This window comes from Podarcis filfolensis (genome assembly GCF_964270895.1).
Source record: "Podarcis filfolensis genome assembly, chromosome: 1".
NCBI classification, from domain to species: Eukaryota; Metazoa; Chordata; class Lepidosauria; order Squamata; family Lacertidae; genus Podarcis; species Podarcis filfolensis.
The window spans coordinates 48,134,275-48,708,526 of record NC_139604.1 but is presented as its reverse complement, the minus strand read 5'-3'; the positions used below and the strand labels follow the sequence as shown (position 1 = coordinate 48,708,526).

The window sequence follows — 574,252 nt, the reverse complement described above, 5'->3', positions numbered from 1 at the left end:
AAATCCTTTGCTTGTGCTCAAGACAGGCAGAGCATATCTAATACTTAGCTCCCCACAGGGGAATTCTTAGCTCCTGTATTTACCCACTGGAACAATGCAATTCAAATTTCACTGGAAGGCTATGGACAGAAAGGGGGAGATGTTTTTGAACAGCATGTGCTGCCTGCACTGGTGTCATCCCAAAGTGAAAATGAGTATTTGTTTTCAACGTGATCTATTTGTGTGAAATCAAACCACAAAGATATATCACCTCAGGCTTATCTCTTGTATTCATTTACTGATGTTTTTACATCCATTTGTTTTCTTATATTTATGCCCCACTTTTCTTGGAATCCGAAGCCACATACATGTGATTTACAGGCAGTTACCCATCCAGAATCTGACCAGACTCAGACCTGCTTAGCTTCAGCAAGAAGGCACAGATTGTGTGTGTCTTCTGACCAGGGCTTCTCAAACAACCTCCCATTCCACAGACCACTTGAAAATTGCTGAGGGTCTTGGTGGGATGCTTAATGATATTTCTGCCTCTTGTTTATCTATTGTAGTGCAGTGTGCTAGACAATAAAGTGTTTTTTTAAACAAATTGAATCCCAATTTTAACACAGTAAAATACAATAAGAATAAAAGAAACAATTAAAATACAATTAAAATCAATATGATTTGGCAACACATTTAAGTACAATATGCACAGACTACTTCAATCAAGCACTTTGTTATCTTACAATGAAAAGCGCTGTCTGGATTTATTGCTTTTGTATTTCATTAACCACAATACAGAATTCTGATAGGAACTGTTTTCTTTTGTAACTTTATTTATACAGGGGCAGTCTTTGGTCTTTCAAATTTCAGTGGCACCCTTTGTGAGGTCAATTCCACCGCACCCATCCCCACTCTTACTTCCTGTTCAATTCATTACGTTATAGTTGTGGCACCCTGCGGCGCCCTCTAGGATCAGACCCAATGTGGCAGAACTGTTCATAGTGCCCAAAATATACCTCTGCACTTAAAATAGATTGATTAGAAGATGTGGAGAGAAACACAAACAGAGACACAAATACCTCCAGCAAAGGAGATCCCAACCCATCATGAGGCAGGTTGTTCCACTGTCAAAGAGCTCTTCCCTTCATCCGAAATTGTGATAAGGTCTCAGGAGTGCTGTGTCACACACTTTTTCTCAGTCAGCCACCAGCTTCAATGAAATATCCTGCCTGCCAGCTGTTGGAATTTAGCTACTGTTATTTTCAGCTTGAGGAAGGGTTGCAGGAAAAGAAGACACCCCCACTTTTTTGAGTCCATATATGTTTCCCAGTACTGATACTGAATACTATTACCATTCATCCAGCTATCTTGTTTTCTATTGGCCATCCTTCAGGGCAGATTATTTTTTTTTAAATGACATTTTTTGCTGCATGCCTTGCAGGTTTAATTTAGTGGGTGGACAGCAATCCAAGTGAAATGTCTTATCACTAGTCGCATCATAATAGATACCCAGGGGCAGGAGTTAGAACGAAACAGGAAGTGAATGTATTCTGACAAGGTCTTGTTAATGCTGGAGACTTGCGTTTGAATATGTTAACGGGAATCAATAAGTGGCAATGGATATACTGGGAAGACAAAAGGATAAAATCAATTAAAGATGTCATCTCTTTGTAAATTAGAAACATCAGCCATATCCAATGGCTTAAAAATGGAAGACAACAAGAATATTAACAAGCAGCAAGCATCTTGACATGACTTCTAAAAGCTTTCTCTTTGCCTTTTTTAAGGCAGACTTTTGTGTGGTGGGAAGATGAAGTACAAAGGCATGACTGGCTGAGCATCAGGCTCCATAGGAATCTGGCAAAGGGTCAGGTGGGGCCTTAAGCCATTTTACTGATCCTAATGAAGTGCTCCAAAAATATTAAAAACAAAAGAAATAATAAGGCAAAAGAAAGTACGGCTTAGGTCAATCAATGCCTATAGGTCATAATGGCTTCATGTCAGTTCTGGCAGTGGCACCATCATACCAGGCAACTGTCCCAATATTCCCAGGACATTCCAGAATTACAGAAGGCACCCAGGTTTCTAATTGGTTCCTGGAATGTCCCATTTTCTCCTTCCAGCATGCCACCGAGCTTGGGGGAGGATGAGCTTGCAGCTAGCACTGGTGCCTGCAGAGCTGCTGCACTCTCACGCAAGTCAGCTGGCTCCCACAAGAGCACAGCACTGAAAGATGCGCCATCTGACTCGCACGAGTACACAGCACTAAAAGACATGTGTCCCAATTTTCTTCAGCGGAATGTTGGAGGGTATGCACCATCAGGGCAGGACTCTGGGGCAGACATCTAAGGGCCTCATGCAGAAGAATGAGCAGAGGGGCCTCCAATTGCAACAGGGCTGGCTTGCCACACTTTGAAGAAGGGCACATTCTAACTCTAACACTGTAGACAGCATGCAGCTGAACATCTCTTGTTGGAGACCAACAAGAGCAGAAGGCTTCCCTTCTTATGGGTTTCCTGGAAACAGGAAACCCACCATGGGAAGCAGGAAGATGGATTAGATTGGCCTTAGAGTCTCCATATAGTATTAATTCATCCCTCACTGGGCCAGCATTTCAAAAACAATAGCAAAACAACAGCTGTAGACTTGTTGATTTGTAGACTTCTGTCCAACTGTTACGATCTGAAATTGGGACATTCATCCCATTCAGTGGAACTGCAATATTCTTGAATAAAGGTTAGACACAAGGGCAAGGAAATTCAGGCCTGGATGTACTCCAGGCCTCTCTATTCATCCCTTGGGACAATCCTCAAGTGAAACTCTCTCCTCAGATACAAACCCATCTTCCCATACCACACGTCTCCCCTGCCCTGCTTTGCCTACTCCTCAAATGTTTTTACCTGACTGGAATGTGTTCTTAAACTCAGATAATGCCTCTTGCTGAAAAGGGATTTGCGAGTGTTTGTAGAAACTAGCCTACCATAAAAGGATAGAATTTACATTCATTGCCTCCCTTTACCTAATGGCAGAGCCGGCACTGAGTCCCATTCACAGCATTGTGACAATAATCCACCTGCTGCATCTCTTTTGCTCCCAAACAGACAAATTCTCATCTTTTCAGAGCTACTTTTAACAGTCACTCTGCTTCCTTTCTAATGCATCTGTAGCTTGACAGCATGACATGCATAAACTTGCTGAATCCTGATTCATTTTGACAGGATGTGTAGGGCGGTTGTCTGGGGAAAAAGCCTGGGAATATCTGAACTCGAGAGCCTGGTGGCAGCCTCAGAATTGATGTGTCCTTTTCTCAGGAGTGATTTGAAAATGCTTTGCTCCTGTGGGTTACATCTTTCCTATGTCTGTAAAATAAATTATACAAGTATCTCTGGCACACTTCTGGCATGTGTTTTCAGCCTTATGCAAACGCAACCATTCCCTGACCCTCCAAAGTATACCAATAGTTTGTTCTATGCTTCCTGTATTTTATTCAGAATACTTGGAGGAGGGTGTTGGCATAGATAGATAGACAGACAGATAGATAGATAGATAGATAGATGGTAGATAGAGTGTGTAAGCCCTCCAAGGCTGAGTCTCAGATGGCTTTCAGTAACACTTAATATTTGGTAAGGCCCTTTGGAAGAAGGGGCTTTGCATCACTAGCAGATGGGGATACTTGAAGAACTCAAGTGGGAAATATCAGGCCTGGGGACCACTCTGCTACACTTCCCACTCAGCCACACCCTCTTTCCTGAGGCCACACCCCTCCCTGGCTGCACTCTGTGCCTTCTTTAAGTGTTTTTGCCTGGCTCCAGTGTGTCACTGAACTCTGATGAAGCCTCTCGCTTGCCTGGAGGGAGGATAGAGAGGGTGCCCTTTTCCCTTTTCCCCATGAAACCCAACTCTTTGAAGCTCAATCAGAGCAAATATCAATCTGTGAAAAAACTGAATTGATGTTTGCTCTAAATAATAATTAAAATTGCTTGGACACTGAGCTTTTAAGTGGAAATCTGTGCCTGAAAAGAGTGGGGCAAAGGGTAAGTGTGGATAACAGAGAGACTAGTTAGGGTGTAAAGTATCCCATTGTCTCTGCATTTCTGTAATGGTGATCATCAAGCACTGCAGATGCAAGTGGGAGCATTAAATGGGGATGCCTTTCAAGAAACAATCAGTCTTCCACTTAAGACTCAGAGAGAAATGTGCAGCTAGCTCAGTCTTCTTGATTGTATTAGTCTCAGTGCAAAATGAAATCCCACTAGGTAATAATAACTTTTTACTCTGGGAGACAGCAATCCTAAGCAAAGTATGTCAAGTGCTGGCAAAACTAATATGGCTTGACACCAATAATAAATTGTGCAAATTCAGGCAAACTTCATCATTCTTATTTTGTATTAAATGTCATCTTATTAGATGATGCAAGAATAAATGGAGCAACAGGATAGTTGTGAATTATTGTCCACTAATAGATGGTGTTCCAGCATGTCTCCTGTCTTTCAGTTAGTCCTTGACAAATAAGCCCAGAAATATGTCTGGTCTGCTCTATTGCCAAATGGGTAAGGACATTTTTTATTCTATAGTCCAGGGGTGGGAAGTATGATGCAGGAAGCTGCTGGACTCCAATTCCCATCAGCCCCAGCCAGCATGGCCAATGGTAAGGGATGATAGGAGCTGTAGTCTAGCAACATGTGCAGGGCGCCCTACCATTTCTATAAGCTCATTGAATTTCTATTGGACTTTTTCACTTAGGTGGCACACAAGGACATATTAGCCAGGATATATGTTGGTTTTGGCAGAGACTGATCTGTTTTCTTGCTAGGGATGTCAGAGAATTCTGATGAAAACAGAAGCAAAAATGCAGAGATTTACTTATTTGTCCCATGTCCAGAACACAATATGATCCAGCAATACTGTTTTCACATTTTTTTCATTCCAAAAACAATGTGTAATTGATTAATCCCCTCCCCTAACAATTTATTTTTTTTAAAAAAATACTATTTTAGTTTTCCAACAATTTAAACACTACAAAACAAAATGAACAATACAATACCGTACAATACAAAAACACTACATAACACTAACACATTAGACTAACAAAACAAACACATTAGACTAACAAAACAGAATAAAAACAGTTTAAAACACATCTAACAATTTCAATATCTTATCTTTCATTCGCTTATTTCCACGACCTCCTAACACCTCCCTTTTTGTATTCCACTTCTGTTAATTGTTTCAGCAATTCCTTTCCATCTTCCTCTGTTTTCTATCCTATAATTATCTTAACATATTCTAACCTTATTTTTCCTTTAATGCTCTAATAATCTATTTATACTTAATTCCTTATAACATTTCTACTAAAGCCGTATAACTTCATTCCCACATTTTTCTAACATTCATTAATTTTACAGTATTTCTGTAAATAGTCTTTAAACTTTTTCCAGTCTTCTTCCACCGACTCTTCTCCCTGGTCTCAGATTCTGCCAGTCATTTCCGCCAGTTCCATCAACTTCATCTGCCATTCTTCCCGGGTGGGTAAATCTTGTGTCTTCCAATACTTCGCGATGAGTATTCTTGCTGCTGTTGTTGCATACATAAAAAAATTTCTATCCTTCTTTGGCACCAATTGGCCGACCATGCCCAGGAGAAAGGCCTCTGGTTTCTTCAGGAAGGTATATTTGAATACCTTTTTCATTTCGTTATAAATCATCTCCCAGAATGTCTTAATCCTTGGGCATGTCCACCAAAGGTGAAAGAATGTACCTTCAGTCTCATTACATTTCCAACATTTATTATCGGGCAAATGGTAAATTTTTGCAAGCTTGACTGGTGTCATGTACCACCTATAAATCATTTTCATTAAATTTTCTCTTAGGGCATTAATGCCCTAATGCCCCTCCCCTAACAATTTAAATTGTATTTCCTTTGCACTGAAATGAACAATGTGGAGTAATTACATCATTAAGTTAAATGTGTAACTTGCATAAATTATGTAAATTACGACATACTTTTTTGTAGCTCACTGTCCACTTCCTCAGATGCATGAAGTATTATCCTGAGTTACAGGAATATTCACACATGATTGGTGAAATGGGGATTGTAAATAAGGAGATCAAAGGGAAATGAAATACAGAGAGTGTGTAGTCAGTGATAATTACGTTATAGAAAACAGTGGCAATTCACAGAACAGTTATTGTTGATAACACAGGCATCTAAACATTGGTAGGAGGCTTCCCCTTGGGAAAATGGTAGAATATTAAACTTTCTGAATGGTTTTGCAGCTCACTAATAATCCGTGAACCAACAATTTGGAAAACAGTGCTGCCCCATTTTATAAAATATGAAGATGATACATTGACAAACTGTCACCAGTCCAGCGTGACTTGTTTATGAATACAGTGAATATTTCCGTATTATCTTCAGGATGCATTGGATAATTATTGTTAAAGGCTCTGCAATTTACAGGCCTGTAAGTAACACTGGTGTCACTAGGGCTTACAGGCTTATAAATGGTTTCACAATCACAGTCTTCAAGTGCCTCATAAAATCATACATTGGTTAGGGAGGCTGAAACATCAGGCATTTTCTATAGTTCATTGGTTTTCATCCATCTGCTGGTTCATGGATCAGAGTCAACTAGAGACCAATGGTCTCCTGCTCTGCAGCAAAGATATTACTCAACACCATATTGTATTATAAAAGCATCAATATTCACTTTCCTGCTGGTATACAGATGGCAGGAGAGCAGTGCAGCTGGACCACCAAAAGTGATTTGATGGTTTGGAATCATGATGTGGTCCAGGTCTCATGGGATGGTAATGAAGCAATGCTAATGCTCAGTCTCCCAGCACCACACACACACACACACACACACACACACACACACACAGGCCAAGATGAAGTGACAGTGTGTGTAAGTTCTTGAAAATATGTAGATTGACAGGAGAATGCTATTGCCCTAAATAGAGCTACAATAGGAGAAACCCTAAGCATTATAGAACTCCTTGCCTATAATTACAAATGTAACCCCCCGTGGTAATAGACATGCATGAAGCAAATATCCACATATTCCACATGCACTTAAAACATGCCTTTCTGAAAGGATTTTGGCTCTTTAAGCATTTGTTCTAAAACTCCTTATTTTGTCTGAGAGAGGTGAAACTGATACTCTCAGTCTCTATCACTTTTGGCCATGGACTATTTCTCATGCAGGTACCCTGAATGTTTGCAATCTATTTTTCCTTCATTATGTCAACACTGATTACAGATTAAAATTTTAAATATTAAGTAGAATCAAATCAGAGAACGGTGCTCTCATTCCACTTGGTGCAAGCTGCCTCTACCAATTTTGGTGATTCCCGCCTTCACACCATAGACCCCTGCATCATATCCCAGGTCTTTCTTGAGAATCCCTGGTTTTCCAGGTGTGATTTTTTTTTTAAGGCTCAGGTATGGATTATTCAATATATATGCCCTGGATATGGATACACTGCACTGGATATACAAAAATCGGAAGGCATGCATAGCTTACCTGAAATGTGCAAGCATGTTTGGGGTAAACTATACAAGCCTTCAAATTTTCTCCCTTCCAACTCTACATTTCTATGATTCTAATGCTCCCCCTAATTACTTTATGGCAGAAAACAGAAGCTTTTAGGGGTGAAATCAGGGATGGAAGCTGAAAGCTTTCTGCATGGGAGCTAATGACCATATAGTCCCTTTGAGAATGGAAAATAGATTCCTGAAGTTTTGGATTCACTTGAAACAATTACTTTTCCATTTTGGGGGAGGGGGCTTGGATAAATTCCGAGTCAATTCAAGAAGAGCTTTGGAAAACTGTCCCATTTGTCTGTTCTTCATCAAACAATTAAAAATTCCACTGAAAATCCTCCTCCACTTTGGTGTTTCAGTACAAAATAAAAATATTTTGAGTCATTATGACACCCCCTCTGGAAAACAATTAAAGTGTATAACTTTTAAGAAGTTATGTGAGATGTGTTACAACATGCCTCTGTTCTTAATAGCACAACCTGTTTATTCCAACTTTGCATAACCACTGTGGATGTTTTCCAGCTAGTTATAAAAATCTTTGCATTGGGCAAAAGGAAAGGAAAGGAAAGGAAAGAAAAGAGGAAAAGAAAAGAAAAGAGTACTAGCTAGTGAAGCTCATTACTCATACCAGGTCTGCAAACCACCACAGAGCTGAATAGCTGCTTTAATGTTAATTCATAACAAATAAAGTGCTCCCTGACATTTTGTAGAAATTTAGGATTATTTAGCCTCAGAAGAAGTGACTCAACTGAGGTGCTGAATCTCTGGAAAGCCACAGTAAAAAATAAAATAAAATAAAATAACCCAGCCAGCCTTTGCATTTTACAGTCTCCTCCTAATTAGAGAACAAGAGGTCACTCCAAGTTAATGGCAGGCAAATTTAAAACAAATGAAATGAAATACTTCTTCATTGAGCATTTATTCACACTGCAGAGCAGGTCAAGGTGTCAAATACCATACCTGCATTTTAAAGGTGCTGGGTAATTTTATGATCATCCGTAACATTTATAGCTTTACCCACAGAGACACTGAGTTACTGCATTTTCATGCCTCTGGGCATTATCTGATCATTGAAAAGGACAAGAGGATTTTTCTTCTTCTTTCCATTATGAGCCAATGTTCAACTGGACAAGTGCAGCTCTTCCTCTTATGGGCTGCAGACTCTTGTCACACAGGCACTTTCCATGAGCTCCTTTTTCTCAATTCTGCTTGATCATAAGATGTACCCTCCTGTTAATACCCAACTCCTCAGTTGCCTTGATGCTCTAACCTGATTGTGATGCAATCCCACCACAACCTTCGTACAGTGTTGTATTTTCTAATTAAATAATGAATGAACAAGACCATTTTTAGACTAAAGCTCAAAGAAAGCCTGATATGGTTGTGAAGTGATGGGACAGAATAGGGACAAGGCAGCCCTCAGTCTCTGCACGAGACACCTTAGTCAGAAAATACAGGGCACTGCGGGCAATGAACCATCTGGATTCCTCCACATGTCCTGGAGAAATTGTGGATATTGTGGGTAGGGATGGATAAATATGTCAGTTTGGGTTTCTCTCCCTTTCTCATCTTTCGAGTCCTAAGTTAGGGCTGCCCCATTCCCCACCCCCCATTGATTTGATTAAATAATGATAAAAAATACACTCTCATGAATAGATTTTGATATGCAATTTTGCCTACTTAGCAGTTGCATTTTTGCAAGCAATTTTCCCAGAAGCTCACATTAAAATGTGAAGAAAACTGATTTCTATCATTCCTAAGTGTGGGCAATTATGTTGATGGGAATCTCCCATAGCCACCTTGTGCAGGTGCCTGCCTGCCTGCCTGCCTGCAAGTAAATCCATGAGATTAGAATTGATGTAGGAGGGGGCACAACTGACAGCACCATTTCAAAGCTGGACCCAGATCTGCAGGGTAGGCCCTCGTGGGTGGAACCTCTGCATCAAGAATGGGTGGAGACTCTGCACCAGGGATGGGGAGCCAATGGTTCTCCAGATGCTATCAACTTTCACCAGTGACCATGCTGGCTGCCAGGGGCTAATGGGATTTGCAACCCCACAGCATATGGAGGCCCACAGATTCCCCATTCCTGCTCTACACACTCTTGTTTCCGTAGCCAATTATCACTTCAGATGTGACATCAAGACAAAATGAAGGAATAATGATACAAATGACAGCTTGTATAATGGGAAAAAATATTTAAAATAAAAAAAATGGAAAAGAAATCAAGTGATTCCCAAGGAGAACAGGGAAAGATCTCTTCAAAATGGAATCTTGTTTATTGATAGTGTTTACCTTCTTTGCCCACCTAAAAATGAACTGAGTAAATTCTTTGTTATTATTATGCAAATTGTTCTTTGAACACCCACAGAGGCCCAGAACATTTGCATCTCTACTTTCTCATTGAGACAAAGAATAAAAATAAAACAGCAACAAAAGTGATGGTAACAATCTATATATAAAGTCTAGTGCTTTCCTTAATGGGCACATTTGTTTGGTCTTGCAGTAGCCTTGAGATCATTAGCCCACAAATTGCTTTCCCTCTCCTGATGCTTCTATCTTTGCTCTGGAAAACAAGATGCAGTTTTTATTTTGCAATTTTACCTTGTAAATTAAATTCTCATACACTGCCTCATGTTCACGCCTGCCATTTCATTGTTGAGACATTTCTTGATCACCTCTCTTCCTTTTTCATAAATAGGAAAGCAGAAACAAAATGTACAGAAGTACCACATAAGTATTCATAGTAACAACTTTCCACCACAGCCCTATAAATCTGCATGGAAACTTTCCCTGTGAGCAGGGTGGCTGCATTGCATTACTTGATGCACTGCCTGGTCAATAGCAAAGGAACAATATTTTAAATTGCAGAGAGTGAGGGGCATTTCCTCATTACCAAAGGAATAATAGGTACGGTACCTATTTCAAGGTAAGATTATCAGTAGCTAATCCTAACAAGCACCCTTACTGCAAAAACAAACTGTAGTACATCAAGAATATGTAAGTAGATAAAAGAGTCTTGTGGCACCTTCATGTCAGACCCAGTCAGATGGATGGCATATAAACACATTATTATCATTATCATTATCATTATTATTATTTCTAACAAATTTAGTAATTACAGCACATGCTTCTGTGGACTCAATGAGACTTCATCCAGGGCACAATGCTTCAACAGATAAATTGGACCAGAGATGGGAATCCTCCAGAGGTGATCAACTCCATCCACCCTGCCAGCATGACCAAAGGTCAGGGATGATGGAAGTTAGAGTCCAACAACATCTGGTGGACCACAGCTTCTCCATCCCAGTGTTATACTTTGATATGGGAAGACTGTATTTACAGTATATCCCAATGGTCAAGTCACATTATGGAAAACAATGATACAACTGCAAAAAAAGAGGCTGTACTGAATGCACTGCCATTCCTGATATGTGGCATGAGTGCTTATTTTTTTAAGTGAAGGCTGGTTCCCAGTCTATGTATTTCTGGAAAATCAAATGTGACTGTATACATATTTTTCTCATGAACTGAAGTTATCTCAGTGTAGAAAAAAATCAGTTATGAAGAAGAAATATCTGGAATCTGGCAGCAAATTCTAGGGTTCACTCCTGGGGCCTAACAGATACGTCCAAACATGAATACATAAACAAAGCAGAACAATGTGAAGCTCATTTTAACACTTCCCACAGGGGAAGAATCCCAATGATTCTTTCAAACATGACTGCTGGGTTCAAACTTTTGAACACGGCAGGAGGTGGATGGGGGAAACTAGGGCTTGGTTTGTTCTGACATCAGGACTTTTATGTGAGCAAGAAGCTCAGACAGCAATCCAAAGACTTGCTGAAGCCATAAGGCTAATATAATATACTTCATAAATGTCCAACCAATGGCCCAAGTGGGAGGGTAGGATGCTGCAATGGAAAAGGAGGACTCAGGGAAAGGAGCAGCATTACATAGACAGCCCTATGCCCTGAGCCCCATTGGCCAAACATGTCACATTGTGGGAAGAAAATGCCTCCTCATTCAGACAAAAGCCATGCGAAGCTTCACTTTCAATGGCATTGATCCAACTCCCCAACATAAGGCTGGGAGCAAAATATGCCTTATAATATCAACCCATGATACCACCATCTGAACATGCATTGCTTAAACAAAGCCCCATTGGAGTCACCCTCTTTTAGAAGAGTAGAGAACCAGGCTGGCCCCACCATTAGGCAGATGAAGTAACAGTCTTAGCCAGCAACAGATACTGAACAAGAGTGGCAGTTTGTCTTCTGGCTGTTCCTGCTTGGCTGTCTAGCCATTCCTGTCTATTTGAGGACAGAGCTATGTGTGAGACACAGTCTGTCTCATGCCCCTAAGCTCAAGTGTGGTAGAGGTTGCTATTCTGAAGCAGTATTTTGTATGTGCAAGAGAGGAGGATGCCATATTGTCTTTTGCCTCAAGCAGCAAAATACCTGAGGCTGGGCCAGCTACCCAGTGCGTTCAATTTTATTCTCATACTACCCACTGCAAGTGAAACGTATTTCCAAGCAGATATGTATTCAAAAGGAGAGCTCTGCGATTTGATCACCATATTTGTTAACGTGCCACAATCCATTTTTGCACGCAATCCATTGTATGATTGTAGCAGAAGCTCATTTAATGTCTTGGCTCAACGTTCACTGCTCCTTTTTAAGACAGAAATGCACAGTGCTCTCCCTCCCTCTTTCATTCTCTTCCGCATCTGGCAATAAAGCTGCTGATACACTCATAAGCTTGCAATGGAACAAGTCTTTGCATACTTTATGCAATGTTTCATCTTGCACTTTGAGCGTGGAGAAAGCAAAGGCACTCTTGCAGTGCCTGATTTGCATAATCATTTTCAAACTGGAGATGTCCACAAAGAAAAATCATCTGTCTTCCTAATGACTTCCCCCCCTCGCTCACTCTCTTTTCTTTGCATATTTTCTGAATTGGTTTACTTTCCTGTTCATCAAGTGTGTTGGTGCATACCAAATGCGGACATCAGATCACACTATCAAAAGGAATACAAGAGTTGAGTAGAGAGGCAACCAAGCTGTGGTCCAGTCTATGGTGTTCTGTTGCCCACAGATAGCACCACTTGCAGTCTTTGCTTATTTAACTTCAAACCCATTGGGAAAGATGATAACTTGTCTCCTACTTGGATTGCTGTTGGTGCAGTAGAGCAGTGCAACCATCCTAACCCTGGTGCTGCTGCAACTAATATAGATGGAGCAGGGCAGAGCAGAAGCAAGGTCAGGACTGCACAGATTCACCAGCAGAGCCAATCCAGTGTGTCCAGCTCTGCCCCACCACACTGACCACTACCACACTTTGGTCTAGGTGCCAAGTTAAAAAACAAAACTGTAGGTAATACTTTACAAAGAGGAAGTATTATTGCAGAAACTTGGCTGTCATATTGCTACTGAAAAACAGGATCTCCCACAGTTTTTTCACCTCGATGTTTTCTGTGTAAAGGGCAAAGTAGTGGAAATGACAGGCTGGATGTTCTCAAATGAGAAGTGTTTCATAGCTGAGGAGTGTTAGAACTCCATACTTTTTTTCTTTCTCTTTTTGAAAAAAGAGCTATCAGTGACATGTTTTTAAGGTCAATGTGCAATATCTCTTCCACGCGGTCCTGAGAAGTCAGATTAGTCCTTTCAGTGGTAACCTTTCCTGCAATGAATATGTTTGCTTCCCTGTCATTAAAATTCACCCCCTCTGTTTGTGATCCTGACAGCTTGTAAGATTAAATTTCCCATATATTGATTTGGATGTTCTACCTCTGTCAGGTTTTGATCACTAGAAACACAATTTTCCTTGTGTTGAGATAATGTATGGTGGATGTAGAACTAAACTCAAGTAACATTTTTTTTCAGAGAGAGCCTTTCTTCTGACTGACAAGTGTTTGTTCACCTACAATAAGTGAATTGCAATGCAGAGTTTACGTGCCCTATGTTATCCACATTTGCGCACGTATATATAGTGGTGAAATTCAAATGGGATTAGGGCTCTAGTACCTTTAGTGCAGATGTAGGGAAGCTCTGGCTCTCCAAAAATGAGAAAGGGGGAATGAGTCAAAATTCTCTCATCTACACTACTGTTAAATGTAGAGAAGCTATGCCATCGTTTGCACATTGGAATTTTTGTTTTGTTTTAATACATCTCTCTTTTGAGATTAGTTTTAGAAACTTCCAGGTCAGTGCTTTTCTTTACCTTCAAACCCAAAGACCCTGAACTATATCAGGGACCACTTTACAAAATTTGGGATGTGATTTTCCTGAGGACTTTTTAAAAATTGAAAATGTACACATACATGTGGCAACCTGCATTGAAGATTGGAGAAATGAAAAACTGGGTGAAACAGAAATTGACAGATTCACCCATCCCTAACGCCAGGTCATTTCAATGACTGGTTTGCTCCCTAAGATAAGCCCAACAGTTCTGTGAATTAGGTGAAGAGGAGGAGGGGAAAGGCAGCTCTTAAGCATTTGTTTGCCATTCACATTTTTACTGCAGCACCTCTTGAGCAGCTGTGAAGATGTAGTTAAACAAAGCTCTTCTCACACTAAAGTGTAAACAGAGCCCAGTCATGCTAATACCTCCCTTGTGTATATTTTAGGAGAGGAGCCTAGACACACAAAATAAGCATTAGCACATTCTCACTTATTATTATCCACAATTAAGAGTGAAGTACATAGCAGCTTTTGTCACAAAGGATTCCAAATGGCTACCAAATAATGTGCCTTAAAAATGTGCCTGTGCACATTAAAAATGTGCCTGTGCGCGTGTGCACATGCATGACTATTTAAGAACATTATGCTAAAAAAGTGAACAGCTATATAATGTGTGTTTAATACCTTCTAGTCCCCTTTCATTCTTACATACTTCTTTGTTGAAAACACCCATGCATGCTATCTACAGGAATTACTCCCATACACCATACTCACACCATCCCTTGCATTCACACACCATGCTGACAAATATAAACAATATCATTTCATGTATTGTGCAGACATAAAGGCAAATTGGTCAAGTGGTACACATGGAACTTTATAATGCCATGGTTCCAAAACGAGTGCAACTTCAGCTGGTCCTTGCCTTGTAAGGTAAGGTAAAGGACCCCTGGATGGTTAAGTCCACTCAAAGGTGACTATGGGGTTGCAGCGCTCATCTTGCTTTCAGGCGGAGGGAGGTGGTATTTGTCCACAGACAGCTTTCATGTCATGTGACTAAACCACTTCTGGTGCAATGGAACACTGTGACAGAAACCAGAGCATACAGAAACACTGTTCACCTTCCCACCACAGCGGTACCTATTTATCTACTTACACTGGTGTGCTTTCAAACTGCTAGGTTGTTAGGAGCAGGGACAGAGCAACAGGAGCTCACCCTGTCATGGGGATTCAAACCACCAACCTTCTGATCAGCAAGCCCAAGAGGCTCAGTGGTTTAGACCACAGCGTCACCTGTGTGAATCTGAAGCACTATTAGGAAAACAAATGCTCTGGTTCTCCTATTGACGTGCATCAAGAAGCCCAAACAACCATAACTCACACAACCCTATTTTTCTCCATTAAAAATAAATAAATCTGTTGTTGATTTGATGTGAAATCCACTCCCAAATTTTAGCCAAATCATGTCTCTCTTGCAGCCTTTTAGTTCAATAACCACAAAAAGCAAGAGGATCAACTCACCTATAAGTAAGTCACTGGAACATAATATACCTTATACCAGGTCAGACTGTTTATCCAGTTATCAATATTGTCTACCCTGTCCCAGTACAAAGTTGCCCATTCTTTTATTATTTAGGCTTTAAATTAGGTATGATGAACCTTTGGCCTTTCAGTTTCTCCCATCAGCCTTAGCCAGCACAGCCAATTGTCAGTGGTGATGGGAGTTGGAATCCAACAATAGCTGGAAGATCATCTCTCTGTCGATGTAACAGATTCTATCTATAGCAAGAAAATCCAGGGGATGAGTAGCTTCATGTCTCCTTCTGAACATCATCACCCACTTTTTGGGGGGCTATTGAAACCCAGTTGTCAAGCTACAGGATGCAAAGGGGTTCAAAGGTAACAACCAAGCTGTTAGCAGGTGCTTAGAGCAGCTGGAGTCATGCAGCCACCTGCTACAGCATTAGCTGTAATTAACGAGCTTATCATTAATTGCCTTACATGATCGTCCAGATCAGCACATGGGGAGCCTTTGCTCACATCTTGACAGTCTTCCCCAGCTGAGAACATGTAAAGTGAGGGAAATTCACCAATATATTTCTTGCTTCATTCACACCCGGCAGAATCTCTACAACAAAGTTAACCAAGTGTTCTCAATACGTCACCATAACATTCAACAGGCTTGTCACATGGAGTGCACACCGTCCTTCCAACACAGGGACTGCACCTTGATCAAAGGACTCAGCTAAACATAAAGGTGCCACAAAATTGTTGGTTTTCCTGTAACAGAATATGGATGCAATTCCTCCTGCTGCGTCAACATCCCTGCAGCAACAGAAAGGTGGGGCAGGATGATCAGGCCCAGATTGGGCCCAATGCTCTTGCATGATGGATTCTGAGCCAGTTCAGCCTCACCCCTTCCTGCCCTCACTTACACCCCGCTCACACACAAAAAAAAATCAGTTCTCACTACAGCCAACCAAAGACGCCAACCACACCCTAAGCCACACCCAACCTCTCTCATCACCAAGGAAATACAACAAGTGAATAGTAAGAGAACCCATACGAGTAACGCTGACACAACCCCTCACACACTAAGTAGAATAATAGAAGCATAACCACCTGACCCCACCCCACTCGCCACTCTTCCCTTCTTCTTCTTCTTCTTCTTCTTCTTCTTCTTCTTCTTCTTCTTCTTCTTCTTCCTCCTCCTCCTCCTCCTCCTCCTCCTCCTCCTAATTGTTTGAACCAATTCATAAACCAATAACTTATACATTGACCACTAATAATGAAACCTACCTTGTAGATATTTTTCCACATTTATTATGCTATTTTTGTGATATACAAATGACATGAGAAAACTTGGTATACTAATTTGTATAACATTATTCCTGTTTATAAAACCCAATTACATACATACATACATACATACATACATAATTGCATACATACATATTTGACAGCCAGTGCGAAACCAGCCTAGCCAGGAGAGCTGGACAGAAAACATCTTCACATATTTTAACACCCCACCCAAAAAAGCCTGACATAAGAGGGGGTGGTTGGAATATTCTGCTGCCCACTGGTGTCAAATTGGGGATCACAGCTCTCGTGAACACTTCCATGAGATAAAAAAAATCATAGGGGTGGTGAAAAATTACGGGGGTTGATGCATTTGACTGGAGACAAGACAATATGCTGTTGTTTTTTTAACAGAGTTGTAAAAGTGGTTTGAAATATATCCCCCCCCCCCATAGAACATACATTTCTTTTAAGCTACTGTCTCCTCTGGCCAAACAGATTTTTCAGGTTTGAGAAACAAGACAAAGTACCATAACTTGGAGCAACCATTTACTGCCTGTATAGTTCAAAGAAACCAGAGATATTTCCTCCTCTGAGGCAAATAGCTGCTTGATTGAGATGTGAATACTGCTCCTAACATCCCATATATATTTTCCCCTTCAATATTAGGGCTAAAAATTCTCATCTAATGTAAAACGCACTAGAGATAAACCTGGTGTTACCTCTGACTGCAAGATTAATAAAGCTGAATTTAAGAAAAAAGTTACAGCATCCTGAATTAAGTAAAACTCTTCACATGGACAGCTTCCTGTGCACTCAATACCACAGTATGGGGGGGGGGATCTATTTCCTTCCACCCTGCAAAGGTGAGTTAGGGGACAGGCATGAATGGTGGTAGTATATGCTCATTTTTCAGGAACTAATATCATAAAGAAAGCTGAATATTTGGGTGGAAGCTTTAACTGGCCACCTGTGCCCCAGCATGGTGTAGTGGCTATAGTGTTGTGATTAGGTCTTGGGAGACCCAGGTTCAAAATTCCCACTCAGCCACAAAAATCACGATGTTCCCTTAAGCTTAAAGAACTGCTCCAAACTAAACCTGATCCATCTTGTATAAAGGGGGAAGGGATCATTATTAGCAATGTTGTCGCCCGCACCAGAAAACAGGATTCTGTATAGCTTTTGTTTCCATTTACATGGAGGGTGAGTGCACTGGTTTCTCTTCTGTGATTAAAAGATTTTATGTGTGTTTCCCCCCAACATTCCCCCATCAATTGATGAAAAAAGTAATTACACTGGGAAATTATCAAAGGGGAGAGAACTTTTCAGTGAAATTCCCATGAATGCGCTGCAGGATTGTTGCTATTGTTCTTTTACTTTTGGTGTTAAGTTGTGGGTGAACATATCAGATGACACAGCAATTCTTCAAACAGCTCTTGTTTATTCACAGGCCAGAACAGAACTGAACTGAAGGGTTCAGCCAGCCTGCTTATATAGAGCTCCACTAGAACGCAACAGTAACCATTTTCTGTAACTATCCAATCACTGAACGTCACTTTCAATCCCTTATTTGCATATGTGGACCTGAGTGAAAACTATCTACAGTATCCCCCTGCTGGCCCAGGGTGAGAACTTCAGTACATAACATTTGGGATGACTGAAGAGTGTTCATATGTATCCTTTCTTTCAGTCTATAACTATTGCTCCAGCATTCTGCACGCTGCATCCTTCCGAGGTTCCTAAAGTCAAGGGGAAGCAACCCCTTCAATGGTGCTTTTAAATATCAGCAAGCACAAAAAGCTTGGAGAGGTTTCAGAACACTGAAGAAAGGAAGTCATATACCCCACTCTTGATGGCCTTCACAATGATAAAGTAACCTCAAAACCCACTGGAATTCTAAAGAGCCCTGAGAATGATACAGAAAAAAATGGAGGCTTCTTTTGCATGGGAAGTAAACCTTGGATAAATTGAAGGGCAGATTTCAGCATGGCACTAGTCTATGTACTTCAGGGATATTCCAAAAGCTGTGCTGCGATCATGTGCACTTGGAGACTTTGAACAAGTGGGAAACTTTGTGGCTGGCACATTACTGATTAAGAAGCTAGGGGAGGAAAAAACAGATTGGGGTTCTGATTCACTTCATTTTTTTAAACAGAATGTTAAAATGCAATCTTTAGGAAAATCAATGATTGGTGCCAGTCACTGAACTCTTGCCATCTGCATGCTGGGGATTTGAGCAGTGATTAATGTGCACAGGGCATGCAGGCTGGCGCCTACTCAAAAAACATGTTTAGTTTTATAATTTGGAGATAGTAGATGATGTCCATCCTTCAAAAAAGCCATAAGAGATTAGGATTATAGATAAACTCCTCGTTAGTTCCAGCCATGTCAGAAGCTGATGAATGACACAGAGCCAAAGCAAATGACCAGAGATTAAAAGTTCAGTCAGTGGCAAATGTAGCCAAAAAGCAGGACTGATGGAGAAGAGCAGCTAATTTCAGGACCTTGGATAAGATGTTCTTGCAAAGTTCAACACTTCTGGCTGCCTTTTTTTGTGCCCCAATGTTTCCTTCTACCAGGATTTATAAAACTCCCACTGACACTCTGCTAATGCACTCCTGCAGTACACCTACTTTACCACGGACGAAAATCTGTAATTACTAGAGACTTTGCCCATGGGTTATAATTGATTTGTCCCCATGAATGAGTGATAAACATCTATGTCGATGCCATAATTAATGTTGGGCATTTGATTTTAAAAAATTAACCGTTGGCATTACAGGCAAACCGATAGTACCCAAGAGATATTTATTTGAATAATATATAAACGGATCTCTCCAAAAGCACTTGGAAATAATGTAACAAGCTTAAGGGGCTAATGATGAAATGGGAAAATTGGAATAAGGGTATGGTTTTTCTATCACCAATTAATAGGCAACAAGAAATTTACAACAGTTCTTGCACAGAACCTAATTCATTTATATGCAACTACACTAAGGGGCAAACTACACAGTATATGGAGTTCAGTGCAACTTTCCATTTTTCTTCTCAAAGTTGCTCTTCCATATGCCTTTCTTCCTGCAGGAGAAAAGGTGTGTGTGTGTGTGTGTGTGTGTGTGTGTGTGTGTGAGAGAGAGAGAGAGAGAGAGAGAGAGAGAGAGAGAGATCTGAATGCATCTAATAGCATGTGAAGTTATATTTCTCTGTGTAGCTACTTAAGCTGCATCTGCATATTGCCTCTCTCCCTCTACACACACACACCCCTCACAAGGTGGTGCAGAGCTGCTACATTTGTTTCCCGCTTCTGTATACATGCCATAACGATATTATAATATCTGCTACAGTATAAACATAAACTGAGTCTTTTGTCTGTGTGTTGTCTGTGCAATGGAGACCTGTATATTTTCAGCTTAGTTTTCCATGTAGAAACCACTGTTTAAGATTGAGTAGAATGAAGAGGCTACCAAAGGCAAACCAAAGAAAATGCCTGAAGCTCCTTTCCAATGTTTGCAAATGCAGGTGTTTAATTATATTTTGGAGACTACAGAATAGTAACTACTGGAAAATTCAATGTAATGGTTGAAAACATGAGGACAATACAGAAAAGTCAAAGTGTGATGTACACTGGTATTGTCTTTCCCCCTCTGTATTAGAAATCATAATGAGATGTCATCCTGTGGGTTGGATCTATGGCCAAAATTTGAGCTCCTTTTTTTGATGGACAAGGTTAAGGAACATTATTTGTTTGCTGTTGGTATGATACACCAATAAAGATTCCCGAGTGGCGCAATAATAATATAATATAATAATAATAATTTATTATTTATACCCCGCCCATCTGGATGGTTTCCTCAGCCACTCTGGGTGGCTTCCAGAAAGTATTAAAATACAGTGGTCTGTTAAACATTAAAAGCTGCCCTAAACAGGGCTGCCTTCAGATGTCTTCTAAAAGTCTGGTAGTTGTTCTTCTCTTTGACATCTGATGGGAGGGCGTTCCGCAGGGCGGGCGCCACTACCGAGAAGGCACTCTGCCTGGTTCCCTGTAACTTCGCTTCTCGCAGTGAGGGAACTGCCAGAAGGCCCTCAGCGCTGGACCTCGGTGTCTGGGATCACATAGTGAACATGACCACATCAGAATGCTATGCAGTGAGGTCAGAACTGCTGTGTGATGACATCATTCAATGAAATAATTGTGATGCAGAGCAAGAAAGGGCAGTTTGAAGGAATCATTAAATGTTTTCATAAGGAGCATTGAAAAACTATCAAGAAAAGGAGGCAATTTTGACACTTTTGAAAATTGTTGTGAGAAATTATGTATAGTGTTTGTTCCACCCTAGTCAAAATCAAGCCCCTCATTTCTGCTGGGATACAGCCTCTTTTATTGTAGACTTTATATGAATCAGAAACGTAACAAATGGTGCTCAGACCTAACTCACTTGTGATCTATCTGCAAGCAAAAGTGTTTTCAAGCCACTCAGCAGTCTGCGTAGCAGTCACAAATCACTGGCTTTACTTATTACAGACTCAGCACTCTTAATCTTTTTTTTTTTCCAGTCAACAAATTAACAGAAACTTTATGCATTAGCTTGAGGTAGCAAAGGGAGCTGAAGCTTGAAGCATGTAGATCATGTCTTGCCTTTCACAAGATGCTTGTCTATTACCTTTTAGTTGCTAACCTTTGTAATTTTACTTTATTGTCGTGGAGGAACAGAATGAGTAAGTATATTGGCCATCAGGATTTTGTAATGGGAGTCAGTTAGACAATATAGATGACTTGAAAGCCTTTACTGATTTATTTTGAAATTCTCTGGTTCCCAAGTAAGTTAACAGGAGGAAAGTAACAGAACAAAAAGGATTTTTCAAATCTAAGCCAAAGTTAGTTTGCAGAGTTTTCCTTTCATTTTCTATTCCAAAGTTATTGCTGGCACCTGATCAGTCTTTATCATTGCACATCTAATTGTGAAAGTATCTGATAGTTCACCAAAGACTGACATTTCCTTCATGCCTCTGCTTCCATCTCCTGAGAATTCTGAGCATCACAGAGATGTCAGTGCAAATTCCCTCTGAAACTATCATGTTGTAAGGATTTGAGGTAAATACAGATCCCATGAAATAGAGATCTTAGTGACAGAGGAACACACTGCTGGCATCCATATCCTGGGCTTATCAGCAAGTTATTCTACAATCCCAGTCTCTTGCAGCGTTATCTTTTGAGAGTCTATGGATTTTTTCTTAGGACATTCTCACCCAAAGAAATGTTCAGATGTAGAGAAGAACCTAAGAAACTTGTAGGGCTGAGCCTGCATGAAGTAATTTTGATGTTTTAGTTATCCTGCCATCTTTATTACCTGACCAGCCTTATTAATTGTTTTTATTTTGTTTACTTTCTTTCTTTCTTTCTTTTTTTCTTTCTTTCTTTCTTTCATGTTTATCTGGCCCTTCGCCCTAATGCCGCTTAGCAAGATACAACATCAGAACAGAATATAATCATAAACAATCAAATTAACTCAAAACTCTAAGACTAGCATCTCAGTTTTTATTTTAAAATATGTTTTAATGAGATGGCTTTATTTTGTATAACCTAAAATTGGATGTGGGTCTGGGACAGTGCTGACAAGTACCCAACCATAGTACTTACTGCCCTCCCCTTTTGTTTCAAAGTTACAAATAAAAATGCATTAAATGGGAAACTGGTATGGACCATAAAGGTGGAAGATGAACCTTGGCCCTCAAGTCCTCAGACTCCTTAAGGCTCTGCTAGTAAGTACGCCTCATGTTAACCACCAAGGCAGAAAAGATGGCACTATGAGTGATCATCTGCCAATGTTCCACAAGCTCTCAGGCATCCTCATCAGTTCTGGACACTAAACTTCTGTTGATGCACACTAGAATTACATTAGCTTCCTTAGTTGCCACATTGCAGTGCTTAGATCCTTTTCACATGTGCTTCTGTCATCCTATATTTGGCTACCCAAGACTTCCTGTCTAACTATCTCTATTATCTACCTACTATCTCTTCCTGCCTTTACTATCTCTAGTAAAAGGATTTCTGTTAGTTTTTGGTCCAGTTCTGCACTATGTTTAGATCCTATTGGAGCCTGCTGCTGTCTTCTAACATTTAAGCGACTCATTCAGTTTGATGCACCTACAAATTTGATTAGCATCTCTCCCACTCCTTCACGCAAGCCATTTACATGTATAATTATGCTAAACAACACTGGGCCATAACAGAACCCTGTGGCACCCTCTTGTCCCTTCTTTCCAGGTTAATGAAAATCCATGTTAAATTTTATTTAGTTAGCTATTAATTGTTTCACAACATAGTTCTCTGCCCTAAATGAAAAAGCCAAACAGCAGGAAGGAGCAGAGGAGCACCTGGATCGATACAAAAGCAGCGGGTCTTGCTTTATGTTTTAAAAGGTTATTTATGAGCATGGAAACCAGTTATTTATCTCCCACTCATTCTCTTCACAGCACAGCACAGCCCTACACTTTTTGGAGGATAGATTATTTTCCAATGACATATCGTGATGGAGGTATTGATTGCCTAATCTCTCTGTTACAGCACAGGACATAAGCAATGACATTTCCCCGAGAACTGTTGGGGAAGAAACAAAGGCAGTGCAAAACCACCCTCTGTCTCAACTTGATCTCACAGCTCACCTATTCTGTTTTTTTTTTCTTCTATGCTCACATATCTGCTTGGCATTGTCAGCTGCTACCAAACTTTTTAGAATGCTAATTGGAAAACCTGGCTGAAAATTTCTTGTGGGCAAGTGTCTAGGCTTCTGTCATCATCTGGAAGCTCAGTAAAGGATTTGTGATTCTCATTAGCATGATAAACATTTCTGGAGTAGTTTGGACCACATTCCTAACCAATGAAGTCCTTGTAGCATAAAAGGTTGTTTTTTTTTTCCCCCTAAAGGAAGGGGGGGAAAGAGCACATCCCTGAGCATGCTTTGGTCCCACTGAAGTTTAGTCTCACTGAATTTAATGGAATTTATATTTGAGGAAACATCTACAGTGTTCAATGTACAGGCTTAGAGGTAGAGATGTGCTAGAAGAAGAAATTCTAGAACTCTCTTCTATGAACTGCTACAAAAGAACTTGTGTAAGAGGTTGTGTAAAGCTTTGTCTTAGGATACATCTTGCACAAACAAGAACTCTGCGATGTGAACTTGCGTCAGTGCTTTGGACAGTAGGACATTTCATCTCATACCATTTCAGGTAAGGCCAACTTCAACTTGGATCTGAAGGAGAATCCTGCATCAGAACATTTGAAACTTTTTTTTTTATACCATTGGCTATCGTGGAGAAATAAACAAAAAACTATAACTAAAAAAAATAAATGTTTTGGTAGAAGTGGATAACATTTACTGTCATGGCACTGTGGGTTAAATCACAGAGCCTAGGGCTTACCGATCAGAGGGTTGGCGGTTTGAATCCCTGCGACGGGGTGAGCTCCCGTTGCTCGGTCCCTGCTGCTGCCAACCTAGCAGTTTGAAAGCACGTCAATGTGCAAGTAGATAAATAGGTACTGCTTCGGTGGGAAGGTAAACGGCGTTTCTGTGTGCTGCTCTGGTTCACCAGAAGCGGCTTAGTCATGCTGGCCACATGACCTGGAAGCTGTACGCTGGCTCCCTCAGCCAATAAAGAGAGAGGAGCGCCGCAACCCCAGAGTCGGTCACGACTGGACCTAACAGTCAGGGGTCCCTTTACATTTACTCGTCCCTCCTGATGGGATGAAGATGACTAAATTTAAGACAGACAGGCTCAGAATTTGGGGTGCAAAGTACATTTAAAGTTAACTAGGAAGGACTTTTGGGAGAGGAAATAATGGATTGATTATCTTTCTGTCAGTTCTCTGCTGACAGAAGATAATTTCAGACCAAAGGTCTGGCTACCAAAGGAGTGATCATGGGAGTAACCTCAGATGCTCTGATCAAAGCTGTTTTCTGCTTTCTGCTCAGATGGGGGCTAAAACAACCCATACTTAGGGCCTTTACAAAGAAGCGGCCTGGCTACTTCAACAATGGAATCCTCCATTAGATCATACTGTAATCCTTGATGGATCTAGAAATTAGAAAGGACTCAGACATCATACAGCCTTACACACACATCCCTCCCCCACAAAAAACCCCTCACAACATTACTTAACAACTAAAACTGAGGACAGGCACAAAAAACAAATGTAGTAAATAAAAATTAGGGTGTATGGCACTGGACTTTAGGAAAGGATTGGCCTGGATCAGAACAAGGAGGTTACCAAAGCAAAACACAACCACCATGGTCTCTGCAACTCTTTTAGAGCTGCTGCTCCTATGAGAACTATTTTGCAAAAGAACACTGAAAATAACTGAATAATTTATTGGTGTGTTATTTCAATAGCTTTCCCAAGAGTGCTGCGATTGTGGAGGGCACCTTCAATTTATGGAAATCCTGTGGGGAAAATGTATCTCATTTCAGCAGTCTGCTCCCTGTATTCTTCTGACTCTCTGATGCATCTCTGAAGTGTGGTGAGTGGTTCACCTTGGTTCTGGAACAGTCAAAAATTGATGTACACCTCTAGTTGTTTAAAACCTTATAGGAAAGTGACTGTACAAGGCCGTGTGCCACTGGAAGCCCTATTCTAGGACTCATGCAAGGACCTTGCACAACTCTGGTCCTTAAAGCAAGGTAATAGGATAAGATCACAGAAAACAATACACCTTGGATTCAACCCTTTTGTCTTATTTATGTCAATTTTTTTTTACTCCTCAGTACACTTTTTAAAGGGAAATATCAATTGGAAGTATTTTGTTTTGGGCATTTTAAAGTCCCAGTATTCTGACAATTCAAATGAAAAGTAATTTAATTTGGCTGCATGTGCACAGAAGCAATTTTGGGCCCTCATTATTATGCATTTATCTGGAATGCTTTGTGTATCCCTCAATTGGTACTCATCATTCACATTTTAATTTGTGTCTTCTCCCCCCACCCCATGAAACTATACAATAATAAGCCTGCTGTGCAATAAAAACAAATTACATGTGATAATCACAGAAGCTGTAAATTCAAAAGAGGGGGGGCACCCTCTGAATTAATCATTCACATAAAATTATTCACTATTGCTGGAATTCTGGCATCTGAAATACAGCCTACCACTTTCAACAAGTTTTTTGTGATTATCTATCTATCTATGGACCTTTCCATATGTAATGTTTATAATGGTATAATTGCTGTTTGATTCAACATTTTAAGGAATAAATTTGTTGCTGATTGTCTACACCTTTGCTCACATGCCATTGTGAGAGAGTGAGTATGGGAGGCCTTATTTCCACCAATGGTGCTGCTTCAATTGTTCCAAAAAGTTAAACACTGTTAACTGATGCAGTTATCTTTATGAAATTTGGTTGGTTTCATCACTTCAAAAAAGGGAGTCAATGCCTACAGTTTACCTCCAATCGTGACAGGATACGAAAGTAGTAACTAACTAATTTTTAATTTTTTTAAAAACTTACATGAAAATCCCTGGATGGACATTCCTGAAATTTTGGGAGCTTCGTGAACTGGTGGGGGTGGGACATTTGCCTTCAAATTTCACCTACTTATGTGTCAAGGGCAAAAGTTATAGCCATTTTTAGATTTCTCACTATAATAAATGGGTAGCTGGTGAAAGAGAGCTTCAGATTTAGCAGATCAGATTTAGAGCTGCATAATAAATAAAACTGTATCCAAAATAGGGCTGCTTCCAAATCCTACAAATACAAAGTAAATCTTGTAGTTGCTGCATATGCAGATCCTAGCTTAATTACTTACCAGTAAGCCCATGGAAACATGGTGCTCTGAAGTCCTCAACTGCACATCTAGTCAACACACTTCCCATCTGTACTTAAAGAGCTTGAATTAGCACAATTTGCCATCACTTCAATGCTTTAGACATCAGGTTCTGCAGATTCTTATTCAATCTAATGTCTAGGCCTCTGAGGATTGACTTGACCTGGGAGAGCATCTGACACATCCAAAAAGATTGAAAAACCTTGTGTAGTTTACCCATCACTAGGACAAATCCATAGTTGGAGGACATGACCATTTGGCAGCTTGCTGAAGAATTATTTCAACAAAGGCATTTTGAACTAAGGCATTGCCATCTGTTCTTGCTTCTAATTACAAATGGAGGGAAAAGAGAGAGCCAGATCGTAATTCACCATTGTATCATAAAGTAAAAAAACAGCAAGGAGTAAGAAGCGATACAAGAGTGCAGCTGTCTTAAGGCAGTCTGTTTCCGTTATGCTACATTCATGTTTCCTATACAAATCAGGGATGAAACTGCTCTCTTGAGAGGCAGCCAATTCCCTTTGATGGTGATTTGTTACAAGGTTATCAGAAATTGAATACAAATAGGTTTCGCAGCCAGCATGCTGGCGACACTTCTCTCTGGTGTTTGTCAGCTTAGTTCAAGAGCCTTGCCTAAGGTGAGCTCTATGGACAGGAATAAATGTGAAAAATCTATTTTTGGTGCCACAACTATGGCCTGAATGCACATGATGCATCAATCTTGCTGAATAAAAGCTGGCATGGGTCTGTTCGGTGGATGGCTCTCCTAAGAACCCTCTGCAGGCTTCCCTGAGTTCTACGATTCAGGTTCATTCATTTGTATCTAGTGACTGGGCCATTAGAAAACTAAGCTTGAAAAGAATCAAAGTAACGTGAAGTACCGTCAACAGGAGTTTAACTCAGATCCAAATAAACCAACTTAAAATTAGCCTATGCCACCCGAACCTCACCTTCCCTAAACCTTCACCTTCTCATTAAGTGACAGTGCCATGATGGTGGAAAAATGATTCCATGGGACTGTCTCATCCCATTCACTGGCTACTGGTCAATTTCTGGACACAATTCAAACTGCTATATGTCTAGGCCACAGGCTACCTGAAATATGGTATTTCCCTATACAAACCTGCCTGGGTGCTAAGTCCCTTCTCTTGGCCCCATCAACATCAGGAGCACAGTAGATGGGAACAGGATAGAGAGCCTTTTCTGTGGCTGCTCCCATATTGTAGAATCTACAATATTCTACAATAACAGAGAGGTTAGATTGGCTCCTTCTTTGTTACCCGTCTTCCAAGAGGCAAATGCATTCCTATTCAGACAGGTCTTGGAAAACTAAGGTGCAGATGATGCTGATCAATCTTAATTGAGGAGAAAGGTGGGATATAAATACACTGAATAATAAGAAGTAATAGTAATAAAAATGAGATGGTTTGCTTTTTAAAAAAAATACGAGTTCAATCTTTAATCAGATGTACCCAGATGCTGTAGAGAGTCACTTACTGGATAATATATTGCCTTATTGTAAGACATAGTATGCAAATCATATAATGCAATTTTTATGTTTGTTTTTTCTTGTCATAGCAGTCACAGGCTTCACAATTTTTATGATATCAATCCAAAGCTGTGAAAATATATATTTATGGGAAATAATATGTGAAAGTAATATGTAAATGTTCAGTATTCATTTATAACAGTAAACACTTCCTGTACTTGCTGTCTCTGTCATAGACTGGATAGAAAGAACTCTTCTATCACTCTAATTTTAGGACATGACATATTTTGTCTCCTATGATTAACACAGTGAAGAGGTGAGATCCTACTCTGGATGCACTTTTAATTCCAAAATGCACACAGAAATAGACCTACACTGCAGTTATTCTACAATATTGCCTCCTGCATACATTGTGTTGACATCCCTGCTGCCTCATTCCTCCCCTTCTACCTCCTGGCAAGCAGCAGTGATCCACCATAACAGCTTTGCATCCCCTGGTGAGTCACTTCTGCTGCAGCAATATCATTCTTTATTACTTACATGGACTTGTCTCAAACAGCTTGTTGGTTCACTTTCATGGGTTACAATTCAGGCATGGCCAAACTTGGCCCTCCAGCTGTTTTGGGACTACAGTTCCCATCATCCCTGACCACTGGTCCTGTTAGCTAGGGATGGTGGGAGTTGTAGTCCCAAAACAGCTGGATGACTAAGTTTGGCCTTGCCTGGGTTACAGCTATGCATATAGCATGGTAAGCATGTACGTGTTAGCACTGCACTGAACCCCACTTCATTTATTCATAAAGATCTTCACTGCCTTTGAAAGTGGTATTATGTTTTCTACCTCCTTAGAAGGGAGTGTTGGAAACCTGAAGTGGGGAACAAAATGGAGGGGATTGTGGGGTTGTCTTGACCTTGGAAACTCTTCTAGATGGTTGAGATCTTATTTTATTCAAACATTTTAGAAATCCCTTGCTTGCACCCAGTGTCGTGGGGCTCTCTGCAGGCAATATCCCATTTTGGCAGGATTTCCTGGAAATATCAGATGTTCATGCAACATCTATTTTCTGTCACTGGCAGAACACTTATTAGATTTAGATGGTTCAGATCTATATATTTGACTACATATTCACAATTTTCATAATATGTACTGGCAGGCAGGCTAGAACCAATATACATAGTGGAGGGAAATGATGTTGTACCCATTAGTACTTCAGATCAGTATGTTGATTTTGGCAAGAAGAATCCTCCCTCTTTTGACTATTGCCTATTTGCAACCTACGTCCCTTTGGCTACAATTCTGCACAAATGGCCTCTCCAAATTTGCCATCCTGTTTCTGGGCAGAGAAACTGGGAAACCACTTTATAAAAAAATAAAAAAATTAGGGAGGAGGAGGAGAGAAATCCTCCAACAGTTTCCTCCCATTATACAGTTCTCTCCTTCATATTGGATTTATCCTGCTACTTGTAGCTATGTCTTAGTTCAGAATCTCCCAGCTCTGGTTTGAAAATAAGGGTGTAATATGTTGAGGTCACCAACTTTTCTGGGCAAGAGGACACATCTGGGATTTTGAGGTGATGACAATCACAAAATGGCTGCTGTGGTGTGTGGCATAGCACAAAATGGCTGCCACAACTAAAGGAGCAGAATAAGAGCTAGAACCATAACATTGTGCAGGCATGTTGCCTATCAGGCCCGTTATCAATAGAAAATGGGCACCTACATCAGCCACGACCATGCTGCATCTCTCACCAGAACACAGGATGGGTGTTGAATCCTGGCATCCATCAAAATGTGAGTATGATTAAAGTGATGTGCTCAAGGTAGGACAGACCAAATGAGTGCAAACAGGCAACCTATCCAGCCATGCAGATGTTGATGTGTTTTAAACTGTTTTTGCTGTTAATTTTAATTATATGTTTTTAATTATTTTTAATGATAATTTTAACATTTCTTGTAAACCACATACAAGGTTTTACTACAATAAAGTGATATATAAATGTTGCTAAGTAAGTAAGTGAGTGAGCGAGCAAGTGTGCATTGTGGATGTTTGAAGATACGTTTACTGAGACCTTTTCCAGGTGCCATAGGAGGTAGGCAGAGTAGTGACCCCTGGCTTAAGAAAAGACTAGCGATACTAAGAGCTCAGCAAACCGTTACACACCCACAACATAATGTGGCTGGGAGTTAGTGGGAAGAAGTGGAAACTACAATTGCAAATTCCTAGACTTCTCTTCAAATTGCAGACTCTACAGCATTCTAGGGCATCTTTGGTCAAAATCAGCACTTAGATGAAGATTTCCCCTAAGATTAGAGAACTACAGAATCAGACCATCCTTTCCTACTCTCATTTTTTGGGTAAGAGATAAAAAAATATCAGTGATGAAGGAGTTACTTCTGCTCTATCAGGTTGTTGCTGCTAAGTAATTGAGCTAAGAAATCCATAGGCACATCTTTGGAGATTGCTGTTTGATTCCTCTTATCCTTTCTCCAGCGGATAAAAGAATATAACACCCTCTGAAGTTGGCTAATGATGTAAGTGAGGTCTGTGCCAAAATCTGAGGAACAATACGAGAGACAATTTCACAGAAACAGCATGCAAACTGACACAGGGAATGAAGGACAGCTCAGGGAAAGGGAAATGGAAGATATGACATATTTCCATAGGAACAAACCTCTATCAGTTCTTCAGACTTAGGACAAAGTTTCATTCTTAAATGATTTCTGGGCCTTATATCCAATAGAACACAAATATGGAAATATGGGGCTGCTGAAATCCACCCCCATGTGGAGGTCCCACCTGTAACAAGGCATGGGTACTGAACTGCAGTAGATGCTGAACCTCACTGGCAATCTTTTCATGCCAAGTAGAAGCTTTTAGACCTAGCAGGTGATGGTGGAGGTTGACACTAATGTGTCAACATGACGACACTGAGAGCCCACCCATCTTTGAGGAAATCTCAATGCACCTCATGGCCCCCAGTTGGATATTGTGTTTCCTGCTTGGCAGGGGGTTGGACTCGATGGCCCTTGTGGTCTCTTCCAACTCTATGATTCTATGATCTCATAGCAGGGATGAAAAAGGTCTGAAGACCATGGAAAGTCTCTGCCCATCAGAGTAGACAATACTGGACTAGTGCTCTGACTCACCTTTAGGCATTGTAATTATTATTATTATTATTATTATTATTATTATTATTATTATTATTTATTATTATTATTTGTACCCCGCCCATCTGGCTGGGTTTCCCCAGCCACTCTGGGCGGCTTCCAACAAAGATGAAAAATACACTAAAATGTCACATATTAAAAACTTCCCTGAACAGGGCTGCCTTCAGATGTCTTCTGAATGTCAGGTAGTTGTTTATCGCTTTGACATCTGATGGGAGGGCGTTCCACAGGGCGGGCGCCACTACCGAATTGGGAATTGTCTTGAAGATTTTCAGGACACTGCATTGATATCTTTAGGCAGCAGGAGTAGTACCAAGCAACAACTTCTATACTTTCCCACAGTCTACCTGCTCAGAAGGACCTGTGTCAACATAAGGCTCTAGCTATAGAAGCCCATAGGTAGTTATCAAGCATGATAACCAAACAGAAAAGCAGTTGCCAGTCTCACCCAACCCAGCTTCAGTGCAATCAGATGCTATGCTCTCTTCCCTCCAACCTCAAGAAGTGTCTCTTGGAGCTCAGAGATTTGGAAATCAAAGGATAATGGGCTGCTGTGCTACTGCCCACCCAGCCACCACTAGCCTCTGTGATGAGGGAGACTGCTTCCAAGCCTCTCCACCCCCAAAGCCCCTCTTCCTCCTGTCTTGAAAGGAGCCCAAGTTCTCTTTCTCACCATATTATCTTCACAAAAACCCTGTGTGGTAGGGTGAGGGTGAGGGTTGGTGACTGGCCCAAGGTCACCCGGTGAGCTTCCTGGTCAGGTGGGGTTTTGAACCCTGGTCTCCCTGGTCTCCCTGGTCCCAGTCTGTATCTCTAACCAGCATGCCGTGCTGGCTCTCATTTTTATGTTGTTGCTTCTAACCTTGAGCAGTTGTTTCCTTTGCTTGAAAAATGGGCTCCGCTAGTCCAAAAAACAATGTTTGCTGTTTACCTGCAATGTACTGAATTATGGCTTAGTGTTCAATGACTGGAAACAGTTTGTAGTTGCCATGCTATGGGACTCCCCCCCCCCCCACCTCCTTTTGACTTGATCTTCTTGGAAATATTACAGTCTCTAATTATTCCGTCTGCTCCCAAATGCTTTAAAAGCTCTTCGTTCTATAACATTAAGCTTCTGGAGTGAAGCCAAATACCAGCTTACATGTACTTCCCGTGGGGAATATGCAGGTTGTCTCCATTCCCTCAGAGTGAGGTCAGAAAAACTCACACCGGCTGGCTTAATTCTGCAGAGGATTTTCTGCCTGTGTTGTGACTGGCAGCCTTATTTGTGTGAACAAAGCTGGAAGAGTGACAAGCAACAGGGCAAGGAGGCTTGCAAACTTCAGAGCTCAGCTTCCCTCGCCTTGGATGTCAGCCTAGCAGTATTGGGTTGATGGCTCTCAAAGGCTGTAGTGAAAGAAATCAATTCTTTCCTTTATTGCTTATTATTTTTACATCAGTATGAGGTGAAGGGTGGGGGTGTTAATATTGAACAGGCAGAATAAACCTCATGGGTTCCTGCCCATAATAAGCTCTTCATTCAAGTTCTTTGGTCTATATATTTTGTACTCTAAGTGGAAAGCTGTTGCTTCAAGTAGAAGGGTCCCTTCAGTGGAGATCATTACGGATGTTGTCAGGTATCAGGTATTTTACCTGACCATTAGTTATTTTTGCTTTGACGTCATAGTGAGAAAGGGAGATGTACACACACACACACACACACACACACACACAAACTGTATCCTAAACTGCCAACTTTGTTCTCTGAATAATACATAGTCAACAGGAGATGTCAGAAATTGTCAATGTCTGTCCTTGAACAATCCAAGACCAGACTCCACAGACATGATTCATCTTCTGGTTATGTATTCTTCCCCAGCACGTTCCCAAAATCTGTCCTAGGGTTTCGGCCAACCCTCCAGGGGGAAAAAAGGGGGGGGGGAGTATTGGGCATGTAGCAAGGGAGAAGGTGGTGGAAGTTTCATGTGCATGTAATATAATATTCACATGATGCTACAAAACTGTCCAGGAAATTGGGCTTTCTTTCTTTTTTGCAATGCGTCTAAAATGGCTTTTGAAATGTATCAATTGTTTCTTCTCCTTGTATTGTTGTGTGGCGAGTTCCCGCTTCCCCCCAGTGGAAATAAAGACACATGACACAAATATTTAGGTTAATGGGCAAAAAATGGCCATAACTTTATTGGTTACAGGAATGAGCAGTATTGGCTTAGGCATTGGTCCTAAGCGACTATCCGGCTTCAGCCCGACTGCTTGAAGACCAGGAAGGGTTAACCGCCAGTAGAGGGAGTCCTGCTGATGCACATCAACTAGGAACTCCCCTGGGGTCACCGCTCGGGGGCGTGCCTTAGGCTCTCACCTCCATAGGCTTCGGACAGAGCCACGCCCCCCGGAATCCTTTACCGGACTACCCTTTGATATTTGGGGGAGGTATGGCGCTTCCTCCCCCCTTCATCTACATGACAATGCCCCTACCAATGCCTAACCGCCACTCAAGCAAAAGCTCGCCGCCAATACCCTCAGACCTGCAACCAATCCCTAATCCCAGCAGATATGTCAGCCAGCCAAACATCATTTCCCACATCGGAAAGATGCATGCCATCCTCTTGGTAGAGGGCCACTTTGCTGAACTGGATCTTGGGGTGGTCAATGACCCGCCCCCCCAGTGCTGCCACTCTACGCACCACAGAACATTCCAGAATCTTTCTGGCTTTCTTTATTGCAATAGCGCACCAAGGGAGAAGGTGGTGGAAGTTTCATGTGCATGTAATATAATATTCACATGATGCTACAAAACTGTCCAGGAAATTGGGCTTTCTTTTTTTTTTGCAATGCATCTAAAATGGCTTTTGAAATGTATCAATTGTTTGTTCTCCTTGTATTGTTAAAATGATGGGGTGGAGAAAGGGGATAAAAGACCCAAGCTAGCAATTTCAAACTACAGGATCTGAGGTTTAGAGCATACGCTTTTAGGAGAGTGGCACACAGTGAAATCAAGAGTTACTAAATTCTGCCAGGAGAATTGCTTTTTATGGCAATAAAAGTAACCTGGATCCTCTGAGAATTACAAGTAAGCCCTGCTCTAAAGAAGTATAGTGTATCAAATGAACTACTGTATTTTAGAGTGGGAGACAGTTAGGTTTACACAGCTAGAGAAAATCTGCATGGAAATTCATCTGCATTTTTGTGTACATTTTTCAAATATATATATACATATTTTAAAGTAATCTCCCCTAATGTAGTGCAGTTTTGTATGTTATTTTAATTAATATATGTTATTTAAATTAATTATTTTTGGCTGAAGAACTCTGCCACAAAAATCAGAGACAGGCAAATTTCAGAGGGGAGGTGTCCTTCAGTTTGCTGATTGGAAACGGGAATTAGGACAAACCATGAGATGAACCTAAGAAAGAAACCAGAAGCCATTGCCAAAGAAAAACTAAGTATAAACAACAGTGCTGAGGAAGATCTTGCTCCTTAAGCATGACTTAAGGGTGGATGAAATCAGTTCAGGGCCTGAGAGTACTTCCTTGAGTACTGGCTGTCATCTACAGTTCGGTGGTTTACCACAAGGGGCAGCCATATGCAACCACAGTACTGTAGCTCCTAACTTTATGTCCATGAGTATTCCTGGTCCTTGTTGGCTTTACAGCCTCATCATAAAGAGCATGCGGCAAGGCTGCATTAAGCTTCATGCACTGAAGGCATCCTCAAAGGCTGAAATATATTGTGCTTAAAAATGCTACAACAAAGCACTGTGCTGAGCTGATGGAATGGCAGCATGAGTGATGACATCTAATTAAGATGTTAATTAAAGCTTGTCATAGTCTCTCATTGAGGAAAATGTAGCAGAGTCAGACTGGAAAATTTCCTTGTAAATTAGCCCACGGTTGATTAACAGGTGCTCTTCATTCGCAATTACGGTGAAACGGAACCCGGCGCAGCTCTGGCTGGAAACTGGCAGGACCTTCTCCTGTGGCCATTTATCAGCAGATCTTTAGGGAAGACATTAAAAATTTTGTGTTCACCTCCAAGTTCTGTCTGAGAGTTAAGTGGAAATTCCACCCACCCACATGTGTTCTGGAAAGTGAAAAATAAGCAAGCAAAAACAAAAAAAAGCATACAAATCCTTCCACCTTTTGCCAATATCCAAAATCTTTTAAGAGAATGTAATTACTGGGGTGGAGGAAAGGGCCAGTAAAATGTAGTGGTTAGAGCAGGAATTGGAACCTCTGGCTGGAATATTCCCCAATTTTTATCTTTATTTTAGGGGGGTGATACAAATTAGCAATTTTTGAGAACCCTATCAAGTCAGAGGAGTTGATGAACTGTCAAATTTGTAGCTCTGCCGGGCTGCAAATTATCTTTATTCTGCCCTGAAATGCCCCTGGAAATCTTCTTTCTTGCTCTCTCTGGAGTACAGGTGGCAGAGAAGAACAGCCACAGAGGTTTCCAGTTGCAACAAGGAAGCTTCCATGGGCTGACTTCCTTTTCTTTTTCTGCCCATGCAGAAGGTGACCCCCAAAATCGTATGGTCCGTCAGTGACACACCCTGCCCCACTAGACCGTAGGATTGTTCCTGAGAATGCTTAAGATTCACCTTTTTGGAGTTCCAGTCACAAGATATGGAGAACCTAAGGAGAGAGAAGAAACTGCCTTATATCTCATCCAATCATTGATTCACTTAGCTTTGTGTTGTCTATGCTAACCATCAAGAGTTCCCCTAGGGTTTCAGATGGGGTCCTTTCCAGAGATATCAGGGACTGGATGTTTTTCACCCTGTGGGTGAAAAAGCAGGTGGGGATACTTTTTGAGCTGAAATGAGAACTAGGGGGAAGGGTTAATTCGCTCTTGCTCTTACTTGCTCTTTGCCTCTCCCCTTGCCCTTCAGATGCAGTTTGCCTTAGGCAACTTTGATTTTTTTAAAAAAAATGCAGAGGAAAGCATGATAGTGAGTCCTCTGAGCCGAAGATGTCCCTTGAGGCATTATCTGATTCACCGCAATGACATTAGCTTCTATTAGCCCTTGCATACAACGGTAAAAAAAAAAAAAAAAGCTGCAAAAAAGAAGATATTTCCTTCTTCTTTTTCCCTGTGCTCTGCAAATGTAGGCTTCAAACTGCGACTGAATGTTGTCCAAATGACATGTCACGCATGTCTGAGAAACCCCAAATAACTTGATTTTGCCTATTTAAACATACATTTTCACTGTGCTTCTGCTGAAACTCAACAGCGAGATTTGAACACCTCTGGCCACACACAAAACTTCCCAGAGCAACGAGATTCCTGGTCTTGACAGAGCATTAATTATCACAGCTGGAGATGGGGATGCTGCGGCTGTCATTTGCGGCTGTCAGGGAAACATTGGTATGCAGGGCGCATTGGCTGAACAGCTGCTGAGCAGTTTGAGAGGCAACATTTTTGCCTCCATGCCCTCCTTTGGTGACCCACAAGTCTGTTATTCTATAATCTGAAGGCAACCTAGCCTTCCCTCAGCACATTTTTGCCCAAGATTTCCACAGAGATTTTAGAAACTGTACTACATTAGGGGTTGTGTTGGGAAATGATGAGCAACCATAATGAAGCAGATCATACTGTGTTTTGTGTGTGTGTGTGTGTGTGTGTGTGTGTGTGTGTGTGTGTTGCAGTGAATGGCTTTGTCCTTTGGATAGTGTCTGGAGCTGGAAATGTACTGGAATTACAGTCCGCTGTTCAACTGCTTGGTTGGTTGTTGGTCATTCATTCATTCATTTAAATCGTTGCGAATGCAGCATCGGTTTTTTGACAGGATTGTTATTGCATATTTTAATAATGGATTGTTTATTTTTTATTCTGTGGGTTGCTTTATTATGTATTTTAATCATGGCTATTTCTATTTTAATGGTTGTTTAACTGATTTTTATACTTTGCAAATCATCTAAAAGCCTATTTGGCATTAAGAAGTATAATTATTTTGGTTGTTGTTGTTGTTATTATTGATAATAATAATAATAATAATAATAATAATAATAATGAGAAGAAGAAGAAGAAGAAGAAGAAGAAGAAGAAGAAGAAGAAGAAGAAGAAGAAGAAGATGTTCCCTGGATTATGCTGAGGATGGACAACTGGATTTGGCCAACAAACGTTTTGTAGTTTTCTCTCTCGCACTCTCCAGTGAACCTTCTGTGCAGTGCAATCCTATGTGTTCATTGGATGCAAATCCCACTGTGTAGGATTGCAGCTGTGCCCACATGTCAAATTTGGCTGAAAAGGTTGATCCTGATAAAAATCTGGCCTGTGGAGTCAAAAAGGTTTCCTACTTGATATAAAAGCTAGACAGCTCTGGTTTTTATGCTGTTTATAACTCTCCATAGTGGCACCCTGCACTCTCCCACTATTTCAGCGGTATGCCCAGGTTGTGCCCTTCTATTTGTTATTGTAAGTGGTGCTGAAATGGTTTTATTGTGGCATTATTTTACTGTTGTATTGTATTGCAACCAACTCTGAGCTTATATTGCAAAAGGTAGGCTGTATATCTCAAATAAATAAATAAGTTGCACTTGACATATGGATAGCAAGGTGGTACCCTCGATGTTTTGGACTACAATTTCCATTAGCCTCAGCTAACTTAGCCAATTGTCAGGGACGGTGGGAGTTGTAGTCCACACCACCTGGAGGGCACCACATTGGCTACTGTGATATAACACATTCAACGTGCAAAATGTTTATGATGCTTTTATTGTTTATCATCACAGCAACCTTATGAGACAGATCATTGGTATTCCCACTGGAGGAATGGGGAACTGTAACAGATGATGTTTCCAGATGGAGGCTTTATTTATTTTATTGTTATACACATCAACTCTGCTTGGATACATAGGAAGCTCCCTTGGACCAAGCGGGACTATTGGTCCATCTAGCTAAGCATGCTCACATTGATTGTCAGAATCTGACTACTCACCAAGCTTTTAAACAAAGGCAGAGATTGCCTGACTACTCCTGAGAATCCCTATCCCTACAGATGTTCCTGGCAGGAAGATTGGCACTACATCTAAAGGGATGTGTCTCTTCTTTTCCCTTGAAGGGCTGCTTCTCCCTGGAAGACAACAGCAGACCTACTGCCACCTCTGAATGCTCCTACCCTGTCACACCAGGCTGTGCCCTGGAGGGCTCCCCATCCCTTGATGGAGAAGTGGCCTCCATAATCTCTGGCAGCCCCCTCTCTTCCACGGGCAAGCAAAAAGGAAGCTTCTGGGATGCCTGCTTCAGCAGCAAAGCTGGACACTTTCAGAGATGGGGGCGGGGCGGGTTTCCATCAAACAACCTCTGCCCCATTGTCTCATTCCCCCCCTCCCATTCATCATCTTCAAGTGCCTGCCTCTCATGGTCCAAATCAGAGTGCAGAGAAAATCATGTACTCAGAGGGAGTCAGGACACATACAAAACATATGCTCTATAGCTGAGCTCTGCCAGGAAGGTCTGCATGGGTGATGTCATCCAAAAGACTAATGGGTGTGCAAAGCTCCTTTCCCTGTTTGTTACCTCTTCCTTGGAGTATTTCAAACCACCACCTAGTCTGCTTTCATGCTACAAGGCTGAACTACTCATGGTGCAAACTATAATCTGAACAGACCCCGAGTTAAGAGTTTGCTTGGTTTTTTTTTTTTTAAATGTCCCCTTGAATTATGAAAAAGCATTGTTTAATTGATCCATTGGTCTAAATTCTTGCCTCCAGAATTTATTTCTCCTTTGGCAGAAAAGTTAACCATTTTTATTGCATAGGTAGCATCTTGTATTATTTAGGTTTCCATAACAATTCTTGACAGCATTAATTTCCTTTTTAGTTTACATTAATTATTGATGTTAATGTATTGAGCAGTGACATATTTTATGGGCTGCATTTGCCACATTGTATTACCTTTAATGTAGCAAAATCCAATTATCTATCCTTGACACCATAGAAGGTGCTGGCAAAACCTCGTGGAATTTGTTTTTGCTTCTGATGGTGTTTTGAAGACCTGGCAAAGGAGAACATTCCCCTTTGGCGAGCAAGCATGGATTTTCTGCCAAAGGAGAAATAAATTATGCAGAGAAAAAGTAAATGCTATTAGTGGACAGAAATGTGTCACAATTACCTTAGGAAGTGCGTGCAGTTTTGTTAAGTTACTTGTATTTGGTTAAAGTTCAACTATGCTGGTTTATTAAGGCTGTGAAATTATTCTTAATCGCATACAAACAACTTGTAAAGCTTTTGGAACAGAGATTTAAATCATATCATTATAGAGAAAGAATAGTCTTTTTAAAAATCAATATCCCTTCAAGCCTAATCAATGTGAATTCTACAGAAAATTTCCATCAGACGATGTATCAGTGGTAGCTTACATTACAAAGTTCAAATGCTATTTCCTAAAAAATTGTTGGAGATACAATGCACCTGATGCTGGTTGTATACATATTCACTGATCATGCCCTATAACCTAAACTTGAAAATAGATCTGGACTTACCTAGATGATTTACAAGATCACTGGTTGTAGCCTAGTATCTAAACATTCAGCACAGAAATGTGACAGGCTGCTTTCATCCCTCATTGGTCATCTCCAGATAGGCACGTGTGTGTGTATGTGTGTGTGTGTTCTGAGGCTACTGACTGTAATGTTTTATTTACAAGGCTTCATTCTCTCCCCCTCCCCTCAAAATATTATTGTGAAGGTATTGATTTAGATGGTCTGTATTTGGCCTTGAATTTATTATTGGCTGCCAAAGTATATGCTGCTACTTATTCAAAAATACCTGTTGCACCATCCATTTCAGAATGGATCATAAAAATCTGGAGCAATGAGTTCTTAACTGAACTGATGTATATTCCTAGAAGTTATTATAGAAACCAAACTGACAAGTTTATGCGGAAGGAAGGAAGGAAGGAAGGAAGGAAGGAAGGAAGGAAGGGGAAAAGGTGGAAGAGATTGCCTTGTGGCTGGTGGGGTGATGAGCTCTCCATCTCTGGAGATATCAAAGGAGAGGCTGGATATCCATCTGTCAGGGATTCTGTAGTGGCAAGATCCTGTACTGAGCAGGAGGTTGTACTAGAAGAATTCCAACACACTGCATCTCCCAACTCGAAAATTCTATGAAGCTATGCTTTTAAATGTGCCCCAAACTTGCCTTTATTCAGGAAGGTTGTTGGGGACTGATTTTTATTTGTGTGTGTTAAAAACCTTTAGCTCTGCTATTTTAACATTTGTATGCTCTTGTTATGTTTGTTTTATTAATGTGTGCATTGCTAGCATAGGAAAGGGTGTTTGCAAATAAGGAAAGATATAAAGTTCTCTAAAATGCAGGATCAGAAGCATTTCTTCTTGATGCTTGTGACTTGATCATATGTACCGCTGCAGCAGGAATACTAACCTACCTTTTAAAAACAAACAACAAACATCAAGAAGGCTTGGTCTTCCCCTTCTCCCAACACACACAGAGAGACATGTGACCTACAATTCCCAGTTGAGAAGGATGTACCCTCATCATTTCCAGTATGGAACCTTCATAGTCACCCTACCTGAAGTGAGGCTGTGTCATGGAATGGAAAGGATGGAGAAGACTGTGGCAAGAACCATAATAAGAGCTTGCTAGATCAGGCAAGCTAGCAACAACCCTTTGGTTATTGGTAACAGTCATGACTGCCTTAAGACAAATGCTGGAGCATAATTCCTAGCTCACTGCTCTGAGTTGCCTTGCAACCAGCCTCTGATATATGCTTCATAGGGTTCTGACCAGGGTCCTGCTCTCCTGCTCTCACCAAGGCTCGCTAGCCCAGATCAATAGAGACTACAGCCGATGTTCTCAAGCTGTGGGTCATGGAATATTAGTATGTTTACCAACCTCCAGCCAGGCAGCCCACAAAAAGATTGCAGGACCAGTCGCGGATACCTGCACTTGGCCCTGCAAAATGTGGTAATCAACTTTACAGAATTTTGCTGAAATAAGACTGTGGTAATTTAAATATGAGTTATGTGTGTGCTTTGTTTATTGAGTGGTCTACCCCCAGCAATTTTCAAGTGCTATTCAAAAAAGGGGGGAGGAAGTGTGAGAACCAATGGAAACAGTCACTCACCGCCACAATATAGCAATGTAGGAAATGGTGCTGTTTGTGCTATCTTCACAGACAACAAATGCTTGTATGTTTCTTTCTTTCTCTCCTTCCATTGCTTCCTCTGCCTAAACTGGCTCTCTGGGCCAAACAAGAGTAGCCCAACCCAGGCTTATTAGCAAAGATTAGCATGTAACCTCTCCCCAATATCTTTGCACTTCAGCAGTGTTTTTCTGTTGATTGATAGTTGGATGTCTGCTTCATCTCCGGTTCCTTTAATGGACAAGACGGGCCCTGGGTTAGAGCGAATGTATTTAATGAGTTTATATTTGTGAGTTATATGCGATGGAGATATCATTTTCAACCACATAAACCCAGCCGCATCCTTTATAGATTGGGAAAGCATTTTAAAATGCATTTCCTGAAGCAGGAGAATGACTAAAATTGTTTACAGCAAGGCCACCAGGACAGAACACCTCTTCACAGCCAACTGTGCCAATAAAAAAACCCTACTGCAATCAGTAAATGATGATCCCATTATATTTTGATAATAGGAAGAAAAGGACGCTATCCTGCCCTGCTAATCAGCGTGCTGCTTGGAAACCACGAGGAAAGATCTCAGAGGGGAACTAAAGTAAACTTGCTGAGCCACATCTTTAAGTGACTGTGATGTCTGAGGAACTGTAACAAGCTGCAGTAAATAAATGCACTCAGTTGATGCAATTAACTGTAAAAGCCCAATACATAGCTTGGTTAGGAGCCACCCCCACACTTCACATTTAATTGCTATTTAGTAGCTAGCAACAGGATCCCAAGTGGGGCACCATTGCTCTCCCAGTTTCTCAGCACAGTGGGTTGTTGGTGCTTACTGAGAGGGGAGGTGTGAGGTGCAGAAAGCATCATGTCATGGCAGAAGTGCCAAACTGGCTCTGCACCAACCTCCCCACACCCCTACCTTTTCCCTCATGGTAAGTGCCAGCCAGGGGAGCCAACTTGGGCCCTAGATTATGGGTGCCCAGCATGCATGATGTTATGACATGACATCATGGCATCACACACGCCCCCTGGACTTGAAACCTGACTTCTGGTGGAAGTCAGGTTCCGGGGCCTTCTAAGACCTCAGAAGTTACATGGGGGCCCTGCAGTGTGGGTGCTGAGCACCCACAAAATTTTGGTGGGTGCTCAGGAACCCAGAGCCCCCCACAGTTGGCGCCCCTGGCACCAGCAACCCACTGTGTTGGAAAATCAGGAGAAATAGCCTTCCAAATAAGAAGCTAGGTTCCCCTGAAATGATTGAATCCTGATAGAAATGAACCACTAAATGATCAAGAAATTCAGGAGAGAGAAAAAATATTCTGGATAAGGTGGTTATTTAGAACTTGCATGCACAGTAATTTTATTCCATTAACAACAACATCAAAGGGTCATTTGTCACATAGTTTGCCCTTGAGTAGTTGATTTTTGTTTTAAAATATGCAAAACAAGTTGTCATCAACTGCAGATATTTTGGTAAAGCAATTTGCTTTTTCCAGGGTTTTAACGATGAAGCCAAAACTACATAGATATAAAAATGTTCTATGTAATAGCTGCAATCCAATGATGCATTGTGCGGAACAGACACTTCATTGTCTTTTCCACACAATGCAGGAACTGGGCTGTTGCAGTGCCTACCTTTTGCAACTCTCCCCCCCCCCCCCGCTAAATATTAGACATACATTGTCTTAGTTGTCTTTTCAAGTGCCTACAGAAAACATTCCTCTTTCAACAGCCCTTTTAAGTTGAACTCTTTCCCAGTCTGCATCTTTATTGGCACTATTTTCATGATATTTTAAAGGTGTTTTTATTGTTTTGTTGCTTGTTATTTGCTGCCCTGGACTCATTTGGGAAGAAGAGCTGGATATAATTTTAAAAATAAATGTGTAAAATGCAGCTCCATGGGAACTCCATCTTGCCTAATCAAGATGAAAGTGTGCAGCCTCTTAATTGCAGTGCATGGTTCAGCTTCTTTGCTGAATCTGTCACATGGTCTTTAACAGGATTGAAACACTGCAATACTTCATCACTTTATGCTATGTGTTCAGTACACATTTAATTGTGTGTCCTTTGTGTAACTCATGACTGGGTGCATATAAAATCTAAAAGAAACCATCAAGTTTCCAAAAGAGTCCTCACAATTTGGCCTACATATCCTTAACCACACCGTCTCCCCCTTGAGAGATATTGAAAAGAAAACAAATCACATATGACAGACGCTTATCATCCTTAACCAACATTTGTGTGAAAGTGCAGAGATTGCTGTGAAGAGTGAGAAACAAGAAGCAGAACAGAATTGTACCTAGGAAGCCATGGAGCCATTGAATAAGTTCTGAGTGTAATTAATTACAAAAAAATCAAGAAAAATTGTGTTCACTACAGTAGTTAACAATATGAGCATTCTAATTTTAGCAAATGCTCCATCTCTACATTTATTCCAAAGCTGTTCTACATGACAAGGAATTAATAAAGTTAAAAATGAGAGATCATCACACTCCTAACTAGCTAGAGAATTACTCCTACAAAACAGGCCTTGTGGAAGTTTCATCAGAAGTAAGACCTGCTGGGGCCCATGGAAATGACTTTCAGGCAGAGCCTTAGCTACTGGGGGGGGGGGGATTTTTTTGCCCTGGGTGAAGCCCCCAGAGGGGCACCATTGAGGCTCATGTGGGGAGGTGCCAAAATGGGTCTTTGACCCGGGTGAAATAAAGCCTAGTTTCTCCCCTGCTTTCAGGTACATTTGTACATTAGGATTGTAGTCTATCTTAGTCTGAGTTTTTGTCCAAGTGCTAAGGATGCTAAAATAAGGGGTTCCAGAGCTGGGAGGAAACAGTACACTCTTAACTAATTTGTAAATTGTTATGTGAGCACTAGAACAAAGCTTACCTTGCATTTATCCATGTACTTTGATCCTTTGGTGTGATTTTACATTAATTTATTGTGTTCTAATAACTCCATGTGAACACTTTGTCTACATTATAGAAGAATCGCTTGGCTTCAGCCTTCTGTTTCTATGCTAAATACAGGAGCAAACCCCATATAAAAGTTTCAGACTGGAACAGAAAGTATATTCAAATGTACCCTAAAGCAGAAGTTCAAGGCATAGGCAAATTAGAGAAATAAAATATGAATTTGAATTTATTTCATCAATTTGTACAAAATTCCAAAATGAACTGAGGTCCATCCCCTGACACCATGCTCATCAACGTCCAAGGTTGAAGTTCTGAAGTGGGAGACTTCTGTACTCCGTGATTTAGAACCTTGGGAAATACAGGGTCCAAAACACACTTAGCCTTTGTAAGTTCAGAAGGCTCCTCACTCCCAAAAATTGTCATCCGTAAGAGGTAGATGGTGATATGAGAGAGCTATTGCCTTCATCTCCATGGCCCCCTCACAAGTTAAATAAGCTCTTGTTATAAAGCCTGAAGAGATTCATACATAGCCTTCATTCAGTGGTGAGAGGGTTACTTCCATGAAAATTATTTTTACTTGGTATGTATAGGCCTCTTTGCCTCAGTTCACGTTTAGCATATTCACATAATTGCAATCAATGCAGATCCCCTCAAAAGATATATACAACGATATGTATCTGTTGTTTTGGAAAAGTGTCGATCTTGAGCTTCTAATACTTATATACTTGGATAGTATTTCATTCATGGAATCGACATGATGGATAACGCAAGCCCTCTCCCAGCATTCAGCCTGAACATGCAAGGGTAAAAGGTAGGGGATGAGCAAGGGCATATGCACTGGTCTTGCCCCCCAAATCACTGTGTACTCTGGGAACAGCTGATTGGCCTTCCAGCTCAAGGACTAGGGCAGGCTTCTAAGGACTCACATGAGCCAGCACAGAAGGCTTATCATGACGGGGAACCCTGATAATGCTGGATTCCCAGTAATGGGGAGGGGGAGGGCTTCAAAGTGTGTTTGGATGAACATCCTTAGAAACTCCCTTCAGACCTCCATGCTAAGCATGCTAATGCTGGGTGTGGAGAGGGCAGGGCCAGCACACCTGGAACCACTGGGAACTGGGCTGGTGTATACTTCTCAATCTCTCCACCCCTCACCTTTTCTGACCCTTCTGTGTTCAGGCTGAATGCTTGATAAAGGTGTTTGGCAACAGGTGTCTCAAAAACAGTTCAGTGGTGCCTCTGTGTGCAGAGTCTTTGAAGTACTGGTAGTCAGAATACAGCACAGATAAATCTGTTCCATAAAAGCAATATTGCACATAGAAAATTAAACTAATAAACAAGAGAAGCCTAGAGATTACATTGTCAATAAACAGAATAGCAGGAAGAAGAAAAATAAAGACCTTGGCCTTTATTGTTATTTGTCCCTGTCTCCTAATATATTAAATTTCACTTGTATATATAGTTAGGGGAAATGGGAATGGGAAGTATTCTTAGGCCAGGAGTGGGGAACATCAGACCTAGGGGCCAAATGCAGCCCTCTGTGTAGGCCCTCAGAATTCTCTCCAGGCCACACTCCTCAATGACCTTGTTCTATGAAGACAAAATACAGAAACAGGCTTTGTACCAATAATGAGCTGAGATTATGTCTGACAACCTTCAAACATCATATTGATTCTACTCATTTGCAAAATTCAAGCTCAACCATCCCACTGATATTTGCCAAAATGGACTTTATAATGCTATTTAAAATAGGTTTGTTATGTCTAACACTGTGTGTAAGCATATGCTTTTAGAGTAAATTTTTAAAAGCTTACAAAGCAGTATTCTGCAATCAAATGGTTGGTGTTCTTGTATTCCCATAAACAAATCTGTGAATAATGTAGCATGTACTATAAATATTTCCACAAATTTCTTATTAATAGGGGCATAAGGTATTTTTTCCTTGGATGCCACAAGTAATAGTACAGTGGTACCTCAGGTTAAGTACTTAATTCGTTCCAGAGGTCAGTTCTTAACCTGAAACTGTTCTTAACCTGAAGCACTACTTTAGCTAATGGGGCCTCCTGCTGCCGCCACGCCGCCGGAGCACGATTTCTGTTCTCATCCTGAAGCAAAGTTCTTAACCTGAAGCACTATTTCTGGGTTAGCGGAGTCTGTAACCTGAAGCGTATGTAACCCGAGGTACCACTGTAATAAAATAGGCAAGATTGCAGTTAAAATGGATAAAACTGATGGCTGCTGAGAACCCAAGGCCCAAAATTTGGACTTGTGGGCTGTCATACCAACAAAACTTGGGGACCACTGCTCTATTCAAAGGGTTCTTCTGTTTAAAGGGCTGTCCTATCCAAGTTCAGATTAAAGATAAAGATCCCTAAGAAGGGAGAACAGGAGCACTGAAGATGCCCATGTATAATTAGTAAAACTATGCACACACACCCCACCCAGAAGCCCCAATGCAGCATCCCAGGAACAGGCCAATATGGGAACCAGTTGACCCAGACCTGGTCCCAAATTAGGGTGCTTCTTCACAAGCAGCTTCCCTGTGGGGGCCTCACAAGAAGGAGTGCCCTGCACCTCACAGTATCAAATCTTCCACCTGTGGGGTGTTGCTTCAGGAGGTAGGGCATACGGGAGGAAGAAGAGTCAGTGGTATCAGGTGGATAAAAGAAGAGGTCAGGTGGGAAAGGAGGACCCATGTGTCCCACATCTGAAGGCATCCAGCACTATCACCCCAACCATCTCCTAGGAAGATGCACCGGGCTTGGTAGGTCCTACATACTCTCCAAGTCTTTTCTTTTGCTGGTTCTCCTTTCTGGACTCTCCTTTTCCTTGCCCAATGCCTGATTCCCCTTTCTGCTTGGTGCCCAGCCCTGTAGCAGCCCTGGATTACTTTCTGGCCTGCAGTGATCTGGGTCTCCTCCCAACTCTTCTGAAGTCCAGGAGCCCCAAATTTCCCCACTTCAGAACTCAGTTCTATGGCTGGATCTGGTGCACAGCTTTAGCAGTTAGCCCCGGACAGCAACCTGAACAAGCACACAGGTCACAGGTCTTCACCTGAGAGAGGTGAAGAAGGAATTCTGATGAGACAAGGAGAAAGGAAAGGGAAAAGGAAAATGCATGCGGGGAGAAGAGTGGACAATCCATTTCAGATTGGATCAGACATGCAGGGACTCAAATCCATTGTTATACTACCTCCCATTTTTTTGGACTCCACCCCATGAGAGGGTTAAAACTATTCAACAGTTATTGTAAAATGTGATGTCAGCAACTTCAACAGCAGTGCTGTTCTTGTTAATAAAAATTAATTCCTACTCTATACCAGAAAAACAATGTCTCCCACTGCGGATTATGATCTGTCTCCAATATGAGTTCTGAAGTTGCCTTTCTAGAAGTTCATTTTTAAAAACAATAATTTGGCTAACTCTTTTTCACACCCACATACAAACACACCCACGCACTCTTGACGTTTCTTTAAAAGAAATAAAAGGCACAAAGCAGGCCAAATAGGAAAGACGTATTTACCTTTGGTAGGAATATTGATCAGAAATTCTCCCCCACTTCACAGAGCTGCTTAATGATGGCAATAATAATAGTAACACTAATAAGAATAATATACAAAGATATCATGCCACTGACAAATAGAAACAATTTTATACCTAATGGGATTTAAGTAATAAAGGCTGAAGGGGTGCATCAACTGCAAGGAGATTAGATATGTTACGCTTTCCTCAGTGTAATAAAACTTGTCAAATAAAGCTGAATAAAATCTCCTTATCTGTGTCTGTGGCTTATTTCTTTCCCCAGCCTCTTCTCTCTCCACAGATCACAGAAATCACAATTTCTCTGGAACGGTTACACACATGACAGTTCAATTAGAGTCAAGTTAGTGAAAGTTATTGCAGGAGATTCCCCCACCCCTGCTGTTTCACAGGAGCCAAGGGCAGCTATGGCATTAGGAAGGAATGAGGCAGATAAAAAAGGACCCACAGAGCCAGACTGTCATTACAGGCAGCTGATTGTTTCTAAACAAGAGATTCCATCTTCAGGGGATGTAAATTTGCATTGCAGTATTGCATCAACACAAGACAGGACCTGTGCTTCACATGCAGATGCCGAAAATCTTTCTGGGACATTTCTGTGTCTGTCCATAATAAGGAGCCTGCATGCTACTGCATCCCCCTATTTCATTCATGCTTCCCATCCCATTGTCCCCGTAGGATGCACAGACAGGAGTGGACCTACATGGCGTATGCAGTTGACAGGGCTGGCCCAGCATGTTTTGCCATTCCTCCATGGAGGAGTTGGAAGTGGCAAGAAAGGTGGAGGAGTCGGCAGCAGCATGGAGAAGGAGGCAGAATTGATGGCAGAGTAGGAGGCAGGCAGTGAGTAGCACACTTCCTGAAGGGCCAGATCTGCCACCCCTTCTAAAAGTCCTGAGCCTGTCATCCTGAGGCAACTGCTTCTCCTTGCCCTGTGTGTGGGCTAGTGCTGGAAGTTGGTCTTATTCCCCTGCTGCATCCTGTTTCCTCCCTCCAACATATGGTCTCCAAGGAGTGGGAGCTACAGATTGTGGGCCAGAAGAGAGGCCCATAAGAGTGGCAGAGGTGGGAGCTTAGGAAATGTGTGCCGCCTCAGCCTTTAGCTAAGTGGCTATTGCTGTCTGTTGTTGGATGGGGAAGAAGATGGGGTGGGGAGTTAGCCTTGCTTCCAGAAAATGTAATTATATAATGAATGCAATTTCATTACCACTTCAACCTCAGAGCCCCACAGTGCGCCCTTATTATTTCTATTTCTTTTCCTTCTCTTCCTCACCCTCCTAATTTTTGAAAGAAAGATGCCCACTGCCTGCAGAAAAGAAAATCCCTCCAAACCAGGGATTTCTGAATGGAATGGGTTTGGCAGTCAGTAATCTATCTGTGTAAGAGCCATTTCAGTGTAGAGAACTCCAATGGTCTGTTGCTGCTTCTGGAACAACATCCCTCCAGGTTGTTTTCCTTCCAGGGAGCTTAGGGCAGCATACATGGCCTCATTCCATTAAATTGCAACAACAATTGTAATGAACGTGGAGGTTGATTATGCTGAGAGACAGTTACTAGACCATCATCATCATCTAGGGAGCTTCACGGCACAATAGAGATTTGAACCTGACTTCCCTGCTGCTAAATGTCAAAGACCCTGGCCACTAACCTGGGAGTAGTAAAGCTTTCTCTGCTCAAGAGATGCATTCTCTTCTAGCGACCTCCCAGGGACCACTTACCAGTGGCAAGCGGAGGGGGAAGCAATGAGTGTAAATCCTACCTCTGTACAGTAGCTAGTTTCTATAGACACTGATAGACTATTCCCAATCCTCCATCAAAGAAAGCAAGAGGCATTCTCTAAGTCCAAAGCCATATTTTAGCCAAGCAGAAATATTCAAGGTTGTGTGAGGCATAGCCTGTGAGGGGAGCTGCCTGCAGAAAATGGGTGTGACTGGGGAGCGGTGGCAAGAGAGTCCTAAGGGCCAGGCAGAAAGACTTGGAGGAGTGGATTTGCCCTTTGCACCTTCAGTTCCCCATCCTCATCTGATAACCTGTGCTGTCTGAGAGCTGTTCTGGGGAGGCTTTAGATGTAGATGGCTTAGGGAAGTAAGATCTGACTATTCACCACTGCTCAGAGTGCTGTTGTTGCTATGGTAACATAAATCCACCAGGGCCCACTGATGTCAGAAGGGACCAACTCACCAGAGAGCACTTTGTTAAGGGCCCCCAGAAACCTAAATCTAGATCAGCATTGTTATGATCTATGAAGAGCAAATCGAAGAAGCAGAAGAGCCTAAAACTCTGGGCCCCAGATGTACACAGAGTTTCAAACTTTGTTTTCTTCACATGAATCCCACAATATAATTTCTTGGCATAGCAAACTTGCGCGTGTATTTTGCTGACATGAACCACTCCTTTATCTAAAACACAGACACTGTTAAATACTGAGTGTGAAAAGCAGCCATTGCTGCAGGTTTCTATCAGCTTTTGTGTTGCATTCTTCAGCACATATGCGAAAGGAGGTTATTCCTCCGCCCCCCCACACCTAGAGCAAGATGACTAAATTTCAGGATTAAAGCAGAGAGATCACTCCAAGGCAACATACTATCTAAAGACAAAAACATCAGCCATAAATCAATGATTATCGATTGAAGTAAATGAGAGCATTACCTGTAGGTAAAAAAAGGCCTTGCATATTTATTATTTCAACACTTATTTAAGATGCTCCCACTTGAAAGCTCTCAGACTATATGGTATTAATAAAATTCAGACACAATCAATGTTTTCAAACCCTTGACAAAAAGCGAATATTAAATCACTAAACTCCAGCTTATTGGGATGGGAACCCAGAAACTCTTTACTAAAGTGAGTACAGAGGGAGAGGAACAGGAAGAGAAGGGCTCTCTGTAAAGGGTCAGGATGGGTTATATCTAGAAAAAAATAACATGGTGCAGTAAAGCAAATAAAATAACCCCACCCCAAAGTTCCATATTATGCCATGTCATACATTTACATGCAGCTAATTAGTAACATAGGGGTCATCTGGAGATGACAATCTGGGCATTTTCAAAGCATGGTGCAAGCACAAGACACTCTGTTCACTGGATAGGAGCACTGTTCCTTCAGCCACCTCTCTCCTCTCAACTGACCTCCCAGCAACAAGGTTTAATGGACCACATCTGGGAAAAAGAGCAGGTCATGTTTTCTGGGCTGGCTTCTCTCAGGTCCTGCCTTTACCTCAATCCACATACCTTCTCCCCAAGCAACGCTCTCACCAGCCCTTCTCTGTGTTTCCCTCAACTGCTTTTGCCCCAGCAGTAATGAGGTGTTGACCTGCAATAATTCCTCTTGCTAGCCTGATTGTATGATGGAGAGGTGGGTGGGTGCAAGTGATACTAGAAACCTCTGGCTTTTGCATGGCTGTAATGTAGGTATAAAGGTAAATGTCACATCCATTGCTCTGCCCACATTTGTCTCTTTTGTCCCATCAACTTTTTGCTTCTGGTCCTGCCCACCTCGTCATGTGGCCCTCAGAAGATTGTCTGTGAGTAAACGTAGCCCGCCCCTGACCTACAAGTATTGTATACTGTCACTTCAATACTTTTTCACTAGGAGTTCCCATTGTCCAGCCCTGGTTCCAGGATTCATAACACTGAAGAGTGGCTCTTTAATCTTTACTGTCTTCTGTTCCTTGACAAAAACTTCTCAAAGATCTATCTACAAACAGGCTTTACAGCTCCTCCGTCCTCTTTTAAAAATGACCTCCATCCATCCTGGAAATATATTAGATTTTAATAAGAAATGAGCAAAAAGACTTTATTGTAGCTCAATGAAAAATGGTGCGGAAGAACTGGAATGACCTTGGAAGAGGACTCATCAGAATCAGTGGCGGGATCCCTTAGGACTGAAAAGCCTCTGCTGATACATTTCAGGCCACCCACCCCCTCATCCAAGTGGCTATCGAGGCTCTGCTTCTGAAACATCCCACAAAATGTGGGAGGGCTCAGCAGCAACAACATAAACAGCAAGGCAAGCAGGCAGGCTTGTAACTGGAAGATGCATGGGTTGATGGGTGAGTGGAGGCATCTCATGAACTCTGGCATAAAACTTCCTTCCTTCCTGGATTCAAATAATGAAGGTAAACTAGCACAATCTAACTTCTTTTCACAAAGTCACTTCTATGCACACAATAAACATGTGGTGTGGGAGCAGGACAGTGCTTGATGGCCTCAGCCCTGATTGAGCATGTCCCGCCAAGTGTTATCCCAACTTTTACACATCCAGTGCAACACCTTGGAAACAGAAGTCTGTGTGCATCCAAGCAAAAAAAGGTGTTGTATCAAAGATGAAGATGACAGAGAAAGGGGTAGTATGCCAGAGATGGAGTCAGCAGGCGCGTTCTCATTCCTCCATGCAACTGGCAATCCTGATTACAGTGGTACCTCAGGTTAAGTACTTAATTCGTTCTGGAGGTCCGTACTTAACCTGAAACTGTTCTTAACCTGAAGCACTACTTTAGCTAATGGGGCCTCCTGCTGCTGCTACACCGCCGGAGCACGATTTCTGTTCTCATCCTGAAGCAAAGTTCTTAACCTGAAGCACTATTTCTGGGTTAGCGGAGTCTGTAACCTGAAGCGTATGTAACCTGAAGCGTATGTAACCTGAGGTACCACTGTATCTGAAAAGTCTATGCAAACACAGTTATATGCATGCAAGCTCCCCTTCCCAGACACTTTGCTGAGCTTGCAGAGATTGAGGTATGGCTGGTGGGGTATACCATGCTGGGCTAGGGTCAGTAGGTGTGGTCCTCCAACACATGATTAGTGTACATGTGTAGACAAAACTATGAAAGAAAACCCCTTCATAATTGTCCAAGGAAGGAAAAGCCTAGATCATGTTAGATGCAAGATTGGTGAGATGCAAGGTTTTCAGGTAGGACTGGAAATGACCCTTGTTGCATAAGAAGTATAATGTTCTTGCCATGGTGATTAGGGTACTCTGCATTGTCTAACATCCAATTCATTATCCACTTGAGATGGCACTTTTCCAATTTAATATCTACGTTGCCAGGCTTCCTCTTGAAGATCACTGTTACAACAGAACCAGTGGGCACAGTACCATTTCATGCTACAGAAGTGATTCTCTTGTATCAATGATGCCTCTAAATGAATACAGAGCAGGCATGATCAAAGGAACAAATGAACTGATTTTGCAGCTAAGCACCCATTCCTTCACCTCAGGTGCTCACTTTGTTTCTCATCTTTGTGGGACTCTTAATGACTCCACCAAAGGCAGGATGTAGTCTCAGCACCTCACATAGCCAGCTCCATCAATGGACCTCTGTGCCCCGAGTTAATGCCTGAAAAGTGCTGTTTTTTCCATCACAATTGGGCTTTCTGCAGCACAATAGCTCTTCCAGCACGAAGCAGCACTCGTCGCCGGCTTGAGTGTCCTTAGGTGCGTGCAGTTTCGAACATTTCTGTTCTTGATGTTCTGGCGTGAGCGTAACCTCTCACAAGGCACTTGAATAGTTCCACACTGGCATGGGGAAATCAGCCAGAGGATTTCATAATTGAAGATGAAGTTTAGCATATGAAAAGGCGAAAGGAAATGAGGGGAACTATTCAGACAGAAGTGAATAATGGGCGTGTGGGGAAAGAGCTATGTGATGGGACTTTCAGGGAGCACGTTTCAGATAATGTTCCTGTCAGGAAATGAGGGAAATAATTGTGAATATTCAAGACTGACATTCTCAAGGGGAAGCAAACTTATTTAAAGACTTCATTTCTATACAAATGAGAAACTTAAGGTGAAACTGCTCCTGTGACACCAATTGACACCCGGAAAACAAGCCACAGATTGTTACTGACAGGATTGTGGTTTCTCCTTTATCAACTTAGCCAGCCTCCCTGCTCTATCTGGGACACCTTCCTCCTTGACATAGTGCTGCCATTTAGAGAGGGAGAGGAGTCAGTGAGTTGATGATCGCTACAAACAATTAAATGGGTCTATGTGTATTATGCATGTCACAGACAAACATAAGTTTCTTTGCTTCCAGAAAAGGGTGCCTGTTTAACAAACACAAATAATAGAATTATATTTGACACAAGAGGGTTCCCTAGAAGTGTAATAAATGCAGTTGTGTCCTCTTCCTTCCTTGAGTCCTAGACCTGTCCAGTACAAGGGCAGCAATGGCAGGTTTTGCCCCACAATTTCTGACATCCCTCACCATTGACCATGTTGGCTGGAAGTAACAGGTGTTGTAGTCCAACAACATCTGGAAGGAGCCACATTGGCTACCCCTGCCTTAGTAAATCCATTGTCTGCAAACCCTAGTTTGCACAAAGTGCTGCCTCTCTGTCTCAACTGTACAGTCTTGAATTGCTGGTGGTCTTCTTGCCTGCGCAACTCTGGGAAGACTTAGTGTCTACCAAGCAAAAAGCCAACGTATTAAATTAAATCAACAGCAAAATGTATGAGATCAGCATCTGAGCCCTAAGAAGTGTCTACTTTTATTGGTAATAATGCAGTCTGACAGCTGTAGGATCAATCATCTTACTAAAGGTTCTCTTGCTCGCTCGCTCTTGTTCAGTTTGGCAAAGCTTTCTTCGTATTTCACAATTGCTCTAGCTAGTGCTGCCATAAGAATCAGCTTTCCTCCGAGTGGATTAGATTACTCTGGGGTCAAAGAAACCTTGGATAAATAATTTTAAAAGCCTAAGTGTGATAATTATACTAATAGTGATGGACAGTCTGTTAGTACTTTCACGCTCAGATGTAGATGTTCAAGCTGCTTCTACAAGGTAAAAAAAGGGGGGGTGCACACTTTCTTTCTCTGATGAACAGAATTGTCCCTGATTCCCTGAAGAATAAAATAGGTATACTCCTAAGTACAGAAGGAAGCCCCGTTCTTTCCTGCCACTGCAGGTCATCAATAATGTCTGCAATGAGGAACCTATCTCAGATAGGGATGTATCCAACCAAGAGGTTCATCCCTACTCTTCCCCTCAGCTTGTGAGGCCATAATGTCTGGAGAGGGCTAAACCTTAACATGAAAGCATTCTCTGGATTAATAAGTAATTACGTGATCAGATACCAAAGTAAATGTTGAATGAAAGAGCTGATGAGATATTCGAAAGTGTCATCCCAACAGAGGATGTGGGGGGCAAGAAAAACAGTAGGTTCTGTTGGCTGTTGGCAGTATGGTAGCGCTGCAAAGAGCTTGCTGGGGAGACCATGCATTAAAAAAAAGGACTCAAAAATAACTTAAACAAGGTTTTAATAAGAAAAGCAAAAACTCCTTTTACACTAAACACATTAACAACCAAACCAGACCCAACCACCAACCCATCCCCCAGGGTAATGGGAGAGCTAGGTGCTGCTCCTTATATACTACACCCAAATGCTGACACACCTTAATCAAATACAACTCAGCAGCACCTGCTATGCTTCACAACTGCAAAGCTGGGTCTCGTTATCTTGCTCTGGCCCTTGCTCTGGACCCTTAAAGACATACACATCGGGTGGAACAATGATGAACCTTTACATTTAAAGAAACCATTCAACAGGTTCAATGTCTCTTAAAGAGAGCCATAAATGCAAATGGGAACAAAACTTTTACTTCATACTTTTACAATATCCAGCTGACAATAGCTATTATTAAGTCTTACTGGGAGCAACTGACTTTAGCTGAACTGAGAGCTTTGTATGTAAGCACAGCACAGAATGCTCCAATTCTGTGAACTTAAGAGGAAAAAATATTTACAGTACCAATTGTCCCTTACTCCAGTCTGATATTAGAATTCAAAATAATGGCTGAAAAGTAACTGATAGAGGTTGGGGTGTGGTATTTTAGTACCTGGCATATTTCACATTCTGTGCAAGGTAAAATGTTGCAGGGTATACTAATTGTTACTTTGCAGCAAACAGAATATAGCCTGACATTTCTACCTCTATTACGTTTCTTGGGCCTCAGTTTTCTAACCAAATAATGTGTACAAAATATGTATGTTAGGCTATAATAAGCATAAAAATGCTTAGTTTAGTGAAAATAACAAATAAAAATGTATGAAGGGAAATTGGTTGCAAAAATGTGTACTGTATTTTAGGAGAAAATTATACTAAAATGCTGATGAATTCTCATGTGGATTTTAAAAAACACAGAGATTGAGGCAGAAATATAGAGAACAGATCTCAGGACTAGAAAAACAAGGAACTTAGAGAAACCAAAATGAACAGGTATATCCAGCTCTACTTCTGAGTAAACATGCATAGGATTGTGTTACATGTCTATACAGAATCCAGTCTTAAAATTGTTACAAATGGAAGGTTGTCCCCCCCACCTCATTCTGCCTACCTACATCCTGTCTCACTGCTTAGCATCCAGACTGAAGAAAAATTCAGGGGAACTCAAAAATGTGCTCATTCCTTTGTGATATTTCAATTGGTCCCAATAAAAGCATTGCCCTATTTTTTGTTGGTGATGTAATTGCTTGGAAATATGCTTCCCTGTGATTAAAACTTGCAGCCACACAATTCAGTTTTCTCTTTCAAAAGAAAAGGGGGGTGTAATTTGTTGTGGACAGATTTCATTCTCTCATGCAAAACTCAGTGGCACAGCAAATTTAGGTAGTTAGGGTTTCTGGCAGTCTTCCATTTTGGGTGTGATGATCCCATTTCTGGCATAATGAGGATCCTTGTTCTCTTCTCTGCACTTATAGAATCATAGAATCGTAGAATTGTAGAGTTAGAAGGGATTCTGAGGGTCATCTAGTTCAGGAATCTCAGAAAAAACATCCGTGACAGATGGTCATCCAAACCTCTGCTTAAAAACCTCCAAGGAAAGAGAGTCCACTACCTTCTGAGGGAGTCTGTTCCACTGTCAAACAGCTTTTACCATCAGAAAGTTCTTCCTGTTGTTTAGTCAGAATCTCACTTCTTGTAACTTGAATCCATCAGTTTGGGTCCTACGCTCCGAAGCAGGAGAAAAGAAGCTTGTTGCAACTTCTGTGTGACAGCCCTTTAGATATTTTAAGATGGCTATCATATCTCCTCTCATTCTCCTCTTCTCCAGGCTAAGCATGCCCAGCTCCCTCAACTGTTCCTCATAAGGCTTGGTTTCCAGCCCCTTAATCATCTTGATCACCCTCCAGGTTGAAACTCTTGTTCTTCTATTCAGAGGCAAGAGAAAAGGCCTGAAAATCAGAGGGAGGACTTAACTTGGAAGGAGGCTTTGAGATGAAAAGCAAGGCTATTTTACAGGTCTGTGAGCAGAAAATTACCTATCAAGTTGGTCAGATGCCAGTTTTAAGGGTGCCTAGCATGTTGGCCCAGAGCCAGGTCCTGAAGCAACAGATCTATTGTCATTCTTAATTTCCCTGATGACCCACATAAATGGGCAAAGGCATTCTGTTCACATAATCCAGTTTCACAGAATGAGTGAAGGTCAGAATAACATCTGTCACTACATCTTGCAATTGCCTGCTTAGCCATGTACAGTTTGTGGGCCTTCTGGAGTAGCATTACACTTAGCTGCAAAAGACGTACTGAAAAACGCTGCTCTTCTGCAAATCAGTCAGAAGAAGAAAGATTCGTAGACCTCACTCAACAACCTGCTAAAGGGAGTAAAAATATGGCACAGAGATCTGACTGGTTGTGGAGAGAATATTTTCACCGGCAGATAAAGACCAGCATCTGCATGCTGCAGAATTTCTCTATTTTTACCTTGCAGCTCATTTTCAGAGTGTGCTGAGCTTTATCCACAACTAAATTAGAATGCTTGTGATGCATTTTTATTTATTTTAAGCACTGGAAGGGAAGAAGGACATGAGTTATTTTCAGAATATAAACCGCTTAGTTTTTTGTGTATTAAGCAGTACGTAACGTTTGCTTTTATCTATATCTATATCTATATCTATATCTTTGGCCACCTCATGAGAAGAGAAGACTCCCTGGAAAAGACCCTGATGTTGGGAAAGATGGAGGGCACAAGGAGAAGGGGACGACAGAGGACGAGATGGTTGGATATTGTTCTCAAAGCTACAAACATGAGTCTGACCAAACTGCGGGAGGCAGTGGAAGACAGGAGGGCCTGGCGTGCTCTGGTCCATGGGGTCACGAAGAGTCGGACACGACTAAACGACTAAACAACAACAACAACATATCTATATCTACATCTACATCTATATATTTATATCTATAGCTATATCTATCTATCTATCTATCTATCTATCTATCTATCTATCATCTATCTATCATCTATCTATCTGTCATCTATCTGTGTATAAAATGGATTGTCCTTCAAGATAACCATTGCACCATCTTCAAGATAACCATTGCACCAAGATAACCATTTCTATGGATGACATTTCTACTAGCACCAGCACTTTAGGCTACATAAGGATTCCTACAACCCCCTGGAACAGATTTAGGGGGCACATGGAGAGGAGTAGGAGGTGAAATTCTGTTGCACATCAGAAGTATTTGCACTGTTTAGTTGGGTATTGTCCAGTGCCCCCCCAATCTGAAAACTAATGGCCTAAAGTGTGTATGTGTATATATGTGTGCGTACAACAATGGTGATTTCTACATGTCACTGGTGATTGTTAAAGCAGCTTAGGCTTCCATTTTGGTGGTTTTGAGGGACTCTTCATGAGCACCAATTGTGGGCCCACTTTCCTATTAGTAAAAGGTAACACTTCTTGACCTTCTAAAAAGAATTATTAAAATTCATAATTTCTAGCCCTTTGATCTTTCAGATATGCATTGAAATTGGATACACACCCACACCCACACACCCAACAACATTGGTTTTACAAAGTAGTTCTGGTCAAATTGCAAATCTGCCACTTGGCTGCTTTAATGCCAACATTTGAATACTGATTTTGGAATCAAATGCCAATTTCAAGGGTCAGACATCAGCTTTGAACCTGGTATTTGAAAGAGGGGGAGGGAACCCTATCTGAATAATATATCTAACCTCTGAATTTAGCTCTGCTTCTATGGAGACAAATTTGAAGCACTAAATTACGTTTGGTCCTATTTGGTCCTATTTTTTGCTGTACAGTTTCATTCCTCCTTGTAGTAGAGTACAACACATTGCCTTAACTTTTGCCATGTTGATAGTTCTGCTATAAGCTCTATTCAATTTGGAGCTGAAAGAGGATGCTGTTTTAATTATTGATTTATGAATACCATGGGCTTTTATGAATCATTTGGACAGAATTATCTTCTAGTAATAAAAAATCATTTTATAATATGAAATCTTTTAAATCTTTTAAAACCCACCACAAAAATTTACATAGTTAATATTGGATTTGCCTTGGCATTAATATACTCCTTGACATAACCTTCCCTGTCCTTGCCCCGTCCCTCTTTTCCATTCTTTATCTAACCTTTTGCAATCATCTGCTTTCAAAGATAATGTCTGGGACATAGCCACAAAATTTCATCACCAACAGGAATTAGAATGCTAATATAAACAAGCACCTCTTTGTTTCATACTGTTACGGGAAAAGGGGGAGGCATCTTTTGTTTTTCAGATCCACCTGTGAACTTAATCTGATGCATGTACTATCAACTGGAATAACTATTCCCTCTTTGTTATTCTTTGACAACGGGCTGCTTCTTGGGAGTGTTTTGGGTGAAATTAACAGGAGAATAATGCTGATAAATTCGTTTTGGCTTTCCATATTCTTTTACTGAAACAACCAAACAATGCTTTCTTCAGATTAAAAAGAATAGCAACAACTGTGGGGAATCTGGGAGCAAGCAGAGGTTTACACAGACCTCCCAGCCTTGTTCCCTCCCCCCCCCCCCACAATGTTTACAGGAAGGGGATTGAGGGGGGAAATCACAAAAAGGTAGCAATCACATGCCACCATTCCAAACACTCTCATAATAAAACCAATACTTTTCTTTCTGCCCTTTAAGCATTTGGAGGTGCCTCTTTTTTTCCTTTGGGTTTATTTAGCATTCTTCTCCATGTCCCAAACACCTGTTTATCAGTAGCATATAGCATTTAAGTAGATGCCAAAGGCTCAAATAGAGAGGCAAATTAGTCATCAGAGTGATCAATTGATGAGAAGAGAGGGGGCAATAACCCCCTTTCTCAGCTTATCTATTCTACACACATAAACTGGGGGATGGCTGTGTGCCTGTGTGTGCACATAAAATAGTGTGGGGTGTGACCAAAGTGACTTCTGGTCACAACCCCTGCTGGAATGCAACTCTAAGAAGATTGGCCAGGGGTGAATGCAGACCCTGAGCCAAAAATATGTGGGGTGTGTGTGTGCTAAAACATTCAATCACATGAGTCGTCACCTGCAACATGAAGTGGTTCAGCCCAGAGTCACACACGTGTACCACTTCAGTACGAAATAGAGGGGAAAGATAGTAAGAAAAGCAGGATTTTTGAAAAGCTACCCAAGGCAACGTATTCTAAGATAAAGTTTCCATTCTCCATGCAAACAAAAGCTGCTTTGAATTAAATATTCTAAATACTGAACAAGCTGGCAACACTGACACATATTATCTAACTTAACCTTTCCGTTTTATCCTCAAATGACGCTGTGGTATAGGCTAGGCTGAGAAATCATAGTTTGGACCCTGAGGATCATCTAGTCCATGGGTAGGCAAACTAAGCCCCAGGTGCTGGATCCAGCCCAATCGCCTTCTAAATCTGGCCCGTGGACGGTCTTGGAATCAGCGTGTTTTTACATGAGTAGAATGTGTCCTTTCATTTAAAATGCATCTCTGGGTTATTTGTGGGGCCTGCCTGGTGTTTTTACATGAGTAGAATGTGCACTTTTATTTAAAATGTATCTCTGGGTGATTTGTGGGGCATAGAAATTCGTTCATATATATTTTTCAAAATATAGTCTGGCCCCCCACAAGGTCTGAGGGACAGTGGACTGGCCCCCTGCTGAAAAAGTTTGCTGACCCCTGATCTAGTCTGACCTCCATAGCGGCCCCATGTGCGGATTGAACCTGGAGCCTAGGTGTTATCAGCACCAGACTCTAACCACTTGAGCTATCCAGGCTCTATATAGTGACTAGCCCAACTTCACCCAGTTAATGCCAATTTGACTCCCAGTATCCCAGTTCCTAGTCTGACACTCTTACCGCTACTCCATACTGAACGTTATTGCAGTGCTACATATCAAAAAAATGTCAAATATCCAGCTATGAAATGAAATTGGAAAATATCAAGAACAAATATTGTTGTTTGTCAAATACTAACAGCACATTTGGCATTCTCCACAAATAACTTATCACATATGCATCGCAAAAAATTCATAGAGGAGTTGCTTTTAGGATATGTTTTGTGGAGCTAATTCATCCGAGGGGTCTCAAAGATGCACTTTACTAATCACTGCTTGTCTGACTTTAGAGACACCTCACATCTGAGCTGCGTTACTAAGGTGAAAGAGGAAAGACTGAGATTGTCCTGCTAATGGTGATGCATTTGTATTATTATTATTCTCATACTTAATGTGACATTAAGTTGATGTTTGCACTGACATGATAATTACTTAAAGTGTTTTTAAAAGTTACACCCGCTGAACAGAGCAGTGCTGTGGTTCCGTATTTTCAGTCCAAAGTATCTTTTAGCAATATCTCCATGGAATGAAGATGGCCAATTAATTTAGGGTTTATTTAAAAAAAAACAAAAAACTTGTTTTTTCTGGAGGGATCTCTCTCTCTCATCAAAGAGAGAAGGCAACTGGTTTGTATCTTGTCTGTATGCTTTGTTTTGTGACGTTTACAAAATGTTACACTCTTTGAGTAGGGTGCCACCAACATGGGTAAGAACTTATTGGCAGCTTCCGCAGGGGAGATGTAGAGTCTAAGGCAGGGGTCAGCAAACTTTTCCAGCAGGGGGCTGGTCCACTGTCCCTCAGACCTTGAGGGGAGCCAGACTATATTTTGGGGGTAAATAATGAACTAATTCCTATGCCCCACAATTAACCCAGAGATGCATTTTAAATAAAAGGACACATGCTACTCATGTAAAAACACGCTGATTCCCCGACTGTCCACGGGCTGGATTGAGAAGGTGATTGGGCCGGATCTGGTCCCTGAGCCTTAGTCGCCTACCCATGGTCTAAAGTGACCCTCAGATTTAATCCAAATATATATCAGTTTAAATGGATTGTAAAATGGGATACTTGGGGAAACTAAAACATGGTTAGGCTTATTGAATAGCCTTATTCATAGCTCTTAAAATGGCCTCAAATACACTTATAGTTACAGACTGATTTTAAAAATGGGGCCTGGCAGATAACTAAATCATTCAGACAACTGGACCTTTGGATTGCTGTAGAAGTGGAAGAGGTCCTTAAACCCTCCCCTCTGGGATACATACACCATTTATAGGATATTGCCATTGCTCAAACACATCCCCTCCATAATTGTTTGTTCTAAATAGTATATATTTATTCTTTTTTAACCTTCCCTTGCAGATCAATCCTAATTTAATTGGATCCATGTTTTGTGTGTGTGTGAAGAGAAATTAACCTGTGTACAATACAGCAAATCTTCTTAAATCCCCCAAATCTCCTTTAAAAGTAGTAAACAGATGCATTAAAAATGAATGGAGTAATAATGTTCATGGGTGCCCACAATTAATTAGATTTAATTTTCTGCTGTGATGGATTCCACAACTTGGTGGGTACTGGCCAGAGATACATTTGCTTTTCTCATGCGGGGTAATTGGATTAGTAGGTAGATTGGGTCTTTAATCTATTTGATAGAGTGAGACAAATGTCTGCTAATTCATGCACTAGGTGGAAGGAGGAACTTAAAAAAAAAAGTGACAGGAAAAGAATATCATTGAAATGGATGTCTGCCGTGTTATTTACATTGTAAAGCAAGATACTTCTTTTCCTTCATCTGCACCAAGATGCTTGTAAAATAGGACCAAATGGGCAAATCGATCCTTTTAGTGCCAAAATGGGGTTTGCTCAAGATTTGTGGAGCAGAGGTCCAATCAAAACAAACAGTTCAGGGCAGTGAATTGTGTGGCCTTTCCTTAGGAGGAATTGATAAAGAGTCTTCTCTCTTTATCAGTGGGGGGCAGGGGGACACTGCTGGGAGCTGGGAGTTCCAGTATGTCAAGCCTTCTGCCTTACTTCAGGGCAGATTTGAGGGTAAACCATACACAGCACGGGTCTGTCCTTGTGGTTCGTTGGAAGTTGAAACTGCTTCACATGTACTATTATGTTGTTGTCTTTATGAGGATATACGTTTGACTTTTATTACACCTGTTTTGCAAAAGTCCAGGAAAGAATCAGAATACCATAGTCTAAAACTACTGCTAGAGGACAAGAAGCCCAAGCCTACATTAAATGTAGCTAAATTCTGTGCATCTGCAATCAATCGCAGGAAGCAAGTGGTATCCCATAATGTCCAATCCCCTAAATGTTAATTACAGGGGGCACGCTAACAATTAATTTTAATTTTTATATTTAAATTCTTGTTATTGCATATTGTCCCTTGTATTCCTGATATTTTTTATGATCTGTGATATTGTGTGTGTTGAAGCTGGTCTATGACCGTATTAATAAATTCATTCATTCATTCAAGCCACAGTTGATTATTTGATAAGGTTTAAAGCAATCTATAAGGGATGTGGGTGGCGCTGTGGGTTAAACCACAGAGCCTAGGGCTTGCCAATCAGAAGACTGGCAGTTCGAATCCCCGTGATGGGGTGAGCTGCCGTTGCTCGGTCCCTGCTGCTGCCAACCTAGCAGCTCGAAAGCATGTCAAAGGGCAAATAGATAAATAGGTACCGTTTTGGTGGGAAGGTAAACAACGTTTCCGTGCTCTATTCTGGTTTGCCAGAAGTGGCTTAGTCATGCTGGCCACATGACCTGTATGCCGGCTCCCTCGGCCAGTAAAGCGAGATGAGTGCCGCAACCCCAGAGTCGTCAGCGACTGGACCTAATGGTCAGGGGTCCCTTTACCTAAAGCAATCTATAATAAAAGCCATTAAAAAATAAACTTATTTATGGTATCCTGATTCTGAAGTTATCAAGTATGGATATTGAACATTGATGTGAATCTCATCTCCACCTCACCCCAAGGTAAATGCATTTTTAACTTCTCTACTGAAACCTGAAATGTTATCATTTTTAAGTGTCCCACATTTTTGGCGATGGACAAATTTGTCCATTTCAGTTCTCACGGTTTCTCATTTTTCTAATATTAAATTCACATTCCTACATTTTGGCAGCAATTTAAGGGGGGACACACCTTATGAACATTTGTCAGCATTTAATGGAAATTTATCCTAACGAAACATGCTTATGCACTTTTTACCAATGTACGCATTTGTGTCAGCAATTTCCACCAGTAAAATGAATCTTTGTAAGTTAGCTTCACTAATATATGAACTTTATGCACACTTTCCCTGTATTGCATTTTTTTCTACTCATTGTTGGGTTGGTGAACTGTAACACAAAATTCAGAGAAGTTTGAATTTCAAAGGGGGGCTGTGTTTCAATTTGTGGATTTTTTCAAGAACTACAAAGTAGGTTGTTGCCCATTAAAATGGCCACAAAATCAAATCCATTCACCATCTCTAGTTATTTTCCTCTCAGACAATTAGGCCTGAAGATGCAGGATATTTGCACAGGGGCGCAAGTTATACTAGGAGTACCATGTTCTCCCATTTGCCACTGGTTCTTTCATAGCTCTTTCCATTCCCCACACTAAAATACTGAGATGTGGCAAAATTTCAGACTCCAACATTAGGTTAGGAGTGGCTGGAAGGGGTGGTGGAGGCCACATGACACAAACACTCCCATTATTTGTATCAAAGTGTATGAGCTTCTATTTGCCTTGCTCTTTTTGCTTCTGACCCATTTGGCCTTTGGAAGATGGGCCAGGTATGAATCCAGCCCTTAGACTAGAAGTGCTCCCCCCCACCGCCTCTGCCCTGCAGGAATCAAATATACGGTGACTGCTTAGCAACTGCAAAGCAACTTCTAACAATTCTAGGTTAGCCAGGAGTGAGTCAAAGTATCCAGTAGTTGCTAAGCAACAGCATCACTCCTGTACCAAAAATATTTGGCTGGTGCTAGAATGAGTTAATGCAGGAGATGTCATGCAGGAGTTATTAAAAAAAAAAAAACAACCATATTTATCTTGTTGTGGGACAGGAAACCACTGGGTTGACTGAAGCCTAAATAAAGCCAAAATACTTGTTATGTTCTAATTCAGCAATTTCATCTGGGAGCCTCACTTTCAAATCCTTCTGTAGGAGAATGGTTACTTTAAAGATACTAGCAGAGTAGGAATGGATAACCTTTGGCCCTCCATGTGTTGTTGGACTACAACTCGCATCATCCCTGACCAAAGCCATGCTAGCTGGGACCAATGGAAGCGTCAAACAAACAAACATTCAGGGATCCACAGATGCCCAACCTCTATCACATAAGGAGTCCATGGATAGTAAAGAAACTGAAGAATTTTACAATTACTTTAGAATTGTAGATAACACCATCACAGCGATGACACAGGGCAAGACATGAGGTAGGTGTTCTGGAAAGCATCTGTGTTACTGTGTCACCTTGCCAAGAGTGGTCGGCCAGCCATTTGGTCAAGTAGAGTGTATTCACACAAGTGCTGGACAGTGGCACACCAGCAGCAGAAGTGGTTGAGGAGCAAGGCTGTCGGCTAGCCAGGTTTTGGCACCTGAGCCTTTTTCATTGGCGATACATGTTCATTTTCTACTTGCATCTCCAGTAGAGTGATGCCAAAGACCTCTGCCAGAGACCCTAGAGCAGAAATATTAGTCTAGCTGAATTTATAGTCTAGGCTATTATGAGGCAGCTTCTGATTGTTCCATTAGCACAAGCATTTCAGGTTGCCAGATTGAACGACTTCCATCTCCTCACACCACATACTGTTCCAGGGGTTTGCTTGACCTCCCCCCACAAAATAGCCAATTGGGGGGGGGAGGGAGGTTTCATTGTGAAAGCAGAAGTCCTTGAGCACAGCTTCTGATGATGGAACTCATTACTTGCATGCTGTCCTATACTGCATTCCACTTAATGAATTCTCCTTTTTATTTATTTATATTCTTCCTCTTACGAAAAGCACTGGAAGACATAGAGCTTGACAGGCCTAGACTGTCTTCAATCCAACTTGTTTATAGATCACAGCCCAACTATAAATGTAAACATTTTTTGGGATCGCCACCTAGTGGTCTCACAAAATCTTCAGACAATTCTACAGACCACCTGGTGCATTCTTTCTTATTAATGCCATTTTCACCAGTAAAAGATTTTAGTTCTTCCTTGAGCTTACTGTTATATCAATGTAAATCCACAGGAAGCCAAATAAGGTGCTTAAATTATGACCCCCCAGCAATCACACATGCAAAATACCCCTTGTCCACCACACACAAACACAGCTTCCTAATCAGTTCCAGAAAATTATCCATGTTTTGATTAAATGTACACAGCTGCAGTTTGTAGCACTATCGGAGATTACTCTGGCAAGTTATCTGATTGCTTTTCTTGTATTATTTCAAAAAGCATCTTGAAATGTGCTCTGTTTGGCAAAATGAGTTCTGATTCTCAAAAGAAACTGGAAATTCCCCAACTTGCATTCGGATCCCATTGGTGGTTTATTATTCTAATAGATGGAACCCAAGTAGCAGCAGGTTTTTTTTTAGTATATGTCATGCCATAATGAGCACAACAGCAGTATTTGAAATGAGAAAATGAAAAGGCATTGCTAGAAATGGTGGCACTATCACTGCTTATACTAGTAGTATTTTTTCTCCTATTGTGCACTAGCCTGGTTCAAAAAGGAACGCTCAAAGACAGTACAGCGGTACCTCCGGTTACGAACTTAATTCATTCTGGAGGTCCGTTCTTAACCCAGAACCATTCTTAACATGAGGCACGCTTTCGCTAATGGGGCCTCCCGCTGCCACCGTGCTACCGGCGTGTGACTTCCGCTTACATCCCAGACCAAAGTTCCCAACCAGGAGTGTCTACTTCCAGGTTAGTGCAGCTCGTTACCCGAAGGGTTCGTAAGGAGGACGGTACGTAACCCGAGGTTCCACTGTGGTAAGATCATTACAACAGACCCTAACTCTGTGTACAAAGATTAGGGATGGGGAACCTGTGGCCCTCCAGATGTTGTTGGACTCCATCAGTGTCAGCCAGCCCTGGCAAATTGTCAGAGATTATGGGAGTTGTACTCTGCAACATCTGGAGGGCACTGTCAGAATTGGGTGCCTAAAAGGTTAAGTGGTCTAGGATGGTAAGCCAAGCCCTTGAGCATGTTATTTTTTATATCAGGACCAGCTCCCTCCTAGACCTCTTTCTCATGCCTTCCATAAGGCAATCAGAGTCACAACTGTGAATCATGAGAACAGCACCTGATCATGAGGTGAGACTAGAATGTCACTGTAGATCTAGTACAAAAAACCTCATTGGCTTTCTGCCCCTCACTTCCCTTTATTTCTGATTTCCTTTTTGGTCTATTTTACCATGATGGTGTACAACAAGCTCTTGTCTGGAGAAAGGTTCTAGGCTGCTGTGTAGCATTTTTGGCTTAGCTAGGTAGGCTTTCTGAAAAACATGCATGTGTGTACAGTCATACCTCGGGTTGAAGTAGCTTCGGGTTGAGCATTTTTTGGTTGCACTCCAGATTTCGCGGCTCGTGCATGCGCAGACGCTCAAAATGACATCACGCGCATGCACGGAAGTAGTGAATTGTGATCTGTGCATGCACAGATGTGCAGACGTGGGTTGCGTTCTGCTGTGGATGCGAACAGGGCTCCGGAACAGATCCCGTTTGTATCCAGAAGTACCACTGTATTATTCTGCTCCAACAGCGCTTCTTAATTTGTTTTAGTTGTTATTTTCTGTCTGACTGGGTCTTAGGACCCTCTTGTATGTTTTAGTTTTCCAAAATAAACTTTTTGAGGCTTTGCAGTAAATTTCTTAGGAAGGATGTCCAATTTCTAATTCCAGTATCCAGACTGGTGGCTAAAAGATAGGTTGATAAGTCTTTTTTTAATCAATTCAGTATATTTTCTTTTAATTGTCAAATAATTCTGTGTACATTGCGGCAGCCTTTGGCTAGGTGCAATAAAACTGACTGAGACTGATAAGTTTTTGGAAGAGTCTTAAAGTGAATAATTAAGGTGCACCTATGCTTATTTGCAGAGTTTTCCCATCTGGTTTTTTTGGTGGGGTAGTTCTTTAAGTTCCATGCACATTTATTGTATAGTATTATTTGCAGAAAACAACTTCTGCATAGTACCTGATCTCAGATGAACTTGCCATAGGAAAAATGCAGCCTGGTTGTCAGGAGGAAATGAGCAAACTCCAGAGATCCAAAGGACTAGAAAATAAGATGAAAGCAGGACGAGCAGTGGCGGAGTTTCATGCTCCAGCCCCGGGGGGCAGAGAGCAGGTGGGGGCAGGGCTGGCATGCATCCCAGGGGCACAGCGCGCCGCCCGCAGGGGCATGGCACATGTCCTGGGGGAGTGGTGTGCCACCTGCAGGGGTGTGGCGCCCAGCGCGGGTGGGGGCAGGGCAGCCACGATGGCACCCCACCAGGAACTCGCTGCCAGGGGCAGTGTGCTCCCCCCACACTCCTCTTCCTCTGCCAGTGAGGACGAGTACACTAAAGGGAAGGGGGACACCACACTCTTTAGGTTCCCAGGGATTCCTGTTGCCTGGTGTCCAAACAACTCGCTTATCAATCATTGTTCAGATCTCACTAATTGACTAAAAATGCTGACAGGCAGGAGCTGTTAGGCTGGCTCATTTCAATGAAATCATTTGGAAAGTTGCCTACACATTTTGCATCATAACTTTCTTTCTAAGAGGGCTAGAGATTACTTTAAAAAAGAAGCTCAGAGTCTAGAACCCCCTATGTGCAGGCAGCAATGAAAGCACCAGGATAGCAACCCCCAAGCTAGGTGGACCAACCGTCTGATCTAGTTACCTATATTCCCATGAGGAGGCAAATACTAAAAGCCCCAAAGTTGCAGCTAAGATGGTGAACCTTTAATACTTGTGGGAAGAGTTTTCATGTAAGAATGCAGAAAGCTACTGCAACTTCCAAAGTTCTCTTTTACAGAACTTTTATTTGGAGACAGAAGTTGTTCTAGTGTCAGTCAGGAATATATTTATGCCTGTACAATGCAAGCCACATTTACTACTACGATCATAAAACATGCTTGATCAATTCACAAGTCCTCTGAAATTTTGCAATTTCATTTCATGTGTTCCATGATTTATTATTTTATTTTATGTGTCTCTTAAGTATTCAGCTTCTTTTGGTGTCTTAGAGATGGCTTATCATTGCACCAAGTTTTTAGGCAAAGCAACCACAGGTTCTGACCCTTCTCCCAGGTTCTACATGTAGTTTGGGTTTCAGAAGCTATTAAGCATCATAGAATCATGCAGTTTTAGATTTGGAAGGTACATTGAGGGTCATCTAGTCCAACCCCCTAAAATGCAGGAATTTCAAATAAGCATCCATGCACGACAGATCACCACCCAAACTCTGCTTAAAAACATTCAAGGAAGAGGAGTCCATCGCCTTCCAAGGAAGTCCATCCCATTGTTGAACAGCTCTTACTGTCAGAAAATGTTTAGTTGTAATCTCTTTGAATCCATTGGTTCTGGTCCTACCCTCCGGAGCAGGGGAAAAACAAGCTTGCTCCATCATCAATATGATAAGCATCTTCAAATATCTAAAGGGCTATCATATCTCGTTTCAGCCTCCTCTTTTTCAGGCTAAGCATACCCAACTCCCTCAAACATTCCTCATAAGGCTTGGTTTCCAGACATCATTTTTGTTGTCCTCCTGTCCACACTTCTTTTCCTGGTTCCTATTGGTGGCTAAGCCATCATGTGAGTGCCTAGTTCCTATTAGTGCTAATACGATCATCTGGAGAGGGGAATAATTTCTCAAAATAGCAGCAAAATGAAACAAAACAAAAAACACTCTACTGAATTCTTGTTCCTTGATTCAGAGTTTTTCAGATACTCAAACGCAGAACCTTCTAGGATTGATTTCCTTTATTTCTTTGAAATCTGTTTCTATTTTGAAAAAAGCTGCAGGGTGGTATAAAGGTGCACTTTCTTCAGGGTAAATATTATTAAGTTTCATAGGATTTGTTTCTGAGGAAACCTACATAGGCTCTTGCCATTGGTCTTCAACTTATTGCAAAGGCAAAATGGCACCCGCAACAGCCCATTTATTTTGGAAACAAGAACATTTCCAGTTTCCGCACAAGAAGACGGAAGATGGGCTTCTTCCTAACTGCCTCTTCTGGATATCTATGAATATTAATAGCCTGGCTAATGAACCAAAAAAAGCCCCAGCTCTGACACTGTGTGATATGTGTAACTTTCTGCTTTTTTTTAGTGCTTGTTGGAGTGGTAATCTTCCTGCTTTGTTTAATTCATGGGCATATTTTTCTTCCTATCGTTTGTTTTAGTGCATTAAGTTAAAGTGCTTCTGTGGGGGATTCACTTGATTAATGACTAATTTCCATCATGTGTGCACTCGAGAGCAACCTGCCATCGTAGTGTTTGTGTGGAAATAAATCATATTAAAAGTCTGAAACCACATGATGGAGAATATTTGTGTGGGTTGGTGTTGTTGTTTTTTTGAAATTTTGTTTTTAAAGCACAAACAGATGAGACTATGTGCAAGGAAATATAAGGCATGTTCTTTAACTGAAAGAGCTTGAAATCCCCATCCGATCTCCAAAATAGGTGTGACAGGTGGCAGCCCCAGGTATGTATCTTCACCCCTGGAAATCAGAGATGGTGGCTTTCTATCGGTTTGTTGTATTGGCAATCTCTTTACCCATTGGGGGAGTATTTCATGCTGCTGCTGAACAGCAAAGATTTTGGTTTTTAGCTCCTTCCTCCACATGACTTTACTCTTTTGTCAAATTAGATAATACTTCCAATGTCTGGTTAAAAAACACACCTGCGTATAGCAGGTTGCTTCTAGATGGGTGTTTATTCTGGAATCAGTGCCCCTCATGTATTCGTTTGTTTTTAAACTCATCCATAAAACAATGTCAACATAAAAATGCTGGCCTGTCTCGCCCCTGCCCAACTCTAGATTTGTCCTTTCTGGAGGAAATCTATTAACCAGAAAAGCAAAAATAAAACCACACCCCTGTGGCCAGCTACTCATAACTGATATATCAGTGACCAGTTTGTAAAGCAAACCTCTCCCTGGAAGCACCCTTGAAAAATTGTGAATATTAGGAGTGAGACTTTCAGAAGCAGGGTGAGGAGGCTTAGCCCCTTCCCTGACCAGCCACAATTCCAACAAAAAAGGCACCTCATGCTGCAACTAGCATAAGCAAAAAGTTCCCACTGACTTCCTTTTGTCACTATCCCTTTTTAAAAAAAAAAAAGAGAGAGAGAGACATGGTCGCCACACAGTAAAAGAATAATTTTAATTTGTCCTTAATATGACGCTATGTTTACAGCAAGGCTGAACAAGTTGTGATCCCCTATGCCCACCTGCCAAAAGTTTTACACCCTTTCTACCAGCTCTGGGACTGTTTGCCGTCTCAGTGAGAAAGTGAAAAGAGGAGGTCTAAAGCCCCTGGGGTGAGCCACTGTGCATGGGTGGTGATCTCTGTTTTCACTTGATGGGTGATGGTCACAAGTTATAAACTCATGAAGAACGTGTGGCATTTCTGCTATAGGTATACGGTGAGGAACAGTGTGTACATATAGCAAAGCATGTGTTAAACTTTTCCTTGGAATTTGCCACTTGAGGTTGAGGATGGGGGGGGGGTTGCATGTTTTAATTATGAAGGGGAATAATAATAATTTATTATTTATACCCCACCTACCTGGCTGGGTTTCCCCAGCCACTCTGGGAGGCTCCCAACAGAACAACAACAACAACAATAATAAGCGAGAAAACATCAAACGTTAAAAACTTCCCTAAACATATCCTTAGCACATCCTTCTTCCAGATGTGGTATTTCACTGTATGATTGGAATTTGTCTTTGTGGGGGGACATTCAAACGCAGACAACAGCTGTTTTATGGGCAGGGGAGGGATAAGGAAGAGGTGGCCATCCTATCACCTCGCATGTCCAAAATAATGAAAACTCTCAACACAATTAGGATAATAAAGTGGCTATAACGTATGACTACAGTCACGCCACTCAAACTTTTGCGGTCCTAAAATATCCCTGCAAGAGGTCAGTATTACTGTTGTTTTCACATTGCAGGTGGGGCACTGAGGCTGGCAGAGAGGAGGCAGAGAGAGGGGGGGAACTGCAGCAGAATTATGAACTCACTTCTAGTACTGAGAATGAATACCTGGGCTGAGCATGTGTCCTGAAGGCGGCCCATTACCTAACCACTGTTTTATACCTGGTTCCATTTTGTGGCTCTTGCGGTATCAGTAACAATAATCCCTCAAGCCTGCAGTCTTCTCAGCACTGATCTGGAATGTTCCTGGCTAAGGAGAATTTGAACCAGGGACTACCTGACTTTCTTAGTAAGCGTACTGCAACAGCTCCCAAAAGCCCCAATGGATTGAGATCCTGCCTCTAGGGGCCAGTGTGGCACAATAGATAAAAAGCAAGTATGTGATAGTGCAGGCATGAAAAATTTCCTATTTAAATCAAGGCTGCTCTGCACTTTAGGTGGCAGACATCGGTGCAGGATGTACACCAGTGAAACACTGGAACTTCTGACAGCAAACCGAGAAAGTGCAGCTGACAGTCACTCTTGCACATATATCTTTAATTAATAGTGGACATGCTCCTGGAAGACACTGAATCAATCCAAATTAATTCAATTCTGTCAAATTATGATCATGCTCCTGATAAAAGGAGCTACAGTCATTAAATAAAATCCTTTTGTTTTGATATATTTTGCTTATGATAAATAAGAACTATTCTATAATGTACCTGATTTGGTTCCTTTCCCCCAGTTACCAGCATTTTAATTTTAAACAGCGATCCCGAACGTTAGTGGGTAACTTTTCCTTGCTGCCATCAGTACATATTCATGCTGGAAAAAGCTTCACCAAGAACCATCTGCAAAGCACGTCACAGTTTTTTTAAAAAATTAAATCACCTATCAGCCCCCAATCCCACCCATCCTTTAACTAATATTCTATCTCTCTTTTGCGACCACACTGGCATTTGCTTCCACTTGATGGCTTGAAATTTTCAATTTATGGTCTGCTAGAAGTTTCTGCACAGGAGCTCTGGCAGTAAAAAAAAGTGGCAATGCTAAACCCTAAGACAAAGGACAGGAAAATGCCCTAGAAAATATGGGACAACAATTGCTTGATGCAGTATCATCTAACCTGCCTACAGACAAATCAGAATGAGTGTTCAATAAAGTGCCAGTGTTGCAAACTTTGTGCAAGTCAGGATGAATGTTCAATAAACAGGTCAGCTAGAAGTGACCTTTGACTGAGGTAGAACTGCAGACCCCAACTCTGCAGAATGAGCAGGAAGGCTCACCACATTCTGAAGCAAAATAGTATACATCACTATCTAAAGACAATTAAGTCTGGAGTTTAAATTACCTGGCCCCCACCTCTGATCTCTCTCTCTGTGTGTAATATAACTGGATTTTGTTGCACAAATAATAGCTCTGGAGATAACTAGGTATCAAAGTGAAAGCTTGGCAAATAAAATGAAAATGTGTAAAAGATAAATCTTATGTTTTGACCTTATAAAAACCACTTGGGATTTTGCTGTTCACAAATAACCTTTGGGATTGAATTTCAAAGATTGGCTGAAAAACACAAAATGATGAGGTTTAATCACCCAGGGATTTGACTATAAGTGTATGGTTGGCAATCCCTCCCCCCTCCAGTCCCTGGGCTGATGACCTGAATATAGGAGAAAAAAGTAGGATGGTGATTCAACCAGACAAGAAGGTGAAAATATTCTGCAAAAATATGAATATCAAAGGAGGTCACTGAAAATCACGATCTCATTTCATGAGAAGTCAAGTTAATGAATATCATGCTGCTGGTGCAGGAGGGTTTTATTTTTTACCGAAACAAGTAAAATTAACTTTTGCCTGTCTGAAGATAACTGTTCCACCTGTGACATAACATCAACATGTGAACAATCCCATCTGATCATACCCCAGTGGTTCTTCAATCCTGACTTCAAGAGGTCGCTTTTGCTACTGAGTAATATGTCCCTGGGGATGCAGGTGGCGCTGTGGGTTAAACCACAGGCTTGCTGATCAGAAGGTCAGCAGTTCAAATCCCCACGACGGGTTGAGCTCCTGTTGCTCGGTCCCAGCTCCTGCCAACCTAGCAGTTCGAAAGCACATCAAAGTGCAAGTAGATAAATAGGTACCGCTCCGGCGGGAAGGTAAACGGCGTTTCCGTGTGCTGCTCTGCTTCGCCAGAAGTGGCTTAGTCATGCTGGCTACATGACCCGGAAGCTGTACGCCGGCTCCCTCAGCCAATAAAGCGAGATGAGCGCCGCAACCCCAGAGTCGGCCACGATTGGATCTAGTGGTCAGGGGTCCCTTTACCTTTAATATGTCCCTGGCATGTCTTTCTCTGATTCAAACAACCCATACCCACTAGCGACCACTCTTGGTTCAACATAACTAGACACTGGAAAGACCTATCAGGAGTGAATACAGACCACTGGTACCAACATGTATGGGAAACCACCCTACTAGAAAAGTTAATCAACAAACTCAAACTAGCACAGAGATAAGCAGAGGAGGATGCCTTCACCCTGGTGTGGCTCCCCTTTATCACATATATAGCACAACAAGACAATGACCTATTCCCTGCCCCCGGGCAGCATACGGATCAATATGGCTAATCTGACTCAACACCCCTCCCCCTCCACACACATACAAACAAACCACGCTGCAACCAACTGAACCAAACCAACCAAGCTCTGGACCGTCCAATCTCTCACAATGCCAACAATGAATGAATGAATGAATGAATGAATGAATGAATTACCTACCCACGTGATGCTGACACAAAAACCCTGTACAAGCACTACTCAGTCAAATAAAGATCATTAGAGGAAAGGCACATAAGAGATGGCATGATAGAAATTTATAACATAATGCATGGTATGGAGAAAGTGGACAGAAAAAGGTTTTATCCCTCTCTGATAACATTCATGGGCATCTAATAGAGCTGAATGTTGGCAGATGCAGGACAGAAGAAAGAAAGTACTTCTTCACATAGAACATAGTTAAATTATGGAATTCCCTCCTGCAGGAGACATTGATGACTTTAAAAGAGGACTGTTTCGTTTCCCACGCCAGTTTGTGAAATTTGGTTTTTAAAGAAGTCCTTATGAAAATTCACCAGTATTTTTGTGTGCATTTTTCCTAATATAGACATTTCTTTATAAAGCAATTTAGACCAATATAATGCATTTTGGGATGTTATTTTCACTAATATATACATTTCAGTGCACCCTTTACCACAGTTTGCACAGATTTGTGCACATTGCTAGGCTGGAGAACTACACTGAAAAATTCAAAGCAGTGCAAATTCTGAAGGATGGCTCTGTTTCAGTTTGCATCTTGTTTCAGAAAGTGCAGATTAGGTAGGTTCATTATGTAAATGACATAAATGACATTGTCATTATGTAATTACATGAATGAGAATGGAAACAAATTTCTCCCACCTTCCCTACCTGATACTGTACTGTGCATGAATAGAAATGGACTGGGACTGGGACTGGGTGGGGTCTAAAGGAGGAAACCAGATGTTGCTGGACTACAGATCCCATCATTCCTGAATGCAACAGGAGTCCACCTCTGATGGGCCAAGGCCCAGCTCTGCCTTTACCTTTGGGATCTTTGCCACATCCCTTGAGAACGTTGAGCTCAAGTATCTCCACCTTGGTCTCCTCTTGTCACTTTCTCTACTCTTCAGAAACAAATATACACTGAAAGAGAAATGTGATTCCCCCTCCTCACTATTCTTGCACTTCCTTCCCTTACTCCTATGTTAAACACATTAATGTGATTCTTGCAGTGTTTATTTATAAAGATAATTTATTCTGTATGGGGTGACATTTATGCTGATTATCCTCACAGCCTTTTCACTGCCTCTGCCTTTTATGGAGGTTGTATTTCTTTAGGGCTGCTGCTGTTCATCCCATTTTAGAAGTGGAATATTTTATTGGGATGACCATCTGATAAAAATGGCTGGTGCTGCATTTGACATATATTTGCTAAAAGGGAACGGGAGGAAGCAAAGGCATAAAAGGTTTCTAATCAATGCCTCACCTTTTATAGGCAATGCAGATTTATGCTTCGACTGAGTAAAGGGCCTACGCCATCCTATGATTTACAGTCACAATCAGCCCGTGGATTAATTCAATATAGGGCTAATTTGTTCCATACGTGCCAAACTGATGATCAAGCTAAGCTCATAAATGGAAGGGAGCAAATGGGGTCCAAATTCTGTAATGTTTGGTTTCAAAGATGTAGTTAGGGGATAAAGCATAGCTCAATGGTAGAGCTTATGTTTGAAAAGCAGGAGCTCTCAGGTTCAGGCGCTGCTATCACCAGTTAAAAGACTGGCTGTGAAAGACCTGCGTGCCTCAGACATTGGACAGCTGCTGCCAGTCAGAACAGACAATACTGAGCTCAATGAACAACTAGGCTGAGACAGATTCCTATGCCCCAGCTCTCTTGGGTCGCATGTGCACGTATATCCTCTTTGGCAGGGAGCTGCTTCCTTATGGTACAGTCCTATGTGACTCAAATGTGTGTGAGAATTGCAGAACCACATGGGTGGAACAAATCACGTGGGTCCTTAAAAACAAGGCTCCTGAAGCCGGAAAGGCAAATCTTGGCAAGTCAGCATCCCTGATCATGAAGAAGCTTCTAAGGCTAAGCATATTCCCATTTGGGATGCTGCTGTGATCAGGAACTGACCCTTTCAGCCAGCACATTTTCCTTTTCCTCTCAGTTGCTTCTGAAAACACACGTTCACTTTTAACCACTACAAAGTTAATGAATCTTGAGATTTATTGTGAAGAATGCTGAAGAAGAAATACTGCCTTCGGTAATGCTGGAGTCCATTGGATTATGCAGATGGATACCAAACACAAGTGATCTCCTCAGTACTCCATGCCATTAATGGAGCTGTGGACATGGGCTGAAGCTGCTGGAGAAAAGCAGACTTGGATGAGCAAAAATAAGATATTTGTTATTTTTCTCCTCCTACCACTTGTGAGGGACAATAGTCAGCCTTTTCATGGTGCCCGTACAAATGCATGATTCTTACATTTGAATCAACATGACAGAAGTGTATAAAATTATTCATGGTATGGAGAAAGTGAATTAAGTTTTTCTCCCTCTCTCATAACATCAGAACTTGTGTGTATGCAATAAAGCTGACTGTTGGAAGATTCAGGTCAGTTGGAAGAAAGTATTCCTTCATGCAGCACATCGTTTAACTATAGCACTTGCTCCCACAAGAGGCAGCGATGGCTACCAGTTTGGAAAGCTTTAAAAGGGATTAGACAGATTCATGGAGGATGAGGCCATCAATGGCTACCAATGCTAATGGCTGAATCCTACTTCAACTGATGGAGGCTGCAATGCTTCTGAATATCAGTTGCTGGAGACCATGGGATGGGAGAATGTTCTTGTACGCAGGTCCTCCTTGTGGGCTTCCTATAAGCATCTAGTTGGCCACAGTGAGAACAGGGTTGTGGACTAGATGGGCCACAGGCCTGATCTACCAGGCCTCTTCTTAAGTTTGTATGGCCATCTCTGTAAACGAACCCCAAAGAAGTTCAACATAAGCAGTTCTGTCTATTAAATCAATTAGTACTACAAGCCTTTCAGATTTTTCTCTCTCTCCTGCACTACTTGAACAAACACACCAAAATGTAAGCAGTAAAATCTTACAGTTTTACAGTTCTCAATTAAGGAAATCTGCTAATGCTCTCCTGGTGGTGCTTATTTATAAACACAATTTATTCTTGTTCCTCCGAATTGGCCAGTCAATGGCTGCTGCTATCAGAAAGCTTTCAATGACTGTGTGTTTTATTACCACCATATTTCGTTTGCTACATTCCACCTTAGGAATAAAATATTTCACTGGCATGTCCATCCGATAAAATATGTCCCTCTAGACATATATTTACTCAGGGAGTATTTGAAAAGTAAATGCATGTAATATTTAAGGCAGCGAGTGATGCCAGCAACAGTAAATTAATCCCTGAGCTAACTTGTAGGTTGGTAAGCTGCAGGGCGAAGAAGACAGCTGGTGTAAGATGTCATTCATGGTTGTTAATATGCCTGCTCCTATAGTTTTAGCTGGGTTCAACAAATCAACTGTTGAACAAGTCAGCAGAATATTTAATCACATGCTTAGACATATGGTTGATGTGACAGTCAACCCAGGTAACAAGGGCCAGGCTAAGTTGTTGGGGAAAAGATGGATGCTATGAAAAATTACACCCCCCAAAAAAAAAAAATATTGCTAGTTTCACTGAAACACTTAGGGCTTCTCACATGTCACCTGAAGGCAAACCTCCAAATAAGGCCCTGAAATCAGCCCTGAGTGCTCACTGGAAGGACAGTTTCTGAAGCTGAGGCTCTAATACTTTGGCCACCCCATGAGAAGAGAAGACTCCCTGGAAAAGACCCTGATGTTGCGAAAGGTTGAGGGCACAAGGAGAAGGGGACGACAGAGGACGAGATGGTTGGGCAGTGTTCTCGAAGCTACCAACATGAGTTTGACCAAGCTGCGGGAGGCAGTGGAAGACAGGAGTGCCTGGCGTGCTCTGGTCCATGGGGTCACGAAGAGTCGGACACGACTAAATGACTAAACAAGGGATAGCTCAGTCAGTAGAGTATGAGACTTTTGATCTCAAGGTCATGGGTTTGAGCCCCACATAAGGCAAAAAGATTCCTCCACTGCAGGGGGTTGGACTAGATGATTTCACAGTTTTTGAATTTCACTAAGGGGTGGGTGGGTGAGGAATCCTATGACAACCTAGGCTTGTGTAGAAAGCCCACCATAAATCTTGCTAACCTATATATACCTATGAAATGTTGAAGGCCAAAGTGTGCGTGTTGTGCATCCCCCCTCCTTGTTTACTGCTCTGATGTGCTCCAGCTTTGGCACCGCTCCCCCTATTATTATTATTAATAATAATAATAATAATAATAATTTATTTATACCCTGCCCATCTGGCTGAGTTTCCCCAGCCACTCTGGGCAGCTCCCAATCGAGTGTTAAAAACAATACAAATTTTAAATGCTGCTGCTTCCTTGAGTAATCCTAGACAACCAGAAATCACTGTGATGAAGCTGCACAGGTTGCATATGTGATGTTACTGAAGGAAAAGCCAACGGCTTTAGCCCATACTGCAGATGGCTCTGAGGGTGAAGGGAATACTTCCTTGATGGGGGGCAACTGGGCTGATTCTCTTTGTTTGAACTCCCAACCTTGCTACTGATGACTTAGCTTGGCTGAAACATAGGAAGTCTTAAAAGCTTGACCTGGCTGTCTTGGCAGGGGAGCACATGATCTCCTCCCTGACACCCACAAACATTTTTGCCTCCTTTCAGAGCCCCCCCCCAAACAACTGCCAAAACAGGATTGCTTTTCACAGATGGCAAAAACGTTTGTCAAACATGCACTCCTTATTTCAGTGTCAGCGCTGAAACAAATTATTGTGACTTTCCTCATGATTTCTCAGATGTTTCCCAGGAGAAGAAACACCTAGATTTTGTGCCGACAAGCCTTGCAGCTGTTTAATTTTTGATTAGCTAATCACCATAATGATTCTGTATCTTTTTCAAGAAAAAAATAAATGATGTTTTATGCATTATAGTGAACACTGCCTTGATATTCTATGATACAGCAGCGTAGAAATACTTCTATAAATTAAATAAATAGATTTGTTCCAGTTTTTACTTTTGGTGACATTTTGACAGCATTTTTCATGTTCCATCCCCCCCCCCTTGACCCCATCATCTTGACAAAGATGTTCCTCTTCCCAACTTTTCTCTATCTCCTGCTCAGGATTTTTGTGTGAGGAGGTAGCATTTTCTGGAGAAAAAACACAAAAACATTTCTCAGTCTTGCTTGTCGCAAAGCCCGTGGGCATAAGGAAACATATGAAAACTTGGAGATATTCTTCACACAAAAATCAGAAACCATAGAATGGTGTGTGACTTTGTGGGAGGCCTGATCTAACTCAGGGAAGTTAGCATTGGCCTTTGACGCTAGATGGGGCAGTGGTAGTGGGGCAGCAGAATCCCCACTGATTTACCTTGTTATTCAGTCCCCAAACAGAGTTGATATACACAAGAGGCACCAACTTGAAGAAAATGATGGGTGGGGGGGGGGCAGACAAGGATGGTGATATGGGTGGAATTACATTGAGAGGAGCGGCTGGGACTGTCAATGGGAGCATTTCTTGCTGTTGGAAGTACCAGTGGCAGACTGACTGTGGAACACACACACTTTGCAGAAGTAGCCAGAGAATGCAAATTCTCAGATTCCTCTTATTGCTTGAAAGTTGAGGTGCCGGGGTTTCCTCTACTCATTCCCCTGCCCCTTGCGCAAATACTCGTTCTATGTCCAATCACAAAGTTAGTAAGAAATGATGTCAGAGGTTTTTGCCTAGTCCCAGCTCCCTTTTACAAGTTCCTTTACAAAGTTTGTTGGGAAATGGAAGTCTAAATGTAGAAAAGAAAGGCAGCAAAGCCTATCAACTTTTTTTGGGGGGGATGGCCCCCTCAAATATTTTATTGGGGGGGGGAGGCAAAAGGACCTGGACTCCTAGGAGTTGATGCGTAGGATGTGCACCCCTAGGACTCAATGTTGTGGCTTAGACTTTAGCCTTATAGATATGATTTGTAGAAGATGTGGATGCGGCTTGATGAATGAAAGAGCAGCAGCTACAGAAGAGGGAATACTTGATCTGTATAATGTTTGGGGTTGACAGTGCTTTGTTGCCTGTAAATCAGCATATTAAGCTCTCTTTGGTCTTGCAATCCTCATCACGTAAGGAGAAGCAGAAAGAGCAAATGTTCTTACATAATAAGCATACAATCAGCTCTCCGCCCCCCTTTCCCCTAGTTTCCCCCCTCTCCCATTTCCCACTGGCCTTCCTTCTTCCCACATCTCCATCCATGTTGAAAATCATAATCCGCTCCTTTCCTGACAAATGAATCTTTCTCATGCATCGGCACTGGCTGTGACATTGCAAGCGAGAGGATTATGCTTAGATGCAGGCAAGAAAGGAAACAGCTCAGGACCAAGTACTCTCAAGAGTTCATTAAATTCCTGTTTCTTGTGCACATACTTAGCAAAAAAGAATTATGGAATGGTTAAAGAAAGAAAAAACCCCGCCAACCCTGCTGAACTGGGAAACAAATGAGGGGAAGGGTAAAACTACAGGACACTAAATGCTTATAAATAGAGACTTCAGAGTTTCACATGGAGCTGACATAAATTCTAAAATAGGAGTGCTGTGCACATTCACAGCAGGAACATGGTGCAGATTCATAGACCTCAAAATTGGAGAGATTTGCTTTTGCCTACTGGGCTTTGTTTTGTTTAAGTTTGTCCTCAGCATTATTATACTGACTCTTTGCTGGTAGGTAGGGAAAGGGTAGCTTGCTGCGATGAAATGAGGAGAGGAGAGGAAATGCCTTGTCTTTAAATAAACCACAATGATCTCCTGCATGGCAAGACAGGTTTTCTGAGTTTGAGGACCCACCTGTATCAGGTGCTGCTTTGGCTAACTTCTTGTTGTCATATGAGAGATTTCAGAGTAAAGCACCGAATGTGAAGAATTGCTGGAGATTGAGCTCCTCAGCATCCTTACTTAGAATTAAGTCTCTCTGAAATCAATAGCACTTGCTTCTAAAGAAATGAAATGTATGAAACCACAATGGGGGGGGGGGGAGGAGAGTTGGTCTTGTCTGCATATATACTAAGACAAGGATCAAACGTTGCAGAACTAGTTGAAATGAAGCCCCATGCTCACTGCTACCCTGAAACAATTACTGTCTATCCACTTCATTTATAAGGGCATATGAAGCTATTGGAATGAGTCAATTACGTCCAGGGGGTCCGGCACACTTCCGCTGCGCAGCTCTGACCCTTCTCAAAGACCTTTGACTCCAGCAGAGTAAACACAGCAGCAGCAGAAGCAGGAACGTTCTTCGTGTGAAGGCAATAATTCAGGCTGACACTTAGCAGACTCCTTATCTAAAGTCTTTATTCTCGTACAGATCAACACATCGTAAATCTTCCCGGTGAGACGCAACTCATGTCGACTCTCTCTCACACTGCGTGCGTCTTTCTCTCTCTCTCTCAGAGATACTGGCCACTCCCAGTGTTCTATCCCCGCCCTCAGAATGTGAGGCGTCATCACTCAGAACTCTTAACCCTGTAAGTTCTGAGCCTCTATTAACACCCCCTCTCGAATCACGTTCTGAGAGGACTTCCGAGTGTTCAACACCTTCCCCATTGCCTTCCGCCCCTTCCCGGCATCGTTGTTAGGCACCTGTTGAACCTCACACACCTCAGGTTCGCACTGTGCGAAACCAACCCACGCATTTGTGACCTGAAACCTCTCAGGTGGAATTCCCTTTGTTGCCCTTGAAGACCGCCTGGGCACAAACTGGGGTTCTTCTCCTGACCCACTGGGGCCAGCATTTGCGTCTTCCTCATCAGAAGACTCCCCCTCTGACTTGACACGTCTGTGAGCTTTCTCCATTATGCGCACAGGAGATGAGGGCTCACTCTTGGACACTCCCTTAACAACCTGTGGAGACGCCCTACTCTGTTCAGGGACCTGGTCTCCACCAGCAGGTTCGGGCTCTGGCTCTCTTTCCTCCTCAGAGTCAGACAGACAATCTGAGTGAACATTAGAGCGCGCTTTGCGCCTTGCCCAACCATCCTGCTCAAAGAACTCAGCCTGTTTGCTGACCAGAAGCTTGGTCTGATCACCTTCTGGGTATGCGAACCTCCACCCTTTTGTCGCGGGTTCATACCCACAGAAGATCATTTCCTGGTACCTTGGACCACCTTCTTGCTGCAAACACTTTGGTACAGGCACCATGGCTCTGCAACCAAACGAACGGAAGAAATGCACAAGCGGCTTCTGTCCGTTGAGCAAGAAATATGGGGTGTCACCTACCACTGCGTTGTAGCACCTGTTCATCGAGAAATTGGCCGTTTTTACCGCCTCCCCCCAAAAACTGTGAGGCAACTCAGAGTCATCCAGTAGAATCTCGGATGCTCGGACCAGAGCCTTACTCCTCAGCTCTGCCACGCCACTCTTCTGAGGTGAAGTCACCTTGTGACGTATCCCCCTCTGGCGAAAGAAACCCTTTAGAGCAGACCCAGTGACCTCAGAACCACGGTCAAACTGGAAACCTTGCACCTTGGTGGAGAACCTCTGTTCCACCTCCGCAACCCAATCTTTGATCAGTTGCGTTGCCTCCTCCTTAGCTTTCAGCGTGAAAGCCCATGCGTTCCTAGTAAAATCATCTGTCAGCACCATCAGCCATTTGGCCTTGCCCAGACTTGGCTGTGGCATACCTATAAGGTCTGCATGCACAAGCTCAAAAGGCCTTGTGGTCACTCTCTCCACCCTGGGATGGCTAAATCCCTTGTTTCTGGCTTTCCTGCAAGCCTTGCAATTCAAAGGTTTACCACACTCTTTTACCTTGCAACCTTTGGTGCACTCTGATAACATCTGGACGTCCTCACAGGACCCATGTGACATCCTCTTGTGCCACACGCAAGCACACGACACATGAGTGTGCCCCCCTCCCTCTAGAGGTGATTCCAGAACAAAGAGGTTGTTCTGATCTTTCTCAACACGTACCAGTTGCTCTCCACCTCTGGAAATGGTACAGATATTGTTTTCAAAACTCACAGAATATCCCTCCTGTAAAAGGCATGGTACAGACAGCAGGCTATGTTTTAACTCAGGGAGAACATAAACCTTCAATTCAGCCTGTAAAAAAGAGACAAACACATTAGAAATATGGGTTACACGGCCCTGTGAACCTGTAGCAAATCTAACTGTTTTCTCAGTGGAAACAGCCTTGCAGTTCCAGATTTGTCCATCAGGTGGCGCTGTGACCAGATGGGCATTCGCAGCTGAGTCAACAACCCAACGTAGGACTCTCCCCCCACTGGAGTTGTCCTTCTTTGTTGCCTTAGCAACTGCCTTCCTGCTGCCCCCGACCTTGGAGCTCTCGTTGCAGGTGGTGTTTTCCACAATAGCCATCGAAGCAGTCAACGTCTCTTGTTTCTCACGCCTGCTCCCTCTGCAGGCCCAGTTGCCATGGAAACCCGCCTGGTTCCCATGGGAAATGTCCTTGGGACCTTCCTGCCCTTTGTCTCGCTGTGGACAGCTTCTGCGCAGGTGCTCCGGAGAACCGCAAGCAAAACATCTCCGAGTGGAAAACTTTGCAACTTTGCCTTTGGTCTTTTCTGCCCCCCCAACCTTTCCAGCAGCCCTCCTCCTTGAGGCTTTTCTGCCGTTGGGAAAATGGCTTTTGGCTTCCAGCTCTGTGGTTTCTCTGCAAACCCCTTCCAGCTCCTGCCAAACAGCCTGGGCACTCTCAAGACCCTTGGAATGGCCTTTCTGGCCTGCACCCCCAAACTCTGGTGCAAAACCTCCAGAGGAACAGCTTGCCACTGCTTTCCTCTTTCCAGCTTTCAGCAGCTTCCCAGCACATGGCTGCTCATCTCTCTGGCGTGTCAAAGCATCGCAGCAGCTTTCAGACACGGCTTCAGCCCACTTTGGGCTTTCTGGGCATTCCTCAGCCCCTCCTGGACGTCCCTCAGGCTGGCGTCTGGCCCCCTCTGATGTGGCTCCCACTCTTCTCAGTGCCTGCCACTCTCCCCAGGGCTCCTCGCCGTCTGCCTCTTCAAAAGGGATTGTACGCGATTCCTGGCTGTCTGCCATCTCTCCCCGGGGGCCCAGCTTACTTACAGGTACCTCCCGGTCCGGTAGATCAGATCCTCCCAGCGAACTCCTGGCTGGCACCAGCTACCCCTTAGCTGGCCTCTGGCTGCTCCTCAGCCGATTCTGCCTGCAGTTTCACTTCCCAGCGAGCTCCCTTCGCTTCAGCTGGCACCAGCTTCTCCTTAGCTGGCCTCTGGGTGCAGCCTCCTCACACGCACGAACGTTGCTTATCTTTATTGCTGATCTCCATAACCTATTGGAATGAGTCAATTACGTCCAGGGGGTCCGGCACACTTCCGCTGCGCAGCTCTGACCCTTCTCAAAGACCTTTGACTCCAGCAGAGTAAACACAGCAGCAGCAGAAGCAGGAACGTTCTTCGTGTGAAGGCAATAATTCAGGCTGACACTTAGCAGACTCCTTATCTAAAGTCTTTATTCTCGTACAGATCAACACATCGTAAATCTTCCCGGTGAGACGCAACTCATGTCGACTCTCTCTCACACTGCGTGCGTCTTTCTCTCTCTCTCTCAGAGATACTGGCCACTCCCAGTGTTCTATCCCCGCCCTCAGAATGTGAGGCGTCATCACTCAGAACTCTTAACCCTGTAAGTTCTGAGCCTCTATTAACAGAAGCAAGCTTACTACGGAGTGTGACCACTGGTCAGCATTGTCTGTTCTGATTGGCAACATCTTTTAAGGCCATTTTGCCTTTTGAAAAAAGCTGAATATAATGTGAGTTGAACGCAAGACACACTGAATGCAGCTATACGCTTTACTGTTTAACCAGGGCCCCACTCCTAATTCTTCCTTTCTATCTCCTTTGATTATTTTTAAGAAATTCTCTATTTTAAATCCCAACTTGGCCATGCTTGCTTACATGTAAGTTTAATTTAATAGCACTATGCTCAGTGTTTGTGATGTGTTCAGGGTTCAGGGAGAAATCAATACATAGCAAAGCCTTCAAAAATAAGCTCAAAAGATAACTAGACTGAGGGGAAAAACATCGCCCAGCAGCTAGAACTGGAAGAGAACTAGAGGAGCCTAGTCATGTGAAAAGGCACTATTAGCATACACAACAATGCATATTTCTAGGAAACACATGCTTCATATTTATATTTCAACATATAAATACAGTTCTGGTTCTTAGTAGCTGGGTGGTGATTTTCTTAAGACTCTGGAGAATTTTCCTAAAAGTGCATTACAGCTATGACAACTGTAATACAATGTATTAAAAGGTGTGGTATAAATGTAAAAAAAAAAAAGTAATAATAAACTTGGGCTCTGCCATGTCCTCTATTACAGTATGAACACTTGAGTGTGCTTACGTAAGGGGAACCTGCCTGAAATACATTTTTCTCTTTTAGAGTTCTTAGAAATGCTTACTACTTCATAGTAAGCCCCATTGGCCAAGACTTGTCAATCTGGTACATCATACAGAAGGCAAGGAGAGTGCCTGTGTCTTCTCAAGCCATTCAGTGCATCATCCCCACCACTGCCATCATTTACTCCATCCTCATGAGGATGGAATGTCCTTGTGATTGGCTGTTTGTGTGGAAACTCTGGCTCACATGGAAAATTATCTGTGTATTAGATGAGAGGAGCTAGGCATGCTCTTCCTTACCATAATATAGAAGCACCAGCTCCTGATGACTCTATGAACTGAGAGAACCACTGGAGTGAAAGTTGGTGGTGTTTTGCCTGGAACTAAACATTACAATCCAATCAATGGAAGTGCACTGAAGAAACATGTGTGAATTCACAATTTAGAGAATTACTCAATTTTCCAAACAAGGCTTGAAAGTTCAATTTTCCATGGTATGCATTAAATATCTCAAAATATAATCACCTCGGCATATGTGCTTTTACATGCAAATGCAATCTTTTCTCACTACCATTAGCCTCTTTTCTATGCAGCATTTTATCACATTAAACTGGAGGGATTGTGATTGTGTGTGTGTGTGTGTGTGTGTTTAACCATAGGCATTCAACACCCCTCACATTTTTCTCAGAAGCATTTTTTGGGGGAAATCTTTAAAACAAAAACAAAGGTGGGAGCAGTGTTAAAATTTTACAAAGCTGACGCAAGATCTACCCACTCTGGAAGAATGGCAGATGAAGTTGATTGACTGTATGGGATTGGCAGAAATGACCGGCAGAATCCGCGACCAGGGAGAAGAGTCGGCAAAAGAAGACTGGAAGAAATTTAAGGACTATTTACAGAAATATTGCAAAATTAATGAACTTTGAAAGATGCTGGATTGAACTTATGTGGTCTCTAGCTGTTATGATAAAAAGAAATGGGATAAATATTGTTTAAGTTATAAAATTTAAAAAAGTTGATTGGAAAATAAGGTGTTAGTTAAAAGGAATGTTAAGAGATTAGGATTTGCTGGATAATCATTTTGAACTAGAAAACAAGAAGGGGAGGTATGAGGAAGTCAAAGAAACATGTTATTGAAAATTGATATCGAAATTGATTTGTTTTTAATATTTTTCTTTTTCCTTTTCTTTTTTGTTTGTATTAAATTGAAAAATCGAATAAATATTTATATAAAAAAATAAAATTTTACAAAGCTGCTTGTGCGAAACAGGAGATGGCTTTGACTATTAAACTGAAGTTAATGCAGTTTTATCCTTTCCAGGCATCTGAGATGTTGCCTGCAGCTATACAACCCTGAATTGTGGTCTTGTCATGTCTCATAATCTAAGCTGAACTAGGCCTGTTCTGTCTTTTGTGTGAACCATTCAATGGAGGGAACTATGCTGGAAAAACACCCCCCCTTACACCACAGCTAACATCATTGGTTATTGTGATCAGGTGTTTATTGGTGAGAGCATGTCTTGCTCCAGGATCAGGAAGCAGTTTGCACTGAAGCACCTGCTAAAATAAAGATGGGAAACCAAATAATTTTTTTGTTCCTGAAGCATTTCTGTGTCTTTAAAAAGCTGCTTGAAACCTAATAGGGGTAGGCAGTGGTACCCAAAATGAAGAGTTGTTCAAGGCCCTGCAGGAACTAACCTCAACCCTGGTTTCTGAGTTGCTTTCCAAAGCAATCACTTCATCACTGATGCTTTTAAGTAGACGTTATGCCTCTTTTAAGGATGTCTCTGAGGGCTTGCAGATAGGGATCATTTTCTATCCCACTTGTTACACATCTCAGTTGACTTCAGGTCAAGGCCTTACAATGAGAGGGACCTAGGGTGTTCTCCCCACCCCGCTGGATCATCTGCATCTCATGTAAGGGTATGATGCATGCTCCCATCAGCTTTCAAACCTTCTAGTTATTGCTGGTGCAATAAACCTGACAGTTGGGTTGTATGAAATAGATCGGCCTTGTCCAGCCTCAAGGTTTCCAGAAGTTTTGAACCTCAGCTTCCACAATCCCTGGCCCATTGCCCATGAGGCAAATGGAAGTTGTTGTCAACAACATCTGGAGGGCAACTAGTTGAAGAAGCCTGAAATGGACCATGAAGTTGGGTGGGGAGTGGATAATGAAGTCTGCATGGACAGCAGCTATTGGCCATCAACCAAGTGGACACAGGGAAGTTTGGGCTAGGTGAGAAGGGGCTGACCAAAATGCAAGGCATTTCAGTAAGGAAACCATAGTGAAGAAGGAGGTGTCAGCTCTTCCTAGCAGCCTGTTTGTGCCTTGTGAATTGGAGGTGATATGGAATGTGTTGTCATGGGCATCCCTGCTATATGGCTGCATGGTGAATGGTTCACTTTCCCTATGTGGTTAGTGGCTCTGGGAGTGACTGGCTGCGGCTGCTATGTCTCTTTTTCTACACTATTAGTGTGTTTCTGCTGTTGAGAGAACATAGGAAATCAACTCACCTTCTAAGCCAGGCCATGGGATTGCCCAGCCTAAAATACCACCCAGAATTACAGTGAATCCAAAAAGGAATTTGTGAGTCTTAAAACCTGTCTCTCCCCCAAAAAAGTGTGATGACAGATATACAGGTGAAATGGGATAAAGACAGAAGGAAGAGAAAGAGTAGGCCATTTGAACTTCTACCTATTCATTTATTTATTACATTTATATCATGCCTTTCCTCCAAAGAGCTTAAGGTGGCATACAGTGTTCTCTCCCCCTCCCCATTTTATCCTTACAACAGCAGATTGAGGTAGTTTAGACCTTCTGGCCCAAGGTCACCCAGTGAGTTTTGTAGCTGAGCTGAGGACTGGAACCCTGGTGTCTGAAGTCTCTAACTAGTCCATCACTAACCACAAGACCACACTGACTCTACTTTTGAAAGTCCAGTTACAACAGCCCTATTAAAAATAAAATAAAATATGATCATAACATTTATATGCAAGTGTTCTAACACTCCTGCAAATTGTGCTACAATGAAACCATTAATATGATGTAAAATACAGAATTAATAATGCTAATTGTGATTATAGTGAGATGCCAGGACTAATTGGAAAAGGTGTTTGATCAAAAATGTAACTATCAGGTTTTTCTTTCCTAATTTTGGGTTTGTGTGTGAGAGTGTGTGCATGTGTTCATTCCCTGTAATGAATTTAAATGTGTAAAGAATGGAGGAGAGCAGTGAGGAAAAATTATGCTTGCTTTTGTTTTGCTGGAATAGAAGTAGAATTAATTGCACATTTATTTAAACAATCAGTCATTTTCTCTCCGGCTCCCCCTCTCACCATGCCAGGCTCTGATCTGGATTAATCTTTGTATAATAACTATGCCCTTGCAAGAGTTACATAAATAAGCAACAATAGCAGAGACAATTAGTCACTGTAGTTGCAATGTTAATCTCCTACATAATGCTTTAGTAAATGCCCTATTTTGGGGAGACTAGAGAGGGAATCTGGCATCTGCGGTGTCAGTACTGGGTTTACTCCAAAGCAATGTACGAAAACTTTACTTCAGCCACCAATTTTGGTCATTTGCCATGTCACCGTTGGAGGGTGAACCTCAGGCCCAGGAGGAATGTGTCCCTCCAGGACACTCTAGTTAGCCTCCCTAATCCCATGCTCCAGCCTCAGCCAGCCACCCTTTCCCCACATCACAGCCCCTCAACCCTACTATATACCCTCCTTGAATGTTTTTGCCTGGTTGAAATGTGTCCTTCAACTCTAATAATGCCTCCTGGTTGCCTCCTGGTTACAATCAAAACTAGCCCACTGTACTGAGGTAAAAGTTATGTTCATCGTTCTGCCCACTTTTGTCCCTGGCCTATGTATCACAGTTACATAGGCCTCATAAGGCTGTCTGGAAAGGAATTCAGCCCTTGGACTGAAAAGAGTTACACGCTCCTGTGTTACCACGATGATGCACACAGTGCTTTTCTGTGCCTTCACTTCATGCCACTACGTATTTGAATGGTGCAGCCACAGCAGCGGCACCAACAATGTGAGACATTCCCATCTGGTTGCTGCCTCCTTCAGCAGCTGTTGGGGTTCGCTTTAAGCTGGCGTTGTTCACTGCTGTGTACCACTTTATTTTTATCTGCAGCACAGATCTTGGAACAGCACCGGAGACATGAACTTAGCTGAAATTTTAATTACCCATAATGCTTGTGACATAGTGTCTCTCCAGAGTCTTGTGGGAAATTAAAATGGCGGCCCTCAGCCACCTGATGTTCTTGCTGCTGGAAGCAACTGCTGCTAGTTAAGCCTGCCAGGGCCCACCAAACTGAGTGTGCTTTGCTTAGGGTCCCCCTGAAACCTTGAACTGGACCTGACTATCCCAGAGAAGGCCACAAATGGTGGAAAGAAAAGATTTATGAATGTGATTGACTACGCCCACATGACAGCAACCTTTCCAACAACAGTCTGAAAGAATCCATGGGAAAGCAGCAACCCCTGTTCCAATGCAGTAATGAATGGGCATAATTTAAGGGGCAACAAATTTATACTCACTGCCGAATGCTCTGCCTTATTGCATTAATTTATTAGCACTTAGGTGGCAGCAGGGGATGGGGCAGAGCTCTATATGCTCATGCATCATAGAGCAATTCAGTCTCTAAGCTGCTTCATTGCCGTGCGCTGCTGCTTCAATTGTTACGTTTCATGTGAAATGGCTTTTTGTTATATAACTAGCTTTACCATGATGCAGGAATGGGGAATGGGGGCCCTCTAGGCCTCCTTGTATGGCCCCAGGACCCACCCCAGGCCATGCCCACTCTTCACATTCCCTCTTCCCAGGGCTTGCCCCTCACCATAACCTTCCTCAGTACATTTGCCTGGTTGAAATGTGCCCTTGAATTGCGAATGCTTCTTGCATTGTGGGGGAGGGAGGCAGAAGGATTTGTGGGTAGAAACTTCTGATTTTCCCATGGCTGGAATGTAGCTTAGTGTACAAAAAGTGAGAGTCACATCTGTTACTATGCTTGATTTCTGCCTCTCACTCTGCCCACCACTGCCATGTGTCCCTCAGAAGGTTGAACATGAGGGAATGGAAAAGGTGTCCCATTCCTGCTATAAACGAGGCACCAGAGCTGAGTGCAGGGTGGGGACCAAAGGTGGACAAACTACCCGAGAAGGAGCACAATGAGTCCCCTACCAGAAATACTACCCACCTAATACCTCCTACGCCCTCTTTAAAAACAAAGGAACACAAATGAGTTTCAATCGAGAAAAGGGTGGGTGCTGATGAGTTTTGTAGTAGGTGGAAAGCTGTCGCTATATATCTTTTGGTGGGTGTAGTGGGAAAAAATGGTGGTTCCAAGTGTTACGTGGGAATCTCATGACTTTATTTAATGTGCCTGGCTTAGCTTGAACCTCTTGGCTTTACATGCTTCTCAGTTTGAAGGGAAAACAGGACCAGTGTGAAATAAGCTGAATTTCACTCCAGCACTGCTTTCAAAACCTACTGGGTTCAGTTTGGATTATGGCACAGATGTAACCAGGCTTGCCAGTTAGTTATTGTGGAACACGGGGAAAAACAACAACTGTAAAGGTTGACATGAAGTCCAAGATAATCTGGGGCTTCCTGGTTTTATAACAATAACAACAAATTTTATTTATACCCCTCCCTCCCTGGCCAGGACCAGGCTCAGGGTGGCTAACATCAAAGTATGATACATTAAAAACATAAATCAAACAATCGATTAAAATACAGCTTAAAATAAAATTTGGAGCAGAATAAAATCAGATGGCAACCCATGGATTATAACTATAGGGGATATAGCACTGAATATCTATGTGAATCACACTTGGGCGTCCATGTAATTTGATAGAACTGATGTTGGTCAGGACCTTATAGGCATAGCCTCACATCCCATTCAGCCTGCATGCTTCATGACTCCAAAGGAAACATTCTGAAAGGCATTTTTGGATATTACCATCTCATCAGAAGCACATTTTTAAGTTGAACAATCAAATAGCCCTTGTGCCACTAATTAAAATTTAGTGGTGAATCCTTTTAATCATTGGTTGCATTGAAAATTCTTACTTTACTTTTCCACATTTATTCTGGCAATAAAGTGCTGAAGAGCTCATCAGCTTTGGAAGGAAGACAGCAATTTTTCTCGTCTATATAATCATTAAACTGATAAATAGGCAAGGCACCGAATAGTTATCTGTATTAACACTGCAGCCTCTGTCACTATTAAAAACCCTTAGCAGGAGACTGAGCTGAAAAACACAAATGGGTAAAAGAAAACAAAAGGAAAAGTGTCAGCAGCCAGTTTCTTAAGTCCTGCTTTCCCTCCTTTTTTTTGCTCACTTAGCTGTCACCTTAAATAGCTTCCCTTCAAATGGTTCTCTCCATCTTTTGTGTGTGTGTGTGTGTGTGTGTGTGTGTGTGTGTGATAATTGAGTGTGCTTGCTTCTGCAGACAATTAACAGCCTTGTTTGTTTTCCTTTGTTGGGTTGTCATTGTAGTTTGAGGCTGCTTTGAATGCAAAACACAGGTGTTCCTTTATCTACAATGATCATAAGACTTTCAGGCTGTCTACCACAAGGAGATTTGAAGACCACTGGAGGCACACAACAGGAGAGCATTGAAAAAGCTACTGGTGAGTTCAAAAATGGCCTATGAGAACACCAGAGATGGGCTAGCCAGACTGGCTCTGTCATTAACACCCTGCCTCATCTCTGTCCCATCTAGGTAAACAGCATCAACCCCAAAAAATTAAGGGCCTCCTGGCAGCACTGTCCCACAGCTCCTAGTCGTCCTCAGTTATATGAATCTCAGGTAGTTTTCCTAGGCTGTGAAAGACCTTGCCCTAGACCAGGGATGCCTAATCCATGTCCTTCCATTTATCACTGGATACCAATTCCCATCAGCCCTAGCCAGCACAGACAACTATCTTTTTTATATATAAATATTTTTTATTAGATTTTCCATAAAAAAAAACATTTTTACAAAATTATACATCCATTTTTAACTTAAACCCTTTTTTTCCAGAACTTCCCTCAGCTTGTCTGATAATTTTCCGTTTATTTTTTTATCCTCGTCTCACATTTCCCAATATTATATTGCACTCAAATACTCTTAATCACATCATATTTTTAAACAATATTTCTAACAGTAATTTCACAGAGCTTCTTGAAAGCCAACGAACGTTATTTGCTCATCACAGAAATTTTTGATATACTCTGTAAATTTCTTCCAGTCCTCGGAGAATCTCTGGTCACGTTGGTTCCTAATTCTCCCCGTCAATCTGTCCATTTCTGCGTATTCCATCAGTTTCATCCTCCATTCTTCTTTCGTGGGCATCTCTTCCTGTTTCCATTTCTGTGCCAGCAAAATTCTGGCTGCTGTTACTGCATACAAAACTAATTTCACATCTTTTTTACTAATTTCATTATCCAGTATTCCCAACAAGAGAGCTTCTGGTTTTTTAACAAAAGTATATTTCAACATTTTCTTTAACTCATTATAGATCATCTCCCAGAAGCTTTTTACCTTCTTACATTCCCACCACATATGGCAAAATGTTCCTTCTGTCTCCTTACACTTCCAACATTTATTACACACTTTATACATTTTACCCAGTTTTACTGGTGTTGTATACCATCTATATAACATCTTCATAACATTTTCCTTAATCGTTGTACAAGCTGTAAACTTTAACCCATCCTTCCATAATTTAGTCCATTTCTCAAATTCAATATTATATCCGAAATCTCTAGCCCAATTAATCATTACAGATTTAACCTCTTCGTCCACAGTATTCCATTCCAACAATATTTTATACATTTTAGATAAAATTTTCACTTCATTGTTTAAGATTTCTTGTTGAAATCTAGATTCTTTTTCAGAATATCCCCTCTCTAAAAACTCTTTTTTAAACATTTCATTTAACTGAAAATAATGCAGCCGATCCTTAACATATTCTTTTACTTCTTCATATGGTTTCAATTTCCACTTATTTCCTTCCTTTTTTAATAGTTTCTCATATGTTATCCATCTCCCGCTCATATTTATCTTTTTAATACTCATAACCTCTAATGGTGATAACCAATGTGGAATCTTTGGTTCTAATACATTTTTATACCTATTCCAAACTCCAATCAAAGATCCTCTAAAGATGTGATTTTCAAACCCTTTATGTATTCTTTTTTTATCATACCATAAATACGCGTGCCAACCAAATCTATTATCATAGCCTTCTAAATCCAATAATTCATTATTTTCTAACTTCATCCATTCTTTCAACCAACAAAGACATGACGCTTCATAATATAACCTCAAGTCTGGCAGGGCGAAACCTCCTCTTTCTCTTGCATCAGTTAATATCTTAAATTTAATTCTTGGTTTAGCACAGACAACTATCAAGGATGATGGAAGTTGTAGTTATTCTGGAAGGGGCACAAGTCCCCTACTCCTGGCCTAGAGTAGCAACCTTTCTCAACCTTTCCAGCAACCTTTCTCAAGGTGGGGAAATCCACAATTATTTAGAATCCAGCTTCTTCCAATCCAAACCACCATGACCCTTGGTCAAGGGCAATGAGAACTGTGGTACAAAATGCCTGGAGGGCACCAGATTAGGGAAGACTCCCCTAAAGAGCTGCTGTCAATCAGAGTAGATAATACTGGGCTAAATCTAATTCAAAGACAGGTTGTTTTTCATCTCTCACCTGCCCACCCAAAAAATTCCCCACCACCCTCTAAGCTTTCTCTGCATTTGTGCTCAAATTTTCTTGTGAGAGGAGAAGTTTGCCTTCCTGGCAATACTGCTTCTAAGTGACATGAGGTCAACAGCAATGTAGTCCTCACTTAGTTGACAAATGGCATATTGATTCATGCAATCTGCCAAAGTAGTAAATAACATCTGTGATTTGTCATTTCTGTCTAATATAGTGTTGTCCATTGGACTTTCATTTCATTTGAGCAATAATAACTCATAGTAACAAAAATATGGGCAATGTATTTCATAATTAGTTTTCTGTGAAGTATTAAAAGCAATTTTGGTTTTTTGTTGTTGCTGAGTAAACTTTGCTTATGATCTCTTGACATTGGCTTGGTGCTTGTGCTAAGGAAATACTTTCTACCGGAAAGCCTGGGCAAACTTTCTCAATTTATTATTTATCAAGTAGAAAGTGTAAACATTTCCCCTACCTTTTAACTGAATTTTACAAATACATTGTCACTATAGTTATTTTACCGTCTTTGGCTCTACTGTTATGGATGATACTATTATGTAGCACAGTGCTGTGATGTCATGGTCACTGTAAGTGTGATAGGATCCAATTGGGTTCAACTAAGCCAAATTGTCTTCCAAGTGTTTATGTGTGTAAGCTTTCTCCAGAAAACACCTTCTACTAGTAATTAGAATGAACCTACATTTGCATTTCCTGGGTGACTGATACTCCCTTTTTCATGAGGGACACCTCAGTCACCAGGCTGAGAGTTCCGATTGGCCAGATACTCTTCATGTTCTCCCTTCCACTCTGAGACAGGACACTTGCATTGATGTTATCTGCTAATAACTCAGAACATGAATTAACTAGCAATCCATTTCCTCTTACACTGGAAGCCTGTACACAGCTAAGAGTGTGCCACTACAGGTCACAGAGAACCACTTCTCTTTATGCTTCCTTCCTCTGAAAACGTAATTATTAGCATTTTGTTTCTCCCTCCTAGCTCTACCTTTCTGATTTCCCAAATCTCAGTGTCTTTCAGTTTTTTTGTGTTTCCAAACTCAGTCTTTAGCAGCTTAACTCCACACACCACCTGCACCCCCCACATGCATTCAGGCTTTCATTTCAACTCTGCCAATTATTTAGCACACACTCCATATAAGGCAACCTATCCACCCTCTGCGTTTCTGTGTCTTGTGAATAGGAACTGATTATATTGATTTGGACAGGCTGTGTACTTTCTGGCAAATCTTCATCTTACTATTTTAAATTTCTGATTTGGTGCGTCACAATGCAAAAGTATTCTACTCATTTCCCACCGCTTTGTGTAAATAAACATTTTACCTCCATTTGTCAACTCTTTCTAATTTCCCTCAGTAAGCAAGAAGGTATTGGCATTTCTAAATTGGTACTAATGTAATGGTATAACTACTGTGGCAGGCTGCTGCCTCCAGATTTAAAGATTCCCAAAGTTGGATTTGCATGAACACATCTGTAAGCCATAGTGGCTGGTGCCCACTAGACCTGGTGGGACTACTAAAAACTCATGGGGGTGTGGTCAAGTTCAAGTTTTCCCCCCATCCTTCTCCCTTGTAAAGATATCATGGACATTTAAGCATTCTGTTTTACAAATACTTAGCACCTGTTAGGGGAGGGGTAGTACCTCTGATGGGTGATAAGCTGTGTGCTTTGTGGGGTAGACTGTCTATCTTTGGTCCCCACTCTGCGCTCAGCTCTCACCTGTGGCTTCTAGAAGTTGTCAGCATGTAACAGAGGCCACACCCTGGGAAATGGCTTCAACTGGCTGATTAAACCAGGTGAGGGTAGCCAATGGGTCTCAAACTCTTGCTGAGTTAGGAGGCACACTTCATTGTCAATACATTGTCTATGCAGACAGACGGCAACAACAACTAAACTGAAAAATGTCTTACTTAGGTTAAGAAGGGGTCTCTGCTGTCACAATCCTTCCAACTCTACAATTCTAAGATGCAATGATTCTAACTGTTTCTCTGCTGGGAGAAAAGTTGTGGGGCCCCTATGTGTCTGTCCCAACTTAGCAAAGAAACAGTGGATACTAAACACTGCAGTTTTACTAAGACTTAGTACCTAAGTGCCTTATCTTGGTTCTGAATGGGTCCCTGCTGTCACAGTTTCTAATATGGATTCATGCCACAATAATTGTACATTACTAAGAAGTAAGCCCCATTAAATTCCACAGAGGTTGGTCTCTGATAAATATGTTCAAGATTGAAGCATGAATTGATTAATCTTAAAAATACAGTGGTACCTCAGGTTACAGACACCTTGGGTTACAGAAACTTTAGGTTACAGACTCCATTAACCCGGAAGTATTACCTCAGGTTAAGAACTTTACCTCAGGATGAGAACAGAAATCGCGGGGCGGCGGTGGGAGGCCCCATTAGCTAAAGTGGTACCTCAGGTTAATAACAGTTTCTGGTTAAGAACGGACCTCCAGAACGAATTAAGTTCTTAACCAGAGGTACCACTGTACCATGCAGGACAAGGGACCCCCAAAATTTCCAGACTTCTGGGAAAACGTTATCCCCACCCCACCGTATTTAGTTCTACATCACCATGAAGGAAATGGTGTCTGAATGGTGCAGCAAGAGTTTTTAAAATGTTGGCCATAGTAAGGAGGGGAGCACCTAAAACACATATACTTCACACCCAACGTGCAGCAAAGTCTAACAAATTTTCTCTGCCCCCCTCAAATCTGATGGGCCCTAGGTTGTCTTTTATCTTCCCCATACACTGGAATCACCTCTCTGGAGTAAGTAAGACTTATTTCTACTATGCAAATATTCTAGTGTGATAATTTGAATATATTAGAATCCCTGGCAGCCAGCAGCAGATGAATATTCAATTACTATAATGTTTGTAAGCATAAATGCTACAGACAAAATAATAATCCTGTGCTGTAAGAACCTATGAGAGCTATTGAAATTCCAATTTGTTCTCTAGTAACCAAGAAGCTTCTAACATGTTCAGACTCAGTGGAATTTTCCTACCATATAAGAGTGGCACATTTCCCCTTCTCTTTAAGCTAAATAACAATGCAATCATTCTAGTAGTAGTACTACTACTAGTAGTATTTATCCTACCATTTAAACATGTACTTCCAGCTCCGCTGTGACATGCCTTTTCTGGACAGGGTCGCTTTCTCTCTCCACCCAAAGGAGCAAATCCATTGTTTGGTCACTCCTTGACCAATGATTGTCACTGGAAGCTAGATACACCTTCTATCAGCATTGGCCAGTCTGCCAATTGATCAGGAATGGTCTTGCTCCGCATTGGTCACCTCAATTTTGGACTAATGTAATGTCCTTATGGCTGGTCTGGAAGCTGTGGCTAGTGCAAAAGTCAGCAGCAGCAGCAGTACTACTTATTGGTGTCCACTCTTAGAGATACTGTACTGCTGCCCAATAAGCAACCTGGCTAGGATTAAGGGTTTATTTTTGACCTAGAAAGGCTTAAACAACTTGGGACCAGACTGCCTGCCAGAGGACCTCCATCCTTGCTGAACTATGTAGTTACTATGATTGGCTGGTGAGGCACTCCTGGTGGTGCCAGAACCTAGGTTTGTTTAGCAGCAAACTGGTGGAGGACCTTTTCTGTACTAGCACTCTCTCTGCAGAACCACCTCCCCTCTGAACTTAGACAAGCATCAATATTATTGGTAGTTTAGTGCTCATTAAAAACACACTTATGTTCACAGGGTCTTATAGGTTACCAACTTTTGGGATGATTCCTTGGATTATACAATGAATGCAATAGGAAGGGGTCTTCAAAAAGCCTCAATGTGCATGTAAAAGTTCCTGCTGACATAGACTTTGGATCCATGACAATAATGCTAAAGGACTGTGAATGAGTTGTTCATATATTCTTCAACTTAAAAAAATTGAGTTGAATTTTTTGCAGGCTTCTGGACCAGCTCTGACCCTTTTTCTACCATGAAGGTATTGGTTCGGCAGAGGGCTCACATAACCTGCAGTTACAATGCACATGCATATACCTGAGTCTCAAAATAGCCAAGAATTTGTAGGTGGTGCATGCTTGCACTCAAGCCCAAGCATTTTAAATTCCATCCAGAAATAACAAGAGTGACTGTGCCTGTGAGAAAACAAAGTTGCTTATACCCCCCCTCTCAATTTTTTAACAAAACAAGTGAGCTGGTCTTTTTGTATCATTTTCCCCCTGTGAAATGTGTGCAAACATTAATATGCTTACTTTGCCATGCAAAAAAAGAAAGAAAGAAAGTTGTGCCATGACTGATTGTGCCTAATTATCAAATCAGCTGTTAAATTGTGAAGTCTCCTAATCAGCAAGCTCAGCTGATGGAGCTGAATAGGCAAGATCTTCACCCATGCAAGTGACTTGCTGCCTTGCTTTTCCTGCCATCTATATTATCAATAGGGAAAGGGAGTGAGGCGTCAAATGGAACACATAAGCAAGGAAGCTCTGCAGCATGTCAAGTCCTACGAACTTCCTTATAGGCACTGTAATACCTAAAATACCCAACGCTAAAGTAAGTACAGGCTCACTAAGATCAATGGGCAGCCTTGTTCAGCAAACACATCCTTTTTTTGTTGATGGAACTGCTCCTTCTAGGAGAATGTTGCATGCACATGTTAGATCTCTCATATCTAAAAGGAAGCTCATTGGTAAGCATGGTGAAATGTGAGGCTGAATAGACAGGCAATGCCTTATACAGTGGTACCTCGGGTTACATATGCTTCAGGTTACATACGCTTCAGGTTACAGACTCCGCTAACCCAGAAATAGTACCTCGGGTTAAGAACTTTGCTTCAGGATGAGAACAGAAATCGTGAATCGTGCTCTGGCGGCGCGGCAGCAGCAGGAGGCCCCATTAGCTAAAGTGGTGCTTCAGGTTAAGAACAGTTTCAGGTTAAGAACGGACCTCCAGAACGAATTAAGTACTTAACCCGAGGTACCACTGTATATGGTATAGCATGGGAACTGAAATAGAACTGAAGAACTGAAGCACAAGAAAGGTCCACAGTAGTTTGCTAGGTCTGTTGTGCAGTCACTTAGACAATACAGTATTATCGCCCATCTGCTGCAGTCTCTGGCATTCATTAAAAAGTAAGTCACATACTGTGCACAGAAGATCCTATGTTCAGTCCTCAGAATCCTCAGGTAAATCCTGGAAAGTCCCTGGCAGTCAGTGAGCTAGATAGACTCATTGTCTTACTTGCTTTAAGGAAACCTCTTATGTTTCTGCAGCAAGATGGTGAATCAAGGCACCTGGTTAGAGAAGTTCCAAAAAGTGCTAAATTAATCTAGAAGTTGCAGAAGCAAGCATGCAGGTAAGAAACATTCATTCCACCAGAACTAGGACAAGAAGTCATTCATGTCTATGATTCTATGATAATGTCCGTAGGCTGCTGAGTTGTTTCCACAAATGGATGGTCCTGAGCTTTCAGAGAGAGCAGAAGAGTTGTTTTTCCCATTGGCATGGCATGCTCTGGTTTTCCATGTATAGCAGAGTCTTGGGTTATGCAGACATTGCTCAATCTGTCCTTTTTTCTCTAAGCAGCAGGATGCCATCTGTACATAAGGATTCTCTCTCACCCTCTCCCTCTCTCTCCATTCTCAGTGTTCATGGTTACAAATTGCTGCTGGATCATTTTCACACTAGGATGCCTTCCAGGTGTTTTGCACTGTATCACCTATCATTCCTCTCTATTGGCCATGCTGGCTGGGGTTGATGAGAGTTTTATCTCCAAACTTATGGAGGGCACCATGTTGAGGAATGGTGCTCTAGGAGAGAACAACTGCATTGTCAGTCTTGTGCCTGGGAATGCATAACTTGTGCCCACTCGTTTGATATTGGTGGTTAGATTCATTGGTCGTGGATGTCACAGCACGAAGTCTCTGTTATTGATTTATTTTACATTGATTTGCAAAATTGTGCTAGCATTAGACTTGCCAAAGTAACTTAAAGTCTTCCCTCCCCTAGAAATGGTCCTCAAATGCAAATTTCAGTGCCTTTTATACATAAATATTTTAGAGTGGAAATAGTTTACAAAGTCCCAAGCCTTTGATCTTATTTGTATGGACTGGTTTTTGCATGCATATGCCAGCATGGTGTCAAAAATGTTCTTATCAAGTGAAGCTGAAAGATTAATTTTTGTAAAATGAGGGAGCTTTTACAATTCCACTGTTAACATTTCCCTGCAGAAAGATTTGCCTTCATGTTAAGAGACATGAATATTTAAATTATATTCAAATGTTTGAACTTCCCATCTCCAAAAGCACCTTCTCTTTTTGCTTCTGTCCTCAAGCATTTCTTAAATAAGCGTACCTTAAGGCAAGGATGGGGAATCTGTATCCCTCCAGATGTTGTTGGCCAATGGTCAGGGATGGTGGGATGCTGCACACAGACACAGGAAGCAAACTAGAAAAGAGAGCAGGACAGGAGATAGTCAAGAAATGAGGGGAAGGTAGCTCAGGATGACAAGAAATCAGAGACTTGTGGTTAGGGGAACCTTTAGCACAAAACATTTGGGATGAAATCGGTGCTTGAATTATGAGGGGGAGACCATAGGGGGAAACCCCATTAGCTCTTGCTGCTTTAGAAAGCTACAGGCGAGGTATGATTTAGCTAAAATTGTGGGGAGGAATCAGAGAGTGTGGCGTATGGATCATACGGATTTCATTCAGGGAACTCTGTTCCCTTTCCCCCATAATTACCTGCTGCAAGGCCCATTTCCATCTGACCTAGGGGGCAGAGCCCAGACTCACCCTCAACAGCTAAAAGAGGCTCCTGGGAGGCCGCTGAGACACTGCTTGGGTTGGGGCAACTAGCTAAGATGTTTTAAACTGTTCTAATTTTGGTTCCTCAGTTTTGTTTTTTGTCGGGTTGGTGTTGGTTAAATGTTTAGTTGGGGTTGGTGGGTATTTTAAATTGGGTATAACAATAAAGTGTTTATTGTTGTTGTTATTGTTATTGATTTCTATTGATTTATTGGTTTGTTTCTTGCTTGTATAGGATATTTTGGTTTTTTTAAAATGTTTGATGTTTTGTTGTGTTTTTATAGACATTGTAAGGCTCCCAGAGTGGCTGGGGAAACGCAGCCAGATGGGTGGGATATACATTATTATTATTATTATTATTATTATTATTATTATTATTATTTATTTATTTATTTATTTATTTATTTCAAGCTCCCTAAGCTATTGTTTATGTAGAAAGCTACAGGGATTCTGCTCCAAGTGTGAAGAGTCAGAGGATGGTGAATCAGATTCTTATCAAGTCTCTCTCCCTCCCCGGACTTCTAGTATTCTGAGCACTGGCTGAAACTTGATCCCTCCCCCCACCCCCTGAAATCAGCTGCTGAAATGGGTTGCCACATGTTTCTCACTTGAAAGGAAATTGTATTTATTTAAGAAAGGAATGACATTTCTACATTTGCCAGTGCTGGTAGAAAATGTGTCAGTAGATGGCAGCTCAAGAGTACATAGTTTTTTTCTTTGTAGACTTTCTAGAGGCTATGCAAATCAATGCTGCTTTTATGTGCTGGGAAGGAGGTCGCTTCAGTGCAGGGAGAAACAAATCTGACAATTTCATTTTCATTTCATTTTTTCATTTTTCATTTAAATTTTTGTACATTTTTTCCACAAATACAGTGGTACCTCGGGTTAAGTACTTAATTTGTTCCAGAGGTCCATTCTTAACCTGAAACTGTTCTTAACCTGAAGCACCACTTTAGCTAATGGGGCCTCCCGCTGCTGCCGCGCTGCCGGAGCATGATTTCTGTTCTCATCCTGAAGCAAAGTTCTTAACCCGAGGTACTATTTCTGGGTTAGTAGAGTCTGTAACCTGAAGCATATGTAACCCGAGGTACCACTGTGAAATTTTATGGACATTTACGCCCCGAATATGTGCAGTTTTGTACATGTTTTTTGGTTGAAGACTCATATCACAACAATCTGAGAGGTGCAAATTTTGAAAAAATTGTGTTTCAGTTGGGTATTGTTCTGGCAAAATCTACATTAAACGTGGCTAGCATTTAAATGCAAACCAAGCTGAATCCCCCCCCCCCGCAATAGTATAACCCTTCACAAAGCTCTTAATACTATCCCAGTGCCAATCATTACACAGCTAGTTGTGTAGATAAAACATGTCTCTGCTCTTCTCCCCAAAATTCTATATTTTTTTTACACTTGAATTTGGAGAACACTGGTTGGGTGAAGAGACTGCAGGTGGTAGGCCGCATAGAATCAAACTTGGGGAGGGGCTGGGGCATGTGGGGTGGGAGAAGGGGGGGGAGTCCCATTGTGATATTGAAAATTCTTGTGCTGATGGGACTCATTATTGTAATACGGCCCAAAATAAATTGCCCATTGATTGTTTTTAGTAATTTTAACACGACCGCTCCAAATAATGAATAAGTTAGTGGCTCCAATGCAGCGGTCACCAAATGGGTGCTATGGTGCCCACAAAGGTTTTCATTAGGCAAGTGCACCAGGCTTAGAGATTTCGTTCTTTCCTTCAAGAAAATGAAATCTCTAACCTTCTAAAAAGAAAGTTATGGGGCAAAAGGTTCAGACAATCTCTACATGATTCCTGTGAAATAAGATTTGAGTGTGGAGTGGCCATCTTGCAATTTTTCCCAGGTACTGAGGAATGTTCCCTGTTGCTGTTAGACAGCAACAACATCTCTCTCTCTCTCTCTCTCTCTCTCTCTCTCTCTCTCTCTCTCTGTGTGTGTGTGTGTGTGTGAAATCAATATTGTGTGATCTCTGCATTCAGAACCAGCAGGATATAGCTGACTTCCCATGGTGAGCATAGGGCTGCCAGAGGTGGCTGTCTTTCTAATTATGTGTTATGCCACGCTCCACATTGCAGCCATTTTGTGTTATGCCATTCTGCCCCCCCACCGGCAGATATTTTGTGACCAGTGCCCTCAGCAGTCTGTCAAAATTCAAAATGTGCCCACTTGTCCAAAAAGGTTGGTGACTGCATTCATGACCACAAGCTGAAATTTGTAATGTTGGTGTCTCTGTTAAAGCAAAATGTGTAATACTAAGAAACCAAGCGAGTACGTTTTTTTGAAAGTAGACACAGCACCAGAAGTTCTTTTCTCTCTCTTCTTAACAATCCTAGAAACCACATTTACAGTTACAGGTTTCTCTTTCCAAGATCAAGAGATAATTCCCCAAGGCAGGAGAGACAAAAGAGATCTATTCCAACATGAAACAAAAAGAACTCTTTTTATCCCAATTCCTGTTTCATGAAACAGCAGCAAAGCCCTTAACCCTCCTTGTGAGAAGAATACAAAGTTCTGCATTACTTGAGATGTGAATGAGAAATAACAAAAGGTGGGGAATGGGGAGGGGTGAGACTTTCTTACAGTGATCACAGTTCAGCTTCCAGGTTCTTTGACAAGATAAAGAAGAGGAATTCTGCAGAAGGTTTTGACATCCAGATGGATGCTCCCTTTTCTTTTACACATTTCAACATCTCCTTGGAGGCATTTTCTCCCCGTCCCCATTAAGACTGATAAATCAGAAATGAGTTTTTTCTCTTTGTATATGACACCAGCCAAATTACAGCTCGTTCCTAACCATAATTTACTCACAATTTACTCAAGTTAATTGAATGGGGCTTACTCCCAGGTATTGGGGGTTTGGAATGTAACCTTAGATGCAGTTCTACAAATCGAATGCCACATTTTTGTAGCTGTGGGGGGATCAAGTTTGGTAAGAATGCATGGGAGAAAGGAAAGGATGAAATATCATATGCATATTGATATTGAAAAAAATGTGTGTGAGTGTCATGTGGAACCCCACATTATCCGATGCAGGGGTGATACATTCCCACAGGGATCCCCCTGACCTTGCTCATACTATCATTCACCTGAAATAATCACGTATTGTTGCTTTACTTATCTATATTGGCATTTTGCCGTCTTTTGAAGATGCAGCTGTTTATACAGGCATACCTTTGATCATTAGTCCCGAGTCTCCTGGTTTAATTGCTATAATTGTTTCATGTTAATGGGTTTGTTTTATTGTATAGTTTAACTGCAGTTGTTCATATCTTAAATTAATCTTTGTACAACTTTGTAAACTACTTTAAAGCCAATTTTGCCATTAAGCGATGTATAAATCAATTACTTTTATACTTAATTTTAATAATAATTGGTTTTTGTATTTAAATAATTAGTAATTAGACTAGGGCCAAGTCTCAGCTACATAAATACTTCTAAAATCTGATATTCGCAACCAAATGTTTCATCTCCAGTGAATCAAATCTGTGTTTCTTCAGATGCCAAAATGCTGACTCACACAACCAACAAATTTTCTCAATAGCAAAATCAGCATTTCCCTCTATTTTTTGGTGGATATTGACATGTCATGAAGTCTGAATATGTGTTCAGAGTCTAGTTGGCCAATGCTCTACATCAACCATGCTCCAGGTTTGAAAATCCTTTAGGATGTGGTAAATCAAGATTTTGGATATGTAGTATTCCCAGGAGCCATTCAGGGGCCTCAAGTGGGGAATGATTTCATTCCAAAATTGTCAAATGTTTCTCTTTGCATTTTATTTGTACTTGAGTTTATACAGCTTTTGTGATACAAAGTTGAAATAGATTATGGTCTCTGCAGGGAAAAATATGGGAATATTTTTACCTGAAATTGAAACAATTATAGTAAAAGGTTTAGCACTCACTGGGGTATCAGAGTCCCAGAGCATATAGAAATTATTACAAGGTACTTCAAAGGCATTTCTCCCCTACATCTATTTTTGCTTAATTGCTTCCTATATACTGTTGCTCTGTGGGAAAGCCTGTAAATGATTCCCAAATAGGAAGATGTTATTTATCCTTTAGGCATTAAGGGTCCTAATTACTCTCCAATGATCCTAATTCACAAAGCATTTTATTTACAGTGCTTCTTCTGGAATGATTAAACATTTATTGCTTAAATGTTTGCTAAATGTAAGGGCAGCAAAGTTCTGATGAGAGCTCCCTGTAGAAGAATAAGTTAAGAGTAAAAAAAATAGCTTACTGCTAATATTGGGGAGTTGCGTCCCAGTAGGAATCAGGACTATAAATCAGAAGAACAAATTTACTGTGTTTTGAAATATTCTAATTACCCAGTGATAATGTACTTCATTAACAGAGCAATCTAACCCACCCTCACTCATTGGGACGTGTGAGTGGCAGAGCCACCACCACAACTGGAGTTTGGCTGCTCAAGGCAAAATGGAGAGCAGGCAGATTGGGCTGGATGCCAAACACTGCTGCCTGGAAGACATCACATTTCTATCTTGCCCTCTCCCTGCTCTCATAGAATCATAGAATCATAGAGTTGGAAGAGACCACAAGGGCCATCGAGTCCAACCCCCTGCCAAGCAGGAAACACCATCAGAGCACTCCTGACATATGGTTGTCAAGCCTCTGCTTAAAGACCTCCAAAGAAGGAGACTCCACCACACTCCTTGGCAGCAAATTCCACTGTCGAACAGCTCTTACTGTCAGGAAGTTCTTCCTAATGTTTAGGTGGAATCTTCTTTCTTGTAGTTTGGATCCATTGCTCCGTGCCCGCTTCTCTGGAGCAGCAGAAAACAACCTTTCTCCCTCCTCTATGTGACATCCTTTTATATATTTGAACATGGCTATCATATCACCCCTTAACCTCCTCTTCTCCAGGCTAAACATGCCCAGCTCCCTTAGCCGTTCCTCATAAGGCATCGTTTCCAGGCCTTTGACCATTTTGGTTGCCCTCCTCTGGACACGTTCCAGTTTGTCAGTGTCCTTCTTGAACTGTGGTGCCCAGAACTGGACACAGTACTCCAGGTGAGGTCTGACCAGAGCAGAATACAGTGGCACTATTACTTCCCTTGATCTAGATGCTATACTCCTATTGATGCAGCCCAGAATTGCATTGGCTTTTTTAGCTGCCGCGTCACACTGTTGGCTCATGTCAAGTTTGTGGTCAACCAAGACTCCTAGATCCTTTTCACATGTACTGCTCTCAAGCCAGGTGTCACCCATCTTGTATTTGTGCCTCTCATTTTTTTTGCCCAAGTGCAATACTTTACATTTCTCCCTGTTAAAATTCATCTTGTTTGTTTTGGCCCAGTTCTCTAATCTGTCAAGGTCGTTTTGAAGTGTGATCCTGTCCTCTGGGGTGTTAGCCACCCCTCCCAGTTTGGTGTCATCTGCAAATTTGATCAGGATGCCCTTGAGTCCATCATCCAAGTCGTTGATAAAGATGTTGAATAAGACCGGGCCCAAGACAGAACCCTGTGGCACCCCACTAGTCACTCTTCTCCAGGATGAAGAGGAACCATTGATGAGCACCCTTTGGGTTCGGTCAGTCAGCCAGTTACAAATCCACTGAGTGGTAGCATAGTCAAGACCGCATTTTACCAGCTTCTTTACAAGAATATCATGGGGCACCTTGTCAAATGCCTTGCTGAAATCAAGGTAGGCTACATCCACTGCGTTCCCTTCATCTACCAGGCTTGTAATTCTGTCAAAAAACGAGATCAGGTTCGTCTGACATGACTTATTTTTCAGAAATCCATGCTGACTATTGGTGATCACAGCATTCCTTTCTAGGTGCTCACAGACTGTTTGCTTAATGATCTGCTCCAGAATCTTCCCTGGTATTGATGTCAGACTGACTGGGCGGTAATTATTTGGGTCCTCTCTTTTCCCCTTTTTGAAAATAGGGACAACATTTGCCCTCCTCCAGTCTGCCGGGACTTCGCCTGTTCTCCAGGAATTCTCAAAGATGACTGCCAGTGGTTCTGAAATCACATCTGCCAGTTCTTTTAATACTCTTGGATGCAGTTCATCTGGCCCTGGAGACTTGAATACATCTAAACTAGCCAAGTATTCTTGTACTATCTCCTTAGTTATTCTGGGCTGGGCTCTCAGAACATCCCATTTCAGGGCTGTCCTCCAGGCTCCACTAGCAAGTCACCCACATGCATGTTTGGCAGATGGAAGGCAGAGGCAGGCACAGAGTGACATTTCCACTCAATCCTAACCCCCCCAGCTTGGTTTTATGGGTGCTCTGGATTGCACCCCAAGACTACCATTGGATCTCAAGACTACCATTGGATCTATCTGCCTGCAAAATGAAGACTTCCCCAGAATTTGTACTAACAAATGCAGACTAGTACTTAACATTTGTTTCAGTTTATCTAGAGCTCTCTTTCATGATTTTGCCACCCCATGTTTAGCTTTCCTATCATAAATCCTTCAGTTCTATTCTGCACTAGCTTCCTGTCACACCAGGGAGCTGTTATCTTAGCAGTATTAGTTGTATTACATAGCAAAAAGGTGCAAAGCTCTGAAAGGTAAATTCAGCTTGACCGTGGTAGTGGTTTTTTAAACGGTATTTATATTATGGGAATTTTAATTTGCATGATTGCAGAATAAAGTGGGACCCAAAACAGCCTTATTTATCAATATGCCTCAAGATGCATCTAAGTAGGAATATTATTGCTTCAGTGTTGGGATTGGGCAAATGCATGGAGGGTTAGTCCAAGACATTTTACTTCCTGAGGCAAAGGAGAACATGGTGCCTCCTCTCCATTCCATATACACAAGTCAACTGAACTGACAGCTGAATCTTACTTCAACACTGCTGATAAGATGGCAACCTCTACAGCACGTGAGGCACTTGTGCAAATCAGGAGGCTCAGGACAGGCCATGTGGCAGCACAGGAGAATGGCTAAGGGGCTCATGAGGAACAGCTGGCAGATGCTGCTGCTACTAGCATCTACCTCCCAAGGCAGTTGCCTCCCTCTGCCTAATGGTAGGGCTGACCATGACTCTATTAAAAAAACCTATTAACTATTACTAGAAACTGCATGCTCAGATGCCATGTTTTGAGTAGCAGGTGCTGGGGGAAATGACAACAGTGGAGGGCCATTGCTTCTGTGCTCTTTTTGTGTGTTCTGTGGAGCTTCCTGGTTACCCATTGCTGGAAATATCATTCTAGATTAAATCACAGATGGGGAAACTGTGGCCCTTGAGATGTTCTTGGACTTAGCTCCCATCAGTCTCAGTCAGCATGGCCAATAAGCAGGGACGATAGAAGAACAACCTCATGATGGGCCACAGGTTTGTACCCTTGGACTGGATGGACCATTGATCTGATCTAGCAAGGTTCTTTTTATTCTCTTATTATGTAGGATAGAGAGAGAAAGAGATACAGATTCATACCAAACTACTACTGGCATCACATAGCAGCATGGTGGGTTGTTGCAACATGGAAATGTCATATCTGTAGTTAGCCCTAATGCAAAACAACAAAACACAACTAAAACAAAAATAAAACCTAGAAATCTCTGTTCAGGGATTGCTTCCGATCAATTATAGCCATGGATATTTGCAGCATTTCTCCTGAACTCAATGACATGTCCCTTACTTTTTCCACTGAAGGAATGGAAATGAAAATGTATGCATTTAATTGCCTCAAACACTGTTTATTATGCAATAACTTGACAAATCCTAGTTCCTGTTAAGCACCTTCAGCACAACCTGCAATTGCAGATTCTTTAATTAATCCTTAAATGATAATTATTTCCTTGGCAAAGCACCAAACCAGAATCAAAGCAACTCAGAGTGTTTTGCATTAAAGTTCTCCCCTACAGATGCACTCCTGTTCTCTTATCTGTAGCTGTTCAGGAGGGCTGAAAGCTGCACTTCTGATGCAAAAAGTCATAGTTCTGAAAGCAGTTTGCAAATGGAGAGAGGAGGGGGGAATCAAGAGGATTACTTCAGTGTTAAATATGTTCTCAGGGGAAAGTAAAGGTGCATCCAGTATCCTTTAAGAGAATGGTTATGTACTAGCAGCATCCAGAAACAAGCCAAACTAGTCAGATTCAGTATAAGGCAGCTTCCTATGTTCATTCAGATCAGAATTCAGGCTATGTTTCCCTGCTGGACCATTGGCCAGTTTATAGTGTTCCAGCTGCTGGTTACTGAAATCCTTGCAAAAAAAAATGCTGTACTTTGCTCTGATCCAGCAAGGCATTTCTTAGGCAACAAATTGCAAAACTCACAATAAGGCATCACATAGCATAAAGGGACCCCTGACCATTAGGGCCAGTCGTGGCGGACTCTGGGGTTGTGGTGCTCATCTCGCTTTATTGGCCGAGGGAGCCGGCGTACAGCTTCCGGGTCATGTGGCCAGCATTACCAAGCCCCTTCTGGCGAACCAGAGCAGCACACGGAAATGCCGTTTACCTTCCCGCCGGAGCGGTACCTATTTATCTACTTGCACTTTGATGGGCTTTCGAACTGCTAGGTTGGCAGGAGCAGGGACCAAGCAATGGGAGCTCACCCCGTAGCGGGGATTCGAACCGCCAACCTTATGATCGGCAAGTCCTAGGCTCTGTGGTTTAACCCACAGCACCACCCACGTCCCTTTATCACATAGCATAGCTGTCAACTTTTCCCTTTTTTAAAGGGAAATTCCCTTATTCTGAATAGGATTCCTCGCAAGAAAAGGGAAAAGTTGACAGCTATGACATAGCATAACACAGAGGCATAAAACAGAATGCACGTAAATAAAATGCACATATAGAAAACGTTAGAGAAAACACTTAAACGCCTTGAGCAGGATAAGTCCTGCTGCTGAAAGGAAAATGAATTGGGCACGAGGCAAACTTCTCTGTGAAAGGAATTACAATGACAGGGTGCCACAATGTAGAAGGCTCTGTCACCAGTCATTACCCACTTTACATCAGAGGCTGGTGGGATATAAAAGCATCCAAGGCTGATCTGAATACCTGGGCACATTCGTGTGGGAACAGTTGTTAGAACATATGTCCACACAAGACTGGATTTTACTCATCGCTAATTAAAATGTGCTCAAGGTTGCTCGAGCTCTCTTGCTCTGGCAGACAACTTTACATTCAGTCACGCTCCTTTCATTTACCATTTGCTGTATAAATGTCTCATAGTTAACAAATAGCACTTACAGAATATAAATGGAACCAATATAAAGTGATAAACCAATGCCTTTCTTGTACAATGGCAGAAGACAGGGGCAATCTTTTTGATTAGCCAGTTGACTAAGAGGTTCCTGCAAGGTTTTGAAAGATAGAGCGTTCATGATTGTCAGCCCTTGGATGTGCTGAAGCCATGGTCCACACATTAGGTAACCTTGGACATTCAGAATGTGCCTGCCCCACTCAGATGAATAAGCCTGGACTGTGATGTCTCATTTGCCTGCAGTGTTGGCTCCTGGAGTCCCATTGCACCAGTCTCATTTCCAGGAGTCCAGCCTCCTAGCTTTGTTCTTCTATTGTTTAATTGGTTTTTCTCTCTCCTCCCTGGTGCCTGTTTTGCCAGCTGCTGTGCCTGAAACTCCTTGTGTCTCTCATTTTAGGAACTGGTATTCATTGCTGTCTGCAGGCTAGGAATGCAATAATAAATGGATCCAGCCACCTTGCTTATCTTCGCACTGCAGAAACTCCCCCCACCGCCCATCAATGCCAGAGATAGGCCATGCAGAAGCAGAGGAGGGAAGCAGAAGCCGAAAGATCTTTCGGTCAAGGTGTGATGATTAGATTCCCACAGCCTGCAGCGCTATAGATTAACATGGAGGTGGCCCCGAGGGAAAGCAAATGCAAATCGGCATTTTGCAGCTCGGTGGGTCACAATAAATAGCAGGTGAGCCCAAGCGGAATGTGTGCACTCAAATGCTCAAATGTGCTGAAGATGCTGTCCGGTCAGTCTCCACCTTCGTGCCATCGAAGATCCCCAGGCTATGTGCATTTTCTACAGTTAAAACGCATTCCAAACACATTACGCCCCCAAAGAATTCTGGGCAATGTAGTTCTGTTAAGCATTGCTGGGAATTGCAACTCTGTGAGGGGGCAGTGCCCATAATTCTTTGAGGGAAATAATGTGTTTCAAATGGACTGTGAAGTTAACTAGCCCTGTCAGTGGAAGTCCTGTGCAAGGACTTCCAGTGGCACAGTGGGGCTTTCCCCCCTTTCCTTCCTGCCCCTCAAATTGGCATGGGGTGGGAGGTATCAGAAGAACCCCCAGAACAGCAGACAAAGGAAAGAGAAGGGAATCATTCTGTCTGGCAAGCTGAAATGCTTGTGCAGATGGAAGGATTGGAAGAAGATTTGGATAAATATGCCTGGCACCCCAGTTGTTGTTGTTGTTGTTGTTTTAATGACACTTATACCATGCCAGGGCCAACTTTGTTTTAGTTATGTGTCAGTAAGATGCAAAGATCACGTGGGGCTGGGGAAGCAGAAATCTACTTATTTTATTACATTTCCCTCCCTCCCAAAGGAGCACAGGATGGCAAACAACAAGTAGGTAAAGCTATAAATCCCCAGTGCTCATTTCATAGTTATGGAAAGAAATAATGATAGGTTGTACCCCAAATAAGAGCACTTTCCCTTAAAAAAAATCCTTCTTTACCAACAGCAATTATCAGAAAGTCTTAGCAAGTAGATTTGTATTTCATTAAGCACTCCCAAATTAGGAGATTTCATTTGTGCTTTGCTATTTTTCAGGAACTATTTGGCAATAGCCAGATTGTTGCCATTCCTTACAAGGTTTAGAATTGCTGCTGGGATTTTGACAATTTTTTTAAAATTAAACCCATTTGTACAGTCCTGTACCACATGTAAATAGGTGGATTTAAAACAAGAAACAAAACCTGAATTTCTTTGGAATGCAGTGTAACACAATAGGGTTGTTTTTGTTTTTCGTGGCAATGATTTTTGAGAAATGTCCTAAGAAATGCTCTTCTTTTCTTTTTTATGGGAAAATTGCAGCTTCTCTGCCGACTTTAAGCAGACTGTATTGCTGTAAGTAAAGCTGCTTGCAGAGGATTTGTGACTTATATTAATCTTCCATGCAAATGGAGGCAGGGCATTGCTGCTAGGGATAAAAGCTCTCTTCTCTCCAAGCATATATTAGGAAGTTTAGGGGCCATATCCTCTTGCTGCTCAGCAGCACAAAACAAGGACATTTTTTCCTCTTTCTAGGGCTCTTTTTATGAGGGCTCAGATGCAGCAACTTGGTATGCTGCAGGTAAAGAATCTGTGGCAGGTGAGAGTGCAACACACATGTATGTTTCAAATGGCATGTGCAGGAAGCTTCCTTTACGGCTATCTTCCCATTCAAATTCATCAATTTGTACAGTAGCTCAGAAGAAGGGCATCTGCCTGGCATGTAGAAGTTCCCAAGTTCAAGCCCCAGCATCCCCAGGGAAGTCAGGAGCACAGACAATACTAAGCTTGATGGACTAATGCTCTGACTCAGTACAGTGGTACCTCGGGCTACATACGCTTCAGGTTACAGGCTCCGCTAACCCAGAAATAGTGCTTCAGGTTAAGAACTTTGCTTCAGGATGAGAACAGAAATTGTGCTCTGGAGGCACAGCAGCAGCGGGAGGCCCCATTAGCTAAAGTGGTGCTTCAGGTTAAGAACAGTTTCAGGTTAAGTACGGACCTGCGGAATGAATTAAGTACTTAACCCGAGGTACCACTGTATAAGGCAGTTTCCTTTACTCCTATCTTCCCATGCAGCAAATGGTGATAGGCATTAACAGTTTGTTTCTGGCCCATGTCACTTTTGCATGTGTTCACTCATGTGCCATTTCTGCATCAATCTGCAGATCCTTTTTATTTTTTAAAAAACTGTACAAAAAAAATCACATTTAAACATATATAATGAAGGACTGATAATGGGAAATACAAAGGCACATTTAAAGCTCCCTCTAGTGTGGCCCTCATAGCCATATCATATGCATGTTTACACAGACATGATCTCAGTGTGTCCATTTGCACTTACCCCCAAATGAATCAATGAAAAGCTCATTTGCAAAATGAATAATTGGGGCACACTGTGACCCAGTTGCTTCTGATCCATAGTATCTATCTGCGTGCCTGAATATGAATGTGTCCTATTTTTTTTTAACCAACCAACCCAAAATAAACACTAGATAAAATTGGAGCAACTATACCCATGATCATCCTAGATGATATTGAAATGTAAATAACATTTTATGCACACTGGGTTATAAAAAGGAGGCCTGTGCTGAACATCCTCAGAAGACCTTTTCTAGAAGATTCATAGGAGCTATGGGGAAGCTGAGAGGTGTGGAAAAGATTCCAAGGCCTACTGGAACATTTTGCTGGCAGAGGATTCACTCTCTTAATTTTTTTTTTGCAATAAGGCAATGAGGTCCAGCACCGAGGGCCTTCTGGCGGTTCCCTCGCTTTGAGAAGCCAAGTTACAGGGAACCAGGCAGAGGGCCTTCTCGGTAGTGGCACCCGCCCTGTGGAACGCCCTCCCACCAGATGTCAAAGAGAAAAATAACTACCAAATTTTTAGAAGACATCTGAAGGCAGCCCTGTTTAGGGAAGCTTTTAATGTTTAATAGGTTATTGTATTTTAGTGTTTTGTTGGAAGCCACCCAGAGAGGCTGGGGAAACCCAGCCAGATGGGCGGGGTATAAATAATAAATTATTATTATTATATTATAAGATAAAAGAGCAGTGAAAGGCTTCTCTTTTTAAAACTATTTCCCCACTGTCTTTGCTTAAATGCTTTCCCCCCATCACTGTCCCACATAAACAGGATCCTTCTTTATCTGTCTGGATCCATCTTGCCCCACAAGTGAGCTGAATAAGGGAGCTAGACAGCTTGTTTCTTGAAGCTCATATGTCCGAAATGTACAGTTCCAGTGAACAGAATCCCATTATTTACTGGAGTTTGACTGAACTCTGAACACAAACACAACTAATTTTGAAGGGAGGATTACACCCGCAAACAGGTGGACTCAAATCCTAACAAACTCTGGTTGCTTTCTTGTTAAGGAAAACTAATCAAATGAAAGCATTCAGCCTCAGAGACAGATTCATCTCATCAGGACAGATGAGGAATATAGGCTTGCGTCTTGAATGCAGAGTCAAGCTGGCATAAATATTCTCTTGATTTGCCATCGTTATATAAAAGCCATCACTTGAGACCAAGTTTTTAAAAAATAAAATAGTTTCTTTACATTTGGGTTCAAGTATCCTCATTCAAATTGGGTTCTCTTTCAGATCTGAAAGCTGGCTATGTTTGAATGGGTATGCTGCCCACAGACTCCTTTGTTGCTTTGGAAATGTAACTATTTTTTCTCATTGTCACTACCAAGCTTTTAAATTTGGGAATAATAGCTGCCTCCCTTGCAAAATGATTTTGAGGGCAATCGGCAGACATTATGAGGCACTCTGTAAATTAGGGGCATAGGGAGCTGTCTTATTCCCAGACAGGCCACAAGCCCATCTAATTCAGGATTTTCTACACTGCCTGACAATGGCTCTCCAGGGCTTCAGGTAGGGCTCCTTCCCAGCCCTACCTGAAGATGCTAGGGATTGAACCTAGGATCTTCTGCATGCAAAGCAGATGCTCTTCCTGAATTATGGCCCTTTTAAAAGCCATATCAGTTCCTCTGTTTCCAGTGCGCAGGTGTGTGTGTCAATGCTTATGTAGCCACCCATCCATACTATCATCAGGCTTTGAGGGACCCAATGGTTGGCAGAAGTAATCCCCAAAACGTCTGAAAATAACTTTGAAGTGGAGGCCACCTCCCAAAACCACCTAAAGAGCTCTGGGCATGCTCAATAGCTAAAGAATGCTGGCAGACTGGAGGAAGAGAGAGAGAGAGGGGGGGAAAAGCCAGCTGGGAAGGGGGAACGGAAAAGAATATTGTGGAGGAAGCATAACTGATGGATTGGAACAGTGAACTTTCCTTCCAAGGCAGATAGCTTGGGAGTGGGCCAATATTTGTTGGGGCTGCGGTAGAGGAGGAAATAATTTGCCATGTTGTGTGGTCCTGACAAGAACCATGCTGTCCTCATGTTCTTTCTGTCAATAAAAAAACATCTACAGAGATGTGCTTGCTAGTGACATTTTTTAAGTTATGTCTGGTTTGGCCCCGAGGGGACTATGGCTCACAAACAACTATGCTCTGAGCTTCATGGCTGAGTGTGGGGGCTTGAACTCAAGTTTCATACATGTACACCCATCTATTTCCACTGCAGCACATACTTTAGAATGATGTAAATCTTCATTTCCCTGTTTCTGGTGTGACATCTAAAGCAGCATCTGATCTGGTGCATTATCATCTCTAGAGTCAAGATGGCAGGTAGCAGCTAAGTAACTAACTGCTTTAGATTCAGGAGCCAGATTAGAACCACCAATTTCTTCAGCCCAGAAGGAACTGGCTCCTCAAACCACCAGATTCCTGGGTGAAGTGGGAGTTGCCATCAATGGAGGTCTGAGAACCCCCAAGGATGGCAGAGTATAAAAAACATGGGGGGGGGACGATGATGACACACCATCAACAGCCCAGTGAGGACATGAGTGTGCTCAGTGTGCATGGAATGCTGACAGAGCATTAGAGGGCAGAAAAAGAGGTGGTACAGAATGAAGCATCATGTGAGAGAGCATGGCTGGCTGCATTGAACCCTTTCGAAAAGCACTCCACCTCAACGTTTTGTTGTATGTCCCACTTGTTATTCCTTGATTCCCCCCTTTAATTTGAACATGTCTACCAGTATTTGTCCTGTCTAAAGCCTTTCTGCTGCAGAATTTTATACAGTATTAAAATAGGCACTAGATGCCTTGTGCCCATTATTCAGCAATTTTTCTTCTTTCTATGACAGCATCTATCTATCATCTATCTATCTATCTATCATCTATCTATCTATCTATCTATCTATCTATCTATCATCTATCTATCTATCTATCTATCTATCTATCTATCATCTATCTATCTATCATCTATCTATCTATCTATCTATCTATCTATCATCTATCTATCTATCATCTATCATCTATCATCTATCTATCATCTATTATCTATCTATCTATCTATCATCTATCTATCATCTATCTATCTATCTATCATCTCCATCCATCCAGTCAGACACCTTCAGTTCTCAGTGGTCCTGGTCTTTCCATAATCACCATGCTGCCGAGATCCCATTGGAGAGAGGGAAAGATACTGTTGTTTTTCAATCTAAGGTCTAAGTCAGACTTTGCAGAACTTGAATTCCTCTTATGGTTCCACTGTTTAGGTAGCTTGTAAACAATGAGAATCATATGAAGCATTTTAAGGAGAGGGGGAATTCACATCATGCAGAACTGTGAGTTCTTTTAAGAAGGGCTGGTGCTGGATTCTTTTGAGTCTGCATTCTGAGTCTTTGAGTTAGATTTGAGGTTATGCACTCCCGCAGAGTGCATTTTTCCATCAGGAGTGAGATGTTTAAAGCCATTTGAAAGGGAGAATGAGAGAGCTGAAATCTGTGCCTTCGGGTGGTGAGGCTTGACTTATTGTGAGTGAAATAGAGGCTGCTTTGCCTGGAAAGAAATCCAGCCAAATGTGAGTCGGTATTTTATGGCCTTTCAAAGATGAAGAGAAGACAAGAGACTGCACTTGCTGTGAACAGGTGTGTGAATCTGAACTTATGATATGGTTTATCTCTGTAGATCATGGTATAAGTAAGAAGATTGACATGAGTTGATATGACAAGAGATACCCCATCTTGAACCTCCTGGTGACCTTGGTATAAGTCTGATTCCAGCCTAATCTCCTGAAAGGTATTAAGGTATATCCTAAGTTCCTCAGTACCTGAGTCTATGGGGATAAGGACATTTTGTGGTGATGTTCTTTTTGCAATATACCTCCCTCAATGACTCAGAATGGGCGGGGGGGGGGCGGGTTAGTGGAGGAATTCAGTTTAATTAGCATTTTAATATGAACCAATCTTGTCCATACTTCCCAAAACAATGTACAAACCAAAAACACAGCTATCCTCCTAAGTCTTGTCTTTACTGAATTTTGAAATGCAGTTCTCCAACCTAAAAGTATATGCAGAACTGAATGTATTAAGGGGGAAAGTGGGTTAAAATGCTTATATCAGTGATTTGAATCTTTTAAATTGGTAATGTACAACTTTGTCTATTAGGGGAAAGTGTGGATGAAAATGTTGATATTAACATTTATATTAGTGAAAATAGCATGCAAAAATACATTAACAGTTGGGGAAATTGTTTGCAAAGAATGTGCTTATTAAACAAAAAATGCATACAGAATGTGCATACAAGGAGACGTGCTGATGAATGAGAAATGGGCAAATTGTCCATATTAGATTCTCTCCATCTTTACCAAAGGCATTAGTGTGGATACCACTGACCTTCTTTTAAGTCCCAAATGAAAATAGTTTTCTTCTGTGAGTCTCCCCTTCAAGGTACTTTAGGTACCACAGCATATTCTGTGATACTGTACTCTCCAAATCTTATACAGTGGTACCTCGGGTTACATACGCTTTAGGTTACATACGCTTCAGGTTACAGACTCCACTAACCCAGAAATACTACCTCAGGTTAAGAACATTGCTTCAGGATGAGAACAAAAATTGTGCAGCAGCGGCGTAGCAGAAGCAGGAAGCCCCACTAGCTAAAGTGGTGCTTCAGGTTAAGAACAGTTTCAGGTTAAGAACAGACCTCCAGAATGAATTAAGTTCTTAACCCTAGGTACCACTGTATTTGCTCACTAAACCTTGTGGTAGGACTTCAGTTGACCAAATTGCACAGCAGGTTCAGTGGCGGAGGAAGGGGATGTGGGGTGTGTGGGTCACCCCGGGTGTCATCACTGAGGGGGGTGGGTGGCAAAATGACAAAAAAATGAGGGTTTTTTTTAAAAAAAAATTAAAAATGGGTGCACGAAACTTTTTAGTTTACTCAACAAACGTAACGGAACATGGCTGGCACTGGGCACCATACTCCAGGGGCTGGCACTTACTGCAGGGCCTGCAGCATGCCTGAGCCATGTATCTCTCCTGGGAGTGATGTAGTGGCATGGGCGCCTGCAGGCTCTGCGCTCTCTGAAATGGCAGCATGGGACTTGCATCTGCCCTCTGCCTCTCCCTCAGCTGCCCTATAGCTGAGGGGAAGGCGGCAGAGAGGCTCCATGCAGCACGCCCCGCCCCCATGGGCGGCTTGCTCTGCCCCCAGCTGCAGGACATGCACACCGCACCTGGCACCTGAGCGGCTAGCTATGCTGCTGAGCAGGGTAGCCTCTATGTTCTTGACAAGCATAAGATAACATGGTGGCTACATCAGTGCAAGTCACTCTTTATGTCAGTGTAGCTGTGCATTGTCTGGAGACTGCTTGCTACCACCAGATCCACCTTGGGTAACATTGTAACACCCACAGACAAGATCAGGTTAATAATATTTGACTCTGCAACATAACTGTAGCACCCTTGGAATTTGGAAGATTCTAGGAGCACCAGAGTTGCACCAGTGTAAGCGGAACTGTGGTGCAATCAGTAGGAATTATGCCTACTCTGAAATAAGTCCTACGCCCACTTACTCCTGGGCAAGTGGGTATAGGATTGCAGACTACGTCAATATCATGTATCATTCCAGTCATTATAAGTGGAACACAGGACCACACTGTAAAAAGAAAACTTGGGCTTGGGTGAGGAAGAGATAAAGGTGCTACTATGTAGACGACTCAGATTGTCCCAGACATAAGGAGGAGCATGACTATTTATCTATATCATTACATTTTAGCTCTGGAATGATGCAGTACGTAAGAGCATGGCATTTGGAAATATAGCCAATATGCAAATTGTGTGCATTGGGAGGCAGCAGGAGAAGGAACTGTGATTTCCAAATCCTCCATTTATCTCTTCTTGTCTTCTCCCTGATTTCCTAGGAAAAATTCATGCATATATTTGTGGGACAATTTATTCCTCAAGCTTCATTTATTTACATTCTAACGAATTCTGTCTAATCAGTCTGGTTGCTGCATTAGTTTTTGCTTTCCCCCAAAGAGGGCTGCATTAACTCATAACAAATGGCATTTCAGCCTCTGACATTCATCACTTCAATTAGCCTTAAGTGGATCTGAGTAAATATGTGATTAAATTAAAGCAAATCCTGGGTAAAAGCTTGTTTCCCGTTCTATATTTTACACTGTAATTAGGTAAGATAGCAAGGCATTTATCATCATGTCTGTGCAATCCATTCCTAAAAGCCACCAGAATTGCTGCTATAGGATGAGAACATGGCTCTGGTTTGGAAATGGTGCTTTCATCTGAACATGTCCCAAACATCATACTGATAGGAGTGTGAGGTGGCACACAGCAGAGAAGAGTATATTCTACTGAAGCTGTAGAGACATATTAAGCCCTAATATGACGTATTCTCAGGATACGTCATCCTACAAAAGCTGAAATGCTGTGCCAAACATTTATTTTGCATTCCATTTCTGACTATTGTCCTTCAATTAATGAGAAGAGTTTGCATTGGAAAAAACAAGCTAAGCCAGATAGATAGATAGATGGATAGATAGATAGATAGAAAGATAGATAGATAGATAGATATCAGGGTTAAAAGGTTTTGTTTTTTGAAGGATAAACTTCCTTAAAAACAAAATCAGTGATCATACATGATCTCAGGTGCTTGGGAGCCAGCCTCCTCAGTCCCCAGCTAACCACAGTTAAAACAAGGGAGAAAACTTTATGATGTAACTTGTTGTCATGTGTTTTTTTTGTTGTCTTTTTTTTGTCAGATCAGGAAGTGTGGATTGCAGAGTGCTGGATAATTTATAGTAAATATAAATGGGGGAAACTGCCAACATTAGCCACCTTGTAATGGTAAGGTAAGCTCAACCCTATACCCATTATTGTCTCTCTTAGTTTTTTTGTTCTAAGGCCAAATGAGACTTTTATATGGTTATGTTTATCCCAATTTGTCTCTGTATTGGATTTGAAATTGTTGTTATATATGGAATGGCTTTTATTTGTTTCTTATTGTTGCTGTTGTTCCTGCAGAACTGTTTAAATATATATTTTATGGAAAGCAATTAATGAATGGCACAAAATAAATATAATATACAGTGGTACCTCGGGTTACATATGCATCAGGTTACAGACGCTTCAGGTTACAGACTCCTCTAACCCAGAAATAGTACCTTGGGTTAAGAACTTTGCTTCAGGATGAGAACAGAAATCATGCTCCAACGGCGCGGCGGCAGCAGGAGGCCCCATTAGCTAAAGTGGTGCTCCAGGTTAAGAACAGTTTCAGGTTAAGAACGGACCTCCAGAACAAATTAAGTACTTAACCTGAGGTACCACTGTATAAAGAACCCTGAGAGTGATACAGAAACAATGACAACAAAGGGGAAGAAAACTTTTAAGAAATTGAAGGGCAGGCTTTGGCCCAGCACTAGAATGACACCTACTGCTAAGGTTGTGTAGAAACGTATAAAATTTTAGCAGTAAACCTACTGTGAAAGCACATTCCATGGATTTTGGGCATAAGTACAACTTTCTTCTACAGATGAAACACTAAGGAAACCATGACCCAAGGGGCTGCAGCAACTCCCTATGAGGAAAGAAGACATCATTTTGTGCAATTTACTTTAGGAAAGCGGAAAAATAATGGGGGACATGGTAAACCTCTTAGGAGAGAGAGAGAGAGAGAGAGAGAGAGAGAGAGAGAGAGAGAGAGAGAGAGAGACAGACAGCAGCAGGAGATATTTTTTCTCCCTCTCCCTCTTTCAGGTGGTTCACAATTTAGCAGAACCACCTGCTCCACCGGGGCCCAGTACGGGCCACATGATCTCCTGCAATGAGTTTGCAAAGTTTTTTGCAGATAAAGTCGCTCAGATTCGGGAAGAGGTAGACCTCACCATGGGAGCAGGACCGGGGCGGGAGAGTGCTAGAGTCCTGTCTAGTCAAGTTGCGTGGGATCAATTCAAATCTGTTACCCCTAAGGATGTGGACAGGCTGCTTGGAGGAGTGAAACCAACCACCTGTCTCCTTGATCCTTGCCCATCCTGGCTTATAAAAGCTAGCTGGGAAGGGCTGGGCGATGGGCTTCATGGGGTGGTGAATGCTTCTCTCTGTTGAAACTGCCTTGGTCACGCTGGTCGATGATCTCCGGCAGGCTAGGGACAAAGGTGAGAGCTGTTTCCTAGTTCTGCTGGATCTCTCAGCGGCTTTTGACACCATCGACCATAACATCCTTCTGGACCGTCTAGAGGGGTTGGGAGCTGCAGGCACTGTTATACAGTGGTTCCGCTCCTTCCTCCTGGGCCATGTCCAGAAAGTGGTGGGGGGATGAGTGTTCAGACCCCTGGACTCTCACTTGTGGGGTACCTCAGGGTTCTGTCCTCTCCCCCATGCTTTTCAGCATCTACATACAGCCACTGGAAGAGATAATCAGGGGGTTGGGGCTGGGTGTTCATCAGTATGTGGATGGTACCACATCCACATGAATGTGGATGAAGGACCAGGTGCACAGCCTGGGAGTCATTTTGGACTCACAGTTGTCCATGGATGTACAGTTCAATTCTGTGTCCAGGGCAGCTGTTTATCAGCTCCATCTGGTACGCAAGCTGAGACCCTACCTACCCACAGACTGTCTCTTCAGAGTGGTGCATGCTCTAGTTATCTCTCGCTTGGACTACTGCAATGCTCTCTATGTGGGTCTACCTTTGAAGGTGACTGGGAAACTACAGCTAATCCAGAATGCAGCAGCTAAACTGGTGACTGGGAGAGGCCGCCGAGACCACATAACACCGGTCTTGAAAGACCTACATTGGCTCCCAGTCTGCTTCCAAGCACAATTCATAGTGTTGGTGCTGACCTTTAAAACCCTAAACAGCCTCGGTCCAGTATACCTGAAGGAGCGTTGTCAGAGCTGCCCGAGGTCCCAGCTCACAAAGGACCAACGCCGCTTCGTTGTTAAGTACGAAAGTCTTTATTGAAGTTCAGTTTCACTTCCAGAGCCTCAGCGTGCAGCTCTACGTCTCAAACGCTAGACCGCTGATGCTCCGTCTGAATCTCCTCCCCCCAGACACCAGTTTAAGACTCTAGCCTTGCTCCACCTCTTCCTCTGTTCTTTCCGCCTCTGGTTCCGCCTGTCCGTCGGGGTCTCGCCCTTTCTAGACTCTTCTGACGCTGAATCCCCTGAGCCTTCCCCCTCCCTCCGGCGGGCTTTAGGAGCTGGTTCCCAATCCGGGTCTCCTGCTGTCCCCCGCGCCTGTACATTTGAACTTGGCGCGCGCGCCCAGCCAGCAACTTTCCTCCTGACCATTTCACTGCTGCTGTCACTGCTTCCCCCTTCGGGGAGGCTAGCTGCAACTGACCTCCCCTCCGTTCCCCCACTCTCCGATGGAGGCGTGGTCAGCCCTGACTCATCTTCTCTCCCCGCTGGAGGAGACGCTGGTCCTGACACCTGTGACTCTTCCCCCCCACTACACTCTGGTGGGGAAACTGGTCCTGATCCCCCGCTGCTGCTTTGGGGTTCCCCGCTGGCTCCTTGTTTCTGGTGCGTCCCCCCTGGGACCCCCCTTGCTCTGACCATCGGCGCCCCCTTCTGGGAATCTTCTGATTCGCTGGAGAAGCTCATGGAATCTCTCGGGTCACTGTCATACTCCCCTACGCTGCCCTCGGATTCTTCCCCTTCGCTCTCCATTTCCTCTCTCCCCTGTGCTCCTGCTCCTGAGCCCCTGACAAGCGTCTCCTCCTCCATCGTTCTGCCCGGACACTGACGTCCAGTGCTGAGGGCCTTCTGGCAGTTCCCTCACTGCGAGAAGCCAAGTTACAGGGAACCAGGCAGTGGGCCTTCTCGGTAGTGGCACCTGCCCTGTGGAATGCCCTCCCACCAGATGTCAAAGAGAAAAACAACTACCAGACTTTTAGAAGACAGATGTCTTCAGATGTCTTCTAAAAGTCTGATAGTTGTTGTTCTCTTTGACATCTGGTGGGAGGGCGTTCCACAGGGAGGGCGCCACTACCGAGAAGGCCCTCTGCCTGGTTCCCTGTAACTTGGCTTCTCGCAGTGAGGGAACCGCCAGAAGGCCCTCAGCGCTGGATCTCAGTGTCCGGGCAGAACGTTGGGGGTGGAGACGCTCCTTTAGGTATACTGGGCCGAGGCCATTTAGGGCTTTAAAGGTCAGCACCAACACTTTGAATTGTGCTCGGAAACGTATTGGGAGCCAATGTAGGTCTTTTAAGACCGGTGTTATGTGGTCTCGGCGGCCGCTCCCAGTCACCAAAGAAAAGTACTTCATACAGTGCATAATTAAACTCTAGAATTCGCTACTCTAGGATGTAAAGGTAAAGGTAAAGTGGCCCCTGACCATTAGGTCCTGTCGTGACCGACTCTGGGGTTGCGGCACTCATCTCGCTTTATTGGCCGAAGGAGCCGGCATACAGCTTCCGCGTCATGTGGTCAGCATGACTAAGCCGCTTCTGGCAAACCAGAGCAGCGCACGGAAATGCCATTTACCTTCCTGCCGGAGCGGTACCTATTTATCTACTTGCACTGCGTGTTTTTGAACTGCTAGGTTGGCAGGAGCAGGGACCGAGCAATGGGAGCTCACCCCGTTGCAGGGATTCGAACCGCTGACCTTCTGATCGGCAAGCCCTAGGCTCTGTGGTTTAACCCACAGCGCCACCCATGTCCCTGCTCTAGGATGTAGTAATGCCAATAACTTGAATGACTCCAATAACATTTGCTGGGAATCGTCAGTGAGAAGATTGCTGTTGCACTCATCTCCTGCTTGCAAGTTTCCCAAAGACTTCTGATTGGCCACTGTGGGAACAAGTTGTTGGACTCTTTGCTCTGATCCAGCAGAGCTTTTCTTATTTTCATGTTTTAATATGCCTTCAGTCCTGTCAATTAACAGACCAGTTCCAATACTGTGCTACTACAGTACAGTCTATTGCCTTTTTTAAATGTTGGAATCTGAATAAGTCCCTCATGGGTACTTAGTCTCTCCATCCTACAGCCTGCTCAGTCCCTCTCTGCTGGCTGCTGAAAGACTGTGGTAGAACCACTCTACTTTGTCCTAACTCATTCTTCACTAAATTCTTTCTTGGGTTTGTGTGGGAATGAATTGAATTCATGTTTCTCAGTGAAAGATGTGGGTGTCCTTGATATATGAATTAATATTTGTACTGAAGAAATATATTTGCTGCAAAAGATATTTTCTGTATACATATATCAATGATATGGCCAAAGGTGAGGAAAATAAATTAAAGTCTAGCATTTGAAATAGGCCATACGATACACAAGGACAATCAGACAAAGGTATCAGGTAAATGGAAGAGTGAGTCAATGACCTCAGAGGGATGTTCAAGAGTAAGTGGGAAGAAATGAATGCTGTCAAAGTCTCTCCTGCAAATCCATGCAGCACAGGACTCCATAACCAGAAAGACATCCCACCTTTGACTTTTTAATCTCATTCTGTAGCATAATATCAATAGGACTTTTCTTTGGGTTTGGGGATCAAGGACAGTTTTCGTTACTTTCAGCAAGTTTGGCACTTAAGGCAGAACAAACAAATGCTTTCCCCCCTCTTCAGTGCACTGCATTCTTATCATATTTCATGGCTACCATATATACCACTGACTGCTCAGCTAAAACACCATTCCAGTTGTATGAAGTCTTTCCTTCTGTATATCAGGAGTTTCTTTCTGAGGTCATAATCCCAGACCCTTCATGCAAGTGATCAGAGGTCCTTCTCAGTACAGTGGTACCTCGGGTTAAGAACTTAATTCATTCTGGTGGTCCGTTCTTAACCTGAAACTGTTCTTAACCTGAAGCACCACTTTAGCTAATGAGGCCTCCTGCTGCCGGAGCACGATTTCTGTTCTCATCCTGAAGCAAAGTTCTTAACCAGAGGTACTATTTCTGGGTTAGTGGAGTCTGTAACCTGAAGCGTATGTAACCTGAAGCGTATGTAACCCGAGGTACCACTGTACTGACAATTCCAGTTGTGGTTCTGGGCCTACTTGGTCCCTACCTTACAGTGCAGTCCTGTGTAGGTCTACTCTGAATTTAGTCCTCCTAAGTTCAATGGGACCTACTCTCAGGTGAGTGTATATAGCAGTGTTTCCCAAACTGGTCTCCAGCTGCTTTTGGACTACAGCGCCCATCATCCCTAGCTAGCAGGTCCAGTGGTCAGGGATGATGGAATTTTTAGTCCATGCCAGAAAAGACCTCCCTCAAATTAGATCTTTTAGACTGCATTGTTTTTCTGATGTTATTTTTGGTTTTTACATTCCTGCTTTATATTTTAAATTGGTTTACTACTGTATTATATATGCTGTTTTCTGTTCTTCATTTTCCCGTGGTGCATTGCTGTGTTTTATTTGTTGCCCTTTATTTTGTTTCTCTTGTGATGCTGATTTTTAATTTCCCCCTACATTCCAAGCCACCAAGAAAACCTCTGTACTTTGGCAACCTAAATAATATTAATAACCCAGTGGTATAGGGCTCTGATACATCATGCCACTGAAGTTCAAATGCATAAAAAAGAACATCTTATTAAAACATGAATGTCTTGCTTTTGGATAAGGTAGTATTTTCCTTCTAAACACAGGATGCCCATCTAATCTTCAGGTATGAATTGTTGTGTGAACTGGACATTAGTTAGGAAGCAATCTGCCTCAGGCATCACTCAATAATTTAAAACAATCCTACTGAAAAAACAAAAGGTGTTCTAGTATCAGTGATTTTCAGAATGCTTTTGACCTATACCAAACTCTTCTTGGGAACAGTTGTTCCATGCAGGAATAAACTAAAAAATAAGATATGCTGTATTTCGTACTGATGTTCACTCCAGAAAGTTTAGTGTTTGGGTCCCCCCCTCTTTTTTTATTATTAAGCAACAGAACGATTTAAATGGGGACTATGTTAATTGGATTATGAACCATCTGGCCTTATTGGAGAAATCAGATTATGCAATTCTCTAGATGCAAGACTGAAAGAAAAGAAGAAAAAATTAGATGGTAAGGCACCTTGCCATCTCAAGTCCACTTAGGCAATGTCAGGTCTCTTTTAAGTTATTAAAAAGTTGGACAAGTTCTGGAGTTTCTCACAGGTAGGTTACACACGCACACACACACACACACACACACACAGAGAGAGAGAGAGAGAACTATGGACACACACACCAAAAAACAAACAAACACCAGTCCAGTTGTTCAGGAAGGACATGTACTGTAGTCAGTGTGTTTTTCTGGGGGTACTCAAGGGTACATAGTACTGCCACCTTTTTTTCTAGAAGAAAAGCACTGGTTAAAAGTGTTGCACTTATTGTAACAACTTCATGGTGAGTATTGGCACCCTTTTTTTCTAGAAGAAAAACACTGGCTATACTCCTCTGGGGACCAGATCACCTTAGAATGTACAGTCGTACCTCCGCTTATGTATCCCTCTGGTTACGTAAACTTTGGGGTATGTAAGCGGCAAACCCGGAAGTATATTTCTGGGTTTTGGCCCTGCCACATGCGCAGAGGTAGTAGACCACTTCTGTGCATGCGCAGAAGCACTCTACCACCACGTGTGCGTGCACAGAAGCAGTCCCTTTGGTTGTGGAAACGTTGGGATCCTACCGCAGATCCGGAACAGATCCCGTCCGCAACCAGAGGTACCACTGTATATGAGGGGGTTGCTTGTCTGAACATATCCCATAACAAAATATCCCTATAGGGAGAAAGCTAACAAGTCAGAAAGAAATCTTTCCATGCATAGAGAGATTTTAGGGGAACTTCCAAACATTCATCCTCCTACATACAATGTGAAGTGGGTGCTGTCCGATTCATGAGCAGCTTGCCACATGTCCCTTTGGACATTTGAACTGGCTCTGGATCAGTGGTTAATTGTGTACATGTGTGTGGAAAGCAAATTAGAAACAGTGATTTGGCAGGGACAGGTACCAGAAAAAAACACTTCCTTGCTCTCTCATTTGTTGTTTCAGGTAGACTGCTTCTGTACCATTCCAAAGTAGTATGGCTAACAAGGACATCAGAGGAGCCCTGTGGGATCAGACCATCCAGGTCAGCATCCTGTTTCCCACACAACGGCCAACCTCTGGGAAGCTTAAAAGCAGGACATGATGGCACCAGTAAATGGAACTATCCCTGTTAAACAGGGGCAGTTGAAGTACTCCAGCGCTGGGAACCCTCCAGCCCTCCAGGTGTTACTGGACTACAACTCCCATAATCTCTGACCATTGGCCATGCTGGCTGGGGCTAATGGGAGTTGGATTCCCAATAACATATGGAGAGCCACAGGGTTTCTAACCTGGAGTACAAAGTAGTGGCTTGTGGGAATTGTACTGTGTGCTCTTTCCAAACATTTGGCTCAATCAGGAATCCAGTGCTTGAATAATATCCTCTCTGTCATCTGAAACCATTTTTTAGAAGCTTGCCTGATCCGATAACCTTGACTCTGTTTTTCTTTTAAGAAGAGAACAACAACAGAATATGGCACATTTATACTTTAAAGGCCCAGACATTTTTTAGGTTGTTTGATTATTTTGAAGTTTGCTTCTGAAAGTTGCTACCCTTCACAAACAGTCAAACCTCCACAGAAGCTTTGTAATTTATGGCATATACAACTGGCTTAAAAAATAAATAAATCCCTGTAAGGTTCAGGATCCTATGTCTCTCTTCCCCAGGACTGCAGGATATAAATATACATAGAAAATTTAGACAGAATATGGTAATAAAAAGTCAAATCATGACTTCTGTACTTAGTACATGAAAGGAGGAAAAGAACATCTAATATGTATGGAAATTTCTATATTAAACTGGAAAGTTTTATTTATTGATCTGCTGATAGGATCCTTATGATTAGTGTAAGAGTAAGCAACAGAAATATTATATTGAGCACAAAACTCTCTTTTTCAAAGGACTTCCAGGGGTCAGGTATGCAGACTGATGCCTTCAGGCTCTGCATCCTAGAATACCTGGTCTCATCACTGCCCCTTACTAGACCATTGGAGACACTTCTCATGGTGGTGGCATCAGCTCCCATCCTCAGTTCTGTGGGGCAGTAGAGCCAGCTTCCCCCTTCCTCATTCAAGGTGAGAGGTGGTGAGGAGAGGAGATCACTGTCAGGCCAGAGAGGTAGCAAATAATGAACACCCATCCCCACCATTATGTAGCAGGTAAGGTAGCAAGATCCATAGAAGAAACTGGGTCCCAGCTAGGCCCAAAGCAGCCCTAGTAGGGAGAAGAAGTGCCCATACTTCAACTCTTCAACACTTGGGAGGAAATGTCCAGCTAACTGAAGTCACCATTATTCCTATGGACTGACTGTAAATGTCACCTTGCCTCCAGACAGAGTGATGGAAGTTCTACCTGGGGTCTCTTTATTTCATTCTTTGTTAAATGAGAAGATGAGATGCTCCTCTCAGAATCCAGCATACATCACCACCACACAATCCTGCTGGGACCTCCAATCTATAGGGCAGCCTACTGAATTCCCCAGGTCATCCTTCTCACAAAGGGATTCTCCATCTGCAAGGTCAGTTCTATGAGAAGCTGCTCATCACTCTGTACTCCTTGTGTCAAAGGAGCAGGACTGAGCTCTAAGCTTTCCTCTGCAGGATTTTCAAAAAGCTGGCAGCTGATCAATGAAGAACAAGTATTGCTCACAAATCATAAAGCAGTAATCCAAATGGATTAGAAATTATTATTTTTTCATTGATATAGCACATGAGGAACACCCTATGCTGGAGGGGGTGGGGGGAGGCAGGGGGAAATTGAGCACCACTCTGCAATTTGGGGAAAAATATTTTATAATTAGTATTACAGCCTGCATCGCAGGATTAGATTTGGCATTTTCCAAAGCAGAAGAATTGATTGCCATTGATACAGATCACCCAAGCTACAGGGCCTATCAGAATGAATAATTTATTTCGCTTTGCTTTGCCTGGAAGACACCTGAGTAGCAAGTCATAAATGCTTCCCACACCTTCCTTTGCCTCCCTTTCTTCCTTGCCTAACACATGTGCCTCTTGCATTTCACTGGCAATTACAGTAACTCACACAGAAATGCTTTTTCAATTGGGCTTTATCTCTCCATTTTGAAACCCACAAAAGATCTGAAAGAAAAATGAAGGTGTTTTAGGCTTCCTTTATGCAAATGCATCTCCTATTGTACCGGATCCTCCTTCCCCATAGTGTTTACTGGAATAAAAGTGCACACAAAATAATGATTTAAAGGAGACTTGGATAAATTATTCCTCCTTCTCTCTCTCTCTCTCTCTCTCTCTCTCTCTCTCTCTCTCTCTCTCTCTCTCTCTCTCATTTTGGCAGTGTCAAATGACCAACAGAGATGTAAGGAACCTTCAAGTGCCTCCGGCCAAGATAGAAAAATGAGCCCCGCTTTTCTCTTATCATAATATGTCTGCCTGTGAGTCTAATGGCAAAATGTATTTTCAGAGAGGTTGTCTGCTTGAAAATCTCCATTCTGTAACTCGCAGGCCTGGTTTACAATAGAATGGGATGCTAGAATATGGAGCAGGTAGAATGGGCTGAACCATTTCAGACTGCAGGTGAGGATCCCTTTTTAAAAATACCCCCATCGTGCAACACATCTACCAAAAATAAACAGGTGGAGCTGGGAGGATGCCGTCCTTGCTAGTTTTCTATTTAAAGGGGTGTTGTGGTTTTGTGTGTGCACAGGGGAGCATTCAGAATCGCAATTCCCGAACTGAAGCAATGCAGTCTATTCTATCACCTCAGGACTCTTGTCGCCTTATTCGAAATGGTTCTATTTGTGGTCTGTCAATGTTTCACATCTGGAGTTTCGGAGGCTGCCTTATACTGAGTCAGACCACAGTCCTACCTACGGAAATCGGCAGCAGCTCTCCAAGATTTCAGGTAGGGAACTTTCTCAGGCCTGCCTGAAGATGCTGGGGACTGAACCCAGGACTCTCTGCATGCAAAACAGATGCTCTATTACTGAGATACAGTCATTCCATCTCACTGTGTCCCATTTGAGCGTTAATTTACATTCATGTTAAAATCCACATGTTAAACATCACTGAAACACATAAACACATAATCTTTTAAAACATGCATTTCAGAAAGGGGGTGTGGGAGGGAGAACTGAAAGAGCACAAATAGCCAGTAGGCTCGTGGTTTGAGCCCACCCAGAGACCGCTGTGCACAGGATCCCTGAATTGCAGGGGGTTGGACTAGATGTCCCTTAGGGTCCCTTCCAACTCTACTATTCTATGAAAAAATATCAGACCACGTTTGTTTATTAGTTCTATGTGTGTTGTTTTGTATATTAAAAAAACAGCATTTGGTAAAGAGGCCTACAAGATGGCTCACAGTGTAAAAATCATTTAAAAAGACATAACATTTAAATAAGAAGAGCCCAAAGTCAGCAGCAGGAATATATTCCAAATAGAATCCATGCATCTCAGAGAAGTACAGAAGCCAGTATAATGAATATTAACAGGGATAAGAGAAAGTTTTTTAAAAAGGGGAGACACCTTTTAAACACAGCTGTTTTCACCAGATGCCTAAATTCCAGTTGGGAGTGGGACAGACTGAGCCTCACATGAGGGGATTCCGAAACCTCAGTATGACCATCATGAATGCCCAGTCCAGGTAATTGTCCACTACTTGGGTTACAGCTAGTGGAGAAATCTTAAGCAGAACATCTGGAGAGTAGTGCAAAAAATAGGTAGGTTCACATAGGAGAAGGTAGTGTAGACCTAGACTTTGTAGGGTTTTAAAGGTTATTCCATGCTTTGAACCAGGTCCAAAAACACAACTGGGAAGAGGTGCAATTGTTTCCAAATATGCAGCCTATTTTGGGTAGCCTGCTGCACCTACATCCAACCTATCCATGCAGTTGAAGTTATATCATTAAAATGAGCATTTGGCAATCAGAACTGCAGCCCCTTGTCCTGTTGTGCCAGCAGGGGACATGGGGTTCCACAGGGAGATAATTTGTGCCAACTAATTCCCCATCTCCACAGTAGTCAAATGGGCTAGTGGCAAGTGGCACCCTTCATCTAAAGAGCTGGCTTTGGTGCCACACCAAAGGCTGCTACAATGAAATGTGACCCCTTTCTTGTGGTTGTGAAATCCAGCTAAGCCCTTTACCTGTGCCCACATCCCTGGGAACCACAACCACCACTGCATTGTAGCCCACTGCAATTGTTTCCTCTTGTATGACACTGCAGAAATTCCAGGCTGTTCTTGGACACTTTCCCCATCCATAGCTTGACCTTTGGCAGAAAGATCCCCACAGTGACCTACTGGAACTTGTTGGCCTTTTCTCAAATGTCCCCTCACCTCATTGCTTACAGGGCTTACTAAACCTGTCTAGATGTTAACATATATTCTACATTGGCTGTGACCTTTATGATGCATGAAGCATTTTCAAGGAATGAACAGATGGATATAGAGGTCCAAATCCAATCCCATATAAACTATGTCATGCAAATAAGCCTTCTATGCTTCCACAAAACTTATGACATTCGGGGTCTCAATGACCTGGCAATTACATTTCCCTTGATACCTCATGATTCAAAACCCATTGGACATTCATTCTAGAACAATAAAGTTATTCCAGTCCTATTTTACTATTTTAATGGAGCAAACCTGATGGATTTTGCCCCAATCCCAGCTGTATTCATCTAAAAAAATCCAGGTTCATAGTGAAGCCTTAAGGGCATGTGAAGTTCTTTTGATTTTGACAATATCTAATATTAGGTACTGTTGCATATCACACTTTTCCTGAGATTCTGCTTATGAATTAGTTTTCTAGCGGTATGCAGTTTTTAGTTTTTTGACAGTGTGTCTTCCTCCCACTAATTATTGAAAAAGCTTTCCCACACACTGCAACTCCTTTATAAGGCTGCTGATATATAACGTAAATTGAAACCTCCTTTGATTGCTTATACTGTGGATAATAACAACCTGAGAGGGGAGGGGATATTCAGTGCCTCTTCTCTACAGTATGTCTGCAAGTTGTGTTTCAAAGCCTGAGTTTTCTTTTAATTTCCAAGAAGGATTCCTACCCATTTTCGTGCATGTTATCACTTAGATTCATGTGCTAAAATAACAGTGAAAAAGAATGGTAAGAGAATTTTGCTTTTAAAGCCATTATCTGCAGACATACATGTTTACCCCAAAACTTTATCACTTCCAAGCTAATAGAGTACCACAGTGTGACTTTTTCTTTGAGTGCATATTTTAAATGTAGGTATTAGGTTCATTTGCCAGAAAATTAAATCCTCTTGGCTCCCCACCTCCCCTCAATAGCATATTATCTTTGCATATTTGAAGTTAGCTTGCACAGAGTTTAATTAAGGCTGCAATCTATACTCACTTACGTGGAATAAAGCCCTGTTGAACTCAGTATGGCTTGCTTCTGAATAAATATTTAGAGGATTGCACTGTCCAGTGCTATTTTTTATAGAAAAAGAGGTGCTGGAGCTCACCATGAACACTTCCCTTATTCTCTTATAATGGCAGTGGTACCCAAGTGAGAGGTCCCAGAACTGAGTTCTGGTGAAGGTCATTCAGTGTACACAAAGGCCAAATCTAGCCCTCAAATCTGCAAAGATGTATGCAAAATGTCTGTCAAAATCTGAAATGCAAAGCAGGATTGATGTGGGATGTGGGATGTGGCAGAAAGGACTGACCATTGGTCCATCTAGCTTAGAACCAAAGCATATAAGCAGTGGCAGAGGAACCCTTTCCGGCACCTGGGGCAGTGCAGCCCATACAGACTGTGCATGTGTGATGACCGTACGGGATGCCGCACATGCACAGCCTGTATGGGCTGACACTCACGTGCGGTGGCCATATGGGCAGCCGCTTGCATGGCGACTGTACAGGCTGCCACACAAGTGGCATCCCATACAGACTGCACATGCGCGGCAGCCTGTACGGTCGCCATGCAAGAGGCGCGTGAGCGGCAGCCTATATGGCCGCCCCGTGAGCGGTGCCCATATGGACGGTGGGTACTCTCAGCCACTCTACAGCTAGAGGGAGGCAGGGGCCATCTTGTCACACCCTCCAGAGTGGCACCCGGGGCGTGCCACCCCCTCCGCCCCCCTTCCTACGCCCCTGCATATAAGAAGAGCCTGATGGATCCAGCTTATGGCCCATCTAGTCCAGCATTCTGTTCTCACAGTGGCCAAACAGTTACCCATGAGAAACCCACAAGCAGGAATTATGCACTAGAGCACTCTCTACTCCTGTGGTTTCCTGCAACATGTTATGAGTGATGGAGAATGACTTCCCATCGGTCCCAGCCAGCTTGCTCAGAGGTGATAAGGGTATTGGGAGTAGTCTAGCAGCATCTGAATGGCAACAGGTTCCCCAACCCTGCTATACTACATGATATCCTGTTAACTGGAGATGTGGGGGATTTAACATGTGGTTCTCTATAAAGCACCTGCTCCATACCCCCCAACATTTTGGGAGGGCAAATCAGGGCACACACACACTGATCATCCTGTCAATGCCAGCACTCATCCACTCGCCCCCTTTCTGCCACCACCCCCTTCTTCACCTGCCCACTTGCCCCCTCCCCTTCCTATCTTTGCCTGCTGGCCTCCTCCTCCTCCTCCACAGTCTTGGGAGATGCTGTGCCGACCAGCGTAGTTTCCTCCACCTCTCCTGCCCATTCCTCAGACATACTTCTGGAAGCCAGCTTCTGGAAGCACCGCAATGGAAGGAAAAATAAATGTGGCAACAGACGGATCAAAGGTAAGTTTTTCCTCCGTTTTTTGGTCCCATGCTCTGGTGTGAGGCAACTGACTCACGCCACAGTGCAGAACAACAACAACAAAATGCATCTTTTGGTCCCATGCTCTGGCAAGGCCAGAGCACAGGAGCCAAAATGGTATATCCAGGATTGGGATCAGATGCCAGGTGGCTTCTGTCAATCCAGGATGTCCCGCTTAAAATGGGACACTTGGAGGGCATGTTGCTCTACAGTTGAGTTATGGGCCCACAATGATGGACTCCCTGCTTTAGTATATCCAGCACTGAGCAATTTAGACAACTTATTATGTACAGGCCTCTATAATCCAATTGGAAATGTTGATTGAAAATGGTAGGTCAGCACTTGGATTGAAGGCACCAACGGGTATGGGTGAAATGCTCCCATACATCACTAGGATTTAATCTCTTTTTACAATAATCTCTCTCTGTGTGTGTCTCTGTGTGTGTTTTATATAATAGACTGCAGTATATCGATCACAATCAAATCCCTTCAAATTACACAGGAATTAAATGAAACTATTGGCAGCCAGACATGTATCAATATGGCTCTTCCCAAATTATTTCATTGGCTCATCCATCATCCTGCCAAAAAAATAATATTGATCTCTTGAGGTTATTTACTGTTGTTCTATACCAGGATGGAATTTCCGTTTGTGCTGCTGTGCTTGGAATTTTATGTTGTACACTCTGGGTAGCAGGTGAATGAAGCTGAAATTGGGCCGTTCTTCAAAAAACATTGCAGGGTCAGGGGGACTCAAAGGAAGACTGTAATCAGCCTGGACTAAATTCTCTTGATATGTATCATGCTTCTCTTTTGCTTTGCCAATTTCTCTTCTTGAACTGATGTGATTTTCTTTCTTTCTGATACACACTTTGACTTGCGTTCAATGCTGAGGAAGAATTGACGGGAGGATGGTGTAGGAAAGACCTACATAACTCTACTGTCACTTTAGGGTGATGTTATTTGTAGGGTGGCATTTGTATCCCTTAGAGGTGCAATTTCAGATGTTGGAGACATCAAAGGTCCTCTCTTGGTTACAGTTAACACTAAAAGTGCAGTCCCTGGTCTCTGGGGAAGCATGCAAGGGACTATAGGACTTTGTGGATCTTCCTTTCTGCTGGAAGAGAGGGAGGCCAACCCTCAATGCCTGCTTCCAGCCACTTGGTAAAGTACCACCAAACTTGTCCCTACACTGCTGGTGCTCTGTTGGTGGAGAAGGTTAAAGGAGACTGGTCTGGGAATGTATCAGGGAAGGTTTAGGATTTGATGCCCTCCTGCTTCCCGACATAATCTTAGATGGGGAGGAGTATGCCAGCCCTAGCATGTCCCCCCACTCCCAGTCTCCATATTTGGTCCTATAGTTGGTCTTATTTTCTTATTTAAAACTATAATCACAACAAGTCAAACAGTCACCCCTTTCCTTATAAACAAAAGACTTTCACAGCTTGAATTTGTTTTTGTCATTGGCAAAGAAGTGGGTGAAGCAGTGTCTCCTCTTTTGGAGAGTGGGGTGAATTGTGAGTGAAGGAAGTACTCACTGTGGTAGTCCCCCTGGCACCTTGCTACTGCAGGCCACCTATTTTTGCCTTGGAATAACACTACTGTATGTCATCACATAGTGTTCTTCTCATGATCTTTCTGGGGGAAATGGTGGCCTGTTGAGAGGACCAGTGTTCACAAAAAGCTGAAATACATTCCTTTTGTGATCTGTCAGTAAGAATCTTGCTAGAGCATACCAAAGACCTATCTAATCCTGCATCCCATTTTCCAACCAGATGCCTATTGGATACCCAGGATTTTTTGGCTGCAGGCTGTAGCCATGGACATGCTATGTGATCTGATGGTGAATTTGTGGTGACCCAATGTAAAAATCCTGAGGATCCATGGGCTTTTACCTCCCCCCTCCCAGGCAGCCTCCGCTAGTGTCCCTTATCTCTCTCCCAATCCCACCAATCATCTGCTTCCTTTCAACACTCCCTTCCCTCTTGTTTGCCTTAGTGTCTTTTCCTTAGCTGGAGCAGTTTTTTGCTCTTCCTTTCTTCTAATTTCTCTCCTCATTGATTTAGTCTTCCTTTTCTCCCCTTTGCAAGTTTGCTGTCTTTACCTCCCCCCTCCCAGGCAGCCTCCTTTATTGCTAGCATCCCTTATCCCCCTCCCTGATCGTTTGCTGATTAGCGGCTTTGTTTCCACACCCACTTCCCTCTTTTTTAAAAAAAGCATGATCTGCTTTTTGCCCCTGGGCAATTCGGCTCCAGGAACCACACATTCGCTCCATAAGACGCACAGACATTTCCCCTCACTTTTTAGGGAGAAAAAAGTGTGTCTTATGGAGCGAAAAATACGGTACTAAGTATATACCCTCTGATAGCTTTAGTCTTCATGTCTTTGCCTAATTCCTTTTTAAATCCATCCAGGTTAGTGGCCATCAACATATCCAGTGGCAGTGAATACCATAGTTGGCAACATACTGTGTGATGAAACCTTTCTTTTTATCTGCCCTGAACTCCCATTTGTTTTCTGCCCTGGTTTCTTGTATTATGAAAGAGGGAGAAAACCCTCCTTCATTCTCCAGTCTCACTTCACCATGCATGATTTTAGAAACCTCTAGCACTTGCTCACCATTTTCTAAAACCCAAACATAGTGACCTTTCCTTCTAGGGGAATTGCTTTTAGAGATGGCACATTTATGTTCTTGTGAAGTCTGTCCTTGCTTTAATATTAAATCCATTTAACAGATACCCTTCTGTGTCCACTACACCCTTGATAATTAGAAGGCTACAGGCCACATAATTATGGGGCCAGAATCATGGCCCTATGTTAATGAGGGTGAGTTGGCTGGATCACATTCTGCCATTATAATGAGAGATTATTTAGAATTGGTATTGTTATCTCTCACATTCTATTTGTACCCACACAGAACTTATAATAAACCACTGTTGCTACTGTGGAAAGAAAGTATGTGGCTGATAATAAAATATTGGAAGCTGTTTCATCTCCAACAACCTTCTTTAGGTGGATATGAACTCCCCTCCCCCTCCCCCCAGATGAGTAACTGATTTTTTCAAAGTAAGTTCTCTTCCTCTTCAACCCATTATTTGGATTGTAAGGAAAGATTATTCATATCGAGAAAAATGTGGCACAAAGGCACAATTTAGCTCTAATTGCTTCAGATCAGATCAATGTGTTCTTGCCAGAAAAAATTAAATGCATCACATTTACAAAGCTGTTTATGCTATGTGTGAATTATTTAGGATAGGTTTCATTATAACTATTAATATGCATGGCACTGCCTCACTATGTGAAACCGATCAAGTTTGGAATGGGGAATCTCTGCTCATGCTGCTTTTTTGATGGTGCACAGTCTCTCTCTCTCTCTCTCCATATAGATACAGATATATTCAATCAAATCTCAGTGGTGTCTTTGTGTGCTTGTGTGTGTATATATGTGCTAAGTTCATATTCCGAAAGGGCAATCATGACTGTGAAATTTAATTTGTATGCATGCTGCCCTTGTCACATCCCACTTGATGTGGCACACTTCAGTTTTTGCAGCACAAACACTCAAATCTCTTGCTTTGTTTGGGCTAATTATATGTTTTATGCAAGCAAAAGGAAGAGGAGCATGTAAAACTGGAGCAGAGAGAATGAAGAAGCCTCAATGTGCCATATAGATATAGTTGTGTTTTGAGATCCGAAGAAGAGACAAAGCCAGAAAGTTAACTGTTACCTTAGGGCTAGATAGCATCTGAGGGTTCCTTAGCCTATGTGGTGCAATGGTGAGAATGAGGAGCATAAGACTACAATGGATTTTCACTCCCCAAAAATGTGCTGCTTGAAAGTGGGAGGTGGGGTGGAGTTTGTGTGTGAAAATGTTTGTGACTCTCCCCTTGCTTAACCCCCCCTGCGCGCGCGCGCGCGCACACACACACACACGTGCTGTCAACATAGCTACGTCTTTCCCCAATGATGATGAAAACAAAAGGAAAGGGATGACAGTGGTTCCTATACCCACTCAATGGGCAACAATGCCTCTTTCTTTGCAGTATACCCCCCCAAAAAGACCCCACTGAAATGGAGAGAGGGGGGCATTAGTCTCATTTAGAATTGGACTGGGGAGATCTAGGTCAGGCTTCCTCAACCTCGGCCCTCCAGATGTTTTGAGATTACAATTCCCATCTCCCTGACCACTGATCCTGATAGCTAGGGATCATGGGAGTTGTAGGCCCAAAACATCTGGAGGGCTGAGGTTGAGGAAGCCTGATCTAGGTCAAAATCTGAGCGACAAGAGATACAAAAGGAGCAGAGACGATTATTTATGTATGCAATGACAGCAGCACAGATACTACTGGTCCAGAGAGGGAAAGAAGATAAAGTCCCAACCAGAGTCGACTGTCTGATGAAGATGATGGATTATTTCGAAATGGCAAAATTGACTGGGAAAATCAGAAACCATTAAGAAGGAATGGATAAAATTTACATTGTACTTAAGAAAACACTGTAAACAACTAAAAACTTTGGCAGGATTCGAGTAACGTTTGTAATGTACTAAAAACTAAGGTAAAATTGGATTATATAAGAAAAATAGAGAAAATAAGTGAAGCAGTGGAAAAAAGATTGAAAATGGTAACCATGGAAGGGTGGAGGGGAGTCAAAGGATTCAGGGAATCCTAAATGATGATGATGATGTTTATTGTTTGAATTTAAATTTGCAATGTCAAACTCAATGAAAAATATTTTTTTTTAAAAATGAGGAACAATAATTATAGAGGGGAAAAACAATAGCAAGCAGTACCTTTTCCTGATGAGTTTTGAGATATACTCTTTGACTCTGGATATAGTTGTTATAATAAAAACTCCTGGGAGGATAAGTAAGTTAACTAATGTGTAATAAAGGGCAATGGGTGTAATCCAATGTGTCATTGAGTGGGGCATGTATGAGCAAAATGAGGTCCACTTGTTCAACAGGACTCCCCCACTTCTTTTCCTGGGCTCCCCTAAACCAGTTCTGGGGGTTCCTAGCAAAGTTTTAAGGGGAGGAGAGGAGGGGGAAAGTCCTATTCCATTAGTGAATCTCATCCCACTAGCTCAACAAATAAACTCAATCCTGCCCAATATTTCATTGACAAATATTTGTTTGTTTCTTTGTTTGCATCTGACATTAACATCAAAACCCAACATTGGCTAGGATTCATATTTGATTTACAATGGTCAAATGGTCAAACTTCAATTTTTTTGGCAGAACCTCTTCACTCGAATCACCAGGGTAGATTGTGGAATCTGAAATGGATTTTGCAATCCAATTTAGATAGGAACTACTGAAATGGCATCTGAAAGGAGAGCACACCTGAACATGCATAGCATCCTGCTTACAGGAGAAGAGCCTTCCCTGTGAGCTGTTAGCAAAGTTAATATACACACATTCGGAAGGACTGAACAAGACTCACAGACAATCTTGAGTTTTAGCACCACTTTTTGGGTGTGGTCAACATGTGTATTGTGTACACTTATTATATAGAATATGTAAGTTCAGGAGTAGCATCATTTGTTATGGAAGTCTTGTACAGGGCAGTTTTTAATGTTTGAAGATTTATTGTGTTTTTAATATTCTGTTGGGAGCAGCCCAGAGTGTCTGGGGCAACCCAGTCAGATGGGTGACATACAATTATTATTATTATTATTATTATTATTATTATTATTATTATTATTAACTGTGCATATTTGTACTCTTGGGAAAATATTTTTAAAAATCAACATTTTCCAATCCAGAAAAGCAAGATCATCATTTGCCCATATTTTGTCTTTGCAAACTTGCAAATCAGATGAATGGCTCTTGTGTTTTTGCCTTACTGGAAGCACCTCATGTCAAAACTTGTAAATCAGAATAACCCAGAATGTATTAGGTGCTAATAAACAGCCATGAAGCACCCATCACTGAGTATTTACTGATAGCGAAATAGCTGTAGTCATGGAGCTGCTTGATGTTTGATGACAAGATCACATTAATAAATCCTGGGGCTTATCCTTCCTTGAGTTCATTAAGAACGATTTGACTTGAGTATAACATGATTACTCTGAAACGGGGACTTCAGTTCAGCCTAAACATTGGTTATATGAGGTTAAGGTAAATAGAAGACAACCCTACTCCATCACAAAGAATTTATACTCATATAAAATCCAGTGCCTGTCAAACTGATAAATGGGTTTTCTTGTTATCTTCCCGTCAGTATTGTTTTCTAGTCAGATTCCTATCAAACAGCCCAACTTTCTATCAAACACCCAGGGTAACAACATGAAAACTAAAGTTACAATTGTCTTCTTCTTTTCCAGGAAGGCTGGTGTGTGTGTGTGTATAGAGGAAAGGGTATAAGATGCTTGTAAAATGAGATTTGATTTTGTTCTTTATTGAGATTATCTTAAAGCTGTAGCTCAGATTAGTCCAAATATATAAATAACGCTAATGACCTCCCCTGGCCCTAGGAGCCATAATCACGGAGCAGTTGCAAAAAGAGCTGTTTTCTCGCCTGCTGGATCTTCATATGAAATGATTGGGGGGGGGCTCAGAATTGCTAGGCACTAAAGCCATCAGCTTTGGAACTATTATGGGATTTTTAATAAGATTGGATAAATTGAAGGAGGAAAAAGCTACCACAATATACAGTGCATGGGGCTGCCTCTGAAGACGGTTCGGAATCTGCAGCTGGTGCAGAATTCAGAGGCAAAACTGCTCACCGGAGCAAGACGGTTTGAGCATATTATGCCAAACCTGTCCCAACTGGACTAGCTGCCAGTTAGTTTCTGGGCCCGATTCAAAGTGCTGGTTTTGACCTATAAAGCCTTAAATGGGTTAGGGCTGCAATACCTCATGGACCACCTCTCGCCATATGAACTGACCCAGACCCTGTGGTCATCATCTGAGCCCCTTCTTTCTGTGGGCCTTATCTGAGGTGGCTCCCCACTTGTGGAATGCCCTCCCTAGGAAGGCTCATCTGGCACCTTCATTACATATTTTTCGGCACCAGGCAAAAACCATTCTCTATAACCTTGAGCCAATCAAACATTTCACGGCCTTTTAAATGTGTTTGTGGGAGGGGGGGCTATTGGCTTGTTTTTGTTTTTTTTATCATGATCTTCAGATGAAGGGGTTATACAAATTTAATAAACGATCATAATAAGGTTGAAAGCATTAGAATGGCTGAGCAAAACCAAGACAAAAGCAAAATATCATTAGAAAGCCATGTCCTCTATGAAGCTTTCGTCACACAACATGGGAAAATCCAAGCGGAAGAAATACTACAACCTAGAAGAGAAGATCATTGATTCTGGACTCTCCTGAACTGCATCTCCTTCCCTATTCCATAAAAAATAAAGACAGAGCTGGCTGAGAAGTGTATATACGAAAGCTTATTTTGTCTGGTTCTAGCTGAGTTGGTATCTAAAGAGGAGACTTGAAAAACAGTTTAGGCTTTTGTTCCGGAAAGCCAGTTGCATTGGGAAGGTTGGACAGCTGTTGCTTTGGGACTAGCACTCTCTGTGATGCCTACTTCATCCTAGTAATCCTTCCTGGCATCTGTCTTTGTAGAGACACAGATTTTTTACAAAGACACTACTGTTGATGTCTTTATTACTTTTGCCTTCAAACAAAATCGGCCCTGCAAAATTGGCATTTAACTTCTCACCATTTAAGGAATAGGTGGGCTATGAGAAGTAAAGCTTTATCTTTTGACTTCACATAATTTTGAGGTTGCGTAAAGCACTGCCATCTTTCCCAGAAACAAGAGACCCAGCTAAGCAAGCCCTCTGTCACTATTTAGAGTGTCATAAGGTTAGCAACATCCAAATTGTAGGGGCACTCAAATGCTCTCATTTGAATGCTCATGAACAGCACTGAGTCTGCTTCCCTTTGCCCCCAAGGGCTCAGTTCTTTACCTTGAGAAGGAGGAACTAAACTTGGGAACATACAAAAACTTGACCCCTTTAGACTCAAACTTGGGGTGTCCTTGCATCAAATAAGTTGTCTTCTAAGATGCCACAGAACTTTCGTCTTCTTAGAGCAAGCTGAAACTGCTGCAGTCTTAACTATGTCTACTCACAAGTAAGTCTTATTGAATCTAAGCAGGCTTATTTACCGGTAATTAGGGGTACTAAATTATTTAAGGAGTGGCAGAGAACCCTCTCGAAATTTATATGGCAGAACAAAAGACCAAGGATTAACTATAAAATCTTAACGGATAGAAAGGAGAGAGGAGGGTTCTCGGTACCCAATCTGAAACTCTACTATGAAGCTGCCAGTCTTTGCTGGATAAAGGATTGGATCACTCTAGAAAATACTGACTTGTTGGATCTGGAGGGGTCCAACAATAGGTTTGGCTGGCACTCCTATTTGTGGCAAGGTAAAGAAAAGATTCATAAGGGATTCTCGAATCATATCATCAGGGGCCCTCTTTTAGAAGTGTGGGAGAGAAACAAAAAACTTTTAGAATGGAAAACACCTTGGTGGCTATCCCCAATGGATATGCTGATAATAAAAAAGGCCAATATGGAGGGTAAAAGATTAACATATGAGGAGTTATTAACAAAGACGGAAAATGGATGGAGGATGAGAACATATGAAGATTTGAAGAACGAGCTTTCGGGTTGGATTCAATACCATCAAATAAATGCGATATGGACAGTGGACAAAAAGATAGGTATGAACGAAAAAAAATCAAAGTTCCAGATAGAAATAATTGAAGGCAAAAATAAAATATTATCAAAAATGTACAATATACTTTTAGAATGGGATACGAAAGATGAGGAAATAAAAGGGGTTATGACAAGGTGGGCTATGGACTTGGGATATAATATAGAATACGACAGATGGTATGAACTATGGTCTAGTGGAATGAAATTCACAGCATGTGTATCACTGAGGGAGAACTTGGAAAAGATGATGTATAGGTGGTACATCACCCCAGCAAAGCTGGGGAAAATGTACAAAACCAGTAATAAGAACTGCTGGAAGTGTAGAACCAAAGAAGGCAATTTCCTCCACATGTGGTGGACATGCGAGGAAATGAAGAAATATTGGGAGCTTATTTATAACGAAATGAAAAAAATATTTAAATATACATTTCCCAAACGCCCAGAAGCATTTCTACTAGGAATTGTGGGGGACGAGATTAAAAAAGAGGACAAAGTGTTATTTCAGTACGCTACGACGGCGGCCAGATTGTTAATAGCCCAAAATTGGAAGAGTCAAAATACCCCAACAATAGAAGAGTGGCAAATAAAATTATTTGAATTTGTAAGTCTAGCAAAATTAACACAAAGAATTAGAAATCAAAAGAAGGCAAAGTTCGTGAATGACTGGAACAAATTCTTGGTGTATATAGAAGGGAAATATAGAAATTTTAAGACTATAGCGGATTTGATATAAATCTCACGATGTGTATATAGATGTGTATATAAATTTAAAAACCAACTGCAGAGAGTTAAATAGCTGATATTAAGAAGCCTGAAACCAGGGGGGAGGGAAGTTAGTAGGGGGTCGAATAGAAAAAAGAAGAGAAAGTCATTTGAAGTTCTAAAGAAACAAAGGAGAGGAACAAGTACTGAAGTGGAGAATCGGAGTAGGTCGCACGTGATTCAGATGTCTAACATTTTTAAGTGTTATTTAAGCGTCATTATCATTATCATTAGTATTAACATTATTATTTTCTCCTTTTTCGGGTATTTTTCTTATGTATTTATACTTATACTTACGTTCCAATTTTGTTCTTCTTTGATTTTTTCCCTTTCCTTTTTCTTTTTCTTTTAACATTGATGTAAATGTAAATGTATATGTGTGTATGTATGTATGTGTATGAAATTAATAAAGAGATTTAAAAAAAAAAAAAAAAAAAGAATCTAAGCAGGCTTAGTCTCCATGAAGTGGGGTTAGGATTGTAGTCTTAGCCTCAGCAATTGGGCAGGATTTGGTCTTAAAATCCCTCCACCCCTGCTGTTCTCTAAGCTGAGTATCACTGATCTGAAGAAGAAAAGGGAGAAATTGAATTACACATTCTATTGACATTCAGGTTAGCAAAGCATAAAAATACGTGTGAAGCTTGTGCTATTAATATTAATAATAATAATACCAAAAAACGCTTGCAAGGCTTTGCGTTAATCTTACATTATTTGCCTCCCAGCTGCATAATGAAGATCCTGCATATTTAATAGGGGAGCCAAAGGAAGCTAAATTGAATGAACAATAAGGGAGAGAGGAGAGGGGGGGGGGAAGCCTGATGGTTTGAGGAAGTTGGGGTGGCTGGATCTCCTGGTAGTGCAAATGACATTTTTGCATTAAGCTCAAATGCCACAGTGAATTGAAAGGATGAGAATGAAGAAGCCACATTCTATAGAATCGGAAGGATGTAAATCCTTCCTCCCCACCGTGAAATTATATTAAAAAGGTCATCCTTCTACATACAATAATGCTGTCGTGATTGGACTAATATGCTTTCAATTTGGAATAAGCACTTGAATACCATCAGAAGGGAAGAGAGCATACTCTATAATTTTAAAACAAGAAAAAGGAAGACTGATTTGTTGGGCAAAGCATGGCTTGCCATGTAAATGTAGTTTATTTAAGAATAAGGGAAGATCTATGGAGGACAGGAGAGGAAGGATAGCAGTATAAAAATGTCCCTGGCACTGTGTGAAGTTGTTATATGGGATAAGTTGGAGGATTCTTTGCAACCTCCATTCATGTTTTCCCGTGAAACTCTTTTGGATAAAACCGGTAGTATAAACAGAAGATAAAAGCAATACGAGATACACAGCTTGGCTAAAGAAAATGAGATTCCTTCCCCTTTTCTGACTTCCATTTCTACCTTGAAATGAAATTAAACCTAGTATGAGTATGGTGGACATTACAGGCATTGTAGTTGGCCAAATGTTAGATATGAGGGCAAAGACCCCCAGGGAAGAAAAGGAGGAGAGAGGTGGAGGGATGAAATTATGTGTGTATGTGTGTGTGTAAAATGAGCTTTCCTTGTATCCCTGTTATATTGCTGTCTGTCTTCCTTTGTGACTTGTTAGTTTTCAAGTGTGAGGCTTCTTGCCTTGCCTTCTTAACCTTCTCTGTTATTAGCACATCTTGTTCTCCTTACAGAGCTTATTAAACTACCACCTGGATCCACAACTGCATTTCTGTACAGGTACCATCACCCTCTGCCCTCTGAATAGAACATTTGGACCAAAAATAGAGAGAGAAATGATGCATAGAAAAAGGGAGGAATTCCAAAGGCACATAAAATAACAATTTCATGATTTATAGAAAACATTGGAATAAATTTTATTATTCCATCTAAAAAATATACCGTATTTTTTGCTCTGTAAGACTCACTTTTTCCTTCCTAAAACGTAAGGGGAAATGTGTGTGCATCTTATGGAGCGAATGCAAGCTGCGCAGCTATCCCAGAAGCCAGGACTGCAAGAGGGATTGCTGCTTTCACTGCGCTTCTGAGATTCAGAATATTTTTTTTTCTTGTTTTCCTCCTCCAAAAATTAGGTGTGTCTTGTAGTCTGGTGCGTCTTATAGAGCGAAAAATATGGTATATTTGGTGTTTTCTTCACACTTGCATCTCCCTCTGCCCCCCCCCTTTCTTTTTTTACAGTCTCATGCCACAACTGGGACTTACAGTCCTATATAGGACACTCATTGGCCCTTCCTAGCAGTATTTCTTGACATATAATTTGGTTACCTTAAAAAAGCAAGTTTGGTGTTCCAAAGTAAGCAAGGTCAAGCTCACTCTCAACCTGCCCCTACTGTCATGCTTAGCACTGAACCCTTCCCAAGACTGTTCATGGGTTGAGGGTGTATCTGCTGTGAGGAAACCTGCCAAACATGCAGTGATATCCGGCTAAGTCATACTCAAAGAAGGCCCATTGGAATCAATAGGCTAGGCTGAATATGTCTAACATTGGATATTAGCTGCATAGACTGCATGAGCTACAATGTTCAAGATCCCAGTCTAATTCACAGCTTAAGGGCACCACCCCAGAGATAGCTGGCTGATAGGTTGCCTGTGTGTACATTTTGTTACAGTCATGCAGGTTTTGTTTTGTTTTTTTTAAAAAATGACCAAACCCAATCCATTTGATTTGCAGTTGATATCTGCTCATCTCAAAAGGTTTTATTTATATAAATCCATCCTCCCAAATGCAACATGAAGTGATTTATTCTTCCCATTGTCTATTATTCCCTTGATGTAGTCTTAGCTATCTGATCTGTGAAAAATAAAACAATAATTCTGAAATCCAGCTACTTTAACATGTTTTCAGCTGTTATCATCTCCCCAATTCTCATAGACACACTGCATATCATATAAAGATTCTGTACACCACAGAGATATACTTTTATGTGGTTTGCGGTATAGAAATGAATGAATGAATAAACAACCAAACACAGAGTAATGTAGCTAAGCTTATTAGGCACACTGAGTTTTCAGGATGTTTCACAGAAGCAATAAACCACACGAGTCTTCCCACCAGATCCCTATACCCAGCTCACCGCTGCAAATGAACAAAAACAATTTACATTTCACAACAAAATTACATTTGGCCATCTATTTTTGAGTGAGAAGGGGAACATCACAGGAACTACATTGCATTCCCCTAAAGAAAGAATTGAGAGTTTCACTCTAAGGAAACAGGAAAGTTTCCTATTCCTCACCACCATCCCAAAAAGGATGCAAACTCTCTGAATTTCTATATGCCCATTCTTCTCTATAACTCAGGGCAGCCCAACTTTTTTATACCAGTTGGGCCACAAGAGTGCTTTGATACAGAACTCATGGGCTGCCTTGTCTCATGGAGGTGGGTAGTGAAGCCAAAATGTGATTTCCCCCAGCCCTCACACTGCCTTTCCAAAGCCAGCTAAGTGAAGCACTGGGCTTTGAGGAAGAGGTAAAGGCTCTGGCAGACTCCAAGAGCCTTCCCACCTTCTTACCAAAGCTGGGAAAGTGCTAAGCATGCTTTGGGAATGAGATGAGAAGACTCTAGGAGCCTTTCAGAGCCCACACACCTCCTTCCCAAAGCCGAGTGCCTCACTTGTTTTTGAGGGCTGCCACAAAAGACCTCGAGGTTGGACCTCCCTGCTATAGTTTTCTCTGAACAATACATCTATTAAACAATTGCTAACTCATTCATTTCTATGACTGTCACCATATTTCCATTATCCAGTATACTAATTTTCATGATGTACTTCTTTAATTATACATCATTCTTCTGGCTTTTGAATTTTGCATCAAAACTTGCTTTTTAAGGAACAAATGAGATCGAGAGATTGCAATTCGGCAGCAACTTTTTGTGTGTGAGAGAGGGTTGTATGCCAAAATAAATAGATAAATGAAAACAAATTGAAATGTTTTCAACCTAGATGCAAATGAAACCACGATTTCAGTGGTTTGGACTGAGACTTGGATACAGATATGTGTCACAGAAATTAGCTTTGGCATTGAACTATCCATCCCACCCCCTCCAGGAAAAGAAATAATAACTGCATTTCCTTCAAACTTTAAAGATTCAGCTCCTCCACTGGAAATGTTAAATGTCCCACGAAGTAACATATAGTTGATGGGTATGACCAGCCTTAGACTGTTTCATGCCTGATGTTAACAGTCAACTCCCTATTGAGATATTGATTAGAGCACAGGGAAATGATACTGTCTTAGAATATTTTGCCTAATGCAAGTGCTTCACAGTTGCTTTACAAATAAGTATGCCCCTGCTTTTTCTTTTTTTTCTTTTTTTTAAAAAAACCTTTATTCCAAAACCAAAAAAAATTACAAACATCAAATTCAAAATCCATATTCGTAATAAGCCTATTACATAGTTGACAAAATTAAAATATACCTAATTGCCATAGACTTCCCTTTGCTGTATATAAATGCAACACAATTAGAAATATGCTTTTTCTTGGGAGTATACAACAAAGGTGGGGCTCTCATAATGCCTTTTGGTTGCCAGGATGCATGGGTGAGAACATGTTTATAAACTTATACTTTTCAAAGGTGAAGTTTACATTTGTAGCTCCACCCACTTTTGCCTCTGGCCCCACCCAGCACTGGCAGGTAGCCCTCAGTAGGGAATGAGGCACTTTGGCAGGAAAAGGTTTCCCACCCCAATAAAGAACTTATGCTATCAATCAACTAGACTATGAAGGTTGCTGTTGTTGTTTTTGGTGTGTGTGTGTGTAAATCAATGTTATTATAAGGTTACCAGACAGCCCCGTTTCCCAGGGACAACCCTCAGATTTACAAATCAGTCCCCTGACAAAATCCTATCATTCCAACTCATTTCAATGAAGTGTCCCCGGATTCATTGGGAAAATAATCTGGTAACCTTATGTGTACCCTAAAGTTCAGGACAAGCAAAATGACTTCAATGACCAGAACAAAGGCTAATCTAGTTCTGCATTCCACTGTTTTGGTGGCCAACCAGATGCCTTTGGGAAATCTGCAAGCAATGTAATCATGATGCAGTGCCAATTTTCCATGGAGGTTGGTGGATGGGCCATTCAGCTTTGGTAGACAGTATACCCTGTTAGAGAGTTCCATTTGTTGAATGCTTTCTCTCCCCCCTAATGCTTTGCTTCCCAAGCTATAGATCTGTCCATCTTATTTCTGACATAGAAAATCTGATAGTTCTCCTTTAAACAGGTGCTCCAAGCCCTTGTTCTTTCCTTTTGTTTGTGTTTTAAAGTCAGCACCCGCAGGAGAAACCCTCTAACCTCTCTGCTGATCCCTAGAAACTTGCTAGAAGAAGTAAAATGCAAGTTATCTATGAAAGTGTGTTCGATGAAATGTCAAAAAGCTCACTTGCTTCTCAGCAGTTATTGACCTATTGGGTGAAGGGGGAAAACTTTTCATTTTTCTCTTCCTCCTTTCTTCACAGAACCAGGGTGCTTTTAGTTTCCTCCTTGCAGATATAACAACACACTGCCGATTAGCTATCTACATAAATTGATAAATGTGTAGAACCCTCCAGAGAGATTGTACTACTGTAATCAGGATTCTTTTTGTTTCCTTCAAAATTCTTGCAGATGTCTAAGTGTCAGTGAACTTATTGGAGCTTACTTTCAAGTAGACTTACACTGTAACCTGCATTTCCCAAATGCATGTTGACTTTTGCTTTAGGCAATATTTAGTGGCAACTAGGTTGGAATTTGGGAGACATAGGAGAGAAGGTGGAGGGACTGACTTACATGAAATTCACCCAGTCTTTCCTTGTGGGGTGTTCCAGATATGTTGATTCATTCAGCTATCTAATGATTTATTACAGATTTTGCACTGGTTTTATGAATGAAATGTTATTGTTAATGTTATGCTGTGCATTTTTCTTAATGATGGTGCTGTAGATTTTTTTATGGTAATAGTGAGCATCTACTGCAGCAATATGGGCAACTGTTTGGAAGGCCACTGCAAAAAGAAGGCTGCTATGTCACATTACCAGTGAGTGTCTCCTCAAAACAACCTATTATTAATTATCATCATCATCATCATTATTATTATTATTATTATTATTATTATTATTATTATTATTGCTTGCCTGCCCTGCCCTGCACTCCATTAGAACTTGAAACTAAAAATAAAAATAGAACCAATATCTAGTTACTGACTTTTTGGTACTTCCTCAGTCTTCTTGGTTTTTCCAGGTTATTCTCAGCTACCCCAGCTCATCATGGTGCCATATATATTTGTTATGACTCCTGTCCTTCAGGGGATAAGGACAGGAATTCAAAGCAGCAGCCTGCCCTAGAAGCACCTAGTCCACTAGAAAAGCCCATGTAGTCAGTACCTCTCTACCCCATGGACATCACATTGCCCTCCTCTGACTCAGAAGGTGCAGTGCAATGAGACTCTCTGCTGTTCTGATGGAACAAATAACTGTTGGAGAATGCTGTGATCCTTTAAATGGAGATCACAGTGAAAGCAGATCTAGCTGCTGAGACAGAGATAAAGTACCTATGTAAGACTTGTCTGAGTGGAGCTGGTGCTGAATCCGCTTCTGAGTGCTGCCCTCATGCAGTTTTCAGACTGAGCCCTGCATGGAGCTGTCCAGGGTACTCACTGCCTTGCCTCTGCTCAGGTCAGCACTCGCATCCGTATCCATCTTGAAGCTGGTGACTCAATTTTTATATTGGAGAAGTACCACTGAATTCAGAATTCAGAATTGTCAAAATTACCAATACCTAAATACAGACTGTCATTTACCCTTGCTAGATTCAACATGCTGCCATCTGCCATATTGCAGGGCAGATTCGAGAGTAAACCATACACAGAATGAGTCTGCCCCTGCGGATTGATGGAGGTAGAAACTGTCTCTCATGCCTTGTTATGCTGCTGTTTGTACGGGAATATACGCTCGGTATTTATTACCCGTGCTATGCAAAAATCTCCAAATGAATCCGGACTTCAATATCTAAAATCCCTGGTTGAGGACAAGGAGCCTGAGATCACATTAAGGGTAGCCAAATTCTGTGTGATTGCCATAAAACTTAGGGAACAAGCTGTGCTATCGTAATGATTAAGGCCTTAAATGATAATTTTAGGTTATATGTTAGTGACTAAGTTTTAATTTATATATATTTTTAACTGTTGCTATATCTGTATTGTCCCTGTTATACCTAATTGCAAATTCAAATGTATCCCTATCATGTTTTATGACTTCCTTGATATTGTATGTGAGCTGGAACTGGTCTGTGACCAAAATAATAAATTCATTCAATTTTTATATTGGAGAAGTACCACTGAATTCAGAATGATTTACTTCTAAGTAAATGTGCAAAATAAATGGGGCTGCTTGTGGACTCAAATAAAATGAAATTAAAAGACAACGCAAGCAGCACCTGGGTTCTTTCCTAAAAAGTGAGCATTAAACCCTCTGCAATTGTTCTCTAGTCACATCTGATGAACATGTATAAAAAGGTGAACTGACACTCAACAATAGTTGCAGCAAGCCAGAGATTCCTTGTGAAATACCTTTTGCTTACCCAAGTATCTGAGAGTTCAGTAGATCTCATTGAGTAATCCCTTCAAGTCCTCCACCTCCTTATGTTATTGAAATATAGCAAACTATAGTACTTTGGATTTTTTGGCATTTGGTTCTCAGCAGGAGAGGCACAGCAGGCTGCTGGATTTTATTTATTCTTTTATGTTCCCCTCTAAGAAATGGCTTTTCTGGAAGTGATGATATAGTGCTTGTGATTCCTTCTAAATTCTGTAGGAGCATCAGAGAACAAGAATTCAGCCAAAACAAAGTGAAAACACAAAAACAAGTATTCAGCAAAAATGAGTCATCAGCCCATTCATTCAGACCACCACACACCCGTTCAGACCATAACAGAATAAACTGTGCTCCCTCACTGCAGCCTTGGAATATTCACAACAGAATTCGGAAGTTTTTGTGGATTTTTCTCTGCTTGTTCATTTGCTGCTGTACTTTTGTAATCATGTTTATGAACCCACAGAAACAAAGGAAAAGTTGATTTCACTTAAGGGGATCACTTAAAAAAGTTTCATGCACAATGACTGTTGCCACCACATAGGTTAGATGGTCTGGTGTTTATGCAGAACTACTGATGTGTAGAGAAAGTTGGCTAGGAATCTGAAAGGTACAGCATTTTACGCAAGCAGACAGATGAGACAGGTTGCATTGATGACATTGGGGTACCAAAATGACTCTCATGGGTCATTCAGTGAGCAGCTGCTTTCTTCAACTTTCAGACCAGAATTCATTGCACATGTGGGCAAATGGTTTGTCTGAACCATTTGTGATAAAATCAGATTCCTAAAATGGTGCACTGCTCCAAATCTTTCTAGGGTGGGTTGAGCAAAGGCATGCCAGAAGACAGTCTGTGCTTACCATCCGGCTAATCAAACACTGTGTTTTGTCATGTGCACAGTACAATTCAGTTTGTTTGTTGTTGTTTAATGACCAGCCATAAAGAAGGCTGATCACCGAAGAATTGATGCTTTTGAATTATGGTGCTGGAGGAGACTCTTGAGAGTCCCATGGGCTGCAAGAAAATCAAACCTATCCATTCTGAAGGAAATCAGCCCTGAGTGCTTACTGGAAGGACAGATCGTGAAGCTGAGGCTCCAATACTTTGGCCGCCTCATGAGAAGAGAAGACTCCCTGGAAAAGAGCCTGATGCTGGGAAAGATGGAGGGCACAAGGAGAAGGGGACGACAGAGGACGAGATGGTTGGATAGTGTTCTCGAAGCTACCAGCATGAGTTTGATCAAACTGCGGGAGGCGGTGGAAGACAAGTGCCTGGCATGCTCTGGTCCATGGGGTCACAAAGAGTCGGACACGACTAAATGACTAAACAACAACAACAAATGACCAGCCCAAGGCAGACTGGTAATATGAAGAGGACTCAAATGATAGCAGGAAGACTTATGAGCAGGGGCAGGGAGAAAGTGGGGAAATCTCTGTTTTTCTGTATAATGCGTGTGATATAATCAGCCAGAGAATTATGGGAGAGAGCTATAGCTCATTGGGAGAACATCTGCTTTGCATACAGAAGGTTCCAGATTCATTATCCAGCATCTCCCACTAGGACTGGGAGATATTTCTTGTCTGAAATCTTGGAAAGTCACTGACAGTCAGTGTAGACAATACTGAGCTACATGGACCCAATGATCTGACTCCATACATGGCAGCTTCCTGTGTTCCTAGGTTAAACTAAGCAGAGGGCTGAGCAGTTCTGGCAGCTTTGTCATTTTGTGCCTGCTTCTTCTGGTTTCCTGCCTCTTGCAGGCTTTTTTTTTAAAAAAAGCCCAACAAGCTGCACTATGAACATTAAAAATAACTTACGGGAAAAGTGCCTGACCTTCAGAAGGAGGTTGATTTCATCTCACATTTGCGTTTTTGGAACAAGGTTTTTACATGTGGATGTCTTGTTTTAACTGAACCTGCTCACCTGTCACTATTAATCCCTGGCGCTCATGAATCTTAGTAAGACGCCACTTTCTTAGCAGGAAAGGTTTATCTGCATATCTGTACATGACAAGCTGTATTGGGCTGCTCAGCCTTTTCCGTCAAAGCTGTAAATGTAACTGTTCCCATGTAAGGTTAGCACTCCCCGGCAGGCATGGAATACAAAAATCATATGTCCGTTCAGATCTCTTTTGGGGTCTTGTTTAGTGAAAAGAGAAAATGAGAGAGAGAGATAAAGGGAAAGAGGCAGTGGAAGGCAAAAGCTAAATGATCTCCAGCACTTCATCATACATTAAAGTACCATGGAGAAAGAGACACAGGTTTATCCTTCTGAAGATGTTCATTAGCTGCTTTGTTTTGTTTTATGCAGAGAACAGGAAAATATGAGCCTGGATTTCAAACACTGAAACCCCAATTTACAAATCCCAGGTCAATATACACAATCCCCAACAGCCCTAGTGTGCCTCTCTCAGCTGCTTTTTGTACATTCTCTAGCCATTAAGATCAGGGATCAGAGACACTTCACACTCTTTCTCTCCAAGCCCAATTTGCTCGGCTGGGTATGCCTTGGTTGGTTAAATCTTCTGCCACTGCAATTCCCATGATGATTGGCCCTATGATGCTTTAGGCTGTTTCATACTGCCATCAAAAATTGCCATCAAAATTGTGGGATGGGGAGGGAAGGCGTCTTTATTTTTTTCTTCTCCCTAAGATCCCCCTTGTGCTGCTCTGATGGGTAACAGCTGGGAGTGGTGGAAAGGCAGCTGAACTGTCTTTTAAAAAGGATCATTTGGAGGGATGGGGTATAAATTCAATAAATAATTAATAAGTAATATTTGTCTGGAGCGCCCTTTCTTCCTGCTGCTTGGCTGAAGAAGATTAAACAGTGAGCCAGAAGCAGCCTGAGCACTTCTTAACAGGTAATATGAAAAGGTATGTTTCTTTGCATACTGGCTGAAAAATGTGCACATTGCCCACAGAATGTACAAAATAGAGTTGAAATAAACACATTCCCCAAGATATGTTGGGGATTATGTATATTGACCACAAAATGTGTCCTGTGGATGGATTATGTGCACATTCTCCATGAGGCCTGGTGAATGTATGCAACGGCCAGTTATTATGCACATCAACTGCTCAACTTACATTTCCTTTAACATATACACCACTCACTTCAAGCATTCAAGAGACTCATGAGGTGGAAGTGGGATTGTGCCTGCTAGCCATTCTTCCTGTATGCCAACATACCTGCCAATAACATCTCCCACTGGCTGCACATTAAGCACCAGAGTGAAGGGGATCTATGTGCCAATAAGGAAAGCTCCTTGAAACGAAACTCAGGAGAACTCCTCTAGGCTGCACAGGAGGAGAGGGTTGTGTGTGCTTAATGCTTTGTTCAACACATTAAGCTAAACCATGAGTTAGCATAATATGTGAACCAGCACAATCTGCAACACACACTCTTGACAGGAAACAAATGTAAGCTCCAATGCACACATTACACAGGGATTCAAAACATATACAGTGGCACCTCGGGTTAAGAACTTAATTCATTCCAGAGGTCCGTTCTTAACCTGAAACTGTTCTTAACCTGAAGCATCACTTTAGCTGATGGGGCCTCCCACTGCCACCACGCCGCCGGAGCACGATTTCTGTTCTCATCCTGAAGCAAAGTTCTTAACCCAAGGTACTATTTCTGAGTTAGGGGAGTCTGTAACCTGAAGCGTCTGTAACTCAAAGTACCACTGTACATAACTAGGTAACGTACATTTCAAGAGGAATATGTGGGGAAAGTATAGTCTGTGTTTCACGGAAAACAGTTAAAAACTATTTCCTAATGGGAATGTACTAATGGAAGATGATGATCATGCATATTATCCACTGACTACTTTTCCATATGGAATGGAAGGAATGGTGATTAAATGAGGACCTTTCTATGCAATTATTATACTACTTTAGGAGGTAACCTTTCACATGAGACCTTAAAAATGTGCTGGTTGTTCAGAGTTCACAGATTGAATTCTGATTTTGCAAGAGAGAGAGAAAATGTCTTGTGCTTCAATACTTTTCAGTGCAGCAGAGAAGCTCTGCACCACATAATAAATCTGTAACATCTTGAAAACATAACCCAGACCTTGGAAAGCTCTCCGATATGTGTCACGTTCTTACGAGAGATGCATTCATTAGAAAGAGAGGCAAAGCAAATGGGTGAGAAGAGAAAAGCAACTCTGCTCTGCATTACATCTCTCTCTCTCTCTCTCTATATATATATATATATACTGTATGTGTGTGTGTGTGCATTTCGTGTTGCATTTGGAATGGCAGCAACTGATTGCTTTGCCTTTCTCGGCAGGTGGTCTCCAGAGAAAGCAAAGAACGAAGAGTAGAGTTTTCGAAAAGAGCAACAAGATTGCAATCATTAGCACACGCTCTTCCCCTTCCAGAGTGTCACTGTAAGCAAGAAAGAACAACAAAAGACAAAGAGAAAGAAATTGAGCTTGGAGCTGGAGTGCTCATCTTATCTTTCAGATACTGCTTGCAGTTATCTTTCCTGACACACCTGCTCTGTATACATGCCTCCTCTCACCCTGGCCTTCGCTTTCTGCCTATCTTCATTACAGTGGTGAAATATCTTTCCTCTTGTGCCTACAACCTAAGTTGCAGTTGTCCGAGATGTTCTGGGGCTAAATTAGCCAAGTTGTTTGTATTACTGCCCTGGGGGTGACCCAGCTACTCAAACTAATAAGGCATATTTCTTTTGCCAGCCCTTTGCTCTTGAAGCATCCTGGAGAACAATTTATATGTCTAAATTGAAGTGATGTGTTGTAGGGCAGGGGAATACTAACACAGAAGCAAAATTAATTCCTTTTGGAATTTTCCTTTCAGCTGAAATTGGGAAAGGCTGGATAAATAGGCTTCTCATCTCACCACCTCATTTGTGGCAGTTGTTTAAATCTCAGAGAGTTCAATAATGTTTTTATTTCTTTCACAGAAGGAATTGCATAGCTCTGTTCAACTTGGTTTAGGAGCCTTGCATGCTTGGCTCTTAGCCAAAGGTGAAGTGAACTGGTGAAAGGGAAAGAACTAGATATTCTTGGTTATAACTAGAGGATTTGCCAGGATGTTGGAGAGGGATGTATGTGTCAGGAGCTCAGCCTACACTTGAGTAGGAGCCTGGAAGAGACACATGCCCGACTGGCATGTTCTCTCCCTCCTGGTCAATTGTTCAAGAGCTTCATAAGCTTTTTTCAGCCCGAACATCACAGCAACACTGGCACACTTAGGGATCTGCAGAGTTTATGCATCATGCATAACAGACCTCAGCAACTTAGCATTTTGGCTAATCTACTTTATTTACATATAAACACACATGGAGCACTGCAACATGGCTCCCTCTCTCTCTAGCATCAGACAGCAAAGAGAAAAAAGAACAAAGGACAATAGTCCCACTTCACGGAACACAGTAACGCATCCTGTCTCCGTCACTTCCCGCTCTGTGGAGTCAAAACATATACCGTCATGTGATAGACAAAAATCCCATGACTGCAGGCACGGAGCAGGAATTCTAACAATCTGTAATCCAGCATTCGTGAATTACCAAACTGAATATAGTCCATAAAGCAGGTGTGGGAACTGAATCAGTCTGGCAGGATTCAAAGCTTCTGCTCCCATCATGGGCCATTTTTACAGGTGAGTGGGACATTACATGATTGCAATCTTTGGTCTTCCTTTGTAAACAGGGTTGTACAAGCCACACCTGCAATCTTCAGTTCAAGCCACAAATGGAAAAGGAAGCTGGGTTACAAAAGGAAGGGGAATTTGAGTCATGGCTGCAAAGGATGGAAGGAAGACCAGGGGACATACGCTAGTATTTCAGGTTTGCTTTGTTTTTCTTGTAATTTGGAATATTTTCCTTCCAACACAGACCCTGTTGGATCACCCATATTCGGCAGACATAAATATAATTATATCTTGTACTTCCTGGATCAATACACAACCTAAAACACATCCATTTTTTCTAATCCTTAGTTCAGTTCTCCACATTCCTACATCACATTGAAATATTTCTGAAAATTCACCAGTATTTTTGAGTGAATGTCTCCCACTATATACAATTGTATATGCAGTTTTCCCTGATAAACACTTTTTTTTTTGCAATGCAATGTTATTCAATATAATGTCTGCTATTTTCATAATTCAGGCATTGATATGCATACTTCACCATAGTGACGTACACGTTTCTTAGCTCGAGAACTGCACTGGAAAATTCAGGTGAGTGTGAACTTTGAAGGATAGCTCTGTTTTGGTTTGCATGTCATTTCAGAAAATGCTCATTTGGTAAGCTCACCTTTAAGTTTTTATTTGTTTCTTTTATTTATTACATACAATTTATATACGGCTTGATTGTAGAAAAAACCTCAATGTGGTATACAAAAAAATATAAAGCAATAAAGTTATCACTAAGACATCCCTATGTACACCAATGATCTCCTGTGTACAGTAAAATGCTTTTTCAAGTTGTAAGCAACAAATAACAATTTATTTAATAAGTGCTGGCACTTATTAATGCCATTACAGCCTATTGGTTTTCTTCTCCTATTGCATCCTGTGTATCTGGGATGAACCATGTGATCCCTAGAGTACATGGGCATTGTTTGGCTTGTAACTTCCCTTCCTCTCCTCTCTATCTCCTGGGAGAAGTGAATGATTGCTCTCTTGTGGATAGCAATCACACAAGCCTATTTTGCATTTTGTTTTTCCTCATAATGGATGCTCCCGGGACTTTATTTGTACATCTGCCAAAGTGCAATGTCAAGAATCACCCACACAAACATTACTCTCTGATCCAAGAGGATTAGACAGTAGACCACAACTATGATGTCCAGTTGCTATCTACATGCATTTCTACACTTGCCCTTTGTCAACCACATAAATTTTTCAGGGCTGTATTGTTGTCCATCACATCTATATGCCACAGTTTCCCCCCAAGACCTCAATATAGCTACTCATTCTGCCCTCCCAGCTCCATGATTGCTCCAAGGCCACTGAGTGGAGCTATGAACCCAGAAATCTGTATGTGTCCAAAACCCTAGCCATGAAAGCAGGAATGTTGCTCTGTGCCTACACAGAGTAGAGTTATGTATGTTGGATGTTCACAACAAGGCAGAGGCAGATGGGCACCAGAAAGGGGTAAATTTTGTTCTGAACCAGTTCTATGGGCATAGCCTTTGGGGGCAGAACAACTAAAGGCAACATGTTGAGCAGCATGAGCCAAGTTCTAATAAAGATTTGCTCAGAAAGCCTCTGTGCATAAATATTTTTCCTACTCCAAGTCCAACTAATCTTTTAAATTTCTCATCAGATCAGACTGGCAATTGTTCCTGATAAGGGCAGGATATTGGAATATTGCTGTTTCCTCTTTTGCATAGCTTGGCTGACTTAAGAAAGAAGACAGATGCATTTTATTGGAGAACAAGATTTCACCACCATTTGATGTGTCTCATAAGGCTCAAATCAGGTGCCATTTCACAAGGGGACTGAATTAGCAGATAGATGATAGATAGATTGATAGATAGATGATTGATGATAGATAGATAGATAATAGATACATAGATGATAGATATAGATAGATAGATGATAGATAAATAGATGATAGATAGATACATAGATGAAAGATAGATAGATAGATAGATAGATAGATAGATAGATAGATAGATATAGATGATAGATAACTAGGGCAAACTGAGTGGTACATTTTGCCCTGCAACAATCAATTGACATGAATAAAGGAGGATACCTGCCTACTATTCAGTTAGCATGGAATCATCTTATTTTTTTATTCTCACTGGCTGTTTTTTAAAGTGCAATCTCCCCTCTGAAGCCGAAATCACATTACATGACCACACTATGAAAACATGTTTGCTCCCTCTTATCTTCCTGCCGCTCTTTCTAGGAACCTGCACTAGTTAGTCAAATATTTGTTACTTTGATACATTTTGTCAATCACAGACTTCAACCTGGCTTCCATTGCTCACTTTTGAGGGCAGGGCACTGTTACTGTCTTGATAAAGGATCTGTGTTACCCTTGGCTCTCTGGGTTTTTTGGTTAAAGGTTCTGAGCCAGTTTTACCAGATAGGCAGCAGCTTCTCCTTTGGAATAGAACCTGGCCCACAGAGAGACATGCTTCCCTTAGACTGGGTGTGTGTGTCACCAACTCTGTGCCACATGGGTAACAGGACACCCACAAAGGTATTGGGGGGCCCAGCAGAGCCCCAATAGTTTTCACCAGTTTCCTTTCCCCCTAGCAATGAGGATACATCCTTTCTGTGGTGGGTTCATCTAAGATCAGGTGATCATCTTCTGCTAATTCTGTGACATAATGTGGGTGGATGGATGTTGAAGAATCCACCCTAAAGGCAGATGTGAAACCTTTGCAAATAAGCTTTGCAGTGCAATGGCATATATGTCTACTCAGAAATAAGGCTTACTCCCAGCTGTATGACAGACAAAACTTCAACAGCGTTAGGGGTTTTATGGTGAAAAATGATTGCGTAGAACCATAAACTCACTTCAGATAATAAAAACCATAGACACCCTTCCTAATGCAAAATCAGTGCCAATTCAGACTGTGCTATAGCCTCTTCAAAGAATTTGTCTCAAGACATGCCCACCCCCTTGGTCAAATTATATTGTCTTCTTAAATTCCTGACCTGTGGAATACATCTGACTTAACATGACATCAAAATTGCTGTACCTGTGTGTGCCTCCCACACCATGGTCATGAAAAGAAAGTCATTCTTCTAATCTACACTTAAACAATGGGTTTGTGGTAGAAAAATAATGAGCCACACAGTTTGAAATGTCAAAAGCATTAATACAGGCTCATCTGAGAATGAATGCTAATTTATACTTATTACTGAGGCACATGGTGTGGTAGGAGCAGGTGACAAGCACTGAGTAGAGAAATAGACAAACATAATATTTGTCAAGAAGCACATCTCTCTCTCTCTCTCTCTCTCTCTCTCTCTCTCTCACACACACACACACACACAGCTTGTGTATATCAAGTGGGACTAAGCCAGAATTTCCCAGAAAATACAGTTCTGAAGAATTAGCTGAGAATTTTCTCTTGGAAAAACCGCTGGAGAATTTCAAGCTGCCTTGGAGAATATGGGTTGTATCCTACAATGTATCCTGTCCATGCAATGACTTCCACCTATACAATGAAACCGTCCCCTCCCCACAATCTGTTATTGGGTTTCCCCCAATCCTCTGGATCAGATTTGTAGGATGTCTATGAGGCACACAGGGAGAGGAAAGGGTGGTGAAGTTCTATTCTTCAAGTGTAAATCATAGGGCAAAGGTATATGGTTATGGCAAAGGCTGTACACAACAAAAAGGAATTCCAGCCTCTCTAGCTTGTCCAAGAAATCGTCCCCTTTCTTCATTGCCTCCATTGCTGCTTTCTTCCTTTGTCAACTTGAAACTGATCCAATGTAGCCCTCTGTAATATTCACTTGCACAATAGGATCTTTTCTTTCTGGCCCCACCACAATGCTTTGGTTTGTATGCTAACCTTCAAATTACTGCTCGGCTGATGAAACAGCTTCCCCACAGCTCTGCATGCAATTTTCTCAGAGATGACTGCAGAGTGGTACACAGCACCTCTGTCCTCAGATCAAGTTGTCACCTCTCTCGCGCGGGGGAGAAGCTTAGACATTAAAAGGCTAGTGAAAAGGAGACCTTGCCCAAGCAACAATGCACATAATCAATCTATCGTCCTATCCTCACTGCTCCAAATTACTCAATCAAAAAACAACAAATACATTTCAGGCTGTGACAGATATAATTTAGGCAACACTTTATTTTAGCATCATCCTCATAAAGTTTCTTTCAGGATGTTTAAATTGTCATTCTCTGTATATTAAATCCCCCTCCCTCAATAAAGTGAAATACAACTTTGCCCATTTCTTTTACGGCAGATTTGTTTATCTCTATGAGGAATGGGGGACTATTTTGCTAAGACCATTAATTTTATGACGCTTGTGTTTCCAAAGAAATGCAGTACGCTATTTAGGTTGTTGTATTAATGCCTAGCTATGCCCAAGCTATAAACCTTAAACTTTAAGTGTGTTTACTATTCTCCTCCAAATATAATTCATGGGTCAGAACAGTTATTTATGCCAGGTGTTCATATATTCTCCTGTGGTTGCATTGAATAGATAATTCCACTACCCTCCAAGTGAATTCACATATGCCTCAAGATACCTGACACTTTGCTTATTGTCTTATAAAAAGTCATACTGAATTCTATATATAATTCTATAATAATAAAAAGGTGTGGGACTTTGAATGCATCACGTGACAACATTTTCCAGGAACAGACCACTCTCTTTTGGGGAAAAACTCTTGCAGGCCCTTGATTCAAATGAAAAGCACAGCATAAGTCAATGTGGTGACCTTCAGATGTTGGTGAACTACATCCTCCTTCATCTCTTGCCATTGGCCATTTTGGGCTGTTGCGAATGGAAATTGGAGCCCACCAATATCTTGGGCTACCATAAGTTATACGGGTCTATAACAGCTTGGAAATTTGAACTCTGGTGGCTAATTCAGATAACTTAAATAACCTGTATAGTGTACAGGCTAGACTAATAACAGGAGATTTAATGATTAGTAATGTAATCTGAAAGGGACTCAGGTGCCATAGATATGCTGTACTAGAGCATATTCTCTGCCCAAAAAGCAGGGCTAGCCACTCTTCTAATGCCTAATTTGTGGGCTCAAAGCAACTTGGTACAACAAGCTAGTTTTATTTATCTCAAATTATACTATAACATCCTGGCACAAATACAATACTGCCCCCGAGACATTAATTTGTGAATGCATACCTGTCAACAAAAAGTGTGATCTTGTTTTTTCTCCTTCCCTCTCAACTAACTGTGCATGTTAATATCTTTCAGAACTGGTTTTCCATATATATATTGTCAGGAATATCTAAGAAAGAAAGAAAGAAAGAGAGAGAGAGAGAGAGAGAGAAGGAATCAGCCATGAGGCATTGGCAGCAGTCTGCAGAGAACCAGGAGCAATATAAAAGCTAGTAATCGAGACTAAAGGGCATCTCAGGATTGAAGAACAGGCTGAGGAATACAGGAACATGCCAGAGCTCGGGGAGACCAATCAAAGGTTTACTAGGACAAGGAAACCACTTATAGTCCTTTGAGTTCAGGGGGACCCAATAGCCAGTTTGGGATCAGTCCAGTGCATCAGGAGGATATGAAACAGCCTAGGGTTACAGCATGCACTTTGCTTTTTCACCACAAGGGGCAGTCACACACAAAACTAAAGTCTCAAGAGTTTGAGAAAGAAAATTAACATATTCTAGTTCTCTATTTCTACCATGAATTAACTGGGGGGAAATAACAAGTTTTATGGAAAAATTGTGATTGCCAAGTGATGGTGATTAATAAAGGAAGAAATCTTGAGTGGAAACAATTACGTACTTAATGTCCTTGTGTTTTATCTGTTTGTATGTATATTTTGCCTCTTTTCCAAAGAGCTGATATCAGGATGCATATCTGGAAGCCGTAGATTACATCATACCAGTCATACATTAGAAAGCATTTGTCACTGTGAGACAAACATTCAAGCTCCAAGAAGTTCAAACCTACAGTCAAAACACTGTAGGTTTGGAACAAGCCAAAGTTGAGTCATAACAACATTTTCATAGGCACAAGCGCCTACCTTGAATGCTTTCTATATTCCAGATGGAATAAATCATACTAAACTAGCCATGTTTCCACATCTCTGGTCCTTGTTCTTACATAGTTCCCTTGAAAGGTTAATTGTCAAGATTCTCTTGGGTCTGCAATAATGCTCTTCCCAAGCTCCCAAACTCAACTACTGGCATAAAAAAGATGGGTGATAAAAAGGACTGTTTTTCATTATTTGGGGAAAGGTCAAGTCCATATAATTATTCATGACTAAGTAAACAGTATTTTATTACACATGACCAGAAGGACTATAAATATGAGTCTGCTGGTTTTTAAAGCCCTGATTCTAAATTCAGTGGCCGTGATCTTAGATAAAGGCTGACCTAGGACTGAGTTCCAGTGAAAGGGGACTTAAGAAATGAGAGAGTACTTGATTTCATTGGGTCTTCACCATAGCTGATGTTTGTGGGTTGGGCCACAGAAAACAGATAAAAATACAGATCATATTGACTTCTATAAGCCACAATTCTGTACAAAGTTAGACATCTGTAACGATCAAGGGCTCTAGCCTGGCCCCATTCATTGGTCAAAGAAGAGAAAGGTTCAGGGAGCTTCCTGACTCCCCTGCCAAAAAAAAACCCTGGCAAAACAGTTCAGTTCCACTCATTACTCTCAGGAAAATGGATATGGCATTGCCACCTAAATATTTCTGCCTTGGAGGTATGGATCAGGTCAGTTTGTATCTGAATTCAAACTGGTTGTATTCCGCAGACACCCCTCCTCTAAATAAAAAGGAAGGTGATTGTAGAAGTTGAATCATCAGTAGTGCTTTGTCCTGCTTTCCCTCAAAACAGAGGGTTCTGGAGAGATATGTTGACTGGATATTTCTGTAAAGAAATTTCTGCTATCTGAGTGTACAGATGAGGTTCTATTTTCAGGGAACAAGGCAGGCTAAAACATCCTTTTTTAAAATAGTGCTCTGAAGATCATTCTGGAGAGACTTATAACCTTCATAAAGCTGAAGAAGGACAAACACTGTTGCTTTAAAACCCCTTTAGGAATTGATCATTTTTTTTATTCTCTATCCCCACCCCGGACGGTTATAATAAATCCCTTTTTCCGTAGCAAGATTCCCCGATAAACCTTTCCTCAGCACCTAAGAGTGAGTGGTATATGAATAACAGATAGGGAAATAGATAAATAGTTATAGATAATCACGCCTCGTATTTAAAGGCATGTTGCCATTTTACTGTGTGCTACTATGGCTCTAAGCGATGATTCTCAGAAAACATTATCACTACATGCAGTGTGGCAAAACATGCACATACTATTAATTTAGACAGAACTTCTCCTCAGGTTGCATGGGTGATGTCTCAAATTAGCAATACTGTACAGAGACTAATCTCTTTTTTTAGTTTTGTGTTTATTAGGGATGTGCATTGGCTCTGTGGTGATTTGGGGAAGGTTTTGGCATTTCCAAATCACATCACACTGTCAGCAAAGTATGTCTCATGTTCAGGGGTTTGCTAAACTTCCAAGTGACTTTATGCCTTTGACTCTCCCCAGAAAGGATGACCATTTATTTGTTTATTTTCCTAAGAAACAACACCAAGCTGACTGAGGGAATGCCCAGAGTTTGCGAGGGGAGGGGGAACTGAGGGGATTCATGACTGATAGGTCTAGCTAATAACAACAGCAAATCATTTTCCAACCACATTCTGATCAGAGGGATTTGGGGGAGGGGGGGAGGGATTAACAATTGTGTTCATTTTTTCACAATTTTATGCCTGCTTCTATGAAAGTGAACGGAGAAGTCTCCATTACATTCCCACCTATTTAAAAAAAAATGTGGAAGTGGGGAAGGAACCCCACTTCCCACTAATCACCTTTGGGGGTAATTGGGTCATTGCTGGGGGGGGGGGGACATAGAATGGCCCCCAGTGCTGACTCCTGTTGCCTTGACTTCCAAGTTACCCCTCTGCACCAGGAAATGATTGAGAGACCACTTTCCCAACCTGAGATAGTGGTGCTGCTGCCCTTTGAGTTCAAACATTTTTGTCTGAAAGCCATCACCCTGGAGGGGGATCATAGTTGCAGAAGTTCCACCAGAAAGCATGTTGTGTAGGGCTGTCTTAAACCTAGGACCAGACCTATGGCTGAGAAAGAATGACTGACATGGACAGACACACACAACTGGCTAACAGCAGGCATCAAATAATGAGATGTGCAAGATGCCCCGAATGTGTAAAATACCTTATCAAAGCAGCTGCAGTGCTATGCTGATGCTGTAACAAGAAAGTGAATTGGAATTAAGCCACAAAATGTTTCCTAAAGTGAAATGACATATACTTTGGGCAGGTACTGGCTTCAAACTTCTCTTTTGCTTTCTTGACGAGTAGGTAGGGGTAGCTCATCAGTATTAAGGCTTTGTGGTGCTTCTGCAGTTCCAGAAGAACCTGGCCTAATGTGCTGTGTACTTCCAATGGGACCCATCAATCGTGCAGTTCTCCCAACATTAAAGCCACAGCTTTTGTAAAGTAAAATAACACCTGACAAACAGCTATGCTTGTTATTGCAAAAATGAAAGCGAACCAGCAGCTGCTGGGGAAAATTGCGGATTTTCTCATCCTTAACCAAAAGCAAACAGCAAGCAATCTCACCAAAGATCTGTTGCTGGGCCCAAGGTTGCTCTTAACTGCCCAGCCTGCAGACATGAAATACACCACGGAGAATGGCTCCTGTTTAGAATGTCCTGGAGGCATCCTTTTGCCCTGCTGCTCTGTTGAATAGCCCCATGAGATAGGACTTGGCCTTGTGTGTTGTGGTGGTGTACTTGAATAATAATAAAAAAGAGGTCTTTCCGGTGCAGCAGATTATGTGTCGGCTTCATTAGAGATGAATCTCTTCTTTCAGCATGCTTGCTAACACAGATGCTGAGCAGAGCAGAGCAGGCAAAAATGCTGCCTCCTCTGAAACAGCTGGAAAACTCTTCCATCAGCTTCAAAAGGCATCAGGCAATTATAGCCTTGCAGGAGTTGCTTAGTTCACGAGCCACAAACTATCTCCCCCAAAGGCTCTTTGTGCTCAAACAGGCCTACAAATGGAGGGTGGTGATGTCATAAGAACATAAAATGAGCCTGCTGGGTCAGGCCACGACTGTCTAGTCCAGCATCCTGTTCTCACAGTGGCCAATCAGGTGCCTGCAAGCAAGATCTGAGTGCAGCAACACTCTACTCTGCTCTCCTATGGTTCCCAGAAACTGATGTTCAGAGGAATAATGCCACAGGCTGATGGGAACTCGTCACCTCAGTGTACATAGGCTCAGACCCTCAGAGCAAGGGGTGTGATGTGGTGGTGGCTGAGTACAAATTGTGGATTGTGTGCAGACAATCCTTCTAGAAGTTCTAGTCTCCAATGGCCATAGCAAAGTGATCTATGTTCAAAAATGAGTTCTGGGCACTATGGGCAAGGTAGGTATCTAGTTGTTCACTGAAACTAAAATGGCTCTATCCCCCCCTCTAATATCTATGAGGCATGGGGAAAGTGCATTCAACCTTATGTTCAGGTTCTTCCTTATTTGGGGCAATAAGGACACCATTTCTAGAGACGTTGTATAATTCAGAATAAAGTGTGGAAATTGCCATTGCTCAAATGTTCACTTATTGTCAGGACCTGATCAACTTCATGCAAATGTCAGTGGCAGTTGTTGACATCAAATTTCAAAGCTGCAATAATTTGCATCCAAGTTATGTTAGTTGGAGGCCAGCTCCATTAAGTCCTGTGAACCTTACATCCAATTCTATCCCCCCCATGAATCTGTATCCACATGAGAATTTACGAGAAGCCTTTCCAATCATATTGCTACTTGCTTGTTTTTTCCTTCAGAGAACATCCAAAGTGACATTTGTCTCCCCCCTTCCCATTTGTATTATGCTTTCAAGAAATGCACTTTACCATGAACTCTTTTGCTATGCAAGCATCAGGGTGAGCAATGGGAAAATAATGATACATTAGTCATTGGGGAAGCAAGGAGCCCATGGTTTTCACATTGAAGCTCTGACTATTTTTCTGCATGCTTTTAAGACTGGAATGTGTTCTCATGCTGTACATAATACAATGAATGCTTGAATGGTTCTTTTTTATTATTATTATTAAGAGATATCTTTCAGAAGCATTCAAAAGCTCTTCGTTCAAAGCCATTGTTCGCAATGCAGGTTGGTTTCCCATTGCTCAGCTAAAAAAAAAGCATGGTCCTGTGTAATTCATGCTCGCTTTTGTGCTTTCTCATCTGGCATTCAGAGGTTAATTAGCAGCAGCTAATTAAAAAAGGTAACATTCCTGGACTGTTGTGAAAGTGATAATGGTCCAGGGATAAGGACAAATAAAAGGTAAGTTCATTAAGGTTGAAGAGAGTTAATGAGAGTGAGAATTAAACTAGTCACAAGAATTGGGAAGGAGTTTCCTCCCCTTTTCACTATAGAGTAAAGATAATCAACCAAGGGCAAATTATTCCCATCCCTTAAACTCAAAAGAGCCAGATTCATTTAGGTTTGTCTCAGATGGCAGATACCTCAGTTCCAGAACCTTTTAGATGTCCTTTTCTGTAACTTTCCCAATCCTGAGCAGCCTCTTTGCCTCTGGAATGATGGCTACAACATTTGTTTGCTCCTATTTGAATACCCCTTAAAAAAACAAAAAAAAACCACCTCCTTCTGCAAACCTCAGGGATTTCCTGATACTTCCCTTTTGTCATGAACTGGCAGGACAACAGGGAGGAGGAAGGGGATCCCAGCGAGGGCTGTAGCCGGGACTGGAACACACTGGGGCAAGTTGGGGTTGGGGAAGGAGAGGTTGCTGTAGGAAGTACTCACAGGGTGACAGAAGATGATGAGCGGCTGGGGGTCAGTGCACAGGAACCAGAGCAGCAGGACCCATCACCAGAGCCATAGAGGCACCTGTCTCCACAAACACAGCAGGTTCTGAGGCATAGAAGCAGCAGGTGTGGTGCTGCAGGAGGTTGAGGCAGGCAAAGGCCCACAGCTCAGATCACTAGCTGGCCAGGTGGGGCTTGCTAGCTCTGGGAGGAGGTGTGTGATTCCTCAGCTGGAGTAAACTCAGGGCAGGTGAGGGTCACATGCTTCATCAAGTCTCATCAAGCCCAGATGCTGTAATCAGCAGACAAAGTATTACAGGGCAGCAGGGCTGAGGTACTGTGTCTGCTCAACTGCCCATGTAAATAGACTTTAACACTCCTTAACCTCCATGGGATTGTGCTTCTGGGTTGTCTCCTCACTGCTGGACTTTGGACTTGGACTGGCCCTGAACCTCGTTTCCTGTCCCTTGGACTTTGGACTCAACATACTGACTTGCTACCAGGTAGGCCAGGGGTTCAGGACACCTTTTGTGCATGGAAAGCTACAGAAGTGTTAACACTCACGAGCTGGAGATGGGAACTAGTCTTAAGTCGGAGATTCTGACTAAACCTCAGGAAGAACATTCTAACTGTAGAAGCTGTTCAACAGTGGGACAGACTCCCCCAGAAGGTGGTGGACTCTCCTTTATTGGAGGTTTTTAAGCAGAGGTTTGATGGCCATCAGTCATGGATGCTTTGGTTGAGATGGGTGGGATATAAATAATAAAATTATTTATTTATTTATTTATTTTTCCTGCATTGCAGGGGGTTGGGCTAGATGACCTTCAAATGCTAGGTCCCTTCAAATGCTATGATGGTGGTGATGATCTGTTGTTGAGGAATAGACTGAGTTTAAGTCAAAATAATTTTCTGAACTGTTTCTTTAATTGCATCTACAGTGGTACCTCGGGTTAAGAACTTAATTCGTTGCGGAGGTCCGTTCTTAACCTGAGGTACCACTTTAGCTAATGGGGCCTCCCGCTGCTGCCGCGCTGCTGGCATGTGATTTCTGTTCTCATCCTGAGGTAAAGTTCTTAACCCGAGGTACTATTTCTGGGTTAGCAGAGTCTGTAACATGAAGCGTCTGTAACCCAAGGTACCACTGTATTTAAATGTAATCAATCCAAGCCCTGTTCCTTCAGTTTAGGGTGGCTCTTAGAGGTTGGGTGGGTACATTGCATGTTGTGCTATTCCTCTGCTTAGTTTTGCTATGAGATTGCAAATGTGAGATCTGAAACATTGCTGAGTAGTGTCCTAAAAAAAAAGGAAAACAATTTAAGCTTGCAGGGAGATTAAATTATCCATGTAAAAATAATGGGTGGACTTTGTTGTGTGCGTCCCTTGTCTTAATGGCTGATTTCCTGTTCACCTGGAAAGTATCACAGTGAAAAATCAAGTTGCCAACCTTTCTCCAGAACATTTGCCATGCACCATATTGTGTGGTGTGCAGTACTTCCTGAGGGTCTTGTCTTGTACATGCTTCTTTATGCATTGCTTTGAGCCAGGGCTTAAAGTCTGGAAGAGGTTGAACTATAGCTTGATATGATGATCAAAAGATAAAGTCAAATGGAATGTGTGCATAAGCTGTGGTACACTTCCTTTGGCAAAGAATGTGTGAAAAAACTACTACAGGAGATTATGTGAAGGTAAAGCATCTTAGACCTACTTTGTATACTTACCCTTTCTGCCACTCTGTAGTAACTGCAATAAATAATATATTTGTGTACAATACATTCTCCTGGGGAGGTTAATCAAAAGATGCTCAAAGAACTCTCAGTAACACTGTGGGATTTGGTGCTGTGTCTTTCCAACTCCAGGATGTCCAGATTTAGCACCGGAGAGCAGTGGCAGTGAATGAGTCTGCATTTATGGCTCCAGTGTGCATCTCACTGACCGCTGCTGAAAAGGAAATAGTGGAGTGAGCACATTTAAGGCTTAGAGCATTAAAAAGTCATTTACATTATCACTTAATACACTGGGAGAGAGAAAGCCCTCCATTTTAGAGGCTTTAAAAGACAGCTGTGCTAAATTGGATTTGCCTCTGGGAAGCAGCAGGAGATGTACCAGAACCACAACACTGTTCTTGAATTTGATTGCTCCTTTTGCAACACCATATTTTTGGGGAAGGGAATGCATTAATGTTTACTATTGCAATAACATACTAGCTAAGGTATTCAAATGCCGTTTGACCCGTTATCTATTGCTGAGGTTTACCACATTCTCTTTCTGCACCAGACGAGTGTTTTGTGCTCTTTAATATGACGGGGGGCAATGATTGGTGATATTATAATTTATTTCTTGCCTACTTGATTTGGCAGCGGGTCTTACTGCAGGGAAGGACAAGCTGGAACCATCCAGATGGTGCTGGATTCTAACTCCCATCAGCCCCACCCAGCATGGCCAATGGTCAATGTTGTGAACTGTAGTCATTATCTGGAAAGTCACAGGCTCCCCACCAGTGTCTTACTGAATTCATGTAAACCTGCTTCAGAGTATACATGCAAGAGATCAGGGTTCCTGTTGCATTCCATTGTTTACAATGGACTGAAGCTTACTGCTTCTACTTCTCCCTTGTCCAATCTCTTCTTTACAGGTTCCCCTGTCTCTGATTCTGATTAGTCTAATCATCTGCTTGCCATCTTGTCCTGATCTCCACCACCATCCTGCCCAGATTCAACCTTCCCCTGCCTTTTCTTACATCTCATCTCTGGCTGCCGAGCCATCCTCCTCCACCTCCTCCTCCTCCTCCTCCTTGAGAAGACTTTCTCTCAGTATCACTGGAAGCTGTTGAGTACTGAGACAATAAGCACACTGAAGAGTTGGAGGCGCTATGGACCATGGAACTGACTGCGTGAGCCACTTCCACAGGGTTTCTCGACAATCTTTCATTAAGTTTCTACATCTAAGAAATACTTTCTCTAATACACACTCAACACCCATCACAGCTATGTCCTTTTTTGCCAATAGCTTCTCTCTAAAAGGTTACCTAGTTCTTCCTATGAGTCCACTATTGTTGTTGGCATCTGTCTGTCTTGGGACACAATGGAGGAGTGCGCCTTTGGGGATGAAATTGAACTGTTGGAAGGTTGCAGCACCTTCTGTGGTTGTAACGATAGATACAGGAGAGACATGTTTTGTTGCAGCTGGGACAGATGAAGGCAGTTGTGCTACTGCAGATGCACCATGGTGTTTCTTCTCCCTATACTCCTTCCAGTCATCATTCCTCCTCTGATCACTGCTATGGATACACAACCTGACTCCAGGCACTGTGGTTGCCTGCAAGGGATTCCCACATGGTGGGGTTGCTGTTGGCAGCCTTCATGTCTGGTTTGCAGACATCTTTGTAACACAGAGATACCTGATACTTGATACCTGAAGCCAGCTCCCCATAGAGCATGTCCTTGGGGATCCTGCCATCTTCCATTATGTGGACATGAGCAAGCCAGCATAGATGCTGCTGGGATGGTAGTGTGAACATGTTAGGAGTGCGGACTTGGGAGAGGACACCTTTGTTTGAGACTCTGTCCTGCCATGTGATGCCCCCAAATCTTCCTGACGCAGCATATGCAGAAGGTGTTAAGGGGTCATGGGTATAAATTGCCCATAACTCACTTTGATAAAGCAGCATGTTCGGCATGCAAGCCTGGTAGACCTTCATATTGGTATTGATTGTTAGCATCACATTTTCCCATACCCATTTGGAGAGGCAAGCCATTGCCGTAGTTGCCTTGCCAAAATGCTTGTCCAGCTCAGCATTGATGGAGAGCTTGTTGGTTATGGTGGAACCCAGGTAGACAAAATCGCCTACCACCTCAATGGTAGATGCTGATGTGTGGAGTGCTGGAAACATCCTGAGTCAACACCTCATCAGTCTTTGGTCTTCATCAGTCTTTGGTTGAACTGAAGGCATATGAGAGCACCAGAGAGAAAGAAGAATATGCTAAAGAGAGTCAGATGAGAACACAGCCCTGTTACACACTGTTCTTTATAGGAAAAGCATCTGAAGATGTGCCATCATACTGGACAGTGCTGCACATGTTCTCATGGAAGACCCACTAAATATTGTAGTTTTCTCAGGTTCTCTGTGGCCAAATGATAGCTAGAGCAAGTTCCAGAGGCAGAAGAGCTGTTTCAGAAGTCTTTAGCTCTCCCCGCTGACTATCAGCAAATCAGTAACTTGGATCAAAACTATCACAGATTTGAACCCTAAATAAGGAAACTTGTGGGAAACAAGGCAGTTTGTTATTCTAAGGATCTCTGATAAGTGAATTGGATAGCAGCAGCAATGAGGTTTAGATCTTGATCCCCTGGGTGAACAATGTTAATGGCAAGAGAGACTTGTTCTGGAGTAAACTCCCTAATTGGCATGGCAACCTGCATCACTTTTATTATTTGGTTGATAAAAATATAAACAGCTAATTAACTCTTTTGGGATTTGGTGAGATATGGATGGAGGAACAGGTAGGCTTCTTCATGTAGTGGAAAATGACACTCGTGAGGGAGAAAGAATCTTTATTTGATCTGAAATGTTTGAGACACAAAACACAGCTTGGTTTTTAGCAGAACTGAAATAAACAAATTGTATCTGGATGTCTCAAACATACTCTGGTAAGCAGCAAAAGTGAGAGCAAGTGACATTGGGATTTACAACAGGGATGGGGAACCTGTAGACCTCCACATGTTTTTGGACTCCAAGCCCAATAGCCACAACCATCATTGGCCAATGGTCAGGGATGATAGGAATTGTAGTCTAGCCACACCAGGTAGGCCACAAGTCCCACATTCCTGATTTAGAGAGATGAAGAACCATGAGTAGTCCATATGCATAGATAAATGAACATAACTTTGCTCCTCACAAGTCTTTGTTGCAGGCAAGTTTGGGAGTAAGGCACAGTCTTAGAGGGTCTTTGTGACTGGAGCAGGGGAAATGGAATCATAGAAATCTAGATTTGGAAGAGATCCTAAGGATTACTTAGTCCAACCTGCTGTAATACAGGAATAGCCAGGTGTTATGTACTGAGTTGAATAGGATCCAAAAGGCAGCAGTCGGATTGGTCCTAGAACAATAGGATTCTGAATGCAGCAGTATGATTGGTCTGCAGGAGCCACCCAATCCAGCTCCAGATGGAAGTGAATCCACAATCTGATTGGCCTACAGGAGAATTCCAGAATTAGCCAATCACGTGCAGCCCATTGTGTAAATAATGTATATAAAGCAGATACTTTGGGGGGACTTCCATTCCTCCTCACCACTATGAGCTGAATTAAGTGCATGAAATCCACTCTCGACTCAGAGTATATTTCACCAGGTATGGCTCTACCATTTCACTGGATGAGGCAGCATGCAAGGATTAACCTCTCTCTTCTTTGAGGCCTTAGTGCAGGCCTTGGAGCTGAGGATGCCTATTAAAACTGAGGCAATGTGTTTGTTCTCTCAGGTGTGCCTCATAGTATTTTATGAGTTGGTGTTTATTATCTTTTGAAGAAAGAAGGGCTGCTTTTGTTGAAGTCGTTGGGGTGCTCCACTGAACCAGTGGTGCTTGCTTCTGTCTGCACAGGTTCAACTTGAAAAGCACAAAAGATCTTCATACAGTTGAAATGCAACCTCCAGCTTTTAATTAGAAATGCATGCTAAGAAATAGTACCAACTTTGGTTGCTAGGTGACATAGGAATTCCATCAAAGGAAATCAAAGAAGTATTGAGACTCCACTTGGTAATTCTTCACATTCTCACATCTCCTATGTGAATCTGTTACAATCAAACCTGAAAGACTTGCTATCGCCTCATTTGCTTACAGAGCCAGGTGAGCCCTGGAACTGGGTTTTACCTCTGCTGCACCTTCTCATTTCCCCTCTTGCCTTTTCACTTTCATCAAGAGAGACATGGACTTTTGAGCTGAGATTTCTACAGTAGTAGCTGGGGCACATTGGGACTGGTAGAGTGGAAGGGAGGGAGGCCAGCAGTAGTTGGAGCCAGAACCAAGAATTGGCAACGTGAATGCTTTTTAGTTTTGTCCCCACCCTCCTTACTGAGTTCTACAAGAGCATAGCTGAGACCTAGGAGGAGGAAGGTGAGAGCTAGTGCCACACCCTAGACTAGCTGTCAGTAAGAAGTCAGGCAGGCAGGTGAGAACTGACTGAAGGCAAATTGAGGTTGGTGGAGCAATGCCCCATTTGTCCTAATGGAGAAGACTTTACTGGGTTTCTGAATGGCACCTTTCACCAAAATGCTTTCTGTTGCAGGCTCAATCCACTACCCTGACTATCATACAAACATAGGCAACCAATTGGTTGGTTGGTGTTATTTTGAAACAAGTACTCTGAAGAGCCAGGTGCAAATATATTTTAATAGATTTAACATGGCTGCTTCCCCTTGGCAAAACCTATTGGTGTTTTGCAACTTTCTGACTAGTTGCAGGGCCTTAGCCAGACCTAGCAGAGTAAACGCAGAATCCACGGAAGCAATTGGTGACTTGGCTGCAGACAGGATAGACGAAGCAGGAACCGGGAACTTGTAGTTAGGTGCTTATTATATACAGTGGACTATTTACAGGAACAGAACACGGATCTTTAGCTAGCTCTCTCTGACACGACTCACAACTCCTACACTCACTGACACACTGAACCACTGAACACCTGAACTCCAAACACTGAACTAACACATTCCAGTTAGTAGGCCATTAATTATCACTTCCTTGAGAGAGCTTGACCAATAAGGGAGCTGTCTCCATGCCTCTGTTATCACCAGGCAGACTTACTCCTTCACATGACCTTCTGGCTGTCTGCCAAAGCTTAATTGACTCTGTGTGAGTAGCTGCACGTACACAGTTTCCCAACACAATCCACTACCCTGACTATCATACAAACGTAGGCTACCAATTGGTTGGTTGGTGTTATTTTCAAACAAGTACTCTAAAGAGCCAGGCGCAAATATATTTTAATAGATTGCACATCGCTGCTTCCCCTTGTTTTTCTAAGAGGTCACTAAACATATTCTGTTCAAGGTATCTCTATTAAAATGCTACAGACCTGCTCTGCTTGCCTGCTGAGTCCATCCTGTTTGTTCCTTCCAAGCTTCCTATCGGAAAACAATAGCCCCAAAGCAGACTACTGGGAGATGTTTTATTTTTGTGTCCTAAGAGAGCTGTAACTTTAAAAGACTTAAGCACAATAAATAGGGTGCTTTCTGCAATCTATCTACTTCTACTGCAGTATCTGTTGAAAGCTTGTGGGTGAGACTTTTTAGTTCTTCTCACTGATCCCTTTCTGCAAGGTACAGGAAAATGTGGTTCTTAACAACTTTCTATCTCCCCAGGAATCCATTTTAGAATTATACAACTGAAGGGCTAGAAGAGAACTTAATAGATTGTGACATGATATATCTCCTTGTTGGCAACTGATTTAAACAGCAGCTACACAGATTTAGGGTTTAATATCATACCAGGTCGGGAAATTCTGTAAGAACAGTTTCGTAGTGGAGTAGTTTTTGTGAAAAATATATTGACATTCCTTTTGTAGGTTAGAGCCAAAGCTCATTCAGAAATGCATATGCATGATTCAGTGCCTGGTCACTAAATGACATTGCAGCCGTACTTGCTACTGAGCATGTGAATTACCAGTGCTGAAATGCATTAAATTTGAGATGATGTTAGAGGACAGGAAGTTTCTTTCTAAGGGGTAGTCCACATTCATATATGCATTATCTGACTTGATTTCTTGATTCACTAGCAGCTGAGTATGTAAATGGTTTCTACTAAAAGTGTTGGCTCTATTTAATACCCAACACAATTAGAATCACATGAGGGAGGCTTCTAACTTCAGAGGTTATTCCTTCAACTCATGAATGGAGAAAGGTGGTGGAGCTTTCTACCACTCTTCTATCACTTGATGGCACTGGGCTCAGGGGCTATGTCAACTCCAGGTTGGTGTAGTCCAGAGCAAGCTTTTGCCAGCTCCCATGACTTCCACCCAGTGGTGCGAGCAATGAAGAAGAAGAGGAGTTTGGATTTGATATCCCACTTTATCACTACCCTAAGGTGTCTCAAAGTGGCTAACAATCTCCTTTCCCTTCCTCCCCCACAACAAACACTCTGTGAGGTGAGTGAGGCTGAGAGACTTCAGAGAAGTGTGACTGGCCCAAGGTCACCCAGCAGCTGCATGTGGAGGAGCAGGGAAGCAACCTGGTTCACCAGATTATGAGTCTACCGCTCTTAACACCACATTGGCTCTCAGGGACTTGGATGTGGTGGTGACTCTGGTGCTTTGTCATGTCCTGCCATTGCTCCACTGGGATTTGGATGCTTTTCCATACTCATCCAAGAACAATGTCTCAGAACCACATCTAAGGAATAAGCAGCCAGAGAGGGGAGTTGTAGAATTCTGAAAAGTGGAGGGTAAGGCAGGATTCAGCATTCCTCAATTCTGCCTATGTCTGTCCTGTATCTCACAGTTTTGTATATTGAAAGCATAGTCTGGATTCAGAATACTGTGAACATATAGTTCTATTTTATATTATAGTGCTGCAGTGGAGGGATTTGGGCCTGATTGCTCTAAACGGCAATTCCAGCCTCCTGACTGCTATAGGCTGGTTTATTGTGATTGCTTATTGAGGGGAATTAGCTATAATGTTTGTTTGTACTCAAATCTGTCCAATGAACTTAGGTACAATAAGTGTTGTTATTATTAAAATTACTCTGACATGGAACCATAAAGACAGCACAATGAATGGTAGATAATTGGGAAATGCCATAAAGGAGGTAGAGATGACAGGTTTTCTTCTCCAGATAAATTTACTGATGCTAACCAGTGCCTTATAAATACAGATACTATCACATCTCCATAATAATAAACAATGGGTAGCAAATTTAAGTCAGGAGTCATAGTCTTGTTAGAAGAGAAGGACATGGTTTTGATCAATGGAGAAATAAGGTTGTTCTTAAAAGTCAAGGCTTGTGGGTTCAACAAAATGAATCTTGCATCTGATTGACTGAAGCTTTATTACTGCTCAGTGTTATTAGTGAAGGTTTAATATTGCCTGGCAGTTAAAAGATGACACTTGCAGTCTCCCTGAGCCCGGATAATAAACATCCTGCATTTAATTCCTCTTCCTGGAAGCTAGTGTGAAGGTGAATCAAAGTGTTGTGATACTGTAATTGGGCAAGATTGAAGTGCTTGTAAACTGTGGCAGGTTGTATAGAAATTCATTCAAGTTTCCATGCTAAAGAAGAATTTGGTGTGGTTCATACACGCTGCAGAATGTGTTGCATTGGTCCTCATGGCAGAATTTCTTTATTTTGTCCATAAAACAAAGCCTAGTGTGTCCAGTGTCCTGTTTGTTCGGTGTCGTCCTGGGAATGCTTCTAAACCTCAGACACTAATATCAAAATTGAATAGCCATTCCTAGAAAGGCCTTACCTACTCTAGTGCCATCCAGTGACTATGAAGTGCACAGGTAATGCCTCATCCCAGGGGAAAGGTTTGACAAGGATATTGGTTGGACTGAGTGCTACTTGATTCTCCTCCTCTCCCTACTTTTCTTTTGAACCCCTCTCTTGACCAGTTTCCCCACATCTGGGATTCAGAGTCAGAGACATTTGGCATCACACTGCCTATGCATTTCTCATTGAGCCCCCGCTCCATAATACTTAGTATACCCAACTTTTCCAGGTTAAAAAAAATCCCCAGAAAACCAGTAATGTGGGAAGAGGAGAGTAGCATGTCTGGGAAGAAGCAGGACAGAAACAACACCCTAGAATGGATAATCAAGAGAGGATACCTGGAATTAGTCAGAAAAGCTACACGAACAGTGAGGGAGATGAAAGGCAGGAACATATATAATGGTCTGCTGAAGAAGTCACAATTAGAGGGGAGAAGATGCTAAGGTGTCAAACACAGCCCATGAAGGAAACAGCAGTGACCAATCAAAGCTAAGTGAGTCAGGTGTAATCAGGAGCGAGTAGCCAGAGCTTCAAATGAGAAGAGAGGTCTGAGCAGCTTTGCAGTTCTTGTTGCCTTAAATTTTTTCCTGGTCCTTTTCTAATATCGCAGCATATTTTAGGTTCTGATGTGAACCCCTCTATGTGTTTTGGCCAATGGTGGAAGGCTGAGGGTGGGGGAATGACCCTTTATAAATTTTCAAGAACTAGGGCTGATTCTACCATTTGAAACTGAGACACCAAATCCTGTGCTGCAGTGCAACTTGCTTCTGGAGAACATACTGAATCTCAAGTGCCTTTGCTTACCTTGCTGTGCAGATTTCTTCCTGGTAGCTGGCACTTGGGTACAAAAATGAATGCCACGTCTTGCTTAACCCTTGGTAATTGTCCTTAGAAGGGTTGTGGCCCTAAGCCACTGCCCATTCCCTGATGATAGTTTATTAATTTGTAGTACAGTGGTGCCTTGGTTCTCAAATTTAATCCATTCCGGGAGTCCATTCAAAAACCAAAGTGAGGCCTCCAATTGGCTGCAGGAGATTCCTGCACTCATTTGGAGGCTGCAGAAGCTACATGGGATGTTTGGCTTCTGAAAAAACGTTTGCAAACCAGAACACTTACTTCTGGGTTTGTGGTGTTCGGGAGTCAATTTGTTTGGGAGCCAAGCCGTTCGACTACCAAGGTACCACTGTATAATGAAAATATGTGCCTATGAGATAGAAATCATAGAATAGTGAAGAGTTGTAGCTCAACAATGCAGAAAGTCGGAGGTTCAATCTCTGGCATCTCTTCGTAGGGCTGGGAGAGAACCCTATCTGAAATCTGGGAGAACCACTGCCACTCAGCCTAGCCTGTACATAGCTTGATGGATCAATGGATCAATGGCAGCTTTCTGTGTGTGATACTGAACATTCTTCACACAAGAGTGTGGCAAGTGAAAGCAAGTGGAAGTGTCACACAGAGAGACACCAAGTCTGGAGAGCAGCTCTTGCTTTGTGCTCCAGGAGGTGCCTTGCAATCAGGCCCCAAACAGATCTTCCGACTTGACTTTTATCAAGTCGACACATTTGCCCTCATGCACTTCAGAGGCAGGTGCTGCAAACCATGATTAGTTACTGGAGTCAGGAATGCTGTGCAGTGATCAAATGTCCTGTGACAGCACTTTTAGCAGTGTTTGAAATCAATAAATCTGAGTTGTGGGAGCATCACATTTTATTACTGTCCACAACATTGCTCCTGCTGCAATAATTAATTGCCTGCAAGAACAGAATGAAACCACTTTTCAAGATTAGCCCCCCTCCCCCCTGCTTTATATATGAAAAAGAATCATGGCATGAGGCGCTGGTCTTCCACACAAAATCATACAAAAGGCTCTCTTTATTAAATATACATTATTTACAGTTTAAGTCTTTCTTCTATACAACAAGAACCATAGAAAACAAAAAAGCTAAGGCTATTTTTTTAATCCCCATACAGTGTATTAAGACATGGTACATGGTCTACAAAACTGACTTGGACTGAGGCAACATCCTAGGGGATTTCTACCTTGAAAAGCAGACAGTGGGAAAAGAGTTAGTTGCATTTTGGTTTCATATATTTTAGTGTAACTGAAAGACTATTTTGCATGTGCTGTGTATTTTTAATGTGCTTTTTAGTGTGGCTTTGGACAGTCGGCAATTCAGAGGAAATGGGAAGCACAGCATCCTGAAGCTTCCTGTTCTCTGGGCACTTCTGTACCATGCAAGCTTCAACCTTCATATCTCATCCTGCCACAAGATAGGCAAACTGTCATTTTCTTGGGAATTTGCACATCTTGCAATCTGGAATATGAAGTTATGTGTTGGAAAATACATGAAGGGAAGCACAGGACAGGAAGCATTAGGTGTTTGTGTTCCCTGCTTTGTTAGCTTCACCTAATGCCCAAAGTGGCTCTTCTTTTGCTGTTGTCTCAGATGACGTTTGCTGTTCCTTCGTTGAAATCAGATACTTGGAAAACCAAAAACAAAATTTCAGAATTTGGCAATAGATTCAGAATTCAACATCAGTTTTACCAAAAAAAAAAAAAGCAATCTAGACAAAGAAGACACTCCTGGTGGCCCCAGTGCAGCAGATAATAGCAAAATGTAATGATATGGAAGATTTGCAACCACCAATCTGTGTTAGATAGATGTGTCAACAATTCAATAGGTTTAAGGTCTAGGATAAGCACTTGACTAAGCTTGTAATTTTTTTAGCTATGCTAGAAAAAAATTGAGCCAGAAAAGAAAACTGGGTATCCTTCCTTACTAGTAGCAGTTCAGGCATGTGAGAGCCAGATACAGATTTTAAAAAACAACACCTAAACTGAGACAAGCAGTTGATTTTCAGCATCCAATTGCTTTGTTTCTGTGGTAGCAGATTCTGCAATATATGGATTCATTTCTGTTCTTATTAATGCAAACCTATAACAGGAATGGGGGAAACTGTGCTCCTTCCATATGTCTTTAGACTCTAACTCCCATCTGCCACAGCCAGCATGGCCAGTAGTAAGAAATGATGGGAGCTGTAGTCCAGCAACAGTAGACTACAGTTCAGGTTGGGTTCTCAGTTGGGACTGAGAAAATACACACGCAAATTCATTCATAGATGTGACTACAAGATTACAAAATCTTCCCTAGCTCTCCAGTCGCACAACTGGTTTGAGAGCTCCGTTTATCTCAACAGCACTGCTGATGGCATAAAGTTTCATGAGCTGATGAGTCTGACAAGTCTGCTCACCTTCTTGGTGAGGAGGTGTTGCAAGACAGCGGAAGCACCTCCAAAGTCCCCAACGAAGGTGGCTCAGGATCGATGCCCAGTCTGGATGGGCGGTGGGGGCATAAGCCCACATCAACTATCAGGAGCCAACCCTGCACCAACCCTGCACCCAGGATTGACAAATGGGAGTGCAGGTTTGGATGTGGGCTGGCAGAGCAGGAGGGCTTCCCTTAGGTCCTTGCCTACGCCATTTAAGCAGCCAGTCTCGGGGGTCCTTACCTGGGAAAGTCTGAACATACACCACTGTACTTCCCACATAATGTGACACCTGAAATATTTTGCTTTCAGTAATTTTTGCATTCTGATTCAAATGGAGCAATGGAATAGCATGACTGTAGTTTCCCCTCTAGCTGGATCCCATGTGTCTCTGGTAATGGCTGGATTCCTTGATTGGTTAGTTTGCTGTAGATTCCTTTCGGTGTAACATGGGATATAAATAAAAAAGAAATGACCTGGGCTGCAAGTCTTGCACATGTTTACTGGGAACTAAGTACCACTGAAGTGAGCAGAACTTTTGGGGATTTTGTTACATATCCTGTGGAATTGCTAAAACTCATGGATGCAATCTATGTTAGCACTAGGAAACTATCCATGTCAGCATATCTCTGGCTACCAGATATTGAGATCAAACATCATTCTCTGCTTGTAAGTTTCTAAGATACATCAGAGTGGCCACTCTTAGATGCAAAATGCTAGACTAGGTGGACTTTTATGTTCTTATTATCTTATTATAAAAATGGCCCTAGGACTCTCAAGTGCTTATAAGGATAACCTATATCAATGTCCTTTTAGGAATGAGTCATGGAAATCTGTATTAGTTTCAAATCCTCAAGCTGCTTTCTCTGGTTTGATGCCTGTGAGATTTTAGGAAAAATACCTTTAAACTGTAGCATGAAGAGATGTATCCAAACATTACTGTCAATAAAAAACACACAGATGTGTTTGGATTCATGGATCTCTAGCTCTGTCTCATACACCCCCCAGCTATAGAGAGTTACAACATCAGCCCCAAGACAGTAACAAACACTTTGCCACAACAGTACCACCATTCTTACTTCGCACTGAGTACCCAAGAAGATCAGAGGCAACGTGTGAGAATTCTGAATTTACATGCAACCTCTTAACTTATTCAAGGTTAAGGGATCCGCACACCCACATGACCAGCACCGTGACTATGTCAAATATTTTGAAATGGAACTCACAGCCTCTGTATAATACAGTGGTACCTCGGTTTACAAACTTAATCCATTCTGGAAGTCCATTCTTAAACTGAACCCATTCTTAAATCAAGGTGCGCTTTCCCTAATGAGGCCTCCTGCCACCGTTGCCCTTCCACCGTTCGGATTCCATTCTTAGACTGAGGTAAAGTTCTCAAACCAGGACACTACTTCCGGTTCGTAAACAGGGCTGTTCTTAAACCGAGGTACCATTGTATGTGGCACAAAGAGCTAGGTTATTTCCATGTTGGATTTATAAAGACCTCCCCCCCTCACTCAGTAATTCCTCAGCAAAGCCCAACCATTATTGATAGGAGCTTTATATCTAAAATGCTGGATCAGCTTGTAGTTTTATTTCCTGACCTGCAGAGAGCTGCTAGGATGATAACTGGGAATCTGTGTCTCTGTGGGCAGCTGCCTTGTGTGGCGAGTCACCAGGGATATGGGCTTACACAGCTCCCTTTGCACAAAAGGGTCCAGCTGAGAGTGGCTTCACCCATCAAGACTGGTTATTGGTTCTCCTTAGCAGGAAGGGATATAAAGGCTTCCTTTCCTGACTCTGCCAACCCCCATGACATCCCCTCTAAACGCTGACCTCTGGCATGGTTTCTGGATCCCACTTGACAGTTGCAAGTGGCTCAGCCCACTTTCCCTTGCTGAAGACCCTTCTGTGCCTTTGGGCAAGGACCTTGCTAGTCAAATTAATAGTGTATCTGCATCCTTAACCGTAGTTCACTGGGAAAATACTCTGCTATGCAATATTGGGTTGTTTTTCTTTTATGACAAAAGTTAACTTAAACTGTTTGGTTTTGGATTTTGACAGTGTGTTTGCTATAATAAATAATTGTTTGGGGTCTGGGGAAACTCTCCATTATAGAAGAGGACCTGAATAAAGAAGATTAGTCTGCAGGGAACTTCAAGAGAGAAGCCCTGTAAAATGATCACTCTTTAGAGTCAATGTAATTTACAAATTACAGCTGTTTTTCAGGCAGTGTGCTCCTTTTTGTTTAATTCTCACTGCTTTGGGGCAGAATTCACAAAGAATCTAGTTAGCCAAATGCTAAAATAATCTTGTCTTGCTATCCCTTCTTCACAGTGATCAAGAGGAAAGGAAATAATTTAACCCTTCTGTCCCTGCTGTTTGAGGTGAATAGCAAACTGTGCCATTTTACTGAGATGGCAAGCTTTGAAAATAAACCTTATAGCTGCAAAACTAATGGGAATTTTAAAAGAAAGCAAGAACAATAGAAGTGACCCAGCTGACAATAAATTTCCATAAAATTTTGTATAAGTACATTAATGGGAACTGGATCAAGCAACCTAAAGTCTCAAAGGAAGCAGATACTTTACAGGGAACCTAAGAAAAGTCCTGCTGTATTAGACCCAAGACCACATCTGAACTAGCATTGCATCCAGCATCCTTGTTTTTCACAGTGGTCAACTAGATGCTCACAAACAATAGCATTTCCCCACTGTTGTTCCCTGGTGACCAGTAGTTAGATCCTGCCAACTTACAGGCACCATGATGACAAACGCTGCATAGCCTTATCCTCTCTGAATTTGTCTAACTGCTCTTTAAAGCATCTATGTTGGTAGGCAATGGTTACAACCCGTGACAGCAAATTCCATAGTTTAACTATGCACTGTGTAAATAAGTATCTCTCTTTCATTTTTTTTTAATCTTCCAACATTCAGCTTCATGGGATAACACTAAGTTGTATTATTATTATGAGATGGGAAGAAAAACTCTCTCTAGCCTCTTTCTCCACACTATGCATAATTTTATGCATCTCTATCATATTCCCCCAAATTGGCTCTTTTTTTCCAGGCTAAGACCTTTTCTCCAGGGGGTCTTGCTCTGCTGCTGTACCTGTTCCTGGTCCATTTTGAGGTATGACGGCCAGAATTATGCATAGCTTTCTAAGTATCGCAATACATTTTTATAATGGCATCATGGTTTTGGAAGTCCTATTTTTGATCCCTTTTCCTAATGCTTCCTGCATGACCTGCAGCATGAAGAAGATGTACACGTCCAAGTACTTTCATAGATTTCTTATTACTTGTTAACTGACAGCAAGGTCTGCAAATTGGTTCTGTTGAAAAGGACTGCATTGGAGGTGACATCAAGTGATTTAACTTCTGCCATTGGTTATAAATCACAACCCCCATCTGCAACCCGTCACTTGATGTCTTCAGCATCAATATTCATTTATGAACCAGGCTCTTGTTAAACTGAATAAATGTGGTTCAGTGAACATATATATAAGGGCCAATTTTACCAGAGCTATACTCAAATTTCATTTTTTTGACCATTTGCTGTGTGGGTGAGAAATATGCCAGCCCAAAAATTTTGTGTGTTGAGAAAAAATTATCCGAATATTTTGAAAGAAAATTGCGCCTTACCTTAACTTTATGAAGTGAGCATAAAGTTTGCTTTTTAAACTTAAACTTCCTGCTATATTTACATATTGGAATGCTTTGAGAGTGACACCGCATCAGATTCTGCCATGTTGCTTCCAAGGCATGCTGGGAAGTGTGGCTGGTGGGGAGTGATGTTAGGCTATCTCTCTGAGGCTTCTCACTGGCCTCAGTTCTTGGCAAGACTCAGTGAGGTCAGTGGCAGTCCCTTTACAAAAACTTCAGAGAAGTCCCCCCCCCCATCAATGAAAACAGCGGAAAACAGACCTGATTTTTGAGTGGGGACAATATTTTGGGGGAAGTGGGAAGGAAATTCAGTCTTACTGTATGGTTTACATTGTTGCAGAATAAGTTGCTGGCCACTTAATTTTTTAGTCTAAATTGCAGCGGGGTCATCAATTTGTATTGTGACTTATACCCATGTGAATGTGCCTGAACTCTGAGATCAGTTGCAGAGGCCCTTTTCTCTGGTTGGCTGTTAGGAGCTATGATGTTGGAAGGGGCATTTTCAATTGTAGCCTCACATCTTTCAGATTCCTCTCCTGAGAACTGTCTATGGCTCTTGCATTAGCAATTGTTATGCAGACCTTGAAGCTTACGCTTAGCTTGGCTTTTCATTGAACTATGGTGTTTTCATGCTGGCTTGACTTTTTAACTGCTTTTTAACTTTTTAAAAATTGTTATAGATTCTCTAGGGAGGCTGTTTTAATTACTTTTTAAAATCTGACATATTGTATCACTTGAGATGTTGTTGTTAGCTGCCTTATGAAGGTTTACCCTGGAAAGCTAACTATAAAAGCATAAAAGCATAAAAACAATAAATTAGAACAAGTATCTAGAGCTTGGCTATGCACCCACATTGTGACAGGGAATGTCATTGTACGGTTTCCAAAATATGAGTTAAATTCACAAAACTAAAGGGTGAGTTTATGATGGTGACGTTGAGAACTCTTTTCGCCTCGAGCAAGCTCAAAAAAAGTTATATACTAACTGGCTTTCTGGATCAGCCTACGTTCCTTTGAACAACTTCAGAGATTCTTTAAATCATTTTAGTTAAGGACAGCACCCCAAAATGGCATGAAGACTGGTATGCACCAAGGAGATTCATGAGAACTGAATGGAGTTTCTACAAGGCATCCAACTAGTAATGGATGAGGGTTTGGGGTGGGGTGGCAGCGCTCACCTGACCTTCCTACTAGTAGCTCTTGCATACCACAACGGGGAGGGAGAGGGCCAAGTTGGAGCAAAGTTCACTGCTCCTTATATTCTCCTCCTTGGTATGTTGCAGTGATGCAGGCAACTGGAGGTCAGGTGAGCATCACTGTTCCACCCTGCTGTCCACTACAGGGCAGAACCTTTGGTGCACAAGGACGTAATGCAGTTCACAATTCCTGTGTTGTGGTGTGATAGATGCTTGATGTGCTCAGTTCCTACACACACCCATTTTTGCAGGCAACAAAGCAAGAGGACCGCCAGTGTGTGACTATTCATCTACACCATGGGCCTGAAGGAACAGCACTTAACATTTTAAGGCATCAGTTTGCAAGCTTCAAGAGCTCTCTTGTGAACCAAAGGATTCTCCTGGAGAGGTTTGCCTGCTCTGGGTGGACAGCTTGATTCAAAAAAGCATTTGAACTTAAATACGTAAAGGGGTTGTGACCCAGGTATCTTTTAACAGCAGAGATGTGACTAGTGAGGGAAGATGAGAAGATCATCTGGAGAGTCACAGGTTCTTCATTCCTGCCATACAGTTAAACGTGCTAAAATTGTTCAACTAAACTAAAATTGTTTAATATCCCCATTCCTGATGTAAATGTTGATTTGCTTCACATATGAATGAGGGCCCAAGTCTCTTTCGTGTCAAACATATGAACTAGCAAGCCTACAGGCATAAGGTGGAAGCAGATTTCAAGCTGTCTCTAGTAACATTAGGATCATTTGTCTGTCTAGTGATACCAATGAACAAACAGGTGGTATACCACCCTTCAGTGAAATGGGCAACTGATCTATAGCTCAGCTAAGTGAAACTAGGGTTACTAAGATTTATACTGATTTAATTCTATTGATTTCAATAGGGCTAATTAAACTTGAATCCAAGTGCTTCTGCTTAACTGAGTTGTGTATTGGGCTGTAAGTTGCTTTCCTATACAAGAACACCTGCAATTAACAACACAAAAACCACAATTTTACAGTGAGCAAATTAAGATAAGCAGGTATGAGGGGGAAACCCAGTCAAATTTAAATATATGTGCATATAATCTTGTTCCCTTAAAAGCCAGGATTCAGCTCTGTTTGTAAAGGAAATGCAGTCAAATAGGCAGTTAAGGACCCTAAAAGCTGATTTAACAGACTGCTTGAATGCTTATTTGGAAGGAAGGCACTGTGTTCAATAGGGCTTACTTCCTAGTAAGTGTATGATTTGGGCCCAAGTTGTTCATTTGTTCTGGAACTCTTGGTAATTTCAAGGGCTCTTTAATCTTCAGACAGAGCAAGCCAACCCTGTTTTGCACCTGACTGGGGGTGGATGGCTTAATTGGGTGGAAGTGTCCCTCCATCAGCCCTGTTGACCTATCAGCTGCTGCCTGAGGAGTGACACTAGTGTCTCTTTGATGGTACTGAGCATCCCCTTCTTTTCACTGAATGTCCAGGGGGATGGAAGCACCACTGGTGGAATCCCTGCTGGTAAAAGCCTGTGGAAAGCCCTGAAATAGTGTTTTCAGGGGCTGGAAAAGGGGCAGGGCTGTGCAGGCCCAGGATCCATTGGATCTCAAGGTGGTCCAGCTGCTGTCCTCAGGCTGCCCCCACCCCACTTGCACCCTGACAGCTGTGTGTGGCAAAACTGTGGATGTAGTAGCAGCCCTGGAGCTTCAAGAATCCAGTCAGATTTGGAGGGAAGATTGAATTGCTCCCCAAATCAAGTATACACAGAATGGGATGGCAACATGTTTTCACCCATTCACAAAGCAAGCAAACAAAAAAGCTTCCAAATTTGTCAATTAGAAACCACAAACTCTGTGACTGAAATGGACAGAAAAAGTAGTATTCATGTACTCATGTCTCAATCCAGCAATGGAGATCTGCATACTTGAAGCAGCCTTCCATTCACATATCTGGTGTGGATGTCAGCTGTCCTATTGACACCAGAGGGGTGCATCTTTTGCTATTGTGTGGGAATGTGTGCTCTAACCATGATAGCTGTTCATAACTAGGGCACTAGGGCACCAGTGGGTCTTGTTTTCCTAAGGCTAACAGGAGAGTGGGGACAGTTTTCACTGCTATCATGGTTGGGGATTGAAGGGGTTAGAGCTCCCCTCCTCGTGTGCTGCAGTTCCAGCAAAAATTGTCCCCTTGTCTTTTTTTATATGAAAAAACTTTACATGCTTTCTAATAACACTTCACCCCAATTTCTTTCTTTTCCTCAAGTTTTTGTTTTTAACTGATAAAGCTTAATATTTTTGGCAAGAATGATTTCCTATATAGCGAAAAGCAGCCCATACCCTGCATAATGATTCAGCTCTGCTTTATTCCCCAAACCCTCTCTTTTCATCCCATTAGTGTATCTGCTTGGGGCTAAATTTGCTACACTTTAGGCTGACTTTTATATCGAGATGAAGAAAAGAATATGTAGTAGAGCAAAGTGGTGATTTATAACAGCTGTGTTGAGTAACGGGAAAATATGGCACAATAATTTATAGGGAGCAAAGTTATTGAAATAAAAATGTGAATTCCACTGCCTTGCCTTTCCCCTTTTCAGAATGCAATTAAACAGGTTACGAATGAATGGCTCCCTGTTAGCAAAATCATATAAAATAAGATGACTCGGCCAAAGAACAGTCAAAATAATGAGGAAAAATGTGGAGTCCTTAGACAGAGAAAAGGACTCATTAATTCCTGGATTTGTTTGGGTTGCTCTCCCTCTCCTTCCCTTCAAAAAATTACTCAGAATGCAATACAGAGAAGTTTTATTTGGGAGGGGGAGGAAACTGTTGGTGGAAAATCTCTTGGGCAAGAGGGACACTTTAAAAAGGCATAAGTGCCTCTGTTGAGTGTCATCAGAACCACTCCTGTCATGCTAAAGAAACTTCTAATAATCAAAGATCAGAGAAACAAAAAGGATAAAGGTTGTTGCTTGTAAGGAGCTAATCATTAGGTTCAAGTGAATGTGCTTTGTAAAGTTGAGTGGTTGGTGCACAGATCATTCAGCAGGATTAAGGCTGGAGAACTTCCTTTCTAATTATGGTCAAGGACAAAAGGGTGATTTTTCAGAACTCTGAGCATCGGGCCCAAAATGCCTTTCAGTTCTCCTCCTAGCATGTATCTATGAGTTCAGTGCATCTACTGTGAATTCCACCTCTCAGTATAAGTAAGGCATACTTAGAAGCCCTATTTGATCACTGCCATCTGCAACAAATTATTGGAAAGTTCATATGACCATTGAACTAGGCTGTGATAAGAGTCCTAAGTCAGTGGGTTCTATGTTTCACTTTTGGGAAGAACAATCTTTGCTGCTTAAACCATAGGAGGAATAATGGGGAACTGAAGCACGTAATGTGAGGGAACCTGCCTGATTTGAAAGATCTGATTACCTAAAGAATGACAGCAGAACAGAAAGGGAAATGCATGCAATAACAACACCACAATCATCGCTATAAGGAGGCATTAATAGAATAAAGAGCTCAAATTCAGTTCTGTTGTTCAGGGAGGCGTACAGTGCTGCTGAAGATGACAGCAGGAAGGGAGAGAAATTATCAATCAAATTAAAACATCACATTAGAGTCTTGCCCATCCTGTGTAGAGTAATTTGGTCAAACTTGGACTGTGTAGCTTGGTTCTCGTTAGAGCAGACCCAATGAGCAAACCCACCTTCAGAGATTTACTATATCACAGGATACTGCAGATCCTCCTGGGCTATAATATATATCACTTACCCCAGATAAAACCCACACTTTCCCAAAACCTTCAGGTGGAGTACAAAATGCCTGCCTGCTCTCTATTGGAAATCACATTAGTGATTGTTTTTATCCTATTGCTGTTTCTTGGTTGTCATTTTTGAGATGTCAGTGGATGTAAGAGTGAATTGGGAGCAAAAGGACACAGCCCTACAGTTTTTCCTGTGATGGAAAGGAACAGTCTTAATGTGCCAAGCTGAAATTCTAGATTAATTGGAAGGAAAAAATGCAGCACCAGTTTCCTGCATCATCTACTTTTCTGTTTCAAGCCCAGTCTTTTGCTTAATTTCATACAGAATTGGCTTTAAGTGAATAGATACAAAGTAATGGTTGATCCCACTACTTTTAATGCTTTGCCACTAGATTATGACTAAGTATCAATTCTAAACAGCATCGCTAAGATTTTTGCTCCAGTCAGGGTTTATGGGGCGCCCTAACATGTAGCAGGCACCTAAACCATTGAAACCTAAAAACTGCTCGTTTTCATGCTTCACTTAGTGTTATATTCCCATAGAAGGTACAGATTTTAGCCAACCCTATGTGATGGAAGTTGCAGTTGAAGTATAAGCTTTGGAGTAAGTTGTGCCCAAAAAATAAAACGTAATTGTAATGTTTTTCAGGGGGTGAGGGGGGCTGCTGTGATAAAAACAAGGATTTAGAGGGTTTCCATCTTTTATGAAAGTTTTGCCACTACTTCAAGTGGTAAGGTATCTGCAATACGCAGCAGCCTGGCACCATTCCTTATTGCAAACAAAAAAGTACGTTAGGTATAACTATGTCATAAAGTGCATATGAAGAGCCCTGATGGATCAGAACAAAGGACTATATAATTCAGCATCTTGTCTCCCATAGTGGCCAACCAGATGCCCATGGGAAGCCCATGAGCAAGTTACGAACGCAATAGTCTTCTCTAGCTTGCCATCCCCAACAACTGGTATTCAGAGCATGATGCCCCATTGTTAGCATGATCCTCTATGAATATGTCTAACCCACTTTTAAAGCCAGTCAAGTGGGCAGCCTTCACTACAACTTACGTTTGTCACTTCCATAGTTTAACTATGTACAGATAAAATAGTACTACTTATTGTATGTCCTGAATCTCCCACCATTCAGTTTCATTGGTTGACCCCAGATCCTAGTACTATGAGGGAGGGGAAAAAAATTTTTAGGGGGAGGGAGAGAAAATGGCCAACTGCCTCTAGGCAGTTTCATAGATTATTTCTGGAAGAAAGTCTGGAACCCTCTGGCATCTAGTCACTATCATGGTAAGACACTCCACAACTACAAATATTAGTTTTTTTCTACTGCCCAAAGATTGCAAAAAATCTGCAGAGGCCATTTTCACTCTTCCCCCTGACAGTGACAAAATTCACTGGGCATAATACTTGGCCCAGGAATTATTTTTGTAATTGTTCATTGCTGTTGTTTAATCAAGGTTGGTACCTTAAAAATGAGAATATTGAAGTCAAAAAGTTACAATAAAATAACAGGGACGCAAAGGTAGGGTTAAAAGATATGGAGAAGGGGCAAAATCATTCCAGATCCTCAGCTTGCAAAATCAACACAGCACCACCAACATGAAACAGAATTATTATGCCAATTTGCAAAAGACAGGAGGATTTGTCCCCTTTTAAACACACAATTAAAGATATGAGATAATTTGGTCTTAGTCTTTCCCACTAGATTGTTGCAATAGCTGTGATGCTACATAGTTAGCTTGTACACTTTACCTCTAGTATATATCGCTCAGGTCCGACATGAAATGGCAAGTTAAATGGGTCCAGAAAACAACATTTCAGAAATCCAGGAAACAAACAGTCAACCATGCATGTTATGTGGAACTTAGGTAGAATGTATAGTTGCTTGAACTGTTAGGCGTTAACTGTGGTGGGTTTCACAAAGAGAGTGAGGCACTGCCATTGCTGCCAATCTCCTCTGTGCAAAGTGGGTTCTTTCCAAAAGGGTGGGGAAATTCAAAAGAAATGGATGGGTGAGAAAATAATAATAATAATAACCATCATAATCAAAGAAATGCCAAAGTGTAACATGGAGCTGGAGAGTCTGTCAGATGAAATATTCTCGTTTGCACTCGCTCACTGTGTTCTGCAAGTCAACATCAGTCTTAAAAGAACTGTCAAGGTGCTCTGGATATTCCTTTTCCTTTGTCTGGCTGCTCCGATGTGTCTGTTTGTGCTGGTAAAGGAATCTGCTCATAATAGCCACAATGCAGAAGATGATGAAGATCACAACTGCTATAACACCTGAGGAAGAGGGGAAAGAAGCACAATCATAAAGGGAGAAGCAGCAGCAGCTAGTGCTTCTTGGGGCTGGCACTGCAGAAAATAAGCAGGCCAACAGTAATTGGAACGAGAGCTAATGACAGGCAGAGCCAACTAATTCCAGGTTCATCCTCTTCTCTATTGAGCTGCACAAGGACAAGAGCAAAACTGAGATAGAATAGAAGGAAGCTGACTGTCAGGGCCACCCTTTGACTGGTAAGAAGGCAGGCAGGTGAGGGATGGGTGGTGACAGACTGAAATCAAAGGAACCAGCCTCCACTGAGGAAAAGCAGAGTGCTGTAGTTGTTCAACAACACAGAGATCAGTCAGGAGCAAGTCACAGCACACAGCACAGCTCATGGAGGTTTTCAAACTCCAGATTTTGCTTATAACTGCACAGTTCTGCAGCACTTGAAATTCATGGTGCCTGATCTCATTGCACTGCACCTGGTATTATGGCCATATCAGCAAATAGTGCTGATGCACAACACACATCATTAGGGAAGATTTCACTGCTGTTTCACCAGATAAATTATTGAATCTCTATAGCCCTTTTCCTTCTGTTGGGGGTAAACTGTCCTGTGTCCATTATGAGACTTGAACACAAATCATTAATGCTTTTGTTTTAGGGACGCAGGTGGCGCTGTGGTCTAAATCACTGAGCCTCTTGGGCTTGCTAGTCGGAAGGTCTGCGGTTCAAATCCATGTGGTGGGGTGAGCTCCCATTGCTCTGTCCCAGCTTCTGCCAACCTAGCAGTTCAAAAGCACACCTGTGCAAGTAGATAGATAGGTACTGCTGTGGCAGGAAGGTAAACGGTGTTTCCTTGCGCTCTGGCTTCCGTCACAGTGTTCCGTTGCAACAGAAGAGGTTTAGTCATGCTGGCCACATGACCCAGAGAGCTGTCTGTGGACAAACGCCGCACCCCATAGTCACCTTTGACTGGACTTAACCTTACAGGAGTCCTTTACTTGTTTACATTTTCATGCTTTTGTGTTCCTAGAGTAGCAAGTGGTAGCTGCCACGTGGTTTGGGCTGTCAAGCACTGCAATGGTTTGGGTTTTGGTTGGTTTAGCTAATCAGGGCGGTTCACAACATAGCAACATTACTAGAAGCCACCACAGTCCAAATGAGAACTCTCCCCTCTGTTTTACCAAAATAGGCACTTGTCAGCAGATCTCTCTAAGTTGTGGAACAGTTTTTGGGCCAAAATATAGGGGAAACCCCTAGAAAAGGCTCAACTGAGGCAAATTCAGCAAAATCTCTATGAAAGGAAGGAATTAAGACTTTCATGCTTCCATGTTTTTCTAGCTGCAAGTGGGTTCCTAATCCACTGGATTGGGACTGTCACATTTAATGGATACGGTTCTAATTTAATTATTCTTTCATGGGTATTGTAATTCTTGTTTCTTAATTACGAAGACCATCGGGTCATAAAGTTTGATGACTTTTAACATTGTTAAGTTGTGTTGAGAGAGGGCTGGGCTGAGACAAAGCTGATGATTTCTCAAGAAACCCATGAGACTATTCAAATGGCTAGACCTGTATAGCTACCTCCTTGCTTTTACCCTATAGAAGACAATAAAGAAATGGAAAAGTATTCTAAGACTGGGCAGATGGTAGCTTGATAATGTTGAACTGTAATTGCCTTTCTCTGTTAGGACCAATCCCTTTCTTAATAATTTTTGAAAATTTTGTCTTTTTCACTGACACAGTGCACTGAAGATGTCACTGAGCTTTCTCAAGCTCTCTTTCCTGGACAGCTCAGGCCCATCCCACCCATATATCAGAATCATTTTGGAGTCTTTCCTATTTCCAATTCTAAGCTTCTTCATCTAATTTTGGGGCTTCTGTTGCTTCTTCTCTTGCCATGTCAGAAGAGAGTGGGATTGATTCCCCTGAGCAAGATCTCCATTTGACTTCTAGTCAGCCAGCACCAATCTCAGGGCTTTCTAGCAGCTTTAAATATAGGTGACGCATATCTAGGACGCCATGCAGCTACTCTGGAAAAATAATCTACACAAGTTAATCCAATTTTGTTTTTCCACTGGATTCATCTGCAAGTATTAGCTACCGGGCTAAGTTCAAGGTTTTTGTTTTGGTGTATAAAGCCCCATTCAGCTTGAGATAAGGAGACCTGAAAAATTCTCTCATGTCATATACAACCAACTTCTTTGTATGTTTTGTAATCCTCCTTTAAGTGACTATAGAAGTCAAAGCCTATCAAATTGTTCTGTTTTTTATAACTCCCTGATGAAGACTTTGTCAAAGCTTATTTGGCCAATATTGTTACATGACTTATTAGTACTGGATTATTGAGGATTTATTACTAGAGAGTTTATTACAATGGGTAGCATTAAAAAAGTTTTGTCCCCAAATCTGTTCTAGAGGTTGGGAGAGTCCCCAGAACAGATTTAGGAGGTCAATGGGGGAGGACATTTCATTGTGCAAGGATTTCTCCTTGCACAATGAAACATTCAGCTTAGTGCTGTATTGTATACAACCCAGTGTTAATTTTAATAAAGAACTTTGTATTTTATTCACATATATTTCCCTTAACATTTTTTCTTAAGAGTTTCTTGCTCAGTTTGTTTGTTTGTTTTTTAAAGAAAAAAATAGGTTACCTCCAATGACAGCTGAATCACTCCTGACTGCATTGGTGAGGGGCTCTCTCTCATCTGCCTTCCCAAATGGATCTGAAATTCATTAAGGACAAAAGAATCATTTTTTATATGCAACGGGCTGGACTCAGCAAATGGGTCCCACTAGCAGAAGCCCGAGCAAGGACTTCTCCTGGTCCAATGGGCTAAAAATATCCAGAATTTCTGGTGACACAGCAAATGACTAGACCAGCACCACCATAATTTCCTGCTCCTGAGTTTTAATATGTGAAGGTAACAAAGACAAATGTGCAACTTGCTGGAAGGAGAGAAAGGAAATACTGAAAGAGATTCCATTAAAAAAAATACCCTAGTGTCAGCAAAATACATACAATTAGACTGCAAATTGATTAGAACACATTACAGTTCTTGGGACAAAACCCCATTTAACACAGTGAGATTGACTTATGATTCATGCAAAGGATTACACTTTTAGACAATATGGTGTTTATAAAAATGTTCCTGCCAGTTTTTAGTGACATGTATTTGGATACATACCAGTTTCATAAAACTGAAGGCTGAATAGCAGATAGTTGTAACTGTGTGTTGCCTTGTAATATAATGAATTCTGTTGGCTTAGCTAGGATTATGACAGTTTGGTTCTTTACTTGTGGGGGTGGAATTATTTGGTTATAAAATGTTGGAAGTGTATTCTCTTCAGTATTATTGTATTAGAAGTTATGGAGTGGTGACACAAAATGGGAGTGGGGACAGAGAATGATAGATTTCTGGTGGGAATAGTCTTAATTTGAGCACTTAGTGACCAGAAGAAAATCTGTCCATAGGTGGAAAGTACAGTGAGGGTCAAAGAAAGAAAAATTCTGGGGTGTGTCCCACCCACCCCAAATCTGCTCCAGAGGATATGAGGAAACAGTATAACAGATTTGGGTGTGCACAGTGAGAGGAAGTTCCATTGGGCAAGTGTAAATGCTTGCACAGATGGAACAAGTTACTTAGTGCTACACTAGATGCAACCCCGGTCATTTTTTCCCCTCTTCGTAACAATATGTTGTCTTCTTACTGCAAACAACATTAGCTTTCTATTTTCTACCTGTGAACTTTTTGCTACACCAACAATGATCAAATGAGAAGTCTTGCAAATCGAGACAAGCTGTGTTTAGACACTTCTTCAAGCTGGGTTACTGTCATTCACCGCACCATTCACTGATCATCTGGGCATGAGACGAGTCCAGTTGCAAAGGGACTTGAGGATGGGAAAGGATCAACTAGTTTCAACCCCAGCTCCATCTGTTCTTTATTGGAATCACGACACATATGTTCTTAGTCTTTTGAGAGGGTTCAGCACACAACACCAACTATTAAGTCTTAAGGAATAGTTAATTTCAAATAGTGTGTGAAAGGGGGTGAGCCAATGGCACAGGTTCTTCCTCCAGAAAGAGCATTAAAAACATTGTTGTGCAAGATGAAATTACCTGAGCTAAAGAAGTTAAAACATACAAACTATGGGTTGTACATGAAGTTGTCCCCTTCATCCAAGGACTGTTGCACAACAGAGCTTCCCCTTACTCTCGCCTCCTCATGTGCCCTTCGAATGTTAGCCCTTGCACTAATAGGACAACTTCACTGGATACAGTGGAACCTCTGTTTTCATATGTAATCCATTCCGGAAGTCCGTTCGACTTCCAAAACGTTCAAGAACTGAGGATCAAAGGGCTGTCAGCTAGTTCCATGGGGGGAAAAAGAGAAATGTGGCTCGGAAGCCGTTCGACTTCCAAGGCGCATTTGAAAACAGAAGCATTCACTTCCAGGTTTTTGGCGAAATGTTCGGCAGCCGAGACGTGCGAAAACCAAGGTCTGATTGTATTTCAAGGTGCTTTAAACATTTATTCCTTTGAATATTTTAATGCAGTTATCTATATGTATTTAAATATATGTAACTTTGAATCATTTTTATGTAGCTTGTTTAAAAAAGCAGTTGAGATGCCTGTGTTTAGAATTTCGGCTGACAAGCTTTAACATTTCTTGGGGTTATGATTCACTCAGTTAAAAATGAGATTAGGGAAGCACAAAGAAGTGTTTGCTGCTGAGAAGCAGATGGTAAGTAACAAAAGGCACTTCCCCAGTAGAGCCCAGGGAAATTCTGAAGTCAAGGAAATGAACAGTTTCACATAAGACTTTAGTAGAATGCTCTTCTTAAAATAGATATTACTTCCCAAGATGATTTTACCAAAGGTCACCATAAGGGACTGTATTCTATATTTCAAAGACTGCTCTAACCCAAGTAATAGGTACTTGACTTTAATGATGGACAGGCTGGCTGAATGGAGTATGCTATTGACGAAGGGTTGTCACCAGCTGACTCAGAGTAAGCCATAGAAACCAGAATTAACTTGTCCACTGCTTTCAGTGGGTCCCCCTCTGAGTATATGTTAGTCAGCTTCATTCAACCTGTGTGTGTCAATGCCATCCTGCCGTTCCTCTCAAAGCAAATTGTCATTAATAAAACAATACGATGCAGTGAATCTATGCTGATTGCTGAATATCCACCACTATCACCCCTTCTCCTATGCAAGGCAATAGAGATCTCTCCTCCCCCTCTCTCGCAGTGAGAAGGATGTGTATCACCAATAGGCTGTGGTGGTGGGCAGAAGGTCACATCCACTAATGACCCTTGTGGTAACAGACTCCTTGTTGGAAAGGTGGCATTCACCGCCCCCTAATGTTTCCTGGACATTTGTGCTCTTTTCCCACATTCCATTCCTCTATACAAGTCAATTGAGAGATCTCTTTCACTCCCAGGGAGAAGAGGATGCACCCCAAAAAATCTGTGATGGTGAGGAGAAGCCCATCCACAGCAGTGACCCTTGGGGTAACAGGGTGCACACTGGGAAGTGTGAAATTTTCCCCAACCTAGTCTTTCCTAGGGATCCATGTTCTATTTCGCTCCCACCCCCTGAGTACTATTGTACTCATCACAAAAGAGCAAAGTGTGTCCTTGGAGAACTACTGTAGCTATGGTTCTGATATTTGGTAGGCTTCATCCCCAAAGAAGAGGTGCCCATGCCTACAAAATTTGGCAAAAAAATAAGAAACCTTTTATTTTTATAATTGATATATATCAAGCCTTTACACAGAAACCCCTATTATAGTGATTTGGAAGCCTGCATTTTGTTTTGAAAAGATCTGCTTCAGTCCCAGATAATGAATCAAATTGGAAGACATAAGAGTGGTTCTGAAATAGACTGGGCTGCTGCCCAGTGCTGTGTTTACAAGTCAAATGTTGTGGCCAATGCGCTTTCTCTCTCAGCTGTTATGTCAGCTGATATCTTCTGACCATATAATCTTAGCATTTTCTTTATCATCTATGATGTAAGCAAGCAAGAGCAGACTTAGGTGCTGTGTGTGAGACAGAGAAGAAGAGAGAGAATGAATGTTTTATTTACACAAGCCCAGAAAAGCACTCAGTGATGCTGCCAGTGCGTCCATGCAAGATATGCTTCCCCAGTAAGTCACAGCTGAAACAAGGCAATATGGACATTAAAAGCAGCACATAAAGAGGAACATATTCACCAAAGGGGAAGTGATTCATAATTTGTTTTCACTTTGCAGGGTGTGAATAACATTGCTTGTTTCCTGCGGAATGTCTCAGGTACAAGACACGATAAAATGGGGATCTGGTGCAAATGCAAATAGTGTTGAAATAAAATAATCTAGGAAATATTATTAAATTGCTATTTCCAAAGTGTGGACAATTTGCATGCAAATCTATTATGTGGAGAGCCAAATAACAACCAACTGCTAGATGAATTGTGGTGTTTAGCTGTATTCTGTTCAGCTGGTTTTCTCATATATAATTTCAAATCTTGGTTGTTGTTTTTAGATCATTTGAAAAATTGCCAACCATGACATTAATATTTGCAATATTTTCTGTATGACAGTGATCTAGGAGCAGCCATTTTCATCCCTCCATCTATGATGATACAAATACTAGCTTCACAATGTGTTTTTCTTCCTAACATACCAAACACTTAAGATTCCCAGGGGGCTATTTAATGACTGCAGGCAAGAAATGAACTGCTGGGATCATCATCAACAAGTAATATGACTCTCTTTAAAACCAGAGAGGATAAGAGACAAGCAGAGAACAAAATGCACACCCACACATAACACAATGTCTTGAATCAATGTGGCCACCAGTCTACAATCTTTCCACTCCTTCTCACCATTATTTTGCTAGGACCTGATGATACCTGAAATGCATTTGGCTTTTCCAGTGGGTGTACCAAGGGTTTGAAAGCCCCTCCCTAAGGCTTTTGACCAGCTTTGGTGACTGTTGTTGTTTTATGGATGGGTGCTTTTTGGTTTTGATCATTGATCCAATATTGTACTGTTACTTTGTTAAGGCACCTTGAATGCCTAATTTGAGAAGGTGAGTGTGTGTGGTTAATCTCATAGAAATAAATAGTTAAAAAAAACCTGCTGCACATTCAATTCTATTTCAGCTCTCATGGCAATCTCTGCACTGTAATCCAGGCCCTTTGCAGTATGAATACGCCCCATCAATTTCATTCTCCTCCATTTCTCAGGGTATATATATTAGCAGTCATTTCTTACTGTTAAATCTTATTTTTACGCTTATAATTAAACTCCTGTTCTGAACATTGGCAGCATGAGAGATGATATTCCTGTGTTCTGCAGAAGTGTCCAAAAAACACAGCACACGTGTATTTATTTCTCTGCCACAAGGACCAGGAGCACAAGGGAATGGCTTACTGATTGCTCCTCAGGGCTACAGCCATACAAATAGTGAGAAGAGGTCATTGCTTTCAGAGCTGCTAATATCACATAAGTAGTGGACCTGCATATGGAGGCAGCAGTGATATCATTTTCTCCCTATTTCATTGGGAGAAGGCAAGTTGGGTGCAATTTCTCATAGGTAGAGCAAGCCCAAAGCTATTTCTTCTTCTTCTGACCTTCCAGACAGTAACCCTCCTATCTCAGCTCTAGTAAAACGGTTCATGGACAAACCAACTGGGAATTCAATGAAATGTTTCTGATTACTCTTGCACATGTTCATGAAACCTGCAGAAATTTCATTTCCATTTCCTAATCTCAGCCAGTCACTTACAATAGTGTGAAGTTAGCCTGCATGAATCCACTGGTAAGATATGAAGGACTTCAACTAGTATAAATCTAGTTGCATGCTTCAGATTTACTGAGCTGGATGATACTGGGGTCCCCTAGTCTCAACCAAGGGAAACTAATACCCCTTTCTTTCTTTTTGTTACACAGCTCAACATTTTCTAATTAAAAGTAGAACCATCAAACAGGCATGCTATTGAACAAACATCCTGAACAGTTTGTTGAACATACCTGATGAAGAGTATATCGTAGTTGCTGTATTTACATCGACTTCAACCAAAGATCTACAGTTTGATTCGGACAAGGAACCAACGACTGTCACAGGTGCTATGCTGGGATGCCGTAAAGCAGCTTTCAGGGGAGCTATGTTGTTGTACTGGACAGATGACATGCATCCTATGAACCCAAAGGAGTTTGCTTTGGAGACTTCTGGATCTAGTCCCTGACTATCTGTAAAATACAAAGAAAACTGAGGTTATTTTGCTTGCTTTTCGTATATAAAAGAAAAGAAAAAGCATTTGAGATAAGTGAGTTTAACCACATCCAGTGCTATTTTTCTGGAAAAAGAGGTGCGTGAGTTCAGCATCAACACCTCCCTTGTTCTCTGATAATGCCAGTGGTACCCACCTGAGAGGTGCCAGAACTGAGCTGGCGAGTTCCAGCTGAAAGAAAGCACTGACCACATCTGCTATCATAAGGAGTTCTACTTTTTGATAGTCACCACTTCTGCTTAGAGAAATAGCACAGCTAGCCTTTCTCCTTGGGTGCGGGGATGTGCAAAACTATCAACATGAATGCATAATGTAAAACCTGGAATAATGCTTCTAGTTCCCCAAATTAGGACTATATGAGCATAATCAGTTGGAGAATCCTGAAGTTAAGTTTCATATGACCAAACGTCAGCGGTCTGGGATAGCCAGTGAAGGGCCCTCCAGATGTTGTGGAGCCATCAGCCCCCATGGTCAGTGATCAGGAATGATGCCTGTTCTAGATGTGTTTTCCGTGGCAGCTGCTGACTCTGGAATGAAGAAATGGGTTTTTACATAACCTATCCTTGATGTCTCTGATAACGGCTATACTTTCCTCCTGCTGATTCACGGCTATGCTCCTGCTTGTGCTATTATGGCTGTCCCTATTATTTAAGACAGGATGTAAGTGAAAAAGGAAACCTTCACTCTTGAAAGATCTGGAAAAGGGAAATACACTTTAAAAACCAAGCTGTAAAGCTCAAAATTGGCCATGCTATTTTTCAAAATAAAACTAGCCTTCTGCAGCACCTCTAGACTATTTTTTCTCTCATTTCTCTTGGGGAGCCAATCTCTTGTTCACCACTCTTACAGCACTATCCTATGCATGTTTACTCTGAAACACAAAATCAAAGAAATCTCTTGGAGGTGGTGACTCTGTAAGATAACTTATAGATGCAAGAGAGCATTGACACTTGCAAAGTGCAGTGCTCCAATAATGAAGGTGCCACCTTGGATGAAGATGATGTTATTATCACTGGGACTCCAAAGCCACTGACCTTTCCTTTTGCAATAACCCATTCCAGGATATTTAATAACCATAAGTTTTCAGGGGGCTAAAGTTTTACATATTAATTCAAATTCAGCACCTCTGGCTGCATGGTGCCCTATAAGAGAATACCAATGGCAAAGAGGTGAAAATGCCACTGCCTAAGATGTCATGTTCATTTGCTGCTACAGCCTGGGGGTGTGTGAAGCATTAATCATTCACACCCCATTCTTATTAATCACTCACAAACTCACTGACCTCACTGCCCTTATGCAATCACAGAACATTGCAGCTGTAGGCTGGACCACTGGAGGGAGAAAGCCCAGGCAGAATCTGCTTTCTAAAGACACACACAAAAAGTATCTTAAAGACCAACAGATTTGTTGCGGCACCAGCTTTATATTGTGCTTATTTTTATAATGTTATGTTACTATAAATCTGTTTGTTTTTAATGTGGCACATGACTCTTCTATAGTTTGTTGCAACAAGCTAGCATTGCTGAAGTTTTTGAAGGATTTCATCTCTTTTGGTGGCCCTTCCTTATCAGAATGTTGCTACATATGTCTCTAAACATGGGACGCGGGTGGCGGTGTGGGTAAAACCTCAGCACCTAGGACTTGCCAATCGCATGGTCGGCGGTTCGAATCCCCGCGGCGGGGTGCGCTCCCGTCGTTTGGTCCCAGCGCCTGCCAACCTAGCAGTTCTTCGGGTGCAAGTAGATAAATAGGGACCGCTTACCAGCGGGAAGGTAAACGGTGTTCCGTGTGCTGCGCTGGCTCGCCAGATGCAGCTTGTCACGCTGGCCATGTGACCCGGAAGTGTCTGCGGACAGCGCTGGCTCCCGGCCTATAGAGTGAGATGAGCGCACAACCCTAGAGTCTGGCAAGACTGGCCCGAACGGGCAGGGGTACCTTTTCCTTTACTATGCCTCTAAACAGATTTAAATAGGATGTTTCTTTAGATAAACCATTTTTAAAAGTATACTGAGGGCTACTTACCACATCGTAAGCAAACATTAAAGCTCAGGAGCATGAATACAGGAAATGTGTGTGTTGTTTAGACTGATAATGGGCATGACTGATAAAGGTAAAGGACGGTTAAGTCCAGTCAAAGGTGACTATGGGGTTGCGGCACTCATCTCTCTTTCAGGCAGTGTGAGCCGGTGTTTGTCCACAGACAGCTTTCTGGGTCATGTGACCAGCATGACTAAGCTACTTCTGGCACAACGTAACACTGTGTTGGAAACCAGACTGCACAGAAACACCATTTACCTTTCCACCACAGTGGTACCTATTTATCTACTTGCACTGGCATGCTTTCGCACTGCTAGGTAGGCAGGAGCTGGGACAGAGCAATGGGAGCTCACCCCGTTGTTCATTCAAACCGCTGACCTTCTGATCGGCAAGCCCAAGAGGCTCAGTGATTTAGACCACAGCGCCACCTGCATACCCTTGCCTGAACAGGACCCACACTAAGGAGCACTGACAGGAGCCTTAACCATCTAGTCACTTCACATTCTTCCCAAGCCTTTTGTAGGAAGTTTGAGCATTGACTGAAATCAGACTAGAAGCACTTTCCATAGTTCCTTATTGGGAAAGCTGTATGCCTAGCAGAATGAAGTTCCAGTGCAAATAGTAGGTTTGGTATGCCCACCCAATACAATTTAATAATATAATAGCTAGACTTCATACTGCCCTTTCCAACTGGTGACTGCAGATCCCTGCCTGGCTCACTCACAAATTAGAAGAGAGAGGCATAGTAATTAGCAATGAATTTCTGCACTGGAGCACACAAGCCAGGCAGACAATCAGCCTCAGGCATACTTGTTTCCGAGCACAGCCACTAAACATAAAATTGGGTCCTTGGGGCTCTGTGGGAAGTGAGTCTGCAATTAGAAGGCACACTGGCCATATCCTCAGCACCGCTGTGGGGAGCAAAAATACAAATGGTTCTGAGTTTGTTCCTCATTCTTTAAAGGTGGGTGCAGACTAGGGCAGGGCAAATTGGTCACTTTTAGTTTCTCTCAATTTCTCATTGTTTCAGTCTTAACTTCAGACTTCCACATTGCATTAGCAATGCAATTTAAAAACAAAAAGTCCTCGTGAAAATTTATCCCAATACACACATTTTTTGCAAGGAATTTTCCCCAGTTCATTTTTTTCTCTTTGTTATTTTCACCAATATCTTTATGCACATTTAACCATAGTAAATACAGTTTGTACACACTACATGGCTGGAGGACAGCACTGCAAAATCTGGAGAAGTGCAAATTTTGAAGGATGGCTATGTTTCAGAATAAGTTCACCTTTAAATGTGAACCAAATTTCTCCCTCATCACTAAGTCAGTGCAGCATCTTTCTATGAAAACTGATTCCAGTCATATGTGAATGAGGCACAATTATGTACACATGTGTGCATTAAACCCACACAGAGATAAGATGCTTCTCAGAAGAGGGAAAAAGACTCAGAGTCATCAGCTTTCCTGGAAAGTGCTGCAATGGAGCCACAGCTACAAAATGCCCGTCTAAGAATCACAAAACTGACAGCTCATGAGGAGATTTGCTTTGCCTATCTAGTTTTAGCACTTCCCCTTTTTAGTGTAAAATCGTATACCTCTGAATGTACTTAGGTTTCATGATGCCAGATTTCCTTGTTAAACTGTACACAAAAGCCACACATTCCTTGTGGCCTTTTAAACTGTGGGTGGGGGGTACTGTTTTTATTTGTTACTATGTTATGTATTTTTCAGCTTTTATACTGTAAACCACCCTGTGACCCTCAGATTAAAGGTGGTATAGAAATTTAATAAATAAATAAAATTAAACAAATCACTATCAAGTCAATCTCTTTCAACTCTACAATTCAATGATTCTATGAAACCAGCATAAGATTTCAATGTTAGGGTGTTTCTGCACCCTTAAAAAGGCAAGTTGATGTGTGTGTGGGGGGGGGGAGAATAGGCATACAATAAGTTGGTGCTAGCATCATATCCGCCTGGTGCCTCTGAGGTGGAAGCAGTTAGTTGTCTTTCCTGCCCTCACTAAGAAACCATATTTCTCTGGGCAAAATCAAAATGGTCTTTTGCTCTCAGGCATAATCACTTGTCTGCCCCAAAAGAAGGTGTGAGTCACATTCCAGATATAGCTGACAGTTGGCTTAATAAGTTGTTGATGAAGATCAGGCTACACCAAACTTACTGAAATTAACTGAAATTAGCAGCCCTTTGAACAGTAAAGTAACATGCTCCAAGTATAGTATTTGGGCTTTTATCACACATCACCATCACTTCACAAAAACTCTTGACAAGTTTCTGCTGAGTATAATGCGCACATGCGAACACTCATTTTTGCCCACACATTTCTTGAACATCCTGGGAGAATGGGTGTTTTAAAGTCTAAAGATGACAGTGCTATGAAAAGGGAACTTGAAAATTTTTGTTCAAACTCAAAAGTCATCTGTGCAACCCTTGCAAAGCAAAGTGTCACAACATGACCGCTCCCATTTTATTTTCATTTTGTTTTTTTAATCACCATGTGGAATACTGTAATAAGAAAAGACTTGATGGATGCAACATAATGGGGAGCTGTAGATGCCAAACAAAGGAATACAAGATTCTTTTGATAGCAGACAGCTGCAGTCAATTGAGAGAGCAACTTTTCAGGCTAAAAATAAAGTTGCAAGAGAGCATCTCAAGGGGGAAGAGGGCGGAGACTTTGCAACCTTCCATTTCGACAATGTTCCCTAAAGAGATCCTATAGATGCTCTCTGGAGAGTAACACAAGACACAGCAATTAAGTAATATTACTGTGCAAACTCTATTTCTGAAAATAGTAGCAATCTCCAGAGGTGGATGTAGAATGTTTTTCTCTCAGCGTTAAGTGACTTTCCCCCCACTCAGCTCATGCCGAGATCCATGTAGGTTTGTGCTATGGAGAATGAACTTTGCCAGGAAGCTGGCTAAGGTCTAGCTTGTCATGTTCTCTGAGCAAACCAGGACTGGTAAGCCAGGAACAAACCTTGGGTTCTGCTTGTGGTTTGTTTGGAGAGAAGCAAACCAAAAGCCAGAGACTGGATGACAAGAAAGCCCTAGCACCACATCAGCAGGAGGAAGGATGCCACAGGAACTTTTGAACAACATGTACCAATATAAACTATGGTTTAATGTGATGCGCAAACCACAAGCTGGAACTCAAAAAACAAAGGGCACCATGAGTAATTCTTTGTTTCTGGGTGGGCAAGGAAAGTGTGTCAAGGGTAGGGAATCAATTAAAAACAATCTGCATCTTTACGCGTTTGTGATAAAAAGCAGCCTATCTTCCTTGACATAATACTGATTTTGAAGAGTGAAGAAAGTAATAGTTCCTCAAGGTGAGAGAACAAAGAGTTGAAAGGAAAGTAAGTTATGTTTTCCTTTGCTTTACAGAAAAATTAATAGATAATCTATGTATAAGCAAGCAAACTGAGCCCTGGGCCAGTTCAACATGATGATATATCAGAGCAAATGTCACACAAATGTGCTACAACTATCTGCCTTCCTCCACTGCCTTTCTGCAGAATATGGGAGGACAGGTGGGAAAAGAAGAAAAAGTGGTTGGGCCCACTGGTGAACCTACCAAGTACTTCTTTGAAGTGGAATTCTTAAAAAGACAGAAGACTGTGCTGCTGCCATGTAAGCACATGGATTAGTCTTTCATAGGGCCATGAATGATGAAAAACTGCCAAGAATGTTCAAACACAACAAAACAATTCCTTGAATCCACAGCTTAGAGAGCCCTGCAAAGATAGTCTGAAAACAAGAAGCCTGAATGCTTTAAGCACTAACAAGCATTTAACAGCTCAGCTTTTTAAAGACAGAGCATACTTGAGGTCATACATAGATAGAAAAGGGAAAGAGATCTTTAGAGAAAAAAAGAACTACTTTTGAATTTATAAAGTCCAGATTAGGTAAGATTAGAAAACTGATACCTGTACAATGACATGCTTCCAAGCAAAAAGGATATTAGGAAGAATATGTTGGAACTGCATGGGTTATGTTTGCATATATCTGTGTAAACATTTAATATGTAACACTCCATCTAAGGTCTGAAGTGGTATAGTACAGTAGCAGATACATCGTGCAAAATTGCTGATCATGTGCTTCAGTGCTTGGGATGAGGTTAAGATTATTGGGGGGGGGGGGTAGAATGTAAAATGTTCCATGAAATTAGAAAACTTTACAGCTCCTTTCAATTTCTTCACTAAAGTCAGCCACCCAAACTCTGAAAAGCCAAAAACACAAACTGCACCATTAGAATATACAATGGGAAACAGAACAAAATGTTAATAAGGAATATTAAAGGAAATAAACATGATGTGTTCTTTAGCCCTTCTTGGGATCACAGGTGTACTTCAAACCATCATCCATTTAATGAGAGTGTAGGGATGTGAGATCACAACCAAGGGCAGTCGCTGAATTGCAATGACAGCAATTCAGAAATCAACACATGGTCTTTTGAATAAGGAAAGTGCTTCTGTAGGAACTCAGCTCTGTAATTTCAAAATCTGTTATTTCATCAATACTGTTATTTTGGAGATTTTAGGTCATGCTTAAACAGCTACCAGAGAAATATCTGTGATTAGGGTTGTTTTATTTTATTCTAGCTAGGGTGGACAGATTTTTCCCTAGCTTATTTTCTTAAGTCTTTCACAGTTTGGCAGTGGCTTGTGTTCCATTCCATCCATTCTCTGATTTTCTTCATGAGAATTTCTGTAATTGATTTCAAAATAAGCTTCTATTCATTCAGTGAACCTTTCCCTCGCAGGTAAGCTATGCACATGACTGACTGTGCACATTAAAAACCATCCCTTTATTATTGAATGGAAAGCACAGTAGTTTAAAACTAAGCTCTTTTACCGTCCTTAAAAATTCCCAGATGAGAAATGCAAACGAAGGGAAAACAGATTGCCCGGAAGGAATGTAATTAATTTGAGGAAAAAGCCAGGCCGGTTTCATAAGTTTCACCCCAATCCAGATAAGTAGAGCCACATCTTGAATGTGCATCCAAGACTGGCTATAGATTTTAAAGCACTGAACAATGTCTGCCTGTTAACTTCAGCTTAATGGAGCCTCCAGCTAATCTATCAAGTGCTTTAACTAAAAGAAATGGTGGTGCATCGTGCACATAATTGCATGATTAAACAGAAGTGTGGGAAACTGTGTGGAAATTTTATCATTCTTTTACATGTTTAAAGATATGGAAATCACATGGGATGGTCTTGTGTTCCTTACTGGAACAGAATAGCGAGCTTTCTGCAGTCAGGGTCAGGGGCGTCTTAAGCATATGCAGTGCCGGGGTGCAAAGATCCACCCGACGCCCCCCCCCCGGGTTGCCCAGAGTTGTCAACCTTTTTTGGGGGGGGACCCCAAAGGGCGGACCAGCAAGGCGCGCACGGCAGAGCTGGCCTAGGCAGCCAACTCAGCTACAGCGGAGGAGTCCGGGGTGGCGGCGGCAGAAGCAGAACAAGGCCGGGGCCAGGCACCTGGGGAGGGGGCAAGCAGAGCCCAGCGCAACAACAGTTGAGCCCGAGGCAGTGCTGGCAGTGACTGAGCAAAGCCGGGTGCCTCGTGTGAGCAGCATGCGTTCACTGGGCCTCTCGATGGCCCACCAATCCCAGGCGCACAAGAGGGCGGAGCTGGCCAGCTGCCTCAGCACCTCGATCGCCCACAGCAGAAGAGCTGAGGCGCTCCGACGGGCTCTGCTTTGCTCTGCCCGGCAGCAGCTATCGGCTCTTCCCAATTCCCAAACTCCAAATCTCGGCCCCAGACTCACGGCCTGGCACCCCTGAGAGCCCAGCACCCGGGTGCCCTGCTCCCCTAGCTCCCCTATGGGTAAGACGGCCTTGGTCAGGGTCCAGATATGAAACCAGCCATCCTTTTCTAGCATTAACTTCTTCACTGTCCATGTGATCTATTTTACCTTAAATGAATTAACTTTAATGCACAAAGTGAGAGAGAGTGAGTTTTAATTTGCACAATGGCTTATGTGCTTGGTTTACCTGCAAAATCAGGAGGAAATGGACAGAAATTAATGACAGAAGAGATCAAGCTGTATTCTTGGAAATCCAGACTGAAGGAATGGTGAAAATGGAACCCATCACTGTGGATCTGTGACCAGGCCCAGATAATTTAGAAACCCCAGATCCAAGGTGGAATTTAGAGGAAAGGAATTTCAGAAGCATCTTAATTTGAGCCAGCATGCTGCAGAGGACTAAGTGTCAGACTACAATGGTTCCAAACCACAAGGCTAACTGGATGGCCTTGGACCAGTCCCATCTCTCAGCTTTACCTACCTCAAATGGTTGTTATGGGTAGGGTGGAGGTGGAGTACAACATATGCCACCTTGAATTCCATGAGAAGAAAGGCGTTTTATGAATGCAATCATTAATAAAATGAATGAATTGCTAACAGTCAGAAATGCAAGAGGAGATGTGCAAAGGTGGCTCCAAGGGTAGAGATGAATGGTTATACAGAGATAGATAGATAATTTGCACAAAACATTCTTGTGTCGAAAAGAATAAAAATGGATAGAATCAAATACAAAAATAGAACTGGAGCCCTTCTGATGCAGCAATGTAACCTGCAATTCTGTCGGCTTTTTAAAAGAGTGTTTTTGCAATCATTATTTGTCTGTTCTAAAATTAGCAATAATCACAACTTCCCAAGAAGATCTGTAAGCCCAAGAAGATTGGCAAACTATGGATTTAATTCTTGCACTTCTTTAAAGGTCACAGGACACATAGCAATGGATTAAGGGCATTACTGAGCACGATACACATCCTGTGCAACTTCACTGAAGCAAGGATGTGCCACAGCTGTTGGACCAGTTCACTTTCAAGGCAGTTCCACGAACTAATTCGACAATTTATAGCACAGAATGTTGAAAACACGGGGAAGGGGTGGGAGTGACTTTATCACTGTAGTTCTATATAGTATTTCACAGTTTTCATTAGTCTAGCCTCAAGGAAACCTAACACCTTTCTCTGAAAGATAAACTAGATGTATGCATAAGAAGTGCACGTCATAATTCCAGAAAAATATCCTAAATCTCTTAGCAGTGTGTATATGAACATACATGACTGCTGGCTGCACACAGGTGAGTCCAGGTTCACATTTGTAACCTGCCAAAGTATGGGCTAGCCCACATAAACTCATGCCTAAATACATCTGTTAGGCTGCATTTCTCTAAAGGATTGCTCTAATCTTGTTGTTTTTGCATATATATATATATATCCATAAATTGTCAGCAGCTTACACACGAGTAGGAACCTGGCAGAGACACATGCCCGGCTGGCATGTTCTTTCCTTCCTGGACAGTTGTTCAGGAGCTTCAAAAGCTTTCTTCAGCTCGAACATCACAGCGACTGATACCAAGAAGCATCAGCACACTTAAGGATTCTGCAGAGTATTGGCAGTTCACGTGACAGACTCAGTAGCACAACTTTTTGGCTAAACTATGTTTATTTACATATAATACACTCAGAGCATTTTGACTCAGCTCCTTCCTCTTCAGCATCAAACAGCAAAGAGAAAGAACAAAGGAACAAACGCCCTACATCACGGAAGCACAGTCATACAAACATCCTGTCTCTGTCACTTCCCACTATGTGGAATGAAAACATACACTGTCATGTGATAAAAAACAATCCCATGACTGCAAGCACGGGGCAAGAATCCTAAAACACACACACACACACACACACACAGAGAGAGAGAGAGAGAGAGAGAGAGAGAGAGAGAGAGAGAGAGTTTGTCTTGCATCCTGGGTGGAATCTACACCCATATAAAAAAAAATTCTGAAAATGCTTTTTTTTAAGTGTTTTTTTTTTTAAAAAATACATTGAATTTTCTATTAGGCTCACCATCACCATCTAGTGTCACATTGTATACATTGCACTTTAAACATTTTGTTTGCAGCTGTATAGCTGAGTCCCTGGTTCCCCGTTTGCATGCCAGTGAGTGACTTCCCCCAATATAGACACAGGTCTGCAGCCCAAAAGACCCCTCATGTTTCCCTAGCCCTTCCCCAAGCAGCTTCCTTGTATGCTATCATCCCTAATTGCCACCCAACACCTTTTTATGAGGTTGTTTTTTCCTCTTTCACAGCAACATCTCTGAACCTGTGTTATTTTTGCTAATACTTGGCTCAGACAAAACAGTGTCTCATCGCTCAGCAAGGGGTCCTGTATTTAGCTCTCATTGCTAGACATCTCTGAGACGTAAGCAGCATCTCTGCTAAGCACAGCTCAGCTACAAAGAGACAGGCTGAAAATAGGGCAAGGCCACGTGTTACCCCAAACAATACACTTTGCATGCACAGTGTTGCCACTGACAAATCAGAAAGCCATCTGCGGTGCCTACCTGTGACTTTCCCCAAGGTCAGAGATTTGATGGCTCTGAAATCCGCCTCCGAGGAAAAGTTGTGCTTGACTTTGAGAACCTGGTCAATCTGAAAGGGAGGGGATCAATAAAAGTGATTCCATTATTACAGCACACAGAGAGACCTCTGATGAATCTATAGCACTAGTTCTGCTGCCGGAACACAAGTAATATCTGTCTCTGCTGGGCATCAGTTTCCATGGACAGCAAAATAAATGCACCTTAATTCTACAGGAAAAGCTAAAAGGCATGACAAGGTGTCGTTACAGCAGGGTTTTCAAGAGAACTTCCCTGCGGGAATCTGTGTATAATATCTGACAAGTGGTTTCACCCCCGCAGAGAACTCAGAATGATTAATCTCTGATTGCAATGAGAACAACAAAAAGAACTTTGGGTAGATGTTTCTCATCCGGGTTTAGCCCCATTGGGGGAAAGGTATAAAGGTGGATATAAGATTGAAATGTGACATGAAGTTTTGTCTGTAAGTTCAGAAAAAAAGCTGGCCCATCTAGTGTATAACATTAACTTTGTTTACACTGGTATGAGCCCAGTGGTGAGATGGATGAGAATGTGGAGCTTGACTCAAAAATCTCCAAAAGGGTTTCTTTCTAGTGCCTATGATATGATCTTATAAACAGCAAAACTGGATCAACCCAACACGGGGTTCCTCTGACGCAAACTTTCCAAATTTGTGACAACAACAAGACTTTAAGAGCAGCTCACCGGCTCATAGGACTTCCCTCCACCTGGCATTTTTATAATTCATTTGCCAGGTGGCTTTGAGAAGCTGCAGATCAGCCATCTCGTGGCTGGATTTAATCTGGAGTCCTAAACTACTTGATGTTTTTTTTTTAAATGGTTATTTTATAGTAGGGTATTTCTACATCATACACCACAATGAATGTTTCATAGAACAGCAGCCCACATATACAAGAAAATAAAGACATACATGATACATATTGTGTCAGATTTCAGATCTTCATTACAGTTCATCAGTCTTCCCTTTTGTTTATATCCAAACAAGGAATCATTATAACAGCAGCTCACAATTAGTTTTGCTAATTACAAATTCTCTAATTTGCAATTAAGGGAACTAAAGCACAAGCATTGTATTTTGAGGAAGTGAGTTCAAAAGTTCTTAGCACAAATCTGAACAGAACTCATATCTATTGAATTGTGCTTACTCTCTGAGCCCAGGATTCTTCAAATGGAATGTGAACCTTCTTACAGAGGTAGGAAATGGCTCATCAGAGGGGTAAACTCGTTTCTGATTTCCCTACTCTGCCCATGACTTCTGTAGGATTTAAATGAGCCATGAAGCTAATTGTTCCTACCTTTCCTATATTTGGGCACATCTATCTACACTGATCTATGATATGGGGTGTTTGTTTCTTCCTGAATGTTTTGCTTGACCTGCTCTCCTGTATCTGTAATCAAGTCATGCACAGTGTAGTCCTGCTCAAACTTGGGCAAGAGCTCAGTAGTCCTTGCCTTAGTCATACTTCAAATCATGTCCATTCCTTCTTATGAAGAAGCTGGAAAACACGTTTAATGTATTATGTTTCATCAAGTTTGACAGGTGAGGGAGGAAAAGAGAAAGAAAGAAAGTTGCAATCCTTCCCCCAACTCCACTTTCCTTTCTCTCCATCTTCAACCTCCATTCCATCACTGATGCTATTGCCTCATACACAGCAAGAGAGAGGCTTGGCCTTCTTCAAAGAGGTCCTTGCCATCTGCTCTCAACCTTTTTATTTTAGAAGGAGAGGGAATGTACTGGAGCTCTCATTAGGAGAGGGAGGAGGTGCAGTTAGCCTCTCTTCCACAGGATACATGTTGGTGGTGACCAGGTCACCCATTATCTTAGGGAGGGACAGGATTTGCCCTTACAAATGAACATCTCCCTCTGTTGGAATGATTGACAATAGCCCTCTTCAGGTTCCCCACCCCACCCCACCCTGCATGGGTGGTCCCAATCCCTCTCTCATGTCACTGCCACCTGTCCTGTAGTCCAGGTGACCACCCTACACATGTTGAAGCGACTTTGCTGAATCTTTTAAGTCAGTGTCTGTGTGGGAAGCCTTCTAGAACCCTATCTACACTGTCTTGGTTCCCACAGAAGAAAGTTGGGGTGTGAATGAATGAAACAACAGAGAAACAACAACAAAATCTCCCCTGTTCATGCTATAGTGTGACAGAATGATGAGACTTAATGTTGAGAATTTGCTTTTTCGAAACACGGACAGATTGTCATAAATTATGCTCCTCCTTTCCCCACTGGGAAGAAGACAGTCAAACTGCAGGAAGATGGTGGATTGTAAAATATGGTGGGCAAATTTGGATACCTGAATAGTCAGCTCTCTTCCATCTCTATTTAGCTTCACATGGTGTAGCTCTCGGTTAGCAAAGTTTCCAGAATCAATAGTGAATATAAGGGATCTGTCCTTACTCAGTCTGTATCGGACTTGCAAGCTTCCTTAAAGAAGAAGAAGAAAAAAAGGCAGGGAGAGAAAGATTTTGATCTTAAAAAGCACCCATAACTAAAACCATTTAACAAATTGCTATGAGGAAGCACAGAATAAATACAGACCACAGAAAGCTCCTGTGGAAAAAAAGGACATTGGGCAAGAAGAAATAAGGTAGTTTGTGCACCAGTCATAGAGCTGCAGGTCTTGAAGGCTTCCGATGGAACTTCTACCAAACCCTCCCTTCAACAGAACCAAAGAGTTGGAAGTCTGAAATAAAACCTTTAAATCAAGAATCCTCACAGATTCTAAGCATCTGCATAATGGTGGGCTGCAGGTTTGCAATTGATCAATGGACAAGATCAAACACCACACCAGCAGGCACAGATTACCCTATCTAACATTTCCTTTGCAACACCTCTGATCTGCTTTGAAAGGTCCCTCAATCTTCCAGAGCTTACCCATCTCCTGGATCCAGTTCCACCCCTCAGAAAACAGTGGGTTAGACCTGTGAGTTGTGGTGTTAAACTATGAATGAAACCATATAAATCCAGCAGCTCCTGAAATCCTGTGACTTTCAGCGTTGCAATAAACCAAGTCAGCTTGCCTTGGCCAAATTTATACCTTTGGTTCATTATGTTGTACAAAGTTACAATCCCATTTAAACCATCATGATAAATATGATCCTTTTAGCTATCTTAGAACAATTCAGTATGCACTTAGAGGGGAAAACTTGCAGAATTTAATTGTTTCATTTAAATACGAGACAGAAAGAGAAATGCATACACAAGGACTCTTTTGTGTATTCTTGGATTTAGATTTTCTAGTTGATTTGAGTTCTATGCCACATTATGCCTCCAATAAGTGTATGTGCGCAATCTATTTTATTTTAATTTCTGTATAATTTCTGTCTCATAATTGTAATTAAAGCAATCACCAAATTATGGTTCTGGGAGCTTTATTACAGTCATGGGTTGCTTTGTCATCCTGTCTTTGGCTTTGTATATCAGCACACATGCAAGACACGGGATATTGCTTAAGCTATGTCTTGCTGCCAAGTTATTACCAAGCCAATTTCAGAAAATCGCTACCAGCTTATTTTGTAGCTCTACTAATTAAATATGAAATCAAGAAGTGTATTTCAAGATCATCAAAGCAGGGCTGGGCAAGTAGCTGCCTAGTGGCTGATTCTGACCTGCACAGCTTTTTAATCCGACTATGGGGATGTTCTACTCTCTTGCTTCAGCTATATGAAGGTGCTGGCCTGGGGTCTGAAGGCAGGGAAGAGCTGGATGGAGGCTAGTAAGCTGAGGCTGAATCCCGATAAGATGGAAGTGCTGTGGGTGGGCAGCTCCCATGTCTGGGAAGTAAATGTGCAACCTTTACTGGGAGGGGGTGAACAGGTGCATAGTCTGGAAGTACTCATGGATTCCAGCTTATGACCAGGAGTACTTACACCAGTTTAGGTTGATTAGACAGCTAGAACTGTTCCTAAGATTGGAGTGGCCTGGGCTGGGTTGTCCATGCTGTGGTGACCTCCCATCTGGACTACTGCAATATGCTGCATGTGGGGCTGCCCTTGAAGATGGTTTGGAGGCTGCTTGCTCATCTGGTAAGTGGGGCAGCCTGATAGGACCATGTGCCACCTGTCCAGAAAGCACTGCACTGGTTGCCAGTGAGCTACTGGGCCAAATTCAAGGTGCTAGTGTATAGAACCCTAAACAGCTTGTAACCCAACTGCCTAAAAGTGGCTTTCCCAGTATCGACCACCTTGGACCTACAATCAGCAGGTGAGGCCTTGTTGGTGTTGGATTATACCAAATACATGAAAGTCACAATAAAATGCCACTAACAGTGAATACAAAAATATATGGGGAGCTTAGAAGTGAGCAGTAGACCTGATGCATACAGAAAGCAAGATCAGCTTGGATCAAGTCCCTTCAGTGAACTCAGCTGGAGAAACACATGCAGGAAATTTGTTTGTCTCTCTGTTTTGGTCATGTAGAAACTGGACCTGATAAAGCATAGGAGAGTGAAAGGTGTTACATACCTAAGTTTTAGAGGGCCAAATTACCTGCTGGTCAGGAGTGGAAATACTTTATATGCCATCTCAGCACTCCAGTGCACAACCATCAGATACTTTAGCAGCTTATTAAAAGAGTGACCACACTTTCACATCACATCATCACACATGTGTGAGTGATCATTAAAGAGGAGAAAATAATTAGTGGAGGTGTTGATTGAAGGAGGAAAGATAACATCAGTAAGGTAATTATTAACACTGCACACTCCATATGTGCCATTAAAAATATGCATGGCAAGTATTTTGTGATGATTTATTGTGGACAGGAATACAGAGAGAGAGAATATTTGCTGTGTTAACTCTAGATCATGTCCTGATGGACACAACCAGTTATTACCAGTGCCATTCAGCATGCATTATGTTCCTGGGTGACCACTGAGGTCTCGTACTACAGCATCGTTCCTTTATAGCTTGGATATTTTAAAAAGGTCTGCCTCTTTCTGTGAGAACAGCTGGTTGAAAAATCTGCTCCTTAATTAGCCGCCCATTCCCTGGGGTCTCATGATCTGTAAATTTACTCTTCAGAGAGTGTAGCAGCTACTACTGTGGAATAATGGGACCAATCTTCTGTTTTATTTTTGCAGAACTATACTCAAAGCAAATTAGGATGATAGTTTGTTGTAGTGAGAGTTTTGTTTTGTTTTGTTTTGAAGCTCAGGGCAGATTCAGAAAACCCAATGCACTTTGAGATTATGGATAGGAGAACTGTATTTCTGAATACTTACCTGGGCACATGTATTTCATGCACGTTCATAACCAGCCAAGCCCATGCCCTCCCTGAAGTTTAGGTTTGGTTTGTCATAGGCTTTGTGCCAGCTCTTGCATTAGCTCTCCCTGATGCAGTCCTTCCCTTACTCACTCAAACTTAGCACTGGTTATTAAGGATTCTGTAATCTTGGGAAACTTCATTTTCCAAGGATGTTAGTGTCCAAGATGCTGTTCTGAGCATGCTTACAGCACCCTGGGTATGAGGATAACTGGCAATGTAGTTTCCTAGGGCTTCCAGATCCTTCTTAGGAACTTAGGGTATTTGGGGAAAGTATTTTTCGTTAGAGGTACTGGTATATGGAATGTTGTGGCAGCACTGTTCTTGGAAATAATGGAGGCCTCAACACTAACCTTCCTCATTGCAGCCGTGACTCCCAGGGAAATTCAGGAAAAGGGGAAGAAGCAATGTTGGGCTCAGGGACTTTAGAAAAGTTGATGGAAATATTAATCTTGAATCACCTGGCGGAAAAGTATGCCGGCAAAGCCCCAAAGGTTCTTCATGTGGCTTTTATTGACCTTAAGCAGGCATTTGATCGAATCTCTAGAAAGCAGCTATGGACAAAACTGGCTGCTACAAAGATCGATCGTAGTCTCCTTCATCTGATTATCAGCCTCCATACAAACACCTTTCTGAGAATCAGGCTAGACAATAAAGGCCTAGTCTCCAACCCTGTTACCACCACTAGAGGGGTAAGACAGGGTTATCTATTGGCCCCAGCATTGTTTAGCTTTTACATTAACTCACTGGTGACTCACATGGCCAATGATGCTTTCCACCCCCCACCCCCCAAATTAGCAGGCCGATCTCTGAATGTTCTTCTGTATACGGATGACGCCGCACTTCTTGCCAGATCCCCTATTGGACTGAGGAGAATGTTGCGAGCTCTACATGAATACTGTGATCAGCATGAGCTCCAACCCAACTATGCTAAGACCAAGATCATGGTCTTCTCTGCCCGACCGAGAGTCCATCGATGGTCGATGAACGGGATCCCCCTAGAGCAGGTTAACTGCTTTAAATATCTGGGACAAGTAATACGGTCAAATAGGTCTTTTCTGGCCCATAGAGACTATATAACAACTAATGCATCTAAAGCAGCCATCCAGATTAGATCTCTATATGCTAAGAATCAGGCTCAATCAGTGAAGATAGCTTTGAGACTCTTTCAAATGAAAGTCCTCCCCCTTCTTTTGGTGGGCATCTCTTTAGGCTCTCGTAGGGATTTTTTGAAACTGGATTCTATCCAAACGCGATTCCTTAGAGCCATCCTTAGGATTCCCCCCTCGGTAGCGGGTGCGGTTATGAGATTAGAGGTTGGCTGGCAAGCTCTACGGTATGTGGCCTTGAAGACGAAGCTCTGGCTATGGCTCAAGCTTTGTTTTAAACCAGTGGGTATTGCCCCCTTGATATTGAGGGACGATTTCCAATCATCGTGGGAAAGGGAGGTCATTAACGAGGTTCAATCCTGCGGATTGTCTCACCTTTACTTTGAGTCTATGACGTACAATCAAGCTAGAGCTGTGATCTCCCGGAGACTGAGTGACATTGCCAGACAAGAGGACATAGCCCTGGTAAAACCAGGGATGTTCCTAGGGGACCAGATTTATCAGACCATACCAGCCCCCTACCTTGCAGAAATCCACTATGTTGAATACCGCAGACTTCTTACAGCGGCTAGATTAAATGTCCTTGACTCTGCGATATTGTGGGGAAGGTACAGGGGAGTACCATACGCCCAGAGAACCTGTCATTGTGCCATGGGTGTGGTTGAGTCCACCGAACACATTCTCTTGACTTGCCCTTCTTATGCAGAGCTTAGACAAAATTTTATAGACCCACACCTATGTCAATTTAGCTTCCTACCCGGAGAAAACCAGGTTTTACACTTGCTGAATAATGTCACTAGAGCTATACCTTCCTTGGTGGCCAAATTTCTTTTTTTAGCTTTTAAGCGTCGCAAGACTATAATTGACTGTATTGATATGGGGCTATCTGTTTAGCCCATTTTAGTGTTGGCTAAGTTCTAAAATCTTCCTGGATGTTTTAACTGTGTATTGACAAATGTACTTTTTTCTGACTGACGGTCGAATAAAAGGTTGATGATGATGATGAAAAGTTGATGAGGGCACATAACGAACATTGGGAGAGGGTACTTTGATGCCGCTGTGTCTTGTTCTTGATGAGGCCCACTATTTGGAATGTGATTGGATATACAGTACAGTGGTACCTCAGGTTACATACGCTTCAGGTTACAGAATCCGTTAACCCAGAAATATTACCTCAGGTTAAGAACTTTGCTTCAGGATGAGAACAGAAATCATGCTCCGGCGGTGTGGCAGCAGCAGGAGGCCCCATTAGATAAAGTGGTCTTCAGGTTAAGAACAGTTTCAGGTTAAGAACAGACCTCCGGAACGAATTAAGTACTTAACCTGAGGTACCACTGTAATACATTTTATTTATTGGGGGTGTGCAGTGAGAAAGGGAATGGTTTGTTTTAGATGTCATCTGTCACTAGCTAGCAGTAAGTCTGTTGTTTTTCTGGAGCAAAAGTCTTTGAGAGCTTGAGAAGAGGGACAACGATAAGTGGTTATGATCACAGATGTCTGGGAGGGTGTATGTGATACACTATATAAAATTAACTCTGAACCACATGGTTTGGCCACTGGTAAGGCCTAATGCCACTGCTTTGGGTTTTGAGTTTGAGCAGGTGGGGGTCAAATTTGTCACCTCCATTAGAATGCATCGTGCTAATCAGCCTTGAATGCTTCCCAAATACCACTTCCCAAATGTTGTAGTTCCAGCTTTAGTCTTTTGGTCTTGTTTGTCAAAATTCTTCTCTGTGTTTCTGTTTATTCTGTTCCTGTGTGTCTGTGTATTCCTTCTATCTCTCTTTTACATTTTAAAGTCTTGTGTTAATACTCTCCATTCAGGTTCATAGTCAAGCTCATTTGTATGAATGAAAGCAGGAATGCTAAACCATGCTTAGTTGATGTGACTGGAAAGAAGAGGAAGAGGAAGAGGAAGAGGAAGAGGAAGAATTAATCTGGAGCACAAGGATATGATTTGTTGTGTATGATATTTAGAAGTAATTCATTACTTTAAAAAAAATAAAAATAAAAATAATAAGTTTTATTTAAGCTAAGTGCAAGGCTTGCTTGTCATCCTGGATCTGCACACCAAACTTTTACAAATCTCGCCACAAACATGCTTCAGAAACAGCTTTTAATAGTCTCTGAACATGCACAACCAAGATCAATTAATATGGATGAGTTACCCCCCATATGCCTTAATTACTTTAGTTAAGCACACAATCAGGACCACTGCAAAAACTATCAGAGTGGACTCTTCTCTTTACCCACACTTTAAAAGTAACACATTATGTGTCACAAAAATCAGTGTCCTGGCTGGGCTGCCAGGATTCTGTATACAGATTAGTCACAGAACACTAGAATTGCTTTTTCCTTTCTCTCTCTAATCCAAGCAGAGCCTCGTGGCTGCTGAGTTTGGTTCTCTTGAGCATCTATTGGCCTTTCACCAGCCTGCAGTGCCCTAAATAGTTTTATATATATATATATATATATATATATATATATATATATATATATATATATATATATGGGGGCCTCTAGGAATTCAGCTAATGAAGAAGGCACCTTTCAGCTCTTTCCCATCATCTGTACAGCAGCAGATACAGATATCTGCCAAGCAGCATCCTTGACTGAGGCTTGGCCTGCTTCGCCTCCAACTTGCATACTCAGGGATTCAGGCTGCTAGCTACTAAAATTAGAGATGCTCCAAAAGATTTAGGCACACTCTTCTTAGCTTTGGATTTTACACATTTTTCACAGGTTCCCACTTTAATCCTTAGAAGTTTTTAATATTAGCAGCAGCAGTTGAACATTGCAATAAATACCAGGTTCCTAATGAGAGTCAGAAAATAAACAGTAATTTCATCATACACTCTGGGCCAGTGCAAGACAGGCATAATGTCCCTGATTATAATCAGGAGCATATTGCAGAAACCATAAGCTTTCTTTTCCCACCTGGGGTGAACATGTGAAAAAGCAGAAACACTTCTCTTGCACCTTTTAATAGAAACTCTCCTCCCTGCAAGAGAGGGGAGTGGTTGTGGGCGGGAGCCGAGCACCGCCCCTAGCAGGGGGCATTAGCCCCCTGCCTCCCCCTCACCTGGCTGGCGCCCACGCCCCCTCGGCAGGCATCCAACCAGGTGCCTGGAAGGGGCGTGTTCAGCAGCCTTTTGCTGCGGCGCCAGCCTCTCCCCGGCCTCTTTCTTCGTCGTCTCGCCGAGAGTCACCCACCCTCCACTCCCTTTGAGTTAGGGCTTAGGTCATTGGCCTTGCTATGGACCTTAGGTTGGTCGCCCTGGTTGTCTAGGGGGCCTGGTAGGAGTTTTTCCATTTGGCATTAGGCTTTTTGGTTTTTTCGCCTACCTCGTAGCAATCGTCACAACTTTTGTGGTATTGGTGGGTAGGTTAGGCATTGGAATAATGTGTTGTGGTGTGTGGAAGGGCTAGGTGTGGCCATCGCCTATGCCTTCAATTTAGGGGTATTCCGTTAAAGGAATCTGGCGGTCGTGTATTTCTGTCCGATGCCTGCTTGGCGGGAGGCCATGGCACGACCCTCGGTGACATCAGGGGAGAGCCTATAGTTGGATTAGCATCAACAGGCTCCACCTACTGGTGAATAAACCCACTTGCTTGAGAGATCCAATGCCTAAGCCAATACCTTTTCACTGCTGTAATCAATAAAGTTGTGGCCTTTCCTTGCCCATTAACCTTATATAACGTGTCCTTGTGTATTCTTTCCACATTGCGGGGGTCGGGTCCTCGAACCACAATTGTAGATTGACATGCAATTTAGTGTAAATGGTCATGCAACTACCAGTTAGCTCAACTGGTTACAGCATGGTGCTGATAATGCCAAGGTCACATATTCCTTCATTGTACGGGGTTGGTCTCAGGGTCCCTTCCAGCTCTGTGATTCTGTTATACATGCAGCAGCCCTGTTCTCTTCTCATCTGGCCCCTCTGCTCCTGCTCTTTCCCTTTTATAGTACCCTAACAATGTTTATGATCATAGTCCTGTAATCACAACAAATCTCAATAATTTTTTGAGTAGACAGGTATATGTTTGCACTGCATGTGTTTTATATTATCTACAATATAAGAATGAGAAATCCTCAATCAGCATTTGAAATCAGAGGTTGTAGCTAACTGAAAACTCCGATTAAGCGGGGACTCTGGTTAGCTGTAAATAATTTTTAATCACTGTTTTGGAGGGTGAAGAAACACATTCTCATGCTCCAGTCACAGCACTACTCAGAGGGATCCATCCAGATCTCTGCTTGTTTTGCACAGCTAATAACACATGAACAGAACCAGATCATGACTAATATTCAGCAGTATTTCCCATGGCCAGTGCAGACCTTCTTCTTTAAGGAGTCTTGGCTTTAGCTAATAAGCAGTTGTCTCAATGAATTGGCCCTCATCCAAAGACTTATTAGCAGCAAGTGTATATGTGTACTACAGTGTGCTCAGAGAACAAATAAGGATATGCATTCCTATCCAAAGATGGATGGGGCTGGGAATGTGATCTTTTAACTTCTCTATTCAATATTTTTAATTGCATTTAAATATAGGTAGTTACGCAACTGGAGCTTTCAGAAAGAGGTGAAATATATTTGAACAAGTAAATAAAATTGTGGAGATCTAATTAAAATGGCAAGAAGGAAAGTGATGCAGCGTACACATTTTAATCTATGCATGTTTGTGTGTGTGTTTATGTGAGTGTGCCAATATTTATTTTAAGATGACTCCCCCCGCCCCACAACATCCTTTTCAAATTAATAGAGATTATTTTCTCATTTGGGGCTTTGGCTATGTTCATTGTAAGTACATTTATTTAAATGCCTCCAGTACTTGCTTAAGTTCAAATTTTCATAGAACTGTAGAATTGTAAAGTTGAAAGGGACCCTGAGGATCCCTTGCAATGCCAGAATATGCAGCTGTCCCATACAGGGATCAAACCTGCAATCTTAATGCTATCTATGCAGTATTTTTACGGGATGGGTCACATTTTGGTCGTGCTTGCTTCAACAGCACATGAAAATGGGAGTTTCATGTTTGGACTGCAAACACTGCTGACAACGTAATGACGCAGGGTGCTTAGTCTGACAGAGGGACTATAGTTTGCAGGGCTATACTGGGAAATCTCAGCTTTAACCTCCTTCTCCCATTTCTTTTTCTCTCCAAACACTCTGTGCTCACTCTCTCCACTGCTTATTCTCTCATTTCTCTCTCTCTCTCTCTCTCTCTCTCTCTCTCTCTCTCTCTCTCTCTCTCCATCTCTTTCACACACACTCACATGCCATACTATACTATACAATGCACCAAGACCATTCCATATTATCCCTCAAACAATTCTATAACATGAGAATGGGCTACTGCTGGATGTATATAACATACAGCTTTCGCAGGGAAAGAACTTTGGGAGGTTCTTAATTGCCAACCAACAAAAGCTACCTACTTTTAACTATACACCTCCGTTTACCACTCTGGCAAAGAAACAAGGCATTTTCCAATGAGGGCAAAACATGTTGTTTCCATGGAACATTGCAATCTTCTGAAAACATCCCAAAGGAACTAGTAATACCTTTCATTATCACCTTTACCACTAGTGTATATGCATTACTATTCATAGTCTGCTTTGTGTTATAACAGCAAGCATAAACTGGCAGCATAAGGGAAAGCAGCACATCAGAAGGCTGCTTTAAATTTAAATAACTTCCCTTTCAATGAGACTAAGAGGGGGGAAATGGAGCAAAGTTAGAACTGACAAAGTCATGAGGAAATTACAGACAGCTGGGAAAGAAATGTTGGCAATGCAACCAGCAGTGTAGCTAGCTGCTTGAGCACCCGGGGTGGTGCAAAAGCCCTGCATTCAGGGGCGGGACAAGCCACCCATGGGGCAGGGCAAGCCAGGGCAGAGCATGCTGCGCAGAACCTCCACGGAGTCCGTGAGCCCCATGTTGCCATTTTGGGCAGTGCAGAGCCTGCAGGTGCCCGAGCCACCGCGTCACTCCCCAGGAGAGATGTGTGGCTCAGGCACGCTGTAGGCCAGGCCCCGTGGTCACCCTCCTCAGTGATGATAGCCAGGGTGGTCCACACATAGCACACACCCCTTCCTATGCCACCGAATGCAACCTACTCCATGATGCACCCTCTAAAAGTGACTCTGAAATAGTTGTGAGTGTGAGAGTGTGCGTTTTAAGACCAGTGGAAGTGCATATTTGCTGGATAGGCTGAATATGCTGAATTTTACAGATTCAAAGGACCCAATTACTGATACAAAGTCTTGCCTGACGTTTTGCAGGCTTCACAAATAAAATTCTAGTGAAAAATTACCCGAAGAGCCCAAAAGGAAGTAATAGGCTGCCATCTCTTCAAACAAAACATTTCCTATTCTAATTAGTTCATGTCACATGTGAGCATTCAGATTTTCTCTCCCTTCTGCTCTACATTGCTCACATGGGGAGGGGGCACCACTGCTACTTTGTTATGATGACAGTTTTTTCCATTCCATGCTACTTCACAGCCATCATTTAAAATAATAATAATTGAAATGCCCTTTTCAAGGCTGCATATTCTCCCATCTAAAAATGAAATATTCAAACATGGCAGTGGTGGCTTCTAAGCACTGGGGGGGGGGGGAGACCCAAGATCTATGCTAATACTCATGCAAATAGGGCATTTAATTTTAGCCCTTCTTACACATGGGGCTTATCCACATTTAACTTTCCTCCATGTTTTCCAGGCATGACCTTGAAGCTCCATGTCTGAGCATCTTGTGTGGAGCTGAAGAGGTGAAAAGTAAAACTGATCAGTCAAAGAATGAACATTTTTGACAGCAGATGGCAGTAGCCCTACAAACTAAGCACATGTGCATGCACACACACACCATTTCACTACTGTAGCCTTAGAAACTTCTTATGCAGCTGAACTGTCAAGGGACCTTTGGCTTTGCACTCTCACTTACCATTCTTGGAAAGAATAACAGCCAAATAGTCGTGAGAGGAAGCATTGATGTAGAACAGGAGGCTTGGAGCATGTGTTGTCAGGAACGTAAAGGCAATGTTTTCTTTTGATGTCGAAGTATCTGCATATATGGCTGAGGATGTTGTACTTGCATTTTTGGTCACAGGATAAGGCTCCTGGAAAATGTAGGTAATGGAAGTGCCAGCTTCAAAAAGTGCAGAGACCTCTAAAAATACAAAGGAAAAGCAAGAGAACATAAGACAAGCCCTGCTGGATCAGACACAAGTTGGTCCAGTCTTCTGATTCCAACAGTAACCAACCAGATAGCTAAGGGGAGCCCATAAGGGGAGACCATGCAACAGATATTTAAAAGGAAAACATCAGGAAAGAGTCTGACTCAGAATACTAGATCAGAAATCACTGGAAATGTGGAGCATTCAGCCATAAATATCTGCTTGCTGTCTCAAGCTTGTTTGCATGTGTGCGCACACTGTGCATTTTTGCTTATCTACAGTAAGACGAGAACACAATATAGGCAATATAGAGCCAACTACAGGTCAGCTCTGGAGTCAGCCTATAGATGTGTCTTTATGGAAGCTTTCTTCATTTTATAGTTGGTAATTTTTTTTTAACGATTTAATGTATTTCTATTAAAGATTTTCTAGATTTACAAAGGTATGTGCAATGTCTCCCTCAAATTTTTTTCCCCATGTAACAGTTTTAAAAACAAATCGGTTTCATTTGTTGCAACATTAGGAAGAAAAGGGGGAAAGAGGTGGAGAGGGGAAGATGAGTGGGGGTGGGGTGGGGTGGCAATGTTTTATTTTACTTAATATATGTGGGGTTTTGTGTCAGCGTTGCTTGTGCAGGTTCTCTGCTGTTCACTTGTGTTCCTTTGGTGGTGAGAGAGGTTGGGGTTGGCCTAGGGTGTGGCTGTTCATTTGTGGTTGGCTGTGGTGGTCTTTGTTTTCATGTGTGAGTGGGGTGGGTGGGTGTTTTGGATCAGGTTAGTCATATTGATTTGTATGCTGCTGGTGGATTTTTGTCATTTGGTATTTAAATGTCAAACAAGATGCTTAAAATATGTGTCTCCCTAAGGAAGATACAGTATGACACCAGGCAACTGGGCCAAAATGAAGCATTATAGTGAACATGCAGGGCATCTTCACTGATTTGCTGTTGCATCATGGGCTGCATAGATGGTCAGGGACCAGTCTGGAGTAAAGAATGGGGAGGATGGTGGAGGGCATACATGGATGAGATAGAAGGAGGAGGAGGAGGAGGAGGAGGAGGAGGAGGAGGAGGAGGCGAAGAAGAAGAAGAAGAAGAAGAAGAAGAAGAAGAAGAAGAAGAAGAAGAAGAAGAAGAAAGAGTCAAGTGGACAAGTAGGTTCTTGAACTATGACAAAATCCCAGATGGCCGTGCTTTGGAGTAAAAGCTAATGGGAAGATTACCTCCAATGCATCGTTTTTCATATGGCTAAGAATGAGCAGCAAAATTTCAAATAGTTAAAGGGCAGCATGATATATTCACTACCAACAGTGAAAGCAGCAACGTAAGTTATCTTTGTGTGCCTTTTACCATCTGAGTCCCTACCTACCCTGAGTCATGCATTTCAAATTCCAGATTAGCAATATCTAAGGAAAGTTAAGAAAATATGTATTAATGTGAGTAATTCCAATAAATGGTTCTTTGTTGACTTCTGATTACAGGCTTCTTTAAATTTCACTGTACAAATCTATGAAACAAATTTCTGCTAACACAAACATGTTGTTTTCATTGTCCCTTCTTCAGGCAGGTCCTGAGTATTTTATTTGATGCACTTCCAGCAATTTTAATCAGCCCAAGCTCCACTGACTTCATTGGGACGCTGCCAGTTTTACAGCAGGTAGGTTCTGTTCCCCTGCCTATTGGCCAGGCATTTGTAATGCAAGAGTAGCGACTAAAACGGAAATGTTCAAACGGATCCCGGCTGTGATTTTAAGATAGAATAAGATTACGGGGGATTATCAGGACATTCCCCAAAGAGCTTTTCATCTAAAATATGTGTTCTTTTCTCTCCTTTTGTATAGGAAACATCTGTTGAGAAATGGCTAAGAGGCTATTGTCTTCAGTCCCATGAAAACCATTCCATGCCTTTTCCTATCTCATTTTACTCACAATTGCCTGACTGCTGAATATTGATTTCCTAGGCTGCTCCCAAGGTGAATGATAAGATGAATCTCTGACTCACAGAGTTGTCCTATCTGAGCTTGGCAAATAATTAGAGCTTGATGGAATGTTCTGCCGAAGCTGCAAGTTCAATGAAATACGGGATTTTGCACGTCCCAAATAATTCATGTGTGACCCAGGTCTGAAATTCTAGGCTGATTGCAACAGCCTGTGCAGCTTCCTCTAATCCACTTTGGGACTCTGGAATTTAATTATATACTGTTGTCCTGCAACCTACTATGCATCTGAGGAAGGAGGCAAGGGGCAAAACCTCCCCTTTAAATGTAATGGGGCAAGTGTATGCATTTATTTAGATCTAGAACCTCCATACATTCAGCACCACAGTGGCTTTCCAAGGACTGCTTACAATCTCATGGTAAAGTGCAATTCAATGAACTCAGACCAAAACCTCCACCCCACCCCAAACAAGCAACAATAGTCATATTACAACATTATAGTAGAAGGTAGAGTGTCAGATGACTATCTCAGTATATGAGTACATAGAGACAGGAGCAAATGATCAACAAATAACGATGGAGCAGCCATCTTTTTTTTCAACACAGTGTTACTGGGAAGCATGCTATGCAATCATAAAGCGACGTTCCCGGTACTATTTGTAAGAAACTTTAGACTGCTCATTTCAGCAACATTCTTTTTATGCTAAAATAAAGGCAGTGGGGGAGACGCTATGCTAAAATAAAGGCAGTGTGGAACGACCACAAGGCCATTCAAACTGTAAGCATTCTTCTGCCTCATATTTGTTATCCACCAGCTGAATGACTATCTTCCTATCCATTTTGGGGGGGTCCCCCCCCCACTCTCTATGACCCCACAACACCTATAAATTCAGATTACCATATCAGCCCCAGTCTTGACCATTCTCAGATTACCTGTTGACACAGTATTGGAATAAAAATAACAGTTACATTCTGGAGCAGGAGACAATTAACACTCCTCCTTTCCCCCCAATATTGGTTCTAAATTCCAAAGACGCCTTCTTAAAATGGATGCCTCTGCATTTCGAGCTTCTTGATTCCAAGTGAGTTCTATTTAACTATTCCAAAACTAAAAACTAAATGGGGAAAAACTTAATTATACAAAATTTGCCAAGAGGTTTTAATCAGTGGAAAGTGACATTAAAAATCAGCATTTCCCCACAGTGCAGTAATAGTTTCCATCCAATTTCTTTGTATAATGAATTCTGATCAACTTTCACTTCATGGGGGAAAATATAAGAACCTGCTACACAGCCATACCTTCTCTGCAGAATGGTCCTTCGTATGGAGAGCTGGTGCAGTCACAGAGGTAGCCATTTAACTTCTCCACACATTTACCTCCATTTTGGCAAAGGTTACCATAACTGCTGCAATGCCCAGGGCATCCAGGTTTCACACCAGGGGTGACTTTGGCCCTCTCTTCAAGATCAAGTTTCTGCCCATTTAGGTGAAGAGAACGAATACACCCCACAAAGCCCTTCTGTCTGGAAGCAGTTGCTCCTAGTACAAAGGAGACATAAAACACAACATGCTTTTATTTTAATCACCAACCCTTTACCAAAGCAAAGCCCTTATTAAATGTTTCCTTAAAAGGTGCTGTGAGAAGCCGGTTCAAAGACTGTAAAATATGATGTCCAGTGATGCCATATTGATGTGCATGAACACGCAGCCTTATGGAGGGTGAAGGACACATGCAATCTTGGCCTCATATTTCTAATGGGCTTCCCTTTCAGCAGTCTGGTGAGAGTCGAAGCTGCAGGGACAGCAAAAGTGGAGACTTGTTAAATCTAACGTGGACAATAGCTTTGGGGGCTGAATATATTTGTTCATGAAATCTTAGAACTGTTTCATACATTCCAAATTAAAAGCAAGTATTCTTGCAAGTCTCTACAGTGTCTGCAAAATGTGACCTGGGAAGCCTAAAATACCTGTAATAAGGATTTTATAGTACTCGTGTTATACCCAGAGCTAATTACAGTCTCCTTTGCATGCTAGATTTTGAGATATTGAAGTGACTTTCTTATGATCTCTGTTTCATTAAGTCGTAACACTGGGTGGTGACTGGCGGGGTGGGGGGTAGTCCAGCTCATGTTGCCATCATAAATCAATGTATGCTTTGCTATTTTAAAACCCTTAGCTTAATCATTACCATAGGTGATCTAAGGTAGCAGATGAGCAAAGACTTCAGTTGCAGAGCTCTATATAGCCCTAATAGTCAAGGCAATGTTTGTTTTGTAAGCATAGATACATTTCTGCCCAGCACTGAAAATGCTTCTATTCCAATAATTGTGAAAGGGTATGAAAGGCTACTCACTGGTCAAGTGATATCTGTGACTTATCCCATTTCCTGTTCTGATAAGAAGCTTAGACAATTGCAAAGAATGTTTGTCAGAAGCAAATCATAGTAGCCAAGGTCACCCATCAAATCTATTTAGAACTATTTGAAAATTATGGACAGACATCTTATCCAACCACTGCTCCTGAAAAATCCAAACAGGGAAATGTGCTACTGCATTGGAAGGACCATCCTGTCCTCAAAGATGTATTTATGGAAGGGTAAACCAGGTGCTTGTGCAGGGCAGAAAATGTGAGGAAACAGTGGTGAGTGCTACTGGGCATTTTGGGGATTAGGAACTTCCTTTTTGATGGTGTGATATGAGTTGGTTAGTTAGTTAGTTTTTTTGCAGGTGTAGAAAAGGGAAGAAAGCATCTATAAACATCACTTAACTGTCCCTACCTACAAACAGTTGACTATTGAGCTGCAATCGGAAATGTCCTTCAGCTGGGGCCTCCAGAATCTTCTTTGGAAAGTCATCCACCCGAAGAGACGTTTCCTTGAGATTCCGTTCAGCATGTACATAATGCCACTGGTTGTCATTCAGGGCTGCAGGAGACTGGACGGTGATGCCTACTGGACCATTTCCAACATCTACTGTGAAGGTAATCTCCTTAGGAGCTGGAAATAATAAGGTGAACTATGTGACTTTCTGCTGTGTGAAATAATATGAATCACAGGACGATTAATTGATTTTGGTTGGCTGGTTGGTGGTGGTGGTTTGCAAATAAACAACCACATGATATGGTTCACTTCCACTCTCCATTATAGAATCCTTGCTTATAAATCAGATCACTGGTAAACTATTTGCATTTCATGAATTTTAATGTACTGTGTTGCTGCTCATCTCTCTGTGTTATTAATTAGTGCACATGGTGCACAGTCACTACTGTAGGAACAAATCTTGGAAGGAAGAATAACCATAAGGGCTATGAGAGGGAGGGGGGAGGGAGGGAGGGGGGTGAAGCCTCACAAAGATTTGGAGGCCCACAATTAAATCTAGCATAGATGCTACTGCTTCCAGATTGTTCTAGGTTTGGGGGGGGGGGGAACCCAAGATGAAAATCAGGTGAAATCATGAATAAGTACAGCTTTAGAATGGGAGCAAAAAGAATGTGAAGGTGGCTTGTCTTAATGGCCACTCAATCATATATTAATGCAATATCAAAAAATAAAATAAAAAATGAACTACAAATGAAAATTTCCAGGATCAGTTGGTTTTCAGGGGTCCAAATTATTTCCTGAAACTCATTGCACAGAGCCTACTCTTGCATTTTCCCCAGTGTCTAAAGTACTTACTTCCCTTCTCTAGAGCTAGTTTGGGGCATTTTGTTACCACCCATTTTTCTTTCCAGCATCGTCCCTCTTCCCTGAGTAATAAATGGAATGGATTGATAGCTTAGTAGCAGAGCACATGGTCTGAATGTAGAAAGCCCCAAGTTCAATCACTGACCTCTCTGGCTAAATGAACTCTGGAAACAGTAGGAAATGCCATTCTCTGCAGTCCTAGAGATTCACCTCCAGTCATTGTAGACAATAATTGGCTAGATGGCATTATGACTCTGACTCAATATATTCAGTATTTGATGGTGTCACTGTGGTATGCAGCTGTTCAGACTCAGTTATAAGATATGATGTAAGCAATTCAGAACAAGGGCAGGAGACATTGGCCTCACTCTGAATTGACTTTTGCAAGAACAGCAACATAGCTATTTTGTCTTCCCTATGCAATGACATCATATAGTCAGTTCAGAGTGATGCTGTGCTTCCTATCTTCCCACAAAAAAAATATTGAAAGGGAGGAAATTTTTGCAGCAACAAAAGCAAGCATTTTAGATGCCCTAGATTTTTGCAATTGATTGTCATTTCATATTACTGTCAAACTAAATTTTATATTTTTAGAATTATTAATAGTGTGCTAATATATATTAGCTAGGGATGTGGAAAAATAAATTATTGAATATTTGCAGTCTTTCAAACAGTGTGAAGGTCTAAGATCCATTCAAATTTGCTAAAACACTAACCACTTAAAATGTCACACTTAAATTTTCCTCTTTAAAATATACCTCTTTAAAAATATACATCCTTTTTAAAATAAACTCAGTGGGTTCTCACCCTTAAAAAGAAGTGAAATAAATTTAGGGGTTTTTTTTAAGAGGTATAATCAATACATGTATTATTCTGCTTATTAAATCACTAGTGGATGCTTGAACCTGCATAACCCAACTTTGTAAAAACTGAACAGAATGAAAGGAGGTTATAGAAACTTTGTATTCCAAGCCAAAGCAGAGAATCTTACAAGTTAGTTAAGAGAAGATGTGCTCCTCAAAAGATTTATTCCACAAAATAAATCTGGAACATATGGCTCATAGAAAAAAACTTAGCTACAGAAATAAAAGAAACTAAAAGAACTGAGAACGACAACAATGCTCTTCTCACATATCTCTTGATAAAACATAAACTTGCTTGAAGTGCCTCAGGATTTCTTTTGTATTCTTATTAAACTAGGTCTGCTTCCATCTGGGAGCACTTGTTAGCACCACTCACATCTTTTCTGGGTTGTCTGAAGTGAGTCATCTGGTGTGTGAACCATGTCTGCAGGATCAAGGCCTGTGATGTAGGTCTCATCAGGATCAGATTTGGGGGTACAATCAAATCCAGTGCTGAGTGAATAGGGGTTGAACAGGCAGCGTGGCAGCAGAAGTCAGCTGTAACCCTGTCCAAAAATGGATAGGCACAGCAGGCTCAGAAAGCAAAGCTGAGCCAAGCCTGCTATCCCCTCCCAGAAACAATAACCTCCCTCTGACATACTTCCTTTATGGGAGAGCCTGGAGTGAGTTCGGTCAGGGAACCCAAATTAGTCTCAGCATGGCCTCATTATCAGTTATTGGGATAAGACTGAGCCATGAGTCCTGGCATGGCTACCTCTGTTAAAGCACCGTCTCTGCAGTAATTGGCTCCTCTGTTCATATAAATAGGAGAGGTCTTCCATCAACTTGGCCTCCTGCTGCAGCTCCACACACCATATCCCACCTAATTTCCAAGGGTCTCCCCAGCAGCAGATGGGGAGATGGACAGAAAAGAGATTGAAGAAGGAAGAGGGAGGCAGGAAAACTCCAGACCATTAATGTGAACAGCTAGGATTTAAGCCATGGATTTTAGTAAGTGGAGGCATGTCTAACTCTGAATTGGTTCAGGGTGTATATTTGAACCCTCAGTCGCTGATCTGCAGACTACATACAAAATATGGCTATTCTGCTGCAATATTATTTAGCTCAAAGAAGCTGACAATCTATCTTCTAATGAAATCACTGGTTCCATATTTGCCCACATTTTACACCAGCTGATTCGTTATTCTTTCATCAAAGTGCATGCTAAACTATAATATTGATGGATTGCATTATTTTGACATTGTTTTATGTCAAAGCCTTGCATTTTTTGTAAAAAAAAAAAATGGTCCTTGAGAATGAAATATAGCACACTGAAGTATCAACCAAATAGGACTTTGATGTGCAATTAACACTAAAGCATACCTCATTACCTAGTGATAATGCACCTCGGCATTTACCATGGGTTTAATGAATCAAAAGGCCTTAGGGGCCTTATTTTATTAAATTTTATGTTGAAGTTATTATAACCATATTATGGAATGATGGCACTTCATTCCACGTTTGTTCAGCCTGATGGAATTTGGAACAGAATGGCCTTATTGCACTCCAAAGTCACAACACTGTTCTCCTCACATCCATTTCCATTAATAGGCTAAACTAGCAGAATAAAAGATAAGGTAAAACTACCAATAAGGTATTTTTCTCTTTTTAACGTGCTGGGCAGTAATTGCAAGTCAGTCCCCGAGTGAGGCTGTGTGATTGACAAGTGACAAAAAGAACCATTATGACCGTCTGTGTGTTTTGGATCCCTCTCACTTCATGTTCATTTGCATGCCAACTACTTTCCAAAGGCATCTTGCATAAGTACTGTTTGTCATTGGCCAAAACCATCTAATACCAAGAGAGGCAAGCAACTGATAACTGAGCTGAGGAATTTTTTCTTCCCTTGACTATGGAGAATTGAAGCATTGCATACACACATACAGAGAGAGTGAAAGAGCACCTACACACTTTAAAAATGACTACATAAGTTTCTGAGAAGCCCCCTCCTGCTACTGCTATGACTGATGCCTTGATCATGTATGTGCTCACCAACCAAACAGCTACTTTGCCAATACATCATATATGACATACTTTCCTCCCAATCTTTTACTAATAATGCCATGACAACATCAAATTCATTTGCTTGACCAGTGGCCCATCTGGTCCAAATGCCCCCCAGTTGTTGTGTGCAGAGAGGCAGTTATGGGTAACTGTGTCCGAAAGGAGGCCTTGTTCAAGTGATTGTCCCATAGTCCACCATGAAACATGTTCATATGTGACCAGTTTTTACTTATTCCCTAGTGATGCTTTAGTGCACATGAATAAGATTATGCATACTCATACTAGTGTGTGTTCATTCTGCTTCTTTGTATAATGGTGAAATTATAAGCAAATGTAACAAACAAACAAAATCCATTTTGTAACACAGAGAACTTTACATGCAGCTGCTTGCCTCCTGCTCCCATTAATGAGATTTTTAACTGGCTGCAATTATTATACTTCTTACTTCATTTTGCATTGCTATTTTGTTGTATTTTATTATCATTTTATTGCTTTTTCTTTACCGCTGTTAGCTACCTTGAGCACCATTTGCTGGAAAGAAGGGGTACATATGCAACAATGAAATAACAAATAAATAATATTTGATAGTCAGCCAGAAGAATGATCAATTCTCAAGGTGCTGCCAGCTGTAAAACTGAAATCATTCTCAATTCTTGCTTATCCCACCCAGTCCTTAGAACATTTCTCCTAGAGTTCGGACCTCTGCAGTTTTGAAAACCTAATTCCAATCTCTAAAGTACCACCACCACCACCACCTTTGTTGTTGTTAAACACACCTTAATTCCTACATATTTTTTTTTAAAAAAGAATTCAATGCATTCAATTGCAAATTAAAATATAATTCAATATATAAAAGGATGTAAACCAGCAATAACAGACATCAGTTCCCAAGCCAAGAAAATAACTCACTAGAAATATTAAACAAATGGGCAATTGCACACACCCATTCTCTGATGGTTAGTATGAATATTGTACCATGATATCAGAGTACACACTCACAGCTTATTTCAACTCGGAGAAAGTCTTTCATCCCCAGATTTTCCAAGAAGACCCCGGACACAGCTGTCGTCTTGAAGAAGAAGGAAATGTCTGCACTGAATTCTGCGTGGAAGGTGGGGAACAGGAGGTAGGATGCCTCAGTGTTGAAAGAGGCTGCATTCCAGAACTGTCCTGCAAATAGCAACAACCTTCTCTATAGTTAACCATAAGCAGATAGTGGACAAAAATGCAACAACAACAACCCAAAGGCGCATCCTTTTAGCTCATCATAAAAAGACATAGCCTACAGAAATGAAGCCAGCTGTACTAAAGGAAAGAAAACACAAAATACACAGAAAAATGAAAAGCTATGGATGATACCCAGCCATTGTGCTAGCAGGAGCCTGTTCTTAGTGGAGCACAACAGCTGAAGGCATTGGGTCTCTTTCATTTTGCTGAAGATGCTACATGACTACTGTTATCATTATGCACAGTGACAGGTAAAACTTGGCATGCAATCACCTGCCACAATGTCAGCTCTCCGAGTTCTTGTCTTAATGTTATGTTGGATGTCATCCAATGGATGCACAAGTAATATACTGTATATGCCGCACACAAACTTATACACAAACCCCAACTTTTTTTTAAAAAAAAAGTACTAACAAGTTTCTTTTAAAATGGTCCAACACGTGCCTTTAAACAAGCCGGACAGTGATATTATTTTTAAGAGTCTGGTTTTTTTAAAGTGGAATTTATATTCAAAGGAATCACACATAGGTCTTGTGTAGCCAGGAAATGGATACTGAAAAGGGCTCGTACTCACTATCTCCATAGCAACGCAAAGGGCCAATTCTCCACACAGCTTCAGAATTAGGTCTATTTGTGTCGGTGACAACAATCTGGTTCACAGGCAAGTGTTCTTTGAAGGAAAGGAAGCCAGTATCATTGGTCCTGGATATATATATGTATATATAAAAAGGCATATGAATAGAAGCTGAAATAGTTGTTTAATTATTACTTTGATTTCTAAAAGCATGTCCAGTGGATTTGAAGTATATGTAGATAAAATGCATGTAATAGCTAATTAACACATGGATAAGCAGTTAAAATGTCTGACATCTGACATCTACTCACTACTCCCTCCACCTCCATTTTTATTTTTGCAAACAGTCTGATTAACCAGAGTAGAAATTGGATATGGGAATTCTGTATAAATGCCCATTTTTGGTTCCCTGGAGATGTTTCAGGATCCCAAGCAAAACCACTGTAGATGACTCTAGCCTGTGTAAATGTCAGGGTAGAAGTACTCTTTAGCGGCTTGCTCCTATTAGCCATGGTGTCTCTGCAACAGCATAGAGGAATAGAAATCATAAAGCAAATGCAGTGCCAGCTCTCATGGTATTCCACTATAAAGTAATAAGCAACACACAACCTGAAACAACCATTGGCAGGGTTAGAATTCCAAACAGGTAGCTGAATCTGCAGTAACCAATTTGCAGCATGCAATATAATAAGGGGTCAATACATAAGGCTTTTCCTTAGCACAAAAGAGAACCAAGCAGCTCTTCCCCATTTGCCTGGAACAGGGTGCTATTTCAGCAATGATGGCACAAGTAATTGATGCTACTGGCAGCAATCATTTAATGCATGTCCGATTGATGCACAGTCATGCACACACTCATTGCTGTCAGCCTGGAAGTGACCCTAAAACAGGGCAGAATGGGGTGGAACGGGACAAGGCTTATGTACACTCAGGGATCAGGAATGGAACCTTCATGCAGAATGGTTGCCGCTTGTACTTCAGTGGTGTTACACAATTGCTCTGTAACTCCACACCTTGAACTGTTGAAACCAATTTAATGTAATGTTCAAACACCTGCACCAGCTGAAACTCACAAATGGTTTTCAAACATTGCCAAAGAGAATCCATTTCAATCAAAATTATGTGTGATGCCTTTCAGTGATGATTCTGTGTGATAACATATCCACATATAGTAAATGGCAACCTTTGTTGTAGGGTAGATGGCCAACTCATGTCCCACAATTCTGGCCTTTGAATTGTGCTTCCCCATGCTGTATGGTAGAACTGGTGCTCAGAATTACTTGGTTCCAGCATCCAGCTAAATATTTGTATGCTGGAAAGCATCAGTGAACCTATGCTGTGCACTCCAGATCGGGAGAAGGAAAATGCACATCCTTCTGTTGTTGTTTTTTTAATGACACAACATAAAATAAATCTTCAGCAAATGAATTACTAAATATTTGGCCACAACTCAGAAGGAGTGAGAGTGGAGCTTCTGTTTGAGTTTGCTACATTTGGGGGGAACAAGCTGGGGTTATCTACATTTTTAAAAAATGGTGGAGAAGAAAACTTTCAAGAATTATATTTTTTTAAACAACAAAACATCCAAAATGCCATCAGCAACGTTGCCTATGATGTGGGTGGTAGGATATGCACACACACACACACACACACACACACACACACTCCATAGCAATGAACACTCAGTCTGGTATACACCAAGTATGAGGAACACATATACCTGAAACAGAGGTGCAACCTTGAGTTAACATGTGAAGATCATGGTGAGGAAATGAGAAACAAACAGGAATTTATTATGCAATAAAGTATTTATGTGAAAAGGCCCTTAGAGGACATTATACTCCTTAATGCTATCCCATATAATTTGATGTTAGCATGTCTCTCATCTGGCATTTAGATAAGATCTACAAAGTTTTAAACTGCACATGGAACTCTAATGAGAATTCAACACCCATTCAACTATTTTAAGCACCTGGGAAGTCAGAAGAAAACAAAATAGGTTGTTACAGTGCACATGAAATTTGTGTATGAATTACACAAATGGAAGTCCCCCGTGCTAGGTTTGGGACAGACTAAGGAGCGGTGGAGGGAAAAGAGCCAAAATGACAGCAATGCAAGCAGATAGTTTTAGAAAGCAGAAGCCTTTCTGCTATATTCTATGATATTTGTGTGTGTATCAAAGTCTTTATAACTCAAGGTAGCATACCTGCTGTTCCAGTCTCTTGTCCCTTACTAGCCATAGACCTGCTTTGTTTCAGCAAGGTTAATGTATCATGTGCTTTCAGACAGCACCTTGTCCATGCACACCCAGAACTATGTGCGACATCCAAATGGTAAGGAAATTAACTAGTCTACTGGGCTGAACTCATTACATGTTTCAAATGTGACCCACTATTTCAGATTTGCATTAAGCAACTGAATAAGCAACAACAGAGTTATTAAATGACAAGTAAGAAATTGGGCAGCATCCTTACAGAACTATTTTTTTTTCCCTTCTATGTTGATATTCAGAAAAGCTCATTCTCTGTATTCCAAGTTCCTACAGTATTATAAACTGGTCATGTCTCTAGATGTGATATTCACAGTCTCTCCCCTCCTGCCCAACAGATGGTAGGGTAGTGGTGTCATTAAATATAATTTCATCCCTTATGGTACCCCTATTGGTATATCTTCTCCTTTTGCATTAATGAAACCTCTAGTGGGTAGCTAGGCTCAGTGGCATAGATATTTAATGAAATTTGTGAAAGATACAGTACACTTGGAAAATATGTACTATCAGCAGATGTCTGCAGCTATGTAAATGGGAAACAAGCCAATAAAACAAATCCTGAAAGTTTGAGACTAGCACACTATAGATGATTAAAAATGCAATGGAAGATAGCTTAATGAGATTCTTCCATGCACCCTGTAGCCATGGAAGCTTCTGAAAGTTCAACAAGCATTATAGTAAACAGGATGCTATAGTTAATAATGGAATAACTGTGGTGTTAGAAGGTTAATAACATTAAGGTCAGGCTTATCTAGAAAGCTCAATAATCCCAAATGGTGGCTAGCATGTTATCCTCCATATATTGGTTGACTTAAACTCCCATCAGCCCTGGCCAGCACAGATTATCAGAGTTGGAGTTCAGTCACATTGGTGATTCACAGGTTGCCCATTCGTATTCTAGCTCAAGACCCTCTTGTATCTGACAGAAGGAAACACAAAAACACTAAAAGGTCTATCAGTGCAGGTTGGTATAACAATGCAATTGCTGCTTATTTACTTTGTTACCCACCTTAGTGTCCTGATCAGAAACAGCCCTACCAGTAGTGGAATGCATTCTAATAAAATAATAGTAATTCTGAACATCAATTCTATCATACTAGGGAAGCACAGTTCAAAGGACACATGATTGTGACAAAAGCAGGACATGAACCTGGGCTCTCACTTGACTTCCAGAGTGACAAGGGGTCCTTTGCAAACATATGGCCAAACAAGATATGTTGGTAACTGAGTGATTGTTTTATGGAATTAAATTCCAGATGCTGGAGCTCCTGAAGTAGCTGAGTGGGAGGGCATCTGCCTTGCATGCAGAAGGTCCCACGTTCCATCCTTGGCATCCCTCCAGATAGGACTAGAAGTGAGTCTGTCTGAAACTCTAGAGAGAAATTGTCATTGTAGACAATACTGAGTTAGATGAACCAATGAATGGTCAGAATCAGGGCTTGTCCATACTTCCATTTGTCCCACCACTCTTCCCTGGGAAAACCCAATCTTTACCGCTGAATCAGAGCAAACCTCAATCAGCTTTTCTCTGGATTGGTGTCTGCTCTGATTTAGCGCTACATGGTGGGTTTTCTGGGGGGAAGTGGCAGGGGGAAATGAAAAACTGCTCAGGCCCATGCCCAGAAAGGATGGGACAAGTGGAAAATCACTCAGACCCGTGCTTTCTAGGCACAGAGCAAGCACCCATCTGGACAAGCTCTCTGTATAACACCACTTCTTGCGTACATCTCTTCCTAGATCAGAACCATGTTGTGGGGGAGGGAGCTTTAACATTTTGCCTCCACTATATTTCTGATATGGATCTCTCTCCCCTGTGCACCTATTGCTGCTTATCTGCACAGGAGAGAAGCTTGTATTGGTGCCAACAGTGAGTATGCTTTGAGAGTCTGCTGTCTTGCAAGGCTGGCTTCACATGTATATGCATGCCTCAAATCCTCTGAGACTCCACAGGGATTCCTGTGATGCACTTTCCATCTAGGAGAACTCTTGCTGATTTCTGTCTCAAGCAATGTTAAAGAAAGGGAAAAGGTGAACGTGTCTTGTTCACTGCTCATCTTTGGATATCCATTTATGCCTACTCTCTGTTTCCTGTTTCTAAACCAGTCACTGATCCATAAGAGGACCTCTCCTCTTAATCCATGTATGCTAAGTTTACTCAGGAGCTTTTGGTGAGGTACACTGTCAAAAGCTTTTTGAAAGTTTAAGTACACAGTGTCAATTGGATCACCTCTATCAGTATGCTGGTTGACACTCTCAAAAGACTCTAATAGGGTAGTGAGAGAAGATATGCCTTTGTACAAGTCATTCTGCTTCAGGAAGACTTGTTAATTAAACTTTTAACCATGCTTTCCACCACTGCAACACTGAGCTCGTTCCCTTATAAAGGAAGGAATCCTGCCAGGGTGGCCTGAGGAATTCAATTTCTGTGCATTCTGATGTATATTGACCTGATAAACACCTCCCAGACTAATGTGCAGATCAAATTGCAATTATCTCTTGGATTTTGTAAGCAAATGTGTACATTAGAATAAAATATAATTAAAAACACATACATGGGGATATATTCTTGTGCAGATTTTTTAATAAAATATTTCAGACTAATGTGGAAGCCAGACAGAACAGACACATGCAAAACTGACACTGATTGATATAGATGGCAAATTATATCAGTGCAGCATAAATCTGTGGTGAACTAAAAAGGGGGGATAGTGCAGAAATAGACAATGAACAAAGCACCACAGTCAAAATTATCTGTGATATAGAATGGCTTCTATGGTAGAAGAAAGAGATAGATGGTAGCTATTCTATATATCACAAATAATTTTAACTGTGGGGTTTTTTAAATTCATTTTCCAGTTCTACAAAATCTATTCCCCCCCCCAACTTTACCATTTTCTTACTGCATTATAATTTTTCTGTAATATAGGTCAGGTGTCAAAACTGAAGAATTTTTATTCTTCAAAGTGTAACAATTTGAAGATGGGAGAGTTTCTACTTGTTATGTGCTGTTTTTCAGCTTTCTTCCCTTCCAAAAATTCCAAACCAAATACTGTATAAATTATTTAACTGAAGGTAATGTGCAGAAACTTATACTTTGTGGAACTGCTTTGCTCAAGAGAATTATATATTTACTGCAGACAGGTGCATGAAACCAGAAATGAAAATGCATTCATACAGTATATACACAAGGGTCATTCCCACGCATGGAGCTCTTCATTCAATTCAGTGAAGGAGACCAATCTGCATTTCAGGCAGAAGAGCTGGCAAACCCAAAGGTATATACTTTCCCCAGAAGTTGTTGGTGTTCAGGTCTTGGCTTGCCTCTGGGGGTAGAAATTCTGCATAGTTTGGGAATGCCCATCAAGAATGTCGTATATGCCTTTGTAGTCCTAGTTTGATGCAAGAGTGATAAAAAAAAGTGCTCTTGGTCAACCTTCTGGAAATTAACTGATATAGAGCTGGATGCAGACTAAAAAAATACTGTACTGAAACCTTAGGCCATAAAATTGTATACAACTCTCTTTGAAGGTCTTCTGGGTTAGTACTAGCACTGCAATTTCAAAGCAATCACAATGGAGACCCCAAAATGGGAAGCACAGAATCCACCCTCTTTTATTCCTACTAAACTTGCACAACCCTTTTCATAAGTTTACGCATTAATTTATTCACTTCTGTTTTATTGGTGTAGGGCAAATCTCCATAGTTACCATTCGTCCTTATCTGCATCACAGTTACAGAAGTATCTCAGATCCAGGCAGCTTTCCTCCAGTCCACATGCACAGCGCTGGGCTCCAGGAGGAGACCCTCCCCAGTAAGGATGCTTCTCATTGGCTCGACCAACCCACCAAACAAATGGCATTCCATCTGGGGAAACAAAAAGAGCAGAACTGCCATAAGAAATCTGCAGTCAGAGAAATCTGTCGTCAGAAAAATCTGAATCGAGAAAAGATGTAAGAAGTTCTTGTTCTTGCTACAGCTGGGATGGGATATCATTCTGCATCTGATTTAAAATAAACATTGGAAATCTGAAGGTCAGCATACTGAATCCAATGTTTCAAATTTACATATTCAGCCATACCTAATATGTTTTTGTACATCCTGATCTTAACTAAGAGAGTGGTGATTTCAAAGCATCCTGTGTTTTAAAATATATTTAAATGAATGATATCACCAAACTACATCCCGTGTTTTAAAATATATTTAAATGAATGATATCACCAAACTACAGTGGAACCTCGGGTTACATACCATCCTACTTACGAATGCTTCGGGTAACGAGCTCCACTAACCCAGAAGTAAATGCCCCTTTGTTGCGACCTTTGCCCCAGGATGCAAGTGGAAGTTGTGCACCGGCGGCACGGCAGCAGCAGGAGGCCCCATTTGCAAAAGTGCACCTCATATTAAGAACGGTTTCGGCTTAAGAACGGACCTCCGGAACGAATTAAGTTCGTAACTGGAGGTACCACTGTATTCTCTAAAATGGGAAAGTTACCGTATTTTTCGCTCTATAAGACGCACCAGACCACAAGACGCACCTAGTTTTTGGAGGAGGAAAACAAGGAAAAAAATGTTCTGAATCTCAGAAGCCAGAACAGCAAGAGGGATCTCTGCGCAGTGAAAGCAGCAATCCCTCTTGCTGTTCTGGCTTCTGTGATAGCTGCGCAGCCTGCATTTGCTCCATAAGATGCACACACATTTCCCCTTACTTTTTAGGAGGGAAAAAGTGAGTCTTATAGAGCAAAAAATACTGTACTTGTTGTATCACAGAGGTATATAAAACCATTTAGTTCCCAGAACAATTTGAGGAAGTGCCAAAAACAGGCATGGCAAACGTGGTGCTCCCATCAGCCAACATGTCCAATGGCCAGGTTGGAAGTACCATGTTGGCTAAACTCTGGTCTACAGGAGATGAAAATATTTGTAAGGGTAGAGTTTCTAATCAAACACTGCATTTTTTGAAACCCATATAAAAAAAGAATAACTGCACATTCATTATGCACATTAACAGAAAGCCAAAGTGGCAACCCAGTCAGATGGGTGGCATCTACAAAAATAAAGTTGCTGTTATTAGTAGTGTAAAGTTCCGCCAGGCTTCCTTAACTATGCTGACAACTGATGGAAGTGGGTAGAAGGAAAGTTTGAAAGTAACTGCAGGACTTCATTTGAGACTTCATTTTGGTAAGGCTAAGTTTCAATGTTGACTATGGCCAATTCTAAATTGTGTAGGGTGCCTGTGTTAGTACAATTGGCTCCCTGCATCAGATGTTTGCTCTCCAACGTGTGGGGCTGCCATGGACAGTGCTATGACAAACAGATCAGAGCTAGAGGCTCCATCCCTCATTGAGTGAGCAGCATAAATATTACCAGATCTACTTGTGTATCTATGCACACATCTATACAATGTGTTGTGTTAAACACATGATCACAGAGCTCCAAATATGAGGATCTTTATTTGAAATATTTTGCACACCAGACACTATTGCAATGGTCATGAATACTATTAGAATAATAGAATTGGAAAGTTGGAAAGGACCCCAAGGGTCATTTAGTCCAACCCCATGCAATACAGGGATCTCCTTTCTTGAAACACCTGTATTACATTTTGGAGACATTTAGCAATGGCCAATAAATACCAATATAAACTTGCTTGATTTTAACTTGACTAACATAGAATAAAAAATGGCTTCTACAGCTTACGCTGCCAACACATGAATATAAAATAATACAATCAGTGCTTTTTTCCCTAAAAAAATGTTTAGGGGTACTCTCATTTTCCTACTCATATTGAAATACAGTCCTCGATGAGGTCAAACTTAGATTTATAAAATATTTAGGGGTATGCGTCCCCCTGCGTCCCCCCAGAAAAAAATCACCGAATACAATTATTAGTTGTACATTACACAGCCCCATGTTGCCCAGAGTATGCACAGTTCCTAGAAGAGATATAGACATAGGCAGAGATATACCTTATACGGAGTTTTGCGACAAACTTTGCAGAATGAAAATAAGACTAAATAAATCAGGAAAGGTAAATAGCTGGAGTTTGGGCCTTGGGGGACTGTAGGTGAGTGAGATCCATGAAATAAAAAAGGCAGAAAGAAACCCAAAGCCATTGAATGAAAATTTTCCAAAGATTAACATTTCGAAATAGAACTTTCTGATCTCTACTCCTCAATTCATTTATCAGCTATAAATGTAGCTAGGTATTGATACATGAAAAATAAAAGAACTGGCATGCAAAAATGATTTGAATTTTATGCAGGCTAGCTTCTAGTCTATTGAAAATGTTAGCAAGAGCTAATTGCATTATACGTATTCATAACAACATTTTTAAATAATAATAAAAAACATGAAACATGAAACGAGGTTAATTACTAATTGCAGTGGACTAATTAAGAGAAGCTTCAGCAAACCGCTCAGTCAGGTTTGCATTGCCCACCGCTTTCCCACAGATCCTATTGCTTTCAAATTTCAGTATTGCAAACAATGAAACAAAGAGAGAATAATGATTATCAGGTCATCACAAATTAGGAAACAAGGGCTTTGCCTAATGCCCAATGGTACTCATTATAAAAACAGAAAAGACGACAATATGAATTCCCCTAGCATATATCTTTCAGTTTTGCATTTTTCGAACTTGTGAATACAAGTTGGAATATTAATGTGTATTACTGTCAACACGTTCTTTTAAAATTATTGTTGTATACAATTACAGCACAGAGAGAGAGAGATGATGGTATGCAAGTGGATGGCAAACTATGATACCTTCCTATCCCTTTCTATGCTGGGAACCAATCATCCAGCTAGCAGGGGTGCGCATCAGAGTAAGAAGAATCTTACTCTGGAGCAAAATGGGAAACCTCAGAGGTATTTTGGGCTTGCCAGAGGCAAAGTGGAATCTCTATGAGATGGTAAAATTCAAAGGGAGGAACCCTGAAGTGTTCCATGGCACCTCATCAATCCAGACATACACAGGCACAGGCACACATACAAAATGCTGCAGAAAAGCAGTTGCTGAAAGTGAATGTATTGTGTTTAAGCTTACTATAACACCAGAATAGAATAATGAGGGAAGGGAGAGCAGACACCAGTGTGGGGAAAAGGTATAGAGGGAGAGGTCTTTTGTGACAGATCAGTACATTGTGAAATCAAAGGCAATTTTACTGACTAGTGCTCTCCAATCCCAGTGCTTTCAGGAAGGGAATAGCTTTGCAAGAGCAAATCTTATGTCTCTAAGTTTATGGATGATGTCAGGATGGGAATGAAGAAGGTTGAGAGGAAGAGTTCCTCTGTGACTAATCAGAAGGAATTGTTTTACTCAAAAAGTAAACCCATTATTTCTTCTCACCACAAAATAATATTTAAAGGAATAATAATAATAATAATAATAATAATAATAATAATAATAATAATATAATTTATTTTCCCCCAACCACTCTGGGCGGCTCCCAACAGAATATAAAAAACACGATAAAACATCAAACATTAAAAGCTTCCCTAAAAAGGGCTGCCTTCAGATGTCTTCTAAAAGTCAGATAGTTGTTTATTTCCTTGACATCTGATGGGAGGGCGTTCCACAGGGCAGGGCCACTACCAAGAAGGCCCTCTGCCTGGTTCCCTGTAACCTTACTTCTCACAGTGAGGGAACCACCAGAAGGTCCTCGGAGCTGGACCTCAGTGTCTGGGCTGAACAATGGGGGTGGAGACGCCCGCACAAATGGCCCAGGACCAATTCATCTGCAGTCTGGCAGGTTTCTTACTCAAGGAAACTTTTCTCAGGCATATTGCTTACAGAACACTTGGGGAGATTAAGGAATTTCCATCCTAAAACTGTGATGGCTGCCCTTGTGGGACAAGTATTGCAAATATTCTTCTGGAAATTGGGGGAGCCATGCCTCAGAAGGGACAAATTTTAACCAATCCTGCCCCATATTAAAAAGTTATAGATCCTGTTCTTTTTTAAAGCAAACCAACTTTAACGACAGCCAGCACAAAAGCCTCTGGACCTATTTGGCAAGTTTTATTCACTTTGAAAAGGCTTCTATACCTGCACATTCCATCCACTTCTGTGGCTGTTTATAGACTGCTGAATTAGGGTTTAAGCCAAACATTGTGGCTGGGGCACACTCCTAATTTATACCTACTAGTGCTACCTCGTTTTGGAACCAATTGATATTCTGTAAGATGAGTCTTTCTTTTCCTTGAAGGGCTAACAGGGGGGGAAAAGTGCACCAGATCCTGCCTAATCAACTGTTTGCTATGCCTTTTATAGAAATTGCAGGAACATCCAAGTGTATTTAGGATTAGCAATCTAATTTAACTGACAATTTAAATAGACACGACAGAAGTTATCTGCCTAATTAAAAATGTGCTAATTCGGGGGAAGACAATATTTAGCTTTAAAATACAACTTTGTGTGGCTATTAGGAAATAATGGTGAACATTAATCAAAGTCAAGCTGCATATTATTGCCTCTTGGATAGGATCATTAAACTAGAGCATAATCATATGATAAACAGCCATCGCTAGGGTATTAAGAATGAACAGTTTTATAACGTCTTCTCTGTGTTTGACTATATCTATTTTATTGTACTAAACCAACCAAAAGATATATGAAAGTCTTTGATAGTAGTAGACTTGCCAAAGCTTGAGTCATTTAAAACCAGGCTAAATAGAGAACTTGCTAATACACTGGAGGGAACTATCTGACAAAGGATAGGGAATAGACTTCTATGGTCTAATGTATCTTTTTAAGTATCTCTTGTAGCATCTGATTCTGCCACTAAGAAATGAAATAGTAACTCACTTGAACTGCAATAAAGAGAGGAATGAGGGTCATAGAGACCCTCATATAGGTTCAACGAAGAACTTTAACACATGCTTTAGAAGGATTTAATTATGCTATTCCTTGAGTATATTTGCTTAACATGCTGTTCAGAAGCAATATAATTATACTGTTATGTTTTTGTTGCTCCACAGTGTGCCCTCAAATATGCTTACCACAAACACCTTAAGCGGACCAAAATAAAAACAAAAGCTCCAGCAAAAAGGGTCTGTTGTAAGGCACTGGCTCTCAATGGCAAAAGATACAACACACGTGCCACCTACCTTTTGCGTAGACCTTAGTAAAGCATGACTCAATTTATTTAACACAAGATAGCTACCCAACATATATGTATTTACTATATGTATTTACTTTTACATGCTTGGAATTTGCCAAGTCTGTGTGTAGACATAACAAGTTTCAAATATAAATTCTTAGAACAGTTATAACACAATTAACATCTTGGAGATTTCTCCTCAAAGATGGCATTTTCAAGGATCCACAATCCCTTCACTGCTTAAAAAAAAAAAGTGGCATCTGAACTCATAGCAAAAAGGGATAAACCTTTGAGACATTAGGGAAATTTCCTTTAGTCAAGAGAAGAATAAATAATTTTCCTAGCTGACTTATTTTAAAAGTGTATTACCTATGCTTTATACACTATTGCAGGGGAAGCCCGATATGCTCAAGATCAGGCATAGGCCAACTCTGCCCTCTAGATGTTTTGGGACTACAATTCCCATCATCCCTAGCTAACAGGACCAGTGGTCAGGGATGATGGGAGTTGTAGTCCCAAAACATCTGGAGGGCCAAGTTTGCCTATGCCTGCTCTAAATCTTGTTGCATTCCAATTCCCATCAGCCTCAGCCAGCATATTTAATGGTCAGGGATGATGGACTCTGGAGCACAGGGGCGCACGCACGCGCACACACACACACGGCAACCTCTACACCACTCCCTCAGGCCCATACTGTAGGGTTGTGTGTTGGATTCAGCCAAAGCCTGAGTTTTGTACCAAAGTTGGCTGATTTGGGGGAACCTGGGCATCAGTTGACTTGGGTTAAGATAGCCCCAGTTCACCACAGGATGGCACAAAGTGATTCAGGGCTGTCAGGGCATAGGAAGGAGAGACCAGAATGGACAAAAATAAGTAGAAACCATGAAAAAGAGGGACCTCCAAGGCTACCATGTCTTCATGGGACAAGGTAAGGGTGAGGATGAGTGGATACCTTTCCTGCACAACCTCTACCTCTTCCTGCCAAGCCTTTCCTTGTCTCCTCCACCTGAACCACCACCACACAACGAGGCCACTTGTGAAGGAGCAGCACCACAGCACCACCCAGGATATAACCCCATTTAGTACATGAAAGGATTCAGTCCTGCACAGCCTGAGTTGCTATTCAGAAGGAAGAAGCACTCTGCAGGATCAGACCTGCCTGCTCTTGGTCAGGAACAGGGGAGTAGGAGATGCAGCACAAACATAAATAATACTTGTATTTGTCTTACTCCCTCATTCTCAATTTTAAAGCACTGGGTTGAATTTGAAAGAAACAAATCTCCTTCTCTTCACTGAAAGTTCGAAGATATTTCTTTCTTCATGAAGAGCACATTAAGTTCTGCAAGCCACCCATGGTCTCGCACAGCAGGAATTTAACTTTACGTGTCTATGAATAAAAAACCACTTGTGGCAAAGCACTGCAGCTTGATTCAATGTTCATGTTATTTTCTGTAACATATTTATTTTGTCCAAAATAGCAGATGGAAACCAATTGCACCGATAAGCACATTAAGACTTGTTATATCTCTTCCCCCCCACCCAATTCCCATTCTATAAGACAGAGAATTCACTCATAATAGACACATTAGGGTTTTTATATCAGGCGCAGCAAAGAGAGAACTGGGCTCAGAAAAAAGAAAGCGAAGGGGATGGGAAGAAAAGAAAGCTGATACAAAAAGCAGAACAGCTATGGAGAGTTTGTTTCAACAAATGCTGTTCCACACAAGCTCTGTAGTCATCAACCCCCCCCATCCAATACAGTTTGATAGAAGATACATAACTGTCAACCCCTGACCTCTTTATTTAATTCCTGCACATGAGGAAAGATGTATGGCTGCTGCAGCAAAAATAAAGCTGCCCTAGATCTATCTTTCTTCTCTGTAACATTTAGTAACTGAAAAGCTGTATGTGATATTGTCAGACTTCTGAGTTTTCATATTTCTATAAATATTAGTCACTGAAGTGGTGTAAGAGGCTAGACATTTGGATTGCAATGACACTGTCATGTTTTTACTTGCTAGATGGTGTGCGGGAGAATGGGGGGGGAGATGCTATTTTTGTCACTATTCCTGACACATTTTGGATAAGCATTTATTTTTCATTTATGTATACCCTACCTGACAAAATAGAAGAGTATAGAAAAATAAGAAAATTGCAAGCCAGCTTGCAAAGTCACATTTTGCTATCATCTATTAGACTAACAGAATCCCTAACATGGCAATCTTGTACATATCCTCTCAGAGGTAAAATCCATTGAGTTCAATGGAGATTATTCTCAAGTAAATGGTACAGTGGGACTGCAGCCTCAAAGACCAAAGATTTTCATTTCCAGAAAAGCAACAGCTGGGGAAGGCAATCCTCCTATCATTGACTAAGGTAGTCCAGTTCATCTTGCCTGTTGTCAATGATGAGCCAACTTTCCAGCCAAACTTTGAAATATGGTGTGCTAGAGCTGAAGTCCTTGGGATTCTTGGTATACCAACAGCTATAGAAAACATATTTTGAGAAAATATTGTTGAGCTATACAGCTTGGCTGCATAATGACAATATTTAAGAATGATGTGTTACTTTAACTAGTACTGTGATAATACCATCTTATATTTAGTATACATATTTAGGCTATATGCATTTTGATTAACCTCTTGATGTTACAATTTATTATTATTGGGCAATGAACACAAAATTTGCCTTGTTTTTGTACCTGTGCTTTTTTTTGGGGGGGGGGGGAATGATATGGGTGGAATTCAATGCAGTGCTAATAGGGTATGCATGTGAGGAATGAGGTCCTCTCCTACAATAGGACTTTCCCTTTCTCCTCCCCTTGTGCACCCCAAAACCTGCTCAGGAGGCTCATCCAGCTCTACAGAGCAAATTTATAGGGTATAGCAAGGTATAGGGGGAGAAGAGGTGAGAAAGACCCATGGCATGAGCAGACCTTGTTCCGTGCATGCAACAACTTAGCTGAATCCTACACCACACATTCTTGAGTTGCTTTGTGAACTTTCTGCTTTGAACTGCAACTAGTATTCCAACCAACAGAGTAGAAAACCAGCTCTGCTGTCCCCATTCTCTATAATGGGAAATCTAATCAGCAAAGTAGGTGAAATTTTCAGAGCACAAGAGTCTCCCTGATTGTATTAAATCTACCAAATTGCAAGAAAATGGGGCCAGTAGCTTTTTGTCGGGGAAGTAAAAGAGATTCACTTTCCTCCACAATCTCTTGAGGGAGCAGATGTGTCCACTGCTTTCATAAACACATAGAACTGTAGAGCTGGAAGAGACCCTGAGGGTCATCTAGTCCAACCCCCTGCAATGCAGGAATCCCAACTAAAGCATCCATGACAGATGGCCACCCAACCTCGGCTTTAAAACCTCCAAGGAAGGAGAGCCCTCTACCTTCCAAGGGAGTCCGTTCTACTATCAAACAGCAATTACCATCATAAAGTTCTGCTTGATGTTTAGTCAGAATCTCCTTTCTTGTAACTTGAATATATTGGTTTGGGTCTTATCCTTCAGAGCAGGAGAAAGCAAGCATGCTCCATCTTCCGTGCGACAGCCCTTTAGATAGTTGAAGATGTCTATTGGTTCCTCTTTTCCAGGCTAAACATACCCAGCTCCTTCAGATATTTCTCATAAGGCTGTTCTGGGCCCTCATACCCTCCAAATGTCCCACTTTAAGTGGGGCACCCTGGAATGACATAAGCCACCCCAGCTTTTGATCCCAATACCAGATGTCCCATTTTGGCTTCTTTGGTATGGTCACACCAAAGCGCAGGACCAACAGATGTACTTTTTTGGTTCTGCGCTGTGGGTGCGAGTCAGTTGGCTCACACCAGAGCGCAGGACCAAAAAATGAAAGGAAAAATTACTTTGACCTGCACTTCGCTACTCTTTTCCCTCATTCTGTCATGGCACTTTCAGAAGTATTTCTGCTATGCTGGCGAACGAGGAGGAGGCTACATTTGCTGGTGCAGAATCTCCTGATGCCACTTAGGCAGCCTCCCTGTGGACACAGTACTCCTGGGGGGGTCTGACCAAGGCAGACTAGAGCAGTACTATTACTTCCCTTGATCGGGACACTATAGTTCTGCTGATGCAGCTTAGAATAGCACTAGCTGTTTTTTACTGCCGTATCACTGTTGACTCGTGTTAAACTAAGACCCCTGGATCCTTTTCCCATGTACTACTTGCCAGCCAAGTGTCTCCCATCTCATAATTGTGCATCTGGTTCCGTTTGCCTGAATGTAGAACTTGAAATTCATTTTGTTTGTTTGGGCCCAGTTCTCCAATCTGTCTTCAGATTCTGTCTTCAGTGGCGTTAGCTACCCCTTCCAATTTAGCGTCATCTGCAAATTTGAGGAGCATCCTCTCAATTCTTTCATCCAAGTTGTTTACAAAGATGTTCAAATGGAAGGGGCACAGGAAAGAACCCTGTGGCATTCCACTTGCAACTTTTTTCCCAGGATGATGAGGAACCATTAGTGAGCACCCTCTTTGGTTTCGGTTAGTCAAACAGGTACAAATCCACCTAACAGTAACCTCACCCAGCCCACATTTTACCAGCATCTCTGCAAAAATAACTTACCTCAAAATAATGAAGAGGTGGCCAGTTGGTGTATTTTTTTAAAAAAAAAACCACAAAACAAAACAACTTTGCAGCTTCCCATCATCTTTTCTTCTACCGAGCTTGTTTTCATCCTCTGATAGGCCTTATAAGAATCCAACAGGTTCCCAATAGGTCTAACATCATGAAGCTGTCTAGAACGCTGCCTGCTGAGTTCTGAAGATCTCTGGTGTTTTGTTTTGTTAACGCAGAGAAATGCAGGATTTTTTTTGAAAAAATACCACACAAACAAACCTTAAACAAAGCTTTTAAGTTTAAAAACTATCCTCCACTGTTGTGTTTAACAAAAACAAAAATCCAGAGCTTTTCACTGCTTTGCCAGCAACATTTGAAGCAGCCTAATTTAAGCCAACGGACTTAGATCACAAGAAAACAGAGAGCTATTCCATTCAGAAACATATATAGACAACAGGCCAACAGAGTTACACATGAATTTGTGGGTGGGGTATTGACATCACATTTTGACATAGGAGGGTAACATGATCAATTCACCCTGCTATTCAACCTACACACTGAGCCAATGTTCACTACCATTTATAGTATGAATATAAATCTGGCATGGCTCACATGGAATTACTTTGAATTTAGGTAGCAAGAACATAATTTTGTAGTTAGCTTTCAATGTTACACAGTTAGAAATAAACAGGAACTCTATATTTTTAGTAGTGCTATATTCAGAATATTTGTCAAAATTGCTTTGAAAGATTCTCTAGAGAGTCTTCTGATGCTGTTTCAGACAGCGCAGTGAAGGAAATTTGAGAGAAACTGAATCTAGCATTAAGCTCCCTGGCTCTTTGATAATTGGGCACCATAACGCAGGCAGAAACCTAAGAACTCTCAGTCAATTGGTACAAGTAAATTAAAGGTGTTTTTCACTGATGCAGAAAATTAACACATTGTTAACCCCCTGCTACAGGGACCTGTAAAAATGAGCTTCTTTTGACATGAATAGTCTTAATGGCAAGGCTAGGAAGGTTGCTGAGGCTGCTGTTCATTGACCAAATGAACAAATGATCTGATTCAGTATAAGGCAATATTAGCAGATCACTAGGCACCCCCCTGCATGTTTTTACACAGCTGCATCTCACAATAATCAATAACAGGTCATACGGGAAAGGATGAAGGCTAGGAGAGATGGTGCCCCAGAAGACTCAAGCAGTGGTGTAGTGGAACTGGAATTGGAATACAACACAATTCCACCACCCCCCAATAGGTTTGCTGTGCTATACAAAGTTTTCAGGAGTTGGAAAAATAACCCCTCATCAACATCAGTAAGCTGTTGGCACTGTTTTAAGAAACTGTCAGACACCTTAGCACTGAAAAATAACAGAACACTTTGAACTGCATGAAGAATAGAAGGGTCACTGATTCTTTTCTGCAGGCTCCATTAAGATAAAAACCACAGTGAAATTCAACATGCAGGAGTTTGCTGTGACTGAAGAATGAGAGTGCATTTATTCCCTACTCAAAACAAACATAACTGCTCCAACATGGATTGGAATATCTAAAGCATTGGCTATGCTTGGAACTGTCAGGCCCTCAAAAGCTGTGTTAAGGTAAGTGGCTACTAAATGTCTACTTTCTGGATTCTTTTAAAGAGCTCTTTGCAACTATACAAAAGTGTATATTCACTCCTCAATGAGTATCTTCCATTTTGTTCCATTTTGTACATTTTGATGACCAAGATGGACATAAGCCTGGTCCCACAGATGGAGGCTGGCTTACCTTTAAAAACAAAAACAAAAAAACCCTTCTCTTTCATATTATTTGTGTCCTGCAACATATTGACCTAGACATGACTTTTGCAGGGATAGCCAATGCTGTGCTTCCAGGGGTTGTTGGGTTCCAGCTCCCATCTGCCCCAATCTGCATGGCCAGTGATCAGAAATGATGGGAGAAAGCTGTCTTCCAATAACATCCAGATAGCACCATACTAGCTACACTGAGGTTCTCCTTAGGATATTTTTCACATTGTTGATATTTACAGTAAGTCCAAACTACACATCCCTCTGCCCCAAACCATCTATCTTTTCACATATCATGCCTCCTATGGGAATGCCACTGTCTAACATTAAAAGTTTAAAGTTAGACAGACTTCTCCCCTGCCCACACTATTGCTCTCCACTCTTCAATTTACCCAGATGATGACTGGACCCCACTGTAACTTAATTCCTTCACCTGCAACCTAGTGACTTTATTTCATAATACCAATATCTCTCGAATGGTCCAACCTCTTTGGAATCTTAAGGCAAACTCTACCACAGACCACAGTGGTCTACTGTGTATAAGGAAGTATCTCAAGTAACCTTGTCCTGAGCTGTATATTTACTCTGTGCTAGGAGTAATGACTGGTTTATACTACAAATGGGATAGATAATCACATTTAAACAAAGGATACATACTATTGGCAGTGGATGAGCAATCACAATTTGCTCGCTACCCCCTGAAGTGCAGAAACAGGGTTATTATGCTTCTACTAGGTCTATCTGAAGACTCTGCTTCATATGCCTCAATTTCCAAAAAGTATAAATGTGGATAAAGTCAACACACATGCAGATATTTAGCTTTTTGCTGAAATGTTTTCTTGTGAGGCTAGCAATCTTTGTACTATGCAACCAGCAGTGTTCTAATGCACAAAGAAAAGAGAGATACATTATTTCATCACCGTTCCTGGAAAAAGAGCTAGGAGTCAAATCCATTTTCTAATGTGCAATCCATTTGGAAAATTGGTCTAAATGTACATTATAGTTGTGCATTTCCTTGTAGTATGCTGGTTGAATTTAATAAATACCCTTTGTCCATGGGATTGAGACCAAGCAGTGATTCAAAACAATGATTCCATCCCCCTAAACAACCATTGCTAGAGGGAGCTCCACTGACTATAAAAATATATCCCTGCAATCCATGTTGTGAAGTCTGGAGTTAAAATGTCTGTTCTCCCACATAGTAGCAAATAGGTGCATTAGAGAAAGAACCACTCTTCTATACTCATGTTCTTCAGGTCCTTCCCCTTTTCACTCACCTTGTGTTTATATGAGCTGACCATTATTTCTATCTTGGCCATTATATATCATAAGGGCAGGAAAAGAAAGCAAGACTACTTTGTTTCCTATTTGACATGTACTTAAGGAACACGAACTCTTCCCACCCACTTACTTGACCTTCAAAGTTATATATAACTTTGCTCCACCCATGCATTCTGATAGCATGGAACATTCTGGGGAACTTTTTTCCTTCGTTCTTTAAAAATAAACCCACCAGTATTCCCTAAATTTTGCACCCACCAATTTTGCTCAGAACAATAAACCACCCCAAATGAAATGCCAGCATCAAAAATGGAGAAGGTTCTTATTTACCCTTGTTTTTGTCCCAACAAAGAAATTGCGTCCCATACTTGGTGAGTCACCAAAAGTGTTAATACCTCTCATTAAACTTCTTTATAGTCTAATGTGTTAAAATACATTAAAGAGCAACTGTAAATAAATAATTGCTGATTCAACACAGCTGTCAGCCTCTGAGTAATTCCAGCACTGGAAAAGTTACAATTAATGTCAGTAGTTAATGTTCTAAGTGGTGGAAAGGGGAATCATGCTGCAATAAACAAATGCAGTCAATTACAACTTAAGGGCATATACAAACCACTGCACCATCACGACTCAGCTGTCCTACTCACAACCTGCAATTATGTCTCTGTTGGTCAAAGCAGCAGGGATGTCATTTGTCATCCCAGGGTGTGCTCAAGGGCTGCAAGATTGTGCAGTTTGGAAAAATGCAGCTGTAGCAGAACATATGTATAGGCAGCACCATGAAATGAACTGGCTATAAGCCAGCATGCTAGGATAAAAAAAAAAATGCCAAGAGAATAGAAATGAGAAAATTCATAGAATACTGTACCCAGCAGACTCTTGGCAATACATCCTGACCAATTTTAAAGGTCAGCATGACAATAACCCATCTTCTTTATGGAGCATCTTAATCAGTTTTGAAATGTTTTTCTTACCTAGTGAATAATGAATTTTCTAGCACTCATCTCTTCTACTTAATATATGTTACTGGTCTTCGCATCCCAGCTTTAAAAGAGGCCATAACCATGTGCTGTATGGATCCATCCCACATACATGGAAAGGAATTGGAGTTCATATGTGCCTGCTCAGTACTAGAGAGAATCCAGTTTCACTTCTTCTTTTCTTCTTTTTTGACACATTCTATGTAAAAGGGTTATCACATTTTCAATGTTTGTACAATTATTAATTCCAGCTTATGGCTCTGCATAAATCATCCAACATGTGGGGGTTTCTTTTACTCATTTTCTTTCAAAACCTCATTTCCCAACATAGCAAATTCAGCTCCACTTCATGTGGCATTCACCATTATCCATCAAAAATGAAATATTTTCTGATTAAAATTAGGAGGAGGAGCTAATGATTTTGTTGGCTATTCAATTAACAAAGAAATTCCATGTATATTTACTCAGAAGTGAAGATGGAGGATCTTCCTTTTTAAAGTAAACAAACCAAATTTGCATGCCTCGAGCTAATACATGGATAAGAACATAATTGTTCCTTGGGTTTTGCACTTCTCCGAATTTTGCAATACGGTTTTCAGCAAAAACCAAAAACTGTCAAAAGTATCAACGCGCATATTGTTAAGTACAGGTAGGGTGCAAGGATGTGGTGAAAACAAGGAGTCAGCACTATACAGGCAGTTTCTGCATCTTCAAGGCTTCTCTGATAAGAGGACAAAGTGGCCTTTAAGTACACAGCTTTGCATTTAGGCAGAATACATCAATGACTCTCAAACAGCTGGTCCACTTAACAGTCCCATGTAAAACATCTGCTTATATTCATGCATACAAATGAGACTGTCAGCTGGAAAGCCTCTGTGGACTGCTTCGGACAGTACATTTTTGTACTCAAAACTTGTTTACACAAACAGAATTACGTTTCAGTGGAACACGTGAGTACAAAGCTGTGACTTCTGCCGCTCATCTTGTACTGGGAAAGTGTGTTGACTTCATTCAATTCTCTCCTACAACCTGGGTCCCCATGGTTACCTTCAAGTTTCTACTACGTGCTCTGATAATGACACCAGTAGAAGAAAGACTTGGGTTGCCCTGTGCCCTGTTAGATACACAATTCACCCACACCTTCTCAAATTCAGCTGAACTTTCCTTTTACAGCCAATAGAACAGGTAAGCTCAAACTCCACAAAATGTCAACTCCTTAAATAAAGACACTTAAATAAAGGCATCTGATGGATTAGCCACTGTCTCGTAAGACATCCAAAAAAATGCTGCCCAGAGAGATTTCCTTTGGCCGTCACACCTTATTGCAAAGTCAAAGGAAGAAAGCTAAGGTTACTGTTGTCTCTCTGAAGATGCAATATGCTGAAAAAGCTTGTTATTCCCTAGACTTGCAGCTTTACTCTGGTTTTAATACACAGTTAAGGTCATCATATGTCAAGCCAGCTTGGCCTTTTGTAGCAATTTTTTACCTTCCATTTGAAACAGCCTTAGGCTCCTTTTTCTAACCAATATAGCCCAAAGATTTGTTTATTTCTTTTTTAAAAGGTAGCATGTCAGTCTAGGCAAAAAGCTGTCTGCCAAAACAAAACAAACATGTGCTATGTTCTAGGCTGTTCTTTAAAAACACACATAGATCTTATTTGAACTTTATATAGCCTCACTTTTTGGTGGGGGGGAAAATACATGCAGCTTGCAAGCTTGCAAAGGCTCTACTGACAGTGATATCAACATACCATCTGTTTGCTACCTCTTCCTTTCTTTCATAGGAGGTGTTATAGGTCAGTCATAAGGAAGGATTTATGGCAATGGTTTGCGGCCATTCTTCAGACAGTCAAGCAACATTTCCCTAGGGATCAAACACCTAAATATTTTCAAATATTCACAACTACCAATTTAATTACTAATGGGTGATAGATAATACCTTAGATAAGTTTAAACATACCTCATTGCTCACCAGCCTAACATTGTCCACACTTTTAATCAATGACTGTCTTTGCTTTCTTTCTTTGCTTCCAGAGCAAATATCACTTTCTTTTGCTTTACTTAATCTGAATGCTAGTGAGGCAATGTAAAAACAAAACAAAAACTAAATCTAAGAATGCATTTTATCTTTGCAAATGCCAGTGTGAATTGACCTGATGCACAGCTCCAAAATTAATATGCAGTTCAAAACTTTGTTGTCTGCTGGCTTTCAGAGTTCCCAATTGTTCTAATGCAGTTTTCAGTTCAAAATCCATATCAAAGTGTTTTTAAAAATGTGTATCATTGGGTCCCTCAGTGTATAGTAAAAGGGAGAACAACTGTGTTGTTGTCCCCCAAAACTGACTGAGCCAGGACCCTACCTGAAGGAGCGTCTCAACCCCATATTTCAGCCCAGACACTGAGGGCCTTCTGGCGGTTCCCTCGCTGAGAGAAGTGAGGTTACAGGGAACCAGGCAGAGGGCCTTCTTGGTAGTGGCACCCCCCCATCAGATGTCAAGGAAATAAACAACTATCTGACGTTTAGAAGACATCTGAAGGCAGCCCTGTTTAGGGAAGTTTTTAATAACTGATGTTTTAATGTATTTTTAATCTTTTGTTGGAAGCTGCCCAAACTGGCTGGGGAAACCCAGCCAGATGGGCGGGGTATAAATAATAAATTATTATTATTTTATATGAATCAACTGGCCCACTTCTCCCCAGCCCCACTTAGGATTGTCCGGTAAGACTGCAGGATATACTTACTTTCCTGGGAGTAAGTCCTATTAATCTAAATGTGTTTTACTTACAAATAAACATGTGCATGAGAATTGGAAAATTGACTATTGAACAATAAGCCACCTGGTCATTTTCAGCCCACTCTCAGTTTAACATATTTAATGATGATGATTGATGATGAAGATGATGGTGATGATTTGTATCCCAGCCACTCTGGGTGGCTTCCAGCAGAATAACACACACACACACACACACACACACACAAAACATCAAACATTGTTCAGAATGTTGTTATATGTTTCTGAATGAATTCCAATTTCTCAAATTTTTGAAAGTCAAATCCAAGTGACTTATGTTTGTCCAGCTGGGAGGCAGGTAATGTCTAAATGTGTTATGAGTATGATGATGATTTTTTAAAAAAAAGTAAAGCAATTATTTCTTATGCCTTGGGAGGAATGCATTCAATGGCATTGCTCAAATGGGAATTTATCTTTTGTTTCCTTTGAAAGAAGAGCATCAAACTATGGTTTCATGGTTGCTTTAATGGAGAACAAGACAATGGCTGGAAGGAGAATAAAACCAGCATGTTGTCCTTTTGTATTAAACTGGTAGAAAAAGAGTGTAAAACATTTTAATATGGCTTTGAATGTACAAATGTCATTTTTGTCACCTAACTAGTGTTGCAGTTAAGGGGCCATAATTGTCCTTTGGCTATTATCTTAAATACATGAGGAATGAATTTGAATGTTTTCACCACATTATATCCGGGACATTTTTTATAGCTAATTTCTGGGTCTGTGAATTATTCATAATACATTTCAAACTGGCTCTCTTGGATAACGTAATTGACCTTGTCTGTATGAAGCACCAAGTGCCTTGCTCTGGGATAATTAAATCTGTGATGTGGTCCATTATTTAATGAAAATGTCTTTTCATTAGCTTAGGTGATATATTATTGCTTAAGCTGGTCACCTAACTCTGCAATTAGGACCTGCACATTCTCCCAATTTTGCAAAGAGCTATGTACATTCAGTTCAGCAACAACTTTGTGCTAAGCAGCTTGTGAAAGACCTTCTGTACAGTATAAACACCAAAAGTCTGCAGCCAAATTAAACTGCAATGCAATAATAGGTTAGAACTATATAGCTATCTTCTGCATTGCAGGGGGTTGGACACAGATGACCCTTAAGGTACCTGGAATCCAGATTCTTATGTTTTATTTATTTTAAAACATTTATTTCCCAGTTCAGTAAAGTTTTATGGCACTAGTCAAAGGCATTTATTTTCTGCTATATATTTCAAAAATCTCCAAGTCAAAAAAATAAACAAAATATATTGATAAAGTGTGTTCTCCTTCATGGAGAGCACATGTTGCGGTGGGGGCCACCAGGACACTCCAAAGTTGTGGGGCGGGCTAATTGACCATTGGACACTGATGCGATTGGGCTTCCCTTGTTGTTGGGAAGAAGTTAATGTTGCCATTTGTTGATTGACTGCCAGAAATGCTAAAACTCCTTGCACAAGGCTAGGGCTTCCTCTTTTTGCCCGTGCATTGGATTGCCCGTCCCCCCCTCCCTAGAATTAGGGTTGTTCTCTTAGACCTTGCTATGCCTGTCATGGGGTTGTCTGCTCTTGGGGCAGGGGCCTGATAGGAATTTTGTCCATCTGGTTGATTGGCTGGGGCCATTTGGTTTTTGCCTACTGCGTAGCAAATCGTCACAACTTGTAAGGTTGTGGTTAGGCAGTGGTTTATGGTTTGGTTGGTTGAGGGGCATGGATCGGCTGTGCCTGCCCCTCTAATGCTGCTGCTGCTGCAAGGGATTCCGTTAAACGAATCGAGGGCTAACTATTTCTTGTCCACCCTGTCAAGGGGGCTCAGGCCACTGCAAGAGCTCCTGGCTGCATTTGGGGTGGGCTGAGGGCAGGTTCCCTGCTCCGTCACTACCCCCAAGTGTATTCCCCTTTTCTGACTTTCGCAGGCGTGTGGAATGTCAGTCTGTCCCCCACGGTGGGGGCAGGTAGTCGCAACCAATGCCTAAGCAACCACTCACATGTTTGTAATTTAATAAAGTTGTGGCCAAAATTATGCCAAAAACCTTAAACAAAAATTCTGTGTCATGTGTGAGTTATTGGGGTGGCCCTGGGGACCTCGACACACAAAACATGAAAACAAAACGAGTTGAACAGCAATTTAGAAACACACATAATCATATAAAACAGAAATTCAGAAGATGCAGACATCTTTTTAAGTCTTATCCAATCAGTGTATATGCTAAAATGTCCAACAAAGGAGTAAGGATGCCAGCTTTCCCAGTGGACAAACCAGCCAAGGGAAATAATTTGTGCTAGTCCTAGAGCTGACTCTTATTTATTTGCATTTGCCTACTGCATTATAATGTAAGTTCTCAGCACATCACTCATGTCTTTTCTTCCCAGATTTGTAACAGGTGCTAGACTTATGCAGCCTGCTATACCTGGACTCTAGCATAAGTCCTCACTCAGGCTAAAAGAATCCCCACCCCCTAGATAAGACCACTACTTGGGACAAAAACATTCTTCCACTTGATCTATCTTTATTACACTTAATAGTGTTTGTTTCTTTTAGACTTTGGATTTAAAACTGTTATACTTAGCAATCATATACTTGGCAATTATATATTTATATTGCTTATATATCATTTATGAACATGCTAATAGTAGGGGGAAGTGGGACAGATTGATGCAGAAAAATTCAATCTCATATTTTATGTGACAAAAAAGAGTAAAAAAATGCTTTACGCATGGCATAACTAATCAATATTATAATAGCAATCAAAAGAACCATTGTGGTTAGAAAATAATGAGAATATAATGACTTGAGTAAAAAATGGGTTTTGGATCACTCTGACCCACCTACAAGGCACTTTGATACACTGGATGGGGCACTTTGATACAAAGCTTAAATTTTATGAGAATAGTAACTATTTACAAAAAAAAATGGAAAAAAACAGTTTTTAATGTGAGAGATCATAAACAGCCTTGCAATTTGTTACTTAAAATCTAAATAATGTATCAAAACTAACAGTATTCCACACATATCATAGATTTTATGGCAGGTTTTCTTAACAAAACATCAAAACATATTAATCTTTCCTCAAACGCATATCCATTTAAGAAAAAACTTTGGGAAAACTTTAAAAAGTATAAGAACCCCCATTAGGTAGTTAAAAATAGTAATTTAAACAAAATGCTTAGAACAAATAAGATAATTACTTAACGTTTAGCTTCTATTGCACATTATATCCACTGAAGTCAATAGAAAAAGTATAAAGAGATGATGTTCAATATGTGCCCTTTGAGAAATTTGGTTTTGGCAACTGCAAAACAACATCCTTAAAATCAACACTTGCCTTATGTTCCCAATCCTGGGGAACACAATCCTGGAAATACAAACACACAAGATCCTATTCCCCCCCCCCCGAGATATGGCACTTGATAATCAGTCATATTATATTTAGAAATGACTTAGGCCACGTAGTAAACAACAGTTTTTTCTTTTCAAATTTAATGAGTAGGAAATCTCCAACATTTATATTCTCAGGTTTGGGAACATCAAAATTTATATCCTCATCTTCTGGATCAGATGCAACTACAAAATCTTTGTCATATCAATGTGCTTGGTGTATCAAAGTGCCCCAACGGACATTTTAAAAAAACTAACACTGATTAATAAAACCACTGAACTTATTTAAAAATCACATGTAATCCTGATTACTGAGTGGAATAACTTACCTTCGGTATTTTTAAATCTTAACTAAATGATGTAAAACAGCGTTGGAACACATACATTTCACATAATTTTTTTAGCTGGCCTCACTAAAAACACACCTACTCTCGTCAAACGCCAATGGCTAACTGGCGGGCGATGCAGTCACAACTGTTGTACTCAAACATGTATAGACATGTTTTAGTGATGTCACGACACAAATAACGTTTCTCAAAATTGAAATATTGTTGGGGTATCAATGTGCCCCTTGCATCAAAAAGGGGAAAAGAGAGGACCCAAATAATTACCGCCCAGTCAGTCTGACATCAATACCAGGGAAGATTCTGGAGCAGATCATTAAGCAAACAGTCTGTGAGCACCTAGAAAGGAATGCTGTGATCACCAATAGTCAGCATGGATTTCTGAAAAATAAGTCATGTCAGACGAACCTGATCTCGTTTTTTGACAGAATTACAAGCCTGGTAGATGAAGGGAACGCAGTGGATGTAGCCTACCTTGATTTCAGCAAGGCATTTGACAAGGTGCCCCATGATATTCTTGTAAAGAAGCTGGTAAAATGCGGTCTTGACTATGCTACCACTCAGTGGATTTGTAACTGGCTGACTGACCGAACCCAAAGGGTGCTCATCAATGGTTCCTCTTCATCCTGGAGAAGAGTGACTAGTGGGGTGCCACAGGGTTCTGTCTTGGGCCCGGTCTTATTCAACATCTTTATCAACGACTTGGATGATGGACTCAAGGGCATCCTGATCAAATTTGCAGATGACACCAAACTGGGAGGGGTGGCTAACACCCCAGAGGACAGGATCACACTTCAAAACGACCTTGACAGATTAGAGAACTGGGCCAAAACAAACAAGATGAATTTTAACAGGGAGAAATGTAAAGTATTGCACTTGGGCAAAAAAAATGAGAGGCACAAATACAAGATGGGTGACACCTGGCTTGAGAGCAGTACATGTGAAAAGGATCTAGGAGTCTTGGTTGACCACAAACTTGACATGAGCCAACAGTGTGACGCGGCAGCTAAAAAAGCCAATGCAATTCTGGGCTGCATCAATAGGAGTATAGCATCTAGATCAAGGGAAGTAATAGTGCCACTGTATTCTGCTCTGGTCAGACCTCACCTGGAGTACTGTGTCCAGTTCTGGGCACCACAGTTCAAGAAGGACACTGACAAACTGGAACGTGTCCAGAGGAGGGCAACCAAAATGGTCAAAGGCCTGGAAACAATGCCTTATGAGGAACGGCTAAGGGAGCTGGGCATGTTTAGCCTGGAGAAGAGGAGGTTAAGGGGTGATATGATAGCCATGTTCAAATATATAAAAGGATGTCACATAGAGGAGGGAGAAAGGTTGTTTTCTGCTGCTCCAGAGAAGCGGACATGGAGCAATGGATCCAAACTACAAGAAAGAAGATTCCACCTAAACATTAGGAAGAACTTCCTGACAGTAAGAGCTGTTCGACAGTGGAATTTGCTGCCAAGGAGTGTGGTGGAGTCTCCTTCTTTGGAGGTCTTTAAGCAGAGGCTTGACAACCATATGTCAGGAGTGCTCTGATGGTGTTTCCTGCTTGGCAGGGGGTTGGACTCGATGGCCCTTGTGGTCTCTTCCAACTCTATGATTCTATGATTCTATGATTCTATGATCAATGTACCCCGCCTCCCCCTATTTATTATATCCTTTTTGTTTCCTTGACACTTTAGTGGATATCCTAGAAAAAAGTAACTTTTACTGGGACTATATAGTGTGTATTGATTTCAAGTCCCTGTGCAGAAATTAATTTAACTTATGAACTCCAGTTTTAGAACATTTACTAGCTTTGCTTGAGGAAACATAGATAGGGACAAAATAGTCGTACTTCACGCCATTGCAGGGCTGTTACAATGCATTTAAAATGGCCTGTTCCCTGGTGTTCTTTTAGCCATTAATCTTTGCAAAGGTGTATGTTACATAGACCATAAATTTCATCCACAGGAATCATGGCAGTCTTCTGAACAATATGGCTGGGGACCTCCCTGTCTTGTAGAAAGATGAGATAAATTGCCAGGGGTCAATTTTTGGAGGCGGAAGACAGTCTCTCCCTTTGGAAACATCAGTTGCAGATAAGGTGATTTTTTCCTGACACAGAGAGGTGTGATTACTTTGTCTATAAAATTCTGACCTACTTAGAGTCTGCTTATGTTCTGAAGACTGATTGGAATCCTGCCTAATCAGTCTACATCGAAGAAGCAATTTTCTGATTTCTGAAATCAAACTGTATATAACCAAGCAGGAATCAAGTAAGCTGAACATTTTATGCTCTGCTTTAGAGCTGATGGCTTATCAGAAATAATATTGACACACTCTGGGGAAGCAGCAGCAGGAGCAGCAGCCTTCACCATTTATAGTTAAGCAAGCAAGGATGGTAAGCAGCTAATATTCAAATATGCTGCTTTTGCTACCCCGCTGAGGAAAGCTTTCCTCATTCAAAAATAATTGTAGCCATGGACTTTAACTCCTCTATAAATGGCGAAGCTCACCGACAGAAGGGGCTACAATCCAGTGCAGACTTCTGATTCTCCTGACAGCCTCCCAAGACACTGTTGTCACATGCAGTTATTGATTCACGCTTGCATGCAAGAAAGGGTTAACTTTGGGACTACACTGGTACCTCGGGTTACATACGCTTCAGGTTACAGACTCCGCTAACCCAGAAATAGTGCTTCAGGTTAAGAACTTTGCTTCAGGATGAGAACAGAAATCGTGCTCCGGTGGCACGGCAGCAGCAGGAGGCCCCATTAGCTAAAGTGGTGCTTCAGGTTAAGAACAGTTTCAAGTTATGTACGGACCTCTGGAATGAATTAAGTTCCTAACCTGAGGTACCACTGTAGTAACTAGTGGGAACTAGTTACAAACAAAAAAACCAGATTGTTGAACCTTAGTGTTACTGGCTAGAACACATTGCTGCAGCCCAACAAAGCGGGATAAAATATCTTCCCTCTGCTTGTGACTAATTAAACTCAGACTTTGTCCCAAGCTCACTTTTATAGTCAAAAATTAAGATGCCAAGATGAATATCACCAAGGGAAAAGAGAGTTCTGACAGTACAAGACAGCTTCATGTGTAAGAAACTACATTGGCTATTTCCTTTCGCATGCATTATGCTGATTTTTCTGAAGGTTAATTTCTCAGTCTGGGTGTCCCTCTGAAGACCTGATTTCATCGGTAAGCAAAACTTGTCAGAGCAGCTTTCAGCTGAAGGAACAGATGATAGTAGAAGGGAGGAGAAATAGTGTACAACCCAGGAACCATTATCGTCTTTGCTATTCCATCAGCAAACTGCCACAGCTAACATTATGGCCTCAATTAACTGACATAGGCTGAATAGAAAGAAAAATTGGGGTGTGTTGGGAACACTTGCCTACTGCAGACAAAACCACCAAGAACCCTTTTCATGCAGTATTAATGTGAATGTGGAGGAAGTGCTGAAGCTTGTTAATTGAATGCATAATGTCTAACCTTCAGGTAAACTGTCACTTTTGGAGAAGTGAGGATGAGAAAGTAAATGCCTCAGCCGTGATAAGGAGACAGGTAGTGCATGATGTGATCTGGTGGCCTTTCAATACATGGTACAGTTTCAGGAAGGATAGCTCAGTCTTTGGGCCTGACAGGTGTTTGGATATTGTGTGTAATATTCAAAACTGTCAATTAATGAAATGTTCAGATATACCAACCCGCCCCAACCTAGTGCCCTCCAAATACGATGCACTACATGACTGGGAATAAGAAAATGTCATTTGATTCTGCTGCTAAGAGAAATTATCACTCCCATTTGAGCCACAGGCTTTTCCAAAATCTATCTAGCTGTTTTCTTAAATCAATCTTTAGTTTTAAGTATCACATGCTAGAGAGACTGAAGTAAATGGAGAGAGAAAACTCTCCCCATTGTTTTCTGTGGTTTGTGGGGGGTCAGGCTCTATCGGAACACATAGCACTTCCTGAAGAAATGCTACTTCTTGGCCACTTTTCACAAATAATTCATGGCAGGGTATTGTCAAGCCTCAACAAAGTAAAAATCATCTGGTATATACATTTCTTCAAGATCATATCATGTTTATAGAATATATTTTGGTAGAGGATAATGTTAAAATACTTTAGTGGTAACTGACTATAAGGATGTAATAGAAGATACATTATACCTCTGCTCTGGTCTAACGGAACTAGGCAGAAGTAGTGTTCTAATCAACCCCCTTAAGTATAAGTCCACTTGACTCAGGAGTCCACCTAGTTCAGTATCCTGTTCTCATGGTGGCCTACTAGATGCCTATGAGAAGTCATCAAAGCAAGCTATGACTGCAACAGAACTCTCCCCACTTCTTTCCAAAGTCCTGGGACCAACCTGAATCACCTCAGACCACTGCAGACTGGATCACTTTGGAAGCTAACCCACAGGACCATGATTTGCACAATTAAGCAAAACAGAGGAGTAAATGCCCCATATAATAGTTCCTGCAGAAATATTTTTCACTTGGCAGAATAAAATGAGAGTGACTGTCCTTGGTGCTACTGCTGTGGAGGTCTACTTATCTTAGGATGAAAGACCCCCATGGCTAAATGTTTCTACATTAAGATTTCAATCCCTCTTGAATCAAAGAGTTTTGAAACAAACCCAAACTCCAAAGTTGTTCCTTGTTTTCATCCTTCAATCTGCCCAGTCTTGCATACATTAAACAAAAATCTCTAAGGGACTTGTGATATATATATATATATATATATATATATATATATGAATGATCCGTTTTGTTTCAGATCACCAAAGACTTTCCTTGGCAGGACTCAATCAGATCATTCCAAAATCAGTTTGAAAAAAGTGAATTTCTTTTATTGATTTTTAAAAAATACTTCATGAAAGTCAAATAAAGTTTCCACAAATTGCTGCAAGGCACTTTCTGTGCAGTGGTACTGTCTACTCCTTAGTTTCACAAATATTTAAAACAAGACAGAAAAAAAGATGAAAAGCGCCTTTTAAATAAAGTTTGCATATCATTACATATAAAAGATCTCCAAGACACACAAACTCAAACAGGGGGTAAGTCAGAACAGTTCTGATAAATTTAGTGCCGTATCTGCCAAAGCAGTTTGTCCATTTTGCTTTTTCTCTCTTGAGAAAAGAAAATTCTCAGACTATTGCAGTGATAAGCATATTGCAGTTAGAAACTTGACAAAATCACAGTTGAGTTCTTGAGAGGAAACCTTGGATTCTGTAGGGAGTGACTGATCACATTTGTAACCATTGTCTCTTTTCTTATTCAAAGGGCAAGGATGAACTACTCCTCATGTCCAATTACATACCTTATAGTCACTTTTTCTGTAGATATTTGTGATATCTTAAAAGTGCATGAGAGTATGCAACTGGACATCTGGTGCAATGGGAAATTAATATTACTTAGCAGGGAAGGATGTTAAATGTGCACTTCAAAACTGAAATGGTCAGATAAAAACCGCAGGCGCGCGCGCGCGCACACACACACACACACACACACTTACTTTGATTTACATACATCGCATGTTAAGAGATTTTGTGAGCCAGACATGTTTCAAATATGATACACTGATGTTTCTGATTTTTAAACTAATCTTAAATTGGTCAGAGTTATAACTCCTTGCCTTCAGATTTGCATCATTCTGCCTCGTCTGGTGAGCCAGTTGGGGCTACAAGTTGGTGGATTCCTTGGGCTATAGTGCACCATCATAGACTGATTTTGTCCACTCAGGCACTTGCTCTCTTAACTGTCTATGGCCCAGCATCATGGCAAATGTGGAGACTGTTGGGAAAAAAATGAATCAACTCCCTCCAGTCCTCCCTCCTGGGGCTACTATTTGTGAAAGTTCAAAGATGACAGAGAAATGCAATCTCACATCTCCATCTTCATGTCTAGTTCTGCACTCTATTAGTTGGCTTGGCAGTGGGGAAGAGGAAGAATATTGGTGTGACAAAACTGCATTTGATTATACATAAAGTCATAACAGCTCTTGCAGACAGAAAGAAGAGAAGAGCGTATTATTAGGGGTTGAATGCTCCTGCAACCTCTCCCAGTAGTAGTAGCAGTAGTAGTAGTAGTAGTAGTAGTAGTAATTGTAATTATTATTATTATTATTATTATTATTATTATTATTATTATTTAATTATTTGTACCCCACCCATCTGGCTGGGTTTCCCAGCCTCTTTGGGTGGTTTCCAACAAAGATTAAAAATACATTAAAATGTCACACATTAAAAACTTCCCTGAACAGGGCTGCCTTCAGATGTCTTCTAAATGTCAGGTAGTTGTTTACCTCTTTGACATCTGATGGGAGGGCGTTCCACAGGGTGGGCACCACTACTGAGAAGGCCCTCTGCCTGGTTCCCTGTAGCTTTGCTTCTCGCAGTGAGGGAACTGCCAAAAAGCCCTCGCCCCTGGACCTCAGCGGGCAGAACGATGGGGGTGGAGATGCTCCTTCAGTTACAGTTACAGACCAAGGCAGCTCCTCTTTCCTTGCCTCAATTTGTATCAAATGTTCTGAGTCTCCTGACTGTTGCCCTAAGCACAACCTAACTGTTCCCTCTTAAATTCTGCAACTCTTTCCTACAGGGAGCCGAAATTAGCACCTTCACTGCTTACTTTTCTAACAATACTGTGAGGTCTCTTACTCCATAAGACAATATGGCTTCTAACATGCATCTTGTTGGCTGCTATGAGAAGGAAGAGATGCAGGACTATGGACATTTGGACAGATTCAGAAGGTCTTCTCCTACATTCCTACATTATTGCTTAGGAAGTTTTTAGAAAAACGTGGCAGCTTCTCTCCCTGGAACCCCCTAGGCCCTTGCCATCAGGGGTTTATTTCCACAGGACACATTGGCCATAGACATGACCTTGACTTTTGTCTGACACTTAGGTGCAGTTGATTTAAAGGTTGAGCTATCTAATTCACACATTCCAAAACTATACGCAAAAACCAAAATGGACACCATCCTTCAAAATTCTCATTTCTGAAAAATTTGTAAGGCAGTTCTCAGGCCAAGTAATGCATACAGTAGGATAAAGTGTGTTACAAGTGTATATATTTCTAAAGTTATAATACACATTACATAAGGGAAAACCACTTTGCAAAAGTGTTATATTAGTCAAAATCGCATACAAAGATGTGTGTATTAGGATAAATTTACACAAAAATGCTGCTGAATTTTCAGGAGGATTTGATTTTTTTAATTAAAAAAAATGCAAACGGATGTGAAAATCAAGAACAGGAAAAATGAGAAATTGAGAGAAACAAAAAATGACAAATTCATCCATCCCTAGTTGTATCTCTGCAACATTGGGTTGGCCATCAGCTTCCCACCCCTGCACTTAGTAAAAGTCAAGGGATTTCAAGTCATGACACTTTCTAGGTTTAACTGACTTGCCCCACCATTTCCATTTCTTTCTTTTTTTCCTGTAAGGTATCAGGATTGTGTGCAGGTTGCACATTGCAAAAGATTCTTTCCATGTATAGTCAAACTCTCCAGATTTATTTGCCTTAAGGGATCCTCCACATTTATTTTCTGAGTATATTCTGTCACCAGCAACGCCATATATCAAAGACTGCAATTTCTGGAGGCTTCTCAGAACAGATGAAAATATCACCCGGGAGCAAACAAATGAGATACTTGAAGCAGAGCATTTAACCACTGCAAGGCATTTTCCTAGGGAGCCTTCCCTTGAGAAATGATAAAAACATGTACCTATCTATGGATCACCTTGTTGGTGAGAGCTCTTTTTAAAAACCTCACCCATTTTACACACACTTAAAGCTAATTGATATCTTGCCTGTTGTTGCTTCAGCGAAGAACAAGCAACACTTGTTCATTCAGGACATTCTTGTAAATGGATAACACCCAGAGAAAAAGTTTGATTAACTAATCAGATCTTTGTGAATTCTAACCTGCTTCATGCCAATGTGTAGACAGGAACTTAGACATCTCCTGTTGTTATCGTTAAACCTTCTGTGTGTTATCTGTCCAAACTAAACCCAATTGTGTTCAATGGTGCATGTTCCCAAGTGAGTGTATTTAGAATTGCTGTTTTAGAAATGTGAATTTTTTTGTTTACATTATATATGTATGTATTATTTAAATGAATATTTTCCTGTAGATTAGAAAAAAATCTACAGATTAATGCTGAAATCATACAGGACAGTCTTATGAATATGGAAGGATGCTTTGAGTTTCTCGGTTTCTCATTTTCTCAGTCTTAAAATTCGCATTTCTGCATCAGTTTGCAATTAAAAAAAAGTATTCACAATTTCTAAAAAAATATATTTTAGTGCACAGACATACACATATATTTTTGCAAGCAATTTCTCCAGATAACAAATTTTCTGCATCATTTCCACCAATATAGGCACTTTTATGCACACTTCCCCTAATATAATCATTCATGTACAGATTTTGTTTTGTTTTGTTGGAGAACTGTTTTACCAAAGTGTGAAGGTGCATTTCAGAGTTTGCATATTGTTTCAGGAAATGCAAATTAGGTGGGTTCTCTTTAAAATGTGAAGAGAACCATATTTATTCTCCATCGCCACTTATGAATGAGCATATGTGAAAGAGGCATGGATTGGAAAGAGACTGATTTGTTCATCCCTTTTTATATTAAGTGCTAAGTTTTCTCATTTCCCACTCACCCCATAAGAAACAGCTCTTTGGCAAAACACTTGTGGGAAAATGTGTGAATCTCCACTGTTGGACAGAAAGGTTCACTCCACACTGAGAAACACAAACACTGCTGGGCTGCCTGCCTTGAACACATTTTTATTTTATTTTAGGTACTATAAGCACTCTGCCTCACTCGTCTCTCTCTTTCAGATGGCCTAACTTGTGATGTGCACCACAGCTTCTGCCAAATGACTCACTTCACAAAATAATTGCCACATGGTAGATCAAATACCAGGGACACTCAGAGCTGGAGTGAAGCCATACGTATTCTTCTCTCAAAGCATGCAGGCTGAAAAAAGATCTTCTTCACATGTCCCAGGAACCAATTTTATCACAACTGTTTATTTTAGGACGGCATGCATGTGCAGGACAGAATATGCCTTTATTTTGCTCGTGTTGTGTGTGTGTGTGTGTGTGTGTGTGGTTACACATAAGCCCTATTCCGAGAAGACCCACAAAAAGTAAACTGATGCAACTAACTTCAGTGCATTGATTTCAGGACTGTCAGTCTAACATCCTTTTTCTAACAGTAGTTAGCTGTCAGCTAATGTTGTTGTTGTTGTTTAGTCGTTTAGTCGTGTCCGACTCTTTGTGACCCCATGGACCAGAGCACGCCAGGCACTCCTGTCTTCCACTGCCTCCCGCAGTTTGGTCAGACTCATGTTTGTAGCTTCGAGAACACTATCCAACCATCTCGTCCTCTGTCGTCCCCTTCTTCTTGTGCCTTCAATCTTTCCCAACATCAGGGTCTTTTCCAGGGAGTCTTCTCTTCTCATGAGGTGGCCAAAGTATTGGAGCCTCAGCTTCACGATCTGTCCTTCCAGTGAGCACTCAGGGCTGATTTCCTTAAGAATGGATAGGTTTGATCTTCTTGCAGTCCATGGGACTCTCAAGAGTCTCCTCCAGCACCATAATTCAAAGCATCAATTCTTCGGCGATCAGCCTTCTTTATGGTCCAGCTCTCACTTCCATACATCACTACTGGGAAAACCATAGCTTTAACTATACGGACCTTTGTTGGCAAGGTGATGTCTCTGCTTTTTAAGATGCTGTCCAAGTTTGCCATTGCCTTTCTCCCAAGGAGCAGGTGTCTTTTAATTTCATGACTGCTGTCACCATCTGCAGTGATCATGCAGCCCAAGAAAGTAAAATCTCTCACTGCCTCCATTTCTTCCCCTTCTATTTGTCAGGAGGTGATGGGCCCAGTGGCCATGATCTTCGTTTTTTTGATGTTGAGCTTCAGGCCATATTTTGCGCTCTCCTCTTTCACCCTCATTAGAAGGTTCTTTAATTCCTCCTCACTTTCTGCCATCAAGGTTGTGTCATCTGCATATCTGAGGTTGTTGACATTTCTTCCGGCGATCTTAATTCCGGCTTGGGATTCATCCAGCCCAGCCTTTCGCATGATGAATTCTGCATATAAGTTAAATAAGCAGGGAGACAATATACAGCCTTGCCGTACTCCTTTCCTGATCTTCTCCAATCCTCTGGCCACTGCTGAGTTTTCCAAATTTGCTGGCATATTGAGTGTAGCACCTTAACAGCATCATCTTTTAAAATTTTAAATAGTTGAGCTGGAATATCATCACTTCCACTGGCCTTGTTATTAGCAGTGCTTTCTAAGGCCCATTTGACTTCACTCTCCAGGATGTCTGGCTCAAGGTCAGCAACCACACTACCTGGGGTATACGAGACATCCATTTCTTTCTGGTATAGTTCCTCTGTGTATTCTTGCCACCTCTTCTTGATGTCTTCTGCTTCTGTTAGGTCCTTTCCACTTTTGTCTTTTATTATGGTAATCTTTGTACGAAATGTTCCTTTCATATCTCCTATTTTCTTGAACAGATCTCTGGTTTTTCCCATTCTATTGTTTTCCTCTATTTCTTTGCATTGCTCCTTTAAGAAGGCCTTCTTGTCTCTCCTTGCTATTTTTTGGAAATCTGCATTCAATTTCCTGTATCTTTCACTATTTCCCTCGCATTTTGCTTGCCTTCTCTCCCCCGCTATTTGTAAGGCCTCGTTGGACAGCCACTTTGCTTTCTTGCATTTCCTTTCCATTGGGATGGTTTTAGTTGCTGCCTCCTGTATAATGTTACGAGCCTCCATCCATAGTTCTTCAGGCACTCTGTCCACCAAATCTAAACTCTTAAACCTTTTCCTCATTTCCACTGTGTATTCATAAGGGATTTGACTTAGATTGTATCTTACCGGCCCAGTGGTTTTTCCTACTTTCTTCAGTTTAAGCTTGAATTTTGCTATAAGAAGCTGATTATCTGAGCCACAGTCAGGTCCAGGTCTTGTTTTTGCTGACTGTATAGAGCTTCTCCATCTTTGGCTGCAGAGAATATAATCAATCTGATTTCGATGCTGCCCATCTGGTGATGTCCATGTGTAGAGTTGTCTCTTGTGTTGTTGGAAAAGAGTGTTTGTAATGACCAGCTTGTTCTCTTGGCAGAACTCTATTAGCCTTTGCCCTGCTTCGTTTTGAACTCCAAGGCCAAACTTGCCAGTTGTTCCTTTTATCTCTTGACTCCCTACTTTAGCATTCCAATCCCCTATAATGAGAAGAACATCCTTCTTTGGTGTCATTGCTATAAGGTGTTGTAAGTCTTCATAGAATTGCTCAATTTCAGTTTCTTCAGCACCAGTGGTTGGTGCATAAACTTGGGTTACTGTGATGTTAAAAGGTCTGCCTTGGATTCGTATCGAGATCATTCTATCATTTTTGAGATTGCATCCCAGTACAGCTTTTGCCACTCTTTTGTTGACTATGAGGGCCACTCCATTTCTTTTACGGGATTCTTGCCCACAGTAGTAGATATGATGGTCATCCAAACTGAATTCGCCCATTCCCGTCCATTTTAGTTCACTGACGCCCAGGATGTCAATATTTATTCTTGCCATCTCATTTTTGACCACATCCAACTTACCCAGGTTCATGGTTCTTACATTCCAGGTTCCTATGCAATATTTTTCTTTATAGCATTGGACTTTCCTTTCGCTTCCAGGCATATCCGCAACTGAGTGTCCTTTCGGCTTTGGCCCAGCCGCTTCATCAGCTCTGAATCTACTTGTACTTGTCCTCCGCTCTTCCTCAGTAGCATGTTGGACGCCTTCCAACCTGAGGGGCTCATCTTCCAGCGTCATAACTTTTATATGCCTGTTGTCTTTGTCCATGCAGTTCTCTTGGCAGGGATACTGGAGTGGCTTGCCGGTTCCTGCTCCAGGTGGATCACGTTTGGTCAAAACTCTCCACTATGACCTGTCCATCTTGGGTGGCCCTGCACAGCATAGCTCATAGCTTCTCTGAGTTATTCAAGCCCCTTCGCCACGGCAAGGCAGTGATCCATGAAGGGGTCAGCCAATAGGACCATTTTAAAAAAAGAGGAAGAATTGCCTCTTCATTTCTGGTTGCTGGATATTTAGCATGAAGGGACAGCACTAATATACATTACTAGGACTATGTTTGCCATCTGCTATTTTTAATATATATATATATATATATATATATATATATTCACTTTTTTCATGAAAAAAACAATCTTACAGTATATATCAGGTATGTTCATTGGCTTTGTGAGGACCCCAAATAATGAGGCAAATTGGGGTGATCTGAGATAGTCTTTTGCAGAGCTATTTTTATAGAAACAGAGGCGCCAGAACTCACCATGAATGCCTCCCTTGTTCTCTTAGAATGGCAATGGCGCGCACCTGAGAGGTGCCAGAACTGAGTTCTGGTGAGTTCTGGATGGGGGGGGGGAGCCTTGTCTTTTGCCTGAGTGAGAATGTGAGAATAACAAGGCATGTCAAGGCAAATCAGGTGGTTCCAACCTGCTAAGTTGTTCTGCTTCCTCAGTGTTTCCATACATTTATATGCTAAGATGACTGGGGAAATGCCCAGAGCTTCAGAGGGAGAGGAGGTGGGGACATTTTGACAGACAGCTCTAGCTTTTAATCATAGTGATTTTCACGGCACTCCAATCACAGAAAACTGGGGAAGGGATGTTGAAGTAGACTTGTACTATTGGGCTAGCTTACTCCTTTTGCAAACAGTCTTTTGCAAAATAAAATATAAACAATAAAAACCACAGTGCTCTTCTTCAACTAGAGGGGGGGGGGAGAATTTCCCCACTCTTTTTATAATGAACCCAGATTATTTAAAATCAAAACCAAACAATGAATTCAATTTTTTTAATTATAAATTACTCAGCATCATAGCTGTAGGACATTTTTGTCAGCAGGTTTCTTACCTTGGGGCACCACCCTCATGTCTCAATTTTCAAAATTGGGAGCACATGATTTTTATTCTGTACCCCCAAAATGGTAATATGTTTCCATGTGGGAATCGTTTCACTTATCTGCCTAAATTTTGACAGTTTTCATGCCCTCAAAAGGGGTAGAGCATGCCTACAATTTGCATTCAATTTTGGTAGGGGGAAAATAGTCATTTTCCATTGCATGTTTAGTTCAATCTACTGTGCATAACTAAAGAGGGGTATACTGAAAATCCAATATTTTAACAGGAGTGTATTATAAAAAATGGGACACTAGAATAATAGCAAAACTGTTTGGATACAAGATGGAAGGTAGGCCTTGGACAAATTTGGAGGAAAAATGAGTTCTATTTATTTTTTGAACAATAACAGAGATATATGGTTAGAGACATATATTGGTCCACATATATTGTTTCAATTTGATTAGATTGTGAGTACTTTATGTGAATGGGGGGGGGGGAGAAAATCAATAAAGTAAACCTTGAAGTACGTCTTGGGAAGTTGCTACTTTATTTGACAAATTGATAGAATTGCAATATAAATTTGAAGTTATCAATTAATTTTACATCCAGCAATAGAGGAATGGTGAGCAGCTTTATGCCAACAGTCTCATCAGACATTTCTGTGTCACACCTGCAGCAGCAGGGCAAAGTCATATCAAGAATGAATAAATACAGACAGCAAACCAAATTGAAGACTTAAGCCATGCATGCATATAGAATGGCAGGTAAAAGCAGAGGAAAGTAGCAGTCTTGGCGAGCAAAGAGAAAAGATGTAACAGGAAGCTGTAGATCTAAGGAGGGAAAAGATGGTGGAAAGGAAATCTAGAAGAAAGGCTACAGTAAATGATATACTTCCTAGAAGAAGTATGGTCACATAGTGCCTGTCGGATGTTCTTGGTCAACTATGACCACTAGTCATGCTAGTCCAACAATATCTGGAGGGCACCGCATTGGCTATCCCTGTCCTCATTACCACTGCCACCTCACTCTTTGTTCATGCCATACCTCATTCTGGAAGACACTATCTAACACAGGGGTCAGCAAACTTTTTCAGCAGGGGGCCGGTCCACTGTCCCTCAGACCTTGTGGGGGGCCAGACTAGATTTTTTGGGGGAGGGAATGAACAAATTCCTATGCCCCACAAATAACCCAGAGATGCATTTTAAATAAAAGCACACATTCTACTCTTGTAAAAACACGCTGATTCCCAGACTGTCCGTGGACCGGATTTAGAAGGCAATTGGGCCAGATCCGGTCCCTGGGCCTTAGCTTGCCTACTCATGATCTAATACATCTGATACACAGTGCAAGATATGGAGTGTTATGCAAGAATAGACAGCATTGACTAGATGGATTTTAAATCTCTATAACCTCAGAATTTTTGGAACAGTCAATTGCATTTTCTGAAGAGCCACTTATATGGGTACAAACGTTCCTTCTTGTACCCCACTGCTGGAAGCTTTTCATCATGGAATGACACCTGTGCTTCAATTATCCTTGTCCTGAATGTTCTAAATATAGAATGGTGCTGTGGTTTTTAACCCGAGGAAGCATCAACATTGCGATTCTGACTAGTGGAAGAAATGAGGCAGCATCATAGGATAACAAATTCCTAGTCAATCAGTCTCAGAATGAAGATTCTAATTAGCTGGGTAACAATAACAGTGCAGAAGAAGTACCTGACATTCACAAACCATTCTCAGAAGACAGGAGACCAAGGTCCTTATTGCTTTATATGGCAATGGCATGACTTTTGATAGTGGCAACTGAGGCATCTAGATTGATAACGTGGAGATTACATTTTGAAGCAGACCCTAAAGCAATAATAAAATTACTATTTACTGGGGGTTTTTTGTTTTTTGTTTTGTATATGTGTGCTTTCATGCCACATCCATGATAAAAGACGGATGGAAGAATGGTTTCATTTTGCCCTGTGAAACGCATTATTCTAAAAATTCACAGGCCAGCAAAAAGAGAAGAGGAACAAAGTTGTTGGCATTTAAGCAGATACAGTGGTACCTTGGGTTAAGAACTTAATTTGTTCTGGAGGTCTGTTCTTAACCTGAAACTGTTCTTAACCTGAAGCACCACTTTAGCTAATGAGGCCTCCTGCTGCTGCCGCACCACCGAAGCACGATTTCTGTTCTTATCCTGAAGCAAAGTTGTTAATCTGAAGCACTATTTCTGGGTTAGTGGAGTCTGTAACCTCAAGCGTCTGCAACCTGAAGCGTCTGTAACCTGAGGTACCACTGTATAGCAGTCCAAGCACCTGTGCAATGTCCCATCTTCATCTGTGGTCACCTTCTATACTGCAGAGAATACTATATTTCCTGTCATTCCTTGCGCCAGTCCCATTCCTCCTGCTCTTCCCTTTCTTATGTGGATATTTGTGAATTTATGTTAGTATGTATTGTTGAAGCTGTTTAATTTTTTTTAAAAAAAAAAGAGGGGAAAAAGAAGGCGAAAAGCTACTACACCACATGAAGGGAGGAAACAGTGCCTGATTCTAGCAGGCAAACTTTGAAGCAGTGTAATTTAAAATGGATATATACACCTGTTCACAGATATTTCCAGCTTTGTCTTGAAGACATAATCCTCATCTTTTTATTCTCCCCCAACTGCTAATTACCTGCTAATTAGCAGAAACTGTGATGACTGTTAGTAGTCTCGGAATTTCTCTACTAAACTGGAGTTCTGTTGCCACCCACAATTACTAGGTGTTCTGCACTGTTGATGAGTAAGAATGAGCTTTCACTTTTTCCTCCACTACCAACATTAGTAACATGAAGACTACACAGTTCTTAGAGCAGGGCCTGATTGAATGGGTTCTGTTGTTGCATGAATATTGTGAAGTACTTCTACAGCACCTGGGGCCTTTATCATCAAGGGTATCTGAGCTTTCAGTTTTTAAAGTAAACTGCTAGACCTCACATTTCAAGAGCAGGTTTGAAAGCATCATGCCACTATGTGGTAAAGGCGGAGAGAAAAGCAAGGGTCTGGTTGTTTGTTAGACAATGGGCTGTTTTCATTATGCTTTCAAATATTGGTGTACTTTCAATTTTTGGGAGAAGTTATGAGAATTTACTTCAATATATTTCAGATTATACATTGATAAAGGATAAAGAAAAATTCATAACAAAAATATTATAAATTAAGTGCACTATGTAAGCTATTTTTTTTAAAAAACTGACCTAATCTAGAAAAAAGAAAAAGCATCTTATATCCATTATACACCGGTACTTAATTGCTTGTGAACCCTTGGTTCATTATGTATTTTCAATGTGACCACTAGCGCTAAATAAATATATTGGAATCTTGGCTTACAGAAGGCATTAGTTTAATCAAAAACATGTGCTGTTCAACATGGGTTCACATGGGTTCACATGGCCAGTTTGTAAGATAATTGCAGAAAAAGCAATTTTCAGCTTCCAGGTGCTTAATTACACACTGGCTTGTGTGGGGAAAATGAGTCCACTTGACAGCACTCTAAAAGTCTTGTAGGACCAGGTTACAACAATGATATCTGAGCATGATGCTTAAAAGCAATTTACATATTAATATAATGAATGATGAGCTGAAACTCCCTGATTCAAATTCCAGCTGAGCCACAAACTCAGTGGTGGCTACTCTCAGCCACTGTCTCCTCTTTGCTACTGGTTTAACTGAAACCTTCACCCCCTTCATAAGTTACCCATGTGAACAGATCTCCATGGACAGAAGAGTTGATCAAATACAGTAATCACACACAGAAGCTTAAGTGCATAGAGTCCCGCCTTTAGCAACATTGAAAACAAGAGAGGTGTGAAAAAATGGTCTACTTGGATTAAAGAGTAACATTCCATAAGTTTCTTATTGTGTGACCTGTGGACATACAGTATGACTATGATCCTCTGTGTATTTGGCAGCCATGTAAACAGACCCTCTGCATACTGACATACATGCATAAGCTCCCTCCACACATGAGGGAATCGCACCAGTGATTGTCAGAGATAGGCAGAGTAACTTGCAACTCACTAACATGGTTTCTGTGCTGGAGGTGGATAATGCAAGCTCTTCTATACATCACTTGATCAGGAGTGAGGAACCATAGAACTCAGGGCCAAATATGACTGTTCAGGTCTCTGTTCTGTCTGGCCTTGGTATTCTCCTCTTCCATCTCCAGGCCACACCTCTCACTGGCCTGGCTCTACATTTTGAACCCCGTGGAAAATATTGGAAAAGAGGAAGCATGGTGATAGCAGGTTCTGACAATGAGCAAGAAAATGCTTTCCTGATTGTGGAAAGGGCCAAATAGGGGCAGGATCGGCTTGTCACACCAATAACCCACAAGAGTCCCCCCTGAGATCCATCAGAACCAATCTCTTTCCAAAAGGAGAAGGACAAAGTGAAAACAAAATGGTGGCCTCCCTCTTTGCAGGAAACAGAAGACCATCTCATCCCATCCCTTTTAGTGGGAATGGCAACTCAACCGAATAGCAGCGATTTATATAAGTATTCTCCAGGAGATATTTCTCGTTGCCCTTGGAAAATCCTGAGCCCTCATGTTCCTAAACAGTCCATCCAATATCGAATTAGTTACTCCACTGAACATGAGTACAAATGGTTCCAAGCTAGAAGGCATTAAAATGATTCAAGTAATGTTGTCTAGAATATGAATGACTAATGGCCAATTTGGTTTCACCTTTCTGGAGAAGTAGGTAGGAAAAGGGTAATGGTACAAGTTTCTGTGTGGTCCAAAAAGCCTGGTCTGTACAGACAGAAAAGCTCACTGAAGACAAGTAGCCTCCTTCAATGGGCATCCCATGAAGAAAAACAGTGCTTAGCCTCTGCCCCTCAGGTCCTGCAATGCTATTGGCCTGGCCCTTAAATTCATGTGTTATGCAGATACCCTGCCTGACTCTCCATCACCGTCTGGTCCCACAGCCCTGGGAGTGACAGAAACCCAGGGAACCGGTATGGATGCCTCAAATCTCAAGGCAGGGATGTCCAGATCTGACAGCGCCTAGGGGTGTGGATATCTGGGATCCTGGTTCTCCTACTGCTTTGAGCAGACCCCAAGTTAGAGATCTGGGCAGCACTGGTTTTGTGTGTGTGTGTTTTAGTTAAAAAAGCAAGAGAGAGAAAAGGAACCTTAGCCATTCCAAAAGGTTTAGCAGCAGCTTTTTCATAAAACATTTGGAGAAATTTATTGCCCCCACCAAGCTAATGAACGGTCAAAAAAGAATTCTTTGAAATTTCTAGCACATCTCTACTTCTCGCATTCTTGCGGTCTCTGAAAGTTTTTGATTCATCTAATGGAATACTTGAAGGAACCAATACATTTCTGAGGAAAGCACCGAACTGCCTGCTGATCTCTAAAGTCAACAACAGAGGGCAACTGAAAACAATCCTAAGAGGTCTGCAACAGTTTATGGCATGGATTCCATAGGCACAGGTTTCCTTTGAAAGATTATAGAATGATAGAATTGTGACCTCAAAGGTCACTTTGTCCAACCCCCTGCAATGCAGGAGATGAGGCGATCTTAGAGAAGCTAATCTATATATGGAAGCAGAAATCAAAATTAAGTTAAAATATTTCTCAGAAAATACATTGCAACCTAACAGAAGTTGGCCAGGAAAAAGACCATACACAACTAAGACTATTTTACAATGCTGTAATATTAGGGATTTGAAGACAGACTTTTTCCTCTTTACTTAACCACTGAATGCAACAATGCATTCTAATCATGGACATGCACAATGCTCCAGGGTTTCTCTTTAATTTAAAGGCCTCTTGCACACAACTGAGGACAAGCTGTCTCAGATACCTTGCAATTTCCCACAGTTCACATGGCTTATTTATGTGCATATTCCATATCTTTCTAACTTCCATTGCCCTGGGCTAAACATAATTAAACACACAAGGAGGGGGCATAAACAAAAATGGATTTGGTTGGGGAAATTGGTCGCATCACTAATGTGTTGGTTGTGTTCTCACAAAATACACCTGCTTCTCTGATTCATCATATAAACAAGAGTTACTGGAGGAGACTAACCCTTTCCAGATCATCAGCAAACTAAGAATGAGCAGCATATTTGAGTTTTGTGTCCGTTTCACATACACCCAATCAGAGCGCATTTCCCTTTTTGTGGGTTTTTAAAAAATGCACTAAAATGCATTTAAACTGTATGCATTTTGCACACATTTTGTAAATATTTCCCTAAAAACACATCTCTGTATGTTTTCCAATGCATTTCCACCTAAAATATTCATTTTGTTTGCACTTTGCATCATAACTTTGGAGATGTACACTCAACCCCATAGTCAATATATATATACCGTATTTTTCGCTCTATAAGACGCACCAGACCACAAGACGCACCTAGTTTTTGGAGGAGGAAAACAAGAAAAAAAATATTCGGAATCTCAGAAGCCAGAACAGCAAGAGGGATCGCTGCGCAGCAAAAGCAGCAATCCCTCTTGCTGTTCTGGCTTCTGGGATAGCTGCGCAGCCTGCATTCGCTCCATAAGACGCACACACATTTCCCCTTACTTTTTAGAAGTGAAAAAGTGAGTCTTATAGAGCAAAAAGTACGGTATGTGTGTGTGTGTATATATATATATATATATATATATACACACTCACCATTTGGTGTTAACAACAATAACATCTGTGCTAATTGCAACATGAAGCGGCTAGGGAAGTAAAATACGTTAGCAAATTCAACAGTGCTTAGTTTGCTTTTGGTTGTTAGTTTGTTAATGCTGCTAATATTGTTCCGTGGATTATGAATGCTGTAATGCTTTGTGAATTTTATAATATGACTTTTCTTGTGGCTGTGCTGTTTAGCCTATTTCTTAAGTTGTTTTGTTAATAGTGCTTTATAGAAGATGTCTGTTTTACTGATGATTTGTAATTGTTTTACTGATGATTTGTTAATTATTTTATCATTTATGCTGTAACTGTGATGTTCTACTGTGCTATTATTTATTGTATGTAAGCTGCTTTGTGACTCATGTGGCTGAAAAGTGGCAAAGAAATATAATAAATGAAAGGAATGAAGAATTCCAAACTGTATTTTGTTACCACCAGTGCTGTTTCTGTTCTGCTGCAGTTCAGTTTTTGCCAAATACTATGCTGTTCATCTTACTGCCCGATATTTAATGAAGGTTGATTAACTTCCAAAACAATTTATGTAACTTGCATTCATTTCAATGTTTAAAAAAATGTGGAAATGATTTAAAATAAAGTAACTAATTATGTATTGTTTCTGGACAATGATGTGAACAAATTGATTTCTGTTCCTGACCGCAGATGAACACATGAACTGCAGCTTCCTTCTCCAATTTTGTCAGAATTCTCTGACATTCACAGATATGGCGAACAAGGATACATCATGCCATGGTCTCTTTGCAGATATTTTTCTACCACAGATGTGCTGCATCTCTTTCTGTAGTATAGCCATACATGGTGGTACTCTGCTTCTTTTCAAATGGAAATATCCGGTATAACACTAGCCTGTGTGTGCATAAGAAAGCAGAGAGGAACCTGACTTTGTGTTCTACTTCTCTTCTGATTTTCTTCTTTTCTTTTTCTTTTTTACTGTAGCACTATCGAATCTTAACTGTGCAAGCACCAGTAGCTAAAGAGGAAACATTTCACTTTATGACACTTACTTGGAGTGTTGAGCAGACGTGACTTTTTGCAGTGGTAAGCTGTCTCCTGTTCACAGTATTCGGCACTATTTATCATGGCCTCCAGCTGCTCCATGCTGCTGTTGTAGTTGAAGCTCATGGCATATGGTTTCTCTGGATCTGCCCCGCGGACTCGAGTCAGCTCAGTATTGTTGTGCTGGACTACAGTCCAGATCTTATCTTCTGTTAAGTGAAACAAAATGAGGGAAAGATGAGAAAAGAGGGAAAAGTCAACAACAGCATCTGGTGCATTTCCCTATAGATACTGGAGAGTGTGTGTGTGTGTGTGTGTGTGTGTGTGTGTGTGTATTCCAAAAAGGGTACTTTTAAACAATGAGACCTATACCAAACTGGTGCTGAGGACAATGTAGGCTTCAACTGCTACCATAAGCGAGACAGATGCAATTCTGATCTTTTCCAATTATGGCTAAGAAGCAGGTACAGCAACAATCCTCCCTAGAATTTGGTTTCCTGGCGTTACTTGCAAAATTCCCAGTCTTCACACTTTCTGAGTCAACATGGGTCAACAAAGCACATGAGTTGTTTATCCATCCAGATAAGTGATATCACTGGACTAAAGATAGTACTGTTGTCTGGGCACCAGCACTGCAGTCCTCCAAAATGACAGAACTCTCAAAACTGCTAGATACTAAGGCAGATTCTCTGCTATTAAGTGCTGACCTTGAAGAAACATGCCTGATGGAGAGGCAAAATTGGCCTTCTATTTTAGTGCAGTGTAAAGCCGATAGCCCTTTCTTTTATTTTAAGCATAAAACAGAACTGATTTAGCTACTTTTTAGCTACCAGCTTCTTGAATAGGGTAAAAGGAAACTTTTTAAAAAGGCTCTGCAACAAAGTATTGTGCCTTTCCTTACAACTAAGGAAAGAGAAGGAAAACAACTGTGCAGAGATGGCCAGCAATTAAATTTGCTACAGGGTTGAGCTTTGAGCTATTCTGGAGACCAAAGGTTAGTCACAAACACCATCCAAACACACCAAACTCCTGTGCTTTAATAGCTAGCACATTATCAAATAATGAAACCAACACATGCTTATCTTGCGGGGAGGACAGAAAACAGGAAGGGATGGAGACATTGCAGAAAATACACCTCTTTCTCTATATAAACCATGCTTTTCAGTGCAAACGAGGAAATAAGAACATAAGAAGAACCATGCTAGATCAAATCAAAGGGCTATTTACAGTAGCATCCTGTTTCACACAATGGCAAACCATTATGGCTATGGAAGTCTGGAACTGGAGATGAACTCAATAGTCTTTTCCTGTTCATGTTTGCCAGCAATTGGCATCTTGCCTCTATCTGGAAGTTCCATATCACCATCATCACCAGCAGTTATTGATGGCATTATCCTCCATGAATTTGTCTATCCCCACTTAAAAACCACCTAAGATACACTTTATAAAACTATCTAAGATGCACCCCCCCACTGTTTAGATTTTTGTTTTTAAACAGCAAGAAAATATTGGTGTGAGGCAGCTCCCAGGGCGGCCGTGACAGGGAAGAGCTTACCTTCCTTCTCCCTCCCTTTGGTGCTGCTTCTGGCCAAGCAGCAGCCAGCCTCCAATTCAATCATCTCATCATAAAAGTGATAGAAGACTTTACAGCTGTGACACTTTTATCCTATACACCCTTTAAAGACTTACCATGCTGTTGACTGCATAGATGCATGGATACCACTCTCCTTGATCTGCACCTTGTGAATGTTCACTAGTTATGGTTGCTTCCTACTGTTACTATTACAGCTGCATTAGGCTCACTCCCCGTGAGATCTGAATTCTGATGTAGAAAGCCTTCTTTCTAACCTTCTGCCTCCCCCAACCCAATTAGGTCTTTTTTGGCAGTGGCAAATTTAGTACAAGTTGCACATTACAGGTTTAGAACGAAAAAGCTGGCCTGATGGTTGCCAGTATTTTTCTATAATTGGGTTCTGTAGTGCTTTGAAAGGGGATGAAGGAGGGGAGGCGAAGCAAATGCACGCTAACTTTTAAAAGGAGTTTGCTAATCCACTAAAGTGCCTCTGACAACACACTGCATTTTAGCAGTGGGAGTTGCAGCTTGCTGTGCCACTTGAAAGACTCTTGCTGAGCCTTCCCTCTTTAAGCCACAGAGATTTGCCACCCTGCGTGTCACTAAAACTGCTCATAAAAAGTTTTGTTTAAGAAAGGGAAAACAAAACAACCCACAGTAAATCACACGGATAACATGCTAACTCTGGATGAAATGGATCTGCTGATGGGTACAAATTATCATTCTCTTTCACTCCCAAAAGAGATGCTCCCCCCCCTCCCCACGGGCTCATGTGCTGCGTGCACTTAACGAAAAATGTGTTTGGAACTGCAGCCTATGTTTTATACAATTGTCTAAAATATAAAGAGAATCTTGCTGTGAAAAAAAAGGAGAAGATAGACAGAAAGGGAGGAAGGGAAAGAGTGCTTTTTAAATGGGCTGGTTTCACAGAAGTCCAAAGAAAAAGACATGGAATAATATACCAAAAGAAACAAGGAGGAAATGGAGTGGGAGTATCAGAGGGTGGTGGTTTTGGTTTGGTTTTTTGAGGAGGGTTCTGTAATCATAATGTGCCTTCCTTCCAACAGACTGTCTCAACTAGAAACTGGCTACAACTTTCACAAAACAAAAGTTAACCCTGTGCTGGACTGGCTGGACTAGACGGGGAGCATTCACTAAAAGCACAGTGGATGGGATTGAACCAATGAATCTCATCAGCAGAAGCCTCAAAGGCTTCTGCTTGTGGATTGGGGTTTTTCTCCCCTCCCCCTCCCTCGTGCCTCCTGAAATTGGCTTGGGGTGGAGTGGGATTGGGAGAACCCCTGGAACAGTGTACAGAGAGAGGAAGGTGGATCATTCTGACTGGCAAGCACTCCAAATGCAAGGCATTACCAGCTCTGGAGGAAAGATAACAGCTAAGGCTCTGGAAGTGAGGAAGTCAGGACACAGCAACAAAATGAAATATGCACTGGGTTGGGGAACCAGTGTGAGGGCAGAGAAGGGGGGGAGTACATTGTGGAGCCTTGCAAAATTTAAGGCATTAAGGAATTCTATGATGCAGCATGTGAACACACACAGAGAGAGCACAACTGCTTGATAAAAATGTAGGTGCTTTTGAACATTTGTTGTCACTGTTCACATGCGAAATTTGGTTGGTGTGTGAAAGTGTAGCATTGTAGCAACTCAAAGGACTGCAACCTCCTCTGTCTGCTTGGAGATGTAATCCCCGATCTCAGCAGTGGTAGAGTACTTCTTTGCAAAGGAATTAATTGGCTATTATGGGACTGCAGGTGCTGCCTCAGTTGAATTGCATGCTTCCTTGCATTGTACCTCTGCTTCAGAAATAATTGTGGAAAGGGCCCAGCCGGACAGGCTGCGATTCGTAGACTATGTAAACAGGCCTTGCTCGCTTTCCTCATTGCAACACAGAATAACATTAACACATCCATGTCCTATTTTCCACCTCTCTCCATTGACTTTAATTAATTAGGTCTCCCTGGAATTGTATGTGTGTGGAGTGAATGAGGAAACAGTTCTCCCACAAGCTCTCCCTTCATCTCCCTCCCAACACACACAGCTTTATTATTTCATTACACTCTTGGATAAGTTTCAGACCAAGCTGAGGTAGAGCAGCTGAAGGACAACTAATGTTCATTGCATTACATTAACCTGGAAAAAAGTTAATTTAAGGCAGCAAAAGCCAAATATCCTAAGAGCTTGTTAAATTGTTTTGCAATGTATAAGTGACAATGCTTCACTTCCAAGCTAATTCTGCAGCCCTATAACTTAGCAGCCATTTAATGGCTCCATTTATAAAACAGTTGCGGTGGGCAGACACCTCTGAGGGATAGTTTTAGAAGTTAGGGCTGGGGAAGAAATTCAATTTCATTCATGTTTTGAACTTAAAGGTAAAGGTAAAGGACCCCTGGCAGTTAAGTCCAGTCACAAATGACTCTGGGGTTGCGGCGCTCATCTCGCTTTACTGGCCGAGGGAGCGAGTGTTTGTCCGCAGACGGTTTTTCCGGGTCATGTGGCCAGCATGACTAAGCCGCTTCTGGAGAAACCAATTCTCTTTAAATTCTTTAATTGCAATGCTTCAGCAGCCAACCACTTTTATCTTATTTTTTAGGGAACACATGGATTGTTTATTCCTTTATTGTTAATTGAGCCTTACGCTGCCTGCTCAGAAGTAAGCCCCATTGTTTTCAATAGAGTTTGCTCCCAGGTAATTGGGTATAGACTGTGCAGCCTTACACTGCAATCCTAAACATTTTTACTCAGAAGTAAGTCCCACTGAGTTCAATAGGATTTACTCTTTGATATATTCCTGACCATTCTCACATTATTGTTATTTTTATTATTGTGATTATTTCCCGCCTTCTTTCCTGACAGGGACTCAAAGTTTAATTGGTTCAAGGTGACAGATGTATATGCGCAAATGTGTGAGTTGAGAGCAAACACTGAAGAAGCTTCCTGATTTTGAACAGAATATCCCTTTTTTCATCTGAGAAATGTTGAATGCTTTGGTGATGCTCTTCAGATGCAGCTGGACAGCAGCTCTCATAAGCGGCAGGCAGAATGGGCACTAGTTAGAAATGACAGGAGTTGTAGTCCTAAGAAATCTGGCATCATGTTGCTGCATCATGTGTTGCCAGGGGACGGGACAGAACAATTCCTCTCTTTTTTGTGCCTTTCCTAATTTTTCCTTCGCTCTTCAAGCTGATGAGGCCTCTCTTTCCCCTCCATTCTGTACTCAGCGTGGGATAGGATAACCAGCATTTGCAAGGAGCTAGCTGCTTTCTGCATTCTAGGCACATATGGTGTGTGCTCAAATGCTGTCTTTTTAAAAACATGAGAACTGCTCTCATGAATAAATTTGCATAGCCCAAGACTGCAGAGAGACACAATCGGGGAGCAAATAATAAATACTATCAAGCTGCCAGTACCAGGGTGTCGCCTAAAAACAAGCAAAAGTTTCCAGAAAACTCAGAGAGGTCTAAGAATCCGGCCTGGATTCTTGAATCTATATTTAGCTCAGTGAGCAGAAGGTGCTTCTACAAGCATAAAGCAGGTTAAAAAAAGATAGTCTGTACAGTTTTATTTAGATGGCAAGATATAGCAAGAACAACAACAAACACACACCAAAAATTATTCTTTCTCATGAGCTTAAGACACTTGATTATCGCCAAATTGATCTTGGTGAGTAGCTTGCAAAGATTCAGCTAGACTAGTAAAGAAAAAGTGATTCACATATATGTGATACAACATCGTGCCACCAGACGGCGATGGAGAGTCCTGTTTTTCTCTACCTGTTTTCCCTGTTTAAATTTACAACGCTTTGAACTGAAACGCCCAAGTTTCTACTGGTCTTGGGTTCAGGACAATCTCAAAGATTAGAGATGCCATTGTTCCAAAATTAAGCCTGCAAATAATCTACATAAGGGATGGGGAACCTATAGACTTCCTGATCAATGGCTATGCTGGCTGGGACTGATGAGAGCTGTAGTTGCTGTTGCATTGTGTGGGTCACATAATTCCCATCCCCTACAATGCTTTCCAAAACTTCTACCGGAATCAACCTTACCAGGGGCTGGAATAAGTCGTGAATGCCTTACACAGCTGCTCCTGCCAGGGGCAAAACTAGGCTTTATTTCACCCAGGTCAAAGACCCAGTTTGGCACCCCTCCCCCCCACATTTGTGTACACACACACACACACACACACACACAGGGTGCAAACCTCAATGGCGCCCCTCTGGAGGCTTCACCCAGGCAAAAAAATCCTGTAGCTCTGACTCTGACTGTTGGGCACAATAGCTGTGGAGCCTCTTTGCGCAGGGCCAGTGTTTCCTGGCCTGCCGGTGATGGGACAAATTCCTGAATTGCAGAGAATTGGACTAGTCAACCCTTGGGGTTACTTCCGACTCTGAAATTCTATGATAAATTAGATTACAGAAGAAACTCAAGGCCGACTAGAGAATGAATGCCCCACCTCTTAGAATATAATCACTTTGAAGGTGTAAGTCAAAGTAATTTATCTCTGGGCAGCCAAGTGATTGCTTCTTTTACATGTGACAATATTTCTAGAACAGAGACTCTAAAATGTAGGGCAGGCCCTCATTTGGGTGGCATGAAAAAGCTGAAAGGGAGGGGCACATCTCATGGAAGAACAGCCCAGGCAAGATACATGGGCGCATTTAATACCCTCAAGAAAAGGATTATAATTTATTCCCACTGGATTTGTGGAAGTGACTGCTCTCTCATTTTTTTCCATCTTTGTCATGAACTGCTACTTGGTTCTATTATGTTTTCCATGTGCATTAGTTCAGGATGTCTCGTTCTATTCTAATTTCCCATGCCCAAGTTGAATGAATACTCCAGTTTACAGAATTTTGAAGAGATGTAGGTTGCATACACATGGTTGTATTCAATGCTTTTTGCATACATTGCGGTGTGGACTCGGTGGCTGGGGGTGCTAGCAGGCAGATTGAGTCTAGAAGGGTGAAAAAGTTCAAATGCTACGCTGACAAAATTGGTAAAGCAGGGAATCCACTTTGCTCTTGGCAGGACAATCTATGCCCAAAAAAACCAAATTCATGAGGATATAACCTCCCAAAACTGTAGGTATGAGAAGAGGAAAAAGAAATAGAAGAACACACCAAATAATATCTATATATATGAGTGCTTACATATTCTCTAAAACAGGAAGATACCTTAAATCTTTCCACGATTCCATCATGTTCTGAATAGCCTGCATTGACTCTGACAGCATATAAATTAAACCAGGCAAAAAATAAGAGAATTTTGTCCCACCCAACCGCAGAAGTTCCCATCTAGTTCTCATTTTTTATTTGTCTAGTTTGAAATATCCCTATGGAGAATGATTTGCTCCTGGAAACAAAATCATTTTCCTGTGATTTAGGATGTTTGTCACTGAACAAGATTATTCAGACTGATTAAATTTCAAACAAGCCAAACATATGGTAAGTACTACAGGAGCAAGAGGGAAAAGTGCTCTGTGAGCTGATGCAGCACATTTGTTCCATGGTGCCTAGCAATGCTGCCCAGGTCTTCTCCTTAAAGAGGTTTGTGACTGGGCATACAGAAAACACTCTGATGTGGTAATGAGCTGCCAGCTACAAAATCAAGGTACGGTGGAGAAAGTATGGGAGTGCAGAGAGATGGGGGGGGGAGACCAGAACCTCATCATGTCAGCTTCAGTTTTCTGAAATTACTCACTTTCCCCGTGTAGCTTAGGTGTGGTTACGTAAGACAGATGTTGTACTAGAAGCAGGAAAACCTGGGTTCAAATCCTCGTTCAGTCCTGTAGCTCACTAGGCAACCTTGGTCTAGTCATTGTCTCTCAGCATGACTTCCTATCTCACAAGTTTGTTGAGAACTATGTATGCCATTGTTGCAAGTCTTTTTCCACCTGGTCTGGGAGGACGGAGCTCTGACTGACTCCAGCTACAAAGGCTGGAACAGACTCTTGGGCTGGGGGTGCGTTATTGGGGAAGGTGTTGTTGCTGCTATTGTTTTTGTATATTTATTTTAGATTTTGTTATGATTTATGCGGAAATTGTTCAGTTTGGTTGCGTATTTTTATTTGTTGTTTATTTGTGCATGTGTGTTGAGATATATATATATATATATATATATATATATATATATATATACTCCTGATGTGAATGTATCTAGAGGAAGGGTAATAAAAAATAGTCATTTGTATATATTTCTCCCAAATCATAGTTGACAGTGCCACTCACTTGACCTCTAGTTGGTTGTATCACTGCTGCCTTCTGGGAGGTACAGGGACAGGGGTGAGGGGCAAGCGAGATCAGCATGGTGGAAACCAGTGCTTCTGCCAGTGTTTGTATTATATCAGCCTCCACACTCCTTCCCTCCCTGCATCACTCAGTAAACAGCAGCAGTGAGGCAACCAACCAGGGTCAGGTGAGCAGCAGTGCCCCTCCATGCTGTCCACTATGGCTCTCAAACCAGTACTTCAAGCAGGAAACTCTCCAGATAGAGAGTTACATTCTGTTGGTTCGTTTATTTCCAGCACACAGCCTACATATTACATTGGTGAGTAAGAACATGAAAGGATGTATTGTCTTATATACAGAGGCTGGCAGAGGAGGATTCCTTAATGCACTGAACTTCTGTACCAGGATCGGGAGCTTTTGAGGGTTGGTGTTGGAGAGAGTGTTTCCACACCCCTATTTGGTCCCAAAACACTGTGGTGCAAAATTGCCCAAGTACATCTACTATTCATTATGTGCTGATGTTAACTTCTTTTGCTGAATAAGTCTGCTGCTCAAATTGCCAGGTAGGACAAAGAAATGTCATAGAAAGAACAAGCTGAATGACAGCAGAGTCCCTATTATTTGCCAGAATCCACTCCTTGATGAAACATATTGCTGACTCACATTGCATCTTTCTCAACAGCAGCCAAGTACTGCGTAAACTAAGATAGCATCTCAGCCTCTTCCTTTCGCCCTTTTCGTTCACTGTTGTTCATTCCACTTCATTCATTCTCCTTTAAACAGATAGCCCCTTTAAATGGGCCACTTGGGTAAATGAAATCCATGCAAATTCTGGGATGTGTGGTTTATATTAAAAAGGTCCGGAGACCTCCCCCCTTTGTCTATCAGCCTTCACCAATATAGTGCCCTCCAGCTGTTTAGGATGGCAAATTCCATCAGCTCCAGATGGCAAAGCTGTGAGGGCCGAGGCCGATGGGAGTTATCATCCAAGACTTCTGAAAGGCAACAGGAGGGTGAAGGCTGCTGGAGATGGAATATGTGCTCTTCTTGTGTCCCTAAATGGTAAATTTAGCCTTGTTGTTGTTTAGTCGTTTAGTTGTGTCCGACTCTGCGTGACCCCATGGACCAGAGCACGCCAGGCACTCCTGTCTTCCACTGCCTCCTGCAGTTTGGTCAAACTCATGCTGGTGGCTTCGAGAACACTGTCCAACCATCTCGTCCTCTGTCGTCCCTTTCTCCTTGTGCCCTCCATCTTTCCCAACATCAGGGTCTTTTCCAGGGAGTCTTCTCTTCTCATGAGGTGGCCAAAGTATTGGAGCCTCAGCTTCACTGTCCTTCCAGTGAGCACTCAGGGCTGATTTCCTTAAAAATGGAGAGGTTTGATCTTCTTGCAGTCCATGGGACTCTCAAGAGTCTCCTCCAACACCATAATTCAAATTTAGCCTTACCAGATACAGTAATCTTTACTGGATTCATACCCAGTGGGAATTTAAGCACTGTTCTGATCATACATGATTCCACCTGGGACACACCTGTGCACAGCATTCACAAGGCCCATTCATTTTATTGACCAGCTTTGATGTTTCACACACAACTATTTTATGTGGATTATTTCTGCCTTCCTTGGAAAATAAGGAAAAGAGGACCACCATTGGCACTACAGTCCACTAAATAGAAAGCTCACACCAAGCTGTGAAAGTAAGAGACCTCATAAGTCAGTTCTTATTCTCTTTATGGTAGTGGTACTCTCCAAACAGACTTTTTGATCACTGGCAGTTGCAAAAGAAAAAAGGATCCGCATTGCTCCCATTCTCAACTTTCTCAAAGACAACAACAACAACAAGGCTTTCAATAATGGATAAATACCTGGCCAAGTTAAAATTAAGCATTGATCTTGTCATACCAACTTCTAAGTGCTATTGATTTTTTGGCCTGGGGTCTGAGAGTATGACAAAACTGCAAGACTGGGAGAAACATAGCAGCAGAATGACTTTGGGTATTGTAACCAAATAGTTCAGACACTGAGGTTAAAACATAGTCCCCTTGGGGTGTGTGGAAGGTTCATTTTAAACATTCTTCAGTATATAGTAGCAGTTAACAAGCCAGTGCAAGACATGGAGTGAAGGGCTATAGATTTAGTACTAAGCCAAATTATCAGTAGCATCCCTGAAGTTCTAAACACAGAGGGAACAATCCATATCATATTAGGCTGACCCAAGGGTCTCTTCATATATTAATGCTTACCAACATTATTGTTTGCCTTGCTGCAACTGGATGTGTTTGCTTTCTATTCAATTGTCTATTACACATTTTTGGGATACAAGTGAATGGCTCATTCCAGCCCACTCCATCTGTGAAGGGGCCTTCAGAGAAGACAACAGAGATCTGTATTCTCTACCTCACCACAGTCCCTTGGTCCTCAAGCACGAGGCCATTACAAGATATGAATGGTCATGTGTGCTTCCCATATCCTGCCCTGCCCTTTCCCTCTGCTCCATTAAGGAATGCAGGCTTGCATTCTTTGACTGAGCACAAGGAAGAATGGACAGCAATATGAGATGTGAGCACTCTGCACCTCCACATAATTGGCTGAAATGCACCATGTGCACAATCTGCTAGGAAAGGGAGGGAGAACAGGGCTCTACTTTACCCTAGGGGAATCCCTTCCAGCTGTTGTGCATGTATGCATGGGTTAAGAAATAAGTCTAGTGACCCTAACCTCTGCTAAAAAAAATTGGGTTAGAGGTTTTATTGTGTGTCTCAATTTTCTCCCTCCCTAAACTGCACCTTGAATCTAGGGGAAAAGAAAAAATAGGAAGTAGGGAGGAAAAGAGACTAGAAAGAAAACAAGGGAAAGAAGGTATGATAATCTCTTACCACATATTTTCCTTACAAGTGAAACTATAAACAAACCTTTTACCACACCTTTAAGACAAGTAAGACTGAGTAAGTTGTGCTTACAATTCTGTGTGCAAAGTTTGGTACAACAAATCCAGACAACATCTGAAGCTCATTACAGAAGACAAAAGACCTAAAACTGCACTTTGCTTATGACAACTCTTTCACACACACACACACACACACACACACACACACACACACTTGAAGCTCCTTCAGACTCTGTTGATTCAAAGATTTCCCTCTGTTTCCCTCTTCCAGCTCATTTACACCAACAACAATCAAATATGCAAGAAATTTTAGCCACATATTTTATAACGAAAATATTATGACCAGTGCTAAATGCAGATGAGATGATGTGATGTTCTTACCAGTTATATTACAGTAGACTAAAAGCGGTGGAAGTGGACCACTTGCATCAGAATCGATGTGGAAGAAACCAGATGTTTTCCCTTGGTGCCGATAGGCTTCACATGACTTCTCATAAATAGCTGAAAGGAAGAGAAATAGATATTTGCAGTATACACATCAAAATAATAGCTCAGGTAGTTTGGGACAATTTAGTGCTGTGCAGCAACTGCCTATCTCACTGCATGGCGGCTGCAACTATGCAGGGAGCTGGTTATCTGTAGTGGAAGCCTAAGGAGTAAAGCTGACCTGACTGTACTCAGATTCACTGTGAATCAGCTAGCAAGGGTATGGCAACTACATGCCCATTCAGTATACAAATCTGTCTTCATACACAGAAGTGGCTGTCACACAGTGAGATTATAAGCAACCACCAAGCATTTCTGTGCCATTTTAAACTACCCACAGATTGTCCTGTTTAAGTGGAAGCAAACTCAACAGTCTTTAATTGGGCTCTGTTTGCTGGAGATCTTCAGTAGGAATGCAGCCCTCACAGAGAAACTGGCTGTGTTGTTTTCTTTCATTAAATCAAGATGCTATCATTCAAGAGCAGTCAATTTTTCTCACATATAATAATCCTGAAGATGGTGCTAGAATTTGAAAAGGGAGAGGGATGAGGAGAAACTGTTAGGAAACAAGTAGGAGTCAACTAAGGCTTCAATCCTATACCAATTTAATTCAATTTGGGTTGCCATGTTTCAAAAAGTGAAGTTGTTGAGCTTTTTTTGCAAGATCTCCCTCCAAAATTAAGTCACCAAAAACTCAACACTTCCAGGAATTCCCCCCCCAAAAAAAAAAACATTTTTGCCAATCTTCAGAAATTCCACCCGGACGCTATTTCTGATGGGCAAATCCCAGAAATGTCTGGGAAATTCTGGACTTACTCCTGAGTAGAGATTATTTAGATTACATTGTAAATAATGGTTAAAGGGATAAAGTCCTTGAGTACAAGCTAAAAGTGATGGACTGTAAACTGGTATATACTGGAATATTGATGTATTTCCTTTTGCTGATCCATGGATTCTGTGCATTGTCTCCTTTCCCCAATCCAAAATTCCAACTCTGCCTACATATATTATATACATATGTCCCTTGATTCCACATAACTAAGATGAAATCAGTTGTTATCCTTACTATATTAATTTGAGTTCATTAGCCATAATAGCATGCTTCCTATATTTCCCCCTAGTTAAATGCTAAAATGCACATACTGCCACACATAGCGAATTGATCAAGATGTTTTCCTTCCATAGGAGATGAAAATATTTTGGAAACATCTTGCAAGAATGAAAGCAAACACAGATGCTTGCCCTCTTGTAATAAAAAAATAAAAGCTTATTGGTGCTAATTACGACATATAACATTTGCATTGGGGGTCATTATTGGATGTTTCAATGTCAAATTTCTTCTCTGCAATTTTCCACATTTCACATCCAACACTCATACTAGAACTTTGTGTAGAAGTTGCATGCTAGCACAGATTATGAGAGGCTAGGGGGACCTCATAAGATTCCCATTTATTTTGCTCCTGGCTCCAAAAATGCAGTGATTCCTCTAGCTATCAAAATAATGCAGTTAATAGATTAGCTGCTTCATAATATTGTGGTGGTGGCGGCTTTCATTTGTGTAGTAATTTTGACTGGGAAAAACGCTAAGATATGTTTACACACAAATCCCCAGGATTTTACTGGTGTAGCATGTGTGGCGGAACATAAACCCCTTGAGGTATACTATGCTACTTTTCCTAGTAGCTTTCTTTCTGTGTAACTGAAGTAAACAGGTCTTTTCAAATAGATGATCAAATCTAAATAACACTGCTAATGGTTAAAGAATGTTAGTAATGAACAGCCCTGCTTTTCACTAACCAACTAATGATTTTGTAGTGTTTATACACACACACACACACACACACACATACATACACACACAGTGGTACCTTGGATTAAGTACTTAATTCGTTCCGGAGGTCCGTACTTAACCTGAAACTGTTCTTAACCTGAAGCACCGCTTTAGCTAATGGGGCCTCCTGCTGCTACCGTGCTGCCGGAGCACAATTTCTGTTCTCATCCTGAAGCAAAGTTCTTAACCTGAAGCACTATTTCTGGGTTAGTGGAGTCTGTAACCTGAAGTGTATGTAACCCAAGGTACCACTGTATATACTTCCTGATCTTATGGAGCTGATTGAGCAAAGAGAGCAATTTTGCTTGACACAGTAGTTGGGACAAAATCGTTTACAGTCAGCATATTAACTGGAAGCATCAGGGTTCGATTTACTTCATGTATGTTTTTGAATCAAAGGATGACCTTTAGTTAGGGTCATCCTGCTGTGTCCCAAGTCAGTTTTTTCTGTGGCTACCACTGATTTCTTCAAAATCAAGCATCACTGGCTTTAAGGTATGAGCCTGCTTATCTAGGGAGCCCTTCCTAGATGTCCCAAATTCCCCAGAAAAGTGTACAGTTGGCAACATGGAGCAGACCTTCCATGTGGTTTATGCCTATGTTCTGGACCTCCCTTTGAAGGAAAGACCAGCTTACTGCTTCATTCATGTCCTTTCAGAAGTTGGTTCAAGACTACATCTTTAGGAAACCATTTTCATTTGTAATTCTGGGTTTTAACATCTTTTTTTTTTTTGCAGTCGTATTTTTCTTTCCTTCTGCATTGGTGCTACATTTTAAATAATGTGCTTAATTGTTAATACATGGCTTTATTGTTGTGGTTAGCAGCCTTGAGTTCTCAAGAGGAAAGGCAAGAAATGCTAAAAACAAATTTGGAAATTAGCACACAGTGGAGAATTGTTTACACTGCTAGATGTGGCGGTTTGGGGATTGGAGGGAGACATAAAACGAGTCATCAATGAGATAGGAAGAGTTGTAAGTTCAGAGGAACTTGAGGCTCAAGGAAAATAGCAACATTTAGTTCTGTCTCACCACTTGCTCTAATGAAGCTTCACATGGCAAAAGAAAGAACTAATCTGGTAGTAGCATTTTCATACCTTCCAACATTTCTCTGATGGAAATTATCAACAGCAGCAGCAGCAACAATTTTATTATTTATACCCCACCTATCTGTCTAGACCCAGCCAGTCTAGACAGCTTCCAACATATATAAAAACATAATAAAACTATACAGGGCTGACTTCAGATGTCTTCCAAAGGTTGTATAGTTACTTATCTCATTGGCTTGGGGGTTGCATAACTCCATACCCTACAAAATTTCTCAGAGGAAAACAAGGACGTCCTAAGGAAATGTGGGACATTCTGGGATTAAATCAGAAACCAAGAAGGCTTCTGTAAATCTGGGTTAAATCTGGACATATGAAGCTGCCAGATCAATTAGTCCTTCTGTCTTGGTGTAGCAAGTTTATACCAACTGGCTGCAGCACTCCAGGTCTTCAGACATGTCTCTTTCCTACCTCTACTGAGAGATGCTGAAGTTTGATCATAGGACCTTTTCCATGCACAGCATGTACTCTGGCAATGATCTATGGCTCTTTCCCACACACAGAGGGGATGTACATCAGAGAGAGAGTGGTGGGAAGTATGTAAAATTGGCAATTCTCATACAGTTCACTTATTGAATCTGTGAATGTTTTCACTAAAGGACACCTTATGTTGCCACTTAGGGGCCTTGTTAAATATACCTCTTATATTGCATTGACAGATACAGGGCAGAAAAATAATTAAACAGAAATGTATATACTGAGTTGGCTGTGGGTTATGGATGTTTCTAGAACCTGCTCTACATCACTGGCCTATTAATAATTTTTGCTTGCTGGAGCAAAATCATATGATTTCTTTGAAATATGAACGAAAGATGTGAAGTCACTCATTAGGAATGCAGGCAGATGGTATAATGAAGCATTATTGCCAACAAAAGAGTCCTTTGGAGGTTATCACACAAACCAACGGTGGGGGAATCCACATCCTGAAAACCAAAGCAGAGTGTAACGTACGCACTGGCCTTAAAATGGCATAACACTCTCCCAGAGAAACATAATTGTTTTCAAAGAGATAAAAACAGAGATGAAATGAAGGAACTGATTCCCTTTTCATGTTGTTGTTTTTTTAAAATATTCACACTCTCAAAATATAACATTGTGGGCCAATATTTCACTTCCTTATCTTTGATTTCCTTAATTAGTTTTCTGGCACCAGAAATACAGTATCATGTGGCTATGATAGCCAGAGGCAATGAGAATGTGTGGTTTAGGATGTTTTTTCAGAGCCATTCAGGAATAACATGTGGTCCCTCCCACACGTCAGTATGTGGGTGGCTGCCATGCTAAAACAAGAGATTCAGGACTTTACACCTGCGGTAGTAACACAATGTGTGAACAGTACCCAATTTTCTTTGTGAATGTCTAAACTTCCTCTTAATCTTCTTCTCTCTCTTTTTTCTTTTTTCTTTCTTTTTTTGTTTGTCGGAGCTACAACTTATTTTTTCCAGTGGTGTAGATAGCATCTGGTTGTTAAAATTTGAAATTTGGCTCTTCTTCACTGTATTGATTATGATTATTGATCTATCAATCACCTTATAAACCACCATTTTGTGCTGATTTCCACATATTTATTTTTTTAAGCACACACAAAAAATGCATTGAAAACAAGACTCAAACCCTAACAAGCAGAATCTTGTGGCAAAGACCCCTTTATCCAGCTGGGAAAGCCTGTTTGAAGAAAAATGTCTTCAATTGTTTCTGGAAAGTGAAGATAGTGGGCACTTTCATATCTCAATAGAAACACTATGCCATAGAACAGGGGCTTCTGATCTTTTTCAAGCTTGCAGGAGAAACCCTTCCACAGAACACAGTGATCTATTGGGTGTTTAAGGGATAAGGCTTAGTAACTTGGTCCGAAGTTGTATAGAGTTGTATAGGGACATATAAGTTAGTACCAATACCTTGGACTTGGAGTCCAGGAGCAGAATGACAGCCAGTGCAAATACTGGAAGCAGGATATTATATGCTGGCAGTAATTCTGCCTCCACAAGCAGGCTAGTCACTGAATTTTGCACCAGATGGGGCCTCCAGAACTAACCTTCATTCCATCAGTGATGGTCAAGCAATGCAACAGGGTATATCCAACTAAGTCATATTCAGAGTAAATACAGTGAAAATAATAAACATGAGTAATATAAAGCTATTTATTTAAACTGATATATTCTATGTATTATTTAATTGGGCATAACCCATTAATAAGATACTGGGTTGCAATCATGTAAGCCAATCAGTGCTAGGGAAGGGATGAAGGAAAATATAAGAGAGACATCTGTGACAGCATTGCAATAAGGTGTGGAACAAGAAAGAAATACTCAGCAGAGGGTGACAATTTGTCAACACCATTAGCTCAGTAGTGATGCCTACCCAACAGCAATAGCTCATTTAAATTGTCATTTTCACCATAAACCAGTGACAGTATTCTGAGGGCTGAATGGGATTGGCAAACTCACAGTTTGTGACATTCTCACATTTCTCCCCTGAGCATGCTGATCCTCATATGCTCTCGATTTCCCTGAATGACATCGTGACCCACCTTCTAGGTTAGGCTCAAAGCACTGGCCAGGTGTTTGTCTCCTCCCTCTCAGTTTCTCCTCATATTTGGTCCCACATGCTACTTCTTCCTACACAAGAAGATTACAAAGCTAGAAATCTTCATCTGCACCTTGCTGCTGCTGTTGCTGAGAAAACTCTAACACTTTGGTCATCTCCTGCTTGAGTACCGCAACTGTCTCCTCTATGGCCTTCCACTGACAAACATGCCCAGCCTTCTCACTACCACCATTCACTTCACTGTTCAGCTTATGTAATACCTTTCATTAAGTCCTTACACGACATTCATGCTAGCTTGTGAATCCAGTGCAGAAATTCCCCATTATTTCAAAGCCCTTCATGCCCATGTCCCCTTATTTCTCTGCCCGGGGTTCCTTACATCCAGATAGATTCCTTCCCCTGTGGCTGAATGTCACTGACAATGTTTATCTGCCTACTCTGACAGGCATAATCAGGCATCTTTGTAATAATGGGTGCTGGATGAAATGCCATTTTCAGTAACAACAAATAAAGGAATAAGGAGTGGGAGGAAGGTTTCTCCCTCTCTTCTTGTTGCTCTCATAGCAGAACCGTTAAGAGGCAGGCAGTGAACTTAACAGAAGTGACTGTCATGCTCACCCTCCTAATACAATTGTCATGTTAAATGCCAAAAAGAAATGAAATCTGTGCTATTGAAGAACTGAATTTGACAGGCCCCACTGTTGACAGACTAATAAAGTTCCTGCTGTGGTGTTCTGGGATGACAGATGGCTCATTTTCCTCTTGTTAAAAATACATATTTACTGATATGGTACCAAAAGAAAAGAATACTACAGTTTTTCTTGTGTGCAAATATAGCTTTTAAAAAAAAATATCAAGAAATTTAGAGCCTAAAGTTGACTGTACATGAAGGGTTGTTTTGATTACATTATTATCTTTCCAGAAGGCCAGTTCTTTTAGTGTGATGCAGAAAACACAGGGAAGAGTCTTATGGCACCTAAAAACATTATTGGTGCAAAAGCTTTAATGGGCTTTTAGAATGCCATCTTGGGCCCTGGTGGATAAGGGAAAGGGTTCATATCCTAGAGTTCCATTTCCATTTTTTGTCTCTTTCTCATCACAAAAAAGCTGCAGAGAAAGTTGAGTTTGGGGCAAAGAGTCGAACCCCCTTCCCTCTGGTGTAATAAAACCTAACAAAGAAGGAACAATGAACACTGAAAGAGAAAGAGCTCATATACAAATCTTATTTTTAAGGGACGCTTTTGTGATTGGTGTGTGTGAGAGAGAGATGCTTTTTTGACACTTGAAAAACAAATCCACAAATTCAAAACCTGAATTTCAGATTTCAGACTTTGATACAACTTCTGGCCCTTTTTGCAACCATTTTTTTCTAGTCCAATCAAATTTTGTGTTAAAAGTTTTCAGTATCGATGTCATAGTCATTTCAGCTTTTAACAGTGCACAGATCCTGCTAGCACATATTTGAAACACCCAGCAGGGGCATAGCTAGCCGCTTGGGTGCCTGGGTGGAGTGTACGCGCCATGTAAAGGGGGGGCAAGGGGCCTGTGGGGCGGGATAGGGCAGGGTGTGCCAGAATCCCAGCGCCTGAGCCCCATTCCACTCTGCGGTTCTGCAGGCCTGTGTTGCTTTTTCGAGCAGTGCAGAGCCTCCAAGGAGTCCACACGCTGTCTCCCCCATAGCTGTTGAGCTGTTCAGGGGGAGGTGGCTGGCAGACGCAAGCCCCACGCTGCCCAGTGCCCCCTGCCCACACCCAAGTTAAGGCTCTGACACCCAGGATATGTTTTAATATTTACCTAGGGTGCCACTGAACAGATTCAGATGAATTAATGGCTGTGCATATGTGTGTGCGCCCACATGAGTGTGTGCATATATATATATATATATATATATATATATATATATATATATATGAGAAGGGGAGAGGGAGAGAAAAAGGAAACCAAGGTAATTCATTTTTCTTGTCTTCTTTTCAAGGCATAGAATGTGTTTACTTCATTTTGACATTTCCCCTTCCAGTGAGATGGCAGCCATTTGGAGTATTATTCACACAGGTAGAAGCAAGGCTTCATGTTTCAAGCTGGGTTTCAAAAAATCCACATATGCTTTATTGATTGGGAATAAAGGGTGATGGGAAACAAAACTAGCCAAGCACAGCTGGCTCAGCAGCACTTGTCAGTGTGAGAAATTCAAAAATTATTCAAGAGCAAAAGTAATAGAATACAAAAAGAAGAAGAAAAATCAGGAAAAGAGGGGGAAAAGCTTACTTTGGGTGAGGGGATTCTTAAAGGTTGAAATCCTATACATATGTTCAATGGGACATACTGAATAGAAATGCATAGGGTTACACAGCATATATCATGTGGCCCTTTGCAGAGCTAAAAGTACATCTCTAGTGTATCCCTTGTTTGAAACATGAGAAGCAAAAACACAGAGAAATGCACAGTCACAGTGAGAAACTTGGCAAGTAATTAATAGTAGAGATAAACATATAGGATTTAGATGGCATCAAAATTACTTAATGGTCAAGTGTCTCAAATGGGAATTATTTCAAAATCCATTATGGAATTAAGAGTCCCAATTTGTTCTGTTCCAGATGATGGTTGCACAGAAATATTGAGTGGTAGCAAGAGTCCAGATCTAGGATAGCTCCAACTGGAGCTCAGGTTGGAGAGTCACATACAAGCACAGCAGGCTCAAATGATGCTTCAGCCACAGATAACTTACTGAAGCATAAATAAAGCAGCAGCTGACTATGGGTGGCTAGATCCAACTCCACAGAAGGAAGATCTATTAACTATTGGCGCCAATGACACCAGGGGAACTGTGGTTCTGTTATGGCTTCCAGGCTGGAGTCCTTGGTCTCTGAAGATTATGCTAACAGAACACAAGCTTATCATGTTGTGGAGATGTTTGGAAGCTGACCTCCCTGTACATTTGGGCATCTGTGGGAGTGAAGTCACCTAGAGTTGATGTTGAGGCTAAAACCCTTCCCTACTGCATCTCCTCAGAGTTGATAACTTCACCCCTCAAATATTGCACAAACAAGAGTTGCCAAGGTTACAGTGGGCCATGATGTGGGCTGCGGGGGGAAATGTGGGTGCTTTGCAATAGGCTTGGAAAACAAAGGTTGCCTGGGTGACAGTGGCCAATGCAGAAAGTGAAAGGGGGGAGTTGTTTCTGCAAGTGGTGCTGGGAAGAAGGAGGAAGTGGGCAGAATGTCATGTGGCACTGAAAAAGAAGACATCTTCACCATGAGGCAGAGGCAGCATGGCTGATTCATCTGCTTGTGGGTCTGAGCTGGTTACTCTTTGGAGGACAACAAATGACTCTCCTGTGATATGAATTCCCTGAACCCTCTCCATCTAGATGCAGGTTTAAATATGTGTAAATAATCTATATTTCATAAAGACAATGCAGTCTCTGCTGTGCCTAATTTCTGACGGAAACACAAACCCTACGTGAGTGCCTGGAACCCCCTGGAATCTTTCTACCACTTGCGGGTGATTGGGTGTGGCATGTAACCATACCATCCCTTCTTAAATTGGTACTTCACAAGTGACTAAAAGGCATACCTAATAGTCTATACATGGCAGCCACTAAAACTGTTTGTTCCATTAGGGAATTATGGTCTGCCTACTGTTGGATGTATCTTCTCACAGCAGTCAAGTACCCCATTAAGATGAGACATTATCAAGACATGATAGCAAGAGAGGCACTTGCTGACACTATGTCGCTAAACAATGTAATAGCTACTTAGTAAGCACACACTGTTCTTAAATAAAATAGTTATTGGCTACTCCTTGATAAATGCTTTAATTTTAACCATAAGGACATTTAAAAATATAAGGAATGTAAATTATACCACATGTAGTTAACACACACACACCTTTCTTTGGGTCAATGTGGTTCCTGTTTCATGGAAACAATCAAGATATCCCAATCAAATTTATTCCAGTTAGAAATGTCATTTTAGTGAGAGAAAATAAGCCAGGTTTTCATGGTGGCTGGGTGGGGGAAAGTATTCATCTATCAAATGACACTTACCAAAGCAGAACGTTCAGTCTACCTGAATATTGGTACATCTGAGTATTTCATTTCAACGTAGAGCCAAAATGAATGTTGAAATGTTGGCATTTCCTGTGGGATGAAATTTCCATTTATGGAGCTGTGTTAATATTCTGCATATGTTATATTGGAAATTGTCTGACATTTCCTTTTCTTTTTCTTTTGGTAGGGAACATCCCTCTGGCAGCAAAGGAAACTTGTTAAGAGACCTTTTTTGTATGTATAAGATTAGCATGTACTGATTCAAATATCAGGGACTGTAATAATTTTTGTTAAATATCTCATAGCATGATGTTTGGACATGCTGACATCTTTCAGAACATAAGGGAGAAGTTATTTCTGTTACATCACCAAGGGAATATATAATCTATGGATGGCAGGATGAACTCCAGAGTGGAGAGATGAATGTCAGTAGTGACAGTGGAAGAAAGGAAAAACAAGAATTTGTGTTTCAGGAAGCAAGGGTGGAGATAGGATGGAGAAGGAAAAGCCTAAAAAGAAAAGGGCAGAAAGCTAGGCTCTATAGACAAGACTTGCCACTCTAACTTAGGACATGCCATGGGAGGAAGGAAAAGGTGATTCCAGGGCTAGCCAACCCAGTGACAAATCATGGAGAGGAAGGGTTAATTGAAGATCTGTTCAAAAGTGGAATGGACTCTCTAGGGTTGTTGTGGACTCTCCTTCTTTGGAGATTTTAAAGCAGAGGTTGGATGGTCCTCTGTCATTGATGTTTTAGCTGAGTTTCCTGCATTGCAGGGGGTTATACTAGGGTCCCTTCCAACTCTACAATTCTATGATTCTATGAAGGAATAGAGGATTAATGGGGAAGCAAGACTGTTTAAATAAACAGATCTCAGGAGGGCTCTGAGAATAAGAAAAGCTCAGAATTCATCCAAGTGGAGAGCTTACAAGGTGGTTTCTAATAGCAAGAGAACCCTGAGGCTCTGAAGACTCCTGTGATCTGTAGTGGGAAAGTGGAAGATTTCACAATGTTGAATATAATGCAGAAGAAAACATTTCTATAGTCAGCCAGTGTTAGGGATTGAATTTTCTGAAAATCATAATGTCAGACTTATCTGTACAGTATCCCCCCCCCCCAATCCCATTTCACTCCTTGATCTTAATGAGACTTGAGCTATTGGCTTTATTGGTTCCATTACAAATACCAACATTTATTTCATATTATATGCATTATTATGCACGTAATGATGGTGAGGATTCCAGTTTGCTCCACGTTTTGGAGAGCACATATTCATTTCACCAGTCTTGGATCAGTGTGCAGATCAGGATGTTGAACTGTGGATCAAGCTGCACACTTGACAAACAGATCTTGGGGAAAAACAAATGTCAAGGAAAAAATGCAGAAAAATAGACTTGACTTTAAATTAGTCCATTCCGCATGTGCATTTTACTTTGTCCTTCTCCAGGTGCTTCACCAAACTTTAGCACCTGAGAAAATGGAACTAGCAACCATTAACAAAAACAGAAAAAAACCAAAAATGCTTCAGACTCCATGAGGACAATAAGAGCCAATGCTCCAGTTTAGGCTTCTGAGAGACTATTAAGAGCATCAGTTACCATATGTCTTTGTAGTGCTACTGATTCTCCTCCCTACACACAAAGAGGACAGTTTCATAAAATGAAAGCATATCTTGGAGTTGGCAAAAATTGAATTGCCGTGATCTTCATTTCAAAAGTGCTACTCTGAAACATGCCTCTGTTTCTAATAAAACAAAATTGCATTGCTATGTGAAAGTTCAAGTCTGAAACACTGCAACCCAGGTCTCGTTCAAGCGCAGCTCACCACAGATTGCTTTCAAAAGCCAGAACAAAAATACTTTTCAGAATCATTACATGGTTCATGCAGCATGTAAAGTGGGAAATGAGTATTTTTAAAAACTCAAACATCCATACCTAGAAATATGTCAATTTAGTACAAATGTTCTGTTGGGTAAGTACATTTTCATCTATTTCTGTGAAACAAATACCTTCAGCTATTGTTCATGTTGAAATCTGCCAAAAAGAACCCTATCATCCAAGCTCTCGGGGTTTACCTGTACTGAATGCAATAAAGGAACACCACCGCAAAAGAAAAGAAAATGAAAAAGTGCCTCCATCTAGCAGAGTACAATGGGCAAATGAATTGCAGTTAGAGCCACGGGGGAGGGGGGGAGGCAGGCCACTCAGGGATGGGACATGTGGATACACACCATGCTGATTCCTATCCCACCCTTCCTATGTAGCAATGTGAGATTAGCTAGATACCAGCTATGTGACCAAACAGGAATGTTCTCCATATATGCCAGTTAGCTGGGGTGCATGTTGTTGTTAGGGATGCGGGTGGCGCTGCAGGTTAAACCACAGAGCCTAGGACTTGCCAATCAGAAGGTCAGCGATTCGAATCCCCACGATGGGGTGAGCTCCTGTTGCTCGGTCCCTGCTCCTGCCAACCTAGCAGTTCGGAAGCACGTCAAAGTGCAAGTAGATAAATAGGTACCGCTCCGGCGGGAAGGTAAACGGCGTTTCCGTGCGCTGCTCTGGTTCGCCAGAAGCGGCTTAGTCCTGCTGGCCACATGACCCAGAAGCTGTATGCCAGCTTCCTTGGCCAATAAAGCGAGATGAGCGCCGCAACCCCAGAGTTGACCACGACTGGATCTAATGGTCAGGGGTCCCTTTACCTTTACTATGTTGTTGCTAATTATTGCATTTGTTAGCCGCGTTTCACACTACTGTATACTGCAGGCCATGGAAAGAATAGTCAGATGGGGTGCTGTGATTCTCAGGTTAATTTGATTTGGTCTCTTTCAGCAGGAAATGAAGCAGGTACGAAGGAGATTTGTTTCCATCTCAAAGCCATTGCCTGCAGCCCACTAATTTTATGCAACACCTTCTGCCTCTCCCTGTAATTATTTAGACAGTGAGGAAATGAGGCCGTGCCTGTTGCCTTCTTTCCCCAGCTGCTCATGTTATGTGGCTTTTGATAGTGGCCTCCATTTTGTCCTCAGAATTCAGCCAAAGATATGTTTGACTGAAGTGGATGAACATAGGAAATGACACTCCTCGCCCTGCTTTGGTTCTATAATATAACCAGCCTTGTAATTAATTTCTCTATGCTTGGCCTTCTGACTAGGGAGGTCATGAGGATCCAATAAGTTATTTCCTCCTCAGGAAGCTAGCTTGCAAAAATGATTATTTTTGTTGTAGTTGGAGCACTCCCCAATCAGCACCCTATGGAAACAACCACCCACCCCCAACTTGGACAGCCACTCCAAAGGAACCCGGCTGAAATGGATCTAGAAAATCAGTTTCCTTCCAAAGTGCCTGAGAATCTGGCTTGCCGCCACCTGCTCAAGAACCTTGCCCAAGAAGGGGCAAGTGAGATAATGAGATAATTGATTTATAAACAAAACGACACTATGCTACAGGATTTTGAAATCCTGAAGACTCTAGTTTAGACAGAGATAGGATCCTTCAACCAATTCAGAATTGCAAAACACCACCACCACCACCACCACCACCACCACCACCACCACAACAACAACAACAAATGACACTTCCAGGATAAGCTAAAAACCTCAAGTGATATAACTTGTTCTCAAAAGGCAAATCCATTCAGGAAGGCCATTCTTCTAGGTCAACCTTCTAGATCGACTACCAGCATCCTTCCAATTTAACTACCTATATCTTTGTTTGAATACCTGCTCAAATCTACTAATCACTAGAAGTTTCCCCGACTTTACTCAATCCGTTTTTGTTCTGATGCCTTCTCATTGGTCATTTTTTTCAATTCCCCTTTACACACTTTTGGATTCCCTACCAATCTTTCAAAGATCAGGTTTTAATTTTATTTTGGTTTCTTCTTTGCTTGCTCTCCTCTCCCTGAGCACCCCTTGCAAGATTCTTTCAATATTATCTCTACTCACCCCATCCAGGCATTATCCAAGTGCACGCCAGGAACATGCTTAACTTGCCTCTAGACTTCAGGCTTGGTGAACGATCAAGGTCTGTGATCTTTTAACAAATATTTGAAATTACTGTGGGCATAGATGTTTAAGCTCAGTGCCTGGGCCCCAGCTTTGTATACCTACTTACAAGTAGGTCTCATTGAATTTTGTGATTAATTTTTTTCTAATGTAGGACTGGGGTGTGAATTAACTTCCAAACGTTCCATTTCTTGAGCCTGTGTAACAGAAACACTTTGCATTTTTGCTAAATGATAAATTCCCCTCTGTGCTTTTACGCTACAGTCATTTAGATTGTGATCCACTTACAATTATGGCAGGTTGTTCCTGTGTAGCCAGTTTCACCACAATCACAATGGAATGTTGTCCAGGATTGGGAGCATTCACCTCCGTGTTCACAGTAGTCTGGTAGACACCTGGGTGAGGAGGGTGAGAAAGGACAGTTCAGCAAGAGCAACAACAAAGGTATTAGCTGCTTTTAACCAGATTACATATGCAATGAAATGTGCAACATATTGCCCTTTGCATAACTTTTCCTATCCCACTATGTTTCCTATGACTACAAACATTGGTGCATAGATGGAAACCATTCCTAGGTTTTCTGCTTAGCTTGAAACAAAGATGTTCAAAAGAATAGCTTGCACTGAACAGAATGAATTCAAAACCAAGTCAAAATTAACACCAAAAAGAGGTTAGCTTTGTATTCTTTCTGTGTCTAGGCAACATAAAATGTATGTTTTATTCTGGCCTCCGATAAGGAGTAGTAATGTAAGATGAACAGAGATGCAAAACTTTCATCATGTTTTCCTGTTTGCACTGACATTTCGGGTGCTAAACTGAGTATCTGGCTATACTAGGTTCAAGGATATATGAGTAAAGAGAGCTATTAAAAATAAAAATAAAAAGAGAATGGGTTGTGAATGATATACTTCATGCTCTCCCCCTCACTCTCACCAGAGCTCTGATACCAAGTACTAGTGAAATGAAGAAAGCAACATGAACTGCAGTAAAGCACAGGAAGTCAACAGAAGTGGGAACAGTGGGTGGTGGACCCAACCTGAGAGCTCATTTCAAAGCCTTAGTTATGCGGACATAAATGCAGAATCAGCTTTGCTGGTACTCTTGAGGGCTAGGTTCCCCCTCAGAATAGAACTTAAAGCAGATTTCTCCCAGGTACTACACTTTAAATATTTATGAAATTTTATTGGGACAAAGAAAAAGGCTGTTTGGAGTTTTTCAGACTCTGGCTCACTCACTTGGGAGGAAGATCCAGTCTGAACTCCTGGCATCATTCCCATGTTAAAATGATATCACGTGACTCCAGGGCCCTGGTGATTAAGATCCTCTCCTGGAACATAGCAGGCTGGAGAGGAAAGGCCAATGACCCTGAAGACATTTGTTTTATCAAGTTATTTGACATCATCTTATCACAAGAAACCTGGGCTCACTATGAAATAAACTTGGAGGAGTTCAATTCGTACTCCCTCCTAGCTCATAAATCCAACATCATGGGCCGATATAAAGCAGGACTAACCCTTCTCTGCACTCAGCAGCCTAATCTTGAAATCATTTCCCTCCAGCCATGAAATCATTTCCCTCCAGCCACATGACAACATTGCCCAGACATTCTTATTGAGATATTCAAACTTGGTTCTAATTATAATCAACGTTTATATCCCCCCTTGTCCTGACAAGCAGACATTGATGGGCTATTGGAACCAACTCACATCATTTTTGGAAAAACTGGAGACCAAATTCCCCAACATTGATCTGCTAATTGCAGGTGATTTCAATGCAAGAGTGGGTAAAGACAATTTTGAGCTTGTGAGAGAGATGGGTTTCAACAATGAGGATCCCCTGCCCGAGCTTCTCTCTGTCATGTGACATTCCAGAGACACCCATATAAATGAAACTGGAGTTTGCCTTGCCAAGTTGTGTGTGCATTTCGACAGAGTGATCCTGAATGGTTCATTACCAGGTGACCTGCTAGGAGAGTTCACGTTCATCTCCAGGAGAGGAAATAGAGTGATCTACTACATCTTAGGCTCTTCTGCTCTGACAAACCAGGTTTAAACCTTTCAGGTGGGCGACCGCATTGAGAGCAATCACCTTCCTGTGATTCTAACTATTAACTTCCCCATCCCCATGCATCCTCTGCAAGAACCCCCTGCCAACAGAACTGATCCAGCTCGAGCCATGAACTTTATGGTGAGCAACTGCACCCCTGGTGATTATTCATCTTTGACTCTGGCCACCAAATTTAACAATCCTGTGCTCACATCTGCATTGCCTCTGACTCCTGATGAAAGCTGAATTTTTCTTCTCACTAGCTTAGGAGGTGCAGGTCAGGAATACACAGCTCTATCCAATCCCTGCCTCTCATCATCTGCCACCTGAGGCTGCTACCTAATGGTAGTGCTGGCCCTGCCCAGAAATGTAGCTTTGTTTAAAGCTATAGCTAAAGTACAATTCCACACCTTGACAGGGAAAACTTTGGTTATAAGTGAGATGAATAAGGATCTATTTATTCGCAAATGTTGAAAGGCATAACCCACAGTTAATATGTATCTCACTCTGTGTAGTATAGATATTATGTGTGTGTATGTGTGTGTGTAGTCTTTGGTTTTGTGACCACTTGATCCTTAGAGGAAATGAAAAAATGACCTATACAAAAATAGTAAATCCAGATGAGTTTCTTATCTGGCAGGGCCAATAGTTTTGGAATACAAGTTATCTCTCTCTCTCTCTCTCTCTCTCTCTCTCTCTCTCTCACACACACACACACACACACACACACACACACACACATATATATGAGATAACTTGTATTCCAAAACTTTTGGCCCTGCCTGATAAGAAACTTATCTGGATGTACTGTTTCAGTATAGGTCATTTATATCCCCTGTGAATAAAATTAATAACAATTATCTCACACGACACATATTGTATCAATTTATGTGTGTGATAGCGACAGCACAAACATGCTTGGGTTTTCAACCCCTCCACAGTGGCCTTGTAACAATACACTGTTGTGCCTCACTGTCATTATCAGCAATACTGTGTTATAGAGAAGTGTCTCAATGAAACTGCCTCTGTTACTTATGTCTTAGATTCTGTTTTATAAATTCTGCTTTCAGGCAGGAACTAGCTGCTGCCGGCATCGTCACCTCCTGGACACAGGCATCCAAGCTATGTCCAAGGACAGGTCCAAAGAGACAAAATGAGGATACTGGACTGTAGTTTGAGAGTCCTGGATTCTTCCAGAGAGTTTATCTGGGCAAATAAATGAGGAATGTCTCTGGTTGCTTGTGCTTTCTGGATAACAGTCCTATTCCTACAGTAGTATCCTAGGAAGAGGGGGCTGGGAATTATAAAAGGAATAATCAAAACTATGGGGCCTTGCCCCATGGCATTATCCCTCTTTCTGTCCATGGGAGTTATCAGAGAAAGTGGCTTCCTGCTGCGGCTCCTTCCCCAGCTTGTTCTGGCTTGATTGCCTAATTTCACACTGTCCTTGCTCCTGACAAATAATAAACAAACTCTTGCCAGATAATTATCACAGAAGGAGTTCTCGGCTCTCTGAGAGCTGGCAATGCCATTTCTCAGTTTTATTATGCCTCCCTGTCAGGCATACTTGAGGAACAATCAGATAGGGAAACCCAGCCATCTCCAACTGCATGATCAAGCCTCTATATAAACATGGCACTGCACAACAAAGGAACCTGGGCTACAAAAAAACTGAATGCTTAATTTTAGTCTAGCTTATCTGAAAATTCCATTATAGGAACATGGGAAGCTGCCTTGGTCCATTCTCATGATGGTCTACACTGACCGGCAGCCGCTCTCCAGAGTTTCAGCCAGGAGTTTTCCCCAGTCCTGCCTGGAAAGCAGGGGTGCAGATTTCAACAAATGCATTCTCCAAAATTCTCCAATAATTTGGGGGAGAAGTCAGAATAAGAAACTGGACGAGTTTTTGGAAAATTCTTGTCCAGAGAAACTGGTTCAGGTTTATTGTCTATGGTTCAGTCCCTGACATCTTCTGCTATACATAGCAGTTCAGGCAACAGTGTTGGATTAAAAAATAGCTGTGCAATCCTATGTATGCCTACTCAAAATTAAATGGGGATTCCTGTATATGACTGTAGCATTGTTCATTGAACTGTGAAGTTGCCAGACATAAGTTGACTGACATAAGGCAGCTCCATATGGTCATATGTCCATCCCATCCATCTCACTTGACAGTTGCAGGACATGGCAGCTTGTTTACTTGCCTGTGCTTCACTCAAGAACAGCCCATGCATAGCTCAAGGGAGCCATTCAGGCCCTTCTAGCATCAGGGCCAGTTACCCTGTTACATTTAATTCCAAGGCAATCCACTGATCATGAAAGAGCGGTTATGCAAACAGTGTCAACGCTGGAAATTGTGTACTGTCAGGAAGGGAAAGGTGAGTGCACAATGAAAGTTCAGGATCCCCAAAGACAGGGTGTTAAAGGTAGTGAAGGAAGGAGTGCAAAGCAATGTCTTCTCTCGACAACTTTTTCTAGCTCACTGCAGGTTAATTATTCCAGGGCAAAGACAATATTAAATATTTGCTTCTTCAGTCCCAGCAAAGGAATTTGATTTCACTATAAAACAAATAAAGTTGAAACACACAGGGCATAATTAGAAAGAAGATTCTCCAGTTTCCATGGCCAGTTTTAAAGAGAAAGAATTAATAAGTTGAGATCAGCTGTATCCCACAAATTAAATGTTAAAGAGCTTGCATGTGCAAAAACAACCCTCTGTTTTCATTTTTTCCTCTCCTTTTCATTTCTCTCTCTCTCTTTTCTTAGCCTGCAATAGGATGTAATTTCCCTCTGGTCTGCTTTCTATAATACAACACGCACAATTTTGAGCAGAAAATGCTAAGTCTGAAATTAAATTTCCAAGCATAAATTCAGGTTGGTTTAAGAACATCAGGGCAGGCAGAAAGGAGAATCATCTATTTTAAAAGCAATCTCTGATTAGGAGGAGTGCTCTGCCAAAAATAATTTCCCTTTTTTGGTGTTTTGTTTGTTTGTTTGGTTGGTTTTGCATTATTCATCATTTAGTGAGGAACAGAATGCACTTGAAAATTATCAAACCGGGGAGAAAGTTCAGTGACATTAACATGGGTGGGGACAGAGTTTTTGTCATGCTTTTCTTACTTCTGAAGTAGCCAATGGGTATCCTTTCTTTCACTCTGCACATCATCTCACTAGTGATCTGCACTCTACAGCCTTTGTGTCCAAAGTATATAATATATCTCATTTATGTTGGAAAAGTAGGGACTATTAACAATATACAAGTCTAGCTATCACATCCTGTCTTCATGCTTTGTCCCATTTAAGACCTCCTCTCTTGGAGTTCTGTTTGGATTGAACATCAGGGCAACAAATAGCTGGACCTGAATTCTTTTATCTGTATATATTGGAAAGTGTTTTGTCTGTTCATTTATTTGTTCTCTATAGGGTTAGCTGCTTCTCAATATATTGCCACCAAATATGACATAAGGGTTTGTGAGGTGGAGGTGGCAGACTTCATCACTGTTTGGATACTAGGAGCCATTTAGAATCAATGTGGTGGTCCGAAATGTCAGTTTGACCTGACTTTGCCTGTTTTTTGACATAGATTTGGCTGCCACTAAAATATTAAACTCAGAATGAGAGTCTGGGGTGGAGGTGGGGCATCTTCATTGACATTTGAATGCCAGCTGCCATTCTGAATCAAGAGGGTAGACTAAGACAAGACTTTAGTGTTACTTCACCCAATTTATGGTGGGCCCAAACTAAAAAAAACCCACACCATATATATACAAATCACAATTTTTTGGGTTTCTAAAAAATTCTGAGCAGCAGAAGGGAGTGAGTTATTTGAGAGTGGGTAAAAATAGGTCGCTGTTCAAGCACAATGGGAAAAACAATAAAAGGTATGAAAAGACATGGGTAAGGAAGGGGGGAATGAGGCAAATTACAATTACATGAGGACTGAGGGGATAAGCAATACATCACAAACATCCCAATTCAGATTTCTGGGATTCATTGCAGAACTTCATTTTTTACCATTACAGGAAAAGATGGATTATATTTCATTAACCATGTTACAACCCACCCACCCCCTGCCTGTCTGTGACCTATGATCTTTGTACTTGAAACCAATGATGACAAACTAATAGGAAAGTAGTGAGACTTCCCAGAGCCATTTCCCCCAAAATTTGTCCTTCTGTATTTTCATCTATTTGCTGTTAATTGGTTTCACCTAGATTTCCACAGAGGCTGTGATGATAGCGTCCATCACCCAGTAATCCACCAAGTCCCTTTGAAACCTTCTGAAATTGCTTTTGTAAACTTAGTGCCTTTCCATAGAACCTGTGGTGCTTAAAATATCCGTTACGTGTTCATCAAAGTCATCCGTGTGCTCGACAGAAATTTCATTATCCTTATTGTGGTTTCTGGTAGAAAATAGAGAGATAAAATTCCTCTTCACTGAAAAGCTGGCTCATTCTATTCATCTATTTTATCAGCCAACCAGCGACAGAGCTGAGATTTACTGCCGAAGAATTTCACAACTTCAACAAGGTAATTTTACAGAGGTTTTCAGTTGTAAGCACTGGGGATGCTTTTCAAAGAGGTTGAAATAACACATATGGAACACCGCAGTACAGAATGATGGACTCTGGGGCTCTCATTACATTAATTATCTGGTGACTGGTATTCTAGATATATTCTTGTGGAATCATAGTGTATACTTCTTTAATGCAAAATGTAAAACTCGAAGTACAAAAAAAGCAGGTACTGTACAGTGTTGCAGTGTGGTTTTGTTTCTGTTTTCACTGCGTAGATGCCAGTATCTGTGCTGATCCTGAAAGTAAGTGTAGACCAGATAAGCTTTAGAGAGTCCCCCCCCCCCCCACTGGAGTGGTGTAGGAATGGAGTGGGAAGATATCCAGTCTTTGTGAATTCTGATATTAATTCAGGGGTGTGGAACATGTGGCCCTCCAGATGTTGCAGAGCTACAACTCCCATAATCTCTGGGCATTGGCCATGCTGACTTGTGCTGATGGAAGCTGAAATATGTCTTCAGGGCCAACGTCCTCCTGACTTGATCTGTGCCTGGATTAAGTACAGATCTTCATGAAGAGGGGGGAGGAGGAGGAGGAGGAGAAGGAGAAGGAGAAGGAGAAGGAGAAGGAGGAGGAGGAGGAGGAGGAGAATATAGCTATCCATGGGACTTTACACTTCTCCCAATATTGCAATACAGCTCTTGGCTCAAAGAAACATGCTAAAATCCACGTAATTTTTAAAGAGATAGAACATATACCAAAATAGTATTTAAATATGGATTTGCATGCAATTTTTATGTAGATCTTTTTAAAAAAAATAATTTGCAGGTGAGTGTAGAAATGGAACAGAATGGACCTATGAATGAACACATGCTGCAAACAGGAAACAGACAGGTTCATCCATCCCTAAGGGTCAGATTAGTATGATGGCACATACGCTGGGGTTAGCTGGAACCCCTGAACCCCACCCAGGTTTATACCATTTATTTTAACAAAAGTATTAGTTTCTTTATCATTTATTTGATCACCCTTCAAGTATGCATGAAACCCATGAAGCCATGTCTGTCAGGTTCCCTGGCATCCAGGAATACATATTTAAGAACCCACATTTGTCTTTCATAACATACGATGTGACCCAGAGAACTACGGCTCGTGTAATTTGGATGTTACACTATTTGTTTCTCCAGCTTCAACAGTAATGTCAAAAGTGGGTCAGATTGCATGTATGGTGAAATACATATGCGTGAGTTGTCATCTGGGGGTTCACCTGATTATCAGCATTCCACGTTCTGTGCTATCTGTATCTTAGCTATAAGGTAACACGGGGACAATATAGGTAGAATTTTTCTAGGCTTTGTAACTGAGTACTATTGCAGATATGACTAAGTGAATGAAATGCTTGGGAATCTGTGTCATTCTCCCACAGCAGAAGTGGTAGTTATGCCTGCATCACTGACTCAGAAATAAGAGCCTCGGAAGCTTGCAGGGGGAAAGATCACTGGAGCAGCAGGAAGGTAAGCAGGAAAGTGATCCTCTTGCATTTGGTTTTTCCTCATTTTAAAAGAGAAAGGTCCCTGCCCTTGATTTCTTGAAGAAAGCCTGAAAAAAGTAGGATGCTTTCAGAGTCAAGTTCACTCATCTTTAGCTAGACTAACTGAACTAATATCCATTTTAGATATTTAATAAAACTGTGTCCTAATTTATTTTAATTATGGCCTCTTTAATTCCTTCTGGCGTATGGGAGCAAGGACCTTACAGAAACAAAGTCTTTTCACCTAGCTCTGAACACTGCCTCTACACATATACACACCTCCCACATCCATCCCCAAACCAAGAAATTAATTGGGAGCTTAAAGCTCAAACTAAAAATAAGCAAGATATATTCTGAAAATTCAGGATATATTCATAATGAGGTACAATTGAGAAGCACAGATTCACATATATGACCTCTTCCGCCCCCTCCACTGAGAGACTTTTGCAACTCGAACATAGATTAATTCCTCACTTAGTATGAAAACTGGCAAACAAGACCACAAAATATTACAAGCTCATAAGCACTTTTACTAAGCCACACAGTTCACTTCTTTTTTAACCCACTCTTCATCACACGCAGTCTCAGGGTGGGGTATATATTAAAGTACAAATTCAAACAGTACAGTAATTCCAAGAAAAACATTAAAATCAATCATCATAATTTCTACATCCCTATTTTATAGTGCAAATTAATGCATGCCTATTCAGAAGCAAGGTTCATCAATTACCAGAGGACATGCTAATAATAATACAGTGGTACCTCAGGTTACATACACTTCAGGTTACATATGCTTCAGGTTACAGACTCCGCTAACCCAGAAATAGTACCTCGGGTTAAGAACTTGGCTTAGGATGAGAACAGAAATCGCGTGGCAGTGGTGCGGTAGCAGCAGGAGGCCCCATTAGCTAAAGTGGTGCTTCAGGTTAAGAACAGTTTCAGGTTAAGAACAGACCTCCGGAACGAATTAAGTACGTAATCAGAGGTACCACTGTAGCTATGTCTGCAGAGCTTCTTTTCCTGGTCATCTGAAGTGAACTCATCACTAGCAACTTGGAAACTGGATAAGGGGGAAATCACACTTTGGTACAACAGGCTAGTTTTCAAGTTACTTCCTAAAATTCTGAAATTTCCACAACATTAATTGGGAGGGGGGTATTTTATTTTTAACTACGTTTCTAAAAACTGCTACGGTATGCACTAACCTGCAACCTGTAAAGGATTCCATTTAAGCAAAACAGAAAGTGTGATAAGGCAATGACATGTTTTGATCATTCAAACATCTCCTTTTCTTTACCATCCCTTTACAACTTCAAAGCTATCAAATTCTGTTTGTGCATAAAATTTAATCTTTGCACAAATCTGCAGCTTGATTTAATTTGCATACTCCATCTCCCACAAACTAATATGGAGGGGAGAGAGAGAGAGAGAGAGAGAAGGAGAGAGTGAGTGGAAGAGATGATGCTTCGTGCAACTCCAAATTCTTCCCAGCAATACTTTTTCCAGTTACTCCATTTCACCTAATGTTGGAGGATTAGAATTTTCACTTACAGCAAACTGTACTTATAAGCCACTTGGCTGAAAGAAAACAAAACACACAAGAAGAAGAGAGAATAATTACCTGTCTTTGATGCCACAGAGATCAATGCGCAAATCACTAAAATTCCCCAGGGAACCTTGCTGAACTAAAATGAGGTCCTTGGGCTGGTTATCAATAAAGATGAGTCTCATGCAGCCTTGAAAAGCCGTAATGGGATTTAAACATTTTGAATCGGTAAAATTGTCAGGGCACCCTGTGGGACAGAGAGGGGAGAAAAGAGTGAGATGAAGAATACTTAAATGATAATTTATTTCCTTGGGGGTTCACTGATGGAAGGTCTAATTATTCCTAGTGTTCTCATTCCCTGCTCGATGTGAGCAAGTTACAAATTCTATGGCAATAAATAAAAATTAAAGAAAGAAAGCAGGCAATAATGCTGACAGAATACAGATACTTGGAGAAGCTCAAAGTTTTTGCTTGTCTTTTTTTAAAGCTACAAATTGCAGTCAAGATTCAGTAAAAGAGTTGCCACTGTTTTCAACTGGATGTTTGAGGATTGGATCTGAAGGGCAGAACCTACCAGGAGTATCTGTACAAATTCCATTAGGAAGCACCCTTGTATACCAGGTACAGCTGACCCTATCATCTGGACGCAGCTGGCCCTACGTCACACACCCTTGTTATCCACTGAGGAGAAAAGAACCTTGTCCAAAGGACAGATCTGGCTATATTAGGTTATTAGGGATCTTTGTTAAATCTGAACTTTGGCTCCACACAATACTAGCATCATCCAAGCTTGGAGGGCAGCCATGCATCCTCTTAAGGTTGACAAGGCACGGCAGGGAGTGAGTTGATTAGTGAAAACTTCATTCTGGCCCAAGTGGGTGGAATAACATTCCCATAGCGCAAAGAGGTTTGATTCTCCCTAGTTCTGCAGAGATGATGGTGCCCACCTCTCTGTTCTGGGCTGTGACATTTTTTAGAGGATCTGCAAAGAGCTCTCTATGAAATCTTGTTTGTTTGGGGATGGAGGCAAACTTGTTAGGGTTGATAGCCACATGTGGCATTTGGTCCAGGCAAGCAGAACTGGTTGGTTAAACATCTGGTGCATTATTGGGTTAAGGGCACTCTTTATTCACCTTCCACTTCCTTTGGCTTGGGAGGGGAGGTCTTGGGGGGGTGCTTTAGGCATTGAATGCACACCTTATTGAATTCTGGATAGAGGAGCCAAGGTGTGCTTGTTGAGTCTGAAAAACCCAAGGTTCATGTTGCAAGGAGGGAGAATGACTTTCCAATCCTTTGTTGTGTGGCCATAGATTGTACAGTAGTATCTCTGGTTACAAACTTAATTCGTTCCGGAGGTCCGTTCTTAAGCTGAAATCATTCTTATCCTGAGGTGCGCTTTTGCTAATGGGGCCTCCAGCGCACAATTTCCGTTCGCATCCTGGGGCAAAGTTCGCAGCTTCTTCTGGGTTAGCGGAGCTCGTAACACTGAAGTGTTTGCAACCAGAAGTGTTTGTAACCAGAGGTACCACTGTAACGGTAAACATGCCCAGGAGATGGGAGGGGTCCAATCTTTCCTTATCAAGAACTCACCTACTCAGACTCCTATGATTTGACCCAGGAATAGGCAAACTCAGCCCTCCAAATGTTTTGGGACTACAACTCCCATCATCCCTAGCTAACAGGACCAGCGGTCAGGGATGATGGGAATTGTAGTCCCAAAACATCTGGAGGGCTGAGTTTGCCTATGCCTGAATGTGGTTAATTGTGGCTTGTTTGTTTTTTATTTTTGCAGATCCTCCAGTTTGTTATATTTAATAAATTCACACACATTTTGCATCTTGAGCCTTCTTTATGTGCTTACAAATATTGTCCCCATCTCTCAGCATCTCAGGCCTGATATGATGAGATTCTGCCAGGTTATGCTTTCCACACTTTTCACAGTGAGTCCATCTCTCTGAATCCAGGACTTCTTAGTGTTATCATAGAATAGGAAGACCTAATCCGTTATAAGCTTCCATTTCCCTTGTTGCGCTCATTCTGGTTAAGCCCTTGCAGCCCACTAAAATGTACCGAGACTGATTTCGCACATTTCCCTGCCAAAATGGGGAGACTGTCAAGTCAGTGACAAATTATAATATATGACGGGTGGCTCATTTGGGCTTGCTGGGTCACAGATTGTGCAGGCCCATCCAGGAATCAGTTCCACAGCACTTGAGCAAGCAAATTGACACAGGAATAGAATTAAAGGTTCTATATGCCTGGCTAAGCCATGGAATGACCATTGGCTAATACAATTAGGTAATAGTAGCAATGAATTGACAGTTGGCAGATGTCTAAGTATTGGCTCCATGCTGCCTGCTGATAAGGTATGCCCTAGAAACCCTATGCCACCTTTTTCCATATGGCATTTAAATTGCGCTGAGCTTTACACCAGCTTGCTAGGGTCATGTCAGCATCTGGGCTAAGAGTTCTGCTACGCTGAGGGAGAATCGGAGAGGGGAAATGAAAATGTCATCTGAAAGCAGTTTGCACTCCGGATATAATCGAGGAGCACAGAGTAAACTCTGTGAAATATCATAGGTGCAAAAGTCAAACCAAAAAGAAGTCTTTAATCCCACCACATCCTGCACAAAGGTTAGCAACAGAAGCGTTGCCACAATATAAAATCAGTCATCATAGCCAAACAGGGTTAAACTGAGGCAAATGTTGTCCTACCCTTCACAGCATAGTGGGTGGGTGGGTGGGTGAAGGGGGGTTAATACAATGTTGCTGTTGTTATTTTTAAAAGATGCACGCAGCCCATCTTTAAACAGAAGGAAGGAAGGAAGGAAGGAAGGAAGGAAGGAAGGAAGGAAGGAAGGAAGGAAGGAAGGAATTTTTTTTTAAAAAAACCTTTCAATTTAAAACTGGAATGCAACACTTCATAGTTATAAAGAAAACTGCTAATTTTTGCGCTCTATGGGTTGATGTTTTCAAAGAGTTTATAACACACATCAATTTTGAAGTACATACATTTGTAAGTATTTTATATTCAAATGCAAGTACCATTTATGGTGATTCTAAAATATTATATTTGGCAGTATAATAGTGCAGAAGAACAATTATTTTATTGTGATGCTGCCTTGTCTGAACAAGCAATATGTGACTGGCTCATAGACAAACATATTTGAAAATATGGGAGCAAGCAGTGTCTCCTACAAGCCAAAATTCTGGAGCCTTAGCTAATGTCACACAAATAGAGTTTTTGTGCCCACAGTGATCAGTAGCCAAAATGAGGGAATTACATAATGACCAGCCAAACCTCCCAGAAACCTCTTATATGCTGCTAGACTAGAACAGACCATATGATATATACAATGTGTACACATCATACCTTTAAAGCATATTTCAGTCGCATTCATTCCCTCAAAGAATTCTGGACAGTGCAGCTTACCTCTCATAGAATTGCATTTCCCAGAAAACGCTTAAAAAACTATAGGGCTCAAAGTTCCTTGAGGGAAAGAATGTCCTTCAAATGCCATTTAAAGGTATAGTGTATATGCAATCATAGACTCATGTTTGTAAAAGCTTCTAGATCAGATTTTCTTTGGTCTGAACAATTCAGGTTTCTACTATCCCAGGGTATCCCTTTAGATATTTTCTCCCTGGATCCAGTCTCCACTTCATTAACAGCAGCTCAGCTACTGTTAGACGATTGTTAGAGGGCCTTCATCCAGAAAGTGATAAACTGTCCTCAGGTTTATAGGTCCAAATCCAGAGATTCCTACTAAACAGATACAAGGGAGTGTGTGCATAGTATTTCTGGGTCAGGTGTGTGTTGCCAAACAATTAATTGGCACTATCTACTCTAATTATGGGACATGGGTGGTGCTGTGGGTTAAACCACAGAGCCTAGGACTTGCCGATCAGAAGGTCAGCGATTCAAATCCCTGTGACGGGGTGAGCTCCCATTGTTCGGTCCCTGCTCCTGCCAACCTAGCAGTTCGAAAGCACATCAAAGTGCAAGTAGATAAATAGGTACCGCTCCGGAAGGGAAGGTAAACGGTGTTTCCGTGTGCTGCTCTGGTTCGCCAGAAGTAACTTAGTCATGCTAGCCATATGACCCGGAAGCTGTACACCGGCTCCCTCGGCCAATAAAGCAAGATGAGCGCCGCAACCCCAGAGTCGGTCATGACCGGACCTAATGGTCAGGGGTCCCTTTACCTTACTTGGATTATGTTGTTGTTTTATTAATTAAATTAGTATACCACCCTTTAGGTAAATAGGTAAAGGACCCCTAGATGGTTAAGTCCAGTCAAAGGGGAATATGGGGCTGTGGCGCCCATCTCGCTTCAGGCCAAGGGAGCCGGCGTTTATCCACAGACAGTTTTCCGGGTCATGTGGCCAGCATGACTATACCACTTCAGGTGCAATGGGACACCGTGATGGAAGCCAGAGCACACAGAAATGCCATTTACCTTCCCGCCGCAGTGGTACCAATTTATCTACTTGAAATGGTGTGCTTTCGAACTGCTAGGTTGGCAGAAGCTGGGAAAGAGCAACAGGAGCTCACCCTGTCAGGCGGATTTGAACTGCTGACCTTCCAATCAGCAAGCCCAAGAGGCTCAGTGGTTTAGACCACAGCGCCATCCGGGTCCCTACCACACTATTACTCACAAGTCTCGGGGTGGTTACAACATAAAATCACAGTATAAAAACACAAATTATGTAATAATAATAATAAAAAACCAGTAACCCCCTCCTTCAAAACACATTTGAAAAGGGCCTTGGACGTCAAACAGTCAAAAGCCTGGTTAAAGAGGAACATTTTTGCCTGGCACCTAAAGGTGTATAATGAAGGCACCGGGACTAGAGCATTGAATCAAGGCATCATATTTCCTCCTGAAGCAGGCAGTCCGTATTGAAGCTGAATGTTAGAAGATTCAGGGCAGATAAAATATAAGGGCCACAAATATATGGAGGCGAAGGCTATCCATGGCTACTAGTCACAATGCCCATGTTCCACGTCCACTGGGTAGGCCTTTGAATACCAACTGCTTGGAATCAGAGGTGAGGGGAGTCCTGCTTGTGTGCTTCTCAAAGGCATCTGGTTGGTCACTATGAGAACATGATGCTGGGCCATTGACCAGCAGGCTGTTCTTATGCTCTTACATTTCCCCCCAAAGAAAGTGCACACACTCAAATGAGCACATGCATGCGCACATTGTCCCCACCACCACCTTTTGTGTCCATATGTGAGCTCAAATAGTGGCAGATATACAGATGATATGAAGACTGAAGAAAGTGAAGAGGACATACTCTCCTCTGCTATTTCTCCTTCTCCAGCAATGTAAAACTAAGTGGAGGTCACTCACCGAAACAAACAAAAGAAAACTTATCACATGGTCTGGAGATCATTTACAGGAAATGTTTAAAGTGCAATCCAGAGCAGTTTAGGTATGATTAGTTCTGACTGAAAGTAATGAAAAAATAAGCACTTATCCCTGCACTTCTCCACTGTGGATTTCAACTGGAACTCAGCATGACAAAACCCTGTATAGATACATCCATCATTGACGTGAAAAGGTGCAATCCACTCCTAACCATTATTATCTGCCTTCCCAAAACTTTCTACCATCTTACTTATATCAAATTCATCAGGCTGCATACAAAGCTGACACATTTTCATTTCAGAGGCGTCTGTGTATTTTGGTTTCTCAGTATATTGTGACTTATCTATTTTGACAGCTAACCCCAAAAACATGTAGCTTTCCAATGGTTTGGGAGACATGTGATGATTGTTTACTAACAGATCCTCTTTTTAAAATAAAATGCATACAAACATACATACATAAAATGTAATAGATAACAACATTGGTTCTTTTAAGAAAAACAGCTAACAAAAATGGACATCATTTTTAGTCACCACAACAGCACTGGAAAGCAACGTACCTCCAAAATAGTAGCTGTGCCCTGAATAAATCTGTGAAACAGTGGTTGCATGAACTGTAGATGCTACATCATTATCGAGAGTTAGGGTGATGCGATGTCTTCTAGCATTGATGTTAACTGCATGCCACAGACCATCATACAGATTGCTGCCTGGGAAACAAGGAGTGGAAAAGAGATCAACTACTCATGGGGGACAAGAAGGAAGTGGAGGAGGAGGGGAAGCTTGTGAGTAATTACTGTCCTTTAGGGAAATAACAAAACTGTCACTCAGGCAATGTCAGGGGGAGCACACACACACCAGGTATAAACAAGCTAACATTAATGAAACTTGTCCCCAGAGCCAGAGTCCTCATGCACTACATGAAGCTGTTACATATATAAATATCTCTATTCATTTCAATAAAGGGGATGGATACCAGTGTATATCCTTGCACCCCACTGTTGAATTTTAGACTTTTGTCTTCTGCTTTGGGTTCCCAGTTGTTGTTGGACTACAACTTCCATCATTCCTAGCTAGCAGGACCAGCAGCCAGGGATGATGGGAGTTGTAGTCCAATAGCAGTTGGGGACCCCAGTTTGAGAGACACTGTTCTAAATGCATGCGGAGGAGAAGCATTCCCCAAGCTGTACTGAAACTCCCATCAGCCCCAGCCAAGTTAGAGAAGGCGGATCATGTCCTTTGTTGGAAACGACTCAATTTCTTGAAACCCTTCCACCAGTCTATGTGACTGCATAAAGCAGGCTGGGGTTTATAAGCTTGAATATAACTATTACAAGGACAAAAGGATAAAAAAATGGGGGGGGGTGTTACTTACCAGAACAAGGAGAGCAGAAGCTAAAAGGATTTTGGTTTGGCTCTACTTAGGATTTCTGCCAAATAATTCTATGGCATCTTAAAGACTACTTATTTTCCTTTGTATTGTAAACTTACTCCACTGGATGCAAGGAAGTTCGTGCATATAAATGCATATCTTGTTCATAGAACTTTGTCTATTTTTGCTGCAGTAGTTGCTGCTCTAGATTTTAAGGGGCTAGATTTGTTGTTGTGCTTTTACTACTTCTTGTCTTTTGAGCTGCTATATCAGCATGCAATAACCTTCACACTATTATCAAGCCAAGGGCATGCTGTCATGTCAACCACAAACCAGCATACTGTTGAAATTTTCCCTCTCGCTAGATTTGGCAGAGGGAATAAAAGATGGTTCTTCTAAGCTTGAGTTGCCCAATTTTCACTTCCCTTTAAAACAAAGGATACTGTTTTGATGTCATGTTTCATGTTGGAAAGCCAGGGACTGGCCACCTATGAGGCCTACAAGATCTGTTCCCTGCTTCTCTCTCTCTGGCTCCTTTCCACCTGACCTGGGTGGGTGGCACCCTGTCTGACTCCAGTTATAAAGGCTGCTGAAAGATGTTTGTAAAGCACTAGTCCATTTGGTGCATAATGGGGAGAATTTGGCATGGACGGGAGATTAACACACCTCTGTTTTCTGCAGCATTCTACAACACTTCTGCTGTGATACTTCAGTTAAGGTGATACTTGAATTTAACTGGTTTGAAATGAAACAGTTTGATATTGATGTAGTTTTCTGTTACTGATCTTACTGAAGAGTTTATTAAATAGAATGGTATTTTTGGAGACTGTATTTATTATTCATTCATTCATCCCCCCCCAAAAAAAAAACCCTATACCACCAATGTGGGAGGTTTTTAGACAGAGGATGGATGGCCACCTGTTGTGGATTCTTTAGCTGTGCTTCCTGCATTGCAAAGTGTTGGACTTGATGACCCTTGGGGTCCTTCCAAGCTCAGCAATTCTATGATTCTATGCAGTGCTTCCCCCCCCCCTTAAAATGTTTAGGGGTACTGTCATTTTCCTACTCATATTGAAATACTGCTCCTCAGTGAGACCAAACTTAGATTCACAAAATGTTTAGAGTTTGGATTTGATATCCCGCCTTTCACTCCCCTTCAGGAGTCTCAAAGCGGCTAACATTCTCCTTTCCCTTCCTCCCCCACAACAAACACTCTGTGAGGTGAGTGAGGCTGAGAGACTTCAGAGAAGTGTGACTGGCCCAAGGTCACCCAGCAGCTGCATGTGGAGGAGCGGAGACGCGAACCCGGTTCCCCAGATTACGAGACTACCGCTCTTAACCACTACACCACACTGGCTCTCATGATATGCCTACCCCTCACACTGGTATGCCTACCCCTGCATCCCCCCAGAAAAAAGCACTCATTCTATGATTTTTAAAATGCATCAACAGCACTGTATCAAGGAAACCCTGGGTGAACAGATGACTTTCAAACAGGCATCTAAACGTCAACATGGTAGGAACCGGCTGACTTTCACTGTGAACTCATTCCAAAGGGCAAATCATGTGTTTAGAGGAACTTTAATTGTGATGTTTTTTGTTAGCTTCCTAATGTGGATCCAAACACTTGTATCATGGCATGTGTTTGATAAATCTATGGCTATGTTTTCATTGTATGTAGGTACAATAACATATTGATTTGTTTACTGTTCTTTTGAGCTGCTTGGAGCTTAATTTGGAAAGCCAGTATAGAAACAAAGAATCCGAAAGAAAGTAAATGTTTCTATTAGATGTGCAATACCTGCACTAACTCCTACATATTTCTCTGTTCCTTTCTGGATGATGAGCGACATCCTTCCATGCTGGAGGTATAACAAGAGTAAACCGGAATCTTCTGACAGCTCCGTGGATAGCAGCAAACCATCCTTGTTCCACGTCCGAAACTGGAAGCTAACTGACAAGCCATCAAGCTGGGGAGTGCCTGGTAACAGCAAGTAACTGTTGTTGGAGCTGTCAAAGGTGATGGGAGTGATTTGTGGTTCTGAGCAGGCAAAAGTCACATTACCCTGGAAAGTAATAAAAACAAGGGGAGGGTGGGGAGGGGAAGGAGACAATGACAGGCAACCATCAAGCTGTTTTCCCATTCAGTGGCTCTGAATATGCTGCAGTTATCACAACAGGAGGACAGGAATATAATGTACCTTTAGGATTGTGTGTATGTGTGTGTGCAACATATAGAACCAGACAGTTTCTCAGTTATACAGACACTTCCTTGCTGATTTCCATCCTATTGGTGTGGAGAATGAGTGCTTTGCTGCCATTTTAAACAGGAATAGGAGTGCATTTGCACATTCATGCCCTGGGCCAAGGAAATACACATACACATACATAGTGTTGCACTGGCTGGAAAACAGAGCTTAGACTTGGCAGTGGGGTGAGGTGGACATCCTTCTACAAGCCTTGACTGGGTTGGTGGCCATAGAACAGCAGCCGAATCCATGCTTTGCATAGAAAAGATACCAAGGTCAGGGTCATTTAACAACAGGGTTGGGAAATATCTTTACATGAGACCCTGGGTCACCACAGCCAGCATCTTTACTGGACTTGATGGACCTGCAGCCCAGTAAACCATGAGAATAAAAAGTCTTCACAACTTAAGAGGGAGGAGGGGAAAAATTTGCTGGGACCATTGGCTAGGTTTCCCGGGGCTAAAGAGCCACCTGTTCCCTACCTCCTGATGTATAGGAGTCCAATGCTAGTCCTATATGCTGCCCTACACAGCATGTGCCTCCATCAAGCTCAGTGGGGCAGGATGATCACAGCATTGTGGAGGTGTATCCACATTAACTTTGTATATGAATCTTCTTGGTGAGTCAGTTTGGTTTATTGTGTTTAGCAAACAGCCCTTACACACAGAAAATAACAACAACATGAATTAGGGTTGCCTTATTTCAAAAAGTGAAAATCTGGACAGAAAAATTGTTGAGCTGTTGTTGGCCGAAGTTGTTGAACTATTTTTTGCAAAATCTCACAAAAAGACATTTTTGAGCTATTTTTAAAGGAAATCTCCAAAAAAAGACACTGTCAACATGGGTTGCCATACGTATGGATTTCTTTGGACGTTTAAGTGATTTCCTTCCAGACACTCTTTACGACTGCCAATTGCTGGCTATGTCCAGGAAATTCCAGACGTATGGCAAACCTAACAGGAATACTGCTACTAATAATGGTTTACATTTCTACTCCCTTACCCCTAGTGGATAAATCATTTTCTGTTCCCCCCTCAAATTTTGTTACAAGAAATTTAGATGTTCTAAAGGATATCTCTATCTCGACGTTGGGCAGCAAAAACAAGTCTTTAATCTTTACCTTGAACTGATCTTTGTTCACTTTCACTTCAAAACCAAAACTAAACAAACTCTCACTTCCAGAACACACTGCTTCCAGATGACTTTAAGTTTAGTGTGGTGGGACAAATCCTACCATTTATTTTTCTGACTAACTTTCTGACGAGTTCTATTCCAGTGAGAGTTGGAGCTCTCCGACCTTGATCTCAACATTGGTTCAGATCTAAACGCTCTCCTGAATGGCAGCTGGACTCCCAGTGCCTTTATTCTTGGCAATTCCATTGTAAATTAATTCAAGCAAGGAATATATCAAGCAATTAAGAATAAAGGAAGAGAAGTGCATTCACAGCTTTCAAAGATAGTACACAGGGTTTTGTGGACAGGGGGAGAGCTGCAACTCACTTGCTTTTGAACCAAGGCACTTTGTGAAATATCAACTGAAATCTGATAAACCCATTCAAGTAAAAGGCCTTCCGTGTGGTGCGGTCTCTCATTAGAAATTATATCTCATTCTAACAGTATTATTAGAATGAACAAAAGATGAGTGATTTGCAGGAAGCTATACGGCGCTTGGGGATTCCCTTATTGAAAAGCTAGGACAAAATGATGGAATAGCTTCTTATCATTTTCAATAGCTTTGAACAATTCTTAGTTGACAAGGGGAAATTAAACAAAGTTCTGGAAAGATGTTTAATTTGCTGCTAACTGAAACAAAAGCTTCAATGGGATCTTTCTCTCTTTTCCTAGATTACAAGACAAAAGTACACTGGAACAAGGAATAAATGCATTTCAATAAGTCCAGTTTGAATGACTTCTTATCTTTAACACCTCCAAAATGATTTCAGCCAGAAGGTGGAGTGAAAACCTAATCAAAAACCATATAAATGCCAAACTATGCCAAACATTTTCTCAATAAAACATCTGCCACATTTGTAGGGAGTGGGAAGGGTGGAACTGGGGGGAGGACCTTGGTGGGGCAAGGGTATTCTCAATACATTTAAGGGACTTTCAAGTGTGGGGGCTTTACAGTGAGTGTATTCAGAAATAATATTTTGTGGGTGACTTTCCCATGCTTGTTGAATGAGTTTCAAAGTTGTATTCACACCATTGTGATTTTCCATTGCAATGTCCACAAGAACCACACCTCAAGGTGTGGGAATGGCTTGATGATTACATATCTGAAAGTTTCTTACTCCTTTCCCTCTTGACCACACCACACTCCTCCCCTCACCCCAGTCGCTCATTCTACACATGCATACCGTCTTCCACAGTTGAATAAAGGCTAGTTGTTGTGCAATCCTAATTATGTCCACTCAGAAGTAAGCCCAAGTGATTTCAGTGCTACTCACTCCCAGCCAAGTGAAGTTAGGATTGCAAGCTTTGGTCTGTAGCATTCCCCATCCCGTCAGAAACCTCTATATTGTTACCCAAAACACCCACAAGTTTTATAAACTTGTGTGTGTGTGTGTGTGTGTCTTAGTTCTTAATGGAGAAGATCCAAGAGGAGGAGACAAGGCTTTCTGCATAACCTGTGAGGCAATCCTGGCCATGGGTGTCCTTCCAGACCTGGAATAACCCAACCCCATTCCCACAATATATTGGATGTTATTTGTCAGGGACCGTGCTGAGAAGGGCTTCACTGAGGAAGAATGATGGGAGCCACCCCCTCCTCCTGATCCCGAATCTTCCCAGAAGCCAGAGGACAGTATAGATTTGGAACAGTGGTTTGCAGAGGGGCATAGTTCAGAAGGCAGAAGCTGGGAAATACTGGATGGGGAACAGCTAGCAGAAGAAACACTAGAAGAGAGAGAGTTAACAGATTCACAGTCTCTGGATAGTATCCATTCCTGTCTCCCAAAGTCCAGGAGAGCTCAGAAAATGGCAGAACAGAAAAAACAGCAGCTCAGATTAAAAAACATAGGAGTGACGTAGATTAATAGGGACAGGAGAGGGTGTGATTCTTAATTGGGAGCACCGCCATTTCTAGGAGAGATGTTCTTTGTTCTCTCACTGCGATTATTAAAGTTTCTAACTGGTAAGAAGGCACATTTTTCTTGGTTCTGCTTATTTACTGCCACGTCGGCGGGAGGGACGGGGAGCTGATTCCCTGAAGCCTGACATTATTAGCTGTTAATCAGCCAACAGCCTAGGTGAAGAGAAATGTTTTCATCTGAAGCCTAAAGGTGTGCGATGAAGGTGTCAGCTGAACCTCCCCCTGCCCCCCCCAAAGCTAGTGATTCTTGAGCTGCTAAAGATTTAAGTTCTCCATTTGTTCCCTGCTCACACAAGTCATAAAAACATGTTAAGTCTTCCCTGGAGTGTGCAGAAAGCACAGAACATTCACAGCCCAATAATGGGGCTCTGAAGGTTGTGAGGCAATTTCAAAATTGACCCTTAAAAATATGATTGCTTTATTGTTTCATCTGATGAGAAGATGCCATGGGCACTGCTTCACTTTATCATAATCCAATCCTGGCTGAGGTCCAGATAAGATTGCCAGATGTCACTTATTGAATGTGATGGTTGTTTAGTGTCTTTTGTTCCAGTACATCCAGCCTTGCAGAACATGATATTCATTCCATATGTCAGAACGGCAAGAACTCTGTTAAAGTTCGTACAACAGATGGCCAAATTGCTACTGTGGGCTTCCCCCACTTTTTCTTATTTTGGGAATTTTGATGTATCATGTCAAGATGCGGAGTCAACACAAATCTGAAGTGAATAGGGTAGTGATAGGGCAGTTGATAGCAGCCATGGCTCCCAGTACGTTTCTGAGCACAATTCAAAGTGTTGGTGCTGACCATTAAAGCCCTAAATGGCCTCAGCCCAGTATACCTAAAGGAGTGTCTCCACCCCCATCATTCAGCCCAAACACTGAGGTCAAGCACTGAGGGCCTTCTGGCAGTTCCCTCACTGTGAGAAGTGAGGTTACAGGAAACCAGGGCCTTCTCGGTAGTGGTGCCGCCCTGTGGAACGCCCTCCCATCAGATGCCAAAGAAATAAATAACTATCTGACTTTTAGAAGACATTTGAAGGCAGCCCTGTTTAGGGAAGTTTTTAATGTTTGATGTTTTATCATGCTTTTAATATTCTGTTGGGAGCCACCCACAGTGGCTGGGGAGGCCCACCTAGATGAGTGGGGTATAAATAATAATATATTATCATTATCATTATTCATCTCCCTGGATCTGGATCCTAAAGGAACATGGTTGTGGTAAGCAGACAGATTCTTCATTTGTAGATCTGACTTACAAGATTTCACTGTTTGTTTGATATCACTGTTTGGTAACACTTTATACACCCTCATTCTTCATAACTGAATTTTGCTTTCTTTGGAATTTGGGAGTGCAGATGGTTATCCTGCAGCCATTGCAGGTTTGTGCCAGCAGAGGGTCTATGAAGCTCTTAGAATGAACATCACCAGGCACATCTGGACTGAGCTGGTCAGCCTGTTTCCTAGCAATCTTCCTTAATAATAGTGTGCAACCAAACATGGCAGGGGTAGATGTTTCCAGGGCTAGTCTTGAGGCTTAACAACTTTGCCTGTCAACTTAATGCCCCATTTTGGTTCTGGATGGCAGATATATTGTGGCCAGTTCTCAGTTCAGGAGGTTGCACAGGATGGAATGGCAAGTAGTTTGTCATCTCTGTGGGTAATTTAGTGACCTTGGTCTTTGCTACAGGTTACTGAACATTCCCTAAATGAATGTTCAAAAACTGTTGACTTTCCTTTTTCTAAGGAACAAAGTAAAGATACAGGAACTTTGTCCTCCTTTTTATCTGGTAACTAATTGTGCAACCCTACTGGTACGTTTGCACACCCATATCCAAGACAGATGAATTTTTTGAGGTGACTGGATGTATATTATAAATGGAATACAGTACAGCCACTGCTTCTGCGCAATTGAATACATACAGTAGGGGCCGTGCTGGCTAGCCAGCTTCCTTTTCAGCACTTCTCACTGATGGATTTGGTGAGATTAGCATGAATGAGGGTCAAAACCACGTGAAAAAATGACACTAGATCTTAGCTTGTCCCTAGTGCCTTCCCTGGAACAGTTGCTATTACAGCTGAACTCACTTTAACTGTAAAAGAAAAGGATAAAAAAAAACCCTCAAACTTTTCCCTAGCTGTGAAATAGAATAAGAAGTTTCTATCCTCCAGAGGGAAACTAGAAGATCAGACATGTCTAGCTGCTAAAAACTCCATCTAGCACTCATCTGGCATTTACGAACTCCATCGAGTCCAATGTTTCCAGTCTGATTAACGATTCCTTTAACAGGTACTGAAATGTACTCCAAAGGGGCTTCTGCTGCTGTTATTACAATTTGAACTTCCTAAATTCAGGCAATTAAACAGAGATATTTAACATTTCCTTGGTAGATACTGCCTTGACCCTCATCCACTTGGGAAAGAGGTCTGTCACTATCTATTTTCAGGAGTAACATGGCAAGCAAGGGAATTTCCTTTGTTGCAAACAGGCCATTGTAGAAGCTATCAAAGCAGATACAAATTGTTTAGTTAAAAACATTAAGCGAGAGGCAGTGCATATTTGGAGCATGTCTTGGCATGCAATATCGCCTTTAAAAAGAAATCACCTAGCAGAACCCTAAGGAAATGCTATGTAATCTGACTAAGAGGAGGTCTTAGCAATCATCCCGAGACTGTCTCTGTGTATAGCATCAATGAGTGAAACTTAATTCTCTATTTCTTGCCTATTTTGCTGATTACTCAAGTGTGGATTACTATTTTATCAGAAGAAAGTTGAAGTCTGTGAGTGCGGGTGATGAGGATAATTAAATTCCAGCAGTTACAAACCCAGGAGACATAAAAGTAATCTCTCAGCTCAGTGTCCCATCCTACGCTGATGCTGCTAGATTTAACACCTGGGTGAGTGCTGAGGGTGCCTTTCAGTTAGTCTGGATCTTCAGCTCCTTAAACTTATCATCTTGGGTCTTCCAGAAGGAAGCATTTCTAAACATATTAATAAAAAGTGTATGGATAATACAAGCATTGTGTTGGAATACCACAGTTAGGATGCCACAGAAATTCTTTGTGTGAAGTCTCATGCACAGCATTCATTTAAAGCACACTGCTTCCTCCCCAAAATCATGGGAACTACAGTTTGAGGGTGATGGGGATTGTAGCACCATGGCACATAAACTACAGCTGCCATATTTCTTTGAGGGAAGCCATGTGCTTCAGATTTGCTGAAAGTGAAAGGTGAAGCACAAGGCCTCCAGTTAACCCAAATAAAGTTGAAGCAGGCTTGGGATTTCTTAATTATAATACTTTTTGTATGCACATACGTCCATATTGGAGCAGTTATGAAGGGTGCTCACATGTAAAAATACCATTTCCTTCTTTAAAATATTTGGGAGAAATGGTCATTTCTTTCTTGGCCTCGAATTACTCAAACTTTGATAGGAAAGGCCACAATTGATATGCAAAAGTCCTCTCCATAAGTGATGTGATACACACATGCATTTTTCATTCAGTATCTGAGTACCTGAGTATGTAACGATTTCATAAGAAATAATCATGATGCTCTCATTATGCAGGCAAAAAGTGAAGAAGAACGTAGCTATTAATGCTGATTATTAGAAATTGTTTCAGAGATAATTTTTAGCCTTGCTTTGAGAGTAGAAGTCAGAGAAGAAGAAGAAAAATCTCCTTAAGGAAGGCCTGTACTTACTTAATGGTCATATAAAGAGGATAATGGGGTCTTTTGTCAGCAGAGAGGACACTTCAGTTATTGGGATGCTCTTAATACAGAAGCTCTACTGTACATAACTAAGCTAATATTTTCAGGAGAAAAGAGGTGAAGTCACTGATTGTCATTAAAGAGCAGAGGTTCTCATATACTTGAATTCCTTTCTTGGGAAACTTTTATGTCCCTGCTCAGAAAAGTATCAGATAACAGAACTGAAAGGGCTCAACAGAATGATATTTCATCCCTTTGAGAGACTTTGAGGATCATATGCTTGGCTAAGCAATTCTGAATTTTCTTTATCTGAGTCTCCTAAGCTTTTAGGTCACTGGCCAACAGCGCAACAAAAGATTTTACTGCCTTCACGCTTGCGGTAACCGAGCATTATCACTTCATTACCTGGTCCAGTAGCTGAGACACAACTGCAGAGGACAGCAGCAGCCAATTTTAAAAATCATAAATCATTCTACTAAGAAACAAAGGTAAAAACAGAAAAAGGAATAATAGACAAACATAATATAGATAGCTTGATATTTCCCTCTTTTCAATAGAGAAGGAAGCAGAACCAAAGGCTTGTCTTTCAAATTCACCTTGCCAGACAGGATAACTAAAAGTGGTGAAATAGCACAAAGGCAGATTTAATACTTTGTGCCGAGTCAGGGGTATAGTGGCCTAAAACCTATCCAGTTTTATTCACTAGGACTAAAATGTTTTAATACTTTCATTAAAACACATCATTAAAATGGAATGCACTAGGGCTGCATTCATACCAGACATTTAAAACACATTTTCCCCACACAAAGAATCTTAGGAACCAGAGTTTGTTATGGGTGCTGGGAACTGTAGCTCTATGGAGTGGGCTAAACCACAGTTCCCAGGTTTCTTTGGGAGGGGTGTTTTAAATATGCTTTAAATGTGTGGTGTGTATGCAGCCTTGAATTCTGTTTGCCTTCCATGTTCATTTCTGAAACCCGTCCTTTTCGGATGATTGGGATCTGCCTTTTACATCCTACTGGGCATTCTCAAGTCATTGGGTGTATCTGAAGTAGCTCATTGGGTCATGGCCACAGATGGCTGGTTTATAGAATGCAAAAGTAAAGTAGGATATATTACTATGGACTGCAGGTAGAGGACGCCTTTTTTTTGAAATAATCCCTGCAAGCAATACCCCAGCACACCAGTCTTCCTGTGCTACTTTTCTACTTGAACAGAATTGGACTTGGGGGATGCAATTACATTTTTAAGTTAGAGGACTTGAATAGCTGTGAGGCTTGCCATTCAACTGTCCATTGACTTTTATTTGCATTCTTCTGTTAGAATTAATTGTCTTTTGTACTGTTAGGAGAGATAAAAGGTGTTCAATAGCTTTTTAAAAAACTGGGGGAGTGTTTGTGAAGAAAATCAAAGCTGAAACATGACTGGAGTTAATAAGAAGTAAATGTTTTTGTTGCCATGTTAAATAGCTGTGAATGTGCTATAAAGATATAGGATTTGGTTTGACCTCACCAACCTCTGCATCTGGCTATAGAAAAATAGGCCCTGGCAGCTTTCTAATGGGGTAATGGGTCATCAGCCCACCAAAAATTCCCCACCAGATCATAAATGAACAATAATTCAGCAGATCAGCATTCTGTCCCATTATCCAAAAATAAACATCAACGTTCAGTCAATTTCTTAGCTTCATCAGTGGCCAACGACTAGGAAAGTTTTCTGCCAGTGTCTGTTCAGCAACGCATACCGCAACCACGTCAAGACATAGCTGGTTATATTTTAAGCCTGTCTGACTCCAGGCAAAAGGGAATGAATTGAATAGTCTCCTTCCATTCATAGAAGAATATTTGATCTAGGAGAAGATTCCACTAACGGAAGAGTAGGCAATTTCTGAGGATAACCCCTGCACCCTTGAATACTTGCTCCAGAGGGTTGCACGGCATGGAAGATTTAGCATCCTCCTCTGGAGCAAATACTCTTTCACAACCAGAATGACTCCTCCTGTTGAAAAAACTGGCACCATTGGATACAGCCCCCAACCTTTTGTTTCCTTGCCTCTGACCTGAAAAAGTCCTCTGTGTACTGCTATCCATCTGACGTGCTTTGATAATAATAAGGGTTTTGAGATCAAAGGTACTCAATATTTCCTTAAAAGTGAGATTAACATCTATGTGAGATTTAAGGTGGTTCAAAGCACTTTACTGATGGTGTTTAGAATTCACAGAAAGAGAATGCATTATTAGCTTAAATTCAGCTGTCACTGAGAATTTTTCTTTACGCTTTTGATACTACCTATTTTGGTTCATTTCCCCAGACAGCCCATTTTGTTGCCAAAATGACCCATTATTCAGAATTGTCATTCCCACAGTCTGCACTGGCGCCTGACCCTGAAGCCTCAATGTTGCATGAGGGAAAAACACATGCCTGCTTGTTAAAGAAAACAAAAAGTCCTTTCATTTTGCTGTTAGATCTCACCAACACCTGAAGCTCTCCCTGGCATTTCAAAATTCAAGCTAAGTGGTAGAAGAAGAAGAAGAAGAAGAAGAAGAAGAAGAAGAAGAAGAAGGGGAAGAAACCTTGAAAGGTCTCAAGAATCTTTTTATGTTGGTGGTATATTTGTAAATTGCATAAAAGCCTATTTATTGATTAAATAATAACAACAATAACAACATAATGTAAAATATCTAAAGTGGTGTACATAATGCTGCTGTGCTTATATTATCAGGATAACAACTTATTTCAGATAGGGCCGGCCTACCTATGAGGCGAACTAAGGCAGCTGCCTTGGGCAGCAGAATCCCATGGGGGTCCCCAGTGGAGAAGTGAGGAGAAGCTGGTGCATGATCCAGGTAAGCAAGACTTTGGCAGAGAGGTGGTGGAAGGGGACAGCACCTTCCTGTTTTACCTAAGGCGGTGAAATGGGATGGGCCATCCCTGATTTCAGAGGTTGCCAACCTAGTGCCCATGGGCACCATGACACCCATGAAGGCTTCTAGTGGTTCTCCAGGGTAGGTACTCCAGACTCTGAGCTTTCATTTAATACATAAAGAGTCTCCATCTCTCCCAGAAAGGAAGTTAGGTGGCAAAATCATTCTAAGTGATTTATGTGAAATAAATGGTGCAGCTACCTTGTATCTTTTTCTGGGGGAAAGCTCTGTTTTGTTATTATCCAACAATTGTAAATGTGTGTGTGTGTGTGTGTGTGTGTGTGTGTGAGAGAGAGAGAGAGAGAGAGAGAGAGAGAGAGAGAGAGATCTCCATAATTAGGACCAGCATGACAAGGCTGACTTCCCACGTAAAACATAAAGTTGTCAGCAGTGGTTATCTATTTTTGTGTTGCAGACATTTTGGTTTATGCCACACCCGCTCCATGGCAGCCTTTATGTGACTGGCACCCCTAACACTCTCTCAGTTTCTGCATCTGAAAGGCACCCTCTAGTCCATAAAGATTGGTGACCCCAGCCTTATTTTGAAAGAAAGAAAGGAAGAAAGAAAGAAAGACACTACTTTGAAATTTCATAGCAGTTTCCAAATTAAAAACACATACAGGAGTACCAGTTACATGATACAACAACAACAAGGCAGAAACTAAAATGATTTAGGGTATAAAGAGATGCAGTAATGGCCAGTAAACAAAGCAAAGCATACAACACAGCAATGGTTGGTTTTCAAGGGGAATTTTTTAGCCATCTTTGAAAGTGTAGCAGGGAAGAGGCAGCACAATCTTTCCTGCAGAGGGCTCCTGCCCCTGGTGGATGCTCATCTAGCATCCCCCTAAAATAGGATCTGTAGCAGGACCTTGTCAGATTATCTTTAGTGGCAAGATGACAAAAGCCTCATATGGGAGGAGGCATTCCCTGAGATTGTCATATATATTGGAAGCATGTTTTTTCACAGAAAAAGCTGGAACCATTCCAAGCCTATGAACCTATTCTTTTTATAGCTGCATATGCAGATTGTGAGATTTCCGCCATAAGATAGTAGGAAGCTATTGGGTTTGAATTCTTGCTAGAACTTTGAATTTGGTTGGCCACTGTTAGAATGGGATGCTGGACTAGGAAAGGGCAGAGTCAAGGGATAAGTTTAGAAAATTATGATCCTATACACATTAGCCTAGGAGTAAATGCCATTGAACTCAATGGGACTTGGTGAGCTCCATTGAAAATGGGACTTACTTATCAGTGGACATGCAGAGGAATACAACATTAGGCAATCTGTGTATGAGAGAGGACCTGAAACTCAGGAGGCAATCCAATGCATTAACCATGGACCTGAAAATCCATTTTCAAAAAGTTTTTCTCAGAATCTTATCTTTTTTATGGCATGTAGTACCTATGATTATAAACCTTCTTCCCCCCTTCTATTCCCTCCATCTTGTGTAGCTTCCTCTAACAATTCTGAGTCCACTTAAATCGGGATCCCTGAAGCTTTCAAACATGCCTTTCAATAACTCTTAGCTTTGCCCCAGCCTTCAAGCACATCTTTTGAAGAAGCAAATTGTGTGCATGACTTGCCAGATGTAAGATAAGAGCCTTTTGCTTGGTAGAGCAAGCAGTACCTGTCAACAGCAACAATTTCAAGAAAAGAACAAGTCAGCAAATATGTATTGGGTTCTTACCACGATGTAGATCTGTGGCTTTCGCCTTTTCGCCAGGTCAATGATATTGACTCCATTGTAATAAAGGTTCTCAATGCAGCCATGGAAATTTTTCTTCAGAAACGTTCCTGGTTTGCCTGGGACTGGGATTCCTCCAAAACTGAGCTTTGGGACAAGAACAAATTCAACACTCTTATAAAAAAAACTCTAATAGCCATAACATGGAGAAAGAGAGAGGGAGGGAGAGAGAGAAAGTTCTTGCTTGTGGGTACACAGGGAAAAACAGACCATAGAAAACAGAATAAAGAAGTTGTTTCATTGCAATATCCTTCATTGTCAAATACTAAATGACAAAAAGAGGACAAAATTTAGAAGGGCAAATTTCAGTAGATGAAGACTTTTCATTGCCTGCCACACTTATATGGTGTATTTATTTTGCAGCTTTTCTGTAAAGCAACTTCATGCTCAGAAAGAAGTTTGGCTAATCATCAGTATGCCTGATAGGACAGGATGAATCCTAAAATAAAATTAAGAACCAGACTGGCAATGACAAGCAATACTGGAGAATGTTTGGAGTGAAATTCATTTAGAAGACATCTGAAGGCTGCCCTGTTTAGGGAAGTTTTTAATGTGTGACATTTTAACATGTTTTTAATCTTTGTTGGAAGCTGCCCAGAGTGGCTGGGGAAACCCAGCCAGCCACGCTGGGTACAAATAAATTATTATTATTATTATTAATTATTATTATTATTATTATTAATTATTATTATTATTATTATTCCCCCACAAGAGAATTCTAAATTTGCTGGTCATTGCTGTACCCAAACCTTTGATGCAGTGTCCCCTTCTTTCTCCACCCCTAACTGTTTAATAAGGTTTCAAAAACCCAATTAAACATTAGTCCTGATCCCCAAATTGACCCAGGGCTGGATCTGGGGTTAGATGGCACAGAGAAGGTTTGCCTCATCCAGTAGTGTTTGTTTGCAGGGGTAGGGAGGTCTTTGCACAGGTCTAATTCTGAGTAGAATTGAGAATTCCAGTTCTGCAGCAGCCATGATGAAACCTTGAACCAAGTGGTCTTCATGCTGGTTTAATTAATTCCCCCCCCCCCCACTGGCTTCATCAGGGTGGCTCTGCCCATTGCCAGCAACCAGCAACCCTGACAGAAAAAAGGGAAGGTGTATGGTTCAGTAGAAGATTATCTGCTTTACAAGCAGAAGGTCCCAGGTTCATTCTCTGTCATCTCCTGGTACAGCTAGGAGAGACTCCCTGGAGGAAACCTTCAGCAGCCACTTCCAAGTCAATGTAGACAATATTGAACTAGAGAGATGGACCGATTTGGTACCAGGCAGTTCCCTACAATGCTTTAGTGGGGGATGAAATTCTATCTAGCACAAGGTGAACACTGCTACCTGGACAGGCAAGCCACCTACTTGTTTGGTCTGAACTTCAATTTACTGACCCTCAAGCAGTAAATGACCAAGCTTTAAGCTGGTTCAATAATTCTACTTCATCACCTGAATCAGATTTAAAAGGTAAACAGAGCTGGATGACATATTGACGACACCTCACCCCAAATCTCCAAATGAGTTCACTGTCTTCATATATTAAATAGTGGGGGTGGGAAAGATGGGATCCTGTGGCACACCACAGCAGAGAAACCAAAACAGAGCTAAGCAGTAGTCCCCCAGCATCAACTTTTGGAAGTTTTCATCCAGTGGGAATAGCTTTCCAAGATGGATACCATGACTGATAGTAGCAGAAACTGCTGAGAGGCTTGGGGGTGATACAGCCTCACCCCAAACACCCACACCCACATATTTCTTTTGGCATAGGTCAGAGGGTCCAGTCTTCATATGTTCAGTGCCCAAGTCTGAAACTCATTTGAAATGCATATGGTAAGGTCATATTTGAGGAAGAAGGCAACAAAACCTTGTTTCAAGTAGCTCTGCACTATGATAGTCATGTGTAATTTTAAGGCCCATATTAAATGTAGTACAGTCAGAAGGAATTCTATTTAAAGACTAGCTCTTTAGCTGGGGCTCATTATTTCTTGCTTCAGACACTTTGCAACCTCTGCTCTTTCTTCCTGAAGGTTTATTATTATTATTATTATTTTTAAAAAGTCTCTAGCTCAGGGATCCCTTTCTCTGGATTTTTTTAAAACAAGAAACCAAAAAACCAGGGCAATCAATATCAATTACACTGCACCTTATTGGAAAAAAACAGTTTCCTTAGTGATCAGTAATATTTTTAATTACCAGACTAATTGTTTTAGTTCCCTTAGCTAGGTCTTTAATCCCTTAAGTGTGCTAAGATAAAGTTTCATTAGTGTAGTAGTTGCTGGGGTGAAGCAATGGAGATATTAAAGCTATGGAACAAACCTAGTTTCTTTTTCTGAACTGGTCTTTAGGTACAAATTGGCCTGATGCACACTGGGATCAAACTGATTTGTATTATGCTTGGAACTTAACTCAAAGAAATTCATGGGAGAAATTCTACGGACTGCAATAAGGATGGGTGCATTTCCATGTCACTCCCATATGTGTTCACTCTTGTCTGTTCCTTTCCCATTTCTGCATTAATATTTAAATATATAATATGATGGAAATTCATAATTTAAATAAGCACTTCTAAACATATTTCTCCCATAGCGTGTATGCAAAATATATTGTGATACATTCTTTGAATGAAGAACTGTGTTTGAAAATTTTTGAAGCATGAAAGTACATTGATAGCAGACCAGGTTAGTTCAAATTAGATTTTTTCAAGCACCCGTGAAACAGAATAAATCAAAGTATATCACCGTTGCAAAGTTACACATGGTCAAGTTCCACCGAATCAGTGGAGCTTCACTATGACCCAGTTCACGTGTAATACCAAATGATGGTTTTATGTTGCATGAGTGAGAGTCATGTATTCAAGCCTAACTTGTCAAATGTTCTAACTCAAGGGCAAAAAGGAAAAAAAAGTTAGCTAAAGGGGGTGGAGAGAAAGAGAGAGGTGAAGAGAGTGTGAGCTTGAGAGCTGTATAATCCTCCTAAAATGGTACACATTTCTGTTCCAAGGCAGGGATCCATCTTGGCGCAGAATGATGCAATTCACACCTTTGCTGTGTTGCATTTGGTTGCTCATGTCTGCCAAGCCTCTTGGACTAATGAGATTCCTCTGTATCTGTAGGCTGCTTGCTTTCCTCTTTCTCTGCCCCCTTTCCTAGCAGTTTAGATAAGTCTGCTGCTCCTTCTGCTGTGCTTTTGCTAAGTAGGTTTTGTGAGGAGTCACGTTAAGCAAGCATGATGTTCCTTGGATGCTTCGATGCTGTAGCCAAATGCTGATGTTGCTTGATGTTGTGAAGAGAGAGAGCGGGGGGTGGACTTTCAATCCACACTTTTGGCTCCTTTCCTCTTTAAAGGATTTGTTCCCGGTTCACTTTTAATTCAAGAGCAGATGGCTTACCAGTGGCAAATTACAGGTGCTTGGCTGACCTTGGCTGTCATCCTGTGCACATTGTGAGGATGGCAACCCCCACACCCTAACACTGCAGCAAGGAAGGGAGCTGTTCCTATCTTCTAGCAGTAATTAATAACTGAACTGCATCATACCAGATGTGGTGTTTAGGAGAGTTTAACCCCCCCTTTCAAAGTGGCTTGGAGACAGTGCAAGAGTTGCTATTCTTGTGTGTGATTAGCTTTCTTGGCACAAACTTTCATGATAGGAGAATAGAAAACTGTCTTATACTGAGTCAATCTATTGGTTCATCTAGCTCAGTAGAAGAAGAAGAGGAGTTTGGATTTGATATCCCACCTTTCACTCCCTTTAAGGGGTCTCAAAGCGGCTAACATTCTCCTTTCCCTTCCTCCCCCACAACAAACACTCTGTGAGGTGAGTGGGGCTGAGAGACTTCAGAGAAGTGTGACTAGCCCAAGGTCACCCAGCAGCTGCATGTGGAGGAGCGGGGAATCGAACCCGGTTCACCAGATTACGAGTCTACCGCTCTTAATCACTACACCACACTGGCTCTCTGTTTGCATTGACTGGCATCAGCTTTCTCTGGTTACAGGCAGTGGACACTCTAGGGCAGGCATCTCCAAACTCAGCCCTCCAGATGTTTTGGGACTACAACTCCCATCATCCCTAGCTAACAGGACCAGTGGTCAGGGATGATGGGAATTGTAGTCCCAAAACATCTGGAGGGCCGAGTTTGGGGATGCCCGCTCTAGGGTCTTCTGCATGGAAAGCAGCTGTTCTACCACAGAGCTACAGCTCTTCCTCTAATTTCATGTGAGCACTCCTTCTGCAGTAATGGAGTAAGTAAATCATTGTTTGATAAAATAGGATCCCTGCTATCACTAAAAAAGCCAGGTTGGATTGGAAAGCTCATCTCCCTGCATCATTTCTCTTAGGACAGCTTACGCTACACAAAAAAAGTCTGACGCACCTCATAATCAATGTTCAAGTCATCCGAATCTCCCTTGGTTCGGAAATGCTGCATATACTTGTCCACCGTGAAGTTCACCTGCTTATTGAATCGCTCGATGAGGACCGAGTGCCAGTGTTGGTCATCCAGGAGGCTGCCCAAGGTGACGGATGTGTGACTGTTGCTGAAACGCAGCTTGGCATCTCCTGCAGGGGCAGTGAAAAGACACAAATTGCAATTGACCCATCGATTCTAAGTCTCCGGTACCATGCTTCTGAAATGATTAGCAGCTAATACGTTTTGACTGGTGCATGTATGCAGCCTTGACTTGGCCACCACCCCATGCAGAGAAGCACCAGCAATATCATTATCAAGAGCACAAGATAATATCACCAAGGCAACTATCGGTAAACAGACAATAAACATCTACAAAAATGGCAAAAGTAGTTTCTTTCCAAAATAGGTTTTATCTGAAACAATTGCAAATGCAGTAATAAAGAGTCCACTTGTGATATGCCCCATCTTTGTTCTAAAATAGTGTTCAGGGCACCTTACAAAAATTCCACTCATGCCTACAATATATGCATACACACACACACACACACACGGAGAACCTAAAACTGTATTTTAAGAAGCAGCCAATAATCAACAGAACCATTACAGAAGGATTAAAATGATCATGTAGTGCAGAAATCATGGGTGACTAGACTGGTTGGGTCCCCATGACTTCCTGTAAAGTGTGCCATTTTCTCTCACATAGTAGGACCCTACAAGCAGATTAGCACAGGGGAATAAGTCCTTTGGGTATTCCAGCCCCAAATCATGTACAGTTTTATAGGCCAATCTAGAGCTTTTATTGTAGTGACAAACATACTGGCAGCCAGTAGAGATCTTGAAGAACCAGCAAAATATGATTACTGTGGTCAGTCCCCATCAATAAATTGACCATGTATATTGGTTCAGTTGTGACAAGCCAATCAGCATTTCTATTTTGTACTCCCTCACCATCACTGTTACATGCTTTACATTGCTTCCACATTCCTGACACGTAAGAGCAAAAAAGCAGAATGACCTGGTGCTGCCACAGGACTAAGGAATGGGAAACAAACCCTAATTCACACTTTCTGAACCAATATGTGTTGTGAAATGTTCAACATGTTTTGCATCACAAACACACACACACAGCTGATAGAGAAATTACAAAACTTAGTGTTGTATTCAATGTAGCTGTATGGTTGGGGTATGTATGTACAGTCCCTGGGCACTTTTCTTCCAAGGAAATATTGGTGGCTCTTGACTTCAAAATGTTTGTCCATTCCTTCAGACCTAATGCATAGAACTTCAGCCTAAATGGCCTCCCTCTCTTTGTAAAATCAATGGGATATTCTGAACTCTCTCATGAAAAGCAGAGTGACTAATAGTGTCAAAGAACTCTGTTTAAAACTTGCTTTCAACAACGGATATTTTACAATTGTAATGCACTAATCTCCTTTAGGTATAGGAATAATAGGCATAATTTCCAATGAAAAAATAAGAAAGAAAGAGATTATCTGAGGACAAAGCATGTTAATGGGTTTATGTAACAAGGGGAAAGCTCTTGAAAGTTGTCACAAACATAATTAATCAGAAAAGGGAAGATGAGAAAAGGCTTTAAAAAAACTAATTCTCCTTTTAATGCTTTTTGCTCAGTCTCTTCAGATGAAAATAAAATCTACTTAAATATAGCACATATCAACTGATCATAGAATCAGATGTCACCTCAGTTTAACCTAGACTAGGGTTGCAATCCTACACACACTAGCTGTGAGTCAGTCACTCTGAATGGGATGTGTTAGATTGCATCTAAAGGTTCAAATCTTATATACACAACTGGAGTAAGCCACACTGAACATAGTGGGACTCACTTCTGAGTAAATATACACAAGTATAGATCAGGGTTGGCATAGGGTAGACTGTGGTCCATTGATGAACCATTAACCAATTTTTGGTAGACTATATACCATATTTACGTGAATTCAATGCACCATTGAATCTAATGCACACCTCAATTTTCAAAACCTTGAAACCAAAAAAGTATTTTCTGGCGCCATCAAATCTAATACGCACCCTAATTTTCAAGATATAATTTGGCCAAAAAAGAAATGCATTACATTTGAGTAAATACGGTAGTTGTTGAGTTTATTGCAAATAATGCTAGTTGATGTGGCAAAACACTTAATGTTCTCAAACTAGAGAGCATTTTCAGGATACTTAAATGGACTTGGCCTGTTACGTGTAAAATCCCCTCTTTAAAAATTTAATAAACTTTGGTAACTATTGGGATTCTATTTCTTTTAAGTGCCCACTATGAACTTTATTGAATTTAAGAGTGTGCTACAGGCATCCCCAACCTGCAGCCCTCCAGATGTTTTGGCCTACAACTCCCATGATCCCTAGCTCATGGGACCAGTGGTCAGGAATGATGGGAATTGTAGTCCAAAACATCTGGAGGGCTGAAGGTTGGGGATGCCCGTTTTACCATCTTTGCAAATCTTCACACTAGGGCAAGGATGAGGGTGAGGTGCACAACTATTTGCAGATAAATCTGACCTGGTTCTCTGTGATGGAGTAGGTGCTAATTCATACATGGATTATCTTCTCTCACATCAAAGCATTGTTGCAGTTTTGCTATTACTACTGTTTGAGAGTTGAAAATGTCTGTTTTTTATGTTTATGTTTTGTCTGTTGTTTCTTTTGCTTAACATGAAATTTCACAGAAAACTATTAGACTCTTTCTTAAGCGAAACATCTGAACAATTTCATGAGAAATAATTGGAACTTTGAGAAGAAATTTCTAGTGGTGGGATGATAGGTTACATGTGCCCATGCTGTTGGTGAAGCATTCCCCATTAATTTATAAGTGGCAAAATGTTAATGTACATAAAAAAGGCCCCAGAGCAGGCCTTCAGAGCTTGTAGCCTACTATGCTAAACTGCAGAAGTAAAACTGCAAAAGGAAAAGCCTTGTTCTGCTGTCTACCTGCCAAATTGGAGAAGTAGGCACTGGGGGCTATCAAGCACTCAACAGGTCACAACACAAGGTTGGTAGGCTGCATTTGGCTTTATGAATCACTAGTTATGTAGGCATGCCTAGAATTCACCCATCTAAAAATACAGATTGAGAAATATTATTAGTTGCTGCCTTAACTTTAGCAAGCTTGTCACTATGCAAGATGTGTGTCTTCCGGTAAGGAAACTTCTTATGAGAAAGCACTATTGTGCAGAAGAACTAATATGATGAAATTCATTTTGTTATTTTCAAATGTGTCTCTAACATATACTGCCTTGGTTCTTGCTATGTATTGTTACAATCTGTCTAGTGCTCTTTTGCCACCCACAATCTTCCTCCTACTTGCCTGATGCCCCTTATTCATTTTGTCATTTTAGAATTTGATCTGTTTTCTAAGGAGAGAGAGAGAGAGAGAGAGAGAGAGAGAGAGAGAGAGAGATCGCTATGCAATGATGTTTTAAAATAATTTCCATCCATGTCTCTGATTAAGGGAATTTTAGGCCTGGGGGTCAAATGCATCCTTAATGGACCTTGGGACTCTCGTCAGGCCACACTCCCTCTTCTCTGAGCCATATCCCTCACTAGCCCTGCTTTGCATCCTTAGTTTTTGGGGGGTTTCTTTTGCCAGGCTGTCCTTGAGCTCTGATAACACTTCTCGCTTGCCTGGATGGAAGACAGATAGGGATGTGTCAGTGTGAAGAAACGAGTCTATTTCAAAGATGTTAAATTCACATTTGTTATTATGACAACTTTTGCCTCTGATCCCACCCACCAATGGTTTGTACACAAACACACACACAGAAAGAGAGAGAGAACCAAATGAGGTCCTCAGCCTGAAAAATGTTCCTGCCCCTGGGATATAATTTAATTTTTTAAGATAAATCAAATATCTTTAATACGGTCAGTGACCAGGAAGTAATTTATAAAAATATGACATTAAAAGTAGTATTGTGCTACAAATAACAGTATAAATATGGCCAATTCACAGAATTGGTGCTTATATTTATGACCAGGTTTCGACTTTTAAAGTTTTAAAAATTCAATTCAGGTGTCGCTACTGTTTATTATCGTTCCTTCGACGTTTACAATTTGAACTCCGTTGTTGACGTCATTGCTCGTCTTATTCTTGTTGCAATGTAACAGTACATATATAGTATAACAGATCAGGAAAACCATTGCAGAAGACAAAATCCTTTATTTCTGAAGTAGGAGAATGTGGCTCAGGAAATATCACATGATACTGAATTATTATGATTTAACCACAAGAGACAGCTCTCTTAGCTGACAATAATGAACAGTTGCACTAGGTTTACATTTCAAAAGGAAGGAAGAAACAAGAACCAGAAATAGGAAAATAGGAAGGGTTTATTATTGTTGTTACTGTTATTGTTTCTCCTTGGGGAACCTGATGCTGTCTTTATGCTTCACATGAACTCTTTTTCTATACACTCCAGACATTTACTCCAGGCTTTCTTATTTTCCTTGCTTGATTGCATACCGATAGCTGAATGCAGCACACACAGCTAACGCACCTCGCCCAAGGCAGGGGTTCAATTACAGGGAATCAAAGACCTGTTTTCTGCGTGGACAGAGATGACCCAGCGCAGTGAAGAGCTGCCGCAGCTGTGAAATGAATCCTTGAAGTGGACAGATGGGCAGGAGCACAACCTCTGAAATGATCATCTGAGAAAAGAATCATCTTCTAACCAAAAGGAGGGAGGGAAGGAAAAAGCTTTGGTGGGCAACACAATTGAATCCTTGCAAACTTGTCTGTTTTAAAGAGTAGGGAACAGAAGCAAGTCTACCAGCTGTTAGTGGCTTTAGTTCATTAACTATTTGTCTCTTAACAGATTAATCTGATAGCTAATTCATGAGAATAAATAAGAGTTGCCCAAACCTGACTCTAAGAATATATAACAAATAGATCTGGATGAATACCAAACACAAGGAATCACCAATTATGGCTATGCAACCACATCTGTAGCAGGAGGAATGCTCTATACAGGCAACTCCCAATTTATGTGGAGGGTTATGTTCCAAGGCACTGTGTGTTTAAGTGAAATTGTGTATATTTGAAACATCTTTGAAAAAACACCTCATTCCACCCCCTTCCCCCTTCTGCCCCTTTTGGTGATGTTTTTGGGTCACTTACAAGTTTGGCACGATGTGAGCATGCACAGTTGTGCACATATTGGACACACCAAAAATGGTTGCTTTTTGGTCTCCCTTGTCCTTCCCAGTAAGCAACAGTGCCCCTTCTGCTGCAAAGCTAGCATTGCATTTCTGCCACACCAGGAGAGCCACTTTGGGGTGTGGCATATTCCAGTTGATGTCCTTGGAAGTATGACATCATTCGGGAGAAATGCCTTCCTGTCATCTATTACCTAAATTCGGCAAAATGTCCAGGAATATCTGGATGTATGGCAGCCCAAGTCAGCAGTGTCGTTCTTGCTGATTTACCTTAAAAATAGCTAAGAAACTTTGTTTTTTGTGATTTTGGCAAAAAGCTCAACAAGTTTGGGCAAAACTTAACAAAAAAAAAAAAGACAACCCTACTATTACCTCCTTACATCCTTGGCACCACCTAGTCCCTAGAGATAATTCTCTATATATGCCTAAGCACACTGAGGTGATGGAGAAATTACATTGTGGTTTGAGGACCCGATCCCCACTTTGAGGAATAAAGGCACGTGGACACAGTGTATAAGGTTAATGGGCAAGAAAAGGCCACAACTTTATTGATTACAGCAAGTGAGAAGGTATTGGCTTAGGCATTGGACCACAGAAGATTGACTCCACCCACTCGGAGAGGGGTGAGCCAAAAGAGGGGTTATCTACCAGTAGGGGGAGCCTGTTGATGCTAATACAACTATAAGCTCTCCCCTGATGTCACCGAGGGTCATGCCATGGCTCCCCGCCACACAGGCATCAGACAGGATCCACAACCGCCGGATTCCTTTAATGGAATACCCAAATTTGAAGGGGTAGGCAATGGCCACACCTTGCCCTTCCATACACCAACAACACATTCCAATGCCTAACCACCACCCGAGCCCAAGAGGCTCACCGCCAATACCCTCACAGCTGTAACCAATCCCTAATACTGCTGACGATGTTACCTAGCCAAATGTCATTCCCCCGATCTGAAAGATGAACCCCGTCATCCCGGAACAAGGCCTGATCGCCTATCCGGATATCATCATGAGAGATAACTAGGCCATTCATAAAACGCACTTTGTGGGCAATCACACGATTTAAGAGTTTCCTGGATTTCTCAATGGCCATAATGCCATTTGGCACCGCGCCAAACCATTCTCTTTAGGAGCGAAGACCAGAACAAGGTTGTTCTGGGACATAAAACAACAAGTTTGTCCAAGTCTTTTTTCATGTTCCACAACAAGTCCACATTCTTTCTGCTGACGAGGTCATTCTCCCCCAGCTGAAGGATAAGGATGTCAGGGGGACCAAACACAGCAACTCTTTCTTTCAGCAATGGCATGAGTTCCTCACATTGTTAATCAAATGACTGTGGCATGCATACTTTTTATTGAAATCTTTTGGATTTCTAAAGGCAGGGCTAGAATGAGGTTCCACTGCAAATTTTAGAGAGGGAAAATTGATCCTATTGAATAAATAATACTGCTATTGCCCCAAGAATGTCACATAAATCATTATTGCCTTTCTAAAATACTAGTTTCTCTGTGCTTCTGCTGTTTGCAGAACAATCTCAAAATGAATCAAATGATCAAAGCCTTAAAGAAATCATATTTCCTAACAAGCTGACAGGCTAACAAGCCAATTTTTATTGATTTTCTGTAATGAACATATGCTGAAGCAGACCATGTATAAAAGCAGCTAAGGAGATTTGCAATGATACAATCTAAGCAAATCAACCTGCATCAAAGAGAAAGCATACCACGTGTAGGTTAAGAAGCAGCGAATAGGTAAGGAAGCGGCCAGCTACCTATGGAGAAGGCACAGCTAAGTGGAGTCAAATGAAATCTGTGTCTGCCTCCAGATTAATGTCATTCAGGCAGCAGGACTGAAAGGAAAACACCTCTAAATAGGTAATCCAGTGCATAGTTAAGCACATTTAAGGTTGCCGTCTTTGAGCAGCGGGATTCAATCTCATGGAACTGTTGAATAAACATGCTTTAGGACTGTGCTCCATGTCACACTGAGTAAAAGAGATCTCGCAATCCGCAACTGTGTGCTGGATTTTCCCAGAAACTACTTGTCATGCACTTGTTATCTGTTCTTCCAAGGCTGAAGTCCTATGCACACTTATTTCGGAGAAAGCCTAGCGAGAGGTAGAACTGCCTTAATTTGCTCATGTCTATTCCACACACAACCCTCTGAAAACCTGTTAATTCCCCATTTGCAACTTAATGTGTGATTTAAACAAACACATACACAATTTCATTTTAAAAACTGCTTACAATTTCATACAGTGGTCCTAGGGCTGCTTTTTATTTTGTATTTATCTTTCGGTTTGTGGTTTCCATGCTTAGAGCAGCTAGTAAGCAGGTTGAAAATTGCTCCTAAAATGGTCTAGGAAGCAAGCATACATCCTTGCATGCTTTGGCTTAGTAGATGGCCACAACCATCTTTTCCCCCATAGGCATTATTTAGTAAATTTGTATCCAACTTTTCTATCCAAAGGCTCCCAGGGGCAGCAAACACAAACATGATAAAATGCAATTAAAAAGCCACACAAACTTATTTAAAATATTCAGAGACAATTAAAAGCATCTAAAAAAATCACATACTCCTGGCAGCTGAAAATGTCAAGGGACAGCACATATCTGTCATTTAATGCCTAGGTAAACATTAATGTTTTACCACCACCCAGAAGGCTCTATCATGAGTCAACTCCAAATGGACATTACACAGCAGCATTGCCACCAACAGTCACAAGACCCAAGATGTTTAATATTGAAAAAAAGTAGTTTCTTAGGCTGGTGTGTCTAGAGCTGTTTAGAGCTTTACACACAATGACTAAGATACTGTGTTGGGTCAGGTCACTTCTGTCAGCCAGTGCAATACTTCCATACTTATCAATTAGAATGACATGCGGTCTCTTCTTGGACCACTGAACTGCACTAAAGTCACTGTGCTTTTTGGTTGTACCTAGCAGCTGGGAAATGGTAAAGTTAACAGAAATAATAAAGAGCAGATCACATCATTCATATTCTGAAGGGGTATAGATTCTGGAGCATGCCAACCCACACATTGCTTCAGGAAGTATGGACTTGGCAGCTTAGTTCCAGACTGCATAGCATACCACCCTCAAATCCAGCCCCCATCCCTAAGTGAATAGGGATACTTATTTCAGAGTATTACATTAACATACTGCTCATCTTACTGATTTCCATGGGACACCAACTACACAATCAGGCAAAGAACTTCAGCCAAGGAATTTGATTTGAACATAGCACATAGATTGATGAGAACTTCTTGAAGATATCAGAAATAACTGATGGCCAGAACATTGCAGGTAATTTGCAAACGTTAGTTGTAGGTAGTTAACATGCAAGTTATGTTCATGGGCATAAACAGATGTCAAAATGCAGTAGGCTAACACAGCACACCCAAAAGCTCAATTAATGGCAGCTGTAGTATTATTTTATAGCATCTGCAGAGTGCAGATCATGTAGGGAGCCAATAGATGTATAACTTGTAAAGAACCGGCTCTGTGCTGAAGCTCAGGGGGCTGGGTCAGCTAGCATGTTACCTGCCACAGTGCTTACATATAGATATGCCATCTATACAGCAAGAGTGCTTAGGACATACCCCTTCAAAACTCAGAACCATATTTTAACAAATTATTTAAAAAACAACAACATAATATGTATGTCAATAGATTACTCAACTTCTCCCAACTCTTTTTGACCAACCTGTCCTTAGAATTGGCAGATTTAAGGAAAGGATGATGATGAAGATGATAACAACAACCGCCATGCTGAAAAATATGCCGAAATGTTTGAACATACCCAAGTTGATGTGCAAAGAGAGCTTCCCTTTCTGCAGCTCCAGTGTAATATAATCTCCACGCTGCCCTTCTCCGTGAAATAGGACCCCATCTCCCTGCATGCTCTTGAACTTCAGGGAAACAACATCTTTGAAGGTGCTCATCAGTTTTTGGTTGAACCTGTAAAGGAGGGAGCTCCTCCCATCAAAGTCGGCAATATCCGATTCTACAGAGGAAAGAAAGCAAGTAAACATTAAACAGGAAGGATCAATATTTATGTACAGGTGTCCAGAGCAAAGCCCTCCCCTGGCAGCTTGCAAAAGATAATTAAAAACTTTAAATCAATGTTTGAAATGCAAATGAAATGAACCAGTTTAAAAAATAAAATAGAAGACTCACAGCATTTGTAGCAAAACATAATTTGAAACAAAGTCATTTAAAATAATTAGGCCATGTGTACTTATTTTGGGAGGGACGTGGGTGGCGCTGTGGGTTAAACCACAGAGCCTAGGGCTTGCTGATCAGAAGGTTGGCGGTTCGAATCCCCACGACGGGGTGAGCTCCCATTGCTCAGTCCCTGCTCCTGCCAACCTAGCAGTTCGAAAGCACGTCAAAGTGAAAGTAGACAAATAGGTACCGCTCCGGCGGGAAGGTAAATGGCATTTCCGTGCACTGCTCTGGTTCGCCAGAAGTGGCTTAGCCATACTGGCCACATGACCCAGAAGCTGGCTCCCTTGGCCAGTAAAACGAGATGAGTTGAGCGCTACAACCCCAGAGTTGTCCATGACTGGACCTAACGGTCAGGGGTCCCTTTACCTTTACTTATTTTGGGAGAGAGTTCCAAAGCTGAGGCCACTTCTGAAAAGTCTCTCTAGCACCTGTGTCTCTAATTCATTTTGATGGTGGACTGATGAGGAGAAGCTCAGAGGCATGTTTCCATGGGTGTTGGTGGTTTGTCAAACACCCTGTTCAAGCCATTTGCGGAGAGATGCTAAAAATCCTTGTCAGAACCCCTGCTAGTTGATTGGCACAGTTGTTTACCACAATCCCCAGCACCCCATCTGGACCAGAGGCTTTACTGGGATTCACCGCCCTCAACGCAGCTTTCACTTCATGGTCATATAGAATGAATGGCTGAGAGTTTATAGGCTGGAGGGCAGGAGCTACTATACCTGATCTTTTAACCTCATAACGGGAGAAGAAAATATTCAGCTCCTCTGCCGATGAGTCATCAGCCTTAACTGTGTTCCTCGTATTGCCCTTATAGTTGGTTAGGTGCTGCAGTCCCTGCCACACTTGTTTTATGTTGTTATCGGCTAAGCAATTCTCCACTTGAAGCTTGTGTTGTTGTTTTGCCACCTTAATGCCTTTCCTGAGCTTTGTTCTTGCCCCTCTGTATATATCTATGTTCCCTGCCTTAAAGGCAGAGTCGCGGGCTTTCAAGAGTGACCTTACTTCAGCAGTCATCCTGGGTTTACAGTTCCCATACAAAACAGGTCTCAAAAGCAACTCAACAGAATAAAATACAGATAAAATATACAAAAAAATACAATGTGAAGCCATGTAGAATAACAGAATTCCAAAAATGTTTCCCCAACAGCAAAAATAATGGCAAGTTCTACTGCACCCCATAATGAGATGAGCACCACAGTATAGGCTAACGTAACTACCAAATGCCTGAATAAGTAAAAATATTTTAACCTGGTGTCTAATTGCAACAATGATGGCACCAGACATGTTTTCCTTGGGTCAGTAATCCACAAAACTATTGTATGATGTTCATATGTCTCTTCAAGTTGAAGCGAATGGCTTCAAGTTACAAGAAAGGAGTTTCCAGCTAAACATCAGGAATAACTTTCTGACAGTAAGAGCTGATCGACAGTGGACCGACTCCCCTTTTTTGGAGGTTTTTAAGCAGAGGTTGGATGGCCATCTGTCACGGATGCTCTAGCTGAGATTCCTGCATTACAGGATGTTGGACTACATGATACCAGGGTCCCTTCCAACTCAATGATTCTATTATTGTTCTAGGCATCCCTTTCAAAAAAAAGGTCGTTACCTGAGCCACATATAGATAATGAATCTTAATCTGAGCCATATATCATTAGGTTAACATTTGAGAACATTTCCTTTACACAAAGTGAGCTGTTAGGGGTGCTGGGACATCTCCTAGCATAGCCTAATTAGAGTGTGACTCATGTTGGAAGATTCCAGTTAGACAAAAGGAAATACTACTTCACGTCCTGCATACTTAACCTACAGAATGTGTTACCACAAAGCATAGTGATGACCAATAAAATATAATTGGAAAAAGCCCTTGGTGATGACCACTGGCTTGGATGGCTTTAAAAGGGGATTGGACAAGGTAATGGAAGATAATGATATCAATGACTACAATATTGTAGGAAGCATAAGAGAGAGGAAAGGATGCTGAACTAGATGAGTGTTTGGTCTGATCCAGCAGGGCTCTTGTATGTTCATTACAATCCTACCTTGGTTCTCGAAAAGCCTTGGCACTCAGATGTTTTGGCTTTCGAAAGCTGAAAACCCGGAAGTAAATGTTCTGGTTTTCGAACACAGCTTCTGATTGAGTACAGGAAGCTCCTGCAGACAATCAGAAGCCGCACCTTAGTTTTCAAATGGTTTCGAGAGTTGAACGGACTCTGGGAATGGATTGAGTTCAAGAACCAAGGTTCCACTGTAGTTCTTAAGTAAGGAATCCCTAAATTAAAATCTTGCCTGTCCACCAACTTAATACATAGCCTTAGGCAACATGCTACCTCTCACTCCCAGTCCCAATCTGCAGTATGTGGACTTCTCTTGCCTTTCTCATGTATAGATCACGAGCTCATGTTTGGCAAAGGTCTTTGAATACTCTACAATGCTAAAAATCAGTATCCTCACATGGGTGAATTGTTAATGCACAAATTGGACAGGCCATGTCTTCACCAACTTTTTCTTCTGATGTTTGTGGTGGCATGTGCAAAACTGTGTGAACTTCTGCACAAAAGCATTTCTTTGCAATGATAGCTGCAGCCACATCAAGTCACATAATGCCCCAGCCTTCTCCCTTTAGCAGCTATATTTGACATCAACTTCTCAGAATTCATAAAGATACAAAACCTTGATCCTATTATCTGATTTGGTAGAACTGAGGCACAGCAGCCATCTAGAATAAGATAATTTCAATACTACATGGTCAAGCCTACAAATCTTTAGGGATTCCGTAGTCTTTGAAAATATTTGTGCATTCAAGTTCAGTGTCAAATCAGTATATTCTGCTGCCTGAAGCAGAGACCAAATGGTGACCATCCCTTGACCTATTTAAAGAGGGCCATCTCTTTAAAAAGCCATCCTGCACCATTCAGATACAAATTCTGGCCTTTTTTTATTCCCCACTCATGGTGGCACCTGAATCAGGATGCATCCTCCCCTCGCATGGCAGGTCTTACCCAGCCTATGACTGTGTAAATACTGTACCTTTAAAACACACTTGAAGCATATTACTTCCCTCAGTGAGTTCTGGGTCAGTAGTTACAGTTCCCAGCAACGCTTAAACCACGGTGTCCCAGATTCTTGAGGGAATGAGGGCTGTGAATGTGCTTTAAAGGCGCACACAATCTAAATTATTACTGCTTTGAAACAATACATCCACATCTTTTTTTTCAGACTGCCTTCTTGCTCTTCTAAGATGCAATTATGATATTAACCAGTACAATCTTTGTGCTTTTTGCATCACATTCAATCTTCTGGTGCTTATTCCCTATTTGTTTTTCTTAACACTCTGCTTACCCAACCCCTCACTCCAGCAAAAAGATAAAATAAAATCCATCAGTTGGTGACTGGTTATTTCCAAATGAGAGGGAAAATGAAAATAATCCCCCTGATACTGACAAGGAATAAGTTGTGGTTTTCCTGCACCATACCAGTGAGAATTGTCATTTTTCATTTCAAGGCAGAGAAAGGGTTTTAGTGAGCCGATTCTGATTCAAAATAAGGTGAATGGCACCAGCCTGACTTACTGTGGGAGAAATTCAATTCACATTTAAAGGTGAGCTTACCTAAACTGACCATGTGTACCAAAACACAACCACCCCTTGAAATTTGCACTTCTGCAAGTTTCGCAACACAGTTTTCCAGCCAAATAATGTCTTCATACAACTAGGGCAGAGGTCAGCAAACTTTTTCAGCAGAGGACCAGTCCACTGTCACTCAGACCTTGTGGGGGGCTGGACTATATTTTGTGGGGGGAAATTGAACGAATTCCTATGCCCCATAAATAACACTTTAAATAAAACCACACATTCTACTCATGTAAAAACACGCTGATTCTCAGACTGTCCGCGGGCCGGATTTAGAAGGTGATCTGGCCCCCGGGCCTTAGCTTGCCTACCCATGCTAGCTAAACAGGGCTGCCTTCAGCTGTCTTCTAAAAGTCAGATAGTTGTTTATTTCCTTGACATCTGATGGAAGGGTGTTCCACAGGGCGGGCGCCACTACTGAGAAGGCCCTCTATCTGGTTCCCTGTGGCTTCACTTCTCGCAGTGAGGGAAGGCCATTGGAGCTGGACCTCAGTGTCCGGGCTGCACGATGGGGGCCCAAGTGTTGTTGTTGTTATCATTGTTGTTTGTCCCAGTAATTTCTCTGGGAAAACCCATTTTTTATTGCTGAATCAGAGGAAATGACAATCCACAGAAAATCCAATTGCTGTGTGCTCTGATTCAGTGGTAAAATATGGGGTTTCCCAGGGAAACCAAAACTGGCCAATTTGCCCATCCCTACGAAGGGGTAGTGGGAATTAAATGCAGAAATGCAATGTCTGCCCAATGACAAGGCAGAGAAGAGCTTCCTATAAACCAAAGTTGGAGTGGGGTTAACTCTACTACATGTTTTAATGGTTTGTTGTTACTTGGCAACGGCATATTGTGTATGTTCTCATCCTTCTGTATACATGGATTCAGTAGAGCAGCATTGTCATGTGGTGGGGGAGTACATTATGTCAGACTTCTGCTCCACTGTTGACATGAAATCTGTGGGGGAATGAAGAACCCTAAGCAAAACAAACAGATGACACCTACAAAGCTAGCACTCGTGACATTCAGAAGTCATCAGTGACAGTTTGCATGACAACAAATCACTGGCTTCTACTTAAACATAATAAGAACTTCTTACATGTCAAAAACCATACACTTCATGCAGTTTGGAGATGAAGCAAAGCTTAAAAAGATGACTTTCTGAAAAGAAAAAAAATGGCATCAACTCCCATTAAGGGAGTGGAAATCAGAAATTTATTGTGACAAAGCGGGGAGGACCATTGGAACACTTAGGCAAAGTGTACAGAAGTAGAAACAAGTGTGACCTGCAAGATATGTGTGTGTGTGTGTGTCAGAATATACTCACCTCCTAGCCGGAGTGTTCCTGTTCAGGTTGACAGCCAGCCAACTGTGCCTTCCTCACAGATATTATAAGCACTTCTAGTCCCCCTTCCCTAATTTTTATTTTCCAACTGGAGCTCAACATTTTGTGGCCACTGAGGATGCTCAGACCTCGCTGGGGATTTTTGGGTGTGGAGTGGGGAGTTCCCCTCGGGCTTTTCAGACCTAGCGTTAGCAGCCAACATGGTGGGATGATCACAGGTCTCAGGAGTTCTACTGCAACTAAGGCATGACTTTGATACTAACGATGGTCTGTGATATTTTGTCAATCCCCCCACAAAGTAGCTGTACCTCATGAACACTCCAGGTCACACTCCAGGATCCCTGCAATGTCCCAGAGGATACTCAGATTTCTGGCATCCCTAAAGGTATTGCCATAGGTTTCTTGTTCAACCAGGCTAATCCCAATAGTTACTTTAGCCATTTTCTCTTACTCTGCTATGAAGACTTCAGCTATCACTGCTTTCAGTTCATAAGCATTTCTCTCCAGTACATTAATTTTATCTTATGGCATGAAAGACACAATCAGTGCAGGAAAAGAAGAGGTAGGATAAGGGAGGTTTGCACAATCATTTTCTCCAAAAGCATAATATGAAAGCACAAGGTGAAGTCAGGCTTCCTAACTTCTGAAAGCAAAGAGTTTCCTGCAGTCCTTGAATTGTAATGCTCTTCCCCTCCCCTTCTCTTTCTCTCTCTCCCTTACATACACTTCTTCCTAGTCAGTTAGCAGAATTTATGCTGGATTGTGCTGATGCTTTTAGACTACTATGTAAGTTGTAGAATACAATCAGCATTTGAAGTGTGGCCATCAATCTCTTCCCATTAAAAAAAAAATGCTGCCATTGGTCAGCAGAATTTGCCAGTGATAAAGTTAACAAGACCTTTCTGAAATGTAATGATAACCTGTTTTCCCTCCAGGCATCCCAAACAATCAGCTTGCCATTTGTCTCCACTTGTCCTCTGATATAACTCTGGCTGTTTGTCTTGTCATCATGATCAGATTGCTGTTTGGGATTAGGGAGTAAATGGTTTCTGCATTTGTTCTGTATATAGTCTTGTTGGCCAGGTTTTCTTTTCTGTTCTTTTCTTTTTACTTTAACACAGAAAACAAAATGATATGTTATCCTAGAAAATCTATAGCCTTGTTCAGGCAATTCAAGATTGTATGGAGCAATAAATAGAGTGCATGCAAGGCACGCTGGCCCCACCCCAAAAGTTCTGCCAGCCCTCCTCCCGCATTATCCATCTGCTGTCAATAAACGGGAAGCCTCTTGAATGCATGCAGGCTCCCCTGTGAACCAAAATAACAAGGAGAGTATTGGGGCCACGGTGAGTGGGTAGACCTAGTGCATATGGCTCCCCTCTCTCTTTAGTTAATCTTAATTGAGTGTTGGGAATAACACCAAAGGGTGTTGCAGAAAGAAAGAGAGAAAGAGAGAAAGAAAGAAAGAAAGAAAGAAAGAAAGAAAGAAAGAAAGAAAGAAAAGCAACATGAGCAAATTTTGCAACTGTCCCTCAGATAAGCAGCTGAACTCTGGATGATATGCTCCATTCTAAGACAACTATAGTGCAATACTACTACTACTACTACTACTACTACTACTACTGCATTATACTTATTATTATAATACTTATTATTATTATTGCAGCACCATCTGTGTACATGACACTTTACAAAAAACTGATTTGAAAGGTTCATGTTGCAAGGACCCTATAACCTAAAAACGAATATAGGAAAAGACAGGAAAGGGAGGGGAAGGAGAAGAACACATAATTATATCATCTGTATGTATTTACTCTTACTGGCAGATTGGTGTATGAACCAAGTAACCAAAAGCTCAATTGAAAAAAAGTAAGCGTTGAAGAAGCATTTGAAGGAAATAAGGGGAACAATTGCACGGAGGGCTTGTGAGAAACAATTTCATGCATAAGGGCAGAGTTTGTTTCATGAGACCCTAGGGGAACTGATAGAGTTGGATGGATGAAAGTAATAGGCAAATAATGTTGGGGATGTGGTTTAAGTGCAGAGAGTAAAGAGGGGCAAGACCACAGAGAGTTTGACAGAGGAAGCCTGCGTACATTTTTAAAGAAAGGGTGTCATGTGGTCAGAACAATGGGAGAGGTCCACAATTTTTGCATGGAACTGTTGAAACCAGGCGAGTAAGCAGATCAAGGTGAGATAATGGGAGACTAGGAAGACAAAATGTCAGAAGGCTAAAAAGACATTGGTGGTAGTTTTTGCTGAGAGAGTAGAGAGGAGAGCTACATTTTTGTAATAGAAGTAATGTGATTCGGTGTCAGGGGCTCGGGAGCAGGAGCACAGGGGAGAGAGGAAATGGAGAGCGAAGGGGAAGAATCCGAGGGCAGCGTAGGGGAGTATGACAGTGACCCGAGAGATTCCATGAGCTTCTCCAGCGAATCAGAAGATTCCCAGAAGGGGGCGCCGATGGTCAGGGCAAGGGGGGTCCCAGGGGGGACGCACCAGAAACAAGGAGCCAGCGGGGACCCCCAAAGCAGCAGCGGGGGATCAGGACCAGTTTCCCCACCAGAGCGTAGTGGGGGGGAAGAGTCACATGTGTCAGGACCAGCGTCTCCTCCAGCGGGGAGAGAAGATGAGTCAGGGCTGACCACGCCTCCATCGGAGAGTGGGGGAACGGAGGGGAGGTCAGTTGCAGCTAGCCTCCCCGAAGGGGGAAGCAGTGACAGCAGCAGTGAAACGGTCAGGAGGAAAGTTGCCGGCTGGGCGCACACGCCAAGTTCAAATGTACAGGCGCGAGGGACAGCAGGAGACCCGGATTGGGAACCAGCTCCTAAAGCCCGCCGGAGGGAGGGGGAAGACTCAGGGGATTCAGCATCAGAAGAGTCTAGAAAGGGTGAGACCCTGACGGACAGGCGGAACCAGAGGAGGAAAGAGCAGAGGAAGAGGTGGAGCAAGGCTAGAGTCTTAAACTGGTGTCTGGGGGGAGGAGATTCAGACGGAGCTTCAGCGGTCTAGAGTTTGAGACATAGAGCTGCACGCTGCGGCTGTGGAAGTGAAACTGAACTTCAATAAAGACCTTCGTACTTAACAACGAAGCGGCGTTGGTCCTTTGTGAGCTGGGATCTCGGGCAGCTCTGACATTCGGTAATGGTCATAATATGGAAGAAAAGGAGAGAAAGGATACAAGCAAGGCTTCGTGCCTGATTAACAAAGTGGGTGGTGATGTTGCCAATGGTTGAAGAGAGTGAATAAGAAAATGAAAGCTTGGAAGGAAATATTATAATTTTGGTGTTGGGCATATTGATCTTGAGATTCCGATGACACATCCATGCAAAAATGTCAGATCAATACTTGCGGTTTCGATCACTGTTCATCTTGATCAATACATTTCAGATTGGTTGTCTACTGCATAAGTATATAGGGCTTTTTAAGCAAAATGACATGACATGATCAGGAGAGGGTGCATCTAATGAAACACATGCTTTGATTTTACCCTTGGTGTTCTAATGAGACACTTAACTCAAAGCCCTGTTCTCCTGGCTTTGCTCCTAAACAAACGGTAACAGCTTGGCAGTCACCCAACTGCTCTTCTAATTAATTCACAATCAGGTTCCCTTTTATTCCCTTGTCCAGCTCATCACTTTTCATTTTCTGTGCTCTTGAGATTTAAAGAAAGGAAAAAGCCAGCAGACTCTGAAATATCTCTAGTGGGAGAGACCTCACAGTTCCTGCAGTCCATACTAGGGTTATGTCCAGTTTCGTCACAATTGCTCTCTAGATATACAAAAGGTTTTGGCCATGTTATAGAGCAGGGGTGGGGAATATCTTCCAACTACCCCTATCCACTACCACCCTGTGGGCTATTTTGATAGGCGAACAAAGCTGTCAGCCACCTGACAGCACAATGGTGCCCAACGTATTTTTTCCCCTCTTTGTAGATGCTGCTTGAGGGGAACAACTTTTGTATTGTTGGCTTGTAAACACCAACCCCAGTCTGCTTTTTGTTAGCACTGATCAGCTATGGGTGCTGAGATCAAGCCCACTTTAGGTAGTGAGTGGCTGCACTATGCAGTTCACCATCAGGAACTCATTTGCAGAGATGATTCCAGAGACTTGTTGTTGGTGCCAATCAGCTGACTGGTGTTGACAGCAAGTCCTGCTTGCCAGGAAGGAATAAGGAGTGTGCTAAGACTCTGATTGTTCCTTGACAGTCATGTCCATACTTGCCCCAAACCTGACATTATGTATGACACCTGTCTAGACCCTGAGGAGCAGTTGCAGTAACAGGAGACATCTGCCCCCTGATGTTTTATATACCCTTCCCTGACTTCTCCTGCTCGGAAGTCACTGCTGCTATTCCTGCTTCATGCTCCTCCTGGTTTTAGGGGACAGTAGGGAGGATGATGTGGGGAGTGTACTGACCCATCTGCAGGCTGAAAAGCCTCTTCTTCTGCCACATCTAGAGCGTCTTCCTCCATCTCAAACTGACCTGACTCTTTCTCTCCAACCCTGTCCTGGCTCCTGCCTTGCGAGCGGCATCAAACCCCATAAATTGTTGGTCCCCTCTCTTGGGTCACTCTCCTGGTCCCCTGTCCCCACCACGCACTTCAGAATCCTGTTAGTCTGTGACAACATCAGACACTTTTTTGGGTGGGAACAGCATGGGTCACCTTAAAAAAGAGAGAGAGAGGCACTTTGATGCACTAGATATGTCACTAGTCCTGTTCTACCAGGAAACACTGGAATACAGAAAGATTCTAGATGTACTTCCAGCTTGCCTCCAGCCAAAGGACTTACTTCTGTTATTATTGGGGGTTTTTTTTGCAAAGCTTTCCTCAAACCTTTCACCTCCTGCTAATGTTACCAAATATTTGCACTCTGCAGTAATATTATTTGCTCATCCACAATCCTTCTGCCCTTGTTTCCCCTTCTATTTCCTCTTCTTTGACAACATTAGGCTGTCAGATACAAGACTTTCCTCTTATTTTAGCCCTGAAAGCAACAATAAAGAATATGTGGAGATCAAGAATCATTAGTCCTCTAAGTTAAAAAAATAAATACCTATCCCTTTAGCATAGCCTGACTGACCTTTTGTAAAAATCCTTCCTTTGAAGAAGGCAGAGAGGAAAGGGAACAGGCAATAGGAGTATATTGAAGCAGATTATTCTCTGCTGCTCAGCACAACACAGTCTCTTCACAAAAAAGCAGGACATAAAAGGATCATAAAAAGAGCTGGATCAGGCCAATGTGAACTGCCCTGAGACCTACGGGTATAGAGCAGTATACATATTTTAATCTTCATCATCATCATCTAGTCCAGCATCCTGTTCTCACAGTGGCCAACCAGATGCCTGTAGGAAACCTGCAAGGAGGGTCTAAGCATGAGAGCCCACTCCCCTCCTGGGGCTTTCAAGAAACTGGTTTTCAGAAACATTACTGCTTCTAACCATGGAGGCAGGGCATAACCATCATGGCTAGTAGTCGATGATGGCCATTGTTGTTGTTTAGTCATTTAGTCATGTCCGTCTCTTCGTGACCCCATGGACCAGGGCAGCCCAGGCACTTCTGTCTTCCACTGCCTCCCGCAGTTTGGTCAGACTCATGTTTGTAGCTTCGAGAACACTGTCCAACCATCTCGTCCTCTGTCGTCCCCTTCTCCTTGTGCCCTTCATCTTTCCCAACATCAGGGTCTTTTCCAGGGAGTCTTCTCTTCTCATGAGGTGGCCAAAGTATTGGAGCCTCAGCTTCAGGATCTGTCCTTCCAGTGAGCACTCAGGGCTGATTTCCTTCAGAATGGATAGGTCTGATCTTCTTGCAGTCTATGGGACTCTCAAGAGTCTCCTCCAGCACCATAATTCAAAAGCATCAATTCTTCGGCTATCAGCCTTCTTTATGGTCCAGCTCTCACTTCCATACTTCACTACTGGGAAAACCATGGCTTTAACTATATGGACCTTTGTTGATGGCCTTAGCCTCTGTGAATTTGTCTAATCCTCTTTAAAACTGTTCAAGTTGGCTTCCCTACACCCCACACACGCACACTTGCCAACAGTGGACCCTGGGGGAGACAAGAACTCAAGACTACTAAGGCATTTTCATAACCTATTTTTCATTGTCTTCAGGAAGCTGTTTTTTTCTCCCAGGCCCAATTTTTAAGAGCTGATGGTGACTGACTCCCCCCCCCCCACAGTTTGTACCACTTCCCCTTGTTCAGCTGTCACTTCTGAGTACAGAGCAAAGGTAACTGAAACAATTTCTATATGCTGAGCTATTCAGAGGGAAACATACATTATTTCATCACTGGCCACAATGGCTCTATTCAGGTGTTCAAGTCCAACATGCGTGATCTTAGAGGAGGGAGAGGGTTGCAAACACTTCCACAAGCCTTGCTCACAATATCCTTGCATGTAACCAACTCCACTTCAACCTTCTCACATTCAGAAGAATGGATTTTATGTGCATTCAGGTTAACATACTAAGAATCCCCAGTGCAATTTGGAACCTTTTAATTATACAAGGTTAGAGTTAAACTTTGAAATCTGAAATTTGATTATTTGACTTTCATATTTACCCACCTTTCCCCAACTCAGGGCACTCCTAACTAAATGGTATTTCTGTTTCCCCCAGTCTTTGGGACCCTTGAAACTTTCATCTTCATCTGGCATTTTAATGGGCATCTATCTTAAAGCTCCATCTTCTACAATACGCTTATGCAAATAAAACTTCAGTTGATTGCTTATTAAGAAAACATTTCTTTCTAGAATAAAACTATTTCAGTAACAACTTGCTACGCTGGCATTTTGCTGTGTTTTTAAATAGTCATGACTAGGATATAATAAAAGGCAATCACAGCCACATGTTTCTCCATTATTAAAAATTAATTTAAGGCTGATTCGCCCATCTGCAGCAGAAGAAATTAATCTTTAAAAATGGTTGTGCTTGCATATATTATAATTCTGCAACATTGTAGGCCATTCTGCACATTGCTAAAAGGGCAAATGAGACAAGCAGCTGTTTCGCGGGTGGCATTACACTGTTTGTCAGAGAGTGGCAGTGACTACAGTTTCCTACTGAGTATACATCTGGTGATGAGTTCAGTTTGTAGCTATGCAGTGAGTGCAATGGTCTAGCAACAGAGGTTGTAAACAGAGGGAAGTTTACAATGTGGTACCCAGCAGTTCAGTAGAAATGTGGCATTTCTGCCAAATCATAGGAAATACTTACTGTATGTACACCCAAAAACTTCAACCCGCAGGCCAATATTCCCACTTGGACTCCATTTCAAAGGAATGAAGCGCACAAAACGAGCTTTCACTGAGTGCAAAAACTTATGCTGCATGACACTGTCAGCATTGCTGTTCCCTTGGAAGACCTGCAAAGAAATAAAATTGGTTAAGTTATGGGTTTTTCCCTTATTTAAAACATTTATCTACCATCCTTCACCTTTGGGGGATTTCAGGATAATGTACAAGCCAACATCATATTATAATTTAAAAAAACCCCAAGGGAGTATATAAAAAGCAAAACTAAGAATTACAGCAGATTAAAATTCCTGGGTAAAAAAAAGAAATCTTGTGATGTAGCTGCCAGGGTAGAATATTCATGGAGGGTCTTCCACAATACAGACCCTACTAGTAACTACTGACCAGTCAATATCAGGAAAGGTCCTAGAACATATAACTAAATGGTCAGCCTGTCAGCACTAGGAAAAGGATGCTTTGATTACTAAGACCCAGCATGGGTTTCTAAAAAATAAGTCATGCTAATACATGTGAAAAGGATCTAGGGATCTCAGTAGACCACAAGGTTAACATGAGCCTACAGTGTGACATAGCAGCAAAAGAAGCTAATGCTATTCTAGGCTGCATCAACAGAAGCATAGTGTCCTGATCAAGGGAAGCAATAGTACCACTCTAGTCTGCCTTGGTCACCTGGAGTACTGTCTCCAGTTCGGTGAACCACAATTTAAGAAGGATTTTGACAAGCTGGAATATGTGCAGATAAGGGGTCTAGAAACCAAGCCTTATGAAGAATTGTTGAAGGAGCTGGGTATTTGTAACCTGGAAGAGAGGAGATTAAGAGGAGATATGACAGCTGTCTTCAAACATCTAAAGGGCTGTCACAAGGAAGGTGGAGATTCAAGTTACAAGAAAGGAGATTCTGCCTAAACACCAGGAAGAACTTTCTGACAGTAAGAACTGTTGTGTGGAATGGAATCACTCAGAATGTGATGAACTCTTCTTCCTTAGAGGTTTTTAAGCAGAGGTTGGATGGTGATCTGTCATGGATGCTTTTGTTGTGATTTTTACATTGCAGGGGCTTAGATTAGATGACTCTCAGGATCCCTTCCAACTCTACAATTATATGGTTCTGTGATTGCTTCATTTGGAAGTTACATAATATGGCTAGACTACATATTTATCTAAAATTGAAGATGGCAGGTAGATAGACTTATGCCTATGGCAATACTCTCAAGGTAATATATAGCCTTGCCCCACACAATAGTTGTGATCACAAGTCAAAAGCTACTAAAATCTAGGATGCTGTTCATTTAGCTGCACTTTAACCTGTTAATATCAGAATCCATTAAAAGGGGGTGTGCTGCTGTGTGAAACATTTTTGTCTTTAAACTGGGATTAATGTGTGTCTGCAGTGATGCTGATAGGAAACAGACAATCTCCTCAATTCCTCAACCTTTGGCAAAGCATCTTTAAAAAGCAGAAAGAACATTGCAGCTACACATGAGGGGACGAAAGGTTCCCTTGGAAAAAAAGACTGTCCACTCATCAAGGCATAATAAATTAAGTGGCAGCATCAGGCACTGGCTGATGTGTCTATCTCACTTGATAGCACAAGCCCCAGGACGCCAAAGTCATGGCATCTTCACAGATCTGCACAAGCTGGCTACCATAATGACTATGGCGATTATCTTCCCTCTCACTTTATTAGGCAGGTAATGGGACAGGTCTGAACTGTAAATGGAAGGAAGGAGAGTTGGCACACCAACACGAACGGTGCGTCAACAGACTGGAGGTTAACTGCTTTCCCAGGGAGTTATTTCAAGCGGCTGCTAATGCTTTCTCTCCTGCCAAAGTCACAGAGGTGAGCTGAACCGAAGGAAAAGGAAAGACTAGGGAGGTGCAGATGTCCACATCACAGATGTTTTTTAATTTGCACTGTTGCATTCCTAATGCAAGAAAGTGCAGAGGCATAACTCTGCCCACTGCCTTCCACTGAACAAACAGGCCACTTCACACCCACTAATTGAGGCTGAAATGCTGCACGTGAAAAGTGTAATTAATTCCAATGAGATTTAGTGCATATGCAAAATTCTATGATCCATTTGACTATGCTGGGATCATTGACTTTAAGAAGCAGGCCTACCAAACTCTTTGCACCTTGTGAAGTAGTATATTTGGTTTATTACTTCATATCTTACAGCTATATAACTCTAAGACAAAGCTGGCTACAGGCTCAGGGCTTTAAAGGCAGAATGGTGACACCCTGAGTTCAGAATCACTTTCCCAGCAAGGCTGGATGGATACTGATAAATATCCTGAGCTTCAGCAAAGGTATTGGACAGGGTGGGGTGGGGTATGGAAAGGCAGATAGGAAGGATAAATAATTTCTGAGCTCAAATTCTTATCTTTTATTTTTTTAAAAAACACTAAGTGCCTACAAGGTTTAGAAAAAGTTAAAAAAGAAAAATGCAATTTTTTTCTTGCAATTCTTGCAATTTCTGCAAGCCTGGCTGCTCTGTGTTTATAGTCATTGAGTGAATTCAGAGCTGTGATTGATGATGAGTGGGCACCAGGAATCCTTAATGCTGACAGTCATGATCTGTCATCTACCTAGGTATAAAAGTCTGGGATTTCTTGGGACTTCTTATCATCCAAGCAAGTCACATTGTTTAATTCTGAACATTGTTGCCTCACCTTTTCTTCACCTCTAACGTTGCTACAGGCCTATCCCTTCGACACTCAGGGCCTGGTAGGGGCCAGTTTGAAGAGTTCCTAATTTGATCTGACCCTGAAAAGGTGCCTCAGCCAGCCATGATGACAACAAGTAGGATGAACAGCGGCAAAGGAGGACACAACTCGTGTAAGTTTCATATTTGTGTAGAAGATTTTTCATGCTAGCAGGTCAAAATGTTCCCCTTCTTAAAAAGCAAGCTATTCCTGCTTAAGTTACACCTGCTTTTAAGCTTTAGCTTTATCATACAGGATAATCCTAAAAACAGAGGTGGCGAACCTCAGGCCCAGGGGCCAACTATAATCATCCAAGCTTCTCTACCCAGTGGCGTAGCAAGGTCAGGTGGTACCTGGTGAAAAAAAATTATTGTCACCCCCCCATTGATTTATTTTTATTTTTATTTTGCCTGCAAAAATGGTTTGACTTGCTTTCATTTTTGGGGGAAGCCAGAGTGGTTGACATTTTTTTGCGGAGATTGCATGCCTTGTGATAAGGCAGGTGGACTGTTTTGGCAGTGGGAAGCCAAACCACACCGTCTCTCACAGACGTTGACTGCCGCACAGCATTTTGTCACCCCTCTCAGAGGTGACACCCAGGGCAGACCGCACCCACCTTGCTCTGCCCCATCTCTACCTTTCCCTTAGAACTCTCTCCAAGCCACACAACTTCTTCAGCCACACTCTCTTTTTCTATGTCCTGTACCTCATTGGCCTCACTTCCCATTCTCCGTGGCTAAAATGTGTCCTTGAGCTTTGATATAGACTCTTTCTTTCCTAGACGGAATACAGTGGTGTGGGGGGGTAGAATAGCTTACTATACAACAGTAACATTTATAGTCATTGCTCCACCCACATTTGGCTCTGTCCCTGCCAGCAATTGACATGTGGCTCTGAAATCTTACTTGGAAGAGAATGTGTCCTGCATGCTGTTAATGGTCCCCCTCTCTGAGATGGAGGATCCTGGGCCTCTGGCCATTCTACAGAAATGTATGTGAAGCAAGAAAGAGATGTATGGACTGGGGAAAAGATATGGAAATTAAGTATGCCAAATATCTTTCTGCAGCTATGTTCCTCGCAGCTTTAGGGATAATTCTTGGTCTTTGGAGACATCTGTTAGGACCTCATCCTACACTCAAGTAGGATCCAGGGAATAATGCTCCCTGACATTTTATATACATTCTTATAAGACTGTGAGAAAGAACCTGCCAAATTATCTAATCTACACTAAAATGAAAATAGTCTCCTTCCTCCTACCCAAATTCTGTCAAAAATATCATGCAATACAGATAATGTAATTAAAACCACAACAACCCACCACTAAATAGCATTGGATAACAAGCTTAGTATATCATTTATTTTTTTAAAAAAACAACACAAAAAACCTTTGTTGTTTGGAAAGCTTGCCAAATATATGTAGCTGTTAAATTAGTTAATTAGGTTGTTTATTTGGAGCCATACGTATAGGTCTGGCCATTTTAAAGACGTAAGCTGAGAAAATGGAGTATTTTCCCCAGTTGACAAGGTTACACTAAGATACTACCCTCCATCTCAATGTGTTTTGATTACATGATTCACTCAAGCAGAAACACCCATTATGAGCTGCTAAATAACACAAGTTCTCTGCTTCAAATCCCAAGCAAAATACTAGCAATGTAAGTTTTTGCTGCAAAGCAAATTCTCTTTAGCACCACCAAAGTTTGTAATACTCATATGAAATAATTATTTTTTAATTTGTTATGATACCCAGGCATCGATTGCATGACCACAGATTTAGACTGAAATTCCAGAATGTACTTTGCTGGAAGTAAACTGTATTGAAATTAATGGAACATGGTTTCAAGCAATCATGGCTGAGAGCACTTTGTGTGATCTCAGAGTGCAACTCAGATTAAGCAGAATATTCCACCTTGACTTGGTGGCCCAGACAGCTAGGCTTCTCAGCTGGCTTCAGCTCTTACTTTGAGTTTACAAACAAGCAGGGCAGGTGCTTAGTTGGAGACAGACATTCATCCTTTGCTTAGTAGTCAAGCATCTGCTTTGAATACAGAGAGTTCAGGTTCAATCCCTGACATCTTCAGGTGGAGTGGGTAAGGTCTGCTGTCTGAGACCCCGGAAAGCCACTGTCAATACTACTGAGCTAAATAGATTGACCAATGGCCTGACTTGGTTTAAAACAGCTTCCCATATTAAAGGACTGGACTCAGACTATTCTCAATCTAAAGGTAAAGGTACCTCTGCCCATACGGGCTAGTCGTGTCCGACTCTGGGGTTGTGTGCTCATCTCGCTTAAGAGGCCGGGAGCCAGCGCTGTCCGGAGACACTTCCGTGTCACGTGGCCAGCGTGACGAAGCTGCTCTGGCGAGCCAGCACCAGCGCAGCACACGGAAACACCGTTTCCTTCCCGCCAGAAAGCAGTACCTATTTATCTACTTGCACTTGGGGGTGCTTTCGAACTGCTAGGTGGGCAGGAGCTGGGACCGAACAATGGGAGCTCACCCCGCTGCGGGGATTCGAACCGCCGACCATGCGATCAGCAAGTCCTAGGCACTGAGGTTTTACCCACAGCGCCACCCGTGTCCCCCCGTTCTCAATCTAGGTCTGGCCTATTATAATACATTAACACCACATTCACCTTTACCAGCAACATTTGTGCCATCAGTGCCTTAAGAATGGTCAGAGCACACACATAATATTTAGGGGGATCACTCAATCAAGCCATAGGTTCATTCATAGGTACTCACAAAGGGTGCCTTACACAGTTGCAAAAACATGATATCAGTAGCATAGCTAGTATGTTAGTGGGGCTGGTGGTGGAACACTATCAGGAACCCCTTAATACATTTTTGGGAGCTAAGAGGCTATTTGAGTGCCCCCCAACTTATTGTTACATTGTGTAAACAAGACAAGGCAGGTCTCTGTCTATACATAAACCTTGTGTGAGCCAATTGTATTCTTAAGAATGCGGTGAATATGTTTAGTGTCTAGCAGTGGGGAGCAATGCTTAAAGCCTTTGCATATTAGTCTCATCAGTAAGAAGTTAACCAGCTACCACTGTAGTTCTTATTCCTATACTTTTAAATTAATTGGCCAGCTTTGGAGATGACCCCAGGGAGATCTCTCTTATTCCACACTATAGTGAATTCAAATGAGAAAAAATGAGAAAAAAATATGATTTTTTCGAAAAAATGAGAAAAAAATATGATTTCATTATCTTACTGCATTTCACAGGTAACAGTATGATAGCACCTCTAGTCAGACCTCTAAAGTAACACCATAGCAGTGAATATGGGGTAGAAGGGTCAATTTCCCTCAGGAGAATCCATCTCTACTTAATGAGCTAAAATCCTTGGCATTCCAAATTCTCTTTAAGAAAAGTGAATTATAATGAAGTGCTTATGAAATATTTTGACCCCAGAAGAAAACTCATTTTCACCTTATATATGTTCATGGGGGGGGGCAATAAGAAGGTGTGTTTTGTACTTCCATGGGTGGGGGTACATCCAAAGACCCCTCTGTTCATTCCCACCACCTTCCTCTCCCTTTGCACAAGTGGCCACAGCCACTGGGATGTTCAATTCCCATTTTATATTAGGGATTAAGTCAGTGCTACAGCACACTCTTCATTACCCCCAACAATGACAAAGATGCCTCTCTCTGTGCATTAAGGCAGCCTTCCTGGATTCACAGACAATACCCCACAACAGTGAGCCAGTGGTCCCACTCAAGAGCACCTTGGTACAGAATGAATAGTCCAGCAGTTTATTCTGGCAACTTTACGTCAACCTTCTTGCAGGAGTTTAAAATATATTGTTCTTCCCTTCCAGAAACATCCTGCCTCCCTGGGTGTTGAGGCGACAGAGTCCACTCAATAAGGTCTAAGTCCCAGGCAGTGCTTATGCAGCCTTTCAGGGACTCAGGAGGACTTCCTGTTACACGGGAGGGAACTGCCACATGGATGAGCCTGAGTTGGAAGTTCTTTGTGTTATAACAAATACCATAAGCAATAATATCCTGTGTTAAGTACATTGTATGGTATTAAAGACTGAAGTACTCCTATTTAAGATGGCATGTGGGCACATTTTCTTCTCCAGACTCTTTCCCTCTTGAATTATTTTAAGCTTTGTTGCTTCCTTCCATCTGCACAGTTTTAATTACGTAACCACCAGGCATCAACACAAAACCTTGCAAGGTGCCTATTGATGCCTGTCAATAGCTGAATTTTTAACAACAGGAAGCTGTGTAGAAGTTTTCAGACAATCTTTTTAAAATGAGAAATGTCCGTTTCTCATTATGCTCCTAAGCGTAAGTGAGAGTGGGAGACATGTGAAGTGGGATCTACAAATGACATTTGGCTAACGGAAAAAAGAGAAGCAGGTATAACACAACACTTTCAAGAGGCGTTAGAAAAGCTGTCTTCAGCATTTCCGCAGGTAATAATCTCAGAAAAGCTCCCTTGAAATATGACTTTGTGGATATTACCTCTTTAAGATGGTTGTATTTTACTGTGTAAACCAAGAGAGACTCTCAGTTGGAGCTGAGTTTACAGAATAAGCAGTCACTTACATGCTTTCTCTCCATACAATACTTATAACTTGTTTTAATAGTTATAAATAATTGTAAATAGGTTTTAGATATTGACAAGTAGGACCACCAACAAAATGCTGCAGTATACCCCCCACAAAAACCTTGTGCTCAGTTCCTCTTTACTCTGGATTCCAGGATTAGAAACTCTTCCCCTTCAGTTGGGAAGAGAGAAGAGGTGCAAAAAGCTTACCTCTGTGTGTGAGTGTGGTGGTGGGGGGTGATATAGGTTCTTTTCAGCACACAGATAGGGTTCCTGGTGAGGTAACGTATGTACACTGTTTTGCTGTCCCCACAGTAGCCATTTTGTGTTATGCCCCATACCCATGACGACCATTTTATGACTGGTGCCCACATAACTTTCACAATATTCCAAATGTACCCACTGGCCCCTGAAGGTTGATGACTCCTGGGGCTCAAGCAAGCTGATTCACTCTCTTTCCTTCATTTTATCCCCCCCCCCCACTCACAATCATGTGGCTTCTAGTTACCACTGAGAATACTAAGTCCTCGTTGGATAGTTGTTTTTGAGGTGGCTGGCCCTTTTTAGCTTTTAAAAGATATTTTAAACTTCTAGAAATGTCAGGGATCCCTGGAACATTCTGATAACACCCTCTTGTTTTGGCTCAGTTCCTGCTGGTTATTCAGAGTAGATAGGTCCAAAGATCCATTAATTTTAATAGGTCTAATCTGGGTAAAACTTAGTTGTAGACCTTTCTAAGTTTGTTATTAGAATGAGAGTGTTACAAATGTTTTTCTGCAAGTTGTTTTGGGCAACTTGGATCCTGAGATCCAAGGATCTTGGGTCCTTAGCAAAATATGATAGCATGGCATTATCAAATGGATAGCTGATGTAAGTCCAGCACAGGTTAGAGTAATTGCACTGAGTATCAAGGAAAGTTGGAATGGAGAAAAAGTTTGCAGGAGAAATACTGTCAAATGAAACCAGCTGGGACAGCTCAGTCTTCCAGTACTCTTCACTGTATTCAAATATCCAGTAGATAACTGAAAACGATTTAGATTAGAATTTGATCTCTTTATGAAACCAAGTGTAGCTACAAAGGTAGAAAGGGAGGTTATGTGTCTTTTTCAAAGTGTTAAAATTATGCATGGTGTGGAGAAAGCAGATAAATAACAGTTTTTCTCCATCTCTCATTGCACTAAAGATTAATACTAATGGATCTATGCCATTGTTGCACTGTGATTCCACCATAACCATGACCCCAACTTGACAACCGCTGATACAAAGCTAAAAATAAAGGAGAAGGATAGATTGCAAACACAAGTTTTCTCACAATCTCCTATAGGCATGAGACCACAGGACTCCACTGACTAACACTCCTAATGAAACTCAGCACCACTGCTGCTACTTAAGGCACCACACACAACCTGCAAAAACAAGGCACACTATCCAGGTAATCAAGGAGGACCAGTGACCATGCCCATTTTATTAATTTATTTATACACCACTTTTCATATTAAAACATTGTACCCTCCTTTGAGCCCCAGCCAATCAAACCTCACTAGGTCATGCTACTGTTGGGAGCAATTCACTGGTAGATCACACTGACCTGGACAGATTATATGGGGAAAGGCAGTCTCAGAGATAACCCAATCCCAAACTCTCTAGAGATTTATAGGTCTAAAAACCAACAGCTTACCCTTGACTAATCAGCAGCCATTGCCGATCCTCACCACCAGCAATATGCGGGTGCGTAGGAAGTCCCACATAGCTGCATCATCCTGCGCTATCAGTGGCTTCTAGTCATCCAATTATAAAATTGCCAACAATAGCTTGGCCAGAGCTGGAAGTAAGTTCTCCTTGTCACTTGGGTCACTAGAGCTTCCATTGACAAAGACAGACCCAAGAGCACCCAAACTTGCCTTTTGAGAGAGAGTGCAACCACATTCTGAATTCCCTGTTCCCAGACCCAGGAATTTCTCACTCACAGTGCCTGCCTTATCAGGATTCAACTTCAGTTTATTTTGCACCCCTTTGCACAGGCAACTCAAGGAACTAGCCTTGGTTTGTAAGTCTGAGCAATGGAGCTATGCTTCTCCATTATTCCTGTTTTACGCAGAGCACCTATTTTTTGTAGTTACTTGATAAATAAAATCACAATTAATAGTCTCTTCCTATTCAACTAGTTGTTGATGATAACATGGATGCTGCTTTTGTCACTGAAGGGGACAATTTTGTTATGTTATTAAATTGTCATGCATCAAACAAGGATTCACACCTAGAATCCATTTGATGCTGTGCTTTTCTCAAGACTCCTAAACTTCCATCACCCACAGCCATCTCTTAGCATTTAAATCAATATGTTTTGTGTTCTCTCTGCCCCCCCCCCAATCTCTCTCCCCTGTACTTAAAACTAACAAGTGATAGTGCTTGACTTTTGGGAGGGAGAGTGGGGAAGTGTGATTTTTAACAGGATGCAGATTTCTATTTTGAGCTTCCCCCACCCCCGCCAATTTGAAGGGAAGCCAAAGCAAACCTAACGAATGCAGAATGATTCACTAGGGATCTTTACAACAAGAACAACATGATGCAGACAAGCTGGGGTGGGGAACTTCCAGTCTGTGGGCCAGGCATTTTCAGGGAAGCCACATCCACCTGCTCTTTACCTGATGCCATACATGATATTGGGGTGAGCAAATAAGGGCAGGGCTTTAAAGGAACAACCAGGAGCTGAAAGTGGACTCCTGGTTATTCATTTGCAGTTAGTTGCCCATCAGCTGATAGGCAGTAGGAGTGTGCCTTGCTCAAAGAGGGGGGAAATGGCTCCCATTGAATGGAATGTGCTTCTCCCTCCCACCTCTGATTTTTTAAGCTGCCCCATGTGTCTCCCTTCTACCACCAACATAGGAGATAGAAAGGAGCGCCCCCTGTGCCCTGTGGAATGCTTGCAAAACCTTTTGCTACCCTCCCTGTGCTTTCCTTTGCTCCTCTGACACTGGGCAGGATCACAAAACCCCTTCCAATCTGCAACACAGGAAAGTTGAAAGGGAGGTTGCAGGGCAGGCATGGGGTTGGTTGATTTTCTGTTCCCCCTTCACCATCCCCCTGTCACCACCACGGTTGCTGTCAGAAAAAAGAGAAAGAAACCAGTGTTTTAAAATAATCCGCAGGGACACCAAATGCAGGATTGCCAGCTAGCTGCATTTTGACGTACACAAAGAAATACATTTTGCCATCTAAAAATGGAGCCTGGAAGAACCTCTAAAGTTGCCTATCTGCACCACTACTGAAGGGTGCATAACAGAGTTTTCCTAAGATGGCAATGCTGAACTATTTTACAGAGTGCATACGGATTTGTGAAGTGGGAAGTGACATATGGTATAATTTGGAAGGGCTTGCTGGAAGGCAGTTACGGTAAATTGTGAGCTAGTGATAGATAGAGGAGTTGGGGATCTTTCATCAATGCTAGGCTGACAGCTTTGTAGGCAAAGTGGCCCCACTGAGAAGCAAAACTATCTCTGCATACTCAGCTGAACCCAGATGTTTACAGAACTACAAAAAAATTAAAAGGTGCCCACAAAAATCTGTGCATGTATACACTCATGTGGCAGAGGAAAGTAAGCTGCAGGGAGGAGTCAGTCAAGCACCCTCCCCCCTCCCCCTGAATGAACCTGGAGATTACCAGAGAGTGTGTGTCCATGGCTTGGCTCTCCCTGTCCATAAATGGTGAACCAACCAAAGGAAAGCATAGGCGCTCCTGCCACAGAGACCACTTCTTTCATCAAAAATTATATTTGTTCTTAATGGAGCCCCTCTCAATATCTGTTGCAAGATGGGAGATGGAGGAGATCATTAAGCAAGGACAAGAGGGGGAGACAAAAGTAGCAGAATAAACAACAGAACACAGGGGGGGGGGAGAGAAGAAGATCAGATCCAGCAGCACATTATGGACACAGCTCAGCATGTTGTTATAGATCTCACTTGCAGAGACTAATAGTGTTACTCAGGGAGTCAAGAACAAAACTCTGCCACACAAAAGTAAGGTAAAGGCTTCCTTAGCTATAGGTTTAGCCAGTGCACTGCATTTCATCTGAAGATCATAGGGTGGCTTCCAACACAAATTACAAAATGTGAACAAAAAAGACATAAAAAAAGAAAGAAAAACTAATAACTTCCCCCCACAAGCACATTTAAAAGGACATAGAATGTTCATCAGCCCAAGGCCTGGTTAAAAAGAAACATTTTCCCTTGGCACCTCAAGATATGCAATGAAGGTGCCAGGCGAGCCTTCCTGGGGAAAACATTTCACAAAGGTGGAGCCACCATAGAAAAGGCCTGTTTTCATATTGCCACCCTCCAGACCTCTCTGATGTCGATTGCTTTCCTCTTCCCTTCCCATTTTGTTTTTCTTTTATATCTTGTCTATTGGATTGTGAACCTTATCTTTTAATGAATGTGCAGAGCACAGATATTTCTAGGTGCTGATTAATAATGACCACTCCCCACATCAAATGGGGGGCATACTTTGTGTGGACGTGCACAGCACCCCTGATCCTACATGGCTCCTAACAGTATTGCCTGGCATGCCCCGCCCCCGGCTGGGTACCTGGAGGTTCCCACCCAACCTTGGACCAATCCCAGTGGGGGAGGCATTGCCAGGGGAGTTGGCCAGTTGGGGGTGGGACTTCCCTACCCACACAATAGACGGTGGAACTTACCTGGGGAATCACAGTCGGCTCCATAGCTTCTCCCACCCCACCCTCCCTCAGTTAAGCTTTCCTTTGCAGGTTAACTTCTTCTTCACAGGTGTGCTGGCGCTGCTATGTATTGGTCACTGTTAAAGGGCCAGAAAGGAATTTTCCTGCATTGGCAGGTTTTACCTTCCCCATAGCAAAACGTCACAACTTTGGCGGTTTCCGGACTTGGGTGGAACCCTTTAGTCTTTCTTCCCTAAAATGGGGGAGGGGGACCATGAAGCAGTGACCCACGCCTCCCCCCTGCGGTGGCAATCCCAGGGTTCCCCGTTAAAGGGGTTGTTCTGAGGGGAGTCATTGGCCATACACCGAGAGGCTGTCATTGGTCTCCCCCACGTTGCGGTGAATTGGGGGGCGGGCTCTCTCCTTGAACAGACGTTCTCCAGAGCCAGTCCAATCCCCACTCAATCTGGATAACCCTGATGTCTCCCAGGCCCCCGGCTGGGGACTGGGAGGGATAAACGCCCAAGGCCTAAGCCAAGGTCTCTCTATACCTGAATCTTAAATAAAGTTGTGGCCAATTTTCATCCCACAACAAAGTGTCGTGTGTCTTTATTCCATATGGGAGCCAGCCTTGGGTTGGGGGGGGGTCTCCGCCTGTCTACGCAATGATAATAACAGTAATACTAATAACAGTGCATTGAATAATAATAATGGTAATATTGCAAACTGATCAATGCCAACCCAAAATACAGTCATTTTTGCACTCCCCCATCACAATTCCCTTGGCACCCACCTAATTTAATTGAAAAGCACATTGATTCTTTTCGGGCACACAGACTGACATGACCTTAAAACTGAAGCGTGGCTCATTATATGGTATCAATTGTTCTTGATACAGTTTTTTCTCTTCACCACCCACATTCACAGCAGCACAAAGAACGATCTGGGCCCAGTACTTTGCATCCAGACCATTGTGCTTTCCCCCTTATTAATTTGACACAGGCAGCAAACTTCCTCGGGCTGCAATCGTTAACTCTCTCTCTGACATTTGTGGTTACAGATGCACGCAGTCAGAGAAATGGCACTGCAATTAAATAACTACTAACCAATGCAAACACATCATATAACACCAGGCTATGATGCAAATGTTCTTGGTTTCTATTTTAATAAGACCAGTGACACTGCCGGTTAACAATGAAGGCAATAGGCACATTATAAGCTGGCAGGCAGACATTAGGTAACACAGAATTCACAGCCTAGGTCTCTGTAATGAATGCGCTAAAGGAAAGCATCTGAAGTGTACTCTTCTTAATATGCTTTGTCTCTTTTTCACTTGAAAGCCGGTAGAAGGAAGCCAGATTAGTTTACAGGGTTCTCCCCCTCCTCCCGTAATACGGAATAGTAGGCTTGGGGGTGTAATTTACTTGCTCCTGAAATAAATAGTAACATAGGTACAGTTCTTAAGGTGGTATAGTCACACAGAGTGCCTATTCAACACACCAGCAGAGTGTGCCAATGGAACAGAAATACACCAGACAGTTCTAGGTTTACTTGCACTGTAATGCAGTTGCACTGCTTATAAATTACATACGGTTGTAGCATACAGACCTTCTAGGAGCATACAGTCTCCTGGCAATGTTTGAACACATACTAGGCTCAGGGCAAGGGCCAGGAGCAAACTTGCTTCAAATTGTATTTATACTTTAGATTGTGCTGAGTCACTCTCGCATGCTTAACTAGCTGCAGGTGCAGGACAAACACACCCCAAATTAAGCAGCACACCTAGTTTAACCCTTTCTTGTCTCCCCCTTGCATACATAAACCCTTACACACTAACATACAGTGGTACCTTGGTTCTCGAGCAACTTAGTTGTCAAACAAATCGGCTCCTGAACACTGCAAACTCGGAAGTAAGTGTTCTGGTTTGCAAATGTTTTTCGGAAGCCGAACGTCCGACGTGGCTTCCACTTGAGTGCAGGAAGGTGCTGCAGCCAATTGAAAGCTGTGCCTTGGTTTTCGAATGGTTTTGGGAGTCAAACAGACTCCCAGAATGGAATAAGTTCAAGAACCAAGGTACCACTGTATTTGTCATAGGGCAGTTGATGGCCCTGTGTGGGGAGGGGATAGTCTAGTTGGAACAGAATTAATATACTGCTGTTATATTGGCTACAGCAGAGAGGACACCATAAATAAATAAATAAATAAATAAATAAATAAATAAATAAATGGACAAACTTTGCTGTCTCTACCTCACCACCCTGCTGCCTGGGAGTCGTACAGGGAGGGGCTGCTGAAATATATGGACCTGTGCCAGCAGACCAGAGGTTCTACTCCACTCCTATAGATTGCAAGGAGCCCATCCCCCTTCTGGTTGTGTGTGTCAGGGGCACTGATATCAATCTTATGTGCCCACCAGCTCCTGATCCTCTTCCAGGTCCTCTGCCAGCCTGCTTCTACACACTGTCATTTTACCTGTGGAATTTTAAAGGATTTCAGTGTAGGATGGCAAAAACATTCTGAGAGATGCTAGAGGTAAAGAAAGCCATAGATGAGCACTCAGATTATCCTGGCCTCTGCAGCATAGATTGTTTAATAGAATGGGGCAGTGCGGCACTTTTAAAACCTTAACCGCTCTGGCTATAAAATACAACTCCACTGGGCTCTTCTTTTAGAAGAGTTATGACAAGTGTAATCAATAAGGCTTGTTAGCATATGGTGTGAAAGGGTCCAGAGGACTCCTTCAACTCCCTGGGTGCATCATTTGAAAGGGCAATAGGGATATATCACTGCACTGTGCAAGACAATAATTCCATTCAAAGTCCCAGGTTCCGAATGTTTCATATGAAAACATTAAATATTGTCAGAAATTCTCTGTCTTTCCATTGTAACATTGGTCTTCACAACAGGACATAAACTCAGCGCTGATTTAAAACTGATATAAAACTGCAAGATGTTTCAATGAATTGTTGCCATTCATTAATCACCTATCCATATGTTTTTGTTGACTGGAACATATAATAGCCTAGCATACTAGAAAGCAGAGGCTTCTGAGATCTGATATTTTCAGTTTAGACATTAAGGGCTGCTCTTCACTAGAGCACTCTTCACATGATCATTGTGTGGCCAGCTTCCATGCACAGGGATCATACACGCAGCTTGCATGCAAAGGGACAGGAGTGGGGCTTTCCATCCCACTTCAGTGTTCAAAACTCCCACTGTTCTAGGCACATTTTGCGACAGGGAATTTCATTAGTGCAAGCAGTTCCTGAGCTCTAGGCGCAGTACTGCGCCTAAGATTTCAGATTAAAACTGCAGAGTAGAAGGAAAGGATGACCTTTTTCTGCCTCCCCACTTCCAGCTACTCTGTGAAGACAGGAGAAGAGACCTTCTGAAGAATATTAGGGGCGTGGGCAGGGGAAGGACTAGACTGGCCACCCCCAAACTCACCCCTCCAGATGTTTTGGGACTACAGTTCCCATCATCCCTGACCACTGGTCCTGTTAGCTAGGGATAATGGGAGTTTTAGTCCCAAAACATCTGGAGGGCCAAGTTTGGGGATACCTGGACTAGACCATGTGAAAAATGAACATAATATTTTAGCTGCAGTTCATTCATTTCCAGCTTTGTATTCTTGTTATAAAAAAGTACACCTAGGCTTTCCATTGTTATACCCATAACCTAGGTTTAAGGTACCATTTAGCTCCTAGCTTTCATATCTCAGTTTCTCCCACTTCCAATTCAATGCCCATATGAAAAGCCATATTTACATGCAGGGAGGAACCTAGGACAATCCTTGGGTAGCAGCCTAACCTTTCTTGTGTGTGCTCATCATGTATAAGACTATATGTTGTGGAATACATTGTATACACATCTTAAACATAGAATCTATGGGACTCAAGGGTCAACTAGCAATTCCCCCCCCCCCCCCGCATGTCAACTTGGATAGCTCAGTTGGTTAGAGTGTGGTGCTGATAATCCCAAGGTTGCAAGATTGATCCCTGTGTGGGACAGCTGCATATTCCTGCATTGCAAGGATAGATAGACAGACCTCAGGATGGCTTCCAGCTCTACAGTTCTATGTAAAGTTGCCCTACGTTTGGACCTTGCTTTGTGTTTTCTTTCCATGTAGAAATCCCTTTCCACATGGATCCCATCCAGTATTTTCTAAATATCACCTGGCAATTGGAAGAAGCAACCTAGTGTTAACAAAAACACTGGATGACTTCTTAAAGTAATCAGCAACCCTCCTGTTGCAACATTGCCCCTGCCTCCAAATCCATGCAGATTAGTAGTGAAAACTGTACCCAGACCACCAATCAGCAATCTCGGAATCATATACCTATGAACCAATCACTGAATTGCCTCTGTTGATCTCATGGAGGCTGTTACAGTAAAGTCTGCCAATCCTGAAGGTATCAAACAAAAGCATGCAATGTCCAATTGAGCGCAAATGGACAGGGGGCCACATTCACTCAGCATGTGGGTAAAACAACAACTGACCTATGCACAAACATTTTAAGAACCATAAATCCACAAGATTGGCAATCAATCAATCAATCAATCAATCAATCAATGGAACTACTAGTTGCAAAACACTTTAGATAATAACAGTCCATCTGATTGAACAATTATTGCAATAAATATGCAATCTGATCCAAGAACATTGGTAACAAGAAAAACCATCTATTTTATTGATTTATCTGGTTATAAAAGTATTAGATACTGCTAATTTGTACAATACAACATGACAGTGTACGACAATATATACAATAAAACATCATTAAAACAGTACAAAACAGTCTGCATATATACTACAGCAAATACATCTAAATATTCCCTCCTCACTGCACCATTTGATTCACATCAGAGCAGCTAAAGAAGGTGGAAGCCTTAAGAATATATATGTTTTCCTTTTCAAATATATCTCTGTTTTATTAGTCAATGCAATAAATGTTTAGTTTTAGTGGTTAACAGCATCCTTCCAAGATCCAGAGCAAACATGCCTGAAGTGCTGTTTGATGCTTTAAAAATACTCTCTCGTGTGTGTGTGTGTGTGTGTGTGTGTGTGAGAGAGAGAGAGAGAGAGAGAGAGAGAAACATTCTTGTAATGCCCTGGAAGATATCTGTCATAAAGACATTGCAGATGTTCCTAGTATGCTTGACACCACAAAAAATGCATCTGTTAACACACAGCTTCTTTTATGTCCCATAAAGATACATTTTGCAGTCCTCTTTTCTGTCCTATGTCCTTGCACCTCCAAAGCATGAAAATGGGGAAGCAATAACCAAAGCTGCCTTCAGACCCTGTTTGAACTTCATTCATTTAAAGCAGGGATGGGGAACTTCCAGCTCATGAGCCAAACTAGCCTCACCAAGTTTTCTAATTAGACCTGTGAGGCAATATTTCCCTGACAGGCCTATAAGAACTGCTGCAGCTGCTACCACCCAGGAGGACTCCCCTGCTCAGCGCCTGAGGGCCCCAGTCCTGCCACTCACCACCGGGCCCAGGGCGGGGCCTGATGGGCTCTATAAAGGACTGCTGCCACTGCTGCTGCTGGGCAGAGAGGGCTCCATTTTGTTTTGTTTTTGTTTTTTGTTTAAATTGCTGTTATTTTTTACCTATGTCATTTTAAACTGATATTAATGCTGTATTCTTAGTTTTAGATTTTGATTTATGTGGATATTGTTTCCCATTTGGTTGCGCATTTTTTTAATGTGGTTTATTTATTGTTTATGACTTTTGTAATTATGTAACTCTTTTTATGCTGCCTTGAGCATTGTTTTTTAACTGTGGAAAGGCGGCATACAAATAAAAAATGATGATGACGATGCCACAGTCACCTGCCCCACACCTGTTGACATAAGATGACCAGTGTGAGGCAGCCGAGGATGTCACAAAATTCTAATTCAGAGGGCCAGGCCCCCCCAACTTATATGGCAGCCACGCACACATGCCACAGGGCATGCTGACATCATGTGCACATGCTGTGGGGCATGCACGCAGGGCACACTGACAACACACAGCCCCAAACTCCCTAAATCATGGGGGCAAGGTAGCGCATGTGGAGGCAGGTAAAATCACAGCTGTAGGGGAACACCTCTAAACCTTAGAATGTATTCCTCTGCAAGCAGGGCTTGCATTCAGCGCCTTTTAAATTTGCAAGTGCAAATCCTGCTGGAATAAGTTCCACACAGGAGCTCCTGATCAGAGTGTGGCCAAATCCCTGTCAAATGCCAAGCCAAGGTGGTTTTAAATTGAGTGCCAAATACACAGCTCACTAGGATCTGAGCTTCTGCACAAAGCAAATCCCTGATTAGAGTAGGGGTTTCATTTAACAATGAATTTTAGTGCTGCTTTCTGCTGGAATTTTTGCAGCTGTAGCTTGAATTCAACATTTGGTTGAAAAGGAAGAATTAGGGATGCACTTTGAATGTGTGACTGATTCTTTCTTTGATTTTTGAATCAATTGCAGCCATACAATGTCAGGTGACTGAGAAGCTGATGGCCCCATACACCTGTCAGAAGCGTCCCATGTCTGCTTTAAAGGCATGTCTAAACTTAAAATGTTAACCACAGTTTTCATTGCTTCCTGCTAAAATATCCCGAGAATTGTAACTCTTGTAAGGAGATTTCTACCAAATAAGTTTTAGCACCTACAGAAAACTATAATTCTTTGGTAGAAGATACACTATCTCCTCCCAAACCAAATAGTCTTAATGTCTTTGACTTTTCTTTGTATGACTTACTGCCTAGTTCCGCATAACTGCCACCGCCATTCCATTCTTAGGTATCCCTGTACTTCTTGAACCCGAAAATGAAGCACCCTAGGCTCGATTCCGTACTTGCCAGGCCTCATCTCAGATTTGGAACAGGATTGCACTGTTGTTTCCTATGCCTTAAATATTAACTTCCTCCCAGGAATACAAGTCTATGAAATGGTATATTGAGCAGAAACCAAATCAAGGCAAATAGTATCTTCTCAAACAAAACAAAGGTGACTCAAATGAGCACAGAGATAAATATATCACAAATGAAAGGAGAGAAAGTTCTCAAAGGAGATGAATCCAATTCTAAAAGTAACATAAAAGAAATAAATAGTCGCTTTTTAATTTGCAAATTGGAAACAACCCCCCATTCAAGTTGTGTCTTATAGAAGAAACATTTGAAGAACTCTTGGTGCTCTGGTTATTTTACATAGATGATTAATCTGGTTGAAAATTCTTAAGGCTGCATTCTCAGCCCAAGGGATATTCAGCCATCCCCTTTATTAATCTATTCTAGAAGGCTTCATCCTCTTATCACTTTGCTGATTTGCTTTCTGTCTCCAGAGGTCTGTAATATATACAAGTATTACCTAAATCCAAAAGCTAAAACTGATTGAATTTTATAGCACTGTGTTATACACTGACGAAAACAAAACAGCGCATGAAAACTGTACTGGGACTTGGGATGAAATTTTCATTTCTATTTTTGTTCAAGCATATCCCCCCGCTTTCTTAATATACAGGTAAATTTGTAAAGAAATGCTTCAAACAATAGCAGCCGAATGGATATGCAAGCTTAATATGTCATTATTTTTAAATACTTTAAGAACCTAACTGTAGTGGAATGAAAGCTGAGAAATAAAGCTGCTACCTTCAGCAAGATGAAGCTGCATGGAATACTGGTACTGGCTATGGATGGTCACCCCTCAGTTTCCCATCTGATGGTAGGACCCCACATCCCTCAGCATGGGTGTAAGGTCAGTTCCCACTGGTCCTCTGCAACATTGAGTTGGGTGAATGAAATCAAGTGCCTACAATTACAAATGCATAGATGCTCCACACAGTTAAGAGTTCTGCATGATCAAGGGGTACAACAGCAACTGCATTCGTGCCTGTGCTCTTTTTGATACATTCTGCTCAATGTGCAGGCATTGATTGATGCACCAATGTCAGGCACAAAGGCAGCAGGCTGAGGTCTGCTCGATTCACACAGTTAATATATATTGGATGAAAACATGGAAAGGCATTCAGATGCATCAAAGAGGATGGGTGCTCTAGTATACAAACAACTGGAAGCTGACTTGAAAAAGGCTTCCAAATAACTTTGGAAAACCCATGCAGATGGGAAGGGAAGGGAAGGGAAGGGAAGAGATGGGAAGGGAGGGAAGGAGGAGGAATGTCTGGGGTTCAGGCAATCAGCCACTGCTCTGAATACCTAAGCATACTGATGATTACCTAGAGTACAGAGACTGCTCCTGGACAAAAAGGCAATTCATTGGAGCCTACTAATTTCTGTCCTTCACTACAAGTAGAAACAGATGTGGATAGCATCACCGTCTTGCCAGTAGATGGCGGGAAGTGTGTCCTCACTTTCCTGCTTAGTAGGAAGGGACACTCCATCAAAATATTGAAATACCTGTCTCCGCCTTTTGTTTTGCCCAACAGAATTTTGGTGGGTCTTGGAGCAGTTGGAAAAGCAGAAGGCAGGCAGAGGGAGTGTTGTCATGTGTTTTGCATGCACCAACTCCAAACATATCAAAAACATAAAGCTCCAACACAGGGATGCTTGTATATTTATACACACTCACCTGATATTCTTTTCTCATATTAAAATATGTTATCACTGATATTTTGTTTTTGCATCTGCTTTATATTGTTGGTTTTAAAGTTTTTGCACTGATTTAGGTGTTTTAATATATTTTTAAGTACTGCCCTTAGTTGAGGAGGAGGAGGAGGAGGAGGAGGAGGAGGAGGAGGAGGAGAGAAGAAGAAGAAGAAGAGGAAGAAGAAGAGGAAGAAGAAGAAGAAGAAGAAGAAGAAGAAGAAGAAGAAGAAGAAGAAGAAGAAGAAGAAGAAGAAGCAGAAGCAGCAGCAGCAGCAGCTGTATAAGGCTGTACAGCTCTCAGTACTGGAAGTTTGATATACATAACAGGGAGTGGACATTACATTCTCCTTTGTCAGCTTCCAAGAGCATTCAAAGGAAGACTTGCTTCCACCATGGACTTCCATCAAAAGCCCTCAGTGGGAACTAGTGTCTGGGATCTTCTGACTAACAATAAAGGAAGATGTGGCTTCATCCTGGGCTGAGTGAAGTCCACCCCACCCCCACCCCACTTGCCTCCCAGGTCCTTATTGGGTCTCTCACCTTACAACCCAAGGAAGACCAAGAATGTGGGGGGAATGCTGCCCAAATACATCTTTCACATGTTATTTCTGATTATATGTTAATATATTTTTTAAAACTTGATTGTTTTAGGCATACAACAGCTTTTATAAGCTGTTCTGAAAGCATATTGGGGATATAGAGTGGGTTAAAATATTCTAAATAGACAAATCTGGCTGCATTGTTGAAGGAAGAATGTCATTATCCTCCGGAGTTTGATCAGCTAAAGCAAACTTATTCTTTTATTCTTAAGCCAGATACGACCTTGCCAGTTCTCCATCTCCCACAGCACTTTCTCACTCGGAAGAAGTTTGGAAAAGGGCAACCAAAATGATCAAGGGAATGGAACAACTCCCATGTGAGCGAAAGCTTTGGGGCATTTTAGTTGAGAGAAACGACAAGTAAGAGGTGACTTGACGGCGGTGTGTGAAATTATGCATGGCATGAAGAAAGTTGACAGAGAAAAGTTTCTCTTCCTTTTTCATAATACTAGAACTTGGAGATATCCAATTAAGTTGAACACTGAAAGATACAAGCCAGGCAAACTAAAGTATTTCTTCACTCAGCACGTAGTTAAACTATCGTATTCACTCCCACAAGAAGTAATGATGGGCACCAACTTGGATGGCCTTAAAAGAGGATTGGACAAATTCATGAATGATGAAGTTATCAGTGGCTACTAACTCTGATGGAGATGTTCTGCCTCCACGGCTGGAATCAGTAGGCTTCTGCATACCACTTGCCGGGAATCACAAGTGGGAAAGTGCTGGCCCGGTTTTTAGTTTTTCCATAGGCATTTGGGTGGCCACTGTGAGAGCAGAATGCTGAACTAGATGGGCCATTGACCTGATCCAGTAGGCTTTCCTTACATTCAGACAATCAGCCCACCTTCTGCCCTCAATAACTGCCTCTAGTCAGTCACTGAGTAGCTGATCTAGTACAGTGGTACCTCAGGTTACAAACACCTCAGGTTATAAACACTTGGGGTTACAGACTCTGCTAACCCAGAAATAGTACCTCACTTTGCTTTGCTTCAGGATGAGAACAGAAATCGTGCTCTGGTGGCGCAGCAGCAGCAGGAGGCCCCATTAGCTAAAGTGGTGCTTCAGGTTAAGAACAGTTTCAGGTTAAGAACGGACCCCTGGAAAGAATTAAGTACTTAACCCAAGGTACCACTGTACAATGGTACCTCGGGTTACAAATACTTCGGGTTATAGACTTCCACTAACCCGGAAGTAGTACCTCAGGTTAAGAACTTTGCCCCAGGATGAGAATGGAAATCGCATGGCAGCGGGAGGCCCCATCAGCTAAAGTGGTACCTCAGGTTAACAATGGACCTCTGTAATGAATTAAGTTCATAACCAGAGGTACCACTGTAGAAACACCAGAGTCCTCACTTTATGAGTCAACAAGTGACCTGTGGGACTTCGGGGTTGGCGCCTCCGGCAATGGCGGAGCTCCTCCGATCGGGAGGAACTTGCTCCGTGAAAAGCAGGGTCTGACCGCCACGGCGAAGGCGGAAACCCATTGAAATCACAAGCGGGAGAAGCTTGTGAACCTGGGATTTGGCTGGCACCTTTTGCGCCTCCCTTACTCGCGGGGAAACCCGGTTTCGGGGATCCGGAGCGACGTGGGGTGAGTGGCGCGGTGCTTCGAATTGACTGCTTCTTTCACGGAGGGAAGCCGCATTGCTGTTGGCGGAGAGCGCTGACTTTTTCCTGTGGACAATTGGATTTTAAACAACTACCCGTGAGTAGAATGGAAAATTGGATCTTTAAATACCTTAATTTGGCACCGAAACGGGGAAGGTCTTAAACAGGAAGTCCGCCTTCCCTTTTTGTAAATAGATTGAAGCAAAGACGTTATAAGCTAAAGTCTTTGAAAGTTTTTGGCAAAGGATTAAATTTTCATCGGTTAAAATTACAAAACCCCCCTTGGAAGCAGGAGAAGAGGGGGGAAACTTTGGACTTAGCGAGCCTGCAGGAGAGAGTGAAAAACCAAATTACCACTGCTCCGAACCTGGTAAGGGCTGCCAGAAAGAGTGAAGTTTTGGGAGAGTTCATTGACTGCAAACAAAACATTTTTGACAGCTAGTTAAATAAGAGAAAGATACTGTTTCCATTTTCCCCTTCTGCGTTTAAAAAGGAGGAAAAGTAACTGGAAATTGAAACTATTTTTATGGCTTGAATTGTGTCTGAAAGGATTGATACAACTGGAGACTGTTTCCCTCTAGAGGGAGTTTTTGAAACTGTCACAGGAGTGCAACTGGGGAATCACCAGCTGCAAGATAAGTAATTGTGAGAACCAGAGATTGACCTTGGACCACTCAAAATGTTAACAGGAGAAGCCATTGTGTCGGTATTATGCAAGATAAGCTACTCGCTGGAACAGCTTTATAAGAAGACGGATGACACGTCTTTTAAAATTAACAACTTGGATCAAAAGGGAGGAAAGGAAGATGGCGTCGTTAGTGGTAGCTCTATTTTGTGCTCCGCGTTGATATATAGTTTTATCAGTATTTATCAGCTCTTCTAAAGCTTTTTTTTTTTCTTTTTCCTCTTTTTTAACCGAGCTTAGCAGTTTTAAATTATCACTCTTTTTTATTAACTGCCAAAGGCCTATTTTTAACCAAAAGGGGCTCAGCAAGCCGCCCTATCTTCACGAAGCTGGTAATTAGCAGACGGGGGAGGTCAGCTACTCCTTCGGAAGGACGCCGAGCTTTTTATCTATAAAAAAAGGAAGGAATTGAAGCTGCTATAACCCCAAGAAACACAAGGCAAGTTCAACCCGATAATTATTCCAAGGGACTTTTGTTTTCTTTTCTTCTGCTTCGTTATACTGCCTAGCTACTTTACTGGTTACGCCGTGAGGCTGTTGAATGAGGGAGAAAGACCTAGCTGAATTTTAAACGAAACAAGGCACAGTGTGAAAGCTTAAGACCAGTAATATTTTCTAACATTTTAAATGACTGATACCTCACAAGCCCCAATGTAAATTGCTGGAGAAACTAACAAGTTGGAGAGGTTGGAGAGGTTTAGGAGGCAACTTCCACAAATCGGCACTTCTGCTACTGTTTACTCCAGCTTAGAACAAGAGATAAGCCGCCGTTAAGCAAGCACCCCCTACCATACATCCATATATACCCATATACCCACTATGGTCCTCACCAGGAAAAAATACAAGGACCAAGGAATTTTGCCTAATTCACCACAGAGCCCGATGGAGCGACGAAGGAGACAAAGTAAAATTACCAGCTACTTTCCTCAAAAAGACTCGAGCAAGAGAACTCAGAATGAGAGTATCCTAGATGTAGCTATGCCTTTGCCACTCACAGTGTTGGATTGGTCAACACAGCTAAAGGACTTGCAAACAAACAACAAGAGGACAAACCACCCAACAAATCTGGCCCAAGAACTTGCCATAGCAGAGAATGCTACAAAGGTTAACACAGCCAACACACCTGATGCCAATCCTCATTCGTCACCGCTGGAACTTGGAGGTAATCTTTCAACCCATTGGTTGAAAGCCAATGACTGCGGAACAAAAATGTGGGGTGATTATCCTCAGGAGCAGATATTCCAGATTTCTAAGGATCTCCTTAACGTTAAAAATTTTTTAGCGATAACAAACGGGCTGCTCCTGACCCTAGTGGATAATTTCAAACAACATGTGAGCGCTTCAGACCAGAATACAAATCCCCTAGCCAGCCCGGATCCACCACTCCCCAGCAAACCCCGGAGGAAAAAAGCCGAGCCTAAGATGAAGAAAAGCAAAAACATGAAAAACCCAAGGCGGCTTAAGACAACTCACCGCACCTGTAAAAAATATTGGCAGAAGCTCTTTAACCTTCTTCCATCTCTTTCCATAAGTGGAACAAACAAATCCAACTCGAGTGCCATCAAAGAGACACGTAAAGTAGATACACCCATAAAAGAATCTAAATCAAGTTTTGAAGAATCAACACCGAGCTGGGACAAAGGAACTAATCCATCTGCAGTTATACCGCCCCAGAGTCCTCTTATGGCCAGCACAGAATCTGTAGACAGAGGTGAGCAGGCGACCCAAACTACTGAGGGGAACCACTCCTCCCAAGTTCGACAGATGTTGTGTCCCAAAAGAGAATGGAGTTTAGTCCTAATCCCACAAAAGCTTGTCTTTGCTAACTACCCTAAACCGCATAAATTTTATGCAGGGTTGGACCGTATAGACCACTTTTTGTCCATTATAAGTGGCATTCTACCGGGGGTAGTAAAAGCAACTGACATAGCCGCTATAGAGTATCTACATCAAGATGATTGCTCGGTACGAGCATTGATTACTTTTTTAGATCATAATCTGGCCAGTTTCATCTTTAGAGCTAAAAACCTATTCAAAAAAGAAAGAATAGTCCTATTAAGAATATTTGAAAATAGAGCACCTGCAACCTCTCTGATGGGGCCCAAGAGCATAGGAATGGAAGTTCACAAAGGGGAAAAAACCAACCACCAAAACCATCGAAATAGAAAGCATAAGCTCCAGCAGGATCATCCCCACCAAACAGCACCAAATGAAAAAAAGGAAGCCTCACATCCAACTAGCGTCGGGCCTCTCACGTGGGATAGTGAGGACTCCGCTTGGGAAGAAGAACTCTCGCTGATAAAGCGATTCTGGTCACTGCATTCCCCAGCTCAAGCTGAGATCCTGAAAAGACTTGATTTACTTCGAAGCAGACTAGAAAAAAAGGATGATCAAGGTGAGACAATGAAGGACCCTTATGTGCAACCCATATCTCCCAAATGTCTGGTGGATAAGAAGACAGTGGGAGGCACCTTTAAATGTGTAGACGTGGAATTACAATCTGAGCCCCCTGTGATGTACAATAAAGTAAGACCAAATCAAGGTGTGAAACCTCAAAGCTCCTGGCACAGCTATCTCAAATTGTCTTCGAATGAATTAGCTTCCCCCCCAACTCCAAAAACTAGCCCCAAATCACCAAGAAAAGAGGACCACTACACTCTCTCCAAGCAGTCAGCCCCGAAAAGAGCCAACGGGTGTGTTTTTTTAGACACCAAAGAATTGCTGGACATGGTGGTGTCATAGATCCAGCTCCCCGAAGGGCCCGGGGCCTAAAAGTGCTGTCTTGGAATATCGCGGGTTGGCACGCCAAGAAAAATAATCAACAATTTTTGTGTTACCTTAAGCAATTTGACATCATCTTCTTTCAGGAGACATGGCAGAATGACCCTATATTTCTTAATGGGTATAACTGCCACTACCTGCCTGCCTCTCCATCTCTGAGGGGCGGCAGATCTAGTGGTGGCTTAGCTTGCTTCATTTCCACGGAGCTGGCGCATTCTCTAACAGCCCTACCTAACTGCAATTCTGTAGCAACAGCCGCTCTACTTAGCTTCAAGAGAACTACTCTCTTGCTGGTCAATGTCTATATTCCCCCAGGCCAAAAAAACCCCGTTGTCAAGGCTACATGGGCTGAGCTAGAGGCGTTTTTAGAGCCTCTCGAATCTACTTACCCGTCTGCCCTGACCATTGTGTGCGGAGACTTCAACGCTCGCATAGGAACAGATGACAACAGTCTATACACTCATTTCAACCAATTTATGGACCCCGAAGAACAGACGGATATTGGCGCGACACGACTGTCCAAAGATAGCAGAAGTAATTTCTCAGGTCTCTGCTTAGTGCAGGCTGCCAGACGGAGGGAACTGCTGATATTAAACGGCAATATAGAGGGGGACCGCCCCGGGGAATATACCCATTTCTCCAAGGCTGGGGGAAGCGTTATAGATTATATCTTAATCTCAAGATTTGCTCACAGCTTTGTAAGGAAGTTCCAAGTGGGCCACAATACTCTGAGTGATCACCTGCCTCTAATTTTAGAGCTTGCAGGTCGGCCTTTTGACTATTCTATTGCCGAGCCACAATATATACCTTCTGCAAATTTGGTTATACCTGCCCCCAAAAGACTCAAATGGTCCCCAATACTGAATGAAAACCTAACCCTCCTTCTTCAGTCAGTAGAGTTAAAGCGTATTCGCTCCGCTATCGTATCAGGCAATTCAGTAGCTGCGATCATGGAACGCTTTAAATTACTTTTGGAAAGATTGAAACCCCATTTAACAACAGTGATACATTGCTCCGCTACAAAGAGGGCAAAGGACGGAGCTAGCTGGTTTGACCTGGAGTGCAGGCAAACAAGGAGACAAACGAGAACAGCCTACCGGAGATACAGGAAATCAGGGACTGCCCTCCTACTTAACGCTTATATTTATCTGAGACGGTCTTACAAACAATTACTAAGGAGAAAGAAATTGGAAGCTGAAAGAGCCGCTTGGCACAGTTTGGTTAAGGCATCGCACGAGAAAGATACTACTTGTTTTTGGCGAACCATATCTGGTCTACTGGACCAGGAGCGTACTAATTCCATCTGTACAGTGGAACCAATGGAGTGGTTGCGCCATTTTCAATCGTTGTTCTATGACCAGGAAGCCCAACATTACAAACTATGCATCCAATTGGAGGACCTACCTCATTGGCCACCAGTAACTGCGAAGGAAGTTGAGAATTTAATCGCACAACTAAAGAACAACAAGGCCCCAGGGAATGATTACATCCCTGCCGAACTTCTGAAGTCCAACATTGGCTGGTGGGCCCCCCTGCTGGCGTCTTTATTTTCTTGGATCGACTCAACGGGTTTACTCCCAGATGGTTGGACTGAGGCAATAATTATCCCAATCTATAAAAAAGGACCCATGACAGACCCGGCGAGTTATAGACCAATCAGCCTTCTGCCTATACCCAGCAAACTATATGCCAAACATCTTTATACCAAGCTAACTAGCTGGCTGGAAACTGAAGCCATTCTAGCGGAAGAGCAAGCGGGTTTCAGGCAAGGCAGATCCACCATAGACCATTGCTTCATCTTAGCCTATTTAATTGACAAATATGCCAAAAAATCCCGTGGGGTGTTATATGCAGCCTTTATCGATCTAAAGGCTGCTTTCGATTCAATTCCACGTGTAAGACTCTGGGATAAATTGAGCACATCAAGTATAGACAAAAGACTATTATTTCTGATGAGCTGTTTGTATAAAGACACGGTGCTGCATGTAAGAACTTCGTTAAATGGCCATCTTATAGGACCAGTTCCTGTCAGTAAGGGGGTCAAGCAAGGTTGCATCCTGGCCCCAGTTCTATTCAACATCTACATCAACGATATGGTTAACTGTTTGTCATCTCCGGACTTCCACGCCCCCAAACTGGCTGACAAAGCAATATCAGTGCTTTTGTACGCCGACGATGCGATACTCCTATCCCGAACAAGAATAGGCTTAAATAGGCTCATAGGTGAATTCTCAGCATACTGTAGGAGAGAGCAACTTGCAATAAACTATCAGAAAACCAAAACTATGGTTTTTGCAAGGAAACACAGACAGTATAGCTGGAGGATGGATAACCAGACAATTGAACAAGTCAAAGCCTTCAAATATCTGGGTATCGTTTTCCAGTCGACTGGGTCCTGGGATGTCCATCAAAAATGTGCCAAAGAAAAAGCAGCTCAAAGTATCAAGATGCTGTCCCGCTTCTTCTACACGAAGGGGGGCAGATACATCCCAGCAGCCCTTGAAGTTTATCAAGCAAAACCTCTGGCGCAGTTACTGTATGGGGCGCAAATCTGGACGGGGAACCACTGCTCCAGTCTTGAATCTGTCCAGTCTAAATTTCTAAGGCAGATTCTCGGTGTCCCCTCCTGTGTTCCAAACGCAGCATTAAGACTCGAGGCCTGCCTTCCATCTGTGGAAACTCGGACTTGGCAGAGAACACTCAACTATTGGCTTCGTCTTAATCTGAATCCACCTGGTCTACTGCCTTTAGTAATGCAAGACTCTCACAAAAGCAAGTGGTTCAAAACCGTGCATCAAAAACTCCTTACATGCGGTCTGCACTCACAGTCCCTATTATCAATGGGCCTCATCAAAGCAAAGAGTCTAATAGGCCAGCGCCTGAAAGACATCGAACGACAAAACAACCTGACCATCTTAAAGAAACTGTGCCCATGGTATACCTACTTTCCCCCTTCTCATTTTGACTCTCCAGCTTCATACTTGTCTAAACTAACCATCCCGAAATACAGACGTGCCTTTACATTGGCTAGATGGGATGTTCTCCCCTCTGCTGTACTCGAAGGTCGTTACCAAAAGACTCCATTTGAAAAACGACTCTGCCCATGTGGAGATGGTAACACGGAAACAGTGTCTCACGTCCTTCTTTCTTGCCCCCTCTACAAAGACCTAAGGAATGAGATTATTACTCCACTCATTCTCTCCAACCCCGGCCGTTCATCAGACATTACACTGTATTTTCTATTATCTGATACGGAAAGTCAGATAACAGAGAAGGTCGCGAGGTACATCGAGAGAGCTGCGAAATTGAGGGCCACCATCTGAGTGACAGACTTGTTCATCCGACGGACCACCTTTTGCCTGTTCTTTTCTTCCTTTTATCTCTATTTTTTACTTTTAACTCTTGTACAGCTGTGGCCTGTTGGCTTTGCTAATAAAGTTTTGTTGTTGTTGTCTTGGATCAAAAAGTGACTAATTGGAGTCAAAAAGTGAGTACCAACACAGAAATAATTCAGGACTTGGTACAAGAATCTACTTTGGCAGGACAAATTGTGGAGGAGAAAGAGAAAGCTGTGGTTGTTGAGCCTAAAGTAATACAAGCGGGATCCTCAGTCTTACAGAAGCAAATTGAGGATTACAAATTGAGGCCTTCTATGATTGAATCTAGAAAAAGCCAGATTTTGAGGATTGGATCCCGGCTTGAATGGAAGAAGGAAAGTTGGAAGGATCCCTCTATGCAGGGATCAACTGACTTTTGGGACATGGACTTGGGTCTGGAGGAGATTGGAGTTCTGGGGGCCTTTGGATTCGGAGGAATTTTGAAACATGTCATGAAACATCTTATAGACCTCAGCTTCAACTATGGAAATTTGGCTGACCTGCCTGAAAGGAATAAAAGCATTGTTAGGTTGGAGTCTTCCCGAGATCTGCTCTTTGGCATTAAATAATATGAAGAAGACTTGCAGAAGGGACCTGGAAAAGAGTTAAGAGCCTCGGACATAAGATCTCCAGGTTGATGGACTATATGGAATTGACGGAAAGGACTGGCAGAATCCGAAACCAGGGAGAGGAGATGGTGGAAGAAGATTAGAAAATTTAAAGTTTATATATAGTAATACTGTAAAATTAATGAATGATAGAAAAATGGTGGAAAGAAATTTTATGGCCTTAGCAGAAATGTTATAAGGAGTTAAGCATATATAAGTATTTTAGTTTTAATGATAAAAAATATGTTAAGATATTTATAATATGACAGAAAATAGGGAAAGATGGAAAGGATTTGCTGAAACAATTAATAGAAGTGGAATACAAAAAGGGAGGTGAGAGGAAGTCGAGGAAACAAGGGAATGAAAGATAGAGTATGGAAAAGGTGTGATGTATGTTTTTAAATGGTTATTGTTTGTTTTGTTTAGGGTTAAGGTGGGTTAGGGTTTTGTTTAGTTTAGTTTAATATGTTTAGGTTGTGTTTTGTATTGTTTATATATTGTATTGTATTGTTTTTTTTTCTTTTTTGCTTTTTCTCTTTCCTCTTTTTTCTTTTTCTTTTCCTTTTCTGTAATCTTTAAAAGTAATAAATATTATTTAAAAAAAAAACAAAAAAAACAAGTGACCTGTTGACTTATATTTCACTTCAGTTGTAAAAGGGTACCTTTGAACAGGACAAAAAAATGCATTGACTAAAAAAAAATGAGATACTTTGTGAAGCAAAATTGCTTGGGTGCATTTTCCTATTCTGCAGTCAACTAGCCAAAATAAAAGATCTGGACTAAGTCCAAGGGATGAAACCAATTATGATAAATAGCTAAATCTGTGAATACCTATGAATCACCTGACTGTAGCATAATCACTTAGAAGTGATACCCCTGAGGCTACTGTTAAAACATGGCAGTGAAATCATCACTACTTTCATCAGGGTAATTATAAATTATCATTGTCATTCTCTTTCTAGCCTTGTCGGAACAAAGTCTCATGAAATTCTTTTCATTTTGCTATGCCTAGCTTTAGTCTGATCCAAAATTTATTACTAAAGAGCTCTAGGTTTCATAGTAAACTTTCTAACACATCATTTCTACACATTTACAACCAGTCCACAGTTTCAGGAAGAAACATTTAAGTTGATATATATATATTTATTTGAATGGGACTAATTTGGTATAGATTATTGGTGTTCGTATGTCTGAAATCCACAGGTGCCAATATCCTTTGAAATAACATTTTCCTCTTCTGAAATAGCAATGGGTCATTTAGCTGCCACTCCACTACTTATTCCCTGGGAAATAATATACCCTAGATTTTATTTCAAATCTGATGTCCTTTCATGATTGTCATAGTTCCTCCTAGCTTCATGACTCACAATCAAAATCATGTGATAAACACTGCTTAACAATTCCATGTGGGGATTCAGCAGATAAGTGAAAATGGGTAAAACCAAGCAGACCAAAATAATAGATGTCTTTCCACCACAATAATCAATCTTATCCCATGTGTACATAAACTGAGAACCATACAAAATGCAGTCTCCCAAAATGTATGGAGACAGCCTATTCACATACAATTTGTACGTGCACAGACATCATTTTGACTCTAGAATTGAAAAGATGGGGTGAAGGATAGGGCCAGTAGACACAACTCCAATTCTTCTCCCATGTGTAGAGAGGAACACACATGTAGGTCCTGTCTAGATTCACTGTACTTCATACTTGAAAACTTTGCCAGTCACAGCAAGTGTTAATTGTAGTAGCTTGCATATGAATGAGCAACTTTGAAGAAGAAGAAAAATCACTTTCATTTTACATTGACCAGGCTAAATACACTTCAATTAAACAAGAGCATTTCCACATTTATTTCAACAAAACCTACCAACACAGATTTTCCATTGTTCTCAAAACCTTCACACATTGCAGCATTCTACAATCTGATTGCTGTGAAGCCTGACAAATTTGTGTGTGTGTGTGTGTGTTATGTTTCATCTCCTCGTTTTCTTATCTCTTTTAAAGGTCACTTGCTTTCAGTCCTTCTTTATAGTTTTCATGCTTAATCTCCTTTATTGACACAAGGTCATGAAATACTCTTGTTGTATTGAGGATATACAGACACACTCCATTAATACCCAGTCAATGCATTATTTTCAAGGATAATGCAAATGATGGCATTGAAAATCAGCCTTATATTTAATTTTATTATCTCCATCAGCACAAAGGGTCAGATTCAGCAATCTGTATACATAAAAAGGTCTATTTATCCAGGTGCATAAAGTCTACATTCTTGCATGTATCTGTGTAATGTCTATGCCCCTTCCTTGTAATAACCTTTCTAATATAAGCAGGTTTCAGTGGCTGGCTTTTAGATTTTAAATGTAAAAAAAATCCAATGAACTTCTTAGTGTTCTGTGTGTATATATACATATCCCCTGTTATTAAAAACATCTATTTCACAGTATCTATATCCTCTGGCAAAAGGTCTCTTTTTTGTTGTGGTGAACATTTCAGAACAGAGAAATGCAGCCTTTATTTTGAAGACTAACATTTAAGTCCATAGCCAGTGTCCAGCTAGCTGATGTCAACCTATATTTTTGACGCTGACTCAAGCCAGTAATTCTGATAAGGCAAAGGGAAGCTTTTCCCTATCAAAAAAGATTTGGGTCACAACAAGAAGCTTCTTTTCAAGTAAACAAATCTAACCTTACAAGATATTTCAGTGGCCCAGTGACTGTAGCATTTTATCCAGGATACCATATCATACACTACACTGAAATCTCACTGGATTAGGGAGATCTGCAATTTAACTACTCACTGTGACTGTATACTATTTCACTGTCACCTGCATACACAACCAGAATCAAAACACACAGATTCCCCACACAGTTTATGGGAGTGTTCACATTACTGCCTTTGCATACAATAATGATGATGTTTTTCTGAGTGCTTCACATCGCCTTCCTTCCTAGTGGTTCATATCAGCATGGCTTCATTAGTGTCAGATTCATTTCTGTTTGTGTACACACCAGGGGGTGTGAATTTCTTCACCATATGCAAAGGCATTCATATCTCAGAGATAAATTAGGATTGCCTTAAGGATTCCAATCGGTGTGAAGCTGGCTTGAGAAACAACACCTCAAACAGTAGTATTTTATAACAAAGTACAAGAAACACATGCAGTTTAGATAACAATGTGTGAATACGGATTAAAAACCCAGCCCTGGAAATGGAGTTAGTGAATAGTAAAAGCCTATGTTACTAAAAGCCAATATTGTTGGTAGCAGTGATCAAACATAAGCACATTATGGATGTTATTAGCTGGTATAAACCTGATAGGATTGGCTAAAGGCAAATAGCTTGGGCAATTGTCATCACCTTTGCAACAGCCAGTGTATTCCCAACCCTACATGCAGTTCAAACCTACACACAAACACACACACACACACACACACACACACACACACACACACACACACTGTTTGTAGTGGGACTTGGTAATGAGACTGCCACCTAAGACTTAAAAGGGCTTAGTTATCTTTTCTGATGGCTTACCCAGACAGATCATTGATAGACAATAATATGACTACCGTATATCCCAAACTGAACCCACAGAATTTACAACACCTTTTATCTAGACTTACATACATTTTCAGTAAAGTGAGAATCTTCTAAGGAAAGGTTTTGACTTGCACATATGAAAGCTAGAGCAAGCGGATTGTATTAAATTCTTGGTGGCCTCATAAGCTGGACTGACTTTCATTCTCAGTTATTCTGTAGCAGTAGCTTCGGAGGGTAACTTTCTGCAAAACTTTCAAGATGTAAATTTACCGTACTTACAGAACATTTAATAATCTCCATTCCACTTATGGAACACATAACAATCTCTATCCTACTTATGGATAAGGCTATCCACAACTTCCTTGTATTCACAGATACTTGATAGTTACACTTTACTAATTGCAGCTAATATACTTAACACCTGAAGCAGACCTTGCATTATTTTCCTGCTCCTTTTAAAGCTGATCAACTAGAAATTTAAGACATCTCTTGCAAGGCATACATTTCACTCCACCTCCTGTTCTGTTTTTGGTCTTTTGAAATACTTCACAATCAAGTGGGAGGAGCTTGTTGATGCAAATACAACTGGAAGCTTCCCCTGATGTCACTGGGGGTCGTGCCATGGCCCTAGCCACCAGCAGGGCATCGGACAGGATCCACGACCGCTGGATTCCTTTAATGGAATACCCAAAAAGGGGAGGGGTAGGTGATGGCCACGGGATGCGGGTGGCGCTGTGGGTAAAACCTCAGCACCTAGGACTTGCCGATCGCATGGTCGGCGGTTCGAATCCCCGCGGCGGGGTGCGCTCCCGTTGCTCGGTCCCAGTGCCTGCCAACCTAGCAGTTCAAAAGCACCCCCGGGTGCAAGTAGATAAATAGGGACCGCTTACTAGTGGGAAGGTAAACGGCGTTTCCGTGTGCGGCTCTGGCTCGCCAGAGTAGCTTCATCGCGCTGGCCACGTGACCCGGAAGTGTCTGAGGACAGCGCTGGCTCCCAGCCTATAGAGTGAGATGAGTGCACAACCCTAGAGTCTGTCAAGACTGGCCCGTACGGGCAGGAGTACCTTTACCTTTAGGTGATGGCCACAGCCACCCACCCACCAACCCATGACACATGTCCCAATGTCTAACCACCAATACCATAAAAGTTGTGACGATTTGCTACAAGGTAGGCAAAAAACCAAGAGGCTGGGGCCAATCTGCCAAATGGATAAAAACTCCTACCAGGCCCCCTGATCAACCAGGGCAACCAACCAAAGTCCGTAGCAAGGTCAAAGCATAAATATGATCTAAAGGGAGGGTGGGCAGGTGATCCGACGACTCCAGGGAAGCAGAATGAGGCACGGGGCTGCCGCAGCTGCTTGAATGTGGCACAGAGCTACCAACTTGGTTACCTAATTGTATAAATCCTGTTGCAAGCTGAACAGTCTGGCATTTTTCTCTGCAACTTCAATAGATTAATGAGTTCTGATATAGATGATGTGTTAGGATGACAACTCATGCTCGTAAACTCATTTCAGTCCTGGTTTGATATTAAAATAGGTCTTAACAGTCTTACCTACATTTGATGAACTTTGATAAAAATGCTTAACTTTTATTTGGACCAAGTAAAATTTATGAGAAGAAACCACATTTGTCATTTGCCCACACCAGAGGAGGAGAAAGGACATTAACTCATTAGTCCAAGGTATGTCATGCAAACCTAGTCGCCTGTAGATGTTATTGAACTACAACTCACATCAGCCCTAGCCAACAAGGTTATGGGTGCTGTATTTGAGGAAGGATTATCTAGTATTACATGCAGTTACAGTGGCTCTCTCATTACCATCTTGGCTGTGAGTCCTGGAAGATTTGTTCCTTGCCTTTCTACCTGGCTTGGGAGGGTAGGTCCCCAACTAATTCCAGCTACAAAAGCTGAAGTTGCTGAAGAGGCCAGAGATCATACTCACTGTCTCTTACTGCAGACCCAGGTCAGCGAACCTGAGCTTCCACAGCTGCTGCCAGCCATAAACCACCACTGGTAGGATTGGCAGCAGCAGCAATGTTCTGTGCTTATGATAATATTTTATTCTCTTGCTAATTATCCTGTTTTAAATGTGCATTTTATATTTGACTTCCTTTAGTAATGTTTTCTTTTGGGGAAAAATATTAACTTCTCTGCGTTAGATGTGCATTCTGTAGTTGACCTCCTTTATAATGTTTCATTTTGAAATCTTTAAGATAATATTTTGGTTTCCTGTTAATTATGTTGCTTTGAATGTATACTTTATATTTGACTTTTTTCAGTAACGTTTTATTCTGGAATGTTTTCTCTGATATTTTAATGCAGGCTATAAACTGCATGCATTCCCCCCCCCCAATATATATATATATATATATATATATATATATATATATATATATATATATGGTAGCATAGAAATTAAATGAATAATAATAGCCAACACTGTAAATGGAATCCCTGATCCAGACCTTGTGCAGAGGAGAAATGAAAGTGCTCTCCACCACAATAAAGAGTTTCATAGCTTTGGTGTCTAGACCCTGAGGCCTCCCCCAAACCAGAAAGGATCCCCTGGCTGCGTGGCTGCTTAAAAGGGGTAAGCCACACACCCCAGACAACCGGATTGGGTGGCCGGGGACCGTGACACAGCCAGGATCTCTCCAATGACGCAGGGCTTAGCCCCACCCCCAGCTGAGTGCAGAGGGCACGCGGCCTGACCGCAATACCGCCCCACCTGGAAGTGAAGCAGCCTTACTGGAAACAGTCTTAAACTGGTTACAAATAACTGCTACAAAATACAAAATAACACATTGCTCATAAACAAGCAATCAATGCAGTCCAATCTTTTTAGTTCTTAATACAGTTCAATAACTTTCATCTGACTGAACTCAGAGAGAGATCCTGTCCAGGCAACTTGCTTGTATCACCACTGCAGAGCTTCAACGACCAACTATGACACTGAGTTCTCAGGTTTCCTCTCATGTGAGATCGATCTCTGCTTGGGTTTCCAGGATGAATCATGAATTAACCTGAATGGAAACCTCCACCCTTTTCTTTGTCGCATTTAGCTAGAGATAAACTTCTCTTGCCTAATGCAAACCTCTCCCCTTGGCATTTTAGATACAATGAATTCAAGCCCTGTGTTTTATGCATATTAAATTTATATCTTTAACACTCTTTCTTTAAATATAGCACAAAAAAGGTCTCTGATATAGCTTACATTATTTATATCCTGTTAGTTAGTTAGCAAACAAAAGCCACGTTGAATGTAAACTGTATACATTTATGTACTGTCAATGCTTTTGCCATAATATCTGCAAGCATTTCTCTGGTTGGACAATACTGAATTTTTATCACTCCTTGAACAAGCGGAGCCTTTAAGATAGCTTCTTTATATCTTGTATTGTTTATTTGTAACACATTGCTCTTAAACAGCAAAAAATGTGTTACAAATAAAATACCAAGTGACACAGTATAACTGTTTCCAGTATAGGTTTGAAACCCATTCTTGTGGTTGGAGAGCAAATTCATTTCTGCTTTGCACATGGTACAGACAACTGGTTGGTCAAAATTAGCATTACACCACAAAATCTAATTGGCTAATTAGTTGGGGGTGGGGATAGGTTAAATTTGCTTAGCTAACTTTTGCCCAGAGCTCCAGTGGCTGAGGGAGCAATTTGGGTGCAATCTATCCCCATTTCTAAAACCCATGTATTGCCATTTCAAACTGACTGCTTGTGGTGCATGTAGCAAGTTTATCCATTTAAGGAATGTGTATCTCATAGATGCATTTATTTGTCTAATCATTGTAAATTGTTTGCTAAGAACAAATTAATGATGCATTCCTTTCCCCCACCATCTCTCCCTGGAAAAATTACTTTACAGTCTGTGCTCTGTAACATTTCCTCAATTTAATTCATTTGTAAATGGTCATTTGCTCAACAGAGCTCAAAATAATATGCGACTGGAGAGAAATATTCCCCATTGTATATATATTTAAAATTTATCAAGTATAAACTCCTGCCATATAATCTAATCTTAAATAAAGTAACTCATGATTATATTTGAAATATAGTCATACAGCAAGTGTTATACTGAGCTTTTCCAAGATCCATGCTCAGTTATGAAGCTCACTGGTGGCCTTCAACCTTCACTGTCTTCCATATAGTGAAGACTTGTGAGTATAAAATAGGATTTCCATATGTTCCACTCAAGTCTCACTGGTTAATGGTTAGACTATGTTTAAACATACATACATACATACATACATACATACACATTTCTCCTCTGGCATGACTGCAATGGCAGCTCATGCTTTCATTCTTGATAAAATGAATCTTATTCTGTTCTCTGAACCTGACAAACTGTGGTTCAACTTGACTGTGGTTTGTTTGAAATAAGCCATATTCAAGCCATGGTATACGGAGCTGGCTTGTTTCAACAAACCATAGTGAGTTTGGGATTCAAATGTATCAATAAACTCACTATGGTTAATCAAAACTGGAAAGGGGGGCTTCCAAACACCTTCTCATGACAAGTCCAGGGCATGAGAGAGGGGGAGAGCTTTGGAATAGGCTAGACTGAATCTCATTGCGATAAACCATTGCTTATTGTGGTATCTGAACACAGCCATAAGACACATGTACAGTGGTACCTCGGGTTACATATGCTTCAGGTTACAGACTCTGCTAACCAAGAAATAGTACTTCAGGTTAAGAACTTTGCTTCAGGATGAGAAAAGAAATTGTGCTCTGGCGGCGCGGCAGCAGGAGGAGGCCCCATTAGCTAAAGTGGTGCTTCAGGTTAAGAACAGTTTCAGGTTAAGAACGGACCTCCGGAACAAATTAAGTACTTAACCCGAGGTACCACTGTATGTGATATACCAGTGACACAATATTTGCTGGATCTGTGACCACTGGTTATCAAAATATGGTTAAAATAACTTAGCTATTGGCTGGACGTGGCACTTTTCAGGCTGTACTTAAAGATTAAGCTCTTGTCTTCAAAGCTGAAACATTAGCACTTTAAATCACTTGCACCATCACCTCCTCATATGTAGGTCCTAATGAGAATATGAAGCTACATTACTTAAAGAAACAACTAGGTTCCTAAAACATGTCAATGGTCTAGGAATGAGCAATCCAGCTGCCATTAGACATATGATGCATGAGGCAGTGATGATAGGGAGGGAGCAGTTCTGCAGTTTCAAGGCTACTACACATAGACAAATGTCCTCTTTATAATGAGGCAATCTGCATTAGCAACTGATCCACAGATACACTTCTGGTGTGTGGGAATGCAAAAATGCTGCCTGACACAAGCACAGAAATCTACAGCTGGAAACATGTGAATGATTCACCCAGTGCATTTGTCTGTGCAATCTGTATCTCTGGGAACAACTGGCAAAGTTATGCTTAGGATTCAATGTGGTCTCTGCCTGTATGAACAAACCTCATTCATGATGGGGTAACTGCTGCAGAGATAGCTCTGTGTGTGAGTGAGTGATTCTATAGGCAAAGAGTTGCAATCCTACATGGTTTCCTCTATGTAACATAGCATTCTAAATACTGGAAAACACTCTTAAAAGCCAAAGTCTGACATGTGACACAAGGACATTAGAAGTTTTGAAAAGAAGGTGGCAACCAATCTTTTACACAAGTGTCTCAGTAATGTGCACATCAAAGAGGAACTCCTGCATAGCATATGCAGGTAAAATAACATGTTGAATAATTCAGTACTTAAAACACTGAATAAGATCATTTACTGATTCAAGTACTAAGTCCTAAGCTTTCTGTCTCCCAATCAATTGTCAGCAAGTCCATGAACAGCCGACATCCATATTGAAAATATAATTATAAGCCTGGCGTACTGTATACAACAACATCCTTTTGTAACAGATTACTTAAATACAAATAGGTTTGGAAAATTGGTTTTAAATGCCTAATCTGTTTTATCTTACACCCCAGCTGCAGAATTTACTAACATTACAAATGCAAGCTGAATGAATACATATAAAGACTTATTTGAATGCAACTTGCATATGACCAGCATGGTTATCTCACTACTACTAAGTGGGGTGAAAGTTTGGCGCATACATTACAATATGGCTCATCACTGATATACACAAAAGCCAGCTCCCATGGTTCTGTCACATTGTCTGTCTGTGTGTTTCTGCATGTTTCTGATATTCAATTCATGTGTTTCTGACAGCACATGGGAAACAGGAGTTTAATCCTTCTCTTTCCAGCTGCAGTCTCCACAAAGATCTCCCCACAGCACAGTAATTACCTTAGGGGAAAAGTTCTTATTGGCAGCAATAGGATGTTTTTGACTCTAAGAGTAATTTCTATGGTAGGGAGTGATCATACGGGGTCATGGCCGCAGAGAGGAATGACAAAACTCCCCCTCCTCATGTGTTATGAAGCCAATAAAAAAATAGACTGCTCGCACTCAGAGTTATTTTAAAAAGTCTTCTAATGATGATGATGCATGCTACTGTACATATTTAACATATCATGTAGATAGGCCCTGGGCTGTATCTAAGCTGCAGTGCTATCCTTCCTGAGCATGTCAGCTGACTTCTACTCAATCCCTATCCATCAGGACTTACAAAGCTTGGCCACAGAGTTTGCTCCACAGCCTAAGAGACTTAGGGTCAACCTAAGTATCTCTTCCCAAACTTTGATTGTTGCTCTGGAACTTGACCTCATCATGATTTAGATCACATCCCTGCTTCTGACATATGCAATCTACCAACCATCTTCTCCCACTGTCCCTGGATTCCTCCTGCAGTATGCCTCAACAACGTTATGGGAATGCACTTCTATTCATGCAATTATTATTTTTAATTTCCTTTAGTAAACATTATTTAATTAAATTCTTCTACCCTCAGTAAATTTATAGGAATCATTGTACTCAAGTGTGTAAGGGCCGTGAGACAAATTCTTAATTTTGTTTGTAGTTGAGCTAAGGTCAAGCTTAAACACACTGTCTCAAACTTTTGACTCTCCTGTGCCCAATACCTGCTTCTTCAAAATTCCCTTGTACTTTTAACCTTCCTGTGAACTTTTGATCCCCTCTAAAGGAAAATCAATCATTTTACTTCCCTGAAAGTCTTATTGTATCACACCCTCTAACATCAGGGAAAGAATTCTAGAAGAGTCATGAATGGCAAAACTTCATTTCCCATCTCCCTCTTCTCCTGTGATATCATGTGGAACATATTACTCTCTGGAATGACCTGAGTAAACTTGTAATAACTATATTTGTTAATATAGTTATAGTTTTATAGTTTATAGTTTTATAGTTAAAAACCCAGCATGACTGGGTTTTTAAAAACAAACTCTTGCTCTTATCTTCTGCGTTGTGTGTAGTTCTATAATATGGGTGACCACAAGTTGTATTCTATTTTTTAATTGGTTTAATCTGTTCCAACTGGAAGAATATGGGATACATGAAGTCAATGTGTGGGATAGGGGTGCTAGGCTTGATGACCTTGAGCTCTTTGAAGGCCTTACTATTCTATAATTGTGTTGCCCACAAGAAACTTATTTTTCCATTGTCAGCATTAGCAGAAACTGCCGTTATCTGCAGGCCATCTATTCCCATGGTGAACAGTAATAGAAATAAGGAATCACACAGTGTTACAGAATTACTTGAAAGTGTAACTTTGCCTGACCTCCTTCCAGCTTTTTTTAAAACAAAAAACAAAGCCATGTATAGTATTTTATGACCCTTTTTGTGATAAGATTTCATTATTCACCTGATAGCATCTAAACTGCTCAGATTACAGCATCTCCCAGCAATTGCAATTGTAACTAGATACTTTCAGGAATGTTGATCAGGGAAAGAAATGCTTAAGGGCTATGCAATAGTACTGGGAACAGAGTTGAAGACATTGCCTGAGAAGAGCCAGGGTGGTGTACAATAGAAGACCTGCCAGTCATTCACCCTCTCGTCTTATTTTTTCTCAGTCTAATGGACCACATATGTTTGTTGTGAGCAAACCTAAAACCTAAACCTTAAAAAAGGGAAGAATTCAACATAGCACTGAACAGATTGCGCCTCAAGGCAAGCATTTCTACTTGCCTGATGAAATGATCTCTCCCTTTCCCCTCCTGTGCACTTTTCTGGGGGTTATCCCAACCCCTGAACAAATTTGGGAGCTGTGCAGGATGTATGGGGAGAAGAAAGTGGGGGATACCCTCAAGATAATAGAGGTCAGTGTACAGGCTTCCAGTAGCAAGACTGGTTAGCTGAATCTGCCTAATAAGGTGGAAATACACATATTCTACCTACCAGGGAATTGCATAAATCAAGCACAGATTTCTCCTTGGACCTTATTAGGATCAACCAGCTGACCTGTTTGATTATAGGGCCACTGGAATAGACACCTGGAATATTTTCAAAGGATGCTATTGTGCAACTGAAGCTACCATACCACATGATCCAGTGTCAGTGGATTGGATTCAAAGTGGCATTAGCAGAATTGTGAGATTGCAGCAGTTCCAAAAAAATGTTCATGTAGGTACCTCTCTCCAATTTTGACCAATTTTCCTTTCCACTATAGCTCCACACTAATTCTTAAGCATTTTGTGAGGTTTCCTCAATCCTCAGGAAAGGCTTTCTCTCATCCCGTCTTGATGCAAGGACATCCAGTGTCATAACCTTCTCATTTTCAAAAAAATACATTTAGAACCCCTTCTCTTGTGTTCATCTTGCTACATTAAAGCAGCAGTACAGGAAGATGAAGATTCAAATGCAGAAAGGTAGAGTTCATGTGCAACTTCTACTTTGTCCATGGAAGAAGAATATAATATGAAATTACATCTCCATTTTGAAACTCCAGAGTCTCAAACTATCCTGAGGGGTCACAATGATTTATTTGGCATGTTTTATTCACTGCACTGACTGACAAGCCTTCTTGATTGTGGGAGGGTACCAGTCCATTGTTTATAACTGCTGCTTTGCTTGCTAACCATACTAAGAAATGATGTTCAGATATGTCATCAATCAAATATATATCATTGGGTAGGTCAGACGTGGGGATGATTGTGATTGTAATAATTTTCCTGATTAGTAAGTACTTCTGTTCCAATTTTGAATGTTCCACTTACATTGCTTTACCTGTTGTTGTATGGAACTGCGGCTTTTTAGCTGATATACTGCCATTTCATGCTGAATTTTATATGGTGGGAAAGAAAAGTATGCTGGGCATGAAAACTATGGGAAAATCACAATTGCCCACATTCTTTTGCTAGCCTTAGAGGAAAGTCCCACTCAAAATACTGTGGGATTTTCAGGAAAAGTGGTCACCCAGGAAGGTTGCAAAGTACAGAAACATTATTATTATTTTATTGAAATAAAGGACACCCACAACCAGCCCTTGGCTACCTTGAAAGTAAGATAAGCACACACACACACACACACACACACACACACACAGAGAGAGAGAAATCTTTGCATCCACCAATGAGAATTTCATTGAAATTTCCTCTCCCTTTTGATAATCCTCATATGCAATTTATTTTCTCATCAACTGATAGGAAATGGGGAAAAAAATACAGGGTACTGTATTGGCATACCTAATAATGATAAAACATTTTGAATGGAAACTTGCTGTCCACTTATCTGATCATCCTTAATTTTCATTTGAAATTAGTTTGCCCTCAAAATGCACTTTGTGGGTATCTGAATAAATAACAACCCAATATAATTTGCATCATGCACAGGACTTCGTTGGTTGTGATGGCCTACATTTGAACCACCTTCCCAGGTGCCTCCTCATAATGTATTTTTTGTACCAGATTAAAACCATTTTACTTCCCACGGCCTTTTAATTTTGTCTGAGTTTTGTGGGGTTTGCAGGTTAACAACCACACTGTTGCTTTTCCTGCCAGTCATATTTATTTCATTGATTGAACAGTATGTGTTTCTATTATTTTATCATGCAGATATCTGCTAGTTTATCAGCTATCCTAGGAATAGCAGTATTATCAATATATATTTAATAACTTTGTTCGTCACTTTTTCTTGCCAAGGCAACTCAAAGCAATTTACAACCAAAACAAACAAACAAACAAACAAACAAACCACCCCACATTAAAACAGAGGAAAAAATACATTGAAAACATCCTAAAAGGCCACAGATAAAGGCCAAAGGCCTGGCTAAAGAGGATAGGTTTTGACTGGCACCTAAATATATATATATAAGGATGGTGAACATATAAACTCTGGAATAAATGAATAAAATAGGGTGAGATCCAATGGCTCTGCATCCCCTCTGCACACAGATTTTGGAGGGCAGGGCAGAGGAAAACCAAATGTCCCATTGCACAAGCAGATTTACATTGTGAAAGTGGGTGGACATCTCTGTATGTAACCCATAATACAGAAAGAGTTGACTTAGCTCACAGTCATCAATTAACATTAATTAATCCCAATGGAACTCATGCTGATTCATCTTTCATGTTATTATGAGTTAAATTAAAAGATGAACTCATTCTTGGGAGAGAGATAGCTTGACAAACTGCATTTCAATTGTGAGCCCTATGAGGATAGTGTTGGGTGAAACTATAGCAATACTTAGCATCAATTTCTTGAGTGTTTCATATACCTCCAGGAATCCTTACAACAGCACTGTAATGTATGCTTGCATTATTATGTCCACTGGTGGCTTGCATAAAGCCATTGAGGAAATCTATGCAAGATTTGTGATTTGAATGAGATGCATTCCTGTCTACTACTCATATTCCGAACCACAATACCACACAATCTCTCACCCTTATTTCACTAGAAATGGTAGGTTATATATATAATGAATGAATCAAACTAAATAAGAACTTAGCATGGCACACATAAACTTGCTGGTCTACATATAGCAATAATTCACAAAATAATCCACATATTATTATTGCATACAATTACAAGAGCTGAAGGTGATTCTTTTTTTCATGTGAACAAAGAAAGGCCTGTGGAAATCACTAATACCCCACATTAAAAAATATGGATGAGGAACAGGAGTGTGAAGTGGAATGATGAAGGATGCCACAACTGCTATTATTTCACCAAAAAACAATCCATAAGATTTACCAAACAATATGTTGCACATTGAGACACGCTCTTTATTTACCATTTTGTTTTTTGGGAGCTTTTGGGTCTATAATACCACATGAATTCTTTGATCCTTTCTTCATAGCCATAAAACTAGCAACAGCCTTTTTCAAGATTTCAGCAATTCCACTGCAAACTCCCAGCTATATCCCTACTGAAGCTCGAAAAGATGCAATTGTTTCCAAACAACAGTACATCCTCAACAACTTTGGAGATGGAAAACATGCATTTGGGTTTAGAATGCTACATCTGTTTTCTGCAGGTTGTTGATTATACCACAGCATTGATCCAAAACCTTCAGACCTACCCAGATGATGTCTTCTTCTCTGTACTGCTTCCAATTGCGACCTGTGTCGCTGAACATCAGAATGTAGCTTGTTGTCCAGTCTGAGCTTCCGTACCTTCCTTGAGTAGCAACACCTGTAATTTCCACTCTGTCCCCTAAATCGATCTGGAGCCATTGTTCCCTGCTAGAATCCAATGGGGACCAGCCACCAGCTCCTAGAAGAGAAGAATCAGAGTTCTCTTGAGTAACTCAAAAAATAAATTTTATATTAACACATTTTGATAAATGATGATTGCATTATACCTGAATGAGGGCCTGACATCTCACTGGAACTGGAAGAAAATATTCAGGATGTGTTATGAAAAACATATTATTCCATGAGTCTTTAGGATGCCATATTTTGCTTGTCATGTTGACTTTGGATTCCCCAAAGGCTCAGCTCTGTGTAAGTGGCTGAGACTACCAAAAATCACACAGCTCTAACTGGTGGGAAGAGATAATAATGCTAGGGCATAGGGAACTCGGATAATAAGAGCATGGTTCTTAATGGGAGCAGCAATATTCACTGGGGCAAAATATTGTATTGAATCCACAGTAACAGAATGCTGTTATAAATAAAGTCACACAAGGCAATGCTTAATTGTAATCAAGACACATCAAGTTCTAGAACTAATCTTAAAGGGCAGGACTCAGCTTTAGAGCAAGTGAACTGCTCATAAAACAATAAAAGCTTCTCTAAGCATCTGCAGAATGTCTTGTGGTTCCATGCTTTCTGAGGACCACATCTATATACATGTTTCAAATCTGCTTCAGTGTTCAAGGAACAGCCCTTCAGAAACAATGGGTGGTTGAGGGAAATTTTATTTTGGTTCTAGGTATTACATTCCTTTGCTTCCCATGGCTCAGTTTCTGCTAGGGAGGAAGGCAAGAGCTGGCTTAGAAATTTGCTAGTTTCAGCTGAGGGCTGCCTCAGATAGGAGGAGGGTGGAGGAGAGAGCAAGAGAGACATAGTGTCATAGTGAGCCAAGACATTCTGTCAGACAGAGAGAATGTGAGTATGTGTGGAGAGATAGAGAAAGGATGAAAAGAATGGGGAAGGGGGAGGAGGCAGAGGAGGGATGCTCTGATGTTCCCAAACCACGGCAGGGGCTAGTAGGCAAAATGGGGGCAAAGAAATGAAACCAAGATTATAGCAAGGAAGCTAGAGAGAAACAGGAGTAGTACAAATATGATGTCCATGGGATAAGTTCCAAAAAAAGAAAAGAAAAGAAAATTTGAAGTCAGCTACTCATGAAATATAAGTATCTGATAGCTCAGCAGGTACAGCACAAGACTTTTAATCTCAGGGTCGTGGGCTTCAGCTGCATGTCAGACAAAGGATTCCTGAATGGTCCCTTCCAATGCTACAATTCTATGATTCTAAGTATTCATAGAAAATGAATATTCTGTGCAAAAATGATTTGCCAAGGAAATAAAAGGACAGAGGTACTCTCTCTGAAAAGGTAGGTGCTTCATGTTTGGTGGATGGAAGGGTACATGAGAATGCCAGGCTCTTCACACTGTGAATTAATGGGTGATGGATTGTTGCCCTGATTAAATTAGGATGCAGGGGATGTGCAGGGATAGGACACAAGAGGATTAATCCTGATTATCCCACATCTTTGTCCAGACAAGATGAAGACTGTGAGGCAAGATCAAAGCGATTTGGCAACACTAGATTTCAGCACTAACTATAACTTTTCCATCCCTGCCCCCCAAAAAAAACCCACACACCTGGCATCAGGGTTTACAGAGCAGATGGCATTATTTACAGGTAAGATTGAGTCCCAGAACTGCTCTATCACTGCACACAGAATCCTACAAAGAAATGCATTCTCCGGACACAGAGGGGGATGGACTGTAAAGACATACAAGGCCTTTGACAAAAGATCCAGGAGGAGAGCTCTGCTACTATCTGCACTCCCTCTACCACTTTCTTCTTCTTCTTCTTCTTCTTCTTCTTCTTCTTCTTCTTCTTCTTCTCCTTCCTTCCTTCCTTCCTTCCTTCCTTCCTTCCTTCCTTTTTCTTCTCACATTTTAGCCCCTCTCCCTCTCATCTCTTCCCATCCATCTTACTTCTGTCTCTGCAATCATTTACCAATCTGATATATATACACTCTATGTGTTACAGAGTTAAAGGACCTGTTGGAATAGCTCTAATTAATAATGCTATTTTAACATGTTCAATTTGCATATTAATAATGTGTAACCTTTTGCCCAGCATTCATTCCCAGACTTGCTGCATTGCAGTTGTCCTCTATTTTGAAATATCACTCATTGTTCACTCTAGCCTGGGATGAGGTTTACTGCTAGTACTCTTCCAGGGGAATACACTGACTGTGCACAGAGATGCTTATGGAGCTGGCACTTCTCAGAGGAGAGGTAGGCAATACAAGGATCCTGGCATCTTCTCCAGCTCAGATTAAAATTCAAGGCAAAGAATATCACTCAATTTCCCAGCCCTTTCAGCTCTCCCCAAAGCCACTTCTTTCTTCCTTTTGAGAGAGGCTTACTAGGCTGATATAGAGCCAGAGTTGGCTATAGAAAAGAAGGAAGAAAAGAAATCTCATCTGTCCCTCCTTACCTAGAATGGTAAAGAAAAAGTGATTTACAGTGGTACCTCGGGTTAAGTACTTAATTTGTTCCGGAGGTCCGTTCTTAACCTGAAACTGTTCTTAACCTGAAGCACCACTTTAGCTAATTGGGCCTTGTGGGGGCCAGACTATATTTTGAAAAAAGAAAATGAACGAATTCCTATGCCCCACAAATAACCCAGAGATGCACTTTAAATAAATGGACACATTCTACTCATGTAAAAACATGCTGATTCCCAGACCGTCCACGGGTCGGATTGAGAAGGCGATTGGGCCGAATCCGGCCCATGAGCCTTAGTTTGGCTACCCATGCTCTAAACTCTCCATCCTTCTGCTCCCAGCTAGCTGCTGCTAGCCACACACAGCACAAGGCCTCATCTTTAAAGCAAATATTACAGGTCTGGCAAAATGACATCAATTTCACCTGACCAAATCCCAAGCAAAGACTATGAGCTTGTTTCAGCCATGGCAAGTGAGGATGCAACTTTAGCTACTGGCACCTCAGTGCAGACATTTTTGTCAGTGCATCCTTGACACTCCTACTTGGACCTGACAGGTGTCAGTCGCATGGTGATTTCCTTACTCTCTTTTGAAATCAGACTACTTTCTGTCATCTACATTTTAAGGGGGAGGGGGAATATGACCACACATTGAAAACATAATATTCTAAAATTTCATCATATACTATCCATAAGTAATGGAAGACTACTGAAGCAGTATTGTTTGCTATTTTTGAGCAGTATTGTTTCACTGTCTCAGGCTGCAATCCCAAATACACTTTCTAGTAAGCCATATTACACTTAGTGGGTTTTACTTCTAAGCAAGCATGTATATGAATGCATTGTCAATTATTTCAAAGCTTTTACTTGTTCTAAGCTACCTTGGGCAGGTGCTGACAATAAGCTGGCACAAACACAAATTCACAAAGCTTTTGTTTGACAGAATTAATTGGGTATGGAGGCGGGAGTGCAGGTTTGTCATAAGATGCATTTTTGATCCATCCAGATCTCCTAGAAGAAATTATCAGCTCTGCAGAAGCAGCCTGGATGTGAGCTGTTGTATAAGGTGCCAAAGTAGATATTTCTCATTTTGCTGAACACAATACATGTATTTTACACAATTAATGCAAAGAAAGCTGAAGACGGGTTTGTATCTGTAAAAAAGCCTCTTCACCTCTCCTCACTATTTCATTCTCATGTTTTCTTTCTTCTTCTTCATTTGAAATAATAATAATAATGTATGTGCATATTCTGGCATGTTTAGAATGTGGTGATTTCTTTCCTGCCATCTGTTCTACCATCCTCTTGTGGCATCTATACTCCAGGGAGCATATGCTAGTCGTTGAGGGCCAGGAAAATGAAAGTTTATTGCTACAGCATCTGCAGTAGCACAGAGATGAAATAGGAACAGGTTAAAAACCCAGGCATAGGACTAAAGTGGACTGCAGATATCTTTCAATGATATTACTCTGTTATTAATAGCAGCTCAGCCAAATATGTGGTTTTATTGCATCTGTTTAGATTTCCCACCACTGCTGTCAGAAATATCCACACTGTCCCAGCAATCATGATAAAATTGAAAGAATAGGGTAGTGAATGGTGTTTCTTTCTAATTCAACAGTTTACAAAATAAAGTCATCGGGGTCTTGTCCTTCCACCCTTCCTTTTGCCCATAATCCACTGACATTCCTGGGAAAGATGTATATCGTCACAAAGAAGAATTAAATTCCACTCAACAAGTGTGCTTCTTTTTCACTACAGGCTGAGATAGGTGATGGAAACGAAAAGGTCTTTTATTTGAGCTGTGAGCCAAATATGCGATATTACGTGTGACCTTATATTTTCCAAGGCAACAACATGTAGTACAAGATAGGCCAAGAGAAAGAGACATTTCTCAACTTTTTTCAGCTTAAACAAGAACAAACTATGTAAGACAAAGGTACAGATCACACAAAAAAATGAATAAAATTTGTTGTGTGACAATTTAAGAAGAACTGAGTGTGACTGAACTAGCTGGGGCATGTGGGAATGCATATGTCTCAGTTGCATTTGAGAAACGGGAACTAGAACAATGTTTGCTTTAATTCACGAATATGCATGAATGAATTCCCCTTTATTTAAAGGTTCTGTTGAATTAGCACCCACTCTTCCTCTATAGACATAATAAACTTCTATTGCAATGCTCTCACCTCTGACAAATGTAGCAGCGATAATTCTGGAAACCATTGTGCTGACTGCAGTGTAACACATCTCTTTTGACTCAAGTACAAATTCTGCCAAATTCTACCCAAAGCAAAATTCAAGGTGAACATGAGGATTTCTGCTTGGCACCCAAAGAAATGCCTCCCATTTTCATATCAGCAGTCTGGGGAAGGCTATTGGAGAAAGGCTATCTTCAGGCCAGAGGATTTGCCCTTTAAGGCTCCAAAGTCCTCTCAACTGGCTGAAGCCTAGAGAAGGTGTGCATAAAAGAGGCATAAAAGGCTTCAGTCTGCTCCCAGCCTTTGTTGGAGCCAGTTTCTCAGCCGGCAACCTTGCCACTTTCCCTATGGTATCTGGCATAGGACCACAACACAGGACGTCATTTCCAACATGGATCACAGAGCACACATTGCTCCAAATGTAACCCCCATCATAGATCTTTTTACAAAAGCATTATGATATTGGCAGTCTTACTTCCATCTCCTATCCTAATCCAAACGCCAAATAATAATAGAGCAGATTGAAATCAACTCTGAAATTAATATGTACACTTCTCCCCACCACAAAAATAAATAAATAAATAAATAATAAACAATCAAGTAAGAATTAGATTAGACTATAGCAGAGATGGATACAAGGTTGACTCAATCCTTTTTGCCAACTAAGACAGGGGCCACCTTGCTGGCAGCCTCTACTTAACATCAGCTGCTGCCGCTAAATTGCTCCAAGTCTCATGCAGCTTCACCAAGCTTGGGTTGAAATATAATAAACCTTCACTAAGTCTCATGCCATGAGTCTTGGCTTGGCAAGACTTGCTGAAGGCTTACACTAGGGCTCACTCCTTCAGTCTGTGGGTGGCTGCTACCTCGTCTAGTGCTCCAGCTGCCACTGGGCCAAATGCCAGCATCCATGGAATGTCTGGCCAGGCAGCCGCCACATCTCTTTTGCTGAAGCCCAGTAGCTACCATACTTGAACCAGAAGAGAAAGTGATCCAGCAGCAGCTCTACATAGCCTTGAGCCATGACTGGCAGGTGGCATGGAAATAGGAGCTCAGCCAAGGGCGCAGTCATTCTGCCAGAGATTACTTTATCCCATTCCTTGGATGAAAACAGAGACATTTCTCACTTCTTCCTTTCAACTGACCCTCCTCAACCCCCCACTTTTGTACACCCCCTCCCAAGCATTTCCTGTCAGAAGAAGGGCAATTGCTGCCACCACTACATCAACAGGACACAGCACACATGCCTTCCACTGTCCTGAGAAAACCCATTAATCTTCTTTTATTCTATTCTATTCTATTCTATTCTATTCTATTCTATTCTATTCTTTGGTAGATTTACAAAAAAGTAAAACACACACCAATAAATCAATTTCATTAAGCGGCAAGATTAGACACAGATGCACAAAGCATTTTAAAAATAATCAAGACTCCTTGCACACCACTTTTCTCCCCCTTTCTTCCCACCCAGGACAACTGGCCCTGCCCTCTGCCTTCCCCCTCAGAGTCGGCAAGCCACACAGGCCTGGGCCTTGGCAGCCGCGGCCTCTTCTCCTCTCCCACTCTTCAGCAGTTGCTATCAGCTGCCCAAGGGAGGAGGCTAACAGATGCAGCCATGGAGAGACAATGGGATGCTGCCTTGCAGCCACAGTTGTCATTGTTGGGGAGAAGCAGTGGTTCATCTTCCTCCCAAGCTCAGCAGTGGTGGTACTGACAGGGGAAATAGGGACATTCCAAGATCAAATCAGGAGCCAGGATATCTTTCATAATTCTAGGATGGTCCCTGGAAAATCAAGACACTTGGCAGCTATGCTAAGGCAGAAGAAACCTCAAGATCACCATGCACTGTTCCTAATGCTCCCACCCCATGTCCCCCAGGCTCTGCTCTCAGCCATCCATTTGGGCTCAAGGATCTCCCTGGTCTTCACAGGGGCTACAGTGAATTCCTTTCTGCATCCCTGGCTTCTTCCCTTGGTCCATGGAGTTCCACGGTCCATTTAGTGATTCCCTTATTCCTGCACAACCATCTTCCTGAGATATATGCCTTCTCTCTCACAGCTGTCACACCAGGCTGTTTAAATGGCCCGGCCTTCCTCTGCCCAAACTTCCTCCAGGCTCCACTGAAGTGTAGTGTAGTGGCTAATATTCACCCACCAAAAGGGATGAGGCTTGCCAGGAAGAGTCAGACTGAAGGGCAGAACCGCCAGAGAAAATTTGGTTGAAGCAAATTAGGCCTTGGGCCACATATGCCAAGGGTAACCTGCCTCAGGATTACAACATCTATTTAGGGTGCTAGGAGAAGGTAGGGGTCTTCTGAAGATTGAAGATGAAAATATTGCGTGTGAGGAGAAAAGCATGATTAAGTTTGGAAAATTAGTGGTGTTAACTTGCCTAATTTTCTGATTATTCTCATTTGAATCTATTATATTTAGTAAATCTGAGCCAAACATTTCCTTTTTCATTCAATGTTTGCATCTTACATATAATTTTTAATTTTAAAGTCACAGCAACCGTTCCCCATTCTGAATAACAGTTATGAATGCTTTTTAATTTATTTATTTAAAAAATGAAACTTTTAAAAATGCCAATCTTCAAAAGTCAAATAAAACACAGTAGCACTGAGCCAAATTTGACACCTGCAAATTAAGACGATGATTCAAAGGTATTTACTGAGAAACTGCAGATAGAGCTGGGCTTCTAAGTTGTTCTCTTACTTTGTTATTTCTTTTTGTTTTCTTGCACAGAAGCTCCCCTGTTGCACCTCATAAGCATGGAAGGATGCCATTTTTAAAATAAAAATTAAAGGCCCACCTGCACAAGAAAACCCCTTGCAGAAGCATAATGAGGCTTGTTTAGGCAGACTCCCCTGAGTATTAATTATTCTTTCCTTGAACAACTCAGGTCTGTAAACTTCTTAAAATGCAACAATTCATTATTTATTCAAAGGCTGATATTGTATTGTGTGGGGCAGTGCAAATTTGGCTAATAAACTTTCTGCTAATCCAGAAGTAGGTCAGACTTGATTTATCTTTATGAATATCAACCCCCCCATACACACACACACACACCAGTCTACTTAAATACTTTCCTGTTTTTCTCTGGGCTGCTGCTAAATGGCTACAGGTATCCAGAAATTTGACATTATAATTCATGTTTGTAGTGCTGATCAGGATATGTCTCTAGAAAGTTGACCAAGTCAGAATGAAATCTTCCGCTTGGAACCTGACCGTTTTTGCTCCAAATCATTGCACTATGTTATGCAACTTTGCCTACAACCATGGAGGTGAGTCAGTGATAGAACTGGTCTGTCCCAACAGTTACAGACAAGGGTGAAAGGAGGGCAGTGTGAGTCTTCTGTCCTCCAAGCTTTCAACTGCTGGCATAGGAATCCACCGCTAGCTGACTTTAGCAAGGCAACCTTATTCCCATGATGCAAGCTCTGCCATGAATCCATTGGTTTAATATCTGACAGTTAGTGTGAGAACTGAGGTGGCACCAGAGGTCTCAGAGCCCTTCAGCCTCCTTAACATCTGCAGTCTTCATTAGATTGTCTTCCAGTGATCACCCAGCTGTTCCACAACACTATTATGAATTACTAGGGACACTGTTGTGGAATGCCCTTCCAGAGATGGTCAAGTGGTATGTTTTCTTTCTTGCATTTTTAAAAATAAAATATTTGCAACTTCCCACCAGCCTCACCCCCACCCCAGATATTTTTTTTGCATCCTCTGATAAACCTATCAGAGACCTGTAAAGGCCTAATAATGTGGTGCTGTCTTGAATGCTGCCTGTGATGTTCTGAAGAGCTCCATGTTTTGTGTAGTTAAAGCGGAGGAACATAGGTGGGTATTTTTATAGTACAGTACCTTAAATGAGGCTTTTAACACTTTTTTAAAAAAATCCTCTACTGCTGTACATTAACAACAACAAAAAACAAAAACAAAAAAACAATCCAGAGTTCCACAAGTAATGTTTTCAACAGCCTTGCTTCTTGCAAAGCCTATGGATCTAAAGAACCATAGAGATATTATATAAGAAACATAGTAAGAGTGTGGGACCTAATCGGAATGGGGACCCCACACAGAGGCGATGCCCACTCCTAGTACTTGGTGGCATGCAGCCTCTGAATATGGAAGACACCCAAAAGAACTGATGATGAAGCATGCATATGAATGCAGGTCATTGTGTTTCATACCCAACACTATAAAATAGCATAAAAAGGTAAAGGGACCCCTGACCATTAGGTCCAGTCATGACAGACTCTGGTGTTGCTGCGCTCATCTCACTTTATTGGCCGAGGGAGCTGGCGTACAGCTTCCGGGTCATGTGGCCAACATGACTAAGCCGCTTCTGGCGAACCAGAGAAGCATGGAAACGCCGTTTACCTTCCCGCCGAAGCAGTACCTATTTATCTATTTGCACTTTGACGTGCTTTCGAACTGCTAGGTTGGCAGGAGCAGGGACCGAGCAACGGGAGCTCACCCCGTCGCGGGGATTCGAACCGCCAACCTTCTGATCGCCAAGTCCTAGGCTCTGTGGTTTAACCCACAGCGCCACCCGCGTCCCACATAAAATAGCATAGAAACATACAATATAACCAAGAGCCTTCCCAGCCACTTTGATCTGAGCTAAGCAGGAACAGAGTGAAAACCTTGATCATGTGACCATTGCAGATCAAAGCTACATGGAAAATGCCAGTCATGGGAAACTTTATCTGTTAGTACTACTAGACTTGACTTCTTTGTAGTTATTGTTATCAACAAGTTTAAAAATCACTGCTTGAAGCCATCGATATATCAAGATAAACATGAAATAATATACAATAAGTACAAGTTATTTTAAAAAACCCACACCCACACACACAAAAAAAACATATTCCGATGTATTGTTAATGACTGGGTCACATCTCAGGGAAAATGTTAAGCAAAACATATCTTCAGTGGACACCTAAATGCAATTATGCCATGTGCATGTTTAATTTGGGTTAGTAATTGATTCCAGAGGCCTGGAGCTGCAAAACTGAAGACACGGTTTCTAGTACAAACTAAGCATGCCTCTGGGGCATGTGATACCTTCAGCAGTGTTCCATCTGAGAAGCGCAGTTGCCTAGGAGGTATATATGGGTAAGGCAGTCCTGTAGATAGCAGTGTTGCCTCAGTTTGTTACAGCACCTTTCAATTTGCTGATTGCAGCTACAGTTCAGAATCAACTCAGACTCTTTCCAGTACAAGAAAAAGACAGCCTGCTGTCTCCAGCTAAATATGCAACAGCTTTGGAACAATTTTGTGATGTCTGGAAATTGTGCGCCTCTTACTGGGAGCATCTACTTAATGGGCCCAGTGAAGTCAAATACCAAATAATTTAGGGCATCAATAAAAACAATTTAAGGTTCCAGAAAATTAGCTGTAGTTTGTCACAACATGGGCTTTGCAAACTCACTAAGCACAGAGAAAACATGGATGGCAACTGCGCGAGCAGGTGTGGGTGGCCACTCCATACTCTGGATCACTATTTTGACATGTTTGCCAGCTGGTACGTGAATGCAGAGCATGAAATCAGACTTGGAGCAATCCAATGTTGGATTACTCTCAGCTGATACTGGCTGAGAGAAGATGGCCCTTTTCCCATCAAATAAGCACAGAACCACAACTCAATTCATTTCCCTAGAGCTTAGGTTGTCACTCCAATATCCAGGCTCCATCAAATAGTTCCTCTGTGTTCATCCAGGCATAATGCCTCTAGATAGTCTGCAGCCAACCTGCAGCAATCTTTGGCTGTATGGTGAAGCCCTGAAAATCGGCTCTTATTTTTAATATTTAGCATGCATTTAATGGCAATGTTATATAGAAGCCAAAGGTGCTTAGTTCCACCATGCAAAGGGCAAATAAAGGAATGACTTTGGAGTCCAAAATAAAAATGAACAGGAATACCCCTATGGCTTTGAGGAGGTTCTTTTACACAGCCACCTAGAAATGTGGACTGAATCTTTAAGGTTGCTTCGGTCGCATCAGAGCTGATGCAGTACATCTCTTTCTCATATTAGTCTGTCTCTAACACTCCTTCACCAATGTCAGGTCTTAAATCATGTGGGACAAGTTTGAGACTTGGCTCTTCCTTGCTAGCATTAGCTAAGCTCCCAGGAGGGAAGTGCCTGGGTTGCTGACCTGGGGCAGTGTGGGAAGGAAACCCACAGAGGGAATGTTAGGCCAGGCTCTAGGAATCCCAGATTATCATTTTCTCCCACTTGTATGCAACTGAATGCTAAAAGGGAGCAGACTTCTCCTATAATTGCTAAATGCTATGGTTTCCTCCAAAGAAGTGCAAAGGAGTTCAGATCACTTCCATGCATGAGCGTCTGCCACTTCCCACTATAATTTCCTAAGTTGCCTTGAAGTCGTGCTACCTGTGGGATATTAAGGGAGGCTTCTGCGCAGGCTGACTGAAGGCTCTACACAGAGCAGCTCCGATGAATTATGCATCACAGCAATATTACGACTGTCAGTGATCTTACCATCCCGTCTGATGAGCTTTGCAAAGATGGGGCTGTGACTGCTGGAGAGCTCAGAGGAGCTGTCAAAGGATGTCGCAGGTAACGAGAATACCAGTGGCTCCTCACAATTATCTACAGAACAAGAGAAAGTATAGCAGGCATCAAATATAAAAGTAGTGCACCTTTAGCCTATCAGGGTTTCCCTCCCACTTTCAGTCTCTTTCTTTCTTTCCCTTGCAAAGCTGTCTGGCCACCATTAATGAGCTGCCCCTAGAAGAGATGATGCTGTTGATGACACATTTGTGAATAAGAGCATAAAGAGGCTGCATTTATATTTTATGCTGTTCACATGAGCTTTCAACAGTTCTTGTGGTAGCTTATGAAAGCCAGTGATGGGCTGTATCTACACTCCCCACACCCTTGGTACAAACCTGGATGCTTGCAATTATTTCAGAAGGTTGTATCATGGGTAAGGCATTGGATCTAGCCAGTGGGCTGGATGCCTCCCTCTCCCACCCTCCACAGGTTAACTTCGACAGGTTAACTTTGGCAGTCATAATGACATCGGGTGATTGACATCTGCCGAAGTTCAACTGAAGAGAACCTACAGCAGCATTCTTTGAAGGTGCAGTCCCAGTGCCAATCAGCAAATTGGAGATAGGAGTGTGCCTTCAAAGAGGCTTACTCCATCAGCACAGAGCAGTTTTTTGTTGGAGTGGCTTGTTAAAATGGAGGGAAAAGGCTCCATTTTAGCAAGTGGTTTCAATTCAAAACACTGTATCCACAATGCTATGTCTGGAAGGCTGGACACCACTTTGTGCAACCAGGATGAGTATACTATGCCAAATAGCGTGGCATGCCTTTCCAAGTGGATGGAGCTTTCTGCAAGTCCTGTTCCAGCACTCACAACCTCTTCAGAAGCACATCTGCTGAAGCGTCTACAGACAGCTGCCTCACTGCATAAGTAAGGACGGGTAAAGAAGAGGACAGAATTCACAGTAAAATAATGTTTATATTAGGCCTCCAACAGTCTTCATAGTTCATATGCAAGATTCTGAGTTGGGCAAAACTCTTTCTCAGGACGAGCCCAGTGCTAAGCCCTTGTTTTAAGATGGCAAAGAGAGAAACTCTTTCAGACTTAATTAGTGTATGCCACAAGTTGTACAGGTCTTCTCCACAGTATATGAGGCCCAAATATGCATCAAGAACCAAATAATTCAATTTTATTTTGTAGAGAGTGTGCATTTTAGAATGTTAGTCATGTTGTGTGGGGGTTTTTTTTCTTAATGATTGACTTAAACCATGAAATTTCTATTGCTCCTATAAGATAATAAATGAGAATATTGGATAATTTGGTCTAAAAACATCCTCATCACTGAGCCACAGATTTCCATATACTTTTGAACCCACAATGCAAATGAAGCTAGTGACAAAAAAATAAAAATGCTTTGCTCATTTCCTATTCTACTGCATGCCTACTGTCCTAGTTAGTATATACAGCCGTGAATTTCACTCAAGCATAAACCCACAGATATTCACTGAATCTCCCTTGGAGGGAAACTTGAGTATATAATTAGTGGGGAAATCCTGCAGGTTAGCAAAATCTCAGACTTCACAAGCATCTTCCAGCTCTTATAAATATGGCTAAATACATTTTAAAATGTGTTAATGCTACATTAAGGTTAGGAGAGTCAAGGAATGGAAAGCTTCAGGCTCTCACAATAACATTAATTCACTGCATATTTTAAATTAAAATGTAAAACAGAGTAACCGGGGTGTTTTTTTCCAGGGATAGATCTCCTGAGTTGTGCCGAGCAATCTTCCAAAAGGTAATCCTTCTCTCTGAAGACCACTAATCCATAAATAGATTATAAATGCTGGACCTTTGCACACACATCTATGAGTAACCTGGCAAAACCAGGACACTTCAAGCAGGAGAAATGGGGTTGTTTCAAGGCAGTGAATCGACAGTAGCTTTCCCTTACTGTGATTCTTACAAAATGAGCCCTTTGCATGGGCTTTCACAACAATTATGCCAGAAGCTAGTTCCAGAATTTACAAAGATGTCAGATGCTCAAAAGTGGCATGCTTTATCTTACTTGTAGAATTTGAATTCACTTGCAGTTCTAACATTTATAACCACAGCATATGTTTCAAGGAATACAGCAGCTTTTACTATTACAACTTATTCAGCATTGTCCTCACCCCCTCCAAGATGGTGCTCTGCACACTGACAAGCCTTCAGAGTCTTCCCTGCCTAGTACGTCTTCTCCTTTGAACATTTTGGAAATGTCTGCTTCTGCTGGTGCTGGTCCCTTGCTAACAAAATATGAGCCCACCTCTTTTGGGGGTTTTGTGTGTGTGTTTTTAAATAAATACTTTCAACTTCATTTGCTAAACTGGTACACTCCCAGCATCTAATAAATACTTGTTTTGATTTTATTTATTTAAATATTTATAAATCACATTTTCATAGAAAATTTAACAAAGTGCTGTACAACATGAAAGCATAATACATCCCTCTATATCTATAATAAAAATGTAACTATGTCATCACACTGCAGTTCTCTTAGCCACAGACAAGTGGTGCTGTGAACAACAGTGTGTTAAGGGGCAGTGGATAGGCAGCCCAGACAAACCATGGGATAACCAAAATAGGCTGCACCAAACCCCAAGCTCTACTGGCTCCTCTGCCGGCCAGCTTGGGGGCCCATGCCTCAGGATCCAGAACCTCAGACCAGTTAGAACAACTAGTGGTCAAATTCCGCCTCCCTGGCCAGCTTAGGGATTTGCTGCTTCTGCTGCCTCCCACCCCTGTTCTAAGGGGTTAGTATGAGGGGAGTGGGAGTTGAAAAGGGGTGGGGGTGGGGAGAATTTGATGGGGGAGGGAGGGAAGGTTAGCAAGCGGTGTGAGATGATGTGCAGCCCCTAATAGTACAACAAGAACATCAATACCTTCTCAATAAAACTGGATAGCAAAAAGAAAAAGTTCCAAAGGACTGTTTCAAAAGTACAGTTCTGCAAAGAAAGCAGGGGTGACTGCTAGCTGACTTCTATTGGCAAGGAGTTCCACAGCGCATGGCCTGCCACACTCAAGGTTCAGTTTCTGGTGAAAGGTGACTGAACTTGAGGGAAATGAGGGGACCAGAAGTGCCCCATCTCAGTGGGTGAGGTGAAGCATAAGAAATCAAAAAGTCATTGAAATACTTTGGGCCCAAGTTGCTTTGGGCTTTGTGGATTAACACAAGAATCTGAAAAATGGTCTACCTCAAATCAGCAAGGAGTGCAGTTCTCTCAACAAAGAAGTAACATGTTGCCACTACCCTGCTTCTGTAAGCAATCTGGCCACTGCATTCTATACTAGTTGCAGGTAGGGCATCCCCACATAAAGTGTTTTTTTGACCCATGTTCATGCATTTGTCTTACATGACTTTACATACGTATGTTGCACAAATAGCATACTCAAGCATAAGAAGAAAGGACTTAAAATAATACCAGTGAATAGTCAAAATGGTTTCACTTAAAGGTTTATTCTAGGGAAAAGAAACATGCTGGGATTGTTAAAATTTATGATTACCTAAGCACCAGCACAAGGAAGTAAGTGCTGCACATCCTTAATCTCAAAGAAAGTGGCATATTCCTGAGGGGAATGAGTTATGAAATATTCAGCTTAGAATGCAAATATTCAGCTTAGAATGGACCTCACAACAAAACGTTAGAGCGGATATCTGGTGTATGTGTCTTTACAGAGCATCAGTCTGTGGGGACTGGGGCGGGGGGGAATCACAAGCATCAAAGCTATGACTCTTTCTTCCAAACACATACGTTACAAAGACATAGCACAGCTGTAATGCTCACCACCTGGATGCTGAAAAAGCTATCCTCAATACTCCATTGTTTGGGCAATAGAAGAGAATCCCAGGTTCTTGTAAATTCATAAAATACAATCATTATCTCAGTAATCTTTACAAAAATGCTGGAAAGTGGGCTGTATTATATTTCAAGGAGGGGTTCAGTCAGAGACAGAGACACCTGCTTCCGTACTCCTCAGGAATTCATAGCAAAGCAGAGAGCTGGGTAGCAGTTAGAATGTTGGGCTAAGACTTGAAAGACCCAGCTTCAAATCCTAACATTGCCATGAAATTCACTGGATTATCTTTGACCAGTCATTTTCTTTTAGCCCACCCTACCTCACAGGGTTGTTATGAGGCTAAAATGAGGAGGGGGTGAACCATGTGCTGCCTTTATCTTATTGGAGGAAAGGTGGGAAATTAAATGTAATAAATCAATAATTGAAAAATCAAACCAAGGTGTTCACAGTGCAGCCTGTCATCTAGTACACTTTGTTGGCTCTCAGAATATACATATTTTGGTGAGTTGCCACCACAGCTTCTCAGTTGTCACAATCGGTTTCTCCAAAATGAAGTAGTCAGAACTAGGAAATCAATTATTTTTCACTGTCAAGGACCCAGAAACTCAGCAGTGGAACGTATGTGAATTTCCCACCAGCATGAATCAAGAGTTTACATCCTATGAGTCTGCTGAAGGGATTGGGTAATATTCTGGAGTCATGATTTTTGCAACTTATACATGACTTTGAAGCCTATCCTTTGTCATTTATTAAGACTCAACGCCTTAATACAGTGTAGACCATTCTTCAAATTCCTTAAGTAAATATGGAACACGGCTCAAATAATAAATTGATTCATTTCTAATGAGAGAATCTTAAAAATCCTAGATAGAAAGTGTTTCCCTTTTAAGTCAGATGTATATTGACAACTAACTAATGAAAAGGAGTGCTGAACCAATCACAACCAAGAGAAGCAGAAGCAAACACCACATAATCTGCAAAAATAAAGGCAATTGATGCCACTATGGATGAAGAAACAGACAGTGCAGCTAGCTGGCTTTTATTATTGACTCTTATGGATTCTGGCTTCCAACATATCATTTTATTCATTGTTAAAATCCTAGTAAATTTTGCACATAATGTTGTGATCATGCGGCATGCATAGCTTTGATTGAAACTGTAAATTGTTTCCATATAGTAGGCAAGATTCATATTTTTATTTTATTTTAGGTGAGATAAAATCCCTCTTAGTATTGCATGCTTAATGCCCCACTTTGTTTTAAAGACATAAATGTTGCATTTTTCTACAATGCTTTCAACATTACTTAGGAGTGTGATAACTCCCACTTTTAGCATCAATGGTTTCCTACCTTCGCTACCAGCAATTTGAATTTACTAGCAAGAGAAATAATACATTGCAGCTGGAAACTGACCTAGGCCTCTTTGTAGAGCAATCAAACAGGAGGCACTTACTGATAAACAGCATTCTGTTCCTCCTGCTGCAATGCAATAAACCTTCAGTTATTAACTAGTTAACTTTCTTTGCAATGGCTTCTACTGATGGGAATGGCCATGGCTTAGTGGCAAGGCACAGGCTTTACATGCAAAGGGTCCAAAATTCAATCCCTGGCATTCCCAGATAGGGCTGGGAAATACTCCTGTTTGCAACCCTAGATATCTCTGCAAGTCAGGGCTCATTCACACTGAATATCTAGGCACAGGTCCACATTTTAAACCTCCATGTTTGAGTGGTTTTGGGGTCCCCCACACTGCTTTCTCCAGGAAAAGCCAGTCTTTACAGCAAACAGCAATTCAGGATTTCTGAAGATTGCATTTGCTCCTATTCAGTGGTAGAGAGTGGGTTTTTTGCAGGGAAAGTGGGGTGTGTTTGTGTTGGGAAAAGGAGCTTTGCCTAGAAATGCAGAGCAAAGGTGTGGCGATCACACAGGGCCCCTGGACGTTTCACGGTCTATTGACCCTGTGCCACCACTGCGGTTGCTTTCTTCGCTGCCACCACCCCGCTTCTCACTGGGACACACGGAGTCCAGACAGTTGTTAACATAAACAAATTATCAAGTTTATTTTTAAGTGCAAGGATAAGCGTATGGTTTCGGTTTATTTTTCTCTTGTCAGTTTCTTAAAACTTTGTTCCTACAACTTCAAACTGAATTAATCCCAACTATCTATCTAACTCCCTAACAATTCCTCTCACTCTCTCACAATACAGCTCAACCAACCCACTGCGTATTCCACCCTCTTTCTTCTTCAGCACCCAAGCCTCAACTCCCCACTGACAAACCTCAACTCCCAACTCCCAAACCTCAACTGTCTTTTCAAAACCTCCCACTCTATCTTTTACTCCCCCCTTGCATTCTCACTGACCAATCACATCACACACATTTTAACCCTTTCCTTGACACATCCTAGGGGCAAACGCCACAAAAGGTAAGTGTGGATGAGACCTCTGTGTATGCAAGAACATAGGAAGAGTTTGCTGGATCAGGCCATTAGCCCATCTAGTGCAGCATCCTGTGGCCTACCAGATGTTTGTGGGAAACCATCAAGCAGCACAAGAGCACAAGAGCACTATTCCCTCCTGTGGTTTCCTGTTAAGTCCACTCACCTTCAATGGTAGACGGTGTTGCGGCCAGGCCACAGCTGCGCCCGTGATCCAGCAAATGGCTGGGTCGGATGGCCTGCCTGCTGGTGATTGGCCAATACTGGAAAGTTTAGGGTGAGGGTGCCCTTGGGAGTGGGGCAGGCCCAACTGGCCACTGGGCACCTCTTGGGCTTGCTCCCAGGGGGACTAAATTGTGGCCTGTCTGGTCTCTCCTCCCCAGCCTTTTTCATCAACAGTGGTACCTCTGGTTACGAACTTAATTCATTCCAGAGGTTTGTTCTTAACCTGAAACCGTTCTTAACCTGAGGTACTGTTGAGACATTGAGTTTGTGCAGTTTTTGGAGTAGACAATTAGTGGGTTGACAAGAAGCCAAGTTAAACAGAATATGTGAGAAAGTCTGCTTGGAGATAGGGAAGCCTAGCAACAGGTGGTGATTGGCTAAGTTCTTCCTTATAAGCAGTATGACACAGCAGTTTTGTTGTTGGAGTGTTGAGTTTGGAGTAAGAGTGTGAATCTCGTCTGTGTATATAGTAACTTGTACAAAGCTGTACTCTGCCGTATATAATAAAGCTAACTAAAATCAAGTTACTCATCAGCAAGTTTTGTTCCTGTTCATCATCCTGGAATTCGCTGATTTGGCAGCTGGTAGCAGGAGTTATGGTTGAGATCCATCAACAGGTACCACTTTAGCTAATGGGGTCTCCTGCTGCCGCCACGCTGCCGGTGTGTGATTTCTGTTCTCATCCTGAGGCAAAGTTCTTAACCCGAGGTACTACTTCCGGGTTAGCGGAGTCTGTAACCCAAAGTGTTTGTAACCCGAGGAGTTTGTAACTCGAGGTACCACTGTATAACCAATAAAGTTGTGGCTTATTTGAACCCATAAATCTATATGCTGTTGTCTTGTCTGGTTATTTCACTCCCTAGGGAATTGTGTGGTTATGGGGTCTTGGTGCACAACTGGTATTCAGACACATTTGTGCCACCAGCTGCGGAGGCAGAGCATAGGATCATGGCCAGTAGCCATCGATAGCCCTCTCTTCCACGAACTTATCTAATGCTCTTTTAAAGCCATCTAAGTTGGTGACCATTGCTGCCTCCTATGGGAGCAAGTTCCACAGTTATCTATGCACTACATTAAAAAGTACTTATGTATCCTGAACAACATTGAGACAACATTGAGCTAGATGGACCAACAATCTGACTTGGTATGAATTAGCTTCATATCTTTTAGACTTTGACGTATGAATGTAACTCAGCTGACCCACTTATTTCTACAGCATCTCATGCACTCTTCTTTTGTCTGTGCTTTCTTATTATGCACAAATAGTGCAATCCATATGTATGAGCAAGCCTGGCAGAGCTAAAAAATAAAATAAAAAGTCTAATTAAAAAGCTTGCCTTATTTTTATTGATGAAGTGTTCTTCGCATCAGGCATAATAGTCAGATAATGGATCATCACTCAGGATGAGGGATTGATAAATCAGGAGATGGATATATTCACTTGCAGACTAGAGATGATTGTTTGAAACTTATGAAAGAAAAAAGGGGGAAGCATGTAGGAACTACAGATTATAAATGGGAGTTGGAATAAATATTCCAAGTAAGGCTTCATTTTTATACAAACTAGGATGATTGCATGAAGCAATTCTCATGCACTGAAGAGCATTTAAGTCCTCATTTATTGTGAGTGATATTTAAATAACAGCTAGCGATGTATGACTTCACACATCTTTGAGACATTTTACTAATCTTATTGCAACCACTTTAACTTCCCTCCAAAGTCTTACACATTTTATTTTGTCTAAACAGGATTTTTAAACATGCCTCAGATTTCACTTTAGAAAAAAATCAATAGTATATTTGATTAGCACAAACATGAATTTCATGGCTGTTACAACTGCCTGGAATCTTTTATATATACTATTAGTGCACTCATCTTCTTAGTGTGGATCCTTGTGGAATCCAAGGTGCCATCCATGCACAAGAGGGAGGCACGAGCAGGCACCCCAAGCTTTGTAGAAGCACAAAAATAGTAAAAACAACCTAGTAACCCTAAAGTGGACACACACACACACACCTCACAAAAACCAAACTCAATGAAGACTGAGCTTTAAGATTCCTGCTCCATGACTGCAGTCATGAGATTGTTGTCTATCACATGATGGTGTATGTTTTCATTCCAGTGGGAAGTGACGTAGACAGGATGTTTGTGTGACTATGTTCCATGAAGTGGGACTATTGTTCTTTCTCTTTGCTGCCTGATGAGAAAGAGGAAGGAGCTAAGTCAGAGTGCTCCGAGTGTTTTATATGTAAATAAAAGTAGATTAGCCAAATACTGAGCTACTGAGTTCTGTTACACGGACTGCGAAAACTCTGCGGATCCCTAAGTGTGCTGAGGTCTCCAAGGTATCAGTCACTGTGATGTTCAGGCAGAAGAAAGCTTTTGAAGCTCCTGAACGATCGACCAGAAGGGAGAGAACATGCCAGTTGGGCATGTGTCTCTACTAGGGTCCTACTCGAGAGTAGGATGGCTCATTGGGCAATGGTATGCTGGATGTCTGTTGGAGGAGGAGAACAGAAAGCTAGGTAGGAGGTTGATTGAAATGGGAGGACCTGACAATTGCAGTTCTCACAGTTTCTCACTTTCCCAATCTGTGGAAGGAATTAAATGTAGTGCTGTGATGTTTGCTCCATTAGTGCAAGATTGTCAGCTTGTGAGATGGAAAGACCTCCCCTCCCTTCCACCGTTTGCTGTACTGAGCATTCTCACAACTTCCTCCCCCCACTAGAGCTAATTACAAGGAGCACTGTGCAGGGAGGACAGAGGGAAGTCCCATTACACTTGTGGGAAGTATTTGCACAGGCTTTCACTAGCAACACAAGTTAGCTGCACTCTCAAATTCAGCTTTCCACATTTCTGCAGCCATTTGTGATATTTTTTTAAAAAAAGAGCTCCTCGTGAAAATTCTTAAGAATTTTAGTGCAAATTTCTCTCAATAAGCACATTTTTACTTGCACTTTTGATTATTTTTTGCAACGTTGTATGTTATTCTCAGTAATTTGTTAATTTTTATGCACACTTTGCCCTAATATATGCATTTCTGTAAACATGCATTACTTACAAAACTAATTTAAGTGCTGAAGGATAGCTGTGATTTGGTTCACATACTGTTTTGGGAAAATGCCAATATGATAGCTTTGGCTTTACATGTGTATTGAATCAAATTTCTACCCCATCCCTAATCCTGGAAGAGGATACAGCTGGCTGGAGACTTCCAGGTTAGCGCCATCGGTAATGGCGGAGTTCCTCTGATTGAGAGGAACCCGCTCCGCGAAAATCGGGTCTTGCCGCCGCGGCAAAGGCGGAGACCCTTCAAAAATCCCAGGCGGAGGAAGCCTGGGAACGTGGGATTCGGCTGACACCAGGAGCGCCTCCCCTACTCACAAGGAAACCCCTTTTTCAGGGATCCGAAGCGACGTGGGGTAAGCGGCGCGGTGTCTTGAATTGACCGCTATTTTTACGGAGTGAAGCCGCACAGCCGTTGCCAGAGAGCGCTGACTTTTTCCTGTGGACAGTTGGACTCTAAACAAGTACCCGTGAGTAGAACGGAAAATTGGATTAAGAAACATTTTAATTCGGCACTGAAGCGGGAAGGTTCTAAACAGGAAGTCCGCCTTCTGCTTTTGTAAATAGACTGAAGCAAAAATTGTGCAAACTAAAGTCTGGAAAGTCGTATATAAAGGTCTAAAATTCCTCCAGTTTTAACCACCAAAACCCCTCTTGGAAGCAGGAGTAAAGAGGGGGAATTTTGATTGTTCAAGCCTGCAGGAGAGAGAGTAAAGAAAGATAAATTTCCACCGTCTCAAACCTGGGAACGGGGTGTCAGAGACAGAGATTTTTGGGGAAGTTCATTGACTGTGAATGGAACGTCTTTTGACAGATAGTTAAAGAAGAGAAACAAATTGATTCCAATGTTGCCTTTTGCATTTAAAAGAAACAAAAAAATTGAAAAATGAAAGTAATTCTCTTTTGTTGGACCTGCTTTCAAAAGATGGATACAAATAGAAATTGTCTCCTCTAGAGGGAGCTTGTTAAATTGTTGCTGGAGTCGATCTGGGGATTTCACAGCTGTGGAGATTAGGATCGTGGGACCAGACTCTGACCTTGAATAAAAATGTGTTTGGAAGAAGTTTTGGTGCTTGCTTTTTGCAAGACAAGCGCTTTGTTGGAGCAGATGCATGAGACGATGGATTTGATGACTGTTGCAGTCAAAAATTTTGGACAAACAGCGAATATTTATACAGAAACCATTCAGGAACCAACCCAGGAACCTGTTTTGACAGGGCAAGTGCAAATGCAGAAGATAATGGAGGAGGTTGCTGTTGAACCTCAAGTAACACAAATGGAGAGACCCGAGGCCCTGCAGGAGCATAAGCTGCTGTTCTTGAAGACTGAATTTGGAGTGGGCCAGGGGGGGTCTGGAGTTGTGGGGGCCCTTAATTTTGGAGGGACTTTGAAACATGCTTTTAAATACTCTCTGGACTACACTGCTGACTGCGGGGAATGGGACTGTGGGGAATGGGCTGATCTGCTGAGGAGAGACGGAGATATTTTTGAGTTGGAGTCTCCCCGAGACCTACTCCTCAATGAGAAAGGAAAGAAATTAAGAAAGAGCTCAACAAAAGACAAGGTAAAGTGCAGGTATAAACAAGAAGAAGATCTGCAGAAGGGACATGGAAAAGACTTAAGAGCCTCGGACATAAGATTACCAGGTTGATGGACTAGATGGAATGGACAGTAAGGACTGACATAAGCCAAGACCAGGACGAAGAGACGTTGGATGAAGATTGGAAGAAAATTTTTAAAAAATTATTTTGGGAATTAGTGTAAAATTAATGAGTATTAGGAAAAATGTTGGAATGAAACTATTTGGCTTTAGTAGAAATGATATAAGGAGTTATGTACAAATAAATATTAAGTTTTAAGCTTTAAGGTATTTTATGGTAAGATAAGGTTAAAATAAATTAAGGTAAATTGAATGACAGAATATAGTGAAAGATGGGAAGGATTTGCTGAGCTAATTAATAGGTTAGACTGTTAAGATAAATTACCCAATAAAAATTGAGAAAGATGGAAAGAATTTGCTGAAACAAATAACTAAACTAGAATACAAAAAGGGAGGTGTGAGGAGGTCGATGAAACAAGTAAATGAGAGATAAATATATGGAATATTGGATGTGTGTTTTTTATTGTTATTGTTGTATTAGTTTTTATGTTTTTTTCCCCTTTTTTATGTACTGCTATGTATGCTTTGTTAAATTTTTTGTTGTTTTCTTCTTTTTTTGTAATTTTTGAAACTTCTAATAAATATCTTTTTTTTAAAAAAAGAGGATACAGCTGGCTGGAACTCTGAAGAGGAGCATTCCACACAGCAACATTTTGTTGTCAGTCTCACTACTTACAATTCTAATTCTCAGACTAGTGCATGATTTTACTTTGAAGTGATTCCATATATAGTTTACACAGCGTATTTGCATAGTTCAACCAAATGGGAACTCTAGAGCTACTAATGTTATTTATTTATCTGTCACATTTATACCCCACTTTTCTTCCCAAGGAGCTCAAGTTTCCACATATGGTTCTCCCCCTACTCAATCCACACAACAGCCCTGTGGGGCAGGTTAAGCTGAGAGGCAACATCAACCAGTGAGCTTCATGGCTGAGTAGGGACTTAAACCCTGGTTCCCCACATCCGAGTCTGACACCATAACCACTAAACCACCAGACGTCCTCGAAAGGGTGCTAAAAATTGTAGTTCTGTGAGAGGTAAGCTACAATTCCTTGGCTTGTTGGGGGGAGGTCATGAGCTTTCAATGTGTGGTGTGTATGCAATCTAGGAATCTGCATTGGTGTGAAGAAGAAAACTAGGTAGACTTTGCAAACAAAATTAAAATGGCAAAAGTTGAAGGTTGCTCCCCCCCCCCCCGACAAAGGTACATAAATGGAGAAATACACACAATTTTCATGACCTCAAAGCAGAAGGGGCTTTGGAAGAACTTTTGGTAGTTGCAGATAGGACAATCTTTACCAAGTCTAATTTTCAATGCCACCTTTATCCCATATTTTGTGTATTCAGTTCTCCTGTTTCCCACCAATGTTTTATGTCTTTCTCCTTCCTCCTTAATTCTAATTTCAGTTACAAACAATGGAAAGGGGAGAAATCAAGAACTCATACTAAGTAACCAGAATATGAAGAAGTTGCAACGAAATCCTATTATTTTTTACTTAGGAGTAAACCCAGTAGAGTTCACTTGCCTTCAAGTGCCCTCACGGCATTGCAGTTTTAGTCTATGTATACTTACTAAATCCTTGCCAATTCTCTTGATTTTTATAGCTTGTTAGAACTGCAAGATTTGAGTGGGTTTCTGGTTTCAGGATTGCACACTTTTACTGCAGAATTTATGTCTCCACCTATATAAAATACTTCTCTTTTTATCTCCTGGAAACTAGTTTCCATTTCTTCCCATGCCCCACAGTTCATCCATACTGACAGAAAGTAACAACATTCTGTTCAGTCGGAATATATATCAAAATGAGTGAAGTGGAGAACCTATTCAAATAATTGAAGAGAGGTATTTGGAAGTGGCCCAGAATGTGCACACCTCACTGCCAATTGTGCAGCACCCCTCTTGAATGAGACTGTGATCTAGGAGCTCATTTGCCAGCCACCATCTCTGCAGAGAACACAGGCCATCTTTGCATAAGAAAGAGACTTCATTACAGCCTGGCAGCATTTAGTTCTCATGGAACAGCAATGGCAGCAGACTGCAACTTGCAAGGGACCTAAGTGACTCAGTCTTAGAAACACATGACAGCCCTTGTCACAGAGAGGAAGGAAACGTCCCTGGTTTTTCAAGACAGAAAAGGAAACTTGGATTTAGCTTCTGTCTGTAACAGGATCTTTTTTGCTGCCGTCAATGATCTTTGCATTATGAAAGATTCTGACATTCTCCAAATACTGAAATTACACACTGAGCAGTGCCTTCGGGCAGCATGAATCCAAACTCCTCAGCCTCCTCTCAGCCTCTCTTAAAACATCCAGTCAAAGGAAACACACACACACACCACACACTATACTTGTCTTTCATTATGGAGTTCTACTGTTAGGAGGAGTTTCCCATTCTGACCCTGGACAGATCCAGATCTAGTTAGATTCAGCAAAGTTCTTGTATCACATGTTTTTGGATGGGCCCTGGTAAAATCAAGTCAGCAGTTGTCATCAGTCAAATTGGCACATGTCGTCCCATAATTCTCCTACTGGCTGTCATGCTACCAGGCCAAGTTTAAGGTCATTGACATATAATGCTCTGAACTCCTTGGAACCAGGTTACCTCCAGGAACACCTTGGGAGAGCCATTCGTACTACTGCTGTATGCTTGTCATATGTCTACTGAGATGAGGGCCCACTAAGGAAGGCACTCCTAATGAACATCGGGCAAACACATACAATATTGGCATTGAGGCACCATCTTCATAGTCCTCTGTTCACCCAAGCTTTCACTGATTAGTGATCCAGCTAAGTTGATACATTTAATGTATTTGTGATGCATTTTGCTCTTCTTTTATGAATGCAGTTTTATCTTTGATTTTATGCTGTTGATCACTACGACTTTTTCTTAATGTTAGTGGTATAGGGGTTTTTTTTGTTTTGTTTTTTAAAAATATAAAGTTTGGGCCTCTCAGTCCTATGATTCTGCTAAAGTCGCAACTGCATCAGTGTTTGGTGAATTAAAACTCTGTGCCTGTAACCTTGGGCAGAACTAGATAGCATTCCTTCTGACTTCAGCAATTCTTTGAATTATGACCAGTAGTGCTGTGTGGCAGCTTCTGTGGGTCTGGACAGGAAGCACCAGAGGCAGATTACCAGGAAGGCAGATTGGTGCCATCATCAGGACAAGATCACATGTTCTCCCTTTGCACAGTGCTGAAGCAGGCCCTAACTGCCTTTGGTTGGCACCCTATAGGTAAAGGGTAAAGGGACCCCTGACCATTAGGTCCGGTCGTGACCGACTCTGGGGTTGCAGCGCTCATCTCGCTTTATTGGCCGAGGGAGCCGGTGTACAGCTTCTGGGTCATGTGGCCAGCATGATTAAGCCGCTTCTGGTGAACCAGAGCAGTGCACAAAAACGCTGTTTACCTTCCCACCGCAGTGGTACCTATTTATCTACTTGCACTTTGACGTGCTTTCGAACTGCTAGGTTGGCAGGAGCAGGGACCGAGCAATGGGAGCTCACTCCGTCGTGGGGATTCAAACCGCCGACCTTCTGATTGTCAAGTCCTAGGCTCTGTGGTTTAACCCACAGCGCCACCCGCGTCCCTGGCACCCTATAGCTTCAGACTATTAGCTCTAACTCACACCACTTCTGCACAACCTGTACAACTTGATGCATATCTGTTGTACTGGAAAATAGCAGAATCAGAGAAGTAATGTTTGCATATACGAGTAGGGGAAAGAGAGAGACGCCCCGCTTGGTTTTAGGAAAAATTTGGTATGCCCAAGGATCAAATATTGTTGAGATTAAGCCATTTTTTGAGACTGGAATGCTTACGCCAGATGCCATTAGCAAGCTGTCAGTGCTACATTAGTCCCTTTATTTAACTGTACAGTGCCAGCTCTGATACTAGAGGAGCTAGGGAAGAATCCAGCCAACAAAGTGAAGAAAACAAAAACAAGCCAATGGATGAATTCTCTCTGCTTAGCATGTCATTTGAGGTGTCAAGCTGGAAGTCACATCTAAACATGGTTAGATGTGAAAAAAGTTGGGATAAATAGGATGTGTGAGTGCCAAGTGCACCCTGTTTAAGACAAGAGCCATAGCCTAGCAGGACAACACACATTCTGCAAGCAAAAGAATTGACCAAGCCTTGATCTGTGGCATCTCTAGGGTGAGAGGGGAAAAAATTAGGTATGAAAGCCTGGAGAGCTCATGGTTTGAACTGGTATGAGGCAACTTCCAATGTTTATGTTCTTATGGCAATGTCTAAATGAAACCTTACACATACCTTCCACCAGAAAAAGGACCATCTGTCCTCAGGTTGGGATTAAAATAGCTAATGGTCAGTGCTTGTGTACTCAGACACCGCAGCTAGGTTTAATATAAGGACTATAAGTATAACCTTCTCAACCAAAACATGTCTTGCTTCCATGATCACTCTATTAGTCCTGACCACTCTATTATTCCTGCGTTTCCCCACAGACCATGCTGTAATGACATTTTCTTCCATTCATATATCTAATCATTAGACGGACTGAAATCCAAGGAGGCAACTGTCTGGCTGGGTATCAATCTTTCATCCTTTCCTTGCTAAATCTATTTTTTGCACACTGTAAATCTGCAACCCTCAACTCTAAAGGAAGCATTGGAAATCGTGATAAAGACATAAAATGGCATAAGTATTCCATAGACATGTCCATGCGTTATGAGGAGTAATTTTAAAACATCAATAAAGTTTGAACCGCATGCTGAATTTTCAAATTCATCATGGTCAGATGAGCTCCGCTTTCATCTTTCTCTGCTTCTTCACTCAATCCTTCAAATTATGACTGCAGACGATTAAAAATAGAAGAGGCACACACTGAGTGGTGCTTCCTATTTCTCATATATATATATATATATATATATATATATATATATATATATATGGAAAGGAATCTTTTCAAACCAAGTAACAAGCAGAAAAGGCACACTAAAAAGCAATTATAATTCGGATGGAGCTTGACTGCTTTCCATAGGGCTGAGAGAGGCTGTTGAATTTGCAGACTGAGTGCGAATTAGCAGAGATGAAGGCAGTAGTAAGTGCCCATGTACCATTGCATTTAAAATGTAATGTCATTTCATGGGATGATAAGTAATCATTTCATGTCTCAGTAACCTCAAACAAAAAATTGCACTTCTTAAGGGAAAAATCCATTTTCCCCTCTGAAAAAAAGGAGGCTGTAGTATGCAAGTGAATACTTTAGATAAGGAGACAGGCTGGAAGTTAAGGTTTCCATTGTTAAGCAAGGGTAACATTGCTTTGATGTTGTATGGATACGCACACACACACACTGCTTTTTTCTGGGGGGACGCAGGGGTACGCATACCCTTAAACATTTTGTGAATCTTTGTACTTTTGCCCATTTACTATATTTATTTTTCCCAATTTGAACTATAAAATGGTGATTTTCTTGAGTCAAAATGAGAGTACCCCTTAACATTTTTAAATAAAAAAGCACTCTCTCTCTCTCTCTCTCTCTGTGTGTGTGTGTGTGTGTGTGTGTGTGAATATTGCCTGGAGGTTGCTTCCCCGGGGCAGTGCTCTTTTTATCTGTCATGGTGTCACTTTTTAGAAGCTGCTGTGGAAGTCTGTTATTATAGCAGACTAATTTGTGTTGGCTTGGTGTGATCTTGCCTATTGACACATCTCCCTTTAGATTACATTTTAAACACTTGCAAATATATTCCTTTAGGATTGCCAGTGCTTGTCAACAATGTAATGGCAGCAAGCTCCTAACAGTATTGATTACTTTAACACAGAATCCAATGACCTGTAACAGCGCCCAATAGGGCTTTGGATCTTGTCACGGAAGCACAAGATTTCAATTGCAGTGGAGCTCTTGTTCTCCTCTGTAGGTGATAAGGAGAAAGACATGTGGTATTATTCTTAGCTTCTAGGCTTTGCAGCTAGGGCATGTAACTGACACAACCTGGAGGGTTGTGAGGCTGTGGGATGTGAGTACTTCCTACAAGAGCTGTACTGAAATCTGCCTTTCAATTTCCCATTTGTGAAAGACCCTTTTCTTTTTCCTTCTAGTTTGAGGGTTACCTAGTCATTGTGAGGTGGTTGAAGATGGTGTGCTTGCCTTTTCTTTCTATTTAACATTCATATCCCCCACTGTACAGCCTCTCTGCTGCTTCTCTGGGGAGAGCATTCCACAAGAGGGGAGCCATAGCAAAGTTGCCACTCTCTGGATATCTCATGGAGGAGGAACACAAAGGAGGGCCTTAGATGACTAATGCAAGGTCTGGATTGGTTCATATGGATAGAGGAGGTCTCTAAGACCTGAGCCATTTAAGGCTTTATAGGTCAAAACCAGCACTTTGACTTTGGCATGGAAACTAATTGGCAGCCAGTGTAGTCAGGCCCGGTTTGGTATAACATGCTCAAACCATCTTGCTCTTGTGAGCAACATGGCTGCTGAATTCTGATCAGCTGAAGTTTCCAAACTATCTTCCAAGGCAACATAGAATATTTTGCAGTAATCTATCCTAGAGCTTGCTAGAGCATAGACAACAGAAGTTAGGCTATCCCTGTCTAGAAAGGAGCACAGCTGGGCCACCAGCCAAAGCTGATGGAAGGCACTCTGGGCCACTGAGGCCACCTGAGGCTCAAACCACACCAAAGAACCCAGAAGGACCCCCAAGCCAGCTCCTTCAGAGGGTGTGTAATGTAACCCCATCAAGAGCAGGCCGTCTCCCATCCATCCAGTCTAGAGAACCACCCACTAACAGTGCCTCACCCTTATCTGGATTAAGCTTCAGTTTGTTGGCTCTTGTTCAGCCCATCACTGAGGCAAGACAACAGTCTGCCACACCTGCAGATATAAAGAAATAAAGCTGTGTGTCATCAGCATTATTGCTGACAACATACTCAAAAACTCCTGATGACTTAGCTGTAGTATCTTTTTCAAAAGATACACACTTTATGCATGTTATTTGATTGGCTAGAGAACTGTACCATACATGTCATAGGAGAGATTATGTACTTACTCTTAACTTGCTGATCACAGCCTGATCAACCTTATGACAAAATACCCCCCCCCCACAATGTTAGGTTGTTCAAGAGCAAGTGCTAAGCAAATACTGTGAAGAACATGTGCAAACAATTGTTCACAGCAACCTCTGGGCTTTCCTCATCCATATTCATACTGTTCATACTACAGGAAGCAGGAAAATTGACCCCAAAGCAGGCGATAAGTAAAAAAGTGATCGGCAGTAAGTACAATCTCTTTATGCTAGGGCAAAGTAAATTGAGATAACACATTAGACAGTCTGCAAACCACAAACCACTTATTTTATTCTGGGTTCAATTTCACTGAAATGCCATTTGCAATTTCATAGCCGTGTTCTAGAGAAACCCTGAAGCAAGGGAATTCTCACTAATCTATAATTATTGGAAATATATTGGTCATCTGAATGTCTGGCATGTCTGTAGACAGGCACACGATGAATCATCACAGTTCATTGACTTTTATTATCTCTTACATTTCCTCCAAATTGAACAAGAACCTGGAATATGTTAGTGGCCTTTTATGTGGAGACTATCACTAAAGCTATGTTTTCAGGACATATTCTTGGAATGGTTTTTTCCTGTCACAAGGTACTACACTCACTGCAGGTTCATATAACTGAATAAAACACCTGAGATGCTAAGCTTGACATCAAATTCCACCTAAAATTTGGATTTGGGACAAGATAGGCACCCTGTTCCTAATTGGGAAATTCTATACGTAAGGCAGGCACTTGGGGACACTATTCCATCCATCATACTTTGTCATCCTCTATGAGTTGAATGGCAATTGTCTGAAGCAGGAAGCATCCTATACGCTTGCAGGTTCCTTGCATAATATATGGTATATCAGTGTACATAAGATGATGCAGGCTCCTTGCTTCAGATAGGACCTATCTGCACTATACATTTAAAACTGCATCATACCACATCATACAACTGTCATGGCTTCCCCCAAAGGATCCTGGGAGCTTTAGTTTGCAAAGGGCACAGAGAGTTATTAGGGCACCCCAATTCCCCTCACAAAGCTAATTTCCCAGAAATCCCAGGGAAGAGGGATTGACTTTTGAACCACTTTGGGAACTTTGGAGTGTTTGCGTGCGCGCACACACACAAACATGCAAGAAAATCATAATCGCCATCTTTCAGTGTTATAGAAAATGGTATTTGTTCAGTATAATGTGGGAGCTGATGTCATTTCCAACCACAGGAGCTAAATTTAGAATAACTTGGGGACTAATTTGATTAATTTATTTTGAGAGATGACAAACCGACAGCTTAGCCTTCCTTCCTAATTGCTTGTCAACATATTGTATAGACAGATTTCTCCCCCTCCCTCCACAGTGAGTTACTAAATCAAATGTCACATACATAATTATAATGCTATATATTTATCAGTGCATATTAAGTTAAAATAACAAAGAACAGAATTCAATGTTAGCATCTACTCAACATGGGAGGCATATAATTTTGTTTAATCTCAAACCCCTTTGAACTTGTTTTCTCGTGTTCCCCAAGGTTTATCCATTAGCCCGTGTCCCATTTTAAAACATGACCCCATACAGGACTCCTTTCCTCAGTTAAACAATTAACAAAGCCTGGTGTGAGTCATTAATCTTTTGGTTCATGCACTCCCAAATCTCTGGAGATGCACCTAGAGCTGGTATTTATTTTGAGCTCTTTGAAATGTGAATCATTCCTGCAAACTCCTGAAGCCTTGAGACTCAAAATCTAATTACCTGCAAATGTTTGCACGAAAAAGTATACTATTCAAACATATTCCCTGGCTTGGCAAAGCCTTTTAAAGATCAAAGTGCCCACACTTGCCTTGAGGCTTGTCACAGAAAATGCATATTAACTTTTAATAGAGTCACATGGTTGAAAGCCATGCACAACATTCTGAAGGATAAAGTGACACCCCTTTATGGTAAAGAGAGTCGCTATCTGCGATGCCCCTGTTGATCAAAGGAACCTAGAAAAGGTTCTAATGAGATCCATTGCCAGAACTCTGTGGTGTTTGGCAAACAGGAAAAAGAAAACTAACATCTGCCTGGGGTAGCATGCTACAGATCTCCCATCCTCCTGTCCTACCTCATGTAAGCTAAAAGTAACTTTCTTCTTCTTCTTCTTCTTCTTCTTCTTCTTCTTCTTCTTCTTCTTCTTCTGTGCAATGTACATTGCATATGGAGAGATTGATGAATATCTGTTGGTTGGGACATATGGGTCAGCCACTGGTGTGCCTAGACAGATCACTCCACAATGGAACAACTAAAAAGGAAACCATGTGTGCTTGGAGAAAACTGACCACCTGAACCCATTCCATTCTGGGTTCAGAGGAGGTTTGGGCAGCGAATTGCTCTTGGCTGCTGTGATGGATGGCCTTCATCAAGAGAAGGCCATAGGAGTATGGCCTATTAATACTCCATACTTCCCATGCCTTCAACCATGATATCTGGCTATAGGTTGAGAGTGGAAGGCACTGTGTTACGCTGGGTTCACTCTTACCTCGTGGACTGTTTTCAGAAATTAACACTGGGGGTCTACACCTCAGCCCCAGAGTATTTATGTTGTAAGGTGATTCAAAGGTACCTCTTGTCCTGATGCTATTGAACATCTATATGAAGCCACTGGAAGTAGTCATTAAGCAATTTAAAGTGAGGTGTGCCAATGACACCCAACTCTATATTCTCTGTGGAGAACATGGACTAGTGCTTGGACATGGTGGTGGACTGGACAAGGGCCAATAAGCTGAGACTTAATTCTAACAAGTTGGGGACCCTGTGAGCAGGAGGTTAGCTATTCCAAAAAAGACACACTCCCTCTGAAAGACCAGGTGCATAATCTAGGAGTGCTCCTGGATCCATTATTGTCACTGAGGGCACAGGTGGCCCCCATGTTTAGGAGTGTGTTGATTAGCTTTGGCCGGTTCACCAGCTGTGACTGTTCTTGTGCAGTGATAGCTTGGCTACAGTAACCCATGCACCGGTAATCTCAAAATTGGATCACAAGTAATATAATCTATGTGAGGCTGCCCTTGAACATTGTCCCAAAGCTGCAGCTGGTGCAAGATATGATGGGAAGCTCCCTGTATGGCACAGTCTACTGGAAACATGGCATTTATGCTGAAAGCATTGCACTGTTGCCAATTTGCTTTTGAGGAAATTCAAGGTGTTTATGTACTATAGGAGCCAGATACTTGAAGGTGCATCTCTCTCATATAGAGGATACTTTCTGGTCCTATGATTCTGTGAGCTTCCTCTGGAATGTCAAATGGGGGCTGAAATGACAATGTAGAACTGTTTCCCCCAAGCTTGAGCCCATAGGTGCTTTTGGATAACATCCCTCATCTTGCCCAGGCACCATGTTCAATGGGAATGGGAATTGTGGTCCAGCCACATCTAGGGACACAAAGCTGAGAATCACTTCAAAAACAGAAATCAAAACAAAAACAACCCAATAACCCACCCACTCCCGCAATGTTTAAAATGGCTGATTGACATCCAATGCCCTAAGGCCTGGTTAAAGAGGCCTGCTTAAAGAGGAACATTTTTGCCTGGCACCTCACGGTGTATAATGAATGCACCAGGAGAGCGTTCCACAAAGGGGGGGCAATAGTAGAAAAGGCCTGTTCTTGTGTTGCCACCCTCCAGACCTCTAGTGGAAGAGGCATATGAAGAAGGGCCTCAGAAGATGATCTCAGGGTCCAGGTAGGTCAATATGGAAAGAAGCCGTCCTTGAGGTATTGCAGTCCTGAGCCGTTTAAGGTTGGATCAATATAAGTTCTTGCTTGGAGCTATTAGAATTCATTCCTTTTTTAAAAAGTATGCATTTTTCAAGGAAAAAGCTTCAAAATCTTAAATCTGGGGGAATCTTGCTGATTCAGGAGTTAGACTGCATGACCCATGAGTTCCCTGCCAACTCCATCATTCAAAGTGTTTGCCAGCAGTGCTACTTGACTTGTTCTTGCTATTTATACCACAAAGCCCCGCCTCCAATCACATAGTGGTGCTGGTGGGTAAGTCTTTAGGGAACGTTCGAAGCTACTTTATGCCTGATCAGATGATTGGCCCATCTACCCTGACTGGCTGTCACTGGTGGAGGAACAGGAGGGTGGAGGGAGCGGACCGCCCCGGTCACCACTATTCCAGTAGGGTGCCATCGTGCCCCGTTCCCGGACACAGACCATGCACCTCCCTGTGCCCCGGGTGCCAGGACCCCAAGGGGGTGCCAGCCACGCCCCCGCCTGCTTTCTACCCCCAGTAGTGGAGAATGCAGCTTCGCCACTGCTGGCTGTGGACCTCCAGGATTTCAGACAAGCATTTCTCCCAGCACCGCCACGATGCCATGGATTGAAACAGAGACCTTCTGCATGCAATGCAGATGCTTCACCACAGACCTAGGGCCATTTCCCCTTTTGCGATACAAGCCACCGAAAAGGCATCAGCAGTGGAAAGGATTTAAAGGCTAGAAGGAGCAAACAAGGTGTTAAACCTGGAAAAAACTGGAACAGCTGCCTCCTGCAACCTGTAAAGGGACTTGGGGTTCATCAGTTCTGCATTTGAATGAGGCAGTATCCGCTACTTCCAGACTCCGGCTTAGGTATATTAGCATGAGGCTCAGGTTGATGAGGTCATTTACTGCCTAAGGCTCTCAACAATAATAAAGCCAGTTCCCAACTGTTCCCGCTGTTTGTCTTGCTTTCAGTGACTTGATTAAGTGTGTTCAGGGTCCAAACTCAGCAAGCCTCCTCCCTCTGCTGAGGGAGAAAGCATTTCATTTTTCAACCATCTGCTAAAGACTCCGCAACTCTGAAAATCTGGAAGGCCTGGCGGAGATTAAATATTGAAAGTGTACTTTAAAAAAACCCTGCATCAACAGATTGGAGAAGGGATAAATAAATGGTTAGAACTGCATGGGCAAAATGGTGTTTTACTGCAAGTGCCCATCTAGCCCAGTCTTGTCTTCTTTGACTGACAGTAACCCTCCAGGGTCTGAGTCTCTCCCCAGATTTTTTTTAACCAGAGATGTCAGGGATTGAAAGTGGGGGGGGGGGTGTGCAAATCATTTTCTCTGTCACTCAACTTTGCTCCCTTCCAGATCAGATGCAGCAGTGTCATGCCGCAAGATCCTGAGACGAAGCAAGTGTAAAATTGGTGTGTGCGCACAGGGGGAGGTTGTCAGTCCTCTACTATAAACCTCAGAAAAAGTAATGTTTTGTAAAATCTTGGTTCATTTGTTCCATTGGTATTGTCTCTCCCATTGCCAATGACGCTACCTTGCCATCATTACTAGTACCAATAGTATTAATAGTTAAGGATGAAGGATTAATTCAATTTAACTTTGCATTTAATGGGGAAACTACCTAATTAAAACTTTCCAAAATAATATGTGAGCTGAAATGGACCCTTCATTTGAAATGTGCATTTCTATGAATTGTGCAAAGTAGCTCTCCAGCCCATCGTCTCCCAAGCCACCCTTGCTCCCACCATGCGATGGCATCAAGTCTATTTCAGTCCCAATCCAGTTCTAGGCTGGCTCAGCTATATATCTGCCTCTCCACCCTTATGCCACGGCTACCATGTGCCACAATTCTGAGAAATGTAATAGTTTTCCTGCTCCTCCTCTTGATAGTTAGGGGAACAGGGAGTTAGAGTTATTTTCTATGGCTACTAGTCTATGGGACATGTTACTGCAGCAAAATAAATGAGCATGAATGGATTTTCTTGAGGATTTGGGTGCAATGAATCTTCCAACATCAATGTAGCTACAAATAGCAGATGAGGTGGCAGCCTAGTCGCACTCTCAGCTGCACCCCTTCAGACTGCATAGGACAGAGGTGACACAAAATTGAGTGCTACTCCACAAACAGCAAAAAAAAAATTTAAAAAAAAAATCCTTGCCTTGGCCTCCATGCTCTGGCTGCTGCTAGGTTAAGTTATTAATCTCAAATAAATGTTGCTTCTTTGTTGCATAGGCCAAAGGGTTACAGTTTCAGGAGTTGCAGCAAGATTCTGTGGAAGGAAACACTGTGAACAATGAACTTTTTAGCTACAACTGATGTGTTGAACTTTCCAGGAGGCCATATAGGACAGAACAGTGAAGACGAAAAAAGAACTAGTGTTATGGTACTAGTTTCACTTGCACGTTCTATCAACTGATGGATGCTTTGACATATTTCCTTGCCCCTAAAAGTTCACTTCTTCAACAAACAAACAAACAAACAAATCAATCCAGGGTTTAGAAGACGTTCCCTATCCCATTGCTGTTGTTATTTAGTGATTTAGTCATGTCCGACTCTTCATGACCCCATGGACCACAGCACGCCAGGCACTCCTGTCTTCCACTGCCTCCCGCAGTTTGGTCAAGCTCATGTTGGTAGCTTCAAGAACACTGTCCCACCATCTCGTCCTCTGTCGTCCCCTTCTCCTTGTGCCCTCCATCTTTTCCAACATCAGGGTCTTTTCCAGGGAGTCTTCTCTTCTCATGAGGTGGCCAAAGTATTGGAGCCTCAGCTTCACAATCTGTCCTTCCAGTGAGCACTCAGGGCTGATTTCCTTCAGAATGGATAGGTCCATGGGACTCTCAAGAGTCTCCTCCAGCACCATAATTCAAAAGCATCAATTCTTCGGCGGTCAGCCTTCTTTATGGTCCAGGCAGTGCAATGCCATACGTTTGTATTCAGGGGGTGTTCATCTAGTTTCTGCAGTCTAACTCATCAGAGATCTTTGAGGAATAATTCCTCCTAAGCACAGAAAGAGTCTACAACCCACCCTTACTTGGAAATAAGTGCCACTGAATTCATTTTAGCCTGCTTCCAAGTTAGTGAACACAGGCTGAAAATGACCTTCAGGTGCCTCCCCACTGTATGGTCCTGTAACATTGAAAAAGAGAATGTTAACAGAGGCACAAAAGACGTTCAGTACTTTCATCCACAAGAGCTTTGCTATGCATATGCTATTGTCCCTCTTTTCTGTATTGCTGTAATCCAAGTATTATTGTAGTTTCTGCACATTTGCAGGATCAGCACTGACAATATCCATCTCCCCAAGGGCTATTCTGGGGAGAGGGGCGGGAATGGTCCTTGGTGAGCCATCTTTGCATGGGAAGCTGAACAAAGGTGTTATTAAAAGATATTACCCAGCTCCGGGAGAGCTTAGCTATGCAAATGAAGCGCTGTCCTAAAAAAGACAATGACAAGAAGAAGCGGCTTTCCTGAGGGACCCAGCATTTAGATCTTTTGCAGAAAAAAGGAAGCACTAATGGGTATGAATAAATTTTATTTCTCAGATGTAATCTGCATTCTCACAACCTTAACCCAGATCCTGGCTTTTAAAGGAGATGTATCTATTTCTTTGAAACATTTTTGCTTCCCCAACAAAAAGGGCTCCCAGAGTGCCTTATATAAGATCAGAAGCAAGCAGGGCAGTGCCTGCCCACAGATTTACAATCTAAGGCTGTGTGCACCTGTGTATACCTTTAAAATACATTCAAAACACACTTTCTATAAAGCAAGCATAAGATTCTTTTTTAAAAAAAGATGAATGAAAGATGCATTCATTCAGGAGCTATCAGGAGGAGGTTCCATACGGATCACTGCAGGGGGACAGCTGTAATAGGTGGAGTCAGAACCCTTGAAAGGCAATATTCCCCTCCCACTCTTCCTCCTCTTATGTCTCTCAGTGTCTCTCCCACCTTTGGGTAGTCATACCTGCATTAAAATCTCAAGTGTGAAAAGCACTGAGCATCCTTCCTTATCCTGTGTACGCTCTGTGTATATTTTGTCAACCACATAAGCTGAACCTCTTTCCATAGTCAAAAGTTCCTCAGAAAATTGAACAACAAAAACCAACAGGGCTTCCATGCTGAGACACAACACTGCAAGGGGCTCCTCAGGGAAGGAAGAGAGTGGTCTGCTCCTCTTGCAGGAGCTTGCTCACCTTCTGTGCTGGGAAGGAAGAGGCTTCTATTCTTCCCCCATTCTGCACAGAACTGCAGTGGGTTGGAGATTTGCAGCTCATGAGGTGGGCTGTTGAGGAGCTGGGGGGAAAGCTAAGCAGGAGACACCATGGGCTGGATGGGAATTATTATGGTCCAGACCTGGTCTAGTGGTTGGTGGTTCACCACCCCTGCTATAAAAAGGAACAATGTTTTTCTAAAGCCCTGATATTTTCAGCATTTTCCCTGACAGGAAGAGAAAGATCTATTCAAAATCGTTCTAAATATTATGAAGCATCTCTGACTTATATATGAAATTGCTAACACAAATCACTTGCTTATATGAAAAGCATAGTGTGAGAGAAGAGTGCTCATGGATGAGTAGGAAGGTTGGAAAGAAGGAATTTCCACATCCACAGAGTATCCCACATATGGTAGCTTCTGTGTACTATCCTCATAAGAACAGTTTGGGCTCAAGGAACCCAAATAGGCACCTCCTACCATATGTCCTTCCATTTGCCTTAACATCACATACTTTCACTCTATGCCCCCACTATTAAAATCTTAGTGACCGAGCAGTAAATTATATAGGCTTTACTGGTGGTTACTGAGCTTTCTTCCAAGGTATGTACTTCAAGCCCCCTCCTCATCTTTTTTCACAAAAGCATGTGTTGGATGTGAGGAAGATTATGAATGATCAACCAGTGGCCAAGATTTTAGTGTTTGCATTTTGGCTATTTAAATGTTTGCCTTATTGTCCTTCTGTTTTGGGGAGTCCTTGATGTAGTCTATGTGCGCTTTTGATGTTGCAATGCAGTAAAAGTATGTTCAGTATATGAATGACTGCATTTGACATTTTATCTAGGCTTATCTGGGGATTTAAAACTGAGATGCTTTGAAGGTCTAGCAGTGCATGCACTTTAAAATAAATAAGGAAACAGACAATGTGCACGAGGTATCGTTCACACAAACCAGAGTTCATGCATAACCTATAGATCAGCTCCACTTCACTTCTCTCATGCAGTTGTGTCAGGAAAGAAGTTGACAACCCTAACAGAAATGAATCAACTGGCCTTCACCCTGTCAGCAAACAAAAAGCAAGCTTTCTGCAGAAAGCCATCATCTGGGCATACACAGTGACAAGCAACAAATAAGCTTTATTTTATTTACCAGCTGTGTGCAGATCATACTAGTTCCACCAGTCCCCCCAACTGAAATTCACCTTGATTATTTTACAAAGCAATGAAGGAAATGTGTAATAGAAGTTATGTTCTACTTCTCTAAAGAAAAGGACCGCCTTGTGGGCAAGATGTAAAAAAAGGAACAATTGCATTCCGACGCTTCAAGCACTATCGGCACTTGAGGAAACTGGAGATTGGAAAAATGATAATAATAATACTTAATGGTGAAAAGGCACCTGAAAAGTCAAACTGGGATAACAAAAGCAGAACTAAACACAAGCAGCTTCACTCTTGCCTAATAAGGGGTTTGCACAGAGGAGGAACTAAAGAAGGCTGTGCCACTTCGAAAGGATTGTAAACAATAGATGTGCTTCCTTCCAAACAGTTCTATGTAGGCATTGTAAAAGAGGATAAAAGATACACCACAGAGAAAGTTACAGCCTGAATGAAGGTAGATTCTGTTGCCACTGTTGTCCAACATTTGTGTTTTTCTTTCCAATTTTATTTAGCCAGTCAATAGTCTGATTATAAGAAACAGGGTGAAATATTTCCTTAGTAGCTGGTTTTCACACTGTTATTTGGGGATAAGGAGAGCTGCTGAAGGGAAGAGAAATTAAATTTCATTAAAGTACATTTACTTACCTGATACAGAAGAATTGCCTCCACTTGGAAGCTTTCTGCTGATTTATTTTTCTCTCACGTTCTACTTTTAATAGAATACAGGACAAGGTATCTCACCCACACCAGTGAAGACTGAATTGAACCCACCTATTTAGTTCATACCCTTCCCTTTCTCCATGCTTTCCATGCTCTGCCTGTTACACTTTACTCAGCATACACACAGGGTGTGACATTTGTCATTTTCCAGCTCCAGGAAGTGTTTGAGGTACACTTGCTCATGAACTTGTTGCACAACATTCTTGTGCACTTCAAGGATCGCCTCTCCCCATATGAACTGACCTGGGCCCTGCAATCATCACCTGAGGCCCTCCTTCACGTGCCTCCTCCATAAGAGGTCCAGAGGGTGGGTGGCAACACAAAAACAAGCCTTTTCTGCAGTGGTTCCCTACTTCTGGAATGCTCTTCCCAGGGAGGCTCGCATATAAGCTAAGCGAAAACATTCATCTTCTCCCAGGCCTTTGTTGAATTAACCAATCTTTGGCCTTCTAAACTCCAGATGCTCCAGAAGAAGGTGGCTCTTGAAAATGTAGCATGCAAGGGAGAAGTTGCCACCTACCAGATGAACCATAAACCCCAGATTCCCAGCTTTCTTTTTTCTTTTTAAGTAAGTTTCCAGCATTTATAGAGCCTGCAATATGAGACAAAATGTATAAGCACCATTCTTCTTGTCTTGTATGTTAAACTAGCCTGCTTCCCACTTGCTTACGTTGCCCCTTCACATGGAATATCCCTGCAGAAATCCATGGGGTGTGTGGCTTCCCTGAGAAAATGGAATCCCAATGGGCAGAGCAAAACAAGTATTTGTATTGAAATATGCACTATGTACTTGCAGAAAGGTGTTTAGTGATGCTAACTGAAAGTGTGCTGAATATATGCTGAATATATACATACTTATTTTTTCCTGAAGACAAATGACTGCTTGGACTCAGCTTGACCTGTATTTGTCTTTCACTATTCATCTCTGTGTGATACAGTCATGGTTCTGTATCCCATTTGTCAAACAATGGATGCTATTTTAGGTCCACACGATGCAAACTGCTGTTTGAACAGCAATAGGTAAAGCCATTCCAAAGGAATTTTCACTACTTTGCAGGGTATCTTATACCCACAACATTTGTTTTTTGTTGTTGGACAATCTGTCCATACAGAATGAGAACTGAAATCCATTTAGCTACCAGCTGTTTCCCTTTCCCTCAACAGACCACCCAGTGCTTTAAACTGGCAACGCTTGGAAATTAAATATGAAAAATAAATCTTCACCATCACCTGCCAACATCCAACATCATAGAAAATTAGCATCCTTCTTACATCCTTCTTACATCCTTATTCTTATTCTATTAGTTAAAACTATTTCAATCCTGCCTTTCATGTAAACATCACAAGGCAGTTTACAATAAGCAAAAAAGAAAAAAGAAAATGAAAACCCACCCATGGAATTTACTTTAACCCACAGAATAAATAACTCTGAGCCAACTCTGAGCCAAACCCAACATAGTAAGTCATTATGGTCGACTGGTATCAATGTCCAGTTAAGGTCTGCAAGAATAAAACAAGTTTTAGCAAATGATGAAATGTCACCAGTGTTGGCACCTGTCTTAATTCAGAGGGGATCTTTTTATGCAACATCTTGAACACAAGACACACAGCAAAACATTGTTCCTGAAGTGCAGTCAGTCACAGAGTTGGTGAAAGCATGCTACAGAGAGGTAGTCCTATGTACTCTGCTTCAGAGAATACATGGCCAAGAAGCTTCATATGTTTTCATAATACAGAATCTAGACACAATGAAGAAGTGTTTCAGTTTAAAGCATTGTAAATCTAAACAGGGAAAACAGGTAGAAAAAAATGGGGCTCCACAGTGCCATCTGGTGGCACAATGTTATATCACACAAACAATGCATATATATCGCTTTTTCTTTACCAGTCTAGCTTAGTCCTAGGTCACAGGGTGGAAACTCCCAAGTGTTCTCTTTCACACTTCATTCCTAGTTATTTCATCCAGGGATGAACAACAGACCTTTAATGTTCTTCTGAACCCAGGCTTGGCCATTGTAAATTCTCTATCCTGACTCTTAGAACAAAGGGTATAATATTCTCAGCTTCCTTTGAAATTCCTTATAATATGTTCTGCTGCAGCAAATATTCACATGCTTTGTTCATCTTCAGAGAAACCAAATGTGTGAAAACATCTGGGAACTGCTACAAGATTCACCCATCATCACTATTATCACCCAAGATGGGAAAGCACATGTCAAAGGATATTTTTTTAATCACAGTGCAATCCTATGCAAATCTTGTCAGAAATAAGTAAGTTTAGTAGAGCTTACTTCCATGTTACTGTACATAGGCTACAGCTTTAGACTTTTTCATGAGACAGATGCAATGGAATTCAATAGCTACAACTACAAGAGCATCCAGCAGTCTTGTATTTGCCCTCCCAACCGTCCTCACTTACCCAATCCATAAAATGTGCGCAAAATGTATTGTGATAAGGCATCATAAGAGAAAATGTGGTGTGTTCCTCAGTCTTAGAGCTAGAGTAGGTTCCAGAATAAAAACAAAGAACTGAAAGTAGTGAAGGCACAGCATTCTAAAACCGGTGTGTGTGTGTGTGTGTGTGTGTGTGTGTGTGTGTGTGTCAGCCTAATGAATCTTTTGACAGAATTAATGACTGTAATGCTCAGAGTTTTTTCCTGCCTGTTCTTCTGTCTCTAGAGACTTGCATAGTTCCGATACAAATTTACATACTAGGATCTCATCCAAATCAAACCAGATGCTCTTGGATCTAACTCAGCAGGGTCTTAAAAATTGTCTGGATCTCTACGTTCCTTGTGTGGAGATGAAAGTTTAATTTAGCTATGATTGCATACTAGTTTCCACGTGACTTTGGTGCAAGATGTTTTATGGGAAGAATCGCAGTCCAGTGGGGAAGCTGATATATTTGTCCAAGGAAGTCATGCCACCTGCTTCATGAAATGCATACTTCACTCATCAACACTATCTTGTTGATCAACTCTTACAGGCATACTTGTGAACATCAGCCACTATTTGATGTATCCGAGGGCTCCCACCATTATTTATATATAACATAAGAACAGGCTGCTCTTTGGGCTGATGTTTGCAGCATATGCAATACATTTCAGACAACTTCAAAAGACACCATCACTTTCACACATGACTTAAATCAGGCCCTGTGCAAGACATGTGTTCTGCATTTAGGTAAGGATCTCATAAGAGCCCTGTGAGAGTTGGGTTTTGCTCATTGTTCAGAGGAAGACTATAGAACTCAATGAAACCAAGTCTCAGCGAAATGAAGTATGTTTTTAACATCATCCCCAAGTATATCAATTTCCTTCCAAACATATTGAAGAAAAACTGTTAAAATCTGAATGGTGTCCCTGGAGGAAATAGTGGATTTTTTTAGAAAAAACCAACAAAATGTGAAAATCTATTTTCTGATAGGGAAGAAATTTAATAAGAAATGTCAACCAAGCCAACAGATAATTAATATTGCACCAACTATTCATATGCATGAATTGAATTAGGGTAATGTCTTCACTAATCTTTTACTAATTCAAATTGTGAGCTGAGTAATGTAGTAATTATTTGTGATGTAGTATTACATTGAGGTTACTGGGGCATCATTTTTTGACTCTTACACAGAGGTTCTTACAGTGGTTTATATTGGGTGACTCTTAGATCAAGAGGCATTAAAGAGAAACATCCAGATATAAAGAGAACTTCAATATATATCCATGAAACAGACAGTAATTGCTCCCCAAACACGCAAGAATGTAGTATCAGGTAAAGATGTATTATTTACTCACTAGCTGCGTTTCTTTTCATGTTATTTTTTCATTGTCTGCACTGAAATGAAATGGATTCTATTTATATTTCTGAAATCACTTTCCCAGTAAACAGGACACTGTTAATAGTAAGTGAACATCTTTTCTGACACATTTACACTTACAATTTCTTTGGTAGAGTATAGTAGGTAATAAGTAAACAAAAGTGATTGGGGTGGGGGGAAATCAAGGTGCCATTTAGGAATGAAAGACCTGATTTGGGGGAGGGATAGTTCCAAACACCTATTATACTTTTCAAACCACATGTGAGTATTCTTTGAAAGCAGAAGCAGCACACCAAGGGAAAGGTATCATACCTTTCAGTTGCCCCATTTTAAGTAGAGGTGGACCTGCTCACCTCATGCTCTTCCCAGGATGCCCTGATTTCATGTGACCTGTGGATGGGGGCTGCGGAAGCAGCTCATGCAGCAGCAGTGGCATTGGGAAGGGGAAATGAGAGCTGGAGTACTCCCGCCTCCTTCCCAACATGATTAACTGGGAGCTTATGCTACTAGGTTTTTATATGCCTAGGGGAGCAGGAGGAGAGACAGGCTGAAGCTGCCAGGCAGGTGAATTCAGCTGGCTGCTCCCCTACGCTTGAGGGGGCCACTGTAAAACAGTGGGGATCTTGCACCCATTGCCTGAGGTGGGTAGCGGCAGCAGAAGAAAGGACTAGGAAGAGTTACCCAGGGCTGCTAAGCTACTATACAGGGTTGGCACTTGGGCAGCAGACCACCCTATCATTACAATAGCTGTTATGGCTCAGCCCTGTGATTTCATTGGCATATAAAATAACCTCCAGCAGAGGTAAACAGGTAACTTGTGTCTGTCTAGAATGTGTGTGTGGTTGGGTTTTTTTTGGGGGGGGGATGAATAGGATTGTAAAGAGATGCTCAACATGTAGCTGTTCCTCTTCATTAAATGGATTGAAATGTTTGATAATTGTATCTGCTAATATGTCTGTTAATTACAGGTAATGTGAGGTTTTGGAAACTCATTAGGGGAGAATTACACTTATCGGTGAGCAATTGGGTTGTGCAAGAGCCTCCCAGTAAGCTCAAGTCAAACACTTGGAGAGAGAAAAAAGATGCATTTTAGTGTGTGGCGAACCTTAAACACAAATAAAGCACCTGGTTTTTTGGAGTAGAATGCTATATAGAGAAAGAACAGGTGTCTTTACATTGCCAAATTATTCCAATACAGGGTTGACCAGATAGCTCTATAGAACTGAAATGGGGACTTTATCAAAGTAAATTAATAGCATACAAAATCATAATTATCATGGCCTGTATAGCATACATGAATCACTTCACAAGAGATCTCAAGGATCAACCACCCTGCAGCTCCCATCATCACTGACACTGGGTAATGCTGCTTGGGGTAAAGTGAGTATTGGTCCCAAACCTCTGAAGTGCACAAATTTGGAGAAGGATGACACAGTGAATGTGAGATGTCACAGTGCCATGGTGCCAATCAGTTTGGCCTAATGAAGATGCCACTGTATTGCCCTCACACTGAGCAGTAGAGATGGTTGGCGCAGGAGAAGGAACAAGTTCCTCAAAACAAATCTTGGCCATCCAACAGTGTACCAGAGTTAGACTTTAACCATTATCTTACTCCACTTGTTAGTGTCATGAGCTGGCAGGAGGACAAAGAGGAGGAGGAAGAGGATCCGGGCAAGGGTTAAAGCTAGGACTGGGACACACCTGGGCAAGCTGGGGGTGGAAAAGGAGAGGTTGTTGTAGGAAGTACTCACCGAGTAATGCAGGGTGATGAGGGGGTGGGGGTCAGTGCACAGGAACCAGAGCAGCAGGACCCATCACCAGAGCCAGAGGGGCCCCTGTCTGCATAAGTAGGAGAGGCGTAAGGAGCAGTGGGCAGGGCGCACGCTCCAGGAGGCTAAGGAAGGCAAGGGCCCACAGCCCAGCTCCCTAGCTGGCCAGCTGGGGCTCACTAGCTCTGGGAGGAGGTGTGTGGTTCCTCAGCTGAAGTGCAATTGGAACAGGTGAGGATCACATGCCTCATCAAGCCCAGATGCTGCAATCAGCATGCAAGTACTTGACGGTTATTTGTTTATTTTTGTTGCATGCAAAACAAGGGAGGGTTTCACCTTTTCTCACAGGCAAAGTATAGTTGAAGAAGGCACAATTGTTTAGTAATAAGTTGCTTTGGGTTGTTCTGAGCAAGATAAGGTGACTGACAAATTTCATTAATAATAATAATCATAATAATTATTTTTATTATTATTCCTTGCTAGCTCCAATCCAAGTTAAGGGTGGCTGATTTTAAATTTAATACCTTTAATACCTTCTGGATTGGTATTGCTGGTTTTACATACATACATGCATCCATCATAATAATCATATTTTTATTTAGCTAGCTTTTCAGCATTACTTCTGTTGTGTTAAACTATTATTGATCTATTGTTATGTAAGTTGCCTTGAACTGGGGAAAGGTGGGATCTATTTTTTTAAAAAAAGTTTGGAATAAACAAAATAATAAATATTTCTATGGTCAGAATAAGCAACACTGCTATTTAAGGAGACAATCATAAATATAAACACTGTACTCTTTATAGGATAATAATTTTGAGGATACTTTCAGACAGATGCAGGCATTGTTGTCAAGAACATAGAACACACACAAACACATTTTCAGCCACAAGATGTAACTTGTGATCTGAACAAGTTGATCATCTTTAAATGGCCCCCCTTGGCTTCAGCTGACATGGATTGTGTGAAACAAGCACAACTTGCTTGCCTTAGGAGTTGCAAGACATAATTGCTAAATGGCTTGCATGTCTCTGCAGATAAATGACATTTGGAGGGGGAAATTGATAATTTGATTCTTTTGAAAGGAAACATGGGTTACTGAGTTTGTAAAATTCTTGTAGAATTAGAATTTACTCAGAAACCCCTACCCCCTCCCTTCACATGGCTATCAATGCACTTAAAAGACTTCTGTTCTGGTTCCATAAAGACACTTCTCTCCATCCCTCATTCCTTTGCCTCCTTCAGACTCCTAGAGAGATCCCTATAGTGGAATAAGTCTGTTAGACTCACATTAATAGGCCCCTGAAAGCACAACACATGGACAGGGAAGACAAATGTGGTCCATTTAACTTGGAGTTGGACAGTTTGCAGAGATGAATAGCAAGAGTTTAAATGGGAGAGCCAAGTCTTTTCACTTAGCTAAAAAGGAATGAAAACAATATTTTCAGGAGCTTCAAAAGAGCAGTGCTGAAACAAGTCATTCCCCCCTTAATTTGACAATTGAATCCTAATTAATTACAAGAGCCACTCATTTTTGTTAGGATTCATGTGGATTCCCATGCAAGCCTTTTGCAAAAGATTGAAGGCTGTGCTTGGGAAACTGCTCTCTCTGAAGATCTGAGTATTTTGACATGCATTAGGGATACCTGGTAGAACTGGACAGATTCTGCTTTTCTCTGAGGTATTGTAGTTCTGCCAGTGTTAGACAATTATGCCAAACCTGAAGTCTGAATCTATTATCCCATTTACTTTCAGCTGGGGAACAAAAATCATTGATAGCTGGATGTACAAATTCTTCTGCAAGCTGCTTGGTGCAGGAAAAACACTAGCCAAGATACAGAAGCTATCCCCAAAAGCTAGTCTGGAGTCTGGATACTTTATGTGCATTCAGAGTAAAAAGGTAAAGGTAAAGGCACCCCTGCCCGTACGGGCCAGTCGTGTCCGACTCTAGGGTTGCGCGCTCATCTCGCTCAAGAGGCCAGGAGCTGGCGCCATCCGAAGACACTTCCGGGTCACGTGGCCAGCGTGATGAAGCTGCATCTGGCGAGCCAGCACCAGCGCCGCACACGGAAACGCCATTTACCTTCCCGCTATAAAGCGGTACCTATTTATCTACTTGCACTTAGGGGTGCTTTTGAACTGCTGGGTGGGCAGGAGCTGGGACCAAACGATGGGAGCTCACCCCGCCGCGGGGATTCGAACCACCGACCTTGCAATCAGCAAGTCCTAGGCACTGAGGTTTTACCCACAGTGCCACCCGCGTCCCAGGACATTCAGAGTAGTGATCATTAATTAAAATTGCCCATTTCCATCCACAATGGTTGGTCTTTTTGAGCCTTTCTGGAGAATCTTGTGAAAAAGCTCATGGAAGTCATTCTCTTCCACCTTCACTAGCCTTCCCTCATTTTCCTATCCTCCCTCCCCCCCCCCCATTTTCCCGCATGCCTCCAAACTTATGTCAAAGGGGAATGTTCCCAGGGTATGGTTTGAAGGCCCATGAGGTTATCCCCTTACTGAAGCTAAGGATGCCTGGGTCTAGTCATGCCAGGATGTGAGACCATCTGGAAACCATGCTGATTGTGTTGCTGTATTGCAGTTCAACAGTTCAATTTAATAATAATTGATTTATTGTATTCTGCTTTTCTAACAACGGTTCTGAGCTCAAGGTGGCTCATAATAGTAACAATAAGCAAATATTAAATAAGTATAATCACAGCAAAAATGCAATATCATATAAATATGACAGGAAACAACAAGAGAAATCATCAAATGGTTAATACAATTCAAGACAAATCCATAGTAATATAAACTCAGTCCTGACTCTTCCCATATCTGCTATAGTGGCTGTGTTGGACAGGCCTCATAACAGCAGATGGAGTAAGACCCTTCCTACTAGGACTTACAAAAATATAAAAATGATCCCTCTCTCTCCACACACACACCAAGTCTGTCAGTATGAAAACCATACTTTATTAAAAAAATAAATGAAAAGAAGCTCATTCAGATGACATCTCAGATAACAGAAACTTATTTACAAACAATTTTTCACGAATTACAATTTAAAAAGTTATTAATATGTCCTCAGTCCAATTAAGAAATACATGGCAGTCTGGCTTTGTTAGATTTTCTCCTCAATTTAATTTAGGATTGTGAGTGTGCCTTCATGATACTTGCTCTGATTTTCCCCAAGCGAGAGAATGTCCCCTTGTCCTTGCAATTCCAGCTTCCATTTCAGTGGCATAGTGTGAGATGGATTAAATCTCCAATGAGTCTTTCATTTGAACAGTCCCATAAACTTGCTGAGGCATCGCAAGGAGAAACACACACCAGTATATGGGCTTTAGCTTTTATGAATTAGCCAAATTCACCCAGGGAGAAGCCAGATGAAACTCCCCATAATTAATATTTATGGCTTAGGTCAGTGGCAGGAAGGGAATGAAATGAAGACCTGAACATTCACAGAAATAGTGGGGTGTCTGTGTATCTAACCAGCAGCCCAATCTGATGAATATTTACCAGACACCCCATTCCAGTAGGCTTTACTTTTGTGGGTACTTACACCTAGCATTGTAGCTGTAATTGTCTTTTGATTCATGCAGTCCATAGAACAGGACAGGTTGGGGAGGAACCTAAGGTGTGGTAGGCCACACCCCTCCCCATGCCATCCCTCTCATATACCCCTTGTGTGCCCTGGCTGGGAGGTATCTAACTGTGATAATGCTTCCCTTCACATGACTGTGCATTGTGGCCCGTGCTTTTGCACATTCTTCATTCAACTCAGCTCACAATAACTGTGTAACATACATATTTGCATGCACAAACTTAAGCACAGCCAGGAGAGAAAGAAAAAACAACAATTAATCACTGTTGGAGTGGTGATCATGCCCGATTTTAAAGCCCATTGTTTTGACAAGTTATACAAAATGAATATTAAAAAAGAATCAGAAGAGGGGGGTACAATTTAAAACAGGCAGATAATGAAAGATGGCAGCCCGTTTGAAATTAGTTTTGCTCAGCCACACTATATCAGGACTCCCAGGGTTTCATCAGGGGGAAGTAATTCTGTATCAGGGAAAAGGCTTTAGAAATATAATTACAACGATATTGGTTGGCCCTGATAAGGGCTTCAGAACTGATAACACCCAACCAGGAGATATCTCTCCCCCCCTCTCTCTCTGTTCTGCCTGTGCTGTTATGATTACAACCTTGCATTGGATTTAAGAAAGAAAAAAATAATAATCACAGTGTTGGACTTGTAATCTTTTTGGGAAACAAAAGGAAACAAGAAACTACATACTACCAGCAGAGTCCGTTTAGCACTCATGCCTGCAGATACTTGTCAATTAAGCAAAACCGAAAACACTAGTTTGTTCAGGTGTATAAATATTTATAGTCATGTGATACATGCCTAACTGTACATTAGACAGTTAGAAATATTCAGGAGTATATTAGCAGTATTCAGATCACTGCTTATGCTAGTCAGTAGAATGATATTCCACCACTTAAAAAAATTTCCACTTGCAAGTTGGCAGATGAATTCTTTCAAAGTTTATGTCTATAATCAGATGAACTCTTGCCAAAAAAAAAAAAAAGGCAAAACATTTGGCAGGAAACACCCACTAAATTTCTCTACACATGCAGTTTGCACATCTGGAAGGAGAGGTTCCAAATAACAAACAGAGTTTTGAATCCTTGGTGAAGGTATCTTTGCAATCTCTATAATGGGAGTGTTGTGCTTTTAGCTATAGTACCTGTCTTGGTTCACATGTTGGAGCCATTCATTTTGTTTTACTGCCCCCTCCCCCAAGTTACTTTGCCACTGGTTACACTGTTCTTCGCTGCTTGGTGCTTGTGGTTCAATATAGTTGGAATTATGTTTGCTTTCCCCCCACATCTGGTATTGAGGAGGATCCCATTCAGAACAGAAACTTGTACTTGATTACCCAGTAGCATCATGGAGCGTCAAAAAGATATGTGCAATCATTTAGGTAAAGGTAAAGGGACCCCTGACCATTAGGTCCAGTCTTGACCGACTCTGGGGTTGCAGCTCTTGTCTCGTTTTATTGGCTGAGGGAGCCAGCGTACAGCTTCCGGGTCATGTGGCCAGCATGACTAAGCTGCTTCTGGCAAACCAGAGCAGCGCACGGAAATGCCATTTACCTTCCCACCAGAGTGGCGCCCATTTATCTACTTGCGCTTTGACGTGCTTTTGAACTGCTAGGTTGGCAAGAGCAGGGACCGAGCAATGGGAGCTCACCCTGTCGCGGGGATTCAAACCGCCAACCTTCTGATTGGCAAGTCCTAGTCTCCGTGGTTTAACCCACAGCACCACCCGCGTCCCTATGTGCAATCATTTAGCATTGTGCTATGTTCATTGTATTCATTTACTGTGCAGGTTCTCAAATGTGGGGTGGCCACAACCTTCTGTCAGTGTGCAATTTCCTCTCTCCTCCCCATTTTCATCCTCTGGCCGTACTCCATGACTTTGAGCATTTATTCCATTTTGGTTCATATCACATATTAGAATACTTTGGAGTATTTAGACAATATTGGTCAGTTAATTCCACTGAATCTAGTATATTTGCCTAGGATTGAATTGCAGGCGTTTTTATTTATTTAATGAAAGACAGTATGCAAGCATCCGAAATGAACAGATAGCTAGCTGCCTCTGACTACACCTTCCTGACTAGTATTCCCCATGCATAAACAACATACATGTGTTGCATTTACACTTTCCATTTTAAAGTGTATACACCATATAATCTCTCTCATATGACATGGCCCTGATTTTATACACACCAAAATGAGGCATAAGGTAGGAAAAGCTGCAGTCAGCTAACAACAAAATGTAAGATTACAAACTCTAGAGTCAGCACACAACTACTGGAGACTTCTATTTTCCTTTTTCATCAACAAACCCATTCAAATTATATTGGCTGCCTTTTAAGTTTTATCCAGTTCAGTCCACGCTAACATGAAATTGGAGGTATTTCAATGCTTTGTGTGTGTGTGTGTGTGTGTACAGATACATCTTCATATGCAATCACTGGTAGAAGTTTGGATTTGGCCACTTCATTTACATGAAACTGTGCTTTTACAGCGTGCCTAATGTCTCATACTTTAATTAGTAATATCATTTCCCCAGGCTGAGAGCTATCAATCATGGTGCGGTTAACGTAAGTTTATAGCTGTCTAAATATGGATGCTTTGATGAGTCAATCTATTGCCTCCCTATAAAAAGTTGGTAGGGAATGGAGATTTCAGAAAATAAGCAATTTAAACTGCCCCTCGAAACTGAGCAGAAAAGTGAGTATTTTTTAGGCATACATTTTTAGTATATAGTTTAATGCTCTCTCAGCAAATCCTTTGTCAATTTTGCAATGGGTTTCTTTTCTTTCCTGCTTTGCCCAAGTCTTGATACTGCTCTCCAAACCCTACCTGGAGATGTTGAACCTGGGACTTTCTGCTTGCAAGGCTGAGGATCTAACACCGAATTCTGTATGTATGCTTACTCAGAAGCAAGTCACACCAGGACCACAGTGATCCATGTGACGGTCACCTCCAGGCTTGACTACTGTAACTTGCTCTACATGGGGCTGCCCTTGAAACTGTCCCAGAAACTCCAGCGGATGCAGAATGCTGCAGCGAGGCTCCTCACGGGGTCCCTGCCATGGAAGCATATTCACCCAGTGCTCTACCAGCTGCACTGGCTCCCAGTGGAGTATAGGGTCAGGTTTAAGGTGCTGGTTTTGACATTTAAAGCCCTATATGGCCTAGGACCCCCGTACTTACGGGACCGCCTCTCCTGGTATGTCCCGCAGAGGACCCTAAGGTCCATGAAAAATAATAGTTTGAAGGTCCCGGGCCCTAAGGAAGCCAGACTATCCTCCACCAGGACCAGGGCCTTTTCAGTGACAGCTCCAACCTGGTGGAATGCTCTGTCCCACGAGACTAGGGCCCTGCAGGACTTGATCTCCTTTCGCAGGGCCTGTAAGACAGAACTATTCCACCTGGCCTCCAACTTGAATTAGCCTGATCCTCTATTCCCTTTTCCTTTTCCTCTTCTCTGAGGAAACTCTTTCTGGGACCCCACATTTAAATTCTTCCCTGGTCTCCTTGCTGGCCCTAGTAAGACCAACCCTGGTGATCATTTGATGTCTACTGACTGGTTTTTTATTTTGTTTTTCCCCAAAATGACCCCTGAATTTTTGAATTTTATTGATATTGATGCTGCATTATATGTTGCATTTTATGCTGTTTTATGCTGTTTTTAAGTCACATTTTAATCAATGTTTTATATTTGCTGTTAGCCGCCCTGAGCTCGTTTTTTAAACTGGGAAGGGCGGGTATAAAAAAAATAAAAAAAATAAGTGTCCATAACATTGCCACCTTAGGCTGCAATTCTATAAACACTGAACTTTGAATATATCCCATTGTGCACAGTAGGATTTGCTTCGGAGTAACATGCAGAGGATGTCATTACATACTTCTAAGGATCAAGTATACATATAATTCACATATTTTTTCATCCTGTTTCATTTCTTTAGAATCATGTGAGAAAATTCCAACCTCACATAACCAACCTGTTTAAGACTAATTAATGCATGAAGGGGTTAAGATCATAGAGTAAGCTGTCTTGCCAAGCTTAGCTGTGTTACTCCCCCTCACCTTGGGAGGAAACATTATCAAGCTCTTTGTTCTCCCATTCCACCATGTGAACTCCTACCAATAAAGAGGTCTGAGCTGGTTGCTCAAAGCTAAGACTGTGGCTTATGCAAGCCATCTTTGTGTTTCTGTACAAATAATTTAGGAATATTCACCACTTTGGAACCTAAATTTTACTTCCTATGTTTTCAGACAGCTGTATGGAAAAGGACATGGATCTGACCTTTGTAGAGTTTGTAAGTAAAGTTAACTGATGTGTGGTCTCTTTCTATGCTAAGGTAAAATGGGGAACTTTGGAATCAACTTAGAAGGGGATGTTTTAAAGGTCTAACAACCTATATTTCTGTGCTTTACTTTGCTACATATTTTTGATTTTAAATCTTTCCTGGGGTTCTCTCACCAAAGAGTCTTGCCCCAAATGGGATCTAGGCATTATTTTTTATACCTATAAAAATAGGAATTATTTTTTACACTTATTTTTACTTTTACCAAAATTCCAACACCAACATTAAAAATATTTGACCATGCAAATTTTGAAGTAGTATACAACTTATCCTTCTACATTTCTATTCCACAGAGAGTATAATAAAATTAAGTCTGGATTTCTTCCCACAGCAGATTTGTGATACTAGTTTTAAATTTAGACTTTTGATCAAATGCATAATGAGAATAACAGAAGAAATAATTTAAACAAGTTTTAGAGTGAGAGGAACCAAGGAAAAACTTTATGTGCCTGTTCTCTGAGACTGGAGCTGTCTAGATGTTCTGAAGGAGCAAAGCACAGAAGTTGCTTTTGTATTTTTCTCAAAATTAGATCCTCAAATAGTTGAATGCCACACCAGATTCCATGCTGTACTTCAAAGCTCTACATCTTGAAAATTGAAATGGCAGCAGAATTTTAGTAATATGGCAGCCATTCAAAGGCATTGAAGAAGACCAGCAAAATAAATGTGAAGCATCCAGAAAGCAATATAATTAGTACCTGTAACACTCACAGTGAAAATATAAAATGAGTGGACTTCAGTGCTCATTGTAATATGGGAAGTCTAGCTGATTTTTGAGATTTTTAAACCTTGAGAACCACTACGAATTAAGAAGTATGAGATTCATCTTTCTTCTGGATTCAACCTGTGTGCTGATCATGAGAAGTGTTATAGACCAATCCCTTGTGGTTAAAAGGTTTCCTCAACTAGCCTCTGACATGTATTTATTTATTTATTTTGATTTAAATAATTTATATAGCACTTAGCTACAATAATCTAAGCAGGATACACAAAATACAATACAGAAAAGACCTCAGTTATTGTACTTTTAATAGCATCAAGGTTCATTTTGTTTGGTGTTCTGCCCAATGCACTGGACAGAACACATATGCACACCAGGAGACCACCACACAAGAATAATCTTTATGTAATTGTAAACGTGGTCACATCATGATTGCTTTGTTGAAGTGTTTTATCTGTAAAAGTAAGATACAAATGAACTGAGCTTACAGCAGATTGAAGCTGGTCCAATTCCAGAATAAAGTCTGAAAATGCTCCCGCTGAAACCAGAACTCAGGAAGAATGAAATGCAGGTCAGAATGAACCTACTAATCAATAAAGAGATAAAAATTGCTCCTTCCTGTTTCCACCACTTCGCCCCTTTCTTATTATCTAGCATACTGTTTTCTCTCTCTGAAGTAATGATATCCTCCAATCAAAAATGATTTGTCTGTGGCATTTAGCTAAGAGAATGCTCCCTTTATTGAAGATCTTCCATTGTATTTCCTGGCTGGGGATACTGTAGTGTTTATTGCACTCAGTCGGTGCATTGATTAGTATGTTAAAGGGAAGAGAGTTAATTTAATATAACGCTTCTAATTGGTTGACAGCCCTATAATCCATAGAAGAAATTGAACTCGCCTGGATGGAATTTCTAATGGGGCAAGAACATGGTCGGCATTAGGATGTGGGCTTCTTGTTTTTAGATTTGCTAAAGAGATATTTCAACCATGCACTTGCTATCTCTGCTAGCATGACATCGCCAACCTCATGGGCTGAGAACCCAACTCAAACACAGAAAAAGGCATTTCCTGTGTGTATGTTTCCCCTTACACATATGCGCCACACATTCTCCCTAGGAAGTTTGCTCTTGCATCTACTGTGTCAGCATTGATTTCCTTAAACCCCCAAAGTGTAATTCCATCTTTGGCCTGTGCTCATTATCATTCATCAGGACTTCTGCTCTTGACAGCCCTTCAGCTGTCATTTCAGTCTTATGCCACTTCCTTCCCGAGAACCCTTTTCAATTTTCCACATTGCTAATAGAGCCTGAGGTGAAGGTAAAAAATAAATATAATCATTTGGGTCCGTCAGTGGGATCGATAATTTTATGTGCCATGCATTTTAGAATCTGTCCTGTTACAGACACATATTTATCAGCAGAGGGCCCATATTTAAGCCATCACACACTGTCAAATCCTCCAAACAACAGAGCTTAAAATTTATAGAACTAACTAGAGGCAAGCTTCACGTGCAAATAATAGCTTGACACTCAGCTAGGATAAAGAGGGCTCGCAACGATTTTTCTGTAAGATGAGCAAAAAGGGTACAATCAATCAAAGTGCCACCATTTCTGCTGCCTCCTTTGCCCACTGAACTTTCATGTGATCCAGGAGGGAATTATTTCCAAAAGAAGGATTGCATGAGCCATTTGGTAGTCCATAATGTAAACAGTAAGTTTTGGAACAACAAAGCAGAAGCAGGCTTGAGCATATCGTTCTCAGGTCCAAAAGACAAAGAGTATTGATAAAGAAAGACAGGTAGGCCAGTTCTATGGTCCTACTACAGCTGTACCAACCTAGCAGTTCGAAAGCACGTCAAAGTGCAAGTAGATAAATAGGTAGCGCTCCGGCAGAAAGGTAAACGGCGTTTCCGTGCGCTGCTCTGGTTCACCAGAAGCGGCTTAGTCATGCTGGCCACGTGACCCCGAAGCTGTACACCTGTTCCCTTGGCCAATAAAGTGAGATGAGTGCCGCAACCCCAGAGTCGGCCATGCCTGGACCTAATGGTCAGGGGTCCCTTTACCTTTTTACAGCTGTACCATGACTGATGCTAAAATAGCATAGTTGCATTCTGATCTGCACTCCCATACACAAAGTTGGTAGGGCCAGTGCTTTTTTATTGTTGGTACACAAGGGTACACCTACCCCTAAACATTTTGTGAATCTAAGTTTGGCCTCATTGAGGGGCAGTATTTCAATATGAGTAGGAAAATGAGAGGGAAAAAAGCACTGGGTAGGGCAATAACTGTTTAAGAAGCAAAATACAATGTTGCAACACAAAAAGCCAGTTTTGCAGTGCTCCTAAAGTAACCATGAACCATTCACCAATCATGATGTTGCTTGCTGATGCCCCCCCCACCCATGCTAACCATATAGCAAAGGCACAAGTTGAACATGGGTGATGTCATCCTATCCTATCTACAGCCCCTTCCACACAGAAATATACAATCAGGCTTCCAGGAAGACTCTGCCCCTTCTGCCAGAAACAATCCATGGTAAGAAGGACAGCAAATAATTCCTACAGCCACAGGCTCCCCACAAACTGGTGGTCTTCAGGTATGGCAGGACTATAATTCCAGTCATCCCATATCATTGGCAGTGCTGGCCAACCACATCTGAAAAGCATTAGTTTGGGAAAGGCTGATCTGAAATACAGGCATCACTTGTGCAGGTGTAACATCACACTGTTTTGCAATATTCAGAGAGCCAGAAATTCATCATACCTGCTCCTCGTGTTTGGGACTACATTTTTTTAAAATAATATTTATTAAAGATTTTTTAAAATTATAAAAAAGAAAAAACAGAAAAAAAGACAAAACAAAAAAAGAAAAAGAAAAAATGCATCCATCATTCTCAAGTTTTTAACTTTCGTTACCTTCTTTCTTTGACCTCCTCCTCCTCCCCTTTCTTGTATCCTGGTTAATAATTATCACAGCAAATCCTATCCATAATTCATAATATTTTGTCCTTGCATTATCTTAATCTATTTTCATCTTGTCTTATAGCAAACCTTGAAACTTAAAACTTAAATCTTATTTTTACCGACTTCTCATAACCATACCATTAACCTAATTCTTTAAACGTTTTTACTAGAACCAAGTAGTTCCATTTCAACATTTTTCTAGCATTCATCAATTATTTTAAAGCAGTCCTAATGATAAAAGAAAAACAAGTAAAACAATCCAATCTTCATCCAGCGTCCCTTCCTCCTGGTTCCGGATTTTGTCAGTCCTTTTTGTCCCATTTATCTAGCGCATTAACCTGGTGTCCTTATATCCGAGGCCCTCAAGTCTCTTCCATGTCCCTTCCGCGGCTCTTCTTCATATTTTCCTTCCACTCGTAGGAACTCCAGCTTAGTAATATTTTTGACCCAATTCCTACAATTCCTGACCATTCCCTATGCTGTTTGGGGCTGAAGGGAGTTGGAGCCCAAAACAGTTGTAGCAGGGAAGTTTCAGAGAGTTGTAGCTGGGCTTGTTAGCAGGGGTCCTGCCCTTCCCAATTCAGACAAAATTATCTGTGAATTGAAACATTTGCTGACCAAACAGGTAGACTTTTTACAGAATTGTGCTGTATTTTTTTCTTAGTGTTCTAGAGCCAAGCATCTGATCAAATTTATCAGTCTTACCTAGCAGTTAATGTGCCGAGTAAATTATTCATGTAGCTGCATATTGAACAAATGACAGTCTGGATATGCAGGTATTTTTTCCCCTCCTTTAAGCTATTCATTCATAGAAGAAGCAAAGAAGAAGAAGCAAGAATCCATTAATATATTCTGATGCCTCAGGGGAACTATAGTCTGGCATGCATTAGAGGACATGTAATATTGCATGTAGGACTAGAAGGGAGCTGAAATGAGAACCTGAAGGCCTAAATATATATATATCAGGGGCAGCAAAAATCAGAAATAAAAGTTAATCCCCCAAAATATTATTTTTCATGACAAAATAATATGTATATTTGTACTAGTTGTAAAATATTCCTGAGGCCTGAATCATAATACAGTGGTACCTTGGTAGTCAAATGCCTTAGTTGTTGAACAAATTGTCTCCTCAAAATTTTTTCCTTCCAGTAGCACCTTAAAGACCAACTAAGTTAGTTCTTGGTATGAGCTTTCGTGTGCATGCACACTTCTTCAGATACCTTCAGATATCTGAAGAAGTGTGCATGCACACGAAAGCTCATACCAAGAACTAACTTAGTTGGTCTTTAAGGTGCTACTGGAAGGAAAAAAAATTTTTGTTTTGACTATGGCAGACCAACACGGCTACCTATCTGTAAATTGTCTCCTGAACATCACAAACCCGGAAGTGAGTGTTCTGGGTTGCGAACATTTTTTGGAAGCTGAACGTCCGACACGGCTTCTGTGGCTTCTGATTGGCTGCAGGGAGCTCCTGCAGCCAATCAGAAGGCACGCCTTGGTTTTCGAACCATTTCAGGAGTTGAACTGACTCTCAGAATGGATTAAATTCAAAAACCAAGGTATGACTGTATCACATGTCTGTATAAATGACCATGTGTTCAGAGGGAGAAGGATTTGCACCTGCTGATTCTCATCAACTTATGTGCTTTCAGCAGTTTAAATGCAGCCTATCAATGTACAACTTGTACAACCATACACTCTGTTCAGAACTTCTACTGTGGTTGTGCTCCTCCCTTTTCTTGTCCACACATTCATAGCCATGGCTACATATACATATATTATCACCTGATTTATCTCCCCTGATCTACAGTACATTGTTCTAGGGAGGTTTCATGACACCCACTTCCCAAGCACTGAAAGAATTCATGAAGGAGATCACAGGGCCGTGTGGGCTAGTCTTGCCCCTTGCCCATGATGTACATCATGCCCCCTCACTCTGCTCCCACAGTGGAAATCCTTTCTCCTCATCCCTGCATTTACCTAGCATGGCAAAAGGCTCTATGCACACATGCACATAGGTCTCATAATTGTGAGGAGGGGATCAGGCCCAATGAGGGCCCCCATCTCAGGTTTTTGTTGCCCTCCTTTGTTGACTTTTGGGGGGGTTTACTCGCTCTCAGAAATTCATAAATGGCACTAAGATTATTTGATTTGAACAGCTTATATGTTACTGCATTTGTAGGCCATTTCATGACTTTGGTGCTTGTTCTGTATGCATGATGCATCCTTGTTAATAAAAGAACATAAATTTACACACGTGGACCTGCTCACAAACATTCCAATACATGCTGCTTGTGGAACGAGCACTGATGTAGATTTTCACATATACTAAAAACACACACACAAAAACCCAAACAAACCAGCAACGTGCAAACATCTAAACAGTATGGGCAGTACAGGTCAGGGCTGTCTCCTTGACTAGGAAGAAGAAGAAGAAGAAGAAGAAGAAGAAGAAGAAGAAGAAGAAGAAGAAGAAGCAGCATGACACATTGAACTGCCACATCTTTTTATTGGATATATCTTTCTGCATTGGGCAGGATACATAATAAAGGAGGAGATCCCCATCAGAGGCCTTGGGGGTAGCAAATATTTGGTTACTGGCTCTGTATATTTTGTACAGTGCACTGAGCATGACCAACAGAGGCCATATTGAAAATGATCACATCCAAAAACAAGAATGACTGAATTGCAAGAAATCACAGCAGCTAAGCAACAGACACTCCAAAGGAGAAGAGTTAGATGGCACCTTTCCCCCACATGCTGAACTGAAAGTATATCCTGGTTCATCGCATACCAGTATTTTTCTTGATGAAACAAGGGGGGAGGAGAAATGAGCAGAAAAGCTTACAATCAAAACCGAGTGATGCAGGCAGATTTGTCTTGGTGGCAGGTAGGAGTCTTGTATAACTCCCCAGAGCAAATAGAGTAATGAGGTTAGTGATGAAAAATAAGCCACTGTGGAAGCAGAGAAAAGCATGCAAGAGAGAGGGAGGGAAAGAAACGGAGCTGGCAGTAGCTGTGGGTCATTTAACTGACAACTGTGCATTGGCAAAGAATAATTTTTGAAAAGCAAAGAAAGCCTCAGGATGTTTGCAAGCTGCATGCATAAATACAGAGAGCTGCATTCTGCTAAGAAGTTCTTTGGCAAGCTTTCTTGCAATGCTAGTTTAAGGCTCCCCCTTTGATGTCTCCATATCAGGGACATGCATGGTCAAATGTTAAGTTCAAGAGGACAAACTGATTTCCCACGGTATCTTTGGCACAACAGCTGGAAGACTGGAACGTCAGCAATGGGACTCACAACTCTGGAAATATGACTGTTGAAACAAACTTGCCTCATTTTTCTTCCTTGCAAGTGAGGTTGATGGTTTTGACAATTTAGCGCTGGCAGAGCTGAGCAAAATAGAAACCAGGAAAGTGACTAAAGTTGTTTGCTTCTAAAAGCACTTTTCTCCTATTAATTATATAGATGTGGCTTGCAATAAAAAGTTATGGAATGGAGTGCTCCTCTTTACTGCTTGAAGACAGGCATTCATGTGCCCTCCTCTGCAATATTCCATTCCATTATGTCCTCCCCCCAGCCTGGTTTTTCTGGTTCCTCCTCTCAACAGTTAGGCAGCATTCCAGGGCCACTGAACATGCTCTGAACTCATTGGGTTGTTTGGGGAGATACTGATCTGGAGGTCAGGTGGGAGCTGAAGGCCATAGGACTTCTCTGACACAGCAAGTCCATGGAGGCTGTACCCACTCAATACATGCCATGAGTTAATCCCAAAAATGGTCTTGACCCCTGGTATCCCTTCCAGTAGGCAGGCTGGAGGTGATAGCAGCTATTCCAATGCCATGCCAAACACAGTGACATCTGCAATCGATAAAGTTGTGGCCTAATTTTAACCCCATAAAATGTTCTGTGGTATTTGATTTTACTGGGATACCCTGATGAGGGCGGTTCACGGCACTTGGGGATGCAAGACGTCATACCAACCATAATATATCACTCCAGGACACTATTGAGTAAATACACAAGAGAATCACACTCTCTAAATCTATAGGGAAAGGGTCATGTGAGTACTGTAAGGGGAGTATGAAGGATATTTCTGCCCTTCCTTCAGGCAGCAATCGTAGCTGGAGGATCTGGAGTCAAAATATGCTGTGTGCAAATGTCATGGTCATTAGGCATGGTTATCTGACACTTTTTTTTTTTTTACCTTTCACAGATCTAACACTTCTCATGTATAAATACAGCTGTCTTAAGTTTTCAGAAGGATCTAGACATGTCTACTCAGAGGCCAGTCAGTCTCATTGTTTTCAGTAGAGCATACAATATACCCAAGTAAGTGTGTATGGGATTGTAGCATTTATGCGGCTGAAAGTGACTATGTTGCAGATTTCCATGCCCTCCTCCTCAGCTGCAGTAAAATGCAGATATAGAGACTCACAACCTGAGAACCATATCTGTATGTTCAGTCCATTCAAATGCCTAAGTCACATCAATGAGTACTCAATAGGTTTGAATGAAACAGAGGTTATAGAAGCAGCAATTTGATGGTCAAGCTGCCATCTGCTGCTGCCAACACTACTCCATCCAGTAAAGTGCTGTTCAGGAAGATAAAGGGACTGTTAGCACTGGGGTTTATTGCAGGGCTTCACTTTTGATTTGTGCTTAATATTTGGTGGCATTCAATTTTGATCAAGTTACTATTCAATTAAATTGTATTGTTGGTGTTTAATGTTGTGCATAGCCTCGAGTGCCTTCAGTAAAAAAGGCAACATTAAATGCCACAAAAGAATATATTTGATCCAATCCTCACTTCATTTTTGAGGCCTCCTGGGATTTTCTTCTGCTTCTACCTTGCTTTGCATGTATGCATGTGGCTTCTGGTCTAGTTAAAGAAGAATTCCAGGATAACCCCTGATAAGCTTATTTCATTTCAGAATTATGCATGAGTAGTGTTTCCTGTGTCTTTCCTTAAGCCCATTACAAGCACATAGATGTTTGCTCTTTTGATGGCAGATCAGTCTCCAAAGGGGATCTTTCATCGAGATGTTTTTGCCTATAGTCAGTCATCCTCCAGAACTGAAAGTCAAGAGGCAGAGATCCATCTCAGATGAACCATTTAAAAGAACCTGAAAGGAGCCTCATTATTACTAACCATGCTGCAAAAGCAGCCAGAGGTATGAGATCCCCATTGTGCCTACCTTTGACAAACACAGGGGTGGGTCCTTTACCCAAAGTACCTTAATGAAATGTGTTTTTTTTGCAGTGAATATCTTATGCAAGATAATAGCAAGAGCTGACAGCTTCCATTATGTACTCGTTTATCGATAGAAAATCAGACATCCCATCCAAGAGATTTCACATATCAGTGTGTCACCTTGCTTTATGGGTTTTTGTTTGTTTGTTTGTATGTTTGTTTAGTGTAAGAGGCGATAACAGATACTTGGGCAAAGGAATGACTTTCTGTATTTTGTGCTCTCTGCACAGATGTGGGAATCCTTTACGCATAATGCTGTTACTCTGCTCTGTCACAGTAGTGCAACAAATCCACTTTTACTAAAAACAGGCTTGTAGTTGGGAAAGTGACGGGAAGGTGCACCAAGAAGTGTAGGATGAACTAACAATTATCAGAAAGCCATATAAACATCCTGCAGGCAAATTAGGATGGGTACTCATTGTTACAGTATGTCACCTCCTTATCAATAAAATCACAATGGATGCGTAGTAAAGACTGTGCATAGCCTAACCTCCACACAAGCTTCATGCAAACAAATCAGGATGAATCCTAAACAAATGGATTATCTAGAGGAGAAACTACTTTCCCCAGGATTTCCCAGGTGAGCTACCGCTGCAAGTGCCTGCCATTTTACAGTCATTTTGTTCGGTATTATGTACTGAGTTGAATAGGATCCAAACTGCAGCAGTCTGATTGGTCCTAGAACAATAGGATCCAAACTGCAGCAGTCTGATTGGTCCTAGAACAATAGGATCCAAAAGGCAGCAGTCTGATTGGTCCTAGAACAATGCAGCAGTATGATTGGTTGGCAGGAACCACCCAATCATGCTACAGATAGAAGTGAATCCACAACCTGATTGGCTTACAGTAGAATTCCGGAATTAGCCAATCATGTGCAGCCCATTGTGTAAATAATGTATATAAGATACCTTGAGGGGACTTTCATTCATTCCTCCTCACTACTATGAGCTGAATAAAGAGCATGAAATCACTTTGCGACTCTGAGTATATTTCATTCTGCCAACTGTTTCCACATATTACATTAATCTTATATGGAAATATATATATGGGGAATCATGTCCCCCCTTCCTTACATCTTAATCTTCTTGAAAATCATAGGCTGCAATCCTAACTTCATTTACCTGGGAATAAGCCCCATCGAAATCAGTGGGAAATAAGCTGGTTATGATGGAAGCTTTAATCTTTACAGTTGCAATTTGCAGTATATCTTAAAGTGTCAGAAGCCAGTAGGTGGTTCTGATTTCTTCTAGTTAACATAGTATTATATGAACTCATTGGCAAATGCGTGTGGTTTTTTTTTTATCTCAGCAGGTTTTTTCCTGCTAAGCATCTGCTGTTTTATGTAAAGGTTGTGCTTTACATGGAGTCCCCGCCTTTGTTGTATTCTCAATGCATTTCACTGTATTTTTTAATCATTTTATATGGCATTGTGGCTTTAACTTTTTATAAGCCACACTGTATCGTGCATTAGAACTAGAAAGATGGGACACAAATCTCGGAATACATACATACATAAGTACATTTGTTTTCCATTGAAGTTGTTTTCAGTTGCTTTTTGGTCTGATTAAATATAAAAATTTAAAGTAAAGGACCTATAAATGAACAGGTTGCCACACCCAAAACCACCATGGTTCGAAACCTGTATTTCAAATGGATGAACAAAGACAGGAAGTTTAAAGATTAAGCGGTACTCTCCTTTGCTAAGTCCCCCCTCCCACCATTTTCCATTCACTGGCCTCTAGCCTCCCCCCACCCTCGGTTCAAATAAATCCAGCAGTCTTGAGTTCCCCATTTAAACACCAATGGATTCTTCCCTGCTCCATATTGTTATTTTTAACTGCAGGCTGTTTTTGAAGTGATGGACTGTGATTGACAGCAAACGGATCTGTTCTGTCACTTGTCTACGGAGGTTTCTGAGCCTTTTGCGAATGTGAACTGATAAGTCTGGGTGTTCAAGGGTGTATTGCAATCCAAACCAGTAAATATTATTTCTGCTGATCTGCACTTTTCCTCTAGGAAGCCATGGGGAAATGGAACCATCCACTAGCTGCTCACTTTGAGAATAGTTTATACAAATAGCCTGTATTATCATATATAATTTACTTTAAAACTACATAGGAATATGTTATGTTAACGTTTTCCCCCTCCTTTGTGCTCAATTACATGACAACAGAAGCTAACTGAAAACCACCAGTTTCCAACTACAGTGGTACCTCGAGTTACAAACGCCTCAGGTTACAAACGCTTCAGGTTACAAACTCCGCTAACCTGGAAGATTTACCTCGAGTTGAGAACTTTGCCCCAGGATGAGAACGGAAATCGTGTGCCAGTGGCGCAGCGGCAGCAAGAGGCCCCATTAGCAAAAGCACACCTCTAGTTAAGAACAGTTTCAGGTTAAGAACAGACCTCCAGAACGAATTAAGTTAGTAACTAGAGGTACCACTGTATCTTTATACAGTGGTACCTCAGGTTACAGACTCCGCTAACCCAGAAATAGTACCTAGGGTTACAAACTTTGCTTCAGGATAAGAACAGTAACTCAGGTTACAGACTCTGCTAACCCAGAAATAGCACCTCAGGTTATGAACTTTGCTTCAGGATAAGAACAGAAATCGTGCTCCAGTGGTGCGGTGGCAGCAGGAGGCCCCATTAGCTAAAGTGGTTAAGAACCTCAGGTTAAGAACAGTTTCAGGTTAAGAACGGACCTCCAGAATGAATTAAGTTCTTAACCCGAGGTGCCACTGTATAGCTCCACTTATATTAGTCAAGAGTTCAGCAACACTGACCCAGATAAAGCATCTGAAACAAGCTAGTCCCTTAACTAAAACAAATAACAAATTCACTACAATATACACAACCAAAATCACAACCTAACTATGATGAAGTCACCTCAGAAGGTGGGTCTGAGCTGCTGTGGGAGCTTTCTTTCTTTAAAATGCCACCTCTTGAACATCCTCTACCATGCTTTATTAAATGTCTGAAGCTTCTTCCAGCGATGAAAATTGTACTTTTATACCTTCCCTGACTGAATGTGTCAGGTTTTAACAATTCTGCAGCCAGGTTTGAGTTGGGACAATTCTCAGGTTGGAAAGACATCTGAGTACATTTGTTCATGTGATCTCGCCTTCATGTCTTAACTAGGTAAATAGAAATAATACTTCTTGTTCCACTGGAAAAGTTCACGGATGTTATTGGAAGCCACAATGAACATATGCCTCAACTTTTTACCTCAACCTCTCTGGTATCAACATGAAAAAGTGCAATTTATTCTTTGCTTGCCTCCCTGTGTGAAAGATTGTGATTTGCCCTCTATTAAATATTGAGAGCTTCATTTATTGTGTGCCCCTCCTCAAGCTGTTTGGCTTAAATTGTACCCCCACTAGCAAAATCACATTAAGAGCAGATTGGAGCAAATCTGACTTAAAAAAAGAAGCCACCAACGAAAAAAGCCGATTTTCTCTGTATTCAGCCATTTGTGGGATTAACTTTTCTAATGAGTTCTTATGTGCACACAGGTTTTGCTTGCTTGTTTGTTTGTTTGTTTTCCAGGCTAGTAGAGCAGGATGAATTATTCATGACTCCCAAAAGCAAAAAAAAACAACAATAAAAGAAACTCATTGCAAATTCAGCCCCCTTTCTTTCTGGTCACAGGAATACTTTCATTTTTTGACAGAAGAATTTATTTTGCTGGAGTAGCTCAACGGTACGATTTATAGAGAGCAACATAGTACCAGTTTGGAGTAAATGGAATGTAGTCATATATTTTTTTACATCAAGAATGAAGGGATTTTATTATTATTATTAATGGTGGAGCTTAATTTGATTCTCTTTATATAGGATTACTCTCCCCCCCTCACACACACTTTTTTTTCCTCTCGGAAATATGCTGTACTGCAAGAGCCAAAAGCATTGCTCAGATTATGGCAGGAAAGATATGGTGTGCATGACCTTCTTGAAATCCATAGTCCCCAAACATTGACTCTCCCTCTTCACATTTAGTCAATGAATGCCCTCTTCTAATACCAGTAAGTAAGGGAGCTCATCACCAAGAGGTAAAGGCAATGGAGCCTCTCCATCCCCATTTAAATTAGGCAGCTTTAAAGGGGGATTTGAAATATTCATGGAAGATAATCCTATCTATGACGATTAGCCACATGAAATATCTGTCTTTGGCATATCCTAGAGATTATCATTTGCTAGGAAGCAACAGCAGGAGAGAGAACTATAAAAATAAAAATAAAAATAAAAATAAATTTTATTTATACCCCGTCCTCCCCTGCCGAGACTGGGCTCAGGGCGGCTAACACCAAATATATAATACATTAAAAACACAAAATCAAATGATTTGTTTAAAATACAATTCGAAATCACATTTAAAATCAAAATCAAATTAAATGGGAACCCACAAATCATAACTGTAGGGGTAAGGAATTAAATGTTCACCATATGTTCACTCATATGGGCCGATAGAAAGAGCCAAGGAGGCCACTTACATACATGGTCCCATAAAAAGAAGGGGGTCAGACTGGGTCCAGACCAAAGGCCTGACTTCAAGTCCTAGATGTGGACTTTCTGAAGGCATCTGCTTGGCTGCTATTGGACATAGGATGCTGGTCAACTAGATGGCCTGATCTAGCAAGGCTCTCCTTAGGTTTCTATGCACATTTTGTGAAGGTGAGCCTCTGTCAGGAATACAACAAAACAAAACATGACAATCTTTTAGACAGGAAGTTTGGAAATCTCATCTTGAAAGCCATATGATCAGAAAAACCACATTACTAGGGCTACATTTCTAGAGACCTCTAGAGTATTTCTCGCTTATAGAGCAATACAGGAGCAGGGGGTGGGACTGTGGTGAGTATTCCTGCTCCTGGCATTGCACGAGCTGAGTAGCCCCTCACTCAGGTGCCCATGTGTATGGGACAAATATCTGCAGGGAGGAAGCCTTTGCATGGACAGCTGTGTGCACAGAGGCCTCCACGTGGCCTGGAACCCCATGCAATCAGTGTTCTAGGCTGCATGGGAGGCATCACAGTTACAGCTATACTCGTGAGGGCCATCTCCATACAGATGTTCATGCTGTATTCACATACACTGGGGTGGGGGCACCTATTGGTCAGTTGTGGGGCTATGTGACATATTCTCAAATTCCATTTGTTTTCAAAGCCCAGTCTCTTGGACTACACTCCTTGGTCAGATCAGTGAGGAGCCCAGCCAGCCAACACGGTGCTGCTTTGAGGGGCTCACTCACAGCATCCTGGAAGATATTCACAACAGCAGTTCTGGGCTTGCAGGGTGCTGTGAGCTGTGGTCTAAACCACTGAGCCTCTTGGGCTTGCCGATCAGAAGGTTTGCGGTTTGAATCTGTACAACAGGGTGAGCTCCCACTGCTCTGTCCCAGCTCCTGCCTACCTAGCAGTTTTAAAGCATGCCAATGCAAGCAGATAAATAGGTACCGCTGTGGTGGGAAAGTAAATAGTGTTTCCATGCACTTTGGTTTCCATCATGGTGTTCTGTTGCGCCAGAAGCAGTTTATGTTAGGATCGTCCTACTCTTGTGTAGGACCCTGGCAGAGACACATGCCCAACTGGAATGTTCTCTCCCTTCTGATTGATCGTTTGGGAGCTTCAAAAGCTTTCTTCTGCCCAAACATCACAGCAACTGATGTCAACAGACACCAGCACACTCAGGGATCCACAGAGTATTTCGCAGTTCACGTAACAGAGCTCAGTAGCTCAGCATTTGGCTAATCTACGTTTATTTACATATAATACACTCAGAGCATTTTGACTTAGTTCATTCCTTTTTCTCATCAGACGGCAAAGAGAGAGAACAAAGGACAATAATCCCACTTCACGGAACACAGTAACACAAACATCCTGTCTCCGTCATTTCCCACACTGTGGAATGAAAACATACACTGTCATGTGATAGACAACAATCCCATGACTGCAGACACGGGGAATGAATCTCCAACAGTTTAGTCATGCTGGCCACATGACCCAGAAAGCTGTCTGTCAACAAACACCGACTCCCTCGGCCTGAAATCGAGATGAGCACCATTCCCCATAGTTGCCTTTGAGTGGACTTAACCATCTTGGGGTCCTTTACCTTTTACCTTTTTCTCATGGCACACTCTAGCGGTAGCAAAGCATATTTTATAACTTTAATGCACCCTTTGCATGTTTGTGTTGCAGCTTAACATCCCTATATAGCCAGCACAGACTGGCCAATTGCAGCTTGTGCTAACCATTTTCACAACCTCTGAAATGTCAACTGTTGGAGAAGAGCCATATTTTTTATTAGCAAGTCTTCATTTTAGACCAACTTCACAGTGTTTAGGCTTGGACTGATAACTATGAGGATTTACAGTTGACGCCAATGAGCACTGCGCCTTGTTGAAGATCTTAATTTAAGCAAACATGTATTTCTATATTCTATATATTCCAAAAGAATAAGCAAAGACGGTTCACTTAAAAAAAAAAGCCTAGCTACAGCAAAACCAGAAAAAAATTATGATGAAATAAAAATAACCATAAAAATAGTCACATCAGTGGCTTTTCAGTGAATCAAAAACAGGGCAATAGAGCAACAGTGGCAAGTGGAGAAAATGGCTGCAAGGGGGGGTGCTGTCTTGTCATAATTTCTGATTTGGTCTTCTGGGGTTATTTTCTTATTCAGGTGGCACTGCGCATGTGGCAAAGCGGTCATCTTCAGTTCAAGCTTGGGCAGTGGCAGGGGGATTAATGGATGGGAAAAGGTTCTGTGGTGGTTGTATGAGTTGTCCCTAAACCATTCTGAAAAGTCTGAAAATATTCACACACAGGATACAATACCTGGAACTGTGTATGAGGTGGAGTTATTTAATGAGCACTGCTTCTGTTAGAAAGTGACTTTGGATAAACATGTGAGTGCTCCGGGTCTCTGAGACCACTCAAAAGATCCACAGGGTGCAGAACCTAATTGAGTTAATTAGTGCACTCCTGTTGATAATGCAGGGATCTTTAAATAAATTAGAGATGGAGCTGGCTTTTCACCAACCATTGACCTTTGAGATGACCTTGTGCAAATTGTTAACAGTTGTAGTATCTCTTCCCCGATCTGCGGAATGCAGGTAAAAGGTACAGAGGAAAGCTGAATAAGGCTTTTAAATAGTTAATTATATTGGCTATTTATATGTCCTTAAATGGAGCCTTGGGTTCACCTTCAACTTCCTTCAGAATTTATCTCTGCAAGTTTGTTTCCAGATTGGGATATGCTATAGCCACCTGTCTTCAATTGCCATTATAACTTCTTTCATTTGAAATAATTTGCTTTTAAGTTTGAACCAATCTGTATAGCAAAGTCTTTTTTCTTGAATAACCTGTATGTGTGTGCATGTGTGTGTGTATACACACACACAATATTTAGGCAGAAGATTTAAAATGTATTTGATGTATTTTAGAGAATGGAACAGGAAAAGACCCTGACAATGACAATTTCTTCTAAGGTTACTCCCTACCTCCACTTTCTGCTGCAAACTATTTTCTCTCTGTTTGCAACATCTCTAGAACAGATACAATTCCTGGTGTTAGAAGCTGTGCTGTTTTTTTATTCATAGTCTTCTATGTTTCATTCGCTGGCCAGGCAGCATTATGATTTTATTCTAATTATTGTTAGTTATTAACAAAACAGGATATCAACACACAGTTTTACCCTGGTTTGTGTTAACAAACAATATTTAGAAGAAACCATAGTTCCCTGAGTTCTGATATCATGGGGCAACTGTGGTTTATTTTGAAGCGCAACCAGAAGAATTTGCAAAGAAGAAGCAGGTGAGAAAGGTGTGTATAAGAATGTTCCTATCATGCTAGTATTATGTCTGAGGTGCCACAGGAATGTGAGGGATGGGGAATCACATCTCTGAATAAATCACCAGTGTCACCACCTGTACGTGAGAATGAGGAGCAGTGCCATCCATTCTAAGAATATCAACATTCCAGCTCTACACTCCTTGAGAACATTGGCAGAAGAGTAGAGATTTAGAATGTGATGGTGGCACACCTCTAAACTTCACAGTTGGGTTGACACCCCCAGCACATGTCCTTTGGGGTGGCCGGCCTACAGCAAACATAGTGTAAGTTCCATCCCTGAGATAATAAATGATCTAAAATTTGTAATGTCTTTCTTCTTTTTGAACCATGATTCTGGAAAAAAATAAATAACTGGCCTAAGTCACTTGGTACTTTCTGTTCTGCTGTGCAATGTGACAATAATGGTGATAAATTGTTGGGAAAGGACATTGAAGGAAAAACCATAAATCACTGACTCCTCTAAAAATCTATTCATGAGCCCTCGTTTTCTGCTGTTATAACTATATAAATCCCAAGCTTTGGAACCTCTATGGGCAGAGCTCTGATAGGCCTGTGGAGGATTTCCTCGTGTGGGTCACTCAGTGTGGGGCTAATTAGAGCTGCTTAGCTTGCCTAAAAAGACTGAGAATGCAAGGCTGAGTGAAAGAGTACTTTCTGTTTCATAGGTGTCCCTCTTTTACTCATCACTAATCCCCACTGGGATCCCTTTCAAGGATCACTGTGGCAGAGTATTCCCAAGGCCACACTGTCGGTGGGATCATTCAACTAAAGGCTGGAACTAGAGATTACATGGTAAAATGGTATTCCTAGCCTTGATTTGCCATTTAATGTGCATATAGGATCAAGGGACATTTGTAGAAGTGAAATGGTTGGGCAAGAAGGCTACTTAACTCATTTCCTACCCACTGATTTCTAATTTCAACTCCTTCTCCCCAGAACATCTTCCCCCATCAGGCTCTGAGATGGAAAAACTCTCAGTCATGAGAACATGGACATGAGGAGAGTTTGTTGGAGGTAAAGGGATGAAGGTTCCACCTTCTTGCCTGCCCTGTTTCCCCTGAAAATCCAACAGATACAACTCTATTTACATCAAGTGGTTGGAAAGCCACTGAGCTTCAAATCAGGAAGTCCTCAATGCAAATTTTGCTTCTTTGTTTAACTCTAAGCAAACCAAACTTCTTTCATCTGCAGCATGGGGAATTATAATTCTAACAATTTACAGAATTCTTATAACAGTAATTTCTAGATAAGGCATGTGAATTATAATACAGTGGTACCTCGGGTTACAGATGCTTCAGGTTACAGATGCCGCCAACCCAGAAATAGTACCTCAGGTTAAGAACTTTAGGATGAGAACAGAAATCGTGCGGCAGCAGTGCGGTGGCAGCAGGAGGCCCCATTAGCTAAAGTGGTACCTCAGGTTAAGAACAGTTTCAGGTTAAGAACGGACCTTCCGGAACGAATTAAGTTCTTAACCCGAGGTACCACTGTAATCTTATTTAGATAATGCACTTGCGTGAAAGAGTACATTGCCACCTTCCTGGTGAAAATAAAAAGAAATAAAAGGCAGAAGCAGTTCCTGATGGAAAAATAAGAAACAGCTCCTAAATGATTTCAGGCATTCCACTCATTTGTAATAAATTGCCTTTGTTTTAAAGAGTAAATATTGAAACACCTACTGAACATCTGTCTGTCATGGCAATTTTGTTATCAGGCTCCTCAGATCCTGGTGCTTATTCTTTTTAAACTGCATAACAGCAAGGATTATTAAAAATAAAATACAGCAGTATTTTGGCACCCACTTCTTTCTCTGGGTTCTATATTGCACTGTTGTCATCATTTAAAACTCAATCAATTCTACTGAACTGCTGAGCAGATGGCAAGACCGGCCCATAAGAATCTGCACAGGGCAATTAGAAAATGCAAATATAAAATTAATACAAGGGAATTAATTATCAGTGACATCTCCCAAGCACTGTATATACAGAAATCTGCCTGTTTCTCAAATACTAGCTAGGCATGTTGATCACTGCAATGATGCTCTCTTCTTTAACTGCCAGGGCCTCTGAGATTTAATTGGGAAAGCAGAGTTTAATTATATGGGGATAAACCCCACTGGGGCTTCTTATTTATGATGTGAAAAGGCCAGATGAAGAGTTCAGAAAATGTTTGTTTGCTCAGAAGATAACAAGACGCATCTTTAAAAGAGTACATTACAAAATTGGTCCAGAATCAAAATTGCCCCCAAATTAACCCTAGAAGTAGCTGCTGATGCACATTCAGATGTGCTTACTCATTGTCCCACAAGTGGAGCAAAGGCTTGACAAGCGAGGAATTGGTAAATGGGTGGGTGGGTGTGGGTGGGTGTGTATATATATATATATATATATATATTTGAAGAATTGGGAAGAAATTGTACCAATCTCACACAAGTAGTACAGGTAAAAAAAATCTACAGCCTTCTGCAAATGAAGATCAATTTCAGCACCCAAGCTGACTTGATTGGATACCACCTTTCCATAAAAGGAAGCCACGAGGGTATGACCCGACAGATGTTCAACTTCCAGGAGGTGGCACATTATAAGTCCTGAGAGAATGTAACTAAGCAGCCCCCCAAGCTGATCAGCAATAGGAGGTGATTGGTGAAGTGTTCCCCTGTCCTCAGAGCTGTCTATGCTCCAAACCACTTAACTGCCTGCACTAAATGAACCAAAACAGCCAAATAAAAAGTAAACTACCACAGCCAATCAAATTAAGAGCAGTGAAATAAATGGGATAAAAGGTACATTCAGAAGTCATTCTGTGTGCACTGAAAAAAGTCTACTCCATGGGTAGGCAAACTAAGGCCCAGGGACCGGATCCGGCCCAACTGCCTTCTAAATCCGGCCTGCGGACGGTCCAGGAATCAGTGTGTTTTTACATGAGTAGAATGTGTCCTTTTATTTAAAATGCATCTCTGGGTTATTTGTGGGGCATTGGAATTCGTTCATTCCCCCCCCCCCCAAAAAAAAAATATAGTCCAGCCCCCCACCAGATCTGAGGGATAGTGGACCGGTCCCCTGCTGAAAAAGTTTGCTCTACTCATTCACAAGTGGTAACTGGCAAAGCCCATACTGCTCATGGGGTGGGGCCGGGTGCAGATTGCTGGAAAGACATAGAAGGAAGAATTCATGGCAGGGCCACCTTTTATTGGGAACTTGCTCCCTTAAGCCTATTGGCCAAAATAGGGCATGTTGTAGAACAACCAGCCTCATATAACCAAGATGCTTAAGTCCAACTAACACATGAATGAGTTAATGCCATATAGAGTAAACTGTCCTGCCAAGCTTAGATAGGTCACTTCCCCTCGAAGTGAAGGAAGGAAGTGAAGTCTATTGTTTCTCTCAGTCTACCAAACTCAGACTGCATGGCCTTTTTACAAAGCCATCATTGTTTTCCTAGATAAATAATTTAGGAACTTTCACATATTACTAGAGCTACATCAAGGAAAAAAACCTATTATGTGTTACTTTCAAAAATTGTGCTTATTGTTTTCAGACATTACACAGTTACACTAAGGAGATCTCACCAGGCTATTCATGGGATAATAAAACAAGCTTATACAGTGGTACCTCGGGTTAAGTACTTAATTCATTCCGGAGGTCCGTACTTAACCTGAAACTGTTCTTAACCTGAAGCACCACTTTAGCTAATGGGGCCTCCTGCTGCTGCCGCGCCGCCGGAGTCCGATTTCTGTTCTCATCCTGAAGCAAAGTTCTTAGCCTGAAGCACTATTTCTGGGTTAGTGAAGTCTGTAACCTGAAGCGTATGTAACCCGTGGTACCACTGTATACATTGATTCATCATGGATGTGTGTGGAATCATATTTGCTCTCCCATGAGCCAAAATGTGGGAACAAATTGGTCACATTCTACGGCAATGGTATGCATGCTTAAACCCCACACTCATTTCAGTGAGATTGTAGTGTGTTTGACAGTACACTGGACTATGGCCAGATAAAATTTACCCTATGAAGAGAATAGTATGAATTATAACAATGCTTCCTAGGATTATGCTTTCTAAGATTCCCCAGAGGTTCTGTTCTCTGCTCAGCTCTTTAAAAAAAATCAGATCTAAGCTAGGGGTAGTCAACATATTGCTCCCCAGATGTTGCTGGACTCCCATCATCCCTGCCCATTGACCAATTTTTTCTGAGTCTAATGGGAGTTGGAGAGCACCACACTGGGTACCTCTTCTGTAAAATAGTCAGTGTGGTGTAGTGGTTAAGAGCGGTAGTCTCATAATCTGGGGAACCGGGTTTGCGTCTCCGCTCCTCCACATGCAGCTGCTGGGTGAACTTGGGCTAGTCACACTTCTTTGAAGTCTCTCAGCCCCACTCACCTCACAGAGTGTTTGTTGTGGGGGAGGAAGGGAAAGGAGAATGTTAGCCGCTTTGAGACTCCTTAAAGGGAGTGAAAGGCGGGATATCAAATCCAAACTCCTCCTCCTCTTCTTCCTCTTCTTCTTCTTCTTCTTCTTCTTCTTCTTCTTCTTCCCACAACATCAATGTTTAAGTAAATGGGCATCACATGTGTGCACAGATCTATTCTATTTTTATGACAACAATCATAACAAATCACAAACTACTGCTCCTTAAACAATGGAGATCTTAGTGAACTGAGATATGTGTGGGTGGATTGCTCTCGTTAGAAAGAAAGAAAAAGCTTCGCATACATCAATGCTTACTTGTAAACAGAAGTTTCCATTCTGGATTCCTTGTTTATGAAGAAGGATGGCTGAACTTTTCTCAGTTTACAACCAAGTGTCAAAAGTGTCAAAAATAAAAACAATCTATAGAAGGGAAGACACAATGGATAATTTTGTCTTCCTCTGAGGGGCGTTACGCTATGAACAGATAACACACTTCCATAACACCATATGTACATCCATACCCACTAAAGGGGGTGTTGAGTTTGCCTAAAATAACATTTCAAAATAAGTTCCAGTTTGAGAGAAGTATCAGAGAAACAAAAACTATTTATATTAAATGAGTAAAAAATGTATTATGAGGAGGACCACCAATGCCAACATGATAGACGCATTGTTTTCTCCCTGCTGTTGTCCATGGATATAAACCCACAAGCTAGAGTTGCATTTTTAGGCACATTTACAGTAATTAGTAAGGTAAAGGTAAAGGTACCCCTGCCTGTACGGGCCAGTCGTGTCCGACTCTAGGGTTGTGCGCCCATCTCACTTAAGAGGCCGGGGGCCAGCGCTGTCCGGAGACACTTCTGGGTCACGTGGCCAGCGTGACGAAGCTGCTCTGGCGAGCCAGCACCAGCGCAGCACACGGAAACGCCGTTTACCTTCCTGCTATAAAGCGGTACCTATTTATCTACTTGCACTTAAGGGTGCTTTCGAACTGCTAGGTGGGCAGGAGCTGGGACCCAAAGATGGGAGCTCACCACACCGCGGGGATTCGAACCGCCGACCATGCGATCGTCAAGCCCTAGGCGCTGAGGTTTTACCCACAGCGCCACCCGCATCCCTGCAGTAATTAGTAGCATGGCCAAATAACAGATGAGGGGATCAATAACTCTTGGGGTAACAGGATCCTTGATGCAGGTGAGATTTTCCACACCCCATTCTTTCCTGAGGATCTATGCTCCATCCCAGTGATTCCTACTGTCTGTACGCAAACATGTTAAATGCCTGCCCTTGTAGAAGAACTAATACAGCTCTCATTCTGAAACTTGGCGGGCTTTGTCCTCTCAGAAAGGGGCACCATGCTTGCAAATTGTTTTCGCTTACGGCAGAAAATTCCTTCGCTTAAAAACAAATGAAGGTGCCTTGCACAAAAACCTTTGGGTGTATTTCCCTACAATTTGGCAGTCTTAATCCACCCTGTAGGAGCTGCTATGGCTACAAATGCCATGCCTGAGAAAAGGGGAAGACATTATAGCTATCTTTAGATTAGTAAATATAATAATAATAATTTATTATTTGTACCCCACCCATCTGGCTGGGTTTCCCCAGCCACTCTGGGTGGCTTCCAACTAAGATTAAAAATACATTAAAACATCAGTCATTAAAACTATCCCTAAACAGGGCTGCCTTCAGATGTCTTCTAAACGTCAGATAGTTGTTTATCTCTTTGACATCTGGTGGGAGGGCATCCCACAGGGCGGGTGCCACTACCACTAAATGGGAATCAGTAGATCTGGGAAGCTTTGTCTTTAACAGATCTCATTTCGTCCCAAGTAACAAGTCAAACTGGAAAGATCCACAGAAGCACTACTTCTCAATGCAGTGATGACATATTGTAGATTTAATTCTCCTTTAGAGTCTTAGGGGGAATTGAATGTAAAAGATGTAAAATGTATCTAAAAATTCACTTGAGAGCAACAGCATGTCATCAAGTCTCAATACTCCCAGTGGGAATTGCAATGTCCATTTCAACCCATGTGGTGACAGAAACATCCTAGACAGGCAGTCTTAGTCAGCTCAAATCACTTGTTGAAGAGCACAGACAGGCATCCCACAGAACAGCTTGTGCAAATCCTTAAGAGAGCAAGGATCCAGCAATGCATGGATTCCAGAGTGAACCCCTGCCCAGATCCCCACATTGGTCTCTAGATCAGATCCAGTGTGCACACGTTTGAATCACAACTGGTCAGTGGTTAGGAAGGAAATACATTTTGAATTGGGATTTGTGAAGTCTGGTGTTTGTGTTTGTGTGTGTGTGTGTGTGTGTGTGTGTGTAGGCAGATTTAACATGATGCAACCACAACTGAGGACAATTGGTGCAGGGCCAGCCCTACCATTAGGCAATTTCATTGCTAGTATTAAAGTAAGATGCAAGTCTGGTCAGCTTTGTACAAGGGAAGCGATCTCATTCTTTATCTCAGAAAGCAAAATGTCTTGTTGAAGTACTAAACTGGTGTCCATTAGACATCCAGGTATCATGAAAGCTTACGTACACTGCTAATTAGAACAATAAGGCATGAACAAAAGGCTGTTAAGGTCTGACAGTACTGGCTTCTCCTGTACCCAATTCAAAATGCTGGTTTTAACCTTTCAAGCCTTATGCAGCTCAGGACTCCTATAGCCAAAGGACAAACTTTCCCCTTTCAGACCTTCCTGGACCCTGATTTCATCATCTGAGGCCCTTCTCTGCATGCCACCTTTGTGAGAGGTCCAAAAGGGGGCAACAAGAAAATGGGCCTTTTCAGTACTAGCCGCTCCCCCCAACAATTTATGGAATGCTCTCCCCAGGGAGGCCTGCCTGTCACCAACTTTGTCATCATGTTGGCACCAGGCGAAGACATTTCTGTTTTCCAAGACATTTTGGCAGCACCAGTGATACAACTGCATTGTGAAATCTGCTTTTAATCATGTCTAATGATTCTATTATTATTGTATTTTATTTTTATTGTAAATCACTTCAGGACTTCATTAGTTGGAGACAATGTACAAATGAAATAAACCTAAACCAAAGCTAAAAAAAAACTATTTTGTTCAAAAAGAGAACTCCTAAGCACACAGATGGTTGTAAAAGACTTTCTCCGTGGAGAAGTTACTGCTGCCATCACTTTAATGGCAGAGAGAATGCTGGATTGTTTTTAATACAATAAACCTATTTGCCTCCTACTTGGATATCTCCTTAATTTATTGCAGAAACTGTGAGATCAATACATAATAACTGTGCAATTTAGGAAACATGTTACAAGGTGTCACAGGATTATCATTCAAGTTAAAATGGAATATCAGTGTTGAGATCTTTTGAAGAAAATGAGGCCAAATTTTCATAAACAGAAAAATGCCAGCTGAACTGGTCCTGGATCTGTCTGTTATCACTTCAGCAGTATTCCTCACTGTCAGATATACTGTAGTATCAGATATGACCCTTTGATCCAATAAAAGTTAATAGTTTGAAATCTTCCTCAGTCTACCGTTTCCAGGGAACAACAGAGCCACAGTAAGGGGAAGAGAATCTATAGTTCTATATGGACCAATTGTTTCCTCCTCCTACATCATGTGCTCTGATATACAATCCTAGTAGTTTCTGCAATACACAACCCCTCCCAACTTCTCCTCCATTTTGACAGTATCATTCCCTCTCTTGCTCCCATATGCCAGCTAAACCTGTTCTGGGAGTTCTGCTGACTCTCCAGAGCAGATTTAGGGGGCATAGCAGAAGAAGATTCAACTCAGTTGAATCCTGCCCCCTGGTTTCTGCTCACTTTTTGTTGTTTAGTCATTTAGTTGTGTCCTACTCTTCTTGATCCCATGGACCAGAGCACGCCAGGCACTCCTGTCTTCCACTGCCTCCCACAGTTTGGTCACTCACTGTTATTTTACTATCCTATGGAGCCTGAGATTTCTTCCTCTCATTTGTTATTATAATTTGTTCAGAATAAGCAGATACCTAAGAGTGTACAAAATAAACTATGGAATATATCCAGGTAAGTCATACTTTGAGTAAACCCACTGAATTCAATGGAGATGACTAAAGTAAGTCCATTGATTTAGTTGGATACAACCCATTGTGTGCATTCATGTGTGTATGTGTAAATAAACACACAAACATCGTTGTTCATTTAAAAAACAACCATAATCCCCTCCCCCCAAATAATCACAGGATAGTCTACTAAATACTAAAAGAGGAGCATGTGTGTATAGAGGAGCAACTGTGAAAAGCACTGAATGAAGACAAAAACTCAGATAACTTTCCCAGGGCTTCTTCTTGCAAGCTTACCTTTATATTCACTTGGATTAAAATGCTGTTCATTGCATATATGATATTGCAATTACGTGTGTGTCTATGTGTGTGCGTGTTGTATCTATTTCCCAGTAATTAGTATCCTGGGGAGGAATTTCATTGCTACTGTAGTTATTTAATCTAATAAAGTGTTGTTATGAAACCAGCCTTGAGGTATTTCTGGAACTATATTAGAATGAAGTAACTTTAATGTCTGTAAGAATATCCATTGACCCTGACCTCAGATCCTGTAGCTGGAATTACAATATTTCTTGAGATGTTTTCTTAGCAATCTTGTATATCCTCATCAAGAAAATAACCGCAGGCACACTTTCATGATTCAATTACGAAAATACAAAGAGTGTGGGAATACTGCCATGTGCTAACAAGAAATAAGAAAACAGTAATCTTACGCTGAATGTCAGCCATGCAGAAATACATAAGAGAAAAGGAAGGAATCCCCAGAGATTTTGTTAAAGCTATTCCTTATTCTGCAAGAACCTCTGTTTTCAAACACCTTGCCTAGGGTACATTATGATCTGGATTGACATGGGGCTAATCTAGTAGGAGTCTGGTAAATCCTGCCTTAGTGCAAAGGCTGGATCTGAGTGACCTCCTTCTGATCCTTTCAATCCTGCGATTCTCTGTTTCTACACTGACTAGAGTTCAGTTTCTCCAGCAAGAGAACTTGACTTCCAGTTCCAATTTGTGCTTTGGGAAACTGGACTGTTCTAATTGATTGCTACTATAAACTAGTAGGATTGACAGAGAATAGATAAATTGATGGCAGTTTTGATATGGATGTTATCATTTATTATAGTATTGGGATGTATACTGCATTCATGGAAGGGGAGTTTTTTTTTTGTTCCATGGAAATTGCTGCTATCCACTTGGAGCTGACTAGTGTTTCAATCAATTACTGAAGTGAACCTTAAAGCATCTCAGATTTGCAGGAGACAAATTCACACTCTTACCGCAACTGGTAATTTGTGCATTAAAAGTTCAGTTCTGGGTCATCAAATTTGGCATCTTTCTTTGTGGGCTGTGTCCTCTTCCTGTGGCGCTGCTGAAACTAGACTTACAGCCACATCATTTGTGGCTGCACTCATGGGCAAGCTCCAGAGAACACAATGAAACTTACCGCCAAGCAGACAGGCATAGCATTTGTCATAAAGCCACCAAGCCAGTGTCACCCGCTCCTAACTTAATTTTGTGCATGACCGTTAAGCTAAACCCCAAGAAAAATTAGCAGTACTGTAATTACTGGGTTGAGTCCAAGTTTCCTCTGAGCAGAGTTCCTCTGAAGTAATTACCCTGTTGGTGGATGGAAAGGCAATTTTCACAAACCCTTCATTGCCCTTTCAGCCTCCAGTGCCATCCAAAATCTGCTCCAGAAGGTTGGGAACCTTTAAGAACAGTGAGACAGTGCTCCCACCTCCATTTAGTGGGAACCTCCATTGGAGCAGAATCTATTTGGTAAAAATAAAGAGTCTTTCCATTTGCAGAATGGCAGTTCTGGATCTAATCCAGTACATATTCCTAAATACTGGGGGCAGGAAAGTATCACCAATTATGTTAACGTCTGAAGAAAACTTAGAAAGGGTGATTCAGATATTTTAAAGGAAATAATTTTAAAAAGTGATTTAAATTGGCTATAGCTGTCTGATTTCAGTTCTGGGTTTTGACCAACATGCCAAGGCCTGTCTTACTGAACAGTGAAAACTTTTCCTAACGGCTGAAGTGAATTTCACTGCAGCATTTGTTCATGCTCTCAAACCATTAGGAAACAGAAGAAACATGCAACTCTTGGTGCTTCATGGAAGAATCTTTAACTGAGCTCCTGGGAAAGAACATCCAATCTAATTCATTGCTCAGTGAGTAAGTAAAAACTGTACAGTGCAGTAAAATGGTCAATTATTGTGCTTTATAAAGATTGAATCCCAAATATATAGGGAGAAGTTTGTGTGTTCAATGTGAATGTTCATTGGCACTGGGAAATTAAAAGTGTCACCCATGAAATAGTAAAACTCATTAAAGCAGAGTATCCTTTTAAAAGTTACGGATTAATTTTATTACCAGCTTGGTGATAGCAAGTCTGCTTGCTTAAATCCACTTTCTTTTGGCATTCCTGAACATTATCAAACCATATTAACCAAAGTGTGATTAGAACAAGGAAAAACTTTAATTTATTAAAATCAAACCTGAAGGCACATCCACTGGGAAGGCTGATACCAATTCACAATGCTTACTGCATTTGCCTTTTCCTCTTTATTTAAAGCCTTCTATTACTTGTGTAGATGTGTGAAATATCCTTCTTTTCATGCCCCCGCCCCCCCCACCAGCTTTTAAGGTATGGAATCAAAAAGGCAAGAGTGACCTCTAGTGTTCACAAGCCCATTAGAACTTGAGAAACAGCTAGTTCTCTCCCATCACTGCATGAGGAATGTCATTTGTTTTAAATATATCCCCACCATTTTAAACTCCTATAAATTGCATCCAGGGAACAACACACAGCCAAGCAACATTTTTTTTTAAAAAAAAAGTCTAGCAAAATGCATCTCTTTAAAAAGAGGTTTCATATTCTAGAGTAATTCCTGGAGTACAATTTGGATCCTCAGCTACTTCAATGGACAGATATGACCTCTGTCACTTCCCCTGGCATAGAAGCACTTGCACAAACTAACTCATATCTAGCAGTGTTTTCTGAACAATTCCATTTAAATCCTGAATTTTAAACACTGCCACTGTATCCTCCTGTTCCCATCATCTTCTAAAGCAAAACATTGGCATATATGACACTCTTGGGCTACAATTCTCAGCGGACTTCCAGGGGATTGATGCCCATTTAGCTCAATGGGACTCAGCATGCTAATTGCAAGGTTAGCTATCCACAGTCATGCTAAACGATCATCATGGCAAAAGTGCCAAGGCTGAATCCAAAGAAATGTATATATCCATGCTGGCCTCCCTGTTTCTCCCTTTTGCAGTGACACTGCACTTCACAGAACATCTTATCACAATAATTGTCTCCTAATGCCCTGTACAACAGCAAAAGGGGGTCAATACCCCCACAACACTTAAGCTGAGGGGGGTGCATGGGGAGGACAGATGTTATGGGGATTTCTTGTCAAATGGAGGACACAAGGAGCCAAACTGTATGCACAACGGCTTTTAAAAGCGAAAAGGTATAAAAAGTACCAGTGTCTTAGTCCTATCATCAGATTTGCACCACTGTTGTTTTTCTTTCTTTCTTTTAAAATCCACACCAATCCCTTCATGTTATGGACTTGTTCAGTCACATGGGCTTCCTAAGTCTAAATGCCACGCTGTGTCAAGATCTGGCTTTCTACATTCCAAAATATAGTTAATCTGCCCTGGCGTGGGAAAAATAGACACCAGGACTGATAGGTGAAGCAGCAAGATGCAGTTAGGATGGTTCAGATATTTTCCCATGCCCTGACTAAAAACCCCCCAAACCAAACCAAACCCAAAAGGATTCCAGTAAGGGATGGAGAGGTCGTTCCATGAAGGTAGGATTACACAGAATTAAGAGGGGCACAATCTAGTTTGGCAAGCAGGGGCGTGTAGTTATGAATCGTTAAACACTCAGCAGGAGAAGGCAACCGAGGTGACTAAAGGCATTTCCTTGATATCATCAGCCGCATGAAAAATGAAATCTTAACGCAGGAGTATAAATAAACAGCAGTTCAAATACAAGTAGTAGGGGGAGGTAGGGGAGGCACTTTTAAAAAAAGAAGCCCGAGGCACATATATCTATTGCAGAGGGGAAAGGATGTGCAGATTTCCTGCCATTTCAGGATGGAAGGCCCCCATCACCTTAGTTCCTCAGTGATACAGAGAGGCCGATTTGCAGGGAATGCACTTAAGCGAACTTTAGACGCGGGAGCCACGCACCTTGCGCTCTCGCTCTCTCTCTCTTTCGCTCCCCTCCCACTACTACTCCAAAGATCATCCCCCCGCTCCAGACCTCCCCGTCAAATGTTGTGTAAGCACCGGGTGGCTGCGAGATACAGGGCTTCCTTTGATACTTACAGTTGGTAGCCGCTAATCCAAGATGCCAGAAGCTGAACAGCAGCAAAGTCAAAACGCTGAAGAGTTGGGGGATAGGATCCATTTTCTCGTGCCGTCTCTGCCTGCGTAATCTCCAATTTCAGAGCGTGGCTGCTGTGCCTTGGCTCCCTTACTCCATCCGGCATCCAGGCACCCTTTTGGAAGACGCCGGAGAGGGAGAATGCGAAAGACACCTCTGCCCCTCCTTACCCAGATCTTCTCGAAAGCAGCAGCAGCAGCAGCAGCAGGTCCAAAGAGACACACAGAGAGAAAGCAACTGCGCCTCAACGCCAAAAGGCACTGATAAGGCAGGTCCTGAAATCCACCTCCAGGAGCTGCGATAGGGATTCAGCCAGCCTGGAGCTGAACAGCTCCTTATAGGCGCGAGGAGCCGTGCGCGCTCACTCCACCTCCTGCTCAGCCTCCTCCTCCCCGTCACACCTCCCGCCTGCTAGGGAGGATCCTTTCTCATTACTATTATCAAGCCCTGATGATAAGCGTCGGAGTTACAGGGGAACTTGGCTGCCCAGAGCATCTTTCTCTCTCACTCACTCTTAGTTAGGGGGGCTAGCAAGTGTATCAGCCGCGACGGCGCGGGGTGGGGGAGAAGGAAAGCACCCAAATGAAGGTGGAGATGGAACGGAGGAAAGGCGCGGGGGGGGGGGCGATTTGCAAATCTCTGTGTGGCCCTGTCTGCAAAGGAAGGAGAAGGGAGATCTTAGAAGATGAAAGGTGCAGGAAAGAAAAACCTTCCCCCCTCTCTATTTATCTATTTTAATATTTCTTCCTTTTTCCACACCGCACTGCATTCTGTTTCTTTATTTATTGCAAGTTGAAAACTAGGAAATTGATTGTGGCAGGAGTTTCTGTAGCTCATTTCATAGGCTGCGTGAAATGGACAGCGTTGATCATTCTGCTTTCTCTCTCTTTCTCACACACAGAGGGAAGCGGGGTGCGGGGGGGGAGGATACCGCTGATGTGGCTCTTTCTACACAGAGAGGGGGGAGGGGGTGTCTTTAGCACAAGATGAGATTTGAAAATGAATGAGGGGAACGAATGAATGCCGATCTACTGGCTGGAAGCAGGGTTACCATATATTTTCATGTGTTGATAATCTACCCGTGCAAATACAGAAAAGCACATCAAGCCATTCATTGCAACCAAACCATAGCACCTGTGAAAGTCAGTTCCTGAGCTGGAAACCGAGGCAGTTATTGGAGCCAAGTTTCTCTTTGACTGCTTGATTCATTTCTGACAACTGTCAGAACCGTTTTGCTATTATGTAGGAAAGGAGGAAGTGTCAGACTGAGTTTCCCCCTCCTTTTCTTTTCTTTCTTTTGGATCAGTGATTCCAGGTGGGGGAAAATGTTGTCTCTCATTGCTGATCATCCCACTGCACTTCTGATGTCCTTTCCAGAACCTTAGCTTAATAATTCCCAAGGCTTAACCTTGTTGCTTTACTGCTGCTTTGGATCACGTCAATTGCAGGCTGTATCAAAGATGGATAAAAATTACATTAGTGATCCCAACTTTAATCCTTGAGGAGAGAATTTATTTGGAGCATTAAGGTCTTTGTTGGAAGTAATTTGCTGGTCTACAGCCATAATAAACAAACCAGAGAAGGGTCAGAAATAATTAGCGGTTTTTTAGATCACTTGCCCATATTCTTTTGATGGGCCCATGGAGAATGGAGCTCTAAATTGCTGGCATGCTGAAAGAAAGAAGGCGGTGAGAGAAAACACACACTTGGGCTGTTTTGTGGGAAACTGCTTGCTTAGTGATTAGATAGCCTGGAGAATTAAAAAGCAACAGCAAAAGAGGGTTTTGAGCTTTAAATGGACAATCAAACAAAAGCTAAATCACACTTCTCCATGGGATTTTTTTGAAAGAAAGAAAGGACAAAATGCTGCTACAAGGATTCCTTATGAGAACTTTATATGAAAGAGAGGAGAGAGGCAATAGAAATCAAAGTCCTGTGATGAGGTAGGGAAAATTGGTTAAGTTTCTAATGTTTTCAGTTGCAGAGGAAAGATAAGCACATGGCTAAGTGCTAACACCCCCAAAGTGATGAAAACAACCAACAACAAAGCATGAATCTCATTGGATTCCTTGAAATCTCATGATTTATAAAATAAATACCATTTATTATTAATAATTATGCCCATATAGTATCACCAATGTACAGTCATGGCACTTTGCAGAGTGACAGAGAAGGACAGTGGGGGGAACAACAACTGCCAACCTCACAAGCAAAAGTTTGACAGAAAGGAACGCAAGAGAGGGAACACTGGTGAAGATAAAGGCTGGCAAAAGGAACAGAGGAAGAATAAATCCAGAAGCTCATGGCATCCATTTCCTTGAATGCATGAGTGGAGGGGGCAGAATTGGGGCTATTCCCATTTACTATACCCTCAAACCATGCATATTCAGATGAACATGTGGAAAGGACCTCTATGGAGGTTCAGCTATGCACATGAAAGAATCTCTTTACGCACCTTAAGTTGAATGTGCATATTTGGTGTTGCATGTTCTGCAGTGTTCTGCAGGCATCTCATCATGGTGCTGCGATTACGAGATCATAATGCTGCTTCCCTCTCTTTATGTTCACTGAGCAGAGATGACTGTACTTAGTGCTGGCAGGAGTTAAGCTCTAAGAGGTTGGGCCAAATGAGTTATCAAAGAGGTGAGCTTTGGAGGAATAGCTTGGAGGCAGAAAGAAGAAGCCACCATTACCCACTTGCAAGCCGTTGTAGCTGGGATGGTGGTGCCACAGATGACTATTGCTTACCTGGATGGGGCAGCAGTGGGAACACCAGATTAGGCTCTTAACAAAGCCACGTGTGTCTACCTTTGATGTAACAGAAAGGAAATAAAACAAAGCTCTCTGATTCTTTGGAATGTGGAGGTAGAAAATACAGGTGGGGCCTGAAACAAAATGTTCCTGCTCCATGTTTCAGCCAATCAGACATGTTGTTTTCAATGAGACTCCATTCTGCTCCCCCTTCCACCCAGTTTTCCACCCCCACAACAGTCAGCCAGCATTCTGTGTACACCAGGCTTCCTCCACCTCGGCCCTCCAGATGTTTTTAGCTGACAACTCCCATGATCCCTAGCTAGCAGGACCAGTGGTCAGGGATGATGGGAACTGTAGTCTCAAAACATCTGGAGGGCCGAGGTTGAGGAAGCCTGGTGTACACTATACTCAGTCCTTAGTAGCCTTTCCCTCCTCTTTTAAGCTACCCCCCTCCCTGCAAGGAACTGATGGGCAGCCTTAGGCAAAGCTTCCTGAGATACGCAAAAGGGAACAGGCCATTCTTCAATATTTTAAATTAACTATTTCCTGCTTAACTGTTCCTTTTGCCACTGGATAGGGATACCACCCAACCTTTTCAAGCCCCAAACCTGGACATACGTCTTCCGAGATGCATTCCTAGGAGAGTCACATGACCCACGCCTCACTCTCACCCTGAAGAAAGCACTTTTGGGGGGTGAGATGGCAGCTCTAGATTGTGCGAGCCCATGGCACCCATCATGGCCACTGAGATCTTGCAGAAGAAAACGGGATTTCCCATTTTTCCCCCGGGGCACTTCGCAAGCATGGATAGGGCAGGTGAAGAACTGGGCTTTTGAAGTGCCACAACCCCCTGAGCTGATGACAATCCCCTCAAAAATGAACATAAGGAAACTGTCTTATGTTGAAAGAGACTATTGGTCCATCTATTACACTGACTGTCAGCAGTTATTCAAGGTTTTGGCCAGGAGTCTTTTTCAAGCCTACAGGGAGATGCTCTCTGAGGATTGAATGTGGGCCTCATGTGCTCTGCAGCTGAGCTTGGGCCCTTCCCTTAAGGAAAGTGCCACATGGTGAGTGGGGTATTTAGAGAAGACTCCTGGGTTTTGCAAAGTATAGTTTCCAACTTTGTTGTTCTTGTTTATTCATTTAGTCGTGTCTGACACTTTGTGACCCCATGGACCAGAGCATGTCAGGCACTCCTGTCTTCCACTGCCTCCCGCAGTTTGGTTTCCAACTTACCTGAGAGTATAGTGTCTTTTTACATGCTAATGGATAAATCCTGCTTTCCCACCCTATTTTGGAAGCCTGGTGATTTTCATTCTATGGTCAGGCTGATGATACACATTAAGGCTTGAGTCAAATCTACTCAGTTTGCCTCTATTCTTTGAGAAGAACTAACTTGAAAGGTGGACAAGGTAGACAGTGTTTGGTCTCCAAATTATGCTAAGGTTAATGAATCCCTTGTACAGATAAAAAATTATAACTGAAAAATCCTAGCTGGGAATAGAAAGTGCAGTAAAATTATGGTGATTTTGATCTGTTTTTCTCAGTCAGTTCATGCTATACTTTACTCTTCAAATAACCTATATTTCAACCATACATTATAACAACAGCAACAAATCACTTGCAAAACCACGAAGGATTGGATTCAAAATGTCTCTTCCATGTATAGGAAAGCTTCTCCTGTGTGGTGTGCCAGATTTAGCTCAAGATCCTTGTGAGAGAAAAGTGAATTAAAATTCAGAGCCATGCCTCTGCTTGCACATTGAAGTTGCATAATCTCTTGCACAACTCTCAGTGTGCTGTTATATAATATGTCACATATAATATGTCACATATATAATATGTCAATGTCACACAATAGGTACTTCCACTCCTATTTTATGAACAGGAATAGTTCAAGAACATGCTGGCAAATTCAGATTACACAATTACAGTTGATTTGCTTGTGCAACAAACTTGCTTCCTTCTGAAACTGGATGTTGTTCCATAAAGAGAGTATAGAGAAATGTACTGGAAAGCAACGCAGAAGGAATGCCCAATAAAAAGTCAGCATTGTCTAACCTCCCTGCAAACTTTGTGCCAATAAATCAGGATGAATGTTCAATAACCAGCTTGGCTGAAAGTGACTGAAGTCTGATGCTACCTCTTGCAAAACTGCTCACAGAACAGTATGGCTGCCAGAGTTTCTTCCACCAGCATAGGAGTAGGGAACCTGTGGCCCTCCAGATGTTGTTGGCAGGCCCAGCCAGCATGGCCAGTGGTCAGGATGGTAGGAACTATAGTCCAACATCTGGAGAACCACGGGACCCTCCCCTCAGTCTTATCTGGATTGAACCTCATTTTATTGGCACTCATCCAGTCCATTACTAAAGCAAGACAACAGTCCAGCACATTCACTGCCACACCTGCAGATGTAAAGGATCAGTAGAGTATGGTGTCATCAGTATATTGCTCACCTGTTTTCAGGATATTTCTCATATATGGGTTTGAATACCCTTATTTCTTCCTGATAGTAACTGAAGTGGAGTGATTCATTGCTGAGGTTTACCATGTAGTCTTGTGCATGCATACTACAAAGTAAGTCCTACTGAATTCTGTAGGAATTCAGGTATGAAATTTGAGGTATGAAATTTCATAATGCGTCCCCCACCTCCGATTTGTTCAGACGGCACATATGAATATTAGCTTTCTATTTTATTCATATCTCGGGATGTCTATCCTTTCCACCAAAGCATTTGGTAATGCATTCTTATGGGTTTGTAGGTTAATCCATCAAGCTCATTCAAATCAGCATTAGACCACTTAATTATATTCATGGCATAAGTCAGTTTCCAGACTGCCCAAGTGCTAATTGCTTTTAGCTGTAAGATCAGTTTCCAGCCTTTTGAGGAGTCTCTGTCTATAGAGTTGCTGTTAAGAGGATTCTAAAGTGGAGAAGGCTACATGGTTGATCCCAAGGGGCAGCTGGGTATATATCAAGCATAGGTAACATATGGGTGTTTACAACATGTTCCCATCACTCCACATCTTTGCTTTTATCTTTCTAGGCTGAACAACATTCCCCCCCCCCATCCTCATTGGAAAATCTGTCAGTTTGTTTATTAGCATTCTGCTATTTTGGTTTCTAAGCACCACCATCTACTGCACAATCCTATCTGTATAATGCAGCTTTTGCCAAGCTGGTGCCATACTGGCTGGGGCTGATGGGAGTTATAGTGCAAAACATCTGGAGGGTGCCAAGTTGGTGTGGAGTAGTTCTTTTTAATTTTTTTATTAACAATTTCAACATAACAAATTATCAAAACAAATCATCTTCATTATTTTCCCCCTATTCCCCCTCCCACTTCCCCAGCAAACCCTCCCCCCCCCAAGACTTCACTCAGCTCCTCTCTGTGATTTCTCAACTCATCTTATTTTCTGCATATTGTAAAAATGTATACATCCTTGTATTATCTATCTACTATATTAACCCTCAATAAATTTGTGTATGTTTATTCAAAACCTGCCAAGGAGTCCAGTTCATTCTGTTGTCTTTTTAAATAATTTGTAAAAAGCTCCCATTCTTCTTTAAAGTCACAGTTGTCCTTATCTTGCAATTTGCATGTCAATTTTTTTTTGTCAATACTTTTTTTTAAAATAATATTTATTAAAGTTTTAAAGGTTACAGAAAGAAAAAGTAAAAAACACCATTTTAAACAAAAACAATACAACACATCACAATAAGGAAGAAAAAAGGATGAGAAAAAGGAAGAAAAAACAGAAAAATAAAATCCATTAAAAAACAAACAAAGAAAAATACAGCGAATCTTCCCATAACTTATCTTTCATTAGCTTATTTCCTTGACCTCCTCACACCTCCCTTTTTTGTATTCTAGTTCGATTATCTGTTTCAGCAAATCCTTTCCATCTTTTCAAATTTTTGTCCTGTAATTTATCTTAATATAATGTAACTTTACTTTCCCTCCTTTCACCAATTAACAGTCAGTTTTTCCCAAATCCTTTATAACATTTCTGCTAAAGCCACATAACATCATTCCAACATCCTTCTAACATTCATTAATTTTACAATGTTTCTGTAAATAGTCTTTAAATTTCTTCCAATCTTCCTCCACCGACTCTTCTCCCTGGTCTCGGATTCTGCCAGTCATTTCCGCCAGTTCCATGTAGTCCATCACCTTCATCTGCCATTCTTCCCGGGTGGGTAGATCTTGTGTCTTCCAGTACTTTGCAATAAGTATTCTTGCTGCTGTTGTGGCAATTTGCATGTCAATTTCACCAGTTTTGCATAGTTCTTTTGCCACTTTTCTTTTGTCGGGGTTTCCTCATTCTTCCATCCTTGTGCTATCAAGACTCTTGCCACAGTGTGGAGTCGTTCAAACACCCGGAGGAGGAGTAGGAGGAGGAGGAGAGGACAGGGTGAAGCCATGAGTGGAGGGGGCCCTTTTCCTATCCCTGGGACCCCCAAGAAACTCAGCAAACCTGCTGCACCTGGAACTGCATGTGGAGAGTGCAGCTGAATGGGACACAATTGTGGGCAGCCTGAGGAAGTACCATCTACCTTGGCCTTGCCCATGAAAAGCAAGCAAGACTAGGGTGATGTCTGCTGCTTCTTTTTGTTGTGATATTTTTGTGGGTGAGAACCTGAAGCCTGAGAGGGAGGGTCTGTCAGAAGCAGTGCTATTTTTCTAGAAAAAGATGGGCTAGAATTTGCCATGAACACAATGGCACCCACCTGAGAGGCACCAGAAAGTTCCAGCAGAAAAGAAGCCCAGGTCAGAAGGAAAATGAATTGATAGTGATTATACGTGTGTCTGTAATTTTGATATAATGCAACATTTTTATATGCAATTGTGTATTTTTTTAATATTTTGTTTATGTTGTCTGTTGTTGCTTCTTTTTGTACACTGCTTAGAGATATTTTTAATATATTGGTATAGAAATGAAATGGTCAGAAACGAACAAGAAAAGAATGTAACTGGTTTCCTTTGTACTCCTGAATTCCATGAAATAGCCATCAGTATAATGGCATGCATAGTTATTCCTCTTTTTATATCTCTTCTGTTTCTTTGTGCTTGTGTTGCCAGTACTCAAGGGATAGTGAATTAAATGGGCATGGAATAGTTATTTGCATTAGGAATCACCATACTGATGGAGTAGGACATGGAGAATAACTTCAAGAGATCTAATCTAGAGCAATGACTAACTGATAACAAATAATTATTATATGTCTATGTGTACTTTAAAAATATTTATGCCAATAATTCTGCATTATCCCATAATAATTATTTTCTATTATTCTGTATTTTTGCATTCCCCCACCCTAAATTGGCCTTTTCCATTTTGTACTTTTTGAACTTCATCTTCAATTACTTCTTCCATTAATGCATCATTGGTATTTATTCTAGCAGACATTATATGTCTCCATGTAGCTTATTCTATATCTCCCTCCTGAAGTTGTTATTGTATTTCTAGCCTCCTTCAGGAGTGAGTCATGTGAAGAACATATTACATGATTACTGAGAGCAGAACTGGGCACATGATTACCTACCCACCCAACACAAATGCATTGATAAAGACTCTTTGCAGTGAAGAAGCCTATGAATGAGCAGCTGCCAACAAAATCTGAAAGACCGATAAATAATGTGACCAGGACTCCCAAACACAGCACAGGTACCCCAATTGCATGGAAACCTATGAGCAGACAGGCCACATCAATTCATGGATGCCTGGGGACAGATCCAGCAGTGTAGTCCCATTCCTGGTTAAGCATGCAATGTTGACTTTATTAGATTCATGTATGAAGGGGGCTTGCCATGGTTCTGTTTTTGTCCCTTGTTTTCCATTTTCTGTGGAATTGTTTTTGACAGGCAGTATATAAGTTGTTCCTGTTTGCATTTCCAACTCTTACAGCCCCGTGAGCTGTGCTCTATTTCAATTCCTGCTTCTGTGTATTAAGGTGATCCATAAGTGATGCCATAAAATTACTTGTACCAGACTTGATATTAAGCTTTTCCCATTCTAGAGTTAATGAAAAATGCTGTTCTGTGGAAATTCATGTATACTGTGATTTTACCAATTCCTGTTTTGAAGACTATTAACATTGCCTCCTATTTCATTCTTTCCCAACTTCAAACCTACAGCTTCATTAACTGTGGCAGCCCTGCAATATACTGTGAGATGAATGATTTCAATTTTGGAAGTATCCATGGTTGAGATTTTCGATATCATTTTCATGTCTTGTTATTTCTAACACTCAGTGACTCTCACACATTAAAGGATTATTATTATTATTACTGTTAATATTACTACTAATACAATTATTATTGGGAGCAGCAGTAGCAGCAGCTTTAATAGCTGAAGGAGAGGTCCGAATAGACTAATCCATGTCTCAAAAGACTGTTCACAAGGTCCTTAAAGCTAAAGGGACCCCTGACCATCAGGTTCAGTCATGGACAACTCTGGGGTTGCGGCGCTCATCTCGCTTTACTGGCCGAGGGAGCCGGCGTACAGCTTCCAGGTCATGTGGCCAACATGACTAAGCCGCTTCTTGCGAACCAAAGCAGCACACGGAAACACCGTTTACCTTCCCGCCGGAGCGGTACCTATTTATCTACTTGCACTTTGATGTGCTTTCAAACTGCTAGGTTGGCAGGAGCTGGGACCTTATGATGAGCCACATTGCCATCTTCATAGAACCACAGAACTGTAGAATTTGAAAGGACCACAAGGGTCATCTAGACCAACCCCCTCCAATGCAGGAATCTTCTGCCCAGTGTATGTCTTGAACCAAACACCTTGAGATTAGGAGTCTCATGCTCTACCAACTGAGCTATCCCAGTTGTCATCCCTCATGTATGTGTTGGCACTTCAACCCAACCCAGTGTAAGACATCAAGGAAGAAAGAGGGCTAGTTTACACACAAATACTCATAACTTGACGACTATAGCATCATTTGATCACTTGCATGTGCAGTTGAATAGCTATCTGTGGTAGCAACTATCATAAGGAGAACTTTCATATTCAACTATGATTCATCATGTAGTGAGTGATATCATATATATATCAAACGATACAAATGAACTGAGTGATGTACATGCATGTGTGAATCAGCCCAAGGAGGTTCTCCTGTGTCAGATGCTGCCCCTGAATGTGCAGCTTTGCAGTGTGCAGGAGATGCATCTTCTCTGGTCCCTTTGTGCTGCCTTCTGTAGACTTTTCCTATCCTTTGGGTCAACTAAGAGTGTGGGTTTCCATTGGGTCTGTCCACCCAGCCTGACCTAAGTTAGATCATGTTTCAGTTGCCATACTCCTGTTTAATTTTAAAGCCAATCCATAGACAGGAAGTCTTAAATTCATTAAGAACAATGGCAAAGTAACATGTGAGGAAGAAGAAGAAGAGAATAGTTTGGATTTGATATCCCGCTTTATCACTACCCGAAGGAGTTTCAAAGTGGCTAACATTCTCCTTTCCCTTTCCCTTCCTCCCCCACAACAAACACTCTGTGAGGTGAGTGGGGCTGAGAGACTTCAGAGAAGTGTGACTAGCCCAAGGTCACCCAGCAGCTGCATGTGGAGGAGCGGAGACACGAACCCGGTTCCCCAGATTACGAGACTACCGCTCTTAACCACTACACCACACTAGCTCTTGGAAGGATGGAAGGAAGCCCATATTTATATGCACAAGATTGCTGGTCGAACTGAGGAAGAGGGACTTTAGTGTAGTGGATTAGAGAAAAGTCTATGAGAGTCTTACAAAAGGACCCCAAACAAAACAAAGTAGAAAGAGGGGAGGCAAAGGAGAGCAGCAGCGATGCTGAGGGATCCATTAAAGGCAGAGTCTCAGACCTGCTTATTACAAAGAAATGGGTAGACAGGTTCAAACGGATAGGTGAAATGTGGATTATAGCTCCTGATAGGAGTTATTCCCAAGCAAGCATGTAGACAAAAGAAACTATTGACACATGCTACACCTGTGTTAGTGCTGCCTACACCATTTCATTTATAATAAGCCCTACTATTCCCAGTGTTCCATTACAGCAGATGGCTGCACAAGATGCAACATGCTGTTCATTAGGGGACAGAGCTTCTCTCCCATCTCCTTAAAAAACAATAATCTTTTTTCTCCTGTTCTCTTGGGAAAACAAAACATGCAGCACACAGTGCTCATACTGGAGATGCTGGGAGAAAACTAATGCAAGTGTCCCTGAAGGGAGATGAATACACCAATTTGGTTTTCAAATTGGAAAGCCCTGTTCATTCATGCTACTCCAGTCAAATCCGAATGAAGTGTTTGGTACAAGCAGTAAGATTCACCGAGAGCCAAGAAGTTCAGTAATACTTTAGCCTAGTGGAGGTAGGGTGGGTGCCTATAATTTCCAAACACTAGAAATTTAGAGAGGTGCTTCCCTGTGGTCAATATCCTTTCGTGTTTACACAGAAATAAGTCCCATTCAGTAAATGGAAAGACTTCCTGCTAGCAACTTCAGCCCATTTTATTGCTTCTTCTTGTTATTGGCTAGGGGACTGGTGAGAGACAGCCTCTGGTATCTCCTAAGCAGGCATTTTCTCCCTCACCTGAGTAGCTGCTACTATGCAGTGGATGACAAGCAGTCATATCAGGATTCAAAATAAGGAGACTAATAGCATCAGCTGTTGTATTTCTTGTTCACACCTTGCTACCCACTTCCCAAACAACACAAATCTTACATGAATTGTTTATTCACTATTGGTATGTAAGAAGTGGGGGACCTGATGCAAACAAGGACAGAGATGCTGTTTGCTGTGGGTGTAGCTTGTCGTGTGTGGGGTAAGGAAGCCTGCATTGACTGAAATTCTGTTTTCAGACAACTCTTAATGCCGCAGGAGCCCAATCTTTCATTGTATCTCGTTAAACAAGTATAGAACAAAATGGAAGCTAGGGGTATGTTAACCAATGATAGCAGTCCTGGTCACAAGCTCCCAGAAGCTGCATCTGGTTGGCCACTGTCAGAAGAGGACTAGAGAAGCTTTTGGCATGAAACATCAGGGCTTCCTCAAGTTTCATAATACGATATAGGACCAGAAGGGCCTTGGGTCTCATCCAGTAGTTAACATCCTCTTCTTAAGTTCTTGAACCTGGAAAAAAAATACAAGGTTCCTTACAGGGAACAACAACTTTCATATTACTGCAGCTTTCGGCAGTCTTCTGTATGTTCCCTATTGAAAATAAGTCTGGATGAGAAATACAATGCAAGAATAAAGTAGCTTTTTATTGACATTTGAAGAAAGGGGAAATGACTTGGGTCCTCATGCCAGTGGGAGTCCTTTCTGAAGAAAAAGGGGGAAAATTGTTGTCTGAACAACCATTATATACTGGAAAATGGCAAGCTTTTTCAAGTTATTAGAAAACCTTATAGAAGTCTAGGCCTTAATAGACCTCTGTATACCCTTGTGGTTTTCTTCTGACACCTCCAATTTAACTGGGGTGTTCTTTCCAATGTTGTTCTGTTGTTCCGGTGCTCAGGCAATAGTGGATGGTTTTGTTGTCATCATTGTTGCTCTGATCACTGAAAGGCCTGCTGTGTAACTATTTTAATAAACAAAGCCAGTCCAATAGTTTCCGCACGCCCACCTCCAAAAATGAAATCTAAATGAATCAGTTAATAGACATACTCTTTTGGATGTTAGAACTAGAAAAGCTGCTGCAATATTTACCAGGTGAATTTCATTTGGAGGAGCACAGTCAACTTCCTAGGGTGGGGGTGTGATGTAAAGCAGATATCTCAGTACTGAGTTCTAATGTTAATTAAGACTCATGTTAGATTTTTTATTTGTTGGAGCTAGCATGGGGCTTTTCTGAGATGAGCCTGGAGCCTGGGACACCTAAAGAGCAACGCACCCAGCTTGTTGGTGCACAAACACAATTGTAATTATAAGATGTAACTCAGCAAGCTCATTGACCTCCAAAAAAACATGGTTCTAGAGATGTTGCCTTGACAGCAAAATGTTCAGTCTTTTTCTGTTTAGAAATAATAGGCAGAGTGTTATTTTCTTTCTTCTTTAAGAAAAACACTCTTCTGCTTCCCTTCCCTTCCATTTTTCACATCCCTTTCTTTTTCCTTCTTTCTTGCAATCCCACCCAGCTCTGATTTTCATTGTCATTTCCCCCCCCCCCCATAATCGGGAGCTAAACTGAAAACTGTCATGGTTCGTAGGAAAGGAAAGGAATGTCCCCCCCCCCTTGAGCTCTTCAGCTTTGCTTTTCCACATTATTATGTTATTTTGGAAGCCGATCTGTTTGCACATTGTTGGGTCCATTCCAAGATAATGTTTGCTCTGAAATTTCCCTACTTAGAATATAATGCTCCAAGCAGAGGCATGCCGTCCTCACGCCTACAATGAAATCTGTGTGCTGCTGAGATGTCCCCTGAGCATTGTGGTGACATCTGTGGGTTCCCACTATGGGCATTTCACTAGAGGCAGAGGATACTTTTGAAATATGCTCTACTTACAACTGCCTTTCAGATGCGCAGTCATACCAATGGCGCCTATTACTGCTACTGAAATAAAGGAGATTTTCTGTGATCATGTTAGTTAAACAAAAGGGTCCTTCTATGACCTTCTCCTCCTTAGTCTTCCTTTGATATTGTATCGATCCACACCCACAGCTTACATGATTGTGCTACATTCACATGACAGTTTATTCCATTTTCACGTTTCCCTAACTGTTAATTTCCACATTATATTTGAGCTTCCACGTGATATAGAAGCAACTTCCAGACCTGTAGTGGAATATGACACCAGTTTAGCACTCATTTCTATATTATTTGCAAACAATTTTTTTTCCTTGGAAGCAAATAACATGGATATGGATACTAAATTTGTGCTATATTCCACTATAGTTTCAGAAGACAGAAACATTTCTTCATGCTTCTAATTGTCAGCATTCATAAGTGAGGCTTAAATCACACCTGAGCCTCTGAAACATTTTTATAAATTCATATGAATTGGAAGGCAGGGAAAAGGGCACCTGCAATGCAATGTACACCTTCTTCCTGCAATTCCTGCAGCCCAGCTTGTGCCAAATGTGTTGCTCTGCATTCCTGAGGCCAAGAGGATGGTCTTGTCATCTGGGCAGCCCAGGACCTTCCTATGCACTGTCTAGGCCTGTACCTCAGGGAGGTAACTTCAGTGCTGCTAACGCAGCAAAAACAATGTGGGAAGCAACAGTTACGAGTTACCTGTCTCTGCGACCACAGCAGGCGCTGTGATTCTGCAGCGTGTTGACTTCACCCCCAAGGCACACTCCATTGCCTCTTGAGACAGATGCCAACAAAGTTTTGAGAAGTGATAGAAGCAAGAACAAGTATCGTGGTGGCCAACATATCAATATTTGGACTTGCAGAAAAGAAGGGCTCATTACAGAAAATAAATGAGTCAGAACACAACAGACACAGTCTTTGTCTTCTTAGGTGGCTGGGTTGAGCGATGTCTGCCTCCCATCTTGGAAAGCTGTTGCCAGCCAGTGCAGAGCAGGCTAGATGGCTCAGTGATATGACTCAACACACAGCAGCATGTGTTTAGTGACCCTTCTGTACAGCCTGAAAGAGGCTGAAATGGCAAGAGACATTTTGCGGTATATTTCGTTTGCAAAAAAATGGATGTCTCCACTAATAGCACCATTATAGCCAATATTTATGAACAGAACTTTGAAGTTAAGCACCTACCCATGTCTTTTCAGGATGAAGGCCTAACACAGCATAATGTATAAAAGCTAATTCCAATCTGTTCCATATAATGCTGAATTCAGAGGAGAAGGAAAAAACTTCAAACTATGCAGATCTTGATAGATGTAAAAACTAATCAGAAATGGAATGATCAGAAGACCTAAATCAATGTTTCTGCTGTTTTTCATTTTCTTCTTTGATAACAACACATTATTAAGAGATCTTATCTTCTTGCACAGCCACATGGAAAAAAAACCAAACCCAAACCCTGCATCTCATCTGATCCTCTTCTTTCCTTTAAATAGCATGGTAAATAGTACCATTCAGATATAGAAAGGATAAGGAGATGGAGGGCAGAAATAATTAAAGAGGGTTCCCCCCCAATGCAAGATTTGATTAAGAGGCAGTTGAATTCCATTTTCTGTGCATATATAATTGAGTCACATTTGTATCCTATAGTATCAAATTCCGTATTCATGGAAATTCATGTACCCAAGCAATACCAATTTCTCATGCTCAAATATTTAAAAATAGCTTGACATAGTCAAGTCAAGGATATAGTAATTCATTGATTAGACTGTACTTCAAAAACTGGTATTTATATGTCTCAGTTTAGGGCTGGAACAATATAGTGCTTAAAGCTGAAAACATACCTTAACCACTAAAGGCCAATTCAAATATTTGCCTAGGCCAGCATCTAGGATTTGACTTGAGTTGCTTTGTAGCAAAGGAAGAATCTGGAGACTCAAAGGGCTGTACTACAGCTGGAAGCCTTATTTGTGGATCATTTCAGGAAGTAACCACAAAGGGTCATAGAATCATAGAATCATAGAGTTGGAAGAGACCACAAGGGCCATCGAGTCCAACCCTCTGCCAAGCAGGAAACACCATCAGAGCACTCCTGACATATGGTTGTCCTGACATACGGTTGTCATAGAGTCACATTTTGAAAGACCTCAACAGATAACGAAGAAACACTTCTGGTTCAGTGCTTCCTCCATAACCTGCCAACATCCTCAGATGATTCCTCTTCAGAAATGCTCACTGGCTGTGGAACATCCTTCACTATCAGTGGTGTGTGGCCAGTGGACTAGGGAAACAAGGCTAGTCCCCTAAATGTTTCTTTGGCATCTCCTTCCCAAAGTTCGGGAAGCTTCTGCACGGCTTAGGGAAGAAGACAAGATGCTCTGATGGGTCCACTAACCCCACCACCACCTTCCCAAAGCCTGCCCAACTTTGGGAGGGAGGCAGGAGGGCTCCAACATCTTGTCAGAGACCTGGTACTTCCTTCCCAAAGCACACTTAGGACACGGTGGCATCATATGTGACATTGCCCACCCAATTACCCTCGCAAGGTGGTATTTCTGGCCCTAACTTTCCCCCTATAAAAAATTTCACTTCATGCCACTGTTCACTATAATGCTAGTACTAGAGCTGGAGGAATATATGGCATGCTAGTGTTGTCAGAATGCATGTTTCAGCAACAGGACTTCCTCCAGGAACACATACGCACCTTCACCAATATGTAAAATGTGGTGGCCAGCATGATACCCTTCAGATGTTATTGGAATACAGCTCCCATCATCCCTGACCATTGATCATAGTGTTTTCTACACCATTGTAAGCACTCAGTAGACTTCTGGCCAGTGTGAAAGCAATAGTTCAAGTTATTTTCCCTCAGAGCAATGTATTGCTGACCAGTCTTAGTCTTTCTTGCACTACTAAATATTCTCCCCAGGACCACGATATTTCATGTGGTGTCTTAGACATATGACCAATAGTGCCTTCCTGCTTGCTGATCACTGAATCTACCTGGTGATGAGATGAATTATGTAGCCAATCTCAGTACTCGTATGCAACTTTCCTAGGACCTTTGGCCTTGAACAGAAAACCCTAATATTGTTATATCAATTCTAAAGAGCAACAAGCAGTCAGAAATGAACTCGCTGAATAAGGCAGATGAATCAGATCCATTGGTGGTAGTGAGACTATCCAATGATTTGGGCAAATTAAAGATACATTCGAAGGTGATTTCTACTGGACCGCTTTGGCAAATATGTGGTTAAAACATTCACTAGCCAAATTACGTAGCGGATCAAACACTGAATGGGATGCTTTATACAAGGCACAGCTCTGCTGCTTCAGTTATGAGAGGGATCAAAATAACATTTCTGTCTTGCTCAAATACTTTGTTGTTCTTCAAATGACTACTTTTTGAAAACATAAATTCCCATGAATTGCTGTTGGGGGTAACAGACAAATCAGACCATCCTATCCTCAGAGATTTATGAAACCAATTGGATTCTAGAATTCTGTAAAAGGTCAGTATATACACACTGAGCTTGACAGCATCTGTTATTGTTGCAAATGAACAGCAGCTGAACAGCAGATTAACCTTGGCTATCAATGCAGCAGTTCTCAGGAATCTTCTCTTATGGTTTCGTTGTCTCTGGTTTATAGTAGGCCTTAGGCAGGTGATATGAGACAGAAGATAACTAGAATGCCAATGGTATTTGAGTCAGGCCAGCACAACTGATAGTAGCATAGATCTGTTTTAAAAAGGGATGTGACAATGGCAACACACACATTATTTTCCATCCCTTATTTTGGGGAAGACAGTGGAACTAAATTTCATTTTTCAGTTCCATATACATTTGGAAAATGGGCAATGCCAGATTACTGAATTTATAATCTGGATTTGCAATTGGGGCTGCACTCAAGACTTCCAGCAATATTTACCTGGGGGTAAGTCCCAAAGAATTCAAAAGGACTTATTTCTGAGTAGACACTGTTAGGATTGCAACGTGAGATAATTAAAACTCTGTGCAATGTTTGGATGATAACATCTCCCCAAAAACCCCTCTGTGTTTATCCTTAGTCATTCAGACCAGAGTACAAAGGAGATAGACTTATCTCCCTTGAACTCAGGTCTGAATGACCAAGGATAAACACAAAGGAATTCTTATTGGCTAGTTCTCCCACACAATTTTCACACTTTGGACAGATGAACGTTTTCATCTTCTGGAAAAGGCTCCAACACCTTATTTAGGCTGGTTTCTGGAAGCCTGGATTATGCTGCCGTTGATGGAGAAAGGCATAGTATTGGGAACTTTATCTGGGCATTTTATCATTATTTTATGTACTTGCTTTTACATTGCTGTGATTTGCACCCACTTACTGAATTATGAAGGAAAATTGTTGTTGTTGTTGTTGTTAATAAATATATTGCTTAATGCCAAAAGCGGCTTCTAAGTGGTTTATAAAGTGCAATACCAAGTTACACAATGAAGCAATCTAATTAAAACATTACAATAAAAACATCCATAATAAACACACACAAAAGAAAATGCCAACAAACACAGTGATTAAAACAGGAGATTCAGGTTGAGTGATCTTCAGAACGCCTGTGTAAACAGCAGCACCTTGAAAAGCTGGAGGAATGCCAATACAAATGAAACTAATGATCAAACAACAAATAAATGTTGTGTGTGCATTAGCCTTCTTCAAATGTCATGTACGAAGGTTCTTGAAGCTGTAAGCATGATAGCTTCTTCAAATGGGAAGTAGATAGAATTTTACGACTAGGTTTTGGTTGTGTGGGATTTAAGAGCACCTTTGAACCTGATGGGTCCCCTGAACCTAGGAGAACTGGTTTCCACAATTTTTCTGAAAAGCAGGAAACATTATACTAACCCACAAAGGGGGGAGGGAACACATATCAGTTTTACAGGAAGGTTTAACTCTGAAAATATTTGTTGAATGAAAAAATCTCTGTAAATCCACTGTCAGTGACTAAATAGCTGTTGTGATAATCTGTAATAATTCCATTGAGAATCTTTACCTTGCTGCATTTTTATTCCAGATCCATTTAGTTCTGGTGGCTTTATATTTATTCCCCATCCTGCATAAAGATAAAGCAAACATCTCTGCCTGCAGTTTTGAATGCGATTAAAATTAGACTTGGACGCAAAGAGAATTGACACCTGAATAATGTTATAAATGTGTCCAAAACCAGAATGCTCATCATCGCTTCCAAAGGATTATCTTTACGCCAGCTTTGCAACAGAGTCCCCTGTCATTTTCTTTTTGTTCTCTTTGGAGAGTTGATGGGAACACGGGATGAAGGATAAGAATAAAGGTAACTAAAACAACAATCCGAGGCAGCAGGGAGAACAGATTCTGAGGTGGAAGATCTGGAAAGTGCCTAAGCCCTGATGTTTGCTGCAGCCAAGACAGAAGTGGGGAGGGGCAGCTTTTTCCATCCCCCCCCCACATTTTCTTTTAAAAAATCCCTCATGCTGACACACCAGTGAGAGAACTATTCCTCCAGGGGCCACGTGGTTGCTGTTTTTTTACTCTTTGGGGAAATGGGATGTACAGTGGTACCTTGGGTTACATACGCTTCAGGTTACATATGCTTCAGGTTACAGACTCCGCTAACCCAGAAATAGTACCTCAGGTTAAGAACTTTGCTTCAGGATGAGAACAGAAATCGTGCTCCGGCAGCGCAGCAGCAGCTGGAGGCCCCATTAGCTAAAGTGGTGCTTCAGGTTAAGAACAGTTTCAGGTTAAGAATGGACCTCCGGAACAAATTAAGTACTTAACCCGAGGTACCACTGTATTGGGTGGGAGATGAGAGGTTATTGATTCTTGCACATCCAAACCTTCCCTTCCCATGCACATCAAAACCTTCCCTTGATCTGTCCCAACATGCTTTTTTCTGAGCAGCTCCTGCTGAGCACTGCTAGGAGGAGGGTGGTGGTGGTAGTTTTCACCTGCTGTACTGGGGAGGGGTCTGTTCACATCCACAGCATTCTACAGTCCCTCTCAGGGAGCACAGGATTTTTCTCTTAATACAGTGGTACCTCGGGTTACAGACACTTCAGGTTACAGACTCCGCTAACCCAGAAATAGTACCTTGGGTTAAGATCTTTGCTTCAGGATGAGAACAGAAATCATGTGGCGGCAGCGGGAAGCCCCATTAGCTAAAGTGGTACCTCAGGTTAAGAACAGTTTCAGGTTAAGAATGCACCTCCAGAATGAATTAAGTACTTAACCCGAGGTACCACTGTACTGCCAACACTAATTAATCTGTTTATTTAAAATATAGGTTCTTACTGACATATAGCCAAAGCTGAAATACAGATGTGCCATATTGTATACTCCCTGCTCCCTCCCCATAACATGCCAGGTTAAGGAATATGAATATCCTTCTACTTTCCTTTACAGTGTTACCCTCTAAACAAGACCAGAATGTCCATATAGCAATACCTGCATAATAGTCTGTATAATATCCCAAGAACATGAAGTAGTACAATAGTATCTTTTGTGGCATCATAAATTTATTGATGATCTGAATGACTCAGGGATAGAGCCTGATGGCACAGTTTCTTACTTCTTTGGGTGAAGGGGTTCAGGAAACACACATGCACACCCTAAGGATACACTACAACATTTTATCCATCCCAATGTACACTGTTTTCTTGCTGCGGTTCTCTGAAAAATGACATTTCGACACGTCATTTCAACCAGATCTGTTTAACCCATGGAACTGCAGCCATGAGAAAAGCACACTGCTCTTCAGGGATGTTGTCATATCCTTCACAAAAATTGAAATTTGAATCAACCCAGATCAGTGTCTTCCATCCCAGATCTTTCCTATTTAAAGCCTTTGCTATGTTTAACTATTAAAAAAAAAATCATCTCAATTATTCATATTACACTCATGCATTATGGGCAAACTCCCTCCTCTTTATCATATAATAATTTGTAGCATGTCAGGAACACCTAGTAATTTAGCATTAAGGATCACTTCTCTGATATTGTTCAGCTAATTGCCATTATCTCCTTTGTCATCCACTACAATGTGCCATGAATTCTTCGCTGTATTGTCAGATTAGTAATAACCTTTCTCCCCCACTAAAGGGATCATTTTGTCTTGTTCTTTTGTGTTGGGCCTTCTTTCAATTTCTCATCTCAATTATTCCTTTGCTTCTGAAGGCACCTTCAGCTATTGATGGAATAGCTGATCCTTGCAGGGAGGTGTACTTGCCCTTCCTTTGTTCTTTGTCAAGGAGGTTGGGCCTTATTCTTCATTTCCACCACTCTTGTTCTCATCCCTTACCCACTTTTTTCTTTCCTTTTCCTATCCACTGGTCAGGGTACGTGAGCCCTGACCAATGGTGTCCCTTCCCCCAACTGCCTGACAGCAGGAGTAATGACATCACCTGTGAGAGAACCAAGGTAATTGGTTGGTTCTCTTTGCTCTGGCAGGTGAATGAGGGGATGAGGCTTTCAAATACAGTGGTACCTTGGGTTACATATGCTTCAGGTTACAGACTCCGCTAACCCAGAAATAGTGCTTCAGGTTAAGAACTTTGCTTCAGGATAAGAACAGAAATCGTGTTCTGGCGGCGCGGCGGCAGCAGGAGGCCCCATTAGCTAAAGTGGTGCTTCAGGTTAAGAACAGTTTCAGGTTAAGAACAGACCTCCGGAACGAATTAAGTACTTAACCTGAGGTACCACTGTAACTGGGTATCCTGCTATGCAGTCGTACCTTGGTTGTCGAACGCCTTGCGACTCGAACATTTTGGCTTCCGAGCGACGCAAACCCAGGAGTGTTCTGGTTTGCGAATGTTCTTTGGAACCCGAACGTCTGACGGGGCTTCCGCGGCTTCCAATTGAGTGCAGGAAGCTCCTTGGTTTTTGAATGGTTTTGGGAATCAAACAGACTTCCAGAATGGATTCGACTGTGTACTGTTGCTCTTTGGTATGTGTGCTTATGTGCACAATCATAATTGATCAGCACTGATAATTGCATTTTGGGACTCTCCTTGCGAGCCTGCCTATGAAGTTGTCAGGGTGAGCACCAGCACTTCAAAACATACCACTAGCTCAGCAATCCTATAAAAAACAGTGAGGAAAGGAATAGCTCAGGGCCTCCTGAGTGCTGCCTGAGTGCTTCCTCATGGCAGCTGGATGAACTGAAGGAAAAATTCTCAAAATAAGGGGGAAGACCAATGTAAGAAGAGAACTTACAGTGCAATCTCAATTGAGAAGCCACGTTCACAACTGAAAGAATGGTCCAAAGCAATCAGTTTTGCTGCTCCCTGTCCTTTCATTCCCTTGCTTCTCCATCCCACTGATGCTCCTTCCTTCTCCCCTTCCAGGTGGAGAATGTTAGCAAATATCCCCCACAGCCAGCAGGCAAAGATACAAGAAGGCTGCAATGATCCATCACAATTACTCAGATGTGGGCATATATTAAGTCTCTCCAGCTAGAAATGGCCATAGCAGTGGTTTTAAGCCAGTGCTTCTATGGTATGCTTACTGCTAGTTCAGTTGTGGAAGAAGTACAGTTGAATGATGTGCCTTTTATATTATGTATGTCCTCACCCACAGAGTATGGAGTGGTCCCTGACTCTCCAAATCTAGAATGTCATTTCTTGAGTGCTTCAGCAGAGATGTAAGGGCATATTAAGCCATCTAGCTGACTGGTATACTTAGAATTAATGTGGAATTTGCCTCAGCAATGTACATTTAGATCACAATACAACTTCATCCTTGATTCATTACCAAAAAAACAACAACAACAAAAACACTGAAAGCAAATAAGAAAGGAAAAGAGCAGAGAACAATTAGAGATAAATATTCCGATTAAATATGTATGCTTTCATTATTACGCATCTTTTCTGGCTTTTCTATATTTTACAACTTGTTAACAGTGTCTCCAAATCATTAAACATTCAGATTTTATAAAGTACAGCTTAAAAAAACACCGATGCTTCATAATCTGAAGTTCCTGGTTATGTCTGAACACTTAACTTTATTGGCTGCTAAGGGCTGATTTGCACAGCCCTTTGGGACTTGTTTTAAAAATGTCTGTTTGAGTTTTATTTTCACAGGAAGAACAAAGTTGTTGAAGAAAAATTGAGCTATCATTTGACTAGAACATGGAAGGTACTAAGAAATGAGATTCTGACCAAACATCAAAAAGAATTTTCTCACAGTAAGAGCTGTTCGACAGTGGAATGGTCTTCCTCAGAAGGTTGTGGACTCTCTAAGCAGTGGTTGGATGGCCATCTGTCATGTATGATCTAGTTGTGATTCCTGCATTGCAAGGGGTTCAACTAGATGACCCTCAAGGTCCCTTCCAACTCTACAATTCTATGAATTACTGCTTTCTGTATAGCAGTGACCAGGTGCCACAGCCACTTCTGAATGGGAGCCAAGCTTGGTTTCAATCTTCTGTGGCCACCCACCAACTTAATTTACTCATAATGCAATCTCCCAACCAATCCATCTATAGAATACAAACCTATAGGCTGGAGCATTGCATAAATGAAGGTGGGCCCTATGGATGGGAGCCGAGCGTGGATATCAGTTGAGCTTGAAGGCCATTGGAAAGCAGCCCATCACCAAAAGAATTGTCCAGTGGCATGGTGGGAAGGGTGTTGAGTGGCTGCACAGCTGGGGAGGGCCAGTAAGAGGTTGGGGGAACTCAGTTGGCAGAGCACAAGACCCTTTAATCTCAGGTTCATGACTTTGAGCCCCACGTTGGGCAAAAGATTCCTGCATTCCAAGGCATTGGACTAGATGACCCTTGTTCTCCCTTCAATTCTACAATTCTATGATTCTAGGTCAGTGGCCCATTTGGCTGACTGCTAGCATCAGGGCTGCTTCCTGCCCCACTGCATAGCTTTTCTCTTAAAAAATGAAGTTCTGCCTGCCTGACCTTTCTCAGAAGCAACACTGCTTTGGCTACCACTCTCTTTCAATAGTCAAAATGAAAAACATTTGAATGTTAAGCATAGCCCTATTATGGTATGTACCGACAGACAGATAATGTCACTTCTTCACTGGAATTCTTTTCTAATTAGCCATCCACCTGTGGAGATTTTTGTGGGGGCCTATAGCTACCTGAAGAATCAATAAGTTGAGCATTTAACATTCTTGATACCCAACAGAATCATTTGCCATTTCATTCTTTAAAAAAGAATCCTGAATTACAGCATCATTGCAGTGCTCCTGTTTAATATGAATTAAGTTTTTTTCTGCCTGATTAAATAGGTTTCGGTTCTAAACGTTTAATTCATTTCTCTAATGGAAAAATTAGAGCTTTCAGTGCTCTAGATTTAGAAATGTTTTCCCTGTGAAATTAGGTTAGGCCTTACACTTTTGTGAGGGGGGAAAGATCCCAATTTCTTCCTTGGTGTTGCTGACTCTCTTGTTGCATAACACATTAATAGTAAAGTCCTTAAATGGACTTGGGGTTTACATTCCATTTAAAATAAAAGAGAGGAAGTTTGAAATCTAACCAACATCATCACCAAGTCATAAGAATTTGGATATTTTGCACAGTCCCTTGGGTCTAGGATCCCTAGGCTGAGTTCAACTCATAGAATTTACTGGGCAAGCTTGGATCTGTCACTACTACTGTTGGAAAATTTCTCCTCCTCCTAGAGAAATATGGTGAAATGGTCCACCTGAATTTCTCTACTCACAAGCAGTGCGGAAAATTTTGAGAGGCCATTTGTGCATAAATCTAGACTTGACTTTGGAACATGACAAATGGCTGAGACTATAAGAGTAGAATTTCACATTTTAGATTCAGGAAAAAGAAGACTGATCAGGAGGGATATGCTAATATTTATCATTATCCATTGTATGCAAACCATACAATAACCTTTTATGGTCTTTACTTTACTCAGAGTAGACCTTTTATAATGAGTTAGTTACATTCATTAATTCCAGTGGGCCTACACTGAATAAAAATTAGTTGAATGCCACCCCTTGTATTTGAGGAGTCGAGAAAGTGTTTAAATTGTGGGGGGGTTTTCTCTCTTGAGTGGGAGAAAAGAGATCTGCTTCTGCTGAGCTTGAATAGTAGAGAATTGCTGAGGGAACACCCTCTCTTCCTGTGGCTCATCAATGTGAGGATGCAGTTCCTCCCTCCCCTAATCCCTGCCCAGTCAGTGAACACTTACACTCTCATTTATCCAAAAGGATAAACAAACTTTATGGGAAATGTCACCTTAGCCAAAAGAAGACATATCAGAGCAGTAAACTAAGTAACTTGCCTCCGGTGTAAGTTACTGAAGCTTAGTGAGACTCTCAGGAGAGCAAAATCTCTTGCTGCCTCCCCTAGTAGGATGACATCACTCTCTTCCTCAAGCTGACCTTTTCTTGTTACTTCCCACATGTTTCCAGACATCCAAAGGAGGGTTTGTCTTGGTCACCCACCCCAGGCTGTTAAGCAATAGCTGTGAGAGAGACAGCCCTGGCCAAAAGCAATCTATCTAATTAGCCAGGGGAAGCTGATCATTGGAAGTCCCCCCACCAGACCTTGGCAACTCAGGGGAGTGACCATATAGACAATATTTTTATCCTGCACACCCTCCATTACCTGCATACCCTCCAACATTTCTCTGATGAAAATAGGGACATCCTATTCCATTATAACCTAGGCAGCATCTTAAAACGTAGAGACATCACCTTGCCAACAAAGGTCCGTATAGTAAAAGCTATGGTTTTCCCAGTAGTGATGTATGGAAGTGAGAGCTGGACCATAAAGAAGGCTGATCGCCGAAGAATTGATGCTTTTGAATTATGGTGCTGGAGGAGACTCTTGAGAGTCCCATGGACTGCAAGAAGATCAAATGCATCCATTCTTAAGGAAATCAGCCCTGAGTGGTCACTGGAAGGACAGATCATGAAGCTGAGGCTCCAATACTTTGGCCACCTCATGAGAAGAGAAGACTCCCTGGAAAAGACCCAGATGTTGGGAAAGATGGAGGGCACAAGGAGAAGGGGATGACAGAGGACGAGATGGTTGGATAGTGTTCTTGAAGCTACCAGCATGAGTTTGACCAAACTGTGGGAGGCAGTGGAAGACAGAAGTGCCTGGCGTGCTCTGGTCCATGGGGTCATGAAGAGTCGGACACGACTAAATGACTAAACAACAAAATTCCATTATTATTATTATTATTATTATTATTATTATTATTATTATACCCTACCCATCTGGCTGGGTTGCCCCAGCCACTCTGGGTGGCTTCCAACACATATAAAAACATAATAAAACATTAATAACTTCCTGCTTTTGTTCAGCCGGAACTTAGCAGAACACAGTTCTGGCACCTCTCAGATGGGCGCCATTGCCATTATAAGAGAACAAGGGAGGTGTTCATGGTGAATTCTGGCACCTCTTTTTCTAGGAAAATAGCACTGCATAGCTCCATACCCTCCAACATTTCTCCGATAAAAATAGGGACAACCTTTTGTGGCGCTATGGTTTAAACCACTGTGCCGCTTGGACTTGCCGATCGCAAGGTCGGTGGTCCAAATCCCCGCATAGGCCGAATAGCTGCCATCAAGATGAATGTATTGCCAAAAATGTTATTTTTGTTTCAGACACTGCAGATTGTAGACAAGACAGAGTGCTTCCGGAAGTGGCAGAAAGATATCTCTAAATTTGTCTGGCAGGGCAAAAAGCCCAGAATCAAATTTAAAATATTAACAGATGCGAAAGAAAGAGGGGGCTTTGCCCTGCCAGACTTAAAGTTGTATTATGAAGCTGCAGCTTTCTGCTGGTTAAAAGATTGGTTACTTCTTGAAGATACGGATGTCTTGGATTTGGAAGGTTTTAATAATGCGTTTGGATGGCATGCATATTTATGGTATGATAAAGCTAAGATAAATAAGGCCTTCAAGAACCATATTGTCAGAAAATCAGTTTTTAATGTCTGGACAAAATATAAAGACTTACTGGAGAATAAAACTCCGAGGTGGCTGTCACCCCTGGAGGCTAAGGCTCGGAAAAGAGCCAATATGGAGGCCAATTGGCCAAAATATTGGGAGATAATAGAAAAGGATGGTGACAACTGGAAATTGCAGAGTTTAGAAAAGATGAGAGACAAAGTGCGAGACTGGTTATACTATGCTCAGATTAAAGAAGTGTTTAAAAACGACAAAAAGTTAGGATTCCAAGTGGAAAAGTCAAAGTTAGAAACTGAACTGTTAGAACCTAAGACTAAGGTACTTTCAAGAATGTATAACTTGCTGCTGAAATGGAACACACATGACGAAATGGTAAAATCAACAATGATAAAATGGGCGCAGGATATTGGGTATAATATTATGTTTGAAGATTGGGAAAGGTTGTGGACCTCTGGGCTGAACTTCACTGCATGTAATGCGTTGAAGGAAAATGTGATGAAAATGATGTATAGATGGTACATGACCCCTGTCAAACTGGCTAAAATATACCATTCGTCTGATAGCAAATGTTGGAAGTGTAAGGAAAATGAAGGAACATTTTTTCACCTCTGGTGGACCTGCCCTAGAGTGAAGGCCTTTTGGGAGAAAATATATAATGAATTAAAAAAGGTGTTTAAATACACCTTTACTAAGAAAGCAGAGGCCTTTCTCCTGGGTATTGTCGGCCAGAGTGTGTTAAAAGAGGACAGAACATTCTTTTTGTACGCAACAACAGCAGCAAGAATATTAATTGCCAAGAATTGGAAAACTCAGGAGCTACCCACTGTGGAAGAATGGCAGATGCAACTGATGGACTATATGCAACTAGCCGAGATGACCGGCAGAATTCGAGACCAGGGAGAAGAAAGGATGGAAGAAGACTGGAGGAAATTTAAGACTTATTTACAAAAATATTGTAATTTGGCTGAGTGCTGAATAGGATGCCAGTGCAGACAATTGTCTACCATTAAAATAGATTTAAAGTCGAATTATATGTCAAACCAAATTAAGATTATTAATTAAGATGAGTTAAATGATAATTTGCTTGAAAATAATTTAATAATGATGTAAGTGTATGCGGGAGGTGTGGGGGAGTCCCATGTAACAATTGAAAGATGTTAAATGGACAACGATAAGTGCTTATTTGATATATGTTTTATTTGAAAACTTTAATAAATATATTATAAAAAAAAAACAAATCCCCGCAACGGGGTGAGCTCCCGTTGCTCTGTCCCAGCTCCTGCCAACCTAGCAGTTCGAAAGCATGCAGTGCAAGTAGAAAAATAGATACCACTCTGGTGGGAAGGTAAATGGCATTTCCGTGTGCTGCAGAAGCAGCTTAGTCATGCTTGCCACATGACCCGGAAAAAAACTGTCTGCAGAAGCGGACAAACCCCAGTTCTCTCAGCCTGTAAAGCGAGATGAGTGTCGCAACCCCAGAGTCGTTCATGACTTGACTTAACTGTCAGGGGTCCCTTTACCATACCTTTAAGGAAAAGTGGGACATTCTGGGATCAAATCAGAAACCGGGACAGCTTCTGTAAATCCAGGACTGTTCCTGTTCCAGGGACACCTGGAGGGTCTGCAACTGTACACCACCCACCAGCTAATGAGGACGCCGGTTGTCAATAATCCTAACAATGCCAGAGCCAAAAAGACCACAAAGCTCTAACACTCAAACTAGAAACGAGGACTGCAAGAGATCTCTTACCCTGAGTCAAAAATACACAGAAAGCAAAGCAACAGCTCTTTTTGAACAGTGCACTGCAGGGTCGTTGTGTACTACTCAGCCAAGTCCATCTCCCGTAGATTATAGAATAGTAGAGTTAGAAGGGACCCTAAGGGCCATCCAGTCCACCCCCTGCAATGTAGAGACATGTAGCTGTCCAATATGGGGATCGAACCTGCAACCTTGGTAAAATGAAAAAGGTATTTAAATATACCTTCTTGAAGAAACCAGAGGCCTTTCTCCTGGGCATGATCGGCCAATTGGTGCCAAAGAAGGATAGAACTTTCTTTATGTACGCTACAACAGCAGCAAGAATACTCATCGCAAAGTATTGGAAGACACAAGATTTACCCACCCTGGAAGAGTGGCAGATGAAGGTGATGGACTACATGGAACTGGCGGAAATGACTGGCAGAATCCGAGACCAGGGAGAAGAGTCGGTGGAAGAAGATTGGAAGAAATTCAAAGACTATTTGCAGAAACATTGTAAAATTAATGAATGTTAAAATGATGCCGGATTGGAATGAAGCAGCCTTAGCAACAAGATTAATAAGAATATGTAAAAATGGATTGATAACGGATGAAAATATAAAGTTATAATATGCTGAGATATAGAATTAAGATAAAAAGAAGAGGGTAAGGATTTGCTGAATTAATCATGTGAACGGGAATACAAAAAAGGGAGGTGTGAGGAGGTCGGGGAAATAAGTAAACGAAATCTAAGATATGAGAAGATTGATTTGTTTTTAACTATTTTCCATTTATTTTTTCGGTATTTTGTACTTTTTTCCCTATGTATTTTTGTATTTTTTGTATTTTTCCTTTTTTTCTTTTTTATTCTGTAACCTGCTTCCTTTTGTAAAACTTTAATAAATATCTTTCTAAAAAAAAAGAACCTGCAACCTTGGTATTAAAAGCACCATGTTCCAACCAACTGACCTATATTCAGTGCAATCTCTATAGCATGCCAATTAACTTTCCAGCCAATGCACCATATATTTTAGACAACATCCCCTTGCAATCTGAGCCTCAAATTAACAATTCTTATGGATAATTTTAATGTGTCCTGCAAACCGCTTAGAGGTTTTACTACACTCAAGCAGTACAGTGGTACCTCGGGTTACATATGCTTCAGGTTACATACGCTTCAGGTTACAGACTCCGCTAACCCAGAAATAGTGCTTCAGGTTAAGAACTTTGCTTCAGGATGAGAACAGAAATTGTGCTCTGGCGGCGCGGCACCAGCAGGAGGCCCCATTAGCTAAATTGGTGCTTCAGGTTAAGAACAGTTTCAGGTTAAGAACAGACCTCCAGAACAATTAAGTACTTAACCTGAGGTACCACTGTATATAAATTTAAATAAACGAACGAACGAACGAATGAATGTTGGACATGCTGGCTGGGGCTGATGGGAACATGAGTCTATCCACATCTGGGGGTATGCAGTATCCTCATCCTTGGTTTATATGCAAGGACTTCATTGTGGAATATGAAGCCATTCATGCTGGCTTTGTGCTATCTTCTGAAATGTTCCATTTGGCACATGAAGTTAACAATGCTGTGTTTAATAGGAGTCGAATGGCACTTTAGCTGTAGTAGACCTCACATTACCCGACCTACATCTAAACCTAGACTTGCCCTGCTGTGTAATTTTATCTAATGCTTGGAGAAAATTAGCAAATGAAGGCACCTTTCTTATCTGCCTATTCAGCCAGGCAAAGAAATGGAAGGTGCTTCACTTGCAGCGGGCAGAAAAACTACTTAGAGAGCGCCCCCCTCCAAAAAAAAATCTTTTAAAAATACATCAGACAACAATTTCCCAGCTTTAAAAAGAACACCTGATTATTCAAGCAGGGTTTCAATTGTCTCCCCTTGTACATCCAATGTGTTATTTTAGGATTTGTTATGTAGATTGTACTCAGGCAACTGAAATCTCCTTTCTGTGTAATCTCCTGGCATCACTTTTGTTCCCATCTAGCAGATAAAAAAAAAAGATTTCACACAGCCTTTTACTTTTCTCATTTGACACATTTCTGTAAATTTTGTGCACACAGATCCTTAGTAATGGCTGGGGGGGGGAGGGAAATAGCTGGATGTAATTGGACAGAGGAGAAAAATAATGTGAAACAGGGATCTCGGCTATTTTGAATGTCCAGCTGTCAATGGTTTCTGTTTTGTTTTGTTTTGTTTTGTTTTTTCCCAAAAAAAAAGACAAGTGAAAGCATTTTGGTTAGGTTGATCAAGACCTTTATCTAAAGAACTTCCTGGCTGATTTAAGAGGTTTTTCTTGTTTTGTGTTGCTATGGAAGGCCAGAAATGGGAACAAATAGCCAAGGCAGAACCACAATGACTACTGCCATTTTTATTCATTATTGTTTGGGAGGGCAGCACAAACTGATCATTTAATATTTTTTATTGTCTTCTTTTCCTGGATTTTTTTTTTAAATTAGTACTTCTTTAAATGATTTCATGTCAGCTGTATGTTTGTGAGTGGGCCCCTGTGCCTGCAGTAAAATCTTTCACTATATGAGGGTGTTCCCTGAGACTTGATATCATGAAGTGGCAGGACAACAGGGAGGAGGAAGAGGATCCTGGTGGGGGTGTAGCCAGAACAGGGACACATTGGGGCAAGCTGGGGATGGGGAAGGAGAGGTCGGTGTAGGAAGCACTCACGAGGTGATGGAGGATGATGAGAGGATGGGGGTCAGTGCACAGGAACCAGAGCAGCAGGACCCATCACCAGAGCCAGAGGGGCCCCTGTTTCCATGGACACGGTGGGCTCTGAGGCGTATGGAGCAGTGGGATTGGGCCTGGGACCTTCTGCTTGCAAGGCACAGTGTAAGTGCAGCAATTGAGCCAAGCCAGTGCTGCTGCTGTGTCCACGCTGCTTCAAACTCCCTGTCATCTCTTTCCATCCTTCCCTGTAAGCCCAGCCCCACAGCTGATGGGAGGTCTGGTTCTGCTCCTTCCCTCCGGCTGCCCATGACCTGACATCATATATAACACCAGGTGTGGGGCATCTAAAGACATCACTTCCTGATGAAAGTGAGGTTTGCAAGGGGTGCCAATCAGCTGATCGCCATTTGCCTGCCTGGTTTCAATACAGGGCTGAAGGAATCAGGAAGCAAAACAGCCAACCCAGTTTGACTCTATTATTGAGGTCTAGTTTAGCCATGTGTGCGCGTGGTTATGCAGATTGGTGTATGGGTCCTGGGTGTTTTGTTTAGATGAGGTAGTCAATTCAAAAATACTATAAAGATCAGCCTATTGTTCATTTCCCACCAACCCCCACCCCCCGGAAATCATCTAGCTCCTTCTGTTTCTCTGCTGCCATGGCCATGGACAAATGAGACTGATCCTCTGAGCCTCAGGTAGTAGGCTGCTGTTCTTAGCTTAACTGCGGAACTAATTACTAGACTGATTAAATACATGCATTAATAAATGTACAAACACAGAAACTGCAACTTAATTAACTTCTTAAATAGCAAAGGGCAAAACAATACATATGCAGTTCTGTGACCTTTTCTGTCACCTGCGATGTTGAGACGGTTCCCCGCCTCCCCCGACCTCAGAGTTTCCTGAATTAATTGGGTGATATTATTCATCTGCAGCTTTGCATTTATTATTCTTTTTTAAAGATTATCCCCTAACTGTTACAGAGTCAAACAGTTTGTGTGTGAGAGATAAGCAAAATATTTACTTCCTTGAGTTGACATACCTAAACAGATGAATCACAAGAGGATGTGTGCAACCCATAGACTCCTTGTGCAGCTGTAACTTTTGCGCTACCAGCGGGCACCTAATTGGGAACTCTGTGCCCCTCATGCAGGCAAGGGTGTTTTTTTTCTTTTCTTTCTGCCACGCCTACACAATGTAATCCTTATCAAAAATGCCACCCCATATCCCCCTCCCTTTACTTTCTGGATTTACTTTCTCAGACCTGTCCTATCCCTGGTCTGAACACAACACACCTTTTCATTGTACACCTCTTTGCACCCCTCACTGCCATTGCTAGAGCTATTCACCTTTGCACACCTTGCCACTATTGCTACAGCTACCTGCTGGACCAACTTTACCCATCTTCTTCCATAATACACATGCTTTCCAGCGTGAACCCAGGTGGAGGAGCCATCATCTTTTTTGTGGGCAGCTGCAAACTTTTATCTTTGTTGATAATAAAAAAATAAAAATAATGGTATTCTGTATATCCCGCCCACCTTGGTTGCAACTTCCAACACATATAAAAACATAATAAAACATCAAACACTAAAAACTTCCCAATACAGGGCTGCCTTCAGATGTCTTCTAAAAGTTGTGTAGTTCTTGATCTCCTTGACATCTGATGGGAGGGCATTCTACAGGGAAGCCACTACTGAGAAGGCCCTCTGCCTGGTTCCCTGTCACTTTACTTCTCGCAGTGAGGGAACTGCCACAAGGCCCCCAGAGCTGGACCTCAGTGTCCAGGCTGAATGATGGGGATGAAGATGCTTCTATAAACCCATGTTAACCTAAAAACATAATTGTGTGGGCTGCATTCTGGAGACATTGTTCCCGAAACATTGTCTGGATCAGGTGCAAGTGAAGTTGACATTCAGAAGGGGGGTGTGGCACCCTATCTCTTTCACCTCAAAGAATCCATTCCAACAAAATTTCTTACCTCCAGTTTTGACCAATGCAATTCTTTCAGGCTGGCATTACCATAGCCTTTGCAGGGTTTTCATTAATTGAGACCATTTGTTATGAGACAGGCTCAAGATTCAGGGCCAGGAGCTGAGGCTACTTTTCATAATGCATGGTGCTGGAAAGCAATCACACAGGAGATTTCTTCAGGGGCCCAAGAGCTTCCCTAAGTGAACAGCATAACTCACCTACAAATAACAGAGGACTCTAACACCTAAAAATAATTTATGTGGTTGTCAGACCTGAGGAACTGAAGGCTTCTCCTGGGAGGCAGTTTTAAGAAGGAGCTTTGGAAATCACAGGTTTGATAAATGGCCCCACAATTAAGCATTTCCACAAGAAGCAGAAAGAGGGAAGCTAATGTGTAAGAGAATTGGCCTCAATGCACTTCGCAACAGCCCCATGGTGTGGGGTGCCAGAGTAAAAGGAGAACAGCTCTAAAATACAATTTATTGTGAAAGATGCTCAGAGAAGAAGAAATCATGTATAAAGGCTGCTCACACCACACTGAAGTCAGTGGGATGTAAACAGAGCTGTACTGAATATTTCCCAGGATTGGTTTTTGGTTAGAAACTATGGGACAGAGCACTGTTAATGAAACATGCCTATTGCAAAAGAGATAGTGAAAGACATGCACCAAACAAGTTTATTGAAAAATGGCATTTGCTTATTGCCCAAAGTTATAACAGGGGGGAAATGCAATTTGTCTGTGATAGATCTCTGAAGAAGAGAGAGGAACCAAGTTGATGGACAAGTGGCTTTTAGCGTTTCCAACAGACACGTCCCTCTTTCAAACCAATTGTAATGTCCTTGACCTCAACTTTCAAAACATGGATGGTCCTTGATCATCAAAGTTCCCAGTGTGCGGGAAAAAATACAAACTCATCTTTTTTATATATAAATGGGTTTAACTAAGAAGAGGCTCTCAAGAGGCCCAGCTACTTCCAATAAAGCCCTTTCATTATGTTCTCGCCTAACCAGTGTCACCATTTTGCTCTCTCAGCAGCTGAGAACAGTTAGAAATGTTCAAAATGTGTCTTCTCCGAGTTTCATGCTGTTGCATGCTCAAAAGGAGCAACAGGGATTTCAAAAAGCAGACAATGTTCCTCTCCTCTCTATTGATACTCTTGTTTTATTTTTGCCTTTTTAAAAAAATAATCTTTGCAGAGTTCTGCAACTCAAAAAAACCAGCACGAGTTGTGGCAGTTAAGACTGGGTCTGCTTCAAAAGAGGCTAGAACAAAAAGCATTGTTTCAAGGGCATTTACCGTTTTCTGCATCTTAAGGTCAGTGGAACTTCAGCTGGGAGCTGTACTCAGGCGTTTTGCTGACACAATGAGTCGTTTTCCCAGTAATCACCTCTTAACAACAGGCAGGTGGGTTACTTGATAATATGGATACATTTCATAATCATAAAGTGGCGACTCACATGTCACTCCATCGTTCTACATGAAAAGCAGCAGTGGTCCCATGACTCCTTTTCTTTACATGAAATGGCCTCCTCCCCTCTAGACAGGGCAGGTGGTGGAGAGAAAGTCAGCTTAAAAAGTTTGACTATGCTATGTGTACATGCATTGCTTGTGCTTACAGGGTTTCCTCTTGTGAACCTCTTTAACAAGCTGATGAATATAATTTTCAGGCAACTTCAGCAAGAAAATTGGCCACAGTGGGTACACCTAGCTGCTATTTCTTTGATTAACACCAGTGAATTAGTACCGTTGAAGGCAAGGCTGTCTTCTGGTTGCTTGCCATCACCTTCAGAGGGTGGTTTGCAAAGATGGAGCTCAATAACTTCAGGTGTTGAAGCTATGAAATGGCAATACGAGGTGAGACAGAGAGAGAGAGAGAAAGAGAGAGAGAGAGAGAGAGAGAGAGAGAGAGAGAGAGAGAGAGAGAGAGAGGTCATACTTCACCCCACCCCTTCTTGGACTGCCATAGCAATGTGAGTGATGGGAGGTCAGTGAAGTGCTGCACCAACTGCTTCTGCACCAGCCACCAGACTAACAACCAGGGCCGTCTTACCCATAGGCGCTAGGGGTGAGGGGCACCAGGGTGCTGGACTCTCAGGGGCGCCAGGCCAAGAGTCCAGGGCCCAAGAGTTGAGTCTGGGGAAGAGCCTGCCAGACGGTCAGAGTGCCACGATGGGCTCTTCTGCTGTGGGCGGCTCTGTGCTGCAAGTTCAGGGGTGAACAAGCCAGTGAGATGCAGAGGCAGCCGGCCGGCTCTGCCCTTCTGCACACCTGAGACTGGCCAGATGAGCGGGGTATAAATAAAAAATTATTATTATTATATGGGACTGGGCAACCTGGGGGAACGACGCCGGGCGGATCTTTGCACCCCGGCACCGCATATGCTTAAGACAGCCCTGCTAACAACCAATCCCACTCTGAGTCAAGCAGTACAAAGAGAGGGGAAAATTAATAATCGATAGTTGTCAAGAATTTTTAACGATGCCCACAAGGGGTACTGGAGCAGCTGTTGTGCAAGTTTGGCTGGCACATGCATAGTTGTCTATTTTTGTGTCTGCCTTCTCTCTGGGGCCAGTGCAATGCTACCTCCCCATGGACGGCTTGGGGGGAAGGAGCAGGAATACTTTAGCAGAATGGCAAAATGTGTGAAGTGGAAATAGAAATCTAGCATTGCATGCTTCCATGTTCAGAGACACGTTAGTCTGATTATTAGAGTCAGGGGTCACTTTATGCCTTCTTTTGACTTCCCAGAGGCTTCTGGCTGACCACTGTTAGAAGCAGAATAGTGAGCTAGACCTTTGGCTTGGCCCAGCAGGACTCTTTCTCTCTTTCTTTCCTATAAAAAGAGGGGGGGGTGTCTAGAAAATAGCAAAGCCAGCTATTCTTTCCCAAAACTCACAATGTTCACTTATTCCAATCTGGAAATGCATTATCTACAGTCAAAAGACTACCCTTTGAAATTCTGCAAAGCAGATGTTTGTTTTTTGCTAGTTCATTATTTCTCCATAATGAGCATTATTTTGCAGTTGTTTTGATTGCTATATAATGAGAAGGTGTTGCAAAGAATGTAAAACTGGTGAGATGTGGAGGGGCCCTGGAATCAGCTACATTCTGCAGTGGTAAAAAAGGGATGGTGACAATAATGTAGATTGGGGAATAGGTATTTGTCAAAATATATATTTGATACTAGTTTTTCAGGCTTAAGAAATGGATGGAGTTGAAATCATGGTCTCTAGGTAGAAAGTTGTTCTTTGTTGCCTCAGCTACTACCACAACCAAGCACAGGAGAGAAAAGATGTTCCAGTTGCATGCCAGTTTACTGAAGATGTCTTCCACAGTCTCCTTTGCTCTCCAGTATGTGCAGCTTAGTTGACCTCAAACAGCACTCTTGAATACTGTGTGTGTGTGTATAATTCTAATGTTCTAATAACACACACTCCTCCAGCTAGTCTACGAGATTTAGAGTGATCTCTGAGAGCACGCTTTAAAAAAAAAAATTAAGTTATTAGGCTATATTTAGACATATGACATGCAACAATTACATAAAATGAGTTAAAATGAAACAACAGTATATACTCAGATAAACATTTCTGAATATATAAACAATTTTGTGTTAAAGTATATATAGCATAATTAGTATGGATATGACATTATGCATAATTATGTGTATGCTTAGATTGTTGATCATTAATAAAAGTTTTTTGTATCAAGAATAATATAATAATATAATAATAATAACATATAACAATAACAATAACATTTTTTAATTGAAATATTTTCCATAGGTAACAAAAGTGCTTTCATTGCCTCCATTTTTAAGGCTTAGCATCCTTCATACAAATCAATTACCGTCAGTTTGAGACATTTATAACCATTTTAATTTATGGGGATTTATAGGGAGTAAGGGTGAAAAGGGAAAATTAAAACAGATACTTAATGCACACAAAACTGCGCTGTAAACTATAAGTACTATACTGCCATATGCTTGAGACCACTCCTGTTGATCTTTCAGGTTTGGATTCTTTGCACTCTTCTGACGGAGAGCACATGCTCCCAGTCTGAGTTATGAGAAGTTCCAAGACTGCAGAAATTTCACAGGTTCAGTTTGCCTTGTAAGGAGTGCACTAGAAGCTGATCAATGTTTTATAACATATGAGCTTATTTAGCAGGCAGCCAAACTCCACGGCACTCATCAGAACTCCAGGGAGACAGGTAACAGCCTACTGTGCTTAAGTTTCATGTAGCTCTCTTGATCTCTGGGTCAGAATGTTGTGTCTCTTCACACATTAAAACTCAATTACCTCATCCTTAGCTGGGAGGGAGGGAGGCTTACCCCTCTTCTCTGAACCCCCCCCCCCAATGTCCAGTATCAAGAAGCTACTCTCTAACCATTTAGTTTCCATGACAACACATTGCCTGCACTTTACCTAACAAAACCATGTGCCAGGCTTAACCAGCTTTAAGCAGGCCTTCTGATCTGTTAACACTCTTCCATCCAATCCTCCAGTGTGACGACAGTGCACAAAAAGTCGAAGGTAGCATTTCTGTCACTCATCCATCCTGGTTTACTTCCGCATCAAGACTAATCATGCCAAAATGTCTGCTTAGGCTAACATGATTTAGCTGGCTACATCCAAGACAGTAGACTGTGTTTTCTCATTTTGCTGTTTGGACTCTTATTTTCTTTTTCCTTGAAGGGAGTAGTTTATAGACAAACACAACAAAAATGAGCATTGTTGAAAAGAAGGAATAAAAATAATAAAATGAAATTAGATGTGTGTTTTCCAGCTTGCAGAAATTAATGGGCCCTTTCTGTTTGCGTATGGCTTTCTTTTTTTAAAAGTCACACACAATTGGATTTAATTGGTATGTACATTTTGCATATTTGAACCATCTTAGCTACCGCTGCATTTTCATAATGTTTCCTTCATGCTAGTTTTTAAAACCATGCACGGATCATGTTGCATGCTTGGATTTTCAAACAACAAGAATAACACATTTTTCTCTCTCCAATCGAATGTCCAGCCCCCCTCCCTTGAGTGGTTCCATAAAACAAGATAGAACCCTTGTAAATTACTATTTCTTTGAGGACAGAATGGGAAGAGATTAGTGGTGCAGTTTGAGCAATGAAGTTTCTCTTGCTTTGCACAAATAATCATAATAATAAAAATAAAAGATTAAAATGTCTGTATCCAAAGCTCAGCCTCCAATTGTAAATAAGAACACAAATGAGGGAATCCGCCAACTCCGATAAAGCAGATGACATTATACATTTCATTACATGAGTTTATCTGCAAAGCAGGATGTTTTGCTAATCTCATGGACACAGGCCAAATGATTCGTTCTTCCTTTCTCAGGTCATCTTGCAAGGATCCTGATTAACATGTCACCAAATTGTGGGGAGGGTAGAAGTTTCACTAACTTTTACATTACCCACAAAGCAAGTCCTAATTTTGTTTATTTTGCATGTGTGGAAGTAGGTTATACAGTGGTACCTCAGGTTAAGAACTTAATTCATTCTGGAGGTCTGTTCTTAACCTGAAACTGTTCTTAACCTGAAGCACCACTTTAGCTAATGGGGCCTCCTGGTGCCGCTGTGCTGCTGGCGCACAATTTCTGTTCTCATCCTGAAGCAAAGTTCTTAACCTGAGGTACTATTTCTGGGTTAGCAGAGTCTGTAACCTGAAGCGGTATGTAACCTGAAGCGTATATAACCTGAAGCGTATGTAACCTGAGGTACCACTGTAGTGTTCATACTGTGGTCACATATTGCCACCCACTCATGGCTACATCCAGCCCCTGCTCCCATCCTCTGACTGGAGGCTGCTTTGGAACCTTTTTTAAAAAAATAGACACTTTTCCTGGAAACACGGTGGTCATCTCATAACAGGATTTTACATTATTCTGAATTTTCTAAATGAAATATTTGAGGAGAATCCTATTCTGTTGATGATGATGTTGCAAATCAGCCATGCAAGTCTAACATCATACCTGCTAACTAATCTTATTTAACTTATTTGCTTTCCTGTTTTCTCCCTGGCAGGTTGACATTCCTGAAAGGCGCCACTTCAAGGTAAGAGTAGGGCCTAGGAGGTGCAGGTTCAATCTCCACTCAGCCATGTAACCCTCCCCTTTTGAATTTTGATTCGTTTCCGAGCGTCTCCACCCCCATTGTTCGGCCGGGACACTGAGGTCCACCTCCGAGGGCTTTCTGACGGTTCCCTCACTGCAAGAAGTGAGGTTACAGGGAACCAAGCAGAGGGCCTTCTCGGTAGTGGCACCCGCCCTGTGGAACGCACTCCCATCAGATGTCAAGGAAATAAGCAGCTATCCTATTTTTAAAGGACATCTGAAGGCAGCCCTGTTTAGGGAAGTTTTTAATGACTGGTGTTTTAATGCATTTTTAGTATTTTGTTGGAAGCCGCCCAGAGTGGCTGGGGAAACCCAGTCAGATGAGTGGGGTATAAGTAATAAATTATTATAATTATTATTATTAGTAGTAGTGTTCCACTTTTCCAACAATTGCATTGAGCTCAAGAACTGCTCATAATAATAATGGGGAGATGGGGAAACAAATTCCATGGGAAATCCAGATATCTATGAAAAGAAGAGCTCAACGTCATGTTAAAACAAGCATCCCATTCCCTCCCCTCCTCCTGTGTGTTGTTCCCCTCCCAAGAGCTGATTTGTTGGGGGGGGGCAGGAGCATGGAGAGGGAGAAGAGGGAGAAAGCCCTGTTGCCCTAGCAGGAGCCTTTACACTGGCTCCCACTAGTTGAACTACTTAACTGAATTGGACCTGATGGCTTTTCTCCATGTGGGATGATGATGATGAAGATGATGATGATAATTCCCCAGCCACTCTGGACGGCTTCCAGCAGAATATAAAAACATAATGAAGCATTAAACGTTAAAAACTTCCTGATTTAAGATAACTCCTTTCCACCTTCCTTTTGGGGGAGTGTGCTGGGCTCTCACTAGCCCCAGGCAAAGAGCCCCAAGACAAAAGCCCATTACCTCTTTTCTTTCTCCTCACACCACTAGCAAGGCACAAACTTTTAAAGTTACCTGTAGGGGAAGAAGAACAAACAACCCTCAAATGAGCATGTAAGCCTCCAGGTGGAAACACACAGATTCCTGGCAAACTCTTTCCCCAGCTGACTCTGGCAAGGCATGGGCTTTTAAAATTACCTGGAGTGGCTCACTTGTTCATCTTGGGCCACTGCCTCCCAGTCTAACCTATTTCACAGCATTGTTGCTAGGATAAACCTGGAGAGAACTCATCAAAATCATGGATAGTATTGATCTACTCTGCCGGGTTGTTATAAGGATCACTCATATAATGTGTGTGTGTGTGTGAAATTCTTTGAACAATCTGAAGTCTTACATAAATGCTAAGGCTGTGCTTCAGCCATCGCCATTAGATGACATAATTTGTTTTAATGCCAGAGATGTATTGATAAACAACAGAGTGGATTATTTTGTATAGCATGATGATAGAATGCCCCTTATTCTGCCCATTGTGATGTTTCCCTGTAGAATTTGTCCACATGAGTTATGAGCTACTTTTGAATTTATGGACTTTCAACCCTATTAAACACCTCCCCAATGATTCAGGTACTGTTTTCCTTTGATATTAATATACCCATTTTATGGTTTGATCAATACAGAGCAGAGGCTAAAATAAAGCCAGCCAAGGGTTGTAAGGTTCATCCTCCAGATTGGTGACAGCAATCATTTCAGACTGGCTGTATCTATATTTTATATTGGGGAAGAGGGTGCCCATTATTTACAACAGTGTCATTTCTTTGCAAGAAAACAGAAATAACATAGCCCAATAAATCTATTTGAGGGAAGATTTGCTAGGTTGCCTTGTAGATAAATGCAACCAAGTTGTGTGAGGTACTGTAGTTGCTTTTGGGGTCAAGAGTTTGGATGGTGCTAAATGCTAGAAGTCTTTTGAATCCACTTTCAAAGCTTGTTGGGACTCTTACTTCTTTATTAGACAAACTCTGGGTCTATTATCTTAATCATACAGGTTCCTGTGAGGCTTAATGGCACAGTTTCAATTACACACAGTCTTCAATGCTAGCACTCCCCATCTCAGGCAGGGAAACATTTAAGGTTGTGCAAGTGGCTGAGGCATGCCTTCTCATAGTCCATTAAGTCTAGTTAGCATTTCCCCAACTTTGGGAAGGAGATGCCAGGTCTCTAGGACCCTTTCAGAGCCCTCATGCCTCCTTCCCAAAGCTGGGCACCTCCTTACTCACCTTTGGAAAGGCAGCACAAGGACTGGGTGCCATAGCACCAATGTCCGCCACTGCCTCAGGCATACCCCAACTTGTCATTCTCTGCTGGCTTGGAGCTCCTTCATCTAATGCTGCTGCATGTGCTGCTAGCTCTGCTAGTCCCTTTTCCCTGTTCTGGCCCCTGCCTTATAGGCAGTCTGTGGTTGAGTTAGCTTCTTCATGCTATTCTGGCAGCCAAGCTTCATGATCAGGGCCATCTTACCCATAGGCACTAGGGGTGTGGGGCACCTGGGCGCCGGGCTCTCAGGGGCACCAGGCCAAGAGTCCAGGGTCCAATATTTGAGTCCGGGGAAGAGCCTGCCTGTCGGTCAGAGTGCTACAGTAGGCTCTTCTGCTGCAAGTGGCTCTGTGCTGCAAGTTCGGGGGCAACTGAGACAGTGAGACGCTGAGGCGGCCAGCCAGCTCCGCCCTCCTGCTCACCTGGGACTGGGCAACTGGGGGGAGGGAGCGCTGGGCGGATATTTGCACCTGGGCATGGCATATGCTTAAGGCAGCCCTGTTCATGATCTGCAGATCAGTTGTGTCAGATCTGTGTCTGAGTCAGGGTTGTTCCTAGCTATCTCTCTACAGTGAGCAAAGTTGAAGGAGGATGGCCTCATTTATATTTATTGATATCAGAGCCTGACCTTTGGCTGTTGCCTGGTCAACAGTGCAGTAACATTTTTCTTCTGCATGCTGGGCTCCATCCCACAATTCCATCTCCTAATTCCAGCTGAAACCTAGTCCTTGCAATTCATCTGGCATAGAGAAACATCCATGCTCTTGCCAAATTACTTCCCTCAGTTCACCATCCCATCCACAGGATGTCAACTGTTTTTTGGGAGGTGTCAACAAAATTCAGGTGTGGGAGCCACAGTTTTCTGTCCCTGCTTCTTTGTCAATGGTTGTGAGGAATGAGAACAGAAGATTAGGAGAAGAAATTATCCTCAAAGCTAGCCCTAGGAGCCTGTTGTGGTAGACTTTAGCCAGCCTACAGAAATCATATTCTCCTCTTCTGATTCCTAGCTCAGTAGTTATAGAAAAAAACTACAGTCACTCTCCCTACCCTAACCCAAATTGAAACTGTTAGTTGTGGCTTGCAAGGCCACTTTTATTGAGCAGGCTTCTTTCACCAAATGCAGAACAACTTACACAGATGAAGCTACATCTCATAAGAACATATGAAGAGCCCTTCTGGATTGAACTAAAGGTTCATCTAGTCCAGCATTCTGTTCCCATAATGGCCAGCCATATGCCTGCAGGAAGCTCTTACTTAAGATGCTGTCCAAAGGAGACTAGTGCTGAAACGCTGGACTCCTGCTTTTATGACATCACCAACCTGAACTACACATAGACCTGTCCAGATCCTGAACTCTTGCCTTGCTTCAACAAAATTCCTCCACCTCCCAATTTGCCACCTTTCCCTCCCACCCCCATTGTCAAAACACTTAACCAAATCTTAGGGTACCCACAATTATAGCTTAGCCCTGGCATAAACTTGAAGGGTGGCTTTGGTCTCATTAACTGCCTTGGACGTTTTATGCGTAAAGGTTGATAATTCTTTTTAAGAACTAGCTGAATGGTGGTTGGAGGATGGGAATAAAACTAAAGGCACCAATGCAAGGTGAGAATCAGGCATGGGGATGGACCAAAGCATAGAGTTACAGGGATAGGTTCCATTTTTTTTGGTTAACCCTAATGGAAATGTGTTCAAGGGGCTCTTCACACAATATGGTCAACTTGTGGAGGCTGCATCAAGCCACTGATCTGTGGAGTGAGCAGTGTAGAATGCACTGGACTTCTTCTCTTCAGTGGTGGTATTTAAAGTGGGCTTCCCCTCTATTTGTGCACAGTTTATGTAGATGGTGGGCTAAACTATTTATCTGCAAATGAATGATAGGTCCTTCAGAGTTAATAAAACTCAACTGGATTCCCAAAGGCGAAGGCATCTCGCCTGCCTGTGTTCATCCTTCCTTATCTTTATAACACAGATGGTTTTCATCTCAGCCTCAGCCCGCAGCTTCTGATGTTGACAATTTCTTTTTCATCAGGTGATTGTTAACAGTGGGGAAATACTGTAAATATTTCTCCGTGTAGGTAACTCAGAATCACCTGCCTGTTTAACTAATGACTGAATCACAGTGGGAATGCAGTAAGTTGTTACAAATAATAACCACACATCTTGAGTGCGTATGAAACCAAATGAGAAATTCTTCGAGATTATTACAGAATGTATGCCAATTTGCCAGCTGGAGTAAATCAACATACCTTCTGGAGAGCAATTAGAGAGTGGCTGTCTAACACCAGCTGAGAATACAGCCCAGGAAATGTAGTTAAACTTTGGAATGAGGAAGCAAAAGCATGGTGGCACAAGGCAGTGTGAATAATAGTGAGGAAATGCGAGTGCTAATACATCATTTTGCACAGAGTAGCCAGAGCATGGGATTTAGCCATATAGAGGATTTCTGGTGGCAATTCACTGGACTTATGGCATCTAAATATGCTCTACCATTTCCATGCAAATTATTGCCAGAAAGTAACATCTGTATCCTGTTTTTTAAAAAGAAAAGAAAAAAAGGGTGTTGGTACTCACAATGAAGTTGTTACAGTAAGGGCCACACTTTTAACATTTGGGGGGGAAGGTGCCAGTACTATGTACCCTGGACCGCCCTCAAAAGAAAACGCTGGATGTATCCATGGCCATGATGATTCAATCATTACTTCTTCCACTTCAATCAAATAAGGACACCCTGTTGACTCCTGTGCAAGTTGCTACCCAGTGTCAGAGTTCTGCCACAGACAAAATACATTGAGGGGCACCTGGCATCTATTTTGTGCAGCTGGGATTATTAGGCTGGTTATCTGATTATTTTGATAGTGTGGTATCTGTTTTGGATGTGTATATGGTTTTACTGTTTTTGTTATTGATCTGTTCTCCACCTTGAGTCTTTTTAAAGAATAAGACAGGATAGTTTTGTTTTGTTTTTGTTTGCTTGCTTGCTTGTTTTTTTAAAATACATAATCTTTCTAATCCTGAAATTTGCTTGTCCCCAACTAGCTTAAGAACTACAGTTCTAACCAAACCCATCATCCCCCAAAGTATAATCATAGTCATAACACAGCAATCTAGACACTGATTATTCTATGTTAGTATTAGTTTGGCTCTGTGCCTTCCTTGAAGTACAACTCTGTGCACACAGAGAGCAGGAATCCATAGTTAAGGAAGCAACAGCAGAACCATAGAGAATTTGTTTCAAGGTAGAAACAACTTAGCAACATAATCATCTGTCTTCCCCCCCTTTTTTTACAATGTTTACAATGCCAGAGGTTTGTTGATTTGTCTCAGCGCTTATTTCTGTGATACTAAATTTGATTAGAATGAACTTTCCCTCCGGGTGCATTGGCAAACCATAAAGCAGCGATACACCGAAACCCATTATAAACTCAGAATCTATAAATAAATGTAGAGTTACACAACAATGCAGTGCAAGGCACACTGAGTATTTTATTATTCAATATGTCTTTTTGCTAGTGGCATATCTATTTAATTTTGAGAGATCCACACTTTTCTAAACCCAGCAAGCATTTAATAACTTGTACTTTGTGACAACTTTTGCATAAACAAATATTTTTAAAAAGAAAAGTCCAGGTCTTAGTAAGGAAGAAAACCCCAGAGAGCAGGAAAATAATAATAATAAAATCTAAGTTTCACTATAATAATTTTCCAATTTAGATAGAAAAAGTTTTGCAAGGCATGACAGAATATTGGCTGCAGAAACTTGAAAGTCCAACTTTGCATTCATAAATATCCAGCCACACACACACAGGCACATATTGGTGACCTTCAGGAAGCAAATAACATGCTCTTTCATGCAAATCTAGGAATGCTTCATGCACAAAATGGAAGCAGACAATTCTCAGACTTAGACAGGTATCTAATGCATTAATTCTTGTAGCACAAAAAATAATATTCATGCAACATAACTGCCCCCTATCCTCCTACACACACACACACACACCACCTGAATCTGCTCTGGAGGGTTGATAACAGAGATAGGGGAACATGGGGGAGAAGAGGTGGAAGTTTCTGTTGCATCAGATTGAATCCTTACACCAGTGAAATAATTTGTGTAGCACTACATTGGATTCAAGCCTCAGTCTCATAAACTTACCACTATTACAGTTCTTTGTTATGAAGCCATCATACTTAATTGCAATGGCTTTAAATGGTCCACATATTGCTCTTGCCTCCCAAGGGGGCATACTGTAAATGGGTTTTTATCCCCATAACCATTCTGTGGGGCAACATTGGCTGAGAGAGTGCAGCATGCATTTAGCTTCAGAGATGAGCAAGAATTTGGCCCTAGTCTTTCTTATACAAGTCTGGAATTTAAATTGCCACACCACACTCATTTGATTTTTAGCAAATATATGCTCCAAGTGACAGATTAAGGATGGATAAATCTGTCAATTTCAATTTTTCCCTTTGTCTTAAATTCAGTTCTCCACATTACTTTGTGAAAACTCCTCATAAAAATTTGCCAGCATTTTAGTGTGATTTTCTCCTAGTATAGACGTTTGTATAGAATTTTGCATAATATACACTTTTTTTGCAAGACAATGCATTCTTATATGTTATTTTCACTGATGTATGCACTTTGATGTATACTTTACCCTAAAGATGCATTTTTTTGCTCAGATATCTTAGAGAACTGCATTGCAAAATTCAGAGAAGCACAGATTTTGAAGGATGGCTATCTTTTCATTTGTGCATTGTTTGATTCAGTTCAAACTTTCTGAATTTCTCACTCACCCGATTTCAGATATGTATTTACCAGATTGCAGTACATTTTTAATAGATTTGTCTGAAGTGCATACGTCATAAATTCTAGAACCCTGATTGTACAACCAACCACACAAAAAAGGAGCCCATTGAGTGTGACACATACCAAATGATATACTCTGACATGAAAAATGTACATCCAGAGATCTCATCTGTTGCAGGCACTGGACTAGATTATTTCTAGAACAAGCAGCTGTCCATGTATTGCATATACAATATATATATATAATATATTGTATTATATATGGAGGGATGCATTGCGTTAGTTATAGACAACGGAAAATGGAAATAAAACCTTCCAGCTGAAGTTAGTCCAGGGGCAAAAGGGACTGAACATCTCTTTACATGCTATCAGCATTTCCAGGATGCTTAACTCAGGGTCCTTAGCCCAAGAGAAAAGTTCACATCAGTTATATCTTAGACCAAGAGTTGGGTACTGGATCTAGCTGGTGAGATTCCCAAACCACTGCTGTGGCACTTTAACAGGTAGGTGGAACCTTTTCCACCTATCTATCATATAAAATCCCTAAGATTTCAGATGATCCATTTTTCTTTTGTAGTGTGGCAAAAGAAAATCTGAGCTCAGCTAAGCAGACCTTGAACTTACTGTTTGGGAAGAAGTTGATTGTACTACAGAGTTCCCCATGGTTTAGGCTAAGGACAAGGGTTACAAATTCCAGGGAAAACCACATTTTAGGATGATTGAAAAGAAATACAGAGAGGTAATACATAGATAAGGAGTCCAAGATCTCTCTATCCACTTATTTCGATAAACCAATTTATCTTTAAGCGTATCATGTGGAATCTTTCCTACCTTGCACATCATCCTCCCCACAATGAAATAGCTCACAAAACATGGACCAGGGTAGATCAGAGAAAAATAAAGAGGCCAGATATGGAAACACATCCCCACCATCCAGCCAATTCAATGGCACCCAAAAGAGCAGGAATCATGTGTAGCCACATCCATACCCAAATGTCCCTTTGCATCAGCATCAGCTGAACATGAAGATGACATCCAGGATGGTAGATAGCTCCTGAAAACTAACACAAATGTCCTATAGTATATGCTAAAAAAGACTGCACAACTGATCCAAAAGAGATGGACTCAAGCCAAAGCTATTCAGTGTAAAGCTTCCTAGAACACTCTTTATTTCACCTTGTGTTTCTCCCCCCACCCTCAACCTGCTGAGCCATAGCACTAAAAACAAAGTTGATATGCTAAGCACTAAATTTGTAATTCCTAATTAACTCATTCTGATAACTGAGAACAAGTAGGTCTATCAGCAGCTCATCATCCTCCATGGAGAGTTTTAAATATCAAGCTTTTGGATTATCACCACTTGACAAATTAAAATTTAGATTGTCCCCATCTTTTCCTTGTTTAATCACTCTGTTGATTATGTTTCTTTTCCTTAGGCTGATTAGACCCCAGTATTTCTCTCCCCCCACCAAAACACCCTGATTATTAGAGGCTGATGTTGCTTTAGATGGCAAAACTTGTAAATAAATCTTGTTTCTCTAACAGTGACTTATTTCCCTAATGGTTAAGCTTAGTGGGTCTTGTGATCCACAGTAATTTATTTCTAAGCTGATGGTCAGGTTTACAAACGAGGGAAAGTCAAGGTAACACGCCATTCAAGTTTCAGTTCCTTAGGATCAGATGTCACTTAACCAAAGTGCAATTATATGTGCACATTTATTTAGTACCCTTGTATGCAGTTCATCAGGCCCTGGATGTTTGAATTCATTTAAAGTAGCTAGGTGTTCCCTTACTACCTCTTTTCCTATGTTGAGCTGCAACTCTCTCCCTGCATCATTTATGTCATTATCACCATGTTGGATACTGTCTCCTTTTGGGTGAAGACAGAGGCAAAGTAGGTGTTGAGCAGTTGCTCCTTCTCTTTGTCCTTTTTGCTGGCTTCCCATTGTTTACATTATTTTTCTTCTCAACAACCCTGTGAGGTAGTTTAGATGGTCTAGTTTGGTAATCTGCTCTAGGATACCATAATTCAGGTCTTTAGTCTGGCTTGGCAGTCTACAGCAGACATCCATAGCATGGTCACTGTTGTTTCCCTCTCCTACAATTTTTACCTGTATACTTTCAACCTTCCATGCTCCAGATCATGAATCTTGGCTACAATCTAGACCACAATCCCGTATAGAATTATCAAGGTTTAAATTCCACTGAACTCAGTGGAAAGTATTGTGCTGGCAATCCCCAATCACCCTGGTCTGGCACTTCAAAGACATTTCATGGAGAGAAGCTTGTATCTTTCTGACACTATAATTGAATTATGATGTTCCTTTAAATCTTTTTCAAGAAGAACTCAGTAATTTTACAAGCCCTATCAAATTAAGTTCATTTTAATTAATATAGCATTAGATTAATGCCGGCTGCACTGAGTTATCAGCTAGAAACAGCAGAACACAAAATGGTAATGGGATATGAGCACGGTTTGGTTTTTGGTTTTCTTTTTTAAAAAGAAAAACATGCATTCCTAATCTATACAAATAGCAGCAAGATAAGGCTAATTGTTGATGCCTTGAGCATTATTTTAACTGCTGTTCCAAAAGCATTTTTTAAAAAATATACTTGATTGTAGGGTAACTATTAAAAAAATTCCAAAACAATAAATTTGTCTCCCCATGCCTTGTCCTTGAATTTCAAAATATAAACATATGTCTAGCTGTATCCTTAAGCAAATGGAAAGAATGTTCCTAGCAGAGTTTATCTACTAATTTATTATAAACAATGACCAAGTATATAAACCGTTGGGTTTGGGCTTCTCTGCTCAATGCCCTTCTGAGCTGTAAACTCCCTAGCGATTCTTGAGCAAGTGATGAACTCTCACAGGTTTATAGGCTGTTGGTGCATGATACGATGGTAGGATGTTGTATGGCATTTTGTATGTGATATGTGTCATGTTTCATTTGCCCATCAACCATGTGAACTACTGGGATGTTAGTGCTGGGATAGTGCAACAACTATGACTTGCAGTGATCAGATGTAATGCCCAGAATCTACCTAAGGCTATCAGGTACATGTGCTGATTTCAGAGAAAGACTTTGGCAATGATTTGGAATACACACAAGGGTATTCTCTGGTGAAAACCAATACCAACTGACATTAATTACAGTAAATAACAGAGGAGCAGACAGATGTGAGATGTGTTGCATTTCTCCTTGCTCTAGCTGACATCACCCCCACCCCTGTTATTAAAAAGCACTTTCCTCTTTCGTAGGAACCCCAGAGATCCCCATTGCATTTATTTCTGGCAGTATCATCCTCCTGCCCATGATTTCAGGACCTTCCTATATTATTTGATTATCCCATTTCACAAAACACCTCCTTTGTTGGCATGTTTTCTAATCTAATGAAGGGTTTGGCATGCCAAGAAAGTGAACCTTTTTCTAGGCGGAAGAACAGCAGCGCCATCAGGTTAACGTTGTCTCCAAGCAACAATAAGCCTATGATTATCCAAAGGCCAAACTGGCAACTGCCGAGACTGCTAAAAAGCCATGCTTATTGCCACTGTTTTCTTGACAGGCCTTCTGGAAGGAAAGCAGCAATGCATTGGCAGATCGAATTCCTGACTTTTATCTATGTTCTTGCTTATAAGGCAGATGAGATGTGGTTCAATTCAATAGCTAGGCAGACAGAGCTGAAATCAGAATGCCTGCAAATCAACACCTCCCCATTGTGAAATACACCTGCTCTTGACAGACTTGTTACATATTCTGTTTGAGAAAGGGTGATAGCGTGCACATTTTAGAATGGGTGGGGTCAAGGATGTCCAAGATGATCCAAGTAGGTTCACATGGAGAGAGGTATCTTTGAGGTATTGCAGTCTAGAACCTACAGTTAAGTGCACTCTTGTCTCCTCCTAGAAGTCTTTCCCATATACTTATCAAACCCCAAGATTCGCAAAAGCACAACAAAACTTCAGAAAACCCATAACTCAATGGCCATGGAATGCTAAACAGCTGGCGATGAAATGGAAAACCAAAAGGGAGATACAGTGTGTGTGTGTCCCTGTGTCCCTGTGTCTCCAGATAGGTCTGGTTGACTCAGTATAAGCCAGCTTCCTATGTTCCTATATCTGGAGGATGCAACGATATTCATAGACCATCATCATAACAGCTGTGACATTATCAGTTACGTAAGTCAACAAGTTGTTACAGAACTAGGTAGGCTTGCCAGAGCTTAACAATAGTTAAGTGGTGGGAAAACATTTTTCTTCTGAGGGCCACATTCCCTCAGGGAATGGGTGGGGGGCTTGATATGGACAAGGACTGGAGCCCAAAGTGTAGGGCCAAAGCTAAAAGTGAGTTTAGCTTTTTCTTTTCTCTCTCTTTCCACACATTTACCCTGCTTTCTCCACTCTTTGACACCTGCATGAACCTAGGCCAACAGCCATATCTAGTCCTCAGGGCAAAGGTTGCTCACCCCTGACCTAAAGAATGGAGGAAGGGGGCTATACATATCATCCTTTTCCACATGTATCTATGCAGAAGAATTGACTTGGGCCAATTCATGAAGCCTTTAGGAACCTCAAACAGAGCATTCTTCATTTGTGTGAAATGTCCCTCACATGACGGTTTCAGTGGTTGAGAAATCCTTTGCCCCCTCCCCCAGTGCTCCAGAAAAGAAACTTCCGTTCTCCTGGCATTGCAGGTACACCACCATCTTAAATAAAATAAAATAAAAATCTTCATTTTTGTGAATTTTGTGGAATGGGGTTGAGGTTGGGGGCAAGAGGTGATACCTCTTGTCTGACCTCTTCAACATTTAAATTGAATTCAATGCTAGAATGACAGCTGTCTCAGCAGAAAGGTACAGAAAAATGGACAACTGTGGAAATTAAATTACTCTTTTGCCCTCAGAGGCAATACAAAAAAAACCATAGGATTAACACTCATTGGCAATGGTTCACGAGGAATGAAGCTACAGAAAGGATTTTTTTTGGAGGATGGGGGATTAATTTACAGATTACAATTCTAAGTTTGATACGTTGCATAAAAATTGGGTCTTTGTGCTTTTTGCCCACATCACAATTTGGAAATACAAGTAAGCAAAGAGAAGGTGGTGGGATGGAGAAGACGTCAAGAGAAGAAAAAAGCAGATATATAGCAAAAATGGAGCTAATGTCTGTGTCCCCAACTTATAAAGGTTTTGCCTTGAAGCTGCTGTTTTAGAAGGATGGTTCTTTCCTATTGAAAGGATGGTTCTATCCTACCACATAGGCCACTACTGCCTTCACGCAAGCAAGTGATGGCACTTGGAGAATGACCTCATTTGAAGACCTTATGACATTGGCTGGAGAACATTCAGGTATTTGTGACCCAGTATATTTAGGACCTTAAAGGTATGCAACAGCACCTTTAACTAGGTTCGGAAGTCTAAAATGCCACCCAAGAAGCTCATACAGGAAACTCTTGGCCAAATCAAATGCTGCTGGATCAGACCAGACATCCATCTAGTCCAGCATACTGCTTCCCTTGACAGTCATCCAGGAGGCATTTCACAGCAGCATTGCATTCTAAATGTTAATATTGAAATAGGAAAACAGTTGGCACAGTTTTAGAGCAGATAGGGAGGGATTACCTTAGCTTTGCCACTGAAGTGGGTGGAATGGAATAACATTTAAGACTATTCTAGACTAATTTATTTTAATATTACATTTTTTGGAAATTATATCAAAGACACATGTGAGAATTGCACCAAGACACTAGAATGACCGAAATAACACAAAGCCATTAGTCTGCCATTGTTAACATAAGGACATTTGAATTGATCTAGATGCAACCATTTTTCTCCTCAGGAGATTCTATAAAAAAGAACAACAGAATCCACATAATGAAGAACCAGTCAATATTAGTTTGATTGTTTTGTTTCCAGATTTGACAGGTAATTTTGGACCATGACCATGAGCTCCTACATTTTATTAGTTCAGTCTCTCCAGGATGCTTCTCCACTTACTCTCTGGCACAATTCTGGCAGCAAGGGAGAAGAAGCAAGTCCTGGTAATGAGAGAGAAGGTTAATGAGGTGGCCTCAGCAAGCCTTCCTAGGACTCTTCCCTATAGTAATAATTAGGAAAACATCAAGAAGCCTTTAGACTTAAACAGCATTCATCACTCCACTGAATACATACAGTGAAGAATATATCTTGCACATGCGCCTACTCACAAATGCACAGATATAGGACTATGATAAAGGGACCAGCTATAATGTGCATTACAGCATATCTGAGATTAGCTGTTAGATATTTTACCATAATGGCATTTCTAACATCATTTTTCTTTTCTTTTCTTTTCTGTATGCTTGTATCACATCATGCATTGCAGGAATGAAAATTTCTTGTTTCGGAACACAGCCCCAGACAACAGTAACAGCAGTAGTTTTCTTTCATTGCAGCTCAGCCGTAGCCCATTAATAAGAAAACTCATTTCTCCTGTTTGTTTATTTGTAGAGAAATGCCAAATGTATCCAGTTTCTGGATGATTATTTCTCTAAATGGTCCCCGAGCACTATGAGTTGTGATGAAACCATGAAAAGGGGCCTTCTAGGCTTGCTTCCCCCATCCTCTGGAGGGCCAGAATGTTGTTTTAATATATTATTTTTACTACCAGAACTTCTGCAAAATACAAAATATGTCCCCCCCCCATTTTTCAGGGTTGGTGCCACGATGAAGCACACAATATTTAAAAGAGGCAACCATTATTACATATAATTGTAATAAGGTTGTGTTATCTAAATAACACAGGTGTAAAGCCAAAGATTTCACAAGGCAAAAGAAAGTCAATTTCTTGGGAGGGGGGCAGACCAATTTCCACCATCTCTAGCCTCCTGCAATTTGTAAAAGCTGCTCTCAATGGTATCATCAAGGACCAGCTTTTGGTGATGATGGAGACTTCAGGTGCCAGCAGGGATGGGGTGGGAATCAGTAACAGTCCTCCTTCTATGAGTAAGCAAAAGTGTTTTCTGTTTATGCTGTGGAGGCTTTGGGTCCAAGCCACTGTGTAATAGAATCTCTTAAATTTTGTCCTTGAGATACATCACACCACAAGGAATGTTATTGTTGTTTAGTTGTTTAGTCGTGTCCGACTCTTCATGACCCCATGGACCAGAGCACGCCAGGCACTTCTGTCTTCCACTGCCTCCCACAGTTTGGCCAAACTCATGCTGGTAGCTTCGCGAACACTAGCCAACCATCTCGTCCTCTGTCGTCCCCTTCTCCTTGTGCCCTCCATCTTTCCCAACATCAGGGTCTTTTCCAAGGAGTCTTCTCTTCTCATGAGGTGGCCAAAGTATTGGAGCCACTACAAGGAATAGGAAACAACAAAGCAGGTCACTCCTCTCTTCTGATATTTAGGTGGACCCAGTTTAATGAACATCAGAAAGATAATTAGCATGTAGGATCCTCATAGAATTGTAGAGTTGGAAGGTACCCCCAAGGGCCATCTACCTCAATCCTGCCCACAGCTGTCCCTGGGTGGGCTTGAACCACCAACCTGTGCCCTGTGCTGTGCCCAAATCTACCCTCCCATTTCTCAAAAGTTTTCTTCCCCAGCAAATGAAGTTTCCATTTCTCTGCCTCATCTTAGAGCGGTGTTATGTTTCCATCAAGTGTTGCAGAATCAGAAGAAGCATTCTATTTGTTGCTTTGCTTGTGTTTGGCTAGTGAACCCCAACTTGGAAGGCTGACTCCACATTAAGCTTCATAGCTTTCTTTCAAGAAGAGCTTGAGACTTAGCTTTTCCCCCCATAGAGAGCTCTGAGTCTGTTTCGAGTTCTCCAACTCCAACAGAGAGTTCAGAACTCTGAAAATGAAGGTGCTCTAGGTTGGTTTGGGATATGGATTAGGTTTCAGGACCTGGATTGTTTTTTGAAGCAATGAAGGTCAATGGGCAAAAGATGGTCATTGGGGCCAAAATACATCTAATGGCTGCAGTCCATTGCTGGGTTATCCATAAATCAGATGGATGGTCCACCTAGACTTACTTCTGTCTCTGACAGCTGTTGTACCTGTCAATCACAGTTTTATTTTATTTTTTGCTTCATGAGTGGGAAAGCAAAAGGGCAGGTATGCTGTCTGTTACCGTCAAAGTTCAACTGATGTCCCTAATTTCTATGAATTTGTCCAGTTCTCGTTAAACCCCAAATGTGCCATCAGCTGTCACCAGATCCCATAGAGGTGGATAGCAGTTCCAACAGCAGTTGTGCCTGGCTGGAGAAGACTATCTTGCATATTTCAGTCTTGCTAACCAGCTATGAAATGCTTATGGTATGGGAAATGTTTCCTATCTAGGGGACTATATTTACCAGAATGGCCACCAAACCAGATGGGCAGTGTAATATTTTCCAGCTTTTATGTTTCATCCACTGCACACAAACATTTTCTCACTGTTCTCCAAGCAACCGTTCAGCAAATTTGAACCAGCTCCATAATGTGTTTCAATAGAACAATGTCCAATAGAAGGATCAAAGCTCAGTCACTGGAAGATTGACATCTTCTCTTTTCCCACATGGCACCACATTTCTATAATCTCCAAATTCAGTGGGTCATGATGTCACATGCTGGTGATCAAAGTGACAGCAGCATATGCTAAGGAGCAAAACTCTGTTCCAGTAACACGGCTGCATTACAATGAATTAGCACCGCTTATCACTCTTGGCAAGGAAACTTATTTCCTTCATAACAATTCATTTATAATAAAGAGGAAAATGAAATAACATAACAAAACCAATCAACATGCAAATTTACACCCATGCTTACAAATATATGCAAAATGTTTAAAAACTATTTTGATTCATTTAGGACAGAAAATGGGAAAACAGGAAGTAAGTGATGGGGGAGTCAAATTGCCTACTTAAAACATGAGTGGGAAAGCTTTACCTTGTGAGACCATGCAAAAAGCAAAAAGCAACTCACTGATGACAGTAAGCAGACATGGAAGAAACTGTAAGTAAAAGAGACCTTGCGGTTCTCAACCTGTGGGTCCCCAGATGTTGTTGGACTACAACTCCCATAATCCCTGAGCTCTGGCCTTGCTAGCTAGGGGTGATGGGAGTTGTAGTTCACCAACATCTGGGGACCACAGGTTGAGAAAGGCTGCCTTAGATGGTGTGGCTGTGATGTGAGGCAGTCACGTCCTCCACTGGAGTAGGAGATTTGGGTTCAAGTACCACAGCAGATGACTAGACCAAGATCCATGCTTATTCCACTGCATTTCTAAAGAAAAGGTACAGAACTCAGTGGCACAGCACACGGTTATCATGAAGAGGGTTCTGGGTTCAATCCATGCTGAATCCTGTTAAATAATCTTAGGCAGAAGAACTGCAAAAGACTGCTACCAATAATAATAAAGGAAACTAGTCTAGATGGACTAGCTTAGTATAAGGCAGTGTGATCAGGAGGGTGAACATCTCACTATAAAGCTGAGATGCATACATTGCAAAAATGTTTGGGGAACAGAAAATACTTTCCGTTCACTGTTCATACAGCCCAGTCCCAAACTACTGTAATAGCCACATTCCAGGTATCCTCTGTCTTACTATGTTCAGTGGAACTTATTCCAAATATGGATTGTTAAGAGAACCCCTATTCCCCTCAGAGAACTACAATCTCTCTACCCAGTGAACTTTGCTGATCTATTGCAAGTCACCCAAAGATCAACCATAGAGCCTGAACTACTTTCTGCCCACACCTCTTAATAAAACTTCCAACTTTCCTTCTTCCTCCATAGGCAAATTAGGTTCTTCTTCAGCTTACTACCTTTGTATATCTGCCATTTCAAGCCTGTTTTTGCATTTGTATCAGGCAGTATATTGCAAAATATTTGTTCTTCAGATCCCTAAGTACCTCATTCTGGCAACTGTTGGGTTAGACTCCAGATAATATGCCTTGAATGGAGTTTATGTTTATATCTGTAATTTTCTTCTCCAGGCAGCAGAATACATTCTACATAGAGGAGCCAAAATGCAAACCGCATTGCAATGTGTGCTCTTTCCCCTTCCTTTCCTTTATTTTTTTTTTTGTTCCTCCCCTCAAGGTTTTATTACTCTTTTTGACATTCCAGCCAGGTGCTCATTTATCAATGTGTAGCCACAATATGCTACACCAACATTAGGCAAGAAAATTCCAGTGTAGAGCAGGGACACAGGAGACACTTGGTCTGGTTCATATTTCAGTGTTAATCTCCCTAATGTACACTTCCTGATATATTTCACAGACTGAAACCAAAGTGATCCTCCAATTTGTTCTCTTCTCTTAATTTTGAGAAGTATTTCTCCAATCAAATAATATGTACAAAAATGCATATATTAATAGAAAGTGTGCATAAAATTGCATTATTCATGAAAATAACTTGCAAAATGCATCAAATTGAGGAAAATTGCTTGCAAAAAATGTGTACTTTAGGAGGGAAATGTACTAAAATGCTGATGAATTTTCATGAGGGGTTGTTTTTTAAAATAGCAAACTGATATGTGCAGAACTGAACTTCAGAAAAGTGAGAAACTGGAGTAACAAAACTGGCAGATTCACCCATCTCTAGGGCAGACTCATCTCATCAAGGCGACTCTTTACACTACTCACCTTTTCTCAAAGACCAATTTTTGGATAGATATCAACATTTCTGTCTACCTGAAGATTCCCTGAGAGTAGAATTGTGATGCCAAAACATTAAGAACTTAACTGTGTAGGCATATATACCACAGAAAACTTGTGGCTCTCCAGATATTGCAACTCCCATCATTGCTGAGCATTGGCCAGATTGATGGGAGTTGTAGCCCACCAACATCTGGAGAGCCACAGGTTCCTAACCCATGCAATATATAACACAAAGTAAATCCCCTAAAGTAAATCTTTGACACTCCTGACCCTCCAAACTAGCTTTCTTTTATTCCTCTCCATGCATATTAAGCTCAACAGAGCTCTTAGCTATTGATAGATTTTCCTACCAGGCATCTGCCTAATGAAAGTCAACTCAACAAGATGACTCTGGAGGGAGGTGGAAAATGGATTTTCAAGTATCACTACAATGAAAGGCTTCAGAATTGGAATCACTATCTAATTTACCACATTTATCTGAGTTTGGTGATGAATGTGGGTGCTTCTGTGCTTCCTAGAGCTTCATCTGAGCCAGATATTAGCCCCAGAATCTGTTTTTAACCTAAATATTCAGTCCTGGGCCCTGAGGTACGAATTATTACTGACAGGAGGGCCCTGAGCACTTGGAGTAGGCCATTCCTATACCTCTGAGTAACCACAACTGAAATCAACATATTTAAATTTAGGCACAAGTCTTTCACACAAGTTTGAGTGGGTGGTGGTGGAGAATGGAAGTAGAAATGCACAAGCTCTTCAGATGTTATAGGGCAGGGGTGGCTAAGTTGTGGCTCTCAAGATGTTGTTGAACAACAACTCCCATTGTTCCTGATGTTGGCCATTCTAGGTGGAGCTAATGGAAATTAGTGGGGCTGATGGAAGCTAGAACCGAACAACATCTATAAAACACTGGTTTTAGTGTGATGTGGTGCACAGGGCACCAAGATGAGGGGGCGCAAAATAATAAATAATGAATTGTTGTGAAAATAAGAAATATTTAGGAGGGGCACCAAATTTTATCCTTGCTCAGGGTGCCGTGTTACCAAAATCCGCCCCTGATCTAGAGGAACACAGATTTCCCACACCTGTTAATGGCATTCAAAGCAAACAGGAAATCTGTGTCATTTGAACTTTCTATCTCCCCCACTCAAACTAGGTGTAACATTCAAAGCAGCTCCCGAGAGAAATTATGAAGAGGTTCCTAAGGATACCAGTTAGTTCTACAGTCTTCAGAATATGAAGCAGGATTTCTGTAGTGATGAAACAACAAAAAACTTTTTTATATAGAATCATAGAATAGTAGAATTGTAGATTTGGAAGGGACACCAAGGAACATCTAGTCCAACTGCCTGCAATGCAGGTATGAAAGAGGAAAATGTGGGGGGGGGGACACATCATTACACAGCACACAAGAGAGTTTTATTCCAGTATTTCAAAGAATGCCTGGGGAGAATAAAGATTGTGCCAGCCCTGAGGCCAATATCCTTATCCCTGCCAACTTCACTCCAAGCTTCACTCATTGAATGGGAAGGTCTGAAGGGACATTCCTGGTGTGATTGACTGGACCCCTGGGTTGTGTCGGGTTTCTGATTGCAGGGAAGGTTCTGAACACAATCAATTGCTTCAGAACTTCCAGCACAATGCATGAAATATAGTGTGAAGCTGAAAGGGATAGGATATTTGGAGGTAAGGTGGATGTGCAGAGACCCATGGCCTCTGTTTGCTTTATTCCCCCATACAATCTTTGAATGTCTGAACAAGGTTAGGGCTCTGATATTTGGTGGTGAGTAGATAACTGGAGGAGACTCTTGAGAGTCCCATGGACTGCAAGAAGATCAAATGTATCCATTCTTAAGGAAATCAGCCCTGAGTGCTTACTGGAAGGACAGATCCTGAAGCTGAGGCTCCAATACTTTGGCCACCTCATGAGAAGAGAAGACTCCCTGGAAAAGACCCAGATGTTGGGAAAGATGGATGGCACAAGGAGAAGGGGACGACAGAGGGCGAGATGGTTGGACGGTGTTCTCGAAGCTACAAACATGAGTCTGACCAAACTGCGGGAGGCAGTGGAAGACAGAAGTGCCTGGCATGCTCTGGTCCATGGGGTCACGAAGAGTCGGACACGACTAAATGACTAAACAACAACAACAGATAACTGATACACCCATGTACACCCAGGAAGTATTGCAAGATGATGTGATTATTTCAGCAAGCATGAAGTATTGATATAGTTGCCACATTTTACCTTCATTTCCATTTGCGCTCTTAGGAGGATATATACTGTTAAACCATACTTACGTTATATCACAGTGATTTCTGAGGAAGGGCTATAAGTCCTTTGTTTAAGTTTAAGTCCTTTGGCATCTCCAGGTAGGGCTCGAAGGACTCCTATATGAAATCCCTGGAGAAGTCTACTAGTCCATGCAGTGGCGTAGCAAGGTCAGGTGGTATCTGGTGCAGAATTTTTTTTGTCACCCCCCCCCCATTGAAATTGAAATCTGTCAAAGAGCCATGCAGGAGATCCCTATGCAGATCCCGCCTTTTCCCCCTCCATCCCTCCACCACCACCCCCAGTCAAAGAGAGCTGCGCAGGTGATCCCTATGCAGATCCTGCCTTCTCCCCCTCCCCCCCAGTCAAAGAAAGTCGCGTAGGCGATACTGTTGCTGGTCCTGATCCCGCCTTGCCTCGTCAGAGACATGGCTCCTTCTCGCCTCCCTCCTCTCCTCTCCATCCCTAAACCAGCATGTGATCTGGTGTGGTGTAGTGGTTAAGAGCAGTAGACTCGTAATCTGGTGAACCGGGTTCGCGTCCCCGCTCCTCCACATGCAGCTGCTGGGTGACCTTGGGCTAGTCACACTTCTCTGAAGTCTTTCAGCCTCACTCACCTCACAGAGTTCCGATACTCACCTCACAGAGTGTTTGTTGTGGGGGAGGAAGGGAAAGAAGATTGTTAGCTGCTTTGAGACTCCTTAGGGTAGTGATAAAGTGGTATATCAAATCCAAACTCCTCCTCCTCTTCTCTCCCCTCAAACCAGTTGGGCTGCGGATCTCTCTCTCTCTCTCTCTCTCTCTCTCTCTCTGTCTCTCTCCCCCCCCCCTTCAAGCCAGTTGGGCTGCAGAGCTCTCCTAGGCGCTGCTTCTCCTCCTCCCACCCCCAAACCAGAGTGCCTTGCCCCTTAAATGAAAGGCAAAAGCATGCCTTGCCCCACGAGCAGCACAGCTTCCACCATGGCATGCATGGCCACACAGACACACACAGAGCACCTGAGTGAGGGCAGGACATGGATGGACAGGGAGAGAAGGGCCTGGCCAACCGTGTATGCGCCCGGCCACAGAGGTGGGAAGGGGACGCATCGGCATCGCGATGCAACTCAACCCAGCTCAGTTCCACTCCACAGGCAGCGTCAAGTTCAGCTGGCATTTTGTCACCCCCCTCATGATGGCACTCAGGATGGTCCACCCTTCCTACGCCCTGAGTCCATGTAGACAATACTGAGCTAGATGAACCAGCAGTCTCTGAACTTGTCTAAAGCAACATTCTATCTTCCTAACTCTCTGTGTATAAGAAGCTGTTGGTTTGCAGATGTCACTTAATAAAGGTTAGCATAGGTGTATTATTTTATGACTACCCAGAGATTGCTCAATCTGCAAGTTTGCAATCAATTATACATGAAGAGATTCCTGACTAAGTGATGTCTACGCATGCTTTATGACAGGTCTTAAGATGCTCACAGGGCAAATGGTTATACTGAAAGTACACCTAAGTGGCAGTATTGAAGGCAGCATTGGTCAGGTAACCTTTGTAGTTCAGCAGCATACATTAAAAATCTTGATGCATTTGAAAAACATGGTTAAAGTGCTACTCCATAATGACAGATGAATTGACGTGTTGAAATGAAATCAGTGAAATGGCTTGATCAGTGTATTTGCCAGGTATGACAGTGAGACTTTTAAATGACTCCCTGATATATTATTCATACTTTTTATAAGCGTGCTAGCATCTCTTTGTTCCGATACATAAATGCATGAGCAATTAATTTAAACTGATGTCAGTCCCCCAGCTCCTGGCAGAGATTGCCTCCATCCTATCACCTTGCGTTAAGCAGTTCGATGGCTGCCAATAAAGTAGGAAGGAAGGGCATATTGTTTGCCATTTCCTATGCCAATTATAAGTAAATTATTTTTGGAAAGAATAATAGCATTCTCCAAAAATAATTTATTTATGATTTGTAGGATCCTCAGGGCACCTTCTTGACATGGAGTGCTGCCACAGTAGGACAGAGGCATGCAGAAGCAGACAGCCAGTTAAAGTAGCATTTAATACTATGTATGCATGTTTTATACATAAACAAATTGGGATGTGTAGATTGGTGTCCTCCAGCTGTTTTTCAAATCTCATTCTGCCTTCATCAAAGAGTCGGGCATGGAAAATATTCCAAACATAGATATGCTATTCTGCAAGGGGAGGCAGATTTTATTTTATTTTTGTCAAGAGAAGAATGATGAAGTACTGCCTATTTAGCCTTGTGCTGCTTCAGACTTGAGTCACATTTTGACTACAAAGTGTACCTACTGCTGTAGCTTCTCCTTTAAAATGTTGCATGCAATGCTGCCATTCAACATAGTGGCTCCTTGGTAAGTCGAGAGATGTATTTCAAAATAATGGGTGGGAGACTATATACACACAGCATTTTATTCTAGAAGCGATGGTTTTTGGATACTTGGGTTTGTTTTATCCTAAATGGTCTACACACAATCTAGATCTATCGCATTTGTGTTTTTGTTTTGTTTGTTTTGTTTTGGTTTGGTTTGGTTTTTTTGGCTCCTGAAAGCACTTCTTGAGACTGGTTTTATTCAGAAAATAAAAGCTCATTCTGTATTACCCTGAAGTGTGTCCATTTGAAAACAGATAAAAAGAGGTATAGGTGGGTCTGACAATGGGGATGGGGGGAGTGTATCCACACCTGCCCAATGATGTGGGTGAGGATATAGCAGAATGACAACCAGCACTTCTTTCTTCATATACCTGCAGTGTGTCTAGGGAGGAAAAGGCCTAAGTAACCTACTGAAGGGGAGGGGTTTCAAATGTGTATCAATTAACCATGCACACCCTTGTGGACAAGAGGATTTAGGAACCAATCTAGATTGAAAGCAGTATGTTGAGGACAACTACAAACAATTCCAGATGGAGAAAAGCTACATTTTTACCCTATGAATGGGTTAACCAAAAAATGCCAAGACAGCAAACTCAGACATACAAGCTGTGGTGGAGGGTCACAGAGTCCCCATCTTTGTCTTGGACTTATGAGGCAATAATGTTAAATTCTGGAGTAAAATCTCCTTTTACTGCTCAAAGCGCTGAAGATTATCATATGAAGTTTATGGTACTCAAGTATACATTTATAAAATAGAATAGAATTCATAAAATAAAATAGAATTCTAGAGTTGGAAGGGGCCAAGCACCTGCAATGTAGGAATCTCAACTCAAGCATCCATGACAGGTGGTCATCCAACCTCTGCTTAAAAACCTCCAAGGAAGGGGAGTCCACAACCTCCCAAGGGAGTCTGGTTCCACTGCCTAACAGCTCTTACCGTGAAAGTTCTTCCTGATGTTTAGTTGGTAGTATTGGATACACTCCAAGCATCCGAAAGCTGACTCCTTAGTCTTGCTCTAGTCTTGCTCATTATAAATACATTCACATCTGATGTGATGACAGGTGAAGCTTTTAAATTCACACAGATGGTTAAGAACAAAACTGTAAAGATCGCATTTGCTTTCTAAGACCTCTGAGGAAGTTGCAGCTGGTTGAGGAAAATGTGTGGCTTTTGCTTTTCCAATAACTGTCTTCTGTCTGACAAAAACTTCACCTTTTTCTGGGTGTTAATACAAATATTTTAATTGGTTTCAAATTAAATTATAAAACGATGCCATTTTTTTTTTAAAAAAATGCCCTCTGCCAGATCCTTGTCAGTGGAATGTTTCAGACATTTAAGTTCCTTTTCCCCTCCCTCATTACTTATATAAACAGAAAATATAACTGAATTTGTGGGGAAGGGAAAAGAACTATAGGCTTCAATCTTATACAGGCTCACTTGGAAATAAAACTCATTGAAAACAATGATACTTCCCTTTGAGCAAATATGTTTAGGATTGCTATGTAAGTAGCACCTTATATTAATTGGTTACTTGGAGTGTTGTTGCTGCTATTCAGCTGATCTGCTGAATGACTGTGTTGTTGTTGTTGTTGTTGTTGTTTTTGTGTGTGTGTGTGTGTGTGTAAGTGTAAAGGCACTCTTGGACCTTTAAGTGTAATGCTTCAAGAAAAAAGTCAGGTAATATAGATACACTGCATGAGCAGATTGTAAGTTCACAGAATGGATTTTTCTGTTTCCTCCTGCTGCTGCATCCCCCCCCCCCCCCGGTAACCCCTCTTGAACAGTTAGATTGTGTCAGTCCAAAAGAGATTATGTCCATGTAATTCTGAGGAGATTGAATCCATTGGGCATGTTCTCTTATATTGCTCACTATATCATGATACCCAAAGGGAAGGAATCACTGGAAATTGGACAGAAGAGTCAATAATAATAATAATAATAATAATAATAATAATAATAATAATAATAAAAATAATAATAATTTTATTACTTATACCCCGCCCATCTGGCTGGGTCCCCCCAGCCACTCTGGGAGGCTTCCAACAAAGATGAAAAATACACTAAAATGTCACATATTAAAAACTTCCCTGAACAGGGCTGCCTTCAGATGTCTTCTGAATGTCAGGTAGTTGTTTATCGCTTTGACATCTGGTGGTAGGGCGTTCCACAAGGCGGGCGCCACTACCGAGAAGGCCCTCTGCCTGGTTCCCTGTAACTTGGCCTCTCGCAGTGAGGGAACCGCCAGAAGGCCCTCGGAGCTGGACCTCAGTGTCCGGGCAGACCGATGGGGGTGGAGACGCTCCTTCAGATATACTGGACCGAGGCCGTTTAGGGCTTTAAAGGTCAGCACCAACACTTTGAATTGTGCTCGGAAACGTACTGGGAGCCAATGTAGGTCTTTCAAGACCGGTGTTATATGGTCTCGGTGGCCGCTCCCAGTCACCAGTCTAGCTGCCGCATTCTGGATAACCTATTAAACATTAAAAGCTTCCCTAAACAGGGCTGCCTTTAGATGTCTTCTAAAAGTTTGGTAGGTATTTTTCTCTTTGACATCTGGTGGGAGGGCGTTCCACAGGGCGGGCACCACTACCGAGAAGGCCCTCTGCCTGGTTCCCTGTAACTTGGCTTCTTGCAGCGAGGGAACTGCCAGAAGGCCCTCGGTGCTGGACCTCAGTGTCTTGTGCTGTCACACAGCAAAACATATCTGAACTTAGTAGGCTTGCAAAAGAAGTTTGATATATAGATATTAAAGGACCCAATGGGTGTGGACTAGTGCATGGGTGCAGCAAAATCAGTTCTGAAAATTGTGGCCATATGGAAATGACATAGGACCTGCTCCTTGGAAAACAACTCCAGTGCTGGTCACTAGCCATGCAACCCATTGCTTGTCTACTCAGAAAAAATCACATGCACACACCCTCCATTAAACTTAATGGGACATATTCATGGGTAATTATGTAGGGAAAGGCATGTTTGCCTTTCAAGGAACAACCAACCTTAACTCAGACTAAAGCTAATTGGTTCGCTCAAAAGCCACTCTGTAGTCCATCGAATATGAATAGTTTCCCCGTAGCCCAACAATTGCCGAGATTAAAGATGTCATCAGCAGAGAGATCTTACAGGCATCCCCTTTCCTTTGATTCCTTGTGATTGCCTGCCTCCACTGAGCAGTAGAGCAAGATTTTTTTTTTCTTGTTAGCCTAATATATAATTCCTCCCAGAGAAGGGATGCTCTGGAAGAATTCATTCCCTAACCTGTAAACAGTAGTTTGATGAGACAGTTCACTGAATCACTTAATGACTGGATCACTTCATCTCTTTAAGGAGCTGCAATTCACTTAGTCTTTCATGGATATTTTATAAATCATCTATTGGAAGGCGAATGGGAGGGGGCTGCTTCTCTGTAGAAAAAACTTTGGTGCAAAGGGAGATGGAAAGGGATTCAGCTGGGCTGCCCTCTAACTCGACTCTTCAAAAATATTACTGGTTCCTTCATCATCCTTTCTTTTGTTATACAAAATGTCAGATAAGCTACTGATTTTCTTTAGGCTGAATTACAGTCACTGCTCCTTATAGGGGGCTTTGCCTCAGGATACCTCCATTGTTCTTTGTAGAAATTGTAGAAATATGTTTGTTTGCTGGGTTAGCTTTGTAGAGCCCAGAAGAAGAGGCTCCTCACAGTCTTTAGTTTTTATTTTTATTTTTTTTCAGAATGCCTAGCAAACTGACATGTATAAGATTAAATCATTATAGCCCAATTATTCGGCCTCTTAGGCTGCAGTTCTAAACACAGTTAAATGGGAGAAAGTCACATTGAACTGAATGGGGCTTTCTTCAAAATGGTTATTTATAAGATTGCAATTCTAATCTCATTGATCCTTTTGATTAGGCAAAAGACAATTGTAAAGCGAGTGACAGTGTTCACCCAAAATATTTTTTTTTTGGGGGGGAATGGGCTAAATACTATGGATTTGTTTTCAGTCCCTGGTCCAAATTCTGGTGGAGATTCCCAAATTCACCATAATTTCACCCAGTCACACATATTTCTATGAACATTATTTGTAATGTGTACATTCTCACAAAACATCACCCTTCTCACACCAAACCACATTACTTCCATTTTAATATTTTCCATTAAAATGAGCATATCTGATCTTCAAGCATTCACTGAGTGTTCATATTAATGGTATTTATTTACCAAAAGACAGAAAATTTTGAAATAAACAGCTGATATTTAAGCCTGTCCTTCTCTACCCCATAAATAAAACAGAATAAAATGGGAAAGTGAATCTAGTGAATTCTGTTATAGAAAAGAATGCTACAGTGGTACCTTGGTTTAAGAACAGCTTAGTTTATGAACAACTTGGATTAAGAACGCTGCAAACCCGGAAATAGGTGTTTTGGTTTGTGAACTTTGCCTTGGAATAAGAACATGTTTCGCTTCCTGTTGAGTGTGTTCCATTTGTAAATTGAGTCCCCCGCCGCTATGCGAAAGCGCGTCTTGGTTTAAGAACGCTTTGGTTTAAGAACAAACTTCCAGTACAGACTTCCAGTAAAGTACAGGTACCACTGTATTTTGTTCTTTAAAAGCATCTGGATTGTTATATATAGACAAGTGAAAAATTATGTCGTGAGATATTTTAGATATTGTCCCACCTTCAAGTAGGATTCTGTATACAGAAGAGTTTTCTGTGATGGAAAGGAACAATTAGTACAAGCCTGTTATAATAAACACAGACAACTATATCACAGAGAATGAATTCAGAAAGACTAGATTGGACAAACTGGGAGGATATGCAGGACCCTCAACATCTCTTGTGATTTAAACACCTCTACATAGAAACCACTGAGCGAATGATTAAGAAGGCGAAGATTACAGAAGATGGATAAGGAGACACTCAAGAAGGATGTTGCTGTCATGAAAAGAGACTACATTGGGTCTAAATGCACCTGGTGCTAGACAGACAGAGAGGAAATCATTAGTTGTCTCAGAACTCATGGCATGCAAGTGCCTTTCAAGTTAAAAGCATTTAGTCATTTAGTTAAGTAGTGCATCATACCTGAGGTGTCAAATTCTTGCAAGTTTCCATTTTCCTATCAAGATTTGCATATTCTGTGAGAGACAGCTAAGCAAGTCATGAAAACTGAAAGTGTTGCTCTAAGGTGCTTTAAGAAAACAACAACTCCTCGACACCAATCCCAGCTAAGGCAGAACACTGCAATAGCCTCCACCCAAAGGTTGCTTTTCAAGTCTCCAGGGAGTGGTGTAGTCACTGAGCTAGCCTACAGGGCATAGGTCATCAACTTGAATGAAGTCCCTCAGTCAAACTGAGCTAAGCTTAAATAGGGTCCCATTAAAGTTACATGAAATGGGATGCAGGTGGTCTAAACCACTGAGCCTCTTGGGCTTGCTGATTAGAAAGTCGGCGACCCTCCAAAAATCACAGGCGGGTGAAGCCTGTGACCGTGGGATTCAGCGGGCACCTTTTGCGCCCCCCAAATTCACGGGGAACCCTATCTATGGGTTCCGGAGCGAAGCGGGTGAGTGGCGCGGTGCTGTGAACTGACTGCTTCTCCCCCGGAGTGAAGCCACACAGCCGTTACCAGAGAGCGCTGACTTCTTCTTGTGAAAATTTGACTACAAAAGTAACTACCCGTGAGTAGGGGAAATTTGGAAATACAAAAGAGACTTAATTTGATACTGAAGCGGGGAAGGTTTAAACACGAAGTCCACCTCCCGCTTTTGTAAACAGATCAAAGCAAAGAGAAAACAAGCTAAAGCCTGGAGAAATTGACTGGAAAGGACTAAATTTCTAACACTAAAATATCGTACCCCCCCAAGGAAGCAGAGGCAGGAGGGGGGAAGTTGTGGACTGTATATACCTGCAAGAGAGAGGGGGAAAAACTTTAAAATCCACCGCTCTAAACTTGGGAACGGCTGCCAATAGACAAAGACTGCCGTGCTTTGAACTGAGCTTTGATTGTGAACAGGAGACTTGCTGACAGTTAGTTCAGTAAGAGAGATACATTGTGGCCAGCTTCCTCTGCTGTTGCTAAGAAAGAGGGAAAGTAACTGAAAAGTAACAAAAATTGGAACTGTTTATTTTTTTTATTGACTGAGTTTAAAAAGAGTTTTTTTCTGGACTATTGCAACTGTTTCCCCCCAGAGGGAGATTTTGATACTGCCAAATTGTTACCAGGGGAATTTTCCACTTGTAAAGACAAACTGCGTAGCTGGGACTGACCTTGGCTTCTCTATTGTTTAAGTGTTATGGCAGATGGGAGAGAAAAAGTAGACTCACAATTCCCAGACAAAACAACAAGGTCTGGGAAGATTTGGGCGCGAAGACAATCAGTTGCTGGCCTTCCTACTTCATCAGTGACTGTACCATCACAACCCAAACCTAGTGGAATGTCACCAGAAGATACTCTGGTGGCTGCTTTGGCTAAGATTAATGAATCTTTGGAGAAACTTAATAAAAGGGCTGAAGAGACAAATAAAAGGGTCGAAGAGACAAAGGTGATAGTCGATGAGACAAAATCGAAGGTAGATGCAGCAACTATTAAAATTGACCTAAATACAGAAAGTTTAAACAGTTTGGGACAAAAGGTGAACACCAACACAGAATCTATTCAGAAACTGCTGCAGGAATCAACTTTGACCCGACAGACAGCAGAGGAAGCCAAGAAGAAAGCTGATGCCGTGGAATTTAAGAGAACCCAATTGGAAACAGAGAAAGTCCCAGATTTGGAGAGGCAAATTAAGGAACAGAAATTGACACTTTCTATGATTGAATTAAAAGAAAAACAGACGAATTTAAGGATTAGAGCAGTACCCGAATTGGAGAAGGGCAGTTTGATAGACTTTTTGACACAGGAATTTGCAGAGTTTTGGAAGTCGGATTTGAAACAAGAAGATTTTAAAATCGTGAGGGCCTTCAGACTGGGAAGAGGAGGAAAGAAGATCAAAATAAGAGATTGTCTGATTACTCTCCGATCTAAGGAAGAGAGAGATAAAATTTTGGGATTGCACTTTCAGACTCCTTTGATAATTCTGCAGTCAAGAGTGGAAATCTTTAAAGATATACCGAAACATCTTTTTGATCTTAGGTCCAACTTTGGAGATTTGGTTGCCCTTCTGAGAAGGAACAAAATTATCTTCAGGTGGGAATTCCCTCAAGGTCTATCCTTTAGCTTTAAAGGAAGGAAGATAAAAATAAGATCAGTTGAGGAAAAAGACAAGTTTTTGAGAGACTACGGAGAAGATCTGCAGAAAGAACTTGGAAAAGAGCCAGGAGCTTTGGACAGAAGTTCACCTAAAAGAGGGAAACCAACACCATTGTCAGAATTAAAACAAGTACTGGGTGCTGAAGGAGGAGAAGCAGAGTAACTACATCATGGCACTGCAAGTATTAAGCTGGAATGTGAATGGACTCAACTCCCCGGAAAAGAGACGGAGAGTCTTTCATTTATTAAAAAAAGAACAATTGGACTTGATTTGTTTACAAGAAACACATGTGATAAGGCTACACAGGAAGATTTTAAGTAATAAAAGATTAGGACATGACTTTATCTCATCAGATAAAGTAAAGAAAAGAGGAGTAGTACTTTATGCAAAAGAGAGCCTATCACCGAAATTCTTATTTAAAGATGATCAAGGAAGATTTGTTGCAATTGAAATTCAATCACAAGGAGAGAAATTTTTGATATTAGGTATTTATGCACCAAATGAGGGGAAATCGGAATTTTTTAAGAAGCTACACGAGATTCTGATGGACTATTTGGACTATAATATGATTTTGATGGGAGATATGAATGGAGTAGTGTCTACTAATATGGACAAGGCACAGAGACAGGTAGTAACAAAAGATGGTAGATTACCAAAGACGTTCTTTGATATGACTGACAATATGGACTTAGTTGACATTTGGAGAACTAAGAACCCCATGGGAAGAGAAGGAACTTTCTATTCTGAGGCCAAAATGACATGGACAAGAATCGACCAAATTTGGGTAACTAGGGGGCTGGCCCCGAAGATTAGAAAAGTGGAAATTTGTCCTAAAACCTGCTCCGACCACAATGCAGTGAAGATGGAAATGAAACTAACACCAATTGGTTCCTTTAGATGGAGGATGAATGACACTTTGTTTAGGAATGAAGAAGTGACTAAAAAGGCTCAAAAGAAGGTGATGGACTATATGGAATTGGCGGAAATGACTGGCAGAATCCGAGACCTGGGAGAAGAGTTGGTGGAAGAAGATTGGAAGAAATTTAAAGACTATCTGCAGAAACACTGTAAAATTAATGAATGTTAAAATGATGTTGGATTGAAAATAAGTGGTATTAGCAACAAAGTTAATAAGAATATGCAAAAATGGATTGATAATGGATGAAAATATAGAGTTATAATATGTTAAGATATAGAGTTAAGATAAATGAAAGAGGGTAAGGATTTGTTGATTTGATTATGTAAATGGGAATACAAAAAGGGGAGGTGTGAGGAGGTCAAGGAAACAAGCTAATGAGTTTAAAGATACAAAAAATGGATTTTTTATTTTTTCTTATTTATTCGTTTTTTGCATTTTGTATTTTTATTTTTATTTATTATTTTTTCTATTTTATGTATTTTTGTATGTTTTTTATTTTTCTCTTTATATGTTTTCTTTTTATTTTGTAAACCTTTGTTTTTTGTAAAATCTCAATAAATATTTTATAAAAAAAGGCTCAAAAGAACTTGAGAGACTATTTTGAGATAAATTTGAACACCACAGTTGAAAAAAGAGTAATCTGGGATGCAAGTAAAGCAGTCATGAGAGGGTTCTTGATACAGCAGAACGCAATTAAGAAAAAAATTCAAAATGAAAAAAAGGATAAAATTCTGGAGAAAATAAAGGAAGGAGAAAAGAGACTGAGAGCAAAACCGAAATCACAGGAGATCCTGAAAGAGATAAAGTTATATCAAGTACAATATACGAAATTGATCAATCAGGAAATTGAATGGAAGATCAAACAGATGAGACAAAAGACATTTGAATCGGCAAATAAATGTGGGAAATTGCTGGCTTGGCAAATGAAAAAAAGACAAAAGCTTAATACTATCACCAATTTGGAAGTGGATGGAAAGATTATACAGAATCCAGTGGAGATTAGGAAGTGCTTTCAGAGGTATTTTAAACATCTATATACACAGGAGACCCAGAAAGAAATGGACATTGACCGATTTTTGAAAACAAATGGATTACAAAAAATCTCTCAAGAAAATAAACTAATGCTGAATTATAAAATAACAGACCAGGAGGTTGAAGGAGCCATTCAGAACATGCAATTGGGCAAATCCCCAGGGCCGGACGGTTTGACCGCAAGATATTACAGATCCTTGAAAGAATGGTTAGTATGGCCTTTAAAAGATGTTTGTAATGAAATACTGGAAGGGAAAAAGGCACCAGAGTCGTGGAAGGAAGCATATATCACACTTATACCGAAAACAGAGTCTGAGAAGACACAGCTTAAGAACTACCGCCCTATATCATTGCTCAATGTGGATTACAAAATTTTTGCTGATATTATGGCTAAAAGGTTAAGAAAGATATTGGTAGAAGAAATCCATAAAGATCAAGCGGGCTTTCTCCCGGGGAGACACTTGTCTGACAATACGAGGAATATAATTAACATTTTAGAAAAATTACAAGTGAAGATCAACACAAAAGCAGTCTTGATATTTGTGGACGCGGAGAAAGCCTTTGACAATATTTCTTGGAGTTTTATGAAGAAAAATTTACAGGGAATGGGGGTAGGCCAAGGTTTTGAAAACGGTATAGGTGCAATTTATTCAGAACAAAAAGCCAAATTGATTGTGAATAACGTAGTTACAGAAGAGTTTAAGATTGAGAAAGGAACACGACAGGGGTGCCCAATCTCTCCATTGCTTTTTATATCGGTCCTGGAGGTTTTGCTAAATATGATTAGAAAGGACCAATTTGTTAAAGGCATACAAGTCAGAGCTAAACAGTACAAATTGAAAGCATTTGCGGATGATTTGGTATTGACTTTACAGGAGCCAGAATCTAGTACTAAAAGAGTATTGGAATTGATTCAAGAATTTGGTCAGGTAGCAGGTTTTAAGTTGAATAAGCTGAAAACTAAGGTTTTAGAGAAAAATCTAACACCGATTGAGAGAGAGAGGTTTCAGAAAGAGACAGGATTAACATTGGTTAAGAAAGTGAAATACCTTGGGGTTAACATGACTGCTAAGAATGTGAACCTATTTAAAGATAATTATGAAAAATGTTGGATGGAAGTGAAAAAAGACTTAGAAATATGGTCAAATTTGAAGCTTTCATTGCTAGGCCGAATCGCAGTGATAAAAATGAATGTATTGCCAAGAATGCTGTTCTTGTTTCAATCATTGCAAATTTTGGATAAAATGGACTGTTTCAGGAAGTGGCAGAGAGATATTTCTAGATTTGTCTGGCAGGGCAAGAAGCCCAGAATAAAATTTAAAATATTAACTGATGCAAAAGAAAGAGGTGGATTTGCCCTGCCAGACCTCAAACTTTATTATAAATCAGCCGCATTTTGCTGGCTGAAAGAATGGCTGCTTCTTGAGAATACAGACATTTTGGATTTAGAAGGTTTTAACAACGAATTTGGGTGGCATGCATATCTGTGGTATGATAAGGTCAAAGCACATAAAGCATTTAAAAACCATATTGTCAGGAAAGCTTTGTTTAATGTTTGGATAAGATACAAGGATCTGCTTGAAAACAAAACTCCTAGGTAGTTGTCACCAATGGAAGCTAAGGCTCTGAAAAAGCTCAATATGGAGGCCAATTGGCCGAAATATTGGGAGATATTGGAACAAGAAGGAGACAGATTAAAGCTGCAGAGCTTTGAAAAACTAAAAAACAAAGTATGGGATTGGCTTCATTATTATCAAATAATGGAGGTTTATAATTTGGATAAGAAAATTGGGTTTCAGGTGGAGAAATCAAAATTGGAAACAGAATTGTTAGATCCTAAAACTAAGAATTTGTCAAGAATGTATAACTTGCTGTTGAAATGGAATACTCAGGATGAAACGGTGAAATCAGCTATGATTAAATGGGCTCAAGATGCTGGACATAATATAATGATGGCTGACTGGGAACAGTTATGGACCACAGGTACTAAGTTTATGGCATGTAATGCCTTAAGAGAGAATATAATGAAAATGATATACAGGTGGTACATAACACCAGTCAAGCTTGCAAAAATCTATCATTTGCCCGATAATAAATGTTGGAAATGTAAAGAGACTGAAGGTACATTCTTTCACCTTTGGTGGACGTGCCCAAGGATTAAGACCTTCTGGGAGATGATCTATAATGAAATGAAAAAGGTACTTAAATATACTTTCCAGAAGAAACCAGAGGCCTTTCTCCTGGGCATCGTCGGCCAATTGGTGCCAAAGAAGGACAGAACTTTTTTTATGTATGCAACAACAGCAGCAAGAATACTCATCGCAAAATACTGGAAGACACAAGATTTACCCACTCAGAAAGAATGGCAGATGAAAGTGATGGACTGTATGGAACTGGCGGAGATGACTGGCAGAATCCGAGACCAAGGTGAAGAGTTGGTGGAAGAAGATTGGAAAAAATTTAAAGACTATCTGCAGAAACATTGCAAGATCCAGGAATGCTAGAAGGATGTTGGAATGAAGTAATGTGGTTTTAGCAGAAATGATATAAAAGATTAGGTAAAAATTGATTTTTTAATTGGTGAAACGAGAATGTAAAACTATAGTACACTAAGATAAATTATTAGGATAAAAACCAAGCGGAAAGGATTTGCTGAAATACTTAATTGAACTAGAATACAAAAAAGGGAGGTGTGAGGATGTCAGGGAAACAAGTAAATGAAAGATAAGACATGGAAAGATGGAAATGTTTTTAATTGTTTATATTTTTCTGTATTTTGTATTTTCTGCTCTCTTTTTATTTTATTTTTTTATTTTTCCTTTTTTTTCTTTTTCTTCTCATTTTTGTAACTTTTTTGAAACTTTAATAAATATTATTTTAAAAAAAAACAGAAGGAAGAAAACCTGTTGAAGGGAGGGAGGGAAGTCAATGCTCAGCAGAGTGTTGGGAAAGAATGTGGGTAAATGACTGTTGAATATTATTGTGCTTTGTTTGTTGGAACTAAATGAAAAACTAATAAAAAGCATTTTTTAAAAAATGTTTGTAAGCAGGGAAAGGGCAAATTGCAGTGAGGACAAGGTGTGCTCCATACACACTGAGCTTGTTTGTGTTTAGCACTCCCTGGATACTGCCAGGGAGACAAAGTCCATCATGACTCCACGTCATCTCCGGACGTCCATCGATCTCCCGTAGACACGCAGTATCAGCAATTAGCGACACGAGCTCCAGAAATAACTTGCCACATTCCTGGGCTGATGCACGCTCTATCAGCAGAATTCACACAGCGAAAGATGCACAGCAGGAGAGCATTATTTAGAAGTTTATTCAGCGTTGGTCAGAACAAAGAAAAACATGATTGCCTGCTTGCGTGTTCAGGCAAAGAGAGAGAAACGAAAGCAAAGACACAACAGAAACATCCTGTGAACAGGAAATATGCAGACTGTGACACAAACATCCTGCTCCCTTTTAAGGTGGAACGGAAATATCCTAACAGTGGTTACATTTACTTATATCAAAAATAAAGTATTCTAAGGGTTCCCCCCCTTTTCAAACTGTGGGTAAATTTCCTCCTTCAAGCATAAGGCTATAAGAGGAGCTCTGCTGAATCAGATCAAAGGCCTGTCTAGTTCAGCATTCCGATTCCCATAATGGCCAACCAGATGCGCCTGAGAAGTTTACAGGCAGGATGACATAGTAACCATCTTCTACTGTCGCTACCCAGCAACTAGTACTCTGGGTACCACCACCCAGTCACCACCAACAGTCTTAAGAGTTGGTCTAATCCCCTTTCAAAGCTGTCTAAGTTGGTGACCATTGTCACACCTTGTCACACCTTGTGGAAGTGAATTCTCTGTGAATAAATGCTTTTTTGGTTGTCTCACAGATCAAGTCATACCCTTCCATCATTATCTCAGATGTCTTTTAAAAAACCGTTTAGACAATCAAGATAAAACCGTACATGATTTATACTGGAAGGTAGAATATTTATACCATCCTCCATACTTGGCATATAAAATTTGTCCCCCATTCGCAAAAGTCTGCTAAATTGCTCTGGAACAATTTGTCAGGGCCCATAATAAATTTCACAGCATAAGCTGTGTAGATGTAAAATGACAAATTTAACTGCATTTATATTAAAGCAATTTTCTGCCCATCAGAGAGATGAGCAAATTAATATGTAAACCATTAACTTACAACCAGATGCACTATGCACTATCACTGAAATAGGTTTTTTTTTTAAGTGTTATCACTTACATTTTATGGCTTTCTCAAAGGAAAATGCTTAGAAAAATTACAATCACTGCATTTAGAGGAGGCTCATTAAGAGAAAATATACTTTGAAGCAAATCATCCATGAATTATGGAGAAGTCATGTTCACAATCATTTCAGTTCTATGTTTTAAATTTGTTTTTCTTGCTTTTTGATTCACCATTGTACACTCAATATCACACAAATACTTATCTAGTACTTTTAATGTTTTAAATATGGGTTTAGATGTCAAATATTAGTCAATGTTCTGTATTGCAGATTAGTAAATACACTGCAAGTTAAGTTTTGTGGCACAGTGGAAGATCAGATTGCATAAACAGTGGTGCATCTTTGATTTGCTGAACCTAATCTAACTAGAAACAGTATGCATCCTTGTTCCTAGGTCAGGAGTGGGGCACATCAGGCCTGGGCAGGGCAAATGCAGCCCTCCATTTATTTCTGTCCAGCCCTTGGGATTCTCCCCAGGTCATAGACATCTGGGCCATATCCCTCTCCCAAGACCACAACCCCCACCAAACCTGTTCCATGTCTTCCAGCTAGATTGTCCCTTGAAGTAGGATAAAATCTGCTTACTTGAATGGAACATGGAAAAAATTCTATGGTGCATGTGTATAGAAATTTCTCACTTTTGCATGACCAGGTTTTATTTTATATCCTGGAATTTAGCCTATTGTTCAAAGGTAACTATCACATCTGTTGTTCTGCCCATCTTTGCCTCTGGCTCCACCCACATTTTGCCTATGGCCCTGCTCACCACTGGCCCTCCAAGTGAAAAACATTCCCCAGCGCTGCCCTAACTGTATAGCTGCTTCATATGTGACAGCTAAACCAAACCAAAATCCTACTAATCCCCTGGTCAGGTGGTGAAATGGGAAGGGATTGCATTCATTAACCCCCCACCCACTCCTACTTCTCTTCCAAACAGATGATCAGTGGAATGGCAATTTCTTTTATTAGACCCTGTTTAATGGGGGGGCGTGGGTGGCGCTATGGGTTAAACCACAGAGCCTAGGACTTGCCGATCAGAAGGTTGGCGGTTCGAATCCCCACGATGGGGTGAGCTCCCGTTGCTTGGTCCCTGTTCCTGCCAACCTAGCAGTTCGAAAGCACGTCAAAGTGCAAGTAGATAAATAGGTACCACTCTGGTGGGAAGGTAAACAGTGTTTCCGTGTGCTGCTCTGGTTCACCAGAAGCAGTTTAGTCATGCTGGCCACATGACCCAGAAGCTGTACGCTGGCTCCCTCGGCCAATAAAGTGATATGAGCGCCGCAACCCCAGTCGGCCACGACTGGACCTAATGGTCAGGGGCCCCTTTACCTTTACCTAATGGAGGGAAAAAGAAAAGCTTTACAATAACAGGCGAGTATAAAGGACTTAAAATTATAGCAATGCCTGAGGAAAAGGTTAAAAATGGGCACTCAGAAACCAGACGCAAACCAAAACACAGCCATCCTTTGAAATTCGCACCTGTGCGAATTCTGCAATGTAGTTCTCCAGCAAAGTAATGTGTACAAAAATGCATATATTAAAGTGTGCTTAAATTCCTAAATTAGTGTAGATAACATAGAAAATTCATTAAGGGAAAATCGATCTGCAGTTGCAAAACAGCTGTGCTTAGGTCTTTAGGAGGTGAAATTCACACTAAAATATTTTGCGGGGAGTTGTTTTGCGTCTTTAAAAAAAATCAATCCCCCACATTTCTACATCAGGTTAAGAGTGAAAAAATGAGAAACTGAGAGAATCTGAGATTGACAGATTCATCCACCCATGGGAATGACTAATATGATTGCAGCCTAGGAAACATAGCTAGAACCAGAAGATGCCACAGATTAGGTGGCTGACTGCAGCAAGGAAAAACTATAGGCACTCAAGCAAAATACACATAGCTATTAAAATGACATTATAAGGCTTGCATATTGATCAGGTCTTCTCCTTTAGTCAATCCTCATAAAGCAGGTAAGAGACTGAGCTACAAATCAGGAAGTTCAGAGCTGAGTGTTTTCTCTGCTGTGAACTCACTAGGTTGCCTTTGACGACAACCTTTGTCAGCCTCAATCTCTCATGTGCAATGTAAGGGTGATAAGTGTCCTACCTTACAGGGTTATTTAAAGGATTATTGAGATAAATGTAGGTATAGTGTTTCAGACAATCAATAAGGCAAGGATCCTCTGCAAACCTACCTAGAAACAAGCCCAGTGAACTCAGTGGGATTTATTTCCAAGTAGACATGCCCAGGACTAAACTCATGTCCAACTCGCAGTGAGGTAGAAATTTCCTGTGTATAATCTTTAAGAGATGCATTTAAGCATGGCTACAGTATTGATTTAAGTTCCAAAGATTTGTTGCTGTTCTACATTTTCTACCACTTCTGTCATTGTAACGTCATCAGTTTAGACTTAAAGACAATATAATGGCTATCCTACTCACATATTTCATTCGCTTTGTAGGAATCTTAAATAGCGTTTCTCGTTAATTTCCAATGGCTTCTTATGATTGAAAATATGAAAGAAAGAAAAAGAAAGAAACCGGTAGTTGTTATGATGCGAGGTGCTGCACAACTACTAATAACCTGACCTATAAAGTAATTTTAGCTGGAAGCTGCAAGCTTGTCTAGTGTCATTACTTCGATAGCAAATTTAGCATTAACATATGTGCACTCTTAAAATCTCTTGCTATTATTGTTGTCATTTTCGTTTCCTCATTCTTCCTCAAAGAAGCTCATGATACTCTTACTGAGATTGTTGGGGACATGTGTCTCTATGTACCTATGAAACTTGCTTTTGATTTTACAGGGAATAAGCCCTTACAGAACACAAATGACTGGGTGGTGCTAGAAGACCTATTTGTGATCCTGGCTCTATTATGCTGGATGACAGGCTACTGTCAGCTTAATAACAGCTGGCCCAGAAACCAGCACATTTACTAAAAGACACAGTAAGACTACTGTAAGAACTCCCGCCGGGCTCTGAAGGCTTGCGGATAGCTTCCTGGAGAGCGAGAGGGGTCAGTGCACACTGACCCCTCTCGCTCTCCAGGCTTCAGCGAAAGCCTGCATTCACTCCATAGGACGCACACACATTTCCCCTTCATTTTTGGAGGGGGAAAAATGTGTCCTATAGAGCAAAAAATACGGTAATTAGTGGTGTGTTGTTGCAGGGTACTGAGGATAACAGAGAAATGGTCAAAGCTTTTTCTTTAAAAGGAAGGGGAGCAAAAAGGGGGAAAATAATGTTTTATTGATAAAATAAAAGTCAAGTTGCAAATTAAATTATGGAGGTTTCTCCCAGGAGGGAGGGTGAGAGTGATGGATACAAAGAAAGATGAGGTGGCAGTGAGCCAAGTGCATGGTGATGCTTTGATACAAGAGTAGCCAACATGGTGCTCACCATATGTTGTAGCACTCCAGCTCTCACCATCCCTGACCATTGGCCACGATGGCTGGGTTTGATGGAACTTCCAGTCTAATAGCCAATTGCTAAGTTGCACGGTGTTGTGTTGATTGAATTGGGAAGCAGAGGAGATTTGGCTTTCATTCTTTCAAGAGTTCCCACGACAGTGTGTTTAGTGCTAGGGCACTCTTTCCCACTCAATAGAAGGCATTGATGGGACTAGCAAAATGAATCCTGTCCTAAGCTATTAGCCTTTGCTTGCTAACATTTCTAGATAAAATGGAGACTTGTGATAGTGTGGAGACCCAAAATGCAGGCAGCTTGGTTCTCTCACAACAGCAGTACTCACCTTTTATCCTAGCATCACCCTGTCAGGTAGGCTATACTGAGAGTTCAAGGTCACCCAGTTAGCTTTCTGGATGAGCAGAAATTCAAACCTGGGCCTCCCCAGCCTAACACTCTAACCAGTACAACAGCCTGTCCTATGCAACAAGAGAATCAGCAAAGGTCTCATTGAAAATTTACCTTAATGATTAGTGGTTCTGGCTTTCAGACATGCTGCTTTTTATTGAACCAATCAGCAACCATCTTCAAAGTAAAACTAGTTTTTGAAAAGTTTAAGAAATCATGAGTTCCTCCTAAATGAAGTTCACAGTTTTACTCTCTAATCTGTGAATTCAAGATACAGGTAGGTAGCCGTGTTGGTCTGCCGTAGTCGAAGCTAACTAAAAAAATTCCTACGAGTAGCACCTTAGAGACCAACTAAGTTTGTTATTGGTATGAGCTTTTGTGTGCATGCACACTTCTTCAGATACACTGAAACAGATTGGCATCCATTCCCACTACCGTTCTGAGTAATACTCCTCCCCACCCTCTCACTATATATAAGGGCCTGGTGATTTCTGTTTCAGTGTATCTGCAGAAGTGTGCATGCACACAAAAGCTCATACCAAAAACAAACTTAGTTGGTCTCTAAGGTGCTACTGGAAGGGTTTTTTTTTAAAAAATTGACTGCGAATTCAAGAATGTTTGCATGTATGTGTGGCAAGAGATTTGTTTATCTACTATAGGCCTTTGCTTTTGAGGAGCTTTGTACTTCAAATCCCTAACTAAGAATTATTTTGTGATAAACTTATCTAAGCTTCCTCATCATTAACTCTCTTACATTATAGTGTCTGAAGATGTTTATATGGATTAGCTAAGTAATCTAGTATGAAGCACAAACTGCAAACCAAAGTGAAATTGAGTTCCCAGCTGACTTAGGAAAGTAATTAATGATTTAACTGCACAACTGTTAGCAGATCTATAATGCAACTTAAAAGCTAATTGAGATCTGAACAGCCTGAGGAGAGGGTGAATCAAAGTGAAGCTATAGTGCCCTCTGAGCATTTGGTCAGCTGGCCATCAAGTAGAGTCAGAAAACATTCCCCCTGGTTGGCTTAGATGAGGCAAATGTGAGCGTGTGATGGAAACTCCTGGTAATCTTTAAAGCTAATTTTTGGTTATTTATGGCCAGGTCATCAAAGGATTAGCTTCAAAACACAAGAGTGAATCACACAATTTCCTCTTCTGGCTGGTTCTTTTCTTCCCTGCTTCCATGTTCCCTGTGCTCAGGGCCCTCCATTTTGTGTCGAATCCAACACTGGCAAACCACCAGCAAGAGTCAGGAAATGTATTATCCTCTCCTCTACCTCTCCAGGTTTTCTTAATTTGTCCCAGTAGAATACCTCTGCTCACTGATTTCCTCCATTGGCAGCTTATAACCACCTTAGTGGGTAAGAGGAAAAGAAAACTTCCCTTTCACTCTGGAGAAAAATGCTGTGTAGTTTTTATTAGGATTCTGATTCATCACAATCCTAGAGCAGAAATCTACACATCATGGCCTTTAGCACAGAATCTGGAATGTTGAGATTTTGTCTTGAAGGTACATGAGGATGTCTCCTCTGATCGGTAAGAGGATACACTGATTATAGTTAAACCTCTACAGACCCATGTATGTGGGCTAGCAAAGTGAAGAAAAATGGCTGGTACCAGTTTTTAACAAAGCAGGACTTGCACATAAAGAGCCCCTGTAGGAGTTTAAATTCCATTGTTAGGCAGATTTAGTGAAGTATAGGAATAGGCTTTTAAACCTTTTAATAGGTTCCAGCTACTTGAGGCAACTGCCCCCCTTTACCCCTCCTGCAGAGAAACAGACCACATACTGAAGTAAGAATTACAAATTACAAATTACAAATTAATGGTTCTTTTTGAATCCATTTTTAGCTGGTTCTTTAGGAGAAAGAAACACAAGTAGACCCAGGTAGTTGCAACTCAGCAAAACATTTTATTGTATACATTAAAGTTTCAGTCCCTAACACACACATGCACATTCTCAATCATACTCACCAACTCTACACCAGTAGCTGATCAGGCTATTGACAAGAGGACAAGTGGCAGGTGTTGCGGCGCTGGGAACCTGGCATACCTTTTCACTGGAAAGTCCCTTTATATACTTTCAATCAGACATTCCAGCTCTGGTGATTCACCGCCATCTGTTCCTTGTCAAAGTTGTTCATCACGTAGTTCATTACATCCTCACTAGTCAATCTTGCTCAATACCCATCCTTTGTTATCAGTCTGTTTGTATGCCACCTCTCTTGAGCTCAGCACTTCTTCCTCACCACTTGCCAACCTTACCAGTCCCACAAGTCTTAATGAGACTCCATTTTAGAGGGGTGTTCTTCAGCCTAAAAACAGGCCTACACTCATTCCTCCAGTCACACCATAAATCTCTACTGAATATGATTGTTATACTCAAAGTATACCTTACTTACAGCCATGTATTGTCCTTAGCAACAATAAGAAATGCAGGTAAAATATCCTTAGTTGAAAATTCAGCAAAAGCAGCCTCAGACACATGTCTGATGCTAGCATCTATGTTAAGGCATGTTTGCCTCCATACATACAACACGGGGGAGAGAACAGGAACAGAAAACAAGCCTTACTTCCTCCCTCTCAGGAGAAGAGCGGATGTGACATCAGTGAGCCTACTCTAGGAATTTATAACTCTGTGGTCCTTAGCGCCTTCATATGCTACCTAGCTGCTGTCTCCGGAAAAATTTACACATCACTTGGGAGGACAGGCAAACTAATGCCAGTGTACTGGAAGAAGCAAAGATCACTAGTGTTGAAGCAATGATTCTTCAACATCAACTTCGTTAGACTGGTCATATTGTGTGGATTATCGTCTTCCAAAGCAACTACAGTGGCACCTCTGGTTAAGTACTTAATTCGTTCCGGAGGTCTGTACTTAACCTGAAACTGTTCTTAACCTGAAGCACCACTTTAGCTAATGGGGCCTCCCGCTGCTGCTGCTGCATCGCCGCCGTGTGATTTCTGTTCTCATCCTGAAGCAAAGTTCTTAACCCGAGGTACTATTTCTGGGTTAGCGGAGTCTGTAACCTGAAGCGTATGTAACCTGAAGGGTATGTAACCCGAGGTACCACTGTACTCTATTCTGAACTTAAAATGGAAAGTATAACGCTGGTAGTCAACAAAAGAGATTCAAAGACTCTCTCAAAGCAAATCTTTAAAAAGTAGTATGCTGTTGCTGTTGTTTAGTCATTTAGTCGTGTCTGACTCTTCGTGACCCCATGGACCAGAGCACACCAGGAACTTCTGTCTTCCACTGCCTCCCGCAGTTTGGTCAAACTCATGCTGGTAGCTTCGAGAACACTATCCAACCATCTCGTCCTCTGTTGTCCCCTTCTCCTTGTGCCCTTCATCTTTCCCAACATCAGGGTCTTTTCCAGGGAGTCGAGTCTTCTCATGAGGTGGCCAAAGTATTGGAGCCTCAGCTTCACGATCTGTCCTTCCAGTGAGCACTCAGGGCTGATTTCCTTAAGAATGGATAGGTTTGATCTTCTTGCAGTCTATGGGACTCTCAAGAGTCTCCTCCAGCACCATAATTCAAAAGCATCAATTCTTCGGCGATCAGCCTTCTTTATGGTCCAGCTCTCACTTCCATACATCACTACTGGGAAAACCATAGCTTTTACTATACGGACCTTTGTTGGCAAGGTGATGTCTCTAATTTTTAAGATGCTGTCTAGGTTGGTCATTGCTTTTCTCCCAAGAAGCAGGTGTCTTTTAATTTTGTAGCTGCTGTCACCATCTGCAGTGATCATGGAGCCCAAGAAAGTAAAATCTCTCACTACCTCCATTTCTTCCCCTTCTATTTGCCAGGAGGTGATGGTACCAGTGGCCATGATCTTCGTTTTTTTTTATGTTGAGCTTCAGACCATATTTTGTGCTCTCTTCTTTCACCCTCAATAAAAGGTTCTTTAATTCCTCCTCACTTTCTGCCATCAAGGTTGTGTCATCTGCATATCTGAGGCTGTTGATATTTCTTCTGGCAATCTTAATTTCGGCTAGGGATTCATCCAGCCCAGCCTTTCGCATGATGAATTCTGCATATAAGTTAAATAAGCAGGGAGACAATATACAGTCTTGTCGTACTCCTTTCCCAATTTTGAACCAATCAGTTGTTCCATATCCAGTTCTAACTGTAGCTTCTTGTCCCACATAGAGATTTCTCAGGAGACAGATGAGGTGATAAGGCACTCCCATTTCTTTAAGAACTTGCCATAGTTTGCTGTAGTCGACACAGTCAAAAGCTTTTGCATAGTTAATGAAGCAGAAGTAGATGTCTTTCTGGAACCCTCTAGCTTTCTCCATAATCCAGCGCATGTTTGCAATTTGGTCTCTGGTTCCTCTGCCTCTTCTAAATCCAGCTTGCACTTCTGGTGCCCTGCTCGGCATAGTTCATAGCTTCTCTGAGTTATTCAAGCCCCTTCGCCATGGCAAGGCAGTGATCCATGAAGGGGGAAAAAGTAGTATAATGATGGACAACTGGGACACACTGACCTGCGAGTGCTCCAATTGGAGAACAGCCTTTACCAAAGGGGTCATGGGTTTTGAAGATGCTCGAACTCAGGACGAAAGGGAGAAATGCACTAAGAGGAAGGCACACTTGGCAAACCCTCACCATGATCAACTCCTGCCCAGAAACCTAAGGACGTGTGGATCTAGAATTGACCTCCACAGTTACTTACGGACTCACTGTTAAAACCATGTTTATGGAGGGCAATCTTACTCGGCTATGAGTGATCGCCAAAGAAGAAGAAGAATACTATCTAGCATTGTTAGGTTTAATTGTAAATCTGCCACATCCTCCTCCTTCTCCTTCTTGGCTGTACACCGTAGAAAGAAAGACGACTTAAGGAACAAAGCAAGTACTCTTTGGTGATGTGACATTATTTACCAGGAGCCAGGAAAACAACAGGCTTTGGAAGCCTTTTTTGAGTGAGGATACAAGTGTGGGGTAATTGAGCTAGAATCTTAGGAACATGGGCAGATATTTGCTTGATCCTTAACTGAGCTATGCACTAGCTTGTGCACGGTTGTATATGCATATGTTCCATAAAAGTATTTGTGGACAACAAAGAAGAACAGAAGCCTAGATATACAGGAGAAGCCACTTTAAAAATTACAATAATAACTTATTCCTCATGCCTTAATTCTTTTGTCCCTCTTATTATATGTTGTTTTTTAATCAAGCTGATTGATGTCAGATATTAATCCTATAGCAATTCTGTATTTGTATAATTAAAAATGACTACTGGAAAAACAATCCATAGTGGTAACCTCGTGTTTTCTCCCCACCCCCCATTGTCAGCAGCAAAGCATTCGATGCTGATCATTCTGTAGGGATTACAAATGGCCAACAGTTCTTCCTCCCCAGTTATTAATCCTAGGAAATGCCCTGCATTCCAAATGCTGTTGCCTGAACTGCTGTGCATTTTGACTAATTGCATATTAATTTGAACACAGTTTGCCAAAAGCAGAGCACTGCTACTGGGGTGAAGGGAAAGATAGGTGAGAATGAAATATGTCTGATTTGATATTGAGAGGCATGTGGTCTGAGGTAAAATTATGAGAAACAAGGAAACATTTTTCGCCATTAGCAACTTTGTTCATTATGGCAGCTTCCTATGCCACCCCTTAAAAAGTAAACAATAAACGGGCACACCTATAAATTAATCCCAAAACTTAAAAGCTCACTTCAGAATGGATAATACAAGTTAGCTATCTGTGTCTTTCATGACAGTCAATAGTGTGTATCAACCTTGCCTATGGGAATAGTGTTCTGGAATGCTTTTCTGTTGTAAGCTCATGCCTTAACAATAGATATGTTTCCTATTCACCACAAAAAATATATTGGGTGACTATGATATGTGAGTTTTACAACACTCAGAATAGGATGCTTTTCACTGCTTTAACTATTGGTGTTGGTGAGAAAGAGATCTCTCTTGCCCAGCATTTCTTGGGAACTTTAGACATTATGTTTCTCATTTCCACATCATTTTGATTTGGGGCGTGTGTGCTTAGGGAGATGTGCAGAAATAATTCCAGCAAAGGGAGCTATTGTACATCAGATCACGCTGCTTTTCTCCCCTAGTATTGTCTGCTCTGGGTAGCAGTAGCTCTCTACAGCAATACACTCTAGAAATCTACAATTCTGAAGGAAACTGAGAGATGTATTTGGTTCTCACACTAGCTGGATTAGCTTGTTTTGTTTTGTTTGAAAAATGGGGACTTTTAAGGGAGTTTCCAGATACATCACAATACTCTGGAGAATCAAATTAATGTCTGTAAATATGTGTGTAATAGAGGAATAT

At 41.6% G+C, this 574,252-nt stretch overlaps 1 protein-coding gene across 2 annotated transcripts; it reads right to left on the bottom strand.

Moving 5' to 3' along the window:
* Positions 1–179,003: 179,003 nt before the first annotated feature.
* CNTNAP5 (contactin associated protein family member 5) lies at positions 179,004–490,052 on the bottom strand. Of its 2 annotated transcripts, XM_083584551.1 has the most exons (24): positions 489,637–490,052; positions 418,408–418,518; positions 407,085–407,278; positions 361,878–362,025; positions 349,261–349,464; positions 340,241–340,425; positions 335,824–335,967; positions 323,958–324,222; positions 321,345–321,494; positions 315,489–315,660; positions 306,065–306,171; positions 292,142–292,261; positions 281,064–281,264; positions 239,908–240,064; positions 233,932–234,059; positions 233,130–233,300; positions 228,319–228,537; positions 226,842–227,081; positions 223,376–223,600; positions 212,350–212,480; positions 209,990–210,077; positions 199,308–199,526; positions 193,938–194,009; positions 179,004–191,297 (listed from the first exon to the last, which is right to left on the bottom strand). In XM_083584551.1, exons 1-24 carry the CDS (start codon positions 489,716–489,718, stop codon positions 191,101–191,103), a joined length of 3,930 nt encoding a protein of 1,309 aa, XP_083440677.1. In that variant the 5' UTR covers positions 489,719–490,052; the 3' UTR covers positions 179,004–191,100. The 2 variants fall into 2 exon arrangements, with proteins under 2 accessions (XP_083440677.1, XP_083440678.1); XM_083584552.1 differs by lacking the exon at positions 418,408–418,518 and having other exon boundaries at positions 489,637–490,042.
* Between the last annotated feature and the right edge of the window lie 84,200 nt (positions 490,053–574,252).

Bases quoted from the DNA above. Each gene is read 5' to 3' on its own strand.
- CNTNAP5 (XM_083584551.1), bottom strand. From the start codon at position 489,718: ATGGATCCTATCCCCCAACTCTTCAGCGTTTTGACTTTGCTGCTGTTC. The intron at 227,082-228,318 runs GTAGGGACAGTT...CCTTTGTACTAG, and splicing joins CAATAGTCAACTGTTTGTAG to GAGCAACTGCTTCCAGACAG. The intron at 194,010-199,307 runs GTATGTTCAACA...AATGAATTTCAG, and splicing joins TACGATATACTCTTCATCAG to ATCCATTTGGGAAGGCAGAT.